Source organism: Talpa europaea (assembly GCF_964194135.1).
Source record: "Talpa europaea genome assembly, chromosome: 6".
In the NCBI taxonomy this organism is placed as follows: Eukaryota; Metazoa; Chordata; class Mammalia; order Eulipotyphla; family Talpidae; genus Talpa; species Talpa europaea.
The window spans coordinates 27,397,489-27,942,174 of record NC_140072.1 but is presented as its reverse complement, the minus strand read 5'-3'; the positions used below and the strand labels follow the sequence as shown (position 1 = coordinate 27,942,174).

Genomic DNA, 544,686 nt, shown 5'->3' with positions numbered 1-544,686 from the left:
GACAGGCATCACAGTTGTAAAATGTACAATAAATTCCCTCACCGGCTCTGAAACCCAGAGCCCGCGCAGAGGCAGTGACTGTAACTTGGGGTTTTGATTGTGAAGTTCTGTAAGTGGCATCAGGATGCAGGCTATGTTGGTTTTTCAATAACGGTTGGAATCTTAGAAGTTTCTTCCCTGCTTCGCTGCCCTCCAAAGACACCGGCCCCCAGGGGTGCCATCCCCTGAGGTCTCAGGACCCCAGTACTCAAGTCAAGGATCCCTCACCCGTCTCAGGCCTTGGGGCGCCGCCGTGACGCAGGAGGAAGCGCTTGGGCCGTGAGGGGGCAGCCAGCCGGACGCAGCCTTCCCCCCAGCGATCTCGGGGCGCCCCTCCAGAACCCACGCTCTAGTTTATCAACCCTCATCGGTGCCCCGAGGTGGGAACCGCCGCTTAGACCAGCGGATACACGGCTTCTGGCTTCGGTCCCGCACTGGAAGTCCGAGCTAGAGCAAATCAACGCGGACGCTCACTCTCACGGCCTGCACCCCTCTCCCTTCGGGGCTTGGTCCCCTCATGCCTACGCCGCCCCGGCCCCTCGGGCAGGTCCCGCGACTCTGAGCCGCCCAATTGGCAGCGCGTTTGATTCCAGTTTCGCGCAACTCAGCCCTGCAAGTCGCAGCCTCGCACCGGGCCGAAAGCTCCAGCGCGCCCGGGAGGGAGCTCCTAGTGGAGAGAGGCGCGGGGCGCTAGGCAGCCAGCCCCACGGACTGCGGGGGGGGCGACGCTGCACCCTCGCCGGCGCAGCCCCGCAGCGCGCTCACCCTCGCAGAGCAAGGGCCAGACCAGGCCTGGAGCGGCCGGGAGGGGGCGGGAGGGCAGTGAGAGTTGGCTGGAGTCGCCTCTCACCCAGTTCCAGAGGCTGGCGAGGGCAGGCTGGCGAGGGTGGCTGCCCTTCTCCGCTCTCCTGGGAGAGAGAGGCACAGGGACCTGCCTGGTCCTCGGCCCCGCCACCCCTCCCTGCACACCAAGACACCTGCCCCGCGAGGCGGCGCGGCCCCGCTGCGCGCTCTCCTCCCGAGCCAAGGTGCGGGGCCAGCCAGCGAGGTTCTCCGAGCTCCAGCTGGGACTGGAGACCCGGAATGGGGCTCGATGCTGCGGCCAGACCCGGTGGCAGGCGAGCACTCCGGCGCTGCTCTCCGCTTCCGGCCCCTTTCCAGTTTGGGGAGCAGGGAGGAGGGCACAGCAGCTCGTTTGGAAGGACTCGAGGGTCCCGAGAAAAAAGTAGATGCTGCCCCGCACGCAAGACCTGAGAAAATCTCCAGTTGACCTCAGCCTAACCAAGCAAGAAACACTTCAACCTGCTGGCCTTGAGCGTTTGAGGGGCAGGAGCGGGGCGAGCGGGTTGAGGCGGCACCTCTGGCATCCAGGGCCACCTCCACGGCCTCCAAGCCCGGGTGCGGGAACAAATTCCCGACGGCTGCGGCTCACAGAATTCTCCCCCGCGAATCCGCAGCTCGGCGCCCCCACCCGCAACCCCCGGCACCTGCTCTCCCCACTCAACACTCGCCACGCCGACCCTCGGGCCTCATCGCGCCGGCCAGGCGCAGCCGGGTGGTGCCCTCGGACCCGCGCCCTCGCCGGCGCGGACTCCCGTTTACCTTTTCTTCTCCTTGTCAGCTGTCATTGTGGCCGTGGCCCTCGGAAGCGCCGAACAGCCGGGCTCCCCGCCGGCGGAGGCTGTGACCACTGTCTTCACCGCGGTCCTCACGCAGTCCCTGCGGCCAGGTCCGGTGGAAAAGGCCCCAAGCGCTCGCAGGTTCTTAGCGCCCCGCACAGTCAGGTGGAAGTCTGGGCGCAGCTGGCTAGGTGCGGGGGCTGGGGGTGGAGAAAGGTGACGGGAAGCAACCTGCACGGGGAGGCGGGGTCGGGGTAGGGAGTGGGAGGAGGCTGTCAAATGCAAAAGGCCAGCGCGAAGGGGGCTGAAGTTCCTTTTTCCTTGGAAGAGAAGTCACTTTTCTGGGACTTCAAAAAAGTGAAAAGCGGCCGGAACGCAGGGCGTTGGAGGAGCCGGTGGCCGGGCGGGCGCTGAGATGACCATACAGTCTCAGGACACTGCCGAGGATTGTACGGCCGCCTCAGGAGCGCGGGGGCGGGCGCGCGGCGGGCGCCGGCGTTGTGCTGCTGGCCGCTCCCGACTGTCCCGTGCCGAGGGCTGCCAGCCCACTTTAAAAACTCCGGCGGCCTTTGCTGGGGAGGCCACGAGGGGCGCGGGCTCCGGGGCGGGGGCGGGCGCACGCCGGCTGGCCCCGCCCCCGCCCGCGCCCCCGCCCGCGCCCCCGCCCGCGCCCCGCCCGCGCCCCGCCGTGCCGCGCGCCCGGGCAGCCCACTGCGTCCCGGCCAATCGCGAGGCGCGGCTGCGGCCTCTGCCCTGACCCCGGCCCGCCTCCTGCCCCCGCGCTCGGCTCGCGGCGGCCTGCCCGCCCCGCCTGCTCCCTAGGCGGTTCCAGAAGTTGTTTTTGAGGTCGCCGGGGTGGCGGGCGGGAAGGTGGGACACCGTACCTGGGAGGCGCAGCCTAGGTGGGCTCCGCGGCAGAGGAGTCAGTTTCCGGGAGCGCTGCGGGGCGCGGGTGTCCCGCCACCCCCGCCGTGCCCTTGGGACGAGGGCGAGCCTGCGAGCGCGTGGGTCCCGCGCCCACGGCGCCTCGCGGAGCCATTACGCGGTGCGGCGTGGCCCCGAGGATCGGGTGGGTAGTTCCCAGGGCCCCAGCTGTGCCGGGTCTGGGCGATGCGCTCTTTTGAACAGAAAGCACCTGGCTGTGCCCTTTTGGTGGAGAAGCAGGGAGACAGATCACCTGCCCCATTGGATCGGAAAGAAACAGTGGAGTGAAACAACTCCAGGGCCAAGACTGTGCTTCCTTCCCTCCACCTGCCTGGCATTGCGTCGCGGGTGTGGTTCTGGCGGGCATGCGGGACTGGATGGGCCTTGAACGTACCTGGCACCTTTTTCCCAACACCTGGCCACCACTGAGCGGGTCCAGTGCGGAATTTGACAAGTCATTCTGGCTTCCCTGTGTGATTTTGGGGTAGGAGTTGATAGGACGCCCTCAAATCACAGGATCTCAGGCCGGCGCCGTGTCTTTGGGCTACAAGTGTTGTGTGTGGGGAGATGAGGGATCTAAGGGGCAGGCTGTTAGAGCTCGGGGATCTCCCAGCTGTGCTAGAAATGCTGCCTTGTATCTGCAGAGCTGTCCCAGACTGGAAAGAACTCTGCTCAGTCAGCCTCTGCCCTGCTTACCTTAAGGTTATCCAGCAGAACTGCGTTCGGAAAGGACGGGGGAAATTCATTTTTTGGAAGACAGCTGTACTGACCACTATCCACTGACAATAATTCTTCATTTCTTAGAGCTAAAAAGAAACTTCTCTGAAGAGGAAATGCAAATGGCCAACAGGCATATGAAAAAATGTTCAACATCACTTGCCATCAGGGAAATGCAAATCAAAACTACCATGAGATACCATCTTACACCAGTGAGAATGGCACATATTAAAAAAACTAGCAACAACAAATGCTGGCGAGGGTGTGGAGAAAAAGGAACTCTTCTGCACTGTTGGTGGGAGTGCAAACTGGTCCAACCACTGTGGAAAGCTGTGTGGAGATTTCTGGACCTACTAAACATAGAGCTTCCATATGATCCAGCAATTCCACTCCTAGGTATTTACCCAAAGGACACAGAAACATCAATTCCAAAGAACACCTGCACCCCTATGTTTATAGCAGCACTGTTTACAATAGCTAAGCTTTGGAAACAACCCAAATGCCCAAAAATAGATGACTGGATCAAGAAGATGTGGTACATATATACCATGGAATATTACTCAGCATTCAAAAAAGATAAACACATGCAATTTGCAGCAACATGGATGGCGCTGGAAGGGATCATGCTCAGCGAAATAAGCCAAAAAGAAAAAGAAAAATACCGGATGGTCTCACTCATAGCAGGAATCTAGAAAACTTAAATAAGGGACCAGGAAAATGAATAACTATAAGAAAGTGAAAATCAAAATCAACAAAAAACTATGAACCAGAGACACTTTTAGGGGGGCGGGGGCGGGAGGGGGAGGGATTGGGGTCAGAATGGGGGGGCTGCAATTGTATGGGGAATATAACAATAAAATTTAAAAAAAAAATAATTCTTCATTTCTTGAGGTGTGGGGAAGGGTCCACTGGCTTCACTTCTGTCAATTGACAAGAAGAAAAAGGGCCATGGAACTGGTCCACCCTGGGGCCCCAAGCCTTGCTATACCCCCTTTAGCTTGTCCACATTTTCTATTAAATTAATCTGCGCAATGAACCTCCAGGACTTTATGCTAGTGAAATAAGCTGCTTACAAAAGGACAAATGCGGTATAATTTCACTCACAAAGTAGTTACAAATTTGACTGTACCAAAGAGGGCACAGGGAAGGGGCTAAGAATGAGTCTTTAGAGATTATAGTCTGTTTTGCAAGATAAAAAAATTCTAAAGACTTGTTGCACAGCCATAAGTGGAATTGGGTAGGGGTATAGGTTTGTGTCACCACCAAAATACAAAATAAACATGTTTCCCTGTACATGGCAAGAGGGTGGGACTATTTCTCAGGAGCACCTGGAAGGCATTGGCAGGCAGACTAGGAGAGGTGGGGAACACCCTGCAGAGAACTGGAGACTCAGTCACAAGTTCTCATTTTCTTAGAGGCACTGAGAACTGGGCATAGGCTTTGAAATCAAGCATTGTGCTAGAAAGTCAAGGGATTCAAACAAAGGATTCAAGTCTCTGCTCTTTAGTAAGAGTAGAACCATTTTTAAGAGCTGGTGAGTTTCGGGAATGAGGTGACTTCATACTGGGTTTCTCCAACAACCTGATTCTAGTAGACACATTTAATGAGGAATTCAAATTGCTAAGACACAGTTTTCTCTTAATCAGCAATAAGCTTACTCGCCTCACTTGGGACTGGGGTGTGGTGGGGGGAAGAACAGATGCCTCTGCAGCTGCCAGGTGCCCACCACCAATCATCACCAGCACCACGAGAAACTTCTAAATCCCGGGCTACACTTGCAAGTTAAAAGCAACACCTCCAATCTCAGAGAACATTTCAGAAGGATTGAGCTTATGAAATTAGCTTTACACAGGTTTTTTTTTTTCTCAAAGAAAAGATAAACCATCAATTTGGAACACATCAGTCATAATATAGCTCTTTCCATTCTGCCCTCCAAGAGAAAGTCCCCAAGCTGAGATAAATAATCAGACAGCCCAGGAAGTAACTTTGAGAAATCTTGGGTTTTGGCAATGTCTGAGGGATTGACCAAAAACACTGTCTGTAATTCCCAGAAGGACTGTACCCAGCCTTGCTTAGAGCAGAGCGAAGGGGTCCAATGACCTCTAAAGATTTCTTCCAGGATTCAATTTCACAATGCTTGTGGGAAGGAGCTGAGAATGTACATCAAATGTAGGCATGTGGCTAGAACATTCTATTTTACTTTTCTCAGGCCATGGAGAAGGAAAGGAGAAAAGCTTTGAAAGGTGATAGTGGGAAGAGATGGGACCCAATTTAGAGGAATGTCTCTAAAGAGATTGATGTTTTGGCCACAGAGGGCAGCAGAGGGCACCAGGCTGCAAAGCTCCCCAGATGCTGAAATTAGGAGGGAGTTGCCCATCTCCCAGGAAATTTCCCCACCTGTCTTTAATTCTAGACATCACTGCTTGGCAACAAAGACTACCAGCAGGGCAACACCATCTTCTTTTCACAAGGGATAAGAGCATCATTGCTCTTTTGTAGAACATACCCTTAAGAGGATGGGCTAGAGATAAAAATGTTAACTACCCACTTGGTAGAGAACAGACACCTGGAATGCAGTGGCAGGCGAATGAAAAGGGACCTCAGTAATCCCATCAAAGCACCAGTATGGTTCAGGTTGTGGTTGGAAATTAGCTTGGCATGGGTGGAAACTAACAGGAAAAGAGTTCTTGGAAGGCTGGACTGTTTCTTTAGTATTTTATAACTTTCACCGAATTGTCACATGTCAGGTCTAGAGCTCAGGTTAGGTAAGAGGGGGCGGTCTCCGGATGCAAAATTTAAGGAGGCACTCAATCTCGGTGGAGGGTCAATGAAGTTGGTCAGGCTTTGAAGCCATTGGCCTCTTGGCTATCACCTGTAGCCCTGATCTTTTTAACGTAGAGGGGACGCATGGGTGTGGGGCATGCATGCCCTACTATGGACACCTGAGCAGGATGTGTGCACACATGCAAATGTACTCTCCTGAGCCTAGAGGTCAGGGGTATGAAGGAGGAGTTATTGAAAGACAGCTACGGTGGAACGGCTATGAGCGATGCTACGAGAGGAAGAGACCACAGAGAAAGCCAGAGAATGCCAGAGAAAAGACTGGATGGAGATTTGCTGGGGGCTCAAGTTGCTGTCTCCCTGCTGGCTTGTTTTCCCTGCTCACCATTAAAACCTGTGAAAATGATGTCAAAGGCTCCAAAATTCTCCTTCAAGTTGATAGAGCTGACAGTGAACCTACTTGGCCAGGATCATGCAAAACACAGGGTCATGTAGTTTCTCTGCTAGTCCTGGTCCTGCCACACATGTTATCTCATGTGATGCTCCCCGGTCCTATTTTGGCCATTTAGTTGCTATTGGGGTGGGGAGAGCAGCATGCAGGCAAGATAATGGAGGTGGAAGGAAGGTCTGGCTGAGGCCACAGCTCCTCCTCTATTGAGAAGTCTTTACTGAATCACCCCTTTCTGCACATTTGCATGTTACTCCCGTGCAAACAAATTGTGTCTTTGCAAAATCTCTCCTCCTACTCCCCAAGGGACTTCAGAAACACTTGCCCCCTGTAGTTGGCTTCAAGCCAAAGCCCTGGGGTGTTTCACATAGACCTATGCTGTACCTACTGATAAATGTTGGCTTTGGATCCCACAAATCCAGTATTTGTCACCTTTAAGAGTTCTGTGATTTTTGTGAAGGAAAGGGTCGAGGTTTTTCTACTTGAATTTCTGAGTGCTTACTTGAATTTCTGAGTGCTTAAAGATCCAGTTTTAAAGAATCACTGCTTCCTTCTCCCCCCATGTCTGGACCATCAACGTCTTCCATGACTAGGTGCAGGAATGAAGTTTTTAATCCAGGAGGTCTTGTGTGTGGGCACTCAGTCCCAGTGCCTTGGGGCAAGCACAGGGGCACCGACAACACAGTGTCTGCAGACAGGGGCAGCTGCCCGGCTGTGCCACAGCAGGCAAGGAGAAGGCCTCAGTCTGGGAGAGGGCTGGGAGGGAGGGAGCTGCTGTTTCCCTTGCCTCCAGGAGGTGACAACCTAATTGTGGACCCACTGCATTTCTCAGGTTATGAGAGACTTTTACTCACTTTTTAAGGCTCCTGAAATTAGCTAGCATCTTTTAATATAGCAGTGATCCCTTTTTCTCCCCCAAACTATTTTTAAATTGAGAAATATATACTAATATATTCTTAATTCTTTTGTTTAATTGAAAGCAAAATCATATCTAAACAATAGGTGTTGTTAGCCTTTGTAGCAGTGGTGGGAGGGTGGGAATACGCGTGAGAGAGCAGACTGGAGTCCCAGCATGTCCTTGCTAGGATCCAGAGAAGCCTTGCCCAGACTGGCCTGACTGCCAGGCTGCTGGGTGCCATTCTCCGGGTGGTAAAATCACAGACATGTAGGAGGAATAGCCAAGACATGCAGCCCCACCTTAGAGGGGAAAAGGCACAATCAGACGTGAAGGTGCTGCTGTCTCTAAAAATGATGACACTGGGCTCCAACAGCACTGTCCTGGGCCTGTGATCCCCCACAGGGATCAGACATATCTCCCCACTCCCATAGTGTGGCTGTAGTATACAACAGAGTGTGAAAGTGGGGCTTTTTCTAGCTCAGCTTCAACAGAGGTCCCAAGACAAATTGGTACCAACTACCTTCTCTTGCAAAATACATAAATGAAAAAATGTTTTCAAAATGGTTTTGCACGTTTTAAATAATGCACACCTCAGTGGAATGCTTGGGTTGGTAGAGACAAGGACTGGAAGCTGAATTTCTAGGGTAGTGTTGTCATTTTCATAAATTTCCTTTCCCCATACCATGAAGGAAGGGAAGATGCTCCAGGTTGCTCTCTCAGGTCCAGTAACTGGGGCCTCCTGGAGACATGGAGAGAGCTTCATACCTGTTGTCTGGGTCTCCAGGGACATAGGAAAAGACCCACAGGTGAGCAGCTGGCTAGAGGGCGTGGGTGGAAGCCTGGATTTGGAAGTTATTCCTTCTCACCTGTCATGGCAATGGTGCATATCACAGGTTGGATTCCCTGGAAGCTGACTTGAGGAGATTAGCATGGCGGCAGTTTACTAGCGAGTGCTATTGGGATCAGCACCGATGGGAGGGAGGGAAAAGAAACAAGGTGGGATAGGTGGAGAAGTGGAGTTTGGAGAGGAAGCCTCAACTGTGGCCTCATCTAAGTTCCCCAGGGAGTACTGAAGCTGGGATGGCCCTGCAGCATAGCCCGTAGAGGTGTGACAGGGCTAAATCTCTATACCCCTGCACTGATCAGTTATTGGTGCTGCCTGCTCTTGGAGAAGGGGTGTGACCTTCAGCAACAGCACCTGGGGGAATATGCCCTTCCTTCCTGGGTGGTAATCACCAGGTCAGCTACAGTGCACAATGTCAGGAGACCAAATGTGAAGCCCACAGGAGGAATCCCCACATAGATTTTCCCAAGAACCTGTCCCCATGCACTTCTTCAAGGGCATCTCAGCAGAAAACTGTGGGGGTGCTACTAGAAGCAGAAGTGCAGGGGAGGTCATTAGTGCAGCTGAAGAAGGGGCCCTTCTAAAGCCATAAGGGCTGCAGTTAGAGGGGACCAAGTGATGGGAGATAACAAGAAGAGACGTTTTGCAGCAACAGTTCAGCAGATGAGGCTGATGATGGCAAGATGAGGCTGATGATGGCTGATGAGGCAGCTACAAGCACAATTGTTTACATCTTGCAGTCTGCATATTCTCAATTCCTTTGTGGTGGTAATGAACATTTTTCTTTCTTCTTAGCTCCTGAGCAGCTTTCTGTGTTTGGGAAGTTCCCCAACCTATGAAGCAAGACCTGCCATTCACTAGAAAAGTGTCAAAATGCCAAATACTTCCCAGCCCTTTAGAGGCCTGGATGTGGACATGGGACTCGAGTTCTCTGAATCAGATGCATCTGCCCTGGCTTGGATACTGGGAGAAGCAGGCACCTCGAAAAGTGGGTGCCATCTTGGTGACAGTTGTTCTGGCATCAGCATGCAGTCATGAGCTGGTGTACTGCTCATGCAAAATAAGTGATCTCCAGGAGCAATATGGTGTTTTCATGGTGCCTTTTTGGGGCTTTATTCCTGATTGCAGCTTTATTCCTGATTGTTGAATCTTTGAGCCTGGCTCTCCAGCCCCACACCTGAGATTTTGTGAGATGCTCAGAACCATTTTATGGATTATTCCTCCTCAAATTAGCTAGAGATAATTCTGTTACTTGCAACTAAAAATCTTGGCTGATCCACTCATTCATATAGAGTATTTACTTGATCAGCATCTGTTGAATGTTTACTACCAGCCAGGCACCCGCCAAACACTGGTGACACCGAGACTGAAGGACTATGCTCCACTCCTCAGGGAACTTACTTGAACAACTAATTTCCTGTCTCTGGCTCTCCAGTTCCTTTTCTGTAAAGGGTGGTGCTGGATCTTTAGAGTTCCTGGCATTTGAACAGTCTATGCATCATTGAATTCAATGATGAACACTGCCCCTTTCACCTGGACTGGCAGAGTGTGAAACCCTCTGTGGGCTGCTTAGGGTCAGGCCATAAACTATGTCTTCAGCGTTTTTCTTCCTTGTATGGGATGTTGACCTCTTCAGGAACCTTGTCTAGGCAGATCGATGCTCTGCTCAGGCTGGCGTGGCAGGAGTTGATCTCCAACATCTTGCCTCCACTTCCCTTGCCTGCCCATTTACACTGGTTCTCCTCAAACCACCACCCCTATGCAGACAGCACCCAGAAATATCTGTGAGGGAGCTTAAGTGTGGAGAGATGATCACAGTCGCAACTGGTCTACACTCCACTTTTAAAGTTTAGATTTAAACTAATAAAGTGAAAAGGAAAATGGAAGGAAAGGGCCTCATGACCTCAGGAAGTGGTCATCACATCTCCCCAGCAAACCCTCTGCAGATTCAGAGTAATCAGAGATAACAAGAGACACCTGAGGCTTTGTACCTAAGTAACTGAAGATAGATACATGGAATTTAAGGAATGTGGATATTGCAGGAGTTTGATTTGGAAACTTCATTAATATAAAAAAAGAGGAAAATATTTGTATGTAAAATGAATGTAAAGATCTTCTTTTTATCTGCATTCATCTGGGGTCTGAAGTGGGGTCCTTTATAGTGTTGGTGTTAAAGGGAAGAACACAGGTTAACACACCCCCAATCCCAAATGTATTTGCATCTCCACACATGTGCACACACAGGTACCTTCCCAGGTGCCAGGCCATGAAATAAGTTCCCACACAAGCTTCAGTGTCAGCTTTCATTTCTCTGTAGGGCATACCTCTGTCTTTGCCTTTGAAGAATACCAGGGCTGCAATGCTGAGAATGTGCCTGTACATACTTAACATTTTCAACTCCAGGGATTCTCTGTCTCCTGCGGAGTATTGTCTCCTGGTGCATGAATGCTGGGGTGGCAAGTCCAGCCTTGCCCTCTGCTCAGTTGTCGATCTCAGGGGAAGGAAGAAAAAGAGACATGTCAAACTTTCAGACAATGGATTTTGATATACGCTGTCTTAATTGTTAATTTTATATCAGAGCAGTTTAGCCCCAATATTTTCATCTTAGGCTAAATGAAAATAGAACCTGATCAGATAGTAATTTATGAGAGTTGCCTTCCTGCCTGAAAACCTACCAGTGGTAAGGCTCTATGTAAAGGACTCCAAGGCACAGGGCCTGGTGCACCATGTGAGAACATTACAAAGTGAATCTCAGATGAACATGGTTCCACAATTGAGGCCATAATTAGAGTTCTGGAAAGATCCACAGGTGATTCCAAGTTAACTTTATCTGTTAAAAGTAGAAAATGCATTTTAAAAGTTATAAACTGATAGGATTTACAAAACACAAATTTCCAAATGTCCTCTTCACATCCCCTTGCATTTGGGCACTCCCCCACCACACGCGTGTTCTGATGTCGTTCAGTACATCCATTCATTCTTCTACAGCATTCAGCATCAGCCCATACTCATGCCTGTGGCTGAAACACAGCTTAGAAAGATGAATAAAGCACAGTCCTGTCCTCTAAAGCTCAGTCTACTGTTGGAGACAGACTTGCAAACAGATAAAACACCACATGTAAGAAGTTAAAACCCTGTTTTTCTGGATGCTTGGAATGTGGAGAAATTCTGTCTGCTTGGAATCATTGGGGTAGGGTATATTAGGGGAAACACCCAGAAAAGGTGACATCTCAGACCAGCTAGTCTGAGAGGAAACAAAGAATATTCTGGGCAGGAGGATAGGGCCTGAATCTTCTCTCAACTCTGAAAGCAAAGTGTTTGGCACATAGAAACAACACAAAGACCTTTCGAGGAGGTTTAGTTATTATCAACCATCTGAGATCATCAGCTGACACTGGCTTTGCACAGCATGCAGCACACCTGAATTAGTTTCTGACGGGGCCTTCTGAGGATAAGAGTGACACCTCTCCTGGAGAGAAATGGGCTGTGACCCTCATCTCTGAGCTACAGCCTTCTAGCTTGCCCACCATGGATCTGTTCTAAATAATTGGGTGGCAAAACCAGTAGAAGAAAAGAAATAATAAAAACCAAAGCAGAAATAAATGAAATTGAAACTAAAAAAACAATCCAAAAGATCAATGAAACCAAGAGCTGGTTCTTTGAAAAAAATCAATAAAATAGACAAACCCCTAGCCAGGCTCACAAAGGAAAAAAGGGAGAAAGCACAAATAAACAGGATCATCAATGAAAGAGGAGAAATCACAACGGACACAGCAGAAATCAAAAGAATAATCAGTAACTACTATGAACAGTTATATGGAAACAAGTTTAACAATCTAGAGGAGATGGACAAATTCCTACAACTCTACAATCACCCAAAGCTAGATAAAGAAGAAATAGAACACCTAAACAGACCAATTACAATTAGTGAAATTGAAATGGTAATCAAAAACCTCCCCAAAAACAAAAGCCCAGGACCTGATGGATTTACAAATGAATTCTACCAAATATTCAGAGATGAATTAGTGCCTATCCTTCACAAACTCTTCCAAAAAATTGAGAAGGAAGGGACAATACCAAACACGTTTTATGAAGCCAACATTACACTAATACCAAAACCGAACAAGGACAACACAAAAAAGGAAAACTACAGGCCAATCTCCCTAATGAACACTGATGCAAAAATCCTCAATAAAATTTTAGCTATCAGAATCTAACAATGTATCCATAAGATAATTCACCACGACCAAGTTGGATTCATTCCAGGGGCACAAGGATGGTTTAACATCCGAAAATCAATCAACGTTATCCAACACATCAACAAAAAGAAATATAAAAACCATATGATAATATCAATAGATGCTGAGAAAGCTTTCGACAAAGTGCAACACCCATTCATGATAAAAGCCCTTGAAATTCTTGGGATACAAGGAACATACCTCAACATCATAAAGGCCATCTATGACAAGCCAACAGCCAGTATCATTCTCAATGGTGAAAAGCTGAAAGCAATTCCATTAAGATCTGGAACAAGACAAGGATGTCCACTCTCACCATTGCTTTTCAATATAATACTGGAAGTCCTAGCCAGGGCAATAAGACAAGAGAAAGACATCCAAGGAATCCAAATAGGAAAAGAAGAAGTCAAACTATCACTATCTGCAGACGATATGATATTATACATAGAGAACCCCAAAAACTCCACAGAAAAGCTAATTCAACTCATCAATCAGTTCAGTAAAGTGGCAGGATACAAAATCAACACGCAAAAGTCAGTAGCCTTCCTATACACAAACAATAAATCTGAAGAAGAAGAAATCAAAAAGACCATCCCTTTTGTTATTGAAACAAAAAAAATCAAATATTTGGGAATAAATCTAACAAAAGAGGTAAAGGACCTATACAAAGAAAACTATAAAACACTGTTAAAAGAAATAGAAGAAGACACAAAGAAATGGAGAGACATCCCCTGCTCATGGATTGGAAGAATAAACATTATTAAAATGGCCATCCTTCCAAAAGCAATATACAGATTCAATGCTATTCCAATCAAAATTTCAATGTCATTCTTCAAAGAAATAGAACAATTATTGATGAAATTCATATGGAATCACAAAAAACCCCGAATAGCCAAAGCTCTCCTGAAAAAAAAAGAAGGGAATGGAGGCATCACACTCCCAGACTTCAAACTATACTACAAAGCCATAATCATCAAAACTGCATGGTAGTGGAACAAGAACAGACATACAGACCAATGGAATCGAATAGAAAATCCAGAAATAAACCCACAGATTTATGGTCAACTAATCTTTGACAAAGGAGCAAAGACTATGCATTGGAGCAAAGAAAGTTTGTTCAATAAATGGTGCTGGGAAAACTGGGTCGCTACATGCAAAAGAATGAAGCTTGACCACCACCTCACACCATACACAAAAATCAACTCAAAATGGATTAAAGAACTAGACATAAGACCTGAAACCATAAAATATATAGAAGGAAATATAGGCGAAACACTACGTGATTTGCACATCAAAGACATCTTTACAGACACATCACCCAAAGCAGTGATAGTGAAGGCAAAGATAAACAGCTGGGACTACATCAAATTAAAGAGCTTTTGCACAGCAAAAGAGACAATAACAAAAACAAAGAGAAACCCCACCAACTGGGAGAACATTTTTGCACCCAACACTAATGATAAAGGACTGATCACAAAAATCTGCAAAGAGCTGATGAGACTCAACAACAACAAAGAAAATAATCCAGTCAAAAAATGGGCAGAAGAGCTTAAAAGAAACTTCTCTGAAGAGGAAATGCAAATGGCCAACAGGCATATGAAAAAATGTTCAACATCACTTGTCATCAGGGAAATGCAAATCAAAACTACCATGAGATACCATCTTACACCAGTGAGAATGGCACATATTAAAAAAACTAGCAACAACAAATGTTGGGGAGGGTGTGGAGAAAAAGGAACTCTTCTGCACTGTTGGTGGGAGTGCAAACTGGTCCAACCACTGTGGAAAGCTGTGTGGAGATTTCTGGACCTACTAAACATAGAGCTTCCATATGATCCAGCAATTCCACTCCTAGGTATTTACCCAAAGGACACAGAAACATCAATTCCAAAGAACACCTGCACCCCTATGTTTATAGCAGCACTGTTTACAATAGCTAAGCTTTGGAAACAACCCAAATGCCCAAAAATAGATGACTGGATCAAGAAGATGTGGTACATATATACCATGGAATATTACTCAGCATTCAAAAAAGATAAACACATGCAATTTGCAGCAACATGGATGGCGCTGGAAGGGATCATGCTCAGCGAAATAAGCCAAAAAGAAAAAGAAAAATACCGGGTGGTCTCACTCATAGCAGGAATCTAGAAAACTTAAATAAGGGACCAGGAAAATGAATAACTATAAGAAAGTGAAAATCAAAATCAACAAAAAACTATGAACCAGAGACACTTTTAGGGGGGCGGGGGCGGGAGGGGAGGGATTGGGGTCAGAATGGGGGGGCTGCAATTGTATGGGGAATATAACAATAAAATTTATAAAAAAAAAAAGAAATAAAGTTCAGTGTAAAAAACGTTAAAAAAATAAATAAATAAAATGCCAATTTAAATAAATAAATAAATAAATAATTGGGTGGCTATCAGCAGTAATGGCACTGAAATGCAGTGTGAATATTTCTCTGCAAATTCTAGGAGCATCTGAGGAACCAAACTTGGATGACCTTGACCTGGGCAGCTCTTAGCTCAGGTTCCCAGGTACCTTCTTACCAGTTCTTTTGCAAGAACAGTTTCTCTTTCTTTCTCAGCCCAATTTTTACAAACCTTTATGTTCTCTTTAAACTGAAACTGTGCAGTCAGCATGAGCACCACAGTTAAATTCCTGTGGGTTCTAGAATCTGAGCCTACCTCAAATTAAGTAAGGAACTGATGAAGCTAGAGGGGCCCCTGGTCTGTGTGTGAGCTTGGGAGTACAAATAGCTGGAGCTCATAACATCCGGGATGTTAAATAGGGTCAAAGGCGGGCCTCCCTGGTGGCTCAAGAGGTTAAGCACCGCACTATGAAGCAATCCATAGCCTCTTCAGCACGAGTTCGATCCCCACCTGGCCAGGGAGCAACCCACATGGCGCAGCAGACCTCTCCTACCTCGCCCACTGCTCCTCTCAGCAGTGTATTTCATTCAATTCGCCTGTTCTGTTCCCCACTCTGTCTCTGGTGAATCCTCTCACCCCCTGCATCTCTAGCCTGTACCCCAGCTCTTACATGCATAAATAAATAAATCTTTAAAAATAAATAAATAGGTCAAAGGCAAAGCAAACTCTTCCCACAATCCAATTCAGGTGCAAGCAGCAGGCCCTGGAGCTGAGAGGAGTGGACCTCGCAGGACTCTCTGGGCCATGCAGGTTCCCACCACACTCCTTGCTGTGTGCTGTGTGCACTCCTGCCCCAACCTGCTCATTGTACCCATTCCTTCTCTTTCTATCTCCTCTCCATTTTTTCCTTTCACCACTCCAATTTCCCAGGAAATATATATTTTTTTAACTCCAGAACTTTCTACTGAGTTTAAGGTTTTCAATAACAAAATTTTTCCCAACCACGAAGATCACAGAGATAGGAAGACCCTGTCCACTAGTCTGCAGAGCTGACGGGTCTCCATACACAGACAGCAGGGATGAGAGGAACTAAAGGGGAGACCTGTGGCGGTCATGCTCCTGCCAGCTTCTGGAGCCTGAAGTCATGCAGACCAGGGCAGAAGAAGCCTGCATGTTCCAGGCCCTGAAGCCACACCAGCCAGGGTAGACCTGTGGAGTATGGCAGAGAGGGCTCCAGGAAAGGGATCGGGAACAAACAGATACTTTTTCCCATTTGTCCCTAAGTTGACTTTTGCTTCAAACTAAAGGACACCAGTCTTCCACACAAGGTGAAGTCAAGGAGACACCAGATGGGAAAAGTCTAGAGCTGCTGTAACTACAAGGGCCTGATCCAACCAAACTGGGGCTGTGTGTCCAGGTTGTGTCCGGGCTGGGGCGGAACTGAGAGGGGAGGCGCTTTAAAGGTTGCCCTGTCTCCTTTGGACCCAAATCCAGGTATAGGCAGGCACTGCAGAGCCCACCTGGTGTGGCAGAGTGCAGCTAGAGGATGGTCTCCTCAGGTGACCACCTAGTGCTCAAAAGCTAGACTGAAAGATGCTAATCATCTGACTCATAGATGAGGGACAAGATGGGATGCAGGACCATGTCCAGAGCCTCTTATAAATTGTAAGATAAATGTGGTTATTAATATCCTGTCATTTCTTCTGTCCACTGTGGATCTCCATGGGGAGAACATAGCAAGACAGAGTAGAATGAACAAACTAAACCTTACACGGTATGATAAAACAAATTCTACACAAATTTAAAATTTAGGTATTATTTGAGATACTTGTAAAATGACTGTATATTAAGAATTGTTTTTAAACAACTATGAACCAGAGACACTCTATGGGGGGTGGGGAGGGGAGGGATTGGGATCAAAATAAGGGGCTTGCAATTGTATGGGGAATATAAAAATAAAATTTATTATATAAAAAAAAAGAATTGTTTTTAAGAGTCAGGAAAGATCCCTCTCCCTGCTCTTTGTCATTGCTAAATTGGCCATTTTTGGAGGGTTGGCTTTTCCCCCTTTCCATCCACTGGCATAGGGCTGTTTAGGACTCCCTCTCTCCTCCCTGAGTAGATGGGGTGGGGGGAGGACAAGGTAAAACTTCTGTTATATTTTAAAAATAATGTTGAGAGAGGGAGGGAGCCGGCAGGCAGCAGGCCCCCTTGACAGGAAGGGTAGGTTTCTCTGCCTGCCTCTCTGCTGGTGGTCTTGAGGCAGGCCCAGCAGCTGAACCCCACACCCAGTCACTGTGTCACCCCAGAGGAGCTGTCTGCACAGCCCACACATTAGAGGGGACCACATTGCCCCACACAGCCTTTCCATGAGAATGTGTCCTCCCCACTGATTTTGGCTTTTCCCCAGGGGCCTCCCCCAAGATGGAAAGAAACCCTGTCTCCTGTTCAGTTCCCATATCTGGACCAGGCCAGCCTTGGCCACTCAGCCAGTCATCAGGCAGGAGCCAGCAATGCCCAAAGGAGGGTTCTGTAGGGAAAATAGACAGTGGCACCAGGATCAGTGCCTGTGTCACCTGGGTATGGCTGAAGTGTGGGTGCAAGCTGGGCGTGGCACCCAATGGCCCTGTCCTGGCCGTCTATGCTTCAGAATGGTCCAGGATCTGAATCTCAGGCCCCGCAGAGAGTTCATAGCATTCTCCCCAACCATGCAACCACATCCACTGGCCCTGGGCCCATGGTCAGCTCCTTCCCCGGTGACCAGCTCTGCTCTTCCACTGAATGATTCTTGGGTCTGCCCACCTCCTGCCTCCCCTGCCAGGCCTCTCTCCCAGGCTCTTAATTAATATTTGCTGGTTGATTTTTTTCCTTTTGATTGAACAGCAGACCAGTCCCAAGAGATTTGATCTTGACTTCAATTGTCTCTAGTCTGAGAAGTCCCCATGATGTCTGGAATGCTGCAAAGAGCAATGGAGGGGTGTATCAGGTGATTTGGGACTGCAAGCCTACAGATCGGAGTGCACGAAGCCTTGGATTCTGGCCAATCCCTCATCAGCAACTACGGTCTTCAATCCCAGATGTTGCTCTTATTTGCACAAGAAACTGCTTGTGGGAGCAGGTTGGGGGGGGTGCTTGGTGGTGCTAAGTGATATCCATTTAAAAGTTGTATGATCATGTCATAGCCTGAGAACAAAGAAAAAGGATCTGGGGTGATGGGGTTGAGTTTGGACTTAGAATCAAATTAGCTAACCTTTGAGGGTTATGTCTCAAAAGACACATGTTCATGGAGGAAATTAACTCAGTGTAATTTTACAGACTGCACTTAATCAATTGAGTCTAGTGATTGTCTAATATGCTGAGGGACAAGAAGATACCAGTCTTTGTTTTTCTATAGTTCTTTGTTCTTTAAAAGTAGCCTTGTCTCTGGTCTATCACTACGTCTCTATGACATAAGTAGCTAAGTGAGGCATCCAAGATCACACCCAGCATATTGCAGAATCCAGGCTCCTATCTCTTAGCTCATTGTTTGATTTTGTTTGTTTTTCTCTTGTCACGACTATAGGCTTTTCTCCAAGCAGCAGTCAGTTATCACTTAAATCTCAAATGAGACCCTATCACTCCTCTGTTTACACCCTCCCAAGGCTCCCTCTTAGAGGCAGTGCACACCCCAGGTGTTTACCTGGTCCAGTGCTGCTCCTTCCCCAAACTCTTTCCTGCCTATCTTTCTTGGAGTCCTGCTCTCATTCTGCCCATCTCCAGGCTGCCTTTTCTCCCCATTGACCTGCCTCCTTCTCATCAACTCCAGATCTCTCCAGACTTTCAGATATTCTGTCCCACTGGCTGTTTTTACCCTCTGGAACCCTGTTTATTATCCATCTCCCCCACGAGCACATAAATTCTGTGTTAGGGATTAGCCCATGGACCTAGAACAGTATCTGACACATTGCAAGTCATCAATAAAGATTATCTTTTTAAAAATGAATGGATAGTATACTGCATTGATAAGAAAGTCCTGGGAGAGAGAGGTTATTAACAACAGGGAACAAGGGCCTCCCTGGTGGCGCAAGGGGTTAAGATGCAACCTATGAAGCTGTCCACAGCCACTGCAGCACGAGTTCATCCCGGGCTAAGGAGGTGACTCACATGGCGCAGCAGACCTCTCCTGTCTCACCTGCTGCTCCCTTCAGCAGTGTATTTTAGTCAGTCTGCCTGTTCTGTTCCCCACTCTGTCTCTGGTGAATCCTCTCACCCCCCACACCTCTGGCCTGTATACCAGCTCTTGTATGCATAAATAAATAAATCTTTAAAAAAAACAGTAAGGAACAATATGCTTTATGTATGTGAACAGCTGCTCTGGGTTGCTGGAGCCTTTAGTTATGTCAGTGGAAACTGGCATGGAGTTATAGCCCGCAGAGACACTAAAAGCTCTCAGAGACCTTAGACATGATCTAATTTCTTCTCTTTCAGGATAATATAAGTGCTGTCTATCATTTATTTTATGTTTGCCCTTAGTTTGTTGTCTATTTTCTTCTGCTCTTTTGGATCAGTTGCATATTACTTAGAATTCCATTTTACCTCCCCTATTGGTTTTTGGCTAAACCTGTTTTATATTGATAGTATTTGTTCTAGGAATTACAATAGATATCCTTAATGTATCTCAGTCTACCCAAACTCAGTCTACCCAGAACAACAGCTAGAAAAATGGAAAAGGGAAATTATATCGATTTAAGTTTTCATATGTGAGTTTGGGTTGAAAACTTAAATCGATATAATTTCCCTTTTCCATTTTTCTAGCTGTTGTTCTGTTCTCGCCTATTTTATTCGAGTATGTTATTGCAAGTAACATAGGATACATTATCATTATTGTTGTGACGTAAGACAATCATGTTTTACGGGCCTCCCCTGGTGGTGCAGGCAGTTGAGCGCCGCGCTATGAAGCTGTCCACAGTCTCTGCATCGCCGGTTTGATCCTGGCCAGCCGGCGAGGGTCCCACATGACATGGCAGACCTCTCCTGCCACGCCCGCTGCTCCCCTCAGCAGTGTGTTTCGTCAGTCTGCCTGTTCTGTTTCCCGCTCTGTCTCTGGTGAATCCTCTCACCCTCCCGTGCATCTGGCCTGTACCCTGGTTCTTGTATAAATAAATAAATATATAAATATTTAAAAAAAAAGACAATCATGTTTTAATGAAGAATGGAAGGATTATTCTTTTAAAGTTACCCATAAAATTACAATTTCTATGCTTTTCAGTGCTGTCTATAGATGAAACTTCCATTTGTTGTTATTCCCCTTCAACCTGCAGAATTGAAAAATTCCCTTGCCACTCCATGACTTCTCTCTCCTCCCATCCTGACTTCCACAAAGCCCGCAAAACCCTGCAAGTTTCCATCCTTTTCCCACAGTACAGTTAACTGCCAAGATAGAATTTTTGGCATTTCCAAACTCCCTAAGGGCAGGCCCTAATGGAGCAATAAGGGAGGAGAGGGCAAGCAGCAAGGGGCTCTCCTCTTCCTCCTTCCTGCATCATCTCCCCATTCCCTGCTCTGCCCTCACTCTAGACAGCATCTGTCTGACCTAGAATGCAAGATGAAAATACTGAATTTATTATTTTTACATCCATTTCTTCCTGGGCGGGGGGCAGAGGGGGAGAACTCCAGCAGCAGTCTGGATCCCCTCCAGCCATCCACAGGCATTTGTGCACCCGCCTCTGTGCAGGACCTGTGCTAGGCAGAAAAGCCTGCACTGAAGTCGGGTCGTTGATGCAGTAGTTGGGAGGCCACATGCACACATCCTGAGGAAATCAGCAACCCCATTTTCTCTTTTTCCTTCTTCTTCCTCACTTTCTGCCAATTAGCAAGGAGAAGTATAACTTTGGGTTGGAATAGATGTGACTGGGTTAAAGATGATCAAAATCCTCTCCTCTGGACTCTTTTGAGGGTGTTGCCTCCAAAGTCTCCCATCCCCAAATATAGTGCAAGAGATAGCAAGGGCTGCCTCAAAGTCTTGGGAACCGGTGAGAACAAACAAAAGGTTGTGCGGCTGCACATGTGGCAGGCTTGGAGAGCCCCAAGTGGGTGCTAGACCCAGTGCTCTGAAGGGTTATAAAAGAATGAGAGCAGGTCCCTAAGCTGGGAGCCAATGAGCGGAAAGATGTACTGCTGGCACCAGCCAGGCCCCTCCGGCCTTCTAAGCCTCAGCACTTTGTTCTGGCTCCTCCCCCTCCTCCAAACATGTCCCAAACCTCTCAACATTGACCTCTATTAATCCCACAGAGTAAACTTAGTTCCACCATGAAGTCTTCCACATTACAGTTACCATTTTCTTTTCTATTTTTTTTCCACCCTTGTGTTCTGGAGCCAATATGACCTGGGTTACAACCCCAGCTAGACCACTGGCTATTTGGGCAACCTTGGATAATTCACTTTCTTCACTGAGTCTTAGTCTCCCATCTGTAAAAGGGGAGATATTTTCTTCTTTACTTAGAAAATTCTTCAAGAACAGCTATGATAGTCAGAGGGTAAATATCCTTAAAATATGAGAGTTCATCTAAGACAAGAAATACACTAAGACAAAAACAGTAAGTGGGTGGGGCCATAAAGAGATAATTCCAAAGATGAACTACAAGTAGTTAATAAACGTTTCAAAACATGCTTGACATCATTAATAAAAATGAAAAGTAGTTAATTGGAGCACATTTTGCTTATGAGAAATGACTGGAGCTTTAATCTAGACTATAGCTTTAATCTATACTAGTATTGCCAAGGGTATTGTAAGATGAACAGTCTCTTCTTGGTTATTAGGAATGCTTTCTGGAACACAATTTGGCAATATATACCAAAACTTTGACAATGCTTCTGCACTTTGACCTTAGTAAGTTCACTTTAAGTTGTTTGAAGGCTATTACCAGAGATAAGGTCAAAGATTAATATTCACAGATGCCCAGATATTCATAACAGAATTATTAATAGGAAATTTTGGAAATGAAAATTTAAATGGCCATGAGTAAAGAAACGCTTCAATTTATATGATGTACCCTTAAAGTGGCATAGCACAGATATTATAATAATATTTTTAAAAATAATGATATAATGGATATAATACAATGCTTACTGATAAGCAGGTTATATCAGTATACATGCTATGTAATACATGTATTAAATGTATTACATGTATGCAGCTGTGTGTATTTATATATCATTAAACTGAGAAATAAATATCCGAAAATTTGAAAATTTATAAGTGATTATTTTTGTTTTCTAAATTTTTCATAATCAACAAGTGTAGCCTTTAAAATAAAAAAAAAAGCTACTATTTAAAATCACAACGATATTGTGATATTGTTAGACCAACCCCAGTAACTCCTCTTCTTCAAATCTATCCTAAAAAGATAATCAGAAATCCAGAGAAAGCTATTGGTACAAAGACGTTATTAAAGACAAGAAAACAGATGTTTAGCAGTTGAGCAAAACTTAAGAAACTAATTGTATAGCCACATAGTGGGGCACTGTGAAGGCACTATAGATGCTCTTTTAGAATTTAAATTAATATGAAAATATTTTGTTACAAAGGCCAGTTTTTAAAAAGTTGTATATACAATGTTACATCACATATGTTTAAAATGAACTTTAAAAACTGGAGTGCACATACAATAAATGCTAAAAATGGTAATATCTTGTTCATGAAATTACAGATTTTTCTCTTCTTCCTTGCACTTTCATAATATGTTCATGCCATGTCTGTAATGAACACTAATTGCTTTCTGATCAGAAAAAAAGAAAAAACAAACAAAACACAGGAAAAAGAACAATGAAGAAAGGGTTTGAAAGGAAACAAGCTTCTGTATTGGGGAATGCAGCTTACAAAAATTATCTCACAAGACTGTCAGGAAGTTTAGATGAGGTAGCAGATGTGAATGTGACTAGCACAGTGCCTGGCATACAGTCAAAGCTCAACAAAATTCATTTCTCTTTCTCCCCCTAATCCATCTTTCTTACTTTGAACTCTAAGTGCCCTTGCCAGTCTGTCCCGCTCCCCTTCAATTAAGTTACATTTTTCTCCCTGATGGGAGAGAAATCCTCTTATTGGCCCAAGAGGACTGAGCTAGCTGCTACCCACAGCACTCCCTTCTAGGCGAGGTGCCACAGGAGCTCCGAACAGCCTTGCTGACCTGGGACAGAGTAATAGGGATGACACCTGCTTCCTGCCGCCCAGATAACCTGCACCTGAGGTTTCTTCTCAGGCTTGACAGCAATGGGGGGTAAAGTTAGCATAGAACAAAGGTGAGGGGAATTTCCTTGTAAATGGTTAATTGCTTTCCCCTCTTTCTGCCCTCTAGCCTGAAACTGGCAGAATACCCAGGCAACAAGGGCAGAGAAAACAGGGCATGACTGAATGGCTCCAGGAAAGGTTCCCATGCCAACCCTTCCTCCCTTTTACCATGTAAGCCTTGTGATGTTTCAGTCACCTCTTGCAATACAGATCCCCTTTGCAGGACAAGCACATTAAGCCTTTGGTCCCTCCATATGCATGTATCTACCAGGCATGTTTCTCCCCTTCAGAAGGCACGTATGTGACAGTCCCCATATGGTAGCAGAGCAGGGATCTACCGAGGATGGGCCTAGCTGGGGAAGAGGGCCTGCTATTTTTCCATCAATAAACCCATACTGAGCCATCACCATATGCCAGGTGCTACTCTATCATGAAGATGCACACTGACAAAGGTAAGGTCTGGTCCTCAAGTCTCTTACTCTATAAAGAGAACTAAATTTGTGGAAAATACTTCTAAAAAGACATGGTTGGAATAGAAACTGTAAGACTGATGGGACCTTAATGCTTTCAAGGGGAACTGTCTAATTGCTTATGAAGTGATGGTTCAGGTAGTGATCATAAGTGACACAGGGCTCAGAGATGGATTGACCCAGGACTGACTGGGCAGGCTTTGTATGGGGAAAGACTTACTGAGACGAGACGGGTGGAGAGGAACAGGAAAGGCTTCCAGGACAGTCAAGCACAAAGCTGGGATGATACTTGAAAGCAAGCAGATTGTTGGAAGGAGGTTGGTGACAGGGAGGTGTAAGGAAAAGTGCATATAAGGGACTTAGGGTCAATTTTCATAGGACTTAGAAAGGATACACAGGTTGGGTGTGTAGATTTTATCCTTTGATGATGAAAGGCCCTTGATGGTTTCTGAACAGAAGGTGACTTGGAAACCAGATGTTGCTGCAGAGAATCCTAACATTTGCAGGAAGGGTGGAGACAAGGTAGTAAGCCCAGAGACATTCTGTGCCACCCCAGTGTGAACAGGGGCATGGACTAGGGTTGGGGAAGTAGGAATGGGAAGCAAAGGACACAGACTTTTAAGGAAATGCTGGGCAGACCCTGGGGGCTGGAGGTCAGACTTGGCCCCTGCCATTGGGTCACCACCGTCCCAGGAGTTCTCAGAGTCCTCAGGGGGTGGGAGAGGAAACATGTTTCTGCCCAGGGTTTCCAGGAGTTGTGTGGCCAGCCACAGACTGGCACCCAGGGCAGGGGTGGAGTCATGGAGAGGGGTGGCCTCTCCCATTCTCTAGACAACAATGTCCCTTGAGCCAGCCATTTTCTGCTATTAAAATGAAGGCCTTTCTCTCCACCAGTCCCTCACCCACAGGAAATCTGTGTCCCAGGAGTCCACAGCTGTGAATACAGTCTGTTAAATAGCCAAGGGCAGGCCAGGGCTGCCTGACTCAGGCCCTTGGTGATACCGGAATGCCGGCCAGTCTTGGTTCTCTTGGCTAATAAAAGGAAACAGTTTGAGAAGAAGGAAAGTAGTTTAATTTGTCGACAGATTGAGGACGCATCAGACTATTGTCTGAGAGACCACTGTCCTGCTCTTTGGCAGAGTGCAGGAGTATTTATCTAGACTTAAAAGGGAGTAGAAGCGAGGAGTGGACATGGATCAGCATGTCCATCCCTACGACACAATGATTCTGTTCGATGTCAGCCGTCCTTAACCATCATCTGGTGGTCAGCAATTCTTATGTTATCTTTTAGTGACGCTCTTTTTCCTTGGAATGTAAAAAAGCAGGGTTTAGTAAGCCTAGAGGGAAAAGAAGGGAAATGGGAGAGCTTTTCTGATGAGACAGAGATATACTTTGTTGCTCCATCACTGGGGCCCTGGAAGGGGACCAAGAGAGCCAAGCACTGCTTAGCCAGTCAACATGACTTTGCTGACCACCTCCTCTGTGCCAGGCAGGTGCCGGATGCTAAGGATACAAAGGTGAGGGAGATACAACCAAAGGCAAGGTGACACATAACTGCAACATGGCCAGACACCTGCCAGTCAAGGACCTTGCGAGGTGTATAAGCAGAGGATGGGCTAGAACATTCATGGAGCTGGCTGAAGGGAACCTTGCAGGGCTTGTCAGTGGACACAGGTGGGAGGAAAGTGCATGGCATTTCAGGAGATGCCATGTGCCAGGGCCTGAAGCATCATGGTACCCCTGGGGAACCTCAAGTCACAAGACAAACTGCAGGGCACGGGCAAGTTAGAAAGGGATAAGAAATGAGACCAGAGAAAGAAATGAGGTCCCCATAAGGGGGACACCTATGGGCATTCCAAGGTGCATGCATGTTCTCCTGTGGATCACAGGAGAGCCACTGCAGCATAGATGTGGCTACTCACTGCAGCACAGACATGGCTACTCACTCAGGGAGACTTCTTTTTCCTGCAGCTGAACTCTGAACGTCTACATGAGGGACAAGTGGCTGAGGGAGGAAAGCATCTCTCTGTGTAACCCATGCAGCCTCCTTTTCTAGACTTTGCACTGCTTACTTCCTCTTCCATTCTAGAATGCTCTTCCTCCAGGTAGCTGTTTGGCAACTCCTTCTGCTCCCCCTTACTGATTTCCCCAGCCCATTGGACTTTCTTTTCATGGCTAGAATCCTCTGCTGTATATTTTACAATATAGTCTATTATTCACTGTCAGTCTGCTAGAATGGAAGCTGGAAAAAGGGGGCAGGGGGCAAGCATCTATTTTGTTACTTGGCCTAGAAGTGCCTGGAACATGTTCCCTGGCCTAGACAGTGCCTGGAACGACTCAATAACTATTTGTGGAACAAATGAATGAGTGAATGAAGGCAGAAATACTTTAGTAAGTCCAGCGCCCAGCACAGAGCTCACGGTAGGAAGTGCTGTACCCATAACTTGGTGAATGAAGGCGGGTAGCGCACAGAAGCGCGAGTCTTCCCACTGCAAAGCCGGGCCTGGGTATCGACCCCAGCGCGGGCATCACCCTCGCTCTCCAGCCCAGCGGGCCACTTGGCACCGCCCGAGGCGAACGTGCCACTCGAGAATAAAGCGCTTCCTTGGCGGGGCCGCCTACCAGCCTGCCCGGCTGCGCGTCCCGGAAATGCCTCCCCACAATGCGGGCCGGCGCGGGGCTCCGCGCGCGCACAATGGCTCTCAGGAAGGCCGCACGGTCGCGGAAGCCTGGGCGGGGTTTTCTAGGAAGCGACCCTGCCTCGCCTGCCTCCGCTGCCCTCCCCTCGACTCGCCCCGCCCCGCCCGACCGGAGCTGGAACCGAGAGAACTTGGGGTTCTCTGGCCCCTCTGGCCAGGCCCTGGGCACAGCCTGGGTGAGCACCCCTCCTGGGTGCCATAGCTCTTTCCTGGAACCCAAAGACTCCCTAAATGACCCCTTTGCAGTTTTAAAATTATACTATTTTTACTTAAAAGTAGTATTAGCTACACCAATTAAGAAACATGTAAGTGCAGGATTGGGCCATGACTACAAGGGCTCTTAGCTCTATTGAAACACCTATTTCCTACAAAAGTAGATGATGGAAAACAAAAGTGAAAAAAAGCTCAGCTTAAATTCTAGGTGTTGAAAATACAGGTGCTGGTGACATTGTGCTTAGTTTTCTACAACTTTTAAATATTTCAAGATTTAAAATAAAACATAAGGAAGAGGGACAAGATTCATGTTTTCTTTTCCATGGTGACTGCTTGGAGGTAAGCTAAATTAATGCATATACTGGATTCCAGCCCGATGCTGTTGTTTAACCAGTTGAGAGAAGGCGGCATCATGACAATTTTGTGGGCAGTAGAGATTTGCAGAGGTTCAGGGTATGGATAGGATGGGAGGTTGGAGGCAAAGCCACTCTTTAAGGGACTCTTGGGCCTCACTGCACAGAGCTGTCCATAAGGGACAGACTTACTTCTTGGCTTCCTGCATGTTGACACATGAGTTAAGAGGGTGGAGGAGCTGGATGAACAGAAAAGGCTACCCCAGAGGTGGTCTCTGGCAGATGGGATCTAGCTTAGCCTAAGTTACCTCCTGGTAATTCAGGTCTGTATCTATCACTGCAGTCTCTGACTAAATGGGAGATTTATGAGGATGCTTACAAGAGACCCACAAGATACAGTGAAACCCAGCACTCCCAAATAGCATCCTTCAGCTCCCAGGAGAATACATGAAAATGTTGTAATTTCATCTTTGTTCATAATCCAGTGAATGGACAAACCATAGAAGGACTCTTTCTGTTTTGTGAGGAGGCAAGGGAGAAAACTTTTCTTGTTTATAATGCTCCAGCATCTCCTAGGGTCTCAAAAGGTTAGTAGACTCAGCCTCATCTCTTGAACCTCCATAGAATTAGTGATTCTCTGGTGGTCTTAATTTGGGTTGTTATAACAAAATACCATGAAGTGGCTTAAACAACATATGCTAATATCTCATCGTTCTAGAGGCTGGGAAGTCCAAGATCAAAGTGTCTTTCTATTCCATTTCTTGATAAGAGCCCACTTCCTGCCTTGCACAGCCACCTTCTTCATTCAAGGCAGAGGGAAGACGCTCTGGTCTTTCTCTTCTTATAGGGTAATAATCCCATCACTGCAGCTCCACCCTCTTGACACGCAAAGCTAATTGTCTCCTAAGCCCTACCCCCAAAATCACATTGGTAATTAGAGCTTCAATATGTGTATTTGGGGGCACACAAACATGCAGTACACAACTGCAACCTAGGAGGTGGGAAATATTTGGGGCGCCAACCTCATGGTTGGCATAAATACCCTCTGACTGACTGGTGCAGATATAGTCTTTCTTTGAACTTCCCCAGTGGCAGCAAATTTCCCATCTTCATCCACTAGCTTCAGCTCTCTCTCTGGGGTACACTAAATTTGGCTAGCCCTTAGCCACTAGGTATCCCTGCATTTGTAGTCTAAGTGTTCCTTCCTCTGGCTAAATCCTTAACTCATTCCCTACGTCTCCTACTCTCTGACTGAACAGGTCTGTACTATGTGATTCATGCTCCCAAGAGAATTTAGATTGATCATCAATCCACTAACCATGGAAATGACAATTGGGGCTAACTGAGCTATAAAGTCATCCAGAGCTATTACTTCTTGGTCAGCTGGTTTGAAAACAGAGTGATCTCCTAGGCTTGTTTAATTTGAGGTCCACATTGGGCTCAGAAATTTCAGGACTTCTTTATAGGCTTATATTCATGTGATTTGGTTCCATGGAAGTTATCAAGTATTAGCAGGGAAATGGAAGACTAAGGAATCCTGCACAGTTGACTCAGAAAGTAGACAGGTTAGCCTGACCTAAAATCTTCAAAATACATATTTTCTTTCAGTCCCAGTGGTTCTCCACTCGGGTTGGACACAGGATTCAAATTTGCTGTGAGCAGTGGGTGTCGGCCAGGACTCTTGAGCGCCAGGGAATGGGGTCAGAGCAGAAGGCTGTACAGGGGGGAGCTCTCAATACCAGGGAAGCATGGATACTGGGGGTCTTTCTTTCTGAGACACCGAATCCTTCTTTTTCCTTCACCCAGAATCTAGTGCAGGTCCCTGGTGTCTTCTTACTGTCCTCTCCCATCCTGCCTGCCCCTGAGATTTCCTTTGGAGATTTCAGGACACCGGCTCGGGGAGTGAGGCCCTGAGTCAGAAGTCACCGTTTTTAATCTGGGTTGCCTGCTGACTCATTTTGACCCTGGGTAATTATCCTGGGCTGGGCACAGAGTCTAATTCAACATTCTGCAACTGCTGGGGCCCCGCCAGGCGACCAGACACTTCAGGAGGCTCTAGAGAGACAGAACAGGGAGCGGATTGAGAGATCCAAACAGCTACACCAAAATGGGGTATCAGGCCTGGCACCGTATGCTTACCTTATACTGCTGGGGCACAAGACAGTATTTGAAATGCTTTTGTGGTTTCTTTCTGGGTCTGTCGGGGCTTGAAGGGGGTCAATAGACAACACTGTGCTTTCCTCACCCAAGTTTTGAAATACAGAAATCAGCAGATTGAGGTAAAGCATCAGGGCTATTTCCTGGCTGGGCCCTGCTCGTGGAAACCATGGAGCAGCACAGCAGCCACCTCCCATGTGGTCATTTATTTCTAAGGAAGGGAGGCTGGGGTGCAGACAGGATGAAGAATTTTGGGTAGAAATTGGCTGAGGAAGTTGGAAAGGAGTCATCAAGGGAGATCATTAAGTCTCCTGGGTGAGGCAGGGAGGAAGCTTTGGATTCAATGGCCCAACTCTGTGACACTTAGACCATGAGACAGGCAGCAGGCTAGGCCCTGGGCACACAAGAAGTGCAAGATCTCTTCTGCATTCCCACCTATGGGCAGCTCCTTTGTACTGTCTGGAACTGAGGTGTGAATTAAGAGCAGTGAGAGAGGAGGGAACGAGGTTTCTTCAGGGAGATGTTCTGATGAATGGAAGCAGAGAAAAGGAAAAACCTGGAAGCATTTTTTTTTTTTTAAACATGACTTAAATGACATTCTGTGCAGAGGCAGGCACAGTGCTAGTTAGATCACCTCTTAAAACCCTGACCTTTCACTGCAGGGCTGTTTATATTTTGAGCAAAAATCCCTCGGGGAGAGAAATAACAATCCCATACAAATTCCCAAACAGCCAGTTTGCTTCCCCCAGCATCAACTGCTTCCTGTAGGGAGCACTGGCCCCCTTCTCCCCAAGTGTCAGAGCAGAAGCTTTAGGGGCCTCGGATCAGCCTCTAAGGAGCCACAATTGTCTTCTCTACTCCTTTGTTAAAAACTGTTCCATATACTGGCCTTAAAACCAAAAGGCTGGTCAGGTTTAGAGAAGTTTCTCAGAATGTTAGTGTTTTTCCTCTCCACCTCCTCTTGCCTCCCCAAACATTAAAATTGTCTTTTCTTTTGGGCAACAGGTGCTTACACCCCAGAGCAGGGATCAGCCTTTCCCAGTTAACTTTCTGAGTCACAGCTGTCCCACCTGCCTGACAGTGTCACTGACGAGACCCCCCCCTTCCCAGGTTCTGACTGCAGCCACTGGACCCCACAAACCTATACCCAGAACATGATTATAACCAACTCTGCAAAGCCATCACCCTTCTCCATACTCACATGCCATGTATGGGCCGCCCTGATTTAATAAGACCTTAATGCCAAACAATAACAAAGGATTCACTTAAGTAAATAAAGAAGCTCAAGTTTGGACGCTCCCTGTGCTGGATTGATTTACCTTCTTTGGGGCCAGGGCTGGGTCCTGGGAGGCCACAGAGTTGGTGACGGGAGTTGTATCTGCCAAGGACGACTTGTAAGGGGAGGCGTGCCAGGGAGGAAAGGGTGGGGATGGTTCATTGGATCAGGGCAACATTAGCAGCTTCCATCTGCTGGGGTGCTGGGGCATTTGTTGGTGAATAAGTCTGAAACTAGACTTCAGGAGGTTTTAGCCAGAGACCTGTCCTCACCAAGCCTCAGTTTCTACATCTGGTCTTTGGGCTGGAGGCTACCTCTGGAGAAAGTCATGCAAATGAAATTTGTCTATAATGAATGAACAAATGAACAGTCTCATTGTAAACTCTAGGCATGGAGGGATGGGGGCTAAGCTTTCCTTGCATCCTCTGCAGTACTTATCAGAGTAGTCAGTACTCAGAAGCCACTCAGCAAAACAAATATTTGTTGAACAAATGAATGAATCTGTTTCCTCCCTGCTAGAAATTCCCCATCCCAAAAGGGAAGCAAGTTTTCGGTGAGTCATAAATATTCCAATTGTTGAATCTAAGACCCTCCATTTCCATATTGTCTGCAGTTCTAGGAATTTGCCAAGAAGCATCAGCATGGTAAGACTTTGCTTTATGAAGGAACAATGCTCCTGAAAATTTGGGTGTAAATCAGCTTTTTGGAAAACAATTTAGTATTTCAAATGCACAATGAGAGCTGGCTATTTTAAGAATGCTGTGAATGTGTATAGGAAGTGAATAATGTGTTAAACTAGTGTAAGATGAAATCCAGAAAGGAGGCACACACAGATACATACTCAGCACCCACACAATTCTTTCTTTACCTGTTGCTAAGGGATCAATCTCAAATGAAGATTACATTATTTAAAGTGAAAACAGAAAAGAAAACTCACTGGTACTGTTGCCCTTAAAGATGCAAATAGCTGATAGGAATTCTCCTAATCTTGCAGGATTGCAGCCACTGATTCCCAGTAAGGGGTGAGGGGGAAACAGCACTGGCACTTGGCTAATCACCAGCTGGCTGATAGCTTCTGGGAAGCCAGTGAGTCATGCGGTGACCCCTGTAGGCAGCCACATGTGCTCCTAGCTAAGTTGGCTCTCAGTAGGAATGGGGTGGGATGGGACTGCAGCAACCATCTGGCAGTGTGGGAATGGAATAGGGAACAGACAGACATGGAGGGGACAACAGAGGCCTCTGAACCCAAAACATATTTCCTGAAATGGGTTGTGAGGCCTCAATTGCAGGAGGTATGAGCATGAAGGGTTTTCTCAGTGGGACAGGAAGGTGGGGACTGGGTGGGGATGGACTTTGCTCTAGGGGTGAAGGAGTGTGTGGGGGGGGTGCTGGGGTCATTGTGGTGGACTCCATTACTGCTCCCCTATGGCCAGCATTCTCCCTGCAGGAGGATTTGAATTTCTCCCCTATTTTATGTCATGCTGGGCAGTGTTTTGCATTAGCCAATGAAAATTGAGCAGAAGTGACCTGGGGCCAAGGCTGCAAGAGCCAGGCCAAGGCTGCAAGAGCAACCAGGTCAGCACAGAGTTCCTGAGGTGGCTGTGGCATCATTGTGGACCCCAGAGGGACGGTGCTAGAGAGAAGAGTCCCAACCAATCTGTGGTTGAATGAACGAGAAGTAAACCTCTGCTGTTTAAAGCCCCCTGAGATTTGGGGATTGTGTTGTTCCCACAACATAGCCTTGTCCATACAGGTGGGTTCATGCGTTACTGCAGGTTGATTAAGCATAAATCCTACAGGCAGATCCTTACAACCAAGTAAGGGAGCAGATCCTTCAGGGAGGCAGAGAAGGGAGGGTGGCATACATCTCCTGGTTACCTGGCTCCTTCAGTCACCAGGCTCAGAGATCTGAGGGGAGGCTGATGTTGTCTCTAGGAGATTAAGATAATCTTCAATGAAACCTTGTTAATATTTTCCCCTCACATGAATAGAGTTGTCCCTTCTGCACTGTCATCTCCCATCTCCCGATGAGCCCTATCTGTGCACAGAGCATGAACTGATACCAGCCCAGTAACTTTGCCTCAGAGAACAATGCTGTGTTCCAGACCCAGATCACCTGACACCTTATTGGGAAGACAGTCTAATCTGCAAGAAATGTGTATAAGCAAGATACCTGGAACCAAATGCCAAACTCAGTGTTCTTTGTTTTTAATTGTGCTAAAATACATGCACAAAATTTACCATCTTAATCATTTTTAAGGGCACAATTCAGTGATAATAAGTATATTCACAATTTTTGTGCAATTGTCACCATCCACTTCCAGAACTCATTTCATGGTGCAAAAGGAAGACTCTGTATTCGTGAAACAGTAACTTTCCACCATCCGTCCCATCCCAACCCCCCCCAACCCCCAGCCCTAGCAGCCATCCTTCTACTTGCTGTCTCTAAGATTTGGCTCATCGAGGTTGCTGCAGTTCTTTTTGCTCAGGTTGAAGGACAGTGTTCACCAAACCTTAATCATGAACTCCCATCAGTTAAATATATTTGTACATATATACTACCATTATATATAAATTACTGACTTTATGAATTACATACACGAATGCATTATGTATTTTTAAAGCAGAGAGAGAATAAAGTTTGTATTCCTTCTTTTTAAAGTTTTTTTGGGAAAAATTTTAGACTTATAGAATAGTTGCAAAAGTAGTACAGGGCGTTCTCATACCCCCTTTTCCCATGATCACAGGACAGTTCAAAACTAAGATATAACATGGATACAATACTATTATCCAACCTACAGACTTGGATTTTCACTTGTTTTTCCACTAAGACAACATTTTCCATCCTGGGATCTAATCCAGAATCCCACACTACCTTTCTTTGTCCCATTGCTTTGTCTCCTGGTCCAATCTGTGACAGATTTTCTCTTTCCTAGTCTTTCATGACTGTGACATTTTGTAGAAGTTCCCAGAATTTGGATTTGTGTGAGGTTTTCTGACATTTGGACTGTGGCTATACCTTTTAGGCAAGAAAACCCAGAGCCATATATCAAATCCACACGTCTCACCACTGTGTATGTGCACACAGCTAGGGTGGTCTCTGTGGGGTGTCCCCATTGTCAAGCTGCAATTTTCCCCTTTGCAATTGATAAGTATCTTGGGAGGAATACTTTGAGAATATGCAAGTATCCACTTTCTCCTCAAACCTTTGCCCACTAATTATAGCATTTGTTGTGAATATTGTCTGTAGCAATTATGGCTATTGGTGTCTTAAAGGTGTTTTTTTCTATTTCCTTCATTCTCTCTACATTTATTAGTTAGAATTCTCTTGAAAGGGGGAGTTATTCTTTCTCCTCCATCTAATTATAGCAATATGAATTCATGGATAACTAACTATTATATTACCACTGTTACTATTGTCTATTTCTCAACCTGTTCGGCCTCTGGTTAGGGAAAGCCCCTCACATTGGCGCCTGTACCTTTTAACTTGCTGTCCTTTTATACCCTTTCTTTACCCTCTGGATCCACGAGATGCTTCAGGTGCATCTTGCATTTTCCCTACTCTGGGTCTGGAATCAATCACTTTCCCAAAGAACCCTGGTTCCTTTTTTTGGCAAGTGTTTTTTATAAGCCAAGATATGGATGCTAGTGATATTCCTTGCTACTGGAGTGTCACTGCTTCTGGGTCCTTTTGGCAGAGACAAGAAGTACATGGATACATACCAGTCCATGGACACAGTATTTCTGTATTTCCATAGTTCTCTCTCTCTAAATATGTGATATGTGTGTATACATATGTATATATATGACCAAAAATGTCCATCAAAAAATGAATGTGGGGCATATCTGTATGTATGTGTCTATATATACATATACATCAATGTATAGACACAATATTATTTAACCTTTAAAAGGAATGAGATTATGATACTTGCTGTAATGTGGATGAGCCTAGAAAGCAGGATGCTAAGTGAAATAAGCAACTCACCAAAGGACAAAAATTGTATGAGTACATTCACATGAGATACTTTAAAGAGTCATCTCCATAAAGACAGAAAGTATAATAGAGGCTATCAGACACTGGAGGAAGGAGGTATGGGGAATTATCACTCATGGTTTCAGGATTTCTGGGTGGGATGAACAAAAATTTCTGGACATGGAAGTAGTGATGGTGGAACAACTTTATGAACATGACTTAATGCTATTGAATTTTATACTTAAACAGGGTTAAAATGGTAATTGTTACATGTGTTTGGGTGACAAAATCAAATGTAGGTTCATGACGATAGCTCTGAATCTAGTCTAACACCACAGAGCACATGCTAAGCTTCCCCTTTTCCTTACTCATACTTCCTTCTTGGACAATGAGGAATCAGGTTCTATTTATCTAAAATATATTTGCATATTTGTTCAATCCAAGGATATCCATTTTCAGAATTCCTGATCCATACCCCTGTAAGAAACAAATGTACTTGGGCCTCCCTGATGGCATAAGGAGTTAAACACAGCACTGTGAAGCTATCTGCAGCCTCTGTAGCACAAGTTTGACTCCCAGCTGGGGAGCTGACCCATATGGCACAGCAGACCTCTCCTGTCTCACTGGCTGCTCCCCTCAGCAGTGTATTTCAGTAGATCTGCCTGTTCTGTTCCCCACTCAGTCTCTGGTGGATCCTCTCACACATACCCCTGGATCTCTGGCTTGTACCCCAGTTTTTGTATGCATAAATAAATCTTAAAAAAAGAAACAAATGTACTAATAACATTATTTACATACACTTCATTTTTTCTTAGCCTTACAATATCCAGTGAAAATACTATTTTCCAAAATCGCCTAGGTTAGTTCTTTTCCTCCCCAGCCCTCCGTATAGCGATGTGTTCACTGTAATACAGTTAAGTTCGTTTGTTACAGTTTGTATTCTATTTTGAGTTCACCCCACATCCTGGTTGATTTTTTTCTGGTTAGTTTACATACTGTAAAACTCACTCTTCATAATGTACAGTTCTAGGATATTGACAAATGCATCGAGTAGCATATCCACTACAAAAACAGGCGCTGCAGAACAAGCCCCTCGCTCCTGGATTCCCTCGTGCTGACCCTTCGCCGTCGACAGCTTGCGGCCTCTGGCCACCACTGATCTGTTTTCTGACCTGATCACTTTGCCTTTTCCAGAATGTCATATAAACAGATCATACAATAAGGTGCCTCTTGAATCTGGCTTCTTTCACTTTCAGAAGACATTTCAGTTTCATCCATATTGTTTGAGGCCACACACTGTTCCTTTCTATTGCTGAGTAGTATTCCGTGCATCATGGGGGATCCACGATTTATTCATTCCCTGGTGGGTGGTTTCCAATTTAAGGCAATTATGACAGAAACTGCTATAAGCCTCCACACGCAGGTTTTTGTGTGAACTTATGTTTCATTTGTCTTGGGTACATATCTAGAAATAAGGACTGCTAGATGAGTGTACGCTTAATGTTTTACGAGACCGACAAGCTGTTTTTTGCAAAGTGACTACACATTTGAATTCCCACAAGAAACATGTAAGAGTTCCCAATGCTCCAAATTCTTGGTATTATCAGGGTTGTGGGGTTTTTATATTTTTTATTTAGTTTTGTTTTTATTTGAACGTGCGTACGGTGGCATATTGCTATGATTTTAATTTACATGTCCCTAATGACCAATGCTGAAAATCTTTCATTTATTCAAGATAAAAAAATGAGAAAATGCTCTAATATTTTCTCATTTTACCTTAGTAGCACATCAAATATAGGCACTTTGGAGTTCATTGCTAAGGGAGGGGACTCCAGCTGACTCTACTGGGATGTCTAATAGACATTTCAAACTCAAAAGTCCCAAAGCCAGTCTCCTGCTCTTCCCCAAGCCCAGCCAGCCCTCTCTTCTTCCCCCTCCGTTAATGGTTCTTCACCCTTCTAGGTGCCCTGGGGTCCTCCTTGACTTCATGCTTTCTCTTATGATTCATCAGCTAGACCTATGGGCTTTGCTTTGGACGACCTGCTTGGAGCTAGCTCTTGGCTATCCAGAGACTGACCACATCTCTCCAGCTAAAGCACAACCACTTTGGCCCAAACTGTCATCTCTCCCCAGGTCGCCTACAGTTTCTCCTTGCCACAAATGAGCCTGTTAAAATGGAGTCAGATCATATCACTCTCCCACTAAAATAGGAAATTCAATATTCTTATAGTGGCCACTGAGGTCCTGCATAGTGTGTTTCCCTAGGGCCCACCCCCACCTCATTGCCCCTAAGCCACCCCCCACTCCACTCCAGCCATGCCGACCCCCACTCTCTTGTTTCAGGGGCTGTGCTCTTGCATTTGCCTTTGCCTGATTGACTCTTTCTTCATCTCCCCATGTGGCTTAGCCCTCAACCTCCTCAGGACTGTCTCAAACCCGTCCTCAGGGAGCCACCCCCCCCCACCCGCCTGCCCATATGCACACCTTCCCCAACTCCTTTCCTGCTTTGTGTCTCTCCAAAGTGCCCATGTTGTAAACAGATGTTATTTATTTGTGTGTCTCTCTGCTGAGAATGAGAGCCCCGTTTTTGTTAATCGGTTTTGTTCACTGATGCCTGCCTGGCCCTCAGAACAGTGCCTGGCTCATAGCAGATCCTCAATAAAGAGTTGCCCAATGAAGGAAGGAAGTAATCTGAGAAGATGAGGTTTTGTGTTGGGGGTGAGGGGGCAGACAGACCGGGTGCTACAGGAGTGTCTGAGAGAAGAGATCACATCAGAGGGAGTTAGTGGAGGGGGCAACTATAGTTGTTGAGAAGAAAAGGATTTATTTTGCAATTCTGTATACACAGCTTGCATTTTCTACTATATCTTTCCAACTCTTGGCTTATTTTAAAGCATTAAGTTAGGATTTAAAAGAAAAACCTAATTTCATCACAAATATGTGTTTACACATATGCAAAAAATGGTTCTTAAAAAAGCCAATTTCAAACAACCGCTATGGCGCTCTTCCCTCTTCATACTACTGGGGGTGGGTGGTGGGGTGAGGAGGAGTCTCCTGTGCACATCCCCAGAGCATGAGCGCCCCCCCAGACCCACACTTCCCATTCATTTTTTCCCATTTCCTGTTTTGAGGACTCCAGAGTCTTTTCTCCTGTTCATGTCTTTCCCACACCAAAGAAAATTAAAGCAAAACCCAAAGGATAAAATTGGGCAGCTTTAAGGCATATCTTTTTTCATTTCACCTGGTAATTCCAAGAGCAGTGGGGGCCCCTCCCATCAGGCTTCTGGTAAGTTGTGGGGTTTCTCAACCCTACCTGATGATGAGCCATTATTAACCCAGGTTACCAGGTGTGAGAGAAAGACTATCCAAACCAGAGGCACCCCCATACAACTGAATGGGAGTCCTGTCTCCCCCTTAACCCCCCTTTCTAGACCCTTGTACTAGACTCACCTGCACCATCCTGCTGTGCAGAACTTGGCTGCTGTGTCCATCCTGCTCCTTCATTCCCCAACTCAGGAAGGGCTCACCCATACTACTGATTCATTCACTCATTCAATCAATAAACATATACTGTGCTACTACTTGGTGCCAGGTGGAGGGCATAGTCAAGGACTACAAAAACAGGAAAAATCCATTCCTCCTCCTGCAGAAGTCCTGAGGCTTAAATATCCATGCTTTACCTGCATATATTTTGGGGTGAGGGTCTTCAAGGAATGCTATCCTTGAAAGCTTTAGAAACTGAACAAATGAGGGGAAACTTAGAGTAAAGATACATTAAGACCAAAAGAAAAACTGAACTAGATTAGATGAACGTGGATTGGTTAAAATGTCTCTAGGGGGGAAATTTTATAATGCAGTCCTCATATAAATAAATAGCATTTTGGTGCCTCTTAGTATTTTTAAAAATTTTCCTATGCACTATTTTATTCTCTCATCACAACAACTCTGAAAAGTAGGCAAGGCAGGGGTAATTATCTCCAATTGATCGATGAGGCATCTGAGGGCTCAGATGGGTTAAGTGCCTCACCCAATCTTGTAGAGTGAGTCAGTGGTGAAACTGAGACCAGAGTTGGGATTTTTCCTTCTCCTCCACCAATGTCAAGGGCATTATCCTATTATGATGATGTCATGTGAGGCATGTATATATGTCTCCTAATTAGATTCATCTTAGCCAATTAAGTGTCATAACCTCTATGAGGACATGAGGTGTTGTTCTTGCTCCAACTTGCTTTGATCTGTGATTGGTTGGCCAAGGTGATGGGCACCATGGTGGTGGTGGGTTGGCCACCAAGAGCCCACAGGCTTCCACATGCATCTAAGTGTAATATTTTGTTAGCAGTAGTCATCATGAGGATTGGTGTCACTGAGATTCCTAAATGTTAGTTGGGTGCCTTCTGTCAAAGCTATGTGTCTTAGTAAATACCTTTTTCTGGAAATAACATAAAGGCAGAAGCTGACTGTCCCTGTTCTCTGAAAATCTCTCATTTGGGAAGGGTCAAATCTTCAAGAGGCCCAGAGTCTGAAAGAGGAAGCTCAGCCCCCATCTTCATGAGCCATGTGTGTAGGAGGAATGCAGTGATCATGCTGTAGGGGTTCCTGGTTTTGTTGGCAACCCAACTGGCTCTGTGAGGATCTGAGGGCTTCTGGTCCAGACCCTTCTCCCCCATATGGATCTTGGTGTGCAGCTCAGTTTATCATCAAGTCTTTCCCGGTCAATGCCAGTGAGTGTAAGAGACTAGGGATGCATCCTTCATTTGGGGTCACCCTTTAAAGCAGAGAGTGACCACTAGGTAACATCACTTGATGCCCTGTTGAAAATGTGGGCGTGGGCTTAGTGTGTCCAGATTTGATAGTTTTCTAAAAGAAACTAGAACTAGATGTTTTGGTGAAAATCCTCCATGTCTAAATATTGGATCAAAAATTTCTGAAGCCTGTAAAATTTAAGTAGCATATTTCTAAGGGCTAGAATCAAATATTTTTTATTTTTATTTTCCCCAACTTTACTATGGTGAAAATTTCTTTTTTTTAAAATATATTTTATTTATTTATTTATTTGTACAAGCACTGGGTACAGTCAGAAGCGCGGGAGGGTGAGAGAATTCACCAGAGCCAGAGTGGGGAGCAGAGCAGGCAGAAGGACCGAAGTACACTGCTGAGGGGAGCAGCGGGTGGCAGGAGGAGTCTGCGCGCCAAGTGGGACCCTCCTCCAGTGGCCGGGGAGCAGCCGGGAATTGAACCAGTGCTGCAGAAGCTGCAGGCAGCCGGGGAGGCCCTATGGTGAAAATTTCAATTCCAAGAAAACTGAAAGAAGAGTAAGATGAAAATTTGTATTCTAACTTCACCTAGATCCACCTACTGTTAGTAATTTACATTTGCTTTATTTCTCTCCCTGTCTATATGCACACTTTCATTTTCACTAAATATTTGAGAGGCTATGATAGTGATCCTTCACCCCTAAAATAACTTAGCATGTATCCCCTAAGAACAGGATACATTCCTCCACACACATAATATGACTAGTTACATCCAAGAAACTAAACATGATGTAATATTATCTAGTAATCCCAGTTGTCATAATAATTCTTTTCTAATTATTTTAGGATTCATTTTTTATTTATACAATAGCTGGGGTACAGGCCAGAGGCCTGGGAGGGTAAGAGGATTCACCAGAGACAGAATGAGAAGCAGAACAGGCAGACGGATTGAAAGCACTGCTGAGGGGAGCAGCAGGCGAGGCAGGAGAGGTCTGTCTGCCATGTGGGAATCTCCCTGGCCAGCTTCACAGCGCTGTACTCAACCAGCTGTGCCACCATGGAGACCCTTGTGATTTTTTTTTTTTTAATTTAAGGACTAATTAAGACTCACACATCTTTAGTGTCCTTTCATCTTCAATAGGTCTCCTGCCTTCTTTGTTCTTCATGACATTTAGAAGAGCCCCAGCCAGTTTGCAACCTATGTTGGGAGAAACTCAGCTACTTTCTATGCCTTAATGTCCTCATCCGTAGAGCAGAGTGTATCATATTATTTCCCAAAGTCCATTTAACAGTATTTTTTTACTTTTAAAATTATTGAGCATCTACTACGTGCTATGAATTTTCCCATATTGCCTCTCATTTAAGGTGCTCAGATCACAGTTTGTAAACTTGAGGATTCAGGCAAATAACTTCACAAGCTTAGTAGATGAATAGGGGTTGGGGTGCTGGTATTCCTGAATATTAGAATAGTGTGCTTTAATCCACGCAGGCAGAAAGCACATTAATGGTTGCAGTGCTCCAAAGAAGGGGGGAATTTTGGGGGGTTGGGGAGGCAATTGCTTAATGGACACAGGGCAATGAAAATGTTCTGGAATTAGATAGTATTGGTGGTTATGCAGCATGACACATGTATTCAAAGCAACTGAGTGGACCACTAAAATAATGAAAATAGTGAATTTTATATTATGTGATTTTTGCCTTGCTATTTTAACAATAAGAAAAAAAGTGCTTTCCTCTATAGCATGTCGACTTCTGTGAAAGATTAAACTAAAAATTAGAAATATGAGCAGATCTGTAGCCGGATACTAGCTACATTATTCTTCATTAAAATGAAAAGTTGGAAAGAACCTAAATACCCAACAATAGGGTATTAATTAAATAAATTGTGAGATAGCCAGTGAGAGAATGTTTTGGAACCATTCCAAATTATGTTTTAAAAGAACTTTTCATGACGTAAAAATGTGTTCATGATATAATGTTAAAGAAAAAAGAACAGGATGCCACATTCTATGCAATTATAGACACTGTGCTTTAACAATGAGGTCTGTGTAGAAACATATGAAATGGTTAACATTGAGTCTGCCTGTGCTGTGGGATTATGAATGATTTGCTTTCTTTTCTATACTTTTTTGCATATTTCAAGTTTTCTAGCAAGCATTTGTTACTTTAATAATAAAAAAAAAAGTACAGTAAAAGTTATTAAAACAAATTTAGCAAAGTTTTCCCTGTCCTCTCTCTGGCTCTGGGCATAGTTCCCAGGGCCTCTCCCCCGCACCCTGCCCAGATAAATAACAAGCAGATAAATATTTCAAAAGGTCCTGATCTCAGATGCTGCCCAATTCCAGCAGCAAATTAAAGGGACACTGCCCCACTTACAGGCTCCAAGCTGGTTATAGCCCTGGAATGCCTGGTTGCTGTGGTTGGAAGCCCCAAAGCACCTCTCAGGAGTCCAGAGGGGCCTGATGGAAGGCAGCCATTCACCCACTGGGTGAGAAAGAAAGAGGCGTGGATACAGAAGGTCCCCAAGGCTCTTGTGTTCAGAGTATGGCATGTCCTGTCAAAAGCCTAACCAACACATGACTGTTATCAGTCATTGACACCTCAGTGTGACTGAGCTTGTCAGTTTCCTGAGAATGGATTGATAAGAAAAGGGGAAAGTCACACCCCCAAGAATAATGACAAAATCCAAGTTACATTTCTTTTGCTCCTTGGACACTGCCTCTGAGAAGTGACTTTTATAAATATACAAAATTATCAAGGATTGAGGTCACCTAAGGGACAGAGACTCTCTGTCCAGGCTACACAGAAAAACAGCTGGGAAGTTTTTTACCAAGACCAATGGCCAGCATCCCACCCAACCCCTACCCCTTGACCCAGAGATTCTGATATGATTGGTCTCAGGTGGGACCTGATCATCAGTATTTTCTTAGCCACCTCTCCACCCCTCATCTTAGCCAGGGTTGAAAAACGCTGGGTTTACATATCTTCTTTCATAGCTCTTTGTTAAAAATAAAGTGATATGAAGAACAATTTTAAATCATTGGTAAGCACTTAACAATGAGTGATTCCATCTTTCCTGAGAGACAATTAAGGGTGAACATAAAAAGGAAATCTTACCTTAGACTTGGGCATGATTGAGACACGCAGCCTTAGACCCAACTGTTCTGCTGTTAGGAAGACAGCCAAAGGAAATGATCAGAAATGCAGAGAAAGACTCAGTTGAAAGATGTTATTTATAACATTAAAAAAATCTAAAACATAATCAACTGTTTTGGATTCCCTGAAACCTGGTACAAGTTGAGTTAGGTCAAGAATACAAGCAGGCAAGTTATTTTAAATATAATACTGAATTTTTAGACTGGTCATGAAGATGATTCTATACTTCTCATGTGAATTAAGTCCTTTTGTTTGCAAAGAGAGATGTGTTTAGGCTTTACAAAATACCTAACAGGAAACAACCTCAAATGTACTAAACAGCCAAGTCTCAAGGAGCCTGAACCACAAATTGGGAAACATTTTATGGTTCAAGATACAACACAGCTGTAGTGACATGGAGATTTAGCCATCCCCTTGACAACAGATGCTAGTGTTCCTTCTATCAAATGCCAGCATATGGCGGCTGGGCCACTCTCTGGGTGCACTGACTTCCTGAGTCTTTCCAGGGTGGACTCCCAGGTAGGAATCTTCTGGATTCTAATAATTTTATAACTCATTCATTCAACAAAGTTTTTATTAAATGCCTATTATGTAGGCACTGAAGATAGGACATTAACCAAAATACATCAACTCATGGTCATGGTGTTTACAACTTAAAGGAGAAGACAAAAATATTACACCCATTGATTTCCAGTGTCAACTGGTGCTCCAGGTAGAGGAGAATCAAGCATCAGGAAGGGAAAGACAGCAAGATAGGTGTCATGCTGCCTAGAGCAATGAGGGAGGACGTCCCTGACAAGGGGGACTTCAAGGTGAGATCTGAAGACAGCATGGACCTGGGAGATAGCTGGGTAAGAGCATTCCAGGTAGTGGGAAGAATAAACAGACATGTGTCACTTAAGGCATTTTGATTGATGACAGATGCATGTATGATAGGAGACTCAACTGGCTCCACCCTAGAGTCTAGGTGTAGTAGGCTAGAGCATCTAGCTGTGTGTAATTACATGCAATGATGAAATTACCTAACAACACACTCCTTAGAACTACCCCTAACCCCACAGCTGAGGGAAATATAACTGTATAAAGTCCCTGGGTGGAAGAAGTAGGACAGTGTGCTTGCCGTATTGGAGAGCAAGCAGAGAGGCCACAGTGGCTGGAGCACTGTGAGGGTGAAGGCCTGAGGGGGAGCTGGGAGAACCCATCACTAATGGCCTTATAGGTCACCGTGGGGGCTTTACCCCTCCTCCCATGGTGAGGTGAAAGCCCCTGAGGCATTGAGAGCAGAGATGTGACACGATCGATCGATTGACTTTTCTCCACAAATTGGCAAACGGTTTTTTTAGAGCAGTCTTAGGTTTACAGAAAGATTGATTGGAAAGTACAGAGTTCCTACAAAACCCATTCCCCAAGTTGCCTTTAATAATCTTATATTAGTGTGGCACACTTGTTACAGTTGATGAATCAATACTAATATATTATTATTAACTAAATCCCATCATCTATAGTAGGGCTCACACTTCCTGTTGTTTATGTAGGAGAGGAAGTCATTTCCCCTCTAGCCCTCCAGGTTGTTGGCTGAGACATCCCTGTAATAAAACATAGATTAATAGGAGAAAAAGAAAATATTTACCTCTTGTCATATATGGTAGAGACCCAGAAAAACTGAGTAACTCAATAAAATGGCCTAAACCATTCCCTTACATAATATCTTCATTTAAAGACAAAGGCTGTTGGGGTGAATGGAAGGCCAGTTTATGAACCATTTTAAATCTTATATTTAAAATTATTTGCCTGCTTGTTTTCTTGACCAGTTACTAGGAAAAGAACAGTAAAAAGGGGAAGGTTGTGATGCAGATTTAAGTCATTTTCTTTAATAAAATATTTAACAAGCAAATGAATTATAGTCAAAAGAAAAAGTGTTGTTTTTCTTTTTCTCTCTTTCTGGTCATAAATTTTTTTCCCCAAAGGATAAAGGTTTAATATAAAGATTCAAGATTCATATCAAGTCAGTGATAAGTTTCTGGTGATTTGGTCATCTTTCACTTCCTGGAACAGAGAGGGAAACGTGTTTATAAATAGAGATTTTCCTCATAAAATGTAAAAATCTCTTGCAAAATGGTAACATTTCAACTATGCTTTTAGAATTTTTGGACTCTGCTTTTATAGTGTCACCTATGTCTCCTGTTTCTTAAAATAATCCAGTGTCAAAGGGAGATATTTGAGGGTAGCAAATATCTACCTTAAGTATCCCCTACATATGTCCTATAGGTTTTGACAATTATCTTCCATGACCTACTTTTGCCTGGCTACCATGAGTAGAGGATGGGCACAAGGGTAGAACAAGGGGAGCAGTGGGGAGGCTACTGCAGGTCTCCAGGTTAGATAAGAGTGACTTGGTCCAGGTGGTGGTCGGGTAAAGCTGAGAAGAGTGCTGATGGATTACAGTGGTGGTGGTGCTGGTGGGGGGGTGATAGAGAGAAAAAAAAGGATTATAAAGTTGTTAAGATAAGGAGATATTGCAGTGGAGGTAGTAGAGAATTCAGGAGTTTGATTTGGGACATGTTTAGTTTGAGATACCGTCCAAGTGAACATTTTGGATAGGAATAGAACATATGAGTTGCATTTCAGAAAAAGATCTAAAGTATACACTTGGGATCATTGGCATTTTTATGGTTGAGGATGGGAGTAAATAAACTCAAGTAGAGAGCTAGTATGAAGAGAAAGAGCTGAGTGACCCCTGGGCTCTGTCAACATTTGAGAATCAAGAAAATGAATTGGATCCTGCAAAAGAAATTGAGAAGGAACAGCCAGTGAAGTTGGAGGACCAAGAAATCAGAGTCTTGGACAAGAAGGAGTAGTCTTGGACAAAAGAAGAAATGCTTCAAAGAAGAGAATCAACTGTGTCAAATGCTGCTGGGAGGTGAAAAAGGTGAGGACTGAGAACTAAACACCAGTTTTGCAACATGGTAGTCGTTGGTGATTCTGACAAGAGTTGAAGGACGGGGACAGAAATCCAACTGGAATGAGTCTGGAAAAACAAGGAGAGCTCCTCCTCACAGGGGACAGTGAGTTGAGACAACTCTTACAAGGAGTTTTGAAAGAAAGTGGAGGAACAGGACAAGATCATGGCTACAGAGGGTTGTGGGTGGCAGGGAGACTGTAAGTGTGGGGGTACTGTGTATGTTGTGGCTCACTCACTCAGTCACCACTGAGGGGAGCACACCTAGGAGGGGGCCAGGGCAGAGATCTCATACTTGCTACCTTGCTGGCCTAGAGTCACCCAAATTTATCCCTGTCCCTTCGGCTATTGCCAACAGGGGTGTCAAGTGGTCCCAAGCCTGATGACTCCCTAGATGAAAATCTTTCAGGGTGTAAGCATGGTTGTTCCCCCAGCTTCCCATTGTGTAGGTGCAGAATTTCTGAACAGGACCTTATGTGGTCATTCTAGAATGATCCTTGTCTTCAAAAGGAATGACATACTTTTAAAATAAATCCAAGAAAACACCTCTTCACTCATAAGATTGAGCATCCATCTTTGAGATAGTGTAGGTTTCTCTCTACAGCTACATAGTAATGTCAGTATTGACCATAACACCTTACACTGCAGAACTTTATATTGTTCCAAGCTCCTTCACAGTTGTTTCATTCAGAACTCTCAACCTCCATACAATAGGAATGACAAGCAGTATTTTTCTCATTTTACAATCAAAGTCCAGAAATGTTAGGCTTAACCAAGGTCACACAGGAAGCTGGCATTAGGGTCCAGGTGTCCTGATCCAGGGCTAATCATTTATCAGGTCACCTGGGCAAGCAGCCTGCTGAATGCTATGGCTTTCACCGCGACTACCTTCATCGGAGGCCTGGTCTTCAGCTGACACAGTGAGTGTCATTCTAGGTTTCCCAAGGGTTTTTTGCTGTTACTCAAGGAAGTGAAACTTTTCATATTAGTTATCTACTTGAGTTTATTTAGTTCCATATTCAACCATAAATATGCCAATATTTATGTCCTCTGTATATGGGATGTTTGTTATATTGGTAGAAGAATCAAAAACCAAATCAAAATTTGGTTTTGAATTTGAATAAATATAAGAACACTGCTCTCAAGAAAAAAAGAAAGAAAATGTTTTGTCTACACTGAAGTTCCAGGCAGAGTTTAGGCCTCCACAACCCTGCATATGATCACACATGATATGATGGCTGCCCTCGGGGCCAGTGGTCACAGTCCAGAAAGCACCAGCAGGGAGCCTCAGCCCAAGCAGGGGACCCTGCTGACTGGGACGGCTTGAAGAGCCCTAGAGAGTTGATTAAACTCCCATTTGACACATAGGAATGTCAGTTCCAGAGAGCAGAGAGCCTGCCAGCCTGACATTGTGGTTCCCAATCCAATTGCTTTTCCTTTTCACAAACTTTTCTCACTCTGACTCAGGAATTTCTCAAAGTCTTGATGGTGATGGGAGCTTGACCATCTTTCTGTCCTTTGTGTTCTATCACTATCTCAGTGACAGGTATGATCCCACTCTAGGAAGGTTTTCTCCCTCACAGGGGCCTAGCCTGCTCCACATGCTACTCTGAATGAAATCTGGCCTCTGAGGTTACCTCCGACCCCCTCTCTCATTTCTAGGCCTTTCTCACTTGCTTCCCAGACTTCTGGAACACAGAGTTTGCCTTCAGCCCTGAGGTCCTCCTGCCCCAGCAAAAAACAGCTGTTTTTTCTCTTGAGGGACATGAACACTTGAAAGGGAACAGCCCAGAAAGGGCATGCTTTCAAATGAGGGCACTTTGGGGCACTCCCAGGGGCTCTTTGGGGACAAAGGGCTTTCACCACAGGCTTCAGATATTCTCTATCATCCCCACACCTTGCATAATGAACTTTCCTTTGCAGTTACCTGGCCTGCCTTTATTACCTCTCTCTCAGTCTTCCCCTGGAACACCACACATCAAACTGACTGAGTCACATGGAAAATGTGAGAAAGCACTCAATAAAGAACTGCCCTGGGGAAATGGACAGGTAAAGGCTTTAAATGATTCCATCTCACACTTAATTTAATAAGGACTATGCCCACGGTATCTCTGTTAGTAAGGAAGATAGACAGCAGATAAGTGGACGAGATGAGCAAGCTGTCAGCACAGAGGCATGTAATCCCCGTGAGCCCAAATTTCCTTTCCCCATCAAGTGGCACGGTGCCAGGGAAAGTGGCTCTCTGCCTGGTCCTATGGGGGAGGAGGGGGAGGAGGTCCTATGGTCCTATGCCTGGGAGTCAGGCCAACATGATGGCAATCCCAGATCTGTGTGACTTTGGGTAAATTATTTCGTATCTTTGAGTTACGTCCAAGAAATATGGGTGTATATACCCATGTAACTATCCACTCCACATATGCCAAGTGCCAGGTACCAGGCTAAATGTTGTGGGGACTCAGCAAGGCTGAGTAAGTCAGGAACACAAGGCGGAGGTTAAAGGGTGAGACTGCAGTGAAGGCGCAGGAGTGGGTTCAAAGGGCCTGGTCGATCTTTACCATCAGAGCAAAGCAATGCTTTGGGGCCAGGGGTCCAGGAAAGTCAGACTCTTGTCCTTTTTGTCATTTCTTCTCTCTTGTTCTCAACCCCAGAAAGTTCCCATTGGAAAGAACAGAAGGCAAATAAGAATCAAAATCATACTTATTGGCCATCCAAGTGCAGATCTCGCTTGGTTGAAGCATTAAGTTTAATCTCTAGGTTGAATAAAATTTCCTATGTCCCCCTAGGCCTACATCTAAAATTTGTGAGCTCACCAACCTCTGTCTGAGAGTGTATGGAGGAAGTCAAGAATAGCGAGGAGTAATATGGCCAGGCCATATTAGAGATGGTCTAGCTCACCATGTCAACTTGCCTATCCAACTGGCTGGAGAAAGAGAAGTAGATTCTTGTGACCTTCTACCCACTTCTCTCTCTATGGGGCCAACTCAGCAGTTGTCAACATTTTAAGCATTCAGGCTTGGGGTGGGGGCAGGGGAAGCTAAGAAGAGGGTAGGAGCAGAAGTTATAATAAACTTTCTTTTCTCCTAAATGAGTTAAATTAAAAGTCCTGAAACCCAATAGGAAACCGCTGAATATTTTTCAATAAGATCAGTGACAAAGTAAGATTTGCAAGTCTAAGGAGCACCTCTGCTGGCTTTCTGCCTCCAAGATCAACCCAGGAGGAGTTGTGAGATAGAAACTGTGGGAACCCCCTCTGAGGATGATAGGAGCTATGTTGATTTGTTGTGTGTGGGTGCATGACTTCGCCCTGGGGTATAGGCACTCTGGCTTCCAGCACTCCCTGGGAGGATCAAATGGAAAGGGAGCTGCTGGCACCTCCTCTTGTTTCTCTACCACCTCGTTTCCTTGCATGAAGCAGCGCCTGCGACTTTACTTAAGGTGCCTCAGAGGTGAAGTCAGGCAAGTGCAGGAGTGTGGACGGAAGAGGAGCGGACAGAGCCAAGGAGGGCTGGCTTCCTTTCCTCTCCTTCTTCCAGTCCCCAGGGCTAGTGAATTACATTGAAAGGATTGTCTCTTCCTAATGCTCTTGTTTCTCTAGGGCATGAGGAAGGTGAGACCAGACCCAAACTGAGAGTTGTTTGTAGAGTGAGCAGTAATTGTGTTTTAGAGGATGGAATTTTTGTTTTTCAAGAGACAACTTAAAGATATTAAAAAGATGAGTCATACAATGTGCAAAGTTATTTGCAACATGCACACTGGATAAGGATTAATATCAATAATATGTTCCCATATATAACAACCACTGTTTAAAAGAAGAAGATGGACAAGCAACCCAACAGAAAGATGGACAGAGACACGAAGGGACGCACATCTGGCCAATCAACATATGAACATGTTCAACATCATTGGTAACTGGGAAAAGAAATCAATACCAGGATGAAACACTGTTTTATATTCATGCAGTGGGAGACATTGTTTTTTTTATAATCTGACAATACCAAGTCTTGGAGTCTGTGTGTCCAGAGCCACGCAATCTCTTGCATGTACATTGCTGGTGGGAGCATGCACTGGTGGAATTACTTAGAAAAAGTCTTGTGCTATTTCCTAAAGTTGAAAAGTAACATGACCTATGCCCTAGATTTTCACTCACTCACATGTACTCAGGAAACATGTGCAAGAGTACTCACAGCACTATTCACAATAGCAAAAGCCCGGAAACAACCCACATGTCCATCCACCGAGAGTGAAAGATTATGCTGTGATACGGTCTCATATAGAGATTAAAATAAATACCCTGCAATGATAGACAACAATAAAACCCAGCAACACAAAGGCAAGCCCCCCCCACTACATGCAGCACTGTTTATAAATGCTTTAAGGTTTTTTAAATAAATTTAAAAAATATTTTATTATATATCTAAAGTTATTTTTTAAAAAGTTTATTTTTATAAATGCTATGCTTAAAAAATTTTAAATAAAGTTATAAAAATCATAAATTTTTATCAAGTTACAAACAGGTGAAATTTTTGAAATAACACTTTAGGAATTATATTGTTATAGCAAGACTTAAAAGAATACAAGGGAATGAAGAAGGCAGGACTCAGGATTACTGCTGCCTGTATGGGGGCAGGGAGGGAAGCTTACATGTGTGCGGTGACCATGTCAACATGTGTAAATTCATGGAGACAGAGTGGATCGGTGGTTGCCAGAGGCCTGGGGGCTGGACTGGGGAAGATGTTGGGAAGGGATTGCTAATGCATACAGGGTTTCTTTTGGGGGTGATCAAAATGTGGATCCAAACATCAACATCTTTAAGTATGTGCTGTTCTCATATGTCATGTGTTCCTCAATGAAACATACAGATGATTGCCTGTGTTTATGCTTGCCTGTGATTGGAAGCTGGAATGTGGGTCTCCTACACGCTCTGCTTTTGTCTAGATTGAAATTTTCCCTGTTGAATCTGTCCATAACTGTGATGATTTTAAGATAGGTTCACAAGTTCTTTGATACCCCTCTTTCCTAGATGAAGTCTGATTTCCCTTCCCTTAGGGCCTCCCCAGAGACATAGATTGGGGCTTCCAAAGACCATCCCGTCCTTCCTTTCTGACACACAACACTGGGAAATGTCAGGGGGAATCAAAATTCTTAATAGATACAAGCCAAACCGTCCTATTCTCCACCTCATTCCAGTTAGGAAAGAGCAGAAGTTCCTCTGCAGAGCACTCTCTCACGCCGAAGAATCATCAAGCCAAAAGTTAAGAACCTTCAGAAGTGAGATTTATCATCTGTTTTACTGTTGAGGAAACGGATCTTCAGGGAGTAAAGTAACTATGCCCAGTTTGCACATCTAGAAAGTGGTACTATCACGATGAGAAGTCGACCCTGGCTAGGCTGGGTCCTGTGGTGTTCACCAAGGCACATCTGCTCTGCAAGGTCAGGGAGGTCAAGCCCATGAGTTAGGGAATGGGGCATGCACTGCCATCACCTGTCTGATTGTGTTGTTTCCCCTGGCTAAGGGCCTTGGCTCTGACCTCCCCCGGTGAACTGTCACCCCGCTTCCTCAGGCCGACTGTGCTTTTCCCTCCTGAACAGACTACAGCACTGCTTTCTGACTTTATCCCCATATTTCTGTGTGTGTAGACTGGATGTACCTATTTCTTCTATCCATGGGGCAGGAAACGCATCTCAGTGGTTTTCTTACAGTGTTGGTATTTGTTGCATGTTTGCAGTATCCTTGGCTGTGTGTTGAAGCTGAGGAGGACATGGCCCCATGGCCACCGGCTCCGGCCTCTCAGATGCGAGGACCCTGATTTCTTCAGGGTTGCTGAGCTGCCTCAGCCCAGACTCTGACTGCTGTCCATACCGCCAAGGCAGGTCCCTGGCCCAGATGCTTTGGCCAGGCAGCCCTCAGGGGGCCAGCTCACCTGGTCCAGGTCATTGTGAGAGTGGAATTTCTGAACTTACTGGAAGGACCACATAGTTTTGTCCCCCAGCTGCAGACGTAGGGTGGGAGGACCCCTCCTTTGCATTTCCTCCCACCCAGGCTTACAGAGCTCAGGGCTCTGGAGAGTCAGACATAGAGACTTGGCCAGAATGCAGGATGGGGGGACGAGGAGGGAGGGGAGGGTGCAGCTCTCTGCCTCTGTCCTCAGGGCTGCAGAAGTCCTGGGATAGCCAGGTCAGAGAGCCATGACTGCCTGGGGCTCCTCCCAAACTGGAAAACTTCCTACAGGGATGCTACTCCCGGGTTCACAGTGCGTCTCAGACCACACACAGCTGACACCATGACGTTGTAGCCCTGGAGACATAGTCGGAGGCAGGGGAGTCATTCATCATCAGCATCACCACCACCACCACCATTATGTAAGCATGGGGAGTTGGGGAAACAAATGGATAAAAGATATAGTCCTTCCGTCAGAAAGAATCTGACTGGGGAGGTGGGCACAATGTTTAAAAGAGTGCCTGGCTACTTAGTGAAGTCCAGCTCCCAGCTCTACTTGCCACGCTGTGGATTGTAAGTGGGGCTATATCTGCCAGGAAGCAATGGTTCCTTTTTCTTTGTACAAAAGCATCATTTATTCATCAAACCAGGCTCCCAAGGGACAGCCTCCACTGATAGGTGTACATCCTTTTTCTAATTTATATGATGCCCAATGGGTTAAAGATTGCTTCCAGATGCCTTAAGGCTAAGGTGCCTTGTTTCCATTTAACAAACATAATTTGTAAAAAAATAGATGCCACATGACACAGACACAGAGACCTGCATGACCCCTCAAAATGGGACATTCACACACAGAGGCCAGAGACCATGCTGTGGAACAGAACCTCCCCGCGATCAGAGTGCCCTCTGCCTCCACATTGCAGCAGACCCATGAGTGCAAACACAGGCCCTCCGATAGACTACGTCACACATGGGATAGTAGGGGAGGTCTTGGGTTTAGTCATGGATGAGGATGGGCGGGCTGTCCCCTTTGGCATGGAGGGGCCCATAAGGAAGCTTCTACCCTGGTAAGCAAGCTGGGACTTGGCCCTGAGCTCCATATATGTGAGTCTGAGCCCTTTTCTGCATCGTGTTGTACCTCAAACAGTCACTGGGGCTGAACTTCTGCTGCTTCTTTGCCAAGTCCTTCCCCCATCATTTGAGCCTCTGGGCACCTGTGGGAAGCAGTAACCTTATCTTCACTGCAGGGAAGAACACAGGCCTGGCCTGACCACGGTCAAGAGGTGAGCTAAAAGGCCTTCTATCCCCACGCTGAACTCCCAAAGGCAAGGTATTTCTCCCAGTGGACTCTGCCAGGACTGTTTTCTAACCCTCAATCCTTCCTTACAAGCCTTGAAGAAATGCCATAAGGACATGACCTAACACCTCTGGTGGGCAGAGGGTCCCCAGGAAAAAGAAATCAGACATAGGGGCCACAGCGGGAGCTGAGAACAAATGAGGTGACTCAGATACCCTCTCTAGAACCCCCTCGTTCCTGCCTTTCTGCTCCATGCACAGAGAAGCCCGAGGACATACACGCTTAGGACTGGAGGGGGGACCGTGGAGACCAGTCCCTTTTAGGCCTCAGCACTGTGGGGTGCCCTGGAGGGCAGCAAACTAATTAGCACCCTCATGCATATTAAGGTTGGCATAAGACCAGGGCTGTAAATGTTGGCTATACTTGGGCATGTGAGATGGAATTTAGATATGAAGAACCTTCTGTCTTGGAAGCTGAGATGAAATAATCTGTGGTTCCAAGCAGTCATGGTTCTGAAACTGGCTAGGACAGACCACCTGGGAGTGAGGCCTATGGGGCATCATCCAATTCTTTTCTGACTCTGTTGATAGACAGAATAGCCAGTAGCATCTGCATCATGCATCCTTGTTTACAAAGTGCTGTCAGGTACAGGTAATGTTTGTCAGTTAATGTATTAATCTGGGAGGAAGAATGGTAGAGTTGGTCAAGAGTGTGAGCCGAGAGTGGCAGCTGCTGCCAAATGCTAGCTCCATCATGTTCTGTTTGGTGCAGGGCCAGTCCTTTAACTCCCCTGAGCTCAGTTTTCTCCTTTGTAGAATGAGGATAAGTCATAGTGCCCACCCATGCCAAATCATTGGCATGCTACCTGGCATCCAAGAGAATTAGAGAAATGTAAACTATTTGGGTTAATTAGTTGATTGATGTCCTTCCCGTGTCTATAATGTTGGCTGAAAAGCAGCCCTGGGGTGGGGGGTGGTAACTATTACCATCTTCAGTGTACATTAAGGAACCCAGACTCTGAAAGAGGGGAAAGAGGGGGTGCCTCCCCCGAGCACATTGCATCAAACCAGGATCTTCACTCAGATCTTCTGGCTCCAAGTCCAAGGTATGTGTTTTCCTCCCTTTTCTGTTTGTTGATCCCATTGTCCTGTCACGTAACACCTGAAGTGGGGACACCCACGAGGGTGGGGGGAGGTGGAGGCTTCAGAACTGGGTGAGCTCTAATCCCACATGTTTAAAGTCTGGTAAGGTCTTCTCTGATGCTGATTTTAAAGGTTTGAAACCTAAGAACTGATCTATAGTGACATAAATCAGATAGTGGTTAAAGGGGGAAAGGGGCTGAATGAAATGTGGCATGAGGGAACTTTCTGGGTAGATAGAAATATTTATAACTTGGATTCCAGTTGCCTCTAAATTGTTAAAATATGATTGAGTAGATATATACATCTTACTATATGCTAATATATAATATCAAATGTTGATGTAATTATATCAATTACATGAAAGATACATTCAGGACAGCCTTTGGAGGCACTTTGGGCTCAGTAAGAGGCTCAACTCCCTCTGCAGCTCTCATTGTATTAGCCCTAGGGGCTGGGGTGTGGGGAGTCCCAAGTAGAGCCTGCATTTGCATCTGCTAGCAGGAGTGTGCACCCTTGCATACAAACACACACATGCACACTTAAGTGCATAGGCTCAGATGTGTTGTGAGAGGGGCAGATTGGGGGAGCATGACACTCTGGCAGCTGAACCCCAAGGTATGTTCAAGTTGCCTGTATGCCCCACAGAGCTGGGCACTGTTGAGGGCACCATAAGAATGTGGGGTGGGGGTGGGAGCCAGAGGAGAATGTGTCCTGAGCTGTAGCTGGAATGAACTGGCCATTGCCCCAACTTCACTGTCTCCTGGCTATTTTCTAGGCCTGCCCCTTCTGGGAGCCCTGCTGAGCTGAATGGGCCCTCTGTCCAGGACCAGGGCATTCGTCCACAAATTGAGATGCTAGAGCTGAATCAGAGGACAGGGGGAAGCTTCAAGGACGTGAGAGAGAGCACGCTAGAGCTGCCCACCCCCAGCCCTCCCAGGACACAGCAGCAGTCCAGGCATATCCAGGATGCACTGGGAGGCCCTCCACAGAGAGACCATGACTACATAGGAGTCTGGGGTGCCCACACTGGGATGCCCACCAGCAGCTACCCACTTGGACAGAGGGAAAGACCCTTGGTTTGGCTGAGGAGGAGCTGGCACAGGGAGAGGTACAGAGGGTCTCTGAGCTCAGGGTTTTAAATTTGTTCTTGATGCTAAAAGAATCTTTACAAGATGAATCTAACAGAAAAGAGGAACAATTTGGGGATCATTTATTTATCCAACAAAGTAGTTAACCAAAATCTTATTTCATGCATATATTAGATGCTTGGACTGTATACAAAAACGGATAAAATTGTCTTCATTTTCAGTGTTTACCACTCAGTTAGGGAGACTGGTAACAACTGGTAACAACTTAATACTGGTAACAATTCACAATAACAAAAGAAAAAAATGAAATCAGTGGTGATGAAACATAAGCAACTAGGACTAGGAACCCAGAATGAGCCAATCATTCTAGCTTCAGAGAAGGCGACTTCATGGCATGAGGAGGCTCAGGTCTATCGCAGAAAGAGGAGTTGTCCAGTGAGGGGAGCAGTATAAGCCAAGATGAAGAGGCTGGAAGAGCAGAACCTCCAGAGACGGTGGGCCGGGGGCTGGCCAGCAAATGAAGACACACCCAGACTAAGGGAGCCAGCTGACTACTGACCACACCTCCCTACTCCCAATCAACTGGATCAGACTCGGCACCTCCTCCAAGTCCTGCCTGTGAGGGGCTTGGCAAGACCAGACCACTCTACCCTAGGACTATTAGGACTAATTGAATCAATAGAACAATTTCTTGGTAGGGGGTAGGTTGGGAGGGGAGGTGTGAGTGGGAGAAAGAGATGAAAAGAGAAAGACAGTGGGGAAAAAGAAAAAGGTGAGAAAAAGAAAGAGAAAGAGGGTACGTCCTTCAATGATGAGCAGAATTCAAGAAGTGAGAGGGTCATGAGGTGACATAAGTTTAGGGGCCCTGAGCCCCTAAACTGAGGCCTGGCCTCTAGGGGCCCCGACCCTATCATCCAGCTTGGTCTTTCTTGGTTGTTTTTCCTGGCTTTTGCCAGAAGGTCTAGTCACCTATTTGAGGTGCATGCTGCTGACCTCCCTGAATGCCCCCCTACACCTGGCCCCCTCCCCTGTGATCAGAAGAAGCCGGATCTTTACAACTAATATAAAGAAACAAGCACCTGGAAAGGCAGGCTGAGAAGCTGAGCTGCACTTTGTGGACAGTGAGGCACCTGGAAGACTTCTGCATTGTTTAGCAGATGCTCTGGCCGCAGTATAAAGAGTGGGATAAAGCAAGGCTGGACTGACAGTGGCCAGGAGGCAGGCTGGCCCCAGGAGAGGGGACCTGGAGTGAAACTGGGTGGCAGCTATGGGGTGGACAGACGGGGATCAACTTCAGCGACCTTAAGGAGGTAAAATAGCCCAGACCAGGTCTATCAGAAATTGGGAGGGAGAACAAACAAATAAGACTCCTGAGTATAGAAACTAAGAGGAGGAACAGGTTTGAGGAAAAAGAATGGGTTGAGCTAGAAGACCTTATAAGACCTTCAGGTGGAGCTCAGGAGGGTGGTATGGTCAGACTACTTGCTAGAAGTGCTTAGGCCTGGTGTGGGCAGGTGGGCTGGCCCAGGGAAAGAGTAAACATAGATGGGAGGAAAGAGCCTAGTCCTGGGGATCCCAAGCCTCATTCACGTCAGCACATAACAGAAGCTTTGCTGGAAGTCTGGAGATCAGAGCAAAGACAGGTGGGCCAAAGAAGAGAAGTAGGTGACACCCATTCTTTTTCCTGGGTCTTCCCAGAGGCAGGATGTGGGATAAGGGGACTTTATTAGTTTCCTAGGGTTGCCATGACAAAGTGCCACAAAATGAGTGGCTTAAATAACATCAGAAAATTTACTGCCTCGGGCCTCCCTGGTAGCGCCCGTGGTTGAGGGCTGCACTATGAAGCTGTCCGCAGCCTCTGCAGCACGGGTTCAATCCCGGCTGGCCAAGGAGAAACCCACATGGTGCAGCAGACCTCTCCTGTCTTGCCCGCTGCTCCCTTCAGCAGTGTATTTCGTCCATCTGCCTGTCTGTTCCCTGCTCTGTCTCTGGTGAATCCTCTCACCCTCCAGCACATCTGGCCTGTACCCCAGTTCTTGTATAAGTAAATAAATCTTTAAAAAAAAAAAAAGAAAATTTACTGCCTCACAGTTCTAGAAGTCCTACATCTAGATATAAATGGGCTATATTCCACATACGGAATATGTAGAGGAAACCTGTGGAGAGAATCCTTCTTCCACCTCCTAGCTTCTGGAGGTGGCCATCAATCCTGACATTCATTGATCTGCAGCTGCGTCACACCAGCTCTGCTGTCACATGCATTGCCCTTGTGTCTGTCTGTCCATCCAAAATCTCTGTCTTCCTATGAGGACAGAAGTCACACTATTAGGGCTCACCCGAATGACCTCATCCTAATTTGATTCCATCCGAAAGGCCCTATTCCCATGTAAGGTCTTAAGGCAGATAAAGTCATTTTCAACATCTTTTTGAGGAATAAAATTCAAGTCATAACAGGGGCATTCTAAGATAGCTAGGAGTTAGCAAGAAGGTGAGAGGTGGACAGACAGCCCAGAGAAGAGGTCCAGTGAGGTTAATGGGGGGCCAAAACAACACCACCTATTTCAATTTTGTGCCTAGGATTGTCCCACAGACCCACATATTTTCTCCACAAAGAGGTCCTTCCTTGCATTTCCTCCAGTCCTTAACCCAGGGCTTCTGGATATCCACGGGGTCTGCCTAAATCTGGGCCTAGGATAGAAAAGGCAGATCTGGTGAGAAAATGTTCAACCACAAAGCATGACCAACCCCTCAACTGGGCTGAAATGAAGCCATTGCTAAATGATGCTGTCTGGAACTCTGCTTCTTCTCATGGATGTAGTAGACAAGGATATGCCAAAGAGTTGAGGTGCAAAAACATTTAAATGTGATTGACAAGACCCACTAAAAGAAAGGGCAAGAGACCTGACAGGAACCTTGCAGAAGAGGACATCCAGGCACACATCTTTTATTTATGGGGCCCAGCATCCATGTCTGGTGACAACAACCCAAGGATCTTAACTTCTAAAGTTATTAACTGAGTTAGCAAATCGAGTAAAATATAGTCTGAAAATATAATTCACAGTGACCTGGAAAGCCAGGTTACAATTTTAGAACTTTTGGATTCCCTGGAGTTCTATTCCTGAACATAGTAGTTGAGGAAGAATGGGCTGGATTTCTTCTCCCTGGCCCTACTAACATCCTGCACTGCAGAGCACCTCACATGTGTGGGGACACGCAAGTCTACGTGTCCAAGGTCTACCCACAGCCTGCAACTTGTGCCCCGTGACCACCCATGAGACCAGAGCTGATGTATGTGTATGCTATGGACACCCTAGGAAAATAGGCAGGGGAGTGACCCAGGTAGGCCTTAAAATGTAATTTGGGAATATCTGAGTGAGGATTTCTACAGTCTCAAGACCAACTTCATCCCCAAGCAGATGACTCAACCTCTGTGAACCTCAGTTTGGTCACAGTATAGATTCAGTAAAACCTCCTCTTGTGGGTAGTCATAAGGTAAGAACATTATATAACTCTAAACTCCCAGTCAAATGCTAGTCCAATAAATTTAATGGCGCCAGACCGGGCACTAACCTGACAGCATGCCCTTGGCTCTAGGATGACACTGGGCACAGTGAGAAGCCAAAAGTGGCCTGAGCTCTAGCTGCCTCCCTCCTGCAGCCCCACCAGGGAAGGGGAGGTGGCTGACCAGCACAGCCACTGCCCTGGGCCTGGGTGGACAGCAGCCTTGGCTGGCCTCCAGCCCCCCTCAGGCCTCAGGGTGATCCACAGCCTTGGCTAGGAGACCTGACTGGGCTCATAGCTCTGGCACTAGCCCCGACTTAGCTAACAGGATTCTGGCTCTCAGAGTCTGCCAACTGGACTGACTTGCAGCTTGGGTAGGGCAGTGTGTGTGCCAGAAGCAGAGAGACCTATTTTTGCTCTAGCCACAGGCCCATGGCCGAAAACAAAGTTAAATTAAGATGACTTTGTTTTTTCTTGGCACATAAAGAGTGCAACTCACCTACTTTCTCTTTAGTAAGAACGTTGGACCCTAGGTCTACCGTGAGGATGGCAAAGTGAGAGACAAGGGAAGGGTAGAGGAAAAAGATGGAGAAGGAAAGGTAGGAAGAGGGGAGCAGGAAGGAGAGCTAGAGGGGGAGAGACAGAAGGGGAGTGATAGGAAAAAAAGAAGGGAGGGGAGAAAAGAAAAACCAGTACCATGGCAGAGAGCTACACCAGAGAAAGAGAGAGCGCAAGAGAGGAAGATACCAAGAGACAGATGGCCAGAGAAAAAAATCAGTGAAATTTGAGGACTAAACCAAAAGATGTGGGGAGGGGATGTGTATTTGGACATGACTTTGTCCTGGTTAACCATCATTCAAGCTCATCGACTGTTCCTCTCGGAACACACAGAGGGTCGAATCTCAATGAACCAAGTCGAGCAAACCACGAAAGATGAAGTTAGTTATTCTCTCATTCCAGATTCTACCTCAAGCAAAAGGGTATTTTCCCTTCAGTGTCCTTGTCATGCCATTGAACCAGGGCAGGAAAAGAGCCTAGACCAGACCTTGGTTGGTAGCTCTCCTCCCACCTCACGGCTGGTGAATTGGAGAAGGGGTGGTATCTCCTTCCAAACAGTTTTCCGGAACAGCCGAGTTCCAGGTCCAGCCAGGGCAAGCCTGACACCCAGGCCCAGTGGGCAGCTGCTTCTCAAGATGAGATGTGAGAAGTTATAGGGAGAGACAGCTCTGCCCCAAAATATCTGCCCCACTGTCTGTTGGGGCTTTGACCTCCTTTTCAGGGTAATAGCCTCAACTGGGGCAGGAGTCAGGAAGCTTAGTTGGGGTTCCTTAGGAAAGCTTTCTGAGTTTCAATTGCCCTGGGGATATTGTATATTTCCTGCCCATTTTCCAGGGTTTCTGTGGGAACCAACCTGCCAGTGGAAGTGCAAGGTCAGGGCCATAGTCTAAATCTGGCTGTGCCACTAACCAGCCAGGTGATGGTTGTTTGCTCCCTCACTTTCAGCATGAGGAGAAACAGGGTTGTGACAAGAAAAAAAGGAATGTTTGTATGATCTAGCACTATTGTTGGCCAACAGAAATGACTTAGTTATGTCATTTCTGATATGATAAAGTAAATGATAAAATAAAACCTAATTATTAAGTTCCTAAATACAAAGGGATATAGACTTAGTTATGTCATTTCTGATATGATAAAGTAAATGATAAAATAAAACCTAATTATTAAGTTCCTAAATACAAAGGGATTTATATCACTTTCTGGACCCAAAGGCATACACTCTTGGAAGGAACAAAACACCTTATCTATTGCTAAGGTCTTTTCATGAATATTTTCCACTAGGACAGCAGCTGAGAGCAGGTCTCTGATGGTCCACTACAGCATAGCACTGGCGAGATTTGATAAAGATGGTGAGAAATTGGTCTAAGTCAGGTAAAGCCTGGGGTTGATCACAGGCAGTTCTCCACCTGGCAAATCCTTACATGTTCTTTAAGATCCAACCTAAATGTCATCTTTTCAGTGATGTCTTCTTATCCAGCAATGGTGATTCCTTTGGGTCCTGCCCTCTTTGTCTATAACCATCCTATTGCATTTTACTGCATATTTACCGCATATTTTACTTCAGTGATTGGGTACCTCCCTACTAACCTGTGAATTCTTTGAGAGCAAGGACTGCATATTGTTCATCTCTGGATCGCCTGGCATAGTGCTGGGTCCAGAAAGGCACTCAAGGTAGACTGAACAAATACCCAGGCTTGCTCCCCTCTGGGGAGACCAGAAAATAGAAATGTTTAACCTCAGAGGGGAACCTCCTTATTATCAAAATAAAAGCCCCCCCCCTTTTTGGCATACCTTTACAGATTACAGGTTTTTATACCTGTTACCTTATCTATTTTTCAAAATGAGCTCATCGGGAAAGGTGATAGGAAAGGTGCACATAGGAAAGGTGCCACAGGACACCTAAGTAAAGGAACTAAGGAAGGCTAAAGGATCTTCTCAACGTCACCCATGTAGGGAATGGCTGAGCCAGGACTGGCAGCCAGGTCTCTTGAATTCTAGTCCAGGACAAATCTGTTGAGGTCTTATTGGGTCAGGAAACTACAAGCCAGCTGGGAAAAGGAATGGGAGAAATCATTTCCTAGATTTATTTTTTAGCTAAAAATTTATATACTATTTGAAACATTTTAAAAACCTAATCGATAAAATGTACAAAATCTCTACAAAGGAACTTTGTTATCAAATGAATTTTTGAATCATAATCATTATTTAGTTTTACAGCTTATATTAAAGTAGCTAAGTGCTTCCTAATGACCATCAAGTAGGGGCCAGATCGTTACATATATTACCATTTATTTTGTCACACAAATGAAATCTTACTATAAATACTGTTAGAAATGGCTTTCTTAAGATATCTTGTCCTCACTTGGATATGAGCATGCACAGAGCAGACTCTCTTTCTAATGGTGCAGAGTATCCCATGAACTATAGACTGAATATTTGTGTCCCCTAAAATTCACATGCTAAAACATAATCCCCAATATGATAGTATTTGAAGGTGAGTTCATGTGAGGTGATGAGGTCATAAGGGTAGAGCCCTTATGGATGGGATTAATTTCTCACATATATGATCCCATATAGTATCCCACATAGTATCCCATATATATATATATATATATATATAAAGGAGACTCCATATATAAAGGAGACTCAGGGAGTTTTTCACCACTTTCACCATGTGAAGACAGAGAGAGAAGGGCTACAGACCAAGAAGAGGGCCCTCCATACACTGACTCTGCTTGAGACCTTGATCTTGTACTTCCCAAATTCTAGAACTGTGAAAAGTATATTTTAAGCCATCCAGTCCACTGCATTCTGTTTCAGCAGCCTAAATGGACTAAGATGTCATGAGACATATGTGTCATTATTTGTTTAGCTAGTTCTGCTCTGAGAGTTGCTTATATTATTTCCAAAGAATCCCTTAGACTATAGACTGCATTGGACCTCCACTGGTGGCGCAGGTGGTTGCAGCCTCTGCAGTGCCGGTTTGATCCCCACTCACCGGCGAGGGTCCCACATGGCGCTTGGCAGACCTCTCCTGTCATGCCCGCTGTTCCCCTCAGCAGTGTATTTCGTCAGTCTGCCTGTTCTGTTCTCTGCTCTGTCTCTGGTGAATCCTCTCACCCTCCCAAGCATCTGGCCTGTATCCTGGTTCTTGCTTGAATAAATAAATCTTTTAAAAAAAAAAAAGAATATAGACTGCATGCTTGTGTGGAGTATACCTGTAATATAAAACTCAGGAGAGGGTTTGCTCAAAGAGTAGGTGCATGATACATTTTCATATATATGTTCAAGTTGACCTTGCATGAAATTTGCCCAAATTTGCTCTTATCTACCTGCTAATCTGCCCCCACCTTTGCCAACGAGAGTATATCTATATATATTTTAAATTCTGTACCAATATTCAACCCTAAATTAACATGGCATTGCTTTGATTTGCATTTCTCCAATTACGAATGAGATGGATTATTTTCTCATGTGTCTGTTGATGATTTCATCACATTCTTTGCCTATTTTCCTCTGGGTCTTCTCTTTTTTTCTGTTTTGATGATTTATTTATTTTAATATTAAAGGGGTTTCCACCTCCACTACTTATCTGGTCACCAACCTATACATTGTAAATATGAATGAAATTTTCTCTGTTCTATTTTTTTTTTTAAAGATTTACTTATTTATTTATACAAGCACTGGGTACAGTCAGAAGCATGGGAGGGTGAGAGAATTCACCAGAGCCAGAGCGGGGAACAGAGCAGGCAGACTGACGAGATACACTGCTGAGGGGAGCAGTGGGCAAGACAGGAGATGTCTGCGCACCACTGTGGCACCCTCACCGGTGGCTGGGGATCGAACCAGCGCCGCAGAGGCTGCGGTAGCTTCGCAGCCCAGCGCTCAACTGCTGCGCCACCAAAGGAGGCCCTGTCCTATCTTCTTTAAGCTCTCTGTAGTGTGCAACAAAATTGGCCTCTCCCGGCCTATTCATGATTTCCTTTTCAATTTAAGAATTTTTATTTAGTTTTACTTTTTCAACTATTTTTATTATGGTAAACATAAAATTTACCATGGTAACCATATTTAGATGTACAGTTCAGTGTTTAAATGCATTCAAAATGTTGTGCAAACGTCCCTTCCACCATCTCCATAGCCCTTTTCATCTTGTCATACTGAAATTTTACACCCATTAAACAATAACCCTCCATTCTCCCTACCCCCAGCCTTGGCACCACCATTCTACTTTCTGTCTCTGATGTTGACCACACTAAGAACCTCTGTAAGTGGAATCATGTGGTATTTTTCTTAAGGCTGGCTTATTTCATTTGGCATATTATCTTCAAGTGTTACCGGACATATCAGAACTTTCTTCCCTTTTAAAAATGAACGATATTTCGGGCCTCCCCGGTGGCGCAGCGGCTTGAGCGCCGCCCTGTGGAGCTGTCCGCAGCCTCTGCAGCGCGGGGTCCATCTAGGCCGCCGGCGAGAGTCCCACATGGCGCCGCAGACCCCTCCTGCCTCGCCCGCTGCTCCCCTCAGCAGTGTATTTCAGTCAGTCCGCCTGTCCTGTTCCCCACTCCGTCTCTGGTAGATCCTCTCACCCTCCCGCACCGCTGTCCTGTACTCCAGCTCTTGTATAAAAATAAATTAAAAAGGGCCTCCCCGGTGGCGCAGTGGATTGAGCGCCGCCCTGTGGAACTGTCCTCAGCCTCTGCAGCGCCCGTTGGATCCCTGCAGGCAGCGAGAATCCCACATGGCTCCGCAGACCTCTCCGGTCTCGCCCGCTGCTCCCCTCAGCAGTGTATTTCGGTTGCCTGCCTGTTTTGTTCCCCGCTCTGTCTCTGGTGGATCCTCTCACCCTCCTGCGCCACTGTCCTGTACCCCAGCTCTTGCATAAAAATAAATTAAAAAGGGTCTCCTAGGTGGCGCAGCGGGTTGAGCGCCGCCCTGTGGACCTGTCTGCAGCCTCTGCAGCGCCTGTTGGATCCCTGCAGGCCGGCGAGGGTCCCACATGGCGCCGCAGACCTCTTCTCTCGCTGCTCCCCTCAGCAGTGTATTTCAGTCAGTCTGCCTGCTCTGTTCCCCACTCTGTCTCTGGTGAATCCTGTCACCCTCCCACGCATCTGGCCTGTACCCCGGCTCTTGTATAAATAAATCTTTAAAAAATAAATAAATTTAAAAAATTTAAAAAAAACAAAAAATGAACAATATTTCATTGTGTAGGTGTATGTAATCTCAAATTTTGCTTATCATTCATTCACTGATGAACATTTAGATTACTTTCATGTTTTAGCTATTGTGTATAACTCCAACCCACTGGGGCTAGTGTGTATAACTGCTGTCCCACCTAAGTGGGCAGAGAAACTGAGAACCACTTGAAGTTCACAGCACAAAGTAACAGGTACAGTAAAAGACTGAGACATACTCATAGAACTATATAGAACACATCTCTTCCCCACAAATACCACCATATTACTGAAGTCTTATTAACAGCAGTTCCTTTTATCTGATACATCATATCTGGGTATCAACAAAAAAGTTACAAGGCATACCAAAAGGTAAACAAAGACCACAATTTGAAGAGGTTGAACATCTGAACAAGACATGCAGGGATGTTGAAATTATCACACTAGGAATTTAAGATAACTATAATTAGTAGGCTAAGGGTGCTAATGGATAAAGTAGATAGCATGCAAGAATAGATGGCAAGGTAAGCAGAAATATGAAAATCCTAAGAAATAATCAAAAGGAAGTGCTAGTGACCAAAAACAATGTAACAGAAATGAAAAATGCCTTTGATGCATTTATTAGTAGAAAGAATCTCTGAGCTTAAGAATATATCCATAGAAACTATCCATAGAAAACTGAAAAATAAAGAGAACAAAGGTTATAACAACAGAACCGAATATTCAGACCAGGGGTCAAGTACAAAAGGCACACATATTTGTAACAAGAGGAAAGAGAGACCTGAACAAGGAATAAAATAAATATTTGAAACAATAATGACTGAGAATTTCCCAAAATGTATGGCAGACACCAAGCCACAGATCCAGGAGGCTCAGAGAATATTAACAGAACAAATACTAAAAAACCTACACCTAAGGATATCACTTTCAAGCTCTGAAAAATTAAAGTAAAAAAATTCTGAAAGAAGCCAGGGAAGAAAAAAACCGTAGTAATATAGGAATAAAGAATGGCATCTGACTTCTCAGAAACCACACAGGCAAGAAGAAAGTTGAGTGAAATATTTAGTGTTGAGGGATAAAACTACCAAGTAAATTTCTGTGCCCTGTAATATTATCCTTCAAAAGCAAAGAATAAACATTTTTCAGACAAACAAATAATGGGAAATTTGTTTCTGGTAGACCTACCTTGCAAGAAATGTTTTTAAAGTACTTTAGGGAGATGGAAAATAATCTAAATCAGAAAACATCATCTAAAAAGGAAGGAAGGAAGAGAAGATGAAATAACTGAAAGTAAAATATATATTACATATATTATGTAATAATATATGTATAATACAAATAATATACATATAATAATACAGCAACTGTACAAGTGATGGGAAGGAGGAAATAGGACTATTTTATTAAAACATGGTTCTCAGTATATTTAAAAGTAATGTTATTTAATTTTTTTAAGATTTATTTTTATTTATTTATGCATATAAAAACTGGGGTGTAGGCCCGAGTTGTGGGTGGTGGTGGTGAGAGGATTCACCAGAGATAGAATGGGGAGAACAGGTGGATTTACTGAAACAGTGGGGGAACAGTGGGCGAGGCATGAGAGGTCTGCTGTGCCATGTGGGTTAGTGCCCTGGCTGGGGATCTAACTCAGGCTCCAGTGGCTGGCAATTGCTTCACAGTGAGACTTTAACCCGTGTGCCACTAAGGAGGCCCCAAAGTAATGTTATTTAAAGGTGGTCTTACAATAGTTGTAAATGTATATTGTAAACTCTAGGGCAACCACTAAATAGAGGCAAAAAAAAAAAAAGTGTAACTGATGCGTTTTTTAAAAAAGGGGAGAAAATAGGATAACATAAAATGCTCACTTACAGACACAAAAGAAAGAATGAGAGATAAAATCGGAACAAAGCACAAAGGTAACAAATAAAAAGCAGTATCAAATATAATAGGTATTAATCCAAGTATATCAATAATTACTTTGAATGTCAATGATCCAAGTACAATAATTAAAAATCAGATTGTCCAGTGGATCAAAAAAAGATTCAGTTATATGTTGTCTATAAGAAACCCAGTTTAAACACCAAGACATATATAGACTTAAAATAAATGTATGGAGAAAGATACACCATGCTAACACTAATCAAAATAAAGTGAGCTATCTTAAAATCAGACAGAGCAGAACTTCAAAGCAAGGAAAGTTATCAGCAATGAAGAATTGCATATCATAATAATAAAGAAGTCAGTTGTGCAAAAAGACATAACAATCCTATTAAGTGTGCACTCACCAATAGAGCTTCAAGCTCTGTAACACAAAAATTAATAGAATTGCAAAGAAAAATAGACAAATCCACCATTAGGGTTAGAGACTTCAACTCTCCTCTATCAAAAATGGACAGATACACCAGACGAAAATCAATAAGGATAGTTTTAGACTCAACAACACCATCAATCAAATGGATATAGTTGACATCTATAGAATACTTCATCCAATTGCAGAATACACAATCTTTTTAAGCTCACATGCAATACACTCCAAGATAGACCATCTTTGGCACCATAAAAGAGAGCATGACACATTTTCAAGAACAGAAATCACACAATGTCTGTTCTTAGACACCGTATCTTAGAGCACAGTGGAATTAAAGTAGAAATAGAAAACAGAAAGATAACCAGAAAGCCCCAAAGTTGAGAGAGAGAGAGAGAGAGAGAGAGAGAGAGAGAGAGAGAGAGAGAGAGAGAGAGACTTCTAAATAACATATGGGTCAAAGAAGAAATCCCAAGAGAAATTTTGAAATCTTTTGAACTAAATGAAAACAAAACTTATTGAAACTTGTGGGATATAGTGAAATCACTACTTAGAGGGAAATGTATAGTATCGACTATGCATACATTAGAAAAAATAGAGAATGCCAACAAAATTGAAAACACGAATGAATGCATTCCTAGAATAATATAAATGGTAATAACTGAGGAAATTTTAAAAACCAATGAATCTACGAGACTGAAGATGGCAAATCAGTAATCAGAAATTTCCTTTTCTTAAAACATTCCAGGCACAGATGGTTTTATCTGAGAAATGGTTCCAGATAATAAAAAAAGAAAAGCTAACCCACTTACTTTACAAAGATTTTGCTGTGTTAATGCCACATAACGAGTAAAACCTCCAATCTGTGATTTGAGCAACATTTCTTTCCTGTTCACTTATCTATGTATCACTGTACATGATACAGTGATATCAATCAACTTAGAAAACCTATTTAATAAAATCTAAGACTCACACTTGATTAAAAAACACAAACTGGATCTCACAGCAAAATGGTGTTAGAAAGTCACACGAAAAGAAACATCTTTCAAAAACTTACAGCAATCAATATACCTAATGTCAAATCTACAGAAGATTCCCCCATGGGTACCAGGAGCAAATAAAAAATGACCACAACTGTACTGACTACTATTCAAATTGCCCTCGGGTCTTTACCAGGCAGGAGGATGGGGAATTCTTTGATCGTTTCTATTTTCTCTACAAAGTGTGAGGCATCAGCTGAAGGTGCTGGAGTGGGAAGAAGTTGTCAGAGTTTTGACAAGAGAGGAAGGTATTGAAAAGTCACTTTTTTTCTGGAGTAGGAAAGCAAACTTATTTGGGAACCATCTAAGGATTGCCAGAAAGAGTTAAAATGTCCACTGTGTTTTGTGGTCATGAACATAAGGGAAAACCTATAAGCTAGCTGTTGTGATTTTTCTCAACGAATACGTAGCTATTCAGGGGTGAGCACAATCTAACTTGGAATTCATCAATGAGGAATTTTGCCAAACAAGTAATGCTAAGTCTCAAGGAAGCCAGAGTGTTTGAAAGGTAGTAATTATGATGGTGATAGTGGAATCCAGCTGGGTGAAGAGGAATGTGAAGATAAAAGGATGAGAGGTGGTGAAAAGTGATGAACTCAAAGGATTGGAGGTTTCCATAAAGTTGAAGATTCCTGGCGAGGATACAAAAGTGAGCACACTTTTGACAAGTATACTAGGACGTTGTGGTGAGCATGTAAGGCTTTTAGAGGTGCTGCAGGTGTTGGTGCTGAATAGGAAAGAGGCAACATTGGGGGGAGGTGTGACTGAGATGGGATGGAAGAAAGTTGGAGCTGGAGGCAAGAGGGCAGGAAACTGGGAGGTCAGGGTGTTAGATCTGGTGGCCACATTGAAGTCCAAGTCTCTTGAATGAGGGCAGGAGAGAGACACAGTGAGTCAAGAATAAAGTCTTCAGTGAATGAGGGGAAGACCTGGGAAGCAGTGGGGGATAGTAATTTGCATTCAATGTGAGATAGACTCAGAGTCACAGGAAAGGCACAGAGGAAAGGAAAACACCTACTCCAATTCTAGACCTGAGGAAACCCCCCTCCGCCTAAGAGGGATGCAGGGGACAGGTAGATTTCCATGAGGACCTGAAGGTACAGAAGTTGAGAGGATAGTAGAGGTTGCTGAAAGTGGGTTTGAGGTATTGGAGGCCCAGGGAGAGGACTGGAGGAGGGAGGAATCACAGGGGATAGCAGGGCTTAAAACTGGGCCCAGGAATGAGCAGAGCAGGAAAGACCTCGAGGACTCTGGACCTCTGGTGATGGCTGAAGTAAACAGGGATTAGTTAGGGGTCTTGGTGAAGGCTGGGGGAAGAGAAAACATGTTAAACTACCGCCTCAAATCCTTGACTTAAAGTTTGAGGTTCTGAAGCAATAAGGGCTTTGTCAATTCACATGAAGGTGTTTGTGAATTAATGGATTCTGAGGGAAGTTTGGGGAGCAGTAGGGGAAGAATAGGGGTAGGGGTCGCAGGTTCATGGGCCAAGCTGCTCCTCTTCAGTCTGCACTGACTGCAGAAGGCAGCAGCCAGGTGAGCAAAGGTGTCTGGGCAGAGATAAGGTCTAGAGGAGATGGTTTATCCAGCAAGTGGTGTCCTGTCCTCTTATCCCTCCTCATAAACAATAGACTCCAGGAATGCTGTTTGCTTGGGCTTGGGCCAAGAGAATAATCTTGGTTACATAAACGCTAGTTGCAAGGAGCCCCTAAGGCCAAGGCAACAGGGTCCACCCTGGCATCTCTCTCTGCCCAAGGGAGGGGTGAGTGTCTCTACTTTCCCAATGTAAGAAACTTGCTCAGTGGCCCACAGAAAGTGGCAGATCCCTTAGGCCTCAGAACCTGTGCTCTTTGCACTATTTATGGGCACCTGCCATGGCAGCCACTTAGCTAGAAACCAGGATACCGAGTCCAAGGAGGGACATTTCTCAGCTCTTGTTTCATCCTATATCACCTCTAAACCCACACCTCCAGATTTGACTTCCTAAGTCCAGGTGTAGAGCCTCAGAGTCCACAAACAATATGGAATCATTGTAACAATATTATAGTCAAAATATTTAAACAATATTTTACTTGAAATAAGTTCTCATTTGTGTGGGGACCTTCTGGGCCAACAGCAGGAGGAGAGAGCTTTCCCTTCCTGGGAAAGGAGGAGAGGTGTGGTCTGGCTGTGTTCTCTAGCAGGTGGGTAGGCTCTGTCCTAGCAGGGGTGAAGGGGGCAGCTCAAGGCCAGACTGAAGCTGCCTTGCACACCTTCCACACCCGGCTCCTCCAGGTGCCGAGAGTTCCACAGGCTATTGCTTTGCCTTAGGTTTTATCTCCAGCTAAAATGCAAATAGGGGGAGGCGAGCACTTCAGCTATTAACATGTACATACAGGTGAGCTTACCCAGCAATGAACTGGGAGATTAGACAAGAACAGCAAATTCTTTTCCAGAATCAACTGTGCTAGGTCACAGACCAGACAAGTAACAGTGGGAAACCAGACAGTGGCCTGCCCTTGGGAGCATCTAGAAGGGAATTGGGGAGAATAGTCTGACCACCCATGAGTAACGTGACATAAATGTTTGCAGCAAAATTACTCGCATGGTGAAAGAGCCTAGAGTCCACAGAGCCCTCGTCCTGGGGTGGCCAGGCAAGACTTCCCAGAGGCCTTTTCATGGTACCTTGAAAGAAGACTCTGATGGAGGGGAGAGTGGGCAGAACACGAAGGGCATAAACTGAGGAACATCAAGAGCACAGGCTCCAGTCTGTGTGGAGGAATGACCGTTTCTGGGGTGAGGGCTGGCCAGGGTGTGAGGCTGGGGGTTTCCTTGGGCCAAGCTGAGACTGGGCTCTGGCCCATTGTCTGAATTAGAGTTCAGAGGCAGCAGGAAAGGAGGGAGTCACTGTGCCCTTTAACCCTGGGGCACTGCTTTAGCCAAGCCCTTTCTGGCCCCCAGAGAAGTCAGCCTTGAGGTCTGTATAGAGGAAATTTTTTCCTTTCAACACTTCTATCTTCTGTGTCTTTTCCTTCCTTCCCTTCTAGCTTCTGTGTCTTTTCCTTCCTACCCTGTTTGGTCTAAGAATTAAATTAACATAAGATAGATTTACAGGAGGGGAAACCAGGGCCAATTTTATTTACACACGTACCTGTGTTGGTACTGGAGTCCCACAAAGACATGGAAGTCAAAAGACAGACTCACCACTGGGGCCTATACCTGAGGCTGATAAGGAAGGGATAGGGTTCTGGAGGTTTCTGGGTGGAAGGTGAGAGAAGGAAACCTAAGGTAAACAGAGCTTGCTTTGTTAGAAGATAAGCCTCCAGGTGAAAATAGTTAATTCTGGTAGCTGTTGCTCAGCTCGAGTGGGAGACAAACTTACAGAAGGAGGTTTCCTTTACAAATGTAAATTTTTCTTACAAAAGTGTAACTTCTACTTTATTTTCTGAGCTGCTCCTGTGTCTGCAGTTTCTCAAAATAATCATTATGCCCTAGAGGCTTATTTTGGGGTGGCATATTCTCCTCCCTTCCAGGGCTTTCCCTCCCACAGCCCTTGCACGGAGCATCTTTCTACAAAATAAACTGTGGTTTTACAAGACTCAGTGTATCTCAATGGAAAGAAGAATGATTCCCCTGGCTCAAAATTCTTGGGAGCTTTTAACTCCAGCTTGACCTGCTCTGCCAGGGTATTTTTTCCCTCTCAGAGGTGGCTGGACCACAGTGCCTCTCTGGGCATCATCATCATCATCATAAACAAAAACAAAGCAGATTAAAGAATTACAACCTTTGAAAAAAAAAACAACGAAAAAAGAAAAAGTCCAAGAACAACAGGAAGCTGAACAGGAAGTTCCCATAGAAGATGAAAATATTTGAGAGTCATGCTGAGAGCAGAGCCCAGGGCAGAGGGGATTTCAGGGATACAAAGCAGTGGCTGCTGCTGGTGGTCCTCACCCCTCAAACCTCTGCTGCTGCCTTCCTTTTGCAGGATGCCCTGGACCTGCTGGCAGGGTCCCACCTCTCCCAGGAACTCCGGGGACAACCGTGCTTAGACAGACACTGCACACACCCGGCAACTTCACATGTGTCGGTCCACATGCATCTGCCTGCACATACACATGCACACACGTGCTCATGCTAATACATGTGCACACTTAATTATTTATTGCATGGCTCTATAGAAGAGGCAAACTCTCAGATGCTGTGCATAAAACTATAAAGAAAGTGAAAAATGGACTCTAGTTTCTTTCTCTTGCTTGCAGATTTTGACCACCTCTCTCCCAGAAATCCTGGCCTCTGATGGTGTTTGGCTGCTGGGAGGCTTTGCAGGCTCATCTCCCACCCTCAACCCCCACTGGGGTAACCCTTCTTGGGCAGTGTCCTAGCTCTGTCTTTCTAGACTTGTTTGTTGTTCTCAAGATGTTACATCTCAGATCTCTTTTTATACTACTAAAAATTATGAGGACCTCAAAGAGGTTTTATCTATGTGGGTTATATCTAGCAATACAATGACATTGTTTTCTATTTCTACAAATCTCTTTAATGTGTAGCTTATTAGAGGATAGCTAGAGTCTTATATTTTTATATTTGCTTCCGCATTAAATTTCTTATTTGGTAAGACATCAGTGTAAAAAATAATAACAGTACAAAACACAACAAAGCAAAAACAGACAATTATAAACCAGAGACATCCTGCAGGGGAGGAGGAGGGAGAGGGTGAGGGGGATGGGGCGAGGAGCACAAGGGACTGTGGTGATGGTGCACGGGTGCCTTGGGGAAGGAGATTCTATGTGGACTCAATCTGAGGGGGTGGGGGGAAGCAAATATTGTCTAAAAAAATGTAAAACATGATAAATGTTAAAAAAATGAACAAAATTAAAAAAAATTGATAATACAAAAAAATAAATTTCTTATTTGGGATGATGTTCATGAAGAAAATCTAGTATCACAGAGATAATGTGGTTGGAAGGGGGAACCTCACAGATTCCCTGTATCAGACTTGTCTCAGCTTGATTCCCAGCTTCCTAATTTACATACTGTGTCATCCCCTCCCTGAGTGTGGACTTAGTGATTCAGTCTAAGGAATTAACATGACAAAATTAATGGGAAGACACTCTGAAGATTAAGTTACAAAGACTTGCTTCCGTCTTGAGTGTTTCTTCTCTTGCTCTAGGGAAGTTGGCCGCCATGTTGTAAATTGTGCCATGGAGAGGCCCATCTGGCAAGGAACCAAGGGAGGTCCCTGGCCAATAGCCAGTGAGATATGGAGACCCTCAGTGGCTAACTGAAACCTGCCAATAATCAAGGCAGTGAGCTTGGAAGCAGATTCTCCACTAGTTGACCCTTCAGATGAGACAGAAGCTCTAGTTGCCACCTCGATTGTAGAACATGAGAAACCTTGAGAAGCATCCAGCTAAGCTGCACTGACTACTGATTTACCATGAGATACTATGAGGTCATAAATATTTGCTGTTTTAAGCTGCTAAGTTTTGGGGTAATTTATGACATAGCCATAGATAACTAATATTCTGTATGAAAAGATCCTAGAGATGCCCAAGAATCCTCAGAACTCACTTTAAAAATTGCTACACTAGTTCTGTCTGCTTTCAGCTTCCCTGTGGATTTTCCCAGGCAGTTGCTGCCTCTTCTTTCAGTGTCGTGCTCTGAGCTGAGGTGGGGAAGAGGCTGGTTAAGAAAGTTGTCCCATGCAGGTGACCAGGGGCAGCTACTGTGCAGGTGACCTGCAAGGGCAATGACTGTGGAGGAAGTTGCTGCTCTCTGACAGCGGACTGTCAGGCAGTGTGGAGTTAATACGGGATGAACTTACAAAGTCAATGATGGTGGGGACTGGGGGCAGGTTTCTGGGTAGTGGTCTGTTCTCTCCACAGCCAATTCACACTCTACCCACCCCATCCTGGTGCTCGCTGGGGAATTATACACTGCAATCCTGCAGCTCCAGTGCTGGGCCCTGCGGATGGGAAGGGGTTTCTTAATCACAAATCATCCTATTTCTTCTATCTTTTGGGTCCACACAGAGAAAGCCGGAATCTGTCTTTGACTTCTGGTCAGTGAAAACTCTTCTATCTGAATTGCCACATGTTCACACAGGACCCCCCTCTGCCTCCAAAGTTCCTGAACTGCTGGTATCACAGCTCTTTTTACAGATGGAAGAGCTGAGGCCGGAAGAAGAAACAAAGGTATCTGCTCAGGGCTCCACCATATATGGTGGAACCAGGAAATCAGTGTCCAAAGGGAGGAGGGATTCCTTCAACCCTCATCTGCCACACAGAGATGAAAGCACCTGATCTCTCCCATCCTCCTACTCCTGAGGATGCGCTGCATCCCCAGCCACCTCACTGGCTTCCCCAGAGGGCATGCGTCACTGAGGCTAGGAACCAACTTGGAGGTGATGTGCTGAACCCAGGGTGATCCCTCAAATTTGTTGGGGTGCTAAAGAGAACTCCTGCTCCACTCCCCTGACCCTCCAGTCTGATTAGAGGTTCATGTGTGGGGACCTACCTTCTCTCCCAGGCTGTGAGGTCTTGGATCCCATAGTTTTCCCAAAAACAGTTTTTCTATCTTCACTGCAAGCGTTTTTTTGGGTTTTTTTTGGGCAGCAAAACTAATTGGCCGTAAGGCAATTTTGTCGTAAAAGTGAAAGCGGGCCATTCAAAAGGATATAATAACAATTTTTAACCAAGTAACTAGTCATAGAGGACATAACTAATTGGCCAACATGAACATAGTGAAACATGGAAAATTAATAACAAATTTTAAAAGACTTTCCTTATGTGTAGAGATTTGTGGCATTATTTCTCAAAGAAATTTTTTTTTTTTTTTTTTTGTGGCAATTTGCCTCACAGCCCATTAGGTATTTGGTCAAACTGCCTTCAGCTGTAGGGTCTGCGAGGGTGGTGCTGAGCTCGTGGCACTGAGCACACAGGAGCAGCTCATTAAGTGGTTGTGAATGCGGGCTTGCGAGCCTCCAGGTCTGTCTCTGGTCAGGCTTAGGCAGCTTAGCTGTGGTCAGCATTAAAGGTGAGTTTCTAATGAGGCTAGAGGGGCACTCTGTCGTCTGGCTGGGGAAGTAAACCATAAGAAGGGGCTATACATGGATTCCCTGGGGGTCATCCAACCTCTGCTAGGTTCAGAGGTCAATCTGGCTGGGATGAGAGGTCAGCGTTTGGCTGGGGGGAGGTACATGATACAGTAATTGTTCCTTGCAAAGCGAATCAGTCTCCCGTGCTTCGCACAGCCTCTCTGGCACCTCAACACTTTTGCCTACTCCTAAAGGTCCAATTGCCAGAGAAGATGAAGAAGTTAGCTCTGCTCTAATTTTTAAGAGGGCTCATGAGTGGCACCAAAGGTCATACTCTCAGGGCTGGGGGTCAGGGTGACCTTGCATTTCTAGGGCTGTCCTCAGCAGCTGGCCTGGGACACAGACCCTGTATGAAGGATACGGAGACTAAAAAGACTTCAGACCCTGGGAGGCATTTCCTGTTTTCCAGTGAACTGAAAACTCGGCTTCCTGCTTAGAATAGTCCAGAGGGATAGTTTCTTTTTTTGGTAGTGGGAGGGGTGTCTAGGGGTGGAGGACACAGGCTTTGCTGGGCTTGAGGACCAGATCTCAGGGCCCTGCTAGGAGGTGGCAAGGGCAGAATGGTGGGAAAGTGGAGAGAACCCCCAGACGCCTCTGCCCTATTTCCTGGCTATGCCTTTAGGATTCCCATTTACAGTTTCTAACAAGGTCAAAGTTAGACAATTCCATAGGACAATCTTATCATTTCACACACAGGGGGAAAACAAAACAAGAGAGAGAGAAAGAGAGAGAGAGAGCAGAAAGTGTGCAGGATCTGTTTTGGGATGGTGACCAGGAGCACAGTGGGAAGAGCTGGGTCTTTGGGGCCAATAAGATGCAGATACAAATATGAATCCCAGGCTTGAGTCAGAGATTTGCTGGGGACTGGCAATGCTGCTCAGACAATTTCCTGACCTCACGCAGCCTCAGGGACCTCATTTCTCAACAGGGGGCCCAAATATCACCTCCTAGGTGGAATAGTCCCTGACCAGTCTGTGGCTGGCACACTGGAGGCCAGTCTTCCCTCACTGAGAGAGCACAATGGTACCTGGGCTAGGAATGGAGTTTCACCTGTTCCCACAGCGGCCTAATCAGCTCCACTTCTGCAGAAATAACACTCCCAGCAGGGCGGCTGATACCTCAGGCTTCCCTCCTTCCCTGCTGCAGGCACATCCCAGCCTCCAGCTTCCGACTCCATCAACTCTGGGCTCTATTTCTTTGCCTAACTGGGAAGTGATTTGGTGATGTGGGAGGACAGACGTGGCCCCACCCAAGCAGGATACACGCTGCATTTATCCTTACCAGGCTACACTCTATTCTTCCCCTCTGTGCCTGAGTTCATGCAGGAGCCTCTACTGTCTCCCCAACATCCATACAAGATGCAGATTGCACAGCCCCATGAACAACTAGCGTGGGAACAGATGGAGTGGAATGAAAGGCCATTTAGCATGGACCCTGCTTTTTAAGGAAGATATTGGCCAGGATAATCCCACTTCAAGGAAGGGCTGGCTCCGGAGGAGGAGCTGGTCTTGGCTAGGAGGAGGGCTAAAGGTGGAGTGGGAGGGGCCTTTCAACCCAACCCTTGCTCTGACTTCGCAGCTGTCTTTTGTGTCCTCACTTTGGCCTCTCCATGAGCACAGACAATGAGCATGGGCCTCAGGAGCAGATCCCATAGAACGGCTGAAATCACTGGAGGCCCAGGGTCCATGGACTCCCTCCCCCCGCCCAGCCCGGGGAGGACCATGCTGGGCCCACAGCTCACCTGCCTCCTCCTTCCTGTATCTCTAGGGGTCTCTCCTCCCTTATTCTCTCTCCTGCTCTCCCACACTTCTTTCTCAGGACAGAATGTGGAAGTGAGGTCCACTTAGTCTATCTGGCAACGATGTGAGAATTTCCAGATGCTTCGGCATAGATATCTTGGGTGGAGGCAGAACCCAGCCCTGCTGCCCTGGATTTCCATATTCCTGGGAGGAAGGGCCTTGGAAAATTCAGCTCTGCAGGATGGAGAAAGCTTGAGCTAGGGGAGGCAGGGGGAGGGGAGGGCAGGCAGTCACTGCATAATCACATTGTTCTGCTTCAGGAAAAACCACCACCCTGGCCACCTGCAACCGGATCACAGTCCCCAAGGATCGTCTACATGATGGGGCCTCCCTAGCAGGAAAATGAAGCTGAGTGACCTCTCTGTAGCCCCTGTCCCGCCCAGAAGAGCCTGCCCAGTTCCCACACCTCCTCCTGCCAGTGGGCTCTCTGGGATGCTTCTGGGAGCTGGGAGCGAGCATTCATTGGTTCAGCCACTAATCTTTGCTACACAGGAAAACAAGTCAGCCTTTTGGGCACTGCGACCACTGCACCCCTCACTGGACATCTTGATCTTGCTCTATTTCTTGTCTCCCTAGCATCTGCTGCCTTCTTGGTACAATCTTGCACCCAGGCAGCAGGGGCTCCCACCCTGGGCCCTGCAGTCCAGTCCTTCTCCAAAAAGCTGCCTTTCCCAAGAGTCAAGGAGCCAGTGCTCTGCTCTTCTAGATCGCCCTCTGGGTGTGCAGGATGCGGAAGTCCCTGCACAAATGGCCATGCCTGTTATCAGAACTTATCAGACTGTCCTTGAGTCTATCTTCTCAGGGTGAACTGGCCCTAGCATGCCTAACCCTGGTCAGGGATGGAAGCTGGACATGCTTATTAGAATGTCCTAAAGGTGTCAGGCAAAATCTGGAGTGGGAGGTGGCTAGAAGAGGGCCACAGGCTGGCCTAAGTCTCTTTGGAGAGCTGTGTTCTAGGAAGAAATGGTCAGAAATTGTGGTATCCTAATTCATATCTGCCTTCCAGGATGTCATGAAGATGTCCTTGGCAAGGGCTGGGATTAGAACATATTAACATATACTATTTAACATAAAAATATTTAGCCTTACTGACGACTGGACTTTCACTTGAGCTTTTGCTTCAAATTTGAAGGGAGGCCTGAGTCATCTAGTACATTATATAATTTACCAAATGTTCAAATTTACTACTTGTTGTCTGTCAATACTCCACCCCCAACACAGGTAAGAACCTGGCTTTTTGGTTGCTGACATCTAAATGAGCCAGTGGTACATAGTAGGAAGCCCTTGAAAATTTGTGGAATAAATTGTGGATTAAATGAGTGAATGAATAATTCCTTGTCACCTATATTATATGTAAGCACTTTCTGTTCTTTCAGTATAGACCTGACGTGTCGCTGGGTCTGGGAATTCGGACAAATTCACCTTCTAATCTGTAGGATGGGCTTAAGAGTACAATGGTCTCTTGAGGTTATAAAGACTAAATAAGTTGTATCATTTCTGAGCCTGGAAATAACTGGAGTATCTACTTCTTGTCATTTTTTTGAGGTTTGAATACATTACTGATGTGAAGTGCTCAGCACAGTGTTTGGAACAAAGAAAATAAATGTTGACTTTAAATGATCAGACTAAGGGTCTCCCTGATGGCGTAGTGAGTTGAGCGCAGTGCTGTGAAGCTGTCTACAGCCTCTGTAGCACAGGTTCGATTCCCGGCCGGCCAGGGAGAAACCCACCTGGTGCGGCAGACCTCTCCTGTCTCACTCGCTGCTCCCCTCAGCAGTGTCTTCAGTCCACCTGCCTGTTCTGCTCCCCACTCTGTCTCTGGTGAATCCTCTCACCATCCCGCACCTCTGACTGTACCCCAGTTCTTGTATAAATAAATAAATCTTTAAAAAAATAAATGATCAGATTTAAAGAAGGAAGCAATTGGTGTCCAAGGAGAGGCCTTTTCAGAGCCTCTCAAGGTTGCCAATGGGTAGCTGCCTGTTTCAAAGCACTAAGGCCTGAGAAGGAGCAAGTGTTTCATAATCTACCTGGCTATTGGGTCCTGGCCTGAGGTTGGCCTGATCTCTCCCCTTGGGGCAGCAGTGACCTGATCCTATGGAGTTGCGGTAGGGAAATGTCAGGGGTACCCTTCATTGAAGGGGTGGGTTGGGCTCTCTCAAAAATCATCCCACCAGCAGAGATCATAAAACACTTTAATAGAGCCCCATGTTCTGAGACAATCTCACATTGAGAAAGGATGCCTAAGACCTTTGCAACCCTAGAACTCAGAGCCCCAAAAGCCTGCTTGGATAATGCAAGACTAACCTCTCCCTCTGGAGTTCCCAGGATCATCTGCATGGCTTTCTTTGTTCCTCTTGTCTGCCTTTCACTGCTCTTCTGCACTGGGCACCTCCCACTAAGTTGTAACTTCTCTGAGGTTCACTTTACTTGAGAAAATCCTTCCCAAGATAACTTTATGCTAATAATAAAGCTACCTAGTGTTGATAGGAGATGAGAGGCAAAACATATGCAGCAGCCTTCTGAATAAGCACTATTTATTCAATCAGCTGTCCAGCTCTGAAGGACAGAATCCTGATGAGGACAGCTGATCATCCTTGAGGTATAGCTGACAACTAAGAGACAACTAAGAGACCACAAATGCAGTATCATTTGTAGGCTAAAATACTTTCCAAAAGAAACTTCATAATATGCCTTTTGAGCCCTCTTTTTCACTTTCTGCCTCTGCAAGTACTATGTCAACAACTGCTTTGCTGTTCTGTGATTTTAGTGCCTGAGCAGCGCTAGTCTACACTCAGGCACAAGGACACAAGGCAGAGGCCATCCTCCCTTGATTGCTACTGCAAGAGATCTGCCAGACCTGCTGATTCTCAGCTCAGGGGCAAGAGACAGGAGCCACCTCACCCTCACCAGGGGCCAGGGGTCGTGGTTTCCCTAGTACAGGCCTGCCAGTGCCTGGCTTTTTCTCCTGAACATGGTTGGGGCCAGGGGAAGAGGTTCCAAACCAGAGACTGATCAGCAATTGATCTTTCCTGCAGCTTCAAGGTGAGTTTTGGAGCGCATCGATGTGGGAGGATGCGTTCCCTCACCTCCAGGGCGTTGCAGCCATCTCTCTGGACTACTAGGCAAGGGGGATGGAGATGGATCATATTTTAGCCAGTGAAACACTTGGAGAGTTCTTCTAACCTCCCTAGAGCAGTTCCTTTTGTTTCTGTTGATTTTTTAAAAAGATTTTATTTATTTATGCATACAAGAGCTGAGGTGTAGGCCAGAGGTGTGTGTGGGGTGTGTGTGTGAGAGGATTCACCAGAGATAGAGTGGGGAACAGAACAGGCAGACTGACTGAAATACACTGCTGAGGGGAGCAGCGGGCGAGACAGGAGAGGTCTGCTGCTCCAGGGGTGTCACCTCCCTGGCTGGGGATTGAACTCATGCTGCAGTGGCTGATGATAGCTTGACAGTGCTGATGCTTAACCCCTTGCACCACCAGGGAGGCCCCTGTTTCTGTTGATTTTTTAAAAAAATTCATGGTAAGACAGAGAAGATGGTGGGCCTGCTTCTCCTGGGGTGGTCACTTACTGAATTAGAGACAGGTGACTCTGATCAGTACAACCTTCTTCATGGGGTAGGTATGCAGGTCCAGGCTCCCAGCTCCAGGAATTCAGGAGACATTGCTGAGAGGAGGAACACTGTGAGAGGAGAGGATTTTCAGGGTTTTATACCGAGGACATTTGGGACGCTTATGAAGAAGTGGGCTTGTGGGTTGACTGTTGACATGTTAAACTATCCCTTCACTTTAGGATGGCAAATAGCAAAACTACAATCATTCTCATCACTCTAAAGGAACAGGGACTTTTGACTAATTGAAATTTTTGCTTACTCAATAGTGTATTTTTGACTTTCAAACATTCTCGAAAAATCTGTGTTGGAAAAAGAAGAGGAAGAATCGTGTAGAAGCAGGAGGAGATGAATAGAATAACCCCAGAGTGAAGGAGAAACCTGGAGAGCCCAGAAGATCGTGGGCTGAGAGTGGAGGCACAAGCTAAGACCAGAGTCCCACTGGCCAGCCTGCAAGGGGCTCCCAATCTAGAAGTTTCTTGGTCTTCAAAACCCAAAAGTTGCAACAGCTGGTCAGAGTATGAGTCCTGCAGAGGCTTGGATGGGCACTGGATCCAGCATGTGCTTCTATAGAAAAACAAAAAACAAGGGGTTGCCACTTTGCTTGCCAACCTCCCATCATTCCCAGGTAGAGGGGATGGTTTTGCCAAGACAGCCCAGAGCCAACTCCCCTTTATCGAGCTCCCCCTCCTTTATCCCTTTGGGTAACAGTCCTGGAAGCACAGTGGCCAGGCAGGGGTGGGCAAAGGGCAAACTGCAAATAAAAATATGTGCACCTTCAAAAGACAAGGGGAAGTTGAAAACATGTCTAGGTGTGGGAATTTTGGAATCACTGAAGTACAAAATGTAGAACAATTATTATTGTCACCCTGCCACTCACAAAGGAGATACAAATGCTCACTGGGACTGAGAAATAAGACTTATCGGTCATCGTATTTATTAGGTTTTTGTAACAATACACATTCACATCCTTTAGAATACAGTACATTTGGCACAATAATGTTTACAATGAAATAACACTAATGAATGGCAAGAGATTAAAATTACACCCAGAGAGGAAAAAAAGTACAAATAAAGCATCACAATACAAAAAAAAATCCCTAAAGTTGAATAGATTTTATATTTAGCCAGAATTATTTTGCACATAATTTAAGAGAGGTAATTGTTTTAGCCTTCCTTTTTTTAAAGCAAGAATGCATTTTTTTTCACCTTTGGAGGAAAAAATTATATTTTCATTTCACAAAGTTCAAATGAAAGAACACAGGAGAACAACTATCCTTCATTTTTTTTTTTTTGGCATTTTTGCACTTCTTTTTTTTTTTTTTTCTTAAAAAAAAAGAGTGCTGAAAAAATTTAAAAGAATTAGCAGAAATGTAACAGTGTGTCCGCTTCCAAACTGGTGAAAACTAAAATGAAACAATGAATACTCGAGGAACACACAAGCTTTTTTCTATAGACGACATGGGATTTGATTCTGCCTGTCTGAGAACTTGATCAGCTCTAGTTCCAAGCAGGAGGCATCCTTGCCAGCAGGTTCTGGTGCTGGCAGGGCACACCTCTGGGCAAGGTGACCTGCTGACTGTCTGGAGCTGCCAGGTGGAATGTATTATTATTTGACTTCCCAGCAAAAACGTCAGTTGTCTGTAGAAAGGGCCCAAGCCCTGATGACATGGGAACACCCACAGAGCCCTTGGGTAAGACCACTAGGCATTGCAGTTAGGGCTTGCTTGGTTGTTCAAAGTTCATCATGGAGAAGGAAGCAGAAGAAATACCAGAGAGCAGCAGTGATACATGAGTATGATGGGCAGTATTGTCATGTCGTCCTAAAAAAATGAGATGATGCCACCATGATGATGTTTCTGTGCTTGTACTCAACTCCAGAAGATAAGTCTCTCCCCAGTACAGTCAAGTTACCAAAGATAAATTAAATTAATCCACTGTTCTTCATTACTTCACTGGTATGCCAAACACAAATGGATAGAGCATAATATTTGAAATTATCATAAGAACAGATAATAATTACACCTGAGTTTTTAAAAAAATAAAAACAATAGAGAACCAAATGCCATCTTTAGCCACAAAGGCTATGACCAGCCAGATGCACTTATGGACACCAATTCTCTATGGCCTCCAGCTAGTCACTGTCCAAGCTTCGAAACCATCAAAAATATTCCTTTCTTTTCTCCATCTCTATCAGAGTAAAATAGAGCACAGGAGAACTATATGAGAGATTTAATATAGCTTAATATATGCTTACATCTTTTACAATAAACCAAAATGAAATAAACAATACAAAGGATCCCTCCCAACCCCCGCCCCCTCCAAAAAAAAAAAAAAAAAAAAAAACGAAACCAAGAAAGAAAATAACACACTTTATCTCTCGGTAACTTGAACCAATACACTTACAGAGTATTGCACCTGGACATTATTATAATTATTCTTTCATAGACTAAAGTTTTATAATATGCCTGAACATGCAGCAGTTGATACCTCTAAAGTCAATGAATTAATTCCACAGGCCTTGCAGCAAACACTATATACAAAAATCTCAAATGTACAAAAGGCAAAAAGCTTCATTAGTGCCACTTTGCCACTCACAAGTATATATATTTAGGGGCAGCTAGGAAATCCACGTGCAACGGTTGGAATGGATTCCATTCCCTGCTAAATCAGTTCAGTAAAACAGATAATCAAATGACCTCCAGGAAACATATACACGAAGCCACAGAAAACCCTTGGAAATCAATGAATGTAACACTGTTAGCGTATCTACAGGAGGTAACATCACATCCATTAAATAATGTCCATAGGAGTTGCCATTATATGTCACACAGAAACGAAAGTTCCATGACCTCTTGCCACATTGTCCGTTTTCAAACAAGGTGCTCTTCTGTCTTTTGGTATCCTCTGGAAAACCCAGGTCTTATCCTCATTCTGCTTATTCCGAAAACAGACATTTCATATTTAACTTTACATGTTTAATGTTTAATAAAAACCACAACACAGTAGTACTACGATTTTGTAGAAGTGTGCAAAAAGAACACACTGTTGCAGAAAATAAATAAGAGTTTATGCTGGGAACTTAGGATGAAACTGGAAAGAGAATTTGGGAGCCAAATTTGGCTGGAACCCCAGGGTCTTAGCCATCACTGCAGTGACCTTTGCATTCAGGCAGAACTAAGATAATGAGGAGGCGACTTGTTTCCTTTCCTCTTGCTTCACATAGACTCTCTACGTGAAGCCACTACAGCATTAACACCACGGCCTTGGACAACTGGTTTCTCATTTTATATTAGCCCTTTAATATCTACCTGCAGTTAATATTGGATTTTATATTTTTTGGCCAATTAGAAAGCAAATTTGAAAATATATATATTTTTTCAAATGTTAACAGAGTTCAAAATCAAATTGCTTTTTCTATAAGGAGAGAACTCTTCCATGAGATACATGCTTACACAACTTCGGCATGCCCGACAGCTAAGACCAAAGCAAGCAAGAATTAGCCGTCCCAGAGCAAACCAGCACAGGTGGCCGCCCGTGCCTCTCTCTATTCCTCTTCTTCACAGGCACGACCCAAGGGTGCCCACCCCCATGCCGAGGAAGCACCAGTCTCTTCTCCTGGACAGAAAGGCAGAGGGTGGTAGGCGGGGGTGGGGGTGGGGGTGTGTCAGGAGGTGATACATGACAGTGGCCCAGACGCTCCGTCCAATAGCGGAGCCAGAGTCAACTTGCCTACCTTTTTTCCTCTTTACAGTAAAAGAATTGAAGTTGCCTCACTGCCAGGCACCCCCGAGGAGAGGGACTTGGCTTGCCAACAGACCAAACAAGGCAATGTGTCCCGTAAACTGCTAACCCCACGTGATTCTGCATTATTCGTGGTTTACCGGGTAGAAGGAGGGAGGGACCGGCCAGGGGTCAGGGAATGCAATAAATAGAGAGTGGACAGGGAACGGGGTCCCTGGGGAGGAGAAGTAGTTCAAGACCTTCTGAGCCTCTGGAAAATCGGAATCTCGGCACCGCTTCTTGCAGCATCACCAAACTCCACCGGGAGCAGCTACTCAGGGCATGAGGTCTTCACCAAAGTAGGAGAAGCCTTTGAATTCCTCCTGGTTGATCTGCTTCACAATCGCTTCATCCACGAGCGTGAGTACTGGCTCTTCCCGGGTAAAGTCTTGATCAAAGTTATTGACGTCTCTTTTGGTTTTCTGTGGGGAGAAAGGGGCAAGTATTGACTCACAGCTGGCCTTCCTCCCCAGGGCCCCCCACAGGGAGTGGACATCGTGCTGACCAGCCTCTCATCAAAGCAGGCCTCTAGCTACTACTGAGAGCAGACACAGAGCTTTTCTGATGAGTTAACGATGGATGGCCCCGGGACCAGGAGGTGACATCAGACTTGGAGAGGAAGAATATGGTCCAAGTGAGAAGGAAGAAGAGGTGAGGGGGTATGATGGAAAAGCAGGGAAGTGGGATTTGCACAGGCTGGTGTGTGAGGAGTGAGTGAGTGAGTGTGTGTGTGTGTGTGTGTGTGTGTGTGTTTGGGAGAGTTGAATGAAATCCCCCATTTCATACACCCCCCTTCCAGCATCTGCCCTAACCCTCTGGCTCCATCAAAACCTTTCTCTCTGTGATCCAAGGAACAGGCTCAAATCCCCCTCCCACAGAGACTCCGCTGGTCTTTCCTCCCTGTAGCTAGAACCCTATAACTTAGCTGTGTCTGTTCTATACGACCTCCCTGTAGGTAGGAGGGTGGGTTGGGGGATCAGGCCATCTTCTAGGAAGACTGCCTTGATACCCCCTGCTCTCACCATAAACCCTATTTTGTGTGCCCACATTATTTCTATTAGCGCACTCAACATACTGACTTGCCATCAGTTGTGCTTTCGTGTAGACAGTGAGCTTGTTAAAGTCAGGGACATTGTCTTATTCGACCTCGAGTTCCCAGCATTTTCCCCTCTGCAACAAGCATCTACTAATGAATGGACACATGAGCAAGCCTACCACAAACCCTCCAGCTCAGAAGGACCTGGTTGGAGGTTCAAGTTCCCCACATAGGCCTTCTGATCTGTGGGGGATAAAGGGCAGCAATCAAACAAATCCTGGTTTTTGGAGAAATCAGGAAGTATAAATGATGGCCTCTGCTTTTTGGTGCTTACTGTGAGTTGGAAGCCTGTGTTCTTTCTAGAACACAGTGCAATGGTTAGAAGAACTGCATGGAGAAATCAGGGCTTGGCTGAAACTTGAAGAATGAGTGACAACGGTGTTGGTGGAGCTGGGAGAGAGACACCTTGGCAGGAAGATAGATAGGACAAAGGTGGGGGACAGGAACACGAAAGATGTATACACAGGACAATGAGTTTGCCAAGCTGCCTGGGAGATGGTGGGGCATCAGGATGGAGTCTGACTGTGGAGATCTTCAGCCCCACGTCACCTCTCCCCCATGTACACAACAGCACAGTGCCGAGGAGACTCAAAGAGCTTGGCAATACTTTTTCAGACTCTGATTAATTGGTGTTACCTGGTATTAGTGACCTGGATGGTGGAATAAATCTTGTGGAAAGATTAATATTATTCTTTGTAGAAGAAATTACATTAATACACCTTATGTTCTGTGAAAACCAGTAACCAACATGGGGTTAGTAAGCAGCCCTCTGTGAAAAAAGTGTTTTGTAGACGAAGTGAGATGTTCATACTTCTCCCGGAGAGCTGCCATTCACATTGGCAAACAGGAGACTCTGAGGCATCCTCAAGTCAAGAAACCTGGTTTGCTTGATCTAGGTAGGTAGATCTCTACCTGTCTTTACCCTTTCTTCTTTCCTTCCTTCCTTCCTGTCTGCCTGACTTTTTTCTATCTTTCTTTCTCTCCCCATACCTTCTTTCTTTTTTCAGGATAGCTTATTCACTTCTCTCCTGAGAGCACAGTTCTGGAGTACATGGTTTGGGAAATGCCTTCACGTTCATGTGCTTATTTGATCCTTGGAAGTGCAGGCATTATTATCCTGATTTTACGGATGAGGCAACCTGTGGCTCAAAGAGATCTGGTGACATGCCCGGAGTCACCCAACTGGTTGAGAGCAGAGCAGACAACTCCAGGCCTCAGCATGATGCCTCTCCTGGTGCCTAATGTCTGGAAATCTGGACACTAGAGAAGTGGGAAAATTCAACAAGGGTCAAGTTCAACCAGCAGACTTTTAGGTCAAGCTGCTAGCTAACATTAAGCCAGAAATGATTGCCAATTGGCAGGCATGGTGAGCGAGGGCTGTGGAGTGGGAGACAGTGGGTAACATGGACTGGTGAGCTCAGCAGGGAATCTGTTCAGATGGCATGAGACAGAGATCAGAATCAGTCGGGCAGCACGAAGTGGAGATGAGCTAATCTTTCCAGCCTTTCAGCACCCAGCAGTGCTGCTTGGCGCCTTTTCTCTGGGCTGGTGCCACGTCTTCCAGTAGGTAGCAGAGACCTTGACCTTGGAGGGGGAGCAGAAGGGAGACACAGAATGCCCAGGGGTTGGAAATAGGACCTGCCACTGCAGGACCCGCATGTGGCCCTGGAGACGAGAAAGCCAAGGAGTGGTGTGGTTGTCTCAGCTGGCCCCGGGGAAGAGGGCTATCTACTCTCCATCTCCAGTGTGTACAGAGCAAGAGGAAAAAAGGGGGCCCCTCATGGAGAGGGACTTCAGAGAGGAACAACAAAGCCCATCCCCATAGTGACGCATATCGGACAAGGGAGGGCGGGTGCCTGGGGAAAGGGTGTGGTGTCACCTCTTCTGAAGATCTCTATCGAAGGAGGGATGGGTTGACTTTGATGGAGGAGGGGTTTCAGGGTATGGGCCTGCTTTACTGGGGGAAAGGAGTCAGGAAGGAGAGTAGGGTAGTGAGGAGGGATCCTCAATGAGGGCAGGAGGGGGACGGGACCAGGTCATGGGGGACAGAGGGAGTTGGGTGAAGAGAGCAAAGGAACGGAGCAGGAGAAAAACTCAATTGGTAAAATCACCAAGGATGGGGCATGCCCAGGTCACCTGTATTGTCAGGGATAGGATCACTTCTTCCTGGTTCCCTCTCACTGCTTACTAAGGAGGGGGCGATGTGTACCGAGAGCCTCAGTTAATCTGTAAACTCCCAGGCACTGGCTCTCTCTCACTTGTTTGTGCTTCACATTCTAGTCATTTTGGGTCCATTAGTCATGGAAACTTGTTTCATTTCCTTAGGTCAACTGAGAATATTGACGGAGTTAGATTCCATAGGATTTCTGAATTTCACAAGTCATTGTGTACTAGGGAACTAGACTCAGTCAACACAGCTAGGGACGTCATTCCCAGATGACCTCTAGCCCCATGGTGGACTAGTTGAAGAGCCATTTAGTTTAGCCCTGAGTTTTTCAAGGGTTCCAGTATCATCTCCAGCATTTGAGTGAGTGTGCCATTCTTTATGAGTTCTACAGAACATATGAGGCTCACCCATCTCTTACGCAATCTGGCGCTGGCCCTATTTTCCTTACAGACATTTTAGGTGCGTGTCAGTTACAATCACCAATTCAAATAAAAAACACCCCCACTATGTGCAAGTCCTGACTATTAATTTGAGAGGCTTCGGAGGTTTTCCAAAGCAAATATCACTGGGAAACCCCATTCCCTATTAATAGCATGGAGACCGCATAGCACCTTCAAATTTGGAGAGAATAAATCTGAAGTGCTCACCTTTGCTCACCGATTTTATTCCTTGCAAAGCAGCTACACCTCTAACAGACCAGGCACAAGACTTGACTTTGAGGCTCTAATGGGCAAATTCAGAGGCTGTGAACCTGATTCTTCAGTTACCCCAGATTCCTCCCCTTATATTTAAATCCAGACTCTTAGCTCACACTGTATAGCTGGAAAGGTGACCCGGGACACAGGGAATAACCCTCTCACTCTTTGACCTTCCTCTTTCAGTGAAGCCTTTCCCACCCTTTTGGCCCAGACATAGGAGAGACTGCATAGTCTAGGGAGATTGACTCTTGTCCTGGCCCTGCGCTTCCTAGCTCTATCTCACTGTGAAAAGGAACTTCCTTGAGCCTTCATCTTTTCATCTGTAAATGAGGGTGGTAACAAGTGCCCTCAGGTTGCCTTGAGAATTACAAGAGATCCAGATACCAGGTGCCTCAGTGCAGACCCTAACATATTAGATACCCAGTCAGTGTGAATTCCCCTCCTGCCTCCAAGTTTTGGCATGTGGGCCATGGGATGCATCATGCACACTTGACTATTACCCAGCACAGTCCACGTGACTGCCCATCATTGCCATGAGCTTCTTAGAGGCAGGAACTGAGTCTTAAATTCCTTTGTATGCCTCAAAATCCTGAAAAAGTATGGAGCCACAGCCTGCCTGAGTGCCTGCTGCTTCCTCTTGCAATTGAAATTCTTCTAATGGAACCGCAATGATCTTGGGATGAAGTCCCGGTTGTGACACCCACCCACTTCTAAGACCCTTCAGATCTCACCTCTGCCTATTGCCCAGCTTTATCTCCTGGGCCCTGCTGAACCATGAAGTTTTTTGGGCTCCCTGGCATCTTCCTGCTACTAATTCTTTGCCCGGCTAGTCCTCTGCCTGGAACACGCTTTCCCTCCTTGCTCCAGGTCCTTGTTCCTGAGCTGTCCTTCTCATCTTTACCTTCTCAGCTTAGATGTTTTTCCTTCAGGAAGTCTTCCTTGTCCCTCCCTGTGCCTTATGGGTGCACATCCTCTCTCCTCTTATCACAATAGGTACCACAGTAGGTATCCTTCTTCTTCCAACTTACCTTGGGGGTGAAGTCTGGGTGGAGTTCATCATTCTATCTCCAGCCTGGCACATAGGGCATGCCCATTAAATATCTGTACCCTTCTTGCTACTACTTTGCCTAGAACCAGTAAAGTGACCTGGGTCAGGCCCAGGACCAGTGGAACTGTCCTGTTAGAGGGGTTTTTCATTTGGGGATGTAGAGGCGAGTGGGGAGAAGGCTGAGACTGGACTCACAAAGGGCCTGGAGTGGGCAGCCCAGACCATCATCGCCCCATGGGGTCATGAGAAAAAGACAATCTCATGTCTAATTAATGGCGTTTCCTCTCCCAGCAACAGCCAATTCGGTCTACTCAGTTTCCCTCACTAGTGGTACAAGAATAGGAACAAGTTCAACCAAGGTTTGGGAAAAATTCCATCAAGATAGAAGGGCCAAAAAAATGTAGGGACTTTTGGGCATGTCCCTTACCTTTGTGGTGGTATTAGGGGAAAACAGAATTCCTATCCCCTTTGTCATCCCTTCAGAAATTTAAGTCTTGAATTCAAGAGGCCTGGGCTGACTTCAGAGGAAGGGCACATTTCTGGTGTCTGCAGTAGGGGAGGGAGGTAGAGCTTATGGAGGCAGTAACAGGTCATTCCAGATCCTTCTGAGGAACTACATCTGAGAAACCAAGCCACAGAGCCTGTGTTGTAAATCACCCGGAGGCTGCAGGGCCCAGGGGCTCAGCCGGAGGACTTGTGGAGAAGGCCAGGCCACTGGAATGCGGGCTTCCGGTCTGGCTGGCGCAACTCTCACAGCCCTCACTGTACTCAAGTCATAAATACAAGTTTCAGAGGAGCCAGCAATTTCTTCTCTGTCTTCATCTGATTACTAGATGAACCAGATGACTTTGTTCTAAAGCATCAAGAAAATTCCCTAATCTTACAGATCGGGGCATGAGGCTGGAGTTCATGTGGCCATCCTGCTGCTTCCTGTACAGTTTGTCCAGCACTGCTGCCAACTGATCATTTTCTATCTTGCCATGGTGATTTCCTACTCATCTTTTCTTTTTAAAAACCCATCTCTTTCTGGTGCCCAGAGCTGACCACTAGATTCTTGACTATGTGGTCTAAGCAATGGCCAGATCAGTGGCATGACCTGGTGGGGCTCTCAAACCAATGTCTAAAATAATCTCAATGCTTTCTCAATTCTTAAGTAGGTGTGATAAAACACTGATGCTTTTAATTTTATCAATACAATTTGACCTTATTATGGATAAAATTGTGTCTCAAAAAGACTTAACCTCCTGTGCCTCTGAATGTGACTTTAATTGGATTTAAGGTCTTTGTAGATGCAATCAAGTGAAAATTAGATCATTAGGGGGGGCCTAACCCCAAATGACTGGTGTTCTTAGAGGACAGGGAAATTTGGACAGAGACAGACATGCACACAGGGAGAACAGTATGTAAAGGGTAGATGCTACCACAAGCCAAGGAATGTCTGGGGCTACCAGAAGCCTGAAGAGGTGTGGAAGGACGATTTCCCCTACAGGTGTCTGGACACCTTGATCCAAGACTTCCAGGCTTCAGATCTGTGACACAATCCATTTCTGTTATTTTAAGACATTCAGTTTGTGGTACTTTTTAATGGCAGCTCTAGGAAAGTAAAACAAACCCCAATCTTGTCTTTTTTGAAATTGATTTTTTGAAACCTTTACACTTAATCTTGATTTTCTTATTTTGGTACATATCTCTAATCTGTCAAGATTACCATAAGTAATGCTTTTGTTGTTACTTCACTGAACCTCAGCTTATTTAGCTAGAAAGTGGGGATAATTATACACCTCGCCTGCTGAGAATTATGAGAGTATATAATAACACTCATGAAAATGCTTAAGAGGTATACAGATATTAATTCTGTATTTCATCTTATTTGTTATGTCCTTCAGGTTTTGTCATCCTAAACTTTAATGGGATGACTTCCACCTCTTTATTATGATGCATATAAAAATATTGTGTAGGGTCAGGTCAGGAGCCCTTCAACTGGACCTCTACAAAAGCCCTCTGGCCAGACCAACCAGCACTCTTTGGGGTTTGCTTGTTAAGCCCATTGTGAATTAACCATCCTTGGTCACTTTTTTCATCTTGTTCAGAAGGATGCGGTCAGAGACTTCCAATTGCTTTGCCGGAATAAAGATACACAATGCCTGCAGCATTCACTGGTCTACCAGTCTGGAAATGAAGTTAATTGGCTCCAAGTAATTACTATTTCCCGCTAAGTATCCACAAACTGTCTTTTCACAAAAACTTCTAGAAGTTTGCTTTCATAACATGCATCTCAAAGGACCCCAAATCCACATTTTCTCTATTTTTGAATACTGGGAGATGAATCGCTCACTTCCTATCACTGCTCCATTTTGTCATATACAAATCACAAAATAGTGAGCCTGCAGATGTGGCTCTAACCTGCGATATAACTCACTGGTGTCCAGAGCAGGGGCTCTCAGGCTGGGCTGCACACAGGGACCAGCGGGGAATTTTCAATAATAGTGATGCTGATCTTACCCTCAGGGATTCAGTATAGCTGCCCACAGGATCAACCTGGCCTGGAGGGTGGTAGCTTCCCCGAGGCGAGCTTCACTGAGTGTAATTTATTAACTTGCCACTCTTGGGTTCCAGTTCCCTCTTAGTGGGCTTTGCCCTTATCATTATACTTCAAAGAGATATCTTTTTTGGGAAAAGTTAGAATCTAAATAACAGTCTTGCTTCTGCTCATTGCTCATCCCAGCCCTCAAGAATGGGACTCTCTAGCGTACAGCCCAGACTCTGTACTTGCTTAGAGCTCCCTGAGTGATTCTGGTGTGCAATCTGGTTGAGCTCCTCTGGGTAAAGCAACAGGGACTCCCTTACTTTTCCCCTAATCATTTCAAAGGCCTTTGTGATGTCCAAAAGTCTATTTATTTAGAGGCCTAAGATGTCCTGGATCTAACATCCTCTCAAGTTCATTTTACATCTCACTATTCCTTCTGGGTTTCATGCCCTCTCCTACTTATGTTATATTGGTCTTTATAAAACCAGGACACCCAAGAGCTTACTGACGAATCACACTGGCTTCTTTAGAAGACCCCCCCCAGAGGGGCCGTGCAGCCTCGTGGCATGGCAGTGCTTGCGCTGCGTGCTGGCTGCCGGGACGTCATTCCTGGTTCTCCGAAACTCTGAAGCCTTGGGTAAAACCATGCCTCGATTTCCTCATCCATAAGAATGGGGGCTATTAGTCATCCTCCCATGTGTTTGTTATAAGGGTTAAAGAAATAACATTTAAGTGGCAAGAGTAGTATGTGGCAGAGAGGAAATGCAAATTGTTAACACTTCTTCAAAATGTATCACAGCTGTATGGTTAGAAACAGCACTGTGTTTGCCATAATACTGGGGAGAAGTTTCTACTTGATCTGAGTTCATGGAATAATCACTGCTCCCCCTGCACTCTAACCCAAGCCAATCTTGAGTCAAAAGCTAGGAACCAAATGTGTGCCCTACCCCACAGAACATGCCTGCTCCCTCCCACCCTATTTCCCCTGACTTGGCATTTATAATATGTATATTATAGTCCTCATGGGTCATCTTTAAACTTTCCAGAATAAAGCAACATAAGAAAAACAGAAAGCTAAATTTTACTTTTAGCGTTGTTGCTGTGCCAGCAAATCTCTTTAAGCCAAAGAGTATCAGGAGTCCAGGCAGCTGAGAGAGGGTGGAGAGTTGGCACTGCATGCCTTGCTAGCCAGTTGAAGCTGGAATACAGACCCAGGGTTCCCAGATCTTTTGATTTCCAAGAAATATCTCCAGTATATCTTCATATTAGAGCTCCAATTTTTCAATGTTGCAACTAATTCAATTAAAAAAAAAAAAGAGAGAGGTAGCCTGGCTACCACTGAATGGGCCACATAATCTTCCAGTTTGTGACCTGTACATTATTTAGTAAAGTTGCTTCCACCTTTTAGGGGAGAAGAAAATCAAGACCCATGCGCTTTTTAAGCACAAATGATTAGCTTCATGGCATTTACAAGTGGGAAAGCGCTTGGCTCCGGGGCCGTTCCTGGTCTGCAGGAGAGAGTCACATCAGCTTGCTGACCTCTGTCATTGGTACACAGAGATGAGGGGCCATTCAAGCCTTGGGGAGTGGCCTCGGCTGCACCTTCCCCTATAATCAGGTTTGCCACCTCCTGTCTAAACCACCCCTTAGGGAAGCCGCTACACTCCTGAGGCAGTCTGCATATATAGATATATTTAAAAAAACAGACCAAATCCCTTAGACCACCAGGCAGTCTGAATAAACAACCACAGCTGAATTCTGTCAAGTCAGCTATTTGATGGAATTTTACTATTTCCCTTCTCTCCTGCCCCCTCATTATTATTAGACTACTATATATATATGTATATGTATATATTTACAAATTCCATTTGAAGAGTTACTTTGCAAAAGAAAACAAAACTTGACTTACAGTTATCAGCTCACACCAACTTCCCTCCCCCCAACACACACACCCAGCAAATACTTCAATAATCAAAAGAGTTCAACCAGCTACAATTTATCTATGCCTGGGGGTTGAGGGCATGGACACAGCCCTCAGCGATGCCATTGTGGGGCAGGGCTGGCATGCGCATCAAGAAGTTGTTACCAAGCTTTGAACACTTGTTATGATGCTTTTTAAACAAAATTTCAGGACAAGGTCTGCAGGTTCATTTGGAAGGCAGGGCCAGTTTAGAAATCTACAGAAGCTGGAAAGGAGAACCCAAGACACAAGTCCCTGGGAGTCTCTGCTCTCAGTTCTTCTCTGCCCTCGTCAAGTGGGGGCTTGTCAGGGTAATTTTCAAAGAATAGAGGTATTTTCAGAATATGAAATGGCCCCTTGGGCTTAAATTTCTTGGCCATGGGGTGGGGGGAGCAAAAGGTGTTCCCTCAGGCCTCTTTGGTGCTCAGCAGGAAGGCTGAACTGTCTCTACCAAAATGGTTGAGCTAAATCCCCAACACATAGTCTGTGTAGTTGTCCTTCCAGAGGGGGCTTTTAAGACCATGTGAAGCCATCTGTTTCAAAGCCTCAGTTCCACAGATAAATTATTTCTTCATTTGTTTTGGGGAAAGGGTTTTTTGGGGGGCAATTTTGAAGGGGGTGGTTCTTACACCTGCTTCCTCAAATCCTTCTAACCTATCACCTGCCCAGTCCTGCCCACATCCACATATACACACACCTTTGGTTGTGACTCTAAAATTTGGTAACAAGAGTATGAAGCATACATTGTAGTCAAGAGTCATCTTGTGCCATGTGTTACACCTGAGCCCCATCGTTTATGGAGAACACATTGACCCTTGCGTCTGGAATTTCCAAGTGGCTAGTGGTGTCTCGAACTGCTCCATGAGTCCCAGCCCCCCAGCAAGCAGGCAGCAACTTGGAGAGAGGTGGGCCCCATGGCATGAGCTGCCACTAGCCATGCCCATCTCCCAATCAGCCTTGCAAAGTAGTCCCTATTAGCTGCTAAACTCCCAGGAGACAGACAGAGCAGTAACTTCCTCTCAGAGGTGAGTCCACTGGCCTCTAGAAATGGAAATGAGGAGAAAGGAGGGTTCAATTCCCTCCCAAGCCTTCAGAGGAGCTCTGAGCCCCTTCCTGAGGCCAATAGATCGCCACTCTACCACTGAGAAGGGTTGGCCCTGCTCTGTGGGAAGGGAAATGCACCTTCTGCGGACACATGCCCAGCGCAGGCTAGTGGTCCTCACACACCTCCAGCACCTGGCTTCATTGTCCTGCTACAGAGCTCCCCAAGGGGGCCTGTCTTGCATTTCCTGTACCAGCACACACTGGGCTCAGCCTCCACCTCTTCAGGTGGGAAACAACATAAAGTTTGAGACTTTTCCAGGTGCCAGGTGCTGCACTAAGTTTGTGCCAGTCAGATGTGGGGCCAGGACTACAAGCAACTTATTCTGAGCCTAAGGCCTGTGCCGCGCTGCCACCCACCAAGAGATGCCAGCGAGGTCATGAGTGTGAAGGCAAGAAGTGCGGGCCCTGCACAGGCAGCCAGTCAGGGGTTTCTGCCACTAGAGTTGTTGCTATGTCAAAAACAAACAGGAAGCTGCATTCTGTCCTGTGCTCCTCAAAGTGCAGGGGCCACCACCCCAGTAAGCCTTTTGGGGTTATGTCTTAGACATCAGGGGTGAAGGGAGGCCTAGCCCTTGGAAATTTCCATTATGACCAACATTTTATATGTGACCTAGTGCACATGACCTTGCTCCACCACCCCAAGATTCAGCTATGCCTTGCCTTTACCGTATGTGCTGCCTGCTGTTCTACTCTAATATTCTATTGCATTACTACCCTACCGCTACCTTACCACTACCCTGCCCTAACCTATCCCAACTTTTCCTTCCCTTCCCTTTCCTACCCTATCTTGTTCTTCATTAAAATATTTTTTGCCCCTGACTCAATGAACTGATTTTACAATCCACTGCTGTGTAGATCCTGAAGTAAGGTAATGAGGCACCTACTATAGGTACCTGATACTGAAACTGTACGGAAGACACTGTGAGGACATCCAGGAATAAAGAGCCTTAGGAGGAGTTCTCTGACCAAGCTCTGCAACAAGCTGGACCCTTACATGGGATGCCTCGGGGTCTGCACCTCCAGCCCACAGTGGGAAGGCGCACAGTGGCAGGACCGGCCTCTCCTCTGCTTCTAACAGTCACCATCTACCTTTCAGTGCAGTGTCACTGTTGACAGTTATTAATTTTTACTTTTCCCAGGGTAGTTTTTGGTACCCAAAGAAATAGTTTTTAAACTTTCAAATGTAGTTTCAAAAAAGCCAATCTCTTCCCTCATTACTTTAAAAAATTGTTTCAGGTAGAGATCGGTTCTGTTGGCCCAGGATTTATTATTGCTCTGATTGCTGAAGCAGGCACTGTAAACTCTAAAATATGCCCCTCAAGTCAAGAAGAGGTCACCCAACTTCTCTTACCTTTACACAGTCTCAGGCTTCCTAATGCAGGATCTTATCACCCCAAATTCTCAGGCACATACTGAAATAGATCTTGGGTCATAAAAAGTGAGATGAAAATTCAGAAATGGAGCTTAGAGGAAAACATTCTCTGGAGAAACAGAATTCAGTGATCCACTCCACAACTATATATCAAATACCTAATTTATGCCTGGAAAGGATGCTGAGGATGCATCTGTGAACAGACAGTAAGACCTCCCTCCAGTCACAGACTAGGCCGAGGTGCTAACTGTTGATGTTGGGTGATGCACAGGTGGGCATTCTCTCGACTTTTCTCTCTACCTTGATACACGCTTGAGATATCCCACAATAAAAATGTTATAAATATAATTCCCAAGTTTCAAAAACATGATGCTGTGTGAAAGAAGCCAGATACAGATATATACTACATGGCTTCATCTATATGGAACTCCAGAATAGAATCTCTCCAGTGACAGAAAGCAGATCAAGGACTGCTTGAGGCCAAGGGTACCTGGAAACTGATTGGGGGTGGAGTGTTCTAGATATTCCCTGTGCCAGTGGTGGGAAGGCATATTCATTTGTTGAAATGCATTGAAATGTGTAATTTAAATGGGTATGTTTTAAAAATCCTACAAATCTCTGCCCTCACACAGCAGGTTTACATAGAGTGGCTAGGGCTGGAAGAAATCTTGGAGGTTATGTCAGTCCCTCATTTTACAGGAAGGAAGCAAAGTGACTTGCTCAGCATTTCACAGATATAAACAGCAGGGATGGACCAGCCCTCAGCTCTGTCCAGAGCTCCTTGTAGCTTTGCCTGTGAGGGGCTAAATTCTGTAATCCCACATTTTGGAGCTATTGCATTCTGAATCATTCAGTGGACAACCACACTCTGGGTATCAGGGGACCTATAGCCGTTATCTGCCATGGCTCCTCAGAAGCCCACTTATCCCATAGTGCTCTTGGACACTCGATATCCTGGCCATGGGGGATGATGTGGTTAGGGGGTTCCTATCAGCTTGCCAGGCGACCTGGGTGTCTGTACCCTTTAAAGAGTGAATGTTGGTTTGAGGGCTGCAGGTCTGAGCTCCCCATAGGGAAGGTTTGAGGCTCTTTCTGTTTTTATGTTGATGTACTTTAATGAGTCCTGAGCACTGCCCCTCCACCCTCTAGCCTCCTGTGGAGACAGGCAAGAGGGCACTGGCCTCCAGCAGCATGATCTTGCCTGGGCAAGATTTTCTACAAGATCAAAGTAGAGAAGTGATGCCTGTGACCCACAGGCCTCACCTCTGGCCTGTTGTGGGAGACCCTCTTTTTCCTGCCATGTGTCCCCCTCTTTTCTGTCCTCAAGATGCAAACCTCAAGACTTCTCTCCCAAAGTCATGTCCTGGTTTTTGCCCTAGCACCATGTATTCTCAAGTAGTACATGCTACAGAGGGATCTCCTACCATCTTCATTCCTCAGGATGCTGGTGTCGGACGATTCAGGGTTCTCATCTTCCTTCTGTCAACCTTCCCCAGGGCTTCAGAGAGAGCACGCAGCTTGGGCTCAGAAACCACCTGGGGCAAGAGCTGATCTGCACCCTGCCCTCATTTGCCCTTCCAGGCCTTTCCCAAGTCCTCTCTTCCTAACCCTTCCTGGCTTTCTCTCCAGTTACAGCTGCTCTAGAGAACCTTCCCCGATTTCTCGTGCTCTTCCCCACCCACCAGGCACAGCCCAGGAGGTCCTGCTCCCAAGTAGGCTGTGTGTGTTATCTCAGGTGCTACAAGGGCAGAAAGAGATTCAATTCAATAAATTCTAGTTTGGTGAATCCATGAAGGTAAAAACCTAATGGCTATTTATTAAGTCACAAAAGAAAACTTCAAAACTTACAGAAATGTTCAACCAAGCCTAGCTTAGCTCCACCCAGGGCTCTAACTCCCCCTCCAGGGCCAGGGGAATGAGAGTGATGGCAGGCAGGCTTTCCTGCTCCAGGCTGCAGGAACGCTCCTCAGTGAAAATTCTCAAATAGGGAATCTCTTGTGCAGAAGCAAAATGCCCCACGAGGCTGTTTAGCTTAGAAATACATGGAACTGTAGAGCCAGCCTGGCATCATCAATGGCTATGTCCATTTCGGGGCACTGAGAACTTCATAGCTATACCCAGCAAAAACACTGCTACAACAAAGGCAGTTAAAGTGATGGTGCTGAGCACATCACAGAATAAAAGGGGGCAGATAATGTGTGGGAACACATTATCAGGGAGTGATTGGGGGCATTGGCATCTGGGGTGAGTACTTTCTGGCATTACCTTGCTCAGCCCTGTGGCTGCCAGAATGAAGCCCAGAGGGTCCTCTGGAAGAATCTGGATTGTATGTCCCCCGCCAGTCTCAGACACCTTTCTGCCCAGTGATGGCTGCTCTCCTGATCAATGATGGCACTCCTCATCTGAGTTCTAGGCCCCTCCCTCTGTCCCTTGGGAAGAGGAACAGATCAAGAGGAAGGCCAGCCTCCCTCAGCTGACCCTTAGTGACAGCAGCCCAGCCTAAGCACTTGCATATCACTGTGCTGCTAACTTCAGACCCAGAGGTTTCTTCTGTCCTCACAGTAAGCAGGTTGGCAGATCTCATTAGCCCCCCTAGGTCATCAGCCTGAAGTTCAGGGAAATGCGATGACTTCCCCAAGAGTCTATAGCCCAAACTGGAACTGGGATGCATCTGATTCTACAGCCCAGCCTCCAAATATCTCACCTGGCCACCCTCCACTCTGGCTTCTTGGAGTATTGGGATAAGTGGGAGAAAGACTTTAACTGTCTGGGTAGGTGGTAAATGGAGAGACAGGAATTAAAATTTATGAGGAATTCACAGTATCCAAAGCATGTTAGGTTTGTTCTCTAACCCTGTCAATAACTCCGTGAGCCAGCTTTCTCACCTCCATATTATAGGAAAGGATTGGGGATCGAGGAGGCCAGAGGTGAAGTACATTCCAGGTTGGCATGGCTACCCTGTGATAGCAATTGATTTCCATCCAATCTCTGTGGTCAGAGTCAGTACCCTGTCCACTGTACCACACGACCACCTGGACCACCTGCCGTAAGCAGGCTCCTGGACCATCCCATGCCCTCCAGCCCCGGGTCAGCATCCTGGCTCTTGACATGAGTTTTCAGCCCCTTGGAGGCTAAGGGTTCTCACGTTGGCATGGGCACAGTCCAGGGGGAGGTCCTGACTGATGGGCTGCAGGAACCAGGGGGCCCCCATTCCTGGTCGGCCAGGTGGAGGATGAGGATCCCCTGGAAGGGTCATCTGGGGGGAGGGACTGGCTTTAGGGGAAGAGGCTACCTGTTCAGCAGGGTTCTGCCTCAGGTTGCTTAGTGGGTGAGGGTGTGAGGGTCTCAAGCCCACTTCCCAGTTTTCTCTCAGCACAGCCCAGTCATGCAGGAGCATGCAGGAAAGGCCTCCCGTGGGGGTCCCGCCATGCAGTGTGGATGGCTGGATGGAAACGGATCATGAGGTTGAAAGGGGGCCTCCATGTCACCAGGCCTGAGGGCTCACCTACCTGGAGAGACTCCCCACTCTGGAGGCCTTACCTTAAAGAGGGACATTCACACTGACGCAAACTTGAAAAGAGAGAACACGTACACAAAGAGCAGTTTACTTGGCCGGCATTTCCCTCTGGCTTTCGCTGAGGACAGCTACCCTTCTGGGGAGGCAGATCTCTCCCTCCTCCACTGGCTTCCCCCCACTCCAGTCTGGAAGTCCTGGGAGTCTAATCTCAGAGCCTAATGCTTTTGTGGAGGGGAAGGGAGGCGCACACAGGAGGGAGGCAGGAGTAAGCAAAATGCCTCCAAGATCTCAAGGTCAGATGATGTTCCTTTGCCCATACAGTCCCCAAAGAAGACAAGCAGCAAAACACTGGAGCTAAAAGGGCCACTTTCACTGGTGTCCAGATGATGTCACCATCTTGGAATTAAATCCCCTGTGGGACAGACTAACAAATTTTATGCATGGAGAATTTTCTCAGTGTCAAAGGCCTGTCTCCAAGCCTGCTGACTCTTCTATCTCCTTGCCTGCTCCTGCTGGGGTACCTGCCACGCAGTCTGTGTGTCCTGCTCTGCAACAACTCCCTCCCAGAAGCTGATTTGAGTACATGATGGCACAAAGCCTTTGGTCTGGAGTTGATGGCACATCATTTGTGCAGAATCAGTTTCGTATGTGGGTGCACAGTGGGTGGACAGGACGAGGGTGAAAGAGAAGGTGGAAGAGGCAGAATACATGAGAGTTGGGAGGACAAATGAGAGGAGAATCTTCACGCAGAAGCAGAGGCCACTGAGACAGATCCTGGGGTGGGGTTAGGGCAAAGGGACATGTAGACCTGACGCAGGAAACCCAGTTGGACTAAGGACAGCTGATGAGTCAGGGCATGGTTAGACAGAGAGGCTTAGGCGCCAGAGGAGCAGAAATCTCAGCTTAGCAAACATCTCAAGAAGGCAAAGGCCCGGGGGTGACAACAGCCAGTCGAGGCATGTGATGGAACCTGACCAGAGGCAAAATTCCAGCTAGGAATCTGGACAATTTCCTTGGTGATATCTTCAGAGGGGTGAGTTTTCTGCAAAGAGGATAGAAATCAGGCCCAGAGCTGTTCTCCCTGCTGTATCCTTAGCCCTTGGACATGATCCAGGGCCTCCAGCCTCCAGCTGAGCCACCCTGGACAGAGTCAGGCTTGCTGTGCCTGTGGGCTGGTTCTGTTGACAGAAGTGGGGTTGCTCAGGGGCTCTGAAAATATGCCGCTACATCTTGGCTCTTCTCAAGTCCTACACTGGATGACATGGCACTGTCCAGCCCCACCTGCAGTACCTACCACTAGATAAAACCAATTCCTTCCTGCATCAGCCAGCCAGGCTGCCCGGTGTCCTTAGATTCAGCTCTCCTGGTGGAGGATAGGGCTGCTAGCTGATGAGGAGGTTTCAGGGATTGGCACTACTCTAGTGTGGCCTTCAAGGGGGCGGGGCTAGGGATCAAGTAGACTTACAACAAGACTGAGGAGACCAAGGGCCCCAGGCTCTTGACCAAAGGCCATGGGGACATGGAGCCAGGTAAGTGTAGAGGCGCCTGTTTGTCTGGCTGCCCAGATGCTGAAACACATGCCTAGTGTTTCCTTGAGGTCACTACCAGTTGCAAAGCTAGTGAGACTTGTTCCTGCACTAATTTCCTCCCTTCTCATAATGTCTTTCCTTTCACTTCGAGTCTGTTCCTATGACCTAAGAACTTCACACTAGTCCTGGCTGTCTGAGACCAGCTATTCCTGCCATTTCTTCCTAAATTCCAGCTCTAAACCAACTTCCCTTCTCTCTGTCAAAACATGTCTTTGCAGTTCTCCTCAGAGGCAGAGGAGCAGACAAGTCTCGTGACACTTAAGGAAGACCTGTCTTGAGATGGGCCTCCTGCCCCGTGAGTAGAAGATGACTCAGGTCTTGAGGGGACATGCCTCCGCTCCACCGTGTACCTCCACTGACCTCTTAGGGGTGGCTATCTATTTTGCCTGTAGGTGACACTACTTATGGGGCACTGAGTTGTCCTTGCTCTGGTACCTGAGGCAGGCAGGTAGTGCACTACCAGGTTAACCATGAGTTGCCCAGAGAGGGCACTGGTTTATAAAAACCTTACATATTTCACATCATTCCTGCAAAACTTGTAGAGATGACAAATATAGTATATTTACTGTGGTAGACCTTAATTCAACTTCATTTCTGCCAAGCCTGTGGATGGCTCAGACTGGTGCCAGTAACAGTTTTCAGGGCAGAGCTTTCAACTGGACCAACTGGAGGGATAGTTTGGGGACACCTGTCTAATGGGCTAACTAAACTATTACTGTTCTTTTCTCTCCCAATTTTGATATTTCTCCAGAGAGAAATCTTAGTCTCAAGAATGTAAATGTGATCAGAAATTTCAATAACTTGAATGAGTCTTCAAAGATCCATAATTGATAACTTGGTAAGGATCAACATTATTTAGCTCAAAATGGAATCAGAAACACCTCTTACACAATGTTTCTCTTTTTAGCCTTCCTTCAGATATTCTAATTCTTCTCTCCATACTGCATGCAAACCAACCTTACACGCATCCTCTCCTCTGAACCCCTAAGACTCCCTGGCTCTAGGAGAACCCTGAAGGTCTATGAGTAGGAACTTTAACAGAAGCTCATTTCCAAGACAATGAAAGAGTCAGTCTTCAGGAAGTCTGAGGTAGTTTTAAGGTTGGGATGACCTCCTGGATGGCCCTGCCCTTTCTCTTTGCCATCCTTTCTGGGGGTGGCAAGGCCCCTCGAAGCCTACTTGAGCCCCTCAGCAAAGGAAGCAAGCAGCTTCCTGCCCTCTGTTCCAGATGGGGAGTGCTCTTTTTTTTTTTTTAGATTTATTTATTTGTACAAGCCCTGGGTACAGTCAGAAGCATGGGAGGGTGAGAGAATTCACCAGAGCCAGAGTGGGGAGCAGAACAGGCAGAAGGAACGAAGTACACTGCTGAGGGGAGCAGCGGGTGGCAGGAGAGGTCTGCGTGCCATATGGGACCCTCGCCCACCGGCCGGGCATTGAACTGGCACTGCAGAGGCTGCGGGCAGCTTTGTAGCCTGGCGCTCAACCGCTGTGCCACCAGGGGAGGCCCCAGATGGGGTGCTCTTGAGAGGCCTAAGGAAGGGTCACTGCCCCAGATGTGCTTCTACTGTTGGTCCACAGGGCCTGTCACAGTGTGCACCTTTGCACCTGTCCAGGGCAGCTTCACAGAGATCTCTGCCTGTCTTCGCCAAGAGAGGCCTGCTCATCCCTGGACTGGGTCATGTTTTCAGCCTCCAGTTTCATTCTTCACATTTCTCCCATCCTTTGTATCATGGTCCTTCACTACCCCTTAGGCCCACGGAAAGTCACACCTGTTCTTCACACCCCCCTCCCTCTGGGAAGCCAAGTGCTGCTCTCAGGGCTGCATGTCTATCTGGCTCTGAGCTCAGACAGAGGTTGGAGGCCCCAGTGAGGAATCAGTTCTTGCTAGGGCTTTGGAAAAGGCTTCTAGAGACCAGAGCTTCTTAGGGTCCTGGCATCTCAGAGCAATCTCTTCTGATCACCTTGAGTAAAGTTGTGTGCTGCCTCTTCTAACCTAGTGGCTTTTCTCCATGCTTACAAATTTAAAACTTCCTTTGTGCCGTTTACCATCAATTGCTTGCTTGATGTGGCCTGCTTTCTCTGACCCATGCCAGGACCTGTCTTCCCCTGTGTCCATTGCTAGGTGCCCTCAGGGCCTCCCCTGTCTTCCTTACCCTTACCACACCTGAGAGACCTTCTCCTCCAGCCTTGTCCCAGAACCCACAAGCTTAGTTTTGCCTCATTTGTCAGCCTATGTTGGTCAATTGCTCTTCTCGTTCTGCATTCCTATTTATGGGCCTGGATGCTTTATTTAGCTCTACTTGTCAATTTTCTTTGATTTGATTAGCTTAGATGAAACCTAAATTAAAATTTCCCCCTCAAACCTGAGACTTCAGGCTCTCCTTCTCTTCTGCCTGGCCTCTGGTTTCCTGCGTCCTCAGCTTTAGCCAGGGGCACAGTTGATCTTGTCCTTAAAAACCACCTGCAGAGACACTCAGTTCCTAGCCTTCCAGCAGGCTGGCATGTGGTCTGAGCCCAGTCCACAGCATGAGCTTGACACAGCATGCCCAGAGCGGGGTGCAGGTGGGCATGCGTGGGGGTGATGCTAACAGAGAACATGAACCTGACTCTAGCCTGTTTCAAATTATGTGCGAGCCAAGAAAATTCATAAAATTCAAGGGAGGTGAATGGTGACAGGGTGGTGTCTAGAGATGGTTAACCTGCCTTGCTGTAGTCTGGCTGAGGCCTGGGACACAGATTGCAGCTGAGAATTACCCACATAGCACCTGCTGAGAATCACAGCCTCACCAATAATGGCTCCCCAAAAAACCTCCTGGCTTATAATGGAATTCCACTCTGACAAGTCACAAAGCACGGGAAGGTCTTCTTTGGGCTTGGAAGTGGGGAGACGGTACCTGCCAAATGCGGGTGCTTCAGGGTGCTATTACATATCCCCTTCAACTCCCAGTAAGCCAATCTGCTGACTACCCAAATTTTCAATCTGAATAAATAAGAGACTGACGATATTGTGCCTGTGGGCATGCATGTGTAGAACACACACACACATGCACGCACATACACGTGTGCACATACTCTCCAACTTGAAGGAGCCTTCCTCAATCTGGTGGAAGGTCACTGTAAGATGTGACCTTTGCTCTTTGAGTCAAATGCAGACCTGAGGGCTCCAGCCCTCTTTCCAAACTCTGAGCTTCAAACAACCTTTATTACACCCCCTCCAACTAGCATCACTGAACAGGATGAAAAATCTAGAAGGACATGTGTGCTGAGGCTGCAGAGAAGTCAGAAGGGGGAGTAGGCAGAGAGGGTGAAGGGGTCTCTGATGCAGCCTAAGGACTCAGCACCCCCATGGGTTCCTACTGGACAGTCTTTCATCAATGTTGTCACTTCTCATTCTGTGCTACTTCCACATAATGGCCATCACTTATTTAATGTTTTTTCTTTAACTCATTCAAAAAGCATTAATTTATCATACCTGGAGAGCTAGTATCATCTGTAAATTTTTTATCAAAACAAAAAAATAAGTCTATTAAAACAAAAAAAGGACCTTTTGAGCAAGGTCAAAATAAAATAAAATTCTTCTACGTTCCATCTTGGCCACTGATACAGGTGACGTATTTTTGACAGTGAACTCTTAGGGTTTAAAAGACTCTCTTGCAGCGAGCATCGTGGCTACCTCCTGCCCTTGTCACCTCGGTGTAAAGTGTGCCTCACACCACTCCTTAGGCACGGCACCCGGTCCGACCCGCCGCATGGAACGTGCTCTGGGATGACTTACAATTCGAGGTTTGAAGGGTGGCTTGATCTTTTTCTGCTCCAGGAGCACCCAGTCGATCTCTTTGAAGAAGGGGTGCTGCTTGATGGCATCCTCCCCGTTCTGTGCTGCCACGCAGCCCAGGCGCTTGTGGGGGTTCTTGGTCATGAACTGTGGGGAGGACACAGACATTAGTGACAAAGGTCCGGCAAGCACAGGCCACAAGGGAAAGAGGAACGTCAGCCAAAGCAACATCATCGGAGCATCCCCAAAGTGCCTTCTGCAAGCTTAGGTCTTTGTTAACTCTCTGTCCAGCTTACTGTATGCTGCTCACCATTCTAAACCTCGTGTGTATCTGAACTTCATCCAAATGCAGCCCTCTGACATAGTACTACTCTCCACATTTTATAAGTCAGGTAGTTGAGGCACAGAGAGGTATAAATTAATTCAACTGAGGTTGAACAGCCAGCAAGATACCAAGTTGGGATTAGAAACTCAGGGTCTTACAAACCTCCCCACAAACTCCTTTGTTTTCACTGTCTTCTCATCAGGAAGACTGAGGTCTGATAAACTCATTTATACTGAGAGCCAACAGTCCTTTTTGAGGTAAGGTGGGACCAGATGTTAAGGTTAAGGTGTTATTCAAAGGTACCTCCTAACCCCTTCTTTCCCAGGCCCTCTCCATTATTTAAAATCGGAGTCCGTAATCTCTACCATAAACTACCCAGGTAGGTCAACAGATAAAAACAAGAAAAAGAAAGACATTGATTCTTAGTGCTTGTTTGTAAAAACCATACTGATGTGTTTTATATTTTTTGATGGCTGTCTTGTGACCACACACTCCCAGGTGAACTTATTAATTCTATTTCATGAGTTCACCCTGATGGTAAATGATAAGTTAATTGAGGAGATGTATACCAAGAAAACCTTGAAAAAAAATCAGTGCTAACAGCTGGGAAAATGATAGCCACCCCAAATAAAGGTAGTGGTGTGTGTGTGCGTATGTGTGCACACGTGCATGCAGGTGTGCATGTGTGTTAGAGGAAAAGGGTTCCATTTCTAGGGGCAAAGGCTGAGAGTCTATATTTAAACAAAGAAACTCAAAGGGACAAACTCAAATCTAAAGAAATCAATCTATACAATAGTAGAATTTCAGGTTTCATCAGCAAGGGAGATTTTCTTGGGCAGGGAGGCCTTCCTTCTGTCTCTTGCCTGGTGCTCTTGAAGCCCAAGCATGTGGGCAAAGACTTAGATGCTACTAGAAGGGTGAGAGTCACAGAGATGAGGGCAAAGTGGGGAGAGGGTGGGTGGATATGAGTTACGAGTGGTACCAACATGTTCCTCTCTCACCCAAGAGTGGCAGAGGTCCTCCTGCTTCAACCTCTCTGATGGTTTTCTGTTGCCCACAGGAAAAAAGTCATACATTTTTGAGCCCAGACGACCTCACTGGCCTTTTGCATTCCTTTATCCCCCTGGTCAAAAGCCCTTTTCTAGTCCCTATGCATCTTCTGAAAACCAGTCAAAATGCTGCCTCCTCTGTGGCCAGGGCCATTGAGGTGTTCTGCTCCCTCTGCAAGGCTGGAAGGCACAGAGCTCCATCCCCTCACCCCCCAGGAAACACAGACGTGCTGTCCTTGTCCCATGAGAAGAGCTATTCATCTCAGCCCCATTCTCTGGGCAGTTCACCCTCTGAACTGAACCTGGACTCATGCAGTGACTGTCCCCAGTGTGAGCAGAGGTGGGGCAGAGAGAACAGGAGAGAAAGGGCAGGAGGAGTGGGGGATGGAGGAAGAGAGAGGGACAGAGTGAGAAGGAAGAGAGTGGCGCTGGGGAGGCCAGGTAAGCAGGGACAGGGATTCTGCTGGGACACTCACAGCTTTCAGGATGCTGACGGCCTCCTTGCTGAGCCAGACTGGGTAGAGCACGTCGTCATGAAGGATGGACTCGAACAGGTCATCTTCATTGTCAGCCTCAAAGGGGGGCTGCCCAGCCATCATCTCATACATCAGCACCCCTAGCGCCCACCAGTCCACTGAGGGGCCATACTCCAGCTCCTGCAGGATCTGTTCAGGAAATGGGCAAGTCAGGACCCACCAGCAGCTCCCACCCTGTGGACCCGCATCTTCATTCCCAGCTTCTTCTTCTGCAGAGAAAAGCCACAACTACATAAAGTTAGGCTCTAAATTGACAGTGAGTTTGCACTCGGTGGTGCACAACTACCAACTCTCCAAAGTTGGCGTGGACAGTCTGTCCTCCAGGGGAATGAGTGCTGCTTCTTTCTTTGAGCACTGGATGAAGTTCCTGTCTTGCATTTTCGGGCTGTGTAGAAAAAACTGAGCAAATTCAGGTCTCCCATCTCACACTCAGTCTGGGGCACGGTTCACTGGGTGGGAAGGTGAGTGGAATCTCAGTCTTCTGTCAGTGGGGACAGTGTTGAATTTCACTGAGTCCTGTGTTCTTGGGAAAGAAACCAACACTACTAAATGTCCCCACCCTTTTGTATTCTAGTCACATAGGATCGCTATGCTTTTGCATCTTCTAAGCAAAGACCCATGACAGCGTTCAGTACTCTAATAAGACTCACTGGTGAATCCCGCCTTTACCTGCCTCTGTAAAGCCCTTTTCTCTCAGGTGCTCCTCATGAATCAATGTGCTCCCCAGTGCAAAAGCCCAAATCTAATCCTTTTCTTGATAGTCTGGGGCACTGGGTCCTTGATAGTCTAGGGCACTTTTCCAATCTATGATCTTTGTCTCTCTTTTTTAATTTCCCTTTGACCAAAGTGTTTGATGATTGGGAGCAAAGGAGAACAACCCTAGGAGGGACGTATAAGGGAAAGGTTTGCAGAAGCTGTGTGTTTCCAAGATAGGGCATTGTTTTAGTTTACATTTGTCAACTGTTGTTCAAAATGAAAAGCTGAGACAAAGGGAGAGCTCAGTGCTCCAGAGGCCTGTGAGGAACAAGGGCTTGTTTTATACAACTGCATGAGCTTTGCTCCCTGTTTGACTTTTCTAGGGTTGCTTGCTGAGAGTAATGAAGACCATCCAAATATTTTCAAGGATGCAGTCTCCAGAAAGGGTATTTATCCCCAAGCAGTGTTTATTTTCATAATACATACACAATTCACACCACATTACTTCAACACAAAGCAATTCCCTTATTGTGCTCTGTAGATTTCTCAAGAGTGAACTGTATAATCTTTAACTAGGAACCAACTTCTCCATGATGGATTTTTCACATAAATTTCAAAGAAGCTAGTCCATGAAATTACACACACACACACACACTCTCTGAAAAGCTAGCACCAAGTCAAGTTATACAATTAGTTTTAAGACTATTTGGCAAAATTGACAGAAGAGCTGACATGGTGGAGATGTCACTATGGATTTCTAGCTTATAATTCCTTTACCCCTCATGGGCCTCAACTCCCTGATCTGTAAAGTTAAAGTAGTGGGTATCACTGTCACAGCGCAATCTCCATAAAGGGGGGAGGTGCCATGTTCCCTGCCTAATGAGGGCCGGAGCTGAGCGGGGTAGGGCAGCTAGAGAAGATTCAGGAGGAGGAATGGGGAGCACACATGTGAAGAATGAGTCCCACTTGCTTCTTGGCTTTAGACTTGCACCAGGGACTTGGGAGACATGGAAGGGGACACATAGAGTCGAGACATGTAGAGACACTTGGAGGAGATGTGTGTGAGATACCTGTGAGGAGGCTGTTACCTTGATTTGGACTTTAATTTTACCTTTCATTCCATACTTGCCTGGCCTTTTGCCCATTTTCTTATAGTTCCTCACCAGAAGATACCTCTGACTTGTGGTGAGCTTTTGGGCCTGTACTTTGGGCCAAACCTGCTTGCAGTTAGCCATGGGGCGATGGTCAACTTTGCGAGTTTCACTGGGAAACTATATCCAACATCTGGGAGACTGGCTGCTATGTGTGCCCACTGCATGAGTCCCTTCCTGTGTATTCTCCCTTCTTTCTTGGGCTCCAGGTTCTGGTACAAAGGTGACCACTCTCTAGCCTCAGGGAGGTGGCACAGCTGGGAGCTGTACCTACACAGGATGGTGGGAAGGTGGCGTCCAGGTGGCCCTGTGTGCTCAGACAGGGTGGCGCTGGGGAAACCACAGAGTGGCCCTGCCTATTCTTCCCTGGGCCCCCTCCAAAGTCTTCATATTTTGGGTGGCATCTTTTGTAAAATACCTTGCAGGCTTGGCCCTAATTATCTTCTTCCTAATCACCTTGTCAGCAATGGAATTGGTGAGAAGGGCAAGGCTTTGCACGCCATGGGCGGTCACCCTGCACCCAGCACGGCAGCTAACCTCTCTAGTGGGTGATAGCTGGAGTGAAAGAGATGGGTAGGCATTGGGTATGATGATGAGAGGCACTACCCAGGGCTGAACACCACTTTGGGGGCAGGGCTGGTATTATCGGGGTTAGCCAAGGGTACGTGGTGGGAAGTGAAGCCCTAGGGCAGAGCTAATGCCTCAGAAGTTGTCTCTCTGGTTTCGGTGTTAGCCCAGTGCCTCACAACCCCTCCTATATGAATAGAGGCTTATGCTTTCTGAAGCATTTCCATGCTCTAATCTCATTAGATTCTCAAAATAGCTTGATGAGGTAGGTAGGGCAGGAGTTATTATTCCCATTTGAAAGATGAGTAAACTGAAGGTCCAAATGTTACATGGGGACATGAGTGGGCAAACCTAACCTGGAACCTCAACTCTCAGGGCTGTGTCTTTCCCTTCCTACCGACAACAATGATGACACAATGGAGCCACCACTTAGCCAGGGCTTACTGGTGCCTGAGCACTGCACTAAATACTTCAGAGGCAAACTTTCATTTAATTGTCCCAATAGCCTTTGATAAAGACAGTAATGGTTTATCCTCTGTAATTTGCTTGCAGTGAGACCAGGATTTGCATGCCGTATCACGCCTAGAGGCAATTCTGCAACTAGATGCAAATATAGAATGAAAAGGAAGACTGTGGCTCTTTACAAACAGAAATCAGAGTTATTCATTGTAAATCTTTACAACGGATTGTCTTTTGTGAAAGTGATGTGGGAGTTTTTTTCATCATGAAATGAATGTTGGTCTTGGGCTGGGCCCTTAGTCTTTACACTGGACCATCAACCCTTTGATTCCTAGAGGGACTGGAACTGAGCATTTTGATGATAAAGAATGAATGAAGAAAATAACAAAATCACTTTCATTCTCATTGAAGGTTAAATTACTAAGGGAATGTGCTAGTCGAGATGGGCAGAAATCTCTTTAGATCTCTCAGAAGAGAAAGGATTCTAAAAAGAATGTAAATGAGTACTGAGTACTTACTACTCACCATTGTCACTTCCATGAGACCCTCATCCATGTCTCATTTGGTCTGTGAAAAGACTCTCAACTACCTCCCACATACTCTCTAACTTCTCATCCACATTGCCTGTCTTCTTCCTACGACTCTCTCCACTTGGAAACCCTTAGTGGGACCAAAATTTCTGCAGGGTAAAGGTCCCATTTCTTCATTCTATTTCTTAATCTCTTCATTACTATGAGCATTAAGAAATCCAATGCTCTGGTATTGGAACAAGAACAGACATACAGACCAATGGAATCAAATAGAAAATCCAGAAATAAACCCACAGATTTATGGTCAACTAATCTTTGACAAAGGAGCAAAGACTATGCATTGGAGCAAAGAAAGTTTGTTCAATAAATGGTGCTGGGAAAACTGGGTTGCTACATGCAAAAGAATGAAGCTTGACCACTACCTCACACCATACACAAAAATCAACTCAAAATGGATTAAAGAACTTGACATAAGACCTGAAACCATAAAATACATAGAAGGAAATATAGGCAAAACACTATGTGATTTGCATATCAAAGACATCTTTACAGACACATCACCCAAAGCAGTGATAGTGAAGGCAAAGATAAACAGCTGGGACAACATCAAATTAAAGAGCTTCTGCACAGCAAAAGAGACAATAACAAAAACAAAGAGAAACCCCACCAACTGGGAGAACATTTTTGCACCCAACAGTAATGATAAAGGACTGATCACAAAAATCTGCAAAGAGCTGATGAGACTCAACAACAACAAAGGATATAACCCAGTCAAAAAATGGGCAGAAGAGCTAAAAAGAGACTTCTCTGAAGAGGAAATGCAAATGGCCTACAGACATATGGAAAAATGTTCAACATCACTTGTCATCAGGGAAATGCAAATCAAAACTACCATGAGATACCATCTTACACCAGTGAGAATGGCACATATTAAAAAAACTAGCAACAACAAATGTTGGCGAGGTTGTGGAGAAAAAGGAACTCTTCTGCACTGTTGGTGGGAGTGCAAACTGGTCCAACCACTATGGAGAGCTGTGTGGAGATTTCTGGACCTACTAAACATAGAGCTTCCATATGATCCAGCAATTCCACTCCTAGGTATTTACCCAAAGGACACAGAAACATCAATTCCAAAGAGCACCTGCACCCCTATGTTTATAGCAGCACTATTTACAATAGCTAAGCTTTGGAAACAGCCCAAATGCCCAAAAATAGATGACTGGATCAAGAAGATGTGGTACATATATACCATGGAATATTACTCAGCATTCAAAAAAGATAAACACATGCAATTTGCAGCAACATGGATGGCGCTGGAAGGGATCATGGTCAGCGAAATAAGCCAAAAAGAAAAAGAAAAATACCGGATGGTCTCACTCATAGCAGGAATCTAGAAAACTTAAATAAGGGATCAGGAAAATGAATAACTATAAGAAAGTGAAAATCAAAATCAACAAAAAACTATGAACCAGAGACACTTTTTGGGGGGTGGGGGCAGGGAGGGGAGGGATTGGGGTCAGAATGGGGCATGTGCAGTTGTATGGGGGAATATAAAAATAAAATTTATTATTTAAAAAATAAAAAAAAAAAGAAATCCAATGCTCTAGCTAAACTCTTCCTTTTCTAAAAATGGCCAAGAATATCCTCATGTCTTTGGTCTTTCCTCATGTAGGAATGTCACAAGTTGTCATTTATTCATTCAATAAACCAGTACAAAGAGTCTGCTTTGAGTGTTAGATCTGGGGAGTACCCAGATTAGAAACACAGCCCCTGCCCTAAGGACTCAGAGCCCAGAGTTGCTGAACCTCCTTTCCCACCCCCACTCCCATCCTCTCTGTTGTTTTCAGGAATGCTCCCCACCCTACCTCCAAAGGAAATCCTGCTTATTCATCACAACTCAATTCATTCACCAGGTGCTCCCAGAGTTTCCCTGATCCCTGAGGGTATCATCTTGCTTTGAGTATCTATTTATTCTGCTTAATTGGTTGTTTACTTATCTGTCATTCCCTCTAGACCAAAAGATCTTTTAGAAGAATGACCAGTGTTAAGCCAATTCTTTATCCTTACATTGCTTTGTGTCTAGCAGGTGCTCAAACAGTGCCCACTGAAAAGAAATGAAATCCGAATGTGTTAACTAACACTTAACCTCTGTGAGTGATAGGCACTTCCTTCCCATCTTACCTGTGTCAGAAGCCACAGATCATTTTTACTAAGACTATGATAGACTATGTCTTGAATATGAATCATATCACACTAGCTATCTCTCGGTTTGGGCAAAACTGACCTGGAGAAACTCAAGGCAAACAAACACTTTATGATGAACAAAAGATCTGAACAACTTTGACATAGGATAATCCATGGGTGAGGGTCACAGTGGCCTTCTCTGAGCTCCATGTACAATGCAGCACAGTGATTCTCCTCTTTCTGCCCTAGCCTGTGTGCTCGTTATGAAGACTCACCCCTACATGAGAAATGGTGAATGATTCCAGCTTCTACTGTAAGCAAACTATAGATGATACAGTATAGATGATACAGTTAATTGCAGTCTTAATTCAGTGTTCCTTGATGGTGATTAAGAAGTGAAATCTATGATATAAGTTAACACATTTCTCTTGGTCCTAGTCTCCTTGGCAGTTCTGACCTGGGATTAAAGAGCAATGTCGAGTGAGGCTCTGCCCAGAGTCAGGGAATAGCCTGTTACTCTCAACTCACCCATCATCTCCCCCATCACCACAACTTTTTTTATGGAGAAATCGGCAAGTCTTTCCCTTCCCCTGCCTCCCTCCTCCCTGAAATCTATCTAGGACCAACCAGATGTCCCAGAGCATGGGGATCGACCCTGTCTCAGCTTCAGCACCAGCAGGAGGTGACCTTTCAAACACAGCTTTACCTCAGGAGCGATGTAGTCAGGAGTCCCACAGAAGGTGGTGGTCGTCACGCCATTCAGAATGCCCTCCTTGCACATCCCAAAGTCAGCCAGCTTACAGTGACCTTCCGCATCCAGAAGGATGTTGTCCAGTTTCAAATCCCTGCAAAGCAGCCCAGAACCACATGATTAAAGTTTCACTCATCCCGACATGGTCTTCTTGGGTTGGAGAGATGTGTATACCCCAGAGGAATCTGCTATAGAAAGACAAGTCTTTGAGGTGGCTTAACTATCTACATCCAATCTCTGTCCAGGGCTCTTGCCCATGTTGGTCAGCCCCCAAAGGGACCTCCATTTGCCCCAGATGAAGGAAGAGCTTCTGAAATTCTGGGAATATCCCAAGACTGCTGTGATTTAACAGGTCAAAGACAACTGCTATTTATTGACGCTCTACTGTATGCTGAAAGTCATATAATTTGGTCCTTGATATGAGAGAAAGAAGCAACTTATCCTCTCTCTTTCCTTCATGAGTTAGCATGAGGATTGGTTGGAGGGTTCGGACAGACATACACTAACATCAATGAATCAGATAAAACCATCTGGCTGTTAGAATGAGGGGCTGCTCTAAAGGGCTCAGCACTGGCTGGGAGGCAGTGAGCTGAATACCAGGCTGGGCGCAGGAAGTCAGGGTGGCACAGCCCTGGTAAAGTCTCTGGTAGGATCATCATCCTATCTCTAGAATTGGGCTGCTACCTGCCTGCTTGTGGCCTTGTTTGAAGGCTTCATGAGGTAAGAGGTGTGAAAGCAGTATGCCTTTAGCATTGGCACCCACTTCCTTCATTGGGAGACTGAGGGAGTAGGGGTCTTGCCTCTCTGGGATACTGGGTTTAGGGGGACAACACTAATAGTCATTGCAGGGAGGGAGAGCTTCCAGGAAACAGTGACTCTCATGAGACGCTTGACTAGAAGGTAAGGTTTGGTTAGACCATGAAGAGAACAGGGAGTGGGGAGAGGGGGGAAGCACAACACAGAAGATGCAAAAGGTCGTGAAAAGACTAGAAAATTGGGTCTCATGATATGAGGCAAGATAGATGAGTTGAAACCAATCACAAAGAGTCTAGAATGCCAGGAAGAGGGGTTTGTAATTCATCTGAGGGCAACAGGACCCCACATGCATGAACCCAGTGCCTTTGCAAGACCAGTCTTCTGGGACAAGCAGGTTGAATAGGGGAAAGGCCTGGAGGAGAAACATGTGTTGCAATAACCTGGACCGACAAAGCCTAGAGGGTTCTGTGCAGGCAGTGAGGGCCATGGGGGCATGCTGGCTTCAACCACTGCAACCTCACTTGGTAGCTTGGGATTTTGGATAAGAATTCCCCTATCAACTTAGTCTGCAAACCCCAGACCTGCCCCATAGAAGGACCTGAACTGAGATCTCCCTCAGCAGTGAGTCTGGGTGGGGGTCTGGCAAAGAAGGCCCATTCCCTGGCACACATAGCAAGAGTGGCCTTTCTCACATGCCTGCTGGTGTCTGGACTTGAACTCCAGCCACCACCAGGAATCCAGGCTTGAGTGCAAAGGTGGGGCAGGAAGCACTTTTAGGACCTGCCTGCTTTCCCCCGCTGCCCCATTTCCGCGTACAGCTGAGACTTCTTGAGAAAAAAAGCAAGCACATAAAATGTTCTGCTCTAAGCAAGTGCTAATAAAGTACAAGCAGTGAGTCTGACCAGGCAGAGTCACTGGGACTGGGGCTTCCCAATACCCCATCCTGTCCTTGGTGCGTGGTCAAGCCTGGGAGGCTGTGAGCTGAATGCCAGGCTGGGCGCAGGAAGTCAGGGTGGCACAGCCCTGGTAAAGTCTCTGGTCAGTTCATCATTGTATCTCTAGAATTGGGCTGCTACCTGCCTGCTTGTAGCCTTGCTTGAAGGCTTCACGAGGTAACAGGTGTGAAAGCAGCACACCTGTAACACTGGCACCCACTTCCTTCATTGGGAGACTGAGGGAGCAGGGGTCTTGCCTGCTTACCTGCCAATATGGGCATCTCTGAGAGCTGAGCTACGGGCCCCTTCATGTCCCCAAATCCAGGGTCCTCTTTCCTAGACCCACACAAGCAGCACAGCAGCGCTCATGAATAACAACAGTAATAATATGTGAAAGCACCTGGTGTTTTACAAACCCCAGGTGTTCTAATCCCACTGAGCAGTAGGGAGAGCACTCTCCACTAGCACCACGGCAAAAGTAAAGAAATGGAAGGCGGGAGAAGAGAAGTGATTTCTGGAAGGTGACAGGAGGGTCAGTGGGCCTGGGAAGAGAGGGCACGTCTCCTGCTCTGAAGGTGCGTGTTCCTGACACGGTGGGCCACAACCCTCTGCCTTCTTGCCTTCATTTTGGTGAATCTTTCCCTGCCAAGCTCTCTACCCCAACTTACAAAGGACCCCACATGCCACCCTCAGGGCACTCTTTGAAACCCTTTGTTATGTCACAGGAAGGACACATTCTAATTTGTGTGAGTGGAACAGATTCAGAAGATTACAAGTCAGCCTCAACCTTGACCTTGGTCTGAGAATTTTGACTCAGCATTTCCGGCACATGGGGCTTAGCCTTTCCCTCTGCACAGGGTTCGTGCTCTGAGCAAGGGAAGCTGGGAAGTCTTGCTTATCCTCACCTCCTGCTTTTCTTTGCCTGTCCTGGCCCCAAAGGCATATCACCCCTTTGCTTCTTGCCTCCCCTTCTCCTTGAGAGAGGAAGTTGCAGCGGTATGGGGGGGGGGCTGCACCACAGCCAAACCTGTCCTGCAGGCAGCACACACCTGCTCCTCTGCTGTGGCCCAGGGAGCCCCAGGCCAAAACATTTCTTCCCACAGTCCTGCACAGATGCTTAAATCTATTAGTGACCCCCTCAGATTCTCTTCTGTGGTCTCTTTCTCTAATACTCGAATAACACCAAGAAACCAAGCTCCAGGGAAGAGATACTGACTTATGGTCCTTTCCTAGGTCACAGAAAAGGTCAAAGCAGATTGAGAGACCACTAGGAACCAGAAAGGCCAATCCTAGATCATTATTTGGGGATCTTCAGTTTCATTAAGAAGAGAAATTCTAGCCTCACTGGGACCAACCTGGTCTGGTCCTGAACTTGAGTGTAGTTTCAGGGGTGGGGGAGCTCAGGGAGCCCAGGCCTGTGTGTGCTCAGGCAGAGAAAAAGGAAGGAGAGACAGCATGTCCTTCCCCCCGAGGGTAGGGACTGGAACTGCTGTATGAAGGTGTGTCCCTGGGATTCTGCCTGCTGCAGAATGCAGAGGGCCCAGGTCCCCTCGCTGTTTCCCCGCCCCTTCTCCTTCCACCACTGTAGCCGGGACTATTTCCTGTTCCTGCCCCATTATCTCCCACCTGCTGGCTTTAGCACTACCTGTTCACTAGGGGGTCTCCAAGCCTCCCTGATTTCTCAGCTTTGCCTGCCCTGAGGCCCAGCTTGTAGGGCAGGGCCAGTGGTGTTTCTCCCTCCTGAGAATTCATTCCCACCGTGCTCAGGTCACAACAAGGCCAGAGCAGGTACTCATCAAACTTGCTGACTGATGGTTTGTTGAAGAGGGACTTCTGCCTATATGTTAATCCCCATCTACTCTGTCCTCAAATACAAGGTCAGGGCACTTATGAGAACTGGGCATATTTTAGAGAGGTCATTTTTTTCAACAGTGGGACAAATGCAGCAAAATCATTTTTCTATTTATATATAGGGACTAGCCATTACTTATTCAATTGCTCTATTAATAGTTTTATTAATTTTTTTCAATAGGGAACGGTTTCATAGAATCCCCAAAATATAAAGGACAGACAGTAAATGTTCTCCCTCCTGCCTCCTTTCCCCAAACACCCCTCTCTCTTCCTATGGGTAAATTGCTTTATTCATTCCTTGTGTGTCCTCTTGGTCACACTTTATACATAAATTAGAAAATGTGCATTTGTATTTTATACCCCCCTCTTTTAAACTAGTTGGGAGCTTACTATATGCAATTTTCTAACCTTATTTTTTCCACTTAATGTATACTAGAGACCTTTCTGTCTTGACAAATAAAGCATCTCCTAGTTATTTTTTATGGCTGCATAATACTCTACCAAATTTATTGTTGGATATTAGGATGTTTACAATACAGTGTGATCACAAACCATGTGGCTGCGGAGAAGCTTGTACATGTGACATTGGTACACATGTGAAGGGGACTGTAAACATTATCTAGAAACGAACTTTCTGAATCAGATAGTACAAAAATGTAATGCTACCAAACATCCATCTTTGGACTCCTTTGAGATGGAACAACTTAAACTTCCATAGCAGCAGAAGCCTGCTAACCAGCAAGGTATGTTATCAAGTTTCTGGCAGCCTGAGAGGTGAATATAGCATCTCGGCACATTCTTAACTTTCTCTGTAGGTTTAGCATTTTTTCATATATTTAAAAGCGATCTGCATTTTTTTTTTTTTTGTGAACTCTCTGTTGCCCATTTTACTTTTGTGATGTTTGTTTTTATTGATTTTCAGGAACATTCCTTATATTAGAAAACAAACTGTGTAGGACAGAATTAAAGATCTTGTCCCAATTTACTGCTTGACTTTTGACAATGCTCATGGTGATTTTTCCATGCAGATATTTCTTTTTATGTAATTCAATTAATGTTTTGATAGTATGGAGTTTAAGTCAATTTGAAAGGCTTCATCCATTTCAAAGTTATAAAAGCATTCCCCTAAGTCTTCTCCTAAGATTTTTATGCTTTTACTTTATAGATATTAAGTCTTTGATGGATTTGGGATTTTTATTTGTCCTGATAAAAGGTGTGAAGTATAGATCTGACTGCAGTTGTTTCCAGGTATCTAGTAAATAGTCCCAATCCCATTTGTTGGATAGTTACCATTGCTTCATTGATTGAATTACTGGTACCAAAATCCCCTTACATGTTTTGACTATTTCTGTACTCTTCATTCCATAACATTAATCTACACCATACTTTTTAAATTATTTTAGGTTTATAATATATTAAATTTTAAATTATTATTTAAATAATTTAAATTATTTTAAATTATTGTAGGTTTATAATATATTTTAACATCTAGTAGGACTGGTCCCTTTATTATTCCTCTTTTTAAAAATTTCTTGGCTACTCTTTCTTATTTATTTTTCCATATGAACTTTAGAATCATCAGTCTACAAAGGAAAAAAATCCTGATGATGTTTTTATGGGGAACATGTTTAAAGATATAAATTAACTCTGGGGAATTGATATTTTTATGATGTTGAATCTTCCTATCCAATAGTATTGTTTGTCTTTCCAATTGTTCATGTCTTATCTATGTCCTTTAGGGACATTTTAAAGCTCTCTCCTATAGATCTTGCACATTTCTTGGTACCATTTATGACAACCAGATGGTTGTCCAATATCTATTCTCACTTTCCTCCTTCAAAAGAGAACATTGATTTTTATAAGTCACAAAGTGATGCAGCAATAAACCAGAATTCAAAATCTTCCTTAAAGCTGGGTGTGGTTTTCTGACTATGTTTTAGCCAATCAGATGTGTGAAAGTGTAACAATCTCTTTAAAAGGAAGAAACTTTCTTGTCTTTTCCTTTCTTCCCTCTATTCTCTTGCCTGAAAGAGGAAATAATGTCTGGAGTCCTAGTCACCACCTTCGACCTCAAAGATTAGGATCAAGCCCTAGGAATGGATCACTTGATGTCCCACTTGCAGATAACTTTCACATGAAAAAGAAATAAAACTGTTTCTTATTTAAAGCATTATTTATATATTAATTATAGCTGAATCTACTTCTAAACAATCCAAGTTATTTTATATTCTAAATTCCTATTGTAAATGGTGTCTTTTCTTCCACTATATCTTCTATCTGATTGCATATGCTAGTTATTGATATTTGTGTTCTGCCATTGTACTGAATGTTCTAGCTGATGGTCCTGGATTTTCCAAATCTTCTCTGATTAGGGATCATTTTTGCCTTCTTCTTTTCAGTATTTATATTTCCAAAAAAAGTATCTGAATATGTTGACTGGAATCTCAAGATAATGATAATAAGCATGAGCATCTTTGTAGTCCCTGATTTTAGGGGGGCCCTTTCCAGCATTTCTTCCTCAGGCAGAACGTCAATTTTATCATCACCTTCACCACCTGGCATGTAATTGAAGGTAACCTACTGTGTTCTCCCCTAGCCTGAGAACTTGGGAGAGTGTCTTTACCTCCCATAAAGGGTCAAATGGGCTGTGGACTGTTGGGCGGAGGGCCATGCAGTCAGAGTTTCTCAACCTCAGCATACTGAAACTGTGTTGACACTGGGACTGGATAATTCTTTGCAGTGGAGGCCATCCTGAGCACTGAATGTTTAGTCACACCCTTGGTCTCTCCCCGTTAGATGCTATCAGCAATATTCACTCCTGCTGTGATATACAGGAACGGCTTTAGACAATGCCAAATGTCCCCTTCAGGACTCTAGCTCACAACTCCACCTCTAGTCTAAGTCTTAAGCCGTGATCAAGGGACCAAAATGGCCAGGTCCAGATGAGCAAGCCATCTGGGGCTTGGGAGGAATACTTTGGCTACAAGTAGGGGGTACATCTGCCTGCAGTGTGCTCTGCCATTTTACCCAGGAGACAAGAGTCCTGATCACCTGGCCCTGCTAACACTGGTATCATCAACCTACATTCTTAAACATGAGAAAACAGAAGCTCAGAATAGGTAAGATTCCCCAAGTTCGCATGGCTGGTAAGAGGCAGTGCTGGGCTGCCTCCACATGACTGCCCAGGACCACCTTTTGGATCAAATGGGAGATGCAAGAGTTGGAAATCTCTGTTTGCTGATTGGGCTCATGTCCCTTTGGGTTAGGGAAAAAAAGCTTCCATAGTAGATGGGGAACACAGAAGCCATGAGGTCACAACCACTGACAGGGAGGATTGATTTAGAGCTGGATGGTACAACCAAAGTTCCCTTGGGGAGGAGCACAGATCTTTTACAAAAACTCAAAAGACATCAAGAAAGGAAATTCCCTTAAACAATGTGCCTTAAAAAAAATTCTGTAAAGTTTAATAAGGGTTGTGGGGAATAAAACATAGCTGTGAGTTTCAGGAAGAAAGAAAAAAATCTTATCTTCTAAAACCAACTGTGCTATTTTATTGGGGTGGGAAAATGGAAAGTGAACAGAGACCCCTGCTATGAGGGGGAAGACAAGGTCTAATACTGAGGGAGAAGTAGGAGATGAAGTTCTCAACATCAGGGACATCTTTGGAGACAGGACTGATGTTGGTGATGAGTCAAATGGAAGGTTTCCCCTGTAATTTGAAAGTAGTACATTCCTTTTTAGTATGATTTGGTGAGTTATTTTGGGGGCCTGGGAACACTATCACCATTAATTTATATGGAAAAATTTGTTAATGTTTCCAGATCTCAAATATAACCTACCAAATCAAAGAGGAATGCTCTACTTTCAGATAGCAGAATACCTGTATACTTTTACTTTTAATAAAATTATACATTCAACGAGCCAAGAAGTCAACGATTGATATCTCTAGAAACGTGACCCTAACAGTTTGAAATACGTATATCGGATTTCAATTTGAATTATTTATTTTGGGTTTTAGGAATTGCAACATCCCTCCCCCCACCTGCCACTATATTCCCCGCCCCTGCTCCACTCCAACATTAACTAGCTGTGCACGAAGTTCGTATACAGTGGCTTATACTTAAGAAGTTCTTGGTCTCCTAGGGTCAGTAGGATTGGCTTCCCAGGAGATAAGAGCATTATTTGGTATCATAAAAATATTTATATCATACTAGCGATGCTGGTAAAACAATATGTACATTTATTCCGACTAAATTAATTATAGTCAGAATGGGGCATTTGCAATTGTATGGGGGAATATAAAAATAAAATTTATTATTTAAAAAAAAATTAATTATATACTTTAAGTTGATTCATTGTCATTATCTATAAATTATACCTCAATAAAGTTCACTTAAAAAAAACAAAAAAGAAGTCAGTAACTAGTGCTGTGATCTGAGCTATTGAGAGGGTCCCCAAATTCTCTTTTTTTCTGATTGGAAGTAGTTCTGAATTGGAAACCTAACTTTGCTACTTACCAGATGGACAACGTTGGGTTGGTTCAAAACAACACCTGAACGGGTTGATCCCATAGCTCTAAATCATATACAGTGTTGTAAATCAAAGAAAGGGAAAGAGAGGAAAGAGAAAAAATAACCAGCTCTGAGGCTCAGTTTCTTTATCTGTAAAATGGGGCTAATACTGCCATCACTGCACAATGTCACTGATGTGAAGGCTCCAGCACAGAGCCTGATTCATGGTAGTTACCCCAGAAATTCCTCCCTCTTCAAGGATCTTTAACATTCATTCGTTAAAATATACATTTCCTTATGAGGGCAAGTCACTCACTAAATCCCTAACAACTAATTGTTAAAAAATACTTATCTCCTATTGTGGACTGAGATAGACACTGTGGAATTAGAAATATGAATCATATGCAGCTGTAATTAATAGATGAGATTGAAACTTTTAGTATAGGCCAGTGAGAAAATCACAGGGTTGCTTCCCCTTGGCTTGGGGAATGACCAGGGGCAGAGGGATGCCAAGGGCCTCAGGAAGAAACCAAAGGGGGCTATAAAGAGTAGGGGTGGGTCTGCACAGGTGTTACTAGTCAGGATTGATGTGACAGTTTCCAGACCCTCAGCAAACTTCACAGGATCAGGGATCCATGGGGAGCCGGCCCGTCTGACCAAGAGCTGCTTGGCCCTGAGCTCTGCAGCTGCTGGGCCACCACCCTCCTGGTCTCTTCATTCTCATAACAGCCCCCGGCAGGAGATGCCATCATCCTGATTTATAGTTAAGAATCTGGGGGCCTGAGTAAGGCCAGGGAGGTGAGCTGGACAGGACTGTCAGATGTTGTGTGGAGTCTAGTGTTCTTCCCAAGCACCTCAGCCACCTCACCGGAAAACTCATCCTTTTCCATTTGTAAAATTGCATTTTCCCCATTCAACAGATTTCCCCAGGAATAAGGGCCAGAGATCTCTTCTGTAGACCACACAGCTGTTAGGAAAATGTTGACACAGGAGAACCTTTATGCATAAGAAATGAAAATTTTTTTTTGCTGAATTGAAAATTCCCCCTAAAGGAAAAGACCTATTTGCCCCTATCTTCTTCTCCAAGGCTCCAGGCTCCATTTTCTTTTTTTTTTAATGCCCTCATTTCCCTGGCTTGCTCACCCTTCTGGCATGCTAATTCCACAGAGCCCAGGCCTGAGTGCCACATAAAAACAGCAAATTCTTCCATTTACTTGAAGATAAGAGATTAGAAAGATTACTTTGGGATGCCAAGTATTTAGATCACCAGAGAGCAGGCCCTCTGGGCAGGTTATGAAAAACTCTGTTTGTTTTTGGACACAGCGAATAACTCTGGTTGATCACATGGGAATACAGGTTCTTCTGGCAGATGTTGTCAAACCCTTCTTAACGTCAACGATCTAGTGGGGAGAGAGACCATTTCCCCCTCAATAGTCAGACTCCCCTTCAACATCATGGCAAAAGTTAGTGACTGGCAGGCATCCTTCCTTCAGTGTTTTCTGTGGTGACCTCCTCCTCCTCTCAGGAACTCCCAGTCACTCCAGCCCCATGGAGGCCAGACAGGACACAAGCAGGCAGCTCAGGAAAGTGCCCTTCATGCCTGTCTATCAAACAGAAAAGCATACTTTGCTTCAGAGCCAAGATAAATGCTTTAAAAATTCTCTAGTGCAGCACTGATACCTGAGCGTCTGTGGTGATTTTTCACACAGGACAAGTCTGTAGGGAAATCCTTCTAAGTCTTCTCGTAGGAAAAGCTCAATCACATATGCACAAAATAATAACTATCTTTTTGTTTTCCAAATGCTTTTGTAGGGCATGATCCCATTTAATCTCATAAATAGCCTATGAATCTGGTCGGACTATTATCACCTCCATTGCAAAGACAAGGATGAAGGGGCTATTTACCTGGCCTGCCACACACAGGTAGTGAGTGAGAGTCAGTTCTCCACTTTGCTGTGTTGCTGGAGGAGGGAAAACATATCCTATAACGCTCCCAGTTTTTGTGGGTTTGAGAACGTCATTGCTGTCGGGGTGGTGGTTGTTTTTGACTCATAACAACATGACTACAAGATACAACTGATAAACTAGATAGTGTTGTTTGGACCAAACAGATGACCCCTTGTCTGATGAGAGCAGACTTTCAGCTACTACACTGACAGCTGGAAGCCTGAAGTGTGAGACATCATCCCTGAGCACAGCCAAAATAAATGGCCCGAGGCTGTACCTGGGCATTAAGACTTGGAATCATTGCAGAATAACTTATCTGATTGCATGATTGTCCCATTACCTTTGGTTAAACCCACAGTCATGAAAGCATATTCTTATCCTTAAGATTAAGTGGTAATAAGCTGATCTCCCCTGATCGGAAACAGATCTTGACCAGCCCATAACGACACTTACACCCAGTCCTTCCATTTCTCTCTACACCATCCATCAGCTTGAACTTCAGAATGGCTCTTTGGGGTTCAGTGTGCAGACTAGGCTCAAGGACAGAGGTGACCTTAAGTCAGTCACTTTGCTGAGCTTTACTGTCCTTAACTCTGAGATAAGCTGCCTGGAGGAGCTAATCCCCAAGGACCTTTCTCATCTAGGATTATGGGAAGCTAAGGCAGCTGGAGCCCCTGAACTTGCTGTTCTGGGTGTTGCACACCAAATGTTTTCCTTTCCAGTTGGAGTAGCAGACATTTTTTGTTTTTTTTTCTCTAAATTGTAAATCAGGCCATGTTTTCCTCCTGCTTGCATTCCTCAATGGCGCCCACGAACACGTTTCCTAGGATGGCACAAGGAGCCCTTCATGGTCTCCGCTGGCCTGGCCATCAAGGGTTGTCCCTTACCACACTCCCTCACCATCCAAACCTGGGGCCCATGGACTTGCAGGTGGTTCCCGGAAGTGTGAAGCTGTCCCCTGCCATGATGCCTGGCACACGCCCCACTGTGAATATCTGGCTTCCACAATGGACCTCTCCATGATGAAAGCACCTGGAAATCCCCCTGGTACCCGATGTACCTTTGTTTCCCAAAACCTACTGGTTAGATGGATGAAGGAAAGAGTAAGTAGAAAGATGAATTTGTGGGTCTTGTTTCCAGGCAGTCAAATGACCTGAACAAACATTTTCAGATACATGTGGGATTATTAAAATACACTCTTATTAATAAACTGTTCAAACTAAAGCTCAAACCATCAGAGGCAGCTGCATCTGATTTTCCTCATGCACCCTCCTCCAATCCTTTCTCCCATTATACTATGGGAGAGCTTCAGACAACCGTGGCTCCTCTGCTGACCCCTGTGCAGCTTCCGAGGCAGCCAGAATGGAACGCAAGTGCCTTATCCTGCTAGGGGTCTGGCCTGCATCCCACCTTCGTTTGGTGCCACCTACCCCCTCCATCCATGTCACCAGAGGGTCTCTGAGAGTTCAAGCTCACCAAGAACTTTCCTGCCTGTCGCTACATTGATGAACCCTTTCCCTGGTCTCTGCCTCTATCGCCTTTCTTCAGAGGCCTTTGCGGGCCACCATGTCTAAGCAGCCTACCACCTCCTTCCCCGCCCCTTCCTTTAATCTCAGTCACCTTAGTTGTTTCCTTCATGGAAATGGTCACTAATTTCTTTGTTTGTCTATTTCCTTGAGTATATGTTTCCCTTCTCCTGAGTTCCATAAGAACTGGGGCCATGTCTTCATGTTTACAGCTTGGCCTCCAGAGTCCTGCAAAGTGCCTGGCACTCAGTGCTTACAGTGCCTCTAATGAAATAATAGGCAGAGTTGGTATTACGCCCATTTTAATGGGTCTAGTTCATGGCATGATCACAACCACTAAGGCATTCATTGCCTCCTTGGCCCTACTGTGTAATATGCCACAGTAGTTCCTGAGTTGCCACTCAGAGTCTGTTTTTGTGCTAGGCCTCATTGAGAGTCCCCTCAAGGAAGGGCCTGGAGGAGAGGTGGACACAAGGCCAGACCCTTGGGAATGTAAGTGCTCTGCCAGAGGGACAGACAGGACATCTCCACTGCCCTGAGAGGGTGAGGGCTGTCCACCTTGCTTTTCTTGAGCCCAGCGATTTGTAGCTCAAAATCTAGACAGCAGTTGTCATCATGGAAAGGGCCACCCCAGCTAAAGGACCAAGGGTAACCTTTCGGGAGGCAAGCCTGGAGAAGAGGACCATGGGACCCTGTGGAGGACCCAGAATTCCCGGACAGGAAGGCCAGAAAACCACCCTTCAAGCTCCTCTGTCAGGATGAGAGGCTGCCAAAAGTCGTAAGTAAAAGCCTTCCATGTCCAGTCACATAAGGAGAGTGGACGGCCCCTGGCAGGTCACTCCAGCCCAGATAAAGAGCTGAGGAAGTACAAATGTGAGTCTGCACAAGCTGAGGGAGATGTAGGGAAAGCACGTCTTTCTGCAAAGTGGAGGTCACCCAAGTTACTTGGAGGACAACAGAGGCCTCAGACAAGGCCAGGGAGCTGAAAAGAGAATGACCCCTGAAGGGAGAGAAAACAGATTTTATTATACTTAAAAAAAAAAAGAGCTCTTATATTTGTATTTGTTTAATTTGGCCATAGAAGATATTTACTTGATCAGAAACATGAGTGTGTGCGTGTGGTGTCATGTGTGTATGTGTATGTGTGTTTGCAAAAATGCCGTAAGAAAGAGCAGAGGGTCATGTTCATGCACATACAGGGTTTATGGACTTGGGCTTGGGGCTAAGGGGTGAGGAGAATACGCAGGTCATCAGATGAGGCAGGTTGAGAAGATCCCTCTTATTTGCTGGGAGAATATAATTGGGTAGAGTTGACAAAAAAAAGAGCTAGAGCTAAAGACAGCTTCTATTGTCCCACTTGGTGGATATTTAATGGGTACCTACTACGTACAGAGAGGCCCAGGCTTTGGAGTGAGCAAGGTCTACCAGCAGTTCACCTGACCCATGCTGAGGGAGAGGTTCCTTATAGACGTCAACCTGGACATGCTGACCAGGTGGAGACATATGAAGGTTTAGGCTGGAGAAGTACGAAGTGTGAGACTTTCTGAAAAGAGGATATGGTGTGAAAAGAGAATAGGGCTAGCACTGTGAGGAACCCCAACACTGAGGGGGCGGGACTTAGACTAGAACAACCAGAGAGGAAACTCGGGAGACTAGGGTGTCCGGCAGCCCAAGGAGGAGGGAGAATCTCAACTGAAGGCTGGGTCAGTAGCTGACATGCTGCTGAGGGAGCTCATGTTCAAGGATTCATCAGCTCAGAGATCTTTTTAGCCAACTGAGGTCCAAGGAGATACAGCCACTTATCCTTATTTAGGCTTATTTCTATTTTCTCTTTATGTTTCCATAGCCCAATTTAGAAAAAAAAAATAGATTGCATTTTTCAAGAATACACTTTCTATATCAACAGAGTCTCATGTGCCAAGGTTGGCCCAGGGAATTACTTCAGTAAAGAAAAGAACTGTAAAGCTCAACCCCGACAATGGATTTCCAGAATTCCACTCAGGAAAAAAAAAGAAAAGCAAGCAGCAACTCTGCCAGCAGCCCTGGGCAGCCCGCCCTTGCACAAGACAGCAACAGTGTCCCTGTGGGAAGACACTCTGCCTGCTGGAACCCTGCCAGCCTCCAGGATGGGAGGCCTCCATGCACCTTCCGTCTCCAACCAGGTAGGAATGGCCTGGGAATCCCCAACCCAACTCCAGGCTGTCTCTAGAGCGGGTAAGCAGGTGCACTGGTGCCACAGCCCAACAGGACTTCAGAGCCCTGGCCACGTCCTTCTCTCTTTTCCACCAGGCCCATTGCCTTCCAGCTGCTCCCTCTCCTGCTCCACCTGAGTGTGTGCCTGTACTCTGAAAATGTCTTTACTTCCTTTTCATTGAAAATCATCATCTTCTAAATGATGAACCCCTCTGAATTACTTGCATATATGTTCAATATCATTGAGCTAAGACGAGAACTAAGATGGGCACTAACGGCCTGACATGCAGCTTCCTCCAGGGTTTCTACACAGAATGATCAGCGGACTCTCAAGAGTTAGTGGAGAACGTGGGGTGTGGACACAGCTTCAACACCCTTTCTCAAATTCTGAGATCTCTCCCTTGTCTCTCCTAGTGGCCACTGCCTCATGCCACCTCTTAGTCCAGCTTCTGTCAGTTTCTTCCTTGAACCCTAGGGCCATCCTGGGAGCAGGAGTTGGATTTTCTTGATGCCATTTGGTTAAAATTTAGAGTGCTATTCATTTCCTGACTTTGCTGGTAATCACTGGCTGCATTTATCTTCACACCAGAGCGGGTCGTCTGGCCATAGATAATGGATGAAATGATAGTAAATTTGTTCAATGGAGGGACGTACTTTAAAAAGGGATGGCATCTCTTTTAAAGAGCGCCTTTTTCAATGACATTTAGGATGATGAAGTATACAGAGGACGTGGAGCAGAGCGGACCCTCGGATGTAAAGCTCATAGCTTTCTTGTTCTCAAGCTCTTCTGAGGGTACATGACAAGTGGCAATTTCTACCCATATAAAGGACACATCTTCATTCTCTCCCTTATATTTTAATCATACTAGATACTTCACTGTGTATAAGAAGGTAAACTAAAGCTCATATATATAATAAATACATAGCATGATTAAGAGAGAGATGTTGGGAGTTAAACACTGACAAGTCTATATGTAATAAAGCATCTAATAAGATTAATATGTAGAACCAAAAATTACTGTAATTATGTATATCCACATATTTATATTTATACAATTATCAATGTATTTATGATATAATACATGCATTTCTTCTTCCAATTATGTAATTTACTTTTACCTACTGGCTTATGCTAATAGAGATGGAAACAACACTTAAAGCCTGAAGAGTACAAACCCCAAGTCTGTCATCTTATCAGGCTAAAAATATCACTATTTTTATGCCCTATTATCCCCAAATGGAGGTTAATTAAACAAATGCTAATTTCCTAATCTGTTGATGACTCTCAAACAGTTTTTATTGCCAGAGATTAGCTGTTAAGATACATATACTCACAACCATACCTGCTCTTTTCTGAAACACAAATGTTCTGATTTAATGGAAAATCACTGGAGGGCATAAGTATGAACTAACTATAAAACAATTAAAATCATAAATCCAAATGGCAGCAATTCCCAGTGAGTCTTACAACATCACACTAAGCAGCTGCCAATCTGAAAAGCTCTGCCCTGGGCCCTACAGGTGAGCTGGCTGGAGCTGGGGCAAGGGACAGGCACGGGCAATTTCCTGGGGTGACTTCCAGCAAGAATCTGAGGCTGTCTGGAGTCTCTGCAGGACAGAGCGATGGTCCTGCCAGGACTCAGGCTGGCCCAGGGCAGTTTCTTGTCAGTGTATTTCCTTTTCATAGAAAAACAACTCATTCATGCATTCACATATTTACTGAGCAACTAACCTGTGACATACACTGTTCACAGAGGAAACAAATTTCCTGCCCTCATGGAGCTTAGTTCTGGTGTGAAAAGAGGCACTCAGTTAACAGGACAATAAGTGATACACTAGGGATGAATGTGCTATGGCTATTAGGCTGGGACTAACTTTGGTCTATGTCTGATTTCTTTTCCATTCATTGACAAGTTTTTCCTGAGCCCCTTTGAAGCACCATGGCTTTTATGAGATGGTTTGCCAGAGAGAATTCTAAGAGTTGATTTCTGCCATCAACAGGTGAATCCAGGAGAAAGCCATAAAGTGACCATGCTCAATGGCAGCGTCAGGTGAGAAACCACTAATGCTCCTCAGGTGGCAGCCCTGACCTCTCAGTAATGACATTTCATTGACTTGTCACCCTGATTTTTAATGGAAAAGCAGACATCTTGGAACACTGGTTAAAAGATCAAGGAGATAAGGATGAGGGAACATTTACTAAAACAGGGACTAAGATGCACTTAAGGATTAGGAAGGCAGAGAGGCCAGAGGCCAAGCAGGAGGACATGAAGTCTTAACAGACATGAGTTTGAAGTTTACTCTGATTCTGACTTTTTATAAAGCTATGTTGCTAATACAGTGACTGATTCTAACTGGGCCTCAGGTTCCTCACCTGTAAAACTGAACTAATAAAGTTCTTGGTCTATTGTGATGTTTAAATGAAATATAATATAGATTTTATTATAGTTCCTGACACAGAAAGTGCTTGGCAAGTATTAGTTTCAGTTCCCTTTTGTGAGAAATTTCTGAACTTGATCATTCAAACAACTAGTTTTTGACTCCCCTTTTACCTGTCTGCTGCATAAATAGGTTTGAATATCTCCTTTTTTTTTTTTAGACTGTCTATAAGATGTAGTCAGAGGATAACACAGTGATATACAGCAATCAGAAGGGGAAACCAGAATGTGGAAATATAAACAAGAATAGAGGAATAGTGGCTGTACTTGGTTGTTTGATTTTATCTTTATTTCCCACTCTAGCAGACCTGGTAATGGATGAGTAGTGGGGTTTGAGTTGTAGAAGGACATGGGGCACCATGGTTTGGCTGTTTTGATACTCCTGTGACACTGAGGTAGTGATCTGAAGGTGGAAGGAGCAGGAGCTGACAGCTGACCAGGATGTGGTTTCCCAGCTCATGTCTGATGGGCAGAGCTGTGTCCAGTCTCCTTGGATCCTGCTCATTTTCCTATCGATTTGCCAGCTTTCCCTCCATATTGGTGACCTGGCCTATCTCTCCAGCAAGTTCCTTTTCCGTGCAAGCTAGCCAGAGCAATGGTCACTACTAAGACTCCTGATGGAACCCCTAGTCTCAGGCCATCTAAAAACCCTGTGCTTTCAGTGGCAGCAGGTGACCCAGATGACAACCACTCACTGTTACAGGCTTATAAACTTATTTTTTATATTTTTATAGTGGAGAGGCCCTGCTTGGCATCACTGACAAATTCCTGATGATCACCTGCTATATGCACAGCACTGAGACAGAGACCAATATTGTGAAAAGCTGGGAAGAAGAGCAAATCAAGCAACAGCAAATGTACTCGTTGAGAGAGATGAGGCAGTGGATGTTAATATGACACACAAACACCCAAAGTCGAGAAGTGTGGATCACAGTCTATCTACTGTCTATAGCCTATTGCAACTTCAAAGTAAGAGGAGGCTTTAAGCATATTGTCAAACCCTTGATTGTGAGGACACTGTATTAAAGAATTCTAAGAACCTAGGATCTTAGTGACATATAAAACACAAGAAGAGATCAATAATGAATCTGTCAAGGTCAAAAAACAATTTTGAATTGAACAAACCTGGAAGCTAAATAAAGAATCGAAACCGAAGAAGCAGCATTGCTAACCAGACAGGCCCAAATCTGCAGGCTTTGTGGCCTCAAGCTTTCCTCTCTCCGTACTTTACCTTCAACTTCTAGGTTGAGGGTCTGGAGACTTAAAATAACACACACTCACTCTAACTTTTAAAGCTCAACAATAACACCCATATTCCTAAGGACCTCATCTAGGTTGAGTCTGTGGTCTCTGGGACTTGAAGCAGTGAGATGTATCTTCACTATCTGGAGTCCTGGTACCTCTCATTCCCAACTTTCCTTCGTGGTGCCCTTCTTCCTGGCTGGCACCCCCGACCTCTATGCTCTTCCTGCTCTCACCCACCACCTCCCCGGAAAAGCTGGTAGCAGTGTTCACACTCCAATGTGAATGCTCAAGGGAAGCGAGAAAGGAAATCACATTTGTTAAACCCTTACCAAATGCCTGGTTCTGTGCCAGGCTCTGTGGGGGAGCCCCAAGAAAAAATAGCAAAGAATTTCCACTAGGAAAAAAAAAAAGATGTTTGAGTTGGTATTATTATGGGAAATTTTATGTATATTTAAATATCAAAAATGTTGAATAAAAGATATAAATAATTGTGTTCACTTTCAGCTCTTTACAGAAATTATCCTTTCTGCCTTTAACAGTCTTCCCCTTCCTTCATTGGCCAACTCCCATCACTTCCTGCAAGGAGTTTTCATGGCCTCCCCCCATTAGGTTAGGTTCAGTGCCCCTCCTAAGGAGACCCAAGACACAGTATCCATGACAATGAAATGTGAAAGGCTGTTTGCTTGTCTGTCCCCTCTAGTAGGCAGGGATGTCCACACAGCAGGTACAATGCAACCTACCTGAGTTCATCATTTTATCCCCATGGGGCCTTGCACAGTGCCTGGGATGTAGCTGGCACTTAATAAAATCTGATGGCTGAGTCAGAATGAATGAAGGCATTAAAGGAGTTGAAGTTTTAGAGAACATTCTCTATCTCCAGAGAGATCTCTATGGGCTGAGGGGGTCAGCTTCCATGATAGAATAGAAGGCAGTTTGGAGTACTTACTAAACAAAGAAACATTAAGTAATTTTCTTTGGAAAACTTAGTGTTGCCTATGTCACAGCTCGGATGCCAAAGTGATAAAACAACACTGCCTAAACCTACTCTACAAGAACCAACCTGCTGGATTATTAGTGCCCTGGCTTGGCAGCACCAACCCTATTGCTTACCTCTGCTTTGTTGTTTGTACAGATTAACAGGCCTTAAATAATTTTTAATCATTTAAAACAGGTACTTCACTGAGACAGTGAAGACATGCACAACTTGATTTTTGATTCACACTCCATTTTGTTAAGGCGATAATCATGTATGGAATGAACTCCAATTTTTATGCTTATTTAATCCTAATGTGAACTAGGAATGACTCACTGTTGTAGGTTGAACTTTGTTTTTCTCAGAAGGTCCTTTCTTATGTACCTACTATGTGTCTGCATTGTTAATGTTTTTTGTGTCTGTGTTTACTGGCATGTGTGAACTTAGGAGAAGGGAATTATTCAAAGGGAATTATTCAGTTCCCTTCTCAATTATTCAAAGACATTGAAGAGTGGAAAAATCACATTGTTCAGTTACATTTGGAAAAATGAAGTCAACGGCTTATTTCCCTCCACATGATATATAGTTAACCATGCCTAGGAAACTGACTCTCCTTCTCCCTACCTACTTTCAGCCCTAATGGTGACAACCAACTTCGGTTTTAATATACCAACTTCAGGACTGTTCAGAAAAGAGTCCTCTGTTCCAGAGAAACTGCTTCCCGTAAATTCAAATTTTTATTTTAAACCCAGTCATTGTTACCTAAAATGATCACCTAAGTCACTGCTGTGTTCACCTATCCATTAGTTTTAGAGAACATTCTAGAAGTGCTCATTATATCAAAAACCAATCTTGCTCATCAACTATATAATAGAGACTGTTTCCTTTCTATTGAAGTTTGTATTACTGACTTCTACAGAATGAACAAACTATGGTCCTGGACATCAATTTACCAACACTTTCCAAAGACATTTTTACTAGTATTTTTCTAAAATGTAATTGAAAATCAATTAAATTCCAGTTTTCTAAAATTTGTGTATTACTAAAGCATGGCAGTAGAGAACACATTGAGAAAGTGTCACAGAGAGAAAATATTGGCAATCAGAGTCTGAAGTAGGCAAGACACCATTGCAACTAATTACCAAAGTGTACCCCCTTGAGATAGTCACGTGAGACATTCCTTTGTTCAGAAAAGTTGTGTGTGCAAAAAGTTCTTTTTAAGACTTAACCATAATTGCAAATTAAATGGAAAATGATAATGGAGTAGTATTTTTATTTGTTTAGGGCCACCTGATATTATATAAACATACAATTCAACCATCCTTATCATTGCTCACTTACTATGGAAAGATCTCCACAAGCTGTAGTCAAAGATCAGAGAGATACAAGAACTTACACGAAGTCTTTAAAAGAGCTTGAAGTTTGTCAAAGTTAGATCAATGAGTGGAGAGTTGGGGACAAAGACTAATGACCCCTTTCCTCTACCCAGAAGCCTGGCATAAACGCAGAGCCAGGGATTACATGGCCGTGTGGCCTGCATGATGTCTTGAGCTTGCTCCCCTGCCATCACTATGTGCCACATAAGCATTTGTTTCTTCATTTATTGTTGGTGACTTGATTTCTTTATGCTTGGAAAGGCATTAATCCTTACCACTGAGCACATAAGAGGGTCCAAGAAGGAATAAAATACCCTACAACAGAAAAGTCAATACAGTTACTTTGGATCTATGTGATACACAACAAAATTCTCAAGAGTAATTAGGTGAAATCATTCATTCCCCATCTAAAACTAATTCCTTGCTTCTGGATAGTGCTTCTGACTCCCCCCCCCCAATTCTTTTATCCTCATTATCTTATTGAACCTTATTTCAGTCTCACTACTTCCCAGTAACTGTCCCACAATTGGAGGTAATAGTTTAAGACATTAAAGTGTGTGACTTGCTTATCTTTTTACTCTGAGTTTCCTTTAAGCAGTGCGTAGACAAAAAAAGGTGGGGGGCTCAAGTGTTTTCCTTTGTAAGGCTTTTCCTTTCCTTGTATTTGCACATTTTTGCTAGTGAACTTGAGTAAACTTTCTTCTTGAAGTTTAAACATACATTCCAGAGCAAGGTTTCAGCAACCAGAACCATTGAGCAGTAAGTGTGGCCACAATGAGCAATGGCAAGGTGGTCTGGAAAGGTCCTCTAGAATCTATTTGCCAGCTTTACTAGGGAGGTCTGAACTTGATTTCATATGAAAAATAATCTGACTTTGGCAGGATTCTTGTAAGTATAATGGAGGCAAACACTTGCTGGCTCAGTGCTAACAAAAACAGACTATGTCAGATAAAGCCAGATCCCAATGCTGCCCCCTACAACCTGGTCTGGAGGCTTTTTGCTTCATGTTCTTAGTTGGAGTCTCAGTTTCTTCATCTGTAAAATGGGGGAAATGTGTCCTATCTGGAAGGTTGTGTTCCTGAGGGGTAAATGAGAGAACTATGAAGATTAAATGAGAGAACTATGAAAAATGCAATTTAACCCTTCCAAAATTATTATTAATAATTTTCAAAAACTCAGACCTGGTCAGGGGTCGAGGGCTACAGTAAGGACTAGTTAGGTATTTCACCATTAAGGCCAGCTCTAAAGAGACCTAGATGTATCACTTATCTATGGTCAAGATGGTGGCTACCCCTTTGGGGTGGGATGGAATGGTTGAAGAGACAGAAGTGAGTGAGCTGGATGCTGGCAATAGTCTCCATCACCAGCTGGACTACACAGGTGTGTATTCATGTGCAAACCTGAGAACATCTAAGAAGTGTCTACTTCACTGTAGGCCTATTATACCTCAATAAGAAAAAGATACAAAAAGGAGGGGAGGGAGAGAGAGATGAAGAGGGGAGGAAAAGGAATTAGTGGGGTAGGCATATATGATTTCCCCCTAGGTCTGTTTTGCTCCTCTTAAGATACCCACAAACTCAATTCAGGAGAGACATGTTTGATGAGTGAGCTGACTGGTCAGAAAGAATAGTGCTGTCTTTCCTTCATGATCAGATCCTAACTCTGGCAGAGAGACATTCATGAGCATGACTCTGATATATATTTAGGTTCAGGAAGTCATGGGTATACGTTCAGAGCTGGCACACTGGTCTGTTTTCAGTCCAAATAGGCCTACTGGATGCCAAATGTGCTGGATGCCTGGTGCTCTATGATCCTTGTACTACAATTGGTGAACCTGACCATCAACCCAGAATTCCCCGCCAACAAATTGGTTAGCAATTTCTTGCCATCCCAACAAGTCCTGCACTGTGCTAAGTTCTGAGAATTCCTGTGGTACCTATATCACCTCAGAGCTCACTGTGATGTGCTATTCAGTGCAGGCAGCTATTTGGAGGTACCCACCCATGGTTGTCAAAGCCAGTGAGTGAATGCACTGGGTACCCTGGTGTCAGAAAGAATAGAACCAGCAGGTGTCTCTCAGTGTGCAGGGTGGAGGGTCTCCTCAGACTGACCTCATGCATAAACCACTCGAGACACTGCAATACCTACTTTATGATGGGTGCACTGAGGTGGAAAAGAAAACTGTCTGTGTATGTATTTTTAATCCTTTTAATCCCCCAAATACCAAACCATTACTATCATAAACCTCCCCATAAAAGACAGTGAAAGGTGGGGTTTGACATTAAGGTACTCAGATTAGATCTAGCTATATGGTAAAATGACTTGTTTTTTTAAATTTTTTTAAATTGAAGTAACATTGTATTATGACATTATAGAAGTTTGGGTGTGTATCATTTAAAATCAACATAGGGGGGCCTCCCTGGTGGTGTAAGGGGTTAAGATGCAACCTATGAAGCTGTCCATAGCCACTGCAGCATGAGTTTGATCCCCAGCCAGGGAGCTACCCACGTGGTACAACAGACCTCTCCTGACTCACCTGCTGCTCCCCTCAGAAGTGTATTTTAGTCGATCTGCCTGTTCTGTTCACCATGCTGTCTCTGGTGAATTCTCTCACCCCCCACACCTCTGGCCTATACCCCAGTTCTTGTATGTATAAATAAATAAATCTTAAAAAAATAAAATCAACATAGCTATATATACTACCTTAAGTTCACCACTAAAAGTCCAATTTTATCCTTCACCATAAACCAACTTTAAATCACTGGCTTTATTTGCAACAATATTTATCTGGAAAGAAATGGTTTTAGTTTGGGAACCATCCAAGCAGTTCTAAAGGGTGTCACCATATGTTCACTTTAAACATACAGAAGGGCCACAGCGGCGGGAAACTGATGGTGAGACATTAATAAAGATAGAGAATTTGCTTTAGACTCTTCTAATTTTTATAGAATGGGTGGATTGAATAGGATTCTTGATTTACTATTCACAGAAAAAAATCCTCTGGTTTTTCAAACACAGGTGGCATCTTTGAAAGAAAGTTCAATATAATCTGAGGCATTAAATAGTTGAGCCGAAGGAGTGGAAAGAGGGATCTGAAATGACAACTGCAAGTCTCTCCCTTATGCCTTCCTCTATCTGCAAACAGGTTCCATCTCCAGCTGATTTCCCCAGGGTCTGAAAAATCTGCAATTCTGGCTGAACTCCACCAAAGCTGGATAAAGCTCACCAGCCATGGCAAGGACCTATTAACTCAGAACCTCTCCGGGCATTTAGTTGCATCATCCTTGACCTTGAATGCTAGGGCAGGGCTGAATAGCATCTGGGGCTGGCCCATCTGTGGCATGGACTACCCCACATGTTTCAGGATGTTTGGCATTGGCTTCCAACCACTAGAGGTCAGAAGTCATGCCCCCTCTGCAGTGGTAACAGCCAAAAATGTCCCCAAACTTTGCCACTGTCCTGGAGGCAAAATCACCATCTGGCCAATCTCATCAGAGAGGGGAATAAACTATGGTAGAAGACAGTGTTCTGAACCTGAGCTTTCCCCTGAAACAGTGCTGCAGCTGAAAAATCAAATACTATTTCTTTAAAAATATTATTGATGAGGGCCTCCCCTGGTGGCGCAGCGGTTGAGCACTGGGCTGCAAAGATGCCTGAAGCCTATGCAGCGCCAGTTCAATTCCAGACCGCCAGCGAGGGTCCCACATGGCATGCAGACCTCTCCTGCTGCACCCGCTGCTCCCCTCAGCAGTGTACTTCATCAGTCTGCCTGTTCTGCTCCCTGCTCTGGCTCTGGTGAATCCTGTCACCCTCCATGCTTCTGACCGTACCCAGTGCTTATATAAATAAATGAATCTTTAAAAAAAAATATTACTGATGAGCTTCCCTAGTGGCACAGGGGTTAAGCACAGCACTATAAAGCTATCGCAGCCTCTGCAGCATGAGTTTGATGCCTGGCCAGCCAGGGAGATACCCACAAGGCGCAGCAAACCTCTCCTGCCTTGCCTGCTGCTCCCCTCAGCAGTGTTTTCAGTCAATCTGCCTGTTCTGTTTCCCACTCTGTCTCTGGTGAATCCTCTCACCCTCCCCACCTCTGGCATGTACCCCAGTTCTTGTATGCATAAATAAATCTTTAAAAAATATTATTAACATTGTTTTATGATAGTACCTAATTTTCAGATGTACGGCGTTTTACTTTGACATCTGTATAGTCAATATTACTACCAAAAGCCTAGGTTCCATCCATCAAAGTCTAGTTTGACACCCTTCACAGCTCCTCCCCTCTGATAATCACTAATCTGTTCTCTGTATCTAAGAGTTTATTTTTCTTGTTGTTGTTGTTGTTTATTCATTTGTTTCATGTAAGAACCAAATTCTATTGTTGCTATTTTTTTTTGGTTTTTATCTGAGCTCCAAGCTGGGGAACTGAATTTCCTAAATCTATTGTCCAGAATGGCAATGCTTCTTGAAAGTCTCAGCAAAAAGGAGCCTTGTGGCTCTCCAGACTATGCACATCCTGCTCAGGGTGGTGCCCAGCGGGCCACACATCTGCAAACTCTCAGGGATTCCATCAACTGAAAACCAGGGAAGCCCACAAGTTCCCAGGTGGCATTTAAAAGGGCACATTATATAAGGGACCAGGAAAATGAATAACTATAAGAAAGTGAAAATCAAAATCAACAAAAAACTATGAACCAGAGACACTTTTAGGGGGGCGGGGGCGGGAGGGGAGGGATTGGGGTCAGAATGGGGGGGCTGCAATTGTATGGGGAATATAACAATAAAATTTATTATCTAAAAAAAAATAAATAAAAGGGCACATTATAACCACAGACTTCAATGATTCCATCCAAATTCCAGGAACAGGAATGGAGAGTCCTAGAACCATAAGGAAGATAAGCTAAGTGAATTCCACTGACACTCGGGATGGGGTTGGTGGGGTGGAGTGGGGTGTGTCTCTTGGAAGCACTGTGTTGGTGAAAATCTGGCTCTCTCTTTGCTGCTGGAAACTTGTGTGTCTCTTAATCCTTTGGATCAGAATGTCTCAATGCAGGAGTATCTTTACTAAGAGGTGATCGTTTCTGAGTAAAGAAATAGCTGGGAACAGTTTCCTCTCCCAACACTCATGTAAAGCATGCTGCAAAACAAAGCACTACGCTAAAACTAAATTCATCCCGTTCCGCCTAGAGAGATTGGAAATTAGAGGAATTCAGAAAACATGGGCCCCCAGGGCCAATAAACCAAATTTAGAACTATCTGAATGTATTTTATATTTACAGATGAAGTGACATCATTTAGCTTGAGTAAAGAATGCCCTGAAAAGGACTAATAGACCGAGTTGTTTCTACCATTTAGGAAAGGAAAAAAAGCAAAACAAAACAAAAAAACCCCCAACAAACCCTGGTTGTTTTTTTCTTCCTCCTTCACAAAAATAACAGAAAGAAAGCTGCTACTGCAATCAGCAGTGATTGCAGGCATTTCCTGTATTTTTATATCAAGCTGGTTGTTTTTTTTCCATTACATACCCAGTGAACTCCAGTTAGGTCAAGACTAGAGAAAAACAGGACTAATTATGCCTCCAAACCCACAAATCTGCCTACTTAGCTCAGCTAATTTTATTGTGTGGATTCCATGGTTCCAAGGAGCTGGTTAAAGGAAAACCTCCACTAGCCACCTAGGAGCCAAGAACCTGCATGTCCCCTGCACTCCTGCCCCACATGTCTCTAGTCTCTCAAGAAAGAATTTGCTCCACCTGTCCCAAGGTGAGATTCAATCAGGTTGTTCAGACAACAGGGTCTTGGGTCAAGCATCTACTTTCTCTGAAGTTCCCAGGCTCCCAGGATCTCTGGGGTCAGTGCCCCAGGCCTGTCTTTGGACGGACCACAGCCAACCTTCCAGGCTTGCAGTGACTCGTAGCCATCACCAGGATCTACAGCCTTATGTTTTCTCCCCAAGAAGGTCTTCTTTCTCATGCTTTAGCTTCCATTTATTTGGCTTTACTTATACTCAATTTCTTCCTACTGTGTTCTGTGGCCACAAAAGAAGATGAGGCACCTTCTTTTTGAAGTCAATTATGCAATAAAAATCAAAAAGCTTCATCTGCATTGCTATCTTTCGGTGCTTCAAGGCTTTCCATGAAAGGTATGCTCTACTGTGTTCTGTTTTTTTTCTCTCTAATTTTCAATATCTTGCTCATAATACCCTATCACACTGGTTTTGCAAGCAACATGGTGTTTTTACAGCTGCCAGTTTCTATTTTCTTCAAACCACTGAAAAGCTGTTAAAAACTGGTAAAGGTTTGAAACTCTAAAAGATAGCAATGGAGATGAAGCTTTTTGATTTTTATTCTTTGGCCAACCTTGCATAGTTTCTCTTCCTCCACCCTATTCCATCACTACCCAAGTGGGTGTAATTTCAGGTAGGTTTCCTTCTGCTGACGCTTTTCATGCCCAAGTTAAATAAATTACTTCATTGCTTTCAATGACAAGACGACAGAGAAGTCGCTCCAGTTGATAATTCCACTAGCCTGTCCTAAGGTGATTATTCAGGACATGTTCCTCTAAGCTGTACCTATAGGGTTACTCGACTCTCTGACAGTTTATTTTTCAATTATCCATGCTACTTACCAACATTTTTTTCCTTATTGTTCATATTAATTCCATTGTTTGATGCACTAGTCTATTTCATAACTATTAAGAGTAGGGAGGGCATTCGAGGTAAATAAATGGAATAGTTTTATAGGAATGAGGATTAGAAATGCTTTCTCAGCCCTGCTGCAGTTACCTCAGATGACCCCACTCTTCAAATACAGGTGTACTTTCAAGTCAAAACTTGACAGCTGCAGCATCAGCCTGGTAACCAATTGACTAATATTTAGCACTAACCTACCACATCCCTGGCTCCACAGTAAGGTATAAGGAATTATATTAACAAGAAACAACTACTAAGCCCTTCCTTAGGTGTTTTTCAAGCATTGCCCCATTTAATATTCATAATAACCACACAAAGTAGGTTTTTAAATGAGGAAAGTGAAGGTCAGAAGGGAAAAGAGTTGGCAAGAATGCACAGTCAGGACCCTGTCCACCCACACAGCGGGTGTTACCAGCAGGCTGCTGCACATCGGGGCCCCGGAAAGTGGCCGTTGGAAGTCTGGGCTTCTGCCCACTTGATTTCTGAGCCACCTGTGAAAGTTCTTTCGGAATCCATTGCTTCAAAGTTACTCAGAAAACCAGGGTATCTCCTTCATGGGCACACATTACGTTCAATAGAAACAACTTTTAAAAATCAGATTGACCCTTATTAAGATCCAAAAGAAATTATTCAAAGAAAAACCTAGAGGGGAATGTAAAAATATTTAAAGTAAAGAGCAGCACTTTTGCCCCAAGAACAAAGTTCTCAGGAGAACTCTTTTTGGATGTGTAAACTCTGGTTGTTTGCTTTAAAAAAAAATCAGTCTATTTCCTTATGGCACAAACCCCGCCTTCCAATGCTTTCTGGAAGAGCTAATTTAACAGAATTCTATAGACACTGGACAGCCAATTGTTTTTTTTTTTTTTTCACTTCCTGCAAACATTAAATTGGATTCTTAACTATTAATGATAAAATTCCCTGGTTTCATGTTCCTTCTTATATGAAACTTGACCTATAGTTTACTAATTTCCCTTTAACCCATAGCAAAAAGAACCATCACAAAATTCTTCAGATTCTCCAACTGAAGGGTCTCTCTCCTCTCTCCAGGCTCCCCTCCCCAAACCCAGTCAGTGAAGTACATCCTCATTTGCTACTCTTTCTCCTTCCTCTATTTTCAGCACAGGATGTTTTTACTCCTCACATTTCTCTAGCCAGTCCAACAAGAAGTTTTGTTTCTGTTGTTTTTTTTTTTCAATAGACATTCTCCTCAGAAACATTATTTGAGATTGTTAAATTCCTGTCCCTGGCCAACCACAGTGGAAGTGGGGACACACATATGGGCTGTAAATTTGGCTAACAAGCAAATGAAGGCAGCAGGGTGAACACTGCTATCAGCCCAGATGGAACCCCAAGAATTAAATGGGCTGCTTGGTTACAGTTAGGTAGAAGAGGGGGTAGGTGGGGACACATATTCAAAATATCCCAGTCATCTTATTTCCTAATTGTTTCAAGGTGTCAACAGTGCCCAGTGATCCCTGCAGCTTTCTAATCTTTCACATTTTACTTTGTCCTCTTATTTTATTTGTAACTAGGATGAAAGCATCCAGGTCACAGTTACTGAATTACTTCTTACTCGGCCATGGGGATGTTTCCGATTAAGATCCTGAGGCTTCTCCTTGGTGTGTAGATGCAAGGCAGTACCCTGCCCTCGGAGAAGTTCCGCAAGGTAATTTCCATTTGATATTTTCCACCTGCAAGCTATCTTTTTGGACAGAAGCATATGGAGTCCATAGGCCTATTCAGGCACCCTGGAGGGCTGGAGAGTAGGAGAGGTCACGGATCCTCACCTCCCAGCGCTAACATTTTAGAGGAGGAGACAAAACTAACAAAAGTGAACCATTCTGAGACGGATCAAGCACTACCTCCTGATCCACATTCGGAAATCCCATCAACCACAGAGCAAGTGCTCATTTACCTTTTGGGGGAAATCTCACTCCAGTTCTCCTGCCCTAATGACGTTATAAAGAAAGCTCTTTCCTGCTATAACTTTGGCCCTTGGTTCCAAACAGTAAGGAATTTGTTTGTCTTACATGGAAAAGAAAAAGATGAAGAGTATTATACAAAGATAAAAGCGGCAAATGATGGGAAAACTCTCTCTGAATTGCGTTCCCCAGAGTACCCTTTGTTATGGGGTGCTGACTACGGAGTGGAAAGGAGCCTCGGTTGGATTTCAAGCAGGTTCTAATTATAGCTCTGTATCTTGCTTCCATCGAAAACACTGATTCATAATTCAGACAAACACAAAAATAACTTGGTAGCTTTGAAGCAAGCACTGATGCACACATAGATAGTTCTAAAATCTGGCCTCATCATGTGGACATGTGTCTGTAATCAATGGCCAGATACTATGTTGCATGCACACAGTGCTTTTAGACAATAAATGATCCTCACTGGTGAATACTGTGGGGTCTGTAGGGAAGTTTGGCTCTCTGTTCTACTAGTCATGGGCTCTCGCACTCAAATTTTTGGAAAGATAGATGGGATGAACACTTTTAACTGTGGCTTTGGGTCTTATGAAATGTGCATTTCTTTGTGCAAAAACTAACTTATGTTTTCAGATTCTCGCCAGGAGCAATCCTGGAAAGGTCGGGAAACAGGTCTGGGAACAAGGATGCTTCAAGGTCAGGTGGCAAGAGTCCAAGGTGACTGCAGAAGTTGTTCTGCTTTGTACAATTGATAAGTGGTGAAATAACTTCCCTGCTAACTTATCCAAGTATAAACTTCCAGTGCCTCGCACTGAGGCCTGAGTTCTACATGGTCAAGATGGGCCATCAGATGGACAGTCTCTAGGCATGTGATTCACAGGAAGGCCACACAGGGCAGCCTGCATGTAACTGTTCCTGTACTTCCTCTGTAGCAGAGGCCAATGGGATAGGATCTGCTAGCATCTTTCAGAAAACATAGTTTTGGGAAAAGGAATCCCTCAAATATAGAAGTCATAAATTCTATTTTTTTAAATTCTGTCCTTTTTTTGGTGTAGGCAATGCAGATATTGTTTGAATTCATCATATATGTTAAACTCATGTCAGTGTTTCACAGAATTCTCACTGAATCATAAAAGATGGCAAAGAGGCTCCATTGAGGGAGAGAGTTTTATATTTTTCTAGAACTCTTGACCTCCAGAAGGGCAATACTGTTTCTAGTCGTGTAAGGAAGGTTGCAGCCTTGCCTTAGAAAAATCACACACAAAGCTCGCTGCCCACAGCAATGCATGTGTCTAGTTCTACACTGTTCAATGTGTCCACAGTGCTTGAAACATAGCCAGATAGGATTCTTGTTCTTGTCCCTGCTCATCTGGGTCGGCAGACTAGCCTGAGAGTTGCTCAGATGTTTAAAGTGTGTCTGGGAGGGAATAATTAATTTCCATTAAAGCTAAACTACAGATTCAGGAGACAAAAATATAAGAGAAAAAAATGGAAGTAAAGAAAAGTTAATAATTAGCAGTATCTAGAACATTCTTGCAGAGAAAACTACAAAAATGAAAGAAAAATAACCATCTCTCTGGTTTCCCACAATAGCTAGGGCTGAGATGAATAAGTGACTGATTTTGGGCCTCCCCTGGTGGCGCAGCGGTTGAGCGCTGGGCTGCAAAGCTGCCCGCAGCCTCTTCAGCGCGGGTTCGATCCCAGGATGCCGATGAGGGTCCCACATGGCGCGCAGACCTCTCCTGCCGCCCACTGCTACCCTCACCAGTGTATTCCATCAGTCTGCCTGTTCTATTCCCCGCTCTGGCTCTGGTGAATTCTCTCACCCTCCCGCGCTTCTGACTGTACCTAGTGCTTATATAAATAAATAAGTAAATAAGTAAATAAATCTTTAAAAAATATTAATAAGTGATTGATTTTCCTTCAGGAGTCACTGTTCCCCAGGGGATGAGAGAAGGGTGGCTTTGGCCATGTTGTCCCTCCTGTCTAAATCACTCAAGAACTTTAGGCCCCAGAGCTCAGGTTTCCTACCCAAGGTCAAGTGAGCCTGCCTAGATGAGGCATGCTGGGAAGTAGCCCCAGTCCCAGACCCCCTGCCTAGGGCACTGGAGAGATTTACCCCCATGCCACAAGGCATTTCCCCTGCTAACAGTTAAGTCCATCTACACACCTGCTGCTTTCATCAGGTCCAGAATACTCCTGCCTGTAGTTTCCAGCTCAAAAAGGGAGACTGAACCACAGAGACCCTCTTGTTTATAGGAAGAGACATGATGACAACAATCATAGCTAGGATCTGGGTACCTGCTAGGTCCCGAGGAAGTATTGATGTGAACATTTTATATGTAAGGACATGGAGACAGAAAGGTTAAGAATCCTTCTAAGTTCATATCAGGTCATAAGTGACAAGTGTGGGATCCAAACATGGGCAGTCTTACCTCAGAGTTCTGTGTTTAACTGTGGACAACAGAACAAACAGGCAAAGCGAACATACTTGCAGTAGGTGGCCACACAAACAGACAAAAAAAACCTCAGTTCAGAACTACATTCCTATGTATTTAGGGCAATTATCTCCAACTGTAAAGCAGTAAAGGAATTGGGGTGTCTAAATCAGCTGTGAGGTCCATAAAGTAATGGGGCTGGACTACTATAGTCTTTATGGTAATAGTTAACAGATAGGGCTCATTGCCAGACCCATTACTATACTAAGTACTTTGAGACACGGTCCTACTTAAGCCCCACAACATCCCTGTGTGGGAATCCTATGACTATTTGAGATTCTAGAACATACATTTTTTCACATTTTAGCAATTTTTCTGTTAACAGGCATCTTACAACTATAATGGACAATTTCCATTTTAGTAAAAAGCAACAGAAAAAGAGAGACGAGAAGGAAACAAACAAAAAAAAAAAACCCAAATGTAATGAATGGAAAATCATTACAAAGATGGAAGATATTAATTTAACTATATCAATAATCACTTTACATGCAAATGGTCTAAATACACCAATTAAAAGACGGAGATTATCAAACTGATGCAAAGACAACAAACATGATCCAACTATCTATCTGGAGCTTTGCTTATCTCTGAAATTATATTCCATAGAGTCCCTCTTCCCCAGTTCCCCAGGATATATTTTAGGTACAACACAATCTAAGGTGACTGGACAGTCATTCTATGGCCCCTCAGAATGGGAGCTCTGGTCTAGCTGCATCCTCAGAGTTCAGTGGGTTGCCCTTTGAGTTTGAGTCACAGACATGTTGATGTTCTCTAGATGTACAGACCCATTTGGGTCCCTAACACACACACACACACACACACACACACACACATACCCCCCAAGATTTCACACGTTCTGTTCCCACTCCTTGGCCGACTTATCCATATCGTCTTACTCAGCCAGGTTCCGCTTACTACATTGGCCTCTCTAGACATCACTTCCCCCAGAAAGCCTTCCTTGGTTTGCTCTAGACTCACTGAGTTATCTCTGCTGTGTGCTTCCGTGGCACCCTATCCTTCCCCTATCACCACCTTATCAGTTTTTATTGTTATTGCTTGTTTTAGTGTCTGCTGTCCCCACCTGAACTTAAGTGCTAAGCAGCAAAGACTGTGTCTCCTTTCCTTCCCACGGCACCTTTAAGGCCTATGCCTGACATATGAATGGGGCTTAACAGTCCTTGCTGACTGAGTGAATACACACTCACATGCACTCAACAACAGACTTTTTCTTGGTCACTCCACAAGAAAAGGTAAAAACACATATATAAATCAACCTGTTTTGGGTGAGTGCTTTTGCATAGGAGCAGATGCCCAACCAGGAAGGGAATTTTATGACCCATTTCTGAAAAGGGTTTCACCTACGGTTGTGAGATTCTCAATCCCCATGTGACCAGGCCTTTCTAAGCAAGTGGTCCTACTAACAGAGATAAAGACTTTTCTTGGCAACATCAGAGCCCTGAAAAGCTTTTATTTTAAGAGGGAGGACAGCAGATTTACCAGAAAGGGGGAACCCAGAGACAGTGCCTGGGACTACCTGCTTGTGAATGTTTGCATTCTGCAGAATTTCGGGAAACATTGGCTGAGACTTAAAGAATGAGAGATAGAAAAAATTGAAAGTATGGCATTTCAGGAAAATGTGTGGTATTCCTAGGCCAGGGGGGTGGGAGGTGGAAGCACGTCATTCTGTGACCATGGACGTTCAGGATCTAGACAATTAATTCACATGGCATATGGCTGTGACGCTGAGGACACCTGTTAGGCTCAAGAAGAAGGAGCTCAGCAGGAGAAGCACTTGGGAAGACAACTGGAGGGGGAACGGGTGGGGTTGCAAAAAGAAACCTGTCTGCAAACCCAGTGAAGAAGCTGGTGAGAGGAAAGGCTTGATGATGGCTTCAGGAAAGAGGAGAGAGTCTGGACATTATCCTGAGATAATACAGGGCCACCACAGACTTTCAAGCAAAAAAGCACCCCGACTCCTTGTCTACTGACAGTTAAGCTGCAGGAATAGTGGGAGAAGAGACCCAAAAGCCAGGAGAAAGAACGTGGCCACAACCATTAGGATAAATGCCAACCTGTTACCACACAACCAACGCGGGAAGCAAAGACAGTGATGTGTGGCCCTACTGTCTCCATGGAGGTCACCACCTCCAGCCTGAGTCATTCTGGACTCTGCCAGAGTCCACAGAGACCTACGTTCACACAGACTCTGCAGACCATGTGGCAAAGCTGTCCATTGTTTGATAAAACAATCCCCATTTTTAGCAGTTCAATCATTAGCCAAAGGCATTGAAGAAACAAAGCCATATGAACAAACCTGGGAGAATGCAGTCCCTGCTGCTGATACGCTGAGGTGATACCTGCTTTCTATAGAGCACTGCCTGGTCATAAAACAGAAGCAAATAGACAGATATTGAATTTCCCTTCATGAGACAGGTCCAGACTCCTCACACCAACCTTTGTTTGGAAGACTGTAAACTGAAAGGTATCTTGGTCAGTTTGCCAAGGCAGGGTACATTCATGGTGATATTGTCAAGACAGAAAAAAATGAATCTTAACTGTTCACTCCGCCACTAAGGAAATAGAATAATGATGTTGATGACAATGGCAGCTGACCTTCAGTGAGGGCTCTGTACCAGGCACAATTGTAATTACATTACATGTAGTAACTCATTTGATTCTCACAACATCTGTATGTGTGTGTGTGTGTGGTGGTGGACAGTGACATCCCCATCTTACAGATGAAGAAACTGAGGTTAAGAGAAGTTAGGGTCCAACCCACAGGCCCCCAAATAAATGAATGGATCAAAAAGTTGTGGTATATTTTTTACAGTGGAATATTACTCAGTGGTCAAAAGAGATAAACTCTTGCCATTTGTGGCAACATGGATGGAGCTGCAGGGGATTATGCTAGCTGAAGTTAGTCAAAAGGAAAAAGATAAATACTGGATGGTCTCATTTATATGTGGAGTATAGAGAAACCAAACTAAAGGTCAAGAAAAAGTCAAAACTAGCAAGCTGACCATGGAACTGAGGCATACAGCAAAGGAGGGGGCAAAAGGGGCAAAACAGGAGGGATGAATACAAAGGAATACGGTGATAGGTCACTGGTGACACAGTGGCTGGAGAACTACAGGGACTACAACGATGGAAGAAAAAATTTAATGAAAAAAATAAAATCTAAAAAAAAAAAAAGGGAGAGAGGAATTAAGTTCCTTGCGCAAGATCATGTATCTAATGAGTGGTGGAGACAGAGTTTGAGCCCATGAGTCACCACATTGGGTTTTCAGTTCTATGCTCTGTATCACAGGACACACAAAAGCAGATGACAGGATCCCAGTCATTTTTTTTTTTTAAGATTTATTTATTTTTGCACACAAGAGCTGGGATGTAGGCCAGAGGTGTGGTATGGTGAAAGGATTTACCAGAGACAGAGTGGGGAGCAGAACAGGCAGATTGACCAAAAGACACTGCTGAGGGGAGCAGCGGGCGAGACAGGAGAGGTCTGCTGCTCCCTGTGGGTCAGCTCCCTGGCTGGGGATCAAACTGGTGCAGCAGTGGCTGCTTCACAGTGCTGAGACTTAACCCCTTGCGCCACCAGGGAGGCCCCACCAGTCATTTTTTTTTTTTTTTTTGGAACACACTGCTAGCTCAAACAGTCAAGCAAATTTAATCAGGAATTTCCCTCTGGTTCCAAACTTCCTGTTTGCTCTGATCCTCCGATGTCAATGGGAATTCTACCTCTGATTTGCTCAGCAATAACGTGGCTTCCTCAGAGGAATGTAAACTTGGCTTCATCCCAACCAACTCAGTCTCCACGCTTTGCTTCTCTCCTCTTATCATCTCACAATGATTCTGTCCTTCTCTGTTACAGGCGGGTAAAACGGCACTAAAGCAGTTTGGAGTGTAGAGGGTTTCACCTTTAAGTCAACCCAGACCCATGTTCCTCAGTGAGTAATTCTGAGGAATCCATGATGATACTTAGTGCTCCTTATTAGGGACACAAGCCTCCTTCATCACCTAAATGACGTTTCTCAAGTCAGCAGCATGTTTGCTAAAGTCAGTCACACAGGGACCACGTGATGGGGTGAGGTGGGCAGGGTTGCTCAGGAAGATAGCTACAAGCAATGAAGGCCTAACAGGGAAGTTGAGCCACCACAGTCATGTCTGTCAGTTGTTCCAGCCCACCTGTCACTTATCTTGACCCAGGGCCCCTGAGTTCTTGTGGTAATAGGATTGCCAAGGAGAGGCTACTTTCTCTGGAATCTCACCTGGCTCTGGAATAACACCTGGCTATGTGCCAGATGGACTCTTAGCTCTCATGGGGGACACAGTCTCATCTATCCACCACTCTATTCCCCCAAACAGGGGCTTTAATGTATGGTAGCCATCAATGGTGTGTCTGCACCTCCTCAGACAGGTGCTGGATCCAAAACAACTTCCAGAGATCACTTTATGTCCACTAGCTTATTTAAAACTTTCAATTGATGCCAAGCCCATAGGCCTGGCCATCTTATTTTATTTCATAGTTAATATTGGCTCCATTTTACAGATGGCTCAGTGGAACGAGGTCATTTGCACATACCCAATGAGTAAGTGGCAATCCTGGGACTTAAGCCTAGGGCCTCTGCATTAGTCTGTTAGGTCCACCAAAACAAAGTACCACAGACTGGGAAACTTAAACAACAGAAATTCATTTTCTCATGGTTCTGATGCTGTAAGACCAAGAAAATGGTATTAACAGGATTGGTGTCTCTTGAGGCCTTTCCACTTGGTTTGTAAATGAGTCTTTTCCCAGTGTCTGTGGATGGTTTCCCGTTGCGCATTTCTGTGTCGTAATTTCCATTCTTACAAGGAGACCAGTTGTATTAGATTAGGACCCCCCATATGACCTTATTTTACCACAATTACCTCTATAAAGCTCTATCTTTAAATATAATCACAACCTGAAGTACTGGAGATTAGGACTTTAACATATCAATTTGGAAGGGACACAATTCAGCCTGTAATATCCTCTGATTCCATAGCCAATCATGTAACCAATATTTATAGACCTCCTGTGTACCAAAGAATGTACTCAGCTTTTGTGCAAATGGTTTATCATGTCATTCTCAAAAATAGTCCAGGGAAGTTTGCATTCTAATTCCCATGGTAGGAAGAGAAAACTGCATTTCAAACAGTTTGAGTGTTCTGCCATGGAAAACACAAATCAGAGCGAGTCCCAGCCCTCTGAATCCAAACCTACTACCTCTCCAAAATATAACTGCTTCCCGCATGAGATGGCAGCTGGCAGAAATGGGAGAGAGTAATTGGGCAGTGGCAGCAATGGGAGGGATCTGGCAGGATCTCCTTCTTTGGAAAGATAATAAATCTCATGGATAATATCCCATGGATTTTACCAGCATGCATTACATGGAGTTGATGTTATGATTAAATGAGTTAATATTTTCAAAGTGCTCAAAATAGTGTCTAGCTAGTAACAAAGGTCATCATACATGTTTTGCTAGTATTGTTGCTGTTGCTTTCTGTGGTTGTGACGTTATCTTATTATTGACTTCTGAATAAAGAGGATAGATTTATAAGCGTAATTATTCTATAAATACCACAACTATTTTTCTCTCCTTTTCAAAATGGCACACAAAGGCCTAAGGGCACAACTGTGGTAAGAACAAGAAAAGAAACAGCAGCAACACAATTTGAGGAGTTGGAAAAAAAGGGATGAGTGGTAACTGACTTAGTAGACCCAAGAAAGAGCTGAATATCCTAAACCAGCAATGGGGAATTGAAGAACAATCGAACGTATACCAGAGTCCTCCACCCTCACATTACAGTTTCCTCTGGAGATGAGGATAACGTAAAGAGAGATAAAGTAGATTTGATTGAAAGCTACCATAAACTCAGAGTCTCGTCTTTATTTTGCATAACCCATTCTCTGCCCCTAGATGTTTATTCTCTGGAGAAGAGAAACAGAGGACCTCCAGACCCAGAGCAGGTTAGTGGGGGAAGGCAGGCACAGGGTACTGCATTAAAAAAAGGGGAAAAATGGGCCTCCCCGGTGGCGCAGCGGTTGAGCGCTGGGTTGCGAAACTGCGCGCGGCCTCTGCGGCGCCGGTTCGATCCCCGGCTGTTCCCCGGCCACCGGAGGAGGGTCCCACATGGCGTGCAGACCTCTCCTGCCGCCCGCTGCTCCCCTCAGCAGTGTACTTCGGTCCTTCTGCCTGCTCTGCTCCCCGCTCTGGCTCTGGTGAATTCTCTCACCCTCCCGCGCTTCTGACTGTACCCAGTGCATGTATAAACAAAACAAACAAACAAACCAGCAAACAAATAAATAAAGCATGCCTCTATAAAAAAAAAAAAATATATATATATAAAAAAAAAAAAAAGGGGAAATGAATGAATACATCTATTCTGGGAGCTGGGCCCTCCAACCTCTCTTTAGGCAGGAATTAAACATTTGTTTCTAGGGTAATTTGAGAGTTTCTAGAAGAAAGGTCTAAAAATATGATAGTCAGAGGTTTCCCATCTAAGTGGTCAACCAGATTAGAATATAATAAGCCACAAGTTGACTAGTCCAATATCCAAATGATAGTTCCAGAAAGAGAAAAGAGAGAAGAAGGAATCATTGAATAATTATTTTCCAGGCAAGTACATAATTTCCTAAATTGAGGAAGTCTATCTAGGACCTAGTGCAATGGATGAAAATAGATCTAAACGATCCCATTAAGCAGTTTTAGAGAAATAGTTATAGAAGCTTTAGCAAGCTTCTGGAAAAAAGATCGTTCCATACCAGGGAGCAAGAATCAAATGGGTTCAGATTTTGCAATAGCAACACTGGGAGTAAGAAGACAATGAAAAATATTTTAAAACTTTGATTGAAAGTGGTTTTTCAATTTAGACTTCTATAGCCATCCCAAATCTTTATTAAGTTTGAGAGTAATATAACATTAGATATAAAAGGAAGGTCTCAAAAACTTTCTTTTCACACTATTTCTCAGAAATGTGCTGGAGGTGCATCACTAAGTCAAGCTTTCACACAGAGAGAGGCCAAACGAAGTGTTAGGCTACCAGAGAAGGGAGATTCTGGGATGAGAGCTGTGTACTCAGGAGAAATGTTCAGACCAGAGAAGTTTAGAAAACTCCAGGAGCAGTTCTTTCAAGAACATGAAACTAGCAGAATACTATGGCATCTAATATCCTGAAGGGAGATGTGCCAATTTGTTGAGTTTGTGTTGAATTCGTAATAAGTACACAGAAAAGAAAAGAGATAATTATTAACTCCAGGGGAAACAAACAAAGGAAATGTATAGGAAAGAAAAAGTAATTATAGCTTACCACATGGCTTAGTTCCAAATAATGCTTCACAGTTCTAGTAATGTACACAATGTATATTCATTTAACCATAATGATGGTAACAAGAGAATGGGAGCATGGGGTTGGGAAAGGTGTGTGATTGTTGTAGGGCAGGGAAAGTGCACGGAAGAGACAGATAACTAAATTTTCACTTCCCTACTGGAGTGTCACTAGACAGATAATGCCTAAGGTAAAGTTTTAAGAATAATGAAAGAATGGCATTTAGAAATATTGAAGTTTCTATCAAAGTATCAACTACAAGAATCGAAGGCAGTTGTCTCTGTGGAAGAGGAAGTTGGGTGAGGAAGGGCAGACAACTGCTTTTTATTTCTTTAAACACTTTATAGAACAGTTTGTTTTTTTTTATCTAGGTGTATATCTTTGATTAAAATAACATCTAATCTTTAAACTACCTGGTTGTGTAAACCTGGGCGAATTACTACCCAGGTTTGGTTTCCAAACTCCGTGTCTATAACATGGAGTTGGATTAGATGAACAAAGGTCTCCCTTGATCCAGCACTCACACTTGTAGTTCCTACCACTGTAGCTGGATTCCTCCCATTAGACACTCAGTTCTTAGAGTCACAAGAGCTTTATATTAAAAAAGTGTTTTCTATAATAGGTGGGGGGATGCTGACTGCTGAATACAGACCCCTCAGAGGTTTGACCAAAATGTAACTTAGTAATACTGCGGTTCCTGTCCATGCTGCCTTGGGTTCCACAGATCTGGACCACTTGCCATCAACTATCATCAAGGAAGTTCTTAGTGATTTTCTAAGGGTTAGGTTCTAGAAGACTGGGAAGAAAAAAAGAAGGGACCATCCTTTCTTTTTCTTCCCTGCTTTGTAGTAGCATTAGAGAAATTAAAAATACATTGAAAGAAAAATAAAACTCTAAATATTAGACCTACTGATTATTAACACAGACTTTAGTTAGCAACTTTCATCAGGTCAGGAGATGCCAAATATACCCATGGCATGAGAAGATTCCAAGCAGGAAGACATTCCACCAACTAGGCACACCCTCCCCCTTTGACTATATCACAACTTTGTATGCATTTTCCAGGGAGGACTTGTTTGGTGAACACAGCCAGAGAGACCTCTCCAGTTTTTTTTGAGGGAAATCCCTCAGAAGTCTCTCCTTTTGGGACTTGTCCCCAGCCCAGGAGAAGACAAGATATTTAAGACTCGGGTTTTTAAGGGGCTCTGAGATTTTGACTAGATCTTTGCTTCCTGATCTTAATTCTTATTTAACTTTTTATAAACATCACCATCCATAAGGAAAGTCTTTTCTAAGTACCTCTTGAGTACAGAGTGACTGAAACGAGAAGAAAATGGGGACTCTCCTCTCTTTCCTCTGGTCTCCCCACTGTCCAGTTCTGGTGCACACCAAGGACTGGGTCAGACTGGATCTTGGGAATGATGGTGATGACCATGTAGAGATGGAAAGTCTTGGAGAACTGAAGGAGCAGCCAAGTTTAATAATTTTATAATTTCCTCCATGGCTGGATAAAGACCAAATTTTGGTGCTTGAAATGACAAATGTTAATCACTGACATTACAGAAGTAAAATACATGCCTTCATACCCTCCATCTCTGCCTCCACAGTCTGACTTGCAGCAACCACTCAACTACCCCTTGGAGAGGACAGCAGGCATTGTCTGAACTTCACAAGTGGAGTTTTGCTCAAGAATATTCTCAAAGTATTCTTTAGAGACTGTTAAACTGTTTTACCCTTGTGTAGCTAGGAGGCTGGTGAAGGGAAAATTGACTTCATACCTTTCTTCAAGTTTTATTTTTCCAATGACTACTACTTTTATAATTAAAAAACAAAACAGAGTTCCATTTTATAAGAAGGAAGGAAGGAACTTATTCTAATATGATTCCGGAAGTCCCTTTTGGAACCTGGGCAAGATAAGAAATTTCCAAAATTACTTCACTATCTTAAGAGGAATTAATCCAAGATGTAAAAAGATTAACTAAGCTTTACTGAGGACTTGTTGCATGGCAGGTACTATACAAAATTATTTAGACCTGTTAGCTTGCTAAATTCCTACAAGTTTTAAAGAGAGAGAGAGAGAGAGAGAGAGAGAGAGAGAGAGAGAGACCTGTGATTTGTATGTTACAGATGAGGGCCCTGAGACACGTGGTGAGAGTGGCAGAGGTCATGGTCCTATCACCCCCTGCCACATGCTGCTGTCTTCTATATTGTAAAAGAATGAGAAGGTGCAAATCTAGGGTTCTCTTCCCAGGACCCCCAGCTGCCCTCTGTTCCAGACAGAGCACACATCTCTCTCCTTTGTGCCTGCATTCGTAAAGTCAGCCACTGCTGTTGAGCAGCTCAGAGAAAAACAGATGGGCACCGAGCATGATGACGAGGAGAAGAAATTTCCCGGGATCAAGGTTGGAAAGAAGGTCCGCTCTTTAGTCCTCTACCTCTCAGGGTGCATGCAAATAGACAAGGGGAGTGGAAGACATTTTTGAAAGTCAGAAGAAGTGGACATACAGTGAGCCAAAGCCACTTCCAGCACAGCACATAGAGGTGGTCTAGGAACACTGTGTAGGGGTCAGGGACAGTGTCCTGTGCTGCCCGGCTGGGGCACCTTACCCAGAGCGGGACCAGGGGAAAGGGGCCTCTGCCTGCCAACTTGGGCTCTTCTTCAAGAGTGAGCCATCAGCCAGAAAAATGACTTCTTCCCTAAGTTCTTGGGCCATTAGCCAACTAGCTGCTAATTAACTTGTGCATAAATTCCAGCAGGAAGGTTAGAAAATTCAATCTCAACATCAGCAATGGAGTTCATGCTCCAAAACCTGGTCTTACCAGTATCCTAAATAAACCTCTGTATCACACAAAATATGGCCTCAGCCTGACTTCAGAATAGCCAGAGGCAACAGGCAAGGTCACAACCTCACAGCCCTCTGCAGACCAAGCCAGCCGCAGACCAAGAGCTATGCCGACTACCCTTACAGCCCTTCTGGCGACAGCTTGAAATACAGCAACAGGGAAACAGAGATTGCAGGTGCTCATCACCCACACAATCTAAGAGTGAGAAGGAATGGGGGCCCTTTAGGAGAAAGGAAAAAAAAAAAAAAAACGTGTGTGTTGTTTGTTAGGAGAGCTTCCAACACAGACTTTTAAGTTACATCTATGAGGTAGCAACCCAATGGGCTGGAAGGTTCTGGAGCATTTCAGACTAGAAGATTAAATATTTAAATGAACACCTATTGCAAGGAGGGTACTGTCCTAGGCCAAGTAGGTAAGCAGTGGGGTTTGGGGTTCTCAACCACAGCACAGACATCTCAAGGGGAAGTAACAGGCAGCTGCTAACTGCCTGGTACAGGAAGATATTATGTGGCCCAGGAAGGCATGAACCCTATGCCAGCCTGATGGGCAGGGAAGGCTGCAGAGGAGGTACTTGACATAGTCCTGAAGGCAGAAGGGAATTTTTCTAGATCTGTGGCCCCATATCCTGAGAAAGGTGATATGCATTTTTCTAAAAAAAATGCAGATTCCTGAACGCCATACCAGAACAACTGAATCAAAAGTTATAGGAATTTTACTCTGGAATCCTTATTCTTAAACAAAACAAAACAAAACAAAACTGTTATTATTATGGCAAATGAAAAAAAAATACTCCAAAGTCAACAAAACAGTCAACTCCCATGCACCTGTCACCCAGCTTCGACAATCAGCAACTCATGGGAGCTCCTTTCCCACCGAACCCTGGTAGAGCCCCTTTCTCCATTATGAAATCCACATATTTTCAAGCCAGGGATCCTGAGACAGTCAGACCATGGATGTGAAGTGGGAAGCCCTGATGAAGATACAGATTGGGAACAAGGGAACCCCAGGGACAGTGGGGAAATGGGCTCAGAGAAATGAAAGAGGATGGTATTTGGGGGAGAATGGTGAATAATTGGGAATACCTACAGAGTGAGAAACACAGGGGCAATGGTGATGATGGGATTAAAAGACAGGAGGGGTGGGGGTACTTGGGCCCTGTTAGTGCCTATGGAGGTGACTCTCCTGGGTAGGAGGCTGAGCGGGTGTGGGTTCCACCCCACTGGTTGCCTGTGCCCTTCATGCCCATGTTCCCCCCAAGCCACAGAGAATGTACAGTAGCCCCAGGACCAGGGTGTAAGGGGTTCTGAGGTCAGCAAAGGAGTGTGGAGTGAAGGATGCTAAGAAGGGGAATATGTGACAGCTTTGAAACAACACTAAAGTGCAACAGAGAGTAGCCTAGAGGTCAGAAAACAGCCAGTGAATGTATCAAGTCAGTTAACCATTGCAAACCAGCCAGGGAAGAAGGAAGCGTGGAGGGCAGTACTAGGAGACTGAGCCTGAAACCTGTGGAATCCAGTGCTGTCTCCAGGAGAGGGTCAGAATTCAGCTGAATTCTGGACACTGTGCTGGTGTCTGAGAATTTCTTGTTGGTGTGGGGAAGCCCCGTACGCCCATTCCCATTGGAAGGCCTGGGGAACCCTTCCATCACCCAACAACAACTGGCCTTGAAGCGTGGCTACCTTTTCACTAATCTAACACCTCTGCTTCTGACTAACTTTATAAAGAGTCTTGGGGCAGAGATTACGGCTTTAAACTAATTGCGGTCGATGGTCACACATTGACTATTTACTAAGTGCAAGACAAGAAGTGGTGGAAAGTATGAGAAGGAATTTGAGGAGTTAAAAGGCAAAGTAGAAATGGCCCTGAGGAGAGCGTGCTGCTTAGTGAAGTAGCCACATGCCTGACCCTACCCCAGGTGAGCCAGGGCAGGAGCAGAAATGAAAGGCTCAGATTACAAATCCTTCACAAACTGCCAATGAAAGTGGGGGCTGGTGGGTTGGAGAGACTCACTCAGGCTGGTGGGACCCGGCTTCTGCAGGTGGGAAGTGTTGCATGAAGGTTCTGGACAGAGTGGGTACAGGGGATGGCATAAATCCAGGGAAGGTGGGAGCTGGCGGGCGAGTCTCGAGGAAGCTAGGAATCTTGGTGGGTTCAAAACAAGCTAAGCAGCTTGGTGGGAAGTGAGGAGAGAAAGATGTATGGGGCTGTAATAGACACAACTGAAGGTGACCCCAGTATGTTCTGCTCTGGTAGAAACCCCCCATCTTCTCCCTTCAGCATGGGGGAAGCGGAGGCTGAATTCCAGACAACAGAATATGCAAGAGGCAAGGGGATATCATTGACAGATGATGTGACATTAGAGGGCAAAGGCCACGGGATTTTGCAGATTTAACTAAAGTCCCTCATCCTTTGATTTTGAGTTAAACAAAAAAGGAGATTATCCTGATCAATTTGTTCTAATCAAGTGAGCCCATTTATTTATTTATTTGTTTGTTTGTTTGTTTGTATAAGCACTGGGTACAGTCAGAAGCGCGGAAGGGTGAGAGAATTCACCAGAGCCAGAGCAGGGAGCAGAACAGGCAGAGTGACGAAGTACACTGCTGAGGGGAGCAGCAGGCGGCAGGAGAGGTCTGCGCACCATGTGGGACCCTCCTCCGGTGGCCATGGAGCAGCCGGGGATCGAACTGGCGCCTCAGAGGCCACGGGCAGCTTCGCAACCCAGCGTTCAACCACTGCGCCACTGGGGAGGCCCAAGTGAGCCCTTTTAAGAGAGGATCCAGACCTCCCCTGAAGTGAGAGAATCTAATCAGGAAAGATGTTTTCTCCCATTGGCCTTGAAGAAGCCAGCCCCAGGAGTCACACAGCTGCAAGGAAAACCATTCTGCCCACACCACCTGAGCTCCGAAGAGAGCTGACCCCAACTTCAGGAGAGGGTGTGACTGGCTGACAGCTCTCAGGCTTAGAGGCCCTGGGCACAGAGGCTCCTTGTCTGGACTCTGGACTCCCGTGAATGGTGAGACAATAAGTAGGTATTATTTTAAGCCACTAAGTTTACGGGGACTTGTTACTGAGCAATAAGAATCCACTGTATGGATTCACAGTGTGGAGGGGCATGACAAGCAGGCTGAAAAACATGGGCTTTGTTCTGCAGGCCAAAGGAAGCCACTGATTTTTGAGTAGAGAGGCATACTTCAGGAAGCTAAGAGATGGTGGCAGGCAGGGAAGCTTGAGATGGGAGTGGTGTAAACTCCCCCCCACACCTCTGCCCCAAGAACATTTAGTCAAGGCATTGCTCCCAGGAGTGGGTCAGTAAAGTTCTAGTGAGTTAAGTCAAGTCAGCTTCACTTTTACCCAATTAAAAAAGAGGAGGAAACAAAACCAACTAAAGAAATTGACAGTCCTGAAAAAACTTTAAGGGACTTTAGTGTCCTTGTTGCTAATTATACTTACTCCTCCCAGAATTCCTGACCTCATAGAAGAGCCTGCGTAAATGGCCCTGCTCCCTTACTGGAAAAAGAGAGAGAGAGAGAGAGAGAGAGAGAGAGAGAGTTTGTGTGTTTTCCCTCTGTGTTTTCTTGGAAGGGGGACAGGGCAGTAATAAGGGACTAGATGATCCACAAAGAGTCACTTCCTGTTGGATATTGTCTAGTTCCCTTCCCCCCCCATCATAAACCCTGAGACACCCCACCCCCACCCCCAAGCAACTCCTCCTTCTCTGATTCTATCTACTGGAGACAACTAAGCCAAACAAACTCAGGAAGTGGCAAGAGGTTGGGAAGGGGCGGAAGTTCATGGCACAGAAGGAAAAAGTAAAGAGAATGTCCTGATGTTCAAGGAAGAGGGTGGGAGAAAGAAATGAAGGTCACTCCAAGGTCGCTCGGCGCCAAGCCTTTAAAATGTCGTGCTTGGGCTTTCAATCAAAGCTGGCACAAACAGTGGGTCAGATCTCCTGGGGCTATTCAAATATTAACATTCACAGTGATAAACAGCCCCCCAAAAAGTCCTCTGTAAGCAAATTGGAACAAACAACTAATCTAAAGCAGGTTGCTAAGAGACCAGTTGGGCAGGAGCCAAAGTCAGTTCAAGTGTCTGGAGAAGCCTTTATTTTTTCACTTGCAGGAAAGAAAGGAGGAGAAGCGAGGTACCTGTAGATGACCCCATGTTGGTGGAGGAACATGAGGGCTGATGTAACCTCTGCAGCATAGAATCGGGAGCGAGGCTCATCAAATTTGCGGGAGCGCTGAATCTGGAACATGAGGTCTCCACCGTTCACATACTCCATGACAAAAAAGAGGCGGTCCTGAAAAGAGAGGAGAAAATGTCATTTAGCTAATTCCATTGCAGCTGCCGATGTGGATGAGCATTTTGGATCCCAGCGCAACAGAACCAGGACTCCAGGGGGAAGAAGATGCAAGGGTGGATGAGTCCTGGTGATATGCAACCTGGAGAGAAGATGAATGCAGCATGTGAATTGGGGTATGAGGTCTTATTTTAGAATCTCTTTCTGTGTCTTAATTTTATGAGCATCAGCTTAGTCTAGTAGAAGAGGCCAAAAACTGACAGCAAGGAAAACTGGGTCTTGACTTCTCTGACAACCTTGAAGTACAGTCTTGGGCAAGTCTCTGTCCCCCTTTGGAGGCTCCAGTTACCTTTATATGTGTGGTAGATCAAATAATTGTTCCTCAAAAGATATCCATGTCCTAATGCCTTAACATGTAAATGGTATCTTAAAAAAAAGGACTGAGATACGTTGAGGTTCAGAATTTTGACATGGGGAAATCACCCAGGATTATTAGATAGGCCCTAAATGTAATCACAAGGGTGTTTATAAGAAGAGACAGAGGGCGATCTGAGAAGGGAGAAGCAACGTGAGCATGAAGCCAACGGTTGGAAGATGTGGCCATAAGCCAAAGAAAGCAGCTGTGACCAGAAGCTGGAAGAGGCAAGAAAGAACCTCCCCTAGAGTCTCTGGAAGCGCCTGAAGAATGCATCTTACTCTTTCAGCAGCCTCCATCACCACTAGCTCACAACTCCGTATTCAATAAAAACCTGTTCACAGATTCTTGCTCTCTGTGAGCCCATGGAGGGATTTTTTGTCAGTTTAGTTCTTTACTGTCTCCCCAGTGATTGGAACTGTGCCTGGCACATCCTGGGTTCTTCATCTGTACATTGTTTTCCAATGCAGTTCTTCAACACCCACTGTGGATAAGGTTCTAGCTGCTGGAAATTCAATAGAAACCAGAGTTGGTTTCCCTGTGTTATTTCTATTGTTAACCTCATTTCAAGTTATTCTAATATTAGACCAATTTGAACTTCAATTTTAACTTGCTTTCAACTCAGTATAGCTCCATGTGCATGGCCCCAAAGCATAATGGGCCCTTCTTAACACAGGAGGGATGGTTTAAGGTAAGATCAGTTTTTCATGTCCCCTCCTTCCATTCAGTGAGAGTGAATTGTTTCTGACCTCCACACCTAACACATTTGAGAAGTGTGTTTTGATGCTGAGTGAGAACCTCAAGTCATTCTGGGAACTACTTAATTACATAAACTGAAATCAAAAGAAAGCTGGCAAACCCAGCGGCTACTCATTAATCCTCTCCTGGCATCGGTCGAAAACAAAGCAAAACAAAAACCAGCTTCCTGGTAAAGTAAGCAAATATGTTTTCTGAGGTAATCAAAGATTTTAAAAGCTTTATTCCACCTCCTCCTCCCTTAATCTCACCTGAATGCCTAAAAAGTTACGGTCTTGCGATAGCAAGTAAAATAATAAAATTAGGAAAGCGATTGTGTGTCATGCCCATGTAGGGTAAGAACAGTTAATAATGACCTATAAGCCGGAAGGGCCACCCTGTGTGTTTGAAATGGCCATTGGGCTCCATTTTCCCAGAGCACTAACCGTTCCTGCCTTTGAAGGGAAATCTAGGCCCACCCTGGTCATCTTTCAAGGTGTGATGGATAGTCAGAGGCTTCCTCTCCCTGGCACTGCATGTCCTGCCAATTGGGTTTGTTTGGACACACATTCTCCATTATTTGTCAGCTGTTTATATGTGCAGAGATTCTATCGCTTTTGAGTCAATTTCACATGAGTACCCAACAAAAGATTGGGCTTGGATCAGTTCGCCTTTGATGTGCCAGTGACAGGATGAAGGATTTCTCCAACATGCTATGTAAGGGATGCATGGTTGCTCACGTCATACTCTGCGACATCTCCTTTTCCTCTCCACGTCTACATCATTTATCCCATCCATCCAACGGAACTTTTCTGGGTGCCCAGCATTGGGGTCAGTGCCTGGGGGTCTGGGAGACCATATAGGCATGGCTTTGGTCTCCAAGAGCTAGGAATTCAACTCAAGAAACCATAGAAAACAACACAAAATGCTCTCTCGTTATGTGCTGCACTCTCTTGTAGCAATGCTGATTATAAAACCTCTCTAGCTGGGTTGTATCTTCTTAACCCTCCTGCTAGAGATCGTCTGTCATCCAGACCTTAGCACTCATTATAAGAAACATTATGAGATCGTTATAAGAATCAGTCACAAGAAAACCCTCTTATATGCTATTTCCCATCTTACAGCTAGATTTGGTATAACTGGCCATTGCTATAGAAAGCTGGTGAGACACATCTGAATTAGAGAAAGGACCACACTTGAATAAGAAAGACCTGAAACAATGAAGATTGGAGGAGGAGGAGCCTGGTGAAATAGAAGCACAGTCCTGGAGGGAAGAGGTGAGCCAAAATGAACCTGTGTGTGGGGATGAGGAGGGCTGGAGTGAGCCAGTACCAAAAGTTGCTAGCTAGGAAAACCTGGATATGGTAGGAAGGAGACAGACTGGGTGTAGTGGGGCTGAGGGGAGAGGGTTCTGATAACAGTTGGGGAGTAAAATGTCCTAGAAATCTTCTGAGTTGCAAAAATGACATAATTAATGATGACTTTAAGAAAAAAAACTATTCTGGAGGCAGAGTTCAAGGTGGATTAGAAGACAATAACCTGGAGTGATTTCATTTCTTCCCTATTTCCATGGTACTGAATGCTTCATAGGAGTCAAAAGTATCCCCCTCTCATCTCTGTCACACTTCCTTGAGAGAGTCATGGGAAAGACACACCTATTTTGGGAAATTTAAACAAATCACCTTTACTTCCCTTCCACCAAAAAAAAAAAAAAAAAAAAACCAAACCATAAAATCCAAGCCCCCTCCCAAAAAAACCACACACACACACAACCATCATCACCCATACAGCCAATATATGAGTGGAATTTTCCAGCTCTTAAGCAGACATACTTTATATGCACCATAGGCAGAGCTTTATTTAATTGGTGCCACAGACCTGTCAATTCTATTGCTGAAAAGGAGGTATAGAAAATAAAAAGGAAGGATCTTTCTTTTTACTACAGTCTTCCCTGTCAATGAATGAGTCTCACCTGAATAATGGTTATGATTAGTGATGTAAATTTCCCTATGCTACAAAAAAACAATAATCATCACCAGATGTCTAAAAAATGATTTGCACACATTCTAAGTCCTCCTTCCATCTGCCATTGTTCAGGACTCACTCAGGTGTAAAGATCTTGTTGTGGTCTTTCTCAAATTCAGATTCATCTCAACTAAATTCCTACAGCAATGGCCAATTCCACAGCACCTATGCAGGTGGAAAATACAGAATGGCTAATCACATGGCTGTTTCTTAAAATGATCTTAAAAAAGCAATACAAGGCAGAACCCTGGTAAAAGGGGAGATATGCCTGTTTTCTTGTAAGAAAGCCTTAATCTAATCAGAATTGGTTAAAACAGTAATAATTCTATCCTACAGTGGATGATAAGGAGTGAACTTCTTATGTGTTCATTTGGTATTTGTTTCCAACTGCTTAAAACTATGATGATTTGACTTAACAGTTTAAAGTTACCGCAAACTATACCAAACTGACCTACCCAATAAAGCTCAAAAAACCACTTTCTGTCTCTGATTAGGGCTACACATTGCCCAGGGAACAACTTTTAGTTACTGTCAACCGCCCCACACAGTATCATCCTATGTGTGCACAAATAGGGAGAAAGGAGAAGAGATTTGGTCTAACACACTGGAAAGCACTTTCCTTGTATCATCGGTATCTGATGAAACAACGTCTCTGTCATGTGACCTAAGTGCCTATGGAACAGCCCCCGAGAGGCCATGGTCCAAAGCACTGACCACCACAGTGACCTGCTGTGAAAAAGAGCAGCTTTGACACTGAAGTGGGAACAAGAACTTGTCACTGGTTTTTCTCTTTGAAAATGACAGAATCCAGAGGGTTCAGAGTTGGCACATGACCAATAGAAAATCCTGCAGTGTAAGGCCTCCCTGGTGCAGCAGTTGAGCGCTGGGCTGCAAAGCTGCCTGCAGCCTCTGCAGTGCCAGTTCAATCCCCAGTCACTGTGCGAGGGTCCCACATGGCGCGCAGACCTCTCCTGCCGCCCGCTGCTCCCCTCAGCAGTGTACTTCGTCAGTCTGCCTGTTCTGCTCTCTGCTCTGGCTAATTCTCTCACCCTCCCCCACTTCTGACTGTATCCCAGGGCTTTTATAAATAAATAAATAAATAAATAAATAAATCTTTAAAAAAAAAATCCTGCAGTGTAGTTTGCCCAGGTTCTTCCCTTAGGTCCATGACATCATCACTGCAAGTGGCTGGTTCCTTGGCATCACCTCACAGTGCTTCCTTCTGGTTTGACCCACAGACTGCTCTCTGCATCAAGTGCACTCCTGGGCATGTCAGTAGAAGCTGTCAGGACCTCATCAGCCCAACTCAGTGGCCTGGTCATTTTACAGAGGTGCCAGGTTCTGTTCTGTGCCCACCTAGGATGGCATGACCACTGTGTGGTGCACCTGAGCATGTGTTCATTCTGGGGAAGATGGTGACATAGACTAAATCTGTCTTTGATGATACCAAGAGATAACTTAAACAGAAAACATCAATTGCTCAATGGAGTCCATTAGCACCAGGAGTCACCTGTTTGAAGCCAAAGTTAAGAACCTATGGAATGTTCTGTGTGATTTTAAGGATAAGAATAAAAAGTTCTAATCTGATTTCTCCAGCTCTGGCAGGGCCCAGAGTTGTGCTCTTTGTCAACACTCTACAGAGGACATGCTGGAGTTCTGATTTCCAACAGACTGGTGCACCCACGATTGTAAATAAAGTCTGCAGTCTTGGATTAGGTCAATCCTTAAACTGTATTATTGCTGCTACTGTTGTTGCTGTTTTCTCTATCTTTGTTTTTGGTTTTTTGCTTCATTTTATTTAGAAAGTTATTTGCTAACTAATCACGGGATTAGAACTGCACTGTTAAAATTGCCAGTTGATCCAGGGAAAAGCAATCCAGGAAACATTTTTCAAACTCATGCATGTTAAAAAAAAGGTGACCAACTGAAGCTTCCACTTTACAACCACCTGTCAACATCACAATAGTCCTCTTCTTACCTCTCCTTTTCTTCCCAAAGAATATGTAAAGTTCTTGGGCCTCCCTGGTGGCGCAGCGGTTGAGCGCTGGGTTGCGAAGCTGCGCACGGCCTCTGCGGCGCCGGTTCGATCCCCGGCTGCTCCCCGGCCACCGGAGGAGGGTCCCACATGGCGCGCAGACCTCTCCTGCCGCCCGCTGCTCCCCTCAGCAGTGTACTTCAGTCCTTCTGCCTGCTCTGCTCCCCGCTCTGGCTCTGGTGAATTCTCTCACCCTCCCGCGCTTCTGCCTGTACCCAGTGCATGTATAAACAAAAACAAACAAAAAAAAAAAACCAGCAAAACAAATAAATAAAGCATGCCTCTATAAAAAAAAAAAAGAATATGTAAAGTTCTTGTGACTTTATAAATTGAGCAAATCACAGGTAGCTAACCCTTGGAAGATATGTCACTATTTCCTTTCATTTGTGGAAGGAACCCTAACCTGCTTAGATGGAAATATTTAGGTTGGTCACACTCTACAGGAAGAAAATGGTCCCCTTAGGCCCCCTGGCCTGGTGTGGCAGTCAGAGCTAATTCTACCTATAAGAAGTGATGCTATGGTGAGGACCTCTATTTACACTGCTGAGCAGAAAGTATGTACACAGTGTAGTATGTGTGTGGCAATTACCCAGGAGCCCAGTGACATTTTATTTCTCCACTTGGCATACTGGAAGAAGACACCTCTCTTTCATTCCACAATTTACCCATTCAGTAGATCTGGCTCATTCCTTATAAGTCTAGTAAACACCGACTTTTCCCTTCCTGATCTGTGAATCCCTACCTGTACCAGTTGGCATCCTTGATTATTCTTATAATGCTATTATGCCCTCTTATAAACAGACAGCCACTGTTCCTATAGCTCAAATAGGATTCTAATGGCCAGACCATGGTCAGCGTGGTCACTAAGTCTGTGTACCAGATCTGACACTGACAAACTAGGGTTCATCCAAAGGAAGGTAAGAAGAAGCCGGGACCCATGAGGTGCCACTGAATAAATGAATGAATGAATTTGGTATCAAACAAAGGAACCAACCAAAGAGGAATGCTCTGATGCATTTTGTTGTACGTTGCTAATCAACTGAAAGGCTGCCATGTTGTAAATTCAATCTCTGTTACTGTACCGGTCAAACTAAGACCAAGGGGTAGATATTAGAGGGCAGCCCTTTTTATTACAGTCTAGGAAATCTATCTCAGAACCCCGACTCTGACACAGGATTCTGCTGCCTTGTTCTGTGTGAGTTCCTTCCAACCTGATGATAACAGTCTCTGTTGGATGGTCACTCTGCAGGACTGTTAACAGAACACTTTACTGAGGGGCTGGACCAGATGAGCTGGCTGAGCAGCAGAGTTTCTTGGAAACATTTTAAAGCATACAGATCTCTCTATCAGAGCTTTAAATTCTGGGGTGGACCCTGGGGATGAATGTTCATTTAGTTTTATATTTACAGTAGGCTCCTAAAGAGGTTTGGATACTACTGGGTCAGGCAACAGCTGAGGCAATTTCTAACATGAGGGCTTGGTGATTCCACTGAATTTTGTGCTGCATCTTACCATGTGTTGGTAAATCCAACTAGTGTAAATTCCTGGGCCAGTGGTGTCTAGACAGCGTTCTGATGGACAAGGTGCACTCCCATGGCCACTACAGCTTTCCACAACGAGAGGCAGCTCCTGGTGTGACCAGAACCATGTCTCCTGCATCTGGCTGCATCCCTATGATACTTAATACCTGCTGGGCTCCTAGCAGCTACTCCAGTAATGCCAAAATAAGGCACTTGCCGTGTGGCTTATACTACACTGCAAGGTGTTCTTGCAAAGGTAGGGCCCTATGAAATGAAGTCAAGGACCCAAAATTCCCACCCGTAGCTAAAGATCTGTGGCTTCATGACATAATTGCACTTTCCTATCTTTTCCTTTTAATCAGTCTCACTTGGCTTGACTTGCAGTCCTATGGACATGTTGTTGGAGTCATGCATGGCTTCGCTGACTTCACCACTCCATGATGGCAGGGAGCATGGTTGACATCACTACTGTGCTAAATCCTATTACATTCGGCTTAAATAAAGCCGAAATGAAAATGTGCTAACTTGGGGGGAAATCGGCAACTTGGAAATAATACACTAACTTACACATACAACTTAAGCCCTTGGAGCCAGAACACGCGATTGCATTGTTTTAAATCTTAATTGGCATGGCGGGTGGTTGCAGGCACGCTGATGAGGATTTCCATGCCACTTTGCTAATACTTTCATGTGATAACTGGTGGAGCATGAAAGGAGGTTTTGATTCTTAAATTCTTTGATCTCCACGTATCTGCCTAGGTTTTTCTGGCTGCCAAGTGGTGTGGCGAGATATACTCATAAACACTTGTTGTAACAGCGCAGGGTCCTCTCCAAGGAATTGTTATCCATGGTTGTACGATGACTTAGGTGCTGGATCCTGGCATGTGTTGTTTTTTTTTTAAGAACCTGTGAGCACAGACTCTGGTGGATGCTGTGTCGTCCACTGCAGGCAGCAGGTGTAGGTGCTCAGAGAAGCAGAACAAAAACAGCCTGTGTTTAATCTGTTCACAAACCTTTTGTTCTTCACAACCCGGACAGGTAGTGCTAGAGACAAAACAAGTGGAGTTTCAGGGGAGGTTGCAGCTCTGGTGTGAACAGAGGACCAGAATTTTGCAGGAGCCTCGGTTCTCTAAATGTAAAATCAACTATCTAAACAGATCTGTTCATGCTGCAAAGGAGAGGCCTGGGAGCTTAAGACCCTCAAGCGAAACTGTTCATAGCTTGACTAGCGTCAGCCCTGCGGCGTGTGGTGCTCTGTCAGTGGGCGTTTGGAACATTCTGGTGGCTTGCTCCATCCACATCCTCTCCAAAATGGTGTAGTGGTGCAAAAGCGGCCTCAGAATGTAGGTTGCCTGAGTTTGAATCCTAGTTTAGTTACTTACTGGCTGTGTGAACTTAGCAAACGGAGGTATTGGTTTCCCCATCTGTAAAGTTGCGATACTGTAGTGTGACTTCATGAGAAATTAGAAGAGAGTATCCTTAGGTTAGCTGCCTGGCAGGAAAATATTAGTTCTTCATTTAGAAGTCTCCGTTTGGTGGCTGCCTATGATTTGGTAATGGATAAATTTCAAATCAGTCCATTAGTTTCTGTTTGTAGAGGACTTCCAAAAAAGCTGCAAGCTGGTTGGAGGAATGAGAAACTCCAATGAAATAAGAGTTAACTCCACAGGCTGGTATTTAATTATTCGTGGATTTGTGATGCAGACAGAAAACAAGGGAGGCACTGGGACTTCATGAGGGGAGAGCAGCAAAATGAGTAGGGGTTGACTATTTCAGGTTGCAAGAAAACCATGAAGGCACAGAGGTAGGGACGCACTGGGTGGACTTAGGGAAGAGTGAGACCTAGCTGTTTGAAGCAAACCATCTCCAGCTTGCTCATTTTTTCTCTTTGACAATTTTAATCTAAGTTAAATATGAGAACTCAGCAAGTGAAGATTAATCATGTTTATCATTATTGAGCACCTGCCACATATGAACTATGAGCTACTTTTCCATGGATGCAAGAATATTGAAAGTCAGCTTAATATGTACATTTGCCATGAAGAAACAGACTCACAGGAATTAGTTTACTCACCCAAGGCAACAGAGCTGGAAAGTAGTACAGGCCGAATCTGAACCCAGGTCTGCATGTTCCAAAGCCAGGGCTCTTTCCATTACACCAGGAGTCACCCTCGGCATCATCCAGTAGAGCTGACAATAGAGCTCACATTTTATAGATCCAAAAGACAGATCTTGGGGCTAAGGTTCAAGACTGTGCTCAGCTCTTCACATTAAGCCTCTGCTCTGGCTGTGTTTATAGAGGTGCTCTTGAGTCTCTAGGACACCGGCTCTGCTTGCTTTTGGAAGGAGCTAGACAGGCATTTGTTCTCTCTGGGACGCTTGGCCTTCTCTAGAGTCAATCCAGAGTCTAGGTGAACATGAGGTTATGTCTTTGATACAGTGGTCTTCTTTCCGGCAAATTCCCTATCAGCCACACCACTGGGAATAGGTAGGAGGAAAGGAGTCCTCTGAGTGGGGGAGGGAAACATGGGTATCAAGACCCACTTGACAGAAGCAAACATCACGCTCAAGTCCATTGGCCAAGGACCACTTTGTGGTACTGTAGGTTAAGATTCTAACTGTAGGAAAATTCCCTTCTTCCTAGCTTAGTAGAGCAGCAAGGTGGGAAATAAAGGTATAGGGGACTGATCGAATTGATCAAAAAAAATAGACCCTCTGGGGATATTTGATGTAGAAACTGCAGTTTAACTTCTTACAGTCTTGAAGGCATTATTATACATCACCAAATAAAATGAAAATGATATTCAAAATTCTTTCCACTAAGACTTAAAATATCTGCTAATTTTGTTATTATAGAACTAGAACTATTGTTCTCAATGATTATACAGTGACATAGACTGCAAAATTTCTCCCACTTGTTTACATGAGCCCACATTAACATAAATATATATAATGTGAAAAATCTGAATTCCCAAATAAATGCCAGGTAAATGAGCTGATTCAAACTAGTGGATACTGATTTTGCAGATGGTCCAAAAATATATGAATGAGTATTATGTTTAAACTGTAGAGCACCCTAGAGATATTTGTTATTGTTACTGATTTAAATTTTTTTTTGTAAAGCACACATTTAAAAAAAGATCCCTACTTATAGAAATATACGGTAGACGTATACCACACCTTTACCCACACAGACGTACCCTGAGCCTTCAGAAACCACTTCAAAAAACAGTTGCATGACTTTTAACTTCAACAGTTAGGTGACTGGCCATTTGGAGAGATTTTCCCTTGTGTGTGATGAGCAGCAGGCAAGTGAGAATTCTAAGAGGCTTTTATGTAAAAGACAGTCTCCCAAATGCACTGGTTTGTCTGCTCTCTCATGAACATGCCACTTCTCTACTCAAGAGTTCTCGAAGGGTCTCGCCATTGCCATTTGAAAAAAAGCCCAAAGCACCAGCAGCCGTGCTTTCAAACTTGAGTGTGCATAAGCATCAACTAGTTACTTTCTAAAAACACAGATTCCTGAATGCCTCCTTCTCTGTTCTCCCCCCAAATTCTGAGTCTGTAAGTTTGCAGGTTGGGACCTGAGATTGCGCATTTCTAACATGCTCCCAGGGGACATGATGCTGCTAACTAAGGATCACACTTTGAGTAGTTCAGATGAGAACCTGCCCCAGTCTGGGGGGTAATATAAATGTCAACCTGCTAGTTCTCACTATTTCCTACATGAGTTGATTTCTTTTTATAACATAAGTACTCCTTCCTGGGTCACAGGCACTTCTGACAGACCCAGACAGTTCAATTCCAAGTCTTCCTCCTCCACACATCAAATCCTTCCTATTCCCTTCCTTGCTGATGCTTTTTCCAATGAAGACAGCATTTAGATAAGTCTTCCTTTTCTGTTCTAATGGCAGGACTTACAACACCCATGTGATGATTAATCACATCCTGAACATTACAACTTTATACCATTGACTTCTGTTGTTAAGGCAAAAGGGTTATTTAACTCAGTGTTATTTTTTTCTATCCTATTTTTTCAGCTGGACTGTCTTAGTCCTTGAGAGCAGGAATTAGGCATTGTACAGAACAGTCAAATAAATGACTCATTAATTAGCTTATTGGTCAATATATTTATTCTGCTCTGCTAAGATTGTCTGAATGACCAAAGTGGATCAGCACCATCCTACAGAACCCAGTTTAGCCTTATTTTATGTCTGGTCCCTGAGCTGCCCCTAGGTCTTTTTCTGGCCTAACAGAGGTAATCAGGCTTATAAATGAGATGACTAGTTAGTTACTTAAATGTCTTACTCAAAGTACTTCTCTATCCTGGGTCCATATCTGCAAAGGTTTGTGATACTCTTTTAAGAATTCCACAGAGGGAGTCACCCACCAATGATGTAAAGTGCAGATAGACCGCCAGAATTTCTCATGAACAATGGAACGAGACACTTTCCAACTGCCTTCTGACAAATTTCTTACATAGTGAAATGATCAGTGAGTTAGTGAGGAAACACTGTTTTCAGCTGTGATATTATGTAAAAAATGTGCATTTTCTTGCAATATTCATCTACAAATAATCCAATGCCAGGAAACTCCAAACCAATGCCTGGAAAGGGAGGTATATTTCCAAATCCACATGACTTTTACTGTTCCTCTTCTTTACATCAGATTCTTGCTCGAATAGCTATTATCAAGCAAACTGACTTCGGAAGGATGGACAGTCCCACAAATCTGGGCTTCCAGTCTGCTGGACCACCTGGAAGTTTGTGCATTCATGTTAAGAGTGCCAGTCAATCTTGGGCATTATACAATGGACGTCTGCTAGATGCAAGGCTGTGTGCCTTGGACATGGGAACTGCTCATTCTGCAACTTCCTCTCAGAACGCCAAGACATGCCTAACGTTGGTGTTTCACTTTGAACCCTGTAGGCTGGGCCTAAATTTGAATCTGCAACGAACATGCAGAAGAGATCAGCAAGACCACAGGGACTAAGAGCCTGAACTTGGGCTGACAGATGCCCCTCACCTTTGCTCTGAGGCTCTCAGTGGCCACCCCAGGATTTTTCTTATGGCCCTAAACTACTGCTTTAAGTAGTCTTTTCCATGGAGCCAAACTGACTGAAACTGAGTATTTTGCTGAGGTGCAGACATAAATTTTTAAGCTCACCAACAGCACCCCTCTATTTAGCAAACGTGCTTACTAAAATTATCCTTGTATTTTATTATGTAAGGTTCTGAGGACCTCTGCCTGGCAACACTTTGTTAGCAGGGCTAATTCCTGTCCATGCACAAAAGCCACACAACAGCAATTTTTGAACACATTCCCTGTAATTCAGATTTCCCCATCCAGTCTAATTGCCCAAATTAGTTTTCTTTTGCTGTGTATCTGTGTTTGGATAAGATAAAACTTTGTCAACTTGGTTAAAACAGAAGCACTGACAAAAGAATAATTAGCAAGAGCTCCCTACCAACTCACAGGCAGACCTCATCACAGAACTGACTCTCCTCCTCCTCCTGGGAAGCCCTCAGCAAAATTCCCATGTACTTACAGTCCAGGGTCAGCCAGCGACAACTGTCGCCTAAAGCCGCCTAGCACAGCGAGAAACTTCTGCCCTGTTCTGATCATCCAAATGGAAAATTTACGAGAGAGAGACAGGTCAGTTCAGAGACTGTGGCCTAAGCACTAGAAATAACTTATTTTCACAATTTATTTGAACACAATGTACTGGGTAATATGAAGTTATTAAATGAATATGAGTCTAGGATATCTAATTGCAGTGGATGGTTCCCTGCCTTCTTTCCCCAGAGATTGCAAAATCAAGATGCAAACCATAACCCTTGCCAATTAAACCTCTGCTTATCTATTTCCATTCATAAATTTTGGGGGAAAGAAAGGAAAGGGAGGAAATCAAGCTCTAAATAAAGGTAGGTGACTCTTATTACTTCAGCATTTCCTTTGGGGTGACTTTAGCCAAGCCAGCCCTCACAGGGGTGTGCTGGCAGAAGCAGAGGGAAACAGCAAAAGGACAGGAAAGGAAGTTTATAAACGCTTCCCCTTCACCCGATATTTTGCAGGGCTATCTCATCTCCCTGCAGACTCCTGAAGCCCCTTGCCACGGCCATGTCCTTCCTCTGGGTCACAGAGGACCAGGACATGCTACCCTTACATTCTTACAAGGGAACTACCAAGGGTAAAATGGTGGTTGAGTTATCGGTATCATGGCCTTCAGGATGTCTGTGAAATTCTATTTCTGTAGAGCCGATGCTGGATCTTTGTGGGTAGGGAGTAAAGGGGGGAGCAGTACAGTCTCAGCAGGGATAGTTAAGACAAATTAAACAACAGCATTCTGCCAGCCCCACATGCATCAGGCAAGAGTGCCTTTGCTTCCTGGGAAACAATGCCATCAGCTAGAGCATGAATCAACTGGTCTCAGCTATTTTCTAAACTTGCGTAAACACTTTCCTGGAATCAACAACATGAATCAAAGCACCTGTGATCAAAATTGGCTTGGAATTCTACTAAAGATATTTCAGGATAATTTTTCAATTGGAAAATACTCAAGATTTTCATTTTTACTTGTTTCTGACTTTTGGTGACATCCTCTCTGGGTCATTCATTTAAGGCAAAGACCTGTCAGAAGCACCTGATACTAGGAGAGGAAGTAAAAGGGATTCCACTAAAACCTAAAAAGTCATTTTTCCAGATTTATTTGCAATGGGTCATACCTGAACTGTGGTCCTCACATACAAATAATATTTGGTTGCTCAGGGGAAGAACAATAAATCATTGACCAAAATGACTGGGCTCTTTTTCTGACAGTGACACTTCTCTGCACAGTTGAGGGCGGAAGGCCTACAAGTGGTATCAGGTAAAGTCTGTGTGATATGCTTTCAGTCCTTGGGAAATATACGATTTCAAGAGTATATCAGAACTATGACAAACCTCACACATGGCTTCTCATTGAGATTCTAGGAGGAGATGCTTTGTTTACCCATACACATATTTCCTAACCCTTGGATACCAGATAAACAGCATTCTTTTTAAGGTACAAACCTTAAAATTGTTTTTTCCTTTTTCTCTTTCCTTCATAGTAGACTTTTTAGTGAAATAAACTAGGAATTATGTGACCACCCCCCTGCTTTATCATTTATATAAACAAACAAATATACAAACACACTTTGGAGAATTATTCCATACTCTACCCCTCTAGCTCTGACATGTCAATAATTTAAATATTTTTGAAGGGTCAAGAATGTACAAGGGCCAACAAACAAGGGTATGGCTTACAAGTCAAAGTCAGCATAGTCTTCCTATTCTGTTAAAAATGGAGAGCAACAGCTAGAGAAAGCTCAGGCTCACTGTCAGCAATAACAGGGTACCCCTCCCCACCCTTCACAGGTAGGGGGAGATAAATTCCACAGGCCTTGGACTTAGACAAGCAAAGAGAGACAAGGGAGCATAAACTCATAAGCTCTATAATGTTTAAGAACCCCAAAAAAGAACTGGAAAAAAATTCTGGAATCTGCTCCCCATAGTAGTTTATCATGCATTTCCCAATTTCCATACTTTTATACTGTTACCCAAATCAGAATATAATCAGCCTGAAAAAAATGTTTGCTTTTATCTCCCTAATTCTTCTTTCTTCCTAATCTAGAAGAGATAGCATTCACTGAGACTTTGCTTCTGGAGCAAGCAGCTGATGATAATCTAAATCCCTTGGGCTACAGTTTAAGCATTTATTGCCAAGGCTGTCCAGTCCATTATCAGCTTATACCATTTTTTAAAGAAACCATCAGTGTAAGGAAATCTAGTTTGGAGGTGCTGATTAGTTAGTATTAAGAACTACATCATCCACTGAAATTCATGTGAATTTCATTTGTATGTATACTAAGATCATTTTGGGGTGATAAAAGTATAAGACTATTTTAAAGGCAGATAGTCATTCTCATATATAGCAAAAATTAGCAAATGAAGAATTTGAGGGCTAAAACCTCAATAGAGTCATCAACTCATGGGAGAAATTAGGATTCTGTAAATCATCAGAGATGAACTGTCCATGCCCTCCCCAAGTTATTTAATCATTTGCATCTTAATGAGCTTGATAGGAAATGACTACTCCAACTTAGAAGGGGTGCCATTAGCAAGGAGTCTGACCCAGCCCTTTAAAGACAGCCAGTCGCTGAGTCCTGTCTGGAGCACACTTAACTTCCATTTTCAAATGTAGGGGAAACAAACAAATGAGGGCTGTTTCACACAGTCTTAAATAACTTTTTCCAAAGATGGGCTTCATCCCCATCTGGTGGGTTTTGAGGGACCAGACCACAGAAACCATTTGGGAGTCTGTGCTTAAAAGTCCAGAACAATTCAGAAATTATTTCAGCTGTTCTCATTTTAGAAGTCAAACAAAAACATTAAGTAGGGACAAACAAACACATGCTTCTGTGTATCTATTTTTACAAGAAAAGCCTAGCTGCCCCTGACTTTTTGTTCAGTTTTTTTCTGCTTAACTTCAGGACCTCAATCATAAAAGAAAGTACTGCAATGCTGGAAATGGGGGCAGTTCCAAAACTACTTCTCTTAGAATATCACAGACTGTCTCCCCTAACTAAGCCTACATCCTTTTTAGTCTTCAGTCTGCTTTTTCTGGTACTGGATCAATCGAATTAATAATCAGTTGCTGTTTTCATCAATGTCTCCTGGTTCAATTTGACTCCCTTTGCGCTGCCTTTCCAACTATGACCGCCCTCTAGTGGCTAAAGCAGTTAACTGCAAGCTACTCAGCCAGGGGACAGCTACAGAGGAGGGGAAAAAAAAAAGATCAGCTTTTCCCCATTCTGCATTCTGATGTGATTTCCAAGAACTCAGTAAAATGAGAGGCATGCTTGAAGATTTGGTGCTATGGTTTTAAATGTAGGAATCCTACATTAATAAGCTGAGTTTTTATCTTTTAGGTACTAGTTAAAAGAATATGGGTGTTGGTGGGGAGAGGGTAGGTGATCAATCCAAAATAAAAATTATCACATTGCAGAGAACCTCAGCTATTGTTCTGTCCAGTTTCCCTAGTTACTGCATAGTCCGCATAGTTTGTATCCAGGGGACAGTTTTGGAATCCTGGCAGGACTTTCTGGGCAACCCGGGCTTCTCATGGTTTGCGTTAAACTAGATCACACAAGACACATCAGCCCAGAGAGTGTCCACAGGGATGACCTTTTGCCAGAACATGCAAATAGCCCCTGCACGGGGACAGATTTGGTTCCTGGACATCTAAAACCCCATTCTCAGCAGGAAAGTAGGGGCCAGGCCTATCTTATTCATTTCCATATCACCAGCATCGACACAGTGCTTTTCACCTATTAGGGATATTTAGTTTATGGATGAATGAGAGCCAGGTGCCTCAGGGGTGCTCAGGAAAGCAAGTATATGGCAATCTCTGGGACCTGGGCACAGCCAGGCCTAGGCACTGGGAAACCTCTGAAAAAAACCGGAAGCACCCCCAGCTGTTCTGTTTTGGTAGCCCCACTGCCCCCCACCAGACACACAGTGTCTTGCACTAACATCTTACCACAGTTTTTTGATTCAAAACAACTCTCACCTTCCCTTCCCCACTGCCTGTTTCCTTCAAGACAGGCTTGTAGGATTGAAAATTCAAATTCTCTGGCATCTTCAGTTAAAGTTTGGTTGGATGAACTAAATATCTAGCCTCTTAAACAATGAGCTAGCTCCTTTGGAAACATCTCATCCCATCCCCACACAACGAGCCTCTGGATCCCAGCCAACCTTCTTCCAGCTTTCCAGGGGCTGGATGGACAGTGAGGCCAGCTGACCGTCTCTTGCCCCTACCTGCCATGGGCCAGTTAGCCCAGGACATTTGTGCCTGTCAGGAGAGAAAGGAAACCTGTGCTGTGTGAGGCAGCTGCAAGCCTGATCTTCCCTCCAGCCTGGACTACACCTCTGAGCTCAAGAGGGCCACTTGACCTCCTGGGCTTGAACCAGAGGATCCCTGAGGTTCCTTCCAGCTCCAACAACAAAGTGCAGGGAAAGGCATGAATTTACCTAAATTAGTTTGCTGTGGTGAACTAAAAAGGGAGGGCAAAGAGGGGGCAGAGGAAGGTGAAATGGGTGAGAAAGTAACTCGCGAGGTCTGAATGTAACTTGCCTTCCATCTGCCAGTGGCTGGGGAATGACCTTCTGTCTGTTTCAGTTATTGTAAGCGCAGCACCGTGAGTAATCCTAACAGAGATATTTATACTCAGGTCCTTTCACAAGTGGTTACTCTTCTGATCTTCCCACCAGTGTGGCCAGCGAGGCAGGGCAGCTAGATTCAGATCCCCACTTTTGTGGAGGAACAAGGTATCTCCTGAATGTTTAAGTAAAACACACATAACACGCTCTCTCTCAAATGCAGACAAAATATAAAGACAAAGTCACAGAGTCAAGCCAGTCAGCAAACTCAAGAAGAAGAATTTGAAAAGAGTATGTTTATTTTTTTTTTCTTACTCTAAACCTCACTCTTTCTAATGCTCTGTAAACTATTTCATGGAGTACCCCTGTCGATGGAGGACTGGATTAGACTGTTCAGGTCACTGCAATACTATTTCCCATCCAACAGGCCCCTTAAAGCTGGATGGACCCTGGTTGCAGAAGTGATGCTATATGACTCTGGAGACTAAGACATAGGACCAGCTTCCAGGTGATTTACTGGAATGTTCTCTCTAAAGCCTGAGCCACCTCACAGGCATCTGTCTGCATTGAGGCCACTTCGCCATGTGGAAGCCCAAGTTGGATCACGAGTGACCACAGGCTCCAAGAAGAGAGAGGCCCACCAGCTGCTGCAGCCCCCAGCCCACTTTTCAAACCAGCCCTCTGACTGCCCTGAGCCAAAACCAACGGGCGACACCTCTAGTCTGAAAGTGAGCCCTTTGTAGTGGAAGTCCTCAAAACAGCCCCAAGCCCCATCTTTTAGTCAGAAGCAGAAGTGCTTTCACGTGTTCTGGATACTCGGGTTTTCCCTTTCTTATTAGAGCCACGAATCCCATTACTTAAAAGCAATGTGTCTGGAGGCTATCTTTAAGCATGGCAGAAGGCCACTGCAGGCCTGCCACCACCCGCTGGAAGGACGGTGTGATGAGGACAAAATCAAACTCCAGGCCTGACTGGTCTCCAACATTTATTTTTAGACAAAGAGATAGTTAACTCACAATGCAGAGTAAAGCTCTTCATGAACAGTGATTGACGAGGAAAAGACCTATTACTGGACACATGGAAGCTTACTCCTTGCTATCGGGGTTGGGCTTAATCAACACAGCATCTTTTGAAAAACAAAAGGAGAGAAGATTGGGGGAGAACCATGCAATCCCTCCCCTTGCCTCTGAGCAACCAGAAGGTCTCTATCAGGACGAACCAGGCCCATCTAAGTCACCCTGGGCTCAGTTTACAAGGGGGCCCAGCCAGACATGTCACGGGAGATTGAGTGTGCCTCTGGCTTCCATTTTTTAAGACAGATATTTGAAGTGACAGCTAGACATGATGGGCCTGAAAGTCACAAGATGTAGAGAAAGAAAAAGTTAAAGAACCAGGGATACTAAGAGTAAATAAAAGAGTAGGAGAGCACATAATTAATTACTAGTCCCAAAGATGGTCGCAGCTGCCACGAATGTGGCTTACCTGGTACCCTCTTCCAAGCAGCTTGCTTCTGGTTTAAGGTCATCTCCATAGAAACAGAGGCTAAAAGTTCCCTGGCATGTTTGTGGCACAGCCAGGATTCCACCCCAGAAATCAGACTCCCGAGTCCCGCTTGCAACTGTAAAGGACTGGCAGGTAAAATTAGACTTACGTTGTACCAGAGGGCAGAGAGTTTGGCAATGGAATCCACAGCAAGGCCAATGCCAATGGGGGCTCTAAAAGAAGGAGCATTTTCTAGAGTCAGAGCATCAGACAAGTGAGTGACAAGGTAGAGAGCTCCCTGCTGCGAAGTCACACCTCAAGCTTTCAGTGGATTTCAGCACGGTGGAAAGTCTGACCTAGACCAGGACTTTTAAGGGCAGTCTGTGAGCCCTGGAATTCTGTGCAAGGTGGAAATGGCAGGGATTCTAAATTGGGGCAGATGCCTTCAGCGTTGAAGATATTTTGTTTTCTGTAATTTTTCTCTTAATGCTTCACAAAGGTGGTATGTTCACCTTAGTTGGGAACTAAGGGCTGGGAAAGCATACACGCAAAGCAGTAGGACAACACTTGATGAATCGATATGATACTGGTTGTGTAACCGCAAATGAATCTTGTTGTCCCTGCCTTTCTGTTTCCTTGATGATCAAATGCAAGGGATCAAACATGGTCGGGCATGCAAAGGAGACTTAGCCCTGCAGCCAGGCAGCCTGAACTTGTGGCCCTGCTCTGCGTCTTCCTAGCTGCAAGTCACAAAACCACTGTGCCTGAGGTTTCTCACCTGTGAACTAGGCATGAGAACAGTCCCCGCTCCGGTGCCCACTGTGAGTCCAGGGAGCCAGATGCAAAACGTGGGGAGCAGTGGTCATCCCCCACCAGCACAAACAAGCATCAGCTCCAATGCAGGTGACAGTTCTGCTTTTCTTATCTCACCAGGGGTTGTGAGTAAAAAAAAGAGCTACACACACTTAGGAAATAAGAGGACTTGGAAAGCAGCAGCAGCTGTTTCATATGAACAAGAGAGCTTCCTTACAGCAGTGAGGTCCCATGGGGCCATGTTTCCTGGGCTGCCACCACCAGCAGCGTCCTAACAGCAACATGTTGATGCGTCTCCTCAGAGTAGGTTTCTTACCATGTCACCCCTGTTTTGTTTTTTTTTTCCCCTGTCACATCCACCTATTTGTTTGAAAATATTTCTTTGTCTGGACAAAATGTTCTGGACAAAAAGATCACCTTCCACGCCTGCTTCTACCTCTTCTGCCAACGCCCCGGCTTTTGACACCCTCATCCTTGTAACTTCATCAGGAGGTAGCTGGCAGCTGTATGAGAAGCCCTGACAGTTGGTTCACAGTCCACTGTAGTTCATTTTTGTAGACATGTGGGAGAAGTTTCTCAACATCCCAGTATTGTTTGTTGAAAAGACCACTCTCCCTACCTGAGCCATTTTGTTACACTTGTCACAAATCGGTTGGCCATACTTCACCCTGTCCTGTTGGTCTACAAGTCCATCCTTATGCCAGTGCCACTCTGATTTGACTCTGTAGTTTTCAAGAAAATTTTGACATCAGGAAGTGTAAGTCCTCCAACTTTGTTCTTTTTCAAGATTGTTTTAGCTGTTCTGAGTCCTTTATCTTTCCATACGAATTTTAAGATCAGCTCGCCAATGTCTGCAAGAAGCTTGCTGAGATTTTGAGAGGATCGCACTGAATATGTAGACCAATTTGGGGAGAACTGCACCTGGATAACACGGAGTCTTCTTACTCTCACACATGGACTGTGTCTCCAGTTATTTAGGTCTTCCTTAATTTTGCTCAGTAATATATTGTATTTTTTTTAGCATACAAGTCTTTAGTTTCTTATCCAAATTAATTTTTTGATACCTGGCAAATGGAACTATTTTTCTTAATTTCAATTTGGGACTGTTCATTGCTAGAATATAGAAATGCAATTATTTTTTTATACATTGATCTTCCATCCTCTGGCTTTAACTCATTTATCAGTTCTAGTAGGTTCTTTGTATGAGTGCATATTCATTACTATTTTCTACATGCAGGACCATGTTGTCTGCACACACTGCCCTCTGAGAGAGGTTCAAACCTCAGATCTATGCCACTGCCAGAGGGAAGAGGGAGCCACACTGCAAGTGTCACTCCATAGGCTATGTGGGTTTTCTTCTCTCTTCCTAGGCACTCAGCAACACCCCTGAGTATTTGTTTCTCACTTTATTCTGGTGAAGACTTAAAGCAAATCAAAACAAAACCAGAGAAACAATATCTGCAAGTGAAAGAGCGCCAAAGAAATAGAAAACAGCCCCCAGGGAACTGATACACAGCCTGCCCTCAAAGCGGGTGCTGTGATATTCCAGGAGCTATTGTCTGGATTCTCTGAAAGAGCTCAGAACCACCTCAAGGTCACCAGCTGGTGAGGAGACTGGCAAGGGCACTGCTCGCATGCATAGGCCACATAACTTCTCTGAACCTTGGTTTCCCCACCTGCAAAAATGAGACACAGCATGTGCCTGGCACAGACCTCCCAGCCTTCCCAGTCACATCTCAAAAGAAGATGGGGCCTGTGTGTGGCACACCGAGGCCCATGAACATCTGTCACCTGAAACCACCACCCAGGGTCTCGCCTGACCAGGCTGCCAGAGGGTGGTACACTGCAGCCCGCTGCAACCACATATTGTGCCCTGGTTGGGAAGGTTCAGATCTGAGCATCAAATCACAGGAGCTGGATGGATGTTGAGAACCACAGTAGCAAAGAGAATTTGTCATCAGCTTAGTTCTTATGGGGGCACCTGATATCATCTCAGTCTCTACAGGCAGGCATCCCCTTGGATGCTGACAGAGCAGCATGCACATCGGGCCCCACCCCTCACTCTCTCCCTGGGTGCAGGGTAGAAGTGGGGGAGGTGAGCAGAGAGGAGGGCCACTGAGATTCAGGAACTTCGAGGGACTTCTCAGTGCTGGCACAGAAGACGCTTCTGCCCATCGTGGGCACTGAGGAAATGTTTTTTTTTTTTTTTCGCCTAAAAAAGAGTGAGGTTTTTGACAAAAAGAAGTGAGAAAAGACACATCCAAAGGTGCCAAACTGCCCCAAATGCTCTCAGGATATGGCTGGAAAAAGATATATCAAATTGCTGCCAAGTGACATCCTTCCCCGGCATGGCGGCAGGGTCCTTGAATGGCCCCTGCTGACCTTTGGGACCTCATCCACGGGGCGCAGGTGGTGGAGGGAAGGTGTGTGTGAACAAAATCTTTGTTCCTTCCCAACCCCCAAGGTCACACCTAATATTTTATAATCCATTCAGCTCACAGGGAAGGGCAAGGAGAGAAAAAGGAGATGGGTAAGGCAGGAAAGGGAAGCCGAAGACTAGAAATAATGTTTTCTCTCCACTATAGCCCACATGGTTTCAAGCCATTAAACTCTGAAGTGATTAGAGAAATTAGACACCTTTTAACGAGCGGAACACCGGAGCCTAGGTGTGCCCCGGCGCAGGCATGCAGGGACGGCTCGGCAAATAAACCTTCAGACAGCTTCTCACGGCTCGAGGATTAGAAGGAAGACTGTTGACTTAAATTTCATAAACTCTGCAACCACAAAGGGCTCCTCAGAAATGCCCGGTGCCAGCATCTTGGTGGCAGCACTTCTGCTAGGCTTTCCTGTGTTGGCCCTTTTCTTGCGAAAGGTAAACAGAATTTGAGGGAAGTGACCTTATAAATCTGGGATGTACATGCCAGCCTCTGAGCTCGCAATGCCACCCCGAGGTACAGGACAGCGGAGTGAGGAAATTCCCAGCCTCCGAGACCCCCGGGGCTTCAAGTTCCTTCCTTACCAGCCAGGGGCCTGGTTTTCACCCATACACCTTCAGTGCTCATCCTTCAGTTATCTGACCAAGTGCTCAGAAATCACAGCACATCAAATGGTGTCATCCAGGGCTAAGTTGATGCAAAAGCATGAGGTCTGGGGCAGAGGGAGATCAATGAGGGGAGATCAAGATAGACTTTCTAGAAGGGAGGAATTAATAGAGTTCATGCAGAAAAGTGGAGGTGCCATCCCTCAGCCCTGGTGACCTCCATGGTGTGAGAATACTTTCTCATAGCTACCAGGAAACCAGAAGGGAGTTCTTGCAGCAGGTTCAGAACTCACAGCTGCTGCTCCTGGGCAGAGCACTTCTTCAGAACAACTCAGGCTTAAAGCAGTTTGCCTCCTCAAGAGGTGGACTCTGATCTAGGCTCACAGTTAATTGCAAAATGTGTATGCAAAGGGCTTTACACCAATCTGGTCCCATCATACCTGTCTCATCACTTTAAGTCAACAGAGACTTAAAGGATCTGTAGGCATGAGAGAGCCCTGGGCTGTGCATATTGTCAAGACTGGAAAGAAGCCAGGGCAGCACTAATCCAGGAGTTGGAGCTTAGATCACACTCCAAGTCCATTCTGCAACTAGTGACTGGTTGGGAAGCTTCTAACCAGGGAGTCGGACCTTTCTGAGACCCCTATATAGACCAAGGCATGGAGTGAGTAAAAATCCAGGAAGAGGCTGAACAGACAACTCTGCCTCCAGCTTAGGGGAAGGGAAGGCTTTGTATCTTCCTCCTGCCCTTCCAACTCAAGCCCTGGGACCCTAGCCTGAGGGGAAGAGCCAACTAAATTGCTTTTAGAACCTCCGTTGAGTTCCTCCTATAAGGTTGGACATCATCGGAGAGTTCCTACAACGCAGGTCCAGTGAGCACACTCTATGATTTGAGGCATGTGCAGGTGTGAAAGGGGAGGGCGTATTTTACCTAGGGAGGAGAAGAAAGAGGCAAGAGTTGGGTCATGCAGGATGAACAGAAATTCCCCAAGGTTCCAAGCTCACCTACCAGGTCTCTTTGCATTTAAAGCCCAGTACATTTCTTGCCCAAAGGAAAAGTTCACCTGTCAGACATTGGTTTCCTTCCCCACTACCAAAGTCCTCATGCAGAGCAGATTGCTTACCACTAGCACCTGCCCTCCCTGGAAAAAGGCCAAGGGTTAGGGAAAAAAGGGATCAAGGACAACCAGGCAGATCTCTCCACTGGGTTGACCACATAGCACTGTGCAGGTGGCAGCCTGCTAGGTAGACCAAGAGCGTGATGACCTTCTGCGGCAATGTCTCCATGACATGTGTCTTCCTTTCTCTTGTTCCAGCCACTTGTCACCATCACGTCATACAAGAGCACAATGTCACTAGGCATCTGTTGTGCTTATCAGCCCCTAATGAGATCTCATCGAGTTCAAGTACCTGTGATTTCCTTGGTCAATTGAAACTGAAACTTCTGTACTCTTCTCCAAAGATTTTTTGGAAACAGTTTAGCAGAGAGTTATCATCTCAGAGACAGCCCATGGTTTGATGGGCTCAGCTGGCACATAATCCTGCGCCTTGAAACTTCTCTTATTTGGAATGAATATAGCCAGGAGGGCTAGGTCACCAGGAAAAAGCAGTCACAGGAACTCTGCCTTAAGGAGTTCTGGATATCACACACATCTCTCCTGATTATGAAGAATTCGCTTAGGGAGAAGGGACAGAGAATAAGGCCGAGAAAAGCCCTTCCATGCTGAGGGGAGGAAAAAAGGCAGAAAACCAACATCAGGCCACAGAAATGGGGCTTTTCTAACCATGTCCACTCAATTACTAGACATACACGGAGACTGTGCAATGCCTCTTGATCCCCACCAGCCCTTGTTTTTACAATGCTATTTTCAGGAGGGTTCCTGCTGGGGTCCTGGCACCAGGGATGGGACTCGAGGGCAGGGCTGGTGCCGTTGTGACCTGGCTACACAGTTGACTTGTTTCCCCTTTTAAGTTTTCAACCAGCTCTGTAAAAGTCCTGACCAGAAAGAACCCCAAATCAGACCATCATAAAAATTATTTAATTATAAAATAATATTTTTTTCCATCTTTTAATGGAATATGCACATCAAAGAAAGCTGAAGGTAAGATTCTCAAGTGTTAATGTGCAAAAGCAGCCCCTGGATGGCTGGTTAAAATCGCCTGGGCCTTGGCCCCGAGATTGTCCTGCAGCAGCTGACTCAGATGTGAAACAAGAGTTGCATGGGTGACTACCTGGGAAACACTGCTATGTGATGGTAGGCACCACTGCATGCTGCTGGGAAAGATCACGTCGAGCCCTAGAGATGCAGCAGGCACCAGGGTGCTGGGGAACACCAAACCAGGCTGGAGACAAAAGATGGTTTCCTTGGCCACCTTTTAAGCAGCCAGTTTACTGGGAACAAAGGGTGGCAGTTGAGCCTTTAGGAACTGGGTCTTCTGTGATTCTTTTTCCCAAGACTTTCACCAGGAATGACTCCAAACCATAGTTTCTGAGTAAGTGGGGCGCTGATCTCTCTGGAGGAAGGGAGACATTTACCATTATATACCACCTTCCTGTGGTCACTGATCATGTCTCTGATTCTGGCCTCCTTCCAAGATGTAATTTTGGTCTCGCTGATTCAGTTGCTTCTGCTAGGGGGCCCATGGGAGGTCGAGACCTTCAGCATAACACACTCTATTTTCTACAGCAGAGAGGATATTTCCGATACTCCAGAGTAAGTAGAGGGAAGGAAGGAAACCAGGCTGACCCCACTCCTAGGAGGCTGAGAGGCCCCTCCAGGATAACTAGACTAAACACCACCACAAACCAGCACACACAGTGATAGCCTGTCTGAGGCAGGAGTGATGGATACATTGGCATGCGGGACAAAACTGTATGCTGAAGGGTATGGTCAGAATCACTTTGAACATCCTTTAAATGAGTATTTATTAAACCACAACACAAAGTGATGATGACACTTTGTAGTGTACGTGCAGCATATACATGATGTATGTATAAATACATATACATAAATATATATGTGCAGACACGTGTAGTTAACTTAGTCATACAGATGCCCATATACAAACAAATGTACATATCTACACACATCAAGTAGCTAAGATTAAGTTTCCACTAAATGAAATTTCATGACCAACCCATCAAACATGATCTGGAATTCGGAAAAATACTGTTTTAGCCCACTTGTATAGGATACGTGGATTTGTATATACTGCTCTATAAAAGAAATGTGAGCATAAATATCTAACATACAAAATTAAGTGTACTACAGAATAATAAGGTACCAGCACATGAGTTAACTCATGTTAGAATCCTAAACTACATGTGGAGTTTGCCGCTGTCCTGAGGAGAGGCAGGGACCCGGCTAGGTCTCCAGCACACTTGCCCTAATATATCAACATTTGTCAACCAACCAAAATTAAATTAGCCTAGTGGCAACCTTTGTCTGTGGTGACCCCACAGCATCCCTATTGCTGTCAGGAGCTGCTGGGAGTTCAGGTTTCTCTAGGACTTTGTATTTAAAATGTTGAGACAATCCTTAAATTGAGTGACTGTATAATAAATCAGCAACCAGCCCCTCAACTCGAAAGCAAGACAATAGATAAGAAGTCCTGAGTGCAGGCACAAAAATGGGGGCACAGGGGCGGCTGGGTGGAAGGACCAACAGAGCTGCTGGTCTGAGTATTCTGTAAGGAGCGGTGCTTGAACCTCTACCGTGAGCATGACAACACTGTGAAGGGTCGCCATAGAAACCCATGAGTCTACATCATGATGGGGCCCTTCTCTGTCAGAGACGGAGCTCTGGACCCAGTAATGGGTCACACTTTCTCCTCCAGTCAGTGGGGTTGGTGGGCCCAAATACTCTCTTCAGTCATTCAATGGGATAGCCTTTTCTCACAGTGGGGCTCTAGCTCTCTACATCTGGTCCAAACCTAAACTCTTCTCCATTCCCCCTCCCTGGCCAGGGGAGTGTGCTCATTGTCCTACCTCACCCTGTGCCTGCCCTATAGCCTCCCTCTCTGCTTATACCCGCCTTCAAGACTGTTCATGCTGATCCCCTGGCTTGCTTATCTCTGAGAAATCAATCATTACCTCTGCCTTTTTGACAAACAGCTTCCCTGATGATCCTAGACTAGATTCCAGTGATAGCTCCTTTCTCCAGCAAATCATGATATAAAGTTGGGGGCTTGAAGTGCCCTTATGATTACTTCAAGCAGCTAAATCTTCCCTAGTAAGTCAGAGAATACGCAGAGCCTGAAAGATTAAGCCCAGACTTTTTCACTCTAAATACTGAATATTTGTATTTTGAAGCACCAAGTTAGCTTTCTCTCTCTCACACATTCTTCATCTCTGGGCTATACAGGACTGAAATTAATGTGATACTTGGTGAGTCCAGGACACTCGAGCCAGTGGCCCAGACACCCAGGGTGCCAGTGCAGGAAGTCTCACCTCCAGAATCCCACATTTGCATTAAGATTGTTGCCACAGGATAAATGAGAGACTTCTACACACCAAGCCACTATTTTACTCGCAAAAGACCCACATTTTCAGAAATTGATCAGCGCTATAATGATTCATGGGCATCGAAATAGAAATTGCTCTATGATTTCTTCCACCTGGAGTTCCTTCATGGAGAGGCTAGGAGAATGCTCTGATGTGACAGAACCCCTCTCACCTTACTTCCTGAGACAGATCATCTCAGGTGCCTAAAGCCCTGTTGCTGGCTCCCCAGCTCCACCACACTCTACCTCCCATAAACACAACCAAGGACTCTGTCTTTCACTCGTGATGAAGAAACCTGGTGGGCGTCTCCATTATTTAGCATAATACCTTTTTGGCAACAATCGCCTTCAGACACACACATCTCCAGGAGTATATTATGTAACTTCCCTTTGAGTTAAAAATTTTTAATGTACTTTATTTTAAAATCTGGGCATTTCTATTGCTAGTATTTTTTTTAACAAACCAATTGGAATAGTTGCCATGTGTGTGACTCTTACCCTCCACTCTTGGACTGAAAGTTGTTTTTCTTGCCATATAAGCATGTCTATAAGAAGTCCAAACAAGCTCTGAGTTATATAACATTTTTCAAATTTTTGGGGGCTATAATTAGAGTGATAAGATGATGGCAATGATCCTAGAACAGATTAAGGACATAATTGTGATGAAAGAGGGCTTTGGGTCAGTAAAAGTACAGATCTGAAACTGTTTTATTTAATGCAATTTTGGCATAAGGAGCAGTAACAATCCTGTATTTACAGAACACCTTTCAAAACTGTTTTTTTTTTTTTGAAGGCCCTACAAAGTTTTCCCTCTTCAAATGTTTAATTTGGATGGGAAGTTGCCTTGTGTGTTTAGAGCGAAGCTATAAAACAAATAAGAAATACCCACAATTTTTAAAGGGCTTGAAAAGGCAGGCACTACAGAGAGGCCAGTTTAACCTCTGAAACTTGACCACGTTCTTCACTACACACACAATGTCAGTAGAGTGAGATCTGAAAATGCTGACCAGGGCAGAATAAGGAGGGCCATGAAGAAGCCCACAGCCAGGGCTGTAGTAGCTATACTGTTAGCCTAAGAGAGCTAGGAGAGGGTCCCCACACCTGAGCTTTGGGGAGCGGGTCCCTGCCCTCCCCTCTGGTAGTGTCTAAGATTCCCCTGGAGAAGGGTTCAGGGAGATTGCTTCTCCCATGAGTTACTTAACAGAATACTGCTCAGGGCTCACACCATTGGTTGAAATTAAATAGAAGAACCCAAAGAGCACTACACTGTAGACTTTAGAGGGGCTTTGATCTTGGTTCCCAGAGGCAAAGGGAAAAGAACTGCAGGCTGGCAGGAGCACCTAAGCCAGCTGGCCAATCCACTCTGTAGCTAGACCTCATTTAAATGTGAAGCAGAATCTTGGACTCTAACCTTTCCTGTTTACTTTTGTTTGTTTTTCCTTTTTACTGATGTTCCATTTGAAAAACTTCAACTGATCTAGGCAGCAAACAAATGGGAAAACTTTTTTATTATCACCACAATAAGAATAAAAAGGGGTGAAGTTATTTTTTCAGGACGAGGACATTGTGGGGTAAAAGTGAGCAGGAAGGGGGAACGTCTAGAGACAAAATATGGTTCAGCCACATAAGCAAAGGCCCTACTTAGTGGGAGAATCAATAAAATCCACAAGCTACAAGAACCAGCAGGTACTAGTCCTTAATAAACTGCTAATTTGACAATTTTGACTTCTCCTTTTCATATTAACCTACTATTTTCAATGTCAATATTAACTGGTATTTCCAAGAGTCAGCATTTGGAGTTTAGCTACAAATAAAATACTAATACTAGTTTTACATAATAAAATACTACAAAAAAATAGAAATGGCATTCTTAGATGGGGACTTCCATAGCAAATTATACTATCACCAGTGACAGAAGTTACACATCTTAATAAGTAAAAATCAAGCACAGAAAAGCTCATGCAATGTCTTTAGAGCAGAAAATAAGAGAATTTGAACTGAAATGTTAAGATGGAGACTGGCTTTTCCAACATCAAAATGTTGGCTGCATAGTGCAGTTTTAGGGCAAATTCCTCTAGCTCAAGGAATTTTAAATTTAACTAAACAGCATAATGTAAACGGATCTGTCCTGTCCCTTGCCATGATGCATGTGAAAAGGCATTTACAAGGAAACATTTCAGTATTCTCTTCTTCATTCCATGTTAAGCAAAAAAAGCTACTATTTGTGACTTGGTAGCTAGCTCAGTAAACAAACCCAAAGTCACTGCCTTTCTGGTTACTCAATCCAATACTTGTGCAGCCCAACCAAGACTCTGTGCCAAAATTCCCACAGTTCCTGTAAATACTTCATCTTTCTGCACTGTTATCATTGTCTGCCTTTCTCCCACAAACCAGCATGGCTGTGGCCTGAGTTAGGACAGGTGTAGGAGAAAAAAACCCATGCGATTTTTTTTCTCTCTTTAAAACCCAATGTGTTGCCATGGGGGTGTATATTCTTTTTAAGTGTATCTACTGCCATGAAGGCGCTAGCATCTGGCAATGACTTCTGGATGGAAAGAATAATGAACTGGTCACCCCATGAAAAGTATTTTGTTTTATCTTACTATTGCTTTAAAATTCTTAAATTGTCCATGGGTGCACTTAGTCCTCTACAATCAAGGGTAATCATTTATTAGTTTACGTACTATTATTGGTTAATTAATTACAGGCAGCAACATGAAAAATGTTGGAGACTGTCTCTGCCGTGTATTTGAAGGCCTAGAGTGCACAAACCTAGTTATGAAATGAATACCTCACGTCACTTACTCAGAGAGAGAAATGATTATGCCAGTTAAATGGAAGAATTTATTTTGTACACTGAAAATATAAACAGTACCCTAGTGTACTTGCAAAGCCCTCATTCCTGGTATATATGGCTTTTGCTGTGACCTAGATATAGGGTGCTGTCTGAACTACATTTAACATTGAGATTAGTCAGTTCGCAAGCATTCAGGAAATCAGCAATTTTTCAGTGTTCGGGGTATCATGAATGGAAAACAGGGTTAATGAAGTTTTAGTAAGTTTTTAGCACTGCCAGCCCCGATCGCAACTAATCCTTTAAGTTAATTCTGTGTCCTAAACAGATCTATTTCATTGATTTTACCCAATTCTTTCCAGGTTCATGCCAGAATTCTAAACTCTACCTTGGAAGACTTAGACGCAGATTCTATTTCCCCAAGAGAGCCAGTCATTTATAGTAAAGGAGGTCTCCTGCGGTGGGAATCTCTCCCCATTTAGTCTAGTGTCCCTGGATGTCCTGAACCAGCCCTGCTTTCAGCCCATCTCCCCCAAGCCTTCCCAGGTCCCACCTATAGGCATTCACCTCTAATTACTCATGAATGTGACCAAATTGCAGTGTAATTGCTGTCCAGCCACCACAGCCCCTGCTTCCCATCTGTCTCCTCTTTCACATGACATGCCCTGAGTGCTCAGGTCCTTCCTGCTACCCTGGAGTCATCCTTCATACCTCAGTTCAATTTAGTCAGTGTTCCTGGGGCACCCACTGTGAGTCAGACATTGTGCTCAGTCCAAGAATACAAAGAGGCAGAAGACAGAGAACCTGCCTTCAGGAAGCTTCCAGCATGGTTGAGAAACCAAGGTTTTCTGAGCTCTGAGCTCAAATCAAATGTCCTACCCTCAGTTCAGTGGAAATTCCAGAAACAGCACAGCCCTGCAAGTCTGGCAAATTAGAAGCACAGCCACAGTCAAATCCAAGCAGAGAATGAATAAATCTAGGGTATGGCAGGGACCTACAAATCCCCCCATGAGCAGATGGCGGTGGAACCCCAAACCTCCTCCTTATAGGTCAGGACCCTTATGGATTCAGTGAGGAAACTTCATATGGACCTCAGCTTGCATATCAAAATTATCACCTGCCTCTTAACTATTCCTTGAATAAATGCTAAATAAGAGGAAAAAAATACTTGAAAGTATTTCCAGCCAGTGCAGGTTTTTGGAAGAGGCAGGCTGAGGCTATCCAAAGACCCAAGCCAACCCCTGGGATCAAAGCTTTTTTTTTTTTTTTTTTTTTTTAAATAATGTGAAGCAATATTGCAGCCAGAAAAACATGGTCAGTAGATAAAAAGGGCAGGTCTAGGTAGAGGCTTGTTTAACAACAATTTGGAGGGAGGTCATTGTCAGGACCTGAAGTTCTAATGGTCAGATGCCAATGCAAAAAAATAAGTAAATAAAAAGGGCACAAAACTGACAACCAGTTTCCAAGCTTCCTGAAACTACTGTTCTCACAAAAGGAAGGTGTGAGAGGCTCAGAGAAATGGAGTAAGAGGCAGGAGAGCAAGAGCTAGTAAAAATCATAGCAAATTCTGTGTGTCATACTTTTCTAAAGACTTCACCTCAGACTCACTCATATAATCTTGAAAATTAACCTTACTGCTGCTATCTTCATTTTGCAGATGAAGAAACTGAAGCCCAGAAAGTTCAGCTTGACCAAAATCACACAGCTTATTAAAACAAAGGTGGGATTTAAAACTCAGCTGTGTTCTTACCACCACACTAAACTGTACTTTTATAGTAAACATGATGCCTAAGGAAATAGATGAATGGCACTTCAAAAACATTTTCTGAATGTGTACCAAAAGTCAGGAACTGTGGCGGCACTTTAAATGTTGATGAGTAGGAGCTTGTTCCCAACTTGAAGACACGCAAAGTTGTTAGAGCAAAAAGTATGAAAATTTGAAGTAAACTAGCCCTTCAAAAAATAATCAAAAGAAGACCATCTATTTCTGTCATTCCACTGTTTGGAATTGGTGGAGAAGCTGTTTATCATTACAAAGTATGGCTAAGCCTAGAAACTTGATGTAATGGGATAAAAGCCTCGCTCACATGGAAATGGCCGGATGGCAAGTGTGTATATGTGAGTGTGTGTACTGGGGAGGCGGCGTGTTCTCCTATGCCTTCATTTCATCTTTCCAGCTATTTAACCAAGGACCATGGCCAGTACTGGGGAACACTTGGGAGGTGGGAGTATTTGTGGGTCAAAGCATTTTTTGAGTCGTTTCTGAGGTTGGTTCACTTTAAGCTCACACATCAGTTGGGAGCTCACAGTAGTCTGAACTTTTGGCCTGTAAGATATCCTGCCCATTGGTAAGTAAACATGCGGTGGGGACAAACAGTTTTTTTATACAACTTTTCGTTGTACACTGATAAGATCTGGGGAAACTTTCTTTCCTTAGTTTAGATTTCTTTATTCAAATATCACACTCAGAAATTCCCCATCCCACTTTGCCAAGACCCGGCATTCACTGCCTTGTCTGGGAGCTTCAATAATTTGGCATTTGCTGCCGGCAGTTTTTTTTTCCCCCAAAGAATTTTAAATGCTATGCAGCCTCTTGAATTTTTCTCTCATAATTATATCAAGAGTATCACTGGCTTATAAAAAAGATAGAGAGGAAGGGCCCCAACCAGTCAGTACTGCTCTCCTTCCTGATCCCCTAGCTGATGCTAGACAGGAAAGAGTAAACGGGGATCTGGCCACCCTGCCAGCAGGTCACATGTGACATCACATCCAAACCTGGAGGTGACTCCAGGAGATGGTCATTATCACCCTGGCCCCATTTTCTTCTAGCTTTATTGTGATATAATGGACACATGACCTTGTGTAAGTTGAAGGTATTGATCTGGCACACTTACATGCTGCAAAGTGAATGGACCATGGCATTAGCTAATACCTGCCTATTTAGTTGTTTAAAATGAGAAAGTCAAGGCTGAAGGAGTGTCAGTAATTGGCCCAAAGTCAACCTGCACCAAGAACAGCAGTGACATGTGTGTCTACTTCTTGGAATCAGTGATCACTTTGCCTTGTGCTACAGTTGGGCGGCCATCTTGATTTTCGCTCCAACTTCCAAAGGCTTCTTAATAATCCCTATAACCTCACCATAACCTAGGCCAGTTTCTGTAGGTTGAAGGGTGGCCTAAGAAGGAACAATAGCCCCACAACTTCCTGCCCCCAGAAATAAGGTTTAGGAGCTATGGTTGTTTCCTTTGCAAGCATTATTATGAGGCTGAATAATGGGTTGGGTATTGTCTCCCTCTTTTGAAAAATGGCAAGTAAAACAATACTCGGTTATAGTGTTACCAACCTGAGGATGAGGGACATTCGAACTCTTTCAGAGTATTTTATGTAACAAACATCTTTAAACCAAATGGCATTAGTGGATAATCCTTTTTTGCCATGTCATTCATATGGCAACAATGCTTGCCTGCTTTTCTCACACACCAGTAATTGCTGATGGAAGGAGAGAGGTGAGCCAAATCTCAGGGTTTGCTTGCAGATAAGCTTGGCTTGGAGCTGGGGATCCTTATCTTCAGTTCTTGCTTGCCTTTTAAGTCCAGAAACTGAGCAATACTTTTCATAAGAAGAGTTGCCCACCCCTGCCTTTGGGATTCCAGTGGTTCCAGAAAGACAGAAAGAGAATTCCTGCAGACATCAGAAATTTGTCTAGGGAGGGTGTCTGTGGCTGGGAGGGGTCCTGGCGTGTGCCCCTGGCAGAGTGATAGTCATCACTGGAAGGGATACAGGAAAGTCTGAATCAACAATGGAGAAGTTGAACCCGAGGCACAGCAACGGGTCTGGGCCTGGGCGGCAGCCCCACTGACCTGGGCCAAGCTGCTTGCTTGGTGGACTGGAAGCTGAGACAGCCAGGCTTCCACTGATTTGTTGCATTTCTCTCTTCTTCCCTCCATGGCCTCTAAACACCTCTCCCAGCCTCAGACACACACACACAACCTTTGTGTTCAGCTTTATCACCTCACAAAGTCTCTTTTATATTTCTCCTACCAGGAACATCCTCAGCCCCACGCAGCTGTTCTGTCCTTCCTCCGTGACCCTTAGCATGTGCTTACCACCGCTTACCATGGTCAATTGCACCAGCTGTTCCCTGGTCTGGACTACTGCTCCTCCAGGCAAATGGCTCATTTCTTCAGTTTATTAATGACACCCCTCAAATGTTGCTGTAATTGATCTGAAAGTCTTTTGTAACTACCAAGTAATTCAACAAACACACACCCCTTCCAGAACTACTAGCTTCCCTTGTTTGTAGGTCTTATTTCTTAGGGATTTTTAATTCTGTTTGTTGGCCTTCCCCCACTTGAATGCAAACACCATGGGGCAGGAACGGCCAGCTGTTTTGTTTACTGTTGGGCCCCCAAGACTTAGGAGAGTGCCTTACATGTAGCAGACACATGATAAACAGGTGTTGAATGAATTACTATCTCTGTTATTGTATGTAGCTCATTTGGCTAGTATAGTGTCAGGCCTTATTAGGTATATGTGTCTATCATATACATATGATACCTATACATATGATGTCATATACATACTATACACATGGTAAAAGTTTACCATATGTAGCACAGAGATGAGCGCATAGGCTCATAAGTATTTGTTATAAATGATACTACTGTTCTGTCCTTGGATTCAGGCCCCCATTGCTCTGTTCCGTAAGGAAAAGAGCACTCCTTGTGCTGAAGAGGGGGTGGAGCAGACAGGGACTAAGAAGGACAGAGTGTCTTGTCACACTATCTCCAATAATACAATCTCCCAGTAAGGTAGGATCACGTCACAGGAAAACTATAGGGTCATCTATTTGCTACCTGATTCAAGGATGAATTTCTGGCTGGTTGCCCCGTGAAGTCAAGAAGAAAAGTTAGTCTGTCCCCCAAGTCCCACCCAGGGAGTGCACAGAAGTGAAACTTTGAAAATTTGGCACATAATTTACAAGCTACACTCATACAAGGTATCAATAGCAAAGTTCTGAACTCTAACAGGCCGCAGTTGATAGTGCACAGACACCCTTTATTTCAGAGCAAAATCTCTGAAAGCCCAGAGTGTTGTTTGCCATGTCCAGCGCGGTCTGTGCGAAGTCCTCACTTGCTGATAGCACCTGGGCCTCTGCCCAGACCGGCTGCCTGGTTCCAGCAAGGTCTAGCAGTCCTAGGTTCATTACCAACATATTTCAGGGAGCCTTGCCCAAAGCCCTCTGAGCCTGTGCCTTTCTTGAAACCAAAACAGATGCTCTCAGGTAGGGGTAGTATCAAGCTCCAGGCTGGCCTGGCACTGGTGAAATGAGCCCTTTCCCCTTAGTCATCAGCGCAAATCCCACAGCCCTCCAGGCTCAGCAGGAGCCCCACCTCCTGGGCCATGTGGACTTGACTCTCCAGCCCTCTCAGGGCACCTCCAGCGTCTGATTCAGCCAAATCCTGCACTGTCCCTTCCATTTCACACACACTCTCAAGGGTAAGGTTGGTGGCCTGTGAGTCTTTTGCAAATCCTAGTGCCATCCCTTGCAAATTGATACTAGAGGCAGTTTTCTCCAAGAATAGGGGCAGTGCCACTATTGGGCAGTGTTTCTCAAAGTGTGTTCAGTAAGCACCTTGCATTAAACAATGTAAACCCTGAGCCCACTGAATCAGAATCTCTAGCAGTAATTTGCCATTTTCCTAGCTCCCTGCCACCAGGGAGGATGCAGAAGCCATGTCTGAGGGCAATCAGGAGACAGAGTATGGGGCTCTGAAATGGAGACCAAGGAAATCTCCCACTTTGGTGGGACTCTCCACCACCATACCTAGTGAAAAAGATGAGCAGCGATAGCTACATGACCCCTCTTTGGCCCCCCAAATGCTGATGTGGTGATGTGTTGTCATTGCCATAGGTGAAAACAGTATGCCCGAGTCCATTGAGAATGTGTGATTCACCTTCCCTCCTCTCTAATCCTCCACTCTAATCCTCCTCTCTTCCCTCCTGTCTCTGGTCTTTGCAAATACTACACGTTGACTTCTTGCCATTGCTCGGGGGTGGGCACCATCTGATCCAACCCTTTACACTGCTCACAGATGAGAAGGAGCCTTTCTTCTCCACCTAGATGGCTCTGGTTCTAGAAATGGAACCTTGACCTTTAGAGGCAGCATGATGATAGCTGCTTCATTCTCCATACTTTCCTGTTTCCAGTATGTGATGAATTCTTGGCAAAGCGTGCCTTTCTCACTGCCGAACACAGGCAGCAGACGCGGACGCCCACTGGGAAACATGAAATGTCATGAACGGCCCCCAAAGCACACACCTTGGAAGAGAAACCTGACCCATGACTAATTAGAGTCACTCTTAATGAGAAAATTATGGAGAGGATTAAAAAGCTTCATCCCATTCTCTCAGCCTCCCGATTAGGAGCTTCTAGGGTTACAGGGTTTCTCATAAATCACTGTTTGCTTAGCCAATCTGACTCGAAGCAGTAACACACTATCACTGCCTGGGTATTTTTCAACCTAGCCAATAAAAACTCCCAAGTCATCCTGGAACTTTCTGGGCTAACAGGGATGCAAGAAAAATACACGGTAACCTTTAACAAATCCTACCACTGGAGCAAGTTTCTGGAAGACAGGGTGAGGGGGTGACTGTAATGAGGCCAAATTCTGGCAGCAAACATGCCCATTTTAAGGGAGGGGAAGTTTTCTCAGGCAGAAGCCAGGTATTGGGGTTCATTCCACAGTGGAAGGCTGCCCTCTCTCCCAGCCACCCCCACGATGAATGTTGCCAGGAGGGGGTATAATGGAGTGGGCATGGAGAGAGCTCAATGCCGCACCCCGGTCATCATGAACCAGGGACCCCTGAGAAGCCCCCTCACTGATTTGTGCCTGTTTCCTTATCTATTAGGGGCAACCATACCACCACCCTCGCCAACGCCAGCAGGTTCCACGAGGAGAGGAGTAATGTATAAAGGACTCTCAAAAGCAGTCAAAAAATTCATATGGCAGGCATCGTGGATGATGGCCCATTACAAGATCATGGCAGCCCATCCAGGGCAGCATTATTATTTATGTTTCCTAGAGGAGGAAACCTTAATATTTGCTGGAATTATTGATTAAAAAAAGAAAAAGACTAGGTCTCTGACAACTAAATGCCTATTTAAAATGAGGTACCTTATTCCCAAGAAGCTGTCAACTGAGTTTTTCTAAGGTGAGGACAGGTAAAAGGAAGCACTTGCATTGTCTCCAATGCAAATCACAGTCAATTATAGGGGCTGTGCCCAGCAGAGCAGGGCAATGTATTCAAGATGCTGCAGCCAGGTGCTGAAAGAGGGAGCATGACAGGCTAACTACAAGACAGGAGATATAACAGTAAATTTTAGCTCCCAAAATGATTTCTGTGCATGCAATCACACCAGTTTTCACTGTAATCACTAGCACAGGATGCATTTGCTGAGCACTCATTAGCATTAGGTCAGTGGGTTCTTCTTACACACACACACACACACACACACACACACACACACACACACGGGTCACAAAGGGTTAGAAAAGTTAGTGCTGGCCTTTGGACACTTACAGTTGATTTAGAAAACCAAGTCATTTGCGCAATTCTGACAGCCAGTCCTGTGGCTATGCTGGGGACAAGTGAGAGGGTAATTAATAGATGCTAAAGGGTTCAGATGAGCTCAGGGTCCTGGAAGAAGCACATCACACAGGCAAAGGGAACAGGCAGGAAAGCAGGGACTTGCAGAGCAGTGTCCAGAGCGTGGGCAGCGAGACAGAGGAGGGTGGGTTGGAGATGCAATGAAGGACATTTTACAGGCCATGGGCGGTGCCCCAGGTCTCAGAATAGGGTGGCCGAAGTAGGCAAGCTCTCTTGGTCTATTTGTAAAACTCTTTCCATGAGTGATTCATTTCAAATAAAAATCAAAATGGCTATCCAACTATAATCTGTTGTCCCTGTTACTTCCCAAAATAGTATTTAAGGGAAGTCCATTTAAATAGTCATTCCTACGCACATGGAACTTGCTACATCCCTCATAAGGAAGTAGTTTAAAAACAGGATGCCTCCAGGTAACGAATGATAATGCAAGGGCAATTTACACTCCAGAGAAGCTCCTACCCATCATCAGAGGAAGCATAAAGGAAACTACTATCTCCAGGGAAAAGTAACTTACTCCAGAGATGACAAAGGTGACAAGGGCCTAGAGTTTGTGGGGCAGCATGACAGGAACTATCCCCTTCACACAGGACCAGAGAAACAACTGTTGGAGTTGGGAGGTTGGGGCAGGGGAAGGAGGGTAAGGAAAAGCGAAATTGTAGAAGAGGCTAATTCCTTTCTGCTGGGGTGGGGCAGAGTTATGATGTGCTAGGGAAGTGTCACTCTAGCTGTAACCCCAAGAGACACTCATTTCAGCAATCCTAAAGGTAGTGGCTTGCAGCCAATATATCCCCCTTCACCTCTGAGATGCTATTGCTGTGCAGAAGTGATGTTGATGGGGGAAGGGACAGATCGTCTAGGTTGGGTGTGAGATTAGAAAAGCCAAGTAACACTGACGACACTGTCTTCTGCCCTTCAGGATACATCCACCATCCCTCAGGGTATCTGGGATGACAGGAAAAGCTTATATCTGACAGGCAACCAGGAAGGCCCTCTAGAGAGTCCTGCAGTGGGTCTGACGGCAGACTTTACACAGGGGGTACGTGAGATAAGGCACTGGTTTTTCGGCAAGTCAGCTGTGTTTTGGAGAGTGTCCTTACCCAGAAGGTTCATGGCGCCATCTTCCATGTGTGAGGGGGAGGCCTAGAATACTGTCCAAGTTCTGAGACCATGGAGCCAGGAATGAACATGTGTCAGGCCAGGCTGTGAGGACCACAAAGAGCATAGGCAGCTGAGTCACTGACCACCCCTCGGTCATGCAAGGGAAGTCTTGTCATCACTCTCTTCTGCAAGTAACTTTCTCGTGGGTTTACAGAATCTCCTAGCCATGTCTTTGTGGGTGGACTTGCCTCCTTACATCAGGGCAAGGCCATTGAGAAGAAAGCCTGGTGTGGGAAACATTTACTCAAATATACAGCTTATTCACAGCGGCTTCTGTTACAAGGACCCCAGCAAATCCCCCTAAACATCATTTCCTCCACTTATATTTAAAAGAGAACGAGAGAGAGCTGAAGGAGTTTGATATTTTCTTACGGTTTCCTTTTCCTGACTCTCTGTACAGGATGATGTAGTTGTTTACTTTAAGGCTCAGGAGTCAGCCAGCATTGTATGAAAAGCTTTCCCACAAAAAAACCCATATTAAGACAATCTCCTTTCCACGATGTTTAAGCAATTAGCTATACATGAACAGGCTTGTTCTTGCTTTCACTCGAGGATCAGCTCCTTCCTCCTGTTGCACTCACCCTGGGTTGCAGGGAGGACTTTTCATTTGGGAGAAAGAGGATGGTGTGAGTGTGGGGCGAAGGCATGGGGGACAATGAACAAATGAGATAATCATTGGTCCTCTCTTCTATCCACTTTCACAGCTTCCCCTGCAGCTCAATCTTACTTCTCGTGAAATGAAATCCCAAGGCTCAGTATGCTTATCCATAAAATGGGCGAATAATAAAACTGTCAGAGATGAGGCAAGATTAAATTACATCTGTCATGTTAACATTTTATCCAAGGCAGCACAGAGGGATGGTAGGCACTAGGACAAGGGAGTGGAGACAGCCTGGGTTTAAATCCCTGTTCTACCACTTATTGGCTGTGTGATGCTGGAGAAGGCATTCTACCTCTCTGTGCCCCAGAAGAACTACCTGATAGGACCATTACAAGGATTAGTCTATATATGTAAAGAGGTTTAACATTGTACAGAATGCTTAGCAAGTGCTGTGAAAATGTCAGCTGCTATTATTTTTGGCTGCTTGAAAGCATTCTACAAATTTTTGCTGCTGGTGATGGCAGCAAGGAAAGGTATTTTCAACAGGTATTAGGTAGGAGAAAGGGGGGGGGGGTGTGTGTGCAAAGAGGTATGTCCACGATAGAGGACAGGCCTGCATCTTGAGAGCACATGTATGTTGAGAGCTTATAGGCAGGGTTAATTTGTAATTTTATAGATGGAAGATGTCTCTGGTTTTCATTATATAAATTGCCAAATGAAATGTCTGACTACATCTTTTTGGCTATAAAAGATGCCTTGCAAATTTTGAGAAACACCAAAGTTGTGCAAACTAGGAAAGACTCCTCTCCTAACCAGAGCTTTGTACTCATTATCCTGGGCTGAGTTACTCCCTAACAATTATCATCCTGAGAAAGAGGGACACTGGGCAGAGCAGAGTGGGCCAGCATTTCTGTGAAGAACCTCCCAGATTTCAGCCCATCTTGGCCTTAGTCTTGGGAAGGAGATGGGAGATTACGCTTTATCCTGCCAGCTAAATGATCATGAGACCAGTTGCCATACTTCCTGTCCTTGAGACAGGACTCACTGCCAAAGACAACAGGAAAATCAAGGCTTTGGTGGCAAAATAATGATATGAAGACATCGACTTTCAGCTCAGTTTTCATTACAGTGAGAATTTGTTGGAGGGTCTATTACCATTTAAAGTGTTACTATCTTTGGTAGCTTGGATGCTTTCATAATCTTAATATCTCCTTCCCCTTCATTGTAACATATACCTAAAGATGGATATCTACAATATATACAAGTAAAATTTAAAGAATAATCAAATAAAATCAACTCCCTTTTAACCATGACCCATCTTGACAAACAGGAGGTAGTTGCTGGTCTTCATTGATGCATTCCTCCCAGGGAATCTCTACCTGGACTTTCCTGTAATCACCTTGCTTTTCTTTAAAGTTTCATCACATGTCTGCTTATCTCTAAACAAATATATTGTTTATTTTATCCTGTTCAGGGACTTCATATAAATTCACGCATGCTCTAGGTGACTGCCTAGGCTAGCTTGCTGCTTGTCTCTCTATGTTCTTCTTTAATCACCAGCTCTTCTGGCTTAGGTCTTGGCTCTTAAGGGGTCTCTGCTCTTTTAAAAGTGTCCTTTAAAAAAGTTGCCCAAACATTCTTTCTAATCGATCACGACCCAGTGATTAAATGGATTCATTCTGTATCCATGGGTGCTGATTGGCACCTTTGACTTAGCTGGGTCACTTGCTCATCTTTTCAACTCAAATATCATTTATATCATTTCCTTACATTAAAGTGCCATTTGGGGTAGACTTAAAGATCAAAGAAATGCTTTCAACCCCTTCCAAATGATGCCATCTACAGAAAGGTGACCTTTTCTCCCAAGCACCAAAGTCTTCTATTACATTTCTTTTCAGTTTTGTACAACTGTCCAAAGTCCTCTAGAGTCTTGTCCTTCCTTACTTATGAGTCCAAATGTCCCTTTTAATGAAACTGGGATTTTAAGTTTTACATCTTTACCTTAACCTTTGAACAATCTATGAATCTTTTGACAAAGCCCTCTAACTTCGTACTTTTCCCACCTACACAAATACCTATCAAATGGGCTTTTTTTTTTTTTTTTAACAGTCATAATCCTGCAGTTAGGACCATTTCCAACAGAGGAAAAAGGGACATCTGAATGTTTGCATTTTATGCTAACCTTAGTTTCTTCAAGACTCAGGAATTAACAAGAAGCTCAAAAGCTGAACAGAATCCATCCTTCTAGGGATATAGATGCACAGGAATCACACAGTTTTGGAACTAGACACATCTATCCATTATTTTAGGTTTTAGAAGGACCTTGATTGTTTCTGTCCATGGCATCCACAAGATACTGACTCCCTGAGCTTGCCCAGTGCCCAGGTCAAGGGACTTTCTTCAGTATCTATGGCAACCGGTTGATTCCAACCCCATCCCACACCCACTCTGTCCTCCCAGATTAATATGGTTTACAGCAGCAGAAACCAATACTGGCCCAGCCTGGTGGGAGGACCTGGACCACATGCATGGACATCTAGCTTTCTCTAGGATGCGGTTTGTTCATTTTCACACAATAACATGAATGTACAGATCCAACGCCATTGATTCATTTGGATGGGCTTTTACTACTGTGCTCCTGAAGGGCAGGTGGCCCCCAGGTTTCTTCAGTGATAAAATCCTTCCTAAGTGAGAGGAGAGAGTTCCTCCAACTGTAAGAGTATGCCTTCTACTCCACCCGACTCTTTTTTCTCTTACTTTCTAAGATAATTTTTCTACCATGCGCTTCCACACAAAATCACATCTCATTTTCTGGTTCACTTGTGCTAATCTTACCTCCCTAGATAAACTAGAAATTCTCTGGACGAGAATTGTGTCCTTTTCCATACCTAGCATACTGATACTAAGCTGAAGACATGACGAATATTAAAAAAAAGAACAGTTGTCCAATATCTACTAAGGCAGAACACTTCCTGCCTGGCTAAAGGTGTGCACTCCCCATGTGTTCCTGGCCTGGTGCTGCTCCTCTATTGCGTCTGCTTTCCATGCTTTTCAGGTTGTAGTAATTCTGCCTAATAGTTCTATACTTTGGCCTCTCTCTCCAGCTAGCAATCCAAATGGATCTTGCCAACCACAGTGTTTTTAAGTAAACTCTTTTGTAGACATTTTATAAAAGGAGTTGATTCTTGTAAGGTAAACAATCACACCTAAATTTATTATTTGTTGTTTTTAAGGTCAGATGTTACGTTTGAGTTTTCTTTTCATGGTCTCCCTTATACTTCTTTGCGAAGTTCACTTCCAGACGTATTTCCCACATACCTAATAAACTTTCCCAAGGGCAAGAAACTCTGTGTGAATTAGACTGTGGAAGACTTTCAACACTAATGGCAGTGTGTTTTATTTGGTTGTGTTTGTGCATTTTAATGTCATACTGTGAATCCAGAATGACTTCATAAAGAAAGGCTTGAGAAAACAGAACGCATTTAAGCTTTGCCGGAAAAAAACCAAATGGGCTGGGCATGGGTTGGATTAAAGGGCAATAAATGGTGGAAGCAATACTGGGGACAAAGATACCAACTTCCACAACTACTCCCATCCTTGGGTTCTTACTGGACTGTACCTTCCATGTTCCTTCTGGAGGAAGAGGGAAGGCCATATACCTCATTGCCACCTTACAAATATCACACAGGCCCAAACTGATATTTGGAGCCAGCAGGCTGTGCAATAAGAGCTAGACCAGGTAATGAGCTTAGTTCCCTAGCAACCTGCACCCAAGTGTTCCTGGTAAAATGGATTACATACTCCTGATAAATCCTAAGTGAATATCCCATTGACCGAACAAAGGAGTTAATTTGTACCTCCTGCCACACCATAAGGGTCAAGTGAGAGAACTCTTTCTTGTCTGTGATCCCTCCTGGCATTTTCCCTGGAACATCATGGCAAAAACAAAATGCTATGATGGGGTCAAAAGTGTATGTTTCAACCTTCTTTTGCTGCTGCTGCTGCAAAAAAAAAAAAAAATATCAAAACAAGAAGAGGGCCTCCCCGGTGGCACAGCAGTTGAGCGCTGGGTTGTGAAGGTGCCTGCAGCCTCTGCTGCACCAGTTCGATCCCCAGCTGCTCCCCGGCCACCGGAGGAGGGTCCCGCATGGAGCGCAGACCTCTCCTGCCGCCCGCTGCTCCCCTCAGCAGTGTACTTCGGTCCTTCTGCCTGCTCTGCTCCCCGCTCTGGCTCTGGTGAATTCTCTCACCCTCCCGCGCTTCTGACTGTACCCAGTGCTTGTATAAATAAATAAACAAATAAATCTTTTTTTTAAAAAAAAACAATTGGGGGGAAAGTCTTTTAGAAAAAAAAAAATAGAAGAGGGTCTGTTTTTCCTTCCATTGCTTTCTCAATGCAGTTCAAATTGCCTAAAATACTCCTCCCAGAGAGTTATTCCATGGTGCCCTGGGTAACAGACATAAGTTGTTGGTCTATGTCCAACAACTGGTCATTCCACTATAAATCAACTAATTGCCACTTTATTTGTACCTTGGTCTCTTTGGAGTTTGGTTTGTGTTCCTCAATCACAGGATCCTAAACTCTCCCTGGGTATTCAGACAAAATGAAGTTTCTAGAAGCTGACTACTACTACCTAGGTGGCAATCCAGGATCTGCCACTTCCAGCTCTGTGTGACGTCTGTTTAGGGTAATGGTCCGGCCTCAGAAGGGGTTGATGTGAAGATTAAATAATATATGCAAAATGATTGACTTTAAACCTGGCATATATAAAGAACTCTATCAATTTTTGTTGTTCCAGTTATTATTAAGCCATGGATGACCCTGGAGTGGAAGGTGATGACCAGCTCGCCTCCTTTCTCAGGTTATGACAGCAGCCTCCAAAGACGAATCACTCGGGGAAGACACCTTTGTCTAAGATGTTCTTTACTGGAATCAATAACCTTTTGCACTCACATTGCAGAATCAGGAGCCAGCCCAAACATATGACACCCCCACTTCAGTGACAAAAAGGAGCCAAAGGGCCCCACAAGAATCCGCTGGAGGGCATTCCCGGTGGCGCAGCGGGTTAAGCGTAGCGCTGTGAAGCTGTCCACAGCCTCTATAGCACCAGTTTGATTCCCGGCCACCCGGGGAGAAGCCCACATGGCAACCACATGGCATGGCAGACCTCTCCTGCCTCACCTGCTGCTCCCCTCAGCAGTGTCTTCAGTCATTCTGCTCCCCATTCTGTCTCTGGTGAATTCTCTCACCCTCCCGCATATCTGGCCTGTACCCCAGTTCTTGTATAAATAAATCTTTTTTTTTAAAAAAAAAAAAAAGAATCCAGTGGAGTCTTGTAAATGACATGAGCACTCAGAAAAGTCATGCAGAAGCCAATGTCAAAATGACTCACTTGTGTTGGACCCAGTTCCAACTCTGGGTCAGTCAATCAGGACAAGTTACCCAGCAACTAGGGACACACAACTAAAGATGTGCTCCTCATATTGATAAGTTACAGTCCTAAATGTATTAGAACTTATAACTAAGATAGAAGAATAGATTTTCTAATTAAGAAGCAAAACAAGGGCCTCCCGGGTGGCGCAGCGGTTGAGCGCTGGATTGCGAAGCTGCCTGCAGCCTCTGCTGCACCAGTTCGATCCCCGGCTGCTCCCCGGCCACCGGAGGAGGGTCCCACATGGCGAGCAGACCTCTCCTGCCGCCCGCTGCTCCCCTCAGCAGTGTACTTCGGTCCTTCTGCCTGCTCTGCTCCCCGCTCTGGCTCTGGTGAATTCTCTCACCCTCCCGCGCTTCTGACTGTACCCCGTGCATGTATAAACCAAACAAACAAATAATAAATAAATAAATAAGACATGCCTCTAGAAAATTAAAAAAAAAAAAAGCAAAACAATATAGCAAAATATTTATCTTCTGGTTGGACACAGACTTGCAGAGGGACAGATGGCTCAGTCAGCTCTGGCTTGAAACCCTCCTGATGTACTTGTGGGATACTTAAGAGGGTTAAGAGGCTGGGCCATCACCACAGTTCAGGGCAATCTGGGCTGAGGTGAGGAGTGAGCTAATATATATTAACTTCTTATGAAGCTAGTTTGGTGCTAACAGAGGGTCAAATCTACCAATAATAGTAGTCAGTTCTGTTTCATGACCAGTTGGCCAGTTGTCAGAAGAGATCATCATTACAGACAAATGGAAACACGACCAAGCTCTCAGTATGGTGTGGGATCTATCTGCACAAAGCATATATTGAAACTATTAACTGGATAAAACAGAAGCTACATTTATTGTGCGTGCTTTGTGCTGGAAACTGGGCTTTGATGAGACAAGTATAACACCTCCTGGTAGATCTTCTGATGCAGAACCATTCATCATGGGAAAATGCCTGAATATGAAGGCCTGATGTAAGGTAACAAACGTGTGTCCATAAAGGTTTTGATCAAGATAGGAGCATTTACTGAGCTGAGCTTGGAAAAAGAAACACTAACAGTAAACAGAAGTGCTCCGCATTGATTTTATCAATGCTTTCCTCTCACACGCTGGCAACAAACAAGTCTATATGGTTCCCTGTGTGCTGCATTTTCACAGATCTTTGGGATCAGATTCAGGAATCTGATATATCATCCCATCTCAATACCCCTCTATGTCTTCTTCCATCTTTTATCATGAGTGAGGAAATCTATGCCCAGAAAGCTGTCTCAACAAGCATCAGTGGCAGAAACAAAGCTAGAGTCAGAGTTTCCTGACACACAGAGCCCTCTTCCTATCCCCAGGTTCCTACAAATCAACCAGGTGCTGGTGAACACAAACAGCCTTGATGGGCCTTCCCCACCACCTGGCAAGATCTTCAAAGTCAAGGCATTGAGGGCCAGCAGGGTTATCTGAAGTATCTGAGACCAAGGAACAAAAAGTTCAGGTTATATGAGGAAAGCCATTGCTTAAGCTGAATAATCTCAACAGAATGTGTAGAAGCTTTTCTACCAAATACCCAACATCAGTCTACTATCAAAATTCAACATGAATCTAAAAATAGACACACTGAAAAATGGTAAATGCTGAAATTCAATAGATGGCATGGGGCGGGGGGAGCATGGGAGGACTGACGTCAGCCAATGAGGAAACTGGCTTTGTTTGGTGAATGGGTTAGATAACTTGGACCTCAGGTTTTAGATTTCAAGATGAAACTTTTAATATAAATTCAGTCATCATGTACCCATTGAACTGTGGGCAAATGACACCTTAGAAGTGTTTCGGTCACTGAACCCACTGGCAGTAATCAAAGTTATTTTTTCTAATAAGTCCAAGGTCACGCAGTCGATATCGACTAGAGAATTAAATGGAGTATTCTACTCTCCGGAAGGCAAACTGAAGGGCCTACGACAATTCCCCCTTCAGAAGTTTTTCCCCACTGCCTCTGCTTCATAGGTTATTGAAATAGCCTCCTCGCCTTTATCTCTTCATTTTCTTCTTTAATCCACACCACACAACAATGCCATATTCTGCTTTCTAAGTCATCACTTTTTATAATTCCTTCCGCAACTTAGCCAGCATCTCCTTCGGAAGTCATCTTTCTCATGCCTTCCAATGTGAAAGGCAAAAATGACTACTATTCCAGCAAAAATGACTACTCTTCCTGAAATAGGAGTCTACCTGCTAACTTCTCCCTGCCTGAAACTTGCCATGTCTGCTCGTGACCCTCCACCCAGCAATTCCCACAGAACATACTCCCCATACACCCTGCTTCACGGTGGCCCCTCTCCCCCACAGGCGGAGAGGGTGGGGTCCTTGGTCTGGATCCCAGCTCCAGCACTTCTGCTTGTGTGATGGATGCTGTGAGATTGCTAAGTCTCTCTGTGTCTCAGTTTCCTCATCTGCCTAAAGAAATGACAGTATCTCTACTCTTTGGGGCTTACACGAGATGTACAAACTCAGTTCCTGCACAGGGAAGTCTCTCCTTCCTCCTTATCACAGACTACCTCTAGTCCAGGTCACTCTTGAGTGTCTATTATGTCATCTCCTTTTGAATGTTAGAGTCCCAGTCCCTGATACCCACCAGTGGCTCCCAATAAAGCTTTAGGTGACTCTCATGGCCAACTTGAGTAGTGCCAAACCCCAGTCACATTCACTCCATCTCATTCTTTTTATCTCCTTCTATGTTGGAAAGCTTCAGTGAGTCAAAGTGATTTAAACACACACTTTTAGGCATCATTTTTTATGGCACTTCTATCAGTGATCCAATCAAATTAGGGCGAGAATATAAGAAATATAAGTTTTGGAGCTGCTTCTAAAATTCCATTCCTACCCAAGTCTCAGAAATGTGTCTATTTTAATAATGGGAGGACATCTGTAACGGAAACATTCAGGAAATGGCATCTGCACATATAAATAAGATTATATATGGGTAGGCAGTCAATATATGTGCTGAATTTTCAGTGGAAATTGCAGTGATTTTAAACTATTTTTTTTCCAAAGTGAAATCCTTTCTTCTAATGATATGTTGCTTGAAATACTAACACAGGAAGTGGTGGCGAGAGGGTTGACTCCAGGTGGAAGAGGAGGAAGAGTTTGAAGGGAAGGTGCTCTTGCCACAGTATACTCAGGCTCTATGTATTCAGACCTGAAAGTAGACACACACACACACACACACACACAGCAGTGCCTGAGGCACTTCCACAAAACCCAATTTGAAAAACACACCTTAGAAGAATAAGCATATCGTTAGGAGAGTGGGTTATGGGGGGCTAGTTTCTATTAGACACACGTACATATGAAGTCACGCCAAAGGCATTTCAATCTTGCTCAGTGACATATCATTGTCCAACAGGTTGTTTACCACTTTCACTCTAGCTGATGTGGTAGGCAGAGAAGCAAATGAAGGAGGCAGACGCGCTGCACAGAGACAAAGGTCGCTACTGGGCCGTGCCTTCCAGCTCACTTAAACTGCTACATACATCTGCTCCACAGAAAGCAAGGCTGCCACATGCAACACAGGATTTCTGAACAGGAGGGCTTCAGATATTGTACATCCTTAAAACTCATTCAGTTGACAAATATTTAGCAACAACAGAAATAGTTACACTCTACCACTTGGTGAAAGTTTTTTATGGAGTAGGGCACATGATGCCAATTTTATTTTTAAAGATTTACTTTATTTATACAAGACCTGGGGTGCAGACCAGATGTGTGGGAGGGTAAGAGGATTCACCAGAGAGAGAGCAGGGAACAGAACAGGCAGACGGACTGAAAACACTGCTGAGGGGAGCAGCAGATGAGACAGGAGAGGTCTGCCGCACCATGTGGGTAGCTCCCTGGCCAGCTGGGAATCAAACCCGTGCTGCAGAGCTGCACCACTGGGGAGGCCCCACATGATGCCAATTTTATAAGTATTTATGGATGAACAGGTATATTTAGCTAACTGGAAACAGACATGGAAATGTGAGTAGTCATCATCACTAGAATTGTTTTCGTTTTCATTTTCTTTTCTGTCCTTTTCTGAATTGTTCATATTTTCTACTTATATTCTTTGTAATAAAAAGTTAAATATTATCCACTTTAAAAAGCTAAGGCCAATAGTTTCTGAAGAACAACAGAGCAGTGGGGTGCAGTGAACACGTTCGGAGGAGGCACAAGCTCCATGAGGCAGGAAGCGCAGCCACTTTGTCCACCACTAAACCACTGAGAGGTAGCACAGCCCCTGTGACACCCACAGCATGGCACACAGTAGGTGCTCAATAAACAGTAGCTGCATGCACAAGGGCTCATCCTACAGAGATTAACCTGTGCCCTCTCCTCCACCACTCATGCATTTTCAGAAAACAAATGTTTCCAGAAAAATGGCTAATGGTCTCTGCTACTCTCCACAGCATAAGGGACTTTTTTTTTATTATTCCTATCTCACTGAGTCCAAGTAAAACAGAGCTGACACCTTCAGAACCTTTGTAATGTGTATGACAACCAGTGGGTGCTAGGCGAAGGGTTTGGTGAGGAATATATTTGACAGGAGGGAGTTTAGACAGGAGGGTGAAGCAGGAAGCAAAACATCCTCATGTGAACAAAGGCTATAGGGAAACTGATTCCCCCTAGGGTTCTGTCACAAACAGGTTGCAGGATCCCACTGGGACTCAGTTTTCTCATCTGTACAAAGGAGTGGCTGCAGCTGCCTCACAGAGGTATCTTTAGGACCATTGGGGTAGGTGATATAAGTGAAAGCATTTTCAAAAGTAACCATCCTTCTCAAATGCAAATCCCTTGGATGCAAGGGAGCTTCCTGAGGCAGCTGTGTCAGAGAGTGAGAACTGACTCAAAGAACCACTCTGCCCCTGGGCACATGAGCAGTATAAACTCCACAACCTCTGGTTTCACCCTGCAACATGCACTCTGTTGTGCTGCAAGACCTGGGGCAGGCTCTTCTCTTTGAAGTTGTGCTTGATTATGAAAACCACCCAACCTCTCTCTGGCTGGCTGGCATACCCCTGTCCTATCCACACACAAACACAGCCTACCACACACTCACTCAATTGCCACCTTCCCTCCACAGTTCTCAGACCAACTCTCCTCAAGGGTGTAGAGCTTACACCCCTACTAGTCTGATAGAAGGCCCTAGCATAAAAGTCTTGCTGTGCCCCAGAGTAGGCCCTCACCAAAAACATCTTTGTTGGCTGATTAACAGGAATGATATATTGCTCAGCCCATTTCCAGGCAAGGATGGTCTTCAGAAGTAGGAGACAGAGTTTGCTGAAGTCTCATTACTCAGACCATTGATTCTGCCAACACAAGGCTTATACTTTCCATCAGGGACCTTGGTTCACTGAAATTGGTGAAAAATTACTTCAGCTATCTGGATTTGAAATCCTTTATTGGCAAGTAAATTAATTCCCAGGTTGGTGCCAACCCATGGGATCGACATCTCAATCCACTCCAGAGAAGCACTCGCCCAATCCAATTAAAGGCCCTTCAGCTTGTCAAAGTGCAGCCCCATACAGCATGGTCTAGCAGAAAGGAGACCCGTGCTTCTTCAATTGCCTCCTTGACTCTTTTAGATTTAATCTGACATCGTCTTTTTTTTTTTTTTAAACCTACAATTGGCCTAATGTTTCACTTTGTTTTTTTGCTTTCATGTTTGCTGTTCCTCCGAGTTAAGAGTCAAAATAAACATCAGAGTTCCTGAAACTACGTTTTCCCTACACTGTCAACACTCCTCAGCTGTTCTCAGCCCATGCGCACTCAGATTATTAAAATTCATTTGAAAAATGTCTCCAGTTGCTTTTTAAGGATTTTTCCATTTTGCTTTTCCCTCAGGGCAGTGAGGGAGGTTGGCCAAGGGAGATTCTCTAGGAGTTCACCCTCTATTTCCTTCCTAGCAGCTCACACAGGCAAAGCCCTTTAGGAGCTGGCTTCCCAGGCCTGGCAGGAAATGCCAGAAGGTGGGGGATGGGGACAATTAAGTAAGATGAATATTTTTAAAGAAGAAAAATCATGGGTGAAATTATTCCAGACAGGTTTTGTGGGATCCAGTGGGAAGGGATTATTTCACAATGGGGATCATACCTAGAATCTAAAAATACCTAAGAAATGTTATTTCCTGTAACTATAAAAACAAAAACATAAGCAAAAACAAACCTGTCACTCAGTGGCTGTCCTAGGCATAGTCTTCTGTCAATGAATGAGAAGCCAGAAGAGCAATTGATAAAGTCACTATGACCCCCTAAACCCTGACTTTGACGAAGCCTATAGCTTTTAGAGCTTCGCTGGGTGCTTTATCCACCCCATGAAGCAGGCTCACAGTATTACTCTTCCTTCTCTGCCAATAAGCATCTGATCTTGCAGGAATTTGCTCTTATTTTCTAAGTACCCCCTCCCCCACTTTCTTCCTCTCCCTCTTTGCTATTGTTCAGCCATTGTTATTTCCTTGGAAGAAGTCTGACACACAGAATGAGCTGGGAGTTCTAGTGTTGGAAAAATAATGAAAATGACATTTTATTATAAGTTCTAGGTTCAAAGTCACCTCTTTGCCCTTATTTGCTTTCAGATGCTACCCACGCTTTAAGATACAGGTTAGATTCCACCTCTTCCAGGAAGTCTTCCCAAATGTCTTCTGCAGAGCTCCAAATGTATTACCCACAAGATTCCAATAGAAGAGTTGTCATGATACAGAATATCACTCCTTGTATGCCTGTCTCCCCATGAGACAGTAATCTCTATGAGTTAACAGTTGGCATGTTTTGAGCTTTGTAGCCACAGATTCTAGCTGTACCTATAGATGGTCAATAAACATTTGTATACTCATTGAAATAATTATAAGGCATACCTTTTTTTTCTAAACCAACAAATATTGTGTGTGTATGAAAATACTAGACTACTGACAGTAATTTAACATCAAACCTTTAAAAGTCATCTGGTAATTTTAAATATGAAAATTTCAGTTCCTCATCCACATCAACAGATGGTACAATTTCTATTATTATTTTTATGGCTAGGTTAGTCTTGATGAGCATAAATTCCTACAAGAATTATGTCTATGGGCCTCCCCTGGTGGCGCAGCGGTTGAGCGCTGGGCTGCGAAGCTGCCCGCAGCCTCTGCAGCGCTGGTTAGATCCCTGGCTGCTGGCAAGGGTCCCACATGGTACACAGACTTCTGCCACCTGCTGCTCCCCTCAGCAGTGTATTTCAGTCAGTCTGCCTGTTCTGTTCCCCACTCTGGCTCTGGTGAATTCTCTCACCCTCCCGTGCTTCTGACTGTACCTAGTGCTTGTATAAATAAATATTTAAAAAAAAAAAAGAATTATGTCTAGGGTCCATAAGCAATAAAAAAAGGACCTGAGAAGAATAAGGCTACTCCATCTCAGCTGGAGTTAGAAGTCCTTTATCCCCCTGTCCTACTATTTGTTTGATGGTTAATGAAATCCATTTTTACAGCTTCCAAAATTGTTTCAGATTATTCTAGCATTCCAAAAAGTACACTGCATAGTGGGAACTCAAGCCAAACACACTGGTTTGAATTTGATTGAAATGAAAGATATTGGCCTAATTTATTGGCCTTTGCCTTTTCTCACAAGCACTGAAAAGCTGGAGCCAATTCATTTTCTTTGTCTCCTTTCAGATCCCAAGGAGAACCATCAGAATCTGAGGCCCAGGGAAAATAGGTTTGGTACAGAAAAGCCCAAATCACCATTTACTGGTAACCTTGTCATTCAGTGGGCTGCAGTCATTAGACCTGAATCAGGGCCTGACCTCATACTTGAGGAAAGTGGGTTCACATGATCACCACCACTTCTCATCAAGCCAGACAAAATTCCTGCACCTCGCACAATTCTAAGTTCCTTCAGGCTGAAGCCACATGCAATCTACCAGGAAGTTCTCAAAGAAATATTTTCATAGTGGCTGTTACTTCCCATACACTGAAAACTGAAGGTTCACCTATCAATAATTAAAACCCACTTACATTATAACGTCTCTGTGTGTCATAATTAAATAAGAATGAAAGAAATCTTAAGAGGATTGCAATTTAGACTGTTTCTTACTCATGAATTAGAACTTCACTAAAATCCAGGTTCACGGCAGCTGGTCTTTCCTTTCAGAAATGAAACTAAAGGAAGATTTACCTAGGGTTACTGAACCAGCTCCCATTCTCACCCAAATTCTGTCCTGATCCTCCCTCCTCTCCCCAGTCTGGCTTGAGCTCCCTTCCTCCTCTAGACCCTAAAGAGCACCCCCTCTTCAGAGTCCTCCTGGCTTCAACAACCCCACACAGAATGTAACTACTCTACTATGGCCTCCCAAGGCTGTTGGGCCCCTTAGCAATGTGTCCCAAGAAAGCAAGCCAGTGTGACTCCCTGCCCAGGAGATTGCCTCAGACAGTGAAATTGATGGCTGCCAACAGGGGCTGGGGTCATCCCCCTGAGAAGGGAAAGTCAGTCAGCCCAAGAGAGTAGCAATGTGATAGCTGAGCAAGACTCTTATGTGATTGGGAGTCCCAGAGACTAGATGCTAAGTCCAACTTGGCCAACAGAGTGTCTATGGGCAAAGACTTTTCCATCTCTGAAATGCAATTTTCTCACTGATGCAAAAAGAAGAGGATTTTTAAATAATCTTCCAATTCTCTGATTCTAAGGGGGAGCACCCATGAGGTGTGAGGCCCTGGGACAGGCACTAGAGAAGAAAGACTTAGAGGACACATTTCTCATCTGTCTAGAATTGTCCTCCAGTGGAGAAAAGAAGAAAGTTGACCTTGTGATTGATTCTCTATTGTCATGTTGGGCTCTGTGTGTACACATACATGCTCCCGTACACACCACAAATATTAGGCATTAAACTACACACATCAAAAATGAGGAGAGCCAAAAAGTCCTGTACTTGTTCAGAAAGAGATATCTAAATTCTCAGAAGATAGTTCTTATTCTCCTGAGAGATCAGAGGGATAGGGAAAATTCCATTAGATTAGTATTTCTCAGTGTTGAACAGGTGGTAGGAGTGGGGAGAGAGGCTTGGGATCAAATAATTGAGAAACAGTAGATTAAAAAGGTAATCTTTCATTTGTTTTTCTATTGCAGATTTCTTCAGGGACTTTAACAAGCACATGCATGTTGAGATACTCAGAAAGACCAATACGACAGTGTCCCAACGACGGGCCACAGAGTCCTTTACTCAGTTTTCTCCAGTGATAAAATTTCTGAGAAATGCCCTTTGGGAAATATTGTACCAAAGAGATGGTAAATCCCTGAGACCACGGACTGGGCCTTGCTCACCACAGTATCTCTAGTACTTGGCAAGATACTGGGCATATGGGGAGAATTCGATAAAATATAATAAAATGAAAATATGCTGAATGACCACCGGAGTAATAACTGAATTCTAAGGGGAAAGACTGGCATTTGAAACAACATGGAGGTAAGAGCATGGCCCACATGTCTGGGCTCCAGGTGGGCACAGGTAGGAGCTATAGGTGAAGTTGCCTTGATCTTCTCAAGAAACAATGGCTACAAATCTGTAAGTCATCCTAGAAGACTTTAACTCTTTTTTTAACTCCTTAAAGGGGTGATAAAATAAGAGTTTCATGAAGAACGTTGGCATTTCTCTTCTTTAGTAAGAAAAAATAAAATCAGTTACAATACTCACAGGCCAGACTCCATGACGTTGACACAGATTATCTTTGTTTCTTTACTGCCACCTTCTGGATCCCAGGCTCCCACATGGTAAATGCTACCTTATATTTTTACCTCACTGTGGCATTGTGAGCATTTGTTCATATCCTTTGCCTTATATGACATTATACGAGTTAGAAGCAGATAGGATGGCCTTCACTCCTTTCATTTTACATGAAGGCAACATAGAACTTAAGTGATGTGCCTAGTGACAGAAAGTCAGGAGCAGAGCAAGGACTAACCACACCTGGTGTTTGTTCCAAGGAGTAAACACTGGGTTGAGCCATTTGGCTTTGCCCAGCTATATTTGCAAAGAGTTCTATTGTTCTCTCATCCCTTCACAAGGACAACCTTGAATGGAAAATTCCATGCCCTTAAAAAAGAGGATGTTGTTCAAACATACCCTGATCTTTTCAAGGGTAAAATCCATTCCATTTTATGAGGTCTTTCTTTAAGAAAGAATGTCAAGAGACTATAATTAATTCCTTTTTTATCCAACAGTCAAGATACCCACATGTCTTAGACCATTAAGCCAAGATGGTGGCCCACCAGCTTTTTCCTGAACATACCTTGGTCTGGAAGCAGCAGTAGAGTTGAGTTAGGTAAGGGTGTTTCCGTGCCAGAGCCAAGATCCTCTTCTCTGTCATTGTGCAGTCCACATCATCATCCTGCAGGATGACGTCCTTCTTTAAGACCTTCACAGCATATACTTCATCTTTGCCCTTAAGCTCTGCCAACATCACCTGCAGGCACCCAAAACCACCCCATCAATACATGAATATAAAGAATCAAAAGAAACACCAGTCAGCATCATCACATGCTTTAGAAATCAGCTATTTTCTTACTTACTTACTTTCATTTCTTACTTTTTTACTTCATTTCATTTCATTCATACTTTCTTATTTCTTACTTTCATTTCATTAAAAACATCAATAGTTAGAAAATGACCCATCCTAATATATCTATTACAACTTATTTTTAATCTCTAGCATAATGTCTAAGCAAAAAAACAAAAGAGTTCAATGTACATCAGCATAATTATTCACAGATTCATATCCATTCCTCATGTCTGCTATTAGAGTATAGAAAATATAATACAGTATCTTTTAACTGAACATTACTTCAAAGCATTTTTCTACACTGTTTGTATCATTGTTATGACTACTGATACTCGATTAAAGTAGATAGACTCCAAATTATTTAACCATGTCCCTCATATCAGAGCCTACATTTACATCTAATTATTACAAGTTTATATAAATAAATTATAACATGTATATTTGTGTGTATATATATATATTTTTTTTTCTTTCTTTTTAAGATAGAAAGTCCCAGAAGTGGATTAAGGGGTTCAACATTTTGCACATTTGCTGATTTTCAAAAAGCAAATACAATATAGTCTGCCACTAGCAATGAAGTGTTTTAGTTTCATGGCAATTACTAACACGGTATGCATTCTGAAGTGGTTTTTTGTTTTGTTTTGTTTTTTGCTCATGTAATGGGTGTGAAATGCTACGTCACTGCTATTTTAACTTGCAATGAAACTTTCAAATTATTTGTGTTTTAATTACATTTCTTGAGGGTGAATCATTTGTCGGTTTCCTTTGTCTAGTTATCATTGTTGTATAATATTATTGTAATGTTATTTTCTTATGCATCTCTATGCCTGTTTTACGATTTTCTGTAATTTTTTTTTCTATTGAATAGGATCTTATTATGTAGTTGGATCCATCCTTGTTTGCCTTCATGGTTTCTTCTGTAGATTTAAAGCTGAAAATGAGTCTCCAGAGAGGGAATCAATAGTTCTTTTAAAGTTATCTGATTTTCCCCCCCTACAAATGTGACAAGCCTTTCTCCCATTACAAAACTGACTCCGAAGGACAGTATCCCAGGGTAAGTTGTCAGAGCTAAAGTGCTACAATCAGAAGCCTAATGAGGGAATTCAGGATATTAATCTGAGGGTCTTTCATCACCCAAATATAATGAAAACTCTTTAAGGTTGACTCAAACTTTGGCTGTGATTTTTTTAAGATTAGACTTAAATGCCCCAGAGTCCCCCAAGTCCCCAGCCTGCCTACACCGTGGCGAGATCTGAGACAGCCTGCTTGTTTCCCTCAAAGTGTTCTCAGAGTTAACCCTGTTCACAGCTCAGAGTTCTGCCTACTAGGGGTCTGGGGGCTGCCTCTTATTTAGTCTGTCTCCAAAGAATGTGACTGCTTCAGCTTTTTGCTATTTACATAAAATCCAGTTCCCTTCCTACCACAGGCTCTCTGAAGCAGGTAGGATGGGATGGGCATCAGGTCCTGCACCCTGAGGCTCTACCTAGTCATGTCCTGCAGTGAGAGTGCTTGGCTCAACAGCTCAGCAGCTGACTCATGGCTGCTGTTTTCAAGAGTCCAGGACAGGTGGGGGCATGTGACTCCTGGGAACTTCCAGAATCAGGCACCTGGTTCCCAGAGCAGGATCTCTCTGCTCCAGAAAGTCCTACAGGACAACTCTCATCAATCCCCAGGCATGGTGTTGCAAAGAGCGAGGGAATAATTGGGGACATTAGTTGAAATGTCAACCAGCTTCCTAGGCAATCTGTCCATCCATCTTCATTCTAAAGCAAATGGATTATTTTTCCATCTCAGTCTGCCATCAGTATGGTGGTTGACCTCCATGAAGTCTCGACTGAGCACATGGCATCCACACCCTGTGTGTGTGTGGTGTGTGGGGGGGTGGGCAGGATAACCAGACTGGTGCCATGGGCAGAACGTCTGGGTCCAAGACATGAGATAGTTATTCTAATTCTCTACTCACAGGATGAGCAAAAAGTATTTAGCACCAAAAATAATTAAGCTCCAGAAAAGTCATTAAATAACATTTAACTTTCAAAATAACACATAAATCTGCTTTGATCCCTGTTCATTAAAGGCAGAGATTTCAGCATTCAAAGTCTTCATAATGAGTTACAAACAGAATTATAGATGGCTATCTGAAGAAGAGAAGAAGGACTGTTGCTGTTATTGATAATGGAACACTAAGCACGTGCAAATTTCAACTTCTCAAAGTGCTTTTGAACCCACGTTCCCACTTGATTCTTGTCCCCATTTGACAAATGAAAAACACTAAATCCCAGAGGGGCTTAAATGATCACACTAATGTCCTGTAGTTAACTGGTAGCAGAATCATTCTTCAAATGCTCAACCTCAGGCCATTTTCATGGAACAAAGAAGGAAAAGGTGACAAGACCAGGCTGAGATGTTTTTCACTTAACATTAGATTCAACAGATGAGGCAACACCACTATCAAATCAGCAGTTCTACCCACTCTTGCCACAGACCTTGCCAAAGCTGCCTTTGCCCAACACCTTGATGAAGTTGAACTCATCCAGGCCCAAGCGCTTGGCTTGGCCTTGCCGGACTTCACCGTTCTCACCAGGGCTCGCCAGCTGGCCATCGGCGGACGAAGCTGCCCTGTGCTCCTCCCCTCGGTTGTCAAATGACAAGGCCTTCCGGATGTTATTTTCAAGTTCTTTTATTTCTAGGAGCAAGGGTGACAAGATATTGCATTAGTGCAAACTCACAAACTGTTCCCATTAGGACTCTATACTCTGAAAATCTTCCCACGAGTTCTAATCCTCCTCCTAGCTCTTTGTAGCAACAGCTCCAGCATGGCACTCCTTAATATGTCCCTTAATTTCCTCCACACACTTTCACGCACCTAATGTAACAGCAGGGTCTCTGGATGCAGGAAATGAGAGATTTGGTCCTCATCAACCAACTCATTGCAGTATGTTGGGACCCAGTAACCTCCCTGAAAGCCACTTCGGTCGGTCGGCTAGTCCATTACTCCTGGTGTAGAGCAAGAATCCCAACCTTCTCTGGAAACTTGAAGAGTTCCAAAGACAACAGGTACCCTTCACTCAAGTTTCCTTTGAAGATTAGAATAATGAATGGAGAACTGTCATCACAGTAATCACTTGTGATTATTTCAACATCTGGGACTAGAAAGCCTTTTACCTTTGAGAGGACTTTACCTGGCCTTGTTGCTGGGTTTATGTTAAATACGCATCTTACACACAAGGTTATTCAACAAAATGAGCAACGGGCTTATGATTAACAAAAGAATTTCTTCCCGAGAGTGAAATGTTGCAAATTTATCTCAAATGGGGCAGGTATTCCTCCATACAATTTCACAACTGAGAGACAGTCTTGTGCCCCTCCAGAATATGTGACCCGAATTACTTGGGGGTGATAACACTGGATGATCTTTTGACCTTTCCTATTTGAGGAAGCTTTACTGTTAGCTATTCATTCACCAAGACACACAGTCCTTGGTCTAGAGTTGGGCATTTTCAGCATAACCCAGTTTTAAGATGCTCGTGAATAACTGGCATCTCAGAAGGGAAACATAGACTATTAACTTTTTGGGAATCAGGGTTCTTCAGGGAATCCTGACATAAAGAAATCTTCAATTTCTTTTCAGAAGGAGAGAGGCCCACAAGAGCACACCTAGGAATCTGGAGACTGGTCTCAGATCTGGACTTCGGTGCCTCTGAGATCTGCTGAGGCAGGGGCAGGGCAGGGAGAGGACAGCCTCTGGGTCTGCAAATTAAGTCCCTGCCAAGACAGCAGTTCTCTGTCATTTACTCTGAGCTACGAGTAACTTTTGGTCTCAACATAGACCTAAAAGTCTCAGTTCCTATGGCAAATTATTGCATGGATTTAGAAGACAGAACTTGGGTTTAAGGATACCAAAGCTTGAGGAAAACATTTTTCTATGTGTTCCTACAACAAGGAAAGGGAAAGTTAGCAAAAGGAACTGCATCCACTTGTGCTCGTCACTGCTGGGTGAGCACAGCACCTGCACTGGCATGGACAGAGACACTCATCAGCACCAAGTCCTGCCAAGGCTGGGCAGGAGCCAGGTGTGAGACCATGGTTACCTTCCTCTTATTCGGGGTTCCATTACCATGAGCCTACTTCCTCATAGCCCTCAAAGGTCTCCACATTAAACTGGAAACATCAAAATCCCCACACCCATCCAGGATAGCGCCTATGTTTGGAGGTCCTGGAGTACTCTCAGATTACTTAGTCTGTAATCAGTAAACAGTCACCAGTAATCTCCTTTGGAATGAAGCACAGAACAAAGAGACAAAATTAATCAAGCTACATGAAGGGGGACTCAGCCCAATTATTTTGTGACCTTGGGATTGGCACCCTGCCTCTATAGCTCTTTCATTTTGCTGAGTAAGAACTGAGTCACGGTGGTGACCTCTATGGAGGGTTTCGTGGCATGGATTTTGAGTGGGCTCCTACACCACTTACTTAGTTCCTGATCTTTGGACAAATATTTCCAGTTCTCCAACCTTCCACTCCCCACCCTGTAACACTGGTATGGTCATGGAACACCCTCACAGAGTTGTTATGGGCATCAAATGAGGATAATAAATACAACAGCACTAGTTATACAATGTGATTATTGCACTCTGTAGACACAGACATCCCTTCCCAATAATGTCTGTTCCTGGTCACAAAAGTGGAAGATTTTATTTTTATTTTTTCTAAAGATTTATTTATTGATACAAGAACCTGGTACAGGCCAGATGTGTGGGAGGGTGAGAGGATTCACCAGAGACAGCGGGGAACAGAACAGGCAGAATGACGAAATACACTGCTGAGGGGAGCAGTGGGTGAGATGGGAGAGGTCTGCTGCACCATGTGGGTATCTTCCTGGCTGGCCGGGAATCGAATCCGCACCATAGAGGCTGCAGACAGCTTCACAGTGAGGCGCTCAACCCGCTGCACCACCAGGGAGGCCCAAAAGTGGAAGGTTTTCAATGTGTAAACCTCGCCTCATCTTCTGCATTCTTGGATATTGGCAGAACTCAGGACTGCTGACTACTGATCTCACAGGGAGGAAAAAGACATCCTGAATGGGACTTTAGAGGGAGGTCAGATCTAGAGCTGGCTTCTTCCCCTCTTCTCAGGTCTCTGCTCCAGCTTTGTCTTCCTTTCCCCGTCCACCCACAGGCTCGGATGGGAACCTCTCCCCGACAGTTTACCCAACCCCTAGTTCCTGCTCTGATCTCAGATACGGGGTTTGGTGACTAAGGTCAATAAGGAAGGAGGTCAAACTCAACCTCCTGGCACTGATCAGGAGCAGACATGGGCTACGCCCTTCTCCCTCTTCCACACTGGGAATCAGGGCAAGAGGCAAGGGAAAGGAAGGAACCACCACATCACATGCTCTTCCTCCCTCACCCTGGCCTGGAAGGGATCCGGGGAAGGCACAGCCATCTAGTGCTCAGCCCTCAAGAAAGCCTTGCAGAGAGAAAGAGCAGTGAATGAGCCAATAGGGGAAGGAAATGGTGAATAAACACCTCACGGGACCATGTTGTTTCAGCAAGCTAGGCCACTCCTGAACTGCCTCAAGTTCTTTGCTCCTTCTACTGACAGAACTCATAGGTAAGGGAGCAAATCTGAGGGGCTCACCCTGGTCACATGGAGAGGTGGGTGCTGACTTGGATCGGTCTTCCTCAGACGGTGAGCTTCCAGAAGCAGGCTGTGGAGACTCGGCACCAGCAATGAGCTAGAGAGAGGAGAAGGAAGGGAAATGACATCAGAAACAAGGGGCTGAGTTTCCCTGAGGTCAGAGGTATCGGGATACAAGACCAAGGGGGTGGGTACCCCCGTACATTCAGCACTTGCTGAATTGATATTCTGAAAGCACAGACTCAAGGTTCCTTTGCCAGTGAAAGGGAAACAAACAAGACTTCAGTTTGTTCAATTTTTATTCCACCCAAGTATAGCTGACCTTTCTAAGCAAAATTCAAGCTTACCCCTTCCATAAACCTCCTTTGCCTATCTAAGCAATGCAAGTTCCTTTATCCAAAGTCAGCTGACACTTTTCTTTAACACCTGTTTCGTATTTGTTTGGCTTAGTTAATAATATCTGTAAGTGTGTACTGAGGAGCTTTCAACTTAGATGGACTCTATATTCTTTGAAGGTAAAATTTTTGTGTTTTTATTGCCCCTAGTCAGTTACACAAAGAAATACACATAATAGATGTTCAGTGAATTTCAGACGTCTCAACATTTTAATGGAATACCCCAGTGAAGTCTATTTCCTGGCAGAGATGCTGTCATGCCCACTTTAGGTTTCCACTGAGGTCAGTGGCATGGACAAAGGTCACAAGCAATTCTTTTCCTTTTTACTCCTGACCTACCGGCTGTATGCACGTGTCTTTTCTAGATGTTAAATATTTGCATGGGGCAATATAAAGGGAACCACAGTTCCAGCAAGCCTGATGCTCCTGCAAAGAAGACTTTCAGCTTCTGAACAAGGGCATTTCTCTCCCACCTTCTCTCCTAACTTGAGCTACTACTTGGTTCACTTGTTTTTGTTTTTGTTTTTAATAACTTTTGCTTCAGAAGCATTGCAGCACTATAAATATCAGGACCAAAGTTTCTTGGTCTTTTACGTCACCTCCTCTTGCATTTTTCCATGTTAGCTTCTTACCACCCAGTTTTCCCAAATGAAAGATAAACAGATGATGCTTGGTTATATGTGTTATAGCCCATGTAAATAAGAGGAAGAGGACAGATACTGAGTTTTCTTAGAAATGGTTCGTTGATGATGGATAATGATTCTATCTCGGTTTACTTCAAGCAAGGAAATAAAAATGTATCCTGGAAAAGGCCCATTCTGGAGCTCATAAATGTGTCTGTCCAACACTGTCATCACGGGCTGTTTGCTTAACCCACCTCTTCAGTGGGGCCCTAGCATTCTTGGGTGCTGACATTCTGCTTGCAATTCCAATGCCTTAGGTCAACAAGTAAAGTCCGGTTTCCACTAGCAGGGCCGACAAAGCTGAGAAGAGCCACCCTCACAAACTCTCAGTTAACCAAGGCAAAGAGATTTTTTCCTCCAATTCTTGCAAAACACCTTTGTTTATTGGGGAGGCAGAGAAGAAGTTTAAAAGATGGAAACAAGCTAAACCTTCCCATTCAAAGGGAAAGGCTCTTTTGAGAGACACCAGGGAGGGGGTGTTGGAAGCTTTTAGAGGGAAGGGAAGGAAAACACAGAGCTACAAGGTGTTTCAGAGCAAAAATTCGGGAGAACATTTCAGAATCAAGAATCCAGAGGCTCTTGAGGGAAGCCTGCCTTCTAGAGAAGACCAAGAGATGAAGAATGATAAAGGACAACAGACCACTGCCCCTGCCCCCATCAGCATTTCTCGTCTAGTTAACATGGTTCTGATTTCTTATAACTTACTGTTTCAAAGACCTCTCATATTGTCTAGGCGAGGAGTCAAGAATAAGAAGAGCCTTCAAAAGAAGTGCTATGGATGTCATTAGTTCCACTTACATCTATGGGCCCTGGCTCACCAAAATAAGATTTCAGCAAATGGACTCTTCCTACTGACATTCAGAATGTCACCCAGATAGAGAAATGGCTTTGGACTCCAAGGGAAGACCCAGATGTTTTATGTCGTGGGGAATCAACAATATTCCTCGGGCAGTTGAGTGCCAGCACTATCGCAAGTCTTCTTGGCTTGCTCTCTAGAAAAGAATGTGGTCCCAGCTCTCCATCCATTTATTCTCATTTCTGTGATACCAGGGGTGAAGTTCAAACATGATGTTGCTTTCATGCCAGTTCTGGAGGCAGATAAGTCTATTTCCTTGTCTAGCCTTGGCAGGCTTTTTCTAGAGAGAATTCCACAGTCCACATCTCCAAGTTTATGTTCCTCTGAGAAACAAAACACTTGAGACTTGCTCTCTATTTCTGCAAGGAGGAGACTTAAATGCTACCTGCCTGCTCTCTTTTTTGTTTCCTCTTCTTTCAGCACAGTTTGTTTTGAGGACAGTATCTCAACCTGGCAAACTTACAGCCTCACTCCAGGGCACTCTCAGGAAACCAGTGTAGAGCTGGCCAACAAAAAGGCCCCGCAACAACATTCCCCCCTGCCCCCCACAGAGAGCCAGTTACCTTTTTCCTCCTCTGGCCACTGTTGGTGATCTTGTCGGGCGTGACACCGAGGTCAGCTAGCACTTTGGCAATTCCTCGGGCGTCCACCCCACAGTTGGGGGCCACATTGGTCTCACAGCGCCGGTGAACGTTCATCTTGCAGACTGTAGGGAGACACAGAGAAGAAACTTCCAATGTTACCTAATTTTTTTTTCTGATTGTAAAAGTAATACATATTCATTTGATAGCACTTGGAAAATTCAGAAGAACAAAAGGAGGGAAAAAAGACACCTGTTATTCCATTGCACAGAATTAAAATCACCCATCAAACTACCACAGAGAGATAACCACTGTTTCCAGTTCTTTCCTTCCAGTCATTCTTTCTATCAGTATATGTAAGTATGGATAAATAATAAATATCAGATTCAAGTTTCCTTTCAGGAAGTGGAACACTGACTAGAGAACTTGTTCAGTTTATCTGAACACAGTTTACTTGGATTTTGAAACCAATGGCTCCCCTATAGACAGTCCATTCTGCTGTTCTGCTAAAATGTAGGAGCATGACCGACAGAGAAATGCCCACTGTGCAGCCTGTCAAAACACATCCAAAAACGAACAGATTGATCAATGAGGTCACCTCCAAGTCCCCTTTCAGATCCAAAGTCCAACTGCAAAGGAACAAAGGCTGGGCTCCAATGGCTTTGCCTTGCCCACATCACTTAGTTGTCCTTGGTGAAGGACATCAAAGATGAAAACATAGGCTATTTGGGTTTCCACAGTCAGGAGTTTAGAAGTCATCACTGAAGCCTAACAATTAAAAAGCTGAATGTACTGGAAAATCAACAATTCTTAGATTGATCAGAGGAGTCAGATCACAAGGCAAATGGCTGCCCTTCAAGTTGGAGAGACAGAAAGGAAGAGAATCCCAACTGCCAGAGCAGAAACTCCTGAGCAACAGCCTCCGTGGGATAGTATACAGGTGGCAAGGCTTAAATGAAGCAGAGAGAGGCTGGCACCTCAGAGTACTTAAGTCCGAGAGTCAAAAACTCTAGGAAGGGTCTGGTCACAAGGGGCAACCCGCACTTTTTTTTTTTTTAAGATTTATTTATGCATACAAGAACTGGGGTATAGGTCAGAGGTGCAGGGGTGAGAGGATTCACCAGAGACAGGGTGGGGAGCAGAACAGGTGAATCTACTGAAATACACTGCTGAGGGGAGCAGCGGGCGAGACAGGAGAGGTCTGCACCATGTGGGTAGCTCCCTGGTGGGGGATCAAACTCATGCTGCAGTGGCTGGTGATAGCTTGATAGTGCTGACTTCAACCCCTGCACCACCAGGGAGGCCTAAACCACACTTTTTATAAATTTCACCTCCAGAATCTTGACCAGGATCTCGCAGTGACAATAGAGGCCCTCTCAGGGGGGAGTTCAAAGGATCCATTTTGAGATATGCCAGGAAGTCTAGAGAAGCTCTCTTACCAGAATTTAAACTAGGGTATTTTATCAGATCCTAATGAACCTGAGAGCAGAAAATGTCCAACTCCAGCCGGCTCTAGCCTTCCACGTAGCAGAAGGGAAATACTTGACACCAGTTCCCTCCAGCTATCCTGTCCCGCCTATGGGGGAGGAGAAAACCCTGAGAAACACATGCAAGTTCATAGTTCAGAGGCAGAAACCTCTGACTCACAGGACTATAGAATGCTTCCCCTCCCCCCACGTCCCACCCCCACATATAAAGGTTTATTTACTGTAGTTCCTTTCACCAGATACATCATGTTCAGCTTATGAAGAAAAAAGTACAAAGCATACCAAAAGGCAGAAAGTTTGAAGAGATAGGGCAGGCATCAGACATAGACATGGCAGAGAAGTTGGAATGATCAGACCAGGGGTTTTAAACAAGTGTGATTAATATGCTAAGTGCTCTAATGGACAAAGTAGACTGTGTATAAGTACAGACAGACAATGTAAGCAGAGATGGAAATTCTAAGAAAGAATCAAAAGGAAATGCTCAAGATCAAAAAAATTTTAATAGAAACGAAGAAGGTCATTGACAGGCCCATTAGTAGCACGGACACGACTGAGGAAAGAATGTCTATGCTTGAGGATATGCCAATAGAAACTTCCAAACTAAAAAAGCAAAGAGATAAAAGACTGAAGATAAGAAACAGAATATCCAAGAACTGTGAGACAACTCAAAGGCTGTAACAAATGCCTCATGGAAAACTAGTAGGAGAAGAAACAAGAGCAAAGAGCACAAGAAATATCTGAAATAAAAATTGATTTGAGAATGTCATCAAATCAATGTCAGATGCCAAACCACAGGTCCAGGGCTCAGAGTACACCAGTCAGGAGGACTGAGAGAGAAAGACCCACCAGGTAGCATGTCAAGATATCCTCAGGCCCAAAAAACTGCACCTAAGCCTATCACACACAAACTGCAAAAATTGAATATTAAAAAAAAAAATCTTGAAAGAAAATAACACATTACCTATAGAGAAGCAAAGATAAGAGTTACATCTGAATTCTCAACACCTGCAAGCAAGAAGAGGAACAGTGAAATAGTTAAACTAGGGCTAGGAAAAAACCACCAACATAGAATTCTGTGCCCTGTGATATCACCTTCCAAAGTAAAAGAGAAATAAAGACTTTCTTAGGTGAATAAAAATTGAGGAAGCTTGTTGACAGTAGAGTTTACTGTTAAAAGAAATTCTTCAGAGAGGAGGAAGATGTTATCAGTTAGAAACTCAGAGCTACATAAAGGAAGAAAGAACATTGGAGAAAGAATAGGTGATAAAATTAAAACTTTATTTTCTTCTTATTAATTGATTTTACAGATAACAGGTTTCTCAAAATGATAATATCAACAATATATTTGATTATATACATTTACATCTACATATGCAAGTGAAATGGATGATAGCAATGATATAAGGGATGGAGAAATTAGGATTATTTTGTTATTATAAGGTACTTTTACTATCCATGAAGCATTAGAGTATTATCTGAAAGTGTACTTGAATTATGTAAATGTATATTGCAAACTCTGAGGTAAATCATTAAAGAAACAAACAATACCTAGTATGCTAAGAAAAGAGCGAAAATAGAATCATGTAAAATGTTTAATTAAAACCACAAAAGGCAGAAAAGGGTTGGAAAACAAAATAGGAACAAAGAACAAGAGCAACAAATGGAAAGTAGTAGCAAAAAAATGTAGTTATGGAATTTTATACTATATGGAAAGGTAGTTCTAACTATACTATAGTCACTTTAAAAATCAATTAAAAAAAGAGATTGTCAGAGTGATCAAAAAACAAGACCCAACTGTATATTGTCTACAAGAAATGTAAAAGACACACAGATTAAGGTTGAAGGAAGGAATGGAGAAATATATACCACGCTAACACTAATGGAAAGAAAGCAAGAGTACCAATATAATTTCAGACAGAATCAGTGTCAACGCAAAAATAACTATCAGGGATAACAAAGGGTATTCCAGAATTACAAAGAGGTCAATTCTCTAAGAAGACATAACAATTCTTAATGTTTATGATCCTAACAACAGAACAGCAAAATGTAGGAGGCAAAAACATAGACTCACAAGTAGGACCAGATGATTCCATTATTATTGTTGGAAACATCAACATCCCTCTGTCAGAAATGAACAGATCCAGAGGCAGACAATCAGTAAGGACTCATTTGAAGTCAGCAATACCATCAATCAACTAACTGGAATTGCAATTCATTAACTACTTTATCCAACAACAGCAGAATAGATATTCTCCACAAGTTCACATGGAACATTTACCAAGATAGACCAAGATAGACCACATTCTGAGTCATAAGACACACCTTAAGTTTAAAAGGTTTCAACTCATACGATGTCTATTCTTATAATACAGAGGCATTAAAATAGAAATCAGTAATAAAAAGATAGTTGGAAAATCCCCAAATATTTGGCATTTAGATAACACATGCTAAATGACACAAATTAAATAAAAATTTCAAAAGAAAATGAAAATGTTAAATAGATTGAAAATGAAAAGATAACATCAGAATTAGCAGGCTGCAGCAAAAGCATCCTTAAAAGATACAACCTACCAAAACTTACACAAGAAGTAGACACCGTGATATGCCTAATGTGGTAAAGAAATAGAATCAATCATTAAGAATCTTCCCAGATAAAAGTACCACGCCCAGAAGAGTTCACTGATGAATTCTACCAAACTCTGAAGGATGAAATTATGACAATTGTCTACAATACTTTCTAGAAGATGGACGCATAGGAGTATTTTCTAAATTTCTATGAGACCAACATTATCCTAGCACCAAAATCAAAGATATTATAAGAAAGACAAATGCAGACAAATATTTCTCATGAATAGAGATGTAAAAATCCTCCACATAATATTTGCCAATTGAACTCAACCGTATATAAAAAGAACTCTACACCATGCCAAGTGAGATTTATCTCAGATATACATACAGAGCTGTTCAACATTTGAAAATCAGTTAAAGCAAAATATTACATCAACAGCTACCAAAAACAAATCACCTAATCCTATCAATAAATGCAGAAAAAGCATTTGACAAAGTCCAACACTCACTCATACTAAAAACACCTCAGCAAACAAGAAAAAGGGGAAATTTCCTCAACTTGATAAAGAACAAGTTAGATGTACAACTAACATCATATTCAATGATGAGAATCTAGAAACTTTCTTGCTAAAATCAAGAACAAGGCAAGGATATACCCTCTCACAACTTCTCTTCAATATTATCCTGGAAGAATTGGAAGGACTACCTAATGCAATAGATTTCCCACAATTGCCATCAAAATCTCGGTAAATTATTTTGTGGCTATTGACAAACTGAATCTAAGGTTTACCTGGAGAAGCAAAAGACCCAGAATAGCAAACATAATACTGAAGAACAAAGTCAGAGGATGAACACTACCTAATTTGGAGACTGACTATAAAACTACAGTGATTAAGACAGTGTGATATTCATTAAAGAGTGGACAAATAGACCAATGGAACAAAATACAGACCTCAGAAAGAGACCCCCACAAATAAACAGCAGATCTTTTAACAAGGTGGCAAAACAATACAACAGAGCAAAGATATGTCTTTCCAACAAATATTCTGGAACATCTGAATGTCCACTTGCAAAATATTAACCTTGACACAGACTTTCCACCCTTCATGAAAATTAACTCAAAGAGGATCACAGACCTAAACATAAAATGTAAAACTATGAAATTTCTAGAAGAAAGCATAGGACAAAAGCCAGGTGGCCTTGCATATGGTGGTAACTTTTAAAATGCAACACTGATTGATGAAAGACATACTGATAAGCTTGACTTCATTAAAATTAGAACATTCTTCCTCTTAGAATGAGAGTACAAGCCATAGGCTAGAGAAAATATTTATTAGCAAAGGACATACCTGATAAAGGATGGTTGTCCAAAACATGCAAAGAACTCTTAAAACTCAACAAGAAGATTATGAATAATCCGATCTAAAAATGGGCAAAAGACTTGAGCAGAAACCTCACTAAAGAGGATATGCAGATAGCATATAAGCATAGGAGAAGATTCTCAAAGTCACACATCATTGGGAATTACAAATTAAAAACAGCAACTATATACCACTACACAGCTATGAGAATGGCCAAGATCCATAACACTGGTGACACCAAATGCTTGTGAATGACAGGAATTCTCATTCATCATCAATGGAAAGCAGTTTGGCTATTTCTTAGAAAACTAAATCTACTCCTACCATATGATCCAGTATTATGTTCCTGGTATTTAACCAAAGAGTTGAAAGAACTTATGTCCACACCAAAACCTGCACTTGAATGGGTCTGAAGATCAGGTGCCTCTAGGGGCTCAATGTTGATTTCAATACCTATAAGTGTCAGCAAATATCCTTGTTGACTGTAATATTCACTGGCACATTCAGGGTAATCAGGCTCCCTAGCGGCACCTTCCTCAGAGTGCTGTATTGGCGACTATTCTGTAAATTTGCATTTTTTAAATATTTGCAGTATTTTAAAATAAAAACAGTGAATCTTTACAAAACCTGAACACAGATATTTATAACAATTTTATTTAAAAGCTGGACGCAAACAACTCAATAATGTGCATTTAAGGTTTCTCCACATCTTTTCATGATTTAATAGCTAATTTATTTCTAGTGTTGAATAATGTTCCATTGTGTGAATGGGCCACAGTTTATTTAGTCAGTCACTCACCCACCTACACGGATATCTTGGTTGCTTCTAAATGACTTATTGAATGATTCCAACAATATCATGTTCTGGAAAAGTAAAACTATTGGAGATAGTAAAGGGGTCAATGGTTGCCAAGAGTTAGGGCACAAGGGAAAGATGAACAGGCAGAGCAGAGTGGATTTTTAGGGCAGTAAAATTATTATGTATGATATTACAGTGCTGGGTACGGGACATCATAAATTTATCCAAGTTATGGAGAATCTAACACCAAGAGTGACCCCAAATGTAGACTGAATAATAACAATGTGTCAGTGTAGACTGACTGATTCCAGCAAGTGCCCCACTCTGCTAGAGATGCTGATACAATGGGACTGGCCATGCCAGTGTGGGGGCAGGGAGCACATGGGAATCTCTATACTTTCCACTCAATTTTGCTGGGAACCTAAAATTGTATAAAAGTTAAAGTCTACTTTTATAATACCTGTTTCTGGAATGAAACCAGGCAGCTAGACAGCCTCCTGCTGCACCTCTTGGCTGGGTCACTAGTCTGGACAGCACAGACCCCCAACCCAAGCTGGAAGAACTCAACTGAGCCTTGTTGCGAAGATGGTCAGAGTCAAAGGTGTGTTTGGGGAGAGGCGCTGATGGGAGGAGACTTTCTCAGACAGTGAAGATAACCAAGCAAGCGCCCCCTCAGCCTGCTCATCCCATTCACTCAACGAATGTAGTCTGCAAATTATCAGGCGGGTCACATGCTCTGGGCAACAACTCTCTGCTCTGAATTCTCCGTCCACTCCCCTTAACAACAGCTGCCTTTTGATACTCAATTCCCCCTACCTGCCCCTGCCCACCTACACCAGTGAAAATCCTCTTCTGTCTCTTCTGGAGGAGACATAAAGGACAAGAATTAAGCAACTGAATGAAGAGAATTTCTTAGCCAGTGCAACTTGGCTATATAATAATTTAGCCACTGGCGCCCTCTGGCGTTGAAAATCTGGACATGTCCTTCCCAACAAAACAGCTTGGCGGGCAGGTCAGCAAACTGGAAATGGTCTTTGAGGACTCCATTTTCTATTTTTAAAAACTCTCCTATTTTCCTGGGAGAGCAGCGCAATTGTCTTATTATGTGAAAAGAAAAATCCCGACAACATGTCAGCTCACATGGGCTATATGCGATGGTGACTTCGACAATGTCTGCAAACACAAGGCAATGCTGACTGAGAAGGGGGAACTTGAGATAACTGAGGCAGCCACAGCTGGGCTCTCAGAGGCTGGGGATGACTCCGGAGACAGCAGACCAGTCAAAAGAAGGTGGGTGTAACAGCTTGAACCAAAAGAAGCCTGAGGTTCATTCTCTGTAATGTGGGCTGAACAACCATCCAAATTCCCAACCATCCTGCCTCCGCCACCATTGTTGACCTCCAAGGGCAGGGTTAGGTTAACCACCATGGCCACCCTCCTCTGCCTTTTGACAGCTTCTCTTTCTAGGCTGCCTCTTCTTGCTCATTTTTTCCTGGTTTCACCTGTAAGAATTATGGTGGGAAGAAACAGCAGCTTTGCTCTTTTGAAGGAAGACTCATCATTCTCCCTCCTCCCAATTATTCGTCACACATCTGTGGGGGTCCTGTCAAGGGCTGGGTGGGACTGCAGCAGTGTCCTCCTCACTATGGGGGGCTTGGTCCACTGAATTTCATTTTCTGTCATCCATCCCACCATTCCTGGGAGAAATTTTGTTTCTCTGTGGCCACGCTTTGCATAGCTGAGACTCAACAAGGATTTGCAGTGAGGTGGGACAGGCAGTTGGGAATTCTTCCAAAGCAAGTATTTGATCTTATGAGAACAATGGCAAAGCCACACCTGGGAAGATAGGGAGGCCTGTGTGTCCCCACAGAAATCTCTTTATGTTTAGGTAACTTGGCCCTTGAGGGTGAACAAGGGCAATGGTTTATTTCATAACAAGGTCCAGTCAGCCATGCCATGCTTGGAGACAGAAAGTAAACAATGGTGCATAGGAAATGTGTGATTGCATAATGGAAGTTAGCAGGGGCAGGAGAGTGACTGACTGCAGAGGCCTGGGCAGATGAGATGGGAGGTGGGTCAGAGGGGGAGCTCTTAAGGGTCACGCCAGGCACCACATGTCACCAGACAGAGACTTGGGTGTAGGTCAAGTCCACATGACCCCCAAAGCCTATTCTGATCATCCATGTCCTTTCTTGCCTGTAAATTGCTCACACTTGTTCTGACTCATTACTTGAATTACTATTTATTATTTAACTCATTATGTTTAATGTCTAAGTAGAGTGCAAATTTCTAGAAGGCTAACGTAATACTTGATCTCCAGTCCATGATGCCTTGAATGCCATGTTTTTCAGTGTATTCTTACTCAGAGGATTTTAGGGAAACTTGGGGGCAAGTATAAATAACAATTCTCAGATGAGATACCAACTGTTAATAGGGGACAGAAATCCTAAATTCACTACACAAGCACTTTATGATCATGCAAAATTAAATGGCAATGCGAAAGAAGGTAAAGTAGTCAGTTAACATGACTTAAATGTAACACATTGGGGGACGGGTATGGTGCGTGGGGGCAGGAGGCAGGGCACTGAGCACCTTACCTTTGCACTGCAAGCCCTGTCGCAAGAGGCCCCAGAGCAAGGACCCACAATGGTCACAGAAGGTGGGCACCTTGTAGTTGTGGATTCCGAACTTGTGAGGCATGTTGACGCTGAACCTCTGGGAGCCCACCTGCAGGGACAGCAAAACAAAGGGTCACCACCGAGCTCCCTCATGCCCTGAGCTCCTACAGGGGTGCTTTCCCAGAAGATGTGTCACTGTAGGGACAGGACCTCAAAGCCGCCCTGAGAAGCGAGGTGGAGGGAACCTCCCTCCTGCTCCCGGGCTTGTGCTGTACTCTCCGCCACCCTGCTGGACTCTGCAGCCCAGTCCAAGCATTCAGGCCCAGCTCCATGGCACAACGCACTTGAGCAGCACCTCACATTTTGACCAGTAATGTGATGTCACTGTGTACTTTGCATTCTGTTCTTGTGCATGGAGATCTCACCTGGATCGCTCTGGCAGAAGGGTGGTGAGTACAAGATTCTGTAAATACCCTCAAACCCCAGCAGGTTGTGGCAACCACAGCTGTTAGGACAAACAGTAACTGCCAATGCAGAGTGGCGACCACTTAGTGCTGACCACAGGCCTGGCACCGCTGTCTCCATTAAACCTCACCTCCCTCTGGGGTAGGCACTGTCAATAGCATGAGTTCACAGATGAGGAAACGATGGGGCAGTGAGGTTAAGGAGTGTGCTGGTCAGCAAGTGAAGGACAGAGCCAGGATTCAATGCCTATGAGTCCAAAGGCAAAGCCCACTCTGTTGCTGCTTACTGATTATTTAAAAGAGGTAAGGGCAGGGGCTGGGAGGGGAGGGGTGCCTGAGGGTAGAAGTGTCCAGGTACCTCATCATCTGCCTGGAGTCACCCAAAAGGCCTCAGGCAACTTTTCTGACTTCATGGGCTCAGAGTCTTTACCTGGAAAATGTGGATGGCAACGCCTCATCCCACCTAGGGACACAGGATCATGAGGTCAATGAGAGGCGGGAGGGGTGGGAAACAATCACTCCACAGAAGCAAGGGGTCATCACACTGTCTTTCTGGCTTTCTTGACCTCTCCACAGAGGTACTCTGCCCCTGTGCCTCCAGGGCAGTGAAGCAGGCCTCTCTCAGAACGTGCTGGGGCCACCAGCAAGAGTTGATGGCCTGGGAGAGTCACTGTGGTGACTCTGGGAGTTAGGGAGGACAAAACGGGCAGCAGAAGAGCTGCCCCTGGCTTGCTGCTGCACAGTGAGCAGAAGCCCCAAGGAGGACTAAGGAGAGTGAGCCAGACAAAGATGTGGGTGAGAACATGGGCTCAACCCGAGATAGGAAGGCAGGCCTATGTGCACGAACATGCCGTGAGGGCCTGCACTTCACTGTGAGTTCCCTGCCACCCAGAAATAAGGAATGGTCCCGCCTCCCACTGGACCAGAATCTCCCTGCCCTGTTCAAGATGCATGGGCTGTGCACTGGGGTCTCGGCCTCAGAGAACGGGCAGGGAGGATGGAGGAGCCACAGAACCAGATGCCACACAATCAGACCACAGCACACACACCCTGCAGGTGCACACACGTGGGGTTCCACTGAGGAAACTCAGGAAGAGGGAGCAAGAGATACAGAGAGGACACAGGGAGGAGGGAAGGGCAAACACAGTGATGAGATTAAAAAAAAAAGTGAAGAAGGGGAGCAGGAAGGAAGGTGACAAAGATCATTTCTTGGTCACCACACCCAGAGGAGTGGGCAGGGCCTGAGACTGGCCAGCGGTCCTAGCAAGGGCTCACGGTGCAAGAGCTTGGAGGAGCCAGTGAGCAGAAGTCAGGGCTGGGTTGGGCACCTGACGTCGAGACCCACATGCGTGGGGTACATGTATGAATGGCATATGCACATGCAGCAGGATGCAGCCGGTTACACAACAGAATGAAAGGTTGGTCATTCTCAAAGGCTGGTCACCAGTAATGCTGCATGTGGTGGAGGACAGGCCTATGATCCCCCCGCCCCAGGGGGATGTGGACACTAAGGGACACTGGCCTCAGGGAGCATCGGGATGGACTAAGAAACTCAAAGGCCTCTTCCCCAACCCTACCAATTTATCTCCCTCAGGACACACACCCAGCTTGGGAGCACACTCACTGGGGACTTTCCCTGCCCAATATGATGACAGGGAAGATGGAAGAAGCAGGGGGCAGATGAAGCTGGGTTCTGTGCCTGTCAAGGCTCAACCCGCTCATCTGCAAGGCATGGGCCCAGGGGGGACTCCTCCCTCCAGGGAGCTGTGAGAGCTTAGAAACCTGTAAAGGTTCATAGTTAATGCAACGGGTCAGATCCCAAGGGTAGGTGTCATCACTGTGTCTTTGTTTCATGGAATATGGCATAAATACCGGGCACAGAAGGCGCTCAGTCAATGTTCAATAGACCATCCAGAGCCAGGAGACACCCCAGCACAAGCAAGTCGTCTCTTTATTTATTTACATGTAAAGTGATGAGTGGAAGCAGGTCCTTGGGTGTGGACCCTAGACCAGGAGTCAGGAGACCCAGGTGATGACGACTGGCTGTCACCCCCAGGACCCCGCAAACAGCACTGGTACTCGGGGCTGCCTGCACTTCAGGGACATGGAAGATTCAACATAAGCTTTGTTCTTTGCTGTTTTCCAGAGATGGTGTGAAATCAAATGTTGATTTTAAAAATTGGGAAATGCTTTGGGTGCCAAGATGCCATTTGGTACTTTTTAAGAAGCAGCTAGAGGCTCTCCAGAAGTCACTCCTTTCAGAAACCAAATTATAAATGCACTTGATCAGAACCCACACTGAGGGCATGCCCCCCATCCCCCAGGGCTTTTCTCTCTGATCCCAGTTCTAATGGCCTGTGATTCTGTGCCACGTTGCTTCGCTGAGAATTAAAAGCATGCTGAAAGCAGCTGCACGGACAGAGATACCATGCACTCATGCCATCTTCCTCCAGAAGAGTTTTTCGTGATCAGTGGCACTACCAATCCCTCAGTTTGGAGAAGCCTAGCTTCACTGCTGAGCTTTTTTGCTCCCTCCCTGCTAGTCCCTTCCCTAATCATCAGTTGAGTGCTAGTTTCTAAACTTAAGAGACCACATAGTGCAGAGGTCAAGGGATTGGACTCTGGAACTGGTTAACTTGAATTTGAATGTGACTTTCACCTACTAGCCGTGTGATTTGAGGCAATTTGATCTCTGCGCTTCTGTTTTTTCTGTTGTAAAATGAAGATAACAACATCTTGCTTATTAAGGTGGTTTTAGGATTAAACATTATATGATAAAGTACTTAAATCAAGGCATGCAAAGTACCCAAAGGATGTTGGTTGTTATCATCACGTGGTTATTTCACCCTCCTAAGTGTTTCTTGGACTGGCCAATTCTGCTCCCCTCCCCCGCCACCCCATGAAGCTGATTCCCACTCGTGTGGAGACTCTCGCTTCTCACAAGCTGCTTAGAACCGTGGACCTGCCAGTCAGCCACTTCAATCTTCTGATGAGACAGACATAGAAGAATTGACATTTTCCTTGTGGGCTTGACCCCTGGCATCACACAGCATCATCTCTTGGCATCATATCCACGGGCAAACAGTGGACTATGAGCTGTGCATCCGCCGGAAGGCCACGAACAAATCCCTTATTTTGTGATCAACACAATGAGGACAGCAGTGCCATCTGAGAGAGATAAGGGTTTCTCGGGACTGCCGAGGAGGCAGCGGAGTGTGGGGATGGCAGTGAGGAGAGCCCTGAATCTCAGCGTTTAAATATTTACCTCGTCGGGAGCTTCCTGCTTCTTTAATCCAGCACACTTCGTAATGATCAGCTCGTGGCATCGCTTGTGGACCACGCATGTGCAAACTGCAAAAGGCAAAACAGGGACAGCTAAGCTTGGGGGGTGTGATCTAATCAGTCTTGGGTAGAGGAGCAGGAAGCCAGGCCCCTTGGTCACTGAGTCTTAGTTTGATACCCAAGCAAAGCAAAGGCCCTATGCTGTCATTTCAAAGTGCTTTGTCATCAGAACCACAAGGGCTTGCCACGGGCTCTGAAGAAGACACCCTTTCTACCTAGGGCGATTCGCAGTTCACTCTAGTTCCAGGAGCACTGGTCAATTGTCTTGCTTCTCTATGCCCAGGTCAGAGAACCATTTTCCTTCCATGAGGCATTGTCTATTAAAGGCACTACAATTGTCCCCTGCTCCACAGGATCATGGCGGGGTGGCTGGTGTGACAGGGAGGTCACTGCAAGTGAGTAGATGTTTTGTGGCACAGAAGTTCTTATGCTTTTTGATACTTGTACAAGCCTCACATGCCAAACTTAAAAATTTCCTTTTAATTCAGTAGATCCACAAGAAGTGGTCTGCTCTGCTTTATGTCCTGGGGCGGTGTGGGCAGCAGGTGGCTGAAGAGGTAATTGCCTATACACAGAAATGCCTATCAGAACTGTCTGAGTCCCCAGGGCAGAGACCTGAGTTCACTGGTGGCTGGCTGTGCAGGGGCTGGCCTACCAGATGGAACCACAGAAAAACCTCGCCGTGGCCACATCACACATTCACCCCCAACTCTGGACAACTTAAATGTGCATTTGTCATTAACTGATTGAAAACAAATTTCAACAACTTCAAGTAAGTTGTAAATGTTTAAGAGTTGACGATTCCACAGTAGAGACAAGAAAAAGGCATCCACGAGGACCCTTCAGGACACTGAATAAAACAGGCAGGCGGGGGACCAGCTTCAGGGACAACGGATTAGGGAGATGCCAGAGCACACACCACCCGACTCAGCACACAGGGCCTTCTAAGGGCTCAGCACACAGGCCTTCTAAGGGCCTCTCCTGAGCACATGCTCCATCAGGACAGTGAGACTGCCTTTCTCTACAGCTGGGGGAGACCCCCGGGGCACCTGGAGATCGGTGGGACCCACAAGATCCTCCCCTCACCCACTCCCATATATGTATGTGGGAGTAATGACCAGATAGAAAGCAAAGCAGGGCCAGCTTCTTGAAGAGGGAGCGTAAGCATGACCACTGAATAGAGTCTCTAAATGTCACCAAAACCTAGCAGTAGTGATCTGGGTTGACCTGTGAGTCCCCAAGGATTATTTCATACACTATCTCTTACCTTGACATTGGTATCCCTGCTTTCCTATGACACCCCTGAAAAGAAGAAATAACATTTTAGTATGACACAAAAGCCACCCCCTTCTGGCCACCCCTCCCTCCATGCACCCTGTACTCTGGAATCTGTGTAGCAGTGTGACCTCACTCTCACTTATAGGGTGCCTTAAAGTAACTCCTTAGAAGGCCCCCAGGGCAGCCTCAGTGCTTGGAATGGCTGAAAGGTGTGACTAGAATCAAGGCCAGCTTCCCAAACAGCTATTCCAGTGAGGCTAGCAGCATTCTGGAAAGCCATGAGACTGCTGGCTCAGGGCAGGCCTCCTTTATCAAACTTGCCTTTCCATGTGGATAATCGTGGAGATGGGCTCAGCAGGCAGGCTGAGCCTGGGCATTCCCAGGACATCCAGAAGCAGTCAAGGTGTCTGAGTCCGCATGTGACCAGCACTAGGAGTTTAATCTACCACCAATAGATGGGGTGAAGGCCAATGTCAGAGGTTCGTTCTAGTGCCAGAGTGTGGCTCCCAGGTTTTGGGTCAGCACACACAAAGAACAGTCCATCCAGTTTGGCCTAAGCCCTATCCTCAGTACACCACCAACAGGTCAGGGAGCTCCCTGCAATTCCCAACTCAGCAGGAAGAGCCAGAAGTCACTCTGAATACAGGGCAGGAAACCTAAAGCTCAATGTTCATAATGGGTGTACAGGAGACCCGCAGCTTTAAGATTAAACTTTAAGAGCCTGTTCACCCCAAACACACAGTTCATGACCAAACAGAGAAAACAGAGGTCAGACGGTTAAGTCAGCCCTGTGGGGGAGATGTGTCTGTGGGTGGGAGTGGGGCATTGTTGCTACTGCAGTCAGGTTAAATTTGCTCTGAGCTGTGTCCTCTCAATGGCCATACCAACCTCAGTGGATAGTTCTGGTATACCATGAGGATCAGAAATGTCACACTGGACACCCTGGGAATCCAAGGGGTCCTCAGAGCCCAATTCAAATATCCCTTGTCTGGGTGCATGCTCCAGGGGTGAGCATCACACCAGCAGGGAGGCCCAGATTTCATGTGCCTGCATCAGTAGTATTGTTAGTGGAATAGGGTTAATAGTACACAGTCCATAGGATATTGGGAAGTTTCACTGGCTACTTCCAGTGCTGAAGAGAGAACCTGGCACATGGTAGATATTCACTAAAAGCCTCCCTTCAAACCCCAAGGCCAGATTTTCATTATCTCCTTTTTTTTCCTCCACCTCCCAAAAAAGGTCTAACTAGCTCCACCTATCAAATTCCCAGTCATCATGAAAGGAAAAATGCCACCTCCTCCAGGAAGCCTACCCTGAGCATTCTGGCTAACAGTACTCCCTCATTCCTCTGAACTTTTAGCACCTCAGCAGCATGCCTGTTATAACCATTACAAAGAACAGCTATGAACTACAGAGATGGGCATTTGAGTATTTTTTTTTAATTAATAAATTTTATTTTTATATTCCCCATACAATTGCAATCCCCCCATTCGTATTTCTTAATCTTAATTAAGGAACAATTCAAATGTATACAAGCATAGGAAGATGAATATAATGTTTTATATAATCACCCATTTCCAGTGAAGACTTGGCCAATCTTGTTTGATTTCTAACCCTAGCTCCTGTCTCTTTCTTCTACATTATTTTTTAACAAATCCAGACATCTTATCATTTCATTTGTAAATAATTCAGTTTGTTTCTGTAAAAGATAGGGATACTTTAGAAAAGCACACAAATTATACCTTTAATTGGTTATAAGATCTTAACTCCTCAAATATGATATATGATATGATCCCAGTATAGTCACTAGGAACCACTGTTTCTGCTATCTACTTATCCTACCATGCGCCACACACTCCCTTAACCTTCCAGAACAGTCTTATGCAATAAAACAAAGAAGAAATAAGGATACATTAGCACTTTTTACATCAACTTTCAGATCTTCTGCATCTATTCCCCAGACTTGTGGCAACAGAAAAGGCATAATGAGAGGTCCCCAGAAGAGAAGGGCTTACCAGATAAAATCTCTGCAGTGGGAGCAGTAGGTGGGCTGCCGAAGGTAGGTGGCCATGAACTTGTGGCCATTGACCTGGTGGACCCTGCGTCTGACGGCACCCTGCCGCTTCCTGGGCCGCATGCGCTCCCTGAACACACGCTCTTCATTGTCTTTAGGGGCTGGAAGGACGAGAGCAGAGAAGAAAACACAAGGTGGGTTAGTGCAGCTTGAAACCTGAAAGTCAGCTCCTGTGGGAGGGCTTCCCTGTCCTCTGTCCTCGGTGTCTGGAGGTGGGAATGGCTGTGGGGGCAGTGGTGGCGGCTGGATGGATTCAAGGGTCAGAGGAACCTCACTGCTTGGCTCCAGAAGTTGAGCATCACACCAGTGGGGGAGGCCCAAACTTCATGTGCCTGCATCAGCTGCACCCTCAGCATCCACTCCAGTCTGAGCTTTGCTCCAGCTTCAGCTGCTCCATTCCTCCTACACCAGTTGCTGCTGCAGGGGCCTGGGGTCAGAAAGCTCAGGGTTCAAATCTTAGTGCAACTTCTGAGCAGTGTGACCTTTGAACTCTGCATCATGGCCCTCTGTGCCCAGGGGCAGCAGTGCCAACTCTGGGGAGCACTGCCAGGAGTTCATGTGTGGTTTCCCTCTGCACCCAGCTGCCTGACTCACAGAAACAGCTGCCTTAAAAATCTAATTTTTCTTCTTTCTCCCTCTTACCCAGACAAGGAAAACAGAGCCCTCCCCAAAAAGGAGAGGGAAATAAAACGGTGAACCCAGACAATAAAAACAAAAATGATGGTTGCTATGGACTGAATATTTGTATCATTCTTCATCCCCCAAATTCCTATGATGAAGCTCTAATGCTCCCCATGAGTAGTATTAGGAGATGGGCCTTTGGGAGGTTAGTTTAGATGTAGTTATGAGGGTGGAGCCCTCACGACGGAATTAGTCATTTATAAGAAGAGACATGATTATTCTCTCCCTCGCACCCACTCTTCTGTGAGGCCCAAGGAGAAAGCAAGCCCCACAAGGAAGAGATCCTTCTCCAGATCCCAACCAGGCTGACACGTTGACCTTTACTTCCAGCCCCCTCAACCCTGAGAAACCTCTCTCATGCTCAAGTCACCCCAGCCAACGAGCAGACGAAGACAGAGACGATAATGGCTAAGGTTTATAGAGGGCCTGCTCTGGGGCAGTGTGTCAGGACATTACATGCAGTAACCCACTGCATCACACAACATCCCATCCATATTTTTGCAAATGGCAAGATTTCATCTACTTCTTACGACTGAGTAGTATTCTGTTGTGTATATATACTACATCTTCTTTATTTTATTTTATATAATTCTTACATCATTTTTCATTTTTGCACAATGTATACATTTTCATTTTGGTTATACTACATCTTCTTAATCCACTTGAGCACTTTGATTGTTTCCATAACTTGGCTATTGTAAGGAGTACTGCCATGAACATAGGAGAACATACATGCTGAAACATTTCTTTTAAAATGCAGCTTCATGGGGTAAGAGTAAAGTGCCCTGTGTGTGTGTACCTGTAGAGTGTGGCGAATAGTTTCATAATGTAGGTAGAATTTGTGCATATATCTATAATTAATATACTGTACTATGTTAAATAAATATATTTATCTATAATATATAGTTAATATAATATACAGTTAATATATTATAGCTTATATAATATATTGGTATATTAATATCACCCACATAATTCACATCATTGTATTATAACTAATATAACTACTCTAATTATGCTATAATTAATATAACTACATTAGTAATAATATATGATATGCATACATATAGTTTTGCCAAGCCATTTGAAATTTACACTCAGTGACACTTCACCCCTAAATACTTAAACCTTCATTTCTTAAGAATAAATATGTTCTCCTACCTAACCATCTATCAGAGTCAAGAAATTTAATACTGATATTATGTAATATAGTTTGTATTCAAATTTCCTCGACTGCCCTCCAAATACCTTCATAGTTACAGTTTCAAATGCTTTAATCCAGGAGGTAACTAGAGCTCCCACATGAGGTTTGGCAGCCAAGTCTCTCTTGTCTCCTTAAATCTACAACAGTTTTCTTAACACTTTCCTTCCTATGATACATTTTTAAGTCCAGGATGTTATCTTATGAAATGTTCCACAATCTAGATTTGTTTCCTCTCAATCAGTTTCTAATTAAATAACTCTTCAAATGACATGGACATTCAAACTTATAGAAGCAAACATATCAGAAATTCATCTGACCAGGAATTTTAGAAATGCAAAGTAGAGAAGTCTTGACATATCACCAACACACCACTGAATACTTAATAAAGAAACAAACTTGTATTAAAATGAATTCTCCGGGCCTCCCTGGTGGAACAAGCACAGGGGGTTAAGACGCAACCTATAAAGCTATCTGCAGCCACTACTGCACGAGTTCGATCCCCAGCCAGGGAGCAACCCACATGGTGCAGCAGACCTCTCCTGACTCACCCGCTGCTCCCCTCAGCAGTGTGTTTCAATCAATCTGCCTGTTCTGTTCCCCACTATGTCTCTGGTGAATCCTCTCACCCTCCACACCTCTTTCCTATACCCCAGTTCTTGCATGTATAAGTAAATAAATCTTTTTTAAAAAATGAATTCTCCACTCTGGGGAAGACTAGTAGGAAGCTGATTTATTCATTTGATCCTGGAGGCAACAAGACATAATGTAATATAGCATTTTCAGAAGGCATTATCACAATAAACAGCAAATGCCAAAAGAGAGTCACATCCTTTGCTTTATCAATTCCTTAGGAATTCACTGTCTAAGTCAATAATTAAAGAGAAACTAAAAGCTATATACTTACAGATATTCCCCATTGCATATCTAATATCAGCCAACTTGAAATACCTTGCATGACAAACATTAGGAGGATGGTCTAATGGATCCAAATAGATTTATAATAATTTAAAATGGTGAGGGATGACTTTGAAGGAACATGGGGAAATGTGATATAAAACAGAAGGAGGAATAACACAGTCCTACGTGAAACATATTTGCAGGTTGAAGGTCAACATAAATAATTCAACAAGAATTACAAGGCTATGAAGATGATGGATTGTGTATTTTGATCTTTGAAGAAAATGTTCTCTAATGCTCTTTGATGAGTTTTTAAAGCAGTTCTCTACCTAAAGCATCAGGGAATGAAAGGGTGCCCCCTGTTGTAGGAGTGAGAACATGGTGCAAACAAGGTGGAGAGGCACCAGATGTTGTCAGGGAGAGCAGGAGAGACGAGACAAATCAACCAGCATCCCAGATGCTTGTGGTTCTGAGCTGGGTGAGGAGTTGGCTTGTGCACCTGCATCTGCGAATCCCTCTGAAGCATACTCATTGCTGTCACCGGGCGCGCCAAGCCAAGGGGACCTGGCCCGATAGTTCATTTGCTGCAGCCTCTGAGGTGACAAAGCTGGCTTCCTCTCAGAGGACAATCAGGACTTTTCCAGATCCTCTGTTTTGTGGCTACATCTGCCACACAGCAGAAGGGGCAAGTCTGAATCAGGGAGAGGCCAACACAAAGTTAGACAACTTCTATGAAACCTTCCATGGAAATGAAGACCTGGGCTGGTCAGATGCCACAACAAGAATTCACAAAGGCATGAAACAAAGCAAGAGTGTCCCTGCAGCAGCCAGAGGGGGCACAGAAAGCCGCCTCCAGTGACACACCAGGCATGTTTTCTACTTGATACACTGAGTCTAAAAATCCAGACTTCTGGAGATTTTATACTAATGGTGACCGCATGGCCCCAGGCTCAGAAGAATGTATACAGCCTGCAGGCAGGTGGCAGGAGAAGGAACGGGTGTCCCCACCTTGCCTTCATCTTCCTGTTGATCTTAACTCACCTGGTCCCTTGTCCTCCAACTGAGCCTCTCATTCTAGATCAAAGGAACCATCTGGTCTAGAGGCAGAACTCTGGTCTAGAACATTCTGGGAGAGGCACCAGACCAACACCCCCCTTTCTGACCTGATTCTTGAAGGTTACCCCTGCTTCAGCTTCTCCAGCACAAAATGGGGACAGGACTGAGCACCATCCCCCACACAGGTCATAGGCACCCTGACCTCAGTGGTCGCAGATACCTTTCAGTGTAGGAAAATCTAGCAGGGAATTCCTAACAGGCCTAGGCTTGTGAGCTCCTGGATGACTGTGCTTCCAGCCAGGATGTGTGTGGCAGAGGCTGCCAAGCCCAAGGATCTATCGTGCCCAAGACCCTTGACCCAGAAGTCCGACTAGACAAATGTGCATGCCCACCCACCTCTGGGCACCCCGTCATTCCTCAATGCAGGAAAAGCACCTCGAAGTTCAGGGCACACAGAGGGCACAAGGAAGTATGCCCTGGGCTTGTTTTAATTTTTCCTTCCCTCCCTCTTTTTACCTTTTCCTTCTGTGAGTATGTTTAAACTAGGTGTTAGGAGATTGTACAAATTTGTCTCTGCCCCAAACCTGCTTCATGTCTGAAAACACAAAATTTGATCTCTTTGGGCCTCTGTTTTCTTATCTATGCAAGGGCTCGCCCTAACCCCATGCTGTTACTCTTCCTGGTGCCAACAAGACACCTCTTCACCGAGGGAGGGTGAAACAGCCTCAACCTCTGTCTGCAAAACCTACACTAATACTCCTTGTTGCCTCTTCCCAGCTGGGTGCAGCTGCCTTCAGATGCTCCACACCTGATACTGTGAGTGAAAGAGAGAGCTGGCATCCTCTCCCCCAGCACACCTTGGGGGCTTCAGAAAGCAGACCCCAGTGGAAAACCACTGGGAAGACTGGGCTGCGCAAGGCTCACCTACTCAGCTCTGGGACAGAGGCATGAGAAATGTTTGGTTTGAGGAACCTGGTTTGAGGAAAGTCTGGGGGCGGAGGAGGCTCTTCAGAAAGCTTTTCTTAGAATCCACACAATGACAATCCAGTCCTCAAGGCAGGTAATTTCACAACACAAAGAAAACAATACAAGCAGTCTGGTATTTTTGTCAAAATAACCATCAAACCTTGGACATTCAGAAGCTGAATAGTAACAGCTACAAGGATGGGGCCGCTGCTATGCTGAGCCCTAGTCCAAGCATCTCAGATCCATGAGGGCTACCCCATATACTCGAGGTACATTCTATACACACGTGGTGCCATTCCACATCCACGCGGTACTGTTACATTTGCCTGAGGTTACATTCCATATTCATGAGATGCCGCTCCATGTACCATGAGATACTGTGACATATACATGAAGTGTTTTTACAAATGCATGAGGATTTATTCCACACATATGCAACTTACAGACATCCTCTGGTACCATAAAGTGGGCTCACTCAACTTAGAGACAAAGAACCCAAGGCTCCAAGAGGTAAAATAACTAATTTGTTGAAGGTCACATAGCCGGAGCAGTAAACATCAGCTGGGGAGCTCCCGCCCCAGCCCATCCACGCATGTCTCTCAGGATGGCAGATCTGCGTGGGTATCATTTGGATTCAACTGTGCGTGTGGAAGTCTCCTTGTGGCTGCTGCCCACCCACCTCTCACACATTCTGTGTCTGCTCTCATCTAGACCCAGAAAAGAAAGCTCAAGGGGACTGATGAATGCGTGGTACTCCCACCTCAGTGTTTCAAAAAAAGCAAATATGCTACGTCAACCATGAAAGGAGAAATAGTAAAAGAAAACTAAGAGACATGTGTTAGTGTACATTTGTATAAAAGGAGAAAGAGAAAAGGATAAATATACTTAAACAACATAAGCAAAAATATATATTGAGAATTTCTGAAGGGTCTAAAATAAACTGCTCATCTTAAAAATGTCTATTTTGTGGAAACTGAACATTAGCACTGTTCTGGGCACAGATTAAAGACTTCTGGGCAGCACAGGATGGGCCGTGGCTACTCTCAATGATTCTCAGATGTTCTGGAGTTGTCCGTTGATGGATAGATATTCACCAACAAAGCAAGGAATTACAGTGACAATCAGACAACAGTGGTTATGACCAGGGGTGTGGAGTGATGCTCACAGGTGCTAGACAGGGACCTTTTTCCACTCAATCTCAAGAGCCTGCCTCATTTTCCTGCTCAGTAATGCGCTGGCTTGACTTTCTAGATGTTTGGTGAAAAATGCAACATCAATGGAAGGAAGATAAAACAAACAAACAAAGCCAAGTTCTGAAAATCAAAGGAGCAGGGCCTTTAATTTTTATCTTCCTCAAGGAAAATAGGTTATAATATTCCCCAGTGATATGCCTCATGACAGTGAGTTCTAACTATTAAGTAAATATTTATGTGATGCCAAAGAATGCATTTTGCATGTTGTGCTCACACAATACATTAAAGACATTTTCTGTTCAAAACAGGAAAGAGGAAACAGCAATTAATTCCCTGAGAGAGATTATTCTATGCTATCTATATCTTCCCAGAGAGCCGAGCATGGGGCAGAAATGTTTGAGAGGAGAGGCTTGGAATTGTCTGCATGTTTTAGTCTGCGTGTAATATCTAATCAGAACAGCAGCGATGGCATTTTAAGATTAGCCTCTCAAAGTCAGTATAAACCAGCTTCTTTCTCTTCTTCACTTTCGAAGTGATCTGTTCAGTGTTCATGTCTGAGTTTATTCCCTGCCTGCTTATTAAAACAAAACTTAAGCTACTTTGAACGTTGTGGGGTGGGGGGTAGTGAAAATATCAGACAATGACAGGGGAGGGAGAGTGGCACTAATGTAAACTGAATGACAACACAGTGATGGCCAGACAATGGGATGATCCCTGAGAAAGAGAGTCTTAGGGAGAACGGGGGAGGGCAATCCCCCCTCAGAACCCCTGCTCCAGGCTTCTGGCCAAGCAGAGGGCAATGAAGAGAACAAGTGGAGAAGAGTGAATTTACATCAGCAGGAATCCAGCTTGCCTCCTGGCCCTGTTTCCTCCCTTCTTTCCTTCCTCCTTCCTCTCTCCACTCCCCTACCCTTCTTCCCCTTCCCTGCCCTCCTGCCCTCCCCCACCCATTCAAAATTACATACTGGAGGCCTAATGGAACATTATCACCGCATGCCTCTGTACCCAGGAAATGTCACTATTTGTCAGGAGGAAACCACAGAGCAAACCCTCTCTGGGCAGACCTGCTAAAGCTCAGAGAACATTCCCAGCCCAGGAATCAGTCAAGTGGGGCACGGGCCAAGGGTGGGGCTTGAGTCCCTGCCAGTGCCAGGGATGGTCCTGTGATTCACAGCACAGGAACCTGAGAGGGGGCTGGATTCTTGGAGCTTATGTCCATGAGCTGAGGCTCTGTGCATGGTGCAGGTTTCTGAAATGCTGTATTTAAAAATCCTGGCAGGATGTGTGTTGTTCCCCGGGGGCTAGAAAGTGGTCATGGGGAGGGGTGAGGTCCGAGTCAAGTGAAGTTTGACATCCCCTTTTCAAATACATAAGGAGTCTTTTAATGCCAAGCACCCTAGCCCCAAATGTTATCAGATTATTTACTGAACATCCCAGGGTTACTGAGATCAGCCGTCCCAGCTCACCCAGTCAGCAGTGGGCAGAGTTCAGGGGGCCAAGCAGAGTGAACCCCAAACCATACCTCTAATGCCCAATTGGCCCCTTTCTGCCTTCTCCTGGCTTCTTTAGAAACTCTCAAGGTTAAGTGTCTGTACAAATGCCCCAAACACCATATTGAACTGAGTTTTTGTTTTCTACAACCTTCTTCTTTGTCTTGTTCATAATTTAAAGGTAACATTAAAAAGAAAAAAGAAAAAAAAAAACATGACCTGTTCCTGGAAGACCTGGAGTCCTGTGTGGTTTCGCATGGAAGCCCACCAGGCAGGCTTCAGACAACATGAGAAGAAAGAAGCATTTTGGGAGTCAGAAGGTAAAAAGAAGAAAAGGCAATGAAAGAATGATAAGACAAAGGAGATGGAGAAAGAAGATAAAAAGAAGACAATAATCAAGTCATAGTCCAGGCTGGGAATGAGCTAAATGAACCCCACGCCTTCTAGGAAACAGATAAACTTGTCTTAAAGAACAAGATCCATCCTCATTGCCCCTTTACTGGTACTGAGCAACAAGTGACTCTTCCTTCCATCCTCCCTCCTTGCAGCCTGGACTGGGCTACTTTCCAGGACGGGTGCTGGGGGATGGACTTTCCTTAGGAAAAACAACATAGATGGAAAAGCCCCAAGTTTTTCCCTAGAAACAGCGGCAGGGGCCACAGCTCTGGTGGAAGTTCTCTTTTTTCTTGGCTCCAACACCTGCTGAACTTATGCTTTCTCTTACAAGTCTGATGTTCCACTGAGCCTGTGGCCAAAACTCTGAGAATAGAAAAGGATGAGAGGATCAAAAGCAAAGATGCCTTTTTTATTTCAATTTTTTAAAAGATTTATTTATCTATGCATACAAGAGCTGGGGTGCAGGCCAGAGATGCGGGGGTGAGAGGATTCACCAGAGACAGATGGGGAGCAGAACAGGCAGACTGACTGAAATACACTGCTGAAGGGAGCAGCGGACAAGACAGGAGAGGTCTGCTGTGCCATGTGGGTTGCGCCCTGGCCGGCCAGGTATTGAACTTGTGCTGCAGAGGTTGTGGATTGCTTCATAGTGTGGTGCTTAACCCCTTGCACCACCAGGGAGACCCCAGAAAGATGCCTTTTTAATTAATAAAGCACCCTATCATCCAGGATGTGCTTCTTTAAGGCTTACAGGGTCAGACCTCTCTCTCTCTCTCTCTCTCTCTCTCTCTCACACACACACACACACACACACACACACACACACACACACACACACACACACACCCTCTCCACTGGTGGCCCCTCTCCAGCCAGGGGACACTGCAGTTCAGGAAACCTAATGAATTCCTAGTTATTGCTTCTTAGGTTTTCAGCAACACCTATCTCCCCGCCCTGCTCCTCCCCAACCCTATCTTCCAGAGCTATCTTCCAGAGTGATGTGAGAATGTTGGGAAATGAACAGTCTCTATGGGAGAAGAAAAGCTATTTCTAACAGCTCTGAAAATCAACAGCAACATCAGCTAAATTTTGGGCTATGTATTTATAAATCCCATGGAGAAACAGAAACTGCTAAGAGGAACAGGGAACTCCCCATTTTTTTTCCAGTTTAATGAACCTAAGAAAATATTCTGCACAGATGCTTTGGGAGATCCAGTTAGTGAAGGCCTTGGTGCTAATGAAGTGGGGATCAAATTCACCAAGGAGCAAGTCATTTTTGTCTAGGGGTAAATTATTACTGGCCACAGTCTCTGCTTTGACTCTCAGCAAGCGCCTTTCAGGTGTGTATTCCTGGTCACCAGAGCCCTGGGGAAGTAGTAGTTACGGTCAATGTTACCTGAATTCTCTTTGAAAAGCATACTCCCATTCTATACCTTACTAACCTCAGGGCAGCCCAAAAGTTGTGTCTTTACTTACAGAAGGCAGCACTTTCCTGTCTAGAAAGTTGGGCTCTGAAAACAATGCAGTCACCTGCCTGCCCTCTCAATAGGCCTTGGCCTAAGCAATAAGTGGAATAAGGCAGCAAAGGAAAGAGTGATGCTAAGGTCTACCCTGCAGTTTTAAGTATGTCTAGAGTTCCTAGCAATGGATCAGCAGAACCCCTGACCAAAGAAGGATGCCACAATGCTAACGAGCTAGCAAGTCTGATAGGTGGTCATGAGATGTCTAAGAGGAGAGAACTAAAATCCATCTACAGAACAGAGGTTGAAGACAAAATTCCATTTCCGGGAGAAATAAAGGGTTGAATGAGAGTTATGTACCCAATCTCCAAAATGGCCTCCCGTGATATTTTTCTCCTAGTAGTCACACCATTGTATAGGCCCCTGCTACAGTGAATAGAGAGGACCTGCTGACTTGCGTACCCCAAAACACTTTGCAGAAATGCCAGTATGACTTCTGAGGCTACAGCATAAAAGACATGGCAGCTTCTACCTTGTTCTCTTGGGTCACTCCCTGTGGGGAAAGTCAGTCACCATGTTAACAGGGACACTCAAGCAGTCTCTGGAGAGGCCCATTTGGTGGGCAGTTGAAGCTCCTTCCAATGGTCAATGTGACTCCTTCACCATGTGTGAGCCACATTGAAATCAGGTCCTCTAGCCCCAGCTGAGCCTTTTTGGTGGACCACAGCCCTCGTCAGCATCTCGACTGAAACCTTCTGCAAGATCACAGGCTAGAACCTCCCGGCAAATGCTACCCGATTCCTGAATTTCTGGCCCAGAGAAACTTGATTTTTATCTTAAACTGCTAAATTTGGAGCAAACTGCTACATAGCAATAGATATCTAAGTCAAGCGGTGGTAGACAAACAAGCATGGGAGTAAATATTAGAAGGATCATTATTTAAACATGGGAACTGCTCATTTACCCAACCAATACTTATTAAGAGCTAGGTACTGTGCCTACACTTGGTTACACACTTAATTACACCTATGGAGAGAGATGGAGGAAGAATAAATACTGTGACAGGACAGATGATATCAGAAACACGGTAACTTGGATCCCAGGACCTGTGTCAAAGTGAATCAGGCTGAGCTGGCTCCTGAGAGCTGAGAATTCAAAAGTACTGATGTCCTACAAACCCAAATGACCCCTGTTGCTTTCAGCTCCTCTCAAAGGGGATGATGAATTTAGCATGTAGAGATTTCAGATCCTTTTTGGACAGGTTGTCCTGGGAATGTAGGGAAGTTGTGGGTCAGAAAGGGCTGTAAGACCTGTGTGGAGAGTAGTGGCAGGAGACGCATTGTGAAAATTTTACAGTCAAAGGCTGACAGGTGCCACAGCATATCTAAGACAAAAGAGAAATCCATTAAAAAACCTAACAATAGAAAGAATAGGTACTATTGTATAGTATGTGATGAAAACACTTTCTCTGCTTCTCAAAAGGATCCTACAGTTTGGCATAATCTCCACTCTATAAAACAGGCAACTGGGGCTAAGAAAATTGAAGTGACTCACGCAGGCCACACAGTTATTTAGTGGGAGAGCCCGATTCTGTGCCAAGGTGTGCCTGGTACCAAGTTCATGCTGCTCCCATCATAGCTCGGCGTTAAGGATGATGGAATCAACATCTGCCCCCGCGCCCTTCACACAGAAACTAGAAATAACACTCAAGAAAATCGAAGCATATTGGTCACATTTCTCTAACAGGTGGTTCATAGATTTTTTTTTTTTTTTTGGTGGGACCCTCGCTGGCAGCCGGGGAACAAACCGGCGCTGCAGAGGCTGTGTGCATCCTTGCAGCCCAGTGCTCAACCGCTGCGCCACCAGGGGAGGCCCATAGATTTTTTTTTTAAATGAACTTTCCTTCTCAAATGCTGTCAATGAAAAAGCTATGTGAAAAAATCATTTGCAGATTTGAAGGGGAGTGGTCAATTTCCTTTAAATGAATATGAGGCTTGATGAGAAGTTCTGAAAGTTGTTTTGGAAACCAGATTGCTGGCAAAGTAACAGAAAGTGAAAACCCCCAGAAACGATTCGCTCTCATCCCACAGCATGCAGGCCAGGAAGTACGGGGCACACTCCAGAGCCCTGCTCTCTGCCCATGAGTACAATTTCATACATTTCATACAGAAATTTGAAAGGCAGGTTACTTGGGGTATGATGCAGAACACACATAAGTTGTTCCAAACCTCCTGGAACAAAAAGTTTATATCTGCTTGAGCCAAGAAAAGTTTCAGATCAAAGGGTTCCCTAAACCTACCCCAAGCCATCTTGCATCTGGCAGGAATGCTTGGCCACGAAGGAAATATCTATTATTTTTCTCCAGGCCAGTCCCCGCCTCCATTCTGATGCTGCAAAGATGGAAGTTTATGCTGCTGTTTGTTAAAATAAACATTATCCTCTTTCTTCAAACAAAAAAGTTAGCAAGGGCACAGATCAAATCTAACTGGAAAATTAAAAGTGAGAGGTAAAAATATTGTTTGTGTGTGTGTGTGTATGAGAGAGAGAGAGAGAGAGAGAGTGTGAGTATGTGTGTGTGTGTGTGTGTGTTTTAAAGTAGGGACCTCCCCGGTGGCGCAGCAGTTGAGCACTGGGTTGCGAAGCTGCCCACAGCCTCTGCAGAGCCAGTTCGATCCCCAGCTGCTCCCCGGCCACCAGAGGAGGGTCCTACATGGCGCGCAGACCTCTCCTGCCGCCCGCTGCTCCCCTCAGCAGTGTACTTCGGTCCTTCTGCCTGTTCTGCTCCCCGCTCTGGCTCTGGTGAATTCTCTCACCCTCCTGTGCTTCTGACTGTACCCAGTGCTTGTATAAATAAATAAATAAATCTTTTTAAAAAAATAAATAAATAAAGTAGAACTAAAATGAAGCTACGACTTTGTATCTTTTGTTCTTTCCTTCCTGAGGAAAAAAGGCTGCAGTGTTGAGAAGGCATCTACCTTTTTATTCTAGAATTGCTGCACCTCTCTGGTGAACAGCCTGATCCAAATATCTGTTGAAAGGACAGCTCTACCTGCATCTTCTGCACGACACGTGAAGAACAGGGCAATGACTTTAATTCTTGCACTGGGGAAAATTTGGGCTTTTTCTTTTTTTTATAAGCTCCCACAATATTCTTCCCCCTTATTTTCAGATCATGAAAATTTCAGTTGATTTCTGGGTAAGAAAGATCTGAAATGTGACAAGTCATTAACCAGAAGAATTTCTGGGTGATCTCATTCTATCAACCTTAAGTGTATACCCATTAAACTCTGACTTGGCTCTATCTGAAGTTGTTGAGCTGCTTGAAACCTGTCTAGAATCAGAAATGGCCCCTCGCTCCTTAAGGGGAAATCTCATTTCTTGTTGGAGTGTGATGGCTAATGGAGTTCAGAAAAATCTTTTAAAGACCAGAAAGAAAGGGGGAGAAAGTTCCTTCTCTCACTCAAACAGACAGTGGTCAAAGTCTCTTGTCAAATTTGAATTATCACCTAAAAATCCTAGAGTAAGCTGATTATCACAATCCCAGTACCATTTTCTTCTAAATAACCCAAATTTTGAGGTCTTCACCTTCTTGAAATAATGGTTCTCAAACTTCAGAATGTATCAGAATTAATTGGAGGGCTTCTTGAAACACTCAAGGTTGGACACCATCTCCAGAGTTTCTGTTTTAGCAGTTTTGGCAGGGGCTGAGAATGCTGCTGGTAGGGGACTGCATTCTGAGAACTCTCTAGATTACACGGTCCACCTTACCTCAATCATCTAAAAGTGATAAGCTTGTTTATTCAAAACCAATCAGGATGTAGAAAGCTGGACAAACTATCACTCCCCCCATTATGACAAAAAAATAGACAAATTGATCAATGAAACAGAACAGAGTCAGAGATTGTGATGGAATCATTGCATATTTTGACTGTGGTAGAGGTTACCTGACTGCATGTATTTGTAAAATCTTGCGGAACTGTATACTAAGACAGGTGAATTTATTTTTTAATTTTTTAATTTTTAAACAATATTTGCTTCCCCCCACCCTCTCATGTGTCGTCCCCATAGAGTTTCCTTCCCCAGTGCACCTGTGCACCATCACCTCAGTCCCCTGTGCTTCTCCCTCACTCCCTCTGATGCCTCTCCCTCCTCCTCCCCTGCAGGATGTCTCTGGTTTATAATTGTCTGTTTTTGCTTTGTTGTGTTTTGTACTGTTACTATTTTTTTTTACACTGATGTAAGATGGATGAATTTTACTGCATATAAATGATACCTAAAATTTTTTTAAAGGAGAAGAACAGAACCAACTGAATGTATTATCAGTTCTTTGTTATAAACTACTAAAATACACATATTTTAGAATGAATATCTTCCTGAATCTTTCTAAAAACATTTAAATGAACTATAACCAAGAATTCAAGAGAGTAGAATAGAATGTAAACAAATGAATCCAGAGAAAGTTGGTGTATCTGGCATAAACTCAGCCCCCTCTGCTGTCTGGTTTAATACTGAGGTTCAGTCTTATGCTTTCACTTCCTAACCAGGTGGGGCTCCTGACTGCTGATAAAAGAAGTCACGTTTATTCCTCCTTTCAAGTTCAAACTGCATTAGTCTTCCTTCCCAGGCCACAGTTCTTGTTCCCTTCTCCTAATTTTGCTCTTTCTCATCCTTTAAGATCTATTTTTTTAAGATTTATTTTATTTATTTATGCATACAAGAACTGGGGTATAGGCCAGAGGAGCAGGATGGGGGGTTGAGACGCTTCACCCAAGACAGAGTGGGGAGCAGAACAGGCAGATCCTCTGAAATACACTTCTGAGGGGAGCAGCAGGCAAGATAGGAGAGGTCTGCAGCGCCATGTGGGTTAGCTCCCTGGCCGGGGATTGAACTCATGCTGCAGTGGCTGACAATAGCTTGACAGCTGACACTTTAATTCCTGTGCCACCAAAGGGGTCCCTCATCCTTTAAGATCTGAATCTCCATGATATCTTTCCTTACTAGAGTAGTCCACAGGGACCTCCTCCTCTTAGAACTGTCGGAGCGTTTGGAGACTTTGCTATTCAATTTGATATTCATTCATTAAGCATTTAATTTTGCATGTTGAGTGCTTAAGGTGGCGTTCATACTGTTTCCTTAGCTACACTGCTAGTTGCTTTAAGAAAAGCCGGTAAGAGTCCACCCCTGAGACCTCAGTGCCTTGTTCTAATCATCACTAATGAAATGAAAAATCAAAGCATCTATGTATCAACTTTGCAGCTCAAAATCTTTTTGAAATTGTGATTAAATCTTTACACAAAAATAAGTGATTAAAATCTTTACACAAAATAAAATTCCATCTCTAGTTTTAAATAATTTAACAATCTCTCAAGGACCCATGAGCTGTAGCCCAGGAAGCACATGCATTTTTTGATATGTAATTGTTTCCATGTATTAGATCCACTCCATGCTAGCACAGGGAAATGAGGGTCATGTTATTTTCCTTTAAAAGAAAGAAATCAAACAAATTCTATACACTTCTTTTTTCTTCTAGAAGTCTTGACTTAATGTGCACCTTGTAAGGATGTTTCCTGTTTCCATGCATGCTTATGCTTAAATCAGGCCAATTTAATTAGTCTTTTAATCCTGCAGAACAGCACTGCAAGAACATCACACCAGTTTATTGCCATCATATTCTCAGTCTCATGGTACATTTCATTATTTGTTCTTTGGCTATTTTACAGTAAGGTTAAATGGAAAATGCAATCTGGATAAGGAATTATTTGATCACAATTTTTTTTTTTTTTGGCCTTTAGACATTCTCTAACTGGCATTTACAATGTTAGAGCTATATGCAATGGTCAGTGATAAGGAAAGCATCAGTCCTCATTTTATTTGTATCTAAAGACCCCCTCCAATAATACAGAGACTGTGCTATAACAGAGAAAATGGTTGCAGTATCAGAGCAGTTTTCTTCTCTGCCCAGAATCACAGCAGACCCTGTGTGCCTCTAAGACCCCTTCAAATACAGAGGGGGACATTGAAAAGGTGTGGAAAGTTGAAGAAATAGTCATCCAAGCTGATAATTTTCCCAAAGACTGCCCCTTCTAGTGAGAGCCTAAAGACACAAGTTTAGTTATTATCCCCAGGGAGACAAAAATATAACAGACATACAAATGCTACTATGCCAATGAGTATTATAAACAAATAAAAATCACTTGGGGGCCTCCCTGGTGGCATAAGGGGTTAAGCACTGCACTATGAAGCAATCCGCAGCCACTGCAGCAAAAGTTCGACCCCACGTCGGCCAGAGAGAAACCCACATGGCGAAGCAGACCTCTCCTGTCTCACCCCCTGCTCCCGACAGCAGTGTATTTCAGTCAGTCTGCCTGTCCTGTTCCCAACTCTGCCTCTGGTGAATCCTCTCACCCCCTGCATCTCTGGCCTGTGCAAATAAATCTTTAAAAAATAAAATTAAAAATAAATAAATTAATTAAAAACACCGGGTCCGTGGCTCTCAAACTTCAGCAGGTATCAAAATCCCCACAAAGCTTGTTGTATAAAGATCACTTACCAGATTCAGGAGGTCTGGGGTGGGGCCTGAGAGTCTGCATTTCTAATCAGTGCCCTGGTGCTGCTGCTGCTGTGGGACTGGGACCTGGGGGCACTTCTGCGATCATAGACTACCCGACAGCCAGGGTCTCGAGGTCACCAGCATCCATGCAGAATGCTACACTCAGACATAGGAAAGGGCTCCAGAGAAAAGAAGAGCCTTTTAGAGCACCTCTCCATCGAGGCTGTCACAAGGGGCCCCAGGGAGAGCCTTCTGAGGCATTTCTGATAGGTGCACTCTAGGTGTGTTCCCAGGGAGTTTGTAGCCCACACAGCTTGAGAATCTCTGAAATGAGCTTTACAAAAAGCTGGCATTTGTGGAGTCACTTAAAAAATGGAGCTGGGCAGTCATTACAGAGAAATTGCATTACCTGTCTAGTTTGAACTTGGTCAAAAACCACTGAATTGGGCCAAAAGCAATTGTTTCAAGAAACCGTCTAGCAAACAATTGCTCGAGAAGTCACCCAAATCATGAGAACTGATGATAATGGACTTTTTGCCAAAGAATTGAATCAGTAACCAATTACGTAGCGTCAAGAATAATTTAAGCTTGGTAACACGAGTCAGCTCTTCTTGAACCACTTACCTCATCTTCCTCCACTAAAACCCTGGGCCTTACCCCTCCTGGGGGCACACTCTAGGTTTCCACCTGATTCTATGGACCCCAAATTGCTGTCCTGTGATCTAAAATAAACTTGCTTTGCCTTTTTAAATTGCTTCCTGAATTTTCAGGGTGGCAGCTTCTGTGAGAACACTGGAGTCAGCCAGGAAGCATCTGTGAGCAGGTGGCTAAGCCCAGGGAATGAGACTAACAAATGGCTGGGTGAAGGCCAATGTGGGCACAAAGGGAGAATGGCACCACTTAACAGAACCCCCACTTTCTAGGAGCCCTGGCAGCATGCCGAGAACAGCCCTGCACAGTGAGGGGCTGAAGGCAGGATGATGGGGTGCACTCTGCCCCCAGGTGAGGGGGCTGACGGCTAGAGACCTCCCTGCTCCCCTCAGCAGCCCATCTCTACTGTGTTCCCTTGGGTTTTTCACTGGCTTGGAAACTGAGGAGACCTGCTCCTTCCTATGTTCTTCGGGAGAGAGACCAGTGAGTCTTCCCCCTGTAAAACAGGGGCTTGAAAATATGTGGAGACCTGGGCCCCAGATCAGGGGTTCCCACTTAAGTGTTCTGAGCAAGGCCCCAAGGAGAGTTTTAAAAATACCCAGGTGACTTTAACCCAGAGTCAAAAGTGAGAACCACTGGTTCTTGGCCTGAAAGAAGCCTGTGGGCAGATTCCTTTTATTCCAAGAGCCAAGAAAGCTATGGCACATGGCATTCAAATCTCTCGCTTTTATTTTTTGCTATAGACCAAGGTACTAGGTAAGGGGTAGCGGGTATAGTTTCTAGCCTGTAGGAAAATAGACAGTTTTATGAATCCATTCATGTCCAGAAAACTCAACCCTCTTTGTGCTTCACCCACACTGACTGGTAAACTAGAGGCAGTGGGTACACAACAAGAATTGGGGCTAATAGCACATGGCATGAGTGCCAACCCAGGTGCACACGAGACTCACCTGGACAGGACTGAAATGGGCAGTGCCAGCTGCCTCACACAGCTGAACACAGTTTCTGGGGTGGGACCTGGATACTGGTATTTCTTTGAAGCTCGCTGGGGGATTCTAATGTGCAGACAAGGCTGAGGGGCACTGGCAGAGGGAGGGTGGTGGGGCAGTGAAACATCAGGAGAGGTGTGAAGGGCAGCAGCAAGGACCAAGCTGCTGGTGCCTGACTCCATGGCTGCCAGTGACACTGAACAGTATTTGGGTTCAGTGTCTTGGGTGTGAGGCAAAGCTGGGTATCCTGCGGAGGTATCCTAAGGATGAAGGAGCCTGAGAAGGCAAGGGAGCTGGTATAAAGGAAAAGGAGAAGAGAAAGGCAGACGGAAAAGAAAGGAGGAGCTACCCAAATGTCAAGTGCCTTCCACTGAGGCCTGCAATGAGGGTAAGTCTTGGCTCTGACACTGATCAGATCTGTGAGCCCTGGGCTAGTGTTTTCTCTTGCCTTGGTGTCAGCTTCCCTAAGAGAGTCCAAGGACAGCTGTGAGTTTTCCAGTCCCCACTGGTGCTGAAACTCTCAAGGTGTGAGCCATGAAAATCACTGGGGCATTAAATGGACATTGGCCTGGGCCCATGGCAGTGGGGAAAAGGGCTTCAGAGGTGCCTTCCAGGTAATGAATGCAAACACTAAAGTCTGCAAACAACTGGGGGAGGGTTATTTCAAAGCTATCAATTATTTAACCATTTCATCACCTCAAACACCATTCAGCAATGTCAAAAGAGCAACTGGTTTGACCTTCCTGTCCATGAAATTAGCTTTCACGGATGAGCTAAGTTTATCATGTGAAACAGATTCATATTCTGTAGTTTTATTTGGCCTTTGTTTTTTTATCGTATTAGTTTATAAGTTCCTTGAAAGCAGGAGCCAGTTGCCTAAAAGAATCTTGGTGGTAGATGGTACGATTTAAGCACAGCACTTTGAGGGTTCTTACTTTTTCTACAAAAGTTGTGTTCCTGGAACACTGCATGTCAATGGAATTTCCATCAGTCAAACCCAACATTAAATGCACATTAGATGCTGTATAAAGGAGCCCTGTGGTGAGTGTTTTTGAAGAGTGACTAAATTTTTTGGTAATGCTAATAATTACACCTTAATTCAACTGTTTGGTAAATCTCAATTTTAACATAGCAATCTTGATGTAAAGTAGAGGTTGCTTTCTGTTTCTTAATTTGAGCTCTTAACAAGGGGTTCTGGGATATATTATAATCAATGCTGCTCTGGTTCATGCTCCTTTGAGTACTTTAGCCAAAGCAGGGGTGTTTTATTAGTTTAAACTTTAATGTACTTCTGTGTGTTGAGTCACTTACACTCTCAGAACAGAACAACAATAGTACATGCTCCCAAGGACCAGGAACAGCATGGTGTAAGGAAAGAAACATAATCATGAGGAGCTGGAGGCCTGGATTCTTCTCACAATTAGTTGTACACCCTTGGGCTTCAGCTTGTTTATCTATGTGATGGAAATATTGAACTAGGTAAGTTCTAACGGCCTTTTCAGCTCTGGCATTCCAGCATTTTGAGATTCTTCGGAGAGTCAGGATCATCTGACACTGTCACATTTTTACAGTCCTAGAACCACTCTATTAGTGCTTTGATCCAGTTTGGTACAAACTTGGAGGATGAAGCATGGGAGAATCAAGTTCACTGTGTGTGGTTGTATAAGTTGTGCACTGCACAAAAGCACTCAGTCTTTGCTACCTTTGCCCCCAGCACAGGACTGCATTAGCTCACTTGTGGCTCCCATTGTGTTAGGTGCTACAAGGCCAGCCTGGCCCTAGTGAGAACAGGATCTTTAAGCCTGATGTCAACAAAACACTAATCGTGTGTTTAGCATTAATGTGTGATCCCAGGCCTAAAGGGCTATCCTGGACCCGAGAGACTGGGGTCAGCTGTGGTGCTCTTCTATACACAAATATCACTTACTCTCCATGAGGAAGCCAGGGTGAAGCAGGGAATGATGGAAGCCTAAAAACTTGCAAAGCAGAGGGACATAGCTGAGATGACTGTGACAGGAAACTTAACTTACTGAAGAGTCTTTATGAAGCTATTTCCCAGATGACCTCATTCCTCCCAAGAGCCACAGGTTATAGTTTTATAGGGTAGTGGTTCCCAAACCTGGCCACTTAGTCACCAGGGAACTGTTGCAACCAACCCCCTGCGGCACTCCCCACTGGGTGAGGCCTGAAAAGAAGTCATTTCAGTCTGTTCCCCAAGAAATCTGGTACAGCCAAAACAGCACTGACAGCATTACAGTGTATGAGGAACATTAGCTAGAGTGGAGGTCTGGGCAGTGGGTATTAGCTGTGGGAAGGATTGGAGTGTAATTCACAACCACGCAAGCACACCTTTTAGGGGGTTTCTTTTATGGTGGTTAAGTAAACATGGTCCCAACTATGACATCTGGGGCTGCCCACAGGGCAAAGATAAGCCAAAGAAATGCATCTGGGAGTTTAAGGCCCTTCAAGTAGGGGAGTTTCATTCTCAGAGGTACTCAAGGAACTCCAGCACCCCCATTTACCTCCTAGCTGCTACTCATCCTGAATACTTCTCACCTTGGGCCTGCAGGTGTGTGAACCAGAGAGACCGAAGCTAATCTGCACCCTCCCTTCAGTGTCCACCCTGCTCTCCACTCCCCCATGGGCAATCATCAAGCCAGGCATCCAGTGGTCCTGAGGGAAACGAGACAGAGTCAAGAATAAACTCTGGTGATGACCTTGAAAGCTATTTTCCTCTCAACCAGTTAGAGTTCCCTATGCAAATGTGCTATGTCATCTTTATCAGCTATCCTTAAAATTAGAAAGTGAGAAGCAGAAATAAGCCAACTCTCAATGAGTGTAACTGAAATTCTGCCAGCAGATTTCAAGATAAAGCTTTTCATAAGAAAATGTGAAAATCAAACGCACTCATCTAAAGACCAGAGACAGGCTGATGTCCATTATGGATAATAAATCACCTGATCTATAAAGCAGTGATTTGTTTTTATGCCTGGTGTTAAAACTAAGGGTTTTTTGGTAAATAATTGATTTTATTAAAAGCAAAACAACAACAACAACAAAACTTAGGTGACGATAGCTTCAGCCTTTGGTCAAAATTCATTAAAAGAAAACAATATTATGTTCCCCAAGATATCAATATTTTTTGAGGATTCATTTTAGGCAAGTGTTTTGCTAATCTCAGGAAAAAATAAAAACTTAAATAGATTGATAATTTTGAAAAACCAGTAATTCAAAAATCAATGATTGTTTGATATAAATACCAAACCCCAACAGGTTTTCCATAGGTTTTGAGCAGTCGATCCTAAAGTTCACAGAAGAAAAACAGAAAAAAAAGTTGACAAATAAGAATTAAGAATGGAAGCCAGTTTAAGCAGATGTTTAGATTTGTTTTACAACTAGAGAATTAAAACAATGGGTGTTAGGGCAAGGATATAGACAAATCAAAGGAATTAAAGAGAGATCTGGAAAAAAGGGATCATTGAGGAAGGAGGTACTGATGTCACATGAGTCTTGGTCCACAGCTTGTCAAATAGCATTACAACAAAGTGTACAAAGCAAAACACTGAAACTTTTATTTAGAAAATAAATAGGAAAACAAATTCTGTCATTTAGACAGGGAAGAATTTATTCAACAGAATGTAAAAAAGCACAAATCAAATATAATCATATTAAAATGTAAAACTGCACAGCAGAAGACACTATAAATAAATCATGACAAGCCATAGACACTCTGAGAAGATATTTGTGGCACATAATAGATTCAGATTTAGTATACTTCCAAAACTCCTATCATCAGTAAAGACCAAAAATCAAAAAGAAAAATAAGCAAAGGATATGAATAATTTCATCTCAGAGGATATCCAATTAGCCAATAACTCCTTAACAGGATCCTTAAACTTACAGGTTAGTATGGAAATGCAGATAACAAGATGTCACGCTATAGTTATTGGTTGGCAAAAAGTAAAATCTGACATTACTAAGTCTGAGGATACAAAGAAACTATCGTATACATCTTGTGTTCAACTGTGCTGAAGAACAATCTGTCAATATGGAACCAAGCTGATGATGTTGCAGCTCCTGTAACACTGCAGTTCTAAGCAAATAGCCTAGAGAATTTTGCGCACATGTACTCTAAGACACACACACACAACCCTGAAAACAACTTAAATGTCCAATAAACAATGTTCCTATAAAAATGCAAGTTACAAAATATGGACAGTATGATACCATTTACATAAAATCAAATTTCCAGAATACCTATGGACACACCTAAATTGTACACACACATGCACACACACATGAATTGGCTAAACACCACCTCCCTCAGCCAGTGGTTACTTCTGGGGAGGAAGAAAAAGCAGAAATCCCTCTGCAAGGGGACTTTAACTGCAGCTGATGTTTGATTGCTTTAACAAAGCCAACGAAAAAGACCTGAAGCAAATATTAAATTTTTATATTTGCTAACTAGGGATAATTAGACTGTCACTAAATGATTCTTGCTTTTTCATCTATGTTTGAAATACTTGCAATGTTTTTTTTTAAGATTCTGTGCATCCATGAGCCAATGAGCCCCTGATTTCATGTGCTACATTATTGTATAGCAGACTTAACCTCAGACCACTGAATGTGAAGATGTGACACATGAAGATGTGAACATCGTAAGTGACTGTCTTGCGCGGCATAACTTTAAAACAGATGTCATTTATAGACTTATTAATTATCCCCCATAGTTGCAGTTACTGGCCAGTGCCTAACGTTTAGACAATAGACATATGTGGGCAAAGCCTGACCGTGATCCAGGATGGGGGAGGGGAGAAAGCTTTATTACTGTTCAAAGAGGACACTGCTGACCTCACATGTGCATTGTTCTGACTTCCTTCTGCTTCTAAGCCATTTTTACCCCTCCAACTTGACTAAAATTGTAAAACAGTCTAGAAAAGGAATGTGAATTCCATCATTGGTTGCCTAGGGACAACAGCTCAAGGATGCCAGGCTCATAATCAATCCTGTCTTTGCACATGGGGGATTAACGGCAGTCCCATTAATAAACACAAAACAACTTGTGTGTGCAGTGCACTAAATGCACTCCATTTCCAGTTCATCATCACTGCCACCCAATGCTGGCTCAATGCATGCGGCCACCCAGGGGTCTCCTTGACGGAGACAGAGAAACCCTTCACCAAATGGGCTTCCCCACCTGTGCCTGACATTCTACCTGTAGCAAATCATTCTTTCCTCCCAAAAGGCTATTCAAGATAAAGACAAAGAGGCTTTGGCTTGGGATTCAGATACTTGGGTTCCTATTCTGGCCCTGACCAGCAGGACACGGTTACATTGCCTCTCTTTAAGACATTTATAAAGAGAGAGTAACAATATTCACATATAAATATTAAGATTTATATGACATACATATTATTGGTAGTATTTACCTTATGGGAAACACCACAGTGCCTCGACATAGTACGTGCTCAATAGATGACAGCTGTGGCTGTGGTGGTTACTATGGCCCTTCCACAGCTTCCTCTAGGACTGGAATCTGCCAGGACATGACCTAGCCTTAGTGTATGGGTGTGTCAGTCTTTTCCTGCCTAATAGGAGGTACCTGTGGCCCTTGGAGGCTCCCCTCAGAGGGAGGGGAACTGAAGAACCATTATTAGAGAGGAAAAGGGCACTGAAAAAGAAAACTGGGAACGTAATGACCTAGAAACACTTCTGCATCCATGCAACATGTCTTAGGGAGTGAGTAGAGCTTACCACCTGAATGCTCCAGGAATGCTAGAACTTAAAGGTAGAAGCGGAAGATGAGACAGCTGAGCTGTCTTATGCAGCGACTTGAGGGCATTTTACAAAGAAATCTCTTATGTCAGAAAGGCCTCACAGTACAAGCCTGAGGCAATCCTCTCCATGCAGAACAAGGGAGGTATCAGAAAGTTTCTGAATGGAGTGAGTGGAACCAGAGCAGACAAGCATAATGGAGAGTAGAACTGAGTCACCAGCTAAGTGATTCAGTCCTGAAAGGCTGTGGTGCCAATGAATCCAGGCAAGGATCTGCAGGGGTTGGGGGTGCCACTGTGGTTAAGCCCTGCAATTGCCTCATGACCTACATTCTGGCCTCTCCTGACTCAGTCATCGCCCCACTAGCTGTCTTGGCATCCGTCACAGCACAGCTTGGTGCCTCTGTCTTCAAACCTGTAAAATGAGGAGAGTGGACTGAATGCTTTTCCAGCTGAGGAAAGGATCCTGCACGGTGACTCCAAATTCCCTCTTGTTTGTTTAACATGGACACGGCCTCCCCTGCAGCTATCAGGGGTGTTCTGCAAACCTGGACTCTTGGTAAAGAGAATCCAGAAATCAGGAACAGAGGCTCAGTTGACACCAGGAGAGTGTAACTTATTTGACACACTTTTTTATATCCTGGTGTCTGATGAGAACATTTTATTTCTGCATCTACCCCAAAGGCATTTGGGACAGTGGAGCTGGGAGACATGCAAGAAAAAAAGAAACTGGAAAAAAAGAAATTCTGGTCCGTGCAATCTCAAACATTTTGAGTTTTTGTAGGAAACTACTTTTCATCTTGTATATCTAAAGTCTAACTCACCTGCAAGGCCCACTCCAACTGCTTCCTTCCCTCGAAACATCCCTTCTCAGCTCCTGGCTAGAGGGATCCTTGGGAATTCCTGTAACCATCTACCTGCCCCTCTAGTGCACAGGTAGCTGCACCGCCCTTACCTGCATGCAGCGCCCATCACCCCACTGGGATCGTTATGACCCTTTTAAACTTTCAAAATCTAGTTAGTTGTTTAGTACATGGGAAGTACAAAATCCTTAGTTTTTTAAATGGAGAAATGATTGTTAGTCAAGTTTAAGATAAGTCAAACTGTTTTTTAACAAAGGTTTTTACCTCCTACAATATTCAAAAGTAGAAAATTACTAAAATGAGGCCTTAAGTCTTCCTGAGTCTCAGCTCACAAAATACAAACATTCCTTTTGACGAAAATGATCTGTCAATTCACAAAATACTATAAAAGTTGGATGCTTTTCTGAAATAATTGATAACTAAATAATCTCGTGTATTTGCATGGCACTTGAAGGTATATAAAGAAAGGAAACTCAGCAGGAGCTAGCCTCTGGGGAGAGGGCATGAGAAGCCAAAGGGTGAGGCTTGTTTTAGTTCCTACCTTACAGCACTCTGCAGTGCTGCTGCTTTCCTGCATGCTTATAGGGGTTTTGCTGTTTTAACAATGTTTAATTAAATTCAGAGTTTACAGACTTTTGATACAGATACACTTTGTCAGGTAATTACATGTATATTTAATACATACAACATATTATAACACATTTTACTGTTGACAAAATTGAATCTCAAGGAAATTAAGTGACTTGCCCAAGAGTCAATCAAAAAATCAGCAAAACAGTGCAAGTGTGCAACAAGGCACAGGGAAGGGGGAAATTCGTGTTCCACTCAGGCTCTACTCCTTCTAATCGTCTTTAGACCCATGTGATTTACGAAGTATACCCTCTGTGCCAATCCCTGCTATTCCCTTCCTGAGAGCAAAGGGGCCTTCCACATTACGGTGACTATAAGTTCCCCCTACATGATCCATGCATGGGATGTACAAGACGTGGCTCAGTTATATCACCAAAATGGATTCTAGGAAGGAAGTGTTACTTATATATTTTTTACTCACCTGTACAATCATCAACCAAAGGATGTTATTATGTTATCTTGCCCTCCATGTAAATTCTTTCACGCACCCAGTAAACAATGTCTTTGGCCAGAAAGGTTTCTTTAATTGGTAGATTTGTAACTTAACTAGCACAATCATCAATTTCATCAATATTTAACAGGTAGAAATTGAATCAATGTCTTATTGGCTCTGTCTCAGATGAACAGTAGTTAAAAAAAAACTACTTATTTTTGATGCCTGGTTCCTGTGCATCTCTCCCTAAGTAACAGAGTGCTCAAATTTCACGGACCATGCCAGGGTGTCATGTCTCAGGAAGAACAAACAAATTCGGAATGGCAATTAGGTCTGGTTTTCAAGAGCCTGCTCTGATAGTTATTTGGAAAGAAAGCCAGAGGCACTCAGACAGAACTTGCAGTTACCACAGCAGCCTCTTATCTGGGTATCCTGCTTTAATCAGAGGAGGTGAGGGCAACCTCTCCAGCAATAAGGGACTTTTATCCCAATGAACAGACTCACTATAATCAGTGAATTTATCAACTCTTAGCTAGAGCCAGCCAGGAAAGGCTGTCATGTCATCATAAAACCCCAGAGCTCAAGTGGACCTTGAAGGTTATGTAAGTCAATAAGTCTCCATCACTTGACATCCCTCTAGGCTGCTCCAGTGCATGCTTGTATTGGCCAATGACCAGACTTCAGAATAAGTGACTTTAGCTCAGCAGGTCTTGAGTCCCTCAATAGGTAGGATGGTACTGGCTCAATCTTTGCTTCCCTCTGTCTTTTTAATTCAACTATCCATGCTTCAAGATCCAACTCAAGTCCTGCTTCTTTTTTTCAAAGTCCTCCTTTCTCTTAACTGCACGGTCTGGCAGGTAATAAACACCTGTCAGTGACCAGTTTGACGTTGGTCTGTATTATCTCTCAATTCAAATTTTAAGTTTGAGACCACATCTTTTCCTCTCATCTGTCCTCATGTCACCTAATTCATCAATGCGTGAACTCACGCTGTCCACCCAATGCTCGAATATGCAGAAAATGCCTTGGCAACTAGCCTTCAGTGTCTATATACCAGATGCTGACTTCTTGAGGATCAGGTCCAATCCCAGACATCAGAATGGGTTAAATCAGTCAGCAAGAGTACACGAGAGCTTCTTCAAGGGATGAACTGGGCTGCTGCTTCCCCATGTTTTACTGGGTGATGTGTCCCTGCTTTTGGTTAGCACACAACCATTTGTTCAGCTGGGATCAGGTGCCTATGAAGTTTTCAATCATTTTAGGTTATTAAGCAAAAGGTGTGTGTGTGTGTGTGTGTGAGTGTGCATGCACACATGTGTGCATGTGTGTGGGGTGAAGGTGTATAAATGTGATGTTCATACAAGCATGGATGGGTGTGTTGTCTGTCCATGTAAGAGTGTAGGGGTGTGCGTGTGATTGTGAAAATGTATGCTCTGGGCATAGAATGTGTGAGTGCATAAGTGTTTATGCATAAGAGTATGTACATGCTCCAGCTACAAGTAGTCACTTTTGCTCTTGCTCCGACTGACATGCTTTCTGCTTCTTTCATTCCTTGAACCTACTTGATCAACTCCAAACACCTTTTCTGTACAAATACCAGTAAAACTGCGTAAGATATTTCTTTACTTTCTTATGAATTTTAGGTATATCTTCTACTGCCAATCCATATATTAAGTATTAAAATGAAATTATTTTCTCATTTTTTAGGTAAGAAAATAAATACAAATGGAAGATCTATTGTTTGCTTCCCATATCCTAGAAGCTCATCTTGCCTGCTTATGCTGTGTGCAAGTCCCACTCTGGAGGCTATTCTCTAAACAACTGCACCTAATCTGGTTTCTCACACCCCCACACACAACACACACACACACACACACACAACCTGCTAATGGTTAGCACTATGTTACTTAAAGCAAATGTCAGGTAATGCACTAGAAATGGTATCTGTGTCTTTTTGCACATGAGGACAACTTCCAATTTGCATCACTGATGCCAATTGGAGTCAATAAATGAGGGAGAATAAAAAAGAGGTAAGGAAGATGCAGAGATTCTAAAATTCTAAAACAGGAAGTCAACTAAGCCAGGAGGCAGTGTGAGGGTGTATGGAGGCAAAGTAAACGTTCACAGGTTTCCTGAATGTACTTGCTGGCAGGTCACTGCCACCCCAGGATGGTGAGGGACTGAGAGATAGCGAGCTCAGAATGACATCAGTTTGCTGCAAGAATTTACAGAGTGTGGCTTAAGGGTGCATTGTCTAGCTGTGGCTGGACTCACTAAAGTAAAAGCCTTTAAAAAAATCATTGCATTTTATCTTAATGACGTGGGGTGACAAATCTCTCTTGGAAAGTAATCTAGTGAAAGAGAGAGCCCAGGTTCTCACTGCAGGAGAGTGTGGTATAAAATAATGAAAGAGCAGGAAAAAGGTCAGCTCCCGGCCCAAGCACCCGGCAAAAGACTTGTTAAAAGCAGGAAGCCCAGGGAAGATGGGGGCATGGGTTTTACACGAGCCTGGCTCTTATCTGTCACTACTGGGGTGCCACCAAGATAAATTCTTTTTTTTTATCTTTTTTTATTTTATAGAGGCATGCTTTATTTATTTAGTTTGTTTGTTTGTTTATACATGCACTGGGTACAGTCAGAAGCGCGGGAGGGTGAGAGAATTCACCAGAGCCAGAGCGGGGAGCAGAGCAGGCAGAAGGACCAAAGTACACTGCTGAGGGGAGCAGAGGGCGGCAGGAGAGGTCTGCGCGCCATGTGGGACCCTCCTCCAGTGGCCGGGGAGCAGCCGGGGATCGAACCGGCGGGCAGCTTCGCAACCCAGCGCTCAACCACTGCGCCACCGGGGAGGCCCCAAGATAAACTCTTAAGATGGTTAATAGTAATGCTTCACACTAATATCAAATTTCTCTTTCCCAAAACACACCCACATCCATGATTTCACTGAAGACTCACAGTGACCCTATGAATGAGGAGGAGTCTGATGTAGAGAGTCTGTTTTGGTTTTTTGCATCTTCCAGGAGAGAAACAACTCGAAAGCCACAGTCCAGCACCTCCTCCTCCCTGGCTGGGGCCGGGGGCTGGATTGCACTGGGATGGCGGCAGGGTTGGCAGGGTTGCATGAGGTCGGAGTCAGCGGGGAATTAGCCTACTGCGCTGGATTCCTGAGTGTTGACTCAGATACAAAACTCCACGAGGGCAGAGAGCTAAAAGTGCTGGACTGAGCTAGGAATGAGGGGCCCACCATGCCCTTGGGGGTTCACAGTCTAATCTATCAGGAATACAGCCAAGGTTTTTGAGGCTTGGAAGTGAGCGAGAAGGGAACTGGCACAATTTTAAATGTATGCGTTCTCAGCTTAGGCATTTGTACATGTGTTCTTTCTGTTCTGAAGTTGCTGAATGAGGCATGCTACAATGAGTGTATGTCAGATACTCAGGAAAAGGCAACATTTAGGCATAAGAGTGAGCATAAGTTAGGGAAGGATGCAGACTGAAAGCCAGAGAAAAAAGGTAACTGAATGAACAGCTACAGTGAGGCTTGTGGGAGGTGAGGAAGTGTGGGCACTAAAGTAAGGAATGGGTCCCCACAGGTCAATCATGGAAGCAACGTGGGAAATCCAGGGACATTGATAGAGTAGGTAGGGAGACTGCAGGTTCTGTTTCTGAGAGTCCTGGCTTTTGGCTGTTCTCCAGTATAACCACGAGTGGGGCCACGAATCACTGCCACTCGTGTCCTTTCTTGGAACATCAACTACGCAGTCACCCTTGTTCTTAAAATACCACAGGATGCATTGAATTTCCAGATAGCACCTCCTTCAGCCAAGCTGTTTACCCTGCTTCTACATTTGTGCGTCCTCTCCGAGCAGCTCCAAACCACCCTGCTGCCCTGTGGTGGGGAGTGCTCTCTTTTCCTCCCTAGCAGATGGTGACAGTTCATTTCTGGGGCACACTGACTCCCGAGAATGCCAGAGGAACAGGGAAGGAGAAAGAGAAGTGGAGGGGAGAGGGGCAGAGGAACAACTGAGATTTGGGGGTGGGGGTCCTGAGAGTGAGGCAAATGGTGAGTAGACTGGAGGTAGCTTCCACCCAAGTGAAGCCAAGGAGAGGGAGCAGAGGCCTGCTCCAGGGACACTGTGTCCGACTCCAGATCCTGCCACTGCTTGGTGAGGTTTACTTTCCTCATCATTAAAAACAGGGATAATAAATCTCTTTTCCAGAGCTGGTCAAATAACAGGCACACAGTAGGCACGAAACAATGGCAGCCCTTATTGGAATGATGATGTGTATGCAAGAGGAATTTTCCTCTTAAATCCACCTAAAATGTGGGGCCAGTCAGGTGTTACCCCCACCCCCTAACATCCAGGCTTATCCCCCATCCCCTAACATTTCACCCTCACACAGAGACACAAAGTCCTACGGATAATCTGCGGGTGATGGGCTAAGGGGTACGGCTGTGGATGGTCTACCTACAGCATCTGCAACAAACCCCAGTAGGAATTTTTATTTAAGTGCAGTTATAAAACTACATGTGATGGGAAACTTAAAGGAGTAGATAAAAATAAATGTGGATAGACATTATCTTTTCTTCCCAACTGAGGGGGCTGCTTTGCTCCCCTGGAGAACACATCTCCTCTTTCCGGGTTACTAACCCTCCCCAAGTGGATCCTTAAATGAAGTTCATAGCATCCATGAAGTTCACAACGCAAGTCCCAGAAACCTCCTGCCAGGGCCTGAACGCTGGCAAGTCAACAGTGCAGCCCTAGCAAGAGCCTGGCAAATGCTGGCTGCCTGCCTGTTGGTCCATTTGGTGACAGCCTGAGCATGTACAGGAGGCAGGCAGAGCTCCGGATTTTTGTGCAAGCCCCTTTTAATAAGAACACACAGCAAGAGACTGGGAGTTGGAGGAAGAAACAAGAGTGGCATCCCCTTTAACTACAGAAAACCCATGGGTCCCCCCAGACCACATCTCCTAACCCACTCACGTTGAGCATGGCCTTAGGATATTTACACGTTGAGAATGAGTAACATTAACAAAGATTGTGTAAACGCCTGCTTTAAGGGGTGCACCGAGGGGCTGCAGGCTGCACTTGGCATTGTCAGGCCTCAGTGCAGGTCGGGAAGATCTGGCTGCCTCTTCCGAACCCGCACATCACGGCCACACGGGGGCGCGCGAGTCAACGCCAAGGACCTGGGCCTCCCGCGGGCTTCCTCTGTAAAGCCGGCGACGTCGGAGGACAGGGCGCGAGAGGCGCTACTGGATGAGTCGCTGGTTGGCCCGCTGCCGCCAAGGCAGTGACTCAGGCTGCGCGGCCTTCAGTGTTTCAACACTGTGTGGGTGCGGGCCCCAAAGGTTTTCCCCTCACTTTCCCAGCACCACCGTGGCCTGGGGCACTGGTGGCTCACTACACCAGGGGGAGGGTGAATGGAGGGGAACTGAATTTACACAGGCCATTTGCAAATAAAATAACCTCCTAACCTGCCATTAGAGCACGTGAATATCCACAAAGGGGGCTGGGGGGTGCAGAGCCATAACACGTTTTTTCAGTGTGTCACCAAGCTGTCCTTGGCATGAAAGGCATGCTGGCCTCAGTGCTGCCAGCTCTGGGAGGAGGGTAAGGAATCCTGCCTGAGATGCTGGGCAGCAGGCCGGCCCCCAGTCAGGGCAGTGCTGAGCATCTGGAACAGTCTCCCACCCTACAGACCGTCATTATTGGAACCCAAGGGACAGACAGCCCTCCAGGCCCCCAGATGCCCAGGCACCGCCAGGCACAGGTGTGCCTGATGGCCAGGGCTCAGGACACAGGTAAGCCTGCCTTAAAGATGACCAGGTACCCCACCAGCACTGAGCCAGCAGATAATTTAGGAGGTGATTTATAGCACCAAATTCCTATCCCCGAAGAATTTCAATTCAGCTGTAATTTTATTTGAAAATTTTGGGGGGGAAACACTTATTTTGATTATTTTTTGAAACATGGAGTAGAGGCAAATTTTAATCTCTTCCCCCCCCCCCCCCCAGACAAAACAATACTTCAAAGCAGTTCCTAGCTGGAAGTCAGCTGGGGAGGAAGAGAGGTTCAGTCACTCTGCCCTCTTATCAGGGATGAATAGAACAGTGTTTGGTTAATAAAGAGTCACTAAAGCAGAGAAGCATGCAAAAATAATACATACAGTCATTAGTTATTCCAACTGACAGCACACATTCAAACCTAAAACATTTATCTGTAAATAGATACATACGCCCTTTGGCCGGTAACATGCATGGCCCCTGTTTCTGTCCTGTGTTCTCTCTCATACAGAATGATTTATCTCTGACTTCCAATTTCAATTTCTTGGTCATGGAGCAAAAATTTTAAGATACTCATGGAGTAATCTGAATTTAAAATCTTTTCAGAACTTTATCATCCCCTCCCTTCTTCCCATATTTTACTGTTTTCTCTCCCACATATAATTCAGAAGCAACTTTATTAGCCATTTGTCTTTATGGACCCATTCCAAAACTTAGTTTTCTTTAAAATGTTTCTTTTTACATTCATATTTCATTAAGACTGAATTAACATTGTATATTAACTATCAGAACAAAAAAACACAAGTGACTTTTGATAAATGCATAACCAAAATGGCAGAGACTGGCAGACACAGCTGCAGTACTAGGAAACAGGCTGCTACACTGTAGCTGAGAGTTTGCAAGAGCACCCTTGGGTGTCAGAAGCAGAGCAGAGTTAATTTAGCAAATCTGTAGAGATGGGTTAAGAAAAATCTAAACTGGTGGGAAAATCCAAAAAGGCATAGACTCAACATTAATAATACTGCAAATTTTACATATCATTTATATACAATGCTTCAGAAAAACAAAACCTAGGCAAGGAGCACCTGTGCCTGTATATACCTGACCCACTCATCACTGGCTCATATTACTATGGTTTCCCTACAGTGTCCCCCAAAGCCTTTGTCCTACAAAGAGCCCAGTATCCTTGGGTTAGAAATCACTCCCAGTTGAGAAGGCAGTCACCTTAGGTGAAAAGTAATACAATAAAGCTTTTGTAAGAAAACATAAGGAAATAGCTTCATGACCTTTGGTGGGGGGCATTTCTTAAATAGATTGTGAAAAGTGCTAACCATAGAGAAAATAACAGCTAAATTGTACTAATTTCATTAAGAAGTTCTATTCATCAAGTATATTAGAGTAAAAAGGCAAGCCTTGGGTTATAGGGAGACACTTATGATCCATATATTCAACAGAGACTCATATCTGAAATATATAAAGATCTCCTATAAATCAATAAGAAAATGGCAGACAATCCATAGGAAAATGGCACTTCTAAAAGAGCAGGCACTCCTAAAAGAGAATTTACAAATGGTTAATAATCATAAAAAGTTCTCAAGAGAGGGCCTCCCTGGTGGTGCAGGCAGTTGAGCGCAGCACTGTGAAGCTGTCCGTAGCCTCTGCAGTGCTGGTTCAATCCCTGCTGGCCGAGGAGCAACCCACATGGCGCAGCAGACCTCTCCTGTCTCACCCGCTGCTCCCCTCAGCAGTGTATTTCAGTCAATCTGCCTGTTCTGTTCCCCACTCTGTCTCTGGCGAATCCTCTCACCCTCCCGCACATCTGGCCTGTACCCTGGTTCTTGTATAAATAAATAAAACTTAAAAAAAAAGAGTAAACAGTGTTCTTTTTTAAAAAAATAAGTTCTCAAGAGAAAAAAGCAAAGTTTCAGACAAATGCAAATTGAAATCAGAATGAATAGAAAGAATAATCATAAGGTGGTCTGTAGACACAACAGACTATCATTCAGCTTTAAAACGGAAGTATATTTTGATATAAACCTGTATAAAACTTAAATAGATTATGCTAAATGAAATTAGCCAGTCACAAAGGATAGACATTGTGTGATTCAACTTATAGGAGACCCTCAGTCAAATTCACAGACAAGAAGTAGAATAGTGGTTGTCAGGGAAGAAAGGCGCAGGAAATAGGGAGTCCGTGTTTAATGGGTAGAGTTTCAGAGTTCCAATTTGAAAAAATTGAAAAAAATTCTGAAGATGGATGGTGGCAATGGCTGTACACCAATGTGAAGGTACTTAATGCTATGGAAATGCATACTTAAAAATGATGAAAATGCTAAATTTAAGTTATATGTATGTGTGTATACATGTGTGTATGCATATATAGCCAACTTAAAAAGTGAAAAAATAACAATGTCACACATCCACAAGAATAGTTGAAAGTAGAAGAGATGATCAGTGCCCAATTTGGGTAAGGCTGTCAGGCAACTGGAACTCTCACAATGTTGGTGGGAGCGGGGGCCAACAGAGTCACTCATCTGGGACTCCCAACTAGAGTATCTACTGAAGTTGAATCACAATCTCATGACCCAGCAGTCCTATCCCTAGGCATGCATTCAACACCAATGTGTACATTTGTTTAGCAATATGTGTTATCTAGAATTTTCCTAGCAGCATTATTTGTCCTACCCCTAACCTGGAAACAATCACATGTACACCAGTAGTAGACAATTGTATTTCCACAATTGACTACAGCAACACAAATGAATCGGCTACACACAACATGGCCGAATCTCATAAACATAATATTGAATGAGGGAAACCAGATACAAAAAAGTATATGCCAGGCAAATCCATTTATTTAAAAGTCTGAAGTCAAAAAATACTATTCTATACTCTTGGAAGTCAAGATGGCAAGGAGGAGGAGGATGCCAGGAAGGGAGAATGGAGACTTATGTTCTGTTTCTTCAGCTGGATACTGATCACTTGATGTATTCACTTTGTGAAAATTCAGTGAGCTGTTCACTATGGGCTTATAAATTCATATTACGTCACTCTTATTTAAGAAGGTTGACATGAAATAACAAAGTCAGTCATATTGAGTGTGGCATATAATGAAGTGTCCAATTATAGAATATTTAGGACACGGGTGTGTGCAATGCTAAACCATAATGAAACATGGGGGAGAAAAATAACATGTGTATTTCTACTAAAGTATAATTCACCATCAGGGAGTTGTTTAGGAGTGCAAGAAATTCAGGTCAACGAGCTGATGGCTCCAGAAGGTGTTGTTACAGCATTTACCACCTGTGTCATTCATCTAGGCATCTAATCATTGGGTGCTTTTGTTACTTAAGTTTTGTTATTTTAATGTCTGGTGAGTTCACTTTAACTCGAAGCTCCATGAAAGTAGGGACTCTGGTAAAATTTCTCTAGTACAAATCAGAACCAAGCACAGGGCCAGGCATGTCATAAGAATCAAAACCACTTGTTTCATAACAATATACCATAATGCTGTAATTATAGAATGAGTTAAATGTGTTATCAACTAATGCAGGAACTTAGAAAGGGTAGAATATCTATTCGGGGCAAATTTATAACAGATGAAGAGCTTGGGCTTTGAACCACGACAGATCTTGGGAAAGTTATAGGCTATCCCTGACCTCTGCTCTGCAACTTCAAAGTGGAGAGAGGAGTGACCTCAGAAGGCTGGTGTGAGGATGAGATGAATGACAGGCATACAGCAGAGGAAATGGAGGATCAAGAACATAACTATGTGCCTACAGCACCCAGGCAAGTGTGGTGGCCATGTTCTAACATTGCTCTGACCCCAGGCTGCAGAGCAGGCAGGGGAGGAGCTGGACACTTGTCCACACTTCATCTACTCAAATATTCCTGAAGTCAGCTCCTGGGAGAATTGTGCATCATGCCATCCTGATCTGTTACCTGAATCCCTTTTGCAGCCACAGATTTGCTTTCATGAGCCAGAAGCCTCTTCTTCATTAATTTCATAATTCAAGTCTTGATTAAGCTCCAGAACTCATGAATAATTTGATATGACAGTTAAAGCAAGAGTCACTTATAAAAAGCACTACAGATCTTTAAGTACAAGTATGTACTTGGTTAAATATGCCACATTTAACCGTGGAAAGCCTCTTCCCTAGGAATCCCTCCCATCAAATCCCTTTCATTTCCCCAACCCAACAGCTACTGAGAGTGTCCCGTCTCTCAGCGCTCATAGTGCTGCTGTGACTCTCTGAGATGGCCCTGTGGACTGGAGAGGAAGCCAGGGACCGAGGTTGAATCCAATCTCTGTCACCCTCTGTCAGTGAGATGCTGAGACACTACCCTCCCTTCTTTGACCTTAGTTCTCCCAGCTGAGAAATGACCCATCGGGTGCTCTGCTTCTTTCCTACTTCAATGTTAAATCAGTTCAGATTCTTCAATTACAAGTTACAGAGACTCAAAGAAGCAGCAACAGCACACAAGGGGATTTACTGGGAAGAAACTGGGGTCATGGACTCCAAGGAAGACCTGAGTCCCCAGCCACAGAAAAAAACAAATCAAGACTTCTCAGGATACCTCAGCAAGGGAGGCTATGCAAGCACCCTCTTGTTAATGTGACTTAGTTCTAATGTGACTGTGTTCTAGGTGGAATGAATCATGTGAGTGATAGGGATGTGTTCCCAGCCAGCAGAGTTCATTAAAGAGTACTGTGGACCAAACACAGCCATTCAAATTAGAAGGTGGACAGTGAGGGCCTTCTTGGGAGCTACCTGTGGGAGGGAGGCTGCTTCACATCCTGGATCAAAGGATGTTATCTTTCTCCCCAGCAAGGGGCAGGGTGGTGTCTACGGGGGCACCCTGAACTTAGGATTGTCTGCAAGACTTATTGCACATCCAATATGAGCCACCAGGCCTGGTTCTGGATCTGCCACTTGCTAACTGTGTCATTTTGGTGAAATTTTCTGAATGCCCTAGTAGTATCAGGTCATCTGCAAATCCCTATCCATCCCTAAAAACATGTTGAACGTGTTTTTAAACACTGGAAGCTAACTTTCCTGTATTTCTAATTCAGCCCTGAGTGTCTGTTCACCTATCTTTAGACTCCTCATGTCCTCATTGAGGGGTGTCCCATGGAACAGCAATCAGGTGACGTGACTGGTGACCTGGATGGAGTCTTATCTGACTGCCAAAGGAGACCAGGCATGAATAATAACAGCAAGGTTTGTCCATTCATTGATTCACTGGATGATTCATTTATTCAATAAGCAAATACTGGGTGCTGACCTTGGACCAGGCATTATGCTGTGGGTTGGGTTAGACCAAGAAGCTGCTCTGAGAGTCTCATGTTCTATAGGAAATGCAGGTCCCAAACTCTAATCACACACATTACAGTACGAGAAGGGGCAGAGGCGAAGAAGCCAATGAAAAATCAATGGAAACATAAAAGAAGGACAGGGGATGATGGTTGGAATGGGGCCCTGGCAGGCAGGGGTGGCAGAGGCTGAGTGCCCTTCAGATTTAAGGACATCCCTAATATTAAATAACTTGCAGGGTAGAAAGAACCCTTTGCGAATTTGTCTTCTAAGTGTCTGGTTCTGGAAGGGAGTTTTCTTTACCATCTGAACCTGTGTGTGGCCAGGTGCCAGGCCTAGGCCACCCACCTGGACATTGTCCTTAAGTGACAGCAGCTCTCTGCCATCTTTTCTCTGATGGTCCCTAGCCTTGGTTTCTGCTGCTGGAATTCAGGCCTGTGGGGGGATGAGTGGAACCTGAACACGGTAAAAAAAAAAAAAAAAAAACACACACACACACACACACAAAATGGAGAGTACGCACAAGCGTAGAATTATTTATAAATGGGCATCTTCCGCTGAAAGAAATTGCTTCTCTATCACTCTCTGGTGTCTCAGACTTAGGTTGAAACACAACTCATTTTTCGCTTTTCCATTCCAATTAGCTGCATATTTTTAGCACTCGTTATATAAGGCTCATCTGCTCAAATTCGTTGGCTTAGGGACTTTCCTTCCTTTCATTTCACTGGTGGATTGACCCGCGTGGTGGGATGACAAGCCTGTAAATAGTCTGCCGGAGGAGGGGTGGACTGGAGGAAGAGAGCTCTCGAGAAGGGTTTGTATTTGGCATGCCAGGGCTAAATCCATCCCTTCTAAAAGGGGAAAGCAGAAAGAACGCACAATTCCAAACTGAACTGCACCGTGCTAGGCGAGGGCTGCTCCGCCTACAGCAAGCAGGCTCAGACAAGAAGCACAACTCAGCCAGGTGGAGCCAAGTGCCCCAGAGAGGCCCGGCAGGGAGGGGGCCGCCTTGGGTCCAGAATGCTCTGGGGGTTCCGCGGGCTGTGGCAGCGACTTGTTCTGCTCGCACGTGTACTATCTGCAGGCCTTTCTAGGAAAGAAATATTCATCAGCACTGCCTTGGGCAGCGGGAAAAGCATGAGGCAGTGTTGCGGCTAGTTTGCCCCAGCCCCACCTCTGTCATCAACTCGGGTTGCTTAGGGAAGACGCTTGACCTCTCAAACAGCATCCTTGTGTTAAAATTACACACTGCCACTTCTAGACACAGGGTTGAGGAAGGCTTGAAATGGACCAAGGAACAATGCATGTGTCTAGAGAAGTATAAAGTTACACTCCTTTATTGTAAAGCATTATTGTGAGGAGTCTGAACGTAACCCACGATGACAAGAAAGGTTTGCGGGAGGCACCAGGGCTGTCACCTCCTCTGTAACACAGAAAAAGTTCCACTAGAAGCAGTAACTTAGACCCACAGCCCAGACAGACTTGGAGGGAGGTAAGGGGATCCTCCAAGCCGAAGAGTTTAATGCTGGGGTACTGATCTCCAGAGACCAAAAGAATACACAAAGCCAGACAGCCAGCCCCAGGGCTGGGCCCACCACACACCGGGACTATTCACCTGTGCATCCTCTTCCTCCTCCAGGTTATGCAACAGGCAACAGTAACCGCAGAGGGCCCACCTTTCATAGCTCAAAGACTTCCTGAAACCACTATGGGAAAGTCTGTCTAGAGTTAAAGAAAAATATACTTATATTTTCCCCTCAGCATCTATCGGTGGTGACCGAAGACATGTTTACCTCTTTGATGGCAAGACAACTATTCAAATCTTGTGTAGGGAAGAGCACTGGCCTCTATTAGACGTGACTTCTTGTTGATTCTAGAGCTAAAACTCCCCTTTTAGTGCTGTCAGTTTGAGCTACAGAATCAAAGAACATATGCAGGGGAGGTAATAACACCTGCTTCACAGGGAGATTGTGCGGCTTAGACAGTACATATAAATGTACACAGGACCTGGCACACTGAGCTGTGAGTGCGTGCGTGTGCGTGTGCATGTGCGTGTGTGTGTGTATGAGAGAGAGCTAAAGATTAAATAATTACTTTCCCTTCTCTAGGTTCCAATCTCAGGGATGTCCAAATAAATTTGTTAGTTCACAAATTATATCTTTATACTCCTTTTCGCTAACAGAGAAACACACACAAGCATATATACACAGTCTAGTACCTTTGACTCTGTATCCCACTTTTCAGCCCAAACTTCTAAGTTCCAATGCTATTTCCAGAAACCTTTTCTTGGTGTGCCTTTGGCTCGCAGGAGCCCTGTGCTGTGTGGTCATTTCCAGCCACAGATGCCCATGCCATGCATTTGACATGGACAGAGACACAGTTGTGTTAAAAAAAAAAAAAAAAAGAGTGCATAACATAACATAACCTCTTAATCTCAGTCTCCTTCTTTCAAATGGAGATAACAATATCTGTTCTGTCTGCTCACAGTTTTGCTTCAGGCTCAAATAAGACTACCTCTGGAAGGAGTTTTTGGATTCTGCCAATACTATCAATATATAAGTACTAGGTCTTCTCTTTACCATCACCACCACCACCATAACCATGGTCACCAGAAACATCATCACCACTTTCACCACCACCCTCGTTTCTCTCGCCATCAGCATCACCATAATACACAAAAAGTCCTTAGCCTCTGGGCATTCACATAACTCAATGAAAATATGCTAGTTCCTTTCTGATTTGCTGTATAATTGAAATTTATATCAGTGTTCTCTTGGAAGAAAGTGGTTATGTATAGCAGTTGTCTTGAAACAAGGAGTGAGTAACCCTTCATCCTCACACACCCTTGGTCAGGGCCCTGGAGAAAGAAGAATTCAAAATTAGCCAGCCAAGTTTCCATGCATATCATTGCAAGCCCCAGCAAACCCAGTCAGCTGCTGAGCAGCAGACTGAAAAGTCATGCCTGCCAACCTTGTCATTTCTCAAATTTTCTGAGTTATTTATACTGCACAAGTTTGTGAGAGTCAATTCCCCAGTTTCCTGGGATGGAGAAGAAACTCGCACAATGCTCTACTAGAAACTCCCAGCCAAAGTGAGGCTTCTAATATGGAGGCTTCTGATATTCTGCCCCACTACTTCTCCCAATCTGTTTCCACCCACCAAAAGTAGTCTTGACGTCCTACCCTCAGGGTTCCTATGCATGGAGCTCAGGAATGTCCACCCCATCATTCTGTCTGCTTATGGAAAACCTCGAAGTCCCTGCCCCCGTCCCACTGTTGCTAAAAGTGCCCAGGGCTAAAGTGCCCAGGTTTTTTCAAGCCTGCCAAGATTGACTCAGCCTCCTGCCATCATCATCACAGATCCTAGTTCTTGGGAAGAGCAACAAACTAAGGGATCCTTGACCAGCCTGTGGATGCCCTGCGCATACACTCCAGCACTCTCTCTTGGGCTCATTGCTGAGCTGGATGTATCTTAGGTACAGTAAGTCCCCACTTTATGTTTTCAATGGGCTCTTAGAAGCTAGGACTTTAAGTAAAATGATGTGTCGGCTAATGGATATAAACAAGAGTTAAGTTCCTACAGCCTATTTCTGGTCCCCAAAACATCATCAAACTTCTAGATCAACACCTACAACACTTCTAGCATTAAACAATCATTTGTATTCATTCATTTTCCAACCCATTTGTTCCAGTTCAGGGTGACAGGGCCTGAAGCTTATCTGTCCAGGCAGTCCAGGGCACAGGTGGGAGCCAACCCTGGACAGGACACCCTTTACCTTAGGGTGCATCACACAGACACACATGTGCATACACAGACCTGACATTAACCTAATGCATCTTTGGGATGTGGGAGGAAACAAGTGTCCAGAGAAAACCCAGGCAGCCTTGGGAGAAGGTGCAAACTCCTCATGCACAGTGGCCCTGGTCAGGAACAGACTTTTCTTTCTCATCAACATTATAACACAACATTGAACATAATGACATCATTGGAAGACCTGCTGTATGCAGTAACCACATGCTGATAATAAAAGTGCAGGATGCTTAAAAAGTTCAGGTGAAATAAGCATTGGGTTTTAATCTGCTAGTTGACAGGGCCTGTAAGAAAGGAAAGGGAGAAATCCTCACCCTCCATTTCAAGTCATCAGTGTCAAAAATGAGGATAGTTCTCAAATCCTGGTGGCCTGATATCAAGATCCAGATAATTCTAAGATGTTAGCAAGCTAAACGTAGGCAGGATCGAACACCTTTAAAATGCCCTGCCCACACTATCCAGCATCGTCTGCCCTGGACTGCTTTGATATTCCTCAGTTTCCCCATGAACTCTAGCTGCTTAGCCACGTGCCTTGTCATCTATGCTCAGAGTTGTCCTCATCCCAGCCACCTAAGGAGCCCTGCAGAGGCATCCAGAGCTCTGCTGACTTCTGCCCATCCCAGGCCTGGCTTTGGTAACCAGCTATGTATGCCCTTTACCACATCTGCCCTCAATCTAGGTTCTGCATTCAGCCTCACTTCTCCCATCAATCAATTTCTGTGGAACTCTTTGCTGCAACCAGAGCTAATCAAAATACTCATCGTGTTTGAGACCAGTAATAGAACAACAGCATCTTTCACTAACATTCATTGAGCACATAGTATTTGCCCAGCATTCTTGCAAATGCATTATATGTGTCGCCCCCTTTGAGCATTACAGCAACCCCATGAGGCAGGGAAGTGGGGACCAGTATTTTCCTCATGAGTTAAATAACTAGCTCAAGGTCCTGTTGCTGGAGGTGGCAGAGTCTGACTCTAGTCTGAGTGGGAGGCTGCATTCCCAACCTTTCTGCCATCCAGCCTCCACTGCACACCCACGTAGAGTAAAGAAGGCTGCCTTTCAATAGGCCCCAACAATCATTGTTTTCTTAATGCTTCCTCTGCCTTCAGTCCTTCATGTTCCTATTAGAAACGAGTCTGTCTGAAAGTCTCAGTTTGGCATAAAGATTCTTTCTTCTGGCAGTTGCTGTATTTGTTTTACCTCTCCCCAAACAAAAGTATATTTGCTTCCCTTTGTCACAATGATCAAGAAATTACTCAGAATTACTTAGCAACTAAATGGTTAGCCCAAAGATAAGAGTCAGTCCCACTGCCCCTTCCCCACCCAAAGGAGACGTGCCCATGTTAGTCTGGGACCAGCTGAAGTCACAGGAGGAGAAGGCAGAAGGTCCACGTGTTTACTGGGACTCCAGGCTGGGGAGGCAGTGCTCCTCCTCCTCCCTCCCTCCCCTCTCCTTCCCCCCCCCCACCTCCAAGGCATCTAAGGCAAAGCACACTCATGCTGAAATGGTGATTTATTCATGCCATTCTCAAAACTTCCAATAAGCCCCTGTTCCCTCACTGCCCACTGCACCTGAGAACATTCAACTCTGGTTTATGCGGTTCCCACACATTCTTGTTGCATTCCAAGCTCACTCCAACCACTTCACCTTGGCTGACAAGGCTCTACCTGCCTGCCGTTTCCTCCCTCCCACTCTGAGCATAGAATCTATTCTTCAAGGCCAGCCCCGGCCCCACCTCCCTCCTCACAGAGCCTTCCCAGTCCCATGGGGCGTGAGGAAGAGCTTCCTGGTCTGTGTTACAAAAGTCAGCACTAATTATACACCATCATACGTTATTCCACGTGTGTCTTCTCTGGGGACAGAAAATCACATGTCTTATACTTGCCTTGTAAATGGGGCTGACAACACAGCAAGGGTGATAATCAACACTTGGCTGGTGGATGGAAACTGCAGGTGTCTGGGGTTGGGCTCTACCTCGAAGGCAGTGTTAAAATGACAACCTGCAGACCAGAGTCACGACTCCTATGTCCCCCACCCTCCACACTCGGTATATCTTCTCCAGAACCCCTGTCTCCACCCCGTGAGCCCCTGGGAGTGGACTTTACTGCCTGAGCACTCTTAAGGGTGCACAAACACACTTGTCAGAATGCCTGATGAAATTCTCCCCAAATTATCCAGCGCGCCAATTCACACATCTGAAAGCTGTCAAAAGCCCCAGAAGAAGTAAATATGTCACAGTATCACCCCAGGTGGAGAAGAGGGTCAAGGGTAGGGCCCAGGAGTCTGTAATTTCTGCATTTTCCAAAAACTTTTAGTACCATCGTCTCTCCCACAGGGACCTTCTGAGATGCTCTGCACTCACGCAGAGAGGCCTCCTCTAATCATGCCCCCCATACAAATAAACAGTCACGCTGCAGAAATTCAAAAGCACTCTCTCCCCCTGCTCCATTATAAGTACAAAAGCTCAATTTCTATTTCTTTCCTTTATCCTGCTTTACAGAAGGTGTGTGGTATTTTCTCCCTCCTCATATCCTGAAGAAAGAATCGCTGAGCCCTATAAAGCCGAGGATATCGGAACATGATCTTTTGAACACTTATTATTTCCAATGACTAATACGTGAAGGATGTATCCTCAAGTTACAGGGATTTAACATAAAATCGGAGCTGCGAGAGAAAGGTCTGGTGGTTCTTAGGCGTTCAAGCACATCCCAGCGCTGGATGAGATACACACGTTTTCACCGTGTGGTCTCAACTCCATGATAATCTCCAGGCAACCAAAAGCCAGCTGCTTAGCAACACAAGCTGGAGGATCAGCTCGCGTGTCTCTATTAAAGAGCAGCTCAGGTCTGAGCTGGGGGCACCCCAGCAGGCGGCTGCCAGGAGAGCCGCGACCCTGATCAGGGGCTTGGGTGAGGGCAGTCCAGAAAGAAGGGCTTAATGAAGACAGTAGGAAGGGAGTGGACAGCAGGTGTCCAGAAGTTAAAGGGGGGATTAAAAATGAGCCCAGATTGCAATTCCAGAGAGGCCCGTTAGCCTCAGCATGGTGCTCCACAAGACCTCTTGTGCTTCCTTCTCTCTCCTCCGTCTACCTCTCTAGATGCTATGCCCTTTGAGGGTGCAAGGGGGCTTCACTCTAGAAAGGTCTCGCAGTGGTGAGTAGCTGAGCCGGTACAAAGAATCTGGGATTTTCTAGTCCAGTTCTTTGTACTGAACCACGCTAAATACAGCAGGAAAGCCAACTGGGGCTTGTGAAACCACTACTTGGCAGAATTTTATGGAGCCCAAGATTTCCCAGATGCTGTGAGGGAGAGAAATGAGGACATGGGGTCAGAGAGCATGCAGTGATTTTGGACCTAGGACACTTGGGCTGGAGCGGACTCTACTACCAACCGGCTCTGGAACTATGAAGATGTGATTCCCAAACCTCATCTATAAAAGAGGGATAATACTCCTTACCCTTTTCACCCCAGGGCTGTTGTAAGGATCAGATGAGAAAATGTGTGTCTGGAGGAAGTTTTGCCTTTCTGTGGAACTGTAGTGTTAATATTATGATAAATCACAGTACCTGCCCTAACTAAGAAGGCACTAAACTGGAAGAAGAGAGACGCCAATGCCTGAAACAATGGGAAATAGCACTCTGGTAAGTGGCTAAGGTTGCAGGACAAAGGAATCGAGACTAGAGTCTGTTTCTACAGCGCAGGTCACTAACCTCTTGCCTGAAAACTGGGCAATGGAAAGTTATATGGGAAAAGCAACTCACACTAATTCAAAGGTGCTCAGGGATAGCTTCTTTGTAGTGGGTCTTAACTTGTCTGTGTCCTGAACCAATTCTATGGATTTTTATTAGGCAGTCTATATAGCAATTCCCCAGAGTCAGAGACAACTTCAAATTGATGTCCATAGAGAACACTTAGGCCATCTTCACCCCAGATCTTTCAACTTGACCTCCCAGAGGAAGATCAGCTCATTAGCAGCCACATCCACATTGAGAGGTACCCTTGAGAAAATGCAGTCCAAAGGAGGAAGAATTGCCCTGTGCAGAAAGGGCTTGCTTTTGATGTCTGAGAGGTGCCCACTGGCCATCTCACTGGACCTTTGTTCAGCTGATATTCCCTACAAAAGGGTGCATGTGAAGAGATATGTGTGTGTGTGTATCCACATAAAAATTATATAAATCATATATTAAAATTATAAATTATATATTATATAATATATAATATATAATTATATATTAATGTATGCATATATATTAATATACATATATTTTATTATATAAAAATATAAAAATTATATAATTTATAATTAAAGTTCTGTCTCCACTATGAATCCAACTATCGAAATAATCTAGAGATAAGTTAGCTGCCTCCATTTCTTATACAGCCAAATTAATAAATTAATTCAGTCCAAGGCAATAATATGTGTTGGTCCCCTTCTGTAAGCCAACAGGGTCACACCAGGAAGAGACATGACAAATGACGACACTGAGGAAGCCTGCGGGTGTCTATAACTCCACTTTCTTGTGGAAGGCCACATGTGAGGTGATGAAGTCTAACAGCGCACAGAGGTAACTGGATGACGCTCCTAATGGCCAGAGACAACAAGCCCAGGGGTACTGGGCACCAGCAGCACCCCAGCTCTTCACATCTGCTCTGCCACTTCCCAGCAGTATGACCTTGGGCAAGGGACCCAACTACTTTAGATTTCCTAATCCAGAAAATGGGTATAACAATAAAGAATAACTCACTGCTGCGAGGAACAAACAAGCTAAAACACACAAAATTATAATCCAGTACCTGGCATATAAATTGTCAATTAAAACCAGCTAGTATCACTTCACCCCTTCCTTTTGAAAGGGTTCTGTTAACTCTCTTTTATGCAACTGTACCTTACTCGCTTTTATTTTTACAATCCTTGGCCACAATGTCTCTCAGAAGCTGGAGGAATTTTAGCAGCCCTAACTCCATATACAAACCATAGGCATGTGCACAGGGCAGAAGAAATGAGAGGGCTGGGGAACTAGGAGGAAGGGGAGACAATTACTTTGTTGATTAAAAAAAAACTTTGAGATAGAATTCACATACCACAAAGTCACTCCTTTAATGTGTACAATTCAATTATATTTAGTATATTTAGATATGTGCAGACATCACCACAGTCAATTTTAGAACACTTTCTCAGCTCTAATAGGAAGCCCTCACCCTGACCTTCCAATTCCCCACCACGCCCCCAGCAGCCACTCCTCTACTTTCTGTCTCCACAGATTCCCCTATTCTTGGGACCACACAGCACATGGTCTTCTGTGTCTGGCTGCTTTACCTAGTAACCACGATATTTTCAAAATTCATCCATGTTGTGCAGTGTATCAGTACTTTATTCCTTTTGTATGGATCCAGAACATTCCCATGCATGTTTAATCCATATTTTATTTATCCACTCAACAGTTAATGGATACATGGGGTTTTCCCAGCTTTTTTGGCTATTATAAATAATGCTTCTATGAACATTCAGGGACATGTTTCTGTGTGGACATGGGATTTCACTTCTCTTGGGAATATACCTAGGAGTATATTTGCTGGGTCATGTGGTAACTCTGTTTAATCATTTGAAGAACTTCCAGACTGTTTTCCAAACAGCTGCACCACTTTATAGTCCCTTATTTGGTTAATTATTGAATGGACACTTAGAAAGCCCAAAGCAGAGGCCTTAGTGTGCATTCCTCCATCTTCTACATTTTTACCCTCAAGCCAATGTCACTTTACTTTTTTTCCAGGTGCACTTAAGGAGAAAATTTTTTCTCTTGTCAAATAGAAGCTTGAATATGAGCTTGGGCAGACCCTGGCTGAACATCGTAAAGCTGTGCCTTCCCAGCCAGGAGAGCTACCAGTTCTGACCCTGACAGGGTTGGGGACTGTAGGAGGTTAAGATCACGGGGGTATCTGTATGGTTGGGTCCAGCTTGTGAGCATGTGAGAACAAAGCTCAAGGACATCCACTGACTGGCCAAGATCACTTGGCAAGTGGCAGGGCCAGGAAGAGAAGCCATTATTGTGTCCCAAATCCCTTCTCTCTGCTACTGTACTCAGTGTTTCCTCCACCGCCCCCATCTCATTTCCAAACCTAAAGGATGCCAGGGAGGAGGGCACACATGTTTGGCTCTCTTGGAGAGGTTCTTACAGCTATGTGCTTCTGCTTTCATTTGTCGGAGCAGGCCCCTCGCAAGCCAAGGCATATGTCCATAGGCTGTTACTGTTTTTCTCTCCATCTGCAGCCTAAAAACACAGTAGGCCCAGGTAAATCACAGGACAGAAACCTGTGCTGTATCGAGGCGCCTTCCTCAGCTCTTCTGTGGCCTTTGTCTGCTGTGGTCTCCTGGTAGTCGTCCTCATCCCAAATTTTCTCTGTGTTTTCCACAATATAAGCCAAAGGCACTGAGCACCCCTAGATACTGGTTCACCATGGGAATGAGAGGTACAGGAGAGGCACGGGCTTGCTCACAGAGGAGGAAGGTCCCCAAATTTGAGCCAAAAAAAGGCATAAACACATACTTTAGTGGAAAAATCGCAAACCCAGTGAGACTCTAGGGTGGAAGACAAGCAACTTTACACAGCCTGGCTCTCCTTTGAGAGTAATTTGGAGATCACATGCTTTGGAAGGGAAGAGGGTCTCTGAGGCCAAACTAGTCTGGAGGGTCCAGTTCAGCCTGCCCATACCTGGTCATCTGCTGAGCTGGTGCTGACCACAGCCTGCTGCTCTGATTGGATGCAGCATCCCCAGGAGTCGAAGTCACAGGCTCTTCCTCCTCTCTCCACCCACCTCTGATGTCCTCTTGTTTTCAATTAAACTAAAGTGGAACCAGCTGTTTCCCTATAACAACCTTGATTTACATAAATCTCCTTATCAAGCCCAAACCGGCTGGTTTCTGGCCTAACCAGTCTCACATGCTCTTCCAGAGCCTGTCCACCCAGCTGTGACATCCTGGCCACATCCTTGGGGAGGGGGGTACCCCTAGGCCCCCCAAGTAACTTACATGCATCTCCCCTCCACACCTTTTGGCCAGCTCAACACTTCTCTTCAGCTCAGCCCTTATTTCAAAGCCACAGATGTCTTCCCCATGGCCTTGCCTGCAGTCACCCCGTCCGATGCACTGTTGGCACCAAGCCCCCTCGGTATTCATTTTTGCCTGCCTGTGACATCTAGCTACCTTTTAAAAAGTTTATCATAAACACTATACAAGATTATTAAAGAAAATCTAGCAAATTTATAGTGGAGTTGGGGGTGGAAGATTCAAGGCTTCACTTACCCAAACACAATGCTGCTAGTATTTTCAAATATTTCCTCTGGGGAGAGGGGGTTTGAGGGGGTGGGGGGGTGGGGGTGTGTGTGTATGTGTGTGTGTGTGTGTGTGTTGTGTTCAGTCATTGCCGTTGAGCTTCTCAGTCAGTTCCTCCCCTATTCCTGTTAGAAAGTCAGCTCCTTGAGGACAAAGACTGTTTAACAAGAAAGGAGAACAAAAGTTGAGCTCCAAAAGTAGCTGTGAGACCTTCCAACCTCTATGACTATCTGTCCTCTGGGCTTCTGCAAAACACAGGCAAACTAGGCCTGGAGGATTGGAGCACATGGGCTTCTCCTTTCTCCCTGCTCTCCCCACAGTCCCGTCCTGACCTCGGCCCCCTGACAGTTTCCTGTGTGCCTGAGCCACCAGCCTCCTCCAGCCCCATCATGGAGGACTCAAGCTAGCAATAAATCAGGCCCATGAAAAATAATTCCTTTATGTGTCTTTCATTTCCAGCTGGTAGACAGATTGGTTTACTATACATAAGCATGAAAGCTTCAGGGATTCGAGCTGAATTTGAATCATCTGGCTTTAAAGGAACTATTAAAACCTTAAAACAATTTATATGGAGATTTTCTCTCCTCCAGTTGCATTGATTGTCTGAGCCCTTTTCTGGTCTTGAGCCTACCTGGTCTCTATGGCTGCCATCTAGTAAGTGTGTCAGTTTGCACAGGCCTTAATACCGATGACAACTACCTCCACCTTGACTCCCTAACAAGTCTGGGTGCCTCTTAACTCTGGTCCTATTGATCCCCCACAGTTAGTTGAAGAGTAGAGGCTTCATCTTAAATATGTACTGTGGGGAACACTGTTTGGTACAATGATCAGAGCTTAAAAGGAAATGAGTTACAATTTTGAACAAAAGTTGTAGTAAAGCACTTAGAAGCCAGACATTAAGAGTCAGGGCTAAAGCCCTCCTTACAAACTCCACAATATGGTGGGGGGAAATGCCCCACCTACTCCTGTTACAGGGCTGGGATCCCCAAACCTAGCTGCTGTAAATGGGTTCTGCCATCTGCCACATTAAGACAAACCATACTTAGTGCCTAAGACCTTCAATGGAAAGGAACTTTAGAACAATTAGTGTGCAATAAAGAGAAGGGAAAGAAAAAGTAGAATAGGAAAAATTAAGTCATGAGAGAAAAGACCAACACAAAAGCCCACCAGCCACCAGGTGGGCCTTGCCCTATGAGAGTTCTTCCTCAGCCTGGCCATCTCTCAAGGTAGCCCAGAACCACCCTGTGCTCTCCGAGGTCTGCCATCTTTTCCCAATAAGTGGTAAGGTCCCTCAGACACATATTTAAAAATCAACCTATTTTTCTTGCTGATGACAATTCTGTGCTGAGAGGGGAAAGAGGCAGAAGTCACCTGTGGAGGGTGGGGCCTTATCTCCTCAGTGGCCACAGGTTTCTTTAGCTCACCCATATTTCTTGTCATTTTCCTCGAGATCAAAGGTGCAGTAACTGAGTCACACCAGAGCCAGGTCAGGTCTCAGCCCCGCCAGGGATGCCCTCTGCTATGCAAACAAACAAACTTGGAAAAGGTTGTGGATTTGGCAAAAGTTTGGGGAGACCTGAAAATCCCTATCTGTCCCTAGGAGGTTGCAATGTCTTTCACTGTCCTTTGCTCACTCCTTGGGTGGAAAGCACTTGCTCCTAGAAAGCCCCAGGGGAAAGTAAATTTCTAGTGATGGGGCATGAGTTTTTCAGGGTTCACTGGAGCTTTATGAATTCTAACATACTCACATAAAACAGCCAATTCCCAGTCTTATTAATACTTAAAACCTTTCTCCTTGCAAATTCATGCCATGGATCTTAAAAATGTGTGTAGAGGCTAAAAACAGATGTACCGGCTAAACATTAAAAACAAAATCTATTCCTAAAAAAGCAAAATAAAGAGTGAAGACTCACTGGGCTGAAATAGCAGCCTGCCCCCACCCCTCTATTATTTTAAATCATTCTGCACAAAACTTCAGATATAGGGAAAGAAATGAGTCTTCAGTCTAAAATGCAGTCTGATACATTCTACCTAAAGGGTATCTCTTTTTCAGAAGCTGGTAGTAAACAAAAAGAAAAAATTGATGGAAAGACCAAGAAAGCATTCCGTGTTGGGTCTGCAGGTGTAATCCCCAAGCACAGGGTCTTTCTGGATAGCCGTGCGTGGTATCCCCTCTTCCTAAGCATGCCAAGCCAGTAAAAGCAACACTTGGTAAATCTGCCATCAGTGAAAGGCCCCATGGACTCCTAACAAAAAAATTCCTAATCTGATTATGGCTCATTGACTTTAACAAGAAAATGGGGATAATACTTGTGACTGAGAGTTCTATACTCTCCTCCCAGTTAAGAATAAAAGCAGAACTTTGGAAAGTTCTTACTCATTTTACAAGCAGCCTTAACTTACAAATGAGGAAACCAAGGCCCAGGGTCACCTCATTCATACTGGTTGGGTGCAGAACTCCATGCTTACAGTGGAATTGACTCCTTGGAATTGTGTTCTGTTGTTGACAAGAGTGGTTCAGACATGCTAACGTAGGGTGAGGAAGACGTGCTGCTTAACTGATGGTTTAGGAACCTAGAACTGCCTAACTTGAGGAAAGGGAAACTTTAGGGAAAACAGAATTTGCTTTTCATTCTCTGAAGGGCTATCAGTGTGAAGAATACGACAGGTCTATCCTGTGGAGCTCCAGGGAATTGACCAAAGCCTGCAAGAGAGGAAGCAATGCAGGCAGGTGTTGGGGCAGGCCCCCAGGGGAAATTTCTAGCAAGAAGGGGCATCCCACAAAAGCACAGGCTGCAGGTTGCCCTGTGAAGAGGCACAGTCAATAATTAGGCTCTTCATGCATACCTGATGTGAACGAGGAGAGAATGCTGGCACCTGATTTCATCCCCTGCCAAAAAAATAAATAAATAAAAGGGAATCCTCTTTTGGGAGGGGGCTTGAACCAAATCAGCAGATCTTAAACACAGTTGATTGGGCTGGGATCTCTGGGATTATGTTCAAATACAGATACAATTGTCCCTCAGTATCTGGGGAGATTGGTTCCAGGACCCCCAAAGAAACCCAGACTCACAGATGCTTTTCTTATATACAAAATGGCATAGGATTTGCATGTAACCTACCCACATTGTCCTGTACCCTTTAAATCACCTCCAGATTACTTACAAGTGCTATGTAACAGTTACTATTCTGTATTGTTCAACGAATAATGACAAGGGAAAAGTCTGTACAAGTTTAGTAAGACCCGAAGAACCATCACAAGTCTAACTAATACTACTTTCTATCTGAGGTTGGATGACTTTGTGGCTGCCGAACACACATGCAGATATGGAGAAACTTATCTACTCAAACAAACGTGAGGAAATGAACTTGGAAAAAGGTAATTAAAAAACATACACTTTCTCTGGTTTCAGTGATTCTAGAAACAGAACCATTGAAACAGGTCCTGGCTCTCATGCTCTTTGTCTTTACCCATAGCATGGAAAACATTTTTGCATGGAACCTTGAGGCAGAACATATATATTCATGTAACTACAACATAAGTTTCAAAGCAATTATTGTCTCTACCGCATAGTCTCGCTTTGATATTTTCTATTCCTTTGGGTACAGATATTTTTTATAAAGTTGGTTGAGACTCACTGAGTTGATTTCACAACCAACTAATGGACCACTCTGGAAAATACTTAACTAGATAACTTCCAAAGAAACAGACAGGGTGGGTGGGAGGGGATATGCCCAGAGGAAAAAGGAACCATGCATTTTTCACATCATTTGGTTGTTTTAGGAACAGATGAGAAGGGACCAAGCAGAACGTTGAAGGGGGCAAACATTCAAAAACAAGTATTGAAAGCGGTGGTTTCTGTGTTTAAAACACATCATAGGCAGGCAGTTGCCAAGTCCTTTAGAAGCAAAACATCTGAGCTAACTTTCATGCACACGATTTATCTTCCCTTGGAGAGCTTTGGAGAGGCAGCAAAGATCAGACCAATCTATGGAGCTTAATTATGCTAGCGGTTGAAAGGGTGTTGTCTTCCTTTGCATCTGCATTATTATTTGAAGCAAATGACTGCTAATTAACAATGTAGCCAAAGGTGCCCAGAGTTCAATGTGGTCCATTATCCGATTGTGAAGGAGGCCCACTGTGCCCCCAGCTCAGTGAAGGACTTGGGGGCCAAGTCCCAGGGAAATTGACATGCTGCTGTCTCAAACTAGGCAAAGAAAAAGGAAGTTACATGTCCTTCCCACCCATTTCTCTGGAAGATGCAGAATCTGAGAATCTGCATTTCTAAGCAAGTCAATGCCCACATGACTGTTCCCTGGATCATAGTTTGATTAGCAGGCACTTAGGTTTTGGAACCAGGTATATTGGGATTTGAATCCCTACTCTGTCACTCTCTGTTTGCAATAACTTTAAAAAACATTTTTAATCCTTATCAAGGTGGGGTGGAGGTTCAGTTTAAAATAGTTATGTTGAAAAGGGCAAATTATTTCATCTCTCTGAGCTCAGTCTTCTCTGCAAACAGAAAATGACAAGCCCACCTCGGGGAGGGGGCCGGTGGATATTGATAGCTCTCCTCCACAGTCTCTCTTCTCCCTGGGCAGTCCTGGAAGTGAGGTCTCCTTATATTTTCATCTTCTTCACTGCCCCTTATTTCTAGTCAATTCAGTGCTCTCTGCTGGCCTTTGCGCACAACTTTCCTTTTGAGACTACTCTCCCCAAGGACACGAGGATCCAACAAGAACTGGTTTCTCATTTGGATCACTCTTTAACATCTGAGGCTGTCACAACCCCTTAGTTCTTAAAATGCTTTTTGGTTTGGGGACCATCTCCCACTCCCAGGCTTGCTTCCTGCTCTTCTAGTCACTCCTCCAAGTTTCTACTTTGTAGGTTCTTCTTCCTGTGCCCTTCCCACGCATCTGGATCTTCCTCAGGCTCTGTCCATGGCTCTGCAGAAGGTCAGATGCTTTCTATACACCTTCCTTGGCCACTGTGCATCAGAATTCTCCAAATGTTGACAATTCCCAAATCTAGATCTACAGGTGCAGACCCAGAGAACCATCAGCCTTCTGGATGCTGTATTCCCACAATCCTCCCTGCTGTGATTCCATATACATTCCTGGACCTACCATCCACCCATCTTATTTGCTATTCCAGGTACTCTGGTATTTACTCTGGACCTGGCCTGCATCACCACTTTTACAATTTACAGATGGATTTATGATCTCCCCAACAATTACACAGTAATTAACACCCTCCCAGCATTAACATGATAACATACACATATTTTTAATTTGTCACCAAGAAGTTATCTCAGGAACCAAGACATGAATTATACTTTACTTCACATACAGAAAAAACCACATCCACTAACATTTGGATGTTACTTTTGTGACACTGTTAATAATTTCTATCTGGGAAGAAAAGTACCAGACTCCATAAAGTTTGTGGACTACAAATAAAATATCATCAAATTCTGCATCAAAGAAAATTAGTAAATAAAAAAATCCTTGTTTTTCTAGGACTTGAGGAACAGATGCTTAAGCTTTGGCCATCACTATCAGGAAGTCCTGACATCATCACGGAGGGGACTACACTGGAGGTTTCTATCTTGTCTGTTGGTACATCTGGATCCTCTCCACAACTATACACTAAGCACCTGGATGGTGGGGCCGTGTCTGCAGGCTGTATCCCAGAAGCCAAGGGTACGGTTGGGTGCTTCTCCTTACACAAAGCATTCACAGACTCTGTCTTACTTCTCCATAAATCTGGGATTAGAGAGGAACATATAACTGGAGTGCCTGGCTAGCACCCAATTAAGTATTTGATCCCATATATTCCAACAATGTTGTCCCACTGTGCCCAGGCGCACTCAGAGAGGTGTGGACTTGAACTTCATCAAGGCACTTATTCTGGACCCAAGGTGGCCAACTGATGCCCCCCAGGAGGCGTCCAGGGAGCAGACTGGCCCTTCTCCAGACACCTGCACTAAAAAAGACTATTTTATCATTTCCAAATCCCACATCTCACACACTCATTTCTCTTTGAAGCTTTGTCTTTAAATTCTATTCTGTATTAGAAACATTCAAATTCCACCTAGCTAAAGCCAGGAGCCAGGAAAGAGTCCTGGTTGCTCCAGGGGTGTTTTCTGATGAAATGTGCTTTGAGGGCGCATTTCCGAGGCAGCTTCTTACCACCTGCAAAGCCTCTCTCGCTGTCTCCCGGGAGGCTCCTTCCAACCTCCTGAATTATCTCCACTGCCAGGAGCTGTCAGATGCTGCTTCTCTGACAAAGGCTCAGGCTGTGAGCCTCAACCTTCTGCAATCAGGGTGCTGTCACATGTGACAGAACGTGGCCTCCACCCACTTGACAGGAAATAGCACTCCCAAGCAAAGTGCCCCTCTCATCCACCAGCTGAATACAGAGGGGTGACGGGGTGATAGCCTCTGTGGTCTTCTTCCTTTCTTTCCTCTTACTCTCCTGGCACCTGGTACACACTCAGAGACAGCGCCAGTGCCACTGCCCTGCAGCCGGGAGGCAGGAACTACGGGCCCCCACGTGTCCCTGAATAGCCATGGAGTTCCAGGCAGGACGCTTATCCCTCATCTCACCTATGACGGGGACAACACCTCTCTGTCTATCTCTTGATGTGCTGTAGAGATCCAACGAGATTGAGATAGCGCTTGGGAAAATGCTTGCTTTTATTGCTTGTCTTGTTCTCATATGACCCTACTGGTGAAAAGCCACTCTAGGGGAGAGAAAGTCCCTGAAACACACACTCCCTTAAACTAGTTACTAAAAGGTTTGGGCAGTATTCTCCCAGCTCCCTAACACAGTAAAAACTCTCTATTTTTCTCTACTTCCTTTGTCAACACCCATCTGTAGCCAGTGCACCTCTCTCTCCCGCCCTTGAAGCCAGATAACATGAGCAGTCCGGTTATCCATGGGCCTGGAGGATTTCTGAAGAATCAGAAAATGAACTGACAGAGACTCAAGTGCCACCTAATCAATCCATCCTTCTGCCTCCAGGCAGGGCTTACAAAGAATAATATTCTTTAAAAGCAATTTCTCATCTGGTCTCCAGGGTTTAGGGGAGACAAGGCTGCGTGCAGCCCAGGGGCACGGCCTCTGCAAATGGAGTCACAGCTGCTTCCAGCCACATTTGGGATTTTCTCACCCGTTCTCCCAGGAGACTGCGAGGCTCTGCAAGCACAGCCAGCCTCTGAGCAGACACAGTCCTCCTCTTCCCGACCATCAGGTCTCCATCTCCAGCCTTATCTCTCCAGGGATTGACTTATTTTCTGAGACAGGGTGGGGAGGGTGGCATAGTGGTGGAGCTGGGGAAGGTGATTGCAGGAAAAGGGTAACTCATTTCTTTGCTTTAAATAAGCCCTATCTTCCTAATGTTGATTGATCAGCATTTCAGAGGATTTCATGCAAAGGAATTTGTAAAGAAAACGATTTTAGGCTGACAACACCAATGGCCGGTATCTCTCAGGTAAAGGCAGAGTGCCAGATTTTGCTCAAGTTTGAACAGAGGCACACAGATATCAGCTACTCTGAGCAACTGGTCCAGCTCTTTTAATAATGAAAAAGTCCCTGAAGAGGGCTACCAGTTTTCCATTTTGTGATTAGCATCACTTCTTGTCCTGTTTCCCACTGCCCAGCACCTGCTCCTCTCTACACTCCATGACTTCAGTAGTCCCCACCCCCCGGCACACATTCCCCATGGGCCTCCAGGCTGCCTTGGAATTCAGCATGGGTCTTTATGCAGCACCCCTCTGGGACTCCTCACCTCACCCTGTCCACCCAAAGTTTGGCTATGTTCTTCCCCACCCTGAAAACCTTGTCCCCCACTGGCTGCTGCCCCTGAAGCAGAAGGAAGGAGAGGAAAAATGGAACTAGTGTTCACTGAGCACCTGCTATATGTCAGGCACTGTGCTAGGCTCTTCAACACACACCATTTCACTGAATGCTCAGGACCACTGGATTGAGAAAGGACAGAGAAGATGAGGCTGAGGCACTGGCCCCCAATCCCTGAGCTGATAAGTGGAAGAGTCAGGTTTGAGCCGCAGCCTCCCTCTGTACACAGGCTCCCCGTGTCCCTCCCCACCGTGTAGCCCGGACCCCACCTGCAGCACTAGAATACAGAAAGTACATCCGGGCACAGGAAGGTCTCCCCTTCTAGATGGCAAAGCCTTTGGGACAGCCTATCCCAGTACTTTCTGAATTTCCCACCGCTACCTGCCCCACTTGCCAGTTCCTCCTATCCCAGAACTCTGCACACAATCCTTGGAACTCCAGAACCACCGGTTCGCAGTGACAGTGGCCTTTTGAGACAGTGTCATGGAGAGGCTCCAGTTGTGCATGACCTTTTTTTGAACAGCAGTGGCATTCCTAGAATCATTAACTGGGAATGGAACCACAAGCGATTATTCTTAGGTGTTTTGTTTGCTTTGTTTTTTAAGTACCTTGTAGTGTGAGTTTAGGTGCCCTGCTCACACATTCCTGGGCACTTGGCTGGGGTGGATTTACTGGAAAGGGCCATTTACAGAGTGTCGCTGTATCACTTCCACCTCACACATAAGCAGAAGTGTAATTCCGGTTCTATTTGAGGGAGAAGGCAGCAGACTGTCTCCATGGCAACCTGAGCAGCATGTGGAATAAGAGCCTAAAGGACATTGGGGGGAAATTAAGTTGTGGTCAGCCACGTGTAGTCTGTCTCACCTTGTCACGGGCAGCAGCTTGGAATGTCTGCCTGAAGGAAGGAGACAGGTATGGCGACGTGGAGGCCACGTTCCAGGAACCAGTCCCGTCAGCACTGCATGACTGACCTCTGGCTGGACGGCTTTCCTGCGGGCTCCGTGGTGGAATGTTAACCTCGCCAGGAAAACTAAGCACAGTGTGTGTGTGCACATATGTGTGTGTGTGTGTATGTGTGCGTAAGAGAGAAAAGAGCGCATAAGTGCTCATGAGAGATGGAATAATTTAAAACACATTTTTCTAATTGATTTCCCTATGGTTTTGTTTGTTTTTTCTGATTTTGCTTGCTGTGTTTATTTGCTATTTTAACACTTTTGTAAACATCAGAGCATTCTCAGCCATGTACTCTGGGAACAATATGGTCAATATTTCTGGACCAATGCTAATGCCCACTTCCAGGCTAATCACACCCTAAGAGTGTCCCTTGGTATGGAACCACAGTGTTTGGCATGGGGCAAAGACAACTATGAATGGCAGAGTCAGCAAGTCTACTGAATTGTCAATATCAACTCTAATAAAAATGCATCCCCCAAAAATGCATCCCCGTTCTGGTACGCGCTGCCCTATGATCCCGGCTAGCTCATAAACCAATCTGATCCTCAGTTTCCTGGGGACAATAATCTGCTTTCATCTCACAATGACAGCTTGAGTATCAAATGAGATAATGACTGTGAAAGTGCTTTGTAAAACAATATAATCCACAAATGGAAGGGAGTGGTACTGTTATCAAATTATTAATAAATGCAAGATTCAATGCAAAGAAGTTGCATAACTAATGGCATTATTTTTGCAAAATGATTTGCTGTTTTTCTTCCCTAACCTTCTTCTAAGTTTGGAGATGGTGAAAGACAGAAGCCTGCATGGCTGGCTGACTTCAAGGTCAAAACTCTGTCATGCATTTTTACGTGGCACCAGGAGTGGCCAATCGATTGGACACAGAAATCAGAGCGCTAAGTAGAAAGCTGGCTGAACAGATGACTGCTGGGCTCCCGGGGAGGAGAAGGAGCATGAGTACCAGTTGCACAGCCTGCCTGCACCCCGGTCTCCAGGGATTGGCCCACCCGGGGGGCTAATCCATCCCTCACAGGGAAAGTGTAGTGAGGGTAGTGAGGCTTTCTCAAAAAAGGCCTCCACTTTGCCCCAGGGGGACCACATTAGCCTCACTCAGTCTCATTCCCATCTGGCTGGTGTTGCGAAACCTGTGAGTATGAGAAGGAAAACAGACTCAGTGCACAAGGAGGAGGGTTCTCGACAAGAAAGACATTCAGGCCCTGCTGATGTGTCCTCAAGACCTGCAACACCCCAACAAGACCCGTGAGTCACATGGGCTAGACGGGAGATGGGTTGAAATGCAAAATCAGCTGCCACTTGCTGAGCCATTGGGTCAGACCCTGTGCTGTGACACTGTGCCCAGGTCACTCCTACGCAACTACAGTGGATGAAGAGCCACTCTAGTACCCAAGAGCTGCAGAGTGGAATGGTGGCAGATGTGAGAATTTCTAGTGGAGTGTCTGGTGAACTTCTCCCACCCATCTTGATCCTCAGGAATTATGGCAGCCTCTGCACCCTGCCATTTGTAAGCAGGTCCACTAGTCAGGCTGGGTCAGGTTTCAGTAAGCAGCCAATAGGCTAGATTGGTTCCTTCCTTCTGCCAATAGCTTTCTCCTCCTCTCCACCCAGGACAACCTATGGCCTTGGCTCCTGGGCACTATAGGAAACACTTCTTTGTGGTTCATTAATATGGCCTTTGCCTTGGATACTCAGCCACCCCCTGAGTGTCCACCCTCCTCCCATGGCTGTGGCTGGCTGCCTTTTCAGCTCTTGTTTCTCCCCAGTACCTACGAGTTACTCTATCCTGTGTTCCTGTACTCCGTCCCACACCTGGGAAGCAGGTCTATGTGGGAAATGGAGAGAAGCTAGGGGACTGGGGAGGCAGTGAGGGCCCCACTGCTCCAACATGATTCTCTGCCCCACTGAATGGTGCAGCACCAGGATTCTTGGTTTCCATCCCTGCCCATCCACTACCCGCACTCTGGAAAATATCTCCTTGTACTTTTCTCTAAGATGAGTCTTAGAGGTTTGTAGAGGATAAAATGAAAGATAATTTTAGGAAGTGAAAAATGGCCATGAGAGATCATTTGGATAAGCTGCCCAATTTATTAACATAGAGGCCAGGCCCTGTCCTCAGCACTTGAAAAACATTAACCCTTCTAATCAGCACAACAAAGCTACAAAGTAGGCACTGCTCTGAAGCCCTTTTGATGATATGGCCCTGAGATAGAGACCCAAAGAGCCATGTTTGCTCATGGTCACCCATGAACAAACAGGAAAGGGCAAGGGTCTGTGAGGCCAGCAGGGTTCCAGGTCTGTGCTCTGTCTAGTCGGCAAGGAGATCTGAGCAGAGGAGGAGTCCCACAGCTGAGTCTCCCCTCTTGTCTGCTGCTCCTTCATGGAACAGAATAGTCTATTGAACAGTTAAAGCCATGGAGACTGGCTCTGGGAGGAAACACAACATGTGTGACAAGGGCCAGCCACAGCCTCCCTGGAGTGCCACCACATGGCCAGGACAGCTGAGGAAGTCCTCAGAAAATATGTTCCGGGTCACCTCCTGGTCAGGATCAAGCCCAGTTTAGACCAATTTGTTGCTAATTCCACAGGTGAGTTAGCCCCAGAAGCTCTTCAGAAAACACAAAAGGGCCTCAAGGACTTTCTTGGCCTCTAAAGCCATACACAATCTAGAATATTCAAATGTTTCCTCAAAATCCAATTGGCCTGCCTCTAATTCCTGGAAGTCACTCAATAGGGGGCTGATTTATTCCTCCCTTTGCCAACTGCCAGTCTACTTAAAACCCTTTTACTCCCAGTCAGTTGCTCTGCGATATTTTAAGACTTGGTTTTCTTCTCTTGGGTTTTCTCCTCCATGGCCAATCCATTTCAATGATCCCTGTCATTTTAGCTTTGCTCTTCAGCAATTTAATGCATTGGGTGCTCCCTCCAATGGCCTTGTAGCCATCTTCCCCACACTTAACGCTTACACTGCCCCTGCCAGAAGGAGTCCACCAGAGGCACCGCCCAGCAGGGGACCTGCCCACAGGGGGCCCTGAGGGAGGCTGACTGTTGCCCCTGTGTGCACCCAGGGTCCCTGCTTGGTGTCCTGGCCTGGACTGACAAGTCCAGTGGAGATGGATGACAGGTAGAAACACTGCTGAGTGGTGGGTAGGCCAATCTCCAGAGATGCTCCAAGCATCAAACAGGAGCCACTCAGTGCTGGCCCCAGCCTCAGCAGGGTTTGCACGTTCAGCCAAGCATCTCAGAAGCCACTGGAACACTGACATTGGAGCTGCCAAAAGGTGGCCCAGCAGCAACAAATCATGGCCTATGCTGCCACTGTCCTAACCCAGGAGTCATATGGAGCAGCATATCACCCTGTCCAGGCACAGGCAGCTGCCCCCTAACTTAGGTGAGTAGAGGGTAAGATCAAGAGATGACTCTGGAATCATACTAGTCAGGCCTGTTCTCAGAAACTGACAAAAGATACTCAGAGAGAGCATGGGAAACCCTCTGCCCTCCCCTACCCAAAGGCAGCCAAGTCATGCCGAGCACATCACCACAGGTAGAAAGAACTCACCTTGACTTATAGGCAATTGGGCTTTGTTTTAGTAAATGCACAATTTTAAATCTGCAGTGTGACTCAGAGCAATTCTGCAGCTGGAGATCTGTAGGGGGTTAATAAACCTAATTACCTTCAACTTTCTGCCTCTACAAATGTGTTTTCCTAAACTTGACAGTATCCTAGCCCTTTAGTCCTGTCCTAGACTATGCCCCGGCACCCAAGATCTGCACACCCAGCAGTAACCCAAATGAGCAAGATACTCCAGTGTGCTACCAGACACTGTGGCCTGCTCCATACCTGGGACATGGCAAGGAGGGGGAGAAGCGGGGGACCTGGGGGTTTCAGTGAAATCAGCCTTTCCCTAGGCTCCCCCTAATGCTACATATGCATAGACACATCACATTGCACTAAATCAGCCCTCCCCGCACTGAGTGTCTTGCCCTAAAGACCTTTGAGGAAACAATTTTCCACCATGGGAACCACACATTGCCTGGTATGTGACTCAGACTGAGAACAGAACTGGGTAAGCAGTTCAAGCAAGGATGTGTGTCCATGGACTGCGAGGGGCAATAGTTAGTCTTCAGTGGCAGAGATTTACCTCTTTTTCTCTGCCCTCCCTGCCCAACTCCCTGTGTTCACCCAGCCCTAGCTGAGGCCTCAACGGGGGTCTGGGCCAGCCCACCTGTCCCTTAGGAAGAATCTGTAGACCCTGAAGACTCTGGACTGAGTCTGAACCCTGAAGCAGGGTCCAGAGAAAACCCCGCATGCCGGGCTTTGGGGAAACACCGGGGCTCTGACACACTGAAACTATTTTACTAGGATGTTTTCAGCTGATTATTAAAGTCACAGTCTACTCTGGCCTATCAACAACCAATTTAGCCCCAGTAAAATGGATTCCAATTCCCTCAGCACGAGACTCCTAGCAATCAGCTCATCAATACACATAATGTTTAGAAGCTGGATATTGATTGGGGAACCTAATGGACTCATTTATTCAGGGTTCAGCTAGCCCTCTGGAATAACGTTTTATTGGTGCTTCCCTCTCCCCCACTACCAAATTCCAAAACTGGGGGTTTAGTGGGGCAAGGATACTGGAGAAGAAGCGAAAAGGTTCCTGGGACCTGGCCATAAATCAGGGTTGCTTATGCCTTGGGATTTTCCTTAGGCACAATGAGGTAGCCTGTAACACTGCCTGTCCCCAGCATCATTCTGAATTAACAAGGAGCTGCTGTTGCCATTGGATACAACAAGCACCAGGGGTGTGATTAATACTGGTGACAGCCTGTGGAGGTGACCTGGAGATCCTGGAGTGTCTCTATAATGGTCAGCAGATGCTCTAAGCCCTGGCCCTTGCACAGGGCCCCCACAACCCAGCTCAGTATCTCCCAATTCCCTGTGCAAGGCTAATGGGGCCCAAGGGCTCCTACTGCCACCACCACTGCCTCCTAAGACCCTGATGTAAGATGGTGGACTGCTAAGTAGAGTGAGGAGGGGGAGTCATTAATAAGAGGGTAGTTCAGTCACCCAGCAAGTTATGGGGAGACCTTTTCCACAAAGAGAGGAGTTGATTCTTTTTCCTCTGATGAGATACCTGAGCAGAACACACTGATAAACCCTGGCCATTAGCAATCACCCCTGAACGTGCAGCTAAGACATCTTGCTTCTGGGCCTCCCCGGTGGATCAGCGGTTGAGTGCTGGGTTGCGAAGCTGCCCACAGCCTCTGCAGTGCCGGTTTGATCCCTGGCTGCTCCCCGGTCCCACATCGTGCGCAGACCTCTCCTGCCGCCCCCTGCTCCCCTCAGCAGTGTACCTCGGTCCTTCTGCCTGTTCTGCTCCCTGCTCTGGCTCTGGTGAATTCTCTCACCCTCCTGCACTTCTGACTGTACCCAGTGCTTGTATAAATAAATAAATCTTAAAAAAAAAAAAAGACATCTTGCTTCTGGGCAGGAAAAGGAGGACCCAGAGTCTCCAGTAGCCCAGCCAAGATTGTCCCTGCTCTCTCAATTCGCATGTCTACTTTAGATGGGGAGTCAATAAAAAGAGACATTTTAAACCACTGCTTTACTTATTGCATAGGAGATAATTTGGGGCCCTCAACTATATTTTAAATTGCAAAAATGGGGGGTGGGGGTGTTAAGAAATCTCATCCCCCCACCCCTCTCTGCCACCCAGGTGCACCCCAGGCTACTCTGGGCCTGCCCCTACTCCAGCCAGAGAATTTGTAGTCCTTTTGGTTTCAAGACTTCCAGGTTCAGACACAAATGGTTTCTTTCTATGAAACCCTAAGCTTTTTTTGCATTTTAAAGAGAAGCTGAAAATCTGCACTTTTGGGGGATAAAGTTTTGGATCTTTGTTTTTAGAAGTATACGAGCCAAATATCTCCCAGGCTTTCAAATATAAACTCCCCCAAACTGAGGGAGATGTAACAAGAGCAAATAGGAGTGGGGAGGAGGCTTGAGAGTGTTGTAACCCATCTCCCAGGAGGGAGGGCCTCACTCTCTGGAACTTGGATCTATCCATTTTACCTTACCTTTTTGTTTAAATCACTTGTGATCTGAGTGGCTAGGGTCCCTCAAGCATCCTGTGTGAAGGGGCAAGATTTAGAAAATAAAAATACAACATGCCATAATGGGCAGAAGAACTAAATAGGCACTTCTCCAAAGTAAATATACAGATGGCCACAGTTACATGAAGAAATGTTCATTATCACTTACTATCAGAGAAATGCAAATCAAAACCACAATGAGATGCCATCTCACACCTATGAGAATGGCCCATATCAAAAAGAACAAAAACAAGCGTTGACAAGGATGTGGAGAAAAAGCAAGCTTCTTACACTGCTGGTAGGGATGTAGACTTGCACAACCTCCATGGAAAACAGTATGGAGGTTTCTCAAAATATTAAAAATGGAACTATCATGTGATCCAGGTCTTCTGCTCTTTGGAATTTAACTGAACAATGCAGAAACATTAATTTGAAGTGCACACTTAGGTTCATTGCATCACTACTTATAATAGCCAAGTTACGGACGAAACCTAAGTGCCCAATGGCAAATGAGTGGATTGACAAGCTGTGTTATACATACACAATGGAATACTACACAGCTGTAAAAAATGATAAACCCTTGCCATTTTGACAACACGGATGGAACTGGAGGGGAATATGCTAAGTGAAGTAGGTCAGAAGAAGGAAAACGAGTATGTGATGGTGTCCCTGATATGTGGAAAATAAAGAAACAAAACAAGGAGTCAGATAAAACCAAGTCAATAACAAACCCTAGAAATCTGACTGCAGTACTGCGGTTACCGGAGGGGGAGGGGAAAAGGAGGGGGTGAAGGGAGGAGAGGGTACAATGGACAATAGTGATAGATGTGATGTAGTAACTCACACCTGTGATCCTCTACCTCTAAATCATATACAGTATTGTAAACCAATATTACCTCAGTAAAAGAAAAATCTTATTTTTTATTTTTAATGTTAACATTCCAGCTTTTATTTTTTTTTTATTTTTTTTGGGGGGGAGACAAAGTTTTATTTATTTTTTTTTAAATAATAAATTTTATTTTTATATTCCCCCATACAATTGCAAACGCCCCATTCTGACCCCAATCCTTCCCCTCCTGCCCTCCACCCCCCAAAAAGTGTCTCTGGTTCATAGTTTTCTGTTGATTTTGATTTTCACTTTCTTGTATTCATTTTCCTGGTCCCTTATTTAAGTTCTCTAGATTCCTGCTATGAGTGAGACCATCCGGTATTTTTAAAAGAAAAATCTTATTAAAAAAAATACAAAATTCCCAGTTAAATTTCAATTTGGGGGACACAGTTACACTGGAAAAGTCTGTAGAGTTGAAATGCAATTCGAATGTACGTGGATCTACTGTATTTTATTTGGCAATTCAAGTCCTGCCAGTTCTTTGTACTTCACCATCCCCCACAGCCCCACTGCTGAAACCCAAGGCTCCTTCCCAATGGTGAGGCCATGCTGCTGATTCTAAATCCTTCCTTGTATTTCAGGAGAGGAAAAGAACTGACATTCACAGAAACAGTATTTTTAAAGCTGGTGCTACATGTCTATTAAAATAGTGAGGAATAACTTCTGAGCTTCAGGGCCCTCAGGTATTTTACTCCAGGGTCTTCCTTGCAGGGTCACTCATTCACTGGTTTTTTTAAACCAAGTCCCTCTAACTTCCTTCCAATCAACACCCTCGGGTTTTTAAAGCACTGAAAACCAGACTCCATTGTTAGTGACTTGCTCTAAAATACACACTGAAATAAAATCATTTAAACCAGCATTTCCCCAGCTCAATTATGCTCTTTGCATCTCTAGTCCTGCAGGAGCCTCCTGGGGAAGAAAAAAAAAAAACCCAAAAATGTTCTGTGGTTGAATGAACAGGAAACTGCACACTGCATATGCCCATCTAGGAAAATCACCGTGGACATCAGCATGGAAGAGGCCTGAGGAGTGCTGTAGTAACTAAGGAGACTCTCAGCTGCTCATTCCAGCCTAATGAGAACGTATTTGATCACAAGTCCACTGGCTTCCACGTCTTTGTCTAATATTGGTTAACTCTACAGGCAATACTTTGGACATCAGAAACAGCTGAAAGTTTCTCAAAACCAGCTAACTCCTGTGTTAATATATCTTCCTGCCCCCTGGTTTAGGCTCTTCAGAAATCTCCTAGCCCTGTTCCCAGACCTGGTCAATCATGGTCTTCTTCTCAAGCTATTAACCAAGCCCTCTCGAGGCGCCACAAAACCTCCCAGACCTCCTGATCTCTCCAGCTCGCCCTGACCAGCTCCTTCTTTGCTTCTCTCACATTTTAGTCAACACTAAATCCCTGCCTTGGGACATTAATCCAAATATCCCGATATGGTTCTTTTACTATTTTGTCCTGATTTTTTCTACTCTATATTTTGGCTCCTCAACCAGACTTGAAGCAATGTGGGAGCAACACTTTTCCTGCTCATTGTCAGCCCCTTACCACCTTGCGGGCCAGGCACCACGAGTAAGAGGCACCGTGCGTAAGCCCTTGGTAAATGCTTCGTGACAGAATTATATCTATTACTCCATCTGCATTCCAATTGTTACCAATTACAGAAACAACAGGGTAACTTTTCTAAAAGCTGACTTCTCTCAAGCACCAAGAAAGAGAAGTGCTTCATCCCAAGCCGTCTTCAGAGTCACACATCACGTGCCCCTCACATCACTCACTGCACACGCTGTGTCCTGCCTACACCCCAATTCCAACACAAACCAGTGCAGGTGGGGAAGATCTGAGAGGGTCAGAGATTGCAAAGAGGATGAAACAATTTCCCAGGTAGTTTGCTAGTGACAAAAGCCAGAGGATGTGGGATCTACAGCCTAGAAAATAATTTCAGTTCTTCTGTCCTGGGAAATACCATTTCACTGTCTTAAGGCAAAGATGGCCATGTACTCTTATAAAAAAAGAGAAGATTGTGAAATGACCTGCTCTCAAACTCTGAAGTCACCATGAGCTTTTATTTATTGTGCCTGGCAGGCCTTCAGGGTTTGCAGACACTGTGCTGTGAGCTCCGTCACGAGTCAAGGTCCATGCAATCCAGACCGCTAATGACTCAACTGCATTTCCATGGTCTTCAGGGATCTCTCATCTTCCTCTCCAGACTTTGATTTAAAAAGAAAAATATGGGCAACACCAGGAGAGTCTCTAAAATACATAATGGGGAATCTAAACACACTACAATCCAACTGTGTACACCCTTCATTGTCCCAGAAGTGTATTTCTCTCTATCTCCAGTCAATTATTAAAGAATTGTCAAGGGCCTCCCTAGTGGCGCAAGGGATGAGATGCAACCTATGAAGCTATCCACAGCCACTGCAGCATGAGTTTGATCCCCGGCCAGGGAGCTACCCACATGGCACAGCAGACCTCTCCTGACTTGCCTGCTGTTCTCTTCAGCAGTGTATTTCAGTCAATCCACTTGTTCTGTTCCCCACTCTGTCTCTGGTGAACCCTATCACCACCCCTCCCCCACACACACACCTCTGGCCTCTATCTCAGTTCTTATATGCATAAATAAATAAATCTTTAAAAAAATGAAAAATATAAAGAATTGTCAAACTCCATGCTCAAAGCTTTAAATAAATAGCCTTGGTATCCCAGGTAATATAGACTGATCTCCTTCTGAAAGATAACAAATGATAAAAATATCAGTAATAAACTGATTTTTGTAAATCAATTATTTTCTAAAAGGTGTAGAAGTCTTTCCATGAAGACCCATGGCAAACTTCATTGGATTTGGTTCCTGAAAAAATTAAATAAAAACTACGAGAAACTATATAAAGCTAATATATTTCCTGGGTGAAAAATTTCCAGGTCTGAGCATTTGGTATTTAATAAGGAACATTTTAACATTTTAAGTCACTAATGCCTTGCTTGTCCCCATCTCAAGCCTCAGGTATTCAATTAGGAACACAAACACTGTGTTCTGCGGGCAAAACTCATAGTAAGTCTTAGACTTTGCAGCAATCTCTGTATCTCAGAAATCTCAGTGAGATTTCAGGTTAACTCAGAATCCAAACATATTTGATCAGATTTAGTGGATCAAGTCATTTCTCATAATTCAGGATTTTACCCAAATGTCAATGCCTTAGAGTTCATTCCAGGCCACCCTGCTATAGCACCCCCACACATATACGATCCCCACCTCATTGACAACCTGACTTTATTTTCCTGAAAGTCTTCTTGCACCTGTATTGCCTTCCTCAGTGGTTGAATGTTTACAGTCCATCCCCATCAAGGTTATATTACCAAAGCCTATTTTCAAGGCCCAGCAGCATACATTGGGAAACCAACTGCATTTTAAATTTTTAAACTTTTACCCTGGTGAAATACACAGTTCATGAAAATTATCATTTTAATCATTATTAACTATACAGTGCAGTGACATCAAGGCCATTCACACTGTATGCAACCATCACTACCAGCCCGCTCCAAGAACTCTTTCATTTCCCCAAACTGCAACTGTATACACACTTAACACTAGCTCCCCATTCCCTGATTCCCCGTTCAACCCCTAGCAACCATTCTACTGAGTTTGACTACTTCAGGACCTCGTATAAGTGGAATCACACAAGAGTTGACCTTTATGTCTGCCTTTCTTCACTGAGCATAATGTCCTCAAGGCTCGTCCATGTTGCAGTATGCCATTGGCATCAGCATGCCATTCTTTCACAAGGCTGAATAAAATGCCATTGTAAGTATAGACCACATTTTGTTCACTCATTCATCTATCAGTGGACATTTGAGTTTTTTCCTCCCCTGACAAGTGACAAACAGAGATGTACAAATATTTACGCGAGTCCATGCTTTCAGCTCTTTGCAGTATATATCCTATATGGTAGAATCAATGATTTATATAGTAATTCTATGTTTAATTTTTTAAGAAAATGACATTCTGTGTTCTATAGTGGCTGCATCATTTTACATACCCACCAGCACTGCACAGGGTTTCAATTTCTCCACATCCTCATCAACATTTTTTATACTGCTTCGTATTATTGTTGTTTGTTTTTTGCCAAATGCATTTTATCCTAAGTAATGGGTGCCATGTATGTCTGTTGTAAATTAGTGGATATAGTGAGAAAACACTTTGCATAAGACTTGATTACTGCCTAATGCATCATTAGAGGTCATGGAACAGCTAAATATAATAATAATAATAATAATAATAATAATAATTTACTTTCACAGTCCAGCCTGGACTAATAGCATGAGAATCATTTCTGAATATGTTAGAGTTGCCTCACACTAGAAATATTAGTAAAAGCAGAGAAAGCCAGCTGCTGGGTAGCTCTCTCCCCATACTGGTGTCAATCTTTTCTGCCAACAGCCAACAGCAACTGGAATCTCAGGCAGGGGCTGCTCTTTGCAGCACTAACTACAGGCACTGCCACTTCAGTGAGGGCAGGAAAGGGCCCTTGGAAACTGTGTGGTGTTGGCCATTAAGACTTGGAAGGCAGGAGGAGTGGAAATTACAACCATCTGAATGCAATTGCCTAGCTTTATCTTTGCCCTACACTCTAAGAGCCTATAAACATCAGTGGAGGGAAAAAGGTTTAATTTCCAAAGACATAAAATCTTTGGAGCTATGTGACCTCTGAGAGAATAAAGTCATCTGAGAAAACTATTTCCTGAAACTCAAATCCAGGTTTGGGGAATGAGGCAACCAGCCAGAGCTCAATCTGTGGCTCAATCTGTTTGCACATCAGCCCTTCCTGCTGAATTTGGATGCTGGGAAGAAAAAGGTGTGGCCTCTTTAGCTGTCTCCCCGGCCCTTATCCCAGGGCTTGGTACACAGCCGGGAATGAATACGGGAATACATGGTTCCTTAAATATGACTGGATGACCAGTCTGATTGTAGAAGCTTCTGGCTGCAGAGGTCAGAGGTTATCTTCCTGGTACATTACATGCTGACTATTGCCCTTCTTGGGGACAAGGCATTCAGTAGATCCAAGAGAACAGTCCTTTAAAGAAATCCCGGTAGCCATCACAGCCCCATGACAGTTCTTGGTTGAGACAGAACTCTCCATCCCTTCCTCAGAGCCATAATGGTCTCAGAACTGAAACTCTCATCCTTTAGGAGAGTTCTCAACTACCCACTGAGAGCAAAGATGGCTCCCAGTGAATATATCCAAGTCATACTAATGTGTTAATGATTAAGAATGATTTCATGTGATTGTGGCTACTTTAAATTATGCCTACATATTCTTTCATATTTCATTTTTCATGAGGTGGAGTGTAATTCCACCTATAAATATCGGGTGGACTTAAAAACTAGTCCCCAATGAATAAAAAAGGTGAAGTGATGACGGGGGATTTCAGACACTAGGTCATGAGAGCCACTGTGGCTGTCTCCTTGTGCTCTGTCTTGGATTAATCTCGCTGCAGAAAGCCAGCTGCCATGTTGTGAGGACATTCAAGCCCCTGTGTTGACAGACTCACAGAGCAAAGAGTCGAGGCTTCCAGTCACCCACCATGTGAGAAAGTCATCTTGGAAGTGGATCTTCCAGCCCTCTGGCAGAACTTCGAATGACTGCAAAGTTAGTCAGAGGACTGTACCTCATGAAAAATCCCTTAGTTGCAACCAACAAAGTTAAGTCTCCTGAATTCCTGACCCACAGAAAGTAAGAGATAATAAATATTTATTGTGTAAAGCAGCTAAGTTGTGGGATAATTTCTTATGCAGCAATAGGTACCTACTGTTTTTCTATCACCTAGGGAATATTTATAATTTAGGTTGGAGTACCTTTTCTTTTATACCATTAATATACTTATTTTTTTTTAAAGATTTATTTATTTATTTATTTATACATGCACTGGGTACAGTCAGAAGCGCGGGAGGGTGAGAGACTTCACCAGAGCCAGAGCGGGGAGCAGAACAGGCAGACTGACGAAGTACACTGCTAAGGGGAGCAGTGGGTGGCAGGAGAGATCTGCGCGCCATGTGGGACCCTTGCCCGGTGGCCAGGGATCGAACTGGTGCTGCAGAGGCTGCGGGCAGTTTCGCAGCCCAGTGCTCAACCTCTGCGCCACCAGGGAGGCCCCCTAATATACTTATTTTATTAAAATTTAAATATAGGCAATCATCATCCAGAGATAAATAATTTTATCATTTTAATGCATAACTTTTAATGTTTTCTATTTGTGTACTTACGTGTGTGTTTATCTTTCTTACAAGAGTAAGCCACAGTACTCGTGATCTGTTTTTTGTTTCTCAACAATATTGGATACTATTTTTTAAGTCATTAAAGCTACCACAGTATTGCAATAGTTCAAAGCATTTTATGGTATAAGTATGCCACAGATTATTTAACCAATCTTTTTTAAAAAAGTGATTTAAGCTATTGGTAATTGTCTTCATCATTAACCAGGTCATTGTGGATATCTAGAATCCATGGGCCTTTTGTGTACTTGTCCAGATATGTCTTTAGTATAAACTGCTAGAAGTGGAACTTCTGAGCAAAACAGTCTCTCTCTCTCTCTCTCTCTCTCTCTCTCTCTCTCTCTCTCTATATATATATATATATATATATATATATATATATATATATATACACACACACTTCTTAAGTGATTATCAGACAGACTACCAGATTATACCAAAGAGATTGTGCAAATTTATATCTGCCCAGCAGTTTATCAGGGTGTCCCTCTCACCATATCCCAGCTAGCAGTGGCCAATTCTTAAAGTATTCACCCATGAGAAGACATTTAAAAATCTTCAATCACTCCCTCCATCCAAGTCCCCACCAAATTGACCTGGACCCCCTCTGGCTTCAGCCAGACAGAATAGGAGAGAAGGCAGAGGTCACCACTGCCAGGAAAGGAACCAAAAGCAGTTGTAGAGCATGTGGCACCATCTTCTATGTGCCCCAAGGATTTGGCAGGTATCATGGGCAAAAGTGTCTTTATTTCCCTAAGAATATTCAATTGCTTTAAAATAAAAATAAAAATGAAAAAAGAAAAAAGAAAATCATCAGAATGACTTCTTTCTGGTAGTGAGGACCAATCCTGACTAAAAAGAAGTCTTGATTCATCAGATTCACTAATGTGTTACCTTGAATAGTAATCACCTGACCTGAGAAAAAAAGAGGTCCAAGATGGCATGCAGACCTCTCCTGTCACACCCACTGCTCCCCTCAGCAGAGTATTTCAGCCATCTCCTTGTTCTGTTCCCTGCTCTGTCTGGTGAATCCTCTCACCCTCCCGTGCCCCTGGCCTATACCCCAGCTCTTATATAAAAATAAATAAATCTTTAAAGAAAAAAAAAAAGAGGTCCAAAATACAGTTTGGGGTATGCTGTTTAAGCTTCCACGGATGGTTGGATACACAGATGGATTGCTGGACAGATGTATAAAACAGGTAAAAATGCCTATACATTTACTTTTTTTAAATTTTTAAATGTAGTACTTACTTTTAAGTACTTCTTACATCTTTGTTACTGTCTACATGTCTTATCAAATTAAAGAATGAACAGTTCTTTAAATTATTTGAGTGTATTTTAAATATAATTTTAGCTATTCCAAAGGACATGTTATATATAATGTTACCACCTATCCAGCTAACAGGCATTATTTTTTTCTCATACATCCTAGCTTCAAAGACTGCACATAGAGAATGGCCCATACAAAAAAACACTGGAAACAACAAATATTGGCGAGGATGTGGAGGAAAGGAACACAAATGCACGTTGGTGGGGATGTAATTTGGTGCAGCCTCTATGGAAAAAGGCATGGAGATTCCTTAAGAGAATAAAATTGTAAATGCCATATGATCCAGCAATACTGCTGCTAGGGATTTACCCAAAGAATATGAAAAAGCTAGTATGACAAGATTTATACACTCTTAAGATCATAACAGCATTATTCACAATGGCCAAGTCGTGGAACCAACGTAAATGCCCAACAACAGACAACTGGATAAAGAAATTGAATTGTGGAATATATACGCAATGGAATACTACTCAGCCATTAAAAAGATTATATAAAACCTCTGGCACAAAATGGCTGGAACCTGTGGCGTGTATGGCAAGAGAAATAAATCAGAGTCGAAAGACAGTTATTCAATGGCTTCACTTATTTGTGGAATATAAATAACCAAAGAAAATAAACTGGCAACTCATAGAAAAAGTAATTCTTAGACTCTATGAAAAGCATATTGGTTACCAGAGGAGCAGGGGGAGGGAGGAGGGAAAGGGTTGGGAAGAAGGGAATGGGGCGCTGGCTCGGAAGTTTTGGTGGCGGGGGAATGAAATGTGCACATATGGAGGGGTGAAGTTGCCCTTCCAAATTTACATAGGTATGTAAACAACTGAAAAATTAATAAAATTTGAAAAAAAAATTTAAATTCCAAGAAAACAAAAAGTCACAAAAAACTCTGCACCACACAGGGGCCACCAGGGATCACTTCTGAACATGGATATACCTATTTCAGGATTATCCATCAACTGCATGTACTCTCTATTGTCTATTCAAATAAAAGTGGTGTGGATTTCGCCACTTTGATAAGGGTGTATCAACTCACAATTGCCTCTTATCTTACAAAGGAAATGTGTGTAGTGTGCGGTTAACCCAAGAGAAAAGTCAATGTCTTGGCTCAAACATAAATCTAATATATAAAAAGCTGGGGAAAGAGGAATACAGAAAATAAGTTGAAAGGAAAAATATTCAGCTGGTCATATCCTCCTTGTAGGAGGCCAGGGAGAAAAATACTTCCAGGAGAGACAGGAATAAGCAAAAATGCTTGTGAACTGCTTCTCGGGCACAGGCACTTAAAGCCCATGACTTTCAAATTGCTCCCCTTGGCATCTGTGCAGACCATCTACAGACAGGGTGGGGATGCCCATGACCCCTGAGCCAACCTGTGCAGAGTTATGTGTACCTGCCAGAGGTGGCACAGCCAGCATGGCCCAGATCTCACCCACACCGTGCAGAGCCAACCTCAAGGTTACAAACACTCCTTGGCTAACAACCAGGGCAGCCCTTGGAAAGTGCTGGTCCTGTGCCTGCAGGATCTCCTCCAGCAGAGGCCTTGCTTGTGGACACACATTCTACATGGTAAGCCTGGGTGGCAGCCAAACACCAATTCCTCTGAAACCCTTTGCCCACACACCCCCAACTTCTGCAATAGTGGCTCCACCCTCTACAGCAACCCCCAGCCCCCTCTACCCTGAGCAGGTTTCACCTGGAGCTTTGCTCCTAATACCGTGGGAGGGGACCCACACCCTCTTGCACTGGTTTCCCAGCCCCTAGCAGAGCATGAGAGATCAGAAAAATTTGACTCAGCTGAGATGGAAAAGCTGACATCATCTACCCTGCATGCCTGAAGAGTGACTTCTACCGAATGATGAATAAAACATGATCTCTTTGCATAAACTCAGAAAAGCATTTTTTTTCCCTAACCAAATAGGCTTTTCCTCATGTCCTACTGTCATTCCTTTTCAATCACCATGTGGCTTTCTGGCCTAACTTGTATCATTTATCCCAAGGTCCAGGGTCAGTCAAATAACATCTGGATACACATAAACCGCTAGACCTGCTCACACTGCACAGGAGAGGCTTTTGTTAGGTCTTTTAAGAGAAAGTCTCCTTTTCTCAGTGAAACACCCCCAGAGTCAATATTCCCTGCACAAGGCACCCCGCTGATGTGGCAACTAGCATCACTATAGCTTGATGTGGTACAGGGGACCCACCTACAACGAGCAGAGGCCACAAGGGAAAAATCAGAAGAGAGATCAATCCGTGAAAATGCTCCTAGTCGTCACCGTTTACCTTGGGGACAAATGGATTTCACTTGTCAGATTTCACTTGTCTCCTCTGCTTAGACCAAACTCCTAGACTCTCAAAGAGCCCCTCTGTCTGTCCAAGTTTCCAAGTTCACCCAGAGACAGGAGCTTAGAGGACATACATACATGAGCTCATTTTTCACATGAACTTTTTTTTGGATTTTAGGGGGAAGTGGAAGGGAACTGCTTTATCCCAGGAAGCATGGAGAGGGTCTCGAATACAATGTCAAATCCCATCTTCACAGCAAGTCCCAGAGATGGCATCAGTGCCCTGCCCTCCTCCCCATTCAAGGGCTCAGGAAACCGAGGCTCAGACACTTGAGTAACTTGCAGAATCCTGCCCTCCACACACCCGCCAGGCTGCGCCACCTCTGGAGAATCTTCAAGTTACTGTAACTCTAATTCCCAGACATTCAACCCCCTTATCTTAAGTTTATCCTATTAATGTTTATTGTTCCCTTTACTAGACACTTAACTTCCTTTCCCTTAAGATGACTCCACCTGGCATTAACCTGGCATTCATTGTTCAGCAAAGTAATTAGCTTCTTAATCTTCCTTTATCAAACGACCTATTTCCTTAATCACTCTGAATAAGACAAGTTCCAGGCTCCCCAAGTCTTGCCATCCCCACCCCACATTTCTAGTATCAAGCACTTGCAGGTGAAAATCAGAACTCTGAAAGAGACCTTCAAAAACCGATGTCACAACTTTCACTGCCATTAATCAACAGATTGTAATTTCTGAACATCTATTAGGCGGATCCCTCGGGTTGTTTGTGACAACATGTAGGGATGCTGCAGGATGTGGGGGTGAGGGGATGGTCATTGAGATAGTTTGCTGAAAGCCTAATCTATGGGGGCATCACACAAGTTACCTCTTCAAGGCATATTTATGTCCATTTTACAAATGAGCACACGGAGGCTTAGAGAGTTTAAAAGTGCCTCACCCGGGAGCCAAGTGGCAGGACTGTGGCCCTGGAACCCCAGCCCCTCTGGTGGTCCCCTCATGCTGCCCACTGAAGAACTAAGGGCCCATGGGTGTGCAAAATATAACCATCCCGCCCCCAGAGCTCACAGCCTCATTGGGAAGCCTGGCTGTTTATGAGAAAAAGAACCTACAACTCAAGTGAATGTTTGTGGTGGGATCAATGTGTGTCCCAACAAGAGGGGGCCCCTGAGTTTGGGAAGAGGTGGGCACTTGGGGAGGTCCAGAGCTGGACATGAGCTGGGCTTTGATGAGAGAGAATGGCTGATTCTGATGGACAGTCTCCCCCAGGACACAAACCCCACCAGACCATGCTGTTCATGGGGCATTCCCTTCTCTCACCAGCTGTCCACACATTATCTGAAGGAGCAGATCTCTGGTTTCCATGAAGTGGCCCAGAAGAGCACTCTCTAGGTGCCCCAAGACTTCCCAACAATCCCTTCCCAACTCTTGTACATTATACTGGGCTGTGGAAATGGCCTTTGGGGCTCTGGGAGGAATGAAAACAGTCCCTCCCACACTTGGGTCTCTTTCAACACTTCTCTGAACAGTGGAACAAGATTGCTGGGAAAATGGGCAAGAGGCCAGGCTGCCCCTGGTGCTGATATCACTGACCTGCTGGGGATGCATTCCTTGAGCAGCCATCAGTCAACAGCAGCCCTGGGGGTGCACGACTGGTTGTCACACATTTCTGGTCACTCATCTGAGAAGAGCACCATGATACCTATCAAAGCTCCTATTGGTGTAAGCTTAGGCCAGGCCTAGTGCCACTAGTGTGTGCTGACACAAATCCGCATCCCAGGAAGCAGCTAACATTGCTACAGCACATGCCACTTTCACCTCTATTTATATAGACACACACCTAACTTTCTGGAAAACCCTGCTGCTCCACACTGGGCCACCTCCAGAGCACCATGTAAGCCAGGTGGGCACCTGAAGTGTACCCAGGAGCAACAACCGAAGAGTTTCCATTGTGTATATAGCCTACAGCCAACCATTCCCTCTTCTCAAACTCACCTCCCAGTCCACATCACCTGTGCCCTCCACACAAGTCCTCAGCTCGCCTGACCTTGACCTGACTTAGGCATTTCTGCCTCTGCCATTGATATTTGACCTCCCCCATTTCTAATATTCTCCCCTGCTTGCTCCTTCTATGAAAAAAAAAGCATCAACTATCTAGTGAGCTCCCATGGGCCCAGCACTCTGCTAACACAGAGGAGACATACAAATAGCTGTAGCACATGACCCCCAACGGCTGTAACGGACAGGCCTGGGACAGACACAAGCCTAGCAATGCACACATGTGCCAGAGGAGGTGGAGGAAAGTGGCAGGTCTCCTTTCTCCATGGGAAGGCCAGCAGAAGCCTGGTAGAACAGGGGTTTTGTTAGGCAGAGAGCAGAGGGGAAAACCTTCTGGAAAACAGAACTATCAGGAAGCAAAACCAGAAGCAATGTACAGGGTGTGTTTGGGGACCTGCCTCTCCATAGAGAAGGGTTCCTGGAGTACCAGACACTGGCTGTAGAAGCCAGTGCAGCTGCTAAGCTGTAAGTTAGCCTTCACCTTCCAGGCATTGGGAGTATATCAAAGTTTTTTTGAGCCACAGGGCTACTTTGGTGGAGATGAATGTGGCCACAACACCATGCAGGAAGGGCTGGAGGGGAGCGACTAGAAGCAGCAAGCCTGTACAGGAGAGGCTCTACGGCACCTGACAGAGAGAGGGCCTGGGTTCTCACAGTTGCCATGGGGATAGAAAAGCAGGAGCAACAGATGTAAACAGCTTTTTAAAGGAAAATGAGGCCCTAGTGACTGCTGAGAACAAAGAGGAGGAAGCAGTCCACTATGACAGTGACGTTCAGAGTGAACACGTATCTTTTTGAACGCACTGCTTAGTGTCCAATGCCCCTTTCCTTCTGAGGAGCATCCCCTGCTATTAAGTTTCATGATGGAAGGCAGAGCCCCACGTCCTCTAGAGAAGCTGCAGGAGCCTCCTTCCACCTTCCCCAGCATGACAACAGGTGTTTGATCTTCCTTACCTCACAGACGGTCCCATCCGGGACTTTAACACTAAACAGTGATAAGGACATGGGGATAGTGTATGATTCCATCTCAGAGGCAGTGTCCACAGTGAAGGCCAGGCCTAGGGCCTGTGATCTAGCCAGAGAGATTCATGACAGGCCGTGGGCTGAGCTGCTCGTGGCTGGCAGAGTGTGGTGCTCCAACCTGGCTATTCTTTAGCTCCCAATGGGCTCCCAACAAATTCCTTTACTCAGAATCACACTGGCACAAGATCAAATCCAATCCGGGCTCTGTGTCCCTCCTCAAAGCCTACCTCCCGGAACACCCAGCCTTTGTTCTGTGGAACCACGCAAACATGTTTGGATAGAAGCTCACATTGGGGACCTGACTTGTACTCACCTCTGTTAGCCAATGTCCAAGGACCAAATGGACTGCAAGTGCTTCTGTGACAGAGGCTAGTGGCTTCCAAAGCCCCCTTCTGCACCCATCCAACCGAGCCTGGCCCATCCACCCTGAACACAGCACCTGCGCACACCTGCAGGGTGATCTGAATGCTACCAACTGATTCCAGCAGCAAACTCTGAGAAGCCCTGCTTTTAACCTGAGTTAAACATCCTCATGGCTGCAATGTTTAGAATATTAGGATGTAGACATATTGAGAAATAAAAAGGAAGCAGGTTAGAATAACATATAGAAATATATCTTGAGTGATAAGTGTTGTTCCACAATGGGCCCAAGGGCAGATGAAATAAGACTGGGTGTGCGTGAGCAGGGAACCCTTGCGCTGGGCGCAGATACAGGGGGATTTGTTATACTAGTCTCTACTTTTGAAATTGAAATTTTTCATAATAAAAACCTTTAAAAGATTAAATAATAGCTCTCAAAATTAAATGGCCACCTTGAGAACCTAAGCACAAATGGAAAGGGGATTAAAATCCCTGGTGACCATGTGATAAGCGAGTGCTCGGGACAGATAGTAAGCACTGAGCTCCGTGTTTTTAGGAAAAGCTGGGATTTAGTCATAATGCAAAACCTCCATCTATTAAAGTGCCTACAGGGGAAAAGAGAGGCTTCAATAAGGGCATCAGCACTGAGGATTTGAGCCCAAAGGGCACAGATGGAGGAAGGGGTGGCCCCCATCCATTGCACAGCTCAGTGGTTCAGCCCCATTGTGCTGTGACCACAAACGGAGACATGGTTGACACCGCCTTTGTGTACTCAGGAAACTGGTGTCCACCTGTGACTTCAAGTTCGGTAAATCAGAAGATGTCAAGACCCCAGGCATCTGGAACCTGCTCACAACTACCAGACATAACTTCTACCTTCCTGCAAACTGATTTAATCCTGTAACACCCACTTCCCCATCCCTGGGTAGGTTGCCTATAAGTCCAGTTAAGGTATATCTGACTGCCTTCCTGTGGGAACCCACCTAGTGTTAGGAAGCAGAGGTGTACACTCAGGCATGAGTGCTCTTGTCAAACAGCCAGTGCTGTGTTTCAATGCTTAAATGGAGACTTCATACAGGACTTGCTTGAGAATGACACACACATGCCACAGACAAACTCTGTGCTAGGCAGTCATGGTAGAAGGTTGAAATCAATGAAAGATGTACTATGAAACCTGAGTTCACCTTTTGTAAGTACAGTCTCAGCCTCCACTCCATCGCCAGACTGGAAGGTGCTTGCTGACACCATTTACTGCTGGGCCAGTTCTCATCACCATCAGCGGGGGATGGGGCCCTGGCTGCGAACACTCACAAGCAGGGATCTGTCTTCTCCTCCCTCACACATTGCAGGCACTGCTCAGCTGCAGCTGCCACTCACAGAGGCCTCATGCATTCACACCCCTACTACTCCCCCTTCCACCAGGAGCCTCTGACCAGAGACTGAGTTCTCTACCCTGCTGCCTTTGTTTTCCTTGAGCTATGTGCGGTTCCCTTTCAGCAACACAATCTGCTTCTACAGCAGACCAACACACGGGCAATGTGGTCCAGAACTGATTAACGCTTCATTATTGCTGCAATTTCTAATGGTTAGTACAAGGTGAGCTCCCAGGAAGACCCCGAATGATCTCAGGACACCAGAGTTCCTAAGAGAAGCCCCTCTGTCCACACATTTCTCCAGGTGGGGTCTCCTCCTCTGTGGTTCTTCAAGAAGGGCAGAACATCATCCACACTTTAGGAAATCTTACCACACTGATGGTAAATGTCCTGGCTGAGGCTATGGCTAAGGTTAATTACCTAGAGATAAAACAAAACCTTAACTCCAAGGCAATCCCTGGTTTCTTCTTTGAAATAGCCATTTCTAGAGCATGTTCTGAGACACTACTTGTGCACTTTTTTAAAAAGTGGAGTTGTCCTGTGGTCAAATGGGTTTGGGGAGACTTTGCAGTCTGTATCCTCATCCAGAGATGCGCGCGTACACACACACACAAGCAAAGTAAAGACTCTGCAATTAAGACAACTTTTTATCATGTTGTTTCCCCTAATCACATCTAATGAAATTAGAGATCTCTAGAACTCCCCTTTGGGATGTTACAGCTATAGTTTAATAGTCCCCAGGAAACTAAGAGGAAACCAGAGGATAAACCTGTGGCCTTTTGTTACTTTTAACTCTTTGCTGCCCGTTATATGGGTTCATCTACACAAACTCCAAAAAGATCCATGACAACCCCATGCTCAGTTCTGTCTTCTTCCACAGAATCTGGCAATCAAGCTTCATTTTTCCTGATCGCTGAGCACAGGGGATAAGAGGGATAGGTTTTCAACACACATTCTAATTCTCCTTCTAATGTGTTCACCTTCCCTGCAGAGGGAACTTTCAGGTGTGAATTAGGCTTAGTCAATCAAGAATAATCCATGAAATTGGGAAAGCAAAGGTGAGGCAGAGCCCACACTCTGCAGCAGTTAGCTGCTCTTTCCTTAATCAGAAAGCTCTGGTTCAAGGTTCCAGCATCCAGGTGCCACTTTCTGACGGGAGGCAGGACCAGGACCAGGTGCAGATCAGAGCAGTCTGGCTGGGGCTGCGAGTCTCTCAGCCATGGCCGTTGTGAAGGGCTTCTGGGGAAGTTCCTTCACAATTGTGGAAGAGTGGGGTCAATACCAGTTCTTCAGTGAAGCTTTGGGGCACTCATTCCTACAACCTCTACCTGGAGTCCACTATGTTCAGAATTCTCAATTCAAGATATTTAATTCCTTACAATCAATCCTTTTCTCTTAAAATTCACTGTAGTGGATTCTGATTCTACAACTGAACCTTCACCAACATGCCCACTCAAGCCGTGTTCTAGCAAGAGGCTGCTGTCTGCTTTGCATCCAGGTGCAGGGCCTCCTATATGCAGGGATGTAGCCAAAGTGCCAAAAACTTGCAAAGCTGGCAGTCTGCAGCCAAGAGCTCACCCTGTGTCAGGTGTTTTGCTCACCAGCGGCAACGGTGGCAAAACTCCTCCTGGAGTAACAACTATATGCTAAGAATGGCAGGAGGTAGAAACCATGGAAAATCCAGGTGGTAGATTTTCCAGAACAGAGCAACACACCTGGCTTCTAATTCCAGCCCATGTCACTTAAACTCTCTGAGTTGCAGACCTCTGCTCTGCCAAGTGGGGACAGTGGCATCATCACCTCACAGGGAGACAGGAAGGAAGAGAAGGCCCTTGAGACAAAATAAAGAGTATTCTAAAGGATAGCACTTATGACTACTAATTAATGTTACGACTAGCACCCAGAAATCATAACCAAAAAAAGAAGAACGCTTTTTCCATACTTTTAAAGACACTTACTAAATCTTTAATCCTCTTAGCACAGTGGCATTTAGAGACAAAGTTCTATGAGCTTCATAACGATTCAGGGCATCCCAAGAGCAATGCTTCCTTTAGATTATAGCCAAGTGCTGGAAAGGTTTTTTAAAAAATCATTTCACCTCAACAGCGTTGTCAAGAGTCTCTGCCAGGCTATTGTTTTCATGTCTGCTGTCTTTCTGTGCTGTCCTACAAGATGGCTGGGAAACTTCCTGAGCCCATGTCATTCTGGCTTTTGTTGTTGCTGTTGTTTGTTTGTTTTTGTTTTTAATCAAGCATCATTCCTGTTTCTTCAGTTTTTGACATAACAGGAAATCAACATGGCAGGTTTGTTTCACTGCTGGCCTTAAAATGCTATGTCCCCTTCAAGCAAATCCTCTTGACACAATCTGGCAAAGTGCTGCTGTAAGATAACAGACAGCCCCAAGGCGGGAGTTCTCAGGAAAAGCAGTCGAAACAGGCAGGAAAGCAGGCTGCAGCAAGGCCACAGTAAGGAGCTCTGGGGTCTCAGTGCAGAACAGGAGTGGCTTAGGACTTGGGACAAGTGACAGGAGGAGAATGAGCATCACCAGATACCAGTGCTGCCCTGGCAGAGGGCAGTTTAGCCCCTGTGTCCCAGGCCAAGGAGAGAAGTCAGTGAGCACATGGCCCAGAGGGGCCCAGAGGCCTGGGCTGGGCAAGCAGGACTACACTTGCCAGCAAGATTCTTCATAACAAGATGGTAGTGGAGGCCACAGATCAGGGCTCCTGAGAGAAAGTTCCAGGTCCCACAGTCCTTTCATACCTGATTTTTGGATTTACATTGCCAATGGCATTCATCAAAACAAAACAAAGCAGGGCCTCCCCGGTGGCACAGCGGTTGAGCGGTGGCTTGCGAAGCTGCCCGCGGCCTCTGCGGCGCGGGTTCCATCCCCGGCTGCTCCCCGGCCACCGGAGGAGGGTCCCACATGGCGCGCAGACCTCTCCTGCCGCCCGCTGCTCCCCTCAGCAGTGTGCTTCGGTCCTTCTGCCTGTTCTGCTCCCCACTCTAGCTCTGGTGAATTCTCTCACCCTCCTGCGCTTCTGACTGTACCCAGTGCTTGTATAAATAAATAAATAAATCTTTAAAAAAAAAATTAAAGTCTTTAACATTTTAGGAAAAAACAAAACAAAACAAAACAAAGCACATTATTCCACAGGATTCATTTAAGGCTCCTTAGTGCAAAGTTAAGGTCAGCTTTTTCAATTATCTTACACACAACAATTTAGAAAAATGTCAACACAAACATCAAAATATCCAGAACCCACAAATGTGTGGATTTCTTTTTAACCTAAGAGGAATCATTTCATACTGCAACATGAAGGCACAGGAGCTGCTCAAACCCACAAAGAGTCACTTGGAGATGTTTGAAGTGTTTGCTTAACTAGCAAACTAAACTCCATTTGTTCTCAAAGACAGGCAAGGAAATAGTCCGGCTATGATCATGCAGTAACCAAACAGCCAGCTTTGCCAGGTGCAATCAAATACATGAATTCAATGTAGGGTAACTGTTTATTCTAAACGAAGTTGACGGGGCTTGCCTTGTATATAGGGAGACATATTTTAACATACATATTGCTACCCTCTACAACCTGATTTATGGTAACAGCTCCCTTCCAGGACATGGGAGAATGCACTGCAAATATAAATGTCCCAGGCAGAACAGCTCGGAAAGCAGGGCCTTCTGAAGAATGCTCTGCTATATTCTCCTAGATCTAAAAAAAGGGAAGCTCTGTCAGGTCCCTTCCCTCCAGACACACACATCATTTTATTGGGAAGTCACATGGTATGATTAAATTTAACTGGGTGGAGCAGTGGAAAACCACAGTATTAACCACATAATTCTTTTTGAGAAGAGATTCTTTCTGCCAAGCGCAAAAGAGATAATGCTGAAAGCTTTGAGCTGCCAGGCATTGCATTCGACATTTGTTTTAAATCCAGGGCTACCAAGATAGAGCTCTCTCTGCTCACTGCAGCACTGCTTCTAGTAACTAAAATACCTGGAGCTTCATCATGTGGGCTCTTGGTGAAAAAAAGATGACCCGGTTATAGTAGATCACATGCAACTTTTACATCTATATGCAGCCTGCCTATTATACGGCTCTGTGTGTCCATGTGTTCAAACACTTTCTGGAAGGTTGCACAAGAAGTACATGGAAGTCATCTCTGGGGAGCAGAACTGATTTGGGGGGTTGTCTTTCACTCTCCATTCTACACCCTTCTCTATTTTCTCAATTGTTACCATGAATATTACTTGACTAACTAGAAAAACTTCCCATGAAAACATTTTCAAAAATGACTTCCAGCAATCACAGGACAGGAACGCTAAGGAGTGTAGTATCACCAAGAAGCCGTAAAGGTTTTGCAGCTCCAAAATTCTCATGGTTTACAAAGCATATGCTTCCCCTCTTTATTCTTGCAACATTGCCACAGGTGTTAAGACAAGACAACTGCCCCGATTTCATGCATACAAAAATGGGGTTTCTGAGGTTAAGTGGCCTGCCCTGTGCCAAGGGGCTGGAGTGGGGAGCCTGGATTTGAACCCAGGGCTCCTTCCTCTCCACCATCCTGTCTTCACACCATGAGCTTTAGGCAGGTCATTGCTGGGTCTTGGTTTAGCCATAATAAATGGAGGCATTGTCACAGGCACCATCTCATCAAATGAGCAAAGTGGCCCCTCTATTTTTACCAAAGAGGAAACTGGACTCAGAGAGGTCAAGTAACTTGCCCAGTGACAGAAACAGGACTTTCACTCAGAATATTCTCACTCCACTTCCTGGCTGCCATTTCAGGCCACCTCCCCCTTAAAACAGTACAGGTTTCAGGCCCTTAGTTGCTCATCAAAGTCTTAATTAGTGGGAATTCGCTAAACAGGTGTTCTAGAAATTGTGTGGTAGGGACAGCTGCTGACCAGTATACAGAACACCCACTTTCAAGGTATTGGCCAAATACAGCTCTGTGCCCTAGAAGCCTCAGGCAGATGAGCATATTCCAAGTTGTTCCACAGAACAGTGGCAATCAGGGAAGCCACTTCCTAGGAAAGATTCCCAGGACCTTTCCCCAAAGCCAGAGCCTACATCTCTTGGGCTGTCTGTTGTCCACACCCTTGCCTGTGCTGTGACCCCACCTTACCCCTGTTCCCACACTGCTGTGCAGAAATGGATATGGGAGCCCAGCCTGGGAGCAAGAACAACTCCTTCCTACAGCACTGACTGCCTTTGCCTGTGCACGGATAACAGGGCGGCGCTGTGGCTGTGAGGGCTCATGTTCAGCACTTGTACAATACAAATAACTATAAATGCAGGGAAAATCCAGTATAAATTTAAGTCCTCCCACCCCCAAAAAGCAAAACCCTCAAATGAGCAAGGAGGAGGAGTCCATCAGAATGGAAAACGCAGAGAGAGGTAGCTTTGCTCTGTCCGCACCCCTGCTTAGGGAACTCAGCTGAAAGCCTTGCAGGCCTGGCTCCCATGGGGCATCAGCCTCAGCAGAGTCTCAGCAGAGGGTGTGATAGGTGGCGGTGCTCACCACGAAACGGGGCCTGCCATGAGTCATCCTTGTAGGGCCCTCAGAGTCCTCCCAGGACCGCTCTGAAATTGCTTTGTAGGCCCAATCAATGCAAACTCAATGACTAGCTAATCTCTACAAAATCAAAATCCATGTTTGGCTCTACTCATGAGCAATCTGTTTAGGGCAGCCCCCCAGATGGAAAGGTTGAAATGCTGCGAATATACATGTTGAACATACACAATGGCTTAGCTGGAAGAGTGAGAAAAATATCCCAAAAAGCACTAAAGTGTGAATTTGAATATGTGAGGACTTTTTACCCCTCTAAGATTTAAGGGTCACACAGCCAAACACACTGCCATACTCTGCCGTGGAGTGTGACTGCACCCCGGCTTGGCCAGCTGAATAAAGGGCACGCCTTTACCTGTCTGAGCCAGCAGGCAACTTTATCGACAACTGCCAAGTCCTTCCAAATGGAGCCCGCTTGCTTCCACATAAGTTCATCCTGCCGGTGGTGATGACAGAAGCCAGAGCTGCCTTGGACTCAGCAGACACAGAGGGGCCACATGAAGATAGGAAAAGCTCGGTGCAGACTCAAAGGGCAAGCGGGTCATGATTTCTAGCTCCTAAGGCTCTTGCTATTCCCTTTCCTTTTCTTCTTCTCCTCTGTTTGTGGATAGGTCCCTCACCCAGGAGTCACTGAAAATGAAGCCAGTTTTCTGGATAATCGAGTAAAGAAAAATGCTCACCAAATGTCAAGGTGAGGGCAAGTACCTAAGATAAGAACAATTGATACCTGCAATATTATTTTGCAATGATAATTTTCTAAATACCCTGTTGCACCAGAGCCACTGAACACAGGTCCCGCACACACCTCTTTGCAGGCTTCAATCCCACTGGTGGCAGGAGGACCTACTATCTCAGAATAACTCATCCTACGAAACAACTCCCAAGCTCCCAGCCTCAGACAAAAAATGATCGAGATCATCAGGGCAAAGACATTGCATTAACCTGTCTGTGCCCTTCGCCACTTCGACATGGCCTCCCCCCCGAAACTCAGTATCTGCTCTCCATAACTTATTAATTACAACACCAGGACACAGGAAGGACACAGGTGAAACAAGTCACCCAAGCAGGAAAAACAGGGGCCATGCAGCAATTTCATCTCTGACCTTGAAAAAATAGTGCTTACGTTTTGGATTTTTCTTTGTCCTTCCATAGAAATGCCTTTCTCATTTAGTCAGACTGGACACACAGGCTATTTTGGAAATAACTCACAGACCCAGCTCATAAGCTACAGGCTCTGAAGAGGCTACGGTTAACAACGCACTGGAATTCCTCAAGCTGCCACCAAGCTACTGGTCTTGCTAACACATACATATGCCCATAGGCCTGTGAGATCTCCGAAGAATCGCTTACCATTCAATGAGCACTGTCTTGCAACAGTAGAGAGTAAGGTTAGCAACAGAGACACCAAAGGAGTGAAGGATAGAAACTAAGCTTTCTGTGGTGAAACATAGTGTAGCATATGCAGAATTTGATTTATAATGCTGTACCCTGAAATCTATATAATGCCAATGTTAGTTCAATTTTAAAAAAGTAAAATAAATAAAGATGTTCTTTAAAAAATTCAGAGACTTTAGAGTCTGAAAACTGGATTAAAATCTTTGCTGGTTCTCTTACTGTGGCAAGTATTTTCTCCCTGATACTAGGCTTCAGTAAAAATGGGGATAATAATAGCATCTACCATACAATGTTGTTGAGATAATTAATACACATAACACAGTTAAACTAAAATACTCATTGGGAGCTAGTAAGCTATATAAGAGTTGACTATTATTTACTTAACACACGCTTACTGAGGATTTATTAAGCACCGTGACTATACCAGCTAAATTACATTAATAATAGTGTAACAATATTCATAAATTTCTGAGTTGGGTACATAAAGGTTATCTGTAGTATATATTATTCAAAATGGTAATGTGGTCTGGATATTCTGTTGAGTTAAAAGTGTACATCTAGATATTTTTAAATGAGTACACCTAGATTGCAACATTTGCCTCATCCTTTTGCTTTTCTGTATGTACAAGACAAGATTAAAACACAGCATGTTTCTATATATGGTTTGCCTTAATTCTGTGGTTCTGCTTTTTCAGACAGATACAGCACAGAGCAGGAGAAGGTGGGCACATTCAGATGCCAGCTGCAGCCCCTGAAGACAAATACACCCTGAAATCTCGAGTTGTTCTGAGCCCATAATCTCTAGTTCTTACATATCGATCTCTGCGAATGCAACAAAGTGCTTCTTCATAGAACTGCATTCAAACTGCCATGGTCTTGGCATCCAGACAATACAATACCTACATAGCTACACTCTGCTGTATTCGTTTTTGTGGAAAGCAGAGATTTATTGTGAACCTACTATGCACTGTTCATTGTACAAGGTGCACTCCCTGATCTTATATAGTCATTTAGCTAGTAGACAGATTTTTTCATCATAAACAGGAATATGAAATTATAAACTGAGATAACTGCTATGATGGAAAAGACAGGGACACAAAAGCACATAACATGAAAAAGATATTCAAAGGGAGAGCTTCAGTTCAGTTCCTGGTAAAGGCTGGCTAGATTTTTTGAACCAACTGTATGTACCACCAAAAGTGAGAACCAAAAAAACAACTGGATAAAATTGTTAAAATTCTTTTTTAAAGAAGAACTAGGCAAGTAGTCCTGAGGAATTCCCAGAAACTGAAGAAAAATAGAAATCTGGGGAGCCACTTTGGCCTTGAGGGCATTTGTCAACCTCTGAAAAGTTAAATTGGAGAATTTTTCAAGATCAGGAAGGTGGAAATAAAAAATCTGGGACTGCTCAAACAGGAGGTTCAAGTGAAAGATTCCCCTCAATATGTTGATTAGAAAGAAACGCTTTTATAGACTTGAGAGATTGCAGTAGATTGAGTAATTGTGGCCTCCTCCCTCAAGAATTCATGACAAATTCCAATACCCAACATATCAGGGGACAGGTTTTTGTGGAGGTGATTAGGTCACGAGGATGGAGCACTTATAAAAAAACCCTAGAGAGTTTCCCTGCCCCTTCTGCTATGTGGGAAATACAGGGAGAACTTCGAAGAGGGCTCTCATGGACATCAAACTTTCAGTCACCTTGATCTTGGATTTCTCAGCCTCCAGAATTGTGAGAAATAAATTTCTGTAGTTTATAAGGTACCTGCTCTATGGTATTCAGTTATAGCAGCCCAAACAAGCTAAGACAGAAATAGAAGACTGAATGGACAAAGATGGACTCAAGCCCTAAATCTGGCTTAAGTTTGCTCTGAACACCAGGCACCTAAGCAGAAGCAAAAACTGGAGGAATGTGCCTTCATAATAAATCTCAAAGAAAAAATTTCAGCACAATGAATAAAGACAACCAAGTTACAAGGAAACAAGGCAGCATGAGCAAGAATTTGCTGAAAAAAATAACTACAAAAACTTCAAATGTTGATGCATCAAAGGGATAATACACCATGATCAAGTGGGATTCATTCCAGGGGCACAAGGATGGTTCAACATACGAAAATCCATCAGTGTAATCCAACACAACAACAAAAAGAAAAATTAAAAAAAAAAACATATGATCATATCAACAGATGCTGAGAAAGCATTCGACAAAGTCCAACATCCATTTATGATGAAGGCACTTGAAATTCTCGGGATAAAAGGAACATATCTTAACATGATAAAAGCCATATATGACAAACCCACAGCCAATATTATTATTCTCAATGGCAAAAAGCCGAAGGCATTTCCTTTAAGATCAGGAACAAGGGCCTCCCTGGTGGTGCAAGGGGTTAAAATGCAACCTATGAGGCTATCGGCAGCCACTGCAGCACGAGTTCAATCCCCACCCAGGGAGCTGCCCGCATGGCACAGTGGATCTCTCCCATCTCTCCCGCTGCTCCCCTCAGCAGTGTATTTCAGTCAGTCTTCCTATTCTGTTCCCCGCTTTGTCTCTGGTGAGTCCTCTCACCCCCCAAACCTCTGGCCTGTACCCCAGTTCTTGTATACATAAAGAAGTAAATCTTAAAAAAAAAAAAAAAAGATCAAGAACAAGACAAGGATGTCCTCTCTCACCACTGCTCTTCAATAAATACTGGAGGCCCTAGCCAGAGCAATAAGACAAGAGAAAGACATACAAGGAATCCAAATAGGGAAAGAAGAAGTAAAACTATCACTATTTGCAGACAATATAATATACGTAGAGAACCCTAAAAGCTCCATAGAAAAACTACTCAAAGTAATCAACCAGTTTAGTAAAGTAGCAGGATACAAAATCAACACACAAAAACCAGTAGCCTTCCTATACACAATCAATCTGAAGAAGAAATCAAGAAAACCATCCCTTTTATAATTGAAACAAAAAAAAATAAAATTCTTGGGAATAAACCTAACAAATGAGGTGAAGGACCTATACAAAGAAAATTATAAAACACTGTTAAATGAAATAGAAGAAGACACAAAGAAATGGAAAGACATCCCTTGCTCATGGATTGGAAGAATTAATATTATTAAAATGGCCATCCTACCAAAAGCAATATATAGATTCAACACTATTCCAATAAAAATCTCAATGACATTCTTCAAAGAAATAGAACAAATACTGATGAAATTCATATGGAACCACAAAAAACCACGAATAGCCAAAGCCCTACTGATGAAAACAAAGGAGAAAGGAAGTATCACACTTCCAAACTTCAAGCTATACTATAAAGCCATAATAATTAAAACAGTTTGGTATTGGAACAAAAACAGACACACAGACCAATGGAACCAAATAGATAGCCCAGAAATAAAGCCACATTTATATGGACAACTGATCTCTGGCAAAGGAACAAAGAATATGCAATGGAACATGGATGGTTTGTTCAATAAATGGTGCTGGGAAAACTGGACCTCCACATGCAAAAAAATGAAACTAGACCACTACCTCTCACCATATACAAAAACCAACTCAAAATGGATAAAAGATCTGGACATAAGACATGAAACAATTAAAAATATAGAAGAAAATATAGGTACAACACTACAAAGTATACATCTCAGTAACATCTTTAAAGACTCATCACTCAAAGCAAAGAAAGTCAAGGAAACGATAAACACCTGGGATTACATCAAACTGAAAAGCTGCTATACAGCAAGAGAGACATTAACCAAAACAGAGAGACACCCCACTGATTGGGGAAAAATTTTTGCACTTGATACAACTGATAAAGGACTGATCACAAAGATATACAAAGAACTCACACGACTCAACAAAAACAAAGTAAACAATCCAGTCAAGAAATGGGCAGCAGAACTTAAAAGACATTTCTCCAAAGAGGAAATGCAAATGGCCAACAGGCATATGAAAAAATGTTCAACATCCCTTATCATCAGGGAAACGCAGATCAAAACCACATTGAGAAATGCAAATCAAAACCACCTTACACCAGTAAAAATGGTACATATTAAAAAAACTAGCAACAACAAAGGTTGGCGAGGATGTGGTGAAAAAGGAATTCTCCTACATTGCTGGTAGGAGTGCAAAGTGGTCCAGCCACTATGGAAAGCTGTCTGGAGTTTCCTCAGTCTACTGAAAATGGAGCTACCACATGATCCAGCAATTCCATTTCTAGGGATCTACGCAAAGGACACAAATATTGATTCAAAAGAACACCTGCACACCTATGTTTATTGCAGCACTATTTACAATAGGTAAAACCTGGAAACAACCCAAATGCCCAAAAATAGATGACTAGATCAAGAAAATGTAGTATACATACACAATGGAATATTATTCAGCAATCAAAAAAGACATACTCATGCCATTCACAGCAATGTGGATGGAACTAGAAGGAATTAAGCTCAGTGAAATAAGCCAGAAGGAAAAAGAAAAATAACAGATGGTTTCACTTATAGCAGGAATATAGGGAAACCAAATAAGATATCAGTGTAAAAAAATAATAACAGTACAAAGCACAACAAAGCAAAAACAGACAATTATAAATCAGATACATATTGCAGGGGAGGAGGAGGGAGAGGGATCAGAGGGAGAGAGGGAGGAGCACAGGGGACTGAGGTGATGGTGCACGGGTGCATGGGGAAGGAAACTCTATGGGGACTACACCTGAGTGGGTGGGGGGAAGCAAATACTGTTTAAAAATGAACAACAATGCAAAAAAATAAAAAAAATAAAAATAAAAAACTTCAAATGTTGGAATTATCATACTACAGCATGCCTATAAATATTACAAGATTTTTAAAAGATAAGATTGAAAACATCTGCCAGGAATAAAAACCTTAGTGACCTAGAACATTTTAAAGAGAACCAAACAGAAATTCTAAAAATTAAAAAATACAATATCAAAACTTAAAAACTCAAGAAGAGTTTACTATCAATTAGATATAGCCAGGGAGAGACTTCAAATGTTCTGAGAAAGTTTCCAGGGTGTACCATGGAAATACAAAAAGATGGAAAATACAAAAAAGATGAGGAGAAGAAAGGTTAGAAGATGTCAAGGAATGAGAGAATGGGGTATTTTTAATGGGGTATTTTAAAGAAGTTTTTTTAAAAAAAGATTTATTTATTTATGCATACAAGAGCTGGGGTACAGGCCAGAGGTATGGGGGGAGGGGTGAGAGGATTCACCATAGACAGAGTGGGGAACATAACAGGCAGACTGACTGAAATACACTGCTGAGGGGAGCAGCGGGCGAGACAGGAGAGGTCTGCTGTGCCATGTGGATAGCTTCCTGGCCAGGGAATTGAACTCATGCTGCAGAAGCTGCGGATAGCTTCATAGGTTTCGTCTTAACCCCTTTCGCCACCAGGGAGGCCATAATAGGGTATTATAATTCTGATAAAAAGTGGGGGAAAGGATAGGCTAGAGATAGATAAGGTTGATAATTTTACATAGATAACAATATGTAACTTTAAAAGTTCATTCAACTGGGCCTCCCCAGTGGCGCAGCGGTTGAGCGCTGGGTTGTGAGGCTGTCTGCAGCCTCTGCAGCGCGGGTTCAATCCCCAGCCGCCGGCGAGGGTCCCACATGGCGCGCAGACCTCTCCTGCCGCCCACTGCTCCCCTCAGCAGTGTACTTTGATCCTTCTGCCTGTTTTGCTCTCCGCTCTGGCTCTGGTGAATTCTCTCACCCTCCCTGTGCTTCTGACTGTACCCAGTGCTTGTATAAATAAATATATAAATAAATCTTTAAAAAAAAAAAAGTTCATTCAACTGAGGCAGAAAAAATAAAAACAAATCTAGACAATAGCTCTGGTCCATTTTACTATAAAATGGGCACCACCAAAGACAAGGAGAAGGATCTTAAAGGACTCCTGAAAAAAAAAACCCAAAATATATGTCTTTCAAAATAGTGACATAGTGATAGGAGATTCTAAGTGATAACAAGGGAAGATAATGGAATGAGAGGTTGAATATACTCAAAGAAAAACTCCCTACCTAGAATTGTATACCAGCCAAAAAAATTGAAGATTAAATGTGATTAAAAATGTTTTCAAGCAGGCCTTCCGGGTGGCTCAAGGGTTACTATTGGGAGACACTGCTGCAGGAGCTCGATCCTGGCCAAGGAACTAACCCACATGGTGTAGCAGACCTCTCCGGTCTTACCCACTGCTCCCCTCAGCAGTGTATTTCAGTCAGTCTGCCTGTTCTGCTCCCCACTCTGTCTCTGGTGAATTCTCTCACCCCCGACACCTCTGGCATACACTCCAGCTCTCGTATGCATAAATAAATAAATTTTAAAAAGAGGAAAAAATGTATTCAAGCAAGTAAAACTAATAGTTTGCCTTGTGCACACTGATATACGAAATATAAGGGAATCTACAAAGGATATATTTTAGATAGAAAAAAAAAATGCCAAATGGTAGGTCTGAAGTATAAGAAAAAATAAAGGGTAAAGAAAGTGGTAAATATGTGGCTTTATCAACATAAATATTGGCTTCATGAAGCAATAATTGTTTCCTTTGGTGTAATTAAATTTTTTAACAATAATAGCATGTAAGATGGAGAAGGAAATTGTAATTAATCCCATCTCTTGCATTATCCAGAAAGAGTGTAAAAGTTTGATTAACTTTAAAATTTGATAAGTAATCATAAATATATTTAAGAATATATTCTTGATCACTAAAGGTGATCAGTAAAATAACAGAAGAGAATTTACACTTTCCAAATGAGTAAATGGGAAAAATGAAGTGTGGTTATAGTAATAAAAATTTCAGTTTAGAAGAAGTCAAGAAATCAGAGAAAAAGACCATGGTAAACATAAAATAAAATAAGATATTAGATTTAAACCCAAATAAATTAGTAATTACATTAAATATAAGTAGACTAGATACTCTAGTTAAAAGATAGACTAGATTTTTTTTTTAAAAGATTTATTTATTTATTTATACAAGCACTGGGTACAGTCAGAAGCACGGGAAGGTGAGAGAATTCACCAGAGCCAGAGCAGGGAGCAGAGCAGGCAGACGGACCGAAGTGCACTTCTGAGGGGAGCAGCGGGCGGCAGGGGGGGGGTCTGCGCGCCATGTGGGACCCTCCTCTGGTGGCCGGGGAGCAGCCGGGGATCGAACCGGCGCTGCAGAGGCCGCGTGCAGCTTCGCAACCCAGCGCTCAACCGCTGCGCCACCGGGGAGGCCCTAGACTAGATTTTTGAAAATCAGCAATGTGATGTTTATAAGGAACAATGTAAAATAAAAATGATGGGAAGTTGTTGACCAAGAATGAGAAGCCGTTGATCAAGAACAGTTTTCCAGGCAGAGGGAACAGCATCAGCAAAGGCACATCAGGTCATCATGGTAAACTGTAGAAATTAAAGGAAAATATGGCCTGAAATGATCTTAGAAGAGCAGAATAGGCCAGTCCATCCAGGGGCAAGTCAAAAAAAAAATCAGAATTTATTGCAAATGGTTAAAATCTATTGGAAGCAATAAAAGAGATACCATTTATGACCTCAGGTTGCAATACAATGGACTTAATAAGCACAAATAATAAAGAGCTAGTGCTTTTAAGTATAAATAAGAGCAACCTGGTCCATTTGGGAAATGATGTGGCAAGAATGTAAAACTTAAGGTGAGGATACATTGAAGATGACCTGAAAAGAACCACAGGGATCAAATAATGGAGGGTTTATATTCTAATAAAGGAGTTTAAATATATATTTGGCAGATGATGGGGAACTGCTGAAGGATTTTAAACTGCAGAGTAATTTGTTGAGAAGTACATTTAAAGCCACTCAGGCTATACTGTGGAAGATGAAATCAGAAGGAAAATAAAGGTAGGGAGGCCAGTTAGACCACTGATTTCAAAATGACTGTCATTTTTTATCACCTCTCATATTCAATGATATACAGAGAAATGTGCATTCTTATGCCCTGCTCCCCAAGTGGACAGATCAAATCTGGGAAGCAGTGATGGATTTTCAGCACCCACAGGTTACCCACAACTTTCAACAAACTCTTTAGAAATTGGCTTAATTTTAAAATTCAAAATTTTGTCCAGTGTGCTATTAATGAATGAACAGTTATTTATTTGCCACATTCTGAGACTGGTTATCTATTTGGCCTGTGGGGAATACAAAGGACACTAACTTCAACTAGGAGGAGATACTATGCCATGCATTTTCTAAAATGTCCGTGATGAGTTTGCAAACTCATTTAGTCCAGCCTCCCAGTCACTGCTAGACACCCTCTTAGGTGGAGGGTTAGCCAACATCTGCATGAACACTGAGGGGTCTGGGAGCTTACCATCTCCACAAAGCATTCAGTTTAATTGTGGGAAATGTTAATGTTGAGCTTACATCTTATCCCACTGCTCTTTACTGTTTTCCTGACAGAGGCAGAACAAAATGAATCCCTTGTCCATATAGCTAACCTTTCTTTGGAGGTAAATGACTTGCAAAGTGTCTCTTCCATCACTCCCTCCCCCTTAGAGCCTCCAGACCCCTCTCCTGGTCCTTCCTGAGCTGGGCTCTGTTATGTCAACATCCTCATTAGCATGTGACACCAAGACTGCTCCCCACCTGAAGAGCCTTCATACGGTGGACATTGAGTTGGCAGACTCATCGCAACTTGAGGCATTAATAAAAATGCTGAGACAGAGAGTAGAGATGCAATACAGTTTTATGACATATATTAGTTGAACCTTGGGCTCAAATGCACGAGTTTTCTTTTAATACACAAGGAAATGTGCATATGGCTATTCTATGCTCCCAGACTCAGCCCTACCGTTTCTGCTCACCTGGAGAAGCAACCTGAAGGCCCTTTGCATTTCAGTGTCTCATGTCTGCACCATACAATGGCTCAATCTTGCAGCATCTAAGGGGACCCTTGGAGACTAGATGCACCTGTTTGGGTTCCATATATGTGCATATATATACTTTCTAATTACATATGCTGGTAAGTTACATATATCTTTATTATATAGAGGCATATATATTTCCTCCTGCTAAAATAAGAAAAATAAGATACTCGTGAAACAGGCAAATTAGACACAAGCTATAGCCCCAAATTAAAATATACCAGAACCAGACAAATAGAATGATGCACTTAATTCCCAAATATCCCCAGTTGCCATCTGTTCAGTGGCATATTCTAAAATCTCTGAGATCCTGTGCCAGCAGTGAGGAGAAAGCAGGAATCCTCTCTCCCTATAAACAGTGGGATGCATCTTGGAACCATAAGCCACCAGCTGCATTTAATCACCAGGAATTTAGGACCTGGAGGCAAGTGACTTAAATACACTATAATAAAATAAAACAAGTGGTGCACCTAAGCGAGATATTTGACACATCCCATGGCCATGCCCCGCCCCGTGTGATGTTCCAAAGATTCAAGTCAGAGAGCTGGAGAAGGCAGGAGCCTGAAAGCATGGCTATTGGCAACTAGCTCAAAGACAGTGACAAGTTGGAAAAAGAGCCAAGAGACCTTACCCAGCTACAGGATGAAGCTGCTTGAGAGTGGGGATCTCCCTTATTTAGCCTTGAAGACAGGCAATAAGAGGACAGGTCCAGCTGTGGAGGACTCCACAGCCCCTTCATTCATCACCAGCAGAAATAAACCCTGCAGCTGTCAGTGAAAACCCTACATGGTCACCTGTATTGCAACTAGGGATCCAGATACTGACCGAAAATCTTATAGGCAGACAAGGCAGGGAAGGAAGGGATGGGGAGACAAGGGACCATCCCATGGTCCCAAGATGAGGAAGGTGACAGATGGATGGTTGTGGCAAGTCTGAAGGCACAAGCAGGAAGTTCCCAACCTGGTGTGATTTGATAGAACCTTTGTTACAGTATCTAGCACCGGTTCTTCCACCGGCACCTTTCATTACTTTGCTCCTAAGTCTCTCCCCACCTCAACATCACTGTGAGATAGGAATTATTGCTTCATTCTTATAAAGAAGGAATGGTTAAGACTCAAAAAAACTAACAATGTATTTGTCTACAGTCTTATCTCCTCCCAAATGCCTATTCTTTCTTTCTATAAAAGTTCAGTACTTCCCTCTGGACTAAAGTCAAAATTTATCTCCCCCCACCCTTGACCTGAAATGGCAAGACAAGAGACTCAGTTCCTCATAGGCCTTCCTTAGCACACACTGTGGGCTGGCACTAAGACAGGTCTATATCACTAGAACTGCTCTGGGGGAAGCTTGATGGACAAGCTGAACTGGAGGGTATTGTCTCCAGAGAGATGGGACAGTGGCACCCCATGCTGTCCAGGAAGAGAGAGAAGGAAGCTGAGATGCCTCCAAGGGAAAGGCATGACCTGAGTTCAGACCACAGAAAAGGGGGTGTTAGATCTGCTCTTCCCGACACCATATACTTAGGGTTCTCCTTGCGAAGCATCATGCCCAGGTTGTGCATCTCAAACTATCTGTGACGAAAGACCCCATTTCTAACTTAATTTGCAATATCATACATGGGCCTACTATGCACCACTAACATGCTGCTGGTGCTTCAAAGGCGTCACTACATGAGATCAACACCCATACTTATCCATACCTTGTTCCACAAGATGATCCCCTAAAGTTGCCCTGGGATGTTAGAGGGAAAATGAGTTGGCAGCGAGAGCTTCTAAATGCTTCCTGTCACTTTCTGGTTTTCTCTCTCCCCAACCAGTAGAAGACAGCTTGTAGACAGCATCATTCTTGAGCAGCAAGAGGGACTGGGTTGGGAGACTAGATGTGGAGTCTGTTCCATGTTAAAACAGCAGAGCGTGTCTGCATGAGAGCTGCCTCCTGTTGCCCAGAGTCCCAGCAAACACTGCCAGTTCTACAGCTCCAGTCAAAATGCAGTCAAGAGGTAGGTAAGCCTCACCATACCTGGGTTCTGATACAGATTTTCCAACCAATTCAAGGTACAACCCTAAGAATAAACCTTAACATCTGTGATTGAGTTTCCCTTAAGGCATGACAAGTGGGAACCAGGCAACATTAAGGATCCCTCTGGCACCCCGGTGCCAAGTTCTCCTCCAGACTCACAGTTAGGAGACCTACATAGGTGAATCCTCTCACCTTGATTGGTTAATCATACCTAATCAATCCATTTCTCCAGCCTGGACCTCTCCCCTAAACACCAGAGCTATATATCCAGCTGCTTCTTAACATTTGCCCTTGATCCTTCCCAGACATCTCAAATTTAACATGGCCAAATAGAGTTTCAAAATAGCCCCTCACCCCTGGCAATTTCTCCCATATTAGTTAACGGCAACTCCACCCTTTCAGTTGCTCAGACCAAATATCTTGGAGTCATCCTTGATTTTGTTCTTTTGTTCTTTATGTCACAATTCATGTACAACATGTCAGTAAAACTCTCAACTTGCTCAAATATATCCAAAATCCAACTACTTATCACCACCCAACTCAGGCCGTTGCCATCACATTGCTGTCTAGTTCATGGTGGTGGCTCCCAACTGGTTTCTAGTTCCATCTCTGTCCCACCTCTATCCACGCTCACTCAGCAGTCAAACAACCTTGATAAAACTCAGATCAGAACACTCCTCTGCTCAGAACATTTCAAGGGTCTTCACCTCACTCCATAGCAAAGGCTGGAGTCCTAACTGATCTGCAAAGTCCTGAGAGCAGGCTCCCTGCTGCCTCTCCACCTGGCTTTCCACCCTTCGCCTCCTAGTTCTCTCTGCCCCAGTCACACTGCCTTCCTCATGTGCAGGGCCTTTGCACTTTCCTGTTTTCTCTGCCCATAATGTTTTCCTTTCCTGCATGCATGGCCCACTCCTTTATTTCCTTCAGGACTTTACTCAAAGATCTCCTATTCCCCTAACATCTTACTCCCACCCCCTACAATTCACATCCCCCTTTCCTGCTTCATTTTTTTTCCTCCTCAGCAGTTACAATTATTAACAAACTATGATTTATCTGGTCTGTGGTCTCTCCTCCCCACCAGAATGTAAGTGCCACAAGGGTAGAGATTTTTCCTGTTTTGTCCATGTTATATCCCAGTGTCTCCAACAGTAGCTGCACAGGCAGGTGCTCTCTGCCTGTGTGGAATAAAGGAAAGGTCACTGGTCTCTCTGCTCCATGGTCTGGTTGTCTTTCTGCACTTGAGCAACAGATCCAGAGAGCAAACACATCCGCATTTGAGGGGAAGATTCCAGCAGGTGCGAGGAAGTCTCCTATCTCTGAGGAGACTGTAGAGAAACCCACCCCTCACCACTGACCCAGCTTCCAAAGCCACCACTTTGTATCCTCATCTCTGCAAAGGAAAAATACCCCCAAGGATGACTTAATCCCATGTAAGCCCTTCAGCTGTTTACCTGAATTACACTTAATCTCCTATAGAGAGGCCTCTAAATCATCTGCTCTCAAGAATTCAGGGGAAAAAAACAGCTCCTCCTCTGAAGTTGTTTTTATTGCTCTTGCTGGTGAGAAAACAATCTCTAATTTCTATTAAGAAAAGAAGCACAAACTAACAGAGCAATTATTTAGCTGTTTTTTTCCCTCAGTGCTGGATTATCTAACCACAGGACTCACAGAGCATTTAATCTCCAACAGGTAGAGGGTTTTATCCATTTAAATGAGTTAAATGGATAAATGTGCAGCTCTTGCACCTTGGGACAAAGACGGTAGGCCCTAGCTGCAGGTGTAAGCACAAATTCCGGCACCATACTTTGTCCCCACCAGGGAGGGCACGGAACTCTCCCAAAGCCAGTGCCATCCTCGAATGAGATTTTCCTCTGCAGGAGCAGGGGTGGTGCAAGCCAGCGAGCCACACGGGGTGAGGGAGACATGGTTAACTAAGGTACCTGCTTTATTGTTCCACACTCACCCACAGCGCCCCTGAAAGGAACAACACCCTGAATCTTTGATAACAAGAGGCAGCTAGAGCCCCTGGACCACTCCACTCTCCAAGAAGTCCTTTCCACAACCTCTCTGACAACTGGGCCCCAAATGGTCCTGGGGACAGGGCATCCACTCCCCATCTTCTGAGGCACCTATGCTTCCTAGTGTTGTGGGTCCCCTTGGGGTTTAATGTCCTTAAAGGTCTAGGGTCGGGCCTCCCCTGGTGGCGCAGCAGTTGAGCGCTGGGTTGCGAGGCTGCCCGCAGCCTCTGCAGCGCCGGTTCGTTCCCCAGCCGCCAGAGTGGGTCCCACCAAAAAAAAAAAAAAAAAAGAAGTAAGACCTTATTGAAGCAGGGTCCTACACAATAAAAGGTGTAGGGTCCTCGTCATCACTGAAGGCTCACTACATGCCCAGCGCACCACAGGCCTTCCCACATATAATCACCTCAGCCCACGGGAAGAATTATAGTCCCTGTTTACAGAGCAGGAGGAAGGAGGCTTCCCCCCTTTGCTAGCCATTCTCCTGTGACATGAATTACAACATGGTCTTTTATTTTATGAACCATGGCCTGAATCTTTTTCTTATTCTAGAAACACAGGCTAGCACCTTATAGAAGCATTCATCCACTTGTAGCCCCAAAGAAAGGGAGAAAAAAATCTCTTATGTTCAGCCTACACACCATGAAAGAAACGAGGCAACACTCAGGTTCATACCATGTTCAAATGATGAGGCGGGTCCATTCTCTCAGCCGAGGGAAGGCGCAAGAGGTGCTGACCAGCCCTGGGCGTCTTCATTCATCAAGGCCCTCTGTCATTGTTTTGTTCATTTTAAAATAAAATTAATATTATTATTTTTCAATTTATAGGGTTTAGGTTTAAAGGGAAAATGGAAAGTCCGAAGTCCCCAAATACCCTGGGGCCCCACAGTATCCCAAATTACTTACATCTTATATTAGTATAGTATAATTGCTACACTTGATGAGCCAATAGTGGTATGTCGCCTATCATCTCTAGTTTATATTAGGATTCACTGTCTTGCAAATTCTATGGGTTTTTACAAATAACATGACACTTGTTTGTCATGATTACATCATATAGAACAGTTTTGCTGCTCTAAAAATCTCCTGTGGGTATCCCTGGTGGTGCAGCGGTTGAGCGCTGGTCTGCGAAGCTGCCCGCAGCCCCTGCAGCACCGGTTTGATCCCCGGCCGCCAGGTGAGGGTCCCACATGGTGCGTAGACCTCCCCTGCTGCCCGCTGCTCCCCTCAGCAGTGTACTTTGATCCTTCTGCCTGTTCTTCTCCCCGCTCTGCTTTGGTGAATTCTCTCGCCCTCCTGTGCTTCTGACTGTACCCAGTGCTTGTATAAATAAATAAATCTTTTAAAAAAAATAAATAAAATAAAAATCTCCTAAGCTCTAGCTGTTCATTCTTCCTTGCTCTACTCCCTCCCCTGGTAACTACTCATCCAAATAAATGACAAAAACTCCTAGAACAAATAAGCAATTATAGCAAGGTTGTAGGCTACAGGCTAACATACAAAAGTCAAGTGCTTTCCTATATACTAACAATGAACAAACAGAATTTGAAGTTTAAAAACACATTAGCACCCATCCCTCAAGTACTCAGGAGTAAATCTAATAAAATATCTATATAATCTGTGGAAGGAAATTATAAACCTTTGATGAAAGAAATCAATATCTAAAGAAATGAAGAGACCTGAATTTCAAAAGCAAATGCTCCAAATTTTTCTGTTATCCTGATCCCAAATCAGAGGTTTAGAAGGACCTTTCTCCACAACAATAGCTAGCAAGAAAGTCCCCTAAATAGAAGGGATACATACCAATCAGTGTTTGGTGTGTATCCCCCAAACATCACATGGGACATACACTAAAACATTTAAAAGTTATTTGTAGTTTAGCTAAAGTTTTGGTCTAACTGAACCACCTGTGTTTTTATGTACCTTACTCAGCAACCAAAGCTTCACTGTAGTGAGACTGGAAACAAAGAAAGTAACAAACCTCTTAGTGCTTGACATTTTTCAATTCTTTTCTTTATGGGTGTCTGAGGGGAAAGCAGGACAAGCATCTCTATCCTCAGATGAGGAAAAAAAACAGGCTCCATCAAAGTTGTCGAGGCCACAGAGGTCAGGAAGACATCTGGTTCTCATCCTCCTCAAGTCCACCTGTTCCATGAGAACAGAGGGGTTCGGCCCCAGCTGCATCTTGGAGTCATTGATAAACTGTCAAATCTCTTTGATGCCTGGGACCTCCCCTATAGCTTCTGATATAGCTGCTATGAAGAGGTGCCTAGGTATCTTTTAAAAACATTTTACAACAGAAAATAATTAAGATATATGAAAAAAAAACAAGAAAGAACTGTGAACCCCCAGGTACCTAAACACCCCGCTTCAACAATTTTCAACTGATGGCCATCCTCCTTGCATGCACCAGGCTGTTGTGATGGAAACCTGCCACCTCAGCCCTGTCCAGTTGGCAGCTGTTAGCCGTGTGTGACTAATGAGCACTAGAAATGTGGTTGGTGCCACAGAGGAAATGCATTTACAATGTTTAAAAATTTCTAATTAATTTCAATTTTATTTATTTATTTATTTATTTATACAAGTACTGGGTACAGTCAGAAGTGCGGGAGGGTGAGAGAATTCACCAGAGCCAGAGCGGGGAACAGAACAGGCAGAGTGATGAAATACACTGCTGAGGGGAGCAGCGGGTGGCAGGAGAGGTCTGTTGCGCCATGTGGGACCCTCGCCAGTGGCCGGGGATCGAACCGGTGCTGCAGGGGCTGTGGGCAGCTTCGCAGCCCAGTGCTCAACTGCTGTGCCACCAGGGGAGGCCCATTAATTTCAATTTAAATAGCCACAGGTGGCCAGTGAGTATAAAGTGGATGGCACGAGTCACCTTTGTCTCCCCTGCTCCACTGTTATTTTGAACTAAATATCATATTATTCCATGCATGTATCAATATTTTTAAATCCTTTCCAGATGATTCAAATGTGAAACCACAATTGGAGACCAACAACTTGTCAGTTAACTATTCAACACTGTGACACTCCATTTAATTAGAGACAGGCTTTCAACAAGGTTATCACCTTGAGAATGAGATTTGTAATTTTGAGTGCACAAACACCCATGAATGTAGGCTAGACTTGTGCCCAGGATTCACCCACCCAGATTTGGGTTTGTCTGTTTGGGATGTGACTCCTTCTCTTCTTTCTTCCTCCTCACTCCTATTTGTGCATGACTGAGGGGTACCCAAGGACCCCAAACTATTAAGTGGTTCATGCTCTAAAAGGGGATACTGCCATCCACACACAAAGGCAAAGGGAGCATATTTGTGAATTTTTTTAATAAATTGGTGTCCAGAGAGAGAGAAGAAAGGATCCCCCAAAGTAGTTTCTCAATAAAACTCCCCAACTTACCCATCCACTCGTAAGCAATTGCCCAGCCAAACAGGGTCACACCAAAGTAGGCCTGCTAAAGGCTTGAATTTTGGCACAAGTTTAAGGTCCCTTCTGGCAAGGAACCACAAGAAAGGGATTAGGCACATCCCAGAGAGCTGGGACAAAAGGAGAGGTTCAAAATTCAATATATACCACTGCTGCCACTGTCTCAGCCTCCTCACCTGTCTCTCACCCCACGTCTCTCCCAAGCATGTTCTCTCCTCCACATGCCTCCTCCATGTGCCCTCTCCAAGTCCCTTCATATGTGTCATGCTTCTATATAACTACCTCACTCCTTCCCAGCTGCCCCCCATTCCTGTCCACAGCATGCTGGTTGCCTGAGATCTCTTCAGCATGGAGATAGGGGTGGGTTGTTCCTCTAACGTTCTTCATTTATCCACAAGCTCCTTTTCCAACATGTTCGCATGATTCAAACATACAGTCAGAGCTGAGAATCAGATCTAAAATCTTTCCATAAAGTACCTTCCACAGAGCAGAAGTACCAGCATCATCTGGTTGCTGGTCAGAAAATCAGATGCTCAGGGTCCAGTCCAGACCTTGTGAAACAGAAGCTGCATTTGTACAAGAACCCCTGGGCACTTCTATGCACATAAAAGCTTGAGAAACACTACTTTAAAGCAGTGGTTCCCTGACCAATGGCCTTAGATTACCCAGAAACTTGCTGGGGATGCAAATGTTTGGGCTCCACCCCAGACCTTCAGAATCAGGAACTTGGGGATGGGGTCCAGCAAGCTGGATTTACATTTTCATCAGCCTCCTGGTGATGCTGCTGTGTGCTCCAGCTGGAGCCCCACTGCTCTCGAGTCTGGAACACAAGCTCAGCTTGCCCAAACAGCAAGTAGGATTATAAAAACACGCACTTTACTTCAAAAGAGAGGCTGAAGCCAGCCATTCTCAGGCTCCCACACAAACAATTATACATAAAGCCAGTTTTCTTTTTATTTTTTTTTTTTTTTTTTTATAGAGGCATGTTTTTATTTATTTATTTGTTTGTTTGTTTTGTTTATACATGCACTGGGTACAGTCAGAAGCGCGGGAGGGTGAGAGAATTCACCAGAGCCAGAGCGGGGAGCAGAGCAGGCAGAAGGACCGAAGTACACTGCTGAGGGGAGCAGCGGGTGGCAGGAGAGGTCTGCGCACCATGTGGGACCCTCCTCCGGTGGCCGGGGAGCAGCCGGGGATCGAACCGGCACCGCAGAGGCCGCGGGCAGCTTCGCAACCCAGCGCTCAACCGCTGCGCCACCGGGGAGGCCCAGTTTTCTTTTTATTATCTGAGGCATAGGATAAGTAACGAGGAGTGATGGGGAATGATTGGAAAAAGGAACAAAGCAAGCAACCTGGGCTCCTTAGATGAGCACAGGCCAATAACTGATGTTCATAAAAATGTCAAAGACTTGAAAGACATCAGTTGTGCTCAATGCATTCTCCTTGAGAGGGCAAATAAGTTTACATTTTAGAAATATTTCTATTACAACGTTTTACATTTCTTTCAAGTGAAAAATAATTGCTTAGAACAGTCTATTGTGTCAAGTACTTCATTCCAAAAATGTGGGGGAGGGGGTAAAGAGAACAAGAAGAAAGGTCACCCCAGGGTGGCATGGTGGCCCAAAGACCATTCTCCAGAGCAGTTAGTCTTAAGCTCTCTGAGCACTTGAATTCTGACAACCGAAGCAAAGCTGTGGACCTTCTGCCCTTATAATGCATGTCCAGATCATACAAAAAATTTTGCATGCGATGTCAGCAGATTCAAGGGTCCCAGGCCAAGGAGTCTAAAGCTGACAGCTATACAGAAAGCAAGGAGAAAGGAGAGAATGCAGTTCTTTCAGGGGAGAACCATTCAGACCCCCTGATGAATCCTGGCTCTCACTCCAACCAGATCAGAGGCTCAGATTCCTCCCTCCTCTTACAAAGTGGCTGTCGGAAGAGCAGTTTGCTGGTTGCTGTTCTACAGGAGAGAAAATTAAAATCTGGAAAAGTGAGGGACTAGCCGGAAGGGCACACAACAGGGTCAATCTTTAAATTCGATAGCCTTTCAGCTGGCCCATTGATTGCCCCGTAGGACGCCAGGCTGACTTCCACACATGCCCACATTAGCCAGGCCTGTCGTTTTCATCTTTCCCAGTTTGCCCCTTACAGCCCATTTCCTATGCATCCAGATGAAGCTTGTTATCCACAACTGCTTGACTCCTCCCCACCAAGAAACACCCATCTCTGCTTCCCTGGCTGTATTCCCAGCCTAGGAGAGTTGGCCAGCACACCCTTTAAGTGTCAGTGAACAGAAAGAACTCCTAAATCAGTGACACTGCACTACGCTTACAACATTAACAAGTAGCAATGTCTGTTTAGTCCATATTCCAAGTCAGACTATCTTCCTGTCCATTTTAGTGCCTGTTCCTACTACTAAAGCCTGAACTCCTTGGGAGTAGAAATTGCCAGTGACTCTATTTTGCACACCCAAAATTGCCCAGGGAGCACCCTCTCAGCAAACAAGGAGGGGCAGCGGGGAAGGGACCACTTGAACATGAGTGATTCAGACTGGAGCAGCCTTTGGGCCTTTGCAAGTGTTCTGTGGCCTTGGCATTATGTTTGCAGACAAGTGTGTCTTCAGGAATACACTTTGAGTTCTCTGATGGTGCAGATGAGTTTTCCGAGCTTTATGCAGAGAGAACCAAAGCCCACCTTAATACAGACAACACAGTATGAGACATGCTCATTTTCCTGAGGAATGAAGTGCTCTCAAACAAAGTGGCAGGTAGGATCTAGGGTGACTGCTGACAAGATGTCAGAAAATGAACAGTCTGATGCTACACCCCCCCACCTTCCAGGAGCCCCAAACATACTCAAACAGGACCAATTGCAGTCAGGCTGCCCTCCCACAACCCCACAGCCTTCAAACCACACACACTGCCCCTACTGCTCCCTTCTCCTCCAGCAAGGCCCCAGCAAGTTGGCGGGGAGGTGAGTAGAGTCTGCAGACAGCAGAGGGTAGAATAAAGAAGCAGCAGCCTGTTTTTTAAAATGGGTCTCAGCCAGACGCTCTAATCTGAGGAAGGAGAGTACCTGAGTTTCCAGAGCTGCCTTGCTTCTGCCAAGCTTGGAGCCCAGGAGTACACTGCACAGGTGAGCGCACATGTGCACATAAGCATGTATGTGTGTGTGTGAATACACAAGCACGCAGGCATGCATACACCCTTGGGGGAAAAGCAGAACCAACTTTGGTAATAATTCTCCACCCTAAGTGGAGCGCTACCCATAGTCCTGCATTGTACCCTTGTTCAGATCACCTGAGGGGGAAGTCATTTTCCTAGGACCTAGGAAACAGTGGCAGAGGTCAATTTGTCTGAATGCAGCTTAGGAAATTGGGGAGTCGGAAAAAGAGACCCTGCCCCCTCAGGCTGCACGGGTAGGTAATGTCTGATGCCTCCTTGTGGATGGTGCCATCTTCCCTCCTGGCAGTGTGGTCAGAGAGCACTTATCCCCGAGAAACAAGGCAGAGAACCTATGATAGTTCTGCTTAATGTACTGCCCAGTTGTGTGATCCAGGGGTTCCATGGGGCTTCTGAAAGAAGAACAAAATACACTGAGGGCAGGTCTAGGGGGTGCTGTGGAGGTGGTCAGGCCTGGAAGGGGGAGAAAGGAGTAGATTGTTGGGAGAAAGAGGAGGCCCGCAATATAATGTGGAATTTAGATGAACAGATTTTAAATATTTATAGCTCAAGGCAAAAATGTTAATGACTTAAAAGGGAGGAAGCAAAAGTCCTTTGGTCCCCCCTCCCTTTTGCTCAGGGGTAAAACAGTCTAGTGTGCGTGTTTCTTGAATGGGATCATACTATACATACTATTCCAACTTAATGTTTTTTAACTTGACCACTGATTTTGAACATCTTTCCCCATTAATATTTAAACATCAGTCTAAAAACTTGTAATGGTTGCTTATTATTCCATTATAGGAAATGGTTGCTTATTATTCCATTATAAGAAGACACAAAATGTCCCTTAGCTAGAGGCATTTAGTTTGTTTCCAATATTTTACTCTTTGCAAATCCGGTGATTTCTTTTGCATTACTGTGCAGGCTGGACACTGGAATAGAGCTAGAACAGAATTTCTGGGTCGAGGGAAACATTTTCAGCAACAGTCTAAGTCGCACTTTGTAATATGCAAGAAAGGGGTAAGAATAAGATAACTCCTATTTTAGTGACAGTGAAAGTAAAATGAACTTGGGCACCTGACCCCAAGTAGGAAGAGGACATTTGTAAAATTGAAGGGTGAGTAAAGGGCATTTCCACCCTTTCTATTTTTTTCTACTGTATGTACATAGATTTTTTTTATGATAAAATGTGCAACCTAACTGCAGAACAGAAAATTACATGGCATATTTAGCCCATCTATTATATATCATAAATTCTTTTCACTGTCTTTAGCACTACCCAATGTGTGATAAATTATGTGCATTAAAAAAAAAAAAAAAAAACCACCCTATGTCTTTTCAGAATTATCCCTCAGGGGTTGCAAGGATTGCCTGTAGGGGTCAGAGCTAAATTAGTCTCTAGCCTCAAACCCACCCCCACCAATAATATCAGCCCCAGCGTGAAGGAGCATTCACCTCAAGCAGTAGTTCAGCTTGCTGTTTTCCTTACCAGAACACCAGCAAGGAAGAAGCAGGGTTCCCGCTTGGGTTCTCATTTCCTGAAAAGCCAAATTCTCACTACGTTCCCTTTCCAGACCCTTTCTCTGTCCCCACTCTTTTATCAAAAGTGAAAGTCCTGCTGCAACAGCACGTGAGCCTTGGAATCGGGGATCTGCGTTACTCACTGGTTCCCAGAAAAACACTTGTCTGGGACACGGGTTAAGGAGCAGCTAAGAAGAGGTCATTGATCTCTGTCTCCAGGGCTCAGCGGCTTTGGCTCAGGGAGGGGCCAAGGCTTTCCAGATGTTCCACTGAAGGGTTGGAGCAGTGCCAGGAGTGCCCCGCAGATCTACAAAGGGATGCCTGTTCCCCAAGTGTGCACCATGGGAAATCAAAAGCTCTGTGAAGAGAATGCCCTCCAAAGTTGGCAGGGCCTCCACAGAGACATCTATGGTGACATCTTCTGCTGTCCTCACTCATGCCAGGTCGATGACCCCCACCCAGGTCTGGTTCTCCATTACCCCCTAATACTCACATGAACATGCATTTTCCCTAATCTTCATGTGCACACACATTTTCCTTGCACTACCAACTCTGGTTTCTATAGCAACAAAGCTAAAGCCAACAGCATTTGAACAAGCAGTAAACTTGACAGTGAACATACAGAAGGACCAAAAAAAAACAGCCTGGGAAATTCTAGTATCCCCCTAGAAATCGGCCTCAGTGGAGTGCCAGCCCAGAGGGGAAAGGCAGGTAGAGGTGTGAAGAAGTGCAGCTACAAGTCTAAACACTGATCTGTCAGCTTCCAAGGACACCGGTCCTGTACTTTCACTCCAACCACCCTCTCTGGAAAAGGCCAGAGATATACTGTTCAACACACAATCTAAGTTTGAAAGTTAACAGATAGAATATTCTAAACACAGCATTTGGATGATGCCATAGCAACACGGAGCAATTCACACCATTTATTCAGCCATTCACTGAACAAATATTTATGGGATACCTACTATGTGGCAAACATGATTCAGTGCCTAAGAATACGATGGTATACAAGCAATATAAAATTCTTGAATGAAGCTTACATTCTAGAGGGAAAAACAGTAAGTGAGCAAATATATAATAATTTCAAAAGGCAGTAAGTGTAATTTTTTGAAAAAATGGCAGCTCAACAATAAAAAAATATTCCTTGGGAGTATGATATAAAAATGTAGGAAATATGATAATGTAGAAAAAGAAAACTAGACTTGAAGAATACAAAAACACTAATTTGAAAGCATTCATTGTAGCATTATTCATAATAGCCAAGATATTAAAACAATTTAAGTGTTCATTGATGAGTGAATAAAGAAAATGTGATTCATATGTGTATACATACACACACACATGCACAAACAGTGGAATACCACCCAGCTGTAAGAAAGGATGAAATCTTGTCATTTGTGACCACATGGATGTGCTTTGAAGGTATTATGCTAAGTGAAACTTGTCAAGCAAAGACAATACTATGTGATTTCAGTCCTGTGGTTGATAAAAAAATAAAAGAAATGAATAAACAAAACAAAAACAAACTCTTAGACTACAAGAGCAAACAGTAGTTACCAAAAGGAACAGGGAAGTGGGTAAAGTGGATTTAAGGGGTCAACAGTATGGCAGTGGGTGGAAACTAGACTTTTGATGATGACCATAATTGGTACATACAGATGTTGATATATAAGTCTGTAGACCTGAAACCTATGTAATTTTATGAACCGATGTCACTTCGATAAAAATGAAGCAAAGAAAGCAAACAAACAAAACAAATATGAACCCTGAGATATAGATTGATGGTTGCCAGAGGAAAGAGGGTTTGGAGGTTGGGTGAAATGGGTTAAGGGGTCAATTGCATGGTGATGGATGGAAGCCACACTTTTGGTAGTTCTCATGCTGTAGTGTATGTAGACATCAAATCAAACACTGTGTAACTGAAACTAATGTTATAAACCAATGTCACTGCAATAAAAATTTATTTAAAACAAAGAAAGAAAACTCCTTTCTATATATGTGTGAGATATTCTACTTTCAAATGTGTCTTCATGATAATCAATCCATTTCCCACTCACTCACTGTTGAGTTAGCTGGGTGAGAATGTATCAGTATGCCATCTACCCAAGCAGAAACAACAGCTAAAACATATGAAATGATTGGTTCAGGGTCTACAAATTTTACTCTTCCAATGTCTGCTTATTAAGTGACCATAAAGAGAATGAAAAGATTAGCCATAAAACAGGGGAAGATAATTGCAACAAATATAACTGCTTCTGAAACAGTAGAAATAGGCAAAAGCCTAATAGAAAAATGCACAAAAGGGATGAACAAATATTTTCAGGAGAGACATAAAAATTGTCGATGCATAAAGGATCCTCAATATCATTGTTGGGGAAATACAAATTAAAACTACAATGATCTAATACCTATCACAATGGTAGCAATGTAAACGTCTGATAATAGCAAGTATTCACGAAGATATAAAGCAATTGGAAATTTGTAAATATTATGTCAGTAGCAACAACTGGTACATCACTTTGGGAAACAATTTATCATTACCTATTAAGATAATTTATCATTAATTACTAATTTGTTATTAGCTAGCAAAGTGAAAAACACAGACATATTAAGCCTTCAGTTCCACAAGGTAAATAACCCAGAGAAATTGCAAATATGCCCCAGAATACAGTGTTGTCCCTAAGAGCAAACACTTGAAAACAATGGATAGAGTAGATAAATTAATTTTGACATATTAAAAGGAATAATACAAAGTAGTAAAGGTGAATGAACAATAATCATTGTGAATAAACTTCAGAAGTATAACTTTGGATAAATCATAAAAGAATTTATATAGCATGGTTTAAATAAAGCTAAAAAAGGTAGGCAAAAAAATATTATAAATATATTATTAAGAAAGCATATATACTTATTTAATAATATAAGGTGGCAAAATTATAAATGAAGTACAAAGAAAATAATTAACAAAATTCAGAATGTTACTTTGGGGAAGAAAGGGTAAAGACAAAGACAGAATGTAGTCCAGGGACTACAAAGGCACTGGAAACTTTTCTCTTTATCTGGATCATAGGTATATAACCCATGAGATATAATTTCAGAATAAAAATAGTGGAAGGGCAGGAAAATAAGACTGACTTGAATGAATCCCAAACGTCAGATTGATTCAAGGAAAACAAATCACAGCTGGTATATTTTCATAAAGTCAAACAAAAAAATTATCATGTGTGCATTTTTTAAGGCAAGGAAGCCTAGTGCAGGCCTCATAGGAGGTGAATGCTAAATCTAAAGGACTCTGGTTTGATTTGTGTATTTAAGAAATTAAAAATAAGGGCAAAATAGGTCCCTGTGCAAACAGAGCTAGGTGTTTTTAGTTTGGCCTGGCAGAATCGTGGCTACGAGGGCCATAATTACAGGCAGGGTAGGTGGAGCAGCTGGATGGACATCTGTAATTAGCAGGTGAGGACTGTCTGCCAGACTCTAGCTGCTCTGCCAATGGCCCTGTTGACCCCAAACCTCCCCTCTCACAGGCAGTTCTCGACTTCCTACACTTAGCCTTCCAACAACACACAAGGATGCTTGGCCCACAGCAGGCAACAAACAGCATTTCAGAGGTGCTCTGCCTGCCAAGCCACGCCGCCACCTCCACACTTTCACCACATTTACCTAGACAGCAGCCCCTCAGCAACTCAGGCAACAAGCAATTCCAAGCACTGCTACATCTTGGCACCACCTCAGGTCATGAAGGCCCAGAGAACAAAATGGACACAGTTCCTCTCTCTTGGAATTTAGAGTCTAGAGAAAGTGTGCAGTTACTTGAATATTTTATTGTCTCCTGCCCTTTTCATCAAATAAAAATAATACATAAAGAAAAAAAGTGATAAGGTTCATCTTTTCCATTCCAAGAACAAGTCTAGCCTAGCAAATCAGGGGAGGGTGCTTGGGGGGATGCAAAGGCCTCTGTTTAGCCCCAGTGGAACCCTCCCCACACTGAAGCAGTCTGACAGGCAGCCCGGATGACCAGGTGGGGAAGAAATGCTGGAAATATTAGCAAAGATTGTGTCTAAACAACAAATCACAATGAGGGGATTTTATAATAGATTTTAGTCCTCTGGAAACGGAATTTCCTATTATAATGTTTAACTCAATTATTCAAACTTTCACTCCCTTTGACCTTCACATACATTTTTTAAAAAGCATTATGCACAAAATTAAAGAAATGCTGCAAACCTGGCTGTTGGTCTTTCATGCATAAGGAGGTGCATCATGCGTGAGGAGGTGCAAGAAAGATTAGGATTTTATCTTTCTATAAGGCTTTTTTTTTTTAAGAGAAAGCAGAGTTAGCTATTTTCTGGGCATCAAGAGCTTAAACTACCATCATCAAGAAAGCTCTGAAGGTAAAATTCCAAGCATTAGACAAAAGGCAGGTCAATGTCAGCAGGGAGGATCAATCCCCTGCCTGTGTCCCATTTCACACGGCCAATAAATTGTTTCGCCTATTTATGGAAGTGTGTTGTTTACCATAGTGAGAAGCTGCTTACCCCCAAACCAAACCCTTCTTCAGGGCAATAGGCTAAAAGCAAACTCTTCTCAAAGGAAGCTCAGCTTTCTCCCACTCTGGACCTTCCATGCAGCTTCCTAAGTATAAACTTTAGAAAATCCTCATCTCCCAGCAACATGAACAAGCATGGTAAAAATGATGGGTTCACACTACCTGGGGGAAGGTGGGGATGGGAAGGGAGTAGGATCAAAACAAGGGTGGTGGGAATTGTATGGAGACTGTAACCAAGATGAAAATGAATACATTGTGCGAAAAAGAAAAATGATGTAAAAAATATATAAAATTAAAAAAAAAAAGGAAAAACAATGATGGCTTCTCAGTGGTCTTTGTTGCTGTTTTTCTTTTCACAGACACAATCAGTGCACACCCCATATGCATATCCAGGAGGAAAATTAAAGAGTGAATATTGAAGTTAAATGAGATTGTTCCACTTGAGTCTTCAAAGGAAGGGACCACACAATTTGGGCTCTGTTCAGGTCAGAGTCTTTCCCTGGTTCTTTGGAAAGAAGATTCAAGTACTAAGATTTCCATTTTTGCCTATGTTTTTAAGAAATAAAACATGTCTGTAAATAATTAGTGAGATCCAACTTATTCCCTTTTCACATTATTTCATACACTCCTCTCTGCCTTTTGACAATTTTTTTTTAAATCATGTACATCATTGCTTTGTTTTCCTCCATTTATATAGACCTGTAGACATTATCTGTTACAAATATTCAGATCTTTTATCTCTCCTGCAATATTTCACAGTGCTCTTGCAGTCTCTGAGTATCTTCAGGGGACCACAGCCCATGCTAAGATGTGTGCATTTAACTGCTGACAGCTCTATTAGAAGCATTTTCCATACACTCAATGAAACTGATGTCTACCCTCCTGTGACTTCTAACCCTCTGCCCCTAGACCTCCCCTAAGGAGCCACAGAAGACATAATTCCCCTCTGCTAGTTGGTCACACTTTAGGTTCTTAAGATGCCACCATGGCTCATCCACTAGTAAGGATCTTGGGCTATGACCAGGAGTCATTGAGTCTGGCTCCCTGGGGATAAGTATAAAACAAGATTAAGAAACCATCTCATTGACTCACACCTATAATCAGAAAGTCTTCAATCGACTCTGCAGCCCTGAATATTCACTGAGTCACGGCATTGTAATGCTGTCAGTGCAATCCAGTTGGGGGACAAGCACACACAATGATTTGTGTACCTACAGCTAACTGGCAAGTAACAGAACTGGAGATTAAATTAAAGCTTTGCATTTCAATAAAGGGGTTACTCCCACTCTACATCACCAAGAAGCTACTGACTGTCAAATTCAGCCTTGATCCTGTGACCTAATTGGGGAGCCTGGTGTCCAACACTAGCAAGGCGCTGTGACGATCCAGGCCCCCATAGACATGGTCAGTGTTTCTATGGTAGCTAGTGTCATGCTGGGTTTTGGTGATCTGGCTCCCCACTGGACCAAGAGGCCCAAAGTATAGCAGTTGCCCAGGTTCCCAAACTGGCTTTGTATAGTCTGAAGGCAGGACAGGGCTGCAGGCGCCACACAGCCACATCACGAGGCCAGCCAGAGCCTTGGGCATGCTGGCCCAGCTTACAGAAACCTCTGCCCTTGAGAGGCATATGAATTCCTGGGGCAGGCAGGGTACAACCACAGCTCTAGCTATAGATGCAATATAAATATGTGAGTATATGGTTGTACAGAAAGACACAAAGGAGGGTGGGAACAATGCAGAGTTGTAAGCCAGCAGGTGGGGGTGGGCAGGCCGGCGTGGGAAGGCCCCCAGGAGGAGGCAAACTTGAAATTCAATTTTGAGAGAACAGAGAAATAGTTGAATAAACAGGGAGGGGACAGGGTATTATAAACGGGGACTTAGTGTGTATGGAGGCTCAGAGGTGGCCTCAGAGATCCCCTTGATAAGTACCAGGCACAGAAAGTTTAAACATGCAGGCCCACACCCACCATGAAATTGATTGTATGCTGGAATATGAAACAACTGATTATCCAAAGCAAAGTCAGTCCAAACACCTTGTTTATCTCAATAGTTTCCTTTAAAAGTGACACTTTTTCCTGTTATTTCATTTAGTCGTGTGTTCATTTATTCAACAAGTAAAAATTATGCCCCTACTGCGTACGCAGCACCTAATCCAAAACTCCCTCTGTGCTTCCCCATCCATAAAAGGAAGGTGCAACTTGCCTACCTCAGAGGAGGATGATGGAGAGGTAAGTTCTAGCAAGGTCCCTGGGTGAGTTATTTTAATTAAAGCCCCAGGAACTAGGAGAAAATTAGCACAGTGGGATCAAATTCAAGCGCCACTCAATACTTGAGGGTATTTATAGAAAAGCAAACACAAAAACAACAAATCCAATATCCTGACTGGCTGCTTTTTGTTTTCCTGGAATAAATTGGTGCTTGTTTCTTGTTTTCCTATCTCAAGAACTCCAATGCTTTCCATTTTGACTTTCTGCACAGGACTGGGATAGGAAGGCCTGGGCATTTCTTACTCCCTAAGAAAATGAGTACCTTCTCCCAGAAGAAAGGAGAAAGTGGACTAAATAGAAAAGGACTCAGAGGTATTGACCTGGAGATGTTCTACAAGGTTGGAAGTTGGGGAGAAGAGAAAGCAGAAACCTGCTCAAGGCTCAGAGGGGAAATCCCAGGTCTCACAGTCTTGCTTCAGGAGGTGTGGCTGGAGGGCCAGCAGCAAGGCATCTCCCAGGAGCTGGTTACAAATGCAACATCTCAGTCCCTCCCCATACCCACAGCATCAGGATATGGGTGCAATAGGGATGATAAATCTACCTGTGAGATTCGTTTAGGCTTAAATAAAATAATCTCTTAACAGAGATTTGGCTTACAATTTTTATTCTCTCCTACTCCCTCCTTCCAGATTCTGGGCAAACTTCTTTTCACTTTGACTGAACTATAGAGCAAGAGAAACCCTCCGTCTCACCCCCTCTCATGTGCAGAGGTCACTGAGGCCCAAGCAGAGCAGGTGACTTGTAGTTAGACGTGTCCTAGGCACCACGGCAGGCCTGTGTTCTTCTCTTTGTTTCTCCAGCTCTTAGCATGGTGCCTGACACACAACAGATTGTCAGTACATGTTGAATCAGTCAGTAAATCAATTAATCAAAGGAACTCCAATGCAGGTACCTGTGACATCCCAACAACACAGTCTGAAAGTGAACTTAACTTCCCCTGAGTTCACTCTTCCTGACAGTTCAAAAAAAAATCACACCTGGATACTAGTAAGGGCCACAGGTTCATGGTGAGAGAACACCTCCCTATTTAAACTAAAATCATCATACTTTTATTGTCAAGAAACAGGCAAACCTGAGTTTCAGCTGAGTAGGAAAAACTCAGAGGCAGCTGGCTCATCCTATACTTAGTTGGGCAGAAGGTACCCCAGTTAGGGCAGCCACTCAGTCTGTGTTGATGACTAAGCTTGGGACAAGGATGATCTGACCCTCAGTGCTGCTGAGAGCTGCTCAATGCTAAAAAAAAACACCACTGTGGGGGTGTCTAGAGATGGGCAGGCCTCTCGGCCTAGGCACACAGAGGTAGGGCCAGGCACACAGAGACGATTTGTATCCTGAGTTAATGGTCTGCACACATCACTCAGTCATCACCCACACCATAGGAATCCTGGCCCATCTGCCTCTTCATATTGTCCCCAGTGACAGGCACCATCGGAGGGAATCCCTTGCCTCAGCGCATCCCATCACAAATCAGAAGTGTCTGGGGGAGCAATGTTAACTAGTGAGTGAGTGCAGAGCTTTATTCCTGGAGCTCCCTGTCCCCCTGAGAGCTGATCTGTGGATCCAGAGGCTTGTTCCTCTCTGACAGAGGCCACTGGAGCCCAGCACAATCTCTGGAAATCAGCAAGTCACTGTTTATGAGGAGGGAATGGTCACATTTCCACTTATTTTTTCCTCAAGATTCTAAAGTGATTTTTTATTAGCTCATATACACAAGGGGGAGATTGACAAGACTGGTCCCCATCTTTCTAAATTATCCCTTTCCTTTTCCCAGAGACAAGCACCTTTTGTACTCTACGTATCCTGGCAGAGATGATCCCGTACATCCTTAAATAAGGCCCACAAGGAAAAAGATTTGTTAATATTGTCTCCTTCTGTGTCCCTCCTCTGAAAAGAGATGCCCAGTAGCTGCTGGATGAATGACTAAATGAAGGAATACATAAACCAGATATCTTCCTTAAAAGTTCAAAAGTGTTTTTATTGAGGCAACATTGGTTTACAACACTGTATATGATTTAGGGGACCAGGCTCACACCTCCTCAGATGTATATCACCACACCATACCTACCAGGTAACTGTCCATAGTGGAAAGTTCAAAACTTGGTAGTTCTAGTCCCCTCTTATTTTGTCTGCTGATTGCCTGGGTAGTCAATGGACAGTGGCTCTCTCTGGCCAACCAAGGAAAGAGGGCCAGCGTGATTTCCTGCCTTTCAGGCTTGCCACATGGAGTTAATGATAGCACATGGTCATCATTTATTGACTGTCCACTCCCAGAAGAGTTCTCAATGCGTAGGGAATCCCCGCAGTGGTCCACTGTTCCCTCTCCTACCAACAGCCACTGCACATTATTATTCTTACTGGGCTATTGCTCACCTCCCTCTATAGAAGGATAGGTACCCGGAGCAGGGACCGTATTCATTGGTCTATACTCCTGGGCCTCATATATGTTAGATGAACAAATAAATGATGCTTCCAGAGGTAGAAACTGGGGGTGAATGCGAGACAGGATAGGTGCCTCAGATGAGGACAGTGGTTCTCATCTGTGTGCATGTGCAAATGCACACCTTCACAGGCCCCCACAAGCTTCCAACAAAGGTTCATAAAAAAAGAGGAAGATAGGGCCTCCCTGGTGGCGCAAGGGTTAAGACGCAACCTATGAAGCTATCCGCAGCCACTGCAGCACGAGTTCGATTCCCGGCCAGCCAGGGAGGAACCCACATGGTTCAGCAGACCTCTCCTGACTTGCCCACTGCTCCCCTCAGCAGTGTATTTTTGGTCAATCTGCCTGGTCTGTCCCCCACTCTGTCTCTGGTGAATCTTCTCATCCTCCACACCTCTGGCCTGTACCCCAGCTCTTGTATGCATAAATAAATAAATCTTAAAAAAAAAAAAAGAGGAAGATAAAAGCCCCAGCATCAGCAGCTCCAATAAGATGGTGAATACACTTGATTGTGAAAATGGGAATGTTTCAACAAAGCTAGGTAATAAGGAAAATCAATAAAACTGTCAGCACTGGCCAATTTCAATGAGATAAAAGAATAAAGTAATGGGTCCTGAAAGACAACTCTCTAAATCAGGTTAGATAAATGGAAATACCCTTTTCTTTTAAGCCAAATCACGAGGACATCAACAACAGTAAATGATTAGATTATAGGCCACTTTGACCCAGTATGAGCTGAGCTGCAAACATGAATTTCCCAAAACAGTCATCTTTATAAGACGCAAAGATGATATAAGACACAAGACAACAGCCACAGAAATAGAGTCCATGCCAGGAAACATGGGGCTCACTTCTTGACAAAGGCTCGATTATAAACTCATCCTTCCTATAAACTTATCTCTTCAACAGGACTATTTTTTCTTCAATTACTTTGTTAGTAAAACAGGCGCAGAGTCAACAGAAATGCACACGTATACCCCGCCATGGCCGAGTGGAGAGAGGCTTAGCAGTCATCCCAAAGAGCTCTGTTCTCCAAACACTTAGGATTCAATTCTGTTTTTCATCTGCTAGTGCTTGGCATTTGGTGTTGTTAACTGTGGATGACTCATTTCAGAGGAACTGCTGTGCATCTCGAGTCTATTTGGAAGGAAATGAGGGTTTCTTGGCTTTTTTCTCATCAAACATTTTAGCATTTGTCTCTTTGTGACATTAGAAACCCCCTGACAGGGATTTGATGTTCACTATTTTCTAGATGACTCCCCTTGACTCATCTGGTGCACATGGTCACTTCGAGGAACAAGAATTTATACCATCAGGACAAAGGGTGGAGCCAAACATCTGGAGACTGAGGTACCTGCTCCCTGGTCTCAAAATCAGCAGCAACAAGTTATATTTGGGAAGAACGTAGGCTGCACATCACGAGGTCAATGTTTTTGAACATCTGGATTCTGTTAATTTTACTCTTATCAAGCCCTGAGGTTCTTTCTGTCCTCCATGTGCTATTGGAGAATCAGACAAATCCACACAAGTCTGCGGAGCCTGTGGGTGAGCAGAACCAGGATTCTATTGCCTAATTCTATTGCCTATTGCCTAATGTGCCTCACAGGACGGAGACCTGGCAGGAGGGAGACTGATCAGCTCTTTCTATCTGATTTCTGACACTGAAGTCCCCTGTTGCAAGACCTCTCATGCAATGTTACTTATTAAAGATTCAACAGAGCTTGATAAGCGAAAGAGTGACTGGACTTGATGCTGGGACACCAGCCTGATAGGCTGAACATGGTGGTGTGTTCACTATGAAACTCCAGGAGATTGCCAGGGGAGAGATGGGAGGACAGGAAAGACCAAAAGCAATGTCTGTGCCTGGGCTTGACTTGCAAATCACCTACATGCCACGCTTATAAAAAGTATTCCATTCAATGCCCCAGACTTGCCCAAACTTGACCTAGAACACTCCTTATCCTTGGAAACCAAGGTCGGTGAGAGGTCTTGACCACAAAGACACATCCAGAAAGAACTTCCCACAACCTTCAAGCACATCTTAATCATTCAAGGCATTTCATTTTCCTGTTTGCATAACATGAAAATTTCTCTTTAACACTGATGACTTTGGAATCTCCTAGAGAACACAGATTGCATCTATTTATCATGTCTATCCAGCCTTACCTAAAAATAGGAGCTCCAAAACTATTTTTGATAATGATGACTTGCTTTTCACTGTTCAAAATGGCCTCCCTACTTCTTCCCTGCCAATCCAGTCTACCCAACTCTTCCTTTTCAGCCTAAGTCCTGCCTCTTCCTTGAACTGATTCTCATTTGGACAACTCTTGAGAAACCCAAATAAGCACTCAACATGATACTGCCTGCATTGTTCTCTAGTCCTTTTGACCTACAAGTAAGTCTTGGATTCCTAATAGATTTACAAGCTCCTTGGCCTCCCCTGGTGGCGAAGCGGGTGAGCGCTGGGCTGCGAAGCTGCCCACAGCCTCTGCGGCGCCGGTTCGATCCCCGGCCGCAGGCGAGGGTCCCACATGGTGTGCAGACCTCTCCTGCTGCCTGCTGCTCCCCTCAGCAGTGTACTTCAGTCCATCTGCCTGTTCTGTTCCCAGTTCTGGCTCTGGTGAATTCTCTCACCCTCCCGCGCTTCTGACTGTACCTGTGCTTGTATAAATAAATAAATAAATCTTTTAAAAAATAAAATAAAAAGAATTACAACCTCCTTGAAGGCAAGAGTGATATTTTATACTTCTTGTGAATCCATCTCTCATTTGGCACTTCCCTCCCCTCTTGCCCACCCCCCAGCATGGGCACCAACCGGACACATCTGTTAAAGTACATTGTCGATTACTACTCATTTGAATAAATGGTTCTTTTTAGCTATCGGATCATCAAGCGTATTAGATAATGTAGAAATGAGAAGAAAAAAGGTAGAATTTTTATGAACTGAAGCTTCAGTGGACTTCGGAATCTGAGTCTAGAATCTGTCATCTAGATAGAAATTGCCTATTGGTGAAGACAGAGTCCTCCCCTCTATTTCAGCCTGGAAGAAGGAGTCCAATGCTTGCCACAGACCTAACAAAGCTTACTAACCTGTGAGATTTCATTCAGGTCTAGTTGTAAACCAAGACTTGGTAACAGATGCACATTCTAGATAACTTGAGAAGGAACTGGCCATCTTGAACTGGGACTAAAGGAGTTTCCATTTCTCAGACAGAGGGAAAGATTATGAACTTGACTTTTTGGGTCACCTTTGGATTCAAAGCTGAGAACTTTCATTTTATATTTCTGTAAGGAAGTTGCTTGAAAAAAACAGAACTAAAGTAAAAAGGACAGTGGGAAGGTCATTGCCACTGCTTATTACCAGGGCTATGAATTAGATCAGGGCACTGGATTGTGGTTTGGGTCTGGACCCACTGGGACCTGGTAATCAATCTTTTGGCCTTGAGCACATCGCTTGAGCTCTCTCAATGTCACCATCTCCCATATGGAGGTAATACTGCCAGGCACTTGCTCTGCACAGATGCTATCATTTCAGGACCAAGAAGATCTGGTTTGATTATGTTTTCTGTCTGTGCACCTTGAAAAAGTCCAGAAGAGAACTGCAAAGATGAGTTAAGATTTCTAAACTATCGTAGCAGACCTGTCCTATCTCACCCGCTGCTTCTCTTAGCAGGGTATTTCAGTAAATCTGCCTTTTCTGTTCTCTAAAAAAAATTTCTAAACTATCCCTTCAGAAAGGTTAAGGGATTTGATTGATTCAGCCTGAAGAAGAGCGATTTACTGTCTTCAAATATATGAAGGGCGTTTACCCAGGGGCCAGTGAGAGTATGGGGACCCCACATTCTCAATCTGCACTGAGCGGAGCATGCACACAAGCTCAGGCTCTGATAAGAAGTGTGTGACACAAAGGTCCACAGACACAGCTAGCCAGAGTGTCCACTGCGGGGAGGAGGAGGAAGAGCAAAAGAATGGCTAGGTCTGAACCCTGCAGAAAGCCCTGCCAGATAGACTTCTCAGTAAGTTGCCTCTTTGTCATCTTCCTTTGTTCTTAGGCCTTTTGCCACTCCCCAGAGTCAGAGCCCTGCCCTCGAATTGAGCGCCCCCAATACCCTGCTTGCTGCCCCACTATAGACACTGGGTTAGAGCTTTGCCCACCTCCCTGCCCTGAGGTCTCTGGGGCCTTAGGATATTAACTGAGCTTCTCCTGTCCATGATACCAAGGCATAGTTCTTATAGCAACCCCATCAGAGTACCTAACACAGGGGCCATTATCCTCATTCGTGGCTGAGAAATCTGTATTTCTAAACAGATAAGTTCCAGAGCTAGGAATAAAATCCAGGATTGATAGAATCCTGTGTTATTTCAGCTCTATCTGCTGCCCGTCCCCGAGAGGAGTATGAGGGCTTTCAGCAGCACATGACTGCAAAAAAAAAGAGAGAAAAGTGGGTTCCACCCTCTGCCCCTCATCTTCTGCTTCCACAATGTGCAAACATGCCAAAACCTGGTTTGATGGCATGATATACAGTATTGCAAAAAGTCATTCAAATTATTCTATATCTTCTGCATTTTACTGGAGTAAAAGTTTGATGGTGCAGACCTACCAGTGAGGCCTACTTCTTGCTATGTCTATTATTCGTTTAGACTGAAAAACTCTCCTGGGTTAACACTACACTTGGGTAGAAAGGCAGGGGAAGAAAGAACCCAGAAATCCTTTGATCAGACCTTAATTATCCCTCCTCTGGAATCCTGCAAATAAAGGCACAGTGTCATATTATTATAAAGAGCATAAATAATACACAAATTACGTCACCGCAAAGAAAGACATACTAATGAACGTGCCCAACAGGAAATAAGCACTTGCACATTTGAGAATTACATCACTATTTATGCTTCTGTTACCTGGGCTAATCATGCTTTAAGTATCTGGTGAGCCTATGGGGCTATGTTTACCAGGAAGCCAGGTGGTCACTACTTAGGATAAAAGCACACCCTAAGAGTTGGAGACTGGGGTGTCACTGATGAGCCTGCTGAGACAGTTTGCTGCTTGGAATGATGTAAGTAAAGTGCCTGGCAAGTAACTGTCATGAGGGTCCATTTCTTTGAACCCCTTCTACTTTTTACAGATATTAGCCAGCTCTCAGCCTTGCACTCTGATAGATGCCTATTCAAGTTATACCAAAGGACAAAATTGCTGGGCAGGAAATGACTGAAATTATCATCCAGCCTAACCCCTTTACATCTGGGGTTATGTTGCCTGGTTAAACTAAAGCACACACCAGTCACATCCATTTATGGTGAACTGCACAGGACATGCAAGCAGTGGAATTTTATTAGACAGTAAGAAATCACATTAGCTGCAGCTCGAGCAGACGTAAACGTCCAGGCTTCCTACAGTGAGCTAGCAAAAAAAAAAAAAAAAATCCTTTGGCACATCCTAGAAGGGAGTGTGTTCACGTACTCTCAACCCCCACACCTTTCTCTGTTCTCTCTTGTAGGTATTTTAAAGTTTGCTCAATTGCTATGAAGATTTTTTTTTTTACTAATGGGACTGGAGCACTGGAGATAGGGGAGCTGAAGGGATGCTTGATGATAGAATAAGCGAAAACATCACTTCTCCTTGTTTCACCTCTTTCCACGCTTTCAAGGACTACAGAGTTCAATAGTTTCACTAAATAAAGGGAGTTAGACATGAATCTGTGAATGTTTTGCACTGGATCCTTCTCATGTGATCTAAATGGCAAACTTTGTGGCTACTCAGTCTCTGCTCCTCTCCTCGCCCCCCTACCCTTCCCAAACGAAACCCCTTCCAAAACAGGAGTCCTCCAACTCCCAGCAGCAGGACTGGGGAATCAGACAAAGATGGGGCACAGCAAGTTCAGCTTCAAGAATGGGGTTCCTGGAGTCCTTCCCCCCTCCAGAAAAACAATCCCAAATCCAGGAGCAGTGAGGAAAAAGCACAGAAAAATTTCTTCTTTTCTTCAGAGCAACACATGCTAGTACTTTACAGAGTCTAAATGCTGGCATGTGTCAGCATTTCTCAAGTAAACTCTATTTTCTTTAGATGAAAGAGATTAAAAAAAAAAAAAAAAGGCTAAGACTCCAGTCCTCTAAAAATTGCTTTGACCATTCACATGAAATAGGCCATAGAAACAAGATAGAAAAAAAAAAATCAATTGCTTCTGATTTATTTCTTCATTCATTTGTCCATATCCTCTCCCTCTTATGTAAAAAAGGATGTCCTCTATAATTTTGCAAGTTGTTAATCTTTTGAAGGAGAAAAAAAAATCCAAGTCTTTCATTAGTTATCCAACATCTTGACACAGGAAATGTTAAATTAATTATTCTGTTGCATATAGATTATGTAAGAAAAAAGACTGCTTTTGCTCATCAAATATTTCACCATTGTCAGTGATTAGGAGGCCATTGTAAGACTTTTAAGTTGGATGAATTTGGGATCATATACTTTGTTAAGAGAAATGCAAGAATTCACCTTACTGAGTCTTTAGTTCTTAATTTGGGTGTTGGATACACTGATCCCTATTTTATTTAGGTATACTGGTCTCTATTTTATTATTCTTTAGGTCCTTTTGTACATCTTAAATATTTCATACTAACTACTATTAAATCCTCAAATCTTCTAAAACAGATTCTATTCTGGGCTGTTCAAAGCTGAGAGCAGAGAAGGAACGTTGGAAATGCCAGCATATAATTGCAATAAAGAACAGAAAATGTAAGAGACCGATTTTGGAAAGATATTTCATGTTTTAAACTTATGCCAAATAATTGAGATCTCTTAAAAGAGAACTGAATTTTATTTTGAACCCCGCATACACACAATTATTGAATTATTCTGAACACCTGTTGGAATTGGGTGATAAATTAGCTAAATGAGAATCAACAGGCATCACTGTCAAGTACATCATTTGACCAGCTCCTTTGAATTTGCTCACATAATCTCTCCTTCCATCACTGAAACATAAACAATAGCTCTATCCCTAAAGTAGAGGAGACCATGTAGAGTGATTTTGTGTTTATAATTCTGGGGAAGTGGTGTAAAAGGATCAAGTCTTTCAATCAGGGGCTGCGGAAGCTATGAGTCTGTCTTTCCCCTGGGGACTCCAACCCCCGAGCCCTGCCAAGAGGAGCCAGCTGTGATCTTCCAACCCTCTGCCATGACCTAAAGCCAACAGTCCCCTTGCCCAGGAGAGAGGAAGAGCAGGAAGGTGATTCCAATAACTAAATTTCAGTTCTAATTCCAGGCTCCCTAGAGCCCCAGGCCACCACCATCTCCCTGTTTCTACTGGATGATGTTTGATGGCATAGTGTTCCCTTCTACCCCTAAGCTCAGCCCTCACCACCCGCCAGCTTTCAGGCATTAGTGAGCAAGAGCAGGATAGAAAGAAGAGGGCGTAAGAATAAGAAAGAAAATATGACGATCAGAGAACATCTATACCCTGTTGAATCAGCCAGTGGAGAGCAGACGTTTCCTCACCCCATTATTTCACTTTAAAAGTAGGGCTCTCGCCTGCATAAGGAACTGGTAAAAAGAAGTAACACTTCTATAAAAGCTCTAAAGAAGTAAGAATCTGAAATTTGACATGTATATGTTTCATTTCTGAATTCCGTTACAGCAACTGGCTTTACTTCCTTCCCACCACACACACACAAACCCCTCGAGAGTCTCAGGGGGAGCCTGCCACTCCCCGGAAGCCTGCCTCAAAATCACTGTCAGGAGCGCCTGCTTTATTGGCCTCCGTGGTAAGTCGAAAATCTTCCCTCTGCTCCACCAAAGCTAACAGATGGCTGGTCCCTTTTGATACACAGGCATAAGCATCTTCAAAATAACCTTTTCCTTTAAAGTGTGCCAGTTAATTAAATGTCGCTGTAATGTGTCCCAACCACAGCCAGAAGGGAGAGACAAAGAATCCATGGAAGAGAACAAGAATCAGAGGTCACCCTCTCCTACCTTCACCTGATGATCCCGAGAGATCGATGATCACATACACTCTTCCTTCTGGCTCCAGATCAATCTGCAATTTAAGAAAATGAGTGACTCTGTTAGCGTGCGTGGAGACAACACGAGAGGTCCCTGACATTTCCCCCCACACCACTAAAACCTAGAGTCCCAGCTCCATTCACTCATTGACCTACGACGTGTCGAGTACTGGGTGAATTAGGAATGAAGGCGAATCTGCATTGATGGAATGTCTGCTGTGTCCAGTTGCAGCACTAGGAGGTCTGACATACCCAGAGGGAATGTCATCCCCCTGGTTCTCGATGGAAGTGATTTTGCAATGCAAGGGAAACTTGGCACAGAGGACACTTGACGCAGGGACACTTCTGAACACAAAAATATCCGGAGATTTTTTGATTGTCACAGTTAGACGGACAGGGAGTGCTGCTACATGAATCTAACAGGTGAGGGGCAAGGACGCTAAAGCATACAGCCTAGAGCATACAGGAGTCTCCATGGCGAAGAATTATCCAGCCCTGAGGCCAATGGGGTTGAGGCAAGAAACCTTCAGCTATCCCATTTTGCAAATAAGGAAGCTGGACTCAAAGTTCCAAGGTTAGTGGTGATGCTGATGCACGATGCCAAAACTATCTAAAGAAACCCATGTTCTCCAAACTTCACCACTGCCCACGGGGGAGGTAAGAAAAGCCTAAGACACTATCCTTGCTCTCAAGGTGTTTAGAATCTCATCAGAGAGTTTAAAAAACAAAAACAAAAACAAACAAAAAAAAACCAGAACAATGCCGAACTCATGAGTAACTGGCAAGCCTGAAAATCATGTAGAAAAGCGGTCTCGGAAGACTTTATAAGGGCAAGAAAGGAGAGGCATTGGGGTGGGAGAAAAGAGCACAAGCAAAATCTAGGGGTGCACGTGGTGCCTGTGCAAGGCTAATGGGCCCCCTCACTCAGTTGTGTGTTAGCTGCACATGACTTTTGCAAACCCCAGGTTCTCCCAGGGTTGCCAAGAGAAAGTCAATACCTATAAATTCTAACCTTCTGCACTCCCCCTAACATCCTTCTTCTACATATTCACATTCAGCCTATTTCTACTACACAGAAGCAGGCTGATGAGAACAGGCAGAGGGGCCGTTCAGACATCTTTACAAGGTCTGAGCTGTCCTCATAGAAACCGTGTTTGTCATGAGAGAGTAGTAACTCCGGAAAGCCTGGATCACCGAGTACCCCCAACAGCCTATCCTTGCCTCCACAATCCCATCTGTCTATGCAGAGCTTTCATTGGCTAATTCATGCCAAGCTTGTCTCCTCCACAAGCTGTGAATTTCTTGGGGGCAGGAACTACACTCCTTTCCTTTTTCATTGTCCCCAGCACACAGCAGGCACACACTTAGAAAGTAGTACTCAAAGGGTCTGCTCATCCACAGAGTACCTCCTCCTCCTTCCAGGTCAGGGTCATCCTGGTCTCCCTTCTGAAGCCTTTCCAGATAGCCTAGTCAGAATTAATCACCCCTTATTGGTGTCCCCACAGTATCCACACCTATCTAAACACAGCTCCTGTTAAACTATAATATATTACCCACATGTCTATCTCCTCTGCTAAACAGAGTAAAATAATCATATTTTCATTCTTGGTGCTTAGCTTACCGGCTGCTAGTCAGGAGGCACCCAATAAACGTTTGTGGAGTGGAAAATGCTCTATGTTTGGAACCCCCAGAGACTATTCTGAAATCAGTTACCCCTCTAGCTCCTATCCTCCAGCCCCCCCACACCTTAATTCCACCCCAGGCAGGTTATCTGTACTAATTTGAATGAGGTGGGTAGGGAGGGAAAGATAACTATCCCCTGTGGGCCACATACCCCCAGGAGGTAAAGAAATGCACCTAGAACTGTGGGTCCCTCCCCCACATCTACTCCACTCACACCCAGCATCCCTGAGCCATGCTCCAGTCCCGCTTTATTCCAGACTCAGGCTTCAGCAGTGTAGGGTAAGGAAAAATGTCAGGCTTTTCTGCCCTCCCGCCATCAGGATAGATGATGGATCCTTGCGGTCCTGAATGCATGCCTGATGGTGGGTACCTGGAGTAGGGTGTGGGCAGAGGTAAATGGGATTCACCTGGGCTAAGACTGGGCTTTGAAGGGCAGCGTCACGGGGACGCCAGTAGAAGCCAAAAGAGAAGGCAAAAGAGAAGCTGAGAAAGAAGCAGCAGAAGCCGAGAGAGAAGCAGAGAAGGCCGGTGAGCCCAGATAGAATGAAGACTTGCTGGGGGCTGGGAGGCCTGCCAGCCTCCTGGCCCCCCAGCGCCCCTGCCTGCTGTGTACCTGGTAAATCCCAATAAAAGCCTGCAAAAAGCCACTGAGGACTCTGCTCCTCCTTTACCCGGTCTGCTGGATCATAGAAAACCTGCACCGTGTCCTGTCCTGACCCTACAAGCAGTCAGCCCAAATTTTCAGGTCCATCAACGGGGGTGGTTAAGCCAGAGACGGGACGTTCCCAGTGCCGCCAGGGCAGGGAGTGAAGCGGATCTGCTCACCTGAGTTTGGGCTCCAGATGGGAACAAGCAAACAAAATGGTGATTCATGAGAAGACTCTTGTAGGGTAAATGAAGTTTATGAGGCTTTTTGAGTCACTAGCCTCTGTGGCCATCACCTCTGGCCTTGATCGTGTTGATGCAGGAGGCGCTTGGGAGCATGGGAGCGGGGCATGTGTGCCTGATTGTGGACACCTGGAGCATGGGTGTGTGCATGCGTAAGTGTGCACACCTGAGCCTAGAGGCCAGGGATATAAGGGCAGCATCACTCAGAAGACAGCTATCAGAGGACGAATGACTGCAGAAGGGGCAAGTTCATGAGAGAACATCAGAGAGAGCCCAGAGAAAGAGTATAAAGATTCGTGGGGGGGGGGGGAGCGGCTAGGAGGCTCAGTTACCTCCCATGCCTGCCTCCTATGTGCCAGCCTCCCTGCCTGGCATGCCTGTGTACCTGGTTCCCTGAGACAGCCTGAAAAATCCATTGAGGGCTCCGAGACTCTCCTTTATCCTCTGCCTGAACCAATAGTGAGCCTGCCCTATGCTTGCTGGCACAACTCTTCCCACCTTAACCACCTCAAGCAGCCATGATTTTAGGTTTCAGGATAAAGAAAATGCTCTCCAACACCCTTACCATGGGCACTGACCCCCTCCCAAACCCCAAGTCGAACGCAATCCCTGCACTCAATTACAAACAGGAAAACCAACAGTCCACTCTGCTGAACAGAGCCAAGACAGAATCTTGTCCTTGCCATAGTTGAAATATATCAGGGGCCCCCTAGTCCAAAAGCATGAAATCTAAATAATGTATGTTTTTTAGAGATTAGATCATCCCTATTAAGCCCTGCCGGCATAATGAAACACTTTCTCATATCCTCCAAGTCAAAGATTTCCCACGACTGGGGACTTGATTGAAGAAGTACAATGCTATCTGTGAAAAAGCAGGGCGGGAGACAGCCAAGGAATGAGATGCTCTGAGACGTCTATTCGAAGGCAGGCAGCGTGCCTATCTTTGTAAAAGGGGAGTGAGAACTCGAAGCAGGGCCAGGGTCATTGATGATAAAATGTATTAGGATATTAACATTCAAGATAGCCATCAGAAACCATTTGAGCACCCACTGCTGCCTCGATGTGGATGAACTGCATTTCCAAACAGAAAAATAGAAATTAAGCCATTAACCATGCCAAGAGCAACAAAGAGCTTTGCAGCCTGGGCAGAGGCTGCAGAGTGCTGGCTGAGCCCCAGCCTGCGGGCGGAGCGGAGAGGCCCTGAGATTCGCGGAGGGTGGGATGACCGTAGGGGTTATCAGGTACAAAGGGTGGTGGGGTGTGGTGCAACTTCGTGGCTAAATTAATTTAATCACAAATTGTGCTCACAATTACGTGGCCTGGATAATGAAGCAATGTAGGTGCCCAGCCCAGCATAACCCCTGCAAATTGTCGGCTGGCATCACCACCAGGCAACTGGCACTACATAAAAGCAGGTCTCCTTCCTCCTCCCAACCATTCCCAAGGGTAGTTCTAAGATCCTTCTCCTTGTGCCAGGCTTCTCCCAGTTCACCCTGATGTCACTCTATTTATCAAATCTCCTTGAAGCTCATACCTTTACTTGACATGTCTTCCCAGCTATCATTACTGGGTTTTTTGCCTATGATCCTCTTACAACCTACGGTGCCTCTGGGCACCCCTCCAGCTGAGGCGTGAAGCAAAGCAGTAGAACAGAGGGGTAGACAAACATAACTTTGGGGATCAGATCCTGGCTGTATCCCAATTTGGTCAATAACCAACTCAAGCAATTATTTACTCTCCCTGAGCCTCAGCCCCAGTCTCTTCATCTGTGAAATGTGTTGCTGTGAAAATTCAGTGAGAGACACATGTGAAGCACTTGGCACTGAGGAGTTAAGTCAGTATTCAGTGGTTAAGGGAGAACTTACTGTCTCTGTAGCCTGAAGTGGGCAACTATTCTCTCTAAGCCTCAGACCGCTCCTCTGTGAATGGGAGCTAATGACAGGTCCTGTATCATTTGGGCTGTCATGATTTTAAATGAGATCATCTAAGTAAAGTACTTAGCACAGCGCCTGGCACAAAATAGTCAGTAATCGCTGGTACTGCTATTATTAAAAAACCAAGTCTTCAAACCTGGTACTTAGTCCAATGTTCTTTCCACTTATCAAGTTTACCCCGAACCAAAAGGCCCTTTCTTGACCCATGCTGATAAAATTACAGGTTACTCCAGGACATCTGATGGTTTTACAGTGTTGAGAATGTCAAATACAGAACTAAGGTAAGAGTTGCACCCAGAGCAGGTGAAAACCACAGACAGAAAAAATGCAGAGTCCACGCCCTCAGAGGCAGTGAGGCCCTCAGGAGAGGAGAGGAGCCACTAAGCCTGTGTTGGGAGCTTTACTTGCGTAACTTCACTTGCTCTCCTGTCAGGCCAACAATATTTCCTGCAGGTTTTGGAAAAACTGTGGCTCAGAGCACTTTAAACCAGATTCCCACCCAGGGCTGGAGTTACTGGGAGAGAAGACACTGCCTGGTCAGGTCCATGAGGCCTTTGACCTGTCCCAGACACATTCTCCCTACTCTGAACCTCCAGCTCACCTCTGTGGTTATTTCCCCTTTACAGGTACAACTTACTGGCTTGGTTTCGGGCAGAGCAATGGTTCATACACCTGACCCATCCTGAGAACCCTTGGGGAAAAGTCTGGGCTGAAACAGAGCTCCACTCTTTTGAATTAGGAACAAAACAATGGACAAAGACCCCAAACCATAGAAATCCATGAAAAAAGCAATCTCTAAAAAGCACAGGCCGACAGGTTCCCCACAATCCCCGAAGCCCTTCACATACATTTTCTCATTTATTCCTCACAATTAACCTGTAGCACCACTTACCTCTGAGAACACTGAGATTAAGAAAGATACGTGGCCAAAACAACATAAGCCAGTGAGAGCACAGCCCACACAACTCCAGGGCCACTGTTCACAGGTGGTCTCTGTGAGTGAGACCCATGGGGTCAGGCCCAGGGGTCAGAAGTATGTGGCAGTGTCAGGAGTCATACAGTCAGCTCTTGGCTCTCCAATTTCCCTCACCATCCCTGCCCTGAAGTGCCCTGACCCCTGGCTTGCACCCCACAATGACACAAGACTGGGTAGCCTGCTTGGGTGTTACCACTAATGTTACTGTCAGCCCCCGGTGGCCCAGAGATGCTGTGTGATCAAGTATGACAAAGAAGTCAGAAATCCAAGGTCAAGCTTCATCCTAACCAGAGGTTCAACTTTCACTGGAAACTCTAGACAAACTTTTCCTCAGAAAAGCCCACAGAGGTCACACCTGCCCAATGTGAGTTTCACTTCCTTTTCCATCCATTGTCAGGCACTACGGCCTAGAAAGAGACAAAAGGTAGGTTCTAAATCAGAAAAAGATGAATCCAGAAAAGATGAGGAGCAAGAGAGGCTTGTGTTCCATGTCCCACCGATTAAGTCCTAGGTGAACAGTTTTTTTCTACTCGGCTGAGGGAAGTGGAGTGAGGGGAGAGGCAGCAGAAAAGGAAAGATCAAGAGCTAGGATTCAGGACTACTTCCCAAAGCAGAGACCATCACCCAAGTTCTGTACCCCATTTATTGCTGGCCATTCTCTCCTGCAGGCACTACAGGCACACTCAGCCCCCTAGAGCCCCTGGCAGGGGAGGGACCAGCAAGTCAGGCAGCAGAGGGGTTTCTCGTGAGTGTGGCACCCTCCTTGCTTTTGCTTTGGGGAGCACAAAATGTTGACCACCACAACGGACAACTCTCAAATAGCTGCTGGGTGCTGATTTTGAGGTTAGCAGCTAATTAAATTAGACTCTTCATTGGGGGTGGGGTTTTCTACAAGCCTTATCAGTAGAGAACACTGAATGGTGGAAACGCAAGAGAGACAGCACATATAATTAAAGGTTTTGAGGGCTCCACTCTGTGAACAGATCTCCAACAGCACTTACTTTCATGAAACATGGGAAGCGGAGCATTGTTTATTTTTCAAACACCTTCTATGATCTCTTCTCGGCCTTTTGGCTAAGATCAAGTGCAGTATCAAACACCTGTGATGGTGCAGAGACTAGAGGCTTCAGCGTGTATTGCTGCGAGACAGAACCCTGTCTTTCCAGCTCAGGGAGGAGTTAATAAATAATTGTACATAATGGCAGAAAGGATGAAAGGTCTGATTTAAACTTGATCTATACAACTGAATTATGCAGATGACTTGCTTGGGAAGCCACCAACCTGTATACAAAATGTTCCAGCTTCATTCATAACAGCCAACTCCTGGAAACAACCCAAACGTCCAACAACAGGTAAATAAGTAAGTGACCCCTGTGGTATGCATTTGCAGGAATATTCCTCAGCAATAAAGAATGGGCTACTTCTATGCAACCAAACAGAGATTATGGAAAAGAAGCCAAACACTAGAGTACAGACCGTATGACTGCACTTACGCGAGGTTCTAGAACAGGCAAAATTAATTTATAGTTAGTAAAAATATACCCCTGATCTCCTGGAGGTGAAGGTGAGAACTGAATGTAAAAAGAAGCAGAAAAACTTTTGAGGGATGGTGTTGGGGGGTGGCGGTGGGGCTTGCATGAATGTATACATTTGTCAAGTCACATCAAGCCATATAGTTAAAATGGATCCACTACACTGCATATAAATCATACCCAGTGAAGCCATTTTTAAAAAGGAAAAATAAAATAAAATTCATTTCACATAAGGATTTCTCCACAAGTTTCCTTTAAATAACAAATGATTTTCCCACCCTCAGGGCACTTAAAATTTCATATTCCATTTTTAAAAATAAAAGGGTTCATTCAGAGTTTTTCAAGAGCACATCTGTCACACAACATAATGTACACCTGCCTGTGTAGGCACACATTCACACACACACCCACGTGTGCAAAACACACCCACAGGCACAGCCACCTTCGCTGTCTCCTGTGATCAAAATACAATAATACCAAGAAAAACATATCCCAATCGTAGGCTCAAGAGCCTGCTGAGTTATTTAAATCTTTGTGAGTGGGGTTCTCAATTTCCTCACATGTAAAACCAGACAATTAGACCCAATGCTCTAGAACATCTTTAATGACCTAAATATCCATGAATAGGTGACTGCATAAACAAATGGTAGCACACAGTTTGGTATAGCACTACATGAGCCCTAAAAAAAAAGAATGAAAAGATCTAAAATATACTGACTGGTATGAAACTATCACGGTTTATATTAACTGGGGGAGAAAAGCAAGATGCAAAGTATTTATTATGCTATGAGAACCACGTAAATGAAATGGACGTGTATATGGTTTCTCTCTCTCATAAACACATACACACACACAAACACAATCTCATCCACACACATTACTCTCACACAATTTCTCTCTCACATACACTCTTTTCACACACACACACACACACACACACACACACACGTTCCACACATGTGTGTGTGTGAAAAGAAACAGGGGCTGCCTCAAAAGCTGGAAACTATAGAATTGAGGGCCCAGGAGGCAGGAAAAGGACTCATTCCTCACTTCTGTGTTCCACTAAGCCATTTGATTTCTTAAATCATGTACTTGAATTAAATGGCCACAAAATTTAAGTCAACACCTTTTCTCGTTAGCTAGCTCTAACCTGCAATTCCCTAGAGAGCAGCTTGCTCCTGTCACCAGGCACATCTTAATACCCTCAGAACTGGCAGGTGCCTTGCTTTCCCACTCCCAGAGCCAGCTCACGGTCAACCCAGCCGCCGCCCTCTCCATGTGCAAGTCCCACAGGCTGGGCAGAAGGCATGTGTTACAAACCCAGGCTCCCCACAGGCCGCAAGTGGAGTAAACCCATGTTAGCACCTGCTTCCTCTTTTTGACAGGCTCAGAAATAGACCCGGAGAGCTGGCTCCCTCTGATCACAGAGGTGACTAAAAACAAATAACTCGATGTGTATGCAAATATTTTCCTGAGCTGAGAAAATGCCCAAAGGTGCCAACCCCAATATCAAGAGTGAGTAATGGTTTGCAAAGCATCCCTGGTCACAGGATGGCACTTCCAACCTCTTTCAGGGACATGGCAGTGCATGACTGTGTGATTGTGCATCCTAAGGGGCAACCAGGCGTGCAAACAGCAGGAAAGGTAGGTGCTTACACCAGTGTTCCAAAATGAGAAACACCCACCACCAATCTGCAAGTTGCATTTTGCATTTTGCTTTGCAATGGTCTCTGGTCACTGGGTAGATTTGTAAGTATGTATCTTAGTCTACATTTCCTTCTCTTTGCATTATGCCAATACATTGCAATGATCCAGAGTAAAGGCTCTGAAGACTGCTACCTGGGGTCAATCCCAGCTCTGGCTAGTCCTTTGATTTCCTCTTCTATAAATTGAGAACGCCAGGGGCACCTGCCATAGCTTTGAGAGGATTAAATGAAATGGTGGAGCTCCTGCGGCTGCGCCAGGCACACAGCTAGAACCAGGTACATTCAAGCTGCTGAGTCATTATTGTCATTTCCACCTGGACTGTGAGCACCTCTGGGCAGAGCCATGACTTCTTTCTGGTTGTTCCCTATGCATCACCCAGGGCTGAGCACAAGGCAGGTAATCAGTAGAGACTCCAAGTGGAACTGAATGGGTCACATGGAACAAAAGCGAGCTCATTTGGCAGCTCCAGAGTGTGCAACCAGAAACATCATTTCAGAACAGAAAATGTTCTCGCTCTGATTGTACAACCTCAGAGAACCTTCCCCCAACAGCTGTTCAAAGAGATGTTCAGTTCCTGACCTCCTTCAAAATCCCAAACATAGTTGTTATTCCTCAGTCTGAGCACTTCAAGAAGACTGCTAAATTCACAGTGCAAAAAAACAAAACAAAACAAAAAAAAAAACAGCCTTTATTGAGCATTCTACATGTGTTATCTAAGTGAGGAGGCAATATCCTCATTCTTAACGTTTTCAGGGAGGAGAAAACCAAGGTTTAGGGACTTAAGAAAGTGGTTTTCATTCTCACAGCTTGCAGAGAGCCTGATTAAAGCACAGCTCTCCAATCCTGGGCCCACAGCTCCTGTTAGCGTGGAGCCTGGCAGCTGCCCGGCATGAGCTCAAGGAGATCCTGTGGAAAGAACAGGTTGTAAGCGAGTCAAGAAGTCGCATGATGATGGAGCTGCCTCCTGGACACAAGAACAAAGAGCGTCAGCCTCCTTCACTGTCCTCCTGGGGCTCATACTTGAGGGTATACCAAACCCACAGCAAAAAGCTTGGAGGCTCAGACAATGAATATAAATATAGAGCAGGAGCATAACTTCGGGGAATAACGTTCTCCTAGAAATACTGCTGCCTGCTGATTTTCTGTGTATCAAGTCCCATCTACCAGCTATTTTCATCATGTAATTGGAACCATGTCCTTGACAAAAAGAACAGTTTTATAAAAATCATGTCTGAGATTTAAGAGTCATTAGCAACTTAGAAATGACTTGGTTCAAATAAGTCAACAAACACAAATGGAGGATAAGATTTTCTTTTCTTTTGCCTATAAAACAAGTTGCCTTGGGAGTATGTATTTCTGTCTTATTTATTCATTAAAGTATAAACAAAACTAAGTATCATAATGTGTTCAGTTTTCTTAAATAAAAAGCTACATGTGAACTTAGGAGAAACAACAAAACTCCCCAGAGGGAACCAATTTTAATACTTTCGACTTGGTTTTTTTTCTGGTTGTTACTGTCATGTCCCTAAATAAAATGTGTGTGCCTCAACTTCCTGACTTCTTATTTTAGACACTCTATCTTGCTGCTGTGATAGATAAGGATTTAGCTCACTTACCACCTCACTCTTTTCTCTCCCCCTCCACAGAATGGCAATGTTGACTTCCTTCTCTGTTCTTCTCTATGACCAGAGAAGAGCAATCTAAAATGTTAATTCCTGGTCCAATTGACTAGAGACCATATCCCTTGACCCCCTATATGCTAACTGGGGGACATAATGCTTCCAGCCCTCCCCACTCACTGTCCACCTCTCCCACCCCACCTCTGTGCCTTTACCATCTCCTTGTCAACATTGACAATACTCACATCCTGCCCTCTAATCGTAGTTGAGTTCCATGTATTGTGCATACATTGGTTCTAAAATTTGAAAAACAATGAAGAGTGTTTACTTACTACGACTTTGTCAATGGTATTACATATACTTTCTTTTTCATGTGACAACCCATGTGCCACTCAATGGAGAAAATACCCAACATCAAGTTCGGATGGAGCCTTTTTTTTTTTAACTCTACCCTTTGCCTCTCTCATCTTCTCAGAGTCTTTTTTCTCCCACGGTTTGCCCTTCAGGAGCTCCACACTGCCCTTCTCTCCCTGCCTGGACTGACTGCTCTCTGGACTGCTGCACAGCCATGGTTCTGTAATTCCTTTTAATGCTTGGCTGGGCATAGCCACTGTTGCTGGGATACATCATCTTCCTTGTTCTGAGTTATCCCCTTTTTTTTGCCAGTAAAGTTCACTCTGATTGAAATATTAGGACTGCATAGAAAGTCAGCTTTCTAAGACCTTGCATGTGTGTCCTTATACATGATTGATAGTTTGGCTGGATATAGAATTCCAAGTTAAAAAATCTTTAGAATTTAATTTTAACATAAATATTGCCAGTGATTTCTGATGGAGGTCACTTTCTTTTGTTCCTACTCTGGAAGTTTTAGGATCTTTTTTTATCCTCAATATTTTGAAATCTCACAATGGTTTGTCTCTGGGTGTCTGTTTTTTATTAATTATGCTGAGTGAATGGGGACTTGTGGGAGAGATTCTTCTATTTGTTCTTTTTTATTGACTTCTTCAGTTTCTCTTTGAAATACCGGTTATTCAGAGGTTGGACCAGTAGGAACAATCCCTTTGCCTCTTAAAATTGTTACATAAATTTTCATTTCTTTCATCTTTTCAGTCTATATTCTAGGAGATCGCCTTCATTTTATCCTACAACCCTTACACTGAACTTTCATTTCTCACAAATGCACAGAGTTTCCAGAAATGCCTTTTTATTTTCTATGGTTCCTTTCTCATAGCATTCTTTCATTTTTATTGTTTATGAATACAACATATTTCTGTGGACACTGACCCATCTTCCTTAGAGTTAGAGACTGGAAGTTGGCTATTATAACAGGGGACCCCACAACAGCTTTACCACTTCTCCCCCAAACTGTTATAGTATTTCTTTTTAAAAGAACTTTTCATTTTTTACCCTGGGGTCAGGATTGGACTCTAGTTCAGCAGTGAGAGGAGAGAGCATACAGTTCCACATACAGATTTTCAAATGGGCACTTGTTTTCAGCTACACATTTCACTCAGCTGTCCAGGCGAACTACAGTCTCCAAGCATGGCACACCTTACAGATCTGCAGAACAACTGGTTCTATACCAGGTTGTGATTATACCCTGAACATGTTCTGGGCTGGGGCTCCTTCAAACCTCTATTCTATTCTGTCTGTTACTATCCTGTCCTCTACCTTCATCCCTAGAAATTTATTGAAATAGTCGGATGATGGCTTTTCTGTTCATATGGTTGTCATGGGATTTTTATCTCCCCACCAGCCCTGCCTTTTCCTTTTCTGTCATTTAAATGGGGTCTTGAATAGGCAAAGAAATAAACATATTTAAGATCATCTTAAATAAAGAATTCCAAAAACATATCATTGTGAATGATATTATCCAGTGCTAATAAGAGTAGGAGAGAAATAGTCACTCTTATACACCGCTGATGAAGTGTAAATTGACACAAAATTTGCAGAGGTGATTTGGCATTGTAAGACAAAAATCCTTTGACCCAGCAATTCCACTTCTGGGAATATATCCCAAATCACATATATGCAAAAAGATTTAAATACAAAGATGATCATTAAAACATTTTTTAAGAGTATAAAATTAGAAACTAATTTTCTAACAATAGCAAACTATTTAAATAAAGTGTGGTATATTTAAATCATTAGACACAGTGCTATCAGGAAAAAAATCTAATAGATTTATACTTAATGGCATGGAAAGATATTCAACATGTAGTATTAAGTGAAGATGAAAATGAGAGTATAAAGAATATGTATTCTGTGCTCCATTTTTGTAAAAACAAAACGTGTATGTGTAGGTCCATACACAAAAGGAGACAAAAAGTTATATACAGGGCAGTAGAGTAAGGTGTGATTTTTTTTTTTAAATCTACTTCTATAGCTTTCTAGACTTTCTTTTGCTTTCTACTACAACTTTTGTGATTAAAACCAGACCAAACAATAAATTTTTGTTACTCAAAGAACACTGTAGTTCAATCCCTTCATTTACAGGCAAGGAAATTAAGCACAATGATATCAAGCAATCCATCCTGGCCCCCTCCGAGCAAACTATTCATAGCTGAAGAAGAAAAAAATTCAGTTATCCCGATTTTCACTTCTGAGTTCTTTAAAGTACAAGTTAAAATGAGACACGTCATTTTAAATTTACATATTTCTTTAAAAGTGTCATTTGTTGGAGAATGGAAACAGCACTTAATTCTAATCCCTAGTGATGTGTAGCAAAGAGTCAAACTTTTTCCTTACTTGGATACAGTTAGACCACACCAAGAAAATAATTAATATTTCAGTTGAACAGAGCACCCTTAGCTTTGATCAAGTCTCCTTTATCCAGTCTCTTTATCTCAATTTTGGTGGGGTAATGCAACGCACATTTTTATACCTTAGACATTGTTACCATTAAACTATCTTTCTCGTTACAAGCTTTCTTGATGACATGAACTTTGTGGTGACTGCTCAGGGAATGAGTGAGTAAGCACTGCTGCCAAGACCTGACCACACAGGGCCTATCACCCAGCTATGCACCGCCTTTGTTTCTACAGGAATTCTTGGGAATATGCATTCCTATTTATCTTCATTTCTCTATAAAACAACCAAAAATATGAAATAAAAAGGCTAATTCTAAGAATACCAAGCACAGATCAAGTTCAAAGTTAAGTAATCTACAGAAAAATGGAATTTATTAGGCATATAAAAATCCTAAGTAAGAAGTTTGGCATAATTTCCATTTTCTGGGACAGAGCCTGCCTTTACAAGTAATCTAGTGAGGGTGTGTGAATGTTCAACTGGTTTTCTTTCTATAAATAAATGAATATTTAAGTTTTCAGATATGAATTATATATGAAAACAGGGACAATCTATTCTCATAAAATGGGCAGCTCTCTCTACACATCCTGTGCTTGTTTTCCACACCTTCATGAAGTCCAGACCTTGTTAGATGAACAAGCTAATGCAGCTGATCACACAGATTAGACAAACACGCGCTGAAATCCACACCAACATCTTAACTAGAAAGGAAGATATTTCCTGAAGTCCACAGCAAAGGGATCTGAAAATTGTTTAAGTTCTGCATGTCAGCAGAGTTTCTAAATTTGTGGCTTTCTATCATCGATAGTTATATCACATGTATGTTGTTTCAAAGACCATATGAGAGGGATTCTGTGAACTCATCTACTTTGAGGACAGCTTAGGGCCATTTATAATCATTAATTAATTAAAGGAGTCTGGGTTTGAAATAAAGAGAAGAAACATATCACCTCCCAAACACAAAGAAAGTTCTCAGTCTTTTGAAGACATCAAAGGAAAATAAAGTTTAAGACTTCCAAGTCTATCCTTGATCAACAATGCTTTGTTTATTGCCCAGGGTAAATGTAACTGGAGCCAAGTTTTGGTTAATAGGTCTTTTCTAAAAGGTCTAACCTTTTGTTCATTTTCATTTAGAGCATTTCATGCCTTAGTTGCAAAAAGGCAGATTTCAAAGTTTGGGCTTAGTGACTATTAAGTTTGGGTTTAATTTAACTATTAATTATTCAAGAAAGGCCTTCCTGATATATTAAGGGAGTCAGTCTAGAAATCCTGGATTTTTATGCATAAAAGGAGCATAAAAGGCAGAGGGTAAGGCTCAAGGGAGAGGACTGGGTCTGTGTCAGGAGGAGGCAGTAAGCCTGGATCAGAGTTGGGGCAGGAGTAGCTGGACACAAGGTCAGCCCGGGAGTGTGTAAGTACACTTTAGCTCAGGTCAAGATGGATGCCAGAGGAGAGGCTGAGTAGAAAGTGACTTACACCTTGAAAGGATTGCTCTGGCTGCTGTGTAGAGAATGAAGCTCAGGCACAAAAGGGGGAGCAGGAAGGTCACTTGGGAGGCTGTCATAATAACGTGAGGGAGATGGCGGTGACTAGGAAGTGATGGTGGTACTGGAGGTTGGTGACGGGAAGTGGTCAGTTCTAGATATATTTTGAAGGTAGAACCAAAAAGATTGCTGATGAATTGGAAGCAGTGTGTGAGACAAAGAGAGAACTCAAGTTAAGCACAGAGATTTGGAGCCTGAGAAATTCAGGGAGCTGCCCTTGGCTGAGCAGGAGAAGACAGAGGGGAGCAGGGCATTGGTATGGGCGAGTTGCTTGGAGATTACCCTGCGACAGCCATGAGCCATGAATAGAAAAACCTGAAGTTCAGGGTCGAAAGGCCAGTTTTCAGTCGTGACACCAAAAAGCCCTAAAAACTGGACCATTTGTGGACCCTGACCCAAGCTGACACAGGCTCTTGATTGTTTATACGTAACCCACTTAGTGTAAATGTTCACATATTTGTATCTCAGAAATATCAATTTGTCTGATCATGAAAAACTGCCCCACAATCTGTGGGGGGTGTTATGTAAGATACAGAATCTATGCTATAGTGATTCAAAATACAGAATACAAAGTATCTGAATTTCTAAACAAATCTGGCCTGATGGTTTTGGTTAAGGAATGTGGATCTACACTGGAGTCTTGAGGACAGAGGGTAAGAACCGACCTCAAGGTTCCCAGACATACAGAGACTGGGAAGACGAGGAGGGACCTGCCCAGGTGTCTGAAAGACCTCAATACAGAGGCTGGACCTCTATCTCCCTGCATATAGTTTACTTTGACTTCACTCTTTCCTGTCTCCAAACCATCACCACCAAACATACACATGACACTGACATGTGGCCACACTGACATGTGGTAAAGAAAAATGTGACATTTTTCTTTAACTTTCTCATTGTCTTCAAAAGAGCTGGCAAAAAGTAACTATTACACACACACAAACACACACACATCTTTACTGAGCCTGCTATACCATTGACTTCACAGATCACTGAAATAAGTTGCTACACTTATTACAAGGTGGTGTTTGCATGTGAGAAAAAAAAAAGGTAGAAACACTGAAATAAGGCTGACAGTATAAAGGCATTTCCTGTTTTTGGTCTACCTACTGCTGCTGCTCTAATAGATTGTGTCCTTCACCCTGCCACCAAACACCCCAACACTAAAATTCTATCAGGATGCAGTGGGAGGAGAGCTGTGGCAGGGGACCCCAAGTCTCACACCTGTTGCAGAAAATACTGGAAGGAGAGGCTGGAGCTGAATCCCCTGCTGAGGTACCCTCTTAGGCTGGACAGCCCCTGTCCCCACAGGGTAGCCTCGTGTATTCTAAGGTAAGACACAAGAATGAGAGGACTTAGAACAAAAGCCAGCTGAAGAGGACATTGCCATGGCTGCTGGCGCAGAGGTTATTATTTCTATGTTCATTCCTGAGGATAAACATGCTCGGGAGTATGCAAGTTTGCTGAGCATAAGTAACCTTGTAAAGAGTTAAAAATAAAAATGAATGGGTGCCCTGGTGGCGCAAGGGGTTAAGCCTGGTCCACAGCCTCTGCAGCATGAGTTCGATCCCCTGCCAGCCAGGGAGCAACCCACATGGCGAGGCAGACCTCTCCTGACTCACCCGCCGCTCCCCTCAGCAGCATATTTCAGTCAGTCTGCCTGTTCTGTACCCCATTCTGTCTCTGGTGAATCCTTTCACCCCCAGCATCTCTGTCTGGTGTCTCAGCTGTTGTGTGCATGGATAGATAAATCTTAAAAATAATTAAATAATTAATTAAAAAAATAAAAAGGTAACCCCACTCACAGATGCATCTAGCGCACTGAGTGGGCCCAGGTTCTGCTGTGTGTCTCCAGCACCTGACCTCCCCATCCACTTCTCACGCCCCTGAGGGTGGCTCAAAAGCCTTTCCATATCGGCCTAGAGCATTGGCCCACCAACTTCTAAGGAAGAAGAGACAAGAAATTCCTATTGGAGATTCTAGAAACCCTTTCATTCCTAAACAGATGAGCAACAAATAAGAAAACCCACACAGAGGCATAATTAAATACCATCTGGGAATGATCATTGGTCATACTGTTGAAACTGGGAAAAGATATATGAGGGGGTCTGTTATTCTATTTTATCTACTTATATACATGATTGAAATTTTATAAGACATATAAAAGAGGAAGCATAGAAGGAGGTGGGAGAAGAGGGAAGAAGTGGAGAACTTAAATATCCGAACTGGACAGATGCCCCTGGGTTAATTCTGGGTGGTTTTTTTGTTTTTTTTTTGAAGACTTCAACAGGGGAGCAGGGTGCTTCATTTAATCCAAACCTTTTCTACCTTCTGCTCCTGTCCCAACCAATCCAACCTAATATCCTGCTAGAGGCAAAGGGATGCATGAACCTCAGCCACAGCTCTCCATTCTGGCCCTCATCATGGCCCCCTGAGAAACTCCCCAAGCCCCTTCCCTGGTCCTCTCAGGCAGATACAGTAGGTAGTCTTTTTTTTTATTTTTTGTCCAGAATTCACAATGATAAGTGCTTTGAAGAAAAAAAGGAGTTGATCACTTCATCTTCTCTTTTCTTCATAAAAATGTTCTCTCTAACTTCAAAAGCTATCTGTTTACCTTAGATGATTAGGGAGGATTAATGGAACTAATTGCGTTAACAACATCACTGTCCAGCTGAAGCCTGCAAATTATCCCTGATTCCCTTTGATTTCCTCACGATGACCTCACCACTGCCAGATCCAGTGAACTGCCGTATGAGTGTATTCGCCTGGGCCCCCGTAGAAACCCACATGTGCCAAGTCAGCACTCTGCAGGGACAGAGACCGTGGCAGCCTCTGGAGTGTGAAATAAGCCTGCAAGCCTCCCAGCAGTGCCGAGGAAAAGCCAGCAAGCCAGTGAGCATGCCGATGAGTGTAAAGCTCTGTCCATCTCAGCCCAGCCAGATGCCCCACCCTCACGCAGCCCAGGAGCTGTGACCCGCCGGCTGGCATCTGCTGTGCACAAGACCAGAACCAGCTGCCCCAAGCACACGCATCTCAGATGCCTCTGTGGCTGCCAGCAGCAGAGCTGGACATGCCCCCAGAGGTAGAACAGAGCCCAGAGGCAGCCTGGGAAATAAATAAAATGCAGCCAAAAGTAATAAGCATGGGAAGCAGAAGCACTCTGTCACAGACAGATGGAAAATGCCCTCCTTGGATGCATGCAGGTGGCATTGAAACCAAGCAGCGGGGGTGACGGCTGCCATGGCCCACTCACAGCTTCCTCTTGTCTCCCCTTCTCGTTCTCACTGTGGCTCATTCTCCTGGACTGGAACACATATACTGGTGCCCAATTAGTCAAACCTGAGAAAACCCACCACTTGCTTCTCACAAATCTAGTTACTTTCTGATTCTTTAATGCATTAACCAATCTGTGAATCACAGGTTTCCTGATTTAAAGAGACGCAACGCTCGCAGTAGCCTGTCTGAGAAAGTGAATACAACACCTCAACCACTTGTCATGAAATATTTTCCAACAAATTCTAATGTCCCTTTTTCCAGAAAGAGCAGAGGATCCGTTTTGCTGCTGCTGCTAGGCCGGATAGCCGTAGGCGTGCTATTTGGGGTAGTCTATTAGATGTGGCTATTGAGACCAACTTCTCAAATCCTAAGAATCACAACCCCAGGAATTCACCCCAATGCTCAGAGCCCTAGGTGAGCCCCTTCACTGCTGGCCAGGCTACCTGGCAACCAGGGCTTGATAAGGGGAGCAGCCTCAGTGGAAGTTCCCCCATGCTCCCCACACAGAACATGGAACCTGGGCAAGGGGCTGGGGGTGATGGGTATTAATCATAGGGAAGGGACTGCTGGGACACAATCAGAAGACAGAAAAAAGAAACGTCATTTATCTGGAGTTATGTTTTGCTTGGGCCACTCACTACCTGTCAATCACATGACCTCTTACAGGAGACAAGGGTAATTATCAATAGGAGTTTATGGTTCAACCAGGGAATCATTACCCAAATGAAAAGTTCAGGAGCAATTTTCCTTATTGAGAGCGATTAAAACACATCCTTAAGAAAGAAAAAAGGTCAGTCTTTGAGAAATATTTAACTCTTGATTATGCAACCCACTCAGAGAATGACAAAGAATCATACCTCTGCCCCACAGCGGCCACCAATGTACCCCTACCACCACCTCCATGGCCAAACCTTCAGAATTAACCAGGTGGAAAGTGCAAAATCCTGTCACCTGGCAGAGCAGCAGCATTGGGAGCGGCTCGGGACTAGAGAAAGATGACTCAAAGTCCAAGTGTGTTGCAGCAGTGAGAAGCGCAGAGGGGCTACACCATGAAGTCATGCACAGCCCAGAGCCAAAGGCAGTTACCAGTTTATTAGAATCAAACACAAAAGTGGGGCAAGCACTAGGGAGTGTGCCTGTGTGGGGGATGCATTATCAGGGATGTAAGCTAGGGTGGAGTGACCAGGGGCTATTGCCTGGGGGGCTCCATTGTTCCTGCTATTCGAAGCATATTATAATATCTGCCTGCTGTTTTCAGCAGATACTGGTTCCCAGTGTGTTCTGCCTACCAGGGCTTGTGTGAGGGGCCTCCTGCCTGCCTGTCTGCCTAGCTGGCCAGCAAGAACTCTGGGTACCAAGGCAATAGCCCCGAGAACAAGGATGACTGGGGATCCAACTCAACCCCATGACATAAAGCTCTGTACTACTTAGTCCTGCTGGGAGGGCCAAACTGAGACAAGAAAAAGTAACCACTCAGACCTGGGACTCTCTGGCCATTACCCTTCTCTTCCCCTTCCAACGATAAGCTCATCCACAGATAATCCTCACCATGCAGGAGGATGTGGGGAGCCCCAGAGACCCCAGTGGGTGCACAATTTTGGCAGTTTTCTAACTTTTCCCAAGAGCCCCAGAACTTCTCTGCAGGCTTGGCTCAAGTTTCATTTTCTGGAAACCAGCTGCTCTTAAAATGCCATCGGCCTTCCCCAAACTACAAAATTACTTTTCTCCCCTCCGGAGATGACAGGAACATTGGTTTTCCTGTCTCTGTGTGCCTTTGTACACACACTTATTTGACATACACAGTAACTGATAAATGCTGGCTCTACACAGTACCTTCTGAATACAGACAGGGAAGTCAGAGCACGAGGCAGGCGCTGGGAACACCTTGTGGTGTGTTCTCCCAGGCCCTGCACTGGGTCCCAGGTCCTCCCACTCTGTCCTGTCTATCTGGAGGGTCACTGAGCTCTGCCAAGTCCTCTTCTGACCAACAGGCAAAGCAGCCGTCCTTATGCTGCCTCCTTTCCCAAAAACGTCCTCTCTCCACAGGGTGCCATTCAGTCCCATGCCATGTCAACACGGCAGCCCACTTCTACACGGTCCCCTATATTCCCCTCACACCTTTTTTGCCACTACAAACATCCACTGCTCAACAGCCAGGCTAATTTGGCCACCACCCTGCCCCAGTGGTCCCTTCTGGGCTGGCCTCTATATCAGCAGGCTCCAAATAAATGCCTGCCTTCTCAAAGTCCAGCCTCACCCTCAGCCTCCGCCCTGTTCTCCCTCTGAGCCACTTCGTTGACAGCGAGCATCATTTAGCTTGCTGGCCATTCTCTTGTGACCTGCATTACTGCTCACCATGTAGAAGCCAGATGCCCCACCCTCACACGGCCCAGGAGCTGTGACCTGCCAGCTGGCGTCTGCTGTGCACAAGACCAGAACCAGCTGCCCCAAGCACACGCATCTCAGATGCCTCTGTGGCTGCCAGCAGCAGAGCTGGGCATGCCCTCAGAGGTGGAACAGAGCATAGAGACAACCTGGGAAGTTCTAGAGACAACCCTGTGTAGTTCTTGAAGGCATTGCTTACGTCCAGGCCCCGGCCCCGACCCCCTGCCCCCCGGTCTGCAGGACCTAGTAAAAGGCCACACGCATAGATGGAGTTCAATAAACATGCATGACTTCCACTCCAGACAGTGATGCTCCATCTCTTCCTTTGACTTCTGTAACACAGGGAAGATAATTACCTCCACAGTTAAGTGTTCAGTGTCAAGTAAAGTGACTCCAGAATTAAGCAGTATTTTGTAAACACTGCACCTCCTTCCTATCAATCAACCAATTTCTAAATATTACAAAAGGTAATATGCTTGTCGTCTATGAGACTACCATAGGGCATGGGGGGGCAGGAGGGATGTGGAGGCTTAAAGGGGTGAGCTATCCCAAACTAGCCTTGGAAGTTCTGAACACAGAGCCCCACCACTGCCACCCAACTCCAAGCTTGGCTCCCTTAACCCCTGAGGCTCAGAGACGCTGACTTTGTACTTTTGTAAAGAGCATCTGTCCCTGGAAGGAAACACTCTGGAGATGAGGGAGCTAAAATCTCTCAGGGTTTAAGCTCACTGTCATGGAGCAGAAGAGCCCAAAGAGCAGGTCTCCTATGCTGCCTCTGCCGCTTAGGTCAACAAGACCCAGGCCAACATCTTGGAGGCTCAGCTGCCTCGAATGTTAACTCCCACCAGGGCAGACTAGAGGTCTGCTACAATCAAGCATAAAGCAGTGTTTGGAATAGTCAAGAACTCAACAAATGAAGAAAAAGCGGCTTTCGGTTTGAAGGCTTCAATGGCATTTGTGTCCTGAACCAAAACTTAAGGACAAAAGGACCCCTAGGGACCTCACTTCCAAATAACAACATCTTTGATTTTGTAATTCCTACTGCACAAGTCACAACTTCTCTGTTGACATTTAACATTCTCTAAAACTCAGCCCCAAATGAAATTTCCATCTCTCTCTCCCACCCCCTTCTGCTTCAGCCATATTGCCCTCCTACTACACCAGGCCTCTCATTCCACCCGTCCTTCCTTAGCAGTTTGTTCCTCCAAACTCCCCTCCCCTTTTCTGAAAAGTCCAAATAAAAATCTACCTCCACCGGGAATCTGTTCCCGTCTCCATTCCAGGATCCCTCAAACAGGTTGGCTCATCCCTAAAGATCCCCTTTACCCCACCAGGAACACACGGAACATCGCTGGGCTTTTGAAAAGTGCTCATGACTCTTATTTGTTAAATGACGTAATACCAAGCAAAACCGAAGGCCCATGATGTTTCCATTACATCCAGCTGGAAAATCCTACTGAAGATTCACTCTTTCAGTCCAACCCTCTTAAAACATCCTCCTTTATTTTGCTGCTGAACTCATCTCAGTCCTGGAAAAGCACTGCACCCAAGTTCCATGTGCATTCCCCAGACCAGTGATCACTTCCAACCCCCATTAAACTCCCTATTACTTTTCCAAGAAGCAGCCACCCCAGATCCATACATTAGGAAAGCAGTGGGCTGTGCAATGACAGGGCCCAAACCCATCTTGACACAATTATTTCCTCGTGTTGCTGCTTTCCTGCAGTGTTACCATTGTTCTTCCTTTACCCAGAGCGCTATGTCTGAAGCTTTATAGGAAAAATGAATTATGACTTGCTTTACATTCCACACTCCCCAGCACCCTACCACCATGGGTTTCAAAGCCTTAGTTGGTGGTGCTCAAAGCTCAGAGGTGAACAATTTCACAAACCAGCTTGCCATTCAGTGTCATACAGATCTGGCCCCGATCCTCCAACCTCCCACATCCCATCTGCACTGTGTGTGCTGCCTTTCCATCACCTGGACTCTTGTCCCAGGCCCAGGAACATAAAAACCACATGCTGACAACTATTCAGGCTGGCAGAGAGCAGGCTGGAAGAATAATTCATCCCTGAAATCTCAGGCTTGCTGGAAGGTAAGAGCCAGTCACTCAGCTCCAAGCTGCAGCCACTGAGGACAATGTGGCTTCTTGGGTCCATGCTACAGTCTTTGACTCTTAACTTAGGAGTGGGTTCTACCTGAACTGTCCCAGAGAGAAGGTAGGGCATTTTCTGAGTCAAGTGAATCCTTAAGAAGACAGGCCAGACCGCAGAGTGCCACGAGTGTGGGTTTGGGAGTCAAGACTTCTGGGCCCTGACCCCACCCAGCAGCCACGTGACCCTGAGGAGGGAATTACTGCCTTGATGCCTCATTCTCAGGCTACAAACTGATAGCCATAACAGCACTACCTCAAAAGGTTGTTGTTAGTTTATAAAAATACTTAGAATCTATGCCTGACGGAGTATTTATCATTGTCATCATGATTGTTGTTGTTATTATTACTATTATTATTATTATCTCTTCTCTTTTGTTTTGTTTAGGCAGGAGAGCAAATGCCTCCCCTTCAACACTGTCACTAGAGACTCTACAACTCCAAATCCTATTTCCTTCCTACCTCCTTTTTTGCCCTTAACACTTCAAATATTAAATGTCTACTCAGGCATTCAAGCCATCACACTGAACTGTTCTCATTTGCTTTCTCTACTCAGCAAACACCCCAGATTCTAGAAAGCTACTGGATATACTTGGTAGCAAATTCAAGAATGTTTATACAGATTTTTATCATTATGCATGTTTTGGAAACATTCATGGTGAGTGCTGAAACAGGGCAAAGGAGAGAGCAAGGCATTAAAAAGATCAAAAACAGGTCTCCACCTTCTCATATTCAAACCTCAGGGCTATTCTCCACCAAAACCAGAGGCTCACTCGAGTCTCTGGTCTTCTGAGTTCAAACTGTCAGCTCACAGAGCCGGCATGGGAAGGAGATAAGGCAGATGAGAAAAACTGAGGATGAAAGTGGGGTAGAAGGGGTGAATCCCCGCGTGTAAGATGGACCCTTTAGTCTCATTTAATACCATCACTTCTGAGACTTGCCCACCAGAGTCCTGTCCTTCCTAAGTAAACATCTGCTAAGTTGACTGAGACCCAGGGTAGTTTATTCTTTCTTTGCTAAAACTTCCGGTCGGGTATTGATCTCATAAATGTTATCCTTTTATGGCTCAGATGAAAGTCAACTCTCAAATCTAGAAAGGGGTAGGGGACAGCCAGTCTATTCATCTTCTGAAACCAAAGAGAAAGAAATCTACAAGTCACAAGATTGATTATTGTTTATATCTTCAATCCCAAATATTTAGAATGAACACTTTGATGTAATGAAAACATGCCCTATGAATGCCAAAAAATTAAAACAGAACTTAAATTTCCATGTGACAGAGAGATAATAAATTTTACCTTGTGGACCAATTGATTATACAAAATGATTGTAAAATTCACTTTCCTTTCTCCTGTCATTACTCTAAAGACCAAACTGATCTAAACTCTGCCCAAATCCAGAATTAAGAAGGACAAATTCAAGGCAATCTGAGCCCCATCTGATTCCTACAGCAGGTGGATGAAACCCTATCTCTAGCCCAGAATCCTTGACTCCCCCCTGCTCTCTGCAGTAGCCTTCCTTCACAAACAGAACTCCATCCTGACTTCTCCTTCATTAACAAGATGGTGTCAGGCCACTAAACCTAGTTGAGCTGAGTTTGCAGGTTATTGGAGGATTTTAAAAGATAAGATATTTGAAAGCTTAAACTACAAAATTCAGTAAGAAGTTAACTACTGCTTTTGTATGGAGGTTCCTCAAAATATTAAAAATAGATCTACCATTTGATCCAGCAGTTCTATTTCTAGGTATCTATCCAAAGAACACAACAACACTAATTTGAAAAAGATACATAGAAAGAGAGAGATATATACATATTTGTTCACTGCGGCATTACTTACAACAGCCAAGGTATGGAAACCGCCATAGATGGATAGACACAAAAGATGTGGTATATGCACATGATTGAATATGACTCAGCTATTACAAACAAAAAAATGGAATTTTGCCATTTGTTACAACATGGATGGAACTGGAGGGAGGGAACTATGCTAAGCGAAATAAGTTAGAAGGAGAAAGATAAATATCAGATGATTTCAGTCCTATGTGGAATATGAAGAAACAAAGCAAAGGAACAGACAAAACAAAACCTTGTATTCTAACTGTAGAACTGAGGCTACCAGAGAGGGAGTAGGAGTGGGTGCACAGGATGCCTGCAGCCAATGGACTATGACTATGGGTGCTCTGTTGATGGATGTGCTGTGGTGACATACATTTGAGCAGGTGTGAAATCTGTACTCTAAAACATATAGTGCTGTAAACCAAATTAGCTAAATAAAATGTAATTTTAAAAAATTAATTGCTGCTTTTATTTGAAGGAGAGGGTTGCAGCTGGTGGTGGAAGAGAGTACCAACAGAGACATGCCCTCTCCTAGGGAAGGCCCTTCCCCAACCCACACACACAGACACTGTGCAGACAGCCTGTCATTTGAGCAACATCCTTATGGGACAATCATTTTTTTTCTTTTCACTTTCTATGCCTCTATGGATTTTCACTGTTATTATGAAAGATCACAAGAATAATTGTAGAAAAGAGAAACAAAATTTTAAAAAATCACTATAGTCTTAATACCCAAATGCAATTTGCAATATATCCTTCCAGTATATCAAATCCATTTTTCAACAATACTAGTAGTTAACATGTATTGACTACTTATGTGCCAGGCAGGTGTCTAAATGAGTCACATGTTTTTAATCATTTATTCAACAACCCTGAATAGGTACTGTTCATCCTTCATTTTACAGAGGAGTAAACTGAAACACAGAGATGTTAAGAAACTTGATCAAGTTTACACGGCTTATCAGAGGCAGAGCCTTGTTCACATCCAGGCAGAATCACTCACCATTGCATCAAACCAAACATAACAAATAGTATTACCTGCAAATTTAGTGACTTAACATATGTTTAAAGTCTACTTTTTACTCACTGTCTTTCTATTATCATGGTTGCATAGACTTCTTTCACATTGATGAAACAGGTTGTAATCAGTTGTCTAATTTGATGATTTCTGGGTGCCTACAACATACCACTATTTGGGGCATTTGTTTTACAGTTTTTCTTTTTTTATGAATTATTTTATTTGATATAATTCTTACATCATTTTTCATTTTTGTACAATGTATGCATTTTCATCTTGGTTATATTCCCCATACAATTCCCACCCCCTTTTCTGACCCTAATCCCTCTTCTCTTCCCCCCCACCCCCCCTGTAGTGTGTCTCTGGTCTATAGTTCTTGTTGATTTTGATTTTTACTTTATTGTAATTAGTCTTTTTCCTGGTCCCTTATTTAGGCTTTCTAAATTCCTGCTATGAATGAGACCATCCGGTATTTCTCTTTTTTTCAATATTTTAAATAACATTGAAAAGAACATCCTTTATACACATCTATGATGATTCTTATCTAGACGTGAAATTGCTGGATCAACTGACTACTAGTCAGCTATAAAAACAAAACAAAAGATGGAATCTTGCCATTTGTGACAACATGGATGGAACGGCATATTTTTCAAATTTTTGATAAAAGTTTTGCCACACAGCCCTCCAGAAAGTTCTCATCAATGACAACCCCACTTGCAACATCTGAACAAATTATTAACATCTTTATCCATGCTAGATAGTATTATTATTTAATTATTTAAAAGCATTTTCTTTAAAAGTGCAACATCTCTGAAAGGAACTAAACCCAGCCCTTTGCACATGCCTTGGCCATTCTGCCCTTTAACAATTAGGGAAAGGGAAATGGAGGGGTGACAGGAGGACCGAGCAGGTAAGCAGAACATCAGATAGCCAGGAAGGGGCAGTGTGCAGTGTGGAGGTGGTGGTGCAATGGGAGGTGCCACTGGGGCTGACAGGACACTAGAGAAGGCCGCGGAAAGCAGCAAAGAAAGCAAAGAAAGCTTTCCAAAAACGAAGACCTGGCACTAGAAAAATAATTTTAATAATAAAATGGAAGCAATCTAAGAATAAGGAAAGAAAGTTTTGTTGAAAAGAGCAAAACCAAAAAAAGCTAGGAGTTTCACAAAGAGCTGGGAGTCTGGCCAGCACTGATTGCTGCTATCTAGTTGACACAGAAAGTCAAGTACACTTCAAGGTGTTAGGGGTGATGAGGACCAGAAAGGGCACCTGGTCTCATTCCCAAGAAAAACCACTCACTGATTCCTAGTTCCAGAGCAGCAGGACACCCCCAGAACTTTTAACCTCACTACAATGCAGGAGATAGCAAATCAATCCCATTAAGCCTGGTCATTTAGGACAAACTGTCCTTCCACATGCACAGTTGGTCTGGAATCAGGGAAGAGGCAAAATGGGGCCTTTAAAACAAACTCCTAAAACTATATGCTCATCAGCCTGGCCATATATCAAGTCAAACCTGCATGTCACACAGAACCAGTAACAATAGGAGTAGGAATTTTAGTAAGCAAACATAATATGAAGAAATACAAGTACAAAGTAAGTCATGTCTTTCTAGTATTCCTCGCAGACCAAAAGAGAGTAGTTAATTGAGAGCCCCATTACACTTGGGATGTGTCTTGTTTAATTGCCATTTTCATAAAGGCACTATTAACACCCCAATCTCATTGCCATTTACTGGATTGAGGGTACTGGATTGAGGGTACTGGATTGGTAGGGTGGGTGCCGTTGTGTCCACTTTTCAGATGAAAAGTAGTGGCTGCTTCACCCAACATCATCTAAGTGGAAAGAGGCAGAGGTAGTGATGGTGATTTTCTACTCTAGCTCCATGTCACTCCTTAACAACATTTCTATGTTCTTTCTTATACATAAGATCAAGTTGTATATTTGCTGAAAAATTCTATCAAAAAAAAAATTTCCCTGGGAAAGTGAAATCATCTGGATATTTACAACTGCTCGAGGGATTTTTTTTGAAAGATTTATTTATTTATGCATACAACAGCTGGGGTACAGGTCAGAGATGTGGGGAGTGAGAGGGTTCACCAGAAACAGAGTGGGGAACAGAACAGGCAGACTGACTGAAATACACTGCTGAGGGGAGCAGCAGGCACGACAGGAGAGGTCTTCCTAGCCATGGGGGTTGCTCCCTGGATGGCGGGGATCGAACTCATACTGCAGCGGCTGTGGATTGCCTCATAGTGCAGTGCTCAACCCCTTGTGCCACCAGAGAAGCCCCTGCCTGAGGGATTTTCTCTTAGGTTCCTACACCCGTGTACACAAGTCTATACACATACACACACACACACCATGACTGACCAGGAAATGTTTTCTGGGCACTAACTGAGGTTAGTTCTTTATTGAGGTCCAATAGAGGGAACCCAGGTCCAAAGACATACCATCAAAAGTTGGCAATCTAAGAGGAGACAATGAAATGCCAAGAACAGGAGCCTGTAAGACATAGTCAAGGTTGAGAATGGACCAGCTGGGGCAGTCTCAGAAGGTACCACCTGACCTTTGGAGGAAAACCAAAGCATCCAGCATACCCCTAATCATGGTCTATCTGCTATGGTCACAGCTCAAGGAACACACTGTTTGCTTTTGGCTCCAGAACCAATACTTTACCCAAAGCATTTCTCACTAAACATTGTTTAAAAAAAAAAAAAAAATCAGTCTTGACCATGAACCACCAAAGAGACCAAGGAAAGAGGGGGTAAGAGGGGAACTGCTATATCAAATTTCCACATAATCCTCTTATGAGATTAGTGCCTTCTTAAATGGTAATGAGGTTCTGGCTTGGGAACTCAATTATAGCACTGGGTAATTCTCCGATGTGGGGATGCTGGATTATGTGAAACTGGGTGGGAACACGGACCTCTGAACTCCTGCTCCAAAGGAGGGCAGCTTGGAGCCATTTCAACCTGGAGCACTGAATTTTTTTTATTATTATTATCATCAGTTATTTATTTTTTATATATCTTTTACATCATTGTTAATTTTTAAACAATGTTTGCTTTCCCCCCTCCCCCTGCCCCCGCAGGTATAGTCCCCATAGAATTTCCTTTACCAATGCACCATCACCACAGTCCCCTGTGTGGAGGAGCGCTGAATTTTAGAGTGGAAAGGAATGGAGAGAACACCCAACATCCTTGTTGGTTCTCTTTTGGGGGAAGTCACACTGCCACACGGGGCATCCAAGCTGGTCCCAGGACCCCTTCCTGGGTTTCTTTTCCTTCTAGCGGCCCATCCAGACAAGCACAGTCTGTGGTGGAGCTGCCCCCTCCCACCACTACCCTCTGTCCTCCTCTTTCCTCCTCCCCTCTCCCTCAAAGAGCATATAAGAGCCCTGCAAGACACTGTCCAGGGCTAGGACATTTCAACAAGTCAGTTGCACCAAATTGTGCTGGCGCCTAATTCACCTACTGAATGCGCCTGAGGCCTAAAGGACTTGAGCTGTCTGGCTCACACCCTGGAGAATCTCAGACCCTAGGAGAACAGGAGCTGCCCATTTCCTTTCAAACTGGTAGTGATGCAGGACTCTCTATCCCTCCTTTTCCACATACTAGATGTTTTGCCCATGCGTTTTATTTGCTGTCCCAGTTTTCAGCTTGAAAGATTCCTAAAATCCCACAGGAGGAATGAACTCAGCCCCCAGCAGTAGAGCCAGGGATGAAAGCAGAGATCTGGACAGAGGTCTGGCTCCAACCAGCAGCTGCAGCCTGGACTGACCATTGTCCCCCAGGGCACACTCCTGAAGAATCACCTGACAGTCTCAGCTGTGAGGGGACAGGGGCCATGGCTATCTGGTCTGCATTCTCTGGAAATGGTCCACCTCATTCCCAGAAGACTGAATTTGATCAAACCCATCAAGTTTGCCATCCCCAACCTCCTGCTCTGACTTCAGCTTCTCCTCAACTTAGCAGCAAAGCTATGCTCAGGCCCCTGGCCACCACCAGTGTACCCCAATGGTTGGGGGGTAGCTGCCTCTACACCCCTCCAGCTTGAAATCCACCTACACAAATCTCATTTTCCTTTTTCAAAATCAATCTCCTGGAATCAGCGGGGAGAGGTAGGGGTAGGAAGGAACCTTTCTGATACTCTGGGGACTCTGTTCACCAATGAAGGCCAATTTATATGATTCATGTTGGACACACATAAAAGATACACATTTTCTCACTGGCCGAGAACGTTCTTGGAGACTTAGACTTCAACAAGCATCCAGCCAGGCTCCACTGTCTTTATGCACCAATGGAAGAGAACCGAAGCAGACACTCTGGAACACGTGTCCCAGGGCCACATTAGGCAATTGACACCATCTCAAATGACTCCTCGCAGACACCCTATGGGGTATTTCCATCTTACAGAAGAAAGCTCGTGACAACCATGACTTGGACACTGCTCTGCCTGTGTTTGTCCCCCTCAGTGTACTGTGTGGCCTCTGGGACCAGGCCCAAGATGGCCTGAGTGCTGGCTCTGGCCTCGTCAGGGTCTTGCCCCACACTAACATGGGCAGCAGCTTTCTCTGTGAAAGGGAAGGATGGCTCCTGAGGTCCCTTTATATCCTCCATGGTGGTAAGCAGGGGCCTGGGCACACAGCTAGAAGGGAAAGGAGGACAAAGCTGCCCCCCATACACCACCAAGAGCAGGGACAAGCAGGTCACTAGCACCTGCATCTGTTTCACAGCAAAGCGTCACTGAATAATAGCCATCTGCATCCAGCCATTAACCCCGAGAGCCCCTTCCTGCTAATACAGTCAGGGGGTCACTTCAAGGTTCTCCTTTTTAAAATGACCTGTGGCTGGACAGCCAGGCCCTGGCAGAGAGAGGCCTGGGAGCCCATCCCAGGCACTGGGAGGCAGCTGTGCTTCTGAATCGCCATAGATAAGTGCTGCAGGAAGGTGTAATGGCTTCCTGGCTGGTGATTAGCACACTGGATGAGATAATGCCAAATTCCCTAATGTTTTGCAGCCTGGAACTAGATGCCAAAAGCTTATTAACTCTATCCCAAACAAGGTTCATTCCTGGGCTGCTTGTTGGGCCAGGAAAGCCCAGAAATAGAACTTTCAATAGCCATTTTCTTTTTATGGTGCTTCACGGTGCTCAGAACAAAGTTGAAAATCTCTCCTTAAGGTACTTGTTAACCTGCCAAGACATAAGGACTCTAACATGTCCACTTGATGTTTAAATATTCACCTGGCCTACTATTATTTTGCTATCTTATGAGTCTTTCCCCTGCTATAAGTTTCACAAGAACAAAGAACAATACGATTAACACTTCTACTCCCACTGCCGCTCCCGCCATGAGGCTACCATAATGGCTGCAGGCCCTGTGCTGGGTGCTTACAAATCAACAGCACATTTAGTTATCATCATCATCATCATCTTCTGAGTAGGTGTAGGGACTTTTATTATCATCTCACAGGGTTTACTGTGTGCCAGGCACTGTTGATATGTGTTTTACATCTATTACTCATTTAATCCTCACAACAGTCTATGGAGATGGGTATACTAGTATCCCCATTGTACAGAGGAAGACACGAGGCACAGAGAGGCTAAGTCACCTGCTTGAGGTCCCCCTAGCAGATAGGAGGAGCCTCTGAAGTCCTGGAGTCTGTGGTGTTCACCATTATTCTCGGCCATCACGCCATCCCTGGCACGAAGCTTGACATACACCAGTGCTTCAGAAGCGCTGGTTTCAATGGCTGCCAGTTTCATAGTTCACTCTTCAGGTTTCAAGTTTCAAACAGCCTTTTTGCTGCCGAAGATAGAATTTCCTAAAGGAGATCTGAGATCTGTGGCTTCTTCTCTCTCAGTGGGTAATAATAATCCTCTTGAATAAATGCTTTATATTTTTTACAAGCCCTGACAGATCACCTTCCCCCGCAAATACAAATTCTGACAATGTCCCTGTAAGGTAAGTAGAACAAGTGTATGTAAGCCTTTTTACAGAGGCGGAATCTTTACCCAGAGAGGTGGAATGACTCACCCAAAGTCACACAGCTCATCAGGGTGGAGGCTGAGACAACAACCCAGGCTTCTTAAGTCTTGGTTGAGAATTCTTCCCAATTAAAAAAAGTAAGACTACATCAGTGCCAGGAAATTGTCATTACAGTGGAATCCCCTAGACAGGAGAGTGTATGCAAAGGTGTGAACATATCCCCGATAGCTACCATAATTTTTAAATTGTATCTAAACATTTTTAATATTGTTAAGGTTTTAAAATTATATTAAATCCAAACAGTTCAAAATTCATCAAACACAGAAAGGGTATGCAGTGAAAAGACATGTGTTTTTATACTAGGTTTCCATCTTTTTCTCCAAGCCTCTCACTTTTTGCATACTTGGGAAACCTGTTGTAACAATTTAGAAATCTTTTTTTTTTTAAGATTTATTTATTTATTTATACAAGCACTGGGTACAGTCAGAAGCGCAGGAGGGTGAGAGAATTCACCAGAGCCAGAGCGGGGAACAGAACAGGCAGACTGACGAAGTACACTGCTGAGGGGAGCAGTGGGTGCAGCAGGAGAGGTCTGTTGCGCCATGTGGGACCCTCCCCAGGGACCGGGGATCGAACCAGCGCCGCAGAGGCTGCGGGCAGCTTCGCAGCCCAGTGCTCAACCGCTGCGCCACCAGGGGAGCCCCAATTTAGAAATCTTACCCTCTCCCCAGCCTCTAGCCATACATGATGGTTGACTTTTATCTTATTGACAAAAGGTAGACATACATGAACAAAATACAAGAACACAAAGTACAAAAGAGAGTTATAATGAAAAATCAGCCTACCTTTTTTCTCTGGCCCTCAGACACCCAAAAATGGTTACCCCTTTTTCTTACTTCTTTTAGGGGGAATCTATTTTTTACAAGCATGTTCATACATCTTTTCCAACTCCAGTAGCAGTCTGTTATATACACTCTCCAGCATGTGTTAGTCCCTGAACAATCTATTTTGGAGATGTTACATCAGCACTGTACAGTTACCTCCTCCTTTTAATGGCTACATAATATTCCATCATATGTATGTACCACAAATTGACTGATGGACATTTACTTGTCTCCAATTGTTTGCTATCAAGAACATTACTGAACTAATCAGAGATGATTGCTAAGGCAGAGAATACTAGTTCCCCCAAATATCTGTGTTCCCTTCTCCTATACAAGAGAATTTTACAAAGACCACATTTCCAACTGCCTTTGCATCTAGAAGTAGTCATATGGCTAAATTCTGTCCATAGGATATAAACAAATGCATTTGTGGCAATTCTTGGGAACTTTCCTTAAAAGAAAGCAGATATAGTATCTTTACTTTTTTCATCTTTATCTTATGAGAAAATATTGTGAAAGACTTTGAAATGCACAAAATAATTACTGGGTGTCCTGTGTTACATCAGGTTGTCTTTGAGCTACTTTACAACTCTGTTAACAGTGTGAATGAGTCCAGTTCATAAAAGTGTAAATTATGTTTCAGGGAGATAAAGCTGATAGTGCAGTGAACATCTAATTACAAGTTTATTTCAGAATTGTTGGTAGCGTATTTGTGAATATGTTTTTAACTCTCCTTTGAATTAGTTGTAACATCTTACTAGTTCCCTCACTAAATAAAAGCTTTGCAACATATTTGTTTTACATTTGTATGAGCCATAATTTTAATTTAAAAAAATGCTTTAATAGTCCCTTTCACCATTCTGCTGCCTGCACACAGATGCTACCATTTTGAACAAACAAGATCAAAACCATTCTGGAGGAGCCTGGGTCTCTGCATCGCATCCTCCACCTAGACTTTGGACTTCACCTAGACATTGATGTACAAGAAAAATACATATCTCTCTTGCTTGTCACTAATAGTCATGGTTTTCTGTTACTGTCAAATGTAACAATGAAGTAACTAAGAGAAATTTTTACTAATATAATATATAATGATTTTATCTTTGCACAGCTGCAAATTCTCCTTTAGATTGTTTTTGGCATTTATTGTTAATCAATCATGGAACTCCTACCTCCCTCCCCCTTACACGGCCCCACCAGAGTCCTTACCTCAAAGCCACATTCTAAGTGGTCATTAGTATTAAGAAGAGTTACGAATGACATTTAATTACCATTTCTGCTGCAGAATAACAAATCTGCATACTTTTCTCAGTTGTTCAGTTTCTAACACAACTTTCTTGATTTATACCCCATCTTAATCCTGAGAAGATTTAGATCAGTAAAGTACAATGACCTGTAGAGTTTCAGAACAAAGAGGGATCTAGGCCTTTCCCACTAGGCCAGCAGGCACCCAGTTCTTCCTTTCACAGTCTCATCCTCACTAAGTCACAGAGGAAACAAGCCACCTGAAAAGAGTTTCTTAACATTTTTTTTCTTGCTATTTTATTGTAAGAATACAGTACATTATACCTATAACAAACAAAATGTAATTGACAGTTAATGGTATTAGTAAGGCTTCTGGTCACCATAGTCTATTAGTAGTTAAGTTTTGAGGGAGTCAAAAGCTATAATCATATTTTTTACCGCCTGGGGGTTTGCAAACCCTGCACTCATAACCCCCTGTTGTCTAAGGATCAATTATACTTCTTTCTATCTAGAGCAAAACACACTGTCTACAACCTTGAGAGCATCTTCAGCTCAGCAGGGCCAGAGACAAAGCCCCCCGCACTCTATATCCACCCCAGTTCAGGAAAAGGGTGGGGGACTCCATTCCGATAGCTCCCTGCCAGCTAGCTTAGTGGCAGAGGCAAGGACTGGCAGAACTGGTGACTTTGGCGTTCTCCAGATGCTGCACAAACAGGAAGTCAGGGAGGGGTGATAATTGTTTAATCAGCACTCCAGCAACACCTGTTGAGTTTCCTCTAATGATGTGAAAAGCCATGTGCACAGGGAATAACAGTTTCTTATGGTGGTTAGTGTTGATCATGATGCACCATCAAAGGTGACAGGAATAGCATTCCCCAGACAATTTTCTACTGTTCTTTTTGTCGAACTTCCAACCTACACATGTCAAGGAGGGACACTGATCAAGAAAGTATAACCTGAGTGTCTACCACTGGCATTCACAGTGATAAAACACATTTGAGATTGAAGGGGAAAAAAAGAACTAGAAGATTCGTGCCTTGCCAACCACACACCTGCCACTCCAGTTGGCAGGACAAAACCATCCTCCAGAGACATTAACTTGTGATTAAAACAGCAATGAGTCGGGGGAATCCTAGGGGTGATAGATGATCAGAGAGGGAGTTGCTAGCATGGCTGGCAGGACCAGAACAATCTCAGTGAACTGAAATCTGAGGGTGGCCTTGGTGGATGGGTAAGATCCCTGGAAGGTGAGGGATAGAACATTCTAGGTGCAGAGAATGGCACAGCAGGGGAATGTCGCCTCATATTTCCAAAAGGGAGATCAGTGTGGCTGGAGTAGAGAGTTTGTGACAAGCAATATGGCGTTGGGGGTTGGTGAGGAGAAAACAAAAACAAAGGTGGAGGCAGTGATTCTGTAACCTGAGTGTGCCTCAAAGGGCTTTCAAAGCATAGATTGCTGGGCCCCACTCCGGGATCACTGATTCAGGAGGTGTGGGAAGGGGCATAGAATTTGCATTTCTAACAAGTTTCCAGATGTTGCTGCTTCAGGGACCCTACTTTGAGAAGCCTGGGTAGATGGTGGAGGGCCCTGAATGCTGAGCAGTTGGAAGCGCTGGGAGGTCTTTCCTCAGGGGAGGAGACTGGGAATGATGGTGGAGCCTTATTTAATTTGCACCAGACTCTTCCATTTCTCCAAATAGCTTTTTTGCTCCTTTTGCTATTTTTTGGTTTTGTCTAGATGGAATCAGTAGGCATTGACTACCACCTACCACATCTATTTCTGCTCATTTCTGTGTGAAACACACTCCTTTTAAGAGAACTTGGTCATCACGGTTCTGGGCCAACAGCAGAGACCAGGAGACAATGTGCATTTAGAGATTTCACCTTCCCTAAAAATGCTAAGTGAGCATGAAAAGACCCACTTGAGAGCATTTACCATTTGTGAATGCCTATGGTGCATTCCACACAGTGCTTCACACTTTGGGCACACTGCATTTTATGAAAAACATTGCAAAGTAGGGACTATCATCCCCATTTTACAGATGAAAAATCTGAGGCTGAGACCAGATAAGCGCCTTGTTCAAGGTCACATCTCTAGTAAAAGGTAAAGCTAATATTCAAAACCAAGATCTACCTGCTCCCCAATCAGTACCAGGTCTGCATCATACAACCAGTCCTCAATGCACCCAGGCCTGCAGAAAGCTCCAGGGTGCTGCCTCAGCACATTTCCAGCAGCCTCAGCAAGCACTTTCCCCAGTAGTTCTCTAGGCAAAACATCCGCAGAGATCTGACTTCTAAACAATATTCACATAAGTTCTGAGTGGGAAGCCTCCACCCTCTTCCACAGGACCCCAGGTCTCAGAGCTTCCCCAGCCCTCCTTTTTGTAGGTGCACATGCACACACACACACACAGAGTCCCTCCCATCACACTCACTTCCTCACCCTTCCTCAGGTCTGCCCTCATCTGTACTCAGCCTAAAAACAAGTAAGGACAAAGAGTCAAGTGATCAAAGTGAAATAAGCCAGTCAAGGAAGGACAAATGCAGTACAGTTCAGTAGGATTCCTCTTGCATGAGGCACGTACAGTATTCAAGTTTACAGACACGGAAAGTAAATGATGGTTGACAGGGACTGGGGGAGAGGGCAGCCATAGCTGCTTAGTGGGTCCAAGTTTCAGTTTAGGAAGAAGAAAGGGTTCTGCAGATGGTAGTGATGGTTCCACAACCATGTAAAGGTACTGACTGCCACTGAATGGACACTCAAAACAGGTGAAGATGGCAAAGTTTAGGTTATGAGTATTTTATCATAATTTAATGAATGAATGAGTCAAGTGAAAGAAGATCTCTCAAGTCCTGTTCCAGCCCATCTACATCACCCACGTCTGGTGCTCACAGCACGTAGCAGGAAATGAACACAAATTTGAGCTTTGGGAGAGATGGAAAAGTTTGAGCAGGCCTAGGAAAAGTGCTGCTAACATGCAAATCATGTAGGAACACTGTTACTACATGACTGAAGAGCATGTGCTCTTCAATTCACAAGCTGTCTCACATACATTGGCTCATTTTGACTGATGAACTGGCCAGGATTCCCAGAGCAAAACCCTTCCAGAATCTACTTTCTCAGTGATATATATATGGATTAAGAATGTATCCCTTGAAGTTTGGGCTGAGGACCCCAAGCTCTTCCAACTTTCCAGCCTGCTAAAAGCACTTCATTGCAGCCCCTTGCTCCTGGGCTCAATTTACAAACACTAACTGAATTGGAGGTGAGAGCTCAAGGGCACAGGCACAGACAGACACGGCGCATAACTCTGTGACCTCAGCCAAATGCTTGACCTTTGCAAAGGTAATTTCTTTCTGTGTAAAAACAGGAGAGCTGTGATGGGATAAATGATATAATATATACAAATGCTTAGCATAAGCTCTCAGTAAGTGAAAGTTCTTTGAGGATCTTTAATTGCCAGGGTATATACTTTCAAAACCCACTCCTGTCCTCCAGAAGTCATGGCCCAAGGAGGCAAACAAGGAAAAAACAGATGTAAGTAAATAATTCTGTGGTGTGCTGTCTGAGTGGGTATGAGCACCAAGACATCAAACCAGCCAAGAAGAAGAGTCATCTCTAATTGCATAATTATCCCTCACAGGGTTGTGAGCTCTTTCAGAGGCCCTATGTGTCATGGTTAGAAGCATACAACCATACAGTTCAGACAAGGTTTGAATCCAGCTGTGTGATTTTGGTCAAATAGCTTTCCCTTTCTCTGCTCCCTTTTCTCATCTGTAAAATAAAGATCATAAAAATAATTTCTTACTCAGGGTTTCTGTAAAGATTGGATCAATCATTAATTTTCAGAAGAGTATCTGAAAAAAAGTATTTATGGCTTAACTGTTCTAATTATTGGGTCTTTGACTTGTATTTTTGTATTCTCTTCTCCTTTGTTTCCTCATATCTAATCTTGTTCTAGAAAGAATTTATGGCAGCAGAGCTAGGAAATTACAATATATGCTTTAAAAAATGGTGGATGAATTTAACTGATTATTTAAAAGGCTTAAAAAAAAACCCTGTCCCAAAGAAACAAACAAATAGAAAAGTCATTTGTAACAATCAAATTTGATTCCTGGTTGGCCTTCCTGTGCTAACTTGCCCTAATCTCCCATTTCCGCCATCCAGACGTCAACGGTGGAGCCTCCTGCCAGAGACAGTCACTCAAGTCCTTCATTCTCAGTGTTCACTGGGGGGCAGGGGGGGATGTCAGGGTGGGAAGCACATTCTCCTCAATTAATGAGCGACGTTCCTCCCCCGTAACATCATTCTCCTCAAGGAGCTGACCAACTCCAAAGTCCATAGTGCTTTCTGGAACAGCCCACAGAGATTTTCCCAGAGCTCAGTCTTCCCCTTACCGACAGGCTTCAGCAACCCAGCATAGAAGGAGTTATTCCCAGTCAGGACAAAGCCTTCCCTGATTTGCCTGGCCAATCCCAGCCAGAGCTCTCAGTCCTAGAACAACAGAATAACCTGCAGCTTCCTGATGTGGCCCAGGCCTTCTCCTGGAGATTCAGGTCAGTAGGTCTGGGGTAGGGTCTGGGCATTGTGTTTTTTGAAATTGTTCCAGATAAAACTGATGCCTACACAGGGCTGAGCCCCACTCTGCTGTTCTCTCTGACAGCCTCGGCGTTCGCTGCTCTACAGGAAGCTTGCTTGTACTGACTATAGCATCTTCATAAAGCTCCCTAGGTTCACACACTGAGCACTCCTGGAACCACACACTGTGGGAGTGGCGACAAAATGAATCCGCCACAGACAACTTGGAGCCCCAGGAACCGCTGTCCAGTAAGGCAGAGAGAGGTTCTCACAAGACAGAGACTCTGAGACTCAGCTCAAGAGCGAGGCCAAAGTGCCAGAAAGGGGGAGAATGAGGTCCCAGGAATCCTGACTTCTGGTTTTGCCCAGTTAAACAACATTCTCTCTGCAAAATCTCTGTAAATTACACAGATTACTTCATGGTACTCCCCTCCCAAAGCACAGTACAGTGTTTAAAATGAACTAACTACTTCATGGGACTCCCTCTCCCCCTCCCAAAGCACAATACATTGTTTAAAATGAACCAAATTTACAGTGTATACAATAATTTGGGGGCAGAGGGGAGCACTCTGTTTCTAAAACATCTCAGAAGCAATTTACTAAACATTTATCCCATTGATCTAAATTGAGCAGAGCCCACAGTGGCCGAGCCAGAACTCAATACAGTTGAGGATGGTAAGAGGCCCGACCATCCAAATCCCAGACATCAACAATATTAAAGGCCAAATTACAACTGGGACCAGGCAGGGAGTAAAGCTGAAAGCCTGTCAGTGATCACTCCTAAGTCAAATGTCACAAGCAGGGCCAAATGGGATTCTAGCAACCCCCTCTAATGATCTCTGACAATGCTAATGGGAAAAGCATAGACACCTTCCCATGAGAACCCATCTCCAAAGGCAGTCAAAATTGACTGTGGGTCAAAATCCCAGTGGGGACCACAAACTAGAAACTTAACTATTCATGGTTACTACCAGCTCCTCTAACCCCACAGACCCCACAAACACCAACTGCTTCTTGGTTAGACAACATTCTCATCTTGAGATTTAACTAATTTATCATGAAAATGACTACATGATCTTATATAACTCAAACACCTGGGCCAAGGTCAGATCTTTTTCTCTTGCATTTAAACATTCTCCTTTTTCTTCGGGGTCTGGGGTGGTTATTATGATTCCTCTAAGATCCACCACGGTCTGAGACACTTTACATTTTAAATTAATCTTTAAAATTGCTTTGGTATCTAGTTTAGAAATTAAGTTCTATCCCCCCAGCCATATTTTACTTTTACTTAAAAAAAATATGCATCCATGTCCACATAACTACATTTTGTAATAGCTTTCATAAATTTAGTTGGCTGATTCCTTCTAGTTTGGTTATAATTCACATAGCACTTGAGTCTTGTTCAGTAAACAGGACTATTAACACTGACATTGCAGGACACACAGAGTCTAGCCTGTGCTCTCCAGTCAGTGATGACAAAAGTTGAACACAAGTCAAAATTATCCTAGAAAATCCTAAATTGCCCATTCCATAGTTTATACGTGATGCGTGTTTATGCTTCTATGTCCAATGATCTTAATTTATCCTGAAATCTGAGAACCACTGAACTGGACCCCAGTGAAGGGAACAGGAGGAGAGTCCATGAGCTTTCAAAACTCTCTACTTTTCGAGATCTAGCAGATCCGCAGCTGTGAAAGGCGGCTGAGTGAAAAGTGCTAAAGTGTTCAGCCTCCCTGGAGGATCTACTCCATTTGTTTAGAAATGTGCCTTAATACATTTTAATTTGTTTGCTGTTGTGAAGATTAGGCCAGAAGACAGACTCATCTTCAGGGAGGTAGGCTGTCAAAGGCCTTATAACAGTCTTACTCTATTGAGATTCTTAAAACACACATAAATTACAGAGATCATCTACTCTAAGACAGCATCACTTTTAGGGTGGACCATTATTTTGTCTACCATTAAGAATGGCAATGCTGCCAGTGAAAGTGTCACACACCACCTTTGTAAAATGCATTTGGAATTCATAGGTGTTAAAGGTGGAAAAACTACACATCTTAGACTCAAACACAGGTTTGCTCTTAAGCCTCAACAGAAACGGGAAGTCTCATTATCCACATTTTGCAGAAAAGGAAAGGAGGGAATGTTCAAGAGCAGTGCCTGTCACAGGGCTAGTACAGCAGCAAGGCTGGGACTGTGACTCAATTTCCAGCCAGTTCAGGTCATCACCCTCAGACCTAAAGTGACTGCCAGGAGATACCAGTGATTTCCAGAAGACTGGAAGGTTGTCCTCTCCCTCATATGCCTTCTTTGCCATCTCCTTTCTCCATTGTGCCCCCAAAGGCCTTACGCAGACCCCTTTTCACCAAGTCCCAAATCCCTCATCTGCCTATCCAGCACCTGGCCGCAAATTTCCACCATCATGCACTTTACCTGATTCCAAAACCTAGGAGGCATTCTCGACTGCCCCTCCTCTCTCACCCCCAGTACTCTCCAGTCACCAAGTCCTGTGGATTCTGCCTCCTCAGTCTCCTCCAGTACAGTGAACATAGCCCCAGTTCCTCTTCTTGCCACCCTTCTCTTAGGTTCAAGTATAGTCATCTAATATTCTCCCTTCTCCGGTCTCCTCTCCAAAGCAACTTCTAAAGATCACTGCTCTGGGCCTCATGCTTTAGAGAGTCGTGTGTATCACTACACCAAATTAAAGTGTAATTTCTTTTTTTTAAATGTGGTGTTACTTTTGCCAAGGAGCCATTGCACAGTACATACTCAGCATGACCCATTACCTGAAACATCCCTTCTCCTCCTAACATAGTACAGGTCCTCAGCGCTTGTCCAGTGGCCTCAGTACCAAAGACCACTGTGCCCAAATGCCAGAAAAATGTGCTGAGTGTGCTGCCTTGGACAGTGGAGACCCATCTTTGAAGTGTGGGGAGATCTGTGTGATCTAAATGCTTACGTGTAGTGTTAAGCAATAGTAAGGTGTGGATGGAGGTGTGGATGGAGGGTGAGAAGACTAAGCCACAGGACGAGACTCTTGAACCAAATCTAAGCTACTAATTCTTGTGTCATTGTAAACTCTGCTGTTGGAAGAGATTCTGTTGTGTAGGAAACCAGTCTCCGCTAAAGAATTGTTTTGAGAACCATCCTGTTTCTAACAGCAAGCATAGATCTTAGCTGCCCCCACTGCCTTGCACGTAAAGGGGCTCAATAAATATTTGAATTGATCAGCTAAATAAATAAATGCTCAAGTAAAAAAAGTAGCAAGTTTAATTAACTTGAATAAGTCTTCCTCTAAAGACTGCATGAATGGATGCTAGTAAGTCTTATATAACCATGTATATTCTCAGCAGTGCCAAATGACCACATTCTTGCTTCTCTTTGCATTCTAATTCATGGTTCCAGAGATACCAGGAACATTTTGCAATATCAATTTGCATTCCTCTTAAGACTGAGGTGTAGGCGTAGCAAAAGAAAGGTGATATGGATTCTGTATATTTGCAACTAGATGAATGAGCATGCTAAAATTAGGGGGAGTTTTACTTCTATAAAAATACTGAGAATTAATTTTTTAAAAGTTAAATTAAAAGCTTAGTTTTACTTGGATAATTTTTATTTAAACATTTAATATTCATTAATTACATTGACTTTTTTGCCTTTTAATTTTATAGGATAATTTTGACTATCTCAGAAGAAAAATAAATAATTTTCAAAAGAAATATTTTTGAAAATATTTACATATTTGATGAAAAATATTCAGTTCTTGTGTGCTTTGAATATAATTATATTTTTATTGTGCTATTCTTCAAATCACTGATTAGGTATAAGTTGAAATCAAAAATAGAAAAGAACGTGAAGCTCAGAAAAGAAAAAAAGAATTGAAAAGAAAAAAATAGAAAGTCAGTAATGAAGGGAAATGCTTATATTTTTAAAAACTGAAAACAATGACAGAAAAGAGATTTCTGTTGCGTACAGTGTACATACAATTTGAAACAGAATTTTACAAATTCTTGATTTAATAAAAATTCGAGACTTAATTACTGATCAAAACAATGGAAATTAGCGAGAGAAATATTCCCATCAAATGTGCAACATGAACTTGATACTTTGCTGACTTTCAGTCATATCAAACTCTGGCTTTACATGTTTTTTTAAATTTTGCATAATTGTCAAGTTAGAATGTTAGGACATATTTTATTTAACAGTTTGTGTGATTCACTATTAACATGTGACTGTTTAGCCACATGCCATGTGGATGTCTTACTAGCCCCTACACCACAGTCCATAAATGATGGGGGCAGGAAGCAATGAGTTTCAGTGGTTAGACTTTCGAGAGCTTACTTAGACTTAAAGTTCAAATCACGCTCTACTGCTTACTAGCTAGATGACTTAACTTTGAGGAGTCTCAGCTTCACATCTGTAAAATGGACACACAAAGCCCAACTCATGCTATATGCTATACAATGTAAGTTCTCTTTTTACTCTGTAACTTTTTCCCCATCTGCCTTTTACAGTCTCATTTTGCTTAATTCAAGGGAACAGTGGCTTCAGTCATGCAATGAATGTGCACAAATTTGCTGAGCTCCTTGAGATCAAACCAAGAGAAAGTACACAGAAGAGCTACTCCTGGAAACCTCATTAAACTGGACCTTACCCCAGGACACCAAGGAGCTGGCTCCTGGGTTCTTCACGTTTTGCATCCCGAGAACTCTTTATGGGAATAGAAAACAAGGAAATGGGAACAAGCTTACATTCCTGGTTTTTGGCAAATCACAGAGTTCACTAAGCCCAGCACACAGTTTCACTGTATCAGCGCTTTGCATTCTTCTTCCAGCTAAAATTCAGCGGATACCAGAGCTCCAGGAGGAGGCCTAAGCTGCCTCAACCTTTAGCTAGGCAGAGTGGAAGAGCATTTAGCTAAAGTCAAATCACCAGAGGTGCCAACGTGGTCCCAATTCAAAAAGTGGGGCCTGGGGCAAAAGAGATGAAGCTCAATGCAGGCTTTCCTGTGTGCGGAGTTCCCTCCACAGAGATCTGGTGAGGGCCTGTTTCAGTGCTCACTGTCTGCAGAGCTCCGCCTCCTCCTAGAGCCAAGGGCTCAGCTGGTTTGTACAGTGAATAAATTGAGGGGAACAATGACCTCAGCTCCAGGGCCAAAGCAGCCACTAAAAGGTTATAACTAAGGCATAAGACACAGCCCCAAGGTCTAGAAAGAGCTTGGGTAAGCCCCAAGCTCTGGAAAATGAGTGAGCAGGTGTGCTGTGCATCATTTGTTGTTTGGTCCACTGATACAAACAGGGTTGTTCTGGGCAAATCAGGACATGCAGTCCCTTCAGTAAAAGAGAGCTGAGTGACTCTAGTAGGCTAAATTGCCTTGCCTGGAATTAGACCGCCCAAATCAAGATAAGACAGTGTCTCCTCTCAAGAAATTCAAATTTAGTGATAATTTCAGTTAGGTGAATACTAAATGTTATCATAAGAGACTGATAACAGACAACCTTTATGTATAGTGGCAATTACTATATACCAGGCACTGCTCTCAGTCCACAGCCAATATTAATTCACTGAATGCTCACTATGACATCCCTGTGACGTAGAAATTATTGCTTGCTTACACATGAGGAAATTGAGCTACTTAAGCTAAGTAGCTAAGTAACCAAGGTGTCCCCTAGTACCTAAGAGGTAGGATTTGACAGTCTATTGTCAATCACAACATCACACTAACTACACCCAAATATTTTATGAACACAGAAGGACAACTAACCTGGGACAGGCAGTAGGGTGCGGGCCCTGGAGAAGATGCCAAAAAAACTAGCTGGTGTTAGACAAATAAAGCAGGGAAGGGCACACGACACTGAAGAACAGCACAGATAGAAGCACAGAGGTATAGAGAATAACAGCTGCATTCAGACACAGGCAAGAGTGAAAGGCAATGGAAGATGAGAGAATTATTAGAGAAAATAAGCTGTGTTTACTTTTCTATTCACTCCGACTTTTCTGAATGCTTGAAATTTTTCATACAAGAAAAATGTAAAAAGCATGGCTCTGCCTCAGCAGGGGTTCAGGCTGAGAAGGCAGCATAAACCTGCAGTAGACACAGGAATGGGAGCCTGCAGCATTGCCCGGCTCAGCTCTGTGCCTGGCCCCCTGGCCATCTGAGCAGGGCCAGCAGTCAGTGAAGTGAAAAGGGACATAGAGAAGTGGCCCATGCCCAGGAAGCCCCTGGGAGACAATCAGAACCCAGACAGCCAGTGTGTGTGGTTTTGAAGAGCTGCCCTGGGCCAGGGGAGGGAATCAGGATGGCCAAGCAGCAGACAAAAGGCTGTTGAAGCCTTAAGGCTTGGAGGGAGAGCAGAGCTTGGACAGGAGGGGGCAGGAGGCAGGAGGTGAGAAGCCTACAGTTAAAGGGACACATGCCAAGATGTCTCAAGAGCAAAAGCTCTAGCGGAAACCTCTGGATCGACCCTGCAGCCAGCACACCTGAGCCAAGGTGGGGGCAAACCATGAGGGGGCAGTAGTGGGGAGGGCAATTGATCATCAGGATGGTTGATGCCATCTCTGGAAACCCCAGCAAGGGGGACCTGGAGGAGAGGAAGAAATGCTGGCTTCACCCTCCTCAGGAAGGTGGAATGGGCCCTCCCAGTCCACACAGGGAAACAAGTGAGCAGCATAGAAATTGAAGAGTCTGGAAAACAATAACAAACTAACAACAAATCTAAACCTAAATCACTCTGTTCTAGTTAGCTCTGTGATTGCCAAACTTCTGTTTCTTTGTAATTCAGTTGTTTCCCCTGTTAATAAAGAAATTTGGGGCGAGGGGAGTGACAACCCCTCCCACATAGGGTTCCAGGAGAATCGAGTCTTGAATGAGACAGTGCACAACCCAGCGGTGACCAAGCCTGTAGCAGGCAAGCAATAAATGACAGTCATATGATTAGCCTTCTGATTCCTATTTTACACATTCAGAAGTGGAAAAAGACAGGACTTCAGCTATCAGAAATCAGCACCAAGTGAGGAGGACGGAAAGTCAGGCCCTCTAAAGAGAAAGGACGGAGCAAGGTCAAGGTCAGACAGTAGTCATGCATCTCCAGGGACAGGTTGGGAAATTCTGAGATTTCTATCAAAAGTCAAGCCCCTGCTCTTCCCCAGGCAATTCAAACCCCAGAAAAGGTTGGCATAGGGTCTGTCAGGCACAACTGAAGAAGAATAAGCTTCTTGCTTCGTTGAGGCTGATTAACCCCTCCCTAAAAGATAAGAAACCCAACCCTGAGGTACTTCCTTCCTGTCTGTCCTGGCAATGCATTTGCCATTTTCAAAAACAAAATCTCTCCCTGAATAATTCATTATTCAAAGGAAACATCAGTCCAGAGTGCCCCCACTCCATTTATTCTGGCATAAAAGCTAATCTCGGGCCATGTGTATGTGTTTCTGAGAGGGATCCACATGAGAAATCGCTTTTTAAAATGTCGATATCTGAGAAGGCAAGCAGAGAGCTTAAAAGGGCCATAATTCATAAATCAATGATGCCACACTCCCGAGGAAGAGTTCAGCATTGACTGGTCAACAATTCCACTTGCAGCAAGTTGAAACATCTGCGTCTGCCTGGGTCTCCAGCCGAGGTCATGACTGAGGCGGTGCTTCTCGAGGGGAATGGAATCTTAGGTTTTGGAGATTTGGGATAGGGACATGGCACTGCTGTGGGTTTTATCTAATTCTATTAGCTTCTGTTAATGTGCCAATAACTGGTACCAAAGCAAAAAACCAACAATTTGAATGGTCGTGACTCAGTGTCCTTTTCGCCCAATTGAACTAGCAAAACCGTTCTTGAGTCAGTGTGAGACCCTGCCCTTGACCTTCACAGCGACACTGCGTGGGTTTCAGCTGAGCCCAAATTCTGGCCCCAAACATATCTGTGGGGAAATTTAAACACATGCTGCTGTTGTAGATGATTCCTAATGGCCTCAATCAAAGCATAGTGGTGGGTGTGGATCAGGGCTACGGAAACAGAACCCCACACCCGGAGTTGGCCACACAGAAGTAAAAGTGAGAGCATCAGAGAGTATCTCTAAGCAGCAGCACCATTTAGAGTTGCTTTTGAACACAAACCTCACTCCTGCTGGAGGAAAACAACTTGACACTCGAATTGATCAGTAATTCTCATGGCAGAGAAACAAGAGACAGAACACCTGTGAGCTCCCGGGGTTTCCAAAGAGCAGTGCTTGGGAAAATCTAGGTATAATTTCTTCTTCCTCCTTCCTCTCTCTTCTCGCTTCCCTCCCCCTGAACTGGCTAACCAAACACAGAGCGCACACTGGCAAGAGAAGCGAGAACAGTCGGGGGAGAAGAGCAGAAGTCCAGGAAATAGAGCAAGATCCCATATTCAGAGTTCCACATGCTCACCGTTATCTGAACTCAGCAAACAGGCTGGGGGGTGGGGGGAGGGGCGGGGGTGGGGGGAGGGGGGGTTCACAGTTCTCTCACCATCAACAAAGAGCTCCCTAGTACATTTTGTTTATTGAATACCTCCTCTGTGCCGTATTGAAATCTATTCTGGACCAAGGAAGAGTGAACTAGTAGAGTATACCACCTACTATTTATTACTTAGTGCTCACAGAATGGGTATATTTGTAAGCATTATGCCATTTAGCCCAAAAATAATTCTTGGAGCATGAAACTATCTCTAACCCCAGTTTATAAGTGAGGAAACTTAGGCACAGAGAGGTTAAGTAAATTTTCCCAAGGTTACACAGTTCGTGAGTAGTTAGATGAACTTGAGTAGTTTGGAGCCAGAAGCCACACTCAGTTACCATACTGTCTTAAGTCTTAAAGCCAACAAAACATTCTGAATAGAGGTGAAGAGGCCGGAAGGGCAGTTTCTCTAGCTTTGTATTTAAAGCAGCGATGGGAAGTGGCTAGTGACGATAACCCTTAACATTTACTGAGTGCTTACTATGGTTAACTGAGCACCTGTGTTTCCGTGTCATTTACTACACCCTGTGCCACTACACGGCTATAAGATACACTTTACAGATAAGAAAATCAGGACCTAGAGGTCCTACTGTGTGTATGTACTAGAGCCAGGATTCCCTTCCAGACAACTGGAGTCAGAATTAGTGCTCTTAACCTTAATGCTCTCCTGGGTTTACCACTGCAGTGAGCTTCAATGCCCCTTTAATTTCAGGAAGGTCCAATGACAGCACAGAAACCCCACATCAAGAAAAGGCAGACTTAAAGGAAAATACAACTGCTTCGCCTAGCTACCCAGAAAGATTTTGGACCAAATGAGTTACCGGGATTTAATTCAACAGGTATTTAGATGGGCCTCTGTTTGGTTACTCAAGATCAATCAACTCTGTTCTTTGAGAAGTAAAGAAAAGAAAGAAAATGAGGAGTTATAGAAATACAGTGCAACATGGACCCTACTGGCCCAAAGTGAGGCCTGAAAGAAGGAAACCCCATGGATATCGAATGAGGTTGAGGGGCTGTTCTATGGGCTCCACTTGGAAAAGGGCTTTTGCTATATGGAAACCTCCCCTTTGTCACCAAAGTGAGCTAGCGATAGACTACAAAAGGGAGATGGGGGGCAGGACAGAACAAAAGGTCCGGAGACAATGGCCTGGTCTCTGCAAAAGCCAAGTTATCTAACAGAGGTCAGGTACAGACCTTAGCGCTCCCGGAGAGGCAGCCCTCCCCACCCACTCTCCTCCACCACAGCCATCTGGCCCACAGTTATGTTTGCTGCGTGGCTAGACAATCAGCAACCTGGAGAACTTCCACTCAAGGCACAGAGAGGCACAGTGTGTCCACGCATCAACTTTCCCATTGCCCAAGTAGCACATACATCCCAAGCCTGATAGCCTTCAAAGCCTGCAGAAGATTCAAAAGGAGCAGAAGAAAGTAGAGGGTTACCCAAGGTTGCGAGCACAATGGCCAGAATGTGTGTAAATACTGGAGTGACCCTGTGCTGCTTTGGATCCCCTGATATAATGGCCATTTCCTGGACTTCCATTTCCTTTCATTGTATTTCAGTGGAACAAAAATGTTAGAGTGAGCGGCTCCTCAGTCACACAGGTTATTTTAATAGATACATCCTACAAGCCTTGAAAACCTGCTCTACGCTCTGATAACAAGGCTAAATATATCACAGGCCCTACTAGTGAATTTGAGAATCTAAAACAGTGAGATTGGAACATGTGTGTGTGTGTGTGTGTGTGTTTCTCAGAGAATCCTGCAAGTTTTCGCACATTCTGGGCCCCTCAACACATATCCACATGATCCTTCACCAGAATCTGTCTAAATCACTGCTTTTTGTTGCACTGATTTATCTCCTCGCATCCTTCATCCAGCTGCACATTTAAACTGAAGGCTGAAGGCTGATACTCTCATTTACATATATGCATTTTTGCAAATCCAGATGTGCATGAGAGGCAGTACTGAAGAACTCGTTATGTGACAGCTGTCTGTCCAGGTGGACATTACAAAAGTTCATCCTTCTATATACCATGGATGAGGTCCCCGCCAGATCCCTGATTTAAAGCTGCTCTTGGAATTGCGCTCCTGTGATCAGAGACATAGGTGAAGTATCCCGGGTGTTGACCAAAGTTCTCCTTTTCTTTCTATCACACCATAAAAGAATTTGGGTGTTAGATTTGTGAAGCTAATCTAAAGACAATGGTTGTCATTACCTCCAGAGAAACACTGATAATGTTAAAAAAAAAAAAAAGCCCACTCTCAGAAAATGCTACTTTATGAACATCAATATTGCAGGCAAAATGTCTTTAAAGCACTGATTCTCAGCCCTTACTTCCAGGATGAACATCTGGTTGGGTATTTTCAGACCATTTCTAGCTCCTTCTTGTGGTTCTCATGGGCAGCCAGGGTAAAGACCCCCTGTCTTAGGGCAAAACAGATCTTTAGGTTGGTAGATTTGCCAAGACCTAAATCAGTGGTTCTCAACCTTAGTGACATGTAAGAATTATTAGACTGTTTTGTAAACCTCAGTACCTGGGATTCACCCCAAAGAGTCTTCACTGATCTAGGGTGGGCTGGGTTCTGGTGTTTGAATAATATCTGGATATTCAGTCAGGGCTAAGGATCTCTGATCTCAAATGAAGTACTCCTCTGATTTATCCTTGAACATATGAAGATGGAGGACTCAAAAAAATTTATCTTCATATATTCTGTAGCTCTGAAAATCCAAAGGACAACACTACTCTATCTTCCCTAAAGGAAGTAAGTAATAAAGGCATCTGAATAAACAATTAAATTTGATGTCATGATGTCCTCACATATACCTTTCAGGCTGAGTGCCCCTGAAATCCTCATGCAGAGCCTGTTTCATTTCATTTCATACACTGCTGAAACAAGATCATTTATCTGGTTTCGAAACCAACAGCAGATCAGAGTCAAGCAAATTAGTAGCAACAGAGGGACAGGTGGCAGAGAGGAGACAGGCCATTATAGGCAGGTGCCCTAACTACAGTGACTGCTAAAGGGGATGAGAGAAGAACCGAAATAAGTAGACAACTACCCCAAAAAGGATTCAAATTAGAGTTCTTTAATGAAGGGACAAATGTTCTAATGCATCCAATTGGCTCCATGGATATCAAGTGCCACATCCCCAGTCACCCTATGAATAGCCCAGAGTCATCTAAAACAAGTTAAATTATGTTCATTATAACAAGCTGAAATACATGTGATGGTCTCCATCAAAAATAGTGATAATGAAAAGCCAGTGCAATTAAATGGGCAAATCTTCAGCTATTTGGAAATTGCAGCCCCCCAAAATGACTCATTTCCTGAGTTTCTGAGGTAGCTACAGACTTGTGTAGGAGACATTTTAGCAGGAAAAGTCTCCATCTGACCAAGTAGAATCCCCTCTTCCATACAGTCAGGAGCCAGTGAGGCTTAAGAGGGGGAAATAGTACTGAATGGCCATAACCCTCCGGTTAGGGTACACATGTAACTTAAGCACCAGTGCACATAAGGATTACTAAGCTTTCACTGAAAACTTAAGAGCACTGCAGCTAACACCTTGGGGAAGGACTAAGAAGTCCTCCTGGCCTGTAGGATCCAGTGGCTCTGGGTGGGTCTCCATGCACAGGGTCACCCAGTCTGCAATTCCTTGCTGAGAACTTGGGCCCTTGAGGCCACACATCCATCATGCAGATACTTCTTTATATGCAAAACCCTGGGATGAGAAATACCTGAATCCTAACACTTAGCCACTCTGCCACATCTCCTTTGTTGATATGGGAGGCCATGGTTTTCAGTATTATCCCCTCTCCAGATAAAATCATATATAGAAGCAAACATATATTACAAAGATAAAAGGGAACACCCCTGACTGATGGGCTCTCAGTAGCTGGAGTATTGTTACCCTCCCTCCCACCAAAGTCCCATAAAAACACCAGTAAGAATGGCACATATCAAAAAACAAACAACAACAAATGTTGGTGAGGATGTGGTGAAAAAGGAACTCTCCTACATTGCTGGTGGGAGTGCAAACTGGTCCAGCCATTATGGAAAGCTGTGTGAAGGTTCCTCAGTCTACTAAAAATGGAGCTACCATACAACCCGCCAATTCCACTACTAAGGTTCTACCCAAAGGACACAGAAACATTGATTCAAAAGAATACCTGTACACCTATGTTTACTGCAGTACTATTTACAGTAGGTAAAACCTGTAAACAACCCAAATGCCCAAAAATATATGACTGGATCAAGAAGATGTGGCATATATACACAATGGAATATTATTCAGCCATCAAAAAAGATAAACACATGCCATTCGCAGCAACATGGATGGAGCTAGAAGGAATTATGCTCAGTGAAATCATCCAGAAGGAAAAAGAAAAATATTGGATGGTCTCACTTACAGCAGGAATATAGGGGAACCAAATAAGATATCAGTGTGAAAAAATAGTAACGCACAAAACACAACAAAGCAAAAACAGACAATTATAAACCAGAGACATACTGCAGGGGAGTAGGAGGGAGAGGGATCAGAGGGAGGGAGGGAGGAGCACAGGGAACTGAGGTGATGGTGCATGGGTGCACTGGGGAAGGAAATTCTATGGGGACTCAATCTGAGGGGGTGGGGGGGAAGCAAATATTGTTTAATTTTTTTTAATTAAAAAAAAATTTAATGGTAAATATACCAGTTTAAAGGAAAAAACAAAAAACCACCTGGCTAGGGAACATTTTGGAAAGGACCTGCCTGGCCTTGCTGCCCACAACCTTACTTCCCCACCTCAGACCCACTCACAGGCTCAGGTCAAGCTCACCCTGCACTGATGACCAGTGTGGAGGTCCCAGCTGCTATTTTGACACAGGTGTGTGCCCCTCAACATAACATTCTGCTCTACTAGGTATTCTCTTTTCCAAGACTATCTAAGTCTGCTTATTGAGCTCTTGTGTGTGGAAGCCCATGTTGATCAAGTCTAGGCGCTATTCCAGCTAACACAAATGGATGTCAGGAGAGCTCCCAAAAGGGCCTAAACCACAGTCCAGTCTCCGTCCCACCCCCCCAACTTGGGGGATAGCAGCTTACCTCCAGATGGTCTGATGAAGGGTTTCCTAAACCCACCAGCCCATAAGACTCATGTGGGGTCTCTTCTTGATGTGTAGGTTCTTACTGCAGTGAATTAGGTTATGCACAGATGGAAACTAAACATAAAATGGCTGAAAGGAGATACAGGAGCAGCCCAAAAAAGAGGATGTAGTGAGGGGGAGCGAGGCAGAAGGCTCAGGCACCTTCATGATCCTGCATCTTTCTCACTCCAATAGTCAGTGCAGCCAGACCCCAGATGCCTGTGCTGCATGTGAGACAGAGGTCAGTTTTTGCTTCCGGGTTGAACCACTCCACTCTCTCCACCACACAGGCCCTACCTGACAGCCGTCTCTCGGTACCACCTGGAGCTGAGGGAACTGTCCCCAAGAGCTCAGGAAGCAAAGTCAAGCCCAACAAAGAATGTCCAAGTGACATCAAATAACAACAGATCCTTCTCAGCAAGAGCCTCTCAAGCATCCCACAGGGACCCCTGAGGAGTGACTCTCATGCTAGCAGCTCCTCAAACAACTGCAGTCACTTGCCACCCTGCAGTCTTCACTGCACATGCTCACCACTTATATCTCTTAAACTTAAATAATTTTGTGGAAAAAAAAATTCCACTACTTAGGAAAGCTAGTAACAATGGCCAAAAATATTTTGCAAAGTAATAAAAACAAAACAATATTCTTCTGAGGCCTTCTCTTGCAATTTATTTATTTATTTATTTATTTATTTTTGAGATTTATTTATTTATTTGTTTATACAAGCACTGGGTACAGTGAGAAGCGCCGAAGGGTGAGAGAATTCACCAGAGCCAGAGCGGGGAGCAGAACAGGCAGAAGGACCGAAGTACACTGCTGAGGGGAGCAGCGGGCGGCAGGAGAGGTCTGCGCACCATGTGGGACCCTCCTCCCGTGGCCGGGGAGCAGCCGGGGATCGAACCGGCGCTGCAGAGGCTGCGGGCAGCTTCGCAACCCAGCGCTCAACCGCTGCGCCACCGGGGAGGCCCTCTCTTGCAATTTAAAAGGGAAATAAGTACTAGAGAGATGTTATTGACACTTTGGGCCCAACCTAAGAGTTTACCCTTGATATGTTCAGGAAACTGAAAAAAAATTACGGAAAATGGAAGAGGAAAAACTTTATTTTTTGAGGTAAAATTATATGCAGCACCATGCCCAGATTTTAAGATTCACTGAATTTGACAATTGTACACTTGTATTAACAAAGCCCAGAAAAGACAAAGTTATCATTATCCAGAACGCTCTCTCATGCCCCTTCTCAGTCAATCTCTCCCACAACCAGAAACAATCACCATTTTGATCTCTATCCCCCTCAAGAACAATTTCTGTTTTTGAACTCCATATCATTGTTTTCTGAGGATGGCTTTTTTATTCTTAGATAAAAGTTGTGATAATGTTATACTTTTGTCTGTGTAAGCTTTCAAACTTTTGTTTGAAAATTTTTTGTAATAACTGTTTTTTAGAAAAGCATTATGGAATGCCCCGTCCTAAAATTTTCTCCGGACCCTCCAATGGAATGGGACCTACGGGGGCAATATGAACTCATTTAAAGGGAAGATGCCAAATAAGGAACTCGGATTCTGATTTTGCAAATCCCAACATGATGCTGATTAGAGACTGATTTGCCAAATTTTCTCTCCTAAATCCCAACTAATCTGATTATCTTTTAAGCTCCCCCAAAGGAAGCCTTCTCCCAGACTCACATTCCTTCACCACCTGCCAGTCTTTCCTACTCCAATAGGTCTGGCTTCCCTCTTCACCCTCGTATGCCCTGTTCAGGCTGCTCCCTCAGGGATTGTTTTCCTGTCCACCCCCCACCACCCTTCCACAGGACCCCAGATCAGGCCAGCACCTCTCCTCTCTCTGAGCTTACGCGATATACTTGCAATTCACCTTTTTGGCCTCCTGTTTTTTTTAATATGGGCACATATTAAACTTGTTTTTTTTAATATGGGCACACCTGACTTCTTCTACTAGTGTTGAGCTTCATGAAGGCAGGCACAGAATTCTTTCAGTATTGATGAAAAGATATTAGAGACAGAGGCTGTGTGGATGAACATGTATGTCACTGAAATGAACCACAAACTGCCTATAGCTGGGATCCTGACAAGGTTCCCAGCTTGAAGAAAAAGAAAGAAATGTATGGCAAGGCAGCAGAGTCTCCAGGAGGGCATTTTACATATAGACCAACGCTGTTTCTGTGACTTTCCTAGTACAGATTCTGGAGTCCCACCACTAGGAATTCAGATCTAACAAGTCTTGAATAGAGCTCAAGAGTTTTCACATTCCCCAGTTCCTGCGAGATTCTAATGCCAATGAGAAACACCACCAGTGAACAGAGAACAGGATACAATTCTAAGCATCCCATCTAGAAGACCAAGGAAAATAGAGCCTAATTTGTTGTTCTAGTTCATTCTACCTTTATCACTGGAGGTGGGATTAAACACTAGAAAACCACCTTGCAGATACAAGTAGGTTCCCAATGAACCCTAGTGGAATCCCAGCAAAGGAGTCCACAGTCCTGGACCTGGGACCTTGTTCTATTTCCCTTACAGCATTATGCAATGGTGCTTTTCTGCTCCTGGAAGCTAAGCCAAGAGTAAGGTAAACATCAGAGTGCAGCCTTGGGTGGGAGGGGATGGATGTGTGCAGAAATGCATGTAATGATTTTGAAAAAAAAATGAAATAAAAAGACTAACCAAGGCACAGGAACCAGCAGGAGCAGGCCAAGGGAACTGGCATTCTTACACCACCACCTACCTCATGCAAACACAAGTATTTGTCCTCCACAACCAGTAGACAAAGGGGGTTTTGAGATGGCTGTGTAGAAAGGAGGTGGAAGTCATTCCAGCACTTAGAACTTCAATTGAAAATAAATAAACAGCCCAAGCCTGTCCAAGGACCCAGACTGCCAAGCACCAGCCCAGCAGCACACACCAGCCTCCAGGGCCAGCACACAGCTATTTATATTTATAATCCAATTTGGATGGGATAGACGCATGAAAATAAATTGATTATCTCGAAACTATAAGAGTAAAATTCACCGGGACAAAAAGTAATGAAATAATGAAGAGGAAGTACCTGAGTAGGTCAACTGAGGAGATGTTTCTCATGAACTATTTTTGACCCAGCTTTTGCCCTCTGAATTCAGACATGAGGAAACCATGGCTGATGAGTAGCCAGAAATCATAATCATAGCACCCACCTGTGGGTGGAGGTCGGCTGGGTTTTTCTCCCTCACCGTGTGTGTGTGTGTGTGTGTGTGTGTGTGTACACATTTGTATGTATATACAATCAGTCAAACAAAAACACTCAATCTTATGTCACAGAGAACTGATTATCTCAACTCAGTTTATAGCCTGTAAGGAAAAAACTGGATAGTTCATAAAAAACAACCATCTTTCCCAAATCTGAGGATCAAACAAAAGCATATATTATCTTGAAAACACTGGCCTTCTATTTAGGTCTCTCTCATCCCCCTTCCCTGAAGGCTGAAATCAATTCTGTGTTTCCACAGTAACAATGGCAACCATTTATTAAGCATGTGGTATATGCCAAGGGCTGGAGAGGTGTGGTCTGGAATGGACACATCAGTCCTGGGACCGGGGTCATCAGCCCATTTTAAAGATAAGCACAGTGAACATCATAATCTCAGAGACTTGCCCAAACACGGCATTGCCAGCAAGTGGGGCACTCGAGATCTAAAGCTAAATCTGTTTGGGCTTGTTTCATTAGTACCACACTGTCTCCATAAATATAATCTCCAATATCAAGATGGGTTTCCAGGAAGCAGGCAGCTGAGCGCATGAGTAACGGATTAGACCATAGTCAGAAGGATGTGGACAAAGATAATAAGAGACTTAGGGAAGCACTGGTAGCTTAGTCAAGAAAGTATCCCTCCCTTAACTCAGCTCCAAAGAGTTTACACAGCAGATATAAGGAGGACTGATCCCCAATTCAAACGGCATATGTGAAAGAAGCCCCTCATTAGGGACTTTACCTCTGTGGGTAAATCATTAAAAAATATAAGGATTTTGATAAAACTCAAACACATAACTGAAGACTTGACTCCAAACTTACCTCCATTTATTACCTGCTAATTCTCAAAAATGATGTAACCCACCTAGGATTTAGATACTATTTCTTTTGAAGGGGCTGGAAAGGAGATGGATCAGGCAGAGCCTGAGATCAGGTTATCTCCTCCGGCAAGGATGTCTATGGATCTAGCAACTAACAAAAGGAACCCCACCCTGTGGTAACCCCGGATTCCTAGGAGCTCAGGAAAGTGATGATGAGGAAATATTTCCTCACAGCAGTACACAGCAAATTAAATGATCAAGTTTGTTGTTTTGATATCATGTCATTGTAGAGGCCCTGTGTTAAGCTGCTGGGGTTAAGCAGTTCTGGTCCTGGGTCTTTGGGTAATAGAAAATAGCAACCAAATTGTTGTTAAGAAATGCAATTTATTCCCACAGGGGGAGGAGGGGCAATATCAAAGGTATTGAAAAAGTGGGGTTTTTCTTTTAATGTAGCTGAAGTTGAGCTTTGGGGGATGGGGTAGGGGGTAGACTTCAGAAATAGCTATTCAATTTCTAAATGAAACAATTCTTCTGCAGAGTATGTGATGGGAGACATAAAGCCTTTCAAGAGCACCGACAATTCCTGCAAACAATTGTCCAGATTTTTCCTAGCTCAGAGCTGAGTTAAGCTGTCTTCAGTGGCTCAACAGTATCAGTGAGATGAACTGGCTGAGAAGAGAAACAGAAAGCATTTTGAGGGTGTTGTTTTGTTTTGTTTTTCAGTGGAGATATACCACTTTTGAGATGAAGGGAAGAAAATCAGTGCAAAATAAGGAAAGGAGAGGCAAGAACCAGTGGCTGGTGAGTTCCAATCAACCAGGGGCTGGGATGAGATGGCCTCAGAGGCCTGCTAATGAGATCCGACCCCACCAGCAACTGAGCATCCCTCAAGCCACCCCCAAGGATGTTTGGGGTGGGGGAGGTTGATCCCTCTTTGTTTCCCACCAGCATCTAGGGAAAGCAAATCAAAGAAGTTGCTTAGGGAGGCCAGCTTCCCTTCCCTAAAGCCCACCAACTCTTAACTTGCTTATCTCATCCCCCTGCCTTTTGGCCAAGAATATATTTCTGCTCAAGCCCCTAGAATTAATCATCCATTTACAAAAAATATAGGGACAGAGGACCAGGTTAAAAGACATCATGGGGCTATATAATCAGTAAAATCCAGAATGTGGGAAATTTTACAGAAAAAATGACTAATTTCTTGAACAAATAAATGGCAAAAAAAGGCACAGAAATTTCTGAATGAAAAGACTTAAAAAGCATCAATCAAATGCAATAGCTGGACCTTATTTGAATCATGATTCAAACACATCAGATGTTTAAAAAAAAGTTTATAAAACAATTGGGAAAATTTGAATACTGACTAAATATTTGATGATATGAAGGAATTCATGTTTTTATGTAATACTGGCACTGAGGTTATACATTTTTTTAAAGATTTATTTATTTATTTATACAAGCACTGGGTACAGTCAGAACCGCGGGAGGGTGAGAGAATTCACCAGAGCCAGAGTGGGGAACAGAACAGGCAGACTGACGAAGTACACTTCTGAGGGGAGCAGCGGGCGGCAGGAGAGGTCTGCACGCCATGTGGGACCCTCGCCCGGTGGCCGGGGATCGAACCAGCGCTGCAGAGGTTGCAGGCAGCTTTGCAACCCAGCGTTCAACCGCTGCGTCACCAGGGAGGACCTGAGGTTACATATTTTTAAGGGTTTTTCTTGTTTCATATACATACAGACATATTTACAGATGAAATATATGATGTCTGGAACTTTCTTTAAAATAATCCATTGGGAGGAACCTATGAAGACAGGTAAAATAAGTAAAATAAGATTGGGGATCTATTGAAAATGTTGGAGTTGGGAGAGCCTGCATTTTTATACTATTTATTTTTATGGATGTTTATAATTTTCCATGGTAAATGTTATTTTAACAACAGATTGATATATTTTTAAGTATTTTTATGACAAGGAAATTTAAAGTATAGTTAAAATCTAATCCTATTGAAAATAACTAATATTATACACACATATACTAATTAATATGTGTACCTGTTTGTGTGTATGAATGGACATATTTTTTGCCACCACCATCCTTTGTATCTCCTTTAACTCTACCCTCTCAACTTCAAAAACCTCAATTCATTTATTAATGTCCACTAGATTTTTAAGTATTTTACTTTGTAAAATCACCCACGATAACTTTCCAATATTTCTTGTCATTCTGACTTGCTTTTCTACACATAATTCCCTCCAACTCCTTCCATTTTGCTATAAATGGCAACATTTTTATTTTCCTTATATTTAATAATATTCCACAGATACAATGTTCTGTGGATGGGCATTTCGGTTGCTTCCATATCCTGGCTATTATAAATAGTGTTGCAATAAACACTGTAGAGCATATAGTTTTTTGAACTGATGGTTTCATACTCTTTGGATGATGCCCAGGAAATGGTCAAATGGTATATCCCATTAGTTTTTATCTCATTAGTTTTTAGTGTTTGAAGGTAAATCCAGATTTCTTCCCAAAATAGTTATACTAGTTTATACCAGTTTACATTCCTGCCAACACTGTAACAGGGTCCTGCTTTCTCAAATCCTCTTCAGTACTTGTTGGTTGTATATGTGTATGTGTGTGTATGTGTGTGTGTGCACACACATGTGGGTATGAACCATTCTCATAGGTGTGAGATGATATTTCATTGTGATTTTAACCTCCATTTCTCCTGTTGGAAGAAATGAATATTTTTCCATGTATCAATTTTGGATATCCTCTTTGGTGATTGAATGGGCATATTTTATAATTTTACCAGCACAATAAATCTTCTGGAAACATATACACCATTTAACTATTAATCTTATGGGGGGGGGAGATACTTTGGAGGAAGCTATTCAATTATTTTTTAATTTTGCTTTATGTATTTCTGCATTGTTTCTAGGTCTTCCATCAGGTATGTCTTGCTCCTCCATTTATAAATGTGGCATGGAGGTAGACACAGGACTCCTGGAGCCCCCCATTGCAGTACTCAAGAGCTCTGTATCCTGCCCTGCCCCATCCATGATATTAGACTAGCCTCTGACCCAGCAGCCTTTCCTTCCTCATAGACGCCCCCATTCCTAGTGTTGCCTTTGTACTTTCATCCACCAAATGTTCTCCTCCCATGCAACTTGGGAGGAACAAATGCCCATTTCCAGACGTACCTCTTCTATCCAAGTAATCCTGCTAGAATCCCCAGGACACAGGGGTTTCCCTGCTCTGTAAGTTGGCCAGGACCTGCCAAGACTCAACCTTGGTGTCTGGATAGCCCACTTTTAGAGGGAAACATACCACCTCGGAGGCCTACCACATGGTCAGATGCTCAATGAAGTTTCAAGTTACTTAACCTTTCTGAGCTGTGATATCCTCCTTGGCAAATTGGGAGTTGAGACATCAAGCCCATGGAATTTCTGTTAGCATGAGTCAAGGAAAAGCAGGAGTCCTACATGGTTGAGAGACTCTGGTATACATAAAACTGCCTCCCCTGATATTTGCAACTGCAAGTTTTAAGAGATTGGGCAGGGGAATCTGAAAAATCCAGTTGGACTCATACACTGGGAAGAACACTTTAGTAGCTACAGCTCATTAGTTTAAATATTACTAATAGATACAACGAAGTGGGGTCAGGAGGAGGAGCTCTGAAGGTCACACTCTGGACTCCCACTAGGTGGCAGTATTGTTTTCTGGCCATTATGCAAATAGAGGGGAGGGACAGAAAGGAAGAGCAGCTTTTTTTGAGACTGACACAAAAGAAAACCTTTCTACAGGAATGCCCCTATAATATTCTGAAACCGATTAGTACACGAAAATACACTGACTTAGAAGAACACCCAGTAGTGCCAATGAGGAAATCCATTGTGAATCCCTTGGTGTGTCTATATCGGGGTGTGGGGTGGAGTGGAAATGTTGGGAATAAATGTTGAGGGAGGAGCATTTAGGGAAAGCTGAGTGGAAGTGAGGTGCCAACCATCTCAGAGTGGGGGCTCCAGTCAGAAGTGAGAACTTGCTACAAGTCCAGACTACAACGCAAACTTCCTCATCCAAAAGGATCATGTATGCCACCAATCTCAGGGAGGATGGCAAGGAGTCCCTTGTCAGGGATGCTGAGGGCACAAATCCGTGACCCCATCAGACAGGCATGGCCTGTCTGGAGGTCAGTGGCCTCTCAGGAGGTCAATCTCTAGAGAAACATGGTCAAAAGATACATGCTGCTCAGGTTCCACCTTCCTAAAGCAGTTCTTTCATCTTTATGTCCCATTGCTCCAAACCACACACAGGCTCCACATACTGCCTTAGAGCTGTCTGAACCCCTTCTCAGGGTGACGGTCATCAGCAACTAGTTTGAACTCCAGCCACCATCAAGCAGACTTCAGAGAACCTTCTATAACCACACTCACTCTACCTTAATGTTGCCAATAAAGGAAATGACGCCCAAGAAATAAACTGACTAGCTGTTCCATAGGTCAACCCTCCACTCAGCCTGTTTCCCTTATCTGTATTTTACTGTACTGTATCATATCATATTGTATTGTATAGTGTATATTGCTTTTTCCTTTCTCAAACAACAAACAAACAAACAAAAAACATGGCTCTGTCAGGGTAGGGGAAACGTGGTTGAGCAGAAATATGGCAAATGGCCTGCGGTTCTTATAGGAGGAAGTATAGGGTGGTATAGGAATGTGGAAAATCTGCAGTCAGAATGGATTCAAATCCTGTTGCTCCCTGGGTTGTATGACCTTGAGATTATTTAACCTTTCAGGGCATCGGTTTCCTCATCTGTAAACAAGGAATAATAAGTACTCACACCACTGACTTATTCGTGAGGATTAAACATCAACCATGTGAGGCACAGGCATATAACAGGAGCATGTGTGGCTGCATTTAGTCCCAGTTCTAAGGCTTATCAGTTGGAGGGTCTACACAAGTCACATATTTCTCAGGTTTCATTTTCTTCCTTGGCAAAATCGAGGAAGAGACAGTGGGAGAGTTTGGGTTAGGTCATGTCCTCTGAAATTTCACACTTCTCTGGAACACTTGTCTCATATTCTCCAGGGGGTGCCTAGTGTGTGAATTGGAAGGGTGAGGAGTCCGGGTGCTGACTCTGTCTACCTAAAGCCAGCGCTCTGCCCAATCATTTCCTTCTGAAGGAATTTGTTTAATGACCATTTCAACCCTCCCACTAGGTTAGACCTCAATGTTTCACACTTTCTCATACCCCATACTTTGCTTTGTAATACATTCCCCAATGTCACCCACCTCATTTATTGTGAATGGCAACCCCCACTTTGCAGAGGAGCAAACTGAGGTCCTGGGAGCTTATGATATTCATCCAAGACCCACACATCCTGTAAGGCCAGAGTCAAACCTTGGTCTGTTTGATCATACAACCTGCAGCATCTTTTTTCTATATGCTCATATATCTTATTTAATATTTGATATATACCAAAGGATAGTTATAATATACCTGTAAGTTATGAAGCAGAACAAGAATTCCAATGAACCTAACATCTTCCTAAATACCAGAGAGGAGCTGCGAAGCTGCCATGCAGAACTCTCCAAAGCCATCCTTTCTCCGCCTTCCCCAACCCCAGGCAAGCACTGCCCTGCATTTGTGTTTATTATTCTCTTATTTATTTTCTCTTCTTCCCTGTGGGTGGAAGTGGAATATATTTACATAGTATTACTCCAAGTGAAGGCACCTGTGTGACCAGTGCTCTATCAAAGAAAGTAAGTAGGAAACCCTAGAGCCTACTTTGGTCACAAGGCCTACACTCTTCTCACTAGGCGATGCTGCCCCTGAGGGCTCTTTAGGTCAGCCTGACAAAATGAAAGTGTTTAAGGCTGGCTTCTCTCACAGGAAAAAAGGGTTGGCATTCTGGGTTCTAGGAAGGAATTTGCTTGGAAAGTTCTGGTCCAGAAAAAAACTGGGTCATCTGTGAAGATGGCCAGTTAGGGATGTCCAGTCATAAGGGTGGCCTCCTTTAGTTTCCTCCAAGACCCTGGAGCCACACTTGGGCTTCGTTAAACAGAGCCCGAAGGTAATGGGGGGAGGGAGGGGTAGAGAGCAGAGTAGCATCATTAAAGCCTCCTGAGTGGTTTTGATCAGATGTTCTCACAGGCAGGTTTTGAGTAAAAGCAGACTGAGTTTGCAAGCAGACCAACACTGAACTGGGTGCAGGAGTTAAGGTTCAATCAAGTCCCCTGAGGAGAATCTAGCAAGATCATGTGGATGAGATTCTAGGCTTGGTCAGTTGATTAGGAGGCCCTTTGTCCTTTAATTTGCCAAGTTCCTGGTTATTTCTTCTCATCGGAGGGCCATGGCAGTTTCCCTTCCTCTCAAGTGCCAGGCACTTATTGAGTATGCACTAGGACGAGAGCAGAAACTGGCAGGGACTCGCCTTCCCATGTCTGATCCCTGGCCTCAAGGAAAATGCCAAAGGAATGGCTCAGATTATAAGGAGAGATTAAGTATAGTGGGCCTGCCCAACAAAAAAGAATGTCTTCTAGAAGAAAGGGTTGGGATGGGCTGGGGGTGGAAGCTGGAATTGGGCCTTAAGGAGGAGAGGAGTTTCCATTAGATTATCTCCTCTCAGGCGCTCAGCCCCGAGTAGGTGCTGAATTCATTGTCTAATCTGTTCTATCAGAAGGCAGAGTTATAACTCTGTCTCTCCAGGATCAAGTGAAATCCAAGAAAAGGGAACTAGCTCCAAACTACTCAGCTCTCCCTTTTAACTTTCTCCAGAGCTCATGAAGTTCAAAGCTAAGGGACATGAACAGCCTGGATCCCTGGGCACCTGTGAACAGGCAGGGATGAGAAATGCCCTTAAATTACCACATGAAGCCTAAGTGAGGCCTCTGTCTCCATGGAGACTTCCAGAGCCTTCACTTCATCGGAACCCAATGTTCTGAGAGGTAGGCTCAATGCTCCTAATTACCCCTCTTAGTAACCAACAGGAGGGTTTTCCTGTCCTCTCTGGGCAAAGTGGATCTCTATTACCAGAGTTTTAGCTACTAGGACCCAGGGCCTGACTCGGTGTATTCTGGTGCTTCTTATTGAGAGATGATGCTTCTCCTGTTACAAAACCTAGAGTTAGGGGTATGTCCCCTCCCCCACACAAAGACTGACCCTCAATTGACCCTATTGTCCACACTTCCTTCTCTTAATTTTCAAGAACACTTTCTATGTATGTCTTGCCTTTCAGTTCCACAGAATTCATGAACTGTATTTCTGTTCCTGATTTATTTATTCATAATATTAGTAATTTTATATAGTATACTAATCTCCAGGAATGGAACAAACACGCCATGGGTGAGAGGAATTTACTCCCCTTTGATGGTTTCTCCCTTGGCTCCCAACATGATCTGGATAGGAGTCCTTCTCAAATGAATGGGAAATCCAGTAAGACTTTTAAACCTGGGAACCCAGCATGGAGGGAAGGAGCCTGTAGGAGGATGAGAACAGCAAATGGGTCTTGATCACCTCCCCTCTACGAGTTGATTAGGAGGCCCTGTGTCCTTTAATTTGCCAAGTTCCTGGTTATTTCTTCTCATCAGAGGGCCACCCTTAATTCCCCCTCAGGGGCTCCCTTCATGGCACCATCAGCTAAGCTTGGCTGGAGAGGAGAGGGTCGCTGTGAAGCCTGGGCCAATGCGCCCTCCAGTGAGTAGCCAAACCCCGCTCTTGCTTTCTCACCATCTCCTGGCTTGCTTTAGCCAGTACACAGGCAAGTGCCAGGCCTAACTAATGAACACTCATATGAATGCAGTCATGGCCAGCCCTGACCTCACAAGAAAGAACGAACAAGCCACATGATATCAGTAGAGGGGAGCAGGACCGAGCGTCAAGTCTGGTCCTCCACGCAGCTGGCAGGGAAGTGAGGGGCAAACAGCTAGGATATCAGTGTGATTTTCTCCAGGGAGGTAGAGGAAAGAGGTTTTGAGACCAGACAGATCTGAGGTTAAACCCAGCTCTATCTCTGAGTAGCTGAGGCCATGACACATCATTTATCTTCTGTGCGTCTCCCTTTCCTCTGGGAAAGATGTGCAGACAGCAAGAGATAATACACACACAGTCCATAACACACATTACATGCACAGTCTGTGTCGGTGCCTTTCTGCTTTCCATGCCTATGTTAAGTTCAGATTTATCTCCAAATATACAATTGCTTTCTTCTGACATAAAACGCTTGGGGAGAAATCCTTGATTCGGAAATAAAACATTAGGTTCTACTCATGACTCCCTCACTGACCTGATAGGTGATTTCATTCATTTATCAAAGATTTATTGATGTGCTATTGTGTGCCAGGCACTGACCTGGGCACTAGGGCTGTGTCAGTGGACAAAAAAAGGAGGAAAAATTAACGTTCTTGTAGAGTCTACATACTGTCAGTAAATAAAAGAAATTATGCGATATTTTAGAATATGACAGGTATGCTGGACAAAAGAATAGATAGAGCAGGGTTAGGAGGGCCAGGCAGAGGAAGAGGGTCTTGGCTTTAAGGAGGGTGTTTAGGGTATGCCGCATTGCAGAGTCACTGGAACAAAGACTTGAAGGGAGAGGTTCAGATATCAGAGAGAATGGCCAGTGGAGGGACAGGAAAGTGCTTGGTTGTTCTAGGACCAATGAAATGAGTTAAATAAGAGACCAGGAAAAAGACTAATCAATACAAAGTAAAAATCAAAATCAACAAGCAACTATAAACCAGAGACACACTACGGGGCGGGGGGGAGAAGCGGGGAGAGGAAGGACTAGAGTCAAAATAAGGGGGGGGGGTGCAATTGTATGGGGAATATAACCATAATGAAAATGCATACATTGTACACAGATGAAAAATGATGTAAGAATTATATAAAATAAAATATTAAAAAAAAAGAAAGGAATGAAAAACCAAATGGGGTGGGGGGCGCGAGGGTGGCACAGGCATGAACTATGCAGAGCCTTGTAGGCTGTGACAGAGTTTTTTGGTTTTCACCCACAAAAAGGACCCACTGTAGGGTTCCAAATATTACATGCATTTCCTCTTGGCTGGGGCAGTGGGGAGAGGGTGTGGTAGAAGCCGAGAGACCCAGCAGGAGCTACTGCAATGATCCTGGCAGGATGCAGCAGACTCAGCCCAGGGTAGTGGAGATGCAGAGAAGGCTCCATTTCTGGATTTCTTTCTTTCTTTAACCTCTAATTTCCCAATCTGTTTCCATAATCCAGGGAGGTATAAAAGCAAGTAGAAAACAACTATATGGAAATGTTTGGGACCACTTTGATGCAAAATGCCCCCGGGAAACCCATGGGAGTAAGAACAAATCCCTGCTGGTGGGGGAAGTTCTCAGGCCTCACATGCAGACTGCATGGGCAGTCTGCATGCCCCACCTCAGCAGGCCCCCTAGTGTGGACACTCACAAATTCACAGAGCACACTCAGAGTGGAGAGTCAGCAACCCAGGATCAAGGCTCGCCAGTCAGGAACCTGGTCAGTACACGTTTTAACCCTGTGACCAGAGTGACTTATTTCAAAACCATGAGCCTTTGTTGCTCATGAGTAAATGGGTAAGAACGTGAACACATGAGATTTAGGGGCAATGACATGAATGAATGTGGATGAAGCGCCTGTCACAATGCCTGGCACACAGGCATGTCTCAAGAAGTCATTGCTCAGGCCCCTTGGGACTCCATTCTGCCTTGGGAGGGAAAAAGGACAGATGATCCAGAATGCAGATGAATCTACTTGTAAATATCTGAGAAGTGTCTACGCTGCTATTGTTGTTTTACTATCCTGTTTACCATGAATCAAAATAACTTCCTTTACCACACCCTGCTGGGACCTTGTCGCTGAGCTTCCTCAGGTCAGCATGCTACCCTGGACTTGGAGAAGGGCTCAGGAACAGGAGGAGCTGGGCCAAGCTCAGAGGCTTATGGGAAAGAGTGTGTTGGCTGGTGTGGGGAGGGCAGGAAGGAGAATGCATCCTGGGTGGGCCCTCTGGAGGGAGTCAGAGCCAGGGTGAACAGGAGTCTGGCTTGATTCATTGTCAGGAGGCAGGGATGGAGGTCAGAGGGTCGTAGAAGCCGAGGCCTGTCTGTCCCCTGGGCCTATGGTTTCACAGCCCCCTCCTGGTAGACGGCCACTCCTCACTATGCCCTCTGCTGCAGGGCCAACAAAAAGTCAGGCATGACCCCTAACATTCAGTTCTCCTGAGGGAGATAGCCCTGGGGGGTGGGTTTAGTAGGGGCAGAGAGTACTTTGACATCATAGAAGGAGACAGGAGAGATGGGGAAAGGAGGAGAATACAAGGAAAACACACACAAAAAAACTGGCCCTTACCCCCCCACCCCCCAGGCTGCCCCAGGGTTGCCTTCAGGCACTTCTTGCTTCTGCCAGGACTATGTTTCTTGAAAAGGTGAAGCTATAGATGGTCTGGTGCTGATGAGCCACCCCGCTGGGCAGGGTCAGGTCACCTTCTGTGAGCTTATGAAGCAGCTGTGGGAACAAAGTGGGGTTTAGGGGAATGTTAGGGGGGAGGAGGGTTGGACAACCATGAAGCCTAAGAACCAGTCATGGCCCTGATCACAGGGGTGCTCACCTCAGTGTGCCTCAGCCAGGGTCTGCTCCAGGGTTCCTAGGCTAATGAGCCCCTGGCTTCCTCCAGCTCCCTAACTCTCTGAGAGAGGCCCCACAAATTAAGGCAGCACAGGCTGGTCCCCTGGATGAGTAGCAGCGAAAAGGGAGGGGAGGGCTCTGAGGCCTGGCAGGGGATTTCTATTTCTAACCTGATGTGGCAGTCACAGCAGCTGCAGGATGACAGCAGCAGACAGCTCTGCCAGTAGCACAGGGAGGGTGCTAAGGACCCAGCTTGCAGGGGGGCAGCCTCAGGCATTCCATCCCAAAGCATAATCTCCTGGACTGCAGCTGAGGGGACTGCAGCCCCAGCACATATCAGAGTGCTCCCAGCAGGTTGGGCATATTTCTCCAGGGGAGAAAGGGACTGAGAAATCCGCCCCAGGCAGCCACGGGGCAAACAGGGGCTTCGGGGTGTGTCTACTTCTCATCTTTTCTGCTGCACCACCGTTCCCAAGGCCATGTCCCTTGGGGACACCCCCCTCTCTACAATTCTACAATGATGGGAAGGGCCTGAGCAGCCTGCTTATTGGAGTCTTAATCTTGCAGATGAGAAAAGAAAGGCAAGGGTAGAACCTGGGGGGACTGAGTAATAGTTAGGGTGCAATCATTAGCACAAGGTCTTGAGAGTCAGGGTGAGCAGACTTGAATCCCAAATCCCAACTCTGCCTCCAGGTGCCCATGATGTCTATAAACTTGTGTTTATCTGCACAAGGAGAGTACGGACGGCACCCCTCCCCCTCTGTACCACTGCTGTGGGGATCACAGGAGCTGGTATCTGCAGCAGGCTTAGCACAAGGCCTGCACAATGAGAAGTGACTATTGCTACCTCCCAAGGCCATATAGCTGGCCAGGAGCACAGCCTGGATCCACAGCTCCTATGCCCACTACTCCACACTGCTCTATCTCCTGCAGCCTGGCCACCGACTCTTCTCCTGCGGGCACTTCCCAGAGCATGGCACAGCCTCTTTGTCTGACTTGTCCATTAGCGGGCAGAGGTGGAGAGCTCAGGGTCACAGGAGCCAAGACAGTTCTTGGACTCATGGCCTTAAAAAACCCATCCAGAAGTATTCCTGCTCAGCAAACCCCAAGGAAACCCAAGGGGAAAGGGACAGAGGAGAGCAAAGAGGAGACCACTGGTAGGACTCTTGCCAGGGTGTACCCAACCCAGCTAGCTAGCCAGTCACTTGTCATAACCACACCCTTCACTGAACTCCCAGCGCAGAGGGCATGAATAGGTGCCCGTGCAGAACACGGGCTGGGAAGTGACAGCAGCACTGCTCACTTGACATCTCTCCAGCACCTTCCACACTAAGAATGGGAGGAGTCACTCCTCAAGCTCACACTCCTCTTCCCTGACTGCCTTTCCTACTCGGTCTGTTCTCAGAACCCACAACTTGATCCTAAGTGGTGCTGGGCACACAGTAGATACTCAACTCACGTTTCTTCAATTAACAACCTTTTGCTGTTGTTACTCAACAGCATGTGGCCCGGAGTAGGCTGCAGGCTCACTGAGGGAAGAGCCTATGTCTCTGCCATCTCATGACCAAGAGACCCATAGGAGGGTCCAAAGAGCCAGGACCAGGCAGGTTACCGAGAAGAAGACCAACAAGCTTTGTCTTTTCTTTGAGTGACTAGTGAAAGTAATCAAGAAATAACAGAGCAAGTTATCAAAATCTGCATTTGCTGGGAGATTTGTCTATGTATTTCCTTCTTACTGTGACCCTGAGGGGCACATATGAGAACAGCCCTCACCAGTTCCTAAAACTCTCCCGGTTCTACCACCTCTCTTTTCTCTTTTCCATAATTCTTTTTCTCTTTCTCCTTCAGTCTTTATCTTTGCTCTCTGGATTAATGAAAAAGTAGGCACAAGCAGGACTGGGTACTAATTCTGACTCTACTATCCAAACTTTCTGCTTAACCTGATTGAAGAAGCCACTCAATATCTCCAGGCCTCAGTTTCCCCACTGTCAAATGGAGAAATGTGCTTACAACTCCAAGATCCTTGGGGGAATGAATGAAGAAGGGCAGCCTTCCCGTCCAGCCCCTTCCATCGGACTAGGGTATGCTGTGGAAAGTGGGGAGGGGGTGGGGGGTTGTGGTTTGGCCATCACGGCAAAGACAGAACATGAGACCAGAAAGCTGGAGCTCCACCCCACCCCCACCCCATCTCTCCACCCCTCCCCCAAGGCTGGACAAAACTTGGGAGGCTAGAGAAAGATTTTCCCAGGCAGAAAGGCACTGGGGGGGTTCTCTGGAGAAGAAGGGGCAAAGCCTGCCTGTCACAGGGGTGGAGGGATGGGGGGCCCACCCCCTCCCACCCACACTGACACAGAGTCACCGCAACAGAACTACTGAGAGAAATCAAACACTGTACAAAAATGAACAATGATGTAAAATATAAATATATTTTAAAAAATTAGAACTACTCCACTTCCCCTGTGTCTTAGGCAAGTGCAAAACCGGATCAAAAGTTCTGAGGAAAAACAAAGGAGGAGGAAGGGGGAGATGGCCAGGATTTAGTCTACGTCACAAAGGGCGGCTCTCAGAGGAAAAACCTGGGCCTCAGAGGCTTGCTGCATTGTGCCTGGGCAGAGAGGCTGCAGGGGGAGAGGTCAAGCTGGGGCCACCAGGTTCTCCATCCTCATGCCCGTGGGGGGAAGGAGGTGGAGGTGGCAGCACCCGGGAGAAGGAACCTCTCATTAGCTGTCTGAGAGGCTCTCCCCAGCCCACTGCTAGCAGCATTTGCCAGGAAAAGGATCTGCTTAATGCAAGCCCTATATAAACAGATTCCGCTTGTTCCTTTTCACTCTGCCTTCTTCCTGAGTCCTGTCCCTGGTTTTCCCTTTAGCCTCCGAATCCTCTGGGTCATCTCCATCTTTGCCAACAGAGGCCAAGAAAGAATGTCAGCCCCGGGGGATGGAGGCAAAGTGAGTCGCCTCTCCCACTTTCCCAATGTCTCCCTATTCACCAACAGGCTCCCCTCTACAAGCACGACAGCCCCTCATCTTCACCAAATTCCATGGTCACCTGATCCAGCCCCAGACACTCCAGGGCTGAGACAGGGCTGTGGAGAACAGTGCAGTGGCTTCCAAAGGTCAATTTCGAATGCAGTCAAACTGGCCAGCCTAAACAATGACCAAACTTAAATATTTTCCACCCACATTAATCAGCTCAATAATTCCTTAATGACTTCCTAAGAAAAGTGTAAAAAAAAAAGTCCTTGTTTGTTTTGATTTGGTTGGTCTCTTTCACCCTTGGTTAAGGATTTCATTGTCTCCACATGGCAAGAAGCAGCCTGGATTTTTAGGAAGGAAGAAATAATCTGCTGCGGATGGGGCCGGTCCTGGTGACCCGCAGGTCAGGAGAGAGGGTGCGGTTGAGAGCTGGCATCTTGGCCCCTGGGCTTCATGCTGTCTCAATTTCATCATCCACCTAGGAAGTAAAGATAACCCTAACCACTGCTTGCCTAAATCACAGGGTGTTTTTGTGGGTTTGGGGACGGGACAGCGGCTGTGCCAGTCTCGTCCCCCCGAGAAGGTATGACGCTCAAGCAATATTCACATGTTCAGGAAAAACAGTAAGTCCTACTTTGGCAAGCCCCTGAGGCAGGGCAGAGGGGATGCCACATAGCTGACATCTCAGGATATATATATTTCACATGCTATAATCTACACGAATGTGACTATAATTCCAACACTACGTGTGTATAAATGTAAAAAACTTGAGCAAGACTCATACTTGGGAAACAGATGAGCGACATCATGTCCCTAAAATAAAAAAGCCACAGACGGTGTTGTGTTATCCAGAGAGAGAAAGCAGGATATCCACCTTCGCGATCCATCTGCGTGGTCATTTCCCTCTGGGGACTGTTCAGTGCCTGTTTTCTGGGGAAAAAAATCAAATCCACAGAGATGGAGGCGGAGGGCAGCATGGCATGGCCTGCTGAGACAACGGGCCATGGGGGAGGGCTGGCACTCACCTCCAGTCAACCCCTGGCATCCCCTCTATAAGAAACACTTAGGAGAGGGTATAGGAGGCCTGTGGGCACAAAGGAAGAGGGCATTTTCATCTTCCCACCGCTGGCAGATCTGCATGAATAGTGGTTGGGCATGATGCTCACCTGCGCATGCAGGAGGGTGAATGTGAGTGACTGAGTACATGGTGGGCATGTGCCCACAGCACCCTGGCACATGCAAGGGATCATGGGGACTGAGACTGAATATGTTCATGCTTCTGTCTCTCTCTCCTCCCCTCTCCTCCTTTGGGTTTATCCCGGGTTCTGGGATTTGAAGCTTTGGAGACAAGTATGCACCAGCAAATGCAAAACATCCACAGATTAATCTATATCTGATTGATCCTAACCCTTATGTATGACCCCACATAATAAAGCATACCAAAATACATGAGCACAAAATACAAATTTCATGCTGAAGGCAAACTGGCTAAAGCCCACGGTCGAGAAAGTAACTTACACACTCAGGAAACAGAATCCCTCCATAATTCTGTATCAAAGGTTAAATAAATTCGATGTGGTGAGAAATAAAATGCAGTGTCTGCATGAAAAAAAAATTACCTTTCATTTTGCTGTCCCAAATCCTACTCAGATTCCACGTCACTCATTAAGGGGCAACACACTAGTAACTGTGCACACACAGCACCCAGACACACACACACACAGAAACCCACACTCTTGAGTGTGCATGCACAGGTGTGTGTACACATAATTGCACAGACACATCCACAGGGACACACACCAACATATATGCAGATGGAGACCTGCACACGCTCCTCCAAGTCTGCTGAAGGGGAGGCAGCGTGGCAGGGAAGCCATAAAACCTAACAAAAGAGGTGCAAGAGAAAATGGCAAGTGGAAAGTACCCATGAGGAGGAAGAACGAAAAAAAAAAAACCTTATAACACAGTTTGACTCACAGTTTTTAAGACACGAGGTGGGTGAGGATGAAAAGACCTTCGTCAAGAGTGTACAAAGGAAGTCGGAGCAACAGTTGGGCCTTGCTGGCTCCCACACAGAACAAACCCAGCCAGAATCCAGATGATTAAAAATGAGCTAATCTGATCAGAGAATTTTCAATTTGGATGGATTGCCCAGTTCACTAATAGATGGGAACAAATAACTCAAATCTTGCTCCACAAGCACTGCAGCCAAAATTGCACAGAATCTGCCAAACTCTGAAACCAGGTTTTGATGAGATAAATGTGTCAGCCGCAGAACAATCAGATGATCGATAACTCTCTGTGGCAAGGTCCTGTCTTGGTGATGAGGAGATAAAAAGAGGTCCTGTCAATTCTGGGTCATGCTAGCCTATTGCTAAGTGAACACACATTTAGACATAAGAAACGGTAGCCAATAAATAGGCGTAAAATTTGTGTCCAACTGTGTGGTAAAGACTGTAATTGCTGAGACATGCAGAGAAGGGACAGATAACTAAAGGTGGAGGTGGGTTTTCCTTCATCTGACATATGAAATGCAGTGGCTGGATAAACAATGAGGGCAGATAGCATAAGTATTCAACAGCCATTCTCCTGCCCTTCTGTTTGGTCCATTACTCAGGTGGAGCTCCAGGTAAGCAGGAAAAGAATGATCTAATATTATCTTCAAGCCTTAATCTGCCCCTTCTAACTCTCCTCTATCCCTCTAGCCAACTATTGGTTACTCAAGGTTTTGTGGAATGAAAAAAGGAAAAGAAACACGAACATGTCTTTCATTTCTCAACCAAATTGGACAGTGCCAGGAAAGAAGGGACCCAACTAAAGAAATGTGATCTGGTTCTGAACTGTTCCTTCCAAAACCCATCCCCATGGGACTCACACATAGTCCGAGTCATTCAAACTTAATCAGATGTCTCTGTGGATAATGAGAGCCAGGCCAGGTTGGGACTGAGGCAAAAAGCACTCCCAGAATGTACAATTTTTTGAGATTCTTTAATTGCTATGACTTTTTTTCTGCTAAGAAAATTGTCAAATATCCCCAGAGGCCATGTCTACCAATCAGAAACATCTGGATGGAAAAGGTGTGAAACGTTGGGCCATCTCAGACTTCCTTCTCCATGACCTCAGACATCTGGGTTTGGGTAACGATTCACAAGGCCTGGCCGGTATTTCTGCTTCTCACCCAGACACTGGCACCATAGCCAAGGAATGGCCCCTTTCCAGAAAGCTTCCGGAGACTCACTCTGGGACTTTTAACTCCTCTGCTTGGTATCAAGCCAAATGTTTCTCTTTGGGGATATTTTTGCCTAGATTCACTATTCCCACAAATGTTTTCTATCCCTGGTACTTCTATTTCACCATGTGCTGGCAGACAACACCTTATAGAGAGGGATAAGAGATGTCTTTAACTCCTATAGAAGAACCGTAAGTCTTCTTCCAATAAAGTCACTCAGTGAGGAATTCAACCCAGGGATCCTGGCCTGTGAACACCCATGCCAGAGAGGACAGCAAGTCAACAGAATTTCTTTTGCAAGTGACGGCACATTCTTTGTAAGGCTGTTTCTTTGATCCTTAAAGAAACTGAAAGCAATGATTAGGGAAAAAGTATGCCCCATAGTGTGAGTGTGCTGTATCATAAAACAGTTGCACAGGAGTCAGAATTCAGAGGGCCTGCCCATATAGATTATCTCAGCCAAATGAACTTGGTTGGTACCTACTCTCTTTCTACATGTATGCCCTGAGAATAAGAGGAGGCAAGGAGATGGAGACTTCTGGGTACCATAACAAGGATGTTGAGATGATACACATTTCTGACAAAAGCATTTTTTCAGAGTCTGAGAGTTCTTGAAATTCCCCCATTAAGAGGTTGATTAAAAGAGAACATTTTGTGTAGACTTTTTATTTTCATGTTCTTAAAAAAAAATTACAATGAACAATGTATTGAGTTGGGAGGTTTGGCTAATTGTTCCTCACCCTCCTTCAAAAAGAATAGTATTTGAAAAAATGATTGCCTTCATCTGTGAGTGTGTGTGTGTGTGTGTGTGTGAGAGAGAGAGAGAGAGAGAGAGAGAGAGAGAGAGAGAGAGAGAGAGAGAGAGAATGAGAACAGATTTCTTCAAAGTAGAAACCACACCACTTCCATAAGAAGCAAATATAAAAACCAAAGTAGGACCCGGTCATGTCAAATCCCCAAATTTACTCACAGGAAGTCAGATTTGTTCTTTTGTCCCACCACTAGGAACTTAAATGCAAGTGTAAGAGGCTCCTATAAAGTATGATTAACATAAATATTCTTCATCCTTAGCCGATTCCAGGGTTGAAAATTCTATCACTAAGATTTGTTATCGGAAACCGATGGGGCAAATGATGACTGCCCACGATAAAAAATACAAAATTTTTAAAAAATAAAAGATTTATTACCAGGGGTTAAACAATGACACCTGAGTCTCTTTGTTTTTGTCTTACTGTGATTTATTTATCACACTCCTCTCACTACCTCTTCTCTGCCTCTCACTGTGTCACCACGAATTCTCTAGGAATTTCTCTGGTCTCATTCAAGGTAAATAGAATGTCTGCAGGCTGGAGAAAGAGCTGAACCAACTTGCAAGTGGTCACAGGGCTTTCCCTCTGACCTCAGTGAGCAAGTATGAGATGAGTCTCTTGTTCAAGTCCCCTTCTAGAATATACAGATGTCTATACAGCACCTTGAACCAAAAAGGTAACAAGACATTGGTGCAAGTCTTCCCCATTAATAAACATCTCCTCTTCTCTTTCCCTCAGTTGTGTATGTTGGCCTGAAGTTTCTAGAATAGCAAGAAACTTAATTGACTATGGAGTCCACAGACCTACACATATCCATCCACTACAGGTCAATGCTGCAAATCCCCCTCGCCCCCCCCACACACACACATAAATCAACCTTGGCACCTGCCAACAACGCAGGGGAATGACAGTACTTGCCAGAGTCCTGAAGGAATCGCTCCCATCTCCAGTGTGTCTTTTTTTTTTTTTTAAGATTTATTTATTTATACAAGAACCGGGTACAGGCCAGATATGTGGGAGGGTGAGAGGATTCACCAGAGACAGAGCTGGGAACAGAACAGGCAGACGGACTGAAATACACTGCTGAGGGGAGCAGCGGGCGAGACAGGAGAGGTCTGCCACGCCATGTGGGATTCTCACTGGCCGGCCAGGATCGTACCAGTGTTGCAGAGGCTGTGGACAGCTTTACAGTGAGGACCTCAACTGCCTGCGCCATGAAGGAGGCCCTTCAGCGTGTCTTTTAAGTTTCCTAGGGGCCACCTGGAGGTAGGGGTTGGAGGGGTTGGAACCAACCTCTGGACTTCCAAGTTTACTGCAATAAGGTTCATATTTCTTTCTGTTAGCCACAGTTTCCTGGTATAATTTCCTTGTCCTAAATTGGGTCAAGACTGTCTAGAAGTAGGAAGAGGGAGGAGGGTGGCGGGGGAAAATGGGAAATCCCCTAGGCGCAGTGAGGCTCTGTGTTCTGAGAGGCAAACTCTGCCGAGAGCCCAGTTCTGGGAAGAAGCTCTGACAGCAGCCTAGGAGCCTGCTGGGTGGTCTCATCTTTGGGCTGGAGTATGGGGGTCAATGGTCCAGAGTTCTATTTCCAGCACCATCAAAACGTTGGCCAAGATACTTGACCTCTTTTCAAATGAAAGAATGGGGGAGAGTAAACAAAAAAGAAGTAGAAGGGCATGACCGCACCGTGGAGAGAAACACTTGGTACTGAATGAAGACCTTTGGGAGCAAACCACAAAAGGTGCTGCTATACAGTGTGGTGACCCTGTGGGCAGGAGTAGAGTCTGAGGTCAGTTTGGAGCTGGTCACCCTGTGGCTGTGAACACCAGTGAGTTCAAATGAAACATCTCCTCCAAATTCCCTCCACAGGTCACATCTTACAATACAAACTGGATATTCAATAAGTTTTGGCCATTAGTTGCAACTTTTGATAAATGAATTGTTTTTGTTGTCAAAAATACCTCTTCAGAAAGTTTAATCTCCAGGCTCACTCATCATTTGACTTCTCTTTCAAAAAACAAAGGGAAAAACACTGCGGAATTAAATAAAAATTAATCAAAAGCACATGGCTAAAAGTTATGCATGGATTAAAGCTATGCATGTTAAAGTTATGCATGGCTTAAAAACATATTAAAGGTAAAAGCATTTCCTCCACCCAGGCCTGAAGATTTGCTAGAAGCAAGGTCTGCATCTGAGAGTGGGTTTTGAGTCTGAGGGTCTGGCATTGAGAACTGCCCCAGCCCAAGTCAGAGAGAAGAAGACTTGTAGCTTGAGTGGTGGTCTGTCTCTTCAGCATGTCTGCTCCTCTTGCCAAAGACAGATCCATCCAAGAGATGCCAGAGGTCCCTTTGTTTCTAAAGCATTCAAGCCAAACCATTTTGCAAAATATGAGCAACCTCATACAAAGGGAGGAATTACAAGCATTTTTGATATATGATTTTAAAGGCTTTTTTTTTAATTCATCTAATTCATCTCCAATAAAACAGATAGCAATCTCTTTCCACCCCAAGGGAAATAGTAACCCCTTACCTTTAGGCTCTGGCATGGAAGTAGTAATTGAATTTACTTCTTAGTGGGTTTACTAAATGAACAGCTGAGTTTTTCTCAATATTTATGGTGTACAGAAATAAAGAGTTGAAACCAGTTGTTCACCCAACTCTTTCCTTCAGTCTTAGGTGTGTATTTCCCTTGGTGGATATCTGGGAAATTCTAAATGTTACACCCACTTGAGCTACAGATAACAGATTTCATGCACTGTGTACATGTGGGTCATGCTGAAAAACTGATCCTGGATTGCAACAGGAACCGTTAGTAAGGAATAATTCATTATTCCTTAAACACGTTCCTATTTTGGCTTTTATTGTCAACCATAATAATGGGATACCAAACATCAGTAAGCCCAAAACATCAGCAAGATGGGGTTAATTAAGTAAAAGGACTTCAGATCTAACCAGAGAAATCCCAGGCACACAGGAAAGCATCCACCAACACAAACAATACACAAAGTTCCCAGTCTGTCCACTTCAGTTTGGGATTCTTTCAAGAAGGATGAAAGAGACATAGAGCTGGCCTTTTTCTTGACTGATGAAATGAATAGCTTAAACCACATGCTCCTGAGGTCCTCCCTGATTCTAGGGCTCATCGAGTCTTGGCAGGAGGATGATAACAGAGAACAGGGGGGCTCTGACACCTGGGAAGCATGATACCCAGGGGGGATACTGGAGAATCAAGCCTTAAATTGGATATTGCAGAATCTAAATGCTGAGACTTTCCAGAAGAGGGGAAATCAGTGAGGGCAGAGGTTGTCTTGAGAGGACAGCAAGGAGAGAGATGGGACCTGGCAGAAGCCTTGATATTTCCCACACTTGGCTCTGTAGCACTGTGTCTGGGTTCCAATGATGGGGATGAGGCCTGTTATGAAATCATTTCAGTCCCTGCCCTTTGGCATAAGCTTAGGTTCCATCTTCCACCAGGCAGGTCTCTGGTGTTCTGTGCTGAAAGCTTTCCTTTTCTGAGGAGGAAATGCATCTCCCATCCACAGGGACAAACCGAAGCACAGCTCAGATCTACAGAGGCCAAAGAGGAAGAACCTCAAAGGGCTCTCGGACCACTTTGTCATCTCATCTCATCTCATCTCATCTCATCTCATCTATCAAACAGTCAAGTCTGTTTATCTGTTAGATACTGTTGGATACCTGCTATGTAAGTTAAATAGTAGTACAAGTAAAACACTTGGTGTACACTCAATAAATGCTATAATTTTGATGGAAGAAATGAAGCCATTGATACAATTGCAGGTGAGCAGACCCAGAGGGGACCTGCTCACAATATATCTTTTAAATGCCCACCTTGTTTGCTTTCCCAGACCAGTCTTTCCAGAGAGAATCTGCCATAAGAGGCTAAGTTGATCCCATTGAAAATACTGTCCTTCAAAAGCTTCAAAGAATTAAAAAGAGCCCTGGTGTATTAAAAGAGGCTTCCCTCCAAGCCTCTGAAAACGTGTGTCTGAGACCACCCAGACTATCTCATCATATTTCCTGCAACAAAATTCAGATGGGAGCAAAAGATAGACTGAGCAGGGACCAAGGCAGGAATTTTGGCTAAAACCTGAGTTACTTAGCTTAAGAGCACATCTAAGTCTTCACAAGCCCCAGTCTATCCAGTAAAATGGAGATAATACCAGCACAAACTTCTGGAAGTCGCGAAACTGACACAAACATAAATTAGGTAAAGCATCTAAAACCTATTGAGAGTATGAATAGTTGCAAAGCCAACCAACTAGCATGTCATCTTTACTGTACTTGTGACTATCTTGGATTTCTTTTTTCAGTAAAAATGTTTTTAAGTAAAATTATCCTATCTGGATTTTAAACTGCTTGAGAATATGTCAGAGACAAGAGCAGGTACTTTATGGCCTTGATGAACAGAGAGCAAGGAAGAGCATACTAGAAAGTTCTGGTGTTAGAGACAAGACCAGCTCCAGATTCTGGAATCAGACATGTTTCCTTGTATGCTCCTGGCAGCAAATTTGATATGCAGTCAGGGCAATTATATGACAGAGTGTGAGAAGCCAGAGGGAAGAATGCATATCCTTTCCCCAGGTATAATCTCACCAGGGTAGTTCCCCCTCTAAATTTCCACCAGAAAGGCTCAGCGAGGGTTTCTCTTCCATCTACTCTTCTAGCAAATGATTCTGAGTTTTTTTTTGTATCAAGTCAGAGCCATACAAGTGGATCTTGCCAACCTTGCCACTGGCCCAATTACCATCATGGTGCAATGGTGCTTGATATTCCACATTGATAAGTTTATGTTGCTGATGGCTCAATGTCTGTTATGCCCTCGTGCCATTTGTTTTAAACTCCTGTATGAGAACATGATTTTAGAAAAATGTGCCAGGAAGAATTTTGTCTCTACACAGGAGCTGTAGATTTCCCCCTTTCTCATCAACAGAGCTTTGTAATTAACCTGCTTTTCATGATGTCCTGGCTGCCAAGAAGCTCAAAACCAAATCTACTGCTAAATTAGAGCAACCAGATAGCCAATTCTTTCTTTTTCTATTTTCTATTTATTAACTTTCTTGTATATGCTGCTTCCATCCTTTGTAGACAAAGGCAGGTCTAGAATCAAGTAAAAGCAAAATATTCTATCTCTAGTATCTTCCCTTTTTCATATGCCGCCTCCACGAGGAAGCCCTCCCTGACCAGCCCTCCCAGTTCACAGTGATCCCTCCCTCCTCTAATCAAATCGTAAATCCCTTTCATACAACACTTTCAAATACATCCTCCACCTTGTGCAAAGATATTTCTCCTCCTAAATGGCACCTCACCTCAGTAAGACTCAAGAGCAACATCCTACGTTTTTTAGTACCTCCCATAAATCTAATCATAGTGACAAACTGGTGACTAAAAGAATATCAGGTGCTTGGTGGATCGATCAGAAGAGAAAAGGGTGAAGAATTAAGCCAGGAACTCCTAAGATATTCTGACTCCTACTGCCCCCAGCCCTAGTGCCGGACTCCTGAGCATTCACTCAAACTTTAAACAGCACATAATGCCACGGCAAGGGTAGCCCCTGTGAATGCTTTTAGAAGATTACTCACCCACACTCAATAGCTATTTCTGTCTTACTCTTGAGAGCATAACCAAGGCACTTCTATACTTAAATCAAAAGAGTATAATAACTGACATTTCAGATTAGAGCTAAGAGGAGGGCTGCCCTCAAAAGAGATGGCGCTAATTGCTGAATTTGAGGAACAACAGGCATCTCCCAGCCGCTACCACCCCTGCTTCCCCAAGGAGCTTGGGTGTGAGGGGAGAGGCCCGGCCTCCCTGGGGCTGAAGCAGCTTGGAAGCCTGGCAGCAGCGCCCCGGCTGGCCTGAGCGCCTTCCCTGGCCCAGCACTGACACGGATAAATCAGAGCCAGCTGGCTGGCTCCTCTTCTGACACATGTGTCAGCTCCTCTCCCAGCCTCCACGCCCCCTCAGCCTAATGCACTCCTTATGCACAGAACCTGGAGTGGCTCCTTTTCACAACGGAGCAGCTCATGACACATCCAAATGATGACCCCGCATACCACTTACTTGACATGTATGTCCACTGCCTTATTCTGGCACATTCCTTCAATGCATGTGGTCCAGAGTAAGGATTCTCAACACTGGGCACAGGCAGGAGGGACAACAGTGCCCAATGAGGAGCAGAGTTTGGAAAATCATTTTCAAAATTACCTTGAAGTGATTGGCGATACTTGGTAATTTTAAACATGTGGGGGGGCATGATATGCTTAAGTCTCAAGAACTTGGAGCTTTGAAAAGAAAGGGAACAAAAAATTGTATCTACCTATTCACAGTGGTATTGTTCACAAAGAGCCCAAAGGTAGAACATGTCAAATGTCCATCAACTATTGAATGATAAACAGAACTTGTGACAGTCACAACGATGGAATCGTGTTTAACCATGAAAAGGAACGAAGCATGAATGAACCTCAAAAACAATATACTAAATGAAGAATAGGTATCTAAAGGCTACCTCTCTGTTATATGATTCCATTTATATGAAATGTCCAAAACAGGTACATCCAAAAAAAGCAGAAAGGGGATTAGTGGTTGCCAGGATGGGACAAAAGGATTGGGAAGTAATTTCTAATAGGTATGGGACTTCTTTGGGGGGTGATGAAATAGTATAAAAAAATGAGTGAGGTTATGTTTGTGAAGCTCTGTGAATATAACAAAAACTCTAAACTATGCATTTTTAATGAGTATATGGTGAATTAGATCTCAATACAGTTCTTACACAAAGGTGGGGTGTGACAAGCATCACCACTAGAAGTACCTTCCAGGCAAGAACAAGCCACTCCTATTAGAGTCCATCATAAGCAGTACAGGCCCAAGTACAAATAGGTGTTCGAATCCCTGCCCAGTGGGGCACTACCTCAAATGCAGGATGAGGGATTTACACTCCAGATGTCAGTGCAGCTCAAGCTCAAGTAGCCACAGCCATCACTCTCCCTCCCTCTCTTTTCCCTGGAAACTCTCTCCTACTCCTCCTGATCTGTGAGCTCTAACACTTCTCCCGCAGACCTTTCACGACTTGGGCTCAAGACACCATGCCTGACTCCCCTCAGAGCCACATCACCTTCAGGATAGAAGGACTCATCAGGGGTGGAAACACTGAGTGAAGAGACTGGGGCTGAGTTATTTAGCCTGAATAACTGAAGGTACTGAGTTAGTCTCCCAGGACAGAGCTTGATAAGTTTCAGGTGACAAATATTTATACAGCATCTACTACATTCTGGGAAGGATTCAGGCTCAGATTACATAGCAGTAGACAAAGCACAGTCCCTGCAGAGCTTACATATGAGTAGCAGGGATGGAAAATAAGCAAATAAAGAGATACATATCTAAGCTGGGGTAAAGGGGCTGTTATTTTAAATATGGTGGTCAGCGAAGGCCTCTCCTATGGGGTGGTATTGAGCAGAGATCTGATATAAGTAAGGAAGGTAAGGGAACAAGTAAGGTGGGCATCTCAAGGAAGAATGTTGCAGGCAGAGCTGTCTCAAGTTCAAAGGCCTTGTAATAGGGACAATCAAGAAGTCATTCTTCAAACTCTCGCTCAGGGGCTCTCAATACTATTCCCAACGAGGGATCCTGGTATTCAAGTTCCTGCCCAATAGTAGATGACAATGATAAGTAATAATGTTTAATGAGCAGTTAATATACACCCAGCATGGGCCTCCCCGGTGGCGCAGTGGTTGGGCGCTAGGCTGCGAGGTTGCCCACAGCCTCTGCAGCACCGGTTCGATCCCCGGCCGCAGGCGAGGGTCCCACATGGTGCGCAGACCTCTTCTGCCGCCCTCACTGCTCCCCTTAGTGGTGTGCTTCATCAGTCTGCCTGTTCTGCTCCCCGCTCTGGCTCTGATGGATTCTCTCACCCTCCAGCGCTTCTGACTGTGCCCAGTGCTTCTATAAATAAATAAATAAATCTTAAAAAAAAAAAAATATATATATATATATATATATATATACATACACACCCAGCATGGCATGTTTCAAAATACTCTTCATATGTTAAGTTATTTACATTCACTGAGAAAGGAACGACTATTCTCCCCATTCTACAGATGAGAAAACAGGCACAGAGAAGTTAGTAATTTGTCCAAAGGTTGCCAAATTTCTAAGTGATGCAGCCAGGACACACAGCACCCTCAGCCTTTCCTGCACTTGTGTTTGCCTTGTTATTCAACACAACATACTGATGCTATCTTTAGGTCTTTCTCATTTGGCACCTCCCTGCTTTTAACATTCTCTCTACTCGATGAAGCCCATCTCCAATCCTCCCCCTTTCTGGTCAACATCACTGCTCCTGAGGGTTCCCAGCCCAAAGAAGGATAAGGATGAGGCAAAACAGTCCTTTATAATACGGTGTAGCTGGTGCCCTGATGGAGTACAGTGGGGACCATGGTAGATGCATTAACGGAATTGCCAGGAGGTCAGGGAGGCAGCATGGGGGCCTGTGGTGGGCAGAAATGAGGCAATCAGCCAGGCACTCTCCAGTCCTCCAGGCCCTCCTTGCATGAGCACACATCTCCAGGCAGAGTGTTGCTGCTTGGTTCCATGCCTTGAACCAGAGGTCAAAAGCCCCAGGAAACCTCTAACAATCAGGTCCCTGTCCAGAAAGGTCCTCCCCTCCCAGCAACCTCATGATTCCATCCTCAGCCCAGCTGGAAGCTGGCAGCCCCTCTTAGCACGGCGTTGTGGGCCATATGGCTGTGCAGCTGATGCTGGGTGACGCAGGCCAGCTTTGCCTTCCAATCCACGTCAGCCCCAGCCACGGGTACACTGTGGCATTTAAATTGCAGCAAGGGACCTTTGATTTCAATGGGGAAGCTAAATTAGAAGCCTGTAACATGTTTGAAACACCTACGTGAAGGATGAGCATGGGGGCAGGGCTGTGAGGGGGCCAGGCACAACCATCAATATTTATTTATCATATTTCTGGCAAGAAAGCAGGCCACCCAAGGGGACTAGGTGTGTGTGCGTGCGAGCTTGCAGAGCCTGGAGCTCCAAGGAATATTTTCCCCCCAAGAGGCTGGATTATTAACAGAGAGAGAAAGGAAAACCCATGGAGAATAAAACACACATCCCAGACACTCCAGTCACAGCCAAGAGTCGTCAGGGCCAAGAACTCCTTTTCTGACCCTGGGCAACTGAACTGCCTTATAAACATATTCTAAAAGATATTCACCCCCCGCACGAAACAACGGGCTGATCTGGAAGTCACATGCCTGGTCTCCTTGCCTTTGCAGATCAAAGAAAAATAAAAGGAAATAAAAGAGCATCTGTGTAGGCACTCTCCTCACCGACCCTCACTCAAAGCCTGCTTTCCCTACTTTAGATGCATCTCATCAGCTTTGGATAACTGGCAGCAACTATCTATCTCCAAGACACTGTAAACCCCTCTGCCCCAAAATAGCAGTGTCAAAGGGAAAGGCATCGAACACTCAAAAGCAAAGCAGATGTCAACCTTTTTTCATCCTGATTTAATGAAAAAGAATTTTTGGAACAACTGGGGAAACTTGTACATGGTTTGAGTATAAGATGATACTGAGGGATTAATGTTGGATTTGTTAGTTGTGATAATGGTCTTGTGGTTATGCAAAAAAAAGTCTGTTTTTTACAGATACAGTCGGAAATATTTGGGAAGGGAATGTTATGATGTCTGGAATTGGCTTGAGAATATGTCTGCAAAAAATGGTGATGCAAAAAATGCTAAAAATGCAGAAGATGGGTCTATGGGAGTTCATTGTTCTACTCTCTCTACTTTTATAGGTGTGAACAATTCAAGAAGAAAGTTTTTTTTTTTTTTTAAGTTCCAGGCAGGAAAGAATGCTGCTGGCAAACTAGTCAGTGCGAGGCGCTCCCCCTGACTTCCAGGGAAGAGTCAGAAAATGTACTATGCGAACCTAGGGCCAACCTCTAGGTGACTTGGGAGATCCCAATTACAGCCAGTCACAATAATGAATAGTCAAAATTATGACTATTTAGATTAAGAAGAAATTCAATTTTTTTTCAGTATACTAGAATACAAATGAATAATTTTTACCTAAAAATACAGCCAGGAAAGTTTTAGTTTAGTTTCAGTTTAGTGCTTAAATGCATGTAAAGTTTCAGTTCTCTGCTATGGGGGTCCTCAAATGTGGCCCCTGGACCACAGCTTCAGCATCGCCTGGGAACTTGTTCAAAATGCAAGTTGTCAGGTGGAACCCAAGACTTCCAGAATCACAAACTCTGGGGTGGGGAGTGACCCTGACCCCCATTAACTCACGGTGTTAGACGACCCAGATGTTACTGTGAGCCTGTTGTGTACGGAGCAGACGTAAACACGCATACACGGGGCTCAGACAAACTCCACCCTCCACCCATTGCCCTGACTGGAAAGCTGGTGGGGGCAAAACATGACAACATAGCCCGAGATAAAAGTGTGCACAGCGGGAGACCCTGTAAACTCTGAGGACCCTCCCTCTAGGTCCAAACTCCAGGAAGCCTCATAAGCAGCAGGCGCCCCATCTGCAGTTCAAAGGATGCGCACTCTATGAAAACAGATCGTAAATGGCTTCCATAACCCACTAAGTTCCAACCGTGCTGCAAAGCTCAGTGATGGTGGAGGGCTGGCTGCTTCTCCCAGCACACTGAGGTGGGTGGAGGTACCTGGGTCAGAGTGACCCAACTGCCTGGCTGCATGGATGGAAGATAATATGCCTGCAGGTTTGGACACCATGAGAGGGAAGGACAAGCAGGAAAGCAAACCCTGTTTCAGTGTTTAATTAATGAAATTACAAATGTTCCAGCAAGGCAACAGCTCACAAAGACCAGTTCCCAGGTTAATAGATGAGGACACTTAGGCTCAGAGAGGTGAAGTGATTGGGCTAACATCACACAGCCAGGAAGAGCACCTGGGAAAGAAAGTCCAAATTCCCTGAGTCCAGTGAGGATCTGTCCCACTGAAAATAGGGAAGGGAGAGAAGAAGGATGGTTCAGTGGTTGTGAGAGCAGAAAAGCATCGAGTTAAGGAGACAGACCTCCTAAAGACAGGTGGCTTTTGCTTAGAACTCAGCTCGACTTAAAGCCTTGTAGCCTTGGCTAAGTTAATTTCTTTATGCCTCAGTTTCCTAGCCTATAAAATTGGAATAATAATAACTCTGGACCCACAATGGGAATAACAGTTGATTTAGATGGATACTTAGCAAAGGGCTTAGCACATACCAAGCACTCAACAAATGTTACTTATTACATATGATAGTTACTTGGTTTATGTGGGTAATGGTTGCATTAGAGGTGGGATTACAGGAAATTGCTTTTTTTTTTTTTATGTCTAAGGCACAAGCAAGTAGCTTCTGTAATTTTTTAAGTTAATTAAATTCATCAGGTATGTATTAATCCTATTCCATCTGCACAACCTGATGCCAAATGCTGCGGAGGATCAGAGAATAAAAGGTGCCAAAGGCCCTCCTTCAGAGACCTGACTTCTTTCATCTGATTAGAGAAACAAAGGGAACCTGCTTAGAAGACAAGTCAGTACATAATGTCAAGTGAACAGTGAGTGAGTGAGTGAGTGAGTGAGTGAGTGAGTGAGTGAGTGAGTGAGTGAGTGTGTGTGTGTGTGTGTTCACAACAGGAGAAAATCAAGGACAGCAGTAACCAACTAGAAGGTGTTCCACACTGGGAAGAGAGCAAACAAAAGCACACAGGTTGCAGGAGGTGCAGGAGATAGCGCAAGGGCCCAGCAAGAGGCAGACAACCCCCAGCAGCAGGAGTAGAGACACTTGGGGTCAGAATGATGAAGGAATTTGCTAAAGTTCACACAGTGAGTTTTCAATACACTTGGCCCCTCTTGAGCAAATTAACCAGGGTCAGACTAATTAGCCACTGACCTACCACAGACCTGGCCAAATGACAGGGCCCAGAATGGGGAAACTTGAAGTATGAATGGAAGGCAGGAAAGCCCTTAAGCGTGAAAAGGAGGCCTGTCAAGGGTAGCCCTGTGACCAAGTCTGGGGGCCCCAAAGGACTGGTTTGGAGCCTAAAAAGTCAAGGCAAACAAACTTGGCCTGTTTCACCAACTGGCTCTGATTTCAACTGACTTCCCCCCCTTATGGAAGCAGGGGTTGGGGATAACTAGGGAGATCTCACATTTTAATTCAATTTCACAAATAATTGTGGAAACTCTATAGGCACAAGTAGAGACATAGAAAGTGAGAAGATGTGGCCCTATTCTCAAGGAATCTACAGTCCAGTTGGGAAAGTAGGTGTGCACAAACGCATCTAGCTTGCACAAATGGTCTCACTATAATGATACATAAAGATAACTAATGCAACCTGCAAAATTACAGATGTCTCCCACACATGTGTGCCTAGTACCTCAGTTAATATTATAAGGTACTTTGTACCACTCAGACCTTTACTATGGCAGATAATCCTCAGAACACCCTGTGATGTGCAAGCCATTATTACCATGAGTTAAAATACAAAGGAAAGAAATAAAAAAAAAAAAAGGAAAGAAATAAGTATAGCTTTGCCAGATGAGGATGTACAGAGGGTCATTCCAACACAGGGAAACATCAGGCAGAAGAGCCTGAGTGAAGGTTAGGAGGCTGGAAAGCCAGGGGGCCTTGTCACCTGAGGGTGGTCCATAGGGATAGTAAGGAATGGGTCCATCGGGACTACAGAAAGCATAAAGAAAAGTGACCTAGGACCTCCCCGGTGGCGCAGCGGTTGAGCGCTGGGTTGCGAAGCTGCCTCTGCGGCGCCGGTTCGATCCCCGGCTGCTCCCCGGCCACCGGAGGAGGGTCCCACATGGCGCACAGACCTCTCCTGCCGCCCGCTGCTCCCCTCAGCAGTGTACTTCGGTCCTTCTGCCTGCTCTGCTCCCTGCTCTGGCTCTGGTGAATTCTCTCACCCTCCCATGCTTCTGACTGTACCCAATGCTTGTATAAATAAATATAAATAAATAAATAAATAAATAAAAGAAACTCACTTTATAAAATAAAAAAAAAAAAGAAAAGTGACCTAGTGTGGAGATTCCTCAACCTACTAAATAGAGCTTGCATATGATCCAGCAATTCCACTCCTAGGCATTTACCCAAAGGACACAGAAACATCAATTCCAAAGAGCACCTGCACCCCTATGTTTATAGCAGCACTGTTTACAATAGCTAAGCTTTGGAAACAACCCAAATGCCCAAAAACAGATGACTGGATCAAGAAGATGTGGTACATATATACCATGGAATATTACTCAGCATTCAAAAAAGATAAACACATGTGATTTGCAGCAACATGGATGGAGCTGGAAGGGACCATGTTTAGCGAAATAAGCCAGAAAGAAAAAGAAAAATACCAGATGGTCTCACTCATAGCAGGAATCTAGAAAACTTAAATAAGGGACCAGGAAAAAGAATAACTATAAGAAAGAAAAAATCAGAATCAACAAACAACTATAAACCAGAGACACACTATGAGGGAGGAGGGCAGGGAAAAGAGGGATTGGAGTCAAAATAAGGGGGGTGCAATTATATGGGGAATATAAAAAAAAGTAAAAAATAAAAATAAATAAAAATTAAAAAAGAAAAGAAAAGCAAGCAAGATGCAGAGGGCTTCACATGCAAACCTAAGGAATACAAACTCTATTCTAGGTAGAGAATCATGAAAATGTCCTGAAATGTAGAGTAAGTGATCAATGCTAACTAGCTAACTAACTAACTCATCGCAGCACTCACCAAGCATGTACTATAACACTTACTAAGCAACACACATGTGCAAGAACTGTTCTACACACATCCATGCATAACCTCATTTAATCCTCACGACTTTCCCATGGTATGTATACTATTACATCCACTTCTTAAACTGCAAGGAAACCGTGGAGAAGTGTTAAACAATTTGCCCAAGGTCATGAACAAGAGTTTTACATAGTTTCACTTACCCCTCCAACAACCTTGACCTAATAAAAGAACTCACTTGCCCAGCTCAGTCTCTCTGATCCTAAAGTCATACCCCACCCTGGTCACAGGGTCACAACTCCCCATCAGGTAGCAGGACTGGCTAGGAGGGACCATAAGCAGGATACACACAAAGTGACATAGTGTATGTTTCCATTTCTATGAAATATCCAGAGTTGGCAAATCTATAGAGAGGAAAGCAGGTTCATGTTTGCCAGGAAGTAGAAGGAGGAATGGGAAATAAGTGCTTAATGGGTACAGGGTTCCCTTTTGAGATGATGAAAATATTCTGGAACTAGATGATGGTGATGGTTGCACTACACTGTGAATGTCCATAATGATACTAAATGGTACCAAAAAGTCTATAGTGGTATATTTTAAGTTGTGTGTGTTGTACCACAATAAAAAGATTTTAAAAACCCTAACAGGACAGAGTGTCCCTGGTGGTGCAAGGGATTAAGATGCAGCCTATGAAGCTATCCGCAGCTGCTGCAGCACAAGTTCAATCCCCGGCTGGCCAGGGAGCTACCCACATGGCGCAGCAGACCTCTCCTGGCTCTCCTGCTGCTCCCCTCAGCAGTGTACTTCTGTCAATCTGCCTGTTCTGTTCCCCACTCTGTCTCTGGTGAATCCTCTCAACCCCGCACCTCTGCCCTGTGCCCCGGTTCTTGTACGTGTAAATGTTTAAAAAAATCCCTAACAGGACAGAATAACCTTTTGGGTATAGGGTCAAGGAAATTGCTGAAGATGATATAAGCAGTATTCACTGCTTGACCTTAAGAGTCAAAAAAAATCAGCCATGCTGTAAGAACTCAAGCTGCAGGCAAGTAGGGAAACCTTTAACATAGCTAAATGTGGGCAAAGGTAAAAGACCTTCTTTATATTGACCTCCTTTTGTCAATCTATGTCCTATCTTCTGCCAGCACCTGTAATGAAGAGGCTTTTTAGGCAGCATTTGAGAGCCAAGACTTTAGAAACTGAGCAGAATCATGCTTAAGTCTGGGCTCCACCATCTAACAGTTGAAGACTTGGCGACATCACATTGCCTCTCTAACTGTGCCTGTACTTCAGTAGGATTTTTACCAAAAAATCCCATGAGATAGTGTTCATAAATGTTCATTACATGACTTATAATTTTACAAGTGCTAAAACATGCGATTCACATCATGGGAGTGCCATTCCAGATCTGCTTCTGTAGAATTCCTCTTCAGGGCTGGTGAAACCCTCTCATAACAACTTCCCGGAGTTCATGCTGGCCGTTTATCCCAGGGGTTGATCTTTGTACTGGAGCAAAATTGCATCCCACGAGCTACAAGTCACACCAACAATGCTCAAAAGTAGACACCCAGTTCCCAAAGGAACCCCAGCTGGTGAGCTAGAGAAATGCATAATCCAAAGATGACATCTCTTAGCTTTGGCTCACACTGTACAATTTGTTTGCAACCTATTTCCTTCCTAAATATGTTTTGCTCAGCCTGACATTGTACAGGTTGTCTTTTCTGAGCGTACACCCACGATGGGTCAGGGAAGATGGTTCAAGAACATATTAAATTCTGTTTCCTTCTCTGTTTACAGAGCCCTGACAGTCTATGCCAGACCCTTTGTTTACCAGGCTTTCAAAGACACAACATCTCCCTTTGCTCCCCAGTGTTTCTGTCCCCCGGCCCAGCCCAGGAGTGCCTATCCCTTCAGGGCGTGGACCCTCCTCCCTTTCCCCTTATTCCAGCACAAAGTCTAGCCTGCTTGGGCAAACTTCCTGCTGAATCGATGAATGCAAGTAAGCAGCTCTGAGAAGTCCTAAACTAGAAACAGGACAGAGGAGATGACAGTTTCACAAAGCCAGAGTGTCTGCCCTGCTGAGGAAGGCTGGGTACAGAACACCAGGTATTTGACTCACGCCAGGATTCAAACATGGAGAGAGATCACATTTTGCAGAGTCAGGGGTGCTGGCAGTGGCCTGCTTGCCAGGCACAGGGGTTTCTTTAATGAAATCCAGAAGACCAGAATGATGAGCAACACATGTGTGGAGCTTGCTCGAGCACTCACACGCAGCCTGAGGGTGCAGGAGGCGAGGCAAGTCAGGAGGGCTTGGCTCTGCATCCGGGTTCTGCCACTTACTGGGCTGGAGGACCCCGAGTAAGTTATTTGACTTCCCTGAGCCTTGGTTCCTTCATCTGTAAAATGGAAGTGAGCTCACACACCTTACAATGGTGCTGAGTATGGCAAGAAGTGGGGTATAGAATACAGTTCTGGAGAGGGACAGTGTGGATGGTCACACAACACAGGTGTTTAATACCACTGAGATCATCACTTAAAAAATGGCTAATGGGGCCAATTTTATGCCATGTGTATTTTACCATAATTTATTCCCCAAAAGAAAGAAACACAGTTGTTTCATGTTATGCACTATAGGGGTGAAAGAGAAGGAGAAACAAATGTCTTGGCTTCACCAGATTACAACCACTGAGGAAATGAATGAAATGCAAAATGAGGCAGGGTCCAATCCTGCCTCGAAAATCAAAGAAGCAAGTGATCGATGGAATAATTACATCAAGTGTAATCACTCGCTGTAATTGAGTAATCAAGAGGTATTCTAGGGCAGGCAGCAGGATCCGAGGTCTTGAAAGGTAGGAAGAGTCTGGAAGGGGTTGGGGATAGAGGAAGGCATTCCAGGCCTTGGACCAGGGGAGGAGCCTTGAGAGCAGGAATGTGATGACAAGCTCCCAAGACAATGAGGAAGTCTGTCTCTTTACAGACAAGGAGTGTGTTGGGAAATCATCTGGATCGACGGGATAGTGATGTGGAAAGTTGTCTTATGAATAGCTGGATGAAATGCCCGTATGATGCTGCAGGAAGAGCAGCCCTGGATGCTCCAGAGAAGGTTTCGTGGTGGGAGGTCTCACATATCTAGAAAACAATTCTTTAATTCTGTCTCAGCGCCAGCTCTGACAGGTGAAGAAGCATCATCCATATTTTAATGGGGTAGGAACTGAGGTCGGGAAGTAAGCAACAATCTGGTGCTACCTATCCAGAAGCTGCAGAGCTGGGAGTGGGTCTAGCCCTGACTTCATGCAGACAGGTGTATGCTCATCATTTTCTCATTCTTTGTCTACAAACATGGAATGAGCACTGACTGTGTGCCAGACACTCACTCTTCTTGACCCCGGGGATGGGAAAGACTGCAGAAGGAGCAGAATGGGGAGAGAAATGGAGCTTAGTTTTGAACATCTGGAGTGTGAAAAGTCTGTTAGCTACACAGGCAGGTAGATACATAAGGCTTAGAGGAAAGGTTTTCACAGAAGTAAAAATTTAACAATCATCAGTGTACAGGAGATATTTGGAGCCAGGGGCCTGGATAGCACTGACAGCTTTCCCTACAAATACAAACAAAACCAGAAAGAAACAACAGAGAGAGAGAAAGAGAAATTCTCAGAGAGGAGAGACAGACATACTTAAAACTGCTTCCTGATTTCCTTCAGTCCTACTACTTGATTTTTTTTTTTTTTGTCACATGTGGCTACATGATAATGGCCATATTGATTTATGAGCGAGAAAAAGCATCTCAGTATGGTGAAAATCTGCCGGCTGTGTCTTCATCTATAATGATCTCTAAGGCCATCCATTTCAATCAGCACAGTGACTCAGGAAGAGAGAGAACTGATAGAAGGTGGGAAAGAAATTAGACATAGAACACACTGAACTTCAGAAACTGGAACTCTGACTTTCACAAAGACCTGTGATGTTGTTCTGGTTTCCACAAATATTGGGGCCCTTCTCAGGGGTTGAACTACATCATGGTCTCCCTGAAAGACAAACTGAGAAGAATGGTCAAAGTCAGCTCTCCATCCCCTAGGTATCCCATTAATCACCAGAAACACAATTAACCGGGATTATAAGTGAGAGTAAAAATTTTTTAATGCCATACCCACACCTATTGGAGGCAGTTGTCCATACAGAATAGCAACAGAAAACTAAAACCTCCTCATCTTTCAGTTTATATGAGAAAGCTTCCAAGAATTACAGCAGCACCTGGAGGTCAGATACCCACAAGAAGAGTTACTTAGCACAGAGATGAGAAAGGTAAACACAGTAGAGTAGATGGAGAAAAACCCTCAGAGGCTAGGAAACGAGGCCCAAGTTCACAGTAAGACATAGGGCCCATGTGTTCCAGCTCCTCTACTCCAGCTCCCACCTCCATCACCAGCAGGAGGAGGAGAACAGGCAGAATGGAGTGGCTTCTTGAGCCCCATGACAGACAGGGCCAATTAGAAGAGGCACTGATCTCAGAGTCCCAAAAAGCAGCCTTGCTTGCCCTAAAAACCTGTGTATCCCACTCTCCCCACTGTACCCCAGGGCAACTCTCCCCAGGGCAACACCTACAGTCATACTCAGGGCAAAGCATTCCTTTGGGTTAAGCCAGAGGGTTAAGCCATTATCATTGGGAGAACTTTGAAAAATCCAGATTCTAGGGCACCCCATGAGACTCACAAATCAAAATCGTAGGCACTGAAAAATCAGTCAAATGCATTTTTAAAGTGCTTCATGAGAGTCTAATGTGTGGCCAGAATTGAGAGAAAAACATTGCCTTCTCTAGGAAATTTTTTGGAAAGCAAAATTGCAGAATCTCCACTTGACAGACAGTACTGATAATAATCACTGCCATCGATCGAAAGCCTCTTACATTCCCCATCCTGAGCTGTTTCCTTACACACATTGTCTCTATTTTTCAAACAACACAGTTGGTATTACTACTCCCATTTTACAGTTAAGGAAACTAAGCTCAAAAACCTGCGATGATTTATGATCCCACACACATTTAAGCAAGTTACCCAAGGTCACCCAGCCTGTGATGGTTCAGGATTTGAACAAGGGCTATCTGCCTATTTCCATACGTCATTCATTAGATGCACTATCATAAAAAAAAAAAAAACAAAAAAACAAAAAAACACACAATGGCCAGATCCACAATCAACTTAGCTCCCAGGAGTCAGGCTCCTTCCTGTACATTCAGGTCTCTGCAACCTTCACCAGGGCCCGGGGATGAGGTCATTCTGGCACTCTGGCCTTCTCTGGCCAGGCCAACTTCCTATTTCAGTGGCCCAAGAGCTGAGAGTACATCTGTGGGGACCAGGGCCGGAATCAAGCTCTCTGCAGAGTCTGCTAATGTGGGTGTGTTGGCTCCAGCTATTTGGACTAAACAGATTCTAAGAAACCTCATGCTTGGGGCAAGATTTGGAAAAGGAGCAGTGTGAGGGGGATACCCACGCCCGCAATACGGATGTGAGGAAGAAGTAAATGTACACAGATGTAGCCAGGCAGGGCGGGATCTGAAAGATAAACTAGAGTTGGCTCAGTGGGGAGGGATGAGCTAACTTCCGACACGGGTTTCTCCTGGTTCCTTTCTCCAGAGCAACTTCAAAGGCAGAAAAGCACCAGTCTAGCCCGGAAGGCCTCCGGACCGTCTGTGAGGTAGGAAATAGCAGGAGAGGAGAAAGACTCCATCAGGGTGCCCCTGCCTGTCTTTTTTCAGCTCTTGGAAGTTTAACCTGATCACCGTGGATAAGAAAATAAACAAAGAGTATGTTCAGGCTATTGTCCTCCGCTCCCTGTCAAGGATAATTCTCAGGCTGCCTCTTCAAGTTCAGGGGAGCCTTGGCTCTGTCCGGGGCACCAGTCTCCCTCCCCTCTGGACCCTCCTCCAGCTCCCCTCTAGTGCCTGAGTCTGTGTCCTTCCAGGAGGCGGGGCTGAGGCTAGGCAAGCCATACCTGTGGGTGGCACAATTCAAGAGGTGCCTTAGGCACATTCTGGTCAAGCAGGAGGACTGTTTCCATGCCAAAGGGGAGGTGGGGAGCACCTGGAAGCAGGAGCACACAAATCCTCTGCCATCTGACCGCAACTGTCTTCGCGCATCACTGCAGCTGGGGGCATGTACTCTGGCACTAGCAGAGACTGAGCAGGAAGCAAGTTTTATCCTGGATTAACTGGGGGACCCTTGAGTTCTCTCCCAGGCTCACAGAGAGGGCGGCCTGCAGCAGCAGAGCCCTGTTGCACTCTCTGGCCACAGTGGCGGTGGTGCTGGCAGCCTTCCTGATAATCCAGCACAGGCTGCATTAGCAGCAAGCTCCCTTCCTGAACCTGCCCTCCAAGATCACAGCCCGCAGCCTGTCAGCAATGCTGTCCAGCCTGGCACAATCCCAAAACGCGCACATGCCCATCTGCTGGGCTGGGCTGGGCTGGGCTGGGCTGGGCTGGGCTGGCAAGATCTCTGACCTGATTGGTGGATGCTGGCTGGGGCCCATGTGGGAGCAGGGGAGCAGGCCTCCTGCAACCAGGGCAGAGCTGGCTTTTCCAGAAGAGCCCTTCCAAGTTTTCACTATCCAAGCCTAGTCCATTCACTGTTGGTCCCAGAAAGACTCTGGCACTCATCCTCAGAGTGCTTATGACCTTCTGTCACTCCCCTACAACTGAGCATTTTTGTGCAACTTTATAAAGTCAGAAAGTTTCAGACCTGTGTATACTAAAACAAACTATAAACAACCTCCAGGAAATGTTTCTCAGAAACTTCATTACAACTAGATTCTTGGCTCAGTGTGTATGGTTTAATCTGATTTTCCAATTCATCAAAAATATCCTCTGGTTGCTGAACACACCACAGGCTACTCAAGCCCAGGCCCTACCTGCAGCTTGGCACAAGCCTGCTGCCGTAATCAGAGACTCCTCTACAGGCACAGGTAGAAGAGATCCCTTTTGGGACTCTGAGCACAGCTTCTTGATACCTCGTTCCACCACCAGGGCTTTCCCTATTTTCATTTTAGGAATTGATGGGCAACAGGGTTATTTCAGAAAATGTTTGAAACTTATATATACTTTTAATCAGATGTCTTGAATCAGGAAATGTGATAGATATCTACAACCAGAAGTATTTATTATCTCGCTGTCAGTAGACTCTCTTTGAGCACAAGGTTAAAACTTCAGAAGCCACCATGTAATTTATATATTCAGAAAGCACGATATAATTGTATGATATTTAGTATCTCCTGTAATGCTGCACCTTTATACAACTGTACTCTGAGATGAAATCAGGTAGAATTAGGGTGGAGCAGAAAGAAATCAAAACATTTGGGGAACAGAAGTGATTAATCAGACACGGATGTAAAAAAAGCAAAATGCCCAGGTTGTAATGACACAAGCTAGAAGTGATTGAGGAGGAGTTTTAGAAAACGGGGACTACAGAAGCTGACATGAAAAAGACAGAAAAGACAGGTCCCGGGGCCTCCCGGGTGGCGCAGCGGTTGAGCGCTGGGTTGCGAAGCTGCCCGCAGCCTCTGCAGTGCCAGTTCAATACCGGCTGCTCCCCGGCTGGAGGAGGGTCCCACATGGCGCGCAGACCTCTCCTGCCACCCGCTGCTCCCCTCAGCAGTGTACTTCAGTCCTTCTGCCTGCTCTGCTCCCTGCTCTGGCTCTGGTGAATTCTCTCACCCTCCTGTGCTTCTGACTGTACCCAGTGCTTGTATAAATAAATAAATAAATATTTTAAAAAAAAAAAAAAGAAAGAAAGAAAGACAGGTCCCTGTAGAGACTCCTGGAGCTTTGTACTATGGGCTATATAAGGAGGACTTGCAAAGAAGAAAAGGGTGTTTTGGAGTGAGTCCTGAGGAAGACATGGGGTGCAGGACTGGAGGAGTAAGAGTACAGATGCCAAACACTATAAACAATCACACATTCCCTACCTACTGACCCCTATCACCCCATACTGGGTGCTAAGTCCTCTGTACCAATCTAAATTCCCCCAACTCTCGAAGTCTCCATCCCTGACTCAGGCCAAGGGAGGGCAGCTGGGCACACACTTCACTGCTCCAGTCAGACAGTAACAGCAGCAGAAAGGCCACAGATTCACGCAGCTGGGGAGGACTCACTCTCTTCCCAGGGAGTGTGAGTCATTATTCTTTTTCTTTTTTTCTTTTTTTTTTAATTTTTTTATACAAGCACGGGTACAGTCAGAAGCGCAGGAGGGTGAGAGAATTCACCAGAGCCAGAGCAGGGAGCAGAACAGGCAGACTGATGAAGCACATTGCTGAGGGGAGCAGCGGGCGGCAGGAGAGGTCTGTGCGCCATGTGAGACCCTCGCTGGCGGCTGGGGATCGAACCAGTGCTGCAGAGGCTGCGGGCAGCTTCGCAGCCCAGCGCTCAACTGCTGCACCACTAGGGAGGCCCATGAGTCATTTTCTTGAGTGATAATACTTTGTGGTTCTCATTCTTGATACTAGATTATGGTGGTAACTCCCAGCTGCCTAGTTCATCCTAACCTAAAGTTTGGCTGTTCATTAAGATGCAAATCCCATTTTCATTCTACCCTGAATGAAATCTAAGATCCAGGATCTAAGATCTGGCTTCATTGTTTTTATTAAGGTATAACTGACATGCTGTGAAATTCAATCCTTTTACTGTATGGCTCTGTGGATTTTGACAAATATATATATATATATATATATATATATTTATGACAAAAAATATTTGACTATATTTATTTATAATATATATGACAAATACATATATATAAGACTATATATATATATATATATATATATATAGTCTTATAACCACCAGTGCAATCAAGATATAAAGCAATCCATGACCTCAAAATTTTCTCCTGGAGCCCTGCGATCGTCAATCCACCATCCCAACCCTACTCCTGTTTTCCAATACCTCAGTCTTCCCTTTTCTAGAATGTCATACACAACGACTCACACAGTCATTTTCTGAGTCTGGTTTCATTCACTAGCCAAATATTTTTGAATTCAACGTTGTGTTTTTAAGAAGGATGGGAAGAAAAAAATTTGAAGGAATTGGGCATTAGCTGAGTCCTCAGATTGGTCCAAAAGGGTCCAGAAAAAGAAAAGTTGAAACCCCAAAGAAACAATCTGCCACCTTTGCAACTGGGGTTCACATACATACATGATAAAAGACAGTAGTTGTCCAAGAGCAACTCAGGGTAATTCAAAGAACATGAACTTTGGTCAGAAGACATGCACTTCAGTCTGCTGTGTGATCCTGAGTAAGTCACTTAGCCTCTCTGAGTTCACCGTTTCCTCTTCTGTCTAATGAGACCAATCACAATACTATGTTTCCTTAGCCAGAGTGATGAACTCATGCACAGACCTTCCAGGTGACTTCTGCTAAGGTTATCAGGAAAGATACTTCCTCTTGTCATTGTCATTCTGCGAGTTCCTAAATTATTAAAAGTTGAATTTAAGACTGGAGCTGTTAATAACCAATTTCTGCCATCCCATGGGAAGAACTTATTTGAGAAGATAGCCAACCAGAAGACAGAAGCCTGGAGGGACAAAGACAGAGAAACATGACATCATATGAGCACCCATATCCACCTCTCTTCCATCTGTCCCTGGACTCTGGAAAATGAACCAACACAATCCCTTTATTTGCTTAATAAAAATAAAACAAGAGCAACCTATTGCTCAGCAGTGCTGGACAGATCAGAAAGTAACACTTATGACGGGACACAGACATATAGGGTTAAAAATCCACCTACTTCAGACTCTAAAAACACAATTCCCATCCCTGCACCTTCAAGAGCAATCACATCTTCATCTTCAATGACTTGAAGGCCAAAGGCAAAACACTCCTCACGCCACTTGGGACAACCAAATAGCTTCTCAGCACATCAGAATCTCTTAGAGACTCATGCCACCTCTTCCAAGATGCTCAAACACATTTCAACTAATCCTGAGACCAAAGTACAAGGCTGGGCTCCATGGTTATATAAGGGTTAATAAGATATAGTCTCTATCATAAAGACAAGTCAAAGGAAAGAGAAAATACATCTGGTTGGGAACATCAGAGGATCCTTGCAGACATGTTAATGGGTGAGAACAAAATTAAATCAAACAAACCCTAGAAATCTGATGGAAGAATTGAGGCTACCAGAGGGGGAGGGGAAGGAGGGGGGACCCAGTGGTCTCTGGTAGAGGACTATGGGTGCCTTGGTGGTGGTGTGGTGTGGTGACATATATCTGAGGAGGTGTGAACCTGTACCTCTGAGTCAGATATAGGATTGTAAACCAATGACACCTCAATAAAAAAATATATAATAAAAAGAGAATGGCTGCCATTTCAAACAGTGGAAGAAACCAGGAAGAGCAGTTAGAGAAGGCAAGACAGAATCAAAGTTTTTTCCTAGAAGAAGGAAAAACTCAGCTCATTTAGAAAACAGCAAATAAGCCCTTTGACTGAGGTGTAGTTTGTATGCAGGTATTAAATAAAGTCAGAAAGCCTGAGTAAATACTATAGAAGACTAGTTGCTAGGCAAGAAGTCATTATTTAATTCTAAAGCAAAGAGAAAACACTGGAAGATTTGAGCAGGAAAATAACATAATTAAAACGGTGTTAATTAATGATTCTAATTAACATAATTAAAACTATAAATCTGGTAATAGTGTGTAGGCTGAACCTGGAGATGAGAAAGATTGGCAGCAGGGAGGCTAGTTAGAGGCAACTGCGAAAAGTTACAGGCACTTGTGCCAGGCCCACGGGAAGGAGGTTATTGGTGCCAGAGGCGGCAAGGGAACGACAGACAGGATTTGCAAGGGGGGGTTGACGACAAAGGGGGGAGGACAAAAGAATGGGTGCAAGCCAAGGAGACCAGAAGAATGAAGGTGTTGTCATCATTAGGAAGAGAATATAAATTCAGTCCTAGAATTGTTGAACTTGGGGTGGTGGGTAATGGCCAGGTTGGGATGTACAGGAAGCATTTGGAAATGCAAACACTGAGCAGATGGGATAAGTTCAGGGACCCAGAGGGAAGCCAGGAAGAGCTGTGGGGCAGATGGGCTCTCCAAGCTGAGCATGGACAATCTTCTAGAGAGGTGGTGGGAGGAACCAACAGAGGTGCTGGTGGAACTAGTCGTTTTTTACACTGTCTTTCTTCTGGCTCCGGGGGATCCACACGAGCCATATGCTGGGGGACATCTCTATATCAGGGACAAGATGAGATACACCAGAAAAGAGGCAGAAGAGAAGCCCAGAGAGAAAGGTCAGAGGAGAACCAGCATGACCCCAGTAGGTTGCTAAGAGGTGGCACCCCTGCTTTGGACTTCAGGCTCCAGCCATGTGGATGGACAGAGGACTCCCCACCCTGCCACCCTCTGCTGGTGTAAAGGGTGGACAGGGACGGAAGCACAATCAGAGGAAGAGCATGGAGTATTCCAGGACCGCAGCCCTTGACTCTGCCAGACTCCAGGAGGAGGAATGAGTGTGAGGAGTGTTTGGGAGTCCTGATTTGTCTGAAAGATGAGAGAAAGCTCAAGCAAGCAGGCAGCCTGTAAGCAAGCCAAGACGTGGGCCAGGGGTAATTCATGCTCACTTGTTCACCCACCTCCCATCAGGATTTCATTTTAAAGACAGCTGTGTAGGAGGAACACTTGGTCTCAAGTTGGCAAGGCTGGCATAGCCCACTCCCTTTGCGGAACCATCCAGCCCACTGTGCTGTGGGAGAGACACTGGTCATCAGTTTGGCCTTGACAGAGCACAGGAGAGGTACACATGCTCTAGAAATGACTGTGTAACATGAGTGAGAACTGCCCCACAGGTAACCACAACACATGGTAGAAAAGAAGAGGATCCTTCAAGATGATGGAGATGCAGAGATTGTCAGAGAAGTCAGCCAAGGGAGGAGAATTCTGGGAAGACTTTCTGGAGGAGGTGGCATCTCTATCTGATCTGCCTTACAGATTGATTTGTCTGTAAGGAGCTGGCCCTGAAAACCACCCCTAAGCAGTCCCCAACCTGTCCCCAGCAGCTCTCTGCTGCCAGAGAGTTCTCCTTGGTTTGAAAGCACCTAAGCTGCCACTATTTTCTACATGCCTATTTCCTTCACCTCAAAATTTTCATTAACAGCCTCCACAATGTTGCCCCACACCCATGGGATTTGCTGTCTGAGAAATATCATTTTCATGCTTCATGAATGTAAAAATTTATTTTCAAAATATTTTATAAATGATAGTTCTCTGTCTCCCATTATCTGTTGGGCAGACACACAAAGGTGATATCTCTTTTTTAATGGTAATAATTTCTCAAGAGAAGTGTCACTTAAGAGAAAAGAAACTGGTAGTGACTAAAGCTCGTGATGGTTAAAATGGGGTATATGGCAAGTGCCCCCCAAAGGGTCCTCAGCAACAGAACTGTCCCTCCAGGGCTGTTTTCCTGACCCCTGCTAAGAGGACATGTGCTTGAGTTGGGGATGCGGTTCCTGAAGCCTTCCATCCACTTTCTCTCTACCTGCTCATCTCCCATAAGCCAGTGTAAAAGGGAGTACATTGTGCCCTCCACTGCCCTACCTGCCTGAATTAGCTAGCGAGGGACTATTAGCATCAGTCCTTCACGTCCCCAAGACAAGGGTTCTGAACCATTGCAAAGATGTCAAAGGAAGGAACACAAACTCCTGAGGGTCAGATTCCACCTTTAAACCATAGTAGAGAGAGAGGGGTCTCTGGTGGGGCAGGGGAAAGGAGAGAGGGAGGACATGGGAAGAATTGAGAGTCCACAGAAAAATCTAACTGAGAAAACCCAGCACAGGGCCTCCTTGGTGGCGCAAGGGGTTAAGACACAACCTGTGGGGCTGTCCGCAGCCACTGCAGCACGAGTTTGATCCCCAGCCAGGGAGCTACCCACATGGTGCAGCAGACATCTCCTGTCTCACCCGCTGCTCCCCTCAGAGCATATTTCGGTCAATCCACCTGTTCTGTTCCTCACTCTGTCTCTGGTGAATCCTCTCATCCCCCACACCTCTGGCCTTTACCCCAGTTCTTGTATGCACGCATAAATAAATCTTTAAAAAAAAAAAAGAAAAAGAAAGAAAGAAAGAAAACTCAGCACAGCCTAACAGCTAAGAGCTGGTGCTCTAGAGTCACGCCTTCCAGGGTCAAACCCCACCCCACCACTATTAGCATCTGTCTTCAGCCACATTTGCTCAGCCCTCCTAACCTAAAGGCTAACCATCCCCCATCATGCAGCTGTTACACGAAAAAGATAACATTTGAAAATCACTTAACATAGGGTCTCATAAGGGGTGGTTATTATTTTCTCATATACTGAAAATACCATGAGCTGGTGAAGAGACATGGGCTTGAGTTGGACAAATGGGTTTTCAGCCCCCCTTTGTAAAGCAAGGGGCTTATAATTAAGGTTTCTTCCAGATCAGTTACTCTGGAAGTCTGTGACTAAGAAGTAAAGACTAAAATGTCGTGTGGGCATTACAGTGTAATATAAAATGACACCCAACAGCACATTCATCACTATCAAAGGAAGTTACGTGCACTACAGGACGGTGTGAAGAAGAAGTGAGTGTATTTGTGTGTGGGCGTGTTGGGGGGCTGAGTATGGGTGGGAGAGGGAGTGGTTAACCACAGATGTCGCAGCTTATATTGTTATTCTCTGGTGTGCTAGACCCACCTCCAGGGAGGTTTCTGGCCATGTATGGGTAAGCAATTAAAGTCTTATTTTTAAAAACTTCCTCTAAAATCAAGAGGGGGAGATTTCTCCTTATTCCAGCCTTGATTCTATGCCCTTTAAAATCAAAACCCAAAATACCTTTCATTTATATAGAATCACGTCTCGCCATCATCCTCTTACTCCCTGGATAGGTTACAAAAGGCTTTCAGAAAGGATGTGAAGTCACACTTTAAAAAATAGACTTAAACAGAGAGTGAGGCATGGTGTTTACATAATACACCACCTCCCTCAATCTAGTTTAAACCAGTTACAGCTTTAGTGTCCATGGTGTCCTTCCTGGCATCCCAGAGTTGTGGGATAGTGGGCAAATGCATACTTCAAAGTGGAGGCAAGAAGCAGAGACCACTGCAAATGCAAGAAACCAGGATCATCAGAGTCCAAATGCCAGCCAGTACATCTGGGCGAATGACAGCTGTTACACAAAAACTTGGTGGAATCCTCTAAGCTATTGGGAATGCAGCTCCCTCCTCCCCTAGTCCCAAATCCAAATCCTCTTAGCCTTTAAGTTCAAATGCCCCTTTTCTAGGGCCTCCACTGATAACACTGCTGATCTCTCCTCTTCAGGGTAGCCACTGACATTTACTCTCAGACACTCATTTGACACACATTGTTTGCAATACATATCTCCTTCCCCTTCTCACGAGAGGACGTCTCAAAGGTTCTACCATATCTCCCATCTCATCTCACACCGTGGCTCACACTGAATAAATACTGTGGCCTACATAGAGAAGTGTATACATACTTAGTGTACACTTAATGTTCTTCTCAGGAGAAATGCCATCAATGGCTTAATAAAGATTAACTATGCTCAGTTTTATAAAATTAATTTCACCATGGTCAGATAAGGAACTGTTCTATGACATGCATCCATATATCTTCACCTAGAAAACTTGCTCAGGGAATGGCAGGTGTCTTAATAAGATCTTCAAGGCCAACTGCTAAACTTAATAGAGTTTGATCATATGAAGTCTTTACATATATTCTTGTTCCTGTTTCCTATGAAGAAAGTGTTTAACAGTTTAAGAGATGCATCTGAGGTCACCTAGCCTATAAACAGCTAAGCCAGTGCTGGAATCTAGTTTCAATTCCCTTTCTACTACCTTCCAGTCTACTTACAAGGCCCATTATATCACCTGGGAAAAAGGGAGGACTAAAGCACAATCAATAATTTCAGAAGCCAGAAGTCCCCAAGACATATCTGATTCCTTAAATCAGCAATCTTTTGTGTTTGAAAAATATATCCTGAGAATCAAAACAATGCGGTGAAGAGCCCAGCATACGGACGAGAGTCTGAAGCCAGGCAGTGATAACTGTAGATTCTAGTTTGCTTAAGCTGCTCAAAAACAAAACTAAAAAGCAGGATCTCCTAAAAGAATGTAAGAACAGGCCATGTCATCACAGCATGAAGAAATTAAAAGAACATGTGCTGGAATGTTAAATGCAAAACCAGTGAGCTATCCCGAGTAGCAGAAAACACAGTGGGGAGAGGGAATGTGAATCACCACCATCAACAGGGCAAACTGATTAGGAGAAAGGACAGGGCCTTCCCCATGAAAAGCTCCAAGAAAAGAGCACTTAACCCAGAACCCAAAGCCCAGAAGCACATCTGTGTCGGAAATTAACACTTAAACCTCAGGCGCTGGAAGATTCCTGAGGCTTATTGAGGGCACCCTCTCCTGACTACCTTGGAAACACACGGGAACAGGGTTCTGGGCTCTCGGGGGCCTCTCCTTCCCCACTACATATTTTAACAGGAAGGATTCTCGACATTTTCTACCAAGAATCTCTAGGGCGATGACCACGTGTAAACCATGTGGCCTGAAAGTGCTGAGAGGGCAGAGGTCGCCCCAGACTCTTCTTACTTCCCACCTTCAGGAAACAGAGAATAGATGTTATTAACTTATGTTCTAACCTACCACAATGCATTCCTGGCTTTCTAAGAGGAGAGTCACCAGGTGCCTTTGAGGTGCCTTTGTTACCCACATACGCGAGATTAGAACTTCAACTGGAAACAGGCCAAATCTCTCATACTGAATCCCACCTGGTCAGCACACTCAGAATCAGAGACAGGCCCGGAGGTATAAGGATGGTGTCCTATCTGCTTTCTTTCTCTTTGTTTCCCAAGGGGGACCCAATGAGACCATCACCCCAAGCTCAGCACCCTCTTCTGCCTCCATTTAAGTTCCAGTGGTTCCCAAAGTGAGGCCAGAGACCTCTTCAGCCAATGTGTAAGGTGGAAACTATTTTCATAGTAATGCAAACATATTTCTTTTATCTTCAGTCTCTTTCACTAATATACTCTCAGGAGTGTGCAATGGAGTTTCCAAGGTTTACAAGATGTGTGATAGAGCAACAGACAGGATGCAGATGCAGGTAGAAGAAACCAGCTGTCTTCTATTTGGCCAGACGCTAAAGAGATTTGCAAAAATGTAAACAATTCTAAGATTTTTGCTTTGGAAAAATGTAGTCGTATTTCATAAAACTATGTTAACATGTTAATGGTTATATTTTTAATTTTTACAAATATCAACTGTGGGCCTCCCTGGTGCACAGGGTTTATTTTTTTTAATGATTTATTTATTTATGCATACAACAGCTGGGGTACAGGCCAGAGATGTGAGGGGTGAGAGGATTCACCAGAGACAGAGTGGGGAACAGAACAGGCAGACCAACTGAAATACACTGCTGAGGGGAGCAGCGGGCAAGACAGGAGAGGTCTGCCTGACCATATGGGTTGCTCCCTGGCCAGCCAGGGATTAAACTCGTGCTGCAGAGTCTGTGGATTGCTTCATAGTGCAGTGCTTAACACCTTGTGCCACCAGGGAGGCCCCTGGCACAGGGTTTAAAGTCAGCACTATCAAGCTATGGGCAGCCACTGCAGCAAGAGTTTGATCTCTGGCCAGGGAGCTAACCCACATGGTACAGCAGACCTCTCCTGTCTGACCTGCTGCTCCCCTCAGCAGTGTATTTCAGTAAATCTGCCTGTTCTGCTCCCCACTCTGCCTCAGGTGAATCTTCTCACCTCCTGTACCTCTGGCCTGTACCCCAGTTCTTATATGCATAAATAAAAATAAATCTTTAAAAAAGAAAAAAAGAAATAAAAATATCAACTTTCATGCAGCAAATATTGACAGATCGAGCCCATATAAACAAAAAAACTATGGAGTCGTCAATAATTTAAAAATATTTAAATGTAAAGCATTTAAGTTTTGTTCTCCATACCCAAAATTTTGAGAACCATTCATTCTTTTTTTTTAGCTTTTTTTTAATATTTTATTTTATATAATTCTTACATCATTTTTTATCTTTGCACAATGCACATCTATGCATTTTCATTATGAAGAACCATTCATTCTTTTTTTTTTGAATTTTTTATTTAAATTTTATTTTTCATATTCCCCATACAATTACAACCCCCTTATTTTGACCCCAAGCCCTCCTTTCCCCACCCCCCACCTGCCATAGAGTGTCTCTGGTTCATAGTTGTTTGTTGATTTTGATATTTTCTTTCTTATAGTTATTCTTTTTCCTGGTCCCTTATTTAAGTTTTCTAGATTCCTGCTATGAGTGAGACCATGCAGTATTTTTCTTTTTCTTTCTGGCTTATTTTGCTGAGCATGATCCCTTCCAGCTCTATCCATGTTGTTGCAAATTGCATGTGTTTATCTTTTTTGAATGCTGAGTAATATTAAATGGTGTACATGTACCACATCTTCTTGATCCAGTCATCTATTTTTGGGCATTTGGGTTTTTTCCAAAGCTTAGCTATTGTAAATAGTGCTGCTATAAACATAGGGGTGCAGGTACTCTTTGGAATTGATGTTTCTGTGTCCTTTGGGTAAATACCTAGGAGCGGAATTGCTGGATCATATGGAAGCTCTAGGTTTAGTAGGTCCAGAAATCTCCACACAGCTCTCCACAGTGGTTGGACCAGTTTGCACTCCCACCAACAGTGCAGGAGAGTTCCTTTTTCTCCACAACCTCACCAACATTTGTTGTTGCTAGTTTTTTTAATATGTGCCATTCTCACTGGTGTAATATGGTATCTCATGGTAGTTTTGATTTGCATTTCCCTGATTACAAGTGATGTTGAACATTTTTTCATATGCCTGTTGGCCATTTGCATTTCCTCTTCAGAGAAGTTTCTTTTTAGCTCTTCTGCCCTTTTTTGACTGGATTATTTTCTTTGTTTTTGTTGGGTCTCATCAGCTCTTTGTAGATTTTTGTGATCAGTCCTTTATCATTAGTGTTGTGTGCAAAAACGGAGAACCATTCATTCTTAACAAAATAAAATGCTGGGCCTCCTGGTGGTGCAGCGGGTTGAGCGCCAATATGTGAAGCTGTCTGCAGCTTCGACAATGCGGATTCGATCCCGGCCGGCCAGTGAGAATCCCACACGGTGCTGCAGACTTCTCCTGTCTTGCCTGCTGCTCCCCTCAGCAGTGTATTTCAGTCAGTCTCCCTGTTCTGTTCCCCACTCTGTCTCTGGTGAATCCTCTCACCCTCCCGCACCTTTGGCATGTACCCGCTCTTGTATAAAAATCAATAAATCTTTTAAAAAAAATGCTTATGTCCCATCTGGGTCTCCAAAAAACTAAACGTGAACAACCCTACTACTTTCTGTCCATGAGACCTTACCCATCCTTCAGGGTCTAGCTCAAGCCCACCTCCTCTACCAGACCTTCCTGATGACCTGGCCCTCTGAAACTCTACACTCTGAAACTCTCCCCTCACAACGAGTTTTTCCGTGCCACCTAGCATTTCATCATACACTGCCCTGTGACATCCACTGCATTACTATATCGAGTTATGTAACTCTGTTGTTATTAAACTTTCCCTGCCGGTGTGTCTTGCCTCCACCTGGCAATGTGAACTGTGAAGATGGGCCCAAATCCCCACTCAGCCTCAGAACTAGCAGGCTGACCTCGGGCAAGTTTCAAGGCCTCAGTTTCCTCATTTCTAAAAGGCAGAGTAGGCGACCTCCTGTAACCACAATGACCTGCTCTTCCAACACCACCTAACTTGGGACATTTCTAAGAACAAACTGCTGCAACTACCTTGAACACCAATAAGGCAAAGCGGCAGATCCAACTTCCTCCCCATTGTACTGCCAGGACTGACAGAAATGACCTTCACTATCAATAGAGGAGTGGATTAATGGTGCATGAATCAATACAGAGTTTGGGTCTCACCAGGGAGATATTTAGAAATGAGTGTGGCCAAGTGCAAGGGTTACTGACTTTTAGTGAGAAGGAATTATTAGCATTTAGTGGGCAGAGACATACCTAAGACTCCACCCACCCAAATGCCACAAATTTCTACCTCCGACATGAATTTGATCATTTCAGCATCCCTGTGCCTTGTATTGTACCTCTCAGGGTCATAAGTTTGTCACTCATTCACAGAAGAGGGTCCCCAGTGTTTCTTTCAAAGCTGTCCCTTGGCAGGAGGCAGGGGAGGGGTGTTCCGGGAGTATCCTCCAGTCCCTAGAAGGAATGTCAACTCCCCAGAGGTAGAGAGCTCTCTTAACAACCAACAGATGGAAATGATAATGCTTCCACTTGACTTTATCTCAACTCTGTAGAGGGGCAGGAAGGTGGCTGCTGCAGGACTTGGGGTTTGTCTCCTTCGCCTCAAACATTATCTTCTTACCCCTTAAGCCCCTCTCCCTCCCTTGCTCTCGCTCTGGCAGGCAGCCCACAGCCATCAGAATGAGGCAGGAAGCAGCCAAGGAATGCTATTTCAGTGTGAATTCGGATTCCACTGCCTTGGACTGTGATTCCTAGGAAGGGACTTCAGCAAACAAGCCCTGTGTGAACTCAAGACAGGCAATCTGAGTATTTTAATTGTTTTCTAAGGAGTCACAATTTTGTTTGAGGTAGACTGCAAAGGAGGGAGAAAAAATTGCTTCAAAGCCAGATCCACATGCTATGTGAATTTAATCTCTCCCAAGCCATATCCACATCCTATATATTAGGCACATGTTTTATAGGTACCATACCTAGAAATATGGGTTAGATATAACCCTGATGCTATCTTTAAAATGTGACCCACCATCAGGTCATCCATCCATCCATCCTCTCAGTAAATATTTCCCAAGAGTTCACTCCCATCATTGCTTTCCCAAGAGTGAGGGTGAACTGGGAGAAATGAAACTGGCAGATGCCCAGCCAGTCTTCCCCTGCTCCACAGGACACCCTGAGCATTTGGACAATTGGAATGTTAGCATTCAAGCCTCCACTGATATCCTCTTTAAGAAAGAAACTTGAGGGCCTCCCTGGTGGTGCAAGGGGTTAAGCACAGCACTGTGAAGCTATCCACAGCCTTTGCAGCACGAGTTCAATCCCCAGCCCCAGCCGGCCAGGGAATAACCCACATGGCACAGCAGACCTCTCCTGCCTCACTCACTGCTCCCCTCAGCAGTGTATTTCAGTAGATCTGCCTGTTCTGCTCCCCACTCTGTCTTTGGTGAATCCTCTTACCCCCACACCTCTGGCCTGTACTGAAAGAAAGAAAGAAAGAAAGAAAGAAAGAAAGAAAGAAAGAAAGAAAGAAAGAAAGAAAGAAAGAAAGAAAGAAACAAACTTGAAAATAAGAAATAAAATTTGCCCTCTGAGAATAAAACTGTAAACTCAACACATTAATGAATGAGTACAAAAAATAAGCAAGATCAATCAAATAGACTAACTCTCAATCAGAGCAGACACATTAACATGATCACCAAACAGATGGAGGCTGAGGTAGGACTGGAGGAGGTGAGGGGAAAGGAATCAGCAAAGAAACCCAAGGGAGAAACCCAAAGAAGAGGAAAAGCCCCCAAAATATACAATGGCACGCTCAGCCCAACACTGCCCACAGGGGACAGACCCTGGGATGATGGATGCCTCAGGCCTTTGCCACGTTTACTAATAAACCATCTTTCCAAACTTTAGTCTGTGAAATATAGCCTCAAGAGATGCTCCACAAGTTTTAATAAATTTGGGCAACAACAAATAGAACTCTGTAGAAGAATTATAATCCACACTAGTATATTAAATGCTCTGATAAGCTCTGAAGTAAAGAAACTTAGTTAACATTTAATACAATATTTCCCAGACTCATTAAACCATAGAACCCTTTCTCTTTTTAAAAGATTTGTTTATTTTTTTTTATACAAGAGCTGGGGTACAGGCGAGAGGCACGAGAGTGTGAGAGGATTCACCAGAGACAGAGTGGGGCGCAGAACAGGCAGACGACTGAAATACACTGCTGAGGGGAGCAGCGGGTGTGACAGGAGAGTTCTGCCATGCCATGTGGGAATCTCCCTGGCTGGCCGAGAATTGAACCTGTGCTGCAGAGGCTGCAGACAGCTTCGCAGCACAGTGCTCAACCCACTGCGCCACCAGGGAGGCCCCATACAACACTTTCTTGATGGAAGAACCATTAGGAGCCCTCCAAACCAGAGTTTCTTAGAACCCCAATATAAACTAGGGGATCACCAATCTCATTTTCCATTCTTAGATTCCAACACTAGGGCTGGGCTTTCTGCTGAGCCTGCCTCCAGATCGAGAGCAGGATGGCCAAGTGACCCGAGAATCCCTGCTGGCAAAACACCCACTTCTCCTTATAACGTGATGAACTGGCATCTTGACTTCAGGCATCAACTGCAAACTTGTTATTAGCTCTCTTCAAATGGCTGGAGCCTCTCCCTGTTCTGATCTAAGAGGTTCTCATCTTAACCAGCGGCATTTTTCCTCTAGGGGACATTTGGTCATGTTTGGAGACACTGTTACTTGTCATAACTGGGAAGGAGGTGCCACTGGCATCTTGTGGGCAGAGACCAGTGATGCTGCTAAACATCCTACATATGGACGGATTCTGAGAGCCCCCTCCTTACTTGTACCTCGGGCCTCCCTTCAGGGAGAATGGCATTGCTGCCACCTCGCAGAGCAGAAACAGTCCTGAAACGCAGACCACCTGCCCAAAGTCACTTGGCATCTCAGCGGTTGAGCCCTGGCCTGTTGGACTTCAGAGCCTGGGTGTATCACCACATCATGGCACTTCTCACTGGTTTCCAGCTGAATGAGAGCTGTAACATTATGACTGTGTGTGTGCGCGTTTGTGTTCTGTCAGTGTGTGTATGCACGTGCATGCACAGGTGCCAGGGGCTATTGCTCTTTTTTTCTCAGTGTGACCCAGGTCATCTGGTTTATCCCCATTTCTATATTTTGCTATCTCTCCTCACCACATTAACTGACTTTCTCTGGTGACTCAGTTATTTCCTCTTACTCCTATTTTTGGGACAGGATGGGGTCAAATGGTTTGGGACAGGTTTGAGCAATGTTAGCTGAAGGCAAACTGAGATCCATAAAGCCCGTCTTTATTGCTCATCTTCTCCTTTCTGCACCTCTCACCTCAAAGCAACCCTTCTTGGGGAGACACCCAAAGGTCTCTCCTCCCCGGGCTGTGCCCTACATTCTCAGCTGAGTTCTACCTGTCAGAGTCCTGTTTTCAGTTTTTACTCTAGAAAGTGCCTTTTGAAGCTGTAGCCCTTGCCTTTCCTCCCTTCTCTGCCTGTACTCATTGCTTTTTCACCTTCATTACTACCTCTGGCCGCTGGCAGAACTAGAACCCTTGGGAAGGTCATAGCTTTAGCTTTCAAAGGTCAAGTCTACAGCCTTCCTCCCTCACCCTTCCCTCATCCCCTCACCATGCAGAATTTATTTCTAAAAGGGATTTAACTCTTTAGAATATACTAGTCTGTTTCTATGGAGACAGTAGACTAATACTCATAGAAAATTCCAGAAGAAGCCAAATCATTGGGAGAGATGGCAGGAGTCCCTTGCTCCTCAGAAGCTCCACTTCAATGAGGAACAATGAATGGATGAATGCAGAAAAGGAGAGATTTACTCCAAGAGGAAAAGCCTAAATTGGTCAAAGAGAAAAACCAACCTTGACTTCATGACCCCGATTTCCTGAGGCTCAGGAAGTCAGGAACAGAATTAAGATTCGATAGCACCTACCAGAAATGCCCAGGACACTGGACACCAGGTGCTAAGGGGGTCAGAAAAGGGCAGATAAGAAGCTTCCTCCACCCAGGAGCTTAAGCCTGGCAGAGATACCCCAAGATCCTTGGGGACTGTCAAAGGTAAAAGACAACAAAACGGACACAGCATCTGATGGCGCCCAGCACACAGCTGCATGCAGCCGACGCCCAAGAAATATTTTTTAAGAGAGTGAAGGACTTGTTCAGGTCACAGCTTTGTGTCGCTTGCCTGCGGGAAAGCTCTGTGAAGCCCAGCCTCTGTCTTGCTGGGGAATAATTCCAGCCTATTTCAGGGAAAACAACCAAACTCAGGGAGAAACCTGCAAAGGCTGGAAGCCCTGAGGGCAAAAGGTGAGCCCCTGGTGGTTGTCACTCAGCCTAAACACCCAAACCACAAGGCTGCCACCTGCTTACACAGACGTGACAGTTATTAATACTCTGGGCCAGTGGCCAAGGCCTCAGGTCTGCCTTGGTTCTGAGGAACACGGAAATTAGACTCCAAGAATGCCAAAGAGATTTCAAGAGGGGCTCAATAGGCTCAAGGCCAGTCCCTTGAGTTAGGGAACATATCTGCTAAATCCAACCCAAGCTCCTTTCCACCTTGCTGTATTCCCCATACACAAAAGACATCACCTTTTTCTAGTCCACAGCAAAATAAGAGCAGAGGGAGAAGGAAGGAAGGTGGGAGGAAGGGACACCATGAGTTTTTCATAAAGCCAAATGCACTTAATTTAAAGAGCCGTCTTTTGCTTGAGATCTATCTGTCCAACTCAGTTTTCTGTCTTGAACATTCCAATTTCTTTCACATCTCAGGGCCTTTGCACAGGCAGTTTCCTCTGCCTGAAACACTTCCCAGCCCCCTTTTCATATACAGCTCCTTCCCTCCCTCTGTGTCGTAGTTTAGCCATCCCATCCTCAGAGTGGCCTTTCCTGAAGTCACCACTGGAAGCCCAGCTTCTTCTCCTTCCCTGGATCTTAGCTTCTGTTTCTCTTCTCACCTCTTTTCACAAAGTCCACTTATTTGTCAACTTAATTCATGCTAGTCCCCCACCCAGCCCTAAGTCCCAATTAGAGCAGGAGCCGTGTTATCATACGGCCACCGCTAAGCACAGGGTTTGGGGTATACAGGTCCTGAATGACTGCTTATTCGATCATTAAATTAAAATGCTATTTGTTTATGAAATAAGAAATTTATTTTTTAAGTTTTTAGTTGGTAAAATTAAGTAGCATAACTCTAGTTTGGTGCCCTTTCCTTTTGGGGGCCAGTTGGAGAGGAAGCATTTTACTATTTTGTAAACCAGTGTTTACTAGAACAAAAGTTCATTATGTAAATGAACATTGCGTGAGGATCCCTCTGCTCAAACTGGAGACCTACTTCTGCAACAGGTGCTTGTAGGTGGAATGTCTGCAAATCCAGATCTATTTCCAGAGAGACTTACTTTTTTGGAAGTGTTTTATCTTCATTTCCCATTCACCAGCAGTGGACACTGATATCACAGTTTCAGGCTCTTCCACCAAGCTCTTTACTATGTAGGTTTTAATTTTTCAACCCACAAACATTCATGTGTTCCTATTTAAGAAATACCAATGGATCCTTTCTTCAAATGAAGAATGATTTCTTTTTTTTTAAAGATTTATTTATTTATTTATACAAGCACTGGGTACAGTCAGAAGCACGGGAGGGTGAGAGAATTCACCAGAGCCAGAGCGGAGAGCAGAACAGGCAGACTGATGAAGTACACTGCTGAGGGGAGCAGCGGGCAGCAGGAGAGGTCTGTTCGCCATGTGGGACCCTTGCCTGGCGGCCGGGGATCAAACCGGTGCCGCAGAGGCTGCAGGCAGCTACGCAACCCAGCGCTCAACCTCTGTGCCACTGGGAAGGCCCTGAAGAATGATTTTTAATTGTATGAATAATCTCTCACTGTTGAGTTGATTTGGATGTTTGGATACTGAGTTTTCTTACAACAGGGTTCACCTGTGCACTGCCAGGCTCCCTGTGGTCCCAACCTCTCAATCAGGAATGCAGGAGGAAGACACATATTTTTGCATCTACACAGGACATAATGAGTCCATTTCTACCAGGCATTGCACAACTATGTAGGGCACAGAAAAACACACATTATCAGCCACCCCCAGGCTGTGTTCTCCTGTAGCTGTTCCCATCTGGCAAGGTGACCAGCTGCAGAGTCCAAGGGCAAGATGTGCAAAACAATGATGCCTTCTGTATGTCTAGGACTTGATTCCAAATGCATTCTTCAACAAGCACCCACTTCACCTTTACGAGATCCTGGGGGTGACAGTGACTGCAGATGTTTTACAAGTGGAGAACTGAGGTCCAGGAGGACAGCTTACTGACGACGGCATAGCAAGTCAGCACCAGACCAGGACCAGGATGGAAATGCAAAGGTGGGAATTTTGAAATCATCATGTACATTGGAGATACAGCACTGTAGTTCTCAGCATTATTCATCCATTCAAAATCTCTGAGAATTTACCATGTGCCAGAACATTCCCAGGCTCAAGGGTAGGCGTCAGGGGGTGATACAAAGATGAACGATGCACGGCCCTTCCCATCAAGAACAGGGAAGTAAGTAACTGGGGGAGTTGACTGTGTCTTAAACAAATCTGTATCACACAATGGAATAGGAGAGCCATGCACTGGGAGCCCAGACGAGGACAGCCCAGCTCCACGTAAAGGAGAGAGGAGGTGGGGGCATTTGAGTGGGAACTTGAAGGAGGGTTGTGCTGAATGGAGAAATGAAGGGCCATTCCAAGCAGAGAGAACAGTCTGCCCAGGCCCTGAAGGTGTGACAGACCAGGAAGAGACAGCAAATATTGGGTGGGATCAGGCAAAGACAAGTGGCAAAGAACCTCGCAGTGTTTGCCAGCAAGGGGAGACTTTCTTGGAGGCCACCCATGGGTATGCACCCATCAAGGGTATGAAGCAGGGAACAGTTTTCTTTGAGTGTCGGGAGGATGGGTCAGGGAGTTGATAAGAGCACCCGGAGGCACAGAGACCAGTGAGGAGAAGATGGAGTTGTTCAGGCAAGTGACAGGAGTGGGGGTGGGGGGGTGCTAGCTAGAGAATTTGCCTCTACCACTTAACCTTTCAAAGAATAGTACTCATCTGTCTCCTTTATGGGGTTATGATACAAATGATCAATAATAATGAGAAGATAATAAGAGTCATAGCCAACATGTAGTGGACACTTAGGTGTTTTATTTAACAAATACTTCAACAGCGTTTGCTAGGCATTAGGCACTGTTCTAAATGCGGTACAAATACTTATCCCTTTCATCTTTGTAATGATCCTGTGAAATAGTGATTTTTATTATCACCATTTTATACACGAGAAAACTGAGGCAGGGAGAGATTAGGTAGCTTACACCTGGTCACATGGGTAGCAAGTCAGGAGGGAGCTGGGATTTCTATCCGGGCAGCCTGACCCAGTCCCTGTTCTTCGTCATGATGTCCGTGGCCTTTTGCTTGTTATATCCCAGCACTGTGCTAAGTGCCCTAAAATCATTGTCTATTACTTTGGTCAAATCTGTGGGATAAGCACTCTTCTCTCTCTTGTTTTGTAGGGCAGGAAGTGAGACACAAAGAAGACAGCTACCTTGCCCAGGCTTATACCTCTAGTGGTTGGGCTGCAAACTGAACTCTGCAAAGTGCATGCTCTTAACTGCTCTCCACACTGTCTTTATTCTAAAAGTATGAAATATAAAAGGAGGGCGCTGCTACTTGGAAGAAGGCTAAGCACTGAGAATAGTGGGAAATGTTATAATCAGCCTTGCCAGGCTGGATTATCCCATCCAGCGTGATGCAGAGAGGAGAGAAACCAGTGAGTGCTCCCTCTGCCCAACACCCTTGGCTCTGCCTGGCAGACAAGGCAAGCTGTCAGGCAGGCAATAAGACACCTCAACCCCTTGGGGGTCGGGGGTCTGCAGGTCTCAGTGCTGGGAAAAAGGGGTAGGAAACAATGGTATCTCAGTCAGTCTAAGCTTCTCTGATAGGTTCTGGCAAAAACAAGATGTCAGTTGGTAACAGCTGTAAATCCCTGTGACAGCAGCTCCCCAGGCCCCAGGCACACTCTGGGCCATGCTGGAGCCGTAATGTCCAGAGCTTTCTCCTGTCACTCCTCAGGCCTGGGAGTCCTGCCCTGGGGCCTGGCCATGGAATCATTAATCTATGGACAGACTCCATAAGAAAGTAATCATGCTGGAAAATTTACAAAAGAAAACAGAGAGAGAAAAAAAAATGAATGTATCAGGGTTCAGCCAAGACCAGACCATCTAGGGTAGTGATTCTGAATCAGGATGGCAAAACCCCCAGGAGGACACGTTAGAGGTTCTGAGGAAGGAAAAGACCTTGAAGAGAACTGGGGAAAGATGGCATATCACAGTGGTCAAGGGCATGGGGCCTTGAAGCTAGATTTCCTGGGTTCAAGTCCCATGTGTCATGGAAGTTTTATATACATAAACATACATACATACATACAAATATATATGCAGCTAATTTATAGAAAGCTCTGAAGACAGTGCCAGACACCTAGATCATACTGAACGTATGTTTATTAAATAAGATAAATGGGCTGGGGGAACATAAGACGTGTCATGTCTGCTAGTAGAGAAGACCTTAAGATCCAGGTTCATGGAGGTGGGGAGCTAGGGAGAGGTTTCTACCTCTTTTAAAAGAGTTTGGTTTTTTTGGGCCTCCCCGGTGGCGCAGCGGTTGAGCGCTGGGTTGTGAAGCTCCCCGCGGCCTCTGCGGCGCCGGTTCGATCCCCGGCTACTTCCCGGCCACCGGAGGAGGGTCCCACATGGTGCACAGACCTCTCCTGCCGCCCGCTGCTCCCCTCAGCAGTGTACTTGGGTCCTTCTGCCTGCTTTGCTCCCCGCTCTGGCTCTGGTGAATTCTCTCACCTTCCCACGCTTCTGACTGTACCCAGTGCATGTATAAACAAACAAACAAATAAACAAATAAATAAATAAATAAAAATACGTGACTCTTTATATAAAAAAAAAAGAGTTTGGGTTTTTACAAGTCAGAAATTACTGACTGAGGGTCACAGGAAAGCCAAAGCGATAGTCAACAACATGCTGCAGCAGCTACACTGAGGCAGAGCCATGGCCCTGGAATCCAGGGTGGGGTGGCCCAGGGACTCCAGAAACTCCTAGGGTGTAGTCTATACTAAAGCTTTCAAAATTCACACTCAGAAATAGCCAAATTAACTAGTCCACACCCAATCTCCACTGAGGAAGAAAAGAACCATGCTAAGGTGCAGAGAAGGGCCTTGTCCAAGGTCACGCAACTGGCTGGTGTGGGAATGAAGCCAAAAGCTGCTGGAGCCGAGGCATTTCGAACCACAGCAGCCTTCTGGCCAGGTCCCAGGAAAGCTCAGCCTGGCTGAAATAAGTGCTACTTTGGCCTGGCAGGGCCTGCCTCTGCATGGACACCAGACCATGGTGCCTCCTGACCAGCACCTGCCACCAAGCTCTGGCAGTCCCTAGAGGTCTTAGGTCCAATTTCCTCTTTCAGAAATGGGGGGTGGCGATGTACACCTTCTATGCTTTCATAACCCAAAGGACTCCTGGCCTGGATACTAGTCCAGCAGAAGCAACCCAAGAAATCCCACAATCTCACTTGTCCTGTCTAGACTGATTCCATATCCCTGACTCAAGTCAACATCTCTGTCCCTGAAACTGGTACATTAAGAAAATAAGTAAATGGCCTCCCTGGTGGCGCAAGGGGTTAAAACACAACCTATGAAGCTATCTGCAGCCACTACAGCATGAATTCAATCCCTGGCCAGGGAGAAACTCACATGGCACAGCAGACCTCTCCTGTCTCACCCACTTCTCCCCTCAGCAGTGTATTTCAGTCAGTCTGCCTGTTCTGTTCCCTGCGCTGTCTCTGGTGGGTCCTCTCACCCTCCCCCCACACCTCTGATCTGTACCCCAGTTCTTGTATGCATAAATAAATAAATTTTTTAAAAAAGAAGTAAAGCTTCAAATCTCAGTGGCTCAGTGCAATGGAAGCCCAACTGCACACTCCCATCCATGCAGGGATTTGGACACCCAGGCCCTCCCTCTGTGACTATCTACCTTCAACCTGTAGCCCCCAAGATGGGGGCTGCTTCAAGTCAACAGAGGAGGAGGGAGGTTTTCATGGGCTGGCCCAGAGGAGGCACCTATCCCCTTCATCCACCTTCCACTAGCCAGAATTTAGCCACATGGGTTCATTTAGGTATAAGGGAAGCTGAGAGTAATAACCTAGCTGACTGCCAGGATATAGAAGAAATAGGCTTTGTACTGGGTCAATCTCTGCTGCAACCCTCCTCCCTGCTTGGCTCGTGGCACTTAATGGTCCTGGTCAGGAAACCCAGCTTAAGGCAATGGCTTGCTCTGGCCAGGAAGACTTGCAAAGGAAACTGAACACCCTCCATATCCAGGCTCTGACATGAAGGGAGGAGTGACAGGAAGTGATTGTACTAGACTGGCACCTCACAGAGGGCAAGAATGGTGTGATGGCTCTGCTGGGGCCCCAGCCCTCCTGGCACCCGGCTGTCACAGAGTAGACACTCATCCATGTGTGCTGAATGGGGCGAGGAGTGAATGGGACCCGCTAGAACACCAGCCATGAGTCATGTGCAGGGACACCTGCCTGGAGCTTCTCTTAGGGGAATCCCACCTTGTGGAGGGCATGTGGGGGGACGGGAGGGGGTGCTAAGGAGAAGGACACAGCCAGAGCCAAAGCCCCCTCTATGCCTGGCTCTCACGTCAGAGGCAGACACTCAGCTTGTCTGTGTGGGAAGGAAGCAAGAGCTGTTTCCATTTTATTTCATATTCATCACGAACTGTGTCCCACAGACACGAGAAACCACAGAAGAAACATTCTCCCTCCCCCTGCGGCTGTGTCTCAAAAGCAGGCACCCAGAGGAAATGAGGAGGAGCACCAGTGACTGCAGGGGACAGACAAAGTCTCTCCCCCGCCAAGGGAAAGAGCAAGAAGCAAGGACAGCTATTTGCTTGCTTGGTGACCTTGGCAAATAACAAATGATCTGTGTCTCCATCTCTTCTCCATCTGTCAAATGGAGACAATAAAGTCTGTTCTGAAGTTAGGATGAGATAATTGATGTTTAAATGGCTCTGGAAAGGATAACGGTATGGGGATCTAAGGTGTTATTATCCACTCTCCCTCACTGCCTCTCCAGCAAATTCAGATGTTTGATAACAAGAACAATCTTGGCAAGGGTTCCATCTTGATGACTAAAAGCAGAGCAGCAGCCTCCATATTTAAAGATGGCACCAAGGCCAGGCCCATGCAGATGTGGCCCTGCTACACTCTGTCCAAGGAATATTAGCCCGTGAAATAACGAACTGTGATCCACAAGGGACTTCTACTGTATTCTTTAGGAGCCAGTTCTCGCAGCCTGAGATGCAGTGTCTATTGGGCTGTGAGGAATATGCAGTCTAAGAAAACTCACAGAATTCTACAGTTGGCTGGGATCCTAGTTCTCAGGGAAAATGAGCTAGTTCCCAAGTAAAAGTGGAAAATTGCCTCAGCTTCCCACTGACCTGTGGAAGGCAAAACATGTATATGTCTATCACCATTATTCAGTTTGGGATCTTCAGCAAGCCACTTAACCACCCTGGACCCCAGTCTCCCCCCCTCATGGGAGTACTTTGATAACAAAAAGTCACAATTCAAATGAAAGGTATTTCTTGCTATCGATGATCAAATTTCTTACCTATGAATCAACTGTTGTGTTCTCGAGTCCTCTCACACACAGAAGAAAGGGGTTCCCATTTTCCTCATCCTGGAATCTGATTGACCCAGTGCAGTGGGGTCAACCCAACCTGCAGCCAACACAAAATTCTACCCTGAGATGAACAGGAAGAGAAGGCCTCGCTGGAATGAGTGAGCAGAGGTTGTGACAGGAGCAAAGCTTTCAAAGCAGAAACAAGAGCAAAGACCGTTCTGGATCCCAGCTGACTCCAGCAAGGGCTGAGCTCAGGCTCCCAGATACCCTACCAGGCTGGCAGGCAGATGCTGCTTCACATCCCACTGACCTGACAGAATAAAAGATGAGGCCCGAAATCAGGACAAGGAGGATTCAGGGAAAAGAAAGAAAGATGAGAATGAAGGAAAAGAGAGTGTCGTCAAAGCCTCAATTCTCATCACCGTTACTGGACATGTATTTCCTGTGTTGGAACAGGGGAAAGTTTCCCACTGGGAGTCTAGGGCAACTCTGTGTGATATCTCGCTCTGTCGCCTCCTTCTCTTGCAAGAGCAACAGCAACTGTTTAGTGTGGTCCTCCCCACCAGCCCTGTGGCATTTCAACCCCAGCATCAACTCAGAACCTTTTACCCTGTGGCTCCCGCTCCTTTGCCCCCTCCTCAAGCTTTCACACGGACACGTTTCTGTTCAGGTGAGATCCCTGGTAGAAATGGTTTCATGACCTCACACAATGGAAGATGGAAAGAGGACCAGACGCCTTTATCTAGGTTGGCCTGTGAGACAGTGAACACAGGCTAGGACAGGAGCTCCAAAGCATGCACCTGACTCAGAGCATTTGATGGTTCTAAAAGCCCTGCTCAGCACCCAACCTCTGAACCACCTTCAAAAAGCCCCCAGGTCTCCCAGCCACTACACTGGACAGAGTCATTATCCTCAGCACCAAGGCAAGACAGAAGGCTTAATCAGGTCAGCAGCATTTGATCTGAAAATAAGTACCTTCCTGTCACTTCACGGATTATAGGAATTAAGCCTGGTAAAGCTACCTATACCACCTTCATGTCAAAGGATATTCAGGGCTATTCAGCTGAGAGATATAATTACACAGTCAAATGCTATCAAACCCACAAAATGAAAGCAAGCCCACCCATCACTCCAGAAGCCAAAGTCTTGAAGTTGATCTGACAGTGGAAAAAAACAGACAATTCCTTAACTTCTCCCTGCCTCCCTCTCTCCTTCCATTGAGCTGTAACCTGTACCGGGAAGAGAGGGGATGGTATGGTTGGGGTTCCACCCAGTCTTCACTGCTGGGTACTTACATCCCAGTTTGCAGTCACTTCTCTGTTCTCTGACAAGCCATCGTTTCCAGCTAAAATTTTCCACTCCTGGATTTGGCCCAAAGGTGAGTTTACTTTGGAAATCCTGAGCCAAATCTTTCTGCAACTAGAGTTTGAAGCAGGTGAAGTAAAGGCTGCTGCTGCTCCCTACATAGCATTGTATCCTAGGAGCACAATGACACTTCCGGTCCCTAGGGTCACACGGAGCCCAGCACCATGGATCCAGGGACAAAGTTGGAATTAAATGGGGTGTCAGAAGAAAATGTTGCCAAAAATGATACTAAGCGAGGAACTGAAATTTAGTTGGAATACATCCAAATGATGATGATAATGAGTTGCAGGCATTTGTAAATTTTTAGACTTCTCAAGAACCCTATCTTCTACCCCATTCTCTCACCCATGCTGCAAGGCTGCCCTGGGGAGAGAAGGGGGCTGTTCGGGTTCCCATCTAACCAGTGGTAACACAGAAGCAAAGAGGAGCCAGGAGTCACTGAAGGTCATACAATACACATTAGTTAGTAAGGTCAGGACCACCGTCTTGAGCCTTGGTTTTCCTTAGTTAAATTTTATAATCTCTTATAAGGCTAAATAGAGGAGTTATAATAGAATCTTAAAATACAGCATTGAACTATGTTATCCAAGTTTCTTAAAACTCAGTTATCTTGTTATCTGACAAATTAGAGGGAGGAGGAAGAGACTGACCTTTACTGAGCATTGGCATGTCAGACACAGTACCAGGGATTTTTGTTTTCACAAAGTTTCTACAAGGCTGGCATTGTGATGCCCATTTTTCAAGAAAGACAGAGGAGCCACTTCAAAGCCACTGGCATAATTAGTAATCAAGTGGGCCTGCTGGCAAAGACCAGGTGCCAGATTGCCAGACTCAGGAAAACTGAAAGACCCAAGTCACATTTACACAGCGATGTCACGTTAGGATTTGCTAACAAAAAGCAAAAGGAGAGGCTTGCCTTCATTCTTGTCCCTCTCTAATCGCTTAGTCTCTGAAGAGGGGGAAGATATCAAAAGGTAGGGAATACTCAGGGGATGGGGAAAAGAATGAAAAAGGAACAATCTATATAAACCAGAAAACCAACCCAAATAATAAGCATGTTTGTCCTTCATATATACACATATTTTTTCTATATTTGATCACACCAACAATGAAAGAAATTAAATGTGGGTAAAATGCTGATAACCTCAAATACTATACACTGCTCCCCTGCCATGGTTTCCTTGGCCTTTTCCATGCAGGTATGTATCACCCCTATGTCTCTGGATCAAATCCAAGTAAATGCTCAATGGATATTGGGTGGGTGGGTGGCTGGATGGATGAATGGATGGAAGGAAGCAAGGAAGGAAGGAAGGAAGAAAGGAAGGAATAATGTCAGAAAAAATGTCCCCTAATCCAGGTGGAATTTATATCAGCAATATACCAATCACTTTCTATTTGAAGATATATTTGTCATTTTAATACTTGTAATATAAAACAAGCTATTTTAGCTTTATCTTTTGTGAGCATATGGATGAAAGAATATGAATGTTTTGTTGCGAGTGAACAGACTGCATAGTCGAAGATAGTTTTCCAAAAAATGTGACAGAAGCCAAATTATTGTCTTTTTAAAAACAAAACAAAATAAATGTTCTAGGAAAGAATCTTTGCAAGAACAAGTGGAGCTTTCTATTTAGGACAACAAAAGAAAATCCAAAGAAAGATCAGTTCCATGAATGGAGGGCGTTTGTCCTTCAACCAGGAGATGCTCTGGAAATACCCAGTGAGGTATCTCTATCCTCCAAGAGTTTAGAATTAAGTTTTTTTTATGTATGAACTAGAGAATAAAGTTTAGAAGGAAAGGAATTGGCATTGCGGCTTCTAACTTAGGTAGTGGAGACAGAACCCAAGTCACCAGAAATGCAAGAAATAATTACAGAGAAGCAAGACCCAATACAGTCTACCCTTACTAGGGACAGTTTAATTTTAAGATTTCTTGGGCTAAGGACTGACTTCCTAAAACAAGTAAAACCCTTGCAATTGCAGTAGTTTTCAATCCTCTACTCTCAGGTTTTCAGCAGGCTCCTTCTAGGATCTGGTCTGAAGGACAAAGGAAGAACAGGGTGGGGACCAAGAAAGGCATTTCTCAGCCTGCTTTCAGTAAGAGAAGCTCCTTTTAGATGTATGTGCTAGGGATGCCCTAGTGCTTAATTTTGAAATGCAAATTGAGAGAAGGATACACAATACTAAAAAAATAATAAGAATTTGAGTACCACTGATATAGAACATCAGCTAAATCTCATTCAATACTCATTTAACAAATATTTTTGAGAAACAGGTATAGAACTAAATGCTTTAAAAAGTCCAGAGATGGAAATAACCTAAGTGTCCACTGATAGATTAATGGATTAAGAAATGTGGAACATATAGTCATGCAAGGCATAACAGCATTTCCGTCAATGACTTCCTGCATAGACAACAGTAGACCCTCTCTGGATAGCCTAGGTATGTAGTAGGTGATGCCAATGAGGTTAAGTATATTCTATGATGTTCACACAATGATGAAGTTACACAATGATGCATTTCTCAGACTATATCTGTCATTTAGTGATACGTGACTATATATATTATATACACACACACACACACACACACACACACAATGGAATATTAGCAAGTCATAAAAAAGAAGCCTTCCATTTGAGTTACAAAATAGATGAACCTAGAAAACATTGTGCAAAGTGAAACAAACCAGACACAAAAGACAAATACTATAGGATCTCACTCATATTTGGAATCTAAAATAGTCAAACTCATAGGTCCCGAGAACAGTGACTGGCAAGAGCTGCAAGGTGGGAGAAATGGGGAGCTATTGATCAAAGGGTACAAACTTTCAATTATGAGATAAATGAATCACTACAGGACAGTGATTAGATTTGATATTTGATAAGATATTGTCTCATGTTTTAAAACTGTTCTGAACAGGGATTGGAGATCTCACAATAGGTAAACTGATTGGGGACTTTTTTTGAGTGAAGGAAAGTAAAGGATTCTTTAAAGTGTCTACCAGTATTACACTCATATAAAGCCACCCAAGTTAACCTTTGAGTACTTCCAGTCATTCCCAAAACAAAAGCAAACATAAAGCGCCCACGACCACAAACAACAAAATGTAATCTGGCCCTGATTTCTACCCAACAAGTAAACAATAATAACTGTTCAATGAGCACCTATTATGTCCCAGACCTTGTTCTGAGGGAAATACACTACCTTAACTCTTTAACACACATTTTCTTCCTTCCCCACTGTCTTAATTTCCTAGGGCTGCAGTAACAACAAACCACAAATGTCTTGGCTTAAAACAATAGAAATTTATTCTCTCCAGTTCTGGAGACTAGCAGTCTGAAATGAAGGCGTTGGCAGGGTTATGTTCCCTCTGAAGACTTTACAAAAGTCTTTACAAAAGCAAGTCTTCCTTGCTTCTTCCAGCTCCTGGCAGCCCCTGGCAATCCTTGGCTTGTGGTGACATAACTCCAACCCCACCTCTCTCCTCACTTGGCCATCTTCTCCCCCTCTGGCTTTGTGTCCAAATTTCCCCTTCCTCTAAGACCACCAACACAATTGGATAAGAGCCTGCCTTAATGACATCTTCCTAATTTTATTTTATTTGCAAAGATCATATTTCCAAGTAAGGTCATATTCTGACATGCTAGGGGTTAGCTTTGTTGGGGGGACACAGCTAAACTCCTAACAGCCACTTATGAGAAAGTAATGATTTCAAGGTCCTCCAAGGTCCCAGTCAAGCAACATTCAGTTTCATTTTCTAGATTAGCCTCAGTCAAGCAGAACCACGGACTCGAATATGGTGAAGAAATCTATTACATCGAAGATAACAGTACAAAGTTTTTCCTGCTGTTTTTCCTGTTGTCATAGCTCTTCTCTCCCTTCTTAACTCTGCTAGTCCTTCTCCTCTTTTACATCTCAGTTCAACACCCTGTCCCCAGGTTCTCTGCACAACACTGCTCTCTCCTCATTGCCCTCATCACTGCTGCAATGTCCCATCTGTTTGGGAATTACTTTATAGCTGTCTCTCTCTCTTCACCACCAGACTGCAAGCCCCATGAAAGCAAAGACATCTCTGTTTGCTCATGGCTGTGTCCCCGCCACTGACCAGAGCTCCCGGCCCTCAAGAGGGGCTCAGAACCAAGTTCTCTGTTACTTGAAAAGAAAACTCAGGAAACCATTTTAGCCTCAGCCTCGAGCATCCTCCTCAATTATGTGAGGTCATTAATCTTGTGACCCACGGCTTCTACCTCCCCTCTACAGCCTACCTTCTCTGAGAACCAGAGAACCATCACCCAGCCATCCCCCCTCCCATCCCTTACCCCAACCCCTCATACATGCGGGAAATGAACATCTTCACTCCCTCCAGACACAAGAGGGGGCATCCACGCTAGAGCTTCCTAGGGTCCTAAGAGGTGTTTCCACTTCACACGTTCCTCAATGGCTGGCAGTACAGTCTCCTCCCAGCCACTACCTCATGAGGACTTCATGCCTGTAACACCCAATCCCAACCCTGTGCACCACACATACTCAACCCACTCCACAAACCCCCCAGGACCCTAACAAACGTGCAGGCTTCCCTGGGATATTCTTTAAATAGTCACCACAGCTAAAACAAGCCTGGCCTGTGTACAGCTAAGGACAGCAGAGCCACGGTCAGCACATGGGGGGTGCCCCACAAGCCACGAGCAGCCCTTCACAGAGGGACACTGGGTATCTATCTGGCCAGTCCTTCACTTTGAAGCTGCTGTAACTCACACCCTGACTCAGTCCCCCTTTAATGAATTCTGATCATGTCAATAGTACAATTTAGATGCTGGAGTTGATGGGGGTAATGGGGCCCATCTTTTTCCTATATCCACAGTGTCTTAATGTTGAGAAACACAGACAAGGAATCAAAGAGAAGGCAGTGGGGTAAATGTCCTAGCAGAGCTAAAAGCAGAGGGCTGCAGGGAGTGACATTGCTGGAGGTGGGAGGAAGCCCCTCCTCTGCCTGAGAAGGGCAGCAAGACTGAGAGCAGGGTGGGAAGGGCAGGGAGGCAGGAGGCACAGCTTCCAGGCGGAGAGAAAGAAAACTATGTCATGGAAACAGCAAACCACGCCACTTGCCTGGGGTATAGGGTGACCAGTAAAAATAGAAATAGATGAAGCTAAAAAAGATAAAACTGGAGGGCAGTTTACAAAGGGTCTTATAATTAGCTGAAAGGTGTAATTTGTTGCCACTCCTTTAATAATACATAGATTATAACCTAAAACTACAGTGATTTTTAAAGTTCATGGATGATAATTATTTCAAAGGGGGACAAGCACATACACATCTGCCGTGTTCACCTCTACACACATAACCAAACCCTGAGACCCAGATGCCACCCATCCTCCCGGCTGCCCTTGGTCACCGCAGGGCTTCCTCAGCTTGGATCTTTTTCCAGATGGGGTTCCCAGGAGAGGTACATTTGCAATCACGCCCAGATAACAAGAAAACCTGCATCTTGTCCTTGTTGTTTCCTGCTTGGGCTGCTGACCTCCCTCCCGTCTTCCTCTTTTTCCTCTTCCTTTCTCTCTTCCTTTATAATTTTTTTTCCCTGCACTCACTGCTGTTTGCAACAGCTGCTGAATTTCACGTATCTGGGAAGTCCATTAACTTGCTGTTTACTTGAGCTCTGCATCATTAGCAGAGTTGGCAAAATGAAGCCTCTTAACCCCCACCCCCAACCTATGTCCTCTTAACCCCCACCATTATCCCTGCATCAACTGGGGGTACTCCCTCCCAACTGCCCCTTCGCTGCACTCAGAGCGAACTGGAGGTTCATGTTCTATATCAAGTCAGATTACATGAACTTGACTAAAATCAGAGTCAAAATACAATTTGGGCAGCTGGTAGAGTAAGACTCCACCAAATTCACTTACCTGTAACCAGGGTGCTGTACTATAAATCTATAAAAGCCTATTTTTACTACTGGTTCAGAAGCTGTCCCATCAAAGGGGTGTGGGCTGTTCTAACATTATGTTTGCACATGGCACCCAATAGAGCATTTCAGAAAATAAAACCAGCACAGACCAATGTCCGCTCTGATCGTAGCTGCTGGAAATTGAAAATAAGTCTACAGGGAGATGACACGCGCTCACAGCTCATTGGAAACCCATCTCGTTCTTCCTGCTTTCCATGCACTCTGGCTGAGTTCTCAAGACTTTTAATGTTCTCTGCTTCTTTCAATATAGACAACAAATGCACACACAATTAAAGACCCTGCAACCAAAGTCTACTTACTTGCAGGACTATCTGGTACTGGTTTATTAAAAAAAAAAAAATCCCACCCACCAGGAAGTGGGGTAGTCAGCTGAGCTAGTCTGAACTTCTGTCAGGAAATGGGACCCTCAAAGGAAAGCCAGACCTCGGAAACAGGAAACAACTTCCAACCAGCTTCTGGGAATAGAGGCAGGTAAGAGTGTCCAGGTGAACGTGACACCTGCAGGAAGCACTTCAGGTGTGAAAGAACCAGGACTAGAGTGAAAAAAGAAACTGGAGATGCCAAGTACGTGGCACCAGCCAGTCTGCTCTGTTTGCTCCCCACTTCTTGGCTTTTGTGGGGAGGTTCTGGTTGCCATTTCTACTCTGGATTTGTTCAGTTGTTGGCTATTTGTTTTGCTTTTGACAGTAAAAGTCCTTATTTATCCTGGCTAAATGAAGAAAAAAATAGATGTTCACCCCACATTTTAGCTAAGACCATAGGGGATCAGAGCACCATTAGGAGGCAGAAAAGTCAATAGTGTCTGCCAGATCAGAGTTTTCAGGACCACAGCCAAGCAGAATGGGCTGTCAGGGAGGCAGGGCAAGGCCCACCCCAAAGGCCCTCCCAGGCAGAGCGCTGACTTTTAAAACATAAACGTAGGGCCTCCCCTGGTGGCACAGCAGTTGAGTGCTGGGCCGCGATGCTGCCCACAGCCTCTGCAGTGCTGGTTCGATCCCCGGCTGCCAGCGAGGGTCCCACATGGCACGACAGACCTCTCCTGCTGCGCCCACTGCTCCCCTCAGCAGTGTATTTCGTCAGTCTGCCTGTTCTGTTCCCCGCTCTGGCTCTGGTGAATCCTCTTACCCTCCGGTGCTTCTGACTGTACCCAGTGCTTGTATAAATAAATAAATCTTTAAAAAAAAAAAAACAAACGCAAAGTAATCACTTATTAGCTACAGCAGGACACTCCACTTTATATGGAGGCATCTTCCTGAGTATTAGAGCAAAATTCACCTTGATCTCATTGAATAATCTTTGATATCACCTGGTCAGGAACAGAAGAACTGTCCTAAACTGGTTTGCCTTCCAGCTCCCCACCAAACACTCTTTTGCAGGCACTGATGCCAAAGGGGAAGAGGACGGAAAATAAAAAGGAAGTGTTTCCAGACCCCGGGGGAAAAGAGGACATCTGTGATGCTGGAAAAGCTTGATGCCGGAACAAGAGGGCACTTGGCAGCCAGATTTCTCCTGGTGGAGCAATCTGACAATCTGCATTCTCAGTTTCTTGGAAGAAGATTCTAGCTGGGTTGGAAAAACAGAGATTCAGATTCTCAGGTCTCCATCAGCCCATCATCTCAGAAGCTCCCTGAGAAGCTCATGACTTTTACTTATTTCAGAAAGGCTTAAATTTTTCAAAAAAAAATCAAAAGTCGATTCCATGTGGCATCTTCTCGACCACACAGCCCGTGAATTCACTCCTGAGAGCTGAGGGATGTGCTGGGGAGACAACAGCAACCCCAAGAAGGGAAACAGAAACCAGAGCAGCCAACAGAGAGCAAGACACACAAAGCCTTCAATCGACATGCAAACCGGGAGGGTGAGTCGCCAATGACGGTGCACCTCACAGCCTCCTGCCAAACTCCCACCAGCATCTGGGAAACTAAGGTATCTCTTATGTAGCCCCTGCAAATAATTGTGAGGAGCCACAGCTGATATTGAACAGGGTCCCAGGAAGCTTTTTTCATAACTTAAAAAAGTAATTATTTTAACCACCGATATGCATGATAAACTCCTGTCAGGCTGACACTAAAAGCTGTTTCTTTTCTCTGCTTCCCTGTCCCTTCCCCACAGGGCCTTGCAGCTCATGAACACAGCACATGTCCTATTAGCATTATTTCAGGGTTTCTTCAAGAAGTTCTGTGATGGGCAGTTACTTTGTTATGTGGTGGAGCATTTCTCTAACACATACACCATCTCCCTACAGGGAAGGAGAGAAAATTGAGAATGCAGTCAGTCTCACAACCCCCAGTCTGAGACTGGGTTCTCCGTACTGTGGGAATAGGGAAAATCCAAAGAGGAATGTGGCCCAGATCCTTAGCGGTGAAGAGCGAGAGACCGCTGTCAAGGGGAAAAGAAAAGGAGAGAAAAACTGAAAAACAGGTGTTTCTCCTCAAGCTTGACAAAATTTCCAGACAGAGAAAAGAAAAACTACCCTTCCTATGTGTGAGCATGATGAGGGCAAGAACACTTCACCACATCTGGCCTGCAGTGGTTAGCTCATCACAACCGAAATGAAGTAGAAATAAAAGACAATTCTATTTCCTAAACACTGACTTCCTCAGGCGACCCCTTTTCTATAACTTCCAACAACTCCCAGTGACTCTCAAGAAACAGTCCACACTATTTATTTTTATATTAAAACTGCTTCCCAGTCCAGTTCATTCTACCTGGTCACAATTCAGTCCACTCTAGTCTCGTCAGTCTTCCCACTGCCTCATGAACATGCCACCTTGTTTCTGGAGTGTTGGCCATGGACCTAAGATGCTACTGTAATTCTCAACCATCTACCAAATTTCCCATCATTTATGTTTTCTATAAAATCTTCTCAATGACTGTTAACTTGCCTTGCCTTTCTGAACCACAAAACCAGGAGGTATGCATTCCTCAGGGAACTCTTGTCTCCCCAACAGCGCAGCACAGGTTCAAAGTCCCATGTAAGTCCCAGGAAGGCAAGGAACCCATCCCTCTTGTATCTGTTAGCACTGAGCATGAGCCTGAATCGTTCTATTGCCTTTGGTGCCCAATAAGTATGGAATGGAAAGGGGTAGAGGTCACAGACACCAGGATTCCTAACCCTAAATTATTTTCACTTTTCCTAGATTCAGATCCAGACCCAGAAATTCAGATCTAAAGACAAAGAGAGAGTGAGGGGGAAAAGCACAGCTGTTCCCCCATAGGTAAAGGAGGGGAAATAGTTGTCATTTCCAGGTCAGGTACTCATAGTAGTTTGATTTCCCAGGGAAGACATTTTACTCGGCTTTAGTTCTTGGTCCAGATAAAGGTTGGAGAAAAAAAATGCCAGGCTGTCAAAGCTATTCCTTAATTTTGGAAATAGTCATAGACTAGATAACCTAAGGGGCAGCTACTGGAGCTAGGTGTGAGTCTTCAGTCCCTATGTCAGTAGGGGACAGCAAAGGTCAATAATCACAAAATTCTGTCTTCACCTCCAATTTGTCCATTTTTCAGTCTTCAGGGAGGTCTGTGAAGCCCATCACAAAAGTGGCCTTCATGGATTAAAAATCTCCACATGATTCAGTCTGCATTCACACAATAACTCCCTTATATCACTCTCAAGATTCCCTTGTTTGCTCTGCTGTCAACCCTACAGCCTGCCATCTTTTCAAGAACTCAGTTCATCAAATAATTATCCTTTCTTTGCTATCTTCCTGGCTGACTAAAAATTCCCTCTCTATACTTGGCTCCTCAGGTTACCATTCCTTCTCTCTTCTCCCTGCCAAACTTTCCAAGAGTGACAGTCTACACTACCTGTCTCCCTTTCACTTTCCCTTAGCCTCTTACAATTTGGATTCTACCCCTTCTCTTCACTGAGAGAATTTTCTCAAGATCAGTCTCTCAGACAAAACATCAACTGTCAGATCTGACAAACCCTTTTTTTCCCTTCTCAGTTAACTCAGAGATACTCTGTCTTCTATCTCCTCCCTGTTTTTCTGGCCAGCACTATCTCCTGTCCTGTCCACCTGCTGGATACACCCCAAGTGTGGGCTTTCCCCTGCTTCTCCTCTGCCTCGGTCCTGTTCTCTCTAGGTCACTACATCTACTCCATGGTTTCAATTATCACACTGGCAATTGTTCCTCCAACCTAAACACCAATTTTAAGTTTATGCTGGGCACCTATACCTGAAACTAAAATAAAGTCAAACTCAACAAATTTACAAGCAGGCTTATCTTCCTTTACAAATTTTATTGTTCCTAAGCATTCCACCCTGTCCAAAGACATCACCATCCTCCCAGTCAATCCCTTAAACTGGAACACATATGCATTCTTTGACCATCATTCCTAACACAGAATGAGTCACCCACAATCCCTAACATGTCACATCTGTGGTTGTTGTCCAGGAAGAGAAAGAGATAGACTAAGTTTAAGTCACCTCTACCCTCTTGACCTGGCCTCCTATTCCTCATGGAACCCTTGGCAAAGCAGCTGGCTGAGGCTGCAGGTGCTTTGCACAGGAAAGTGAGGCTTTCCTCTGTGCAAAGGTGTGACCTTGTACTCATTAACACAGGGCCCAGTTCCTCTAAGATAATGACCTCAAATACCAGCCAGCAGCAGAAATTAGATTCACTGAAAGGGGAGAGGGGAAAGAACACTGATAAAGACAGTGTCTCTCTCCACACACAAGTGTAGCAGAGCATAATTACCAGGATGTCAATGCTGACACTAAAACGTTTTCAATCCAACCAAGTGGACACTCAAACAAAACGCCTTTGAGAAATGAATAGGGTGGGGAGAAGGAAGCTGAAGCAGCCAGAGAGTGAATTTTTCTCTTTTCTCTTTCTTGAACAAACACTGAAAACCCACACGTTGGGGGCCTTCCAGAAAAACCTTTGATGGAAGGAGGGGGAACACTCTGAGCTGGTGTCATTCAGTCTGTCTCCACCGAGGTGGTGACCATGAATAATATGCTTGAGTCACAGTGAAAATCCACAGTCTCTCTGAAGACACAGCAGGGCAGCAACAGGTGCCCCTAGTCCTGTTCCTGTGAGGAAATCAAATCTGGGAGCTGGGAAATCTACTATTCCTGCCACAAAAATGCAAATGGTCCTTTCTTGCCTGCACTCATCAGAGAGAACTGCCCACCCAGCCTTGATGGCCACAGCTCACCGGTTTCCAGAGGCCCCCACTCAGGTCTGGTTACAGCCTTTGACCCTCGGCCCTGAAAGCCTGCTGCCCCCTCTGTAGGTCATTTTAAATAAAACTAACATTAAGCCATAAAGAAGGAGGCACAACAAAGTTCAGTCTTTCCCAAAGATGACTAGTTTGAAGCTTTTTGGTACGTAGGAAACAGAATCCAGTCCAAAATAAATCTGCAGTGTCCCCACTTTGCTGGTGGAGCATCTGTCCGGCCCTCGGCTGCTCTGAGGTGTTCCCCAGTCCTGGGAGCACCAGGGAGTCTAACACCGCCTTTCCATTCCCCACTCCAAACTCCCTTCCTCCAGAGTGTGTTAGTCCTGTCACATGACCATCAGGCCCCAGGGGGGAAACCACTGGCATCCTCCACCTCTCTAATTCTATTAACTTCCTTACTTCTGGCCCCCATGTTCTGTGGTTCTGCGCTCAACTCTCTCTTTGAGGGGTTCATCTGCAACCCCCAAATTTTCTTTAACTTTTTAAACTGATACACCTCTAACATGGATGTATATGTCATTTTAAAAGTCACTGAAGTTCTTGGGCCTCCGTGGTGGCACAGGTGGTTGAACGCCTCACTGAGGCCGTTCGCAGCCTCTGCAGTGCGGGTTCGATCCTGGCCGGCCAGCAAGAATCCCACATGGCGCAGCAGACCTCTCCTGTCTCGCCCACTGCTCCCCTCAGCAGTGTATTCCGTCAGTCTTCCTGTTCTGTTCCCTTCTCTGTCTCTAGTGGATCCTCTCACCCTCTCGCGCATCTGGCCTCTACCCCAGAACTTGTATAAATAAAAAATAAATCTTAAAAAAATAAATAAATAAAAAGCTTTAAAAAAAAAAAAAAGTTGCTGAAGTTCTTGTTTCCGATCTGATTTAGGCTTTTACCAGTAATCAGTCAGCAACAGGAATGGCAATTCTCACATGGGTAGAATCGACAGCGAGAGGCCCAAGCCTACAAGGAATAAGGTGCTTCCTCTACACCCTGCCTCTGCTGACGTCAGACCTAGTGCTTCTGCCCTCCCATTGGTCTATACATGACTGTGATCAAGGACTGACATCGGGTAGGCCTTTATCTCCCAAGAGAAGTGGCACATATGATGTTAACAATTCTGTCTCTCACTTGAATATTTTTTTAACCAAGATGTTAAAGTCATAGAAATCAAGAACTATAGGAACTGAAGAAAAGATCTATAAAAATGAGTTGAGGATTTATCACCAAGACAATAGCTAAACTAATTATTGAACTATGGATTACTATCCAGTTGAGTCTTTGGGAAGGAGAAAGCAGATCAATACGAGTCTATAATTACAATTTCCAAAATGGTTAAGCTAAAAAAATAGCAAGGACAGTGTGTGCGCCAATTGCCCTGCTTGTTTTCAAAACATACACACATATCTATAGCATATTTCCAGAAGGACCTAAAAGGATGTTAGGGTGTCAGTGGCTTCTGAGAAGGAGCCAAGAGTCTCAACTTTTTACCACCTGCCTTTTTACTGTTTGAATTATGTATTCATTACATCTCTTTTAATTGTATAAGATATATAAATACACAAAAACAAAGAAAGCACAGATTACACTTCTCAATTATTAACCAGGAGAGAAACCTTAGTTAGCTACATAATACCTTGGTTTCACCAGTGAGGAATCCAGGGTCTGGAGAATGGCCAGTAGGCAGCTGGAGATGGGACACCTGGCCCTTCAGTTCTTTCTGCTTTTCCACACATTTCTGTATTCATGTTGGTGCTCTGGGGGCCCAAGGTTACCTGATGTCCATTCCCCCTGTTAGGTGAGATATAACCTTTTTTATTTCATTTATAGTTCATTTTTATGTTATCTGCTTAGAAACAAGGACTCTGTGATCTAGATATTTTTGTACATCAAATTATATTACCAATTGGCTGGGAAAGTTGTGCTTAAATCAGTCTTCATGAAAACCAAAGAAATACCCCCTAATGCGCTACGTTTCTATAGCCCTGCTTTTCTTTTAGGAGGTTTGCATAAACAGAGCACACTGAGGGGCTCACTGGTGCCTGCAACGTTTTGTTCATTTTGCCTTGTGTTCTGCTCAGGCCACATTCATGCTTTGTGCTTTGAAATATAAGGCCCCAAATGGTCACCATGAATCTCTTGTATTGTGCAGCCAATGAATTGTGCCTCATACAGGCATCTCAGAAGTTACTTCAACTAGTACAGTTGACCCAAGGCCTAAGGTGCTTTTGTGATAGGGGCAATCTACAAAATTATCATAGCAAGCAATTAGAAATTACACTCTTCCAACCCAGAGAGTAAGTTTTATTTGAAATTTGTTCCCATGACTTATTTTTCTCACCTTAACCAATGAATTTGCTGAAGTGTTACATAGAGCAGGGACATTCTAAATGTTCTCTTTCAAGAAACCCACAATATCAACACAATCACTTGGTGGTTTAGGCATTTGCCATTAACAAAGGCCAAATTGATGTTTTATTTTTTATGCATAATGTACTCATCCAAGCTAAATTTTCTTCCATTTGGTAAATTTAGCCTCTGCTATTTATAAATCCTGTTATTTTATCAGGACTTATTTTGGGGGGTTGGTGGGAGTGGAAATCTAATACAGTATTTTTAAGTGATTTTTTTAAAAAGCTTAAAATCAAAGTTTGAACATTCATGAATCTCAGTTTACCTTCTAGGATATATCATTTTGTAGACTGATATTAGCTATGACATCTTATTCTAGGACTTTCCAAATGTTTTTAATATTAAAAACCTTTTTTTTTTACCTGCCCACCCATTAATTACTTGAAAATATTTCCTTCTGGCCTCCAACTGCTTAGGGACATCCCTTAGCAATTTCATTACCTATAATTATGCTGATGGGCTGGGTAACAGGTTGCATCATTATCTGAGTCAAATTAATGTAGGTGTGAATATAAAGTCAATTCTGAGGGCTCCCATTTGCAGAGGCCCACGAACATCTTCTTGGGCCCTTAGGGAAGCCCCTTCGGGTAGCTTCCCCTTAAGGCACTACCAGTCTGGCTGGAAACCCCCAAGTGGTAAAGGGGGCATTGACAGGTTTCTCCATGACTCAGGGCCCAGTACCCAAAACACTGCCAGCCATGCCCACCACACTAGCCTCCAAATCCTTCCAAGCACTTCCAAAAAGAGCACTAGAGGCCAGAGTTTAGAAGCAGGCAGAAGCCTAGCACACTGTACTGCCTTTGCCCTGGCATTTCAAAGCACAGGGCAATTATTTTATAATTAGGATTCTTCCTTTTTCTGAAACACCAGAATTGTGTCCTAAATTTAGAGAATACCTTTCTGTCAGGCAGCTTAGCTTGTTTCTGAGATACTCATATCAACCATCTCAAGTGTCAGGAAACCAGAATCATTATTCCCACCTCACAGATAAGCAAAATGAAACACAGGGTAATGAAGACATTAAGACACGTCAATGAATACTCTTGTACATTTCTTTATACATAAATATTTCTGAAGGATAACATTTCTGGAAGTGGAGTTACTCAGTTAATGGGTATGTGTATTTTTCATTTTGATAAAGATTATCAAAACACCCACTATGGAAGTCATACCAATTTATGTTCCCATTATGCATGAATGTCTGGTTCCCTTGATTCTCAGTGAAAAATGGTTTTATATTTACCATCTAATAGTTTGTTTTAAAATAGCTTACTGTAGGCTGAATATCTTCTCATATACTTGAGTCATTTGTATTTCTTTTTTTTCTGTCAATGATCTGTTCTGTCTTTCTCCATTTTTCTATGATGGAGTTAGACTTTTTCTCTTTAAAGCTCTTTATAAATTAAGGGTACTGTAATAGTCCTCTGGGTTTTGTATTTGAGTCTCAGTTCATTGTTTAAAGACTTTGCTTATAGTTGCCTCCTTAGCGCAGTGGGCAGTGCGTCAGTCTCATCATAAAGACTTTGCTTATGATGGTCTATAAAGCTGTCAGGGACTTATGCTCCATGAGACCCATTTCTGGTCTGGGGTGTTTTTTTCTTTCTTTCTTTCTTTCTTTCTTTTTTAGTTTTTTGAAATTTAGGGCATCAATCTTTATATTTGTGATTTCCACAGTTTATGTTATACCTAGGAAGACCATGCTACCACAAGACTTTTTAAAGATCTCTATTTATTCTACTACTTTTAATATTTAAATTTTTGATCCATCTGGCAAGTATGCTGGCATAAGAAGTGAGGTATAGATCCAAGTTTTGTTTTTTTTTTCAGATGACTAGCCAGCTGTCCTAAACTATTTATTGAATAATCTTTCACTTCCACTGATACAAAATGCCATCTTTATTTAAAGACAAATTATGTGTGTGTGTGTGTGTGTGTGTGTGTGTCTAGTTATGGACTCTGTTTTATACTATTGTTCCTACTGTCTAGTCAAGTGTCATATACTTAAATACATATAATATATATACTTATATATACATAATTTTTAAAACATATAAACCCTAGTAGAGTTACTTCATCACTATTCTCACTAATCTTTACTATGAATAGCACCTTTGTTTCCACTCTAATTTCTACCTGGTTGTTTTTCTTTCAAGCTACTTTTGTACGTTAATGTCATGCCAAGCTGTCTTGCTGTATTCTTATTATTTACAAGTAGCATTTCATTTAGCATATAAGCACATCATATACACAAAATGCAATTTCACCTCTCTTCCCTTCCTAATGTATTTTTTTTCTCCTGTCCAAGTGCATCAGTTAGTACCTGCAGAACAATGTTTAATCAAGATAGTGGCAGCAGTCAGACTTGTTTTGTTGGCAGCTTGCCCCTAACAACCCATGCCATTCTGCTAGTTGTACATGCTGCAAACCCTTAGAGGAGAAAAAGGGAAAATATCAAATGGCTGATTTCTACTCTGGGATGTAGGTGAAACACAAACAGGAAATGCTTTTCTCTAGGTAACTCCAACTTCTCTCTCAATACCACATCCTTCTGGGTTTCTGCTCACCTATACTTTATAGGGCCAGGTGAATGTTTTGTGGATAACAAATACAAAAATGAGGGACTAAGATCCCATTCTAAGAAATTCTGTAGGTAACTCTCTACATTATGCCTGCAAAATCATTTTTTACTTAAATGTTTAAATAGCATTAATAACCAAAATCCACTAGGTTATATATAACCTGTCTCTGGAACCAACAGGTGGTCAGGGCTCTATCAGTAAGGAGCAGTGAAGTTGCAAGAGCAGAACCCTTGAGCTCTAACATTAGCACATCTGCCACAGCAGACGTAGTGCACAGGTGTCAGCTGGCCTCATCCAAATTCTACCCAGTCCATGAAAGGTGAGTGACATCCCACCCCCTTTCCAAAGCTGACCCATACCACTGTACCCCATACTTGTGGAGAGTTTGCTAGTTGCCACCTCAGATTCATTCTTCCTTTTTACCTTGGTAATAAACTTCCTGAATTTTAATTGTGCACATGGCTGTTTACAATAAAAACTCTCCCTCCCAACCTTTCTTAAAAGGAAGAAAGTATGCCCTTCCATCCCCTCTCTGCAGAGATGAGTATGTGATAGCAGGACCCCAGCAGCTATGTTGGGCCATGTGAACAAGGGCCACACTATGGGTGACAGAGCAGAACATTGGACAGAGCCTGAGTCCCTGGCAGCTTTGTGGAAATCCTATCCGCTGTGAACAAAACTTCTTACTTACTTTTCCTTAAAAAAACAAAAAACAAACAAACAAACAAACAAAAAAACTTGTGTCTGCAAGCCACTGTTTAGATTTCCTGTTAAATGATGTGACACACTTGATTTTAACTGGCACACAGTAAATGAGGATGTTACTAATCACCAAAGGGCCCTTTCTGGTCCTTGCAAATACTAAGCCTTACCTTCCCCTCTTCATGCCTGGTGCCTACTAAGTATTGGGGAACACAGCCAGACCTTTAATAAATATTTGCTGAATGAGGAACTTTGAGTGATCCAGAAGAAATGCCAGAGTTTCTTCTGTGCTCTACAAGATGTTATCAAGGGCATGAAGGCAAAAGAAAACATTTTCTTACCTGAGGAAACCTGGCAATTGCTTTGTTACTTTTAATTAAGTCCCTGACACGCCCTCCTGACACAATGGTCATTATTTGAATAATAGCAATGGAATCTCTTCCACTTTCAGGAAATGGATGCTTAGTGACTAGCTAGAAGTGAAGAACACTCACAGAATTCAAATCAGGGCATTTGTGCAGAGCTGCAAATCTCTTCTTTTTTAAAAAGAAATTCTTGCAATCCACAGTGACCACAAGAAACTATCTAAACAATGTATTACTCTATTCTGTCTCAGGTACAAAGAACATTGCTACCTAATATTTGTTGGATTTATTTATATTTTCATGTTACATTTATTGTTTCTTTATTGTTCCTTCCTTATTTTTCCACGCAACAGAATTTCAGCTCCTCCTTTTCAGACAAATCTTGGTTTTTGCAAGAGCCAGTGGTCAGTGTTTAGATGGCACGGGCCCTTTTCTCCTCATGTCTGTTCAGCACTTTCCTGATCTTTTAACCACAAAGCAGTGGGGAACAGATACTCTAACCAGGGGCAAAGCCACAGTGGGCTCCCTCTCACGCTGGCTCTAGCTTCTCCTCGCCTGTGACTTGCTGCCTTCCCTTTCTCTGCTCTGTGCCATTGGACAGAATGCTGCCAGCCACAGATCCTATTTGTAAATTGCACATGGATTGGATGGCAAAGCATAAGCCCCCTGCATATGTGCCTTGGGCACACAAACAGACCACTGCAGGTGCATGCTCAGAAAAGCACCCGTCCTCTGGCACACAGCCCAGAGTCTGGGCACCCACTTGGTAAGAGAAGTGAGAGTGGAGGTTCTGTCTCACTGGCCCCTGCCTGGACATGCAGGCACAGGCGCATAGAACAACAGCTGGGCCTGGCCCTGTAGGTCACCTCTACTGGGGGGTTGTAAAATCAATTTTGGAGGTCCAATTGACTTTTTTTTTCATAAAACAATAGAATAAGATATTAAAATGGATGAGGTGGCTCTTGTGTGGTAAGGGTGAGTATTGTTCCATTATTCTCCAAGTGTGTCGCAAAGCAGAACTCAGGGTATAGCTCAGGTCTTTACAAACCCAGCCTGAGTTTGCCCATGATGCCCTGTGAGGTCAGATGAGACAGGCCTGATCCTCCCTGAGCAAACTCAGAACTTGACCTGGTAGTCCCTTACTCCTTATGATCCTTCACCAGGAGCCAAGGCCTTGCAATTCACCAAGGAGGCTCAGATGAAAAGGGAGATTTCCTGAGAAAAACAACCCAGTAACTCTTGGCCACACCAGGGTCTAAGTGGCTGATGTTTCTCTAAGAGCAGGTTTCAATGAGATGGAGAAATCATCAAACACCGCCCCCGCCAAGGAGAGAAGAGGAATGAAGATTCCTCACTTACCTTCAGTTTTGCCAAGCTCTGGCATAACTTCTCCCTCCCTCCCACCCCCAGGCCCCAACAGCACCATGCCAGTTGTATTTTAAGTAGTTTATGGTGTTCAGTGACAAGTAAGATTGAAACTTCTGACTAATACAGCCTTAGGTTGACTTGTGGGTAGCTCTTCCCACATTATTTCTGTCCCCCTGACACCACAAAGGATTGAGAACTGGCTGCAAATAGAGCTGCCCATCAATGGAAAACATATGTCCGGCCAAATGATGGGAAAACAGGCACATCCACAACTGAGGCGGACACTGGATCCCAGCTGAGCATGGCTGAGAGGGAGGATGCACTCAAGACTGCCTGTGGACTGTTTACTTTTTAGACTTTATTTTCTTGGCATCCAATTCCAGCTCTAATGTCTTGTTCAAGGTAAGAAGATGCCTTTTGAAATGGCTTTAAATACTGCTCCCAAAAAAACATTTCCTCAGATCCCATGAAATATTAAGGTTTGATTACATCTTATCTCATTCTTTGCAAGTAGAACTGAAGACACTTAAGAGAAAAGGCCTTCAGCACCTTCCTGCTACCCTCAGCCCACAGTTGGGTCTACAAGGGGTGCTTCCTAGCACCTTGCTCCTCACGTATTTCTTTTCCTTATCTCACTTCCTCCCTATTTCTGAGAAAGGCAGGACTTGCAGAGACTGAGCCTGAAAATAGTTTTGCCTCTTTGATGATTCCAAAGAAAGATTTCTCACCTTTCCTAATGCTACTTGGCTGACTGTTTGGGGAAAAAAAATTGTTGCAGTCTGTGCGGGTGCTAATTAGAATCAATTAAAACTCAGCTGGCCTGCCCTGGCACTGAATCACCTTGCAGGGCTTGCTCAGCCCTCATGAAAATCAGAGGATCCAGCGAGAATGAGATTCTGCAGCCACAGGAATATCAACTTAACATCCTGAGTAAAATCCACCCAAGCCCTGGCCAACCAATACTCCTTCACTCAGGAAGTAAAATCTTTGCTGGATTTGTCAAAGGATAAAATTCCCCAAGTTGCAGAGGACATTATGAACTATCTCCATTAAAAAGGGGAAAAAAAAAAAAGAAGGGGCTTCCCTGGTGGCCTCCAGGTTAAGTCTCAAAGCTATCACCTCCAGAGCCTAAGTTCGATCCCTGACCAGGGAGCTAACCCACATGGCGCAGCAGACCTTGCCTGTCTCGACCACTGCTCCCCTCAGCAGTGTATTTCAGTAAATCTGCCTATTCTGCCCCCCACTCTGTCTCTGGTGAATCTTCTCACCCCCTGCACCTCTGGCCTGCACCCCAGTACTTTTATGCATAAATATATAAATAAGTCTTTTAAAAAAGAAAAGGGTAACTACAGGAGGTGACAGATGTATTCATTAACTTAATTGTGCTAATTAGTCCATCTATATATCAAATCATCATGTTGTACATTTTAACTAGATACATATTTATTTGTCGATCACACCACGTAAAGCTGGGGAAAATAAAATTTTAAAAGCTATTCTCCCCTAAAAAAACAAATAAAAGATGTAAAATATTCTTTCCTTAAAGGACACAGAGAAAAAGGCCAAAAAAGATTTTACATCCACACACACAAGACCTTCCGTGACCAGCATTTATCAGATGCCTACTCTGTGCCCAGGGGCAGCTCAATTCACCTGGGGCAGACAAGGACAACTAAAGAGTCATCTGGGAGCGCAATTACCCTCCCCCACACACAGTGTCCTTTCTAAAGTTCTGACCTCGAAACTCTCAGACAGGCAATTTCTACAAAATTGGTGCTCACTAATGGTTTCTTAGGGAAAAAAAAAATCATAAATCACATCAAGTCCAAACTTATACAAATCTTATGCTCTAAATACATGTCATTTATGTCAGTGATGCCTCAGTAACATAAGTTCTATTTATCCATGTGTAGTTGCTTGAATAAACAATACTTTTAATTTAATAAATCAAACACCCCCATAATTAACACAAAAGTCAGGTTCAAATGGGGAGGAAAAATGTCTCCACACCACTGGAGCAAGGTAGTTGGAGAGGAGGGGAAAATGCACACAAAGGTTACTAATCACCCAGATCAGATGTAATAAGTGCAGGTGAGTGACTCAGACAAAACACGTTACAGGAGTGACTGCTGACCGTATTCGCTCAGGGGAAACCAAGCCATTGGTGCTGTTTTAAATACAGGGCATGCATTCCTCTTCAGGGGCGCTGTGTTCCGATTCCCTACAGGTACTGTCCATCCCTGCTCACTCTTATAGGTACACAGAGGTGTCACCAAGAAATAACCTTGGCTTCCAGTATCCCTGGTCTCACCCACAGGCCAAGAAGAAAATAGCAAACAAAGTCAGATACTTTCAGAATATAATAACACAGATGAAATTGCTCAAGAAGTCAAACAGAACATGAACCATAGGTGTAAACACTAAAACCGAAACAGATCTATTTAGGTACCTTATAATATCCTACCTGGAAGATCTGGAAATGACCTCACTTGGTTTATAGAGAGATATCACAGATCTAATTTCCAAAAAGCAATTTAAAAACCACCTGGTCAAAGTTTGGGATAAGACAATCACAATTACTTCCTACCATGAGCAAAGGAAGAATGGTCACAGTGAGCGCATGGAGAAAGCACCTGGTTGGAAATGACAGAGGTGTTTGACTGAGGTGTTCAATGGGGGTGTTTGATTGAGATTGTAATACCCAAGTTACCTGTATCTGTAAACCTCTAATCTCTAGTGCAGTGCTTGGAACACAGAAGATAGCCTATAAATGTCAGTTGATGAAGAATATACTGTATAAGAGCATAACAATACTAAGACAACACTCTAATTGCTTTATATGTATTAGTCTAGTTTTGGTTACAAGCACCTGAAGACAATCATATCTTCTTATTTATTTCCATAAATTGAAATGAATAAAGTTGTTGGAAAGTCTCTAGAAACATACATTTGTTAGAAGGCTTTTCAACTCTCCTGAAAATCATTCAACAGCAAGATCCCTTGAATGTGTCTCCATGCATATAACAGAGGGTATGTGAGTGCTAAGCTAGGGGCAGAAGCGGGATGAGCTTTATCAGCCTGTCTTTATCTTATTTTCCCAGTTTGGTTCTCTAAGTCCTGAACATATAAACAGCCCAAATTTAATATTTAGCCCTGGGCACCATAAAACTATCAGTCAAAGGAACAGGTCTGAGCCTAAAGGGTGGAGGCGAGCATCCCTACCACATATTAGCACATATTTGGGATATCAGGAGCATGACCCTTTTTTCCATTCTCCCTCCCAAAGGAGGAAGGGCATACAGAGCCCAAGTGTGTTTATTCCATTCTAACAGCCTGAACACCAGAACCTTCTAACTTGGAAAGAACCAAATCTCACTGTTGGGCCTCTTAAGATTCTAACACTCACCATTCAAAATTAGCAACGTTGACAATCTTCAGAGGCTTCTAGTCTCAATACCAAACCAACCTCTCATGATTTGCTTGGAGACATTGTTTCTAGAACAGCCAGTTGGGAAATGCTAACCTCAAACCCTTCACCCCAACACATACCTGTGTGTCTACGATTCTTTCTCTTTGCCTCTCTCTCAATCGTATTACAATCTTTCTCAGAATACTCCATGAATACCAAAGGATGCCAAATCTCTTCCCAATAGCATGGAATAGAAGATATGAGACAGGCAAGGCCTGGACCAGGAAATAGACTCCTGCTCTTTGTCGTAGGAGGACTTTACTTTCATGTTGCGTAGTCTTCTGGTCTAGACCCAGAAGGCTGAGCCAAGCCAGCCTGTCTGTCCTAGCTGGCAGGAGCCCAGATGAAAGAAGGTCAGAATGCCTATGAAGGTCAATCAACAAACCCACAGCAGGGGCAGCTCCTGGCAGCCACTGGCTCCCCACACCCCTTCTTCCTGTTGTATTCTACACTTGCTCCATCCCACCCCATTTTTCAACCTAACCCTCAAGTCCTACTTCTCCCAAGAGGACCCTCCCTGACTGCTGCAGCCAGCACACCCCTGGGCTTGACTTCCACTGAGCTACAGAGCTTCCTGTCCGCATCACATACTTGGCACTTACTACAAACAGACTTAGATTTTTAATATATGTGTACTTTATTTTCCCAGTTGGATTGCAAACTATCAGGGCAGAATTTTCCCTAGTAACACCACCTTTCACATAGTAGACATGCCATAAGAATGAAAGAACTGATGTGGAATAAACACAAAGTAGGAGCCTTTGCCTACCCTGGGTCTCAGAGGAGAAAAGTCTCAATCTGACAGAAATGCAGAATTAGACTTCCAGGGTTGTGCTTCTCCTTTGGAAAAGAACTACTGTGTGCCTATAATTCAGTGTTTACCACAGATTCTATTGTAGCCACACTGCCATTCCCTGCTCACATATTTATAAAAATTATCCTTTCAGGATGAAATTTTCCATGACCGGTTTCAGATCCAAAATAAGGGTGTTTCTCTCTCTCTCTCTCTTTTTTTTTTTCTTTTGGAAAATTTGAACAATATCCAGTCAGCCATGTAGAAGTTGGGCATTAGTGAAAAAAACAATGACATGTTTTGTCTTTCAAAATCAATGTAAGTCTTTCTTTTGCGTGACCAATTAAAAAACAACTAAACTTCAAAATGAGAAACTTTCCACTTGTCTAGGCCTCATAAAGGATGAACCCTGTTGATAATGAGATAATAGAATAAGAATAGCACAGAAACAATTGGAATATGTATCTCTTCATTTTACTTGCATTAAGTTTTACAAATACCCACAGATGTAGTCTTCTTTCCATGATTCTGAAATTTCAAAAATACATTGTTCTGAAATTTCGAATTCTCAGAATCCACTGAGGCTGATTTTAAGCTCAGAGAAAGGAGAAAAAATTACAGATAATTAAAGGATAAATTTCTGGACAATAAATAGTTTAGTTATGGTAAAAGAAGCATTTCCTCAAAATTTTTCTTTACCGAATACTCATTTAAACTCTTTAAAACTCCCAAATTTACTCTGTGCCTTTAAGATTAGAGATAAGTTTGGAAAGGAGTGGTTACCTTCACCAGCACATGAAATTTTTTATTTGGCAATAGCTGTGGCAAAACATCTGCAGAATATAATGACATTGAAGAAAGTTTTAAAACCTGATCCCTCACTAATGTAACCAAAATTATATATCGCACTAGTAACAAAGGCCAAGATAAAATAAAAAACCTTACTTTTGGTTTCTTTTATGTTTTTATTTAAAAGAAAGACATTTTAAAGAATATTTTGCATTACGTAATTCAAAAGAACTGTATTTGTTTTCTGAATACATTTGAATGTAAACAGAATATGAAAGATTAAAAAGAATAAAAAGCTCAGGTTTTCAATATGAGGTATTTGTGTACATGTACAACCTAAGAAAACCAAAAAGAAATTGGTGGGAAAAGGAAGAAAAAGTAGGAGGGTAGGAACTCCCTGGTTCCAACAAATAAACAAAGCTTTTACCCTGAATCGGGTGGGTAACCCCAAACTTGGTTGTTTAGGCCCTAAAAGATTTGTCAGACTCATGGAGAATAAGGTGACATTTACTTCCTATGGCAGAGAAAGGGCCAGAACAAGTAGTGGTTGTGCTTGTACTAGTCCTGACTATCTCTTCAGACCCTCCATCGTGTAATTCACCTTCCAATTGTCCTCTTGACTCCCACCCTGAAGTGTTCTGTCTATTCTGAAATGAAATCCCCCCAAACTCCACAAAATACCTCCAAGCGCCCATTAGAGACCTGAACACCAACAAAGACACCTGTTCCTCTGAGTTGCCCATGCGGTGAATGGCATTGGGAGCCACCGAGAGCTCAAGCGGAGTCTGGGACACAGCCTAGATTCCCCTCTTCACCCTCCACTCTCAACCCACAGCCAGCTGGCTCCACCTTCTTCCTCAGTCAGCCCACCAACCTCCCACCTCCGGCCACCAGCACCTCGAACCTGTGAACTAACTACAACAGTTCCCTAATGTTCTATCTCTAGTCCATTCTCCAAGGTGATAAAATTCACATCTGCTCAGGCTATTCCCCTACTTAAAAATCTTTCACTGGCTCTCCTCTAACCCTCAGAGTAGAGCCCCAGATCACAAACTGTTAATGTGGCCCCTCAAGATTTCAGGATTAAATCTTATGAAAGAAAGGGGATGATGGTGGAGAGCAGGGAGGGGGAGAGAAGGGAAGGAGGGACCAGCTAACAAAAAAAAAAAAAAAAAAACTTACACAACACCATGCCTCCAACTCCCACCTGCACTCTACTTCGCAAAGCAATCACACTAAACTATGTCAGTGACTCCTTTCCGGTTTCTACTTAAATGTTACCCAAAAGCCTCCCCAACCCAACACGGCTAGGTCAGGGCCCCCTTAAGTGCCCCTGTGACATACACCACAGTGCTTTGCATACTACACAATAATCGTCCCTTTGCCTGTCGTTCCTCAAGTTGGGCCTAAGTCCTTTGATGCCAGGTTCCATGACTGTCAGGCTCTGTTAAGATCCCCAGGGACCAGGTTGATGCCTGGCACAGTGTAGGGCCTCCCTAATAATTCGCTGAATCAATGATCTGAAACTTAGGAAGAAAAAAGAAAGAATGGAGAAGCTTGAGTACATCCCTCCTTCACCAACAAGCAGTGACTGACCACAGAAAGGCATGTGCTTCCTTCACTCACACCTCAGGGCCTGGGCTGAGCTCTTCACCGCCCTCTTCATCATAACAACCTTTCATCACTAGGCAGCGGTGTGTGTACCCAGTGGAGAATGCAAACGGCGACAGTATTTGCACCCGCAGGCCTTACTTCTTGACTTTCCTTTGATGGATGGGTTAGAATTCATTTCTAGCAGAACCCTCATTCTCTCTATCCACACTAGTTTTGACCTTAGTCTTCCTCTTAATGGAAAAATATGATATTTACTATATCATACTGAACTGCAGGTGTGAAGCATGGAAAAGACTCTGGATCCTCTAAGAAAGTATTGAAATGTTGTAAATGGTTTGTTGCACTTCTTTGCGTGAAGCAACCTGGGGTTCCCTGGACTTTCCATGGCCCAGAAGAGTCTCTACTCAATTAATAAATAATGCAACCCCCCCCCCAAAATAAAAGAAAGAAAAGAAAAAAATCAACAACTGGAATCCATTAACCAACATGATTATAGAACTAAGACAGAAAATCAGTGTGGGTGGGTGAAGCTTTTCATGTCAGCCTGGAGCCAGGCAGCAACATTGAGGAAGAGAAGCTAAATGTTAAGGTACTTTCATTTCCACAACCAAAATTTGCCCTTTCCCCACCCCCATCTTGCCAGCTTCCTGGTGGATGGGGGTCATCCACCAAGGCAGACCAATCTGTGAGTTGAAGGACAACTTCCCAAAGACCCCCTGGGAACTCTGGGTACCGTTAACCAAGACCTGAAAGGCTTGGTGGACTCTGGGTACCGTTAACCCTGGGTACCGTTAACCAAGACCTGAAAGGCTTTTGCATGACCTTGGGTCCAGACCCTCCGCATGCTCAGTGATTAGAGATAACCAAGGCCAGCAGACTCGCATACTGAAAGGAGCTAGGTGGGAGGGAAATTAGGGGCAACCAAACCAGCAAATGCACCACTGAACTTCCCCAATCCACAGAGACCTTAAAACTCGTAAGACCGGTTTAAAATTAGCCAATACCCAAGAGAATTTATTAAATGCAACTGTTATGATTCATTTAGATTCACTCCAACTCTGAAATGATAAATGACAGTAAAACAACTTTGTATTTACTTCCCCCAAAGCACATGCCCCTGGTTGCTCGTGTGTAAAGGACGGGATGACGATAAAGACTTAAAAAAACAGCATCAGGCCTTTTCACTGTAGGAAAAGGAGAGCTGAGGGGAATTGAAGGCTCAGATTAAGGTGATAAGGGGCCTTATCTGTGGGTCCTCCTGGTCTGAGAAAACGTTTTTCTGGAAAGGAGACTGCTGTCTGCAAGTGCTTTTTCATACCGGTCCTATTTTGCTTTGCAACATACCATGTTCTGGACTATTCTGTTTGTCTGTAACTTATGGTGAAGTCCAGTTTCCAGGATTTGTCCACTTTCTCCCCGGTCTGCCAGCCTCAGAATTCCCATTTCATCCCTTCCTTTCTTTCTCCAACAATTAACTAGCCTCAACTTGGAATCAGGAATATGGATGACTTGAGGAATTCTTGTCCTAGGTGGGACAAAAGTAAATTAAGATATTGGATCTATAACAAGCATCATCCAAACAAAATCTTGCTACCAAAAATCATCACTTCCTCATCTACTTTCTAGATAAACAGTTGAACTGCCTGCTTCACTGTGCCCTCAAGTTCATCAGGATGAGGCCCAGAACTCGCCTGAACTCCTCAAGGGCACCAGCAGAGGAGTTTCTGCCCTCAGGCAGCATGCCCCTCTTTTCAGGAAGCAATCTCTCTTTTCCATTTGACTTTCCATAAAGAAGCTGGAGTTTTATTTTTTCCTTGGCTTGCAATCTGTGCTTTGGACCGTGTCATAAAATTCCTTAGTAATTTATGACCTGTTTTTCCTTTAAAGAGGAAAAGCACTAAAGGCTCAGCGGGAGGAGACAAGCATGTATTTCAAGTGTCAGTAATCTAGCAATAAGTCCAACCAGCAAAGGTGAGCCAGGTCCTGATTCACTGTTGTAAGTTGACATGAAGACCCTAGGCCTTTCCTAGAATACGGTCTCAATAACAGTTAAAAATGAGTAGTGGGAGCCTTCTTGGTGGCGCAAGGGGTAAAGCACAGCACTGTTAAGCTATCTGCAGCTTCTGAAGCACGGATGCAATCCCCAGCTGGCCAGGGAGCTACCCACATGATGCAGCAGACCTCTCCTGTCTCGCCCACTGCTCCCCTCAGCAGTGTATTTTAGTCAGTCTGCCTGTTCTGCTCCCTACTCTGTCTCTGGTGATTCCTCTCACCCCCTGCAACTCTGGCCTGTACCCAAGTTCTTGTATGCATAAATAAATAAATCTTTTTTAAAAATGAGTACCTGGTTAAAAAGATTCCTCTTGACATCTTCCTCTGTCTAGGGTAAATGAAGTTGATCAGGTGTTTTACACCATTGTCCTCTATGGCTATCACCAGCAGCCTTGATGATGTTAACATAGAAGGTGCTAGGTGTGGGGCACACGTGCCTGATTATGAACACCTGAGCATGGGTGTGTGCGCATGTGTAAGTGTGCACACCTGTGCCTAGGAGGGAGGGGATAAAAGGGCAGTGCCACCTGAAAAGAGGCTCAAGTTGCTCTCTCTGCTGTCTTGTACCCCTTACTATTAAGACCCGTGAAAATGATGCCAAAGGCTCCAAAATTTTCTTTCAAATTGATAGAACAGATGGTGAACCTACCCGGCCTGGGATGGCTGCAAAACACCCTGTCACTCTCATCTGAAAATTCCTGAGGTAAAGATATCACCGCCTGGTGAAGCATTGCATCCTCTACAGCACTTTCCTGGAATGACAGCCTGTATATTTCATTATGTCCATTTATCTCAGTGTAAGTGCATTTATCCACCAGGAGGAACCCAGAAACTCTGACAGAGCCCCAGGCTAGAAGGGGCTCTTAACTGAAAAGACAGGACATGAAAGTCTTTGCCTACTTCATGTTTTTGCTGCAAGTCAGTCCCAATAACCACACTCAGATCTTTGTAAGGAACTCAGTCTTTTCTAATAAACACAAAGGAATGAAATATTAAAATATGTCTTCACAATAGCATGGATAAGTAGCAACAGTCCAGCAACAATGATTTCTGAAGAGAAGGAGCAAGAGTTAAATTGCACTTGGATAATACTCACGGTGACCTGATTCAGGAAGGAGGAGGAACCACGAGCTCTGGCCTCAGCCCATGTAATTCTATATGAACCATCTCAGGAACCATAACATTGGCTTTCTTACTGCTTTAAAATGTCACTGGCTAAAGACAGAACAAAGATGAACTACTAGACTATCATTTAGAAAATCCTGCTAATGAGGATAGAAGCCTATTTGCATTCCTGTTTGCATATAAAAACATTTGCCCAACCTCAGCTTCTCTCCCTTCTTAAACATCAAATGCCTATAAATAATACTTAGGATTCTACTTTAAAAAAAAAAAAGGCACAGAAAGCAAAGGCAATAATAGCAAAAATAAGCAAGCAGGACTAAATAAAACAAAGCTTCTGCACTGCAAAAGAAACCACAACATGAAAAGGCAACCTACTGAATAAGAAAACATGTTCACAAATCACATATATGATGAGGGGTTACTATCCAAAATATATGTAGAATTCCTAGAAGATGATAGCAAAAAAAAAGCCAAAAATCTGATTAAAAAATGGGCAGATTGAGTAGCATTTTTCCAAAGGTGATACACAGAAGGCCAATAGGCACGTGAAAAGGTGCTCAACATCACTAATCATCAGGGAAATGCAAATCAAAACCACAATGAGCTACCAAGACACACCTGTTAAACTAGTGATTATTGAAAAGACAAGAGATAACAAGTTTTGACAAGGACTTGACGAAAAGGGAACCCTTGTGAGATGTTGATGAGAATGTCAATTGGTACAATCACTGTGGAAAACAAGGAGGTTCTTCAATTAATTAAAACTATCACCATCATATGATCCAGCAACTCTACTTTCTGGCATGTAGCTTAAGAAAATGAAAACACTAATTCAAAAAGATATATGCACACCCATATTCCTGCAGCAGTATTTATGTTATTTATAATAGCCAAGCTATGGAAACAACCTAAGTGTCCACCAATGAATGAATCTCTCTCTCTCTCTCTTTCACACACACACACACACACACACACACACACACACACGTGCACACACAACCACATCATGTATTATCATCATTCACTGCAGGAATGGAGTATATATGTATTATTATTATTCAGCCATTTGCAGCAACATGGATGGATCTTGAGGGCATTATGCTAAGTAAAATAAGTCAGGCAGAGAAAGACATATACAGCATTATCTCACAAGCAGAATCGAAGGAAGAAAAAGAATGAGCCCATAGGTACAGAGAATAGATTGGTAGTTACCAGAGGCAGGGGGTGCAAGGTAAGCAAAATGGGTGAAGGTAGTCAAAAGGTACAAACTTCCAATCATAAAATAAGGAAAATAAGGCAAGGGAATGTAGTGAATAGAATATGAGTATAATGAATAATATAACGTTGCATATTTGAAAATTGCTAAGTGAATAAATATTAAAAGTTCTCATCACAGAAAAAAAGTTTTGTCACTGGTGATGAACATTAACTAAATTTATTGTGACCATTTACAACACACACAAAACATCAAATAATTGTGTCATACATCACATAAATAATTGTGTTGTACATCAACACAAATTGTGTTGTACATCAAATTATACAATAATTGTGTTGTACATCAAATAATTGTATTGTACATCTGAAACTAATATAATGACATGTGTCAATTAAAATCAGTAGAAAAAAATTGAAAATAGAAAAATAAAATTAAAAATACCCTTTAACTTTAAAATATATTACAACAAACGAATTGATCTACTTAAAAAGCTCAATAATGATACTTTCCTGCTCACCATATCTATCTAGATTAGCCCAAAGCCTCAGGTATGCTGTATTTGCCTTAAATAGTAGAGGCCAGATTTTTGAACAATACTTCCCAAATGAAATCAAGAGATAGAAGGACTGTCCCCCAAACAGTGTCACCTGGCCAAATGAGTTTGGGAACACTGTTGATGGAATTACCATCCTGGAGGCTAATGGAAATTAGCCTGTTAAACACTCTGAGAAGTCCTAAGATCAATGTTTAGTTTTATTTAATCAATTATTTACTAAATCGACTAGTTATGGCATCCCTTTTTTGAGTGCGTATGACGTGCCGATTTTTTTTCATGGTAGAACACATTTTGGGAAACCTTGTTTTAAGGGAAAAGTTACACCTTAAAAGAATTGCAATTGCAAAAGCATTGCAGCAGGCCACATTACAAAGCAAAAGTATCTTGATGATCTAGAGGATTCTGGAAGTGGAGAAAATCAAAGGATTTTATTTAAAGAAATCATCCCTCATCACAGTTTACCTACCATGTGAAGATCAACCATGGGGGACAAACAAATGGTTACCTCAACCAAACAGACAAGTTTCAACTTTTGTCAAGCCAAAAGGTGGTTTGATCAACTGCCAATCTCAGTGATTAGCTGAAAAGAAAACTGAAAACATAGGTAAATAAATCAACCTCCTTTACTAAAAGTTCTAGACACATGGTATTGGCATTAACAAATTATGACCAATAGGATGGATGGATGGATGGATGGATGGATGGATGGATGGATGGATGAATGATGAAAGGAAGATTGTTGGGTGGTGGCTGGATCCAGGGTGGTGTAAGCTATACAAGCACCTTACCAGGTACTTATTTTCTCATATTTCTTTGCCTTTACTGGGTTTTTTACTTTGCTCAAATCATTTAAGTTCTGAGCTCTTATATTTTTCCATCTATAACCAAGGATTTAATGAATATCTATTATGAGATAGCAGACTTTACACTCTTTCAATTGGATGAGAAATGTTCCACATAGCTCTCCCCGACCTGATCATCAGGGAGAGAGAAAGAGAAAGAGGGAGAAAGAGAAAGAGAGAGAAAGAGAAAGAGAACAGTAGGAAGGAATTTTGATTCATTTGAATGCATTTTGAATAGAGCTTAAATGGATAAATATAAATGGCATTAAATGTATAATGCTATTGATAGAAATACTTCTGTCCCAGGCCCCGTGCCTCCTAGACTCTGTTTGGGAAGCTATCAATAGATACCTGTGCATGTACAGTAAACAGCCCTGACCCAACCAAAAACAAAACCAAGAGAGCCATGTGCTCGTTCATCTGCCTCAGCTGCCAATTCATCATTTTACTACCTTGGGTCTTATCCTCAAATATCAAAGTAAAAGGGAGAACATGTAATTGCTACATGTTGATGGGAGAGTAAAGTGGAAAAAGTTCAGATTACTGAATAAATGTATTAACACTGTGCAGCCCTATGAGGGGCAAGGTTAAAGTGCATTCTTTTCCAAAGAGCCCACATTTCCCATCGGAAGGTACAATTGCTCTGTGAAGGCTAAAGTGCAGTTTGTGCTTGAGAAACCCACCATGTATTGCAGATTTCTAACCTTGACTTTCTGGCCATCTAGCCTAAGCACCCTGATACAACACTATCTGATACTGAATGCCATTTGCAGGTGAACCAAGAGATGGGGGCTCTTGAGAACATAAGGTATTTCAGTTCATCAGGTCACGTCTGCATCCTACCAGACCTGTTCCTGAGAAGCAGTCAGACAGGTTTTTCAGAATCAGTATATCCTACCCATTCTTCAATGTCCAGGTCAAAAGTCACCTTCTCCACAAAACCTTTATCAGTCTTCCCCTGGGTAATAATATCTGGCTTTATGGAATTGTTTGGATGAGCAAACTTTAAGTTTATGAGTACAAGGAACCCTATCCTTTTTATAGTCTTGTCTCCATTTTACTGGTGCTCATTAAAAGTCTATTGAATTATAAATTGTAAATTGTGTTCCAGACCAGTATTCTCCAAAAAAATTTCTCCAAAAAAAATTCTTTTTAACTGGGACCCACAGTAAGAATTTAGATCATCATATAAATAACACTCATAAATCAAACGAAAGTAGAAGTTTTATAAAGCATTATATACCTTTACTTATGTAATGCATCCTGGTAATTTCTATATTGGTCTATTTACATATTTTAAATTGCTGCTTGAGAGCCACTAAATTGATTTCATGACCTTAGCAGATGGCATCGTGACTCAAAGTTTGAAAAACTAATTAAGATGTGTATTCTATTTTCCCATGTCTTTCCCCCTCAAAAATATGATAGATCCTCTACAAAAAGTGAAACATTTTAAAGTTCTTACTGATTAAAATTTGGAAAGGTCCAATGAATGATGCTCATTTGCCTAAAATCCAAATTCCCCTGGCGCAGGCACAAGCCTACAGTGTGTGGGACCCACAGGGCCCCCTCCTCAGTCATCAGAGACAAACTACTGTCTGAGTCTTAAATAGTATTAGCGCAACCTATAAGTTGGTAGAGAACTGAGAACTATGAATGAAATTGATTGTATACATTATCTTGACTGTACACATCTTGGATTTTTATAGACACCACCTGCCTGTTGGCTTTCCACAAAAGACTTCCGTAAGTTATCCTTCCACCAATAAGTTAGGACAGGACTCAGTTTACTGTCACCCTCAACTGGACAGCTGAGTCTTTGCAAGTGAGCATTTTTCCTTTTGATGTTCCTGGGGGCAGGCACCAAGACTTTTCCTTCAGGGTTCCCCTTGAACTTATCACAGGGCAGGCCGGGCCTCGCTGGGCCGCAGGAGAGCCCAATGGACACGGTCGGCCTGCACATGTGGACTGCGTGCAGGGCTGCTCCATCAGGGCTCTGGATCTTCTCCCAGCACAAGGATGGGCTTTCAAACACATTCCTGGTGGGCCTCAATTACTCTCCAGGCACTCAAGAGGCTCCCTCACATCCCACCCACAAGGGGACAAGCACATGACTCCATCTTCCTGCTTGCTTCTGAATCACTGTCTTATCTGTCTTCCTCCCTTTTTTCCCCTTAAAATAGTTGGCTTTACGGTTGTCTGTGCACAGTCATATGATAAGCAGTGATAAAATTTTTTCAAGAGCCAAGAAGGGATAATGCAGCAAAGAGAGAGAGACGTGTTCTCCTACGTGTGGGGGTGGGCTTCTAAGATTCCAGTTTCCTAGAAACTAAGCCAACAGATCAATTTTAAAACTTCAGCCCCAACAGAGTGAAAGAATAAGGCAGACTTCTTGGCAAAGAAATCCAAATGCTGCTGATGTGATCAGGGACTTAGGGAGATAAGATCTGAGTTCCAGTCTAGTCCCTATCACAACCTCTACAACCTCTACCCTCAATTTTCCCAGCTGTAGGGCATCCTTGGTGGTGCAAGGGGTTGAGCACAGCACCATGAAGCTGTCCACAGCCTCTGCAGCATGAGTTCAATCCCCGACTGGCCAGGGAGCTACCCACATGGCACAATAGACCTCTCCTGTCTCGCCCACTGCTCCCCTCAGCAGTGTATTTCAGTCAGTCTACCTGTTCTGTTCCCCACTCTGTCCCTAGTGAACCCTCTCACCCCCTGCATCTCTGGCCTGTACCCCAGCTCTTGTATGCATAAATAAATAAATCTTAAAAAAAAAGAATAAACTTTGAAAGCAGGCAGGACATGCTTTCACAGCAAACCACCATCATTTCCTAATTAGCTCACTACAATGAGAACTATCATCTCTAGCTAAGGCACACCTCTCAGGAGGAAAGCATCCCTCGACCCCAAGAGAACCTCAGGCACATAGAATCAAATCACTTGGAGTCTGACAACATAAGTCTCAAACCACATACTCTACATTTTATTTTTTACAATAGCACAATAATAATAATTTAGTTATTAGTGGATGTATATCATGTGACACTTTTTAAAGCACTTTTATGCATTATATTGTTTATTCCAAACATCACAATTAGACAGCTACCACTAATTTTGTTTTACAGATGAAGAAATGAAGACTCAGAGATCAACTGTCAAAAGGTCGCACAGCTGGTTCAGGGTTCAGCCAAGATTAGAACTAGCCCCCCCTTTAAGCAAAGCTTTTCACTTAACCATCATGCCACTCTCTTCAATTTCCAGTAGCTATATTGCATCTGCCTCCCACTGCCATTTTATATATATATATATATATATATATATATATATATATATATATATATACACACACACAGTAGGGGAAAGTATATGTATAATAAGAGATCTGTATGTAGGGAAAAGAGCATATATGGTAAGTCTCTGTAACTTTTGCTCAATTTTTCTGTAAACCTAAACCTGCTATAAAAATAAAATTCGTGGGCCTCCCCGGTGGCGCAGCGGTTGAGCGCTGGGTTGCGAAGCTGCTCGAGCCTCTGCAGCGCTGGTTCGATCCCCGGCTGCTCCCCGGCCACCAGAGGAGGGTCGCACATGGCACGCAGACCTCTCCTGCCGCCCGCTGCTCCCCTCAGCCTTGTACTTCGGTCCTTCTGCCTGCTCTGCTCCCCACTCTGGCTCTGGTGAATTCTCTCACCCTCCCGCGCTTCTGACTGTACCCAGTGCTTGTATAAATGAATGAATGAATGAATGAATGAATGAATGAATGAATAAATAAATAAATAAATCTTTTTTTTTAAACCTAAATAAATAAATAAATAAAATAAAATTCGTGGGCCTCCCTGGTGGCGCAAAGGGTTAAGACGCAACCTATGGAGCTATCCGCAGCCTCTGTAGCACAAGTTCGATCCCCAGCAGGCCAGGGAGCAACCCACATGGCGCAGTAGACCTCTCCTGTCTCTCCCATTGCTCCCCTTAGCAGTGAACTTAGGTCAATCTGCCTGTTCTGTTCCCCACTCTGTTTCTGGTGAATCCTCTCACCCCGCCCCCCCCACCTCTGGCCTGTACCCCAGCTCTTGTATGCATAAATAAATAAATCTTTAAAATAAAATTCATTATATAGAAAAATAATACCAAAGCAAAAGTAAAGAATAAAAATTCTCCCTATTTGTCAGTACCCTCCCTTGCCTTTGCCTTTCTAAAGTAATACAGATGTGTGTGTGTATAACTTTTTAAATATTACATTCTTCTCTGTCATGGAAGGAAAGCGAACACCCCAAACAAATATCTGAAGAACATCTATTATTTAGGTAAATATTATTATGGTTTAATGTCCAAATGTATTTAATCAGCCATCTATTTTATACAAAGTAATATGTCAGTGTTATCACAAAAAGGCACAAGATTTTACTCTCAGGGAGCCTTTCTGGCTCTGTTAAAGAACAGAGACAAAATATCTGATCATCAAAGCCAGACATCAATCATTTTAAAGGGAGAGCACAGAGAGGAAATGTTACCGGGAGTCCAGGGGCTAAGAGAACGCTAGCCTGGAGAGTTCTAGGAATGATGGCCCAGCAAAGAGGGAGACTTGGAAGGGTGGTTAGAATATTCCAGGAATGAGGACATGTGGGATCAGAACACAAAGAAAGGAAAGAAACTGGGCTTGGAGGGCAGATATAAGGCCTGGTGGAAGAGGCTCCTGGCACAGAGGATGCAGGACTCACTTGGCAGACAGGGGGTGGAAGAAAGTGCGGGCTATGCAGGGTTCTGAATGTTGGTAGGATGGTGAGGTCAGACTACCTTACAGGCAACTGGAAAGGGGTGGCAGGAGATAACAGATGATTCTGAGTACCCCAAAAGGGTATTTAGTGCCATTGTACAACTCTTACACAGCTCCCCTGGATTCCATAGAACAAGACTAATAAAGATAAGAAGGCCAGTCCTTGGGCTATGACATGGAACTCAAATGAGACATTCAATCTCTCCTAAAATGAAAAAAAAAAAAAAGTATTTTTAAACCAGCGAGGTGTTTTCAAACTGTGGCTAAAAACTGCGCTTTCTGTGAATAGAGTTCTGATATTCACCCCGGGAAAGGGAGAAGCTGCGGGGAGGAAGAAGGTTTGGTGGCAATGGGGTGAACTGGAATTCAAATGTAAAAGCAGGGGGCACTTCCATGATTCTAGGGGTTCTCAAAAAGGATCCCTGATCAAAAAATCATGTTTCCTACTCTTGGCCAATGCTGAAATTGTTTAACAAGAAGCGCCATCCATTTTAAAGTCTTTCTCTGGCCCCAGAGGGACAAAAAGATGACAAGCAGATCCTTTTCTGAGCATATTTTATTAGTGGGGAGGGGGGATTAATAGAGGTCAAGTCACCTGCTTTAGGAAATATAAGTTAAATCTTAATTTCAGATAAACAATCAAAAATTTAATAGAAATATATCCCATGCAATATTTAGGACATACCTATAGCAAATGCATATGTATATTTGTGGTTTATCTGAAATTTAAATATAACTGTGCATAAGCAACTCTGTGATCAGGGCACCTGAAGGCTTTAAGGTGGGGTGTTTGTCATAGAAGAGCCAAGACTATAGACAAAGGATCTTGCCAGGACAAACTTTTTTTTTTTTAAGATTTATTTATTTATACAAGCACTGGGGTACAAGCCAGAGGTGCAGGAGGGTGAGAGGATTCACCAGAGAGAGAGTGAGGAGCAGAACAAGCAGAAGTACTGAAGACACTGCTAAGGGGAGCAGCGGGTGCGACAGGAGAGGTCTGCCACGCCATGTGGGATTCTCCCTGGCCGGCAGGGAGAACTACCATTCTCAGGAGGCTGTGGATATCTTCATAGTTCTGCGCTAAACCTACTACGCCACTGGGGAGGCTCATGACAAACTTTTATCAACTTCAAGAAGTGCTGACTCTACAAAAACTAACAGTTGCTCATCAACAAGACAGAGAGTTAAGTGCCTAAGTGTTTCCATCTACATTTGTCTCATAAAATTCTCACAGCAACCCTATAACCTAACCTACATCACTAGGTAAACTAGTTTGCTGTGGTCCTTTTCATAAACTAGGTAACAAAAGTTTGATTTCAAGTGAATTTTCATAAACTGGGTAATAAAAGTGTGATTTTAAGTGAATTTTCACAGTCACAAAGCTACAAAAAAGAAGAACCAGAGGTTGCACTCTTGGCTGAATTCCGAAGACTTTTAAGGAAGAAAATGACTCTCATGCTGGAAGAGAAGAAAAAGTAATTCCTGAGAACTGATCCTCAAAGACAGTTGGATGAACAAACTGCTACATTCATTCTTGTTACTTTAACATAAATGATCTAAAATGAAATCTGAGCTTAAAGATTAACGGCCTTACCAGACAATTAACAGGCAAATGTATAGTTCCTTTCCAGCATTCAGAAATCTTTTCACAAGGCTGTTCTTCAACTCTTGTAACTCCTTTGCAAGTCCAATGCCCTGGTCCCAAGCAAAGTCCAGCACCTCTGTGTGCTGCCTGCATTTGCGCCCAGACAACAGAGCAAACGGCGTGCACTGCATCAGAGGGCAGGCTTATATAAGAGACACCCGGTAGGAAAATGAAGTCAGATGTTTTGGCCTGGAGAAATGGGACACACACCTGGACCACAGCAAACGGGCTGTAAAAAAGCCTCAAACCTCAGAAATTGCATTAGGCCCACAAGCTAAAGTTTTTTTAAAAACGCAAGAGGTAGCAAGGCAGCTGGTTTGTCCGCCCAAGGACCCAAAGCTAGCCCCAGGGCAGAGTATCCTTGTTCCTCTGACCCCCCCCACCCCCCACCCCAGAGGCCAAGTGGGAAATTCTACTTCTGCACACCTGCAGTTGAGCAAATCCTGAATCCCTCTTAGAGGAGGGAAGTAGGGACTGGGAAAGATTTAGCTCAAAACTCCTCAGTTGGCAATTACTTTACATGTTTAATAATAATAACTCTACAAGATAGCTGTTATTTACATTTTACAGATAAGGAAACTGGTACAGATGGGTTAAATAATTTGCCCAATATCACGCAGCCAAAAGTGATTGAACTAGAATTCAACCCAGCACTGACTGACTCCCAAGTCCACACTATGTTTTTAGATCCATGAACTTGGACAAGCCACCACTCATTTACAAGGAGGATGCTACAAAGCTTTCTCCATCTATCAGGCCTATCAAGAAATAAAAAGGCAGCTCTCCTCCCAATACTGCCCCTCTGTGTCTATGCAGGTATCTCTCTTTTTTTCTTTCTCCTTTTGCTAAAAACCTGTCCTTTTAAAATGTAAAACAATAATAATAAAAGAAAATTAACTGGAAGTACAGCACTCAACACTTTTCTCCAAGCAAAATTCCTAGAACATAGAAAATCATGTATATAGGTATGTACATACATCTGTTTATACGTATTTGTTGAATGGATGGATGGATGGATATATGACTTAATAAATGAATATTCATTTTATCCACTATTCCCTTTCTTTGAATAGCTTACTATTTGATTGGGATTTGTGTGTGCGGCTTTTTTATTAATGAAGCAATTATTTGTGGATTGCATTCCTACTTTAATCTCATTGTTTTCCTGACTGCCCTCATAAACTAAAATGCTAAAAATGGCTTGTCCAAAATTTCTTATTCTCTTCTTCCAATAGAGTGGCTCCTTCCCCTGTCTATTCAGATCCCATTTTTCTATAAGACCTGGCTAAAAATCTTAGCAAGAAGCCTTTGCCAGTGTTACAATCCACATTAATCCCCTCTTCTGTGAATTCTCACAGTTCTTCGACTTCAGTGTCTCAAAAAAAAGGGTGTTAATCTTGAATCCCAAACGGCCCACTTGAAGAACATTTCATTCCTTCTTTTATCTAATTGTAATTTTTTTCAAAATATGTCCACAAAACACTGGTTCTATGGCACTAGTAATTTTTTTCTTATAAATAAGAGCATTCTGTGATGAAATAAGTTTAGGAAATATATGGTTATATACAGAATGTACTTGTCCCTTTGCTATACGCCGTCTTGGAGTCTTTTACATACTAATGTGCATTTGACTCAATAACGTTCCCCAAACTCTTGATCACAGCAACCTGAAATCAGACTCCTACTCTTTGAAAGATACTCTGGCAAATGCTGGTCGATTAAATGCTCCATCCTTGCTAGCTGATTGATGATTCTCTTAGCTGCCTAAAATGGTTTAGATAATCATCAGTTCAGAAGATAGGAAGATGAATTCACAGACCCTGCATTCTAGAAATTTTGCCTGCTTGTTTGTCTTTAGAATATCCTCTGAGTGATTCAATGATACAGAGAAAGGGCTTCATCTTAAAAAATAAATGTATTTTTATGGGTCTTGAACACTAGGTAAAAAAAGCAAGCTATCAAAAATAGCTTTGTGATTTTGATCACAACAACAAAGAGAGATGAGGAGTGGAAAAGCAGAGGCTGGTAATTTTTCAGGGGATGGCACATGCAGAATAATAAAGATAAAACATATTGAGAGCCAGGTTGAGCATAATCAAGGCCCAAAACACAAAGCTGAGACAGGCTTTGGTTAACAAGGTTTTGTTCCCTTGTTAACAAGGGCCTTCTTGAGCATCTAGACTTTAGTGCCTCCTGATTTCATAGATGTGGAATCTAAGGTCCAAACCTCCCAATTTAAATGAGTCACCTGACTCCCCACTCAAAAAATTTCCCAGGGAATAGTGCTGCTATAAACATAGGGGTGCAGGTGCTCTTTGGAATTGATGTTTCTGTGTCCTTTGGGTAAATACTTAGGAGTGGAATTGCTGGATCATATGGAAGCTCTATGTTTAGTAGGTCCAGAAATCTCCACACAGCTCTCCATAGTGGTTGGACCAGTTTGCACTCCCACCAACAGTGCAGAAGAGTTCCTTTTTCTCCACACCCTCGCCAACACTTGTTGTTGCTAGTTTTTTTTAATATGTGCCATTCTCACTGGTGTAATATGGTATCTCATTGTAGTTTTGATTTGCATTTCCCTGATGACAAGTGATGTTGAACATTTTTTCATATGCCTGTTGGCCATTTGCATTTCCTCTTCAGAGAAATTTCTTTTTAGCTCTTCTGCCCATTTTTTGACTGGATTATTTTCTTTGTTGTTGTTGAGTCTCATCAGCTCTTTGCAGATTTTTGTGATCAGTCCTTTATCATTAGTGTTGGGTGCAAAAATGTTCTCCCAGTCTGTGGGGTTTCTCTTTGTTTTTGTTATTGTCTCTTTTGCTGTGCAGAAGCTCTTTAATTTGATGTAGCCCCAGCTGTTTATCTTTTTTTTTTTTCCAGCTGTTTATCTTTGCCTTCACTATCACTGCTTTGGGTAATAGCTAAGCTTTGGAAACAACCCAAATGTCCAAAAATAGATGACTGGATCAAGAAGATGTGGTACATATATACCATGGAATATTACTCAGCATTCAAAAAAGATAAACACATGCAATTTGTAGCAACATGGATGGCACTGGAAGGGATCATGCTCAACGAAATAAGCCAGAAAGAAAAAGAAAAATACCGGATGGTCTCACTCATAGCAGGAATCTAGAAAACTTAAATAAGGGACCAGGAAAAAGAATAACTATAAGAAAGAAAATATCAAAATCAACAAATAACTATGAACCAGAGACACTCTTTGGGGGTGTGGGGGGCGGGAAAAGGAGGGATTGGGGTCAAAATAAGGGGGTTGTAACTGTATGGGGAATATAAAGATAAAATTTTAATTAATTAATTAATTAATAAGAAACAAAAAACAAAAAAATTTCCCAGGGAAAGAAAAAAGTATTAGCCAGTCCAATATTGAAAAAAGTAAGGTCCTCAAGCTCTAGACATCCCTAAGTTTTCAAAGATTTGTGCTGAGCAATCCTACCTAGTTGTAATTTTATGTTCCTGTGTATTTATACTATGCGGCTCCTGCTAGACTCCAGGCTCCAAGAGTCTCCAAAAGTGCAGAGACAGCTCCAGGCATGCTACCTGGTAAACAGGTTATTTAATAAATATTTGCTAAATGGATGAAGGGATAATGGGAACAATGTCTACAGATTAAAGCCTTTTATGGGTTCCACCATCTTTCTTCTCAGCAGTGTACCAGATGACAAGCTTCTAAGAAGAGCAGAACCCAAGTCCACCAGATTAAAGAATGCTACCTATTTGAGTTTCTACAAGACAGATCCCAAAGAGGCAGCCTTTTATTCAACCAACCCATGAATGAGTAGATTACATGGACCTCTTGAGTGGCTTACACTCTAGTTGGTAAGCCAGATGGCCGGGGGAGGAGAGAAACTTACTGCTCACAAAATGCTTCATCAGGCTAAGGAAGCGCCATAGGTAGCAAGAGATGCTATTGTCTGAAATACAAACAAATCTATTCAACAAGGACATGAATCAAAGCAAAGACTCCATTTTTCATCAACAATTTATCACAGACTCACCCACCATCATTTTCCTAAACCCCTCTTGAGCCTAATGACATTTTAAGTGTGATCTGCCTCTTGGGGACATTAGTTCCCTGAGTTTATTCCTTGCTGGTGACTTTTCACTGGTAAAACTACCTCTCTGAAGTGTTTAGGTGAGGTAGGGACTGGAAAACAAGGCCAGAGAGGGCAGACAATTTCTGTCCTAGGATTTGGTAACAGTCTTGTGTATCTCCTCCTCCTCTCAGGCACAAAATCACAGAGCTCAATCATATTCTCTCTGGAGTTTTCTTTTTGTTTCCAGGTCAGAGAGCTACAATGACAACAGTATGTTCCAATGCTCTGGGTTCTCCCAGCTCAGTTCCAACTTTTGGCCACTTCACATGGTTTCTGCCAGAAAACTAGATTTCAAACAGGTGCAGTCCTGCTGATTAGCATTATAATAGATGGTAATTACTTAACAAGCCCATATATACCCAGAGGAACTTCGAGAGAAATATGTTTTGCCAAGTGTATCTTTTATTTATGTAAAATACTGCAGGCCTGCTCTGGAGTTCTTTTAGTCTAAGTGAAACCCGTGGAAGCTTTGTCTGCATATGTTTCAATGAGCTCTGTGAGTTCAGGCACTGGAATTTAAAATTTCATTTCTTGTTGCTGCCAACTACAAAAGGTTTCATATGTAAAGTCCTTATGAGAATTTAAACTTGATTAAATTCTGCAAAGAGAGGACAAATGGACCTTTTCCTTCTCCCTTCTCCATGGGGTGGACAATTCCTACTTTTAGAAAATTCAGACTTGAAGAAGATGCTTCAGCTTGGTGCAAATTGCCACATGGAAATAATTAAGTATTCCCTCATATGAACATCTTCAAGGATCCCAGATTTTTATAAAAATAAAATCTCTTTTTCATGTACCTTCGTCTCACTTCTTGTTTAAGCAATTCACTCAACTGTAACCATCCTGGTCCTCCTACCAAGGTTTTACATTCTTCAGAAGAAGGAAGGTATCACACACAACTTTTGCTTCACTAAGTCCCCATATCTAACACAGTATTAGACCCCAGAAGGTGCTAAAGAAATACGCACACCTAATTAAATTCACTCATTTATTCAGCAGAGTGCCAGGAAGATCTTTGGGGTGCCATGAATATAGTAGTGAACAAAAGATTCTACATTTATGGAAGCCTGGTCTGGCGACAGACAATAAAAATAAATAAGAAAAATACATGATGTATTAGAGAAAAGAAGTACAGTAAAATAAAGCAGGAAAGGGGCATATGGTGTCACAAAGAGAAGGGTAAAATTTTAGACAGGACTTGCCATAAAAGGTGTTACTAAGAATGTAATATTTGAGTAAAGACTTGAGCCATGTGGGTATCTGTAGAAGGAACATTCTAGAAAGATGGAATCACAAGTTCAAAGGCTGAGGCAGGAACAGGCTGAATGTGTTTACAAGGTATCAAGTGGGCTAATCTGACCCGCAGTGAAGTAAGCAAGGTGAGGAGAAGTAGGTGCTGAGGTCAAGGGTAGTCACGCAGGAGTCTTGGCAATGTTGGCTTTCCAGATTATGATGAGGCCTTGAGCTTTCAGCCTGAGGGACTTGGTAGCAGAATGGTATGATCTGATGAAGTTAGGATGCAGTTGAAATGACTCAGGTATCCGATTATAAGGATTGGGTCAGAATGGTATCAGCAGAGGTGTGGAAAGATGATCAGACTGAGGATAGATTTTGAAGGATAGATTTTGTTGAAGAGACAATGGATGTTGCTGTGGGACTGGATATGGTACATGTGAGAACAACTGGCATCAAGGATGGCTTCTCAGTTTCGGCGTGGGCAACCAGAAGGATGGAGTTGCTAATTCTTTAAATGAGAAGGGCTATGAGAGGCTTAGACTGGGAAGGTGGGAAGTCACATAGACAGCTTTGGACATAATCAAATTTGAGATGGCCTTGATACAACCAAAGGGCCATGACAAGCAATCAGTTCACATATGAGTCTAACTAAAGCTCAAGAGCAGGTGTGGACTACAATTAGGAATGCTGACTCAGCAACATTGAGACTGCAGTTAAATCCATGAAATGAGATGAAATTGGTACAGTAAAACCAAAACAGCAGCTCCCAAATCTCCTTATTTCCAATTACTCATATGCATCAATAAATAATCATGGGGAAAATATCTTTCACCTGACCACGTGTTCTGTTTTAAGATTCTAGAACTATGAATACACAAAGAGATAACTCTTTAAATATTCATAAAATTGTCAAGGTGGCTTGTAGCCTGGCCCTTTGGTCAGAGCATCACATAGATGTCCTGTTTCTCACAATAACCCTAAGAGGAAGAACTCTCATACTCCCATTTTACAGATGAAAAATTAGGTTTAAAGACCCTAGTCAGATGCCCAAAGACACACAATGTGGGGGCGGGGGAGTCATCCTGTAGTTAAAACTCACTGATTACAGAGAGAGGGGTCCACTGAAGAACCATGGAACTGAGGATCTCAAATATCCACTAACCTGCTGCTGATTAAAGATACCAAGAAGAAGAAAGAGGGCAGACAAACAGGCCTGATCTTGCATTAGGCCTGAGCTCATGCCAGTGCTTACCATGGGGCTGAATGACCCTTGAGAGGGTTCTTTAATGTATTAACTGATACACAGCACCCAAAGGTGCCAACTTTTTTGTCTCCGAAAGATTTCTCTCAAGTAACATAGTCTCATACCCTGGAGAAGTTTCTATTTCACATTTGCAAAATAGTCATTGACAGAGATTTTCCTCTTCTTTCATTCCAGCACACCCCACTTCATGATAGGTGGGTGCTTTTGCTATCACCTACTTTTTATACAGGAAGAAACAGAAACACAGCTTCACTAAAGGTCACAAAAGTGGTTGTTAGTAGGGTGGGATTCAAACCCAAGCAGCCTGGCTCCAGGACTCTGCCTTCAAAGGCTCTCATCCCTCCAAAGGGGATGCTTCATCATTGCGGCTCTTATTAAGAGCAAGCACCTCTTCTTCAGGATGAAACACAAGAGTGACATAAACCAAAGATGTCTTTGGGGGCAGGGGTGGCAGAACCAGGGGGAACAGAGCTCAGTGTGGTGCATACTGAACCACCAATCTAGAATACTCCAGAGTAGGGCCAGGACCAGCCAGCTGTAACCTGCAGGCTCCATCTCCCCTCCCCACCAGCTACCAAGCCCCCTGCCCTCTGTCCTACATGCGACACACCCAGCCTCTGGTTCCAACAGCAACCCCAATACTTCCACTTGATGCAAAGTAGGCTTATAAATCTTGCACTGAGAATTATAAAGTCTACTATAAAATTTCAGGACATGAATCTTAATACATGAATTATCTGTAGTCCTTGCCTGCCTGCGATTTCTATTCTAGCCCAGCATTTCTCAGATTTGGTCTGACCAAAATCTCAAGGATACCCAGCCCCTCCTGTTAGTGATTCCTATGCACACCAAAATCTGGGCAGCGTTAATCTACCCTTGTTCTTGAAAAACCAACCTATGGCAACAGTTTATGTTGGGATTCTGCTTCAAGAGCAAGTGAAATCTTTCCCTCTCTCCAGAAGGTGCTTTCTCCTAAGCAACCCCCCACTGCAATCACAACTGACACATCACTCATTGTCTGGAGAATAATTATCTCAGACTGGCTTCTAAACATTCTAGAAATCCACTTCAGTTTTCTAAACTTTCTTCTATTCCAGTGTTTCTAAAATGTATCCCCCGTATCACTGACTATTTTAAGAGGAACCTTAAATGAACTTTTTTTCCTTTTCTTTTAGAGGCCATGTGCTTATTTTAAGGTGAACAAAGAAAAATATATAACTATAATATCCAAACCTGTGATTGCATGAATACTGGGGCTTCAGTGGAAAATAAAAGAATCAAAGTTTTAAAAGATGAAGTAAAGAATAGCACAGGCAGTGTTCAAATAAGAACCTTGGATTGAGAAGATCTTATCCTGCCTGGTGCTTTCTAAAGGGGACCCTCAATTTCGGCCACATTTCTCCACCCGCCACCCATGGGCACTCTCTGCCTCACTACAGTAGTGTCCCTGTCCTTGGGACACCATTCCCTCTAAACACTTCTAATGGACAGTTCCCGTAACTTCACACCCAGTTCGTGCCTCCTCCCAGGAACCCTCCAGGATTCTTCCAGCAGTCTTACTTAGCACTCTCCCTTTCTGAAGTCTCTTAACATCTGGTGCCACTCACTCGGCACCTAATCATAACTGGTAGTATCTATAAGCTATCTCGTATCATTTCCCTAATAACATGGAAGCTGGAGAGTAACCTAGGGTCTCTCTCCCTTCTGGATTAGAGTGTTACACATCCCTGGTTGGATCTGAGCACAAACCAGGAACTCAGTGAGCACGTGTGACTTCGTGCAGTTGAATGAAGTGTTCTGCAGCAACATAGCAGCTGTTTCATGCCCTCCCTATCTCCTTACTTCAGGCCAGATTTCTTAGCCACACCCAAGAAAGGATGTATCTCTTCATCACTGCCAGATAAAGAGCAGAGGCCAGAACCCAGGGAAGTGTGTGTGTGTGTGTGTGTGTGTGTGTGTGTACCACAATTGATGGGAATGGAAAAGGTGACCTTAATCAGCCCAACTGCACTTTGTCTGCTTCCAAGAACCACTCACCTCTGTTAATCTGTCCCCACCCTCATTCTGGAACAGCCAGAGTAGTCACAGCATCCTCTAGTGAAAATGACACTAGATGAGCAAACAAAACCAACTCCACTTTCGATTTATCACATGATTTGGATCTTTTTGTATTTCAAGATTTTTAACCTGTTCAAGAGCTGTCATACTTAATTCACACTTGCTAGAAGGCAAAAAAGATGATGATTTTAAAAACAGTTTATCTTGTACAATAAAAACATCAGGGACACCACATATGAATCTGCAGGTAGACTAGGAAGTCAGGGAACTCAGTTCTTCACTGGGCAAGGGGTGGGCAACAGGCGGTGCAAACCCACTTCCAACTCCCTTGTTTGTCATGTAGCCTGGGACACCCATTTAAATTCTCTAGGGCTCAATATCCTTGTCTGTAATACTTGTGCACCAGATGATCTGGCCTAAGGTCAAGTCCAATATGAATGTGAGAACCTTAAAGCATGATAACCAAGCCAGACTAGTACCCATAATACACTGGAAATGCTCAAAGGTGGGGATGGTACCCTTGATGTGCTCAGGGTTGGGGAGGGGGCAGCAAAGCATCACTAGAGATATTCAGTCACCTCTACTCCAGTGAAAATCTACTTTTCAATGTTTATAAATGTTCATCCTACCTGCTCTCTGCCTCACTGCCCAACTCCTCATCTCTTCATCACCTCAGTCATGGTTTTTCCTTCCTCTTCTTGTTCTAAAACAACAGCCACCTCAGACAGGTTTTAAGCATTAAGGTCTGGCTCTGAAATTAGTTATTCCTTCAGCTCCCCCTCAGACATGCACTGTTTTCATGATTGAAAGGACCAATGGCCTTGTGTGGAAAGGACATGCAATGAGTGGTAACCCATGGTGGGAGGGAGGCAGAAGTAAGGCGCATTGGAGAAAGGGCATGACAAGGCACCGTGTTCTTGGGGTTCCATAAACTTTGCCTGCTTCCCAAAGAGTAAGCCGTAATCTCCCAGGGTTGTACATGGTGTGGTATGTTGCATCCTCCCTGTGAGCCCTGTAACCATGGTTTCGTGTAGACTACATCACAGCCCTGAGCAGAAAGAGAACAGGCTTGCTCCTATTTTCCCCTAAAACTCCAGCTCTGAAAAAAAATATGAAAAGTGATATGCCAAGGTGATTTGCATGACCCTAGAACAATCACGAAGCTATTTGTTTTCAATAATTAGAAGGTGATTCTGGCTACACATCTCCATGAGGACCTGCTACCTCTCACTAGCTGGAAAATATATATACCCTGGGCCTCCCTAGTGGTGCAGCAGGTTGAGCGCCACTCTGTGAAGCTGCCCACAGCCTCTGCAGTGCGGGTTCAATTCCCAGCCGGCCAGGGAGAAACCTACATGGCACAGCAGACCTCTCCAACCTTGCCCCCTGCTCCCCTCAGCAGTGTCTTTGGTCCCTCTGCCTGTTCTGCCCCCTGCTCTGTCTCTGGTGAATTCTCTCACCCTCCTGAGCCTCTGACCTATACCCCAGTTCTTGTGTGTGTGTGTGTATATATATATATTAGGGAAATGATATATACACACACACACACACACACACACCCAGAGCCACACCTGCCTTTGGTGGATGTAACGAATCTGGATATGCAGAAATCATTTCCCAACTTAACGCCTCCCTCCAAGAAGAGCTAAAAAAAAAAAAAAAGGTGGCTTCTCCCTGCTTCTCTGGGTGCAGACCTAGGTTGAGGCATTTGGCTTCTAGCACATAGAGAAGGCCTATTTCCAACTCCCTAATATTTTGTTAAAGCAATCAATTAACACCTCAGTTTCTTGAAAATCAAAACAGGTAAACAAAATAACTTTAAGTGGGATGCAAAGCACTGACTGCCAATTACTCACAAGGACCAATTTTAAAATACAGCCGTCATTCTGGATGGGTGGGCAATCCACTGGGCAACACAAGCTCAAGCTGGGCTGATGTTATGGGCACCCTGTGAGTGACATCCTAGAGGGGAAAACATTTTCTCTGCATGTCAGAAGATGAGCTAAGCACCATGTAACAGAATAGAAGCTAGCTTCCTCTGGGAGGGAAAAATAAAGCAGCTCCTCTTCAGGCTACGCAGGACAAAGCCAGGACATGCAAGAAGCCTTCAGTCTAAGGCTCCACGTGCCTCTTCAAGGACCGAGGAACCCACGCACACACAATCACACACAGCCAGTCCACCACACGCCTGCAGAAGGCACTGGATTCTCCGGCAACCCTCAGCATCCGCGGCCGGGGGTTCTTCCAGCTCATGAGGAACCCCTGTCTCAGGGGGGCCAAACCCTTTTTCCAAGTCTTCTTTGCTCCACTGCCCACTTCTCTCCATCTGCGAAGTGGACTGTGCTTCCCCAAGGTAACTGAGACACATACACCCCAGATGGCAATCAGTCCCTGCGCCCCACGACCAAAGCCAAGGCCACGAGTCTTCCCCCCAGAACCTACAGCCCGGCTCCTGCACCGGGAGGCGCTGGACTCACCCAGTCCTCGAAGTGGCGGCTCCCGTTCTGCAGCAGCTCCTCAAACTGGATGGTGCAGTTGGCCACGAAGTCGTCGTAGCCGATGGGGGCATCGTGGAAGACCGCCAGCTCGATCTTGCGCCCGTTGCACACATCGGTGACGAACTCGTCGTGCCAGGCCGGGCTGTTGGTCTTCTGTTTGGTGGCCGTTTGGCCGATGCGCGAGTCGTCCACGTTGAGGGCGATGTAGGGGTCCAGAAGGAAAGTCTGCGGTCGGGGTCCCACCGCATGGCGCAGAGACCAGGCTGTGGGCTTCAAGCTCACGGCCTCACAGATTTTGATCTTAAGAAGGCCATTGAACACTACCATGGTCGGGGCGGAGAGTAGTGGTCGGGGTCACTCCGTCCGCCCCGAGGGCAGGAATGAAGAACCGACGCCCGGGCGCTCGGCCACGGGGACTCCTGGGTCGCCGGCCGCCCCACCCCACGGTCTCCCTACACCTTGTAGCGCAGCGTTCTGGCTCGGGCGATTCTCAGCGAGTGCATGTATTTCCTCGCTGGGTTCCTAACGGAAAACAGGGAGGGGGGGAGAGCTGGGGGACGTCCGTGTTTGGAGCAAGTCTCTCCCCCCCTACCACCAGCAGCACCTCCAGAGGAGGAGACGAGCTGCCGGCTCCGCCGCAAGCCGCGGGGGCTGTCTGGCCGCCTCGCTGGCTCCCCGGGTCTGGGCTGCGGGACGCGGCGCCGCGCCCGGCGCTTACCTACCTTTCCGAAACATAATCCCCGGGAAATTTCGAGTCCGGGAGGGGGAGGGGGCGGTGGGACGGGGCGGGGACGAGAACCGGGGGCGCAGATTTCAACCCGGATCCTCTTCGCGCAGCCGGCGCCTGCCTCTGACCGCGCGGAGCGGGGGATGGACCGAGGGATGTTCGGTTTATCCGGAGGGATGCATGTCGAGAGGAAATGGTCCTCCTCGGAGTCAAATTTTTAAAAATCCACGAGCCACACAGCCCAGCCGGCCGCCGCCTCGGGGGCGCAGCAGCGCGGTCGGCGATCGGCGGGCGCCAGGAGCCCGGAGCCTCACATCCGCGCGGGCGCGGGAGTCGGTGGCCGCGGCTCGGCTCGGGGCGCAGGCCGGCACGGGGCGGTGCGCAGCGCGGCGGCGGGGCCGGGTCTGCGACTCCAGCGGCCCCACCTCCCGGGCGCCGGCGCCCGCCCTCCGCGCTCCGCGCTCCCCGCTCCCCGCGCGCCCCGCGCGCCCCGCGTCCCGGCTCCCGGCGGCTGCTGGCTCCCCGCGCGCCCGCCCGCTCCCCGCGGGCTGCTCTCCCTCGGTCGGTGTGCGGGCGAGTCTCCCTCCCTCTAATGCAGGAAATGCGCAAAAGACGTCAGTGTGTGTGTGTGAGTGTGTGTGTGAGAGTGTGTGTGTGTGAGTGTGAGTGTGTGCACGCGCGCTCGCGCGCGCTCCTGTGTTTAGGGAAATAGAAAGTTTTGCCGGTTGGGGGAGCAATACGGGCCAAGGGAGCGGAGAAAAGCACGACCCAGAGCCGGCGAGCCTGGCCGGGTCGGGGCAGCGGGCTGGGGAGCCGGATCGGGACCCCGCGCGGGCCCGGGAGCGGCGGCGTCGGGGCGAGGGTGCGAGCCGGGGGGCTGCAGGCGGGTCTTCAGTCTGCACCCGACGACCAGCGGGCAGCGAATTTCCCCGGCGCCCCGCGACCAACAGTGTCTTTAGCGCCCGGGTCCGGAGCGCGGCGGGTGTCTCGGGGCCCTGGACTCGGGACCCTCCCCCAGCCCCACCCCCCATTCGGGCCGCGGCTGGCGAGAGCAGCCGGCCGAGCATTGGTCGGTCGGTTTGTCATTCTGTCCCGATGCTCTGCCTCGGGGAAGGGGGAGGGAAAGGGTAGGGCGTGCAGGGCTCGTTGCAGTTTTTAGTTACTCTCGCTCCCCTTTCTTTGGGGGCGCTCTGCCCCTTGGGATCACCCCTGGACTTCACGGGCTCAAAGGGAACTTGTTGATAAGTGAGTGCTTGGTCGGTCCCTGACTCGGATTGTGTGTTTATTTTTTACAAAGTGACTTCACATTTACTTTGGACCTTGTTTTCCCCTTTTGGGGGGCACCCCGGCTCTGCTTCGCCGGCTGACAGCTGCTCGCGGAGCCGCGGGGAAACCAGGCGCGCCCTCGGGGGGCGGGGGGCGGGGGGCTGTGTGCGCGCTAATTTCCTTCGTAACCTTTAAACTCTTGCTGGAAGCCGCGGCGGCTGCTGATCACGTGAGGAGAACCCTGGGCTGCTGGGGAAGAATTTCCTCCGCGGGGAGCCGGGGACGCAGCCGGCGGCCTGGCAAGGGACTGCCCCGCGCCTGGGGACACGAACCTGGGAGGGCGGGACCGAGAGCGCGGAGGCCCCGGGCGCGGCCCTGGCTGGAATAATACCCCAGGGACCGCGCTGGGAAGAGATCATCTCCGCAACCTGCGAGCTGGGGGCCCCGGGGGGGTGGGGGGGGTCTGATGCAAATGGAAAAAGGAAACCACGGCCCTCACCCATGTGCCAAATCCTGTCAGGGAGTTTGTAGGAATCGTGGTAAACAGTGTTTATCCGGCGAGTCTGGTTAGTGTGGGTCAAATTTAAAACTCGCCTCTGCATCGCTTCTTCTCAGCGGGAAAAGATGATCATTGCCGGTGGCTTAAAGGCTTAAAAAGAGTGTCCCCTGAAGAAGACGGTACCGAAAGTAGCACACAGGTCGCAAAAGATAATCAGAGAAGCCCGGGGTGATCTGGCAGGTCCCCGTCTTGCAGGCAACCGCTGCTCTCCCGAGTTTAGCAGTGATGTCTCCAAGCCCTTCCTTGAAGGCGGCGGGAAGGAGAGTGTGAAAATGCAGATCTTAGGGGAAATTGCCGCAGGTGACTAGTACACAGGATGTGGACATTGTGCCTGACTTGGTTCCTTAGCTCAGCTGGAGGTATTATATTTTAAAATCTGTGTGTTTAAGGAAGCACAAGTGGGAGATCGCATTGCTGTTTTATTTCTTGATTATCAGAAGGTTTCCTCCTGGCTGTTCACTTGCACCATTCTATTCTTGTTATAGGACAGGGAGAGGGGCAGCCCAAACCCCACAAACCTGCCTGGACCCACAGCCAGGAACCCGTTTAATATCGGGGTTGCTCTATAACATTCTTACTAAACTTCCCCCTTCAGTGTGCCTGTGGGGGAAGGTGATGGCAAATAAGCTTGATCTGAAAATGCACTGGGAAGCCCTTCAGCACTAGAATAAATCCAGGGAGAGACTGACAAAGATGCAAATTTCAAGGGGTACCAGTAATCTCAGCAGTGTAAATAATATTTTATTTCCATGTAATATTTTACAAAGTCAAAAGCACTATAAAAATGCAGGATCCACATATCATCCACATTTTAACTAATCAAAAACACTGTGTTTAAATGTTCTTTATATCACTCAGTTTATCAGCACACCCCTTGTATTTTGTATCCAAAGCACATTGTTCCTTTGCCTCCTCCTAGCTCTGGTTCCGGTGGGAGGTCTAGGAAGATAAGGAATCCCTGAAGCTTGGAATTGTGGAGTAGCTGGTGTTTCCTACCTTCTCTCTGCTCTTTCTCCTGGTGAGTCCTAGCTTGCTGTGCAGACAAAGCAGTGCTAGGTATTGAGAGGAATGGGCCCAAGTCCCTCCTCTTCAGTGTGCTAAACAAGAAATAAGTTTAAAAGTAGTAAGAACACACTGAACTTGAACTTTTAGCAAGATATAATCTTCCCCCTCCCCAGGAAACACCCCCAAGTAAGTATATTAAATAGTGTCCCTTACCATCTCAGTGACTCAATGGTCTTAAAACCAAGAATGTATACTTCCAAGCATTTCCTTGCAAGCCAGGGAAGTTTTACTGGAAGGTAGATTCTACTGCTCAGTTATAACACGTGAATAACCAAACCGCAGTTCTCAGATGTGAGGGATACCAGTGTGGCCTCTCCTGTCAATCACAAGTCTTTGCAGGGAGGGTGAACATAACTCAGAGACTTGCCCAAACAATATGCCTGTTTTATATGGGATGAATATTTAAGTAGCCAGGGAGCATCTGGTACTCTCCATGCAAACACTGCTAGTTCTTTGCCCTTGTTACATACTTATTTCTCAAGAAAGCTCTCACCTCCCTATTCTCACATTTGGTGGAATGAAAATAAGTATTCTTCAGGGGCAGCATGGAAGTACAGATGTGCACTACTTTAGGGGAACCTTCCATTTACCACAGGGGGTGTCTGAAACAACCCTGTGCTCCCAGATTTCAAATGTAAAGAAAAACAAGTCCATGCAGGGGGGAAGTTTCCAATGTAAAATTCCAATCAATAATATTGCCTATTTCTTCCTTCTCTTGGCCCCTGTGTACAATCCTGAGGGACAGGTCAGCGATTGGCCTACACATTGAGTAAAACGCCCTTTGGATTCCAACTCTGGCCTAGTTATTTTGTAATCTTTGAAAGAGGGAGGAGGAAAGGGGAAAATGTGATACAAGAATTTAACAAAGATGATCAGGATGGTGCCCCCTCCTTGTAAAATGTCATGGGAGCAAGGACTTTTGCTAAAGCTGGAGTCCCCGGGGCAGTGTGGCAATAATACAGCGGATGTAGGCATACTGGGACCTCTCAGAAAGTGCAGAGAAAGATCAACCTTGCCTGGGGGAACCCAGAAGAGCATCTTGGCTTTCCCATAGCCATTCCCCCTCAGCAAACAGGATCAGGAAAGGGATTGGAGATAACAGGAACAGTGTACACAGCCAGGTAGGCAAGGCCATAATTGTTCGGGATGAGTGAGTGACCAGGTGTACCTGGCATGTGGCAAGCAGTAAGACGGAGTAATGTAGGTGAGCCAAATAATTAAGGCCTTGGAAGGCCTGTGAATGCATTGCAACTTCTTCCTTGAGAGACAGGGATTTTTCTAACACGGAGAAGCAGCAAAACCAGAGTTAATACTGCAAAACAACAATTTTTAGGGAGTGGATATTTTTCTCTCCCCAGAAAACTTACCCCCAAACAGGATTTTAAAAAGACAGAAGATTCAAGTTTGAAGATAATTTATACCCCATCTGATCATAACAGCCCATGGATATTGTTCAGTGGGCTACAGGAAGCAGCCAGGGGTCGCCCAAAGCTGAGACTAGCATGTTAATATGCCTGTCCTTGTTGCTGTGCTAGTTGTTGTCATCCATAGAATGCTAATGTCTTCTCCAAAGGTCCGCCTCTTCAGAGCCTGCTGAGCATTCATGAAAATAGAACTCAGCCACCTGGGCCGTGGGACAGAATGTGCAGTAGCACAGTCACACAGAACCTTCCAGAGCTTTGCCAGCCCTGCCCTAAGGCCATGGCCCCTATCTTCAAATATCTGCTACAGAAAGATAAATCAACGTAGCACTTGGGAAATGATGAAAAATGGCACTGTCAGAATGCTGTGAAACTTAACAGATGCATGAATGGCAATCAGAATGGCTATTTGATCCCAGTGACCCCGAAGAGTTCAGATGATGTGGAGAACCCTCCCAACAGCACTAGTGGCCATCTAAGCCTCCTTCCTCTTCCCCTCAAGATGTCCAACCTTGCAGGTTTTTCAAGTGACTTCCAAACCAACTCAGCACTGAGACTTGTTTGTTACACTCTGCAAGATATGAGATCACCTGTTATAGATTCTTTATTAGTGCTAAATTCCTCTATTAAATGAGGAAAGTGAGACCAAAAGAAGCTAACTGACTTGTCACGCAAGAAAACACTTTCAAAAAACATTATTTAAAGGACTATAACAAAACCTTACACTCCCTGGTTGAAGTTTGCCTCTTTTCCTAGTCAGCATGCAGGACCAACACCATGCCATGGGATAGCAACTACTCTGATTACATTTTAACTCCTTGGAAACTAAATTTCTATCAAACCAAGGTCCAGCTTTGTCTTAATGTATTGCCTCCAAATGGAATTGAGCTGCATCATTATAGACTTGTAATTCTTGGGGGACTATGATGTTGATAGAGATCTCCCTTAAGTTTTGGTGATGCGTGTCTTTACAGCAAAAGGACATTATGGCTCTTCAGTTTCTCTATTTTCATGACTTTTCTCCTAACACCACTTAGATGTATTTTCAACCTATGTTTTTATAGTATCTGTACGAGTTTGGCAGCCGTCTCCACAGGCTTTCCCCAATGTTTGATCAATTAGCAGGATGACCGATGAGACTGTTCAGGTTATATATCTCAAACATGTTCTGGACATTAGGTTAACCCAGTTCTACTTTAGTTTGCCTTGCAGGATCATGAAACTGAATTTGAAGGCAGGGAATACTGTCTTTTGTCACTGATAACAATTGTTTAGATGTTACAAAATGTAAAACCAGGGGCTTCCCTGGTGGTGCAAGGTGTTAAGATGCAGCACTGTGAAGCTATCCGCAGGCACTGCAGCACAAATTCAATCCCTGGTCAAGGAGGTGACCCCCATGGCATGGCAGACCTCTCCTGTCTCGCCCACTGCTCCCCTCAGCAGTGTGTTTCAGTCAATCTGCCTGTTCTGTTCCCCACTCTGTCTCTGGTGAATCCTCTCACCCCCCTGCACCTCTGGCCTGTACCCCAGCTCTTGTATGCATAAATAAATAAATCTTTAAAAAAATGTAAAACCAGAAGTGGTTAAATTCACAGACTCTGTTGCCACCAGTATGTGATGCAGGGTGGCAAGTCCTTTCCTTGTTTAAAGCCCCAACCCTCCTTATCTCCCTGCTGAAGCTTCAGTGCTTTCTCCATACACTCCTGCTTGCCTAGTAGCCTTGACCTCTTCCTGCACCAAAGGCTACTTACTGGGAACTTGTCTTAATTCTGCTGCTTCCCTCAAAGGTCTCTGAGTCTGAGCACACCTTGTGACAGATCTGGATAGTCCCCCTCCAGCACCTTGGATATAGCAGGTACAACTCTGCGCTACAAATATTTGTCACAAGGATGGCCCTTTGAAATAAGAAGAGTATCACACGTCTTACTAGCCTCTCGCGTCCTTGCCCAGACAAGCGCCTCGGCAATGGCTGGTTCGCTCCACTTCACCCCGGAGCCTTTAGTGATGAAGTCACCCGCTGCTGGACCGCGTCGGGGCGGCACCCCGCGAACCCCCGGCCTTCGCCAGCGGGTCTGCGAGTCCATAGCGCCCTCTGGCGGCCGCAAGCGCCCCAGCCCGATTCCTCCCGAGCTTGGCCACCTGGGGCCTGGCCTGGGCTCCAAAGGCTAGAGCAATTGGGATTCCTTAATAGGCTGAAGGGATGGATCAAGGGGCACACGCGGTACACTGGCTTTATCCATGTGCCCATGATGAGCTGGGACAAGTGCACTCAGCGAGCACCTGTCAAACTGTGCGGAGTTTTTTTTTTTTTTTTTTTTTTAACAACTAGACTGCTCCAAGCGAAGAATTCTGTTACCACACAGCACCAGAGCAACAGGCCATCCACTTGCCAGTTAAATTCATGCTGAGCTTAGGAAACTTGAAGATGAAAGATATGTATTCCAGGGTTTTGAGAAGGTAGAACTCCAAGGTTAGCAAATGCTAAGCACCTCCAAATGGGTCTTACAGAGACAGACTCTGCCTTTTTCTAGATGTAGGTTGGCACGTCACTTTCTGAAATGAAAGGGTGGTAAGAGGTGGTCAAAGAACCACACTGAAGAAATCACTCCCAAGTGGGAAGCAAGGGAAGTGGGAGAGGTTTGGGGTTCCCTAGAGGTTGCTCCCCTCATTCAATAGGTAACTTGGCTTCCTTTTCTGAAGAAGCACAGGGGCATCAACTGGGAGCTCACTCAACTTTTGGCCACCAAACCCAACGTCCACCAGGAAGGAAGAGCGGCTGAGTGCTTCCTCCGTCCCACCAGTGTCGTGTACGCAGGTCCCTCCATCTTGGCCCCCACCTGCTTACTTGGTCCATTGCCAGGGTCTCCACTGCTCACCTCACTTTTTCCTTTGGCCAGCACCCCTCTACCCCTCTTTCCCATCAGTAAGTCTCACCCATCTTCAAAAAGAGTCTGCATGCTTCCTCGCCTTCCTCTTCTCTACAGCTACCACTCAAGCCTCTTCTCTCCCTCCCTAAACTTCATGAGCATAACATATTCTCACTTTCTTACCCTGCACCCTCAGCTACACCATGAGGCTCACCAACATGTCTCCCATCGAGGGCACCCATCATTTCCACCATGCTAGGCCCATTTTCGGAGTCTCTATCTCACTTGGCCATACTCTTTGCAGCATATGATGCCCCACCCTCCTTGAAATGTTCTCTTTCCCAGGTTTCCATATCCAAGCTCCTCCCAAATTTTCTTCCTGCTTTCTTGACTTTTAGTTTTCTTTTCCTTTTAGTTTCTGTTGTTCTCCTCTTTCTCTGTTGTCCCTTTAATGCAATATTATTTAATCATTACATTGCAGGATTCTATGATGATAATGCAGAAGTCACCACCATGAATTGTTATGTGAGTGACCATAAAGTGGCATAAACTTGGAAGGAAGGGATGATCATGGTGGCCCGGAGTGGCAAGGCTCTGTGGGGGAAGAGAAATTGAAGTTGGACATGGACCTGGAGGAATTTCAGAGGCAAAGAAAAAGAGAAAGAGCATCCTTTGGTGGAGGAACTTTCCATAAATCACAGATAAAGAACATAAGATTTTATTTTGTGACTATTAAGCATCTCCTCTGGGCCAGAACTTTGTAGGCATGACATAAAATAGGGAAAGAAAAAAAAAAAGACATAAACCCCTAGTTAAAATTTTAGGTAACATTCCCATGAAATGATTAAATAGCCACAAAAGGTAGCACTTGATGAAGGCATTGATGGTGGAGAAAAGAAAGAACTCAGCTTGGGCTTCCTGGAAGTGGCACGTCTCATGGGAAGCTCTGTGTGACTTAGGGCAGCTAACTGCTCTCAGATATCCTGCAAATGCAAGAAAGCTCAGGCACAATAGGTGTTTATTTTTTCTCAGTTCATGGGACTGGTGGGTGAGCAGGTCAGAGGACTGGCCCTGTATCTCTCAGGCTTCCAGTCACCCTGGGGATTGTGGACAGTGGAACCATCCAGAAAGAGAAAAGATCATGGCGGTACATGAAAGGTTTTTATGGATTAGGTTATTGGGATACCCATTGGCAAGAACAAGTTCCTGTGGCCACATGTAGCTGAAATGGAGGCTGGAAAACACTTTAGTCCCATGACAGGAAGGAGCGGAGAGCATGGCCTTAGGGGAGCAGAGAGCAGTGTCCCACTGAATCTTCTCCTTCTTTGCTGGAGATTAGGATTACCCATTGGGGTTAACAGTCATTGCAAACTCAGTCCCTTTTCCATTTTCCTCTCTTTGCTCATCTTACCTGTTTAAAAGGACTCTGTGGTTGTGAAGAGAGGCCAGGAAGACTAGAGGGATATGCTCTTTCAGCTCCTTCCCCCACCCCCGTTAATGCCATGCTGCCCTTCTTTTTTTTTTTTTTAAGATTTATTTTTTATTTATTTATACAAGAACTGGGGTACAGGCCAGATATATGGAAGGTGAGAGGATTCACCAGAGACAAAGCAGAGAACAGAACAGGCCGACTGATGAAATACACTGCTGAGGGGAGCAGCGGGCGAGACAGGAGAGGTCTGCTGCACCATGTGGGACCCTCGACCGACACTGCAGGCTGCCGACAGCTTCACAGCGCTCAATAGCCTGTGCCACCAGGGGAGGCCCTGCCCTTCTCTTTGGTGTGAGGTATGGCATGGAGGGAGGTATCACTTGTGTTCTGGGAAGAAAGGGCCGTTCTTAATTCACAGTGAACTTGGTCAAGGTCCTCTCGCTAGGTGACCTTGGAGTTGCTGCAGTGCAATTTGGGGTGAGAGTGTGGGGGTGGTAAGTGAGTCATGGGCACAAACTTCAGATATAATCATTTTCTGTACTTTACTCTTGTCAGGGAGTTTTTCTCTTCTATTACTCCCTTCTCTGCAAGTTCATGGCAAATATCATTACCCCCATCGTACAGACTGGAGTGACTGAAACTCAGGAAAAAGTAAGGGACTCGGGGCACACAGAATCAGAGGTCTGGGTGATGCCTGGCTCCCTAGATGGAGCTTCCTTCCCTGACTTGTATCTCCCTGGGGACCAAGGCTGGGGACCACGGCATGGGTGGGTGGCTGCTCCAAGCTTTCCCTGGAATCTCAGACTCCAGGGAGGCCTGAGAGGCAAAGGCTTACCAGACAGCTGACTACGTAGAAACAGGGATTCAGACATGCAGGTCACTCCATCCTCTCCAAAGGGGATGAGCTGAAGGAAGGAGTTCAAGGTGGGTGTGGTGGCTGGGAGGCATGCATGGCCCACAGGCCAGGCCAGGTGCTGTGCCACGCTGAGGAGAAGCCTGTTCAGAGCACTGCTTTTGCCTCCCAGGGAGCTTAGAGTTCCTCAGCTCTTTCTGCTGAGGGGCACTAACTTCACCTCACTCTCAGTAGGATAGATGTCTCTCAAGTTCTTATCTCATTCAAGGAGTTTCTTTTAAAAGCCCATATTTCTCCACCCCTTGACCTTCCCCTCCCCTGACTTTTATTTCTCTGCACTGAAGATACCTCAGGCTTACTGCAGCCAAAGTAAGCTTTTCTGCATTGTTTTATTCTTGCAAGTGCAGACACAGGTCAACCAGGAGAGACAGACTGGGCAGTGGGGGGTGTGGGGGCTGGGAGTGGGGGTGTGGGGGCTGTAGGAACCAAGCACGGTGCCTCTCCTGGGCCTGGATTTCCCAGGGAGCTCCAAGAAGAGAGGGGAAGACCTAGTTAAGGTTAAGAGGGGGTCCTCTTAACCTCTAGGATATGGCAACTCAGGGCCCTGCACGTGGGGAGGATCCTCAGTACCTTGGTGTCTAATGAGAGAACATGAATTTGTTTCCCTCCTCATTCCTTGAAACTAACCAACTCCTTTTCCTCCCCTGGAGAAGGAGCAACCATTATTCCCTCTGCCAGGACTCCCAGGCCAGCTTGTAAGTCTCAGCTAAGACAGCATTTCTTCTAAGAAACATTCCTGGTCCCCCATCAACCCTGAATACTTACTATTGTCCGTGCTGGTCTACTTGTCTGTTTCTCCTAAAGGCAGAATTATAGAGACACTAATAAGGCTTACACTTTTAGGGCCCCTCCCTTTCTCTTCCGATTTTGTATTCTTTTTCTTAAAGAGGGCTTTTCAAGTTGTTTAAGCTTCAGACCACTTGAAACCTAAGTCTACCTGCGGCCTTTCCCACTAATCTGCAAGATCCCCGATTCAGGGACTGTGTCAGTTCCCTGAGGTACTGCTCCTGTCTAGAGCACATGTTAGATTCTTAATAAATGCTTGTTAAGTGACCGAATGAAAAAAAGATAGGGTCCCTCGGTGGCGTTTGCAGACCAGTGGTTCTCATTAAGAATCCAGGGCACTGTTACCTGGGTGATTAAGATGGGCCAGCAGGAAGTGTCTGTCACTTCAGCTCAGCACAGCGTGGGGTGGAATCCAGCTTGGAGGGTCAGGGACTTAATTCTAAGAACTGGGGCACATTACCTGCTTCTCAATGGGCCCCAGCTTATTCAAGCGTAACAGCTACCTTACAGAATAACAATGGGCATGCATTATAGCTGGGTACAGCAGTGGGCACAGAGTCAGCAGGACCCCCACCCCTTTTTTTTTTGGTAGTTGTGTTCAAAGTCATTTTGTTATAACATTGATGAGGGGAAAAATCAGTTCCTGGCTGGGACTCTGTGTGGTTTGTGTGTTCTCCCCATGTCCATACAGGTTTTCTCTGAGTACTACAGTTTCCTCCCACCTACCCCCCGCCCCCAAAGATGTGTACACGAGGTTCACTGATGTGTCCCCATCTGGGCAAGTTGGGTGAATGTGAGTGGCCCTGCATGGAAGGAAGCCCCATCCAAGGTTGGTTACTGTTTTGTGGCCTGAGCTGCTAGGACAGCTACAAAGGGGAATAAGCAGGTGGGTTGGAAAGGGAATGAATGACTAAATGAATGCAAATTACTGTTGAGTGTTACAAGTTGTTTTGTGTCTTTATTTTAAAACATGGTGCCTTTTGTTTGTGGCGGCGAGCATGGCGAGGACGCCATGAAGGCCTCGGGGACACTGCGAGAGTACAAGATGGTGGGGCGCTGCCTGCCCACCCCCAAATGCCACACACCACCCCTCTACCGAATGCGGATCTATGCACCTAATCACGTTGTCGCTAAGTCATGCTTTTGGTACTTCGTGTCTCAGTTGAAGAAGATGAAGAAGTCTTCAGGAGAAATTGTCTACTGTGGGCAGGTGTTCGAGAAATCCCCTCTGTGAGTGAAGAACTTTGGCATCTGGCTTCGCTATGACTCCCGCAGTGGCACCCACAATATGTACTGAGAGTACCGAGACCTGACCACCGTGGGTGCGGTCACCCAGTGCTACCGAGATATGGGTGCCCTACACCGTGCCCGGGCCCACTCCATCCAGAGGAGATAGCTGCAAGCAAATGCCGCCGGCCAGCAGTCAAGAAGTTCCACGACTCGACGATCAGGCTCCCCACCGGGTTCAGCATCGCCAGCACAAACCAGGCTTCATCACCAAGAGCCCCAACACCTTCTTTTAGATGCAAGGCCCTCTCCATCTTGGCTCTGCACAAATAAAGTCCCGGGAAACCCAGGTGCTCACAAAAAAAAACCAACAACAAAAAAAAACCAACAAAAAAAACCAACAACAACAAAAAAAACATGGTGATGTTTGAATGAATATGAATATGCCATATGAATTTAACTCTTATTTATGTGTATTGGCCTGTGGTAAAATTAGAGTCGTTATCCAGCAAGGCCTCGAATGTTTTTGTTCAATGTTGTTTTGCTATCACATCTGAGGAGAAAACCAATCCTGGCCAATGTTGAACAAAATGACATTATTTGTGGACCTGATTTCTTTATTTATTGTTTCAATTAAATTGCAGTTTCCAAGAACCTACCAAGGATATTAAGCAGTACGTTACTGTAGTTCTCAAGAAATTATTACATATACTCATTGCCTAAGGAACATTATGTTTTTTATCCTTTTTTTTTTATCTCTAGCATGGACACTGGCGGCCCCCACCCCTACTTCCCCCCAGGCTACCCTTGTAGTCTTGTAACCTTAACCAGTGGCTCCTAGAGAGCAGAGTTTTCATGTAAAGAATACAGGCCCACAAGGGTTTTGCCCTGGGCCCAGCACCCCACTGAGAACAGCCCAGAAACCACATTTTGGGTGTCCCACTATATACTACTCCTTCCTACAATAAAATAGAGGATTGCAGAGAGAAGTTCAAGGAACTTGCATAAAAGGATTAATAAGGAAACAAATCATGTGGCTAACCAGCTTCCCCTTGTAGCTGTGGTTGAGTTTTCTAGACATTTAATCCAACTGGACCCCAGATGTATGTCTATCCCCCTCGGTGGACATAAAGTAGTAATCATTTGTGTCTCACAGAGAAGAAACTTGGACTGGAACGGGATTGAAGCACAGGCCTGAAGTTCCATGGCAGGCAAAGAGCAGAGCTAAACCTCAGGCCAGGCCAGTGGACTCGGCCCCTCGGCCCTGTCCCTCACAGCAGGACTAGCACAGACTCTGCTCTGTGAGTTCAAGTTCCCACATGACTCTCTCAGCTCCTGGGAACCAGCGTCCGAGCACGTGTGAGAGTGACTTGGTCAATACAATACACAGCACATCATTGTGGTTTTTCCTCTAGCAAGAATTGAGAAGTGGTTAATGTTTCCCAAGTTTTCCTCAGGTGCTAGCCACTTGTTTTGTGTTTGAGCTTGAAAATTCAACGGCAAAGTGGGTAGAGCATACAGAAGGTAGGTGGAGTGGGTTACGTGCAAGTTCTGCTATTCATTTCTCAGCAGCAGAAGCAGCAACAGCAGCTGTGGTAGTAACAACAATAACAGTAATAGTCCATAACTACTGGTGGAGATTTTGTGCCAGGCATTAAGACTTAACAACCAGAAACACCCAGGAAACAGATATCACCCTATTTCTCCAATTCTGCAACTGAGTTTACCTCTGGGGTCAAGCAATGGGCAGACATATAGAGGAAAAAAGCAATGGGGATTCTCCAGATTTTTGGGATCATGTTCTAATGGTTAGAGAAGAGCAGTCCCATCCCTCTGGGTTTTAGGTGCCTACTGACAGCCATCATTGCCTAGCTGTCATCCATCCATCATAGGATTGTAGTTTTGTGTCTGGGGTTTTCCTGGGGTTGGAGTGAGAGAAATATTACAAAAGGAGAGAAAGGAAATTTCCTCTAATCTCTCTCTATTTTTTTAAAGATGTATTTATTTATTTATCTATTTATCTATTTATATAAGCACTAGGCACAGTCAGAAGCACGGGAGGGCGAGAGAATTCACCAGAGCCAGAGCGGGTAACAGAACAGGCAGAAGGACCGAAGTACACTGCTGAGGGGAGCAGCGGGCGGCAGGAGAGGTCTGCGCGCCATGTGGGACCCTCGCAGTGGCCGGGGATTGAACCGGCGCTGCAGAGGCTACAGGCAGCTTCGCAGCCCAACGCTCAACCGCTGCGCCACCAGGGGAGGTCCTCTCTATATATTTTTAAAGATTTATTTATTTATGCATACAAGGCCAGACTTGTGGGGGTTGAGAGGATTCACCAGGGACAGAGTGGAGAGCAGAACAGGCAGACTGATTGAAATACACTGCTGAGGGGAGCAGTGGGTGAGTCAGGAGAGGTCTGCTGCGCCATGTAGGTTACCTCCTTGCCCAGGGATCGAACCCATGGCTGCAGATAGCTTCATAGTGCTGTGTCTTAACCCCTTGTGCCACTAGGGAGGACCCTAATTTCTATATCTTATATCCCCCTTCCTGCTACTCAAACCAGAATGGCTGCCTGATATAGACCTACCTGAGAGAATCAAAGGGAATAGTTTGTGGTACTAGAAATAGTGCCTCTTCTCACCAACCAGCATGGGGAAGCTCATGATTCACAGGGCATGGAGTGGAGAATTTAGAAAGATCTTACTTTATTAATGTGGACTAATTAGTCCTCGATTGAACACTGCTGTAGCACTGCCTGACAATTCTAAAAATAAGATGCCAAAGCATCTAACTATTTGAAGTAACTTGCCTCCAGAAAAAGGTTTAAGGATATTTAAGGGAAAACAAAAATATTCACTGGGTAACAGTTAAAATTCAATGTCTGGCATCCAATCAAAAGTTGCCAGGTATGCAAAGAAACAAGAAAACATGTCCCATAATGAGGAGACAAAGAAATCAATTGAAACTGATCCAGAATTGGCACAGATATTAGAATGAGCAAAAACATTAAATGGTTATTATAACTGAATCCCATATGTTCAAAGGTTAAATAGAGACAGAGCACATTTTTAAAAAGACTCAAATCAAACACATGGAGATACAAACTATAATATCTGGGAAGAAAAACTCATTGCCTGGGATTAATGACAAATTAGACAGTGCAGTGGAAAACATTTGAAGATTTAACAATAGAATTGATCCAAAATGAAACAGAGAGAATAAAATCTTCTTAATGAAAAGGTCATCACTGAACTAGAAAACTTGAAGCTGTCTCATATATGTGATTAGAGTCCTGGGAGGAGAGGAAAGAGTGGGAGGGAAAGGACAACTTTTTTAATCCAATACTTCCTTCTTTTATTTTAGATGTGTATGTGTGTGTGTGGGTGTGTGTGTAAAAGAACTGGGGAATAGGCCAGAGGTGCAGGGGTGAGAGGATTCACCAGAGACAGAGTGGAGAGAGAGCAGGCAGATCTCCTGAAATACATTGCTGAGGGGAGCAGCAGGTGAGACAGAAGTTTGCTGAACCATAAGTGGGTTAGCAACCTGGCTGGGGATCAAACTCAGGCCCTAGGGGTGACAATGCTGAGACTTAACCCCTAGGCCACTAGGGAAGCCCTTTAGACATTTAAAATGCAGGCAACTAATTTAAAAAGAAAAAAAAATATCATTGAAGACCAGGTATGGCCTGTCAGCTCAGTCTGAGGTCTTTGGTAGAATAGTACTACAGTCTGCAAGGGGTTAAGTCTCAACCTATGAAGCTGTCTGCAGCCACTGCAGCATGAGTTCGATCCCCGGCCAGGGAGCAACCCACTTGGCACAGCAGACCTCCGCTGACTTGACTGCTGCTCCCCTCAGCAGCAGTGTATTTCAGTCAATCTGCCTATTCTGTTCCCCACTCTGTCTCTGGTGAGTTCTCTCACCCCCCACACCTCTGGCTTGTACCCCAGCTCTTGTATGCATAAACAAAAAATCTTAAAAAAAATACATAAGTAATTGACCTTTTCTTCCCAGTTGCTCTTGTCCAAACTTAGACCCTTAGCAGTGCTTTGATGGAATTTGAGATAGACTTGCAGGGCAAGAGTCAGAAAAACAAGAACAATTCAAGCAACCTCTCATATGTAACTTCTATGAGATGCAAATATAAGCTACATGAGGGTAAAGATAGTAAGAGGTAGGTTCCCAAATAACTCTCCAGGAAACCTTCTGTTTTAACATTTCCTCTGCAGGTCACAGGTTGACAATTAAACTGAGTCAGAGATGGCTAATTTCCCTGGGGTCCAGGCTAAGTTATATGCAGATATCTTAGTGTTTTTTTCTCTAAATTCTTGCCAAACTGTTTTGATTCCATATCTGCAGAGCCAATCATTTTCCTAAGAAAACATTCTGAGTTCTGAAAAGAGCTTTTCTCCTGATGCTTTGAAACCTTCATCTTAAAAATCCTGGGTGAATATGCTTAACCATTTGCTTGATCACAGCAGATTTTTTTTGAAGATGGGGGGCGGGGCAATCATTCAAATGCCTT

At 44.5% G+C, this 544,686-nt stretch overlaps 1 protein-coding gene and 1 pseudogene across 2 annotated transcripts; one reads left to right on the top strand and one right to left on the bottom strand.

The window, feature by feature from the left end:
• Window positions 1-83,746: 83,746 nt before the first annotated feature.
• Window positions 83,747-528,228, bottom strand: PRKCE (protein kinase C epsilon; the record flags this gene model as incomplete). Its single annotated transcript, XM_084234642.1, has 15 exons — window positions 83,747-83,893; window positions 104,325-104,471; window positions 106,175-106,363; window positions 112,528-112,666; window positions 157,773-157,927; window positions 212,603-212,776; window positions 215,359-215,558; window positions 218,513-218,609; window positions 221,010-221,152; window positions 229,840-229,969; window positions 233,590-233,675; window positions 234,934-234,968; window positions 236,960-237,119; window positions 360,234-360,297; window positions 527,881-528,228. The coding sequence occupies 15 exons, from the start codon at window positions 528,226-528,228 to the stop codon at window positions 83,747-83,749; spliced, it is 2,214 nt and encodes a 737-aa protein (XP_084090768.1).
• An 11,721-nt stretch (window positions 528,229-539,949) lies between these two features.
• LOC311172209 (large ribosomal subunit protein eL20-like) lies at window positions 539,950-540,460 on the top strand (annotated as a pseudogene). Its single transcript has one exon. The product of its transcript is annotated as a large ribosomal subunit protein eL20-like (transcript).
• The last annotated feature ends 4,226 nt before the right edge of the window (window positions 540,461-544,686 follow it).